The sequence below is a fragment of the Choloepus didactylus genome, chromosome 11 (assembly GCF_015220235.1).
Source record: "Choloepus didactylus isolate mChoDid1 chromosome 11, mChoDid1.pri, whole genome shotgun sequence".
Classification (NCBI taxonomy): domain Eukaryota; kingdom Metazoa; phylum Chordata; class Mammalia; order Pilosa; family Megalonychidae; genus Choloepus; species Choloepus didactylus.
Genome location: NC_051317.1, coordinates 83,633,381 through 84,210,096, shown reverse-complemented (window position 1 = coordinate 84,210,096; position 576,716 = coordinate 83,633,381). Strand labels below are relative to the sequence as shown.

Sequence of the window (576,716 nt, the reverse complement as noted above, 5' to 3'; positions counted from 1 at the left end):
AAAATGAAACATCCATATATAAGATTTATTGATGTCCCAGAAGGGGAAGAGAAGGGTAAAGGTCTAGAAAGAGTATTCAAAGAAGTTGTTGGGGAAAACTTCCCAAACTTCTACGCAATATAAATACACAAAGCATAAATTCCCAGTGAACTCCAAACAGAATAAATCCAAATAAACCCACTCCAAGACATATTCTGATCAGACTATCAAATATTGAAGAGAAGGAGCAAGTTCTGAAAGCAGCAAGAGAAAAGCAATTCACCACATACAAAGGAAACAACATAAGACTAAGTAATGACTACTCAGTGGCCACCATGGAGGCGAGAAGGCAGTAGCATGACATATTTAAAATTCTGATAGAGAAAAATTTCCAGTGAAGAATACTTGATCCAGCAAAGCTCTCCTTCAAATTTGAGGGAGAGCTTAAATTTTTCACAGACAAACAAATCCTGAGAGATTTTGCTAATAAAAGACCTGCCCTAATTCAGATACTAAAGGGGGCCCTACTGACAGAGAAACAAAGAAAGGAGAGAGAGATATGGAGAAAGGTTCAGTACTGAAGAGACTCAATATTGGTTCATTAAAGGACAATAAGAGAGAGAGGGAAAAAACATATCTGACAAACATAAACCAAAGGATGGGATGGCTGATTCAAGCAATGCCTTCACAGTAATAACAGTGAATGTAAATGGATTAAACTATACAATTAAAAGATATAGATTGGCAGAATGGATCAAAAAATATGAACCATCAATATGTTGCATACAAGAGACTCATCTTAGACACAGGGACACAAAGAAATTGAAAGTGAAAGGATGGAAGAAATATTTCATGCACGCTACAGCCAAAAGAAAGCAGGAGTAGCAATATTAATCTCAGATAAAATAGACTTTAAATGCAAGGATGTTATGAGAGACAAAGAAGGCCACTACATACTAATAAAAGAGGCAATTCAACAAGAAGAAATAACTATCATAAATGTTTATGTACCCAATCCTGGTGCCACAAAATACATGAGACAAACACTGGCAAAACTAAAGGAAGCAATTGATGTTTTCACAACAATTGTGGGAGACTTCAACACATCACTCTCTCCTATAGATAGATCAACCAGACAGAAGACCAATAAGGAAAATGAAAACCTAAACAATTGGATAAATGAATTTGATTTAACAGACATATATAGAACATTACATCCCAAATCACGAGGATACACATCCTTCTCTAGAGATCATGGAACAGTCTCCAGAGTAGACCATATGCTGGGACATAAAACAAGCCTCAATAAATTAAAAAAAAAAAATTGAAATTATTCAAAGCACATTCTCTGACCACAATGGGATACAATTAGAAGTCAATAGCCATCAGAGACTTAGAAAATTCACAAACACCTGGAAGTTAACAACACACTCCTAAAATAAGTGGTTTATAATGTAGAATGTAGGGGAACTAGTGATAGAGAGCAATTAATGAAGGGGGAATGATAACCCAATAAGAACAGATAAGCTATCATGGGTAAATTTAACATTCTGAGAATGCCCAGGAATGACTATGGTTTGTTAATTTCTGATGGGTATGGTAGGAACAAGTTCACAGAAATGTTGTAATATTAGGTTATTTTCCTGGGGTAGAGTAGGAACATGTTGGACTCCCTAGTTATGGTTGGTTTGAAAAGTTTTTTTTATTGTATTTTTTTTAAATTTTTTTATATAGTTGATTTTAAAAAAAGAGTTAAAAAATGGAAAAAGTATGCAGAGCCCCCTTGAGTTGCTGGTGGAGAATGCAGGGGTATTGGGCTTCCCCACTTCTGGTTGCTGATGTGCTCACAGACATAGGGTACTGGTGGTTTGATGGGCTGAGTCCTCTACCACAGGACTTGCCCTTGGGAAGACTTGCCCTTGGGAAGACTGTTGCTACAAAGGAGAGACTAGGCCTGCTTATAATTGTGCCTAAAAACCTCCTCCCGAATGCCTCTTTGCTGTTCAGATGTGGCCCTCTCTCTCTAGCTAAGCCAACTTGGTAGGAGAAATCACTGCCCTCCCCCCTACATGGGATCCGACACCCAGGGGAGTGAATCTCCCTGGCAACATGGAATATGACTCCTGGGGAGGAATCTAGACCAGTCATCATGGGATGGAGAACATCTTGACCAAAAGCGGGATGTGAACGGAAATGAAATAAGCTTCTGTGGCAGAGAGATTCCAAAAGGAGCTGAGAGCTCACTCTGGTGGGCACTCTTATGCACAATATAGACAACTCTTTTTAGGTTCTAATGAATTGGAACAGCTAGCAGCAAATACCTGAAACTATCAAACTACAACCCAAAACCCATGAATCTTGAAAACAGTTGTATAAAAATGTATTTTATGTGGGGTGACAATGTGATTGGGAAAGTCATATGGACCATACTCCCCTTTGTCTCATTTATGGATGGATGAGTAGAAAAATGGGAGAAGAAAAGAAAGAAAGAAAGAAAAAGGCACCCAGTGTTCTTTTTTATTTTAATTGTTCTTTTTCACTTTAATTTTTACTCTTATTATTTTTGTGTGTGTGGTAACGAAAATGTCAAAAATTAATTTTGTTGATGAATGTACAACTATATAATGGCATGGTAAACAATTGAATGTATGCCTTGTTTTGTATGACTGCATTGTATGTGAATATATCTCAATAAATATGAATTAAACAAACAAACAAACAAAAAAAAAAAAACACAGCTTTTGGGGGTTATATATCCAAACTGGCACAGGGAATTATATTAGAATCTGCTCTACATCCTTCAGTATTATGAGAGAAATGAATTAATAAATGCTAATCTCACTGCAAACCTTAGACAATATTTCAAACCTGCAACTTATAATCCCTAGTGGATTGGGAAGTCAAAAGATGGTTGCAATGAACATTAAAAATTAAATGAAATACGAGTAGGCTTCTGGTAGACTAAAATGATGGTACAAGATGCTACAGGGTGTGGTTCCCCCACAGAATACTTGAAAACTAGCGAAAACTGGCAGAGACGTTTTCTCAGAATTCCAGAAAACAGTTAAAGGGTTGCAGTAACTGGGCACATATAAAATCAAGAAAATACAGCTTTAAAAACAGAAGATCATGGTACCTGTGCTAGTTTGAATGTATTATGTCCCCCAAAATGCCATTATCTTCGATGCAATCTTGTGGGGAAGATGTAGTAGTGTTGATTAGATAGGAATCCTTTGATTGAGTGTTTCCATGGAGATGTGATTCAAACAACTATGAGTGAAATATTTGATTGGATAATTTCCATGGAGGTGTTACCCTGATCATTCAGGGTGGTGGTAGTTGGATCACTGGGGTCATATAAAGGACTCTGAGTGACATTTTAGAGAGCAACTGAGGATGAAGAGGAGCTGCAGCTAAGAGAAAAAAATGCCCCAAGAGCAACATTTTGGAGAATGCCTTTTTGAAATGCAACCTGGGAACAAGAGGACACCAGCCACGTGCCTTCCCAGCTAACAGAGGTTTTCCGGACACCATTGGCCATCCTCCAGTGAAGGTACCCAATTGCTGATGTGTTACGTTGGACACTTTATGGCCTTAAGACCGTTATTGTGTAACCAAATAAACCCCCTATATAAAAGCTGATCCATTTCTGGTGTTTTGCAAAATGGCAGCATTAGCAAACTGGAACAGTACCCTTGCTAGAACCACTCATACCCCTCTCTCCTGCATCTCTCAAACTGTCTTTCAAAAATGAAGGAGAGATTAAGACAAAAGGTGAGGGAGATCATCACCACTAGACCTTCCTACAAGCAATACTAAAAAGAGTTCTTCAAACTGCAAGAAAGGACACTAGACAGTGGTAGAAATGGCATAAAGAAACAAAGACCACCAGTAATTATAATGTATATAATTATATGCATTTTTACTTTTTACAGGTTCTAAAATGCAAATACATTACAAGTCATGATAAATTTATGGTCTTAGACATGCAGCATAAAGATAATTTGTTACATGTACAACAAAAGGAGGGTGCAGAGGAGTATACCGAGTATGTATATGCTATTGAAGTAAACTGGTACCAAGTCAAATGTGATTGTTGTAGATTTAGGATGTTAATGTTCAGTTCCATAGTAACCACAAAGAAAATCTATGAAAAATATATAAAGAAAGAAATGAGAAGGGACTCAAAATGGAACAATACAAAAAAAATCAAATAAATATGAAAGTAGGCATTACAAAAGAATTGAATGACAGAAGTATAAGAATTACAAAGAATAAATAGCAAAATGGCAACAGTCTTACATTACTATTAATTACTTTAAATATAAATGGATTAAAATCTCCAGTCAAAAAGCAGAGATTGGCAGAATGGATAAAAAAGCATAACCCAATTTATTATGTTGTTTATAAAAGACTCATCTTAAATTTAAGGACACAAATAGGTTGTTATACCAACAAATAGTCACCAAAAGAGCACTTGGGAAGTTATACTACCCCAGAAAATACACAGTTAAAATAGACTTTAAGTAAAAATTGTTACAATGGCTGTGATGTTCAGGTTCATGTGTCAACTTGGCCAGGTAATGATGCCCCATTGTCTGGTCAAACAAGCACTAATCTGTTACTGTGAGGACATTTGTGGACTTAAATCATCAGTAAGTTTTTGCATTTATGGCTGATTACATCTACAATCAACTAAGGAGAGCATCTTCAGCAATGAGAGACATTTCACCCAATCAGTTGAAGGCTTTAAAAGGAGAAGAAGGGATGACTTTAGCAGTCAGAAGAAAGAATTTTCATCTCTACTTCAGCCAGCCAGCTTCTCCTGGGGAATTCATTGAAAATCTTTATCAGAGTTGCCAGCCTGCAGCCTGCCCTATCAAATTTGGACTCATGCAACTTCACAGTTACATGAGACACTCTGATAAAATCTCACAATATTTACAGATACCTCCTGTTGGTTCTGTTTCCCTAGAGATCCTTGACTAATATAGCTTTGAAACAGCTTTGATACTTAAAAATGGGTTTTTGCAACTGGTTCTCTACTATGATTAGATTCAAAGGCACTGATGACTCTATTTCCAATAACCAAGATGGCACTGATAGTCCATGGCATGAGTTGGCAATAGAAATACACAAAACATCACCATTGGATAGTGCTATTCATATGCTTATAAAAGGCAAGGCTCTAGGTGAGAATGTTTTTTACACCTTCTTAGAGACTTGGGGAGTTAAAAGTTATAATGATGCTGGCTGGTTGTTCATAAATATGCTGGATACATTATTAAAGAAAGGGATGAGCTGAAGGCTTCAAAGTTGCAACTTAAGCACCACATGAAAGATGTTAAAGTTCCTATATGTGCCCTGAAAGAAAATCTTATTTCTTTTAGCTCAGACTTGAGGTCTCTAAAAACCAGACCCAGAGTCTCATTGCACAAGTGGCAGAGTTACAATGTAAACTAAATTCCCAACCTTGCAGAGTGTCTTCTGTTCAAATGAGGGCACTGATTGGAAAGGAATGGGATCCTAAAAATTAAAATGGGGACGTATGGGTTGATAATGTTGATAGTGAGGACCTAGATTGTGCCTAGTGTTTGTTAGGTAAACCTGTAATGGTCTGTCCTGGGGAAATGAACAGCCACTGAACCTCCAGCCTGCCTTCATGGAACAGCTCTCTGACCTCCAGTCTGCCCTGAGTAATCTGCCATCCAACCTCCACCTGAAGAGATTAACCCTACAGGGCCTGATAAACCTGTAACCACCTCCCCTGAGGAAACAGCTCTCACTTCTTCCTCTGGACAGATTAATCCTGTTTCACTAGATGATACTGCAACAGAGGCCCTGAGGTAATTGACTTGAAAGACACTTCTAATTCTTCCCATGACCCACCCCCACCCCCACTCTTTTCTTCAAGACCTATAACTAGACTAAAGTCCCAACAGGCCCCAAAAGGTGAGGTACAAAGTTTGACCCATGAGGAGGTACACTATACTCCAAAATAACTGCATGAATTTTCTAATTTATAGAGACAGAGATCAGGGGAATATGTGTGGTGATGGATTTTAAGGGTGTAGGATAATGGTAGAAGAAATATAAAGTTGGATCATGCTAAATTTATTGATACGGACTCATGAAGCAGAGATTCTGGGATTCGGTGTTGTAGCTCAAGGGGTTAGAAAGAGCTTTAACAGTTTGTTTGGGTAGTTGGCTGAAATATGGATCAAAAGTGGCCAACATTACCTGAGGTTGAAATGCCAAAGCTGCCATGGTATAAGTAGATGAGGGAATCCAAAGGCTTAGAGATACTTGAGTATTAGAATGGATAGACCATGTAAGACTTGCTCACCCACCCCAAGAATGTCCAGAGGACACATCTTTTTACCAGGGCTGTGAGGAATAAATTTGTCAAACTAACTCCATCATCCCTGAAGAGCTTGATAGTTGCTCTTCTCTGTAGGTCAGATATTACACTGGGAACTGCTGTCATTGACCTGGAATCCTTAGACACAATGGGGATGATCAGATCCCAAGTTGGCAGAAGCCACATGGCAGCACTTAATAGCCAAAGACAAGATGGGCATGGCTACCATGATGGACTGCAGACTCAAAGCGGCAATCAAAATAATCTGACTCACAGAAACCTATTGCATTGCCTGATAGATACAAGGTGCCTAGAAGTAAAATGATTGGGCAGTCTACTAAAACCTTTTTTTTTTTTTTTTTTTTGATCTGTATCAACAGAAGAGTTCTAAATCAGGGGAACAAAATCTAACTTGAATTTAAAAAACAGAGAGTCATGGCCCCTTAATTCCTGGACTTGAGACAGTTTACAGACCCAGAGCACCTTGAAAGAGGGGAGGGCCAGGTCCCCATGGGGAAGGACCCCATTATACTGCCAAAAATTTACACTGTTAATCTTCCTCCCAGCCTTCCCCAAAGAGACCTACAGACTTTTACCAGGGTAACTGTGCACTGGAGAAAAGGAAATGATCAGACATTTCAGGGATTTTTGGACACTGGCTCAGTAGTGACATTAACTCCATGAGACCCAAAACATCACTGTGGTCCACCAGTCAGAGTAGGGGCTTATGGAGATCAATTGAGTTTTAGCTCAGTCTGTCTCACAGTGGACCCGGACCCATTCTGTGGTTATTTTCCCAGTTCTGGAATGCGTAATTGGAAGACATACTCAGCAATTGGCAAAATCCCCACATTGGTTCCATGACTTGTGAAGAGAGGGCTATTATAGTAGGAAATCCAAATGGAAGAAACTAAACTGCCCCTACCTAGAAAAATAGTAAATCAGAAGTAATACTAGATTCCTGGAGGGATTTCAGAGATTAGTGTCACTTTGAAGGACTTGAAAAATGTGGTGGTGGTGATTACTACCACTTCCCCATTCAACTCTCCTATTTGGCCTGTGCAGAAAACAGGTGCATCTTGGAGGATGACAGTGGATTATCATAAACTTAACCAGGTGGTGACTCCAATTCCAGCTGCTGTTCTAGATGTGGTATCATTGCTTGAGTAAGTCAACACATCCCCTGGTACCTGGTATGCAGCTATTGATCTGGCAAATGTTTTTTCTCAATTGCTGTTAGTAAGGACCAGCAGTATACTTTCACTGTTCTTCCTCAGGACCATATCATCTCTCCAGCCCTATGTCATAATCTTGTCCATAGGGAACTTGATCTTTTCTCCTTCCCACAAGATATCCCACTGGTACATTATATTGATGGTATCATGTTGACTGTATCTAGTGAGCAAGAAGTAGCAACTACTCTACACTTATTGGTAAGGCACTTGCATGTCAGAGTCTAAGAGATAGATCCAAGAAAAATACAGGGAACTTCCACTTCAGTGAAATTTCTAAGTGTCAAGTGATCTGGGGAATGTCAAGATATTCCTTCTAAGGTGAAGGATAAGTTGTTGCATCTGGCCCCTTCTATAACCAAAAAAGAGGCACAATGCCTAGTTGGCCTCTTTGGACTTGGGAGACAACATATTCCTCATTTGGGTGTGCTACTCTGGCCCATTTATTTAGTGACCAGTGCTAGATTTGAATGGGGACCAGAATAAGAGGAGACTGTGACAAGTCCAGGCTGCTGTGCAAGCAGCTCTGCCATTTGAGCCATATGATCTAGCAGATCCAATGGTGTTGGAAGTGTCAGTGGCAAATAGAGATGCTGTCTGGAGACTTTGACAGGCCCCTATAGGAGAATCATAATGCAGGACTTTAGGATTTTGGAGCAAAGCCTTGCTATCCTCTGCAGATAACTACTCTCCTTTTGAGAAACAACTTTTGGCCTGCTACTGGGCCTTAGTAGAGACCAAACACTTAAACATGGGCCACCAAGTTAGCATGAGACCTGAATTGCCCATCATGAGCTGGGTGTTATCTGACCCACCAAGCCATAAAGTTGGGCATACATAGCTGCACTCCATTATAAAATGGAAGTGGTATATATGAGATAGGGCTCAACTGGGTTGTGAAGGCACAAGTTACATGAGGAGGTAGCCCTAATGCCCATGGCCCCCATCAGTTGACAAAGGAAGAGAAACCTTGGGCCTGGTTTACAGATTTTTCTGCATGATATTCAGGTACCACCCAAAAGCAGACAGCTACTGCTGCACTTTTCTGGGATGTCCCTGAAGGTCAGTGCTGATGGGAAATCCTCTCAGTGGGTAGAATTTCAAGCAGTGCATCTGGTTGTTCACTTTGCTTGGAAGGAGAACTGACCAGAGTTGCATTTTTTACTGATTCATGGGCTATTGCTAATAGTTTGACTGGATGGTCACAACTTGGAAGGAACATGATTATAAAACTGGTGACAAAGAGGTCTGGGGAAGAGATATGTGGATAGACCTTTCTGCTTGGGCAAAAAAACATGCAGATATTTGTGTCCCATGTGAATGCTCACCAGAAGATGACATCAGCAGAGGAAGATTTAAATAATAAAGTGGATAAGATGACCTGTTCTGTGGATACCAGTCAGCCTCTTTCCCCAGCCATTCCTGGATTGCCCAATGGTCTCATGAACAAAGTGGTCATCATGGTAGGGATGGAGGTTATTCATAGGCTCAGCAACATGGACTTCCACTCACCAAGGCCAACCTGCCCACAGCCACTGCTGAGCGCCCAATCTGCCAGCAGCACAGACCCATACTCAATCTCCAATATGGCACCATTCTCTGAGGTGATCAGCCTGCTACCTGGTGGCAGACTGGTTACATTGGACCACTTCCATCATGGAAGGGGCAGCAAATTGTTTTAACTGGAATTGACACATACTCTGGATATGGGTTTGCCTTCCCTGCATGCAATACTTCTGCCAAAACTACCATCCATGGACTTACAGAATGCTGTATCCACTGTCATGGTATTCCAGACAGCATTGTTTCTGATCAAGGAACACATTCATAGCAAATGAAGCATAGGAATGGGCACATGATTATGGAATTCTCTGGTCTTTCCATGCTCCCCATCATCGTGAAGCATCTACATTGACAGAATGGTGGAATGGACTTTTGTAGACTCAACTACAGAGCCAACAGGTGGCAACAGCCTGCAGGTCTGGGGCAATGTTCTCCAGCATCCACTCTATGGTGCTATTTTTCCCATAGCCAGGATTCATGGGTCCAGGAATCAAGGGGTGGAAATTGGAGTGGCACCACTCACTATCACACCTAGTCATCCACAAGAAAAATTTTTGCTTCCTGTCCCTGCTACCTTAAGCTCTGCTGGTCTACAGGTCTTAGTTCCAAAAGTGCTTCTACCAGGAGACACAACAATGATTCCATTGAACTGGAAGTTAAGACTGCCACCTGGCCACTTTGGACTTCTCTTGCTTCTGAATCAACAGGCAAAGAAGGGAATTTCTGTATTGGCTGGGGTGATTGATCATGACTATCAAGGGGACATATGACTGTAACTACACAATGGAGATAAAGAAGAGTTTTCCTGGAATACAGGAGATCCCTAGAGCATCTCTGAGTACTACCATGTCCTGTGATTAAAGTCGATGGAAAACAGCAACAACCCAATCCAGGCAGGACTACCAATGGTCCACAAACCTCAGGAATGAAGGCTTTAGTCATCACACCATGCAAAGATGCTTGCTGAGGGTGAAGGGAACATGGAATGGGTAGTGGAAGAAGGTAGTGATAAATATGAACTGTGAACATGTGACCAGTTGCAAAAATGAGGACTGTAATGAATGGTATGAATGTTTTTTCTTTATTTTCTTATGAGTATGTTTATATAGGTATACATAAAGCAAATATCTTTATTTTCCTCTCTATCTTATCCTCTTATCATATGACTTAAGTTGTATTGTTTATGTCATAGTGTTTAAGTTATAGAATATAAAGTTTAATAGTGACTATTATTCAAGGATTTGCACTCTATTCTGGAGAGATTTAGTGTATTTCTGGTTGTACACAGGACAGCTGAGAATTGTTAGGTGAAAAATATGTCTTTTATTGTATTTTATTTAGAGATTAGGTATGATTTAAGGGATGTGTATAGATGCCAAGTTGACAAGGGTGGATTGTGATGATTAGGTTCAAGTGTCAACTTGGCCAGGTAATTGCCCAGTTGTCTGGTCAAGTGAGCACTGGCTTGTTACTGTGAGGACATTTTTTGGACTTAAATATCAGGAAGTTGATTGCATTTATGGCTGATTACATCCACAATCAACTAAGGAGAATGTCTTCAGCAATGAGAGACATTTCACCCAATCAGTTGAAGGCTTTAAAAGGATGACTTGAAAAGGATGACTTCAGCAGTCAGAAGAAAGAATTTTCATTTCTACTTCAGCCAGCCAGCTTCTCCTGGGGAAATCATCAAAAACTTTCATCAGAGTTGTCAGTTTGCAGCCTGTCTTATGGAATTTAGACTTATGCATCCCCACAGTTGCATGAGACACTTTGATAAAATCTCATAATATTTTCAGATATCTCTTCTTGCTTCTGTTTCCCTAGAGAATCCTGACTAATATAATGGCCAAAGAAGGTATTGTGTTTACCTCTTTATACTGATAAAGAGGTCAATACAATAATAAGACATAAGTATAAATATTTATGCACCTTACAGCAGAGCCCCAAAATATGAAGTGAATATTGATAGATTTAAAGGGAGAAATAGATGATTCTACATTAATAGTAGGAAATTTTTAATGTACCACTTTCAATAATGGATAGAACGTCTAGACAAAAGATCAATAAGTTAATAGAAGACATAAATGATATTATAAACATACATTTTATATCTGATACCATTAACATTTATAGAACCCCTCACCCAACAACAGGAGAATACACATTCTCTAGTGCACAAGGATCACTTTCCAAAATGGATCATATGCTAGGTCATAAAACAAGTCTCAAAAATAGAAGAAATTTTTAAATCATACAATGTATTTTCTCTTTCCACAATGGAATGAAGCAGGAAGTAAATAACAGGGAGAAATGAAAAATTCACAAATATGTGGAAATTAATGTACCCTTCAACAATCAATAGGTTAAAGAGGAAATCACAAGGAATACTAGGAATTATCTTGAGACCAATGAAAATTAAAACACAACAGACCAAAACATTGGGATGCAGCAAAGGCAGAGCTAAGAAGCATGTTTCCATTAAAAGAGAGGAAAGATCTCAAATCAGAGACCTAATCTCACAACTGGAGGATCTAGAAAAAGAAGAGCAAACTATACCCACAGCAAACAGAAGGAAGGAAATAAAGATTAGAGTGGAAATAAATGAAATAGAGACTTAAAACAACCAACCAAAATTGGTTTTTGAAAAGATCAATCAATAAATAAAATAAATAAACCTTTAGCTAGACTGACAATGAAAAAGAGAGAGGATGCAAACAACTAAAATCAGAAATGAAAGGGAGAACATTAGTACTACACACACCAAAATAGAAGAGATTATGAAAGGATACTATGAACAATTCTATGCCAAAAATTAGATAACCTAGATGAAATAGACAAATTCCTAGAAACACACAAATTAACTACACTAATTAAAAAAGAAATAGAAGTCTTCAAAGGATCAATACCAAGTAGAGGCATTGAATCACTTATCAAAAACCTCCCCCAAAACCAAATTCCAGGACCAATAGCTGCATGGTGAATTTTATCAAACATTCCAAGAAATAACACCAACCTTGCTCATATTCTCCAAAAAAATTGAAGAGAAGGGAACACTTCCTAACTCATTCTATGAGGCCATCACTGTAATAGCAAAGCCAGATAGTTACCAAGAGAAAAGAAAATTACAGACCAACATCCTTCATAAGTATAGATACAAAAAAAAAAAAAAAAAAAAAAACTTCAACAAAAATACTAGCAACCTGAATCTAACAGTGCATTAAAAAAACTATACACAATGATAAAGTGGTATTTATCTCAGGTATGTAAGGGTGGTTCAACATAAAATCAATTAATGTAATTCACCACATTAATAGAATTAAGAAAAAAAAAAAAAAAAAAAAAAAAAAGCACAGGATCATCTTAACTGATGCAGAAAATGCATTTGAGAAAATCCAGCCTTGCCTCTTGATAAAAAACACTTAGAAAACTAGGAATAGAAGGAAATTTTTTCAGCCTGATCAAGGACATATATGAAAAACCCATAGGTAACATCATACTCAGTTGTCAAACTGAAAGCTTTCCCTCTAAGATCAGAAATAAGACAAGGATGCCAACTGTCACTCAGCACTCTACTGGAAGTTCTAGCCAGAGCAATTAGGTTAGGGAAAAAAGTCATTCAAAGAAGAAAGAAGTAGTATAACTTTCTCTGTTTGTAGATGACCTGCTCCTATATACAGAAAATCTTGAAAGAGTCACAGAAAAACCACTATAGCTAATAAATGAATTTAGCAAAGTGCCGAGGTACAAGATCAACACCCAAATATCAGTAGTGTTTCTCTATGCCAGTAATGAAAAATTGGAAGAAGAAATCAAGAAAAAAATTCCATTTACAACAGCAAATACAAGAATCAAATTTCTAGGAATAAATCTAACCATGATTGTAGAGAACTTGTACATGGAAAACAAAAAACATTGCTAAAAGATATCAAAGAAGACATAAATAAAGAGGAGATTCCAAGTTCATGGAATAAAGACTAAATATTGTTAAGATTTCAGTTCTACCCAAATCAATATACAGATTCAATGCAATCTCAATAAAAATTCCAACAGCCTTCTTTGCAAAAATGGAGAAGCCAATCTGTTCTGGTTTGCTAGAGCTGTTGTTATGCAAAATACAAGAAATGGATTGGCTTTTATAAAGGGGTTTTATTGGGTTACAAATTTACAGTTCTAAGGCCATAAAAGTGTCCAAACTAAGGCATCAACAAGAGGATACTTTCACTGAAGAAGGATGGCATCCAGAATACCTCTGCCAGCTGGGAAGGCATGTGGCTGTTGTCTGCTGGTCCTTTGCTCCCAGGTTGTGTTTCAAATGACTTTCTCCAAAATATCTCTGGGCTTTTTTCCCAGCTCCTGTGCTTCATTGCTTCTTTTGCTCAGGATGTTTCTCTCTAAACATCTGGGGATCCTCTCTTAGCTTCTCTAGGGGCAAACTCTGGGTTTAATCTCTTAGCTTAGCATCTCCAAACATCCTTCTGTCTGCATCTCCAAGCTTCTCTAAGCATCAGCAAGCATCTATGTTGGCTCTTAGCTTCTCTCCAAAATGTCTCCCTCAGCTTCTCCTGGGGCATTTTGTCCTCCCTGCTCTCTGTGTGAGCAATCTTTATAGAACTCCAGTGATCTAATTAAGACTCACCCTGAATAGGCAGGGTTCACACCTCCATGGAAATAATTTAATCAGAGATTCCACCCTACTTGGCAGACTAACCAATCTACCCCCTCCCCCACAGACTGCATTAAAGAATATGGCTTTTCTGGGGAACATAATATATCCAAACCAGCATACAATCACCAAATTCATATGAAATGGTAAGGGGCCCTGAATAACCAAAACCGTCTTGAGAAAGAACAAAGAAGTTAGAGGATTCACATCACCAAATTTTAAAATGTGTTACAGTGATATAGTAATCAAAACAGCATAGGAAAATGGTGGAGTATGTGAGGCAGAACTGGCTTCTCCTCCATCAGAGTAGCTAGAAAGGAGCCAGAGGATACCAGGGACCATTGTTGTGGGGTGTGACCAGCCATAGAGTGTTCCTCACAGTATATGGAGGGGACAACCAACAAAAACTGAGGATAGACTGAAGCTGGAGGGTTCCCCATCCAGACTGCCCACCCCCAGGCTGGCAGCAGCAAAACCACCACCAGGAAAGGGAATGAGTAGTGGCTCTCCACTCCCATCCACCTACCTTGATGGTTTGCTGGGGGGTGATCCTCCAGCCAGATGGTGGGGAGCTCCTGTGAGAGAGCCTGGCAGGCAGCAATGCACTTCCCCCATGGAAGACGGGGGGAGGGGTGCAATGAAATGGGGAAGGGAACAGGTGCCATACTGGCGATCAGGAGCCCATCCCACACCCTTATGACTTGCGGGCACAAGGCAGGCAGAGAACCAACAGGCAGGGCCCATTTTCCACCTGCAGGGTGCCATTGGGTGGGCTCCCTGCCTACCAGCTTGGGGCACATGTTGAAGCCCCAGGACCAGGATTCCCCAGAGTATATGGAGATCTGGTGCACTGAATGGCTCCTCAACTGGTTTGTACTTTGCCCACTACAGAGGAGAAATTTGGGGAAGACTTACTTGAGAGCTCCACCTGCTGGTAGCTTAGGGAAACTGCACTCCAGCAAGCTTTACCTCAGGAGCATCACCTTCTGGGTGAATTGGGAAACTGCACTCTAGCAAACCAAACTATATATAAATGCTCAGTTAATTCTGTACTTCCCAAAATAACCCTATGAAGACAAGCAAATACTCCCAAGTTAGCAGAAAATTACAAAGCACTTAAAGGATACAGAAGACATGGACAAGCCAAACAAATTAAAAAGCTGCAAGAGATGCAAAATTTGGAGCAATTAATCAAAGAGGTACACATAAATATCAATATTAGAGCTCAGGATATAAAGGACATGAAGAAGACTCTCAAAGAGCATAAAGAAGAATTTGCAAGAGTAAATAAAAAATAGCAGATCTTATAGAAATGGAAAAAAAAACATTGATAAAATTAAAAATATTCTTGAAACACATACTACCAGATTTGAAGAAGTAGAGGAATGAATTAGTGACCTTGAGGATAAGGTGAAAGCATAAAAGAAAGAATGGTTTAAAAAAATTTGAAAATTTGAAATGGATCTCATGGAAATGATAGACAACATAAAGTGCACAAACATAAGAATCATCATTGTTCCAAAAGGGGAAGAGAAGAGTAAAAGGCTGGGAAGAATATTCAAAGAAATTTTGGGGGAAAATGTCCCAACCCCTTCAAATGACATAAATATGCAAATTAAAGATGCCCAACGAACTCCAAATAGAATAAATCCAAATAAACTTACCCTGAGACATATACTGATTAGATTGTCAAATGCTGAAGAGAAGTAGAAACTTCTGGAAGCAGCAAGAGAAAATCGATCCACCACATACAAGGGAAACAACATAAGATGAAGTAGTGACTACTCAGCAGGCACTATGGAGGCAAGATGGCAGCGGTATGACATATCTAAGATTCTGAAAGAGAAAAATTGCCATCCAAGAATTCTTTATCCAGCAAAGCTCTCCTTCAAAATTGAGGGAGAGTTTAAAATTTTCACAGACAAACAAATGCTGAGAGAATTTGTTAACAAGATACTAGCCCTGCAAGAAATATAAAGGGAGTTCTACCAGCTGAGGCAAAAAAAAAAGAAGAAAGGAAAGGTCTGGAGAAGAGCACAGAATGGAAGACTTATTAGTAAGTGTAATTTGAAGGACAAAAAGAGAGACAGAAAAAAATAGATCTAACAACTAAAAACCAAAGATAAGATGGCTGGTTCAAGAACTCCCTTCACAGTAATAACTTTGAATGTGAATAGGTTAAACTCTCCAATTAAAAGATACAGACTGGTAGAATGGATTTAAAAATATAACCCAGTGATACGCTGTTTACAAGAGACACTGTGACACAAAGAAACTGAAAGTGAAAGGATGGAAAAATATTTCACACAAACTGCAATCAAAAGAAACCTGGGGTAGCTACACTAATATTAGACAAAATAGATTTTAAATGCAAAGATGTCACAAAAGATAAAGAAGAACACTATATATTAATAATAGGGATAATTCACCAAGAAGAAATAATAATTATAAATGTTTATGCACCCAATCAAGGAGCTCCAAAATACATGAGACAAACAATGGCAAAACTGAAGGGAGCAATAGATATGTCTACAATAATAGTGGAAGATTTCAGTACATCACTCTCTTCTATAGATAGAACAACTAGACAGAGGACCAATAAGGAAATTGAGAACCTAAACAATATGATAGATGAATTAGACTTAACAGACATATTTAGATCATTAAATCCCAAAGTACCAGGATATACATTCTTCTTCTAGTGCCCATGGAACATTTTCCAGGATAGATCATATGCTGGGGCACAAAACTAGTCTTAATGAATTTAAAAAGATTGAAATTATTCAAAGCCCATTCTCTGAGCACAATAGAATACAACTAGAAATCATCAACCACCAAAGAACCAGATCTTTCACAAATATATGGAGGTTAAACAACACACTCCTAAACAACCAGTGGGTAAAAGAAGACACTGCAAGAGAAATTGGTAATTATCTGGAGATGAATGAAAATGAGAACACAAAACCTCAAAACTTGTGGGATGCAGCAAAGGCAATGCTGAGAGGAAAATTTATAGCTCTAAATGCACATATCAAAAAGCAAGAAAGAGCTGAAATAAAGACCTAACTGAATAAGTGAAGAGGCTAGAGAATGATCAGCAAACAAATCCTAAAGCAAAATGTGGTTCTTTGAGAAGATCAACAAGATTAGCAGACCCTTAGCTAGACTGACAAAGTCAAAAAGAGAGAAAGCACAAATAAACAGAATCAGAAATGAGAAGGGGATAGTTACTACAGATCCTGAAGAAATAAAAAAAAAATCATAAGAGGATATTATGAACAACTGTATGCCAACAAGCTAGATAACTTAGAGGAAATGGATAATTTCTTAGAAACACATGAACAACCTAGACTGACCCAAGAAGAAATAGAAGACCTCAACAAATCAATCACAAGCAAAGAGATCCAATCAGTCATCAAAAATCTACCTATAAGAAGAGGGGCAAGATGGCAGCATAGAGAGGAGTGGAATTTAGTTAGTTCCTTGGAGCAACTAATAAACAACCAGGAACAACTAGTAAACAATCTGGAACAACTCCTGGGGACAACTGTGACCTTCCACACATCATACACCAACCTGGATTGGGTGGAATGGCTGAGATCACAGCATAAAATCTGTAAGTAAAAACTGCAGAACCATGCCAGGAGACCCTTCCCTCCACAGCAGGCTGAGCTACAAGACCTCACTGTAGGAGAAAGAGGCAGTCCTAGAGCAAGAGAACACAGCTCAGCCCAGCTCCAATGGGGGTTTTAATTAACAAATGCCGAATACAAGCTATAAACATAGACAACCCCCTAACAAGCAGACAGAGGCTTTTAGAGATGACTGACCTTAAGAGCCAGAAAACTTCTGTGCCACAGGAAAGGGAGCCCAAAGGACCAGGGGCTCTCTCTGATGAATGGGTGAAAGTGGGGTGGCCATGAACTGGCTCTGAAAGGAGGCTTTATTTCCATTTTTCTCTCTCTCAACCTGAGTGGCTCAGTGGAGAGGGCCTCAGCCATTTTCAGTTTGCAGCGCTCTGACACAGATGGGGTATAGATAACAGAGTCAGAGAGACAAAGGGGCAATTCATATGCAGAAGATAACTCCCTAGGGGGTATATTTTCCCTAAGAGGAAGGAGGTGGGGCCCAGCTATAGTGCCAGCCTTCCCTTCAGAACTCAGACCCCAGAGCCTGGGGGAAAACAACCAAAACAGAAACTTTAGGGGCCACATCTCCTTACACCAGTCGGGAGTGACAGGCTGACAGGTGCCATCTTCTGGGCAGGTGATGAAAAGCACAGCAGCTAGAGGCCTCAAAGGAAAGTCTGTCATTCTTCTAAGATATACCCTCCTCAGTTCTTCTAGGTTGCTAATGCTGCCAGAATGCAAAATACCAGAAATGGATTGGCTTTTATAAAGGGGGTTTATTTGGTTACAAAGTTACAGTCCTAAGGCCATAAAGTGTTCAAGGTAAATCATCAACAATCTGGAAAACCTCTGTTAGCTGGGAAGGCATGTGGCTGGCATCTGCTCCAAAGTTCTGGTTTCAAAATGGCTTTCTCCCAGGACATTCCTCTCTAGGCTGCAGTTCCTCAAAAATGTCACTCTTAGTTTCTCTTAGGGTGTTTGTCTTCTCTTAACTTCTCTGGAGCAAGAGTCTGCTCTCAACAGCAGTCTTAAAACTGTCTCTCATCTGCAGCTACTCTCTCAGCTTCTGTGCATTCTTCAAAGAGTCCCTCTTGGCTGTAGCAAGCTTGCTCCTTCTGTCTGAGCTCATATAGTGCTCCAGTAAACTAATCAAGGCCCATGCTGAATGGGCGGGGTCACACCTCAACAAAGGAAAGTCTGTCATTCTTCTAAGTTACACCCTCCTCAGAGTCATCAGCCACAGTTGGGTGGGGCGCATCTCCATGGAAACTCTCAAAGAATTACAATCTAATCAACACTGATACATCTGCCCAAACAAGATTACATCAAAGATAATGGCCTTTTGGAGGACATAATACATTCAAACCACACATCAGGGAAACTTGAAACTGAATATAACCCCATTCTGAGACCTGAACCTGATCTGGTCTGGGGAAATCTGACTGGGGTAACCAAGGAAACCAGATGCCTAGACAACAGGAAACTACAAATTACAATAGCAAAAATGAAGATAAGGCCCAGTCAAAGGAACAAACTTACACCTCAATTAAGATACAGTTGAGATTTTTTCACTTTAGTGAAACAATCAAGTAAATATTTTCAAAGAAATATGTCAAATCAATTCAAAAACCAAATCAATAAGTTCAGGGAAGATATGTCAAAAGAGATGAACGATATAAAGAAAACAATGGGTAAACATAAGGTACAAATAGAAAGTTTGAAAAAACAACTGGCAGAATCTATGGAAATGAAAGGAACAACACAAAATATGAAAAACACAATGGAGACATACAACAGCAGATCTCAAGAGGCAGGGAAAAACACTCAGGAACTGAAGAACAAGACACTTGAAATCCTACACACAAAAGAACAGATAGGGAAAAGAACGGAAAAATATGAACACCCACTCAGGGAACTGAAAGACAACATGAAGCACATGAATGTACATGTCATGGGAGTCCCAGAAAGAGAAGAGAAGAGAAAAGGGGCAGAAGCAATAATAGAGGAAATAATCAACGAAAATTTCCCATCACTTATGAAAGACATAAAATTACAGATCCAAGAAGCACAACATACCCCAAACAGAATAGATCTGAATAGACCTATGCCAAGACACTTAATAATCAGATTATGAAACATCAAAGACAAAGAGAGAATCCTGAAAGCAGCAAGAGAAAAACAATCCCTCACATATAAAGGAAACTTGATAAGACTATGTGCAGATTTCTCAGTAGAAACCATGGAGGCAAGAAGGAAGTTGTGTGATATATTTAAGATACTGAAAGAGAAAAACCACCAACCAAGAATCCCATATCTGGCAAAACTGTTCTTCAATTATGAGGGAGAGTTTAAAATATTCTCTGACAAACAGACAATGAGAGAGTTTGTGAACAAGATACCTGATCTACAGGAAATACTAAAGGGAGAACTACAGACAGATAGGAAAAAACAAGAGTGAGATGTTTGGAACACAATTTTGGGTCATGGTAGCACAGCAATGTAAGTACACTGAACAAAGATGACTGTGAGTATAGTTGAAAGAGGAAGGTTAGGAGCATGTGGGACACCAGAAGGAAAGAGGAAAGATAAAGACTGGGACTGTATAACTCAGTGAAACCTACAGTGCCCAACAATTGTGATAAAATGTACAAATATGTTTTTACATGAGGGAGAACAAACGAATGTCAACCTTGCAAGGTGTTAAAAATGGGGTGGGATTGGGGAAAAATACAATCAATGCAAAGTAGAAGATATAGTTAACAGAAACATTGTATTATGCTTCCTTTAATGTAACAAAGACAGTTTACCAAAGCTAAATGCCTACAAGAGGGGGACCTAAAGGAGGGGTATGGGACTGCTGGCATTGGTGATGTTGTCTGACTCTTATTGTACTTTAATTAATTTAATTTAATTTAATTCTATCTTTCATTTTGTTGCTTTTCAGGTTTTTTTTGTTCTTTATCTTTTGTCTCTCTACCTTCTTTGACTCTTCCTCCTTCTTTGTGGAAGAAATGGAGATGTCCTTATATAGATAGTGATGATGGTGATGAATGCATAAATACGTGATTATGCAGGGAACCATCAATTGTTTACTTAGGATGGAATGTACAATGTGTGAACAAAACCATCTTAGAAAAAACAGGTTGATGAAGAAACCTTGAGGACACTATATTGAGTGAAATAAGTCAGACACAAGGACAAATATTGTATGGTCTCACTGATATGAACTAATTTTAGTATGTAAACTCATAGACATGAAATATAAGTTACCAGGGTACAGAATGAGGCTAAAGAATGGGGAGCAGTTGCTCATTATGAGCAGAATGTTTAACTGGTTGAACTTGAGTGTTTGGAAATGGACAGAGGTGATGGTAGCATGTTACTGTGAGAATAACTAACAGTGCTGAATGGTGTGTGAATGTGGGGGAAAGGGAAAGCTTAGAGTCACATATGTCACTAGAAGGAAAGTTGGAGGTTAAAAGATGGGAATGTATAAAACAGTGAATCTTGTGGTAGACAATGTCTGTGATTAACTGTACAAATATTAGAAATTTCTTTCACAAACTAGAACAAATGTATGACATTATAACTAGAAGTTAATAATAGAGGGGTATATAGAGAAAAAATGTACCTATTGCAAACTATGTAATATAGTTAGTAGTATTTTAACATTCTTTCATCAGCAGTAACAAATGTACTATACCAATACTATGAGTCAATAATGGAGGGGGGTTTGTTAGGGCTATGGGAGGATTTGAATTATCTTTTTTGTCTCTATTTCTTTTCTTGAGTAATGGAAATGTTCTAAAAATTGAAAAAAAAATATTGTGGTGATGGATGCAGAGATGTATGATGGTACTGTGGACAATTGATTGTGCACTTTGGATCCTTGGATGATTATATGGTATGTGAACAATCTTTAATAAAATAAAATAAAAAAAAAAACAACAAAAAATCAGAATGTTAAAAAAAAGTCTACCTACAAATAAAAGTCCAGGGCCAGATGGCTTCACAAGGGAAATTTACCAAACTTTCCAAAAAGAATTGACTTGCTCAAACTCTTTCAAAAAATTGAAGACAGTGGAATACTACATAACTCATTTTATGAAGAAATATCACTCTGATACCCAAACCAGATAAAGACACTACAAAAAAGGAAAATTATAGGCCAATCTCCCTAATGAATATAGATGCACAAATCCTAAACAAAATACTTGCAAATTGAATTCAAAGGCACATTAAAAGAATTTTACACCATGACCAAGTGGAGTTCATTTCCTGGCATGCAAGGGTGTTTCAACATAAGAAAATCAATCAATATAATTCAACACATTAGCAAATCAAATGGGAAAAATCAAATGATCATTTCTATAGATGCTGAAAAAGCATTTGACAAAATTCAACATCCCTTTTTGATAAAAACACTTCAAAAGTTAGGAAGTCCTCAATATGAGAAAAGGCGTATATGAAAAACCCAGAGCCAACATAGTACTCAATGGTGAGAGGCTGAAAGCCTTCCCCCTAAGATCAGGAATGAGACAAGTATGCCCACTGTCACCTCTATTATTCAACATTGTGCTAGAAGTCCTAGCCAGAGCAATTTGCCAAGAGAAAGATATAAGAGGCATCCAAATTGGAAAGGAAGAAGTTAAGCTGTCATTATTTGCAGATGATATGATCTTATATTTGAAAAATCCTGAGAATTTGACCACAAAGCTATCTGAACTAATAAATAAATTCAGTAGAGTGGTGGGATATCATATTAATCCACATGTCAGTAATGTTCCTATACACTAGCAATGAACTGAAGAGGCAATAAAAAATAAATTCCATTCATATTAGCAACTAAAAAAATCAAGTACCTAGTAATAAACTTAACCAAAGACGTAAAAGACCTCTACACAGAAAACTACAAAATTTTACTAAAAGAAATAAAAAAGGATGTAAATAGGTGGGAAAATATTCCATACTCATGGATAGGAAGACTAAATATTGTTAAGATGTCAATTCTACCCAAACTGATCTACAGATTCAATGCAATCCCAATCCAAATTCCAACAACCTAATTTGCAGACTTGGAAAAGCTAGATATCAAATTTATTTGGAAGGGAAAGGGGCCTTGAATTGCCAATAATGTCCTAAAAGAGTAGAACAAAGTGGGGGGACTTATAATTCCAGATTTTGAAGACTACTATAAAGCTACAGTGGTCAAAACAGCATGGTATTTGCAGAAAGATAGACATATTGATCAATGGAATTGAATCAAGAGTTCAGAAATAGACCCCCAGATATACAGCCATCTGATTTTTGATAAGACCCCCAAATCCATGCAACTGGGACAGAACAGTCCCTTCAACAAATGGGGCTGGAAGAACTGGATAGCCATAACAAAAAGGATGAAAAAGGATCCCTACCTCACACCCTATACAAAAATTAACTCAAAGTGGATCAAAGACCTCAATATAAGAGACAGTACCATAAAACTCCTAAAAGAAACATCTTTAAAACCTAATATTAGGAGGTAACTTCTTACACCTTACACCCAAAGCACAAGCAACAAAAGAAAAAATAGATAAATGGGAACCCCTCAAAATTAAAAGCTTCTGCACCTCAAATGAATTTGTCAAAAAGGTGAAGAGGCAGCCAGTGCAACAGGAGAAAATATTTGGAAGCCATGTATCTGATAAGAGACTGATATCTTGCATATATAAAGAAATCCTACTACTCAATGACAATAGTGTAGACAACCCAATTATAAAATGGGCAAAAGATATGAAAAGACAGTTCTCTGAAGAGGAAATACAAATGGCCAAAAATTACATGAAAAAATGTTCAGCTTCACTAGCTATTAGAGAGATGCAAATTAAGACCACAATGAGATACTATCTCACACCAATTAGAATGGCTGCCATTAAACAAACAGGAAACTACAAATGCTGGAGAGGATATGGAGAAATTGGAACTCTTATTCATTGTTGGTGGGATGGTATAATGGTCCAGCCACTCCGGAATAGTCTTGCAGTTCCTTAGAAAACTAGATATAGAGTTACCCTTCGATCCAGCAATCGCTTCTTGGAATATACCTGGAAGATCTGAAAGCAGTGACATGAACAGACATCTGCACGCCAATGTTCATAGCAGCAATATTCACAATTGACAAGAGATGGAAACAAACCAAATGTCCTTCAACAGATGAGTGGATAAATTAAATGTGGTATATACACACGATGGAATACTATATGGCAATAAGAAGGAACAATGTCATGAAACATATGACAACATGGATGAACCTTGAAGACATAATGCTGAGTGAAATAAGCCAGGCACAAAAAGAGAAATGTTATATGTTACCACTAATGTGAACAACGAAAAATGTAAAATAAATGGTTTATAATGTAGAATGTAGGAGACCTAGTGATAGATAGCAATTAGTGAAGAGGGAATGATAATCTAAGAAGAACAGATAAGTTATCATGGGTAAATTTAACATTCTGGGAATGCCCAGGAATGACTATGGTTTGTTAATTTCTGGTGGGTATGGTAGGAACAAGTTCACAGAAATGTTGTTAACTTAGGTCATCTGTCTTTCTTATTCCTTTGCTGGATTATAGTCTGTATATTTTCTTGGGGTAGAGTAGGAACATGTTGGAAGTAATGTAGTTATTTTAGGTTAGGAGTCTTTTTCTTATTCCCTTGTTCTAGCTTGTTTGAAATGTTTTATTGTATGGTTTTAAATTTTTTTCATATAGTTAACTAAAACAAAAAGCAATGAAAAAAATATGCAGAGCCCCCCTGAGGAGCTGGAGGAAAATGCAGAGGTGTTGGGAGTCCCCACCTGGATGGCTGCTGATGTGCTCACAAACATTGAGGACTGGCAGTTTGATGTGCTGAACCCTCCATGACAGGACTTGCACTTGGGAAGCCCATTACCACAAAGGAGAAGCTAGGCCTGCTTACAATTGTGCCCAGCGGTCTCCCCTTGAATGCCTTTTGTTGCTCAGATGTGGTCCTCTCTCTCTAGCTAAGCCAACTTGGCAGGTGAAATCACTGCCCTTCCCCCTATGTGGGATCTGACACCTGGGGGTGTAAATCTTCCCAGCAATGTGGAATATGACTCCCAGGGAGGAATCTAAACCCAGCATCATGGGATGGAGAACATCTTGACCAAATGGGGATGTGAAATGAAATGAAATAAAGTTTGAGTGGCTGAGAGATACTAAAAGGAGCTGAGAGGTCACTCTGGTGGGCACTCTAATGCACAATATCGATCACTCTTTTTAGGTTTTAATGAATTGGAATAGCTAGTAGTAAATACCTGAAACTACACTACAACCCAGTAGCCTTGAATCTTGAAGACGATTGTATAACAACGAAGCTTACAAGGGTTGACAATGTGATTGTGAAAGCCATGTGGATCACACTCCCTTTTATCCAGTGTATGGATGGATGAGTAGAAAAATGGGGGCAAAAAAAACTAAAGGAAAAATAGGGCAGGGGGTCAATTTGGGTGTTCTGTTTTTACTCAACTTTTTATTCTTACTTTCACTTTTTCTGGTACAAGGCAAAGAAAAGGTTAAAAAAGTAGAGGTGGTGATGAATGAACAACTATGGCAATGTGATCAATGGATTATATATTTTGGATGATTGTATGATATGTGAATAAATCTTAATTAAAAAAAATGGGAAAAAATGAATAAAACCAATCACTTATAATTAACCCAGAATCAGAAACATACTCTTTATGAGTAACAATTTACAATATGGAATAGAAATAAAGTATGCTTAACATCTTGAGATATATAAAAAAAAATTAACTCAAAGTGGATCAAAGACTTCAATATAAGAGATAGTACCATAAAACTCCTAAAAGAAACATCTTTAAAACCTAGTATTAGGTCACTTCTTAGACCTTTCACTGAAATCACAAGCAACAAAGGAAAAAATAGATAAATAGGAACTCTTCAAAATCAAAAGCTTCTGCACCTCAAAGGAATTTGTCAAAAAGGTGAAGAGGCAGCCAATGCAATGGGAGAAAATATTTGGAAACCATGTATCTGATAAGAGACTGATATCCTCCATGTATAAAGAAATCCTACAACTCAATGACAATAGTACAAACAGGCCAATTATAAAATGGGCAAAAGACAAAAAAAAAGACATTTCTCCAAAGAGTAAATACAAATGGCTAAAAAAACACCTGAAAAAAATATTCATCTTCACTAGCTATTAGGGAGATGCAAATCAAGACCACAATGAGATACCATCTCAGACCAAAAAAATGGTTGCCATAAAACAAACAGGAAACTGTGGAGAAATTGGAACTCTTATTCATTGCTGGTGGGACTGTATAATGGTCTAGCCACTCTGGAAGACAGTTTGGTGGTTTCTCAGAAAACTAGATATTGAATTACCCCATGATCCAAAACTTCCATTTCTTGATATATACCCAGAACATTTGAAAGCAGTGACATGAACAGACATTTGCACACCAATGTTCATAGCAGTATTGTCCACAATTGCCAAGAGATAAAAAATATCCAAGTGTCCTTCAACAGACTAGTGGATAAGCAAAATGCGGTATATACATGTGATAGAATACTATGCAGAATTAAGAAGCAACAAGGTCCTGAAACATATGGCAATATGGATGAACCTTGAAAAAATGATTCTGAGTGAAATAACTCAGACACAAAAGGAGAGATATTGTATGTTACCACTTCTATGAACTATCTGAACAATGTAAAAATCAATGTCTTGTAATATAAGAAAATTGGGGACCTAGTGATAGACAGCAGCTAGTAGGGGTAATGATAATTGAATATGTTCAGATATATTAATGATGGTGAATTTAAAGGTATGGTAACAGATGGGGCGATAATTGTTAATGGAATTATAAGTATCAAAGCTGTATTAAAGGTGAATAGGAATGAAAGGGGTTGTTTAAAGGCACATTTCCCACAGATCAGCACCACAAATATAGATAGAAGCTTGCCCTCTGTCATGGGATTTGCCCTTATGGAGCTTATTACTGCAAAGGAGAAGCTAAGATTGCTTATAATTGTGCCTCAGAGTTTCCCCCTGAGTACCTCTTCATTGCTCAGATGTGGCCCTCTCTAGCTAAGCCAACTCGAGGGTGCACTCACTGCCCGCCCCCTCTATGTGGAATCGTTCTCCCAGGGGTGTAAATCTCCCTGGCAACAAAGGATATGACTCCTGGGATGAATTTGGACCCAACATTGTGGGATTGAGAACAATCTTCTTGACAAAAAGAGGGATGCAAAATGAAATGAAATAAAATTTCAATGGCTGAGAGATTCCAAATGGAGCCAAGAGGTCACTCTGGTGGGCAATCTTATGCACTATATAGATAGCCCTTTTAAGGTCTTAATGCATTGCAATAGCTAGAAGTAAATACCTGTAACTATCAAACTGCAACCCAGTAGCCTTGACTGTTTGTTCCAGTTTGCTAATGCTGCCGAATGTAAAACACCAGAAATGGATTGGCTTTTATAAAAGGGGATTTGTTTGGTTACACAGTTGCCATCTTAAGGTCATAAAGTGTCCATCAACAAAGGGTACGTTCACTGGAAAAAGGCCAGTGGCATCCGGAAAACCTCTGTTAGCTGGGAAGGCATGTGGCTGGCATCTGCTTGCTCCTAGATTGCAATTCAAAATGGCATTCTCCAAAATGTCTGCATCAGCTTCCAATGGCCGTCTTCAAAATGTCTGTCTCAGCTCCAGCTAGCTGTGAGCTCCTTCTGTCTGAGCTTATATAGTGCTCCAATAGACTAAAGGCCCATGATGAATGGGCAGGGCCATGCCTCCATAGAAATTATCCAATCAGAGTTATCACCTACAGTTGGGTGGGTCACATCTCCATGGACACTGAACCAATAGGTTCTAACTCAATCTATACTAATATGTCTGCCCTCCCAAGAATGCATTAAAGAATATGGCTTTTTCTGGGGAACATAAATATACAAAACTGACACACTGCTGAAGACGATTGTATAGCAATGTAGCTTACAAGGGGTGGCTGTGTGATTGTGAAAGCCTTATGGATCACATACCCTTTATCCAGTGTATGGATGGATGAGTAGAAAAATGGGGACAAAAAGCTAAATGAAAAATAGGGTGGCAGGGGGGTATGATTTGGGTGTTCTTTTTTACATTTATTTCTTATTTTTATTTTTACTTTTTCTGGTACAAGGAAAACATTAAAAAAATACATTGGGGTGATGAATGCACAACTATATGATGGCACTGTGAACAACTGATTGTATACTTTGGATGACTGTAGGGTATGTGAATATATCTCAAATAAAATTGAATTAAAAAATAAGATTATATATATGAAGATGAAACAGTTTATTCATATTTTCTTTTAAAGTAAGATTTTACACTTTTAAATGCTTTCTGATCAATATTATTGCTTGACATTTTATCTTTAGTTTTCTACATGTCAAAATAATAAAAACTTAATTGTTCAGTACCCTTGATTCTTGAAGACAATTGTGTAACTATATAGCTTATACTGGATGACTATGTGATTGTGAAAACCCTGTGGCCCACACTCCCTTTATCTGGTGTATGGACATATGAGTAGAAAAAAGGGGGATAAAAAGTAAATGAATAATGGGAAGGGAGGGAGTATGAGATGTTTTCAGTGTTCTTTTTTACTTATATTTTTATTCTTATTCTTATTTTTATTTTTATTTCTTGGAATGAAAATGTTCAAAAAATTGGTTGTGGTGATGAATATGTGACTATATGATTACACTGTGAACAACTGATGGTACACTTTAGATGATTTTATGGTATGTGAATATATCAATAAAATTGCATTAAAAAAGAACAGCCGAGGAAGAACCTAAGATGGCGGCTAGGTGAGACAGGGCAAAAAAACACCTCCATGAAAAATACTAGATAAAAGCCAGCAAGTGACCTAGAACACCAGTTCCAGTGATGCACTGGTCAAGGTCTGCTAAATCCACAGGGACTGTGCATTTGGTGAAACCAGGAGTCTGCATGCTGAAACGAGTGAGTAAGCCAGCTGAAAGTCCAGAGGCCACGCTGTGGTGTGGGGAAACCATGGGTTGGCGTTTGGAGATGGACTAGTTCTTTTTTAAAAAACAAAAACAAAACCCAGGAGCGACTGCGGTTATGATGGTGAAAACCGCGCAGTGAAGCACAGCAGGAGCGGGTTGTGCCAACCTCTCGGTGTATGGCATGGAGGATAGCCCGCTGCTGATTGTCTCAGGGCCAGGGGGAGCAGAGGGGAGCCAAAAGGAGAAAAAAATCGTGCCCCTTGCAGCCATCTCCCTGGCGGGCTGGGAATGCTTCTGTCTGGGCCCGGAGCTATAGCCCAGAGCCGTGCCAAGAAAGCCAGTGTGACAGGGAGTATTTCCCACAGCACTGCGCACATGCCAGAATATTGACCTGGACAGTGACCTTTAGTGCACCCACAGCTAATTGTCCCAGAGCTGGGAAGGTGGAGCTGCGCGAAAGGGGGGAAATTTACACGACCCATTCAACCATCTTTATAGCAGGCTGGGAACACCCCTGCACGGCCCAGTGGCCCAGGGCTTTCCTGGCGGGCCGGTGTGCACTTGTGACATGGCACAGCCTTCCCTCAGCAGAGGTCCTGGAAGACCATGGCTGGGAAGGGGGACCCACTCAGAAACCCCAGGGACCCTAGGCCAATACTGAGGACTTGTGGGTCAGCAGCAGAGACAATCTGTGGCAAGACTGAAATGAAGGCTTAGATTCTTGCAACAGCCTTAAATCTCCGGGAACACCTGGGAGGTTTGATTATTAAAGATGCCCTGCCTCCCGTACCACCCAGACACACGCCCCACATTCAGGGCGGACGGCACCAACAACACACCCAAACTTAGTGCACCAGTTGAACCACACAAGAATCAGATCCCCACACACCACAAAGTTGGGGAGAGCTGACTTGAGGGGAATAGGTGACTCGCGGGTGCCATCTGCTGGCTAGTTAGAGAAAGTGTAGGCCACCAAGCTGTAGATCTGACAAATTAGAGATCGGTATTTTTTATATCCAGAAAGAACCCTATCAAGTAAAGCAAATGCCAAGAGGCCAAAAACACCAGAAAATCTTAAAGCATATGATAAAACCAGAAAATGTGGATAATCCAAACCCAAACACCCAAATCAAAAGATCAGAAGAGACACAGTACTTGGCACAATTAATCAAAGAACTGAAGTCAAACAATGAGAGCATGGCACAGGATATAAAGGACATGAAGAAGAGCATGGCACAGGACATAAATGACATAAAGAAGACCCTAAAAGAGCATCAAGAAGAACTTGCAAGAGTAAATAAAAAAATAGATGATCTTATGAAATAAAATAAACTGTTGACCAAATTAAAAAGACTCTGGATACTCATAATACAAGATTAGAGGAAGGTAAACAATGACTCAGTGTCCTCGAGGACCACAGAATGGAAAATGAAAGAACAAGAGAATGGGGAAAAAAATCAAAAAAATCAAAATGGATCTCTGGGATATGATAGATAAAATAAAATGTCCAAATTTAAGACTCATTGGTGTCCCAGAAAGGGAAGAGAAGGGTAAAGGTCTAGAAAGAGTACTCAAAGAAATTGTTGGGGAAAACTTCCCAAACTTCTACACAATATAAATACACAAAGCATAAATGCCCAGGGAACTCCAAATAGAATAAATCCAAAGAAACCCACTCCAAGACATATTCTGATAAGACTATCAAATACTGAAAAGAAGGAGCAAGTTCTGAAAGCAGCAAGAGAAAAGCAATTCACCACATACAAAGCAAACAACATAAGACTAAGTAGTGACTACTCAGTGGCCACCATGGAGGTGAGAAGGCAGTGGCATGACATATTTAAAATTCTGAGAGAGTCAAATTTCCAACCAGGAATACTTTATCCAGCAAAGCTCTCCTTCAAATTTGAGGGAGAGCTTAAATTTTTCACAGACAAACAAATGCTGAGAAATTTTGCTAATAAAAGACCTGCCCTACTTCAGATACTAAAGGGAGCCCTACCGACAGAGAAACAAAGAAAGGAGAGAGAGAGATAGAGAAAATTAACAGATGTATATAGAACATTACATCCCAAATTACCAGGACACACATTCTTCTCTAGTGATCATGGATCTTTCTCCAGAATAGACCATATGCTGGGACATAAAACTAGCCTGAATAAATTAAAAAAAAAAAAAATTGAATATATTCAAAGCACATTCTCTGACCAAAATGGAATACAAATAGAAGTCAATAACCATCAGAGTCTTAGAAAATTCACAAACAACTGGAGGGTAAAAATGAGGGGGAGATGAAAACATTCCAGGTTAATCAAAAGCTGAGGAACTTCATCACCAGTAGATCAGTCCTATAAGAAATGCTAAAGGGAACTGAGCAGGCTGAAAGGAAGGGACACTAAACAATTGACTGAAACCACATGAAGAAATAAAGATTTCCAGTAAAGATCACATGATAAATGTAAATACCAACACTACTGTATTTTTGATTTGTAACTCCACTATTTACTCCCTACAGGCATGTAAAATACATAAACTGTAATGATAAATCAGTGGTTTTGGACTCAAGGTAAAATATGTAATTTTTGACAAGAACTACATAAAGGTAGGGGAATGGAGGAACATAGGAACATAGTCTACGTGTCCTATTGAAGTTAAGTTGGTATCAAAGAAAAACAAGATTGTTATAGATTTAAGAGGTTAAATTTAAGCTCCACGGTAAACACAAAGAAAGCAACAGAGAATATGACCATAGAGATGAAAAGTAGAGTATGGGTTACAAGAAGTGGGGGAAGTGGTAATGGGGAGTTAAGAAATGAATGTAGGGCTTCTGTTTGGGGTGAAGGGAAATTTCTAGTAATGGATGGTGGGAAGGTGATAGCACTGCAACATTCTAAATGTGATTAATCCCATTAATGGAATGCTAGGGAGGGTTTGGAATGGGAAGATTTAGACTGTATATATGTTTCCACAATTGAAAAAAAAAAAGACAATCTAAATAGATAATGACAATTAAATGCCAAGGATGATCCTGGATGGGATCTGAGTATGGAGAAGAGGAGGCTCAAAAGGACACAGTTGGTACATAAGGAAAAAAAAAAGGAAATATAGAATGTAAGCTTTGTATCAATGTTGAATTTCTTAGCTGCGCTTAATGGGATTGCATAAAAGAATGTTCTTGTTCATGGGAAATGTATATGTGAATTATATTGTTTGTTCAAGGATGTGTGCACCTTGCTCTCATATGTTCAGAAGACAGAGCAATAGATGATAGATGATAGGGAGGGAGAGAGGGAGGGAGGGAGGGAGAGAGGGAGGGAGGGAGGGAAAGAAAGAAAGAAACAGTGGTGTGACAGGATGTTAAAGCGGGTGGATCGGGGTATCGGGGGAGGGGGGTCAGAGTATGCTGGAGTTCTGTGTATGGGGTTTGTATTGTTTTTGCAACTGTTCCTGTAAGTTTGAATTTATTTCAAAATAAAATAAAAAAAAAAAGAACAGCATGGTATTGGCACAAGTACAGACATATAGACCAGTGGAATCAAATTGAGAATTTAGAAATAATCCCTCACATCTATGACCAATATATTTTTGACAAGAGTGCTAAAAGCACTCAATGGGGAAAGAATAGTCTCTTCAATAAATGGTGCTGGGAAAACTGGATATCCATATGCAAAAGAATGAAAGAGAACCCCTACCGTACAGCATTTATAAAAACTAACTCAAAATATAAGAAACAAGGCTATTCAACTCCTAGAATAAAATATAGGGAAGCATTTTCAGTATCTTTTATTAGGCATTGGCTTCTTAGACTTTACACCAAAGCACAAGCAAGGAAAGAATAAATAGATAAATGGGACTTCATCAAAATTAAAAACTTTCATGCAAAAGACTTCATAAAGGACAAAGTACAGAATGGGAGAAAACATTTGGAAACCACATATCCAATAAGGGTTTAATATGCAGAATTCATAAAGAAAGACTTCAACATAACAAAAAGACAAACAATCCGGTTTAAAAAATGTACAAAAGACTTCATTAGACATTTCTCCTATGAAGATAGACAAATGGCCAAAAAGATCATGAAAAGATGCTCGACATCATTAGCAATCAATGCATCAACATCCATGCACATCAAAATCACAATGCGATACCATTTAACACCCCTAGAATGGCTACTATTAAAAGAAAAACAGAAAATATAAAGTATTGGAGAAGGTGTATGGAGAAATAGGAACACTCATTCATTGCTGGTGGGAATGTAAAATGGTACAGGTGCTATGGAAAACAGCTTTCTGATTTCCTTAGAAAGTTAAGTATAGGAATTACCATATGACAAAGCAATTCCACGTCTAGGTATATACTCAAAAGCATTGAAATAACGGACTCAAACAGGTATTTGCACACCAGTGCTCATAGTGGCATTATTCAGAATTGCCAAAAGATGGAAATAACCCAAGTGTCCATCAACTGATGAATGGATATCATTGTGTGGCATATACCCACAAAGGAATATTATTCAGCTGTTAAGAGGAAGGAAGTTCTGATACATGTATTCAACATGGATGGACATTGAAACATTTAGAGTGAAATAAGTCAGACAAGAGGACAAATATTTATGCTTTCACTAATATGAAATAATTAGAATAAGCAAATTCAGAGAGTCAAATACTGGAGTACAGGTTTCTAGGGGCCAAGGTGGGGTTAGGGAATGGGGAGTTAATGCTTAATTGGTATCAAGTTTCTCTTTGGGTGATTTCATAGGAAGAGAGAGAAAACAATAGGATGGACCCCAATATCCCTAGATTATGAGAATCCCTTCTACTACCTCATCCCATGAAATTGGGGGACAGGAAGCTCTACTGAATTTTGTGAACACCATATACTCCATTATTTTCATATTTCCTTATTACTGACAAACAGCATAGGAGGGCCTAGGTGAGAGAAAATGAGTAGTATGCATTTTGCCGTTCTACTCACTACCTATAGACAAGCTGGAGACACCTGCACAAAGGTGGGGCTTGTCCACAGTCACCTTACAGAGAGTAGCTTTAATCATAGGTCTCAACTGTGCATCAATTGTAAATAGATGGTTTAAAGCTGTATGGACCCCAGAAAATTATGTTCTTAAAATTAATCCATTCCTGTGGGTAAGGACCCATTGTAAGTAGGATCTTTTGGTGCATAGGATCTTAAGATGTGGCCCATCTTATTCAGGGTGGGTCTTAATCTTCTTACTGAGGTCTTTTATTAGAGGATGAAACACAGAGAAAAAGACACAGAAACCAAAAGAGAAAGCCACAGAAGCTGAGAGGAAACCACTGAGGCCAGAAGCTGGAAATAAGGAAGCCTGGAAAAGAAGGCTAAGGTCAGCAGATGCTGCTGTGTGCCTTGCCATCTGACTGAGGAGTCCAGGTATTGCCCTGATGATGCCTTAATTTGGACATTTTCATGGACTCAGTACTGTAAGCTTGTAAACTAAAAAATCCCCATTGCAAAAGTCAACCCATTTTATAGTACCTGCATTTCACCAGCTTTAGTAAACCAAAACAGGTAAGAAAACAAGAATTATCCTAGATTCTGTAGCCATTACTACAAGGAGCTCACTTCAAAGTTTTCACAGCTTACTTTTCTCTTCTGCTCCCCCCTCCCCACATGCTACACCAATTACAATCACCCTCCTGCTCAAAGAAAATAAGATAGAATGCTTTCAAACATGCAAGCTCTGCTGTGGGTAGTGTTTGTTCTTTTAACAGGCAAGGTGAAAAGGCAAGGTGAAATATTTTTCAGATAATTCACATTTATCTGGGAGAGGGGGAGAGTCTTGAACCATTCTGAGAGGATGGCAAATTCAAAATCAACTGAGGAGCAACAACTGCCTATTCTACTGAGCACTGTGCTAAGTTCCCCCAAACAAGGACTTGAATCATGATTTTGAAGAGCTTTAATTTGGTTGGAAAAGGATTGGAGGAAGGGAGGTAAAGGGAAGGAGAATTAACATATAGGGAGCCCAATGAATGTATCACACCTTCTGTTTTCTCACTGCAATTTTACAATAACCCAATATTCCATTTTCCATCCATTTTACAGACAAGTCATATGAGGTCGAGAAGGCTGTCCCCTATTGAACAGGTCCGAGCTGACATTTCAACATAAGTCTGTCTCTAAAGTCACCTGAATCCCTGGGAGGAGAGTTAGATGGAGAAAGGTTTACCTGATTGCTACTCAAGTTCTTTATTGTCAGCTGTGAGTATTTAAGGCATTATTTAGGGAATTTTTTAAAAAACATTCCAAATCTCCCCCTTCTCCAATAACTACCATTTGATTGTCTAACATGTGCCACATGTTGCACGTAATACTTTCCATACATTATTGCCCTCACAGCAAACTTACAGATGGGAAATATAAGTGCAGAGAAATTGAAAGAAACAAAAAAATAAGTGGCAGAGCAGGGTTTCTAATCTATATTATCTGACTTCTGACTAAACCTCTAACATGTACACATATGTGTGTGTGTGTCATGTGTGTGTCTAAAACCTTTTTATTCCCATGTCAGAGGCCAGTGGAATAAGGGAGAACACAGAAAAAAATCCTAGCAATTCTCTCTCTGCATTCCTGGTCATTCACAAATGCTTTCCAGATGCTTTTCTTTAGCAGCAGTCTCATCAGGTTTCTTGAAGCTGATGACTATCATGGATGCTAAGCACTCATAATTCTCACAAATAATTTTTTTTTTACCAACTTTTGAAATTTGTCTTACTAGAATATACCACAGACTTTGCCAGCCCTAGAAGCTAAAAAAGTAAGAGGTGGAGGAGAATGAATTTTGGCTCCTACCAACATTTTCCGTTTAAAAAAAAAAAAATTTACACATATGCTAACAAGCAGCTGTGTTTAAAACAGGTTACCCTTGTTAGTAAGCCCTTCTAAGACTCTTGGCCCCACACTGGGGCTATGTAGTCTCCTCTCTCTCCCCAAATAGCCTTAGGAATATTGAGGATGCAAGAGAAAAGGACAGTTACTCAAAAGCATTTTGTAATTCCATCCCCACTTCTAGCTTTGCTCTGGTTAGTAACACAATGACCCATGTGAACTGCATTTCTTTAATGAGAGAAATAAAAGTATTAGTTCCATCCACCCAAATCTCAACAGAACTTCTGAATTCAGGTTTCATGGTATAAATCTGTCTGCTAGGATAATTCCCAGGCCAACCTTTGAGCTGGATGGTTGGCATTCGAAATGTATGCTGAGATTACTCTCTGACTTGAGAAAAGAAAAAACTGAAGTTCTTTCATGTACAACCCCAGCCTGAAGTGGGTGAATGGTGGAAATAACATAAGGGAAGAGAATGCAGGAACATTTTCCCCTCAGACAATCCAAGTTATTCTTTAAGTATCCAGGGGCTACTGACGGTGCTGGGGCCTTTGTGGTGACCCCTGGACTCCAAGAGAAACCAGGAAATCTCCGGACCAGGAGCTAGACAGACCTGACTTCAGATACGCCACCCTGGGTATATTCTTCAACTGATCTGAGTTCTGGATTTTCACTTATAAGTTATTTCACATGGCTCTCTTATAAGCTAATTACTTTATGCAATTTTTTGACGTTACATGTGCATTGTTTAAAATGTGAAATTGACTGCCAAGAAGAGGAAATCCTTTCCCCTACCCCTCCTTGTGAGGGAGTTTGCTGTAGGATGTATTGTGGGAGCACAGATTCAGGCACAACAGATGCTCCCAGCAAATGATCACTTTGCTGCTTGTATAGCAAAAGGGTCCAAAAGAGCAGGGGAAAAGAGCTCACCTGGGCTGGTTGCCCAAGGAGGCCAACTGCTCGGTTCTGCTCAGTGGATGGCAGCTCCACATCCTCTCTTTGAGTCAGAGTTGTAGGACACCTGCACTGAGCACGAGCTTTTATATACTCTGGCGGGGGGAGGGGACTCTGCCAATGAGCAAACTTTGTGCCCTGGCAAGCAGCTGGGGCTGGTAAGATTTAATGGCTCCCCCAGCTGCCTGGGGTCTTTTTCCAAATAGAAATATACCAAATGCATGAATGCAAACAAGCACAAATGGAAACATCCCAATCACTTGCCCACAAACAAGCAAGAGTGGGGAAAGGAGGGGTAAGTGAGGGCCAGGAGATGGTCACTGAGTGTGTCTGTGACTTCCCCAGCACTCCCCGTCCCGATTCCCACTCCCCAGAGGCTGGGACTTTCACCTCGTCTTACTTTTTCTTCTTCACTGCCGTCTCTATAAATAACAGATTATATTGCTATCTTTTGCTTTTTCGATTTTAAATATAATCTTCTGACTTTTATCATAGATGAGGATTTACCATCTCAGATCCCATCCCCACACCCCTTCATTAAAGTCTTTTCCTATAATTGTATCATAGTTTGGGGTGAGATTATTATTAAAAGTTTGCACTATTATAGTTAGGTAAAAACTAATCCATGTAGTTGACTGCAATTACATTTCCATTCTTATATAACTTCTTTCCTGGAGTTAACAAATATTTCATTTTTTAATTACTTTTATCCCATACTCTCTACTGGAAGAGTAAGTCCCCTTTCATCTGGTCAGACACACGAGGGTACAGACATTTTCACTGCTTCATCTTCCTGCTCCAACCTGCAGTGGTTGTTCTCAAGGCCTGCAGCGCTGAGACTTTTTCTTGAGTATTGTGCTTGGTTCTTTGTTTATCATCCTCCTGGAGATTCTCTTCCCCTCTCACCTATGTTGGACACTCTGTTTCCTGGATTTTAATGTTTTTATTTCCTTAGTTTATCCATTATTTTGCTTATTTTGCTAATTCATTAGGAGCTTCCTGAAGAAGGATGCATTGGAGGTAAATTTTATAAAACTTCAAATATGTAAATGTCTTCATTTTACTCTATTTGTGATGATAGTTAAGTAAATAATTTTAAGCTGGAAATAATTTTCCCTCAGATTTTTGAAGTGTTCAGAAATCTACTGTCATTCCGGTCCTTACCATTTGTATAAAACCTGTTTTTTTCTGTTGTTTTTGTTCAAAAAGGCTTTAAGAGCTTCTCATTGTCCTACTGTTCTGAAATTATAGGATATTGTGTTTTGATGAGGCTCTCTTTAAATCCATTGTGCTGGATACTCATTGGACCCTTTTAGTCTGAAAGCTCATGTCCCTCATTTCTAGGGATTTTCTTGAAGTATTTAGTGATACATTGCTCCTTTTTTATATTTTTCTGGATGTTGGACCTCCTGGGATGATAGTCTACTCTATTGTTCTTATGTTTTCTTTCCTATTTTCCATATCTTGGTCTTTTGGGGATCCAAATTCTGGAAGTTTTTCTCAACTTCGTCTTACAACATCCTACAAAAAATATATTTTTTTAATTTCTAAAAGGTTCTTGGTTCTTTTTTAATTTCTAAATTGGTTCTTGGAATATTACCAATTTTAGCCTACCTTCTTATGGATGTAGTATCTTCTGATATTAGTTTTTGACTTTCTTTTGCACCCTTCATAGTTTTCTTTACTCTTACTCCTTTTTGCCTGTTTCAGAAAATTTCATGTTAGTGATTTTCTTCATTTTGTCAGTTAGTTCATATTGAGGAGTGAGACATGAAAAAACCAATTGAAATTTCTGTGTGTGTACACAAGCCTTATTAATTGGAGAGCTTCTATGGGGTGTTCTTGCTTGGCAATTTTATTACAGAGAACACCCCAAAACTAATGCAATTTTTCAGTCTTTTCTGTTGAACTGGTCAGTTTCCCCAGTGATCACCCCCACCCCCCACCTATTCTTGCTGTCACCATTCTTCCAGCTGAAAAGGAGGAGGGGCTGAGGTTTCTCAGTTCAGAATATAGACTTTCACATGTCCCTGATTCCAGTATGGTAGTCCATTTCTCAGCATTGGCTGCCATCTCTGAGCCCAGAGTCCCTCTGGAATCACTCTCCAAAGAGTGAATCTTTAGAACCAGCATGAGTGAGGTGTAGTCATCCAATTACATGAGGTGGGTCGGGGAACAGTATAGCTGCTTCATATAGAGATTTTCAATCAGTCCTCCTATTTTCAGAACCCACTTATGCCTCCCCTTCTATAGGTTCCTGGATCCTCCAGTCTCTGAGTCTTTCTGGGACTTTCAGAGTAAATCAGCTTATTGATGTGCTTCCCTTACTCGGTGCTTAGGTTTCAGTTAACTCTACTCCCAAGTCAATTACCACTTATCCATCTGCTTCCAGTGTCTTCAATATTGATGTGTCATCTCCTTTCCCATTCTCTTTGTCCTGGAGGATTTATGCCTTTTAAAGAAAAGTATCTTTACTGTCATTTTTTTGTGTGGAAAAACATAGAAATAGGAATATTCAATCTCCCATGTTTAAGTGGGATTTACTTATAGAATTATCATGAAAATTAGAAATAATATATAGAAACTGCCAGCATAATGCCTATTATGTAGCAACTACTTGGAAAATAATATGTGTGTGTATATGTGTATAGCAGCGGGCTAACAGGGATTTAAATACACACAGAGATCTATGACAGCCTGGAAGAGTGGGTCGGTAAGCAATGTTTGTATGAGGACTTAAAAGAGTCCTAAGAAGAAGATAGAGGCTGGTATGATTCAGTAATAAAGCCACAGAGTCAGAAGAAGGAGTACTTTCAAACAGCATGGAATCTTCTTTTGCTATATTCTTCCTGGCTCAGCCCCATGGATTCATACCAATGTCCTTGATAGAGAAACGGCTGTAAGTAGGAATGGACCAGACTTTGGTTTTGGCTCAGTATTCAGCCATAGTTTGCTCTTCTGCTTCAGCCTTCAGAAAGCCCCCTTCAACCTCTTTTCTGGCATCCTTGTCATCAGTGATTGTGCCAGTTTGTATATATTATAGCCCCCAGAAACAGCCATGTTCTTTGATGCAATCTTTATGATCAACACATTAATGTTGATTAAGTTGGAATGTTTGAATTAGGTTGTTTCCATGGAGATTTGCCCCACCCAACTGTGGGTGATAACCCTGACTGGATAATTTCCATGGAGGTGTGGCCCTGCCCATTCAGTGTGGGCCTTGATTAGTTTACTAGAGCACTATATAAGCTCAGACAGAAGGAGCGAGTTGCTACAGCCGAGAGGGACACTTTGAAGAAAGCACAGGAGCTGCAGATGAGAGAGAGTTTGAAAACGGCCGTTGAAAGCAGACTTTTGCTCTGGAGAAGCTAAGAGAGGACAAATGCCCCATGAGCAACTAAGAGTGACATTTTTGAGGAGCTGAAGCCTAGGGAGGAACATCCTAGGAGAAAGCCATTTTGAAACCAGAACTTTGGAGCAGACACCAGCCACGTGCCTTCCCAGCTAACAGAGGTTTTCCAGACACCATTGGCTATCCTCCAGTGAAGGTACCCAATTGTTGACGTGTTACCTTGGACACTTTATGGCCTTAAGACTGTAACTGTGTAACCAAATAAACCCCTTTTTATAAAAGCCAGTCCATTTCTGGTATTTTGCATTCCAGCACCATTAGCAAACTAGAACAGTGAACATGTGATTATGTATCTAATCACTGTAAAAACATCAGACACAAAAACATGGCATGTAATGAAAGATATTGTTAACATCTGTGCATTCAAATAAAGGTAGACAGTGTAACTAGATCTTGGAGTGAAAATCTTCTTAGGTGCTTTATATGTTGAAATTCTAGCAGTCAGCTGGTGAATAAATGTATTGTGTAAAAGATAAAATTTTCCAACAGGTAATGATTGTGAAAGCTGTTAATCTATGGAAATAGAACTATTAATAAGAATGTTCAAATAATTACATTGGGAAATAGATTGACAATAGGAACATTAATGAGAGAATTAGCTGGATAGCTAATATAGAAAAATAGTATGAATTTGTTGAGTCAGTAGCAGCTTATATAAGTTTAATTAATTGGATTAGCTCATATTGCTAATATTTGTAAAACTGTTTAGTATACTAGCTTTCATAATAATCAACAAAATAACCTTACAGTATTGTATTTTTATTTAATTATTTAAATTCCATTAAGCCATAAATCTTTCAAGAAAATAAATTGAAATTCTTTGCCTCAGTGAGGATGAATTAAAAGCAGAATGTCAATTTTGCCATCTCAAAATTTCATAGGGAGGCAAATGTATTTATAGTTATGTACAACAACAAAAATAAACAGGAGAAAGAGAAAAATTGTTAGAGAAAAATGAGGTGGAACATTTTGTTCATGTAAATCAGATTTCATAACTTAATCTCTACAAGAAGGTTTTAAAAGGACAATTCCTTACAGTTTTGTATTTATGGAGACTAAGTGTTTGAATAAAAAGCTTGCCAAAATGATTCCTATAAACTGCCATTCATTTAGTTGAAGCTTAAGGGATTTTTATTTGTCTGAATTACGTGTAATGGATGCAAAGTTTCTTCTAGAAAACATTATGGAAACACATTTTCTTGAATTACAATTTGCTGTGCCATGCCCCAAAAGGTTAGTTATGTAATTAAATATGCCAGGTGAAAACAAGTAACTATTCAATATCAGACACCTGTGATGGTGACCAAAGGAACAATCCGGCAGCTGACTATCCTGAGCAATTATTGTTGTCATACTAGCAAGTTAAACTTTAAAAAATGTTACATTATTTTTAAAAATAAACATTTAAAAAATTACCATACTGAAAAATTAACTTTTTCTCTTCACGTATAGCTCTATGAATTTAAACACACATATAGATTCATGTTTCCACCACTAGGATCAGCATATGGAGCAGTTCCACCACTCCAAGAACTCCCTTGTGCCATGCTTTTATAGTCACTTCCTCTCCTCACCCCATAACACCTGGCAACCCTGATCAATTCCACATTACTAATTATCTTTTGGGAAGATTATAAAAGTGGAATCATTATAATCATTACTTTTAAAATAAACTTCAGATTTATTCTTGTATCCCAAGAGTTCATTTTATTTGTCTTCATTTCAGTTTAAACCAAACTAGGCCCTGTGACATATGACCAAAATGTGTATTCATATACCTCTATTGGATTGAATAACGTCCCCCACAAAAGGCATGTTCAAGTCCAAACCCCTAGTCCTCTGGGTGTGAACCCAGGTATAAATAGGACCTTGAAGGTGTTATTGGTTAAAGTGAGCCCAAACTGAATGAGAGTGGGCCTAATCCAATACGCCTGAAGTCCTTACAAGCAATCAGACAAGAAAAAGAAGCCACTGGAAGAGCAAGAAGCCAGAAGTCAATGGAACCCAGAGGAGAAAGAAGGTATCTCTGTATGCATTAAAGCCAAGGACCAAGGGTTGCCAGCAACCAGCCCTGGAATAGTCCTACAGGAAAAAGCATCATCTTGCTAATGCCTTGACTATGGACATCTTCCAGTCTTAAAACAGTGAGCCAATAAATTGTCATTGTTTAAGCCAACCCATTGAATGGTATTTGTTTTAGCAACTAGGAAACAACAACAACCTCTAACTAGGAGTAACAATTGGAAATCATTTCCTTAAACTCTGTAACACACTAGAACTCAAGCAATACTGTATAGAGACCCTTCAACGGATAACACAAAAAGGGGGAGAGCCACTCTCCCATTACCGAGACCTCTGGCTCATTGGGTGCTCTAGCACCACCATGGTCTCTCTCACAGGTGGAGGGCTTGGAACACCAGGCAGGGCCTCAGTTTTCCTGGGAGGGGATTCCCAGCAGAGGCCTGACAGGAAGAGTGGCACCTGGCAGAAGAGGGAACAGAAACAGCAGTGGCCTTGACATACCCATGTGTATATAGGCAAGAAGCCGTTGCAAAAAACTCCCTTTTGCCCCAAGTACCCTGGAGTCCCCACGAGGTAGGGTCTTGCTTGCTTAGGTAGTGGCAAGAACCAGTGAAGCATAGTTTTTACTGTTACCAAAACTCCACTTCCACTTACAATTTAGTGAGGCCTGGTAAAACTCAGGTTGTATAGACAGTTGATGGCAGCAACTTAACTTACCAAGGTGTGCTGGTATGAATGCATTATGCCCCCCAGAAAAAGCCATATTCCCTGATGCGGTTTTGTGGGGCAGACATATTAGTGAGGATTAAGTTGGAACGTTTGGATTAGGTTGTTTGCATGGAAATGTACCCCACCCAACTGTGGGTGATGACTCTAATTGGATAATTTCCATGGAGTTGTGGCCCCGCCCATTCAGCATGGGCCTTGATTACTGGAGCAGTATATAAGCTCAGACAGAAGGAGCCAGCTTGCTACAGCCAAGAGGGACACTTTGAAGAAAGCACAAGAGCTGCATATGAGAGACAGTTTGAAGAAGGCAGTTGAAAGCAGACTCTTGCTCCGGAGAAGCTAAGAGAGGACAAATACCCCAAGTGCAACTAAGAGTGACATTTTTGAGGAACTGCAGCCTAGAGAGGAACGTCCTGGGAGAAAGCCATTTTGAAACCAGAACTTTGGAGCAGACACCAGCCACGTGCCTTCCTAGCTAACAGAGATTTTCGGGATGCCATTGGCAATCCTCCAGTGAAGATACCCAATTGCTGATGTGTTGTTACCTTGGACACTTTATGGCCTTAAGACTGTAACTGTGTAACCAAATAAATGACCCTTTGTAAAAGCCAATCCATTTCTGGTGTTTTGCAATCTCACAGCATTAGCAAACTAGAACTCAAGGGGACAATGTTTTATTCTGAGGTGAAAGTTTTAAAGACCTCAAATTCATTAACCTTCCATGAAGAGTATAAAGGGTGCAGACACATCCATTTAGTCCCATAGCTCTGGGCTAAAAGCTACATCCTGCCCAGTTTGGGTACCGTTCTGTGTTGTCCCAGGTAGAGCCAGGGCAGCCCTTAATTCCAGTGCAGCATGGACAGATGATGTCATTTGTTCAAGGTCATGCAGGTGGTTTGGTGACAGATCATAACCAGAAACTACCCATCTCCTCACTCTTCTGTAGGCATTCCCCTTTAGCAGAGCAGTTTTGTCTCTGAGAATTGAGATCACCTGCATCCACATATGTCCATATGCAACCACCTGTGTCATCGTGACTTTACTGTTTGTTCCAGGAAGTTCCTGCCCAGGAAAATAATACTGTCTAACAATAAATAGCTTCAATCTTCAGAAAATTCCCCAACACCAATTTATTCATTTGCGCATACAGCCCCCTTTTCAGGACAATAGATTGCTCACCGGGTCAAACAATTTATCAGTCATTTACTTACGCATGCCTGCTTCAAGACCACGTCTTCACTGTGTCCACCAATCCTAAACTATAATATCATGACCTTTGCCAAATTTCAATCAGATTCCTGCATTGTAAGTCCTGACTTGAAACCACTTGAGCCCAGACCACCAATACTTCTAAATATCTTCCTCTGACTCTCCCTTTTGAGAACTAAGACTCTGTCAAAGTGTTGCTCTCTCTTACTGCAGAAAGTTAATAAACTTAGCTTTGTTTGATCAACAGTTTATTCTGATCAACTCTTTGGAAAGTCAGCAATCAGCAGTCCTAGAGGCCCCAGTAGGAGTAACTCATACCTAACTCCTGCCGTTTAAGAAGTTTAACCTGAAAATAACTTGTTCCTCTGAAGCCCGTCGGTGTCTTCCATTTGGAAGTTTCTGCTTCCTCAGTGTTGAGTTCAGTCTCACATTGGACCTGAGCTCTGATTTTAATTTCTGCTAAGCTCCCTTTGGCTGAGTTTATTTTGCATCCTAGAAATGAGAAACCCTTTTAAGGAATTCCTTGAAAGTTTGATCAGACTTGAAAATGTTTTCTTGGAGGGAAACTGTTTTATTATTAACAGTATTACTCTTTGTGTCTTTGTCTTTGTTCCTATTTGTTGTGAGTCTGGAAGAGGAAGTTCGTAAGCAAGAAGACAAGCACAGATCCAGTAAGGTTATCCTCAAGCTGGCTCAAAGAGCTAATGAGATCAGTAGGTCTCATCAAAAGTCATCCTTATAGGACAAATTTTGCCTTGGGTTACTTATCAAAACCTTACAAAAGGTCTATAGCAGTAGAATGAATCAAAATCACCAGAGAAACTTAAAAAAAAGTATGTAAGAATAGGTTTCTGCTTCTGACCAAGATGAAGCAATGGGGACACAGATTTACTCTCCCAGTTAAACAACAACAGCAACAAAACAGCAACAACAAAAACAGAGAACTACATGGGAAAAATTTGCAAGCCACTGTACCTCAGGCAATGAAGAACAGTGATCTATGAGTGAGGAGAGACAGGTGAGGTGAACCCTCTGCTTGCCCCAGCTTATTGTCTAGAAAGTGCATCTAGGTTGCAGGCCAGAGAGGGGGATCCAGATAGGGCCCCGCCCCTCCCCTTAGTAGAGGAAACGGTGATGGGAGTCTGGGGAGGGCAGGGCGGCTAGAGTTTGCAGGGCAGAGTATGAGAAGGGAAAGAATTGCACAAGGAGAGAATTCCAGAGATTTGCATAGAGACCCCCTAGAGCGTTTAGCTGAATTACAGATCAGCATGTGTTTGGAAACTACCTGAACCCGCAGAAAGTATTACCCAAAAGGAACAGAATGCAGGGTTCGTATAGGGCTGGGAAAAGTTTCTGATTCTGCCAGCAAGAGTGGAAATAATTCACGGGGCATTGAATAGAATACCCCGAAGGGTTTTGCTTCAGTAGTGGGGCAAAATTAGACCCAGACTAAATGCTGGTAACACCTAACAAACCCCAGAGGTTAGACCCTAGTGATCCAACTATTTACAAGTACTTAGCTGTATTCCAGAATGATAAAATTATATAGAGAAAGTCCTGGGGCCCTCTCAGAGCCAAACAAAACAAAACAAAACAACCAAAGAAACCCAAACATGTCCTACTTCCTTCTTTGAATGTCCTCTTGAGTCTCCTCTTGAAAACTTTTGAAATCTGAAACCCCCACCAAGGTGGCTGAGCCAAATAGCCAATCAAGCCTCTAATTAGTTATTTTGATCCCAAACAAAATAAAGCCAGACTGCCCTGATGTGATGTCAACAGCCTATGATGTCAACAACTCCAGGGCCAGTGACACGAAAGGATCCTGCTGAATACACACCCTTCCAAGGGGTACTGGAGAGCAACACTTGGAGCCCTGGTGCTCTGGATTTTTGCCAAAAGAAACTTTCAGATGCTAATACTGACAGGGCTTAGGAATGAGCAAAGCAACACACCCAAGGGCAGCCTGCAGTAGAGGAAAGCCAACAGACTCTGGAAAAGTCACCATTCTGTCCACTGGGCAGGAGATGTCAATCAATGCTCCACCAGAGACGAAGTTACACCAGAAGAATATAGAGACTAGTTAAGATTGGAGGCATGTTTCCCTAGGCTGACCTCCAGGTAAACGTTAAAAGAAGCAGCTAAAGAGAGGCTACACGTCAATTTCCATTATTTTGATAAACCCTCATTGTGTAGCTGGTAGACCTTAAATCTCTGGTTCACACTGGGCTGTAATTTAATTAGGCCAACCCTTAATGACTCATGGAATTTTGTTATTTTAACGATTCTTTGTTTTTTTCACATCTAACTGGTAAAAATCACTGTTCATGGTCTCTTTATTTGTAGTCTTCTAGCCGCTGTCCAAGGTGATGTGAACTCCAGGCTATTGACTTTTCTCTGTCTTCAATGGAAGTTGTCACAGAGAATAAGTTTTTGACACATCTGCATCCTACATGCAATGCTTCTTCCTGGGTGTAACTTCAAGGAATTTAGGAACTGTCTCTAATTTTGGCCTGGAGTCACACTACAGCTTGAGACCCTGTCATTTACATCAAGCTTGAAAATACACATCTTAATAAACTGCAGTGTTTCTTAAAAAAAAAAAAAAAAAAGCTTGACTGCCCTAATACCTAATACTCCACTATAAGATAGACAATCATCCAATCAATAGGAGTCAAACTAACTTCCTTTTTATGTGTGTAACAATTGGCTTGCCATTCCTAGATGCTTGAAGCTGCCTCCGTTTTCACAAGTGATCCAGCTTCCTTAATGCAGCAAAACTTTTGGTGTTCCAAATAAAATGCTGTAATCTGCAAACTCAACTCTGATTTGTCTTTTGACAAGAACAAAGTTCAAGAATATTTCTAGAAATACAAAAATATCCAGCACCCAACAAGGTAAAATTCATAATGTCTATCATCCAATAAAACATTACCAGGCATGCAAGGAAGAAAAACATGACTCATAATGAAGGAAAAATAATCAAGCCAACCCGTAAATGACCAAGATGATAGAATTAGCAGGCAAGTACATTAAAACAGCTACTATACCTGTATTTCAGGTGTTTGAGAAGCTAAAGAGGAATGTCTTAGCATGTTAATTAGAGAAATGGTAGATATAAAAAGACAAAATCAAATTTCAGAGATGCAAACTACAATGTCTAAAATGAAAAATATACTGGATGGGATTAAAGGCAGATTCAGAATTGCAGAAGAAAAGGTTAGTGAACTTGAAGACAGAGAAATAGAAACTATCCAAGATGAAAGATGGAGAGAAAAATACTGAAAAAAGTTAATAATTATCAGTGCCTGACAACTTCAAGAGTTCAAATGTATTATGTAATTGGAATATTCAAAGACTAGGAGGGAGATGTTAGAAATAGTATTTGAAGATATATCTTCCAAATTTGATGAAAAGCACACATCTAAGAAGCTCAACAAATTGGTTAAAAACAGCAGGATAGAAAGATATCTACATAAGAAAAGATAAAATGGTCTAAAATCAATGACTTCAACTTCTACCTTAAAAAATTAGAAAAAGAAGAGCAAATTAACATTCCCCCCCCCAAAAAAAGAAAAAAGCAGAAGAAAGAAAAAAATTAAAATCAGAGTGGAAATCAAATAGAAAACAGAAAAATAAAGAAAATCAATGAAATCCAAAGCTGGTTCTTTGAGAGGATCAATAAAATTGATCAATGAAATTTCCTGCTAAGCAGACTAAGAAGGGAAAAAGAGAAGAAAAACTTTATCAATATCAGAAATGAGAAAGGGGATATTTGTATACATTTCCCTTTTAGGACCAACTCCTCATTACCCTTGTAATGAAATAGTTGGTTTCATGAATAACTGTACTCACCACTAAGCAACCACTGTTAACTTATCCACGTAGCTTCAAGACTCTCACCTGGCAGTGTCCACCAATCCTAAACTATTGTGTCATGAACTTTGCCTATTCCCAAGAGATCCCAGCTTTGAAAGTCCTGTCTTAAATCATTTAATCCCAGGCCTAAAATCCTGTAAGCATCTACCCCCCATCTTCCATTCTGAGATACTCTGAAGATGTCTCAGGGTTGCTATCAAGGTGTTCCTCTGCCTTGCTGCAATTGTCAAATTTATTTAATTTTGTTAATCAGTAGGTTCTTCCTGTAGTTGTTTTGGAATGTCAGCAATTAACATCCTCTTTAGGAAATTTTCCTTTTGTCCACGTTCCAAGTGTCAAAGTGCCTCCTGACCCTTTCTGATTCCCCAACTGTGCTAGACATCTCCAGAGCATGCATCTCAAACAGTTTGTGGTGAATGGTCGTTCTCCCCTAATCCTTTGATGACTGGTAAATTTATAAAATACAGTGAAAATGTATGTAGAAAAAAGTGGAAACAAAGACATACCAACAAAAGCCCAGAGCTTTTGTTATTAAATTAAACAAACATAAAATTACGCCATCAAATTGCTATCATTCTGTTATAAACTGCTTGCTTCAATGTTTGTACTTATTTCAACAAGAGCTGTTAAACAATATTTTAGGCAGGAACAGTCCAATGACCACACTCTGAGACCTGAGCTTCTGAACTAGGGACAGTTTTGCTCCCCAGGGGACATTTGGTGATGTCTGGGGGCATTTTGGATTGTTTCAACCTATGGGTAGGAGCAGTGTTGCTGGCATCTAGTGGGTGGTCTGTGGAGGCTGCTAAACATCCTATAATGCACAGGACGGCCCCCCACAACAAACAGTTATCCAAAATGTCAACATTGCTAAAATTAAGAAATGCTGCTCTAGAAAAGTCCATGGGCTAAAACTTTCTAATCTCTCTTCTAGCTTGACTCCATTAAAATGCTATTCCTTCGCGGTAAAGCTGTGGAAATATGCTAATGGGCAATGTTTTACCCTTCTTAAGTAACAAATGTGCATTAATAGACAACCTTTTTCTGTAAAGGACCAGATAGTAGGTATTTTATGGTTCACGGGCAGCCACCTGCAATGATGTTTGTCTACATTCTTCTTTGTTTTTGTTTATGTGTTTTGTTCTTTGGTTTTTGGGGGCAGTGGTGTTACAGCCTTTTAAAAATATAAAAAAACATTCCTAGCCCAGTACAAAACAGGCTGTGGGCTGTTTAGCTGGCATACTGTAGTTTGCCTCTTCCTGCAGACTTGATCCAAAAACGTGGCCCTCACAAGGGTGACTCCTGGCTCTATGGAGGATACAGCCCCCCTGGGAGGCAGCGCACACAGTGGCACAGGGGCCCGGAGGCCTGGGGCTGACCCATCCTCTGGGAAAGCCATGCTCTGTCTCCACGCCTCTGACTCGGATGTAATCACTCCTGAGACAGCCACACTCTTCAGGTGAGCTTTCTGGCCCTGGGAAAGAGTGGGAATATCTGACCCAGGGGCAAATCCAGGAGGTTCCAGACACCAAAAAATAAAGATAAGCACCCAGTGTTCACACATACTATAAATCTGAAAAGTAACTATGTCTGTGTAAGTAATCATGCATTTACAATTTAAAATCTATGCTTCTAAACTGTGTGTATGTGTTTGTGTGGGGGGGTATATGAGAACTCTTTACTTTCTGTGTAATTTTCCTGTAGCCTATCAGTGCTCTTAAAAATAAAGTCTATTAAAAAAAAGTAATGTGAAGACATACATGAGTACATACTATACTTTCATTTATATATAGTTCAAAAACAAGCAAAGCTGAAAACATTCTACTTCTTTATCTGGGTGTTTGTTTCACAAAGGTGTTTTTGCACTTATGATTTGTGCACTTTTCTGTATGCATATATTTCAATAACATTTGTAACAAACCTATGCTTCTATGGCCAACTGGAAGGGATATTCAGGCTATCTGAAGGCAACAAAGCAGTATCCTATCTCTAGATATCCCTTCTGCACATCCACCACAGTCACTGAGAGTCACTTCTTGGGTTAAGGCACCAGAGGGTATTATTAAATGCACATGAGTTTCTTGGGAGGGCAACACATTGAATCATTAGCAGGAATAAGCATGCTGAGGCTCAATGTTTGAAAACCACACCTGGAATATAGAGGGACTGGGATAGATTGATTCAGGAGGGATTGGAGGGACTGACTACACTAGAAGATTATTCCAGGCATACATATTAAAGAAATTCAAGTCAGAAACATATGGAAAAAACCCATGGACAAAAAGTGTGTTCAAGAATATCTTGTAGAACTAAGAGGTCAAGAGCTATTGGGTATAAGCCAAATAGTTGATGACAATTTTTTTTTGTTTGAGTAACATTAATAAAGACTTGTTTGTAGTATAAAAATAATAATATGCATTAGAATGATAGACTTATAGAATAGGCTTTTAAAATTATATAGATGGAAGTTGTCCCGGCCCGCGGGATGATCAACGGAGGCTCTGATACCTGTAAGGGAGGAATGGTATGGGACAAGAGACATGAAGAACGACAGCAAGACAGGTTTCTGATCAAGCTGCAAAACTTTATTGAAGAGGCAGGGTATATATATGCCCTGGAGGGAGAGGGGGTGGCTAATAAGGACAGGTAGCGGTCTGGGATTGGTGATTGCTGTTGCTAGGGTGGATGGCCAATGGGTGGCTACTGTTTAGGCGCGAACTAGCTACTGCTTAGGCGGGAACTACTGTTACTTCCTTGAAGAAGGCTAATTATAGCTTAAGCTGTTCTTGCATCAGCCCTGGCGGCCATGTTGCATGTTACCGGTATCGCTGAAGGTGAATATTATATATGCTACCTTAATTGTCCCCAACAGGAAGTGACTTTAGAGACTATTCTTTCTTCATTCAACAGATCAGAAAGTGAATTTGTGAAAATCAGTCTATGCAGGCAGATATAGGTGGGCATATGAGAAAAGTCGATTATAACTAGGTGAGAATAAATATTTGCATGACATGTGGCAGATTAATTTATTGAATTGCTACTTTATTTCTTCTTGGTTGTGTTAGTAAAGAGGAAAAACTAGAAGGTAATTCTCTCCCCTCCCACCCCACCCCACTCCACCTGCATTCTCTGCAAGGATTGTCCAGTCTCAGCATTCTGGGCTCCTGTGCCTAAAGGAGAATTTACTGCTTTTGAGTTTTCTGAGGAAATTTTGATTCTCCCATCCCCTAACCTTTGTTAGACTCAGATAACTGCAATTGTTTTGAGAGGGAGAGGGGATGCAAAGTTGTGCTTGTGATTGAGACAAATGTGAGGCAAGTGGGGAAAGGGAGCAGAAGCTGTTTCTAAGAAAATGAAACCTGTGCCTACTCTCAGGTACCACTCAAGGGCTAGAAGGACCAGGAATGGGACCTGTAGGAAGTGTGGCCTGACAGAGGAGGGTGGGGTGGGATGAGGCAGGACCACGCCTAATCCCAGCTTGGGAGCCTCAGCAAAGATGTGGAACCCACATACTTGGAATGAACTACAAGGATCCCAGACAAGGAGCCCTGATGAGTAGAGTCCCAGGCCAGGAAACATCTTTTTTTGATACCTGCAATCACTTGTATTTTTATCTCATGCAAGGAAAGAGGCAGGTCACCCCCTGCCCGTAATACCTCTGCTGCCAGTCCTAAAGTGTGAATATATGAAATGATTGATTTAGAAAAAGAAAGTTACATTTCTGGCACTCTGAGGTTTGTGGAGCAAATTTATGGGTGGCACATAAATAAGGAATTAGAAGTCAGAGAAAATGAAGTATGGGGTAGAGGAGGTGGGGGCTCCCTTTGAAGCAGAGCAGTTGATCCTGAGGTCAAAGAGAAGCCACCCTCCAGCATTTTGGAGAAGACTGGATGTGTAAAATTGAAAGGCACTGAACACAACTCTGTTGTACTAAGCTTCCAGGGGGAAGGCTAGTGCTGTAGTCAAGCAGTGGGATGAGAAAGCACAGGTAAGATACTAACCAGGAAAGGAACAAATACTGTGGTAGGATTGCTGAGGAAAAGATACAGACTATGAGATTGATTTTGAAGGCAGAGTTTCAAAGATAGGGCAGGGAATAGCCTGGACACTCCTTTGGTTGCTTTTTGCTGCAAAGACCTCAGTGAAAGGAGAAGTAGGCCTATTGAATGCTGTAGAAAGAAGAATTTGCAGATTAGCTTACCTTGGTAAAAGGATACTCAAAGAGCTGCTGCAGTTTGAGGGATTGAATGAAGATCACAATTGGCCAGATCGTTTTTCCTTCTCTTGACCAAGCTGCCAGCCTTACTCCTCATGGGCTGCTATCCTGTCCCTTCCCTGCTTTGACCTAGCTTGAAACAAATCTTATAGCTGTGAAGCTGCAGAGAAAAACAACTCAGACTGCAAGAAAACAGAAAAGGAAAACAGACAACTTCATTCCCTAACTATTCTAAATGTCAATTTTGCTCCTGACCTCCAACCTCCTCCTCTCTCCCTCTCACTCAGGCCCTTAGGCCCTTAAGCTGAGGGGCTCCTAAGTAGGAAGTTCCTTATCTCTCAGCTCTTTTTTCCCAGGCCTCACAGACTCTAGGTGGCCTAATTACCACAAAGGAAAACATTCTGAAACAAGTGGTCCTAATTGCAACTTCAGTAAGTCACTCAATAATCCCAGTGATCAACATGCCTGTGTAGGTTGAATTATGCACCCCAGAGAAACATGTTCTTAAGATTAATCCATTCCTGTAGGTATGGACCTATTGAAGAGGTTACTTTGGTTAAGGTGTGGCTGAGTGAAACAGGGTGGGTCTTATTCTGGATTACTGGAATCGTTTACAAACAGAAAAATTTCAGTAATAGTACGAGGAAGCCACTCAGAAGAGCAGAAGCTGGAAATCAACAGAACCTGAGTGAGAAATGAGAAGACACTGCCATATGCTTTGCCATGTGACAGAAAAGCCAAGAACCCAAGACTTGCCATGAGCCAGCTGCAGAAAGGCCAAAATCTTTAGGGAGAAAGAATTGCCTTGTGGACACCTTGATTTTGGACTTCTAACCTCAAAACCATGAGCTGTGGAGGTGGGGCAAGAAGGTAGAGGGTTGAGGTGTGGAATTTAGTTGCTCTTCTAGGGCAGTTGGTAAATAGCCAGGAACTGTATGGAACAGCTGTTTCGGGTACTTCTGTGACCAGACATGCATTGTACAACAGTCTGGAATGGGTGGAACAACTGAGATCACAGTGAAGAACTGTAAGTTTTCCTGGCCAGGGGTCTGGTGCCTCTCCCCTACAAGCATGGAGGACTGTCTTGGAACTGGTTCCCCAAGGGAAAAAGAAACAATCCATGCTAGGTGCAAGGAGAGGGTCTCAACCAGGCCCCAGTTACAGAATTAATTAACAAATTTGGACTACTGGATGAAAGCTCCAAGGACAGATAAACCAATAGTAGGCATGAAAGGAACAAGGAGGATTCAGCCAGGCAGTGAGGAGGTGGGGCTAACAACAACAACAACAAAACAAAACAAAAAACCCAGAGACTTTTGGAGTTGGAGGTGTTCAGAGTACTGGGAAAGGGCTGGGATCCAAGAAAAAGGGGCACATAGGAATGAGTATCAACTCCAGCTCTCAAGGGAGCTAGGGTCCAGCTCTGAAAAGGGTTTTTCCTTCCCTTCCCTTTCCTTCCCTTCCTTTCCTTTCCTTATTTCTCTCTGACTCTTTATTTGTTTACTTTTCAATGGCTCACCAGAGCTGCGAGAATTCTCATGCAAGGGCAGAATTAAAGTTGTCTGAGAGTAATGAGACAGGTGAAAGATATATTTCCCTAAAGGGTGTATTTTCAAATACTCTATACTGGTACTGACAAAACTTGGGGGCCGGGGAAAGACCTTGAAGGTCTTTTTTTTTATATAATTTTTTTTAATCCCAAATTAAATGACATACTGTAACCTGGGAAATTGAGGCTAAGACACTGAAATATAAGTAACTCATCTAAAAATTATATTTTTATCAAGTGAGAATAATGACCATAATACAATTTTTTTTTCAGAGGATTGTTTGCAAAACTTGTGATGTTATTAATGTTATTATCCCTCTTGATTCGTTCACCCATCCATATACCTTTTCTTCCCACAAGCATGAAACCTGGAATAACTGTAGAATAACACTTACGCGGTCATGTTTTTCATGGGAATTATAATAGCAAGCCTGCTGTAGGAAATTAAGTACTCTGTTGATACCCCCTTGAGAAATTATCTTATAAACAACCAGCAGAATTCATCTAACTCAACTGTGTGGGAAGCAGAAGGAAAGAAACAGAGCAAGAACTAATGAGTTTTCAAAAAACATCAAGGTATCTTCAAAGAAGTATACTTACTACTCAGTTCTTCAAAACTTTCCAGTCCTTCCTGGAAAAGGGATTTCCTTTTTTTTTTTTTTTTTTTTTAAGTTATTCTAAATAGCTCATTACAGAAAGCCTCAGATATTTGCAATTGGCAGCTGGACCCAGGCAAGAGTGGAGCTAAGATAGGTCTGAGAGACAAAGCAATGTCTAGTGGGGGAGATAATTCCCTAAAGAACACAACTTCCCTAAGACAAGGAGAAGCAGGGCCGAGCTCAAGTGGTGGCCCTTATTCCAAGAACTCAGACACCAGGGGCTGGATAACAGAAACAGCTTGAGTCAGCCACACCCCTGGCAGGACTAGGTTCTGCTGAGAATTAAAGGCACTACACCTCTTTACACTGGTGGAGACCTGTGGGCTGACAAGCACCACCTGCTGGACAAGATAGAAAAAGCACAAAGTCTAGAGGCTTCAAAGGAAGGTCTGACAACCTGCAGGGTCTCATTCTCAGGGAAACCTCATACAGATTACACTCTCCTACTAAGACCTGGAACTGTATGGACTGGGAAAATCTGATTGGGGTCAATCATATCTGGCGATATCTCTCACAAAAGGTTACATAGAGGCAGGGAAAGAACCAGGAAAAAAAAAGCTGAAAAATTCTGATCAACTAAACAGAAGCTATGTTAGAGGTCTAGAAAAATTTGAACTGAATGCCAAAGAACAGATAGAGAACAAAACCAACCAAAAAGAAAATCCTAGGTAAAAGGGTGAAAATGAGCTCCAGAATAAACTAATCAAGAAAATCAGATGCCTAGAGAGTGAAAAATAATGAGCCATATTAGGAAATATGAAAATATGGACCAGTCAAAGGAACAAGCTAAAACTTCAACTGAGATACAGGAATTGAAACAAATAATGAAAGATGTTCAAACAAATCTTCTAAATCAAATCAATGAGCTGAAGGAAAATGTGACAAAAGAGATGAAGGATAAAAAGAAGACACTGGATGACAATAAAGAAGAATTCATAACCTTGAGAAAACAAATGGCAGAACTTAAGGGAATGAAAGGTACAACAGAAAAGATGAAAAACAAAATGGAGACTTATTACAGTAGATTGGAAGAAGCAGAAGAAAGGATCAGTAAAGTAGAAGACAAGATATCTGAAATCCTACACACAAAAGAACAGATAAGGAAAAGAATGGAAAAATTCGAGCAAGGTCTTAGGGAACTGAATGGAAACATGAAGCACAGAAATATATGTGTTATGGGTATCCCAGAAGGAGAAGAGAAGGGAAAAGAAGCAGAAAAAATAATAGAAGAAATAATCATTGAAAATTTCCCAACTCTTATGAAAGACAGATAATTACAAATTCAAGAAGCACAGCATGCCCCAAACAGAATAGGTCCCAATAAGCCTACTCCAAGACACTTACTGATAAGATTGTCCAACATCAAAGACAAAGAGAGTTCTGAAAGCAGCAAGAAAAAAGCAATACATCACTGCAAGGGAAGCTCAATAAAACTATGTATGGATTTCTCTGCAGAAACCATGGAAGCAAGAAGGCAGCGGTATGATATATTTAAGATACTGAAAGAGAAAAACTGCCAACCAAGAATTCTATATCCGGCAAAACTGTCCTTCAAAAATGAGGGAGAGATTAAAATATTTTCAGACAAACAGAGACTGAGAGAATTTATGAATAAGAAACCTGTGCTACAAGAGATACTAAAGAGAGTGCTACAGGATAATAAGAAAAGACAGAAGAGAGAGTTTGGAGAAGAGTGCAGAAATGAGGACTATCAGGAAGGGTAAAAAGAGAGAGACAGAAAATAAGATATGACATATAAAGTCCAAAAGACAAAATGGTAGAAGAAAGTACTGCCCTTACAGTGTTAACACTAAGTGTTAATGGATTAGACTCCCCAATAAAGAGACCCAGACTGGCAGAATGGATTAAAAAACAGGACCCATCTATATGCTGTCTATCTACAAGAAACTCACTTTAGATACAAGGTCAAAAATAGTTTGAAAGTGAAAGGTTAGAAAAAGATATTTAATGCAAACAGCAACCAAAAAAAGAACAGGGATAGCTATATTAATATCAGACAAATTAGACTTCAAATGTAAAATAATTAAGAGAAAAGAAGGACACTATATATTAATAAAAGGGACAATTCAAGAAGACATAAGAATCATAAATATTTATGCATTGAGCCAGAGTGCCCCAAAATACATGAGGCAAGCACTGGCAACACTGAAGAGAGAAGTAGGTAACTCTGCAATAATAGTTGGAGACTTCAATTTACCACTCACATGCATGGATAGAACATCTAGACAGAGGATCAGTAAGAAAACAGAGATTTTGAATTGTATGATAAATGAACTAGACTTGACAGACATTTATAGAACACTACACCCCACAACAGCAGGATACACATTTTTCTCAAGTGCATATGGATCATTCTCTAGGATAGACCACATATTGGGTCACAAAGCAAGTTTCAACAAATTTAAACATACTGATATTATATAAAACACTTTCTCAGATCACAATGGAATGAAGCTGGAAATAAATAGCAGGCAGATGGTCAGAAAACTCACAGATATGTGGAGGCTAAACAACACACTCAAATGACTAGTGAGTAAAAGAAGAAATTACAAGAGTGTTCTTGCTTGCTAATGCTGCCAGAATGCAAAACACCAGAAATGGATTGGTTTTTATAAGAGGGGGTTTATTTGGTTACACAGCTACAGTCTTAAGGTCATAACGTGTCCATCAACAAAGGGTACCTTCACTGGAGAAAGGCCATTGGCATCCAGAAAAGCTCTGTTAGCTGGGAAGGCATGTGGCTGGCATCTGCTTGCTCCCGGGTTGCATTTCAAAATGGCGTTCTCCAAAATGTCTGTTTCCAATGGCCATCTTCAAAATGTCTGTCTCAGCTCCAACTAGCTATGAGCTCCTTCTGTCTTAGCTTATATAGTGCTCCAGTAACCTAAACAAGGCCCATGCTGAATGGGTGGGGCCACACTTCCATGGAAATTATCCAATCAGAGTTATCACCTACAGTTGGGTGGGTCACATCTCCATGGACACTGAACCAATAGGTTCCAATCCAATCCACACTAATATGTCTGCCCCCACAAGAATGCATTAAAGAATATGGCTTTTTCTGGAGGATATACTATCTACAAAGCAGCACAAAGAGATATTAGTAAATATCTCAAGGCAAATGAAAATGAAAACACAACATATCAAAACTTTTGGGATGCAGCAAGAGTGGTGCTGAGAGGGAGATTTATTGCCCTAAATGCCTATATTAAAAGAGAAGAAAGAACAAAAATTGAGGAATTATCTGTTCACCTAGCCCCAAAAGAACATCAAACTAACCCCAAAGCAAACAGAAGGAAAGAAATAATAAAGATTAGCGCAGAAATAAATGAAATTGAGAACAGGAAAACAATAGAAAGAATTAACAAAACCAGCAGTTGGTTCTTTGAGAAACCCAGTAAAATTGATGGACCCTTAGCTAGGCTAACACAGAGAGAGAAGGGGGGTGGAGAGGGATGGAGGGAGGGGGAGAGAAAGGGGAAGGGAGAGAGAGAGAGAGAGAGAGAGAGAGAGAGAGAGAGAGAGAGAGAGAGAGAGAGAGAGCAAATAAATACAATCATAAATGGGAAAGGGGACATAACTACTGACCCCACAGAAATGAAGGAGTTAATGAGAAGATACTACCAGCAACTATATGCTAATAACTTAGAAAACTTAGACAAACTAGACAGCTTCCTAGAAAAGCATGAACAACCAACACTGACTTGAGAAGAAGTAGATGACCTCAACAAACCAATCACAAGTAGAGACTGAGTTAGTCATCAAAAAGTTCTGAAAAAAGAAAAGTCAAGGACCAAAAGGCTTTACATGTGAATTCTACCAAGCATTCAAGAAAGAATTAGTACCATTCCTGCTCAAACTCTTCAAAAAAATTGAAGAGGGAAAGCTACCTAACTCATTCTATGAAGCCAACATCACCCTAATTCCAAAGTCAAACAAAGATACTACAAAAAAAGACAATTATAAGCCAATCTCTTTAATGAAAATAGATGCAAAATCCTCAACAAAATACTTGTAAAGCAAACCCAGCAGCACATTAAAAGAATTATACACCATGACCAAGTGTATACCTTTCAGGTATGCAAGGCAGGTTCAACACAAGAAAATCAATTAATGTAATACTCCACATCAATAAATCAAAGTGGAAGAACCACCTGATCATCTCAGTTGATGCAGTAGAGGCACTTGATAAAATTTAACATAATTTCTTGAGGAAAACACTCAAAAGGATAGGAATAGAAGGGAACTTTCTCAATATGATAAAGGCAATATATGACAAACCCACAGCTAACAGCATATTCAATAGGAAAAGACTGAAAGCTTTCCCTCTAAGATTAGGAACAAGACAGGGATGACCACTGTCACCACTGTCATTCAACATTGTGCTGGAAGTTCTAGCTAGAGCAATTAGGCAAGAAAAAGAAATAAAAACATCCAAATTGGAAAGAAGTAAAACTTTCACTGTTTGCAGACAACATGATCTTATATGCAGAAGATGCAGAAAAACTACAGCAAAGCCATCAGAGCTAATAAATGAATACAGAAAAGTGGAGGCTACAAGATCAACATGCAACAATCAGTAGTGTTCCTATACGTAAGTAATGAGCAACAGGAGGAAGAAATCAAGAAGAAAATCCATTTACAATAGAAACCAAAAAATCAAGTATTTAAGAATAAACTTAACCAAGGCCACAAAAGACTATACACAAAAAACTATACACAAAAAACTATGAGAAACTGCCAAAAGAAATAAAAAAGGACCTGAAAAAAGGGAAGAATATACCATGTTCATGGATTAGAAGACTAAATATAGTTAAGATGTCAATTCTACCTAAACTGATTTACAGATTCAATGCAATGCTAATTAAAATCCCAACAACTTACTTTGCAGAAATAGAAAAACCAATAACCAAATTTATTTGGAAGAGCAGGGAGCCCCAAATAGCCAAAAATATCTTGAGAAAGAGGAATGAAGTGGGAGGTCTCACACTACCTGACTTCAAAGCATACTACAAACCTACAGTGGTCAAAACAACATGGTACTGGCATAAACATAGATATACTGACCAATGGAATCAAATTGAGTGTTCAGAAATGGACCCTGTCATTTATGGACAATTGATATTTGATAAGGCAGTCAAGCCAACACAACTGGGATAAAGCAGCCTCTTTGATAAATGGTGCTTGGAGAACTGGACAACCATACCCAAAAGAATGAAAGAGGACTCCTCTCTCACACCTTATACAAAAGTTAACCTGAAATGGATCAAAGACTTAAACATTAGCACTAAGACCATAAGACGTTCAGAAGAAAATGTAGGGAAATATCTTAAAGATCTTGTGATAGGAGGTGGTTTCCTAGACCTTACACCCAAAGTGTGAGCAATGAAAGAAGAAATAGATAAATATGATCTCCTCAAAATTAAACACTTTTGTACATCAAAGGACTTTGTCAGAAAAGTAAAAAGGCACCCTATGCAATGGGAGACAATATTTGGAAACCACATATCAGATAAGGGTTTAATATCCTGAATATATAAAGAGATCCTACAACTTAACAACAGAAAGACACACAACCTGATTAAAAAATTGGCGAAAGACATGAACAGACACTTTTCTGAGGAGGAAATACAAATGGCTCAAAAACATATGAAAAGAAGCTCAATTTCACTGGCTATCAGTGAATCAAAACCTCAAAGAGATATCATCTCACACTTACTGGAATGGCCATTATCCAAAAAAAAACAGAAAATTACAAGTGCTGGAAAGGATGTGGAGAAAGAAGCACCTCTATTCACTATCAGTGGGAATGTAGAATGGTACAGCCACTCTGGAAGGCATCATAGTGTTTCCTCAGGAAACTAAGTATAGAATTGCCATATGATCCAGAAATTCCATTACTAGGTATATACTCAGAGGAACTGAAAGCTAAGACACAAACAGACATTTGTAAACCAATGTTTATAGCAGCATATTCATGATTGCTAAGAGATGGAAACAGCCCAAATGTCCATCAATGGAGAAGTGGATAAACAAACTGTGGGGTACACACATATGATGGAATATTACAAAGCTGTAAGACAGAGCAAAGTCAAGGAACGTATAACAATGTGGGTGAACTTTGAGGATGTTATGTTGAGGACATATAGGACAAATACTGTATGGTCTCACTAATATGAACTAACATTAATTAGCAAAATTTGAAAGTTAAAGCTGAAAACACAGGTTATCAGGAGATAGAAAGAGGGTGGAGATCAGGCATTTGATGCTGAAGGAGTATGGAATGTTCAACAGGCCTGACTGTATAGATTCAGAAATGGAGGGCACAATACTGTGTGATGGAAGCACAATACTATAAGTATACTGAACAAAGATGTCTGTGAGTAAATTTGAAAGAGGAAGGCTAGGGGCACGTATGACACCAAAAGGAAAGATAGACGATAAAGACTGAAGACCATATAACTTAGTGAAAACTAGAGTTGTCAATGATGATGACCAAATGTATGTGCTGGTTTGGATGTATTATGTCCCCCAAAATGCCATGTTCTTTAATGCAATCTTGTGGGAGCAGACATATTAGTGTTGATTAGGCTGGAACCTTTTGATTGAGTGTTTCCATGGAGATGTGACTCACCAAACTGTGAGTAACACCTTTGATTAGGGCATGGCGTGTTGATTAGATTATTTCCATGGAAGAGTGGCCCCACCCATTCAGTGTGGGACTTGATTTGTTTACTGGAGTCCTTTAAAAATGTTAGGACAGGCCCAGATGCTTGCTGACTTTGGCTTAGCTCACAGATGCTTGGAATTGCAGACCCCTGAAGTTGGCTGCAGCTGAGAGAGACATTTTGGAGATGGCTTTTGAAAGCAGACTTTTGCTAGCCCAGAGTTTTCCTGGGAGAAACTAAGAGAACACTCCCAGATGCCTAGAGAGAAATGTCCTGGGAGAAAGTCATTTTGAAACCAGAACCCCAGAGCAGACACCAGTAACCTGCCTTCCCAGCTGGCAAAAGTTTTCCGGATGCCATCGGTGTTCTTCAGTGAAGGTATCCTTTGTTGATGCCTTAGTTTGGACACTTTATGGCCTTAGCACTATAACTTTGTAACCAAATAAACCCCTTTATAAAAGCCAATCCATTTCTGCTATTTTGCATAATGGCAGTATTAGCAATCTGAAACAATGTCCAAATAAAAAAAATGTTTTCACATGTAGGAGAACAAATGAATGTCAACCTTACAAGGTGTTGAAAAAGGGATGGTACTAGGAAAAAAAGAAAACATAATCAATGCAAACTAGTGTCTATAGTTAACAGTAACATTGCAATATACTTCCATTAAATGTAACAAAGGCAATATACCAAAGCTAAATGTCTATAAGAGGGGGATATAAGGGAGGGGTATGGGATTCTTGGTGGTGGTGGTTTTGTCTGATGTTTATTATTATTTTATTTTATTTTTATTTTTATCTTTTTTTATTCTTTTTTTTAACTTTTTTTGGAGTAATGAATATGTTCAAGTGCTGATTTTGGTGATGAATGCACAACTGTATGTTGACACTGTGATTATAAACCATGGATGATTGTATGGTATGTGAATATAGCTCTATAAGATTGCAGGGAAAAAAAATAAACAGAGGAAGGTGGGGAAGTAGAACAATGCAGCCTATCTGGAAGACAGTGAGGTGGTTCCTCAAGAAGCTAAGTATGTGGGTGCCATAAGGTCCTGCAACCTCATTATTGGGTGTATACTTGGAAGAACTGGGAGCAGGGATACAAATGGACATTTGTACACTGTTGTTTATGGCAGCAGTATTCACAATTTGTAATGGGTTGAGGTGGCCTAAGGGTACATCGACTGAGGAACAGAATGGTGAACTGTGATGTATGCATGCAATAAATATTGAGTGGCTGCAAGAAGGAATGAAGCTGTGAGGCATGCAACTAAGTGAATGAAACTTGAGGAAAGCATTTTGAGTGAAATGCATCAGAAATGAAAGGACAAACATTATAATGCCTCACTTATGAACTTACTATGATGTGTAAACTCTGAGGATTAATCTTAGAGCACAGGCTCTTAGGGGAATGCTTATTTTAAAGGTCCCTAGATTGTAAGCTCTTTCAGCAGTCATATCTATTCCTGAGTTTGAATGGTTATCTCTAAATTTTGAGATGCTGAGCTCTTTGTGTGTAACCTGGTCAGTCTCTGGAAATTTAGGTATCTGAGACTCAGAGCTGGAGTTTGGCAGCTATGAATGTAAGTACTACCTCATACAGCAACTGTTAAAAAAAGCTAAAAAAGAGATCAGATTTCAGTTAGAGAAATGAATGAAGTGCATCTGGTAGGAATAAGGCAAATCAGTCCAAAGGGTAAAGGATGATATTGACTGTGCTTTAAAACCTCAATGTCTGTGTGAGACCAAGGAAAGAGATGTTTATTTGGTGCACCATCTATATTTTCTGTAGCACACTAAATAATTTAACTTGTATGGTCAGTTTATTCAAACAGCACAATTACATGGAACTTACAATAGGAAGTGAGATCTTTTAGGTTTGTACAAGTTAATGTGAAACCCCAATACATCCCAAAGTAATTTGGACAGGGAATAAAAATGTATTTGCAGAGGTGGGGCAAGATGGTGTATTGGTGAGGTGTATGTTTTAGTTACTCCTCCAGGGAAGTAGGTAGAAAGCCAGGAACTGCGTGGACTGGACACCACAGAGCAACCTGGCTTTGGGCGTACTTCATACAACACTCATGCAAACGTGGAACTGCTGAGATCAGTGAAATCTGTAAGTTTTTGCGGCCAGGGGACCCGTGCCCCTCCCTGCCAGGCTCAGTCCCATGGGAGGAGGGGCTGTCAGTGCTGGGAAGGAGAAGGGAGAACTGCAGTGGCAGCTCTTATTGGAAACTCATTCTACTGATCCAAACTCCAATCATAGATAGACGGAGACCAGACACCAGAGAATCTGAGAGCAGCCAGCCCAGCAGAGAGGAGATAGGCATAGCAAAAAACAGCAAGAAAAACTCAAAAATAAAAGTGGAGGCTTTTTGGAGTTCTGGTGAACATAGAAAGGGGAAGGGCAGAGCTCAGGCCCTGAGGCTCATTTGCAAATCCTGAAGATAAACTGATCTCTCTGCCCCCTGGATCTTTCCTTAATAGCCCTAATTGCTTTGTCTCTTAGCATTTCAATAACCCATTAGATCTGCCAGGAGGGCCTTCTTATTTATTATTATTTTTTTAAATCCTTTTTTCCTTTTCTAAAACAATTACTCTAAGAAGCCCAATACAGAAAGCCTCAGGACTTGCAATTTGGGCAGGTCAAGACAAGAGCAGAGCTGAGAGCTCTGAGACAAAAGGCAATAATCCAGTGGCTGAGAAAATTCACTAAACACCACTTCCCAAGAAAACGGGGGCATCTGCTCACAGCCATCATCCTGGTGGATAGGAAACACTCCTGCCCGTCACCGGCCCCAGAGCCCAGAGCTGCCCCAGACAACCGAGTGTGATGGAAGTGCTTACAATAACACGCATACACCACAAAATTGGGCATGGACATTAGCCTTCCCTGCACCCTCAGCTGGTTGTCCCAGAATTAGGAAGGTGGAGCAGTGTGAATTAACAAGCCCCATTCAGACATCATTTCAGCAGACTGGGAGCCTCCCTACACAGACCAGCAGCCCAGAACCACCCTGGGGGGATGGCACTCACCTGTGACATAGCACAGTCATCCCTCAACAGAGGACCAGGGGGTGCAAGGCCTGGAAGAGGGACCCACTCACAAGTCTCAGGGGCCACATGCCAATACCAAGGACTTGTGGGTCAGTGGCAGAGACAAACTGTGGCAGGACTGAACTGAAGGATTAGAGTATTGCAGCAGCTTTAAAAGTCCAGGAACACCAGGGAGATTTGATTGTTAGAGCCACCCACCCTCCCAAACTGCCCAGACACACGCCCCTTATACAGGGCGGGCAACACCAACTACACATGCAAGCTTGGTACACCAATTGGACCCCACAAGACTTACTCCCCCACCACCACAGAGGCAGAGCGGGGGAGAACTGGCTTGAGGGGAACAGGTGGTTCATGGACGCCACCTGCTGGTTAGTCAGAGAAAGTGTACTCCACAAAGCTGTAGATCTGACAAATTAGAGATAAGGATTTCAATTGGTCTACAAATCCTAAAAGAACCCTACCAAGTTAAGCAAATGCCAAGAGGCCAAAAACAACAGAAAATTTTAAAGCATATGAAAAACCAGACGATATGGATAACCCAAGCCCAAGCACCCAAATCAAAAGATCAGAAGAGATACAGTACTTCGAGAAACTAATCAAAGAACTAAAGATGAATGATGAGACCATGGCACGGGATATAAAGGACATCAAGAAGAGCATGGAACAGGATATAAAGGACATCAAGAAGACCCTAGAAGAGCATAAAGAAGACATTGCAAGACTAAATAAAAAAATGGATGATCTTATGGAAATTAAAGAAACTGTTGACCAAACTAAAAAGATTCTGGATACTCATAGTACAAGAGTAGAGGAAGTTGAACAACGAATCAGTGACCTGTAAGATGACAGAATGGAAAATGAAAGCATAAAAGAAAGAATGGGGAAAAAAATTGAAAAAATCGAAATGGACCTCAGGGATATAATAGATAATATAAAACGTCCAAATATAAGACTCATTGGTGTTCCAGAAGAAAAGGGTAAAGGTCTAGGAAGAGTATTCAAAGAAATTGTTGGGGAGAACTTCCCAAATCTTCTAAACACCATAAATACACAAATCATAAATGCCCAGCAACTCCAAATAGAATAAATCCAAATAAACCCATTCCAAGACATATTCTGATCACATTGTCAAATACGGAAGAGAAGGAGCAAGTTCTGAAAGCAGCAAGAGAAAAGCAATTCACCACATACAAAGGAAACAGCATAAGACTAAGTAGTGACTAGTCAGCAGCCACCATGGAGGCGAGAAGGAAGTGGCACAACATATTTAAAATTCTGAGTGAGAAAAATTTCCAACCAAGAATACTTTATCCAGCAAAACTCTCCTTCAAATTTGAGGGAGAGCTTAAATTTTTCACAGACAAACAAATGCTGAGAGAATTTGCTAACAAGAGACCTGCCCTACTGGAGATTCTAGAGGGAGCCCTACAGACAGAGAAACAAAGAAAGGAGAGAGAGATACAGAGAAAGGTTCAGTACTAAAGAGATTTGGTATGGGTACATTAAAGGATATTAATAGAGAGAGGGAAAAATATATACGACAAACATAAACCAAAGGATAAGATGGCTGATTCAAGAAATGCCTTCACGGTTATAATGTTGAATGTAAATGGATTAAACTCACCAATTAAAAGGTATAGATTTGCAGAATGGATAAAAAAAAAATGAACCATCAATATGCTGCATACAAGAGACTCATCTTAGACACAGGGACACAAAGAAATTGAAAGTGAAAGGATGGAAAAAATATTTCATGCAAGCTACAGCCAAGAGAAAGCAGGTGTAGCAATATTAATCTCAGATAAAATAGACTTTAAATGTAGGGATGTTTTGAGAGACAAAGAAGGCCACTACATACTAATAAAAGGGGCAATTCAACAAGAAGAAATAACAATCATAAATGTTTATGCACCCAATCAAGGTGCCACAAAAGTCATGAGAGAAACACTGGCAAAACTAAAGGAAGCAATTGATGTTTCCTCAATAATTGTGGGAGACTTCAACACATCACTCTCTCCTATAGATAGATCAACCAGACAGAAGACCAATAAGGAAATTGAAAACCTAAGCAATTTGATAAATGAATTGGATTTAACAGACATATATAGAACATTACATCCCAAATCACCAGGATACACATACTTCTCTAGTGCTCACAGGACTTTCTCCAGAATAGATCATATGCTGGGACATAAAAGAAGTCTCAATAAATTTAAAAAGATTGAAATTATTCAAAGCACATTCTCTGACCACAATGGAATACAATTAGAAGTCAATAACCATCAGAGACTTAGAAAATTCACAAATACCTGGAGGTTAAATAACACACTCCTAAAGAATCAGTAGGTTAAAGAAGAAATAGCAAGGGAAATTGCTAAATATATAGAGATGAATGAAAATGAGAACACAACATACCAAAACCTATGGGATGCAGCAAAAGTGGTACTGAGGGGGAAATTTATAGCACTAAACACATATATTAAAAAGGAAGAAAGAGCCAAAATCAAAGAACTAATGGATAAACTGAAGAAGCTAGAAAATGAACAGCAAACCAATTCTAAACCAAGTAGAAGAAAAGAAATAACAAGTATTAAAGCAGAAATAAATGACATAGAGAACAAAAAAACAATAGAGAGGATAAATAACACCAAAAGTTGGTTCTTTGAGAAGATCAACAAGATTGACAAGCCTCTAGCTAGACTGACAAAATCAAAAAGAGAGAAGACCCATATAAACAAAATAATGAATGAGAAAGGTGACATTACTGCAGATCCTGAGGAAATTAAAAAAACTTAGAAGAGGATACTATGCACAACTGTATGGCAACAAACTGGATAATGTAGAGGAAATGGACAATATCCTGGAAACATATGAACAACCTAGACTGACCAGAGAAGAAACAGAAGACCTCAACCAACCAATCACAATCACAGAGACCCAATCAGTCATCAAAAGGCTTCCCACAAATAAATGCCCAGGGCCAGATGGCTTCACAGGGGAATTCTACCAAACTTTCCAAAAAGAATTCACACCAATCTTACTTAAACTCTTTCAAAACATTGAAGAAAATGGAATACTACCTAACTCATTTTATGACGCTAACATCAATCTAATACCAAAACCAGGCAAAGATGTTACAAAAAAGGAAAACTACCGGCCAATCTCCCTAATGAATATAGATGCAAAAATCCTCAACAAAATACTTGCAAATCGAATCCAAAGACACATTAAAAAAATCATACACCATGACCAAGTGTGGTTCATTCCAGGCATGCAAGGATGGTTCAACATAAGAAAATCAATCAATGTATTACAACACATTAGCAAATCAAAACGGAAAAATCAAATGATCATCTCAATAGATGCTGAAAAAGCATTCAACAAAATCCAACATCCTTTTTTGATAAAAACACTTCAAAAGGTAGGAATTGAAGGAAACTTCCTTAACATGATAAAGATCATATATGAAAAACCCACAGCCAGCATAGTACTCAATGGTGAGAGACTGAAAGCCTTCCCTCTAAGATCAGGAACAAGACAAGGATGCCCACTGTCACCACTGTTATTCAACATTGTGCTGGAAGTGCTAGCCAGGGCAATCCGGCAAGACAAAGAAATAAAAGGAAGAAGTAAAACTGTCATTGTTTGCAGATGATATGAACTTATATCTGGAAAACCCCGAGAAATCGACGATAGAGCTACTAGAGCTAATAAACAAATTTAGCAAAGTAGTGGGATACAAGATTAATGCACATAAGTCAGTAATGTTTCTATATGCTAGAAATGAACAAACTGAAGAGACACTCAAGAAAAAGATACCATTTTCAACAGCAACTAAAAAAAACAAGTACCTGGGAATAAACTTAACCAAAGATGTAAAAGACCTATAAAAAGAAAACTACATAACTCTATTAAAAGAAATAGAAGGGGACCTTAAAAGATGGAAAAATATTCCATGTTCATGGTTAGGAAGGCTAAATGTCATTAAGATGTCAATTCTATCCAAACTCATCTACAGATTCAATGCAATCCCAATCAAAATTCCATCAACCTACTTTGCAGACTTGGAAAAGCTAGTTATCAAATTTATTTGGAAAGGGAAGATGCCTCGAATTGCTAAAGACACTCTAAAAAAGAAAAACGAAGTGGGAGGACTTACACTCCCTGACTTTGAAGCTTATTATAAAGCCACAGTTGTCAAAACAGCATGGTACTAGCACAAAGATAGACATATAGATCAATGGAATCGAATTGAGAATTTGGAGATAGACCCCCAGATCTATGGCCGACTGATCTTTGATAAGGCCCCCAAAGTCACTGAACTGGGTCATAAAGGTCTTTTCAACAAATGGGGCTGGGAGAGTTGGATATCCATATCCAAAAGAATGAAAGAGGACCCCTACCTCACCCCCTACATAAAAATTAACTCAAAATGGACCAAAGATCTCAATACAAAAGAAAGCACCATAAAACTCCTAGAAGATAATGTAGGAAAACATCTTCAAGACCTTGTATTAGGTGGCCACTTCCTAGACTTTACACCCAAAGCACAAGCAACAAAAGAAAAAATAGATAAATGGGAACTCCTCAAGCTTGGAAGTTTCTGTACCTCAAAGGAATTTGTCAAAAAGGTAAAGAGGCAGCCAACTCAATGGGAAACAATTTTTGGAAATCATGTATCTGACAAAAGACTGATATCTTGCATATGTAAAGAAATCCTACAACTCAATGACAATAGTACAGACAGCCCAATTATAAAATGGGCAAAAGCTATGAAAAGACAGTTCTCTGAGGAGGAAATACAAATGGCCAAGAAACACATGAAAAAATGTTCAGCTTCACTAGCTATTAGAGAGATGCAAATTAAGACCACAATGAGATATCATCTCACACCAATTAGAATGGCTGCCATTAAACAAACAGGAAACTACAAATGCTGGAGGGGATGTGGAGAAATTGGAACTCTTATTCATTGTTGGTGGGACTGTATAATGGTTCATCCACTCTGGAAGTCAGTCTGGCAGTTCCTTAGAAAACTAGATATAGAGATACCCTTCGATCCAATGATTGCACTTCTGGGTATATACACAGAAGATCAGAAAGCAGTGACACGAACAGATGTCTGCATGCCAATGTTCATAGCAGCATTATTCACAATTGCCAAGAGATGGAAACAACCCAAATGTCCTTTATCAGATGAGTGGATAAATAAAATGTGGTATATACACACGATGGAATACTACACAGCAGTAAGAAGGAACGACGTCGTGAAACATGACAACATGGATGAACTTTGAAGACATAATGCTGAGCGAAATAAGCCAGGCACAAAAAGAGAAATATTATATGCTACCACTAATGTGAACTTTGAAAAATGTAAAACAAATGGTTTATAATGCAGAATGTAGGGGAACTAGTGATAGAGAGCAATTAAGGAAGGGGAACAATAATCCAAGAAGAATAGATAAGCTATCACGGGTAAATTTAACGTTCTGGGAATGCCCAGGAATGACTATGGTCTGTTAATTTCTGATGGGTATAGTAGGACCAAGTTCACAGAAATGTTGCTGTATTAGGTTACTTTCTTGGGCTAGAGTAGGAACACGTTGGAAGTAAAGTAGTTATCTTAGGTTAGTTGTCTTTTTCTTACTCCCTTGTTATGGTCTCTTTGAAATGTTCTTTTACTGTATGTTTTTTTTAAATTTTTTTTTGTTTTTCATACAGTTGATTTAGGAAAAAAAAAAAAGTTTAGAAAAAAAAACAAGGGAAAAAGTATGCAGAGCCCCCTTGAGGAACTGGTGGAGAATGCAGGGGTATTGGCCTGCCCTACCTCAAGGGTTGCTAACATGCCCACAGACATAGGGGACTGGTGGTTTGATGGGCTGAGCCCTCTACCACAGGACTTGCCCTTGGGAAGACTGTTGCTGCAAAGGAGAGGCTAGGCCTCCCTATGATTGTGCCTAAGAGCCTCCTCCTGAATGCCTCTTTGTTGCCCAGATGTGGCCCTCTCTCTCTAGCTAAGCCAACTTGGCAGGTGAAATCACTGCCCTCCCCCCTACATGGGATCAGACACCCAGGGGAGTGAATCTCCCTGGCAACGTGGAATATGACTCCCGGGGAGGAATGTAGACCCGGCATCTTGGGATGGAGACCATCTTGACCAAAAGGGGGATGTGAAAGGAAATGAAAGAAGCTTCAGTGGCAGAGAGATTCCAAAAGGAGCCGAGAGGTCACTCTGGTGGGCACTCTTATGCACAATATAGACAACCCTTTTTAGGTTCTAATGAATTGGGGTAGCTGGTGGTAGATACCTGAAATTATCAAAGTGCAACCCAGAACCCATGAATCTTGAAGACAATTGTATAAAAATGTGGCTTATGAGGGGGGACAGTGGGATTGGGGGGGCCATAGGGATCACACTCCCCTTTGTCTAGTTTGTGGATGGATGAGTGGAAAGGTGGGAGAAGGAAACAAACAAACAAACAAACAGACAAGGGCACCCAGTGTTCTTTTTTACTTTAGTTGCTCTTTTTCAGTTTAATTATTATTCTGGTTATTTTTGTGTGTGTGGTAATGAGGGTGTCGGGGATTGATTTTGGTGATGAATGTACAACTATGTAATGGTACTGTGAGCAATCAAATGTACGAATTGTTTTGTATGACTATGTGGTATGTGAATATATCTCAATAAAATGAATATTAAAAAAAATGTATTTGCAGGCCACCCCCTGAGGAACTGGGGAAAATGCAGAAATATTAAACTTCTCCGCCTGGGGAATTACTAATATTCTCACAAGCATTGACGACTACCGTTTTAGAAGGCCAAACCCTCAATCTTGGAGCTTGCCTTTATGAAGCTTATTACTGCAAAGGAGAGGCTAAGCCTACTTATAATTATGCCGAAGAGTCTCCCCCAAAGAACCTTTTTTGTTGCTCAGATGTGGCCCTCTCTCTCTTTCTAAGCCCACTCAGCAGTTAAATTCACAGCCCACTCCCCCTACATGGGACATGACTCCCAGGGGTGTAAATCTCCTGACAACATAGGACATGACTCCCAGGGATGAGCCTGGACCCGGCATTGTGGGATTAAGAAAATCTTTTTGACCAAAAGGGAGAAACAAAATGAAACAAAATAAAGTTTCAGTGGCTGAGGGATCTCAGATGTAGTCAAGAGGTCATTTTGGAGGGTTTTCTTATGCACTATATAGATATCCCTTTGTAGTTTTTGGTGTTTTGGAATAGCTAAAAGGAAATTCCTGAAACTGTTGAACTGCAACCCAGTAGCCTTGATTCTTGAAGTTGATTGTATAATTTTGTATCTTACATGGTGTGACTGTGTGATTTTGAAAACCTTGTGGCTCACACTCCTTTATCCAGTGTATGGACAGATGAGTAGAAAAATGGGGACAAAAATTAATTGAAAAAAGGGTATTGTGGGGGGCTTGTTGGGCTTGGTGGGCCGGGATGTTTTAGGTGTTCTTTTTTACTTTTATTTTTATTCCTATTTTTATTGATTTATTTTTTTGGACTAATGAAAATGTTCAAAAATTGATTGCAGCTATGAAGCACAATTATATGATGGTACTATGAACAACTGATTATACACTGAGGATGACTGTTTGGTATGTGAATATATCTCATAAAACTGAATTTAAAAAACAAATAGCAACAACAACAACAAAAACAACCATGAGCCAATAAATTCCTATTGTTTAAGCCAACCGTTGTATAGTATTTGTTTTAGCAGCCAGGAAACTGACACTCCCTTGTTATCTTCCAATTCCACCAACCCACTCCCAGCCCTTTTTAACTCTTTAAGCCTGCTGCCCTTTGTTTCCAGGGAGCTGAGTTCTGCTCTTTCTTCCCTGCTACTGCAGCTCCTAAATAAAGTCATCCTTGCTTGTTTCACATTGTCTGGTATATTTTTTTCTTCAAAAAAATTCAAGGCTAGACAAACTTATTTGTCATTAGTAAGAGATGGTAATTAAAGCTGTGGTAGTTTTATAATATCCAGGACTTACTGTACTGAGAAAAAGTACAGAGTTAAAGGGAAGGTTTCAGAAGTTATTAGAAAAAGAGTCAGCAAAGGAGGAAGTTTTCAATTAACCCACAGCATTTCTCAAGCATCATTTGTGTCAAGATCCTAAAGAAGTGGCCAGAGAATTTAGGAGGAAAGAACAAGATGAGAATCATACCCTGGAATCCCATGTCAGCTGGGTAATGAGATGGTGTTTATGAATAATAAATCTGGACAGAAATCAAGAAGAATAAAATTGGGGAAATGGTACTTGGATTTGGTCACTGTCAGGACTGAGGGTAAATTCACTGGTTTTAGAATAGATCTGGGTGGAAGCAGACACCCCCAAATCTAGCTGTTAGAAAATTGACAAGCACATTTTTAATCAAAAGCAATGGCAGAAATAGTAATAGTGACCAGCTGGGTTTTCAAAAATATTTTGACTATTTGGGCAAGTAGGTTACCTGTGGGGAAAGCACCAGATATGTGTAAATGGAGGATTCTCCTTTTCATCCTCCTGGGAGCCTTCGCATTGGAAAACGTCATTATCGTTGGCTTCTTAGAAGACAAACACAAAAAATCCCAAAGGTTTGGAATGACTTTGAGCTTGTGCCCAAATGTGGACAGTCCATTTGCAGACAGGCTTGTGTACCTGGTAATTTCCCTTAGGATTTGGCTTTCTCTCTCTGACTCATTTGCCCATCAGCTCCATTTCCTCTCAAATACCAGCTGAAAGCATTTATTTTTCTCTGCTACCCATACCCTTTAATTTGCAGCTCCATTTGCTCTTGCTTAGTTATCCTTGGTGATTGTTTCCTCACTGGCAATTGTATGAGGTGTTTGAGGATATTGTTATTTGGAGGGGTGAGGAGCGGGGCTATCGTCAGAACTCGGTGGCCTTTAAATCTAGCTTAGTGCCAGCGCACTGGGGGATTCTCAGGCTATGAAGAGACACGTGGGAGTATTTCATCCATATATACTAGGAACATCCTGAGCGATCCGCCCCAGGACCCCATTCACAATAGGGTTCTGCTTTTAAATAGCTTTTCATTTGATTTGGAAAGAACTGATTCCCACACAGTTTTGCGAATGTGTGGAAAACCCCTATCATTTTCCTGTCTCTGCAACCTCTTCGCATGCCCCACATAGTACTTTGCTTTATGTGAAAGAGAGAAGAATGGATGGAGGGGGAGAATGAGGTGCTGCACTTTGGGGTGTCTGATGGCCTTTCCTTCTGTATAAGGTACATTTGTTTGCCTGCGAGACATTTTTAAAAAATAGTGGGTGGCAGAAGCTTTATTCTTTACTACTATCACCACTCCCACCACCTCCACTGCCTTTTGACTGCATTATACAATCACTTCCTTTGGTTTCCGTGAAACGCCTCTGACCATAAAAGGAATTAGGAAAGGAATACATGCTTATTGTTGAAAATTTGGATTTTGAACCAAGAAGCATTAAAATGCAGGAAAAAAAAAAGATTCAGAGTACACACCCAGAATCAAATACTGTTAACACTTTGTTGTGTTACCAAAGATTCATTTGATTCACCATCAATATTTTACTGAGTACTTACAATGTACCAGACATTATTCTAGTTGCTGTAAATACAGAGGTGATCAAAGTCTTTGCCCTTGAGAAAAGGTGTCCACTTTTTCCTTTGTGTCCACCCCATTCTAACACCCTCCCCATGCTGTATTCAGCTGGACCTTGGCTGCAATGGAGAGCTAATGTAGGCCCTGTCTGAGATGTTTCCTGACATTGTCACCTGAAGATTTTGGTTTTGGGGCAATAAGGAGGCCCACTTTCCTAGAGACCTAGAGACCTAGAGACCTAGAGACCTGGGTTAACTGTCTTTATCATTTGGTCTTATCATGCAAGATGATGGGTGTTCTTTCAAATAGGGAAGGCTAATACATGGGGTTTGTGTGGAACTGAAAACCCTGAACAATTGTCCTGCTGAAAACTGGCTAAATACTACATCCTGTGGAACTGACAGATTTATGGTAGAGTCTGTGACTGACAAAGATTATGTTGGTTGGTTGGTTGTTTGGGGTTGTTGCTTTTTCTTTTAATCAAGCAAGTTACTAGGCTACTCCCTAGGTTACCAGCCATGCCCTGCTGGTATTAGCTGTACTCTTAGCCTGCTCATTTCTTTCTTCATTTATTATGTATTTCACAAACTTTTACTGTGTAGCCATCACTGTGCTAGACACTGTGGTTGAGGAGATGAGGAACAGTGGAGATGCTCCTTGGGGAGGAGACGGAGATTCCAGGGAAGCAATTCCAATGCAGTGTGCCAGGTGCTCTGACAGGAGACCCAAGGATGGTTGCCTGACCTTGCTGCAGTGGGGGATGGGTAGGTCCAGGAAGTCTTTCTGGAAGACGGACTATCTGAGCTATATCTTGAAGCTTGGAAGGAAGAAGTAAATGAAGGGTGGGATAGCATGTGCAAATCCTGAGGAGCATTAGAGAGCCTGGAACAGTTGAAAGACAACCGGTAATTCATCATGGCTGGATGAGGTTACAGGGGAGTAAATGGTGAGCAATGAAGCCAGACAAGTGGGACTAATGCCAGACTTTGAAGGGCCTTTTCTGCTATGGTTAAAGATTTAGATTTTGTCCTGATGTTTTCCAATGGCTAATGAAAAAAAATTTTTTTTCCAAAAGGAAGTGACATGATGAGTGCAGAGGCTGGGAAGAATAGGGAAGAGGAAGTTTCTTTATTAATCCAGGTGAGAGATACAGGATTTGATGAAGAAAAAAGAATGGATTTGAGAGATGAAGAAAAAAGAATGGATATGAGAGATGCAAAGAAAGATGTGTGGTTTGGTTTGAAGTTGTTTCTACTCCAGATAAACACATTCTTAAATTTAGTCCTTTTCTGTGGGTGTGAATCCATTGTAAATAGGAACTTTTGATGAGGTTACTTCAGTTAAGGTGTGGCCCAGCCCAATCAGGATAAGTATTAATCCTATTACTGGAGTCCTTTATAAGTAGAATGAAATTTAGACAGATAGAGAAAGCCACAGGAAGCAAGAAGCTGAAGGGCAATGGAATGTGGAAGAGAAGGGAGAGGCCAGGAGAGTCCACCACGTGCATGTACATTGCCATGTGACAGAGGAGCCTAGGATCAAGGATACCTGGCAGCCAGCCCCAGAAAACCAGTTTTTGGGAAGAAAGCATCACCTTGATGATGCCTTGATTTGTACTTTCTTTTAGCTCCCAAATCAAGAGTGAATACATTGCCATTGTTTAACCCAACCCATATCATGGCATTTGCTTGAGAAGCCTAGGAAACTAAAACAAGAGAAACAACAGAAGTTCACCCCTAGCTGAAAGCTAGGGGGGTGAGGGACAGGATGGTTTCTGATGGTGATGTCATCCACTGAGACAGGTGATACTCATAGAGATGTCCACTTAAGAGAAGGGCAGACAAAGAGAAACTATGGAAGGAAAAACAAAACAAAACAAAAAGCCAGCCAACCAGAAAGAAAGAAAACCACGAACTGGGAGATCACATGTAATTGAGTGAAGACTGGCAGAATAGGGGATCAAAGGGAGAGAACTGTGAGTTCAGGAGAGAATGGGAGACCTGAGAGAAGGAAGAGCAAGGCTGAACTGTGCCATTTGGCTGTGAAGAGGAAGAGGGAGGCAATGCACCAGCTAGAGGAGGATCAGGGTTATGAGGAGGCTGGAGATGGGGGTTCACTTAATTTTTATTTTATTATGAGACACAGTTGAGGAAACAGGCAAGTAGAGGAAGTGAGGTTGAAAGCTGAAAATGAAGGGATAACTGATGAAAGAAAGTCACCGAGTAAGGATCCAGAACACAGACCAGTAGTTATCCACAAGGGCGGAGGTATGCCCAGGAGGCATTTTGGAAATGCATTTTGTTTGTCACAATGATTTAGGGGTGTTAAGACCTTGAGTGGACGGAGTCCAGGGCTGCTTTATGTCAGGCAATGGACAAGACTGTCCAGCATAGTAAAGAGCTGGTCCACATTCTGAACAGCTTTCAAGTGACCCACCAGATGGACACTTAGGTAAAAAATAAAAATCTATTTTTAATTATCTAAGCCTAGAATCAAACTCCATTTTTCCATACATAAAAAGTACTTTTTACACAGCTTTAATATATACTGAATTTTCCGTGAATTCAGCTACTCTATAAGGAAATTTTATACTGTGTTTTGTTGAGAGTTTTAGCGAGTGTTGGTTACTGTTTGGAAAACTGTGTCACCAATGGTTTTGTTGCTCCTAGTATTTGACTTGCAATACTAAACATGTATATCATTCTAATTCATTCAGAACTATCACATAGTTATTCTGCATGTAGGTGCGAGCATTTGTCTACCTAATTATGTATTCTGGTGTAGTAGCACCTGAGCTTTTGCATATTAAATTACTTTCCTTTTATTTCCTTTACATTATAATTACAGCATTAAATCAATTAAAAAGTAATTATGTGTCCAGGTAGGTTATACTCCTTTTTCAATAGTAAAGGGCAGGAGGGTTACAAAATATTTTTTATAAAAAGAGGGCATTGGGTCTGATCCAACTGAGAATCATTAGCAAAGACAGGAAGTTTGGAGGAGAATCCTCCAGTACACACTGCTCTAGAGAAGGAAGAGAGGACTTTGATGTGATGCAAATACATTGAAGGAGGAGGATGTGGAGTCAAAGAAGTCATCCTGTTTCTTAGAACTTCTTAGAACTTCTTAGAACTTGAAGAAAGGGACTTAAGAGAGTGAGGAAGGTCTGAAAGAGCTACCCTGGCAGAGGAGGGCTATCTGCAGACCATGGGTAGATGGCCAGAGAGTGTTGAAACCCAGCTGAGGTTGGACACCGTGGATTTGGCAAGTTTTTCAAACAGTACTACAGTATGGCCTTTGTCCTAAGTGCCCAGCAGGAGGACTTCTCTATGGGAGCAGAGGAGGAGGACAACAGGATTAATCCAGAACTGGAGCTTTTCTAAACAGGAGTAGCAGAAGAATAAAAGGTCAAGACATTGACAGCACTGGCTGCTAGACTGGAAATAGTTTAAGCAGTATACCATGGTTCTGGCCAGAAGTGAAGCCAAGAAGCAACTGAGAGGCTGTTATGTCTGAAAAACCCCTCCCTTTTTGGCCCTGGTCAACCCCTGGCATCCCAGCAGTGGTGTATCCTTCCTGATTCCACTCCAAAAACGGAGCCAGCTTTTTTCCCTACTTGGTTTGTTACTCAGTGGAGCTCTTTTAAAAGAGATTTTCTTCTTTAACTGCATGGAATTTTTTGAACTGATTTACATGGGCTGTCATTCTCCCAGGACTTGGTCAAAGGAAAAATTCGTTTCAACAGCTTTCAAAGCTTCCTAATGTAAAAGGTGTCAGGCTGTGCCAAGGGGAAGGTAAGTGATATCAGACTCAAAGAGGAGGGTGACCTTTAGGTGAGAAGGTCAGTAAAAGTAAGCTGAAAATAAGAGGTATAGTTAGTACATCGCTCTTTGTTTAAATAGAAAAGTAAAGCCCTATGAATTCCCACACGTGCTCTGAAGAGTCAGTCATTTTAGAATGAGAAGGGACTTTTAGAGGCTCTCATCTAAATTCCCATTCAAGTTTCCATTTCCAAATATTGAAATATTGGGCATTATCTTCTGGCTGCATAATCTGAATCCTATCCTGTTTCCCTCTGTCCTTAACTGAAGAGAAAGCTAAGGAAGCTACAGGAAAGGAATAGTATCTAATGGACACATTCAGATTTGGGGGCTAAAACATGGAGAGAAGGTGAGGGAGGGGAGAGCTGGTTTACCAGTGGAGTTGCTGGAACCTGAGGACACTGGGACTGTCAGGGACATAAGAAGGCTTGGGGTGGGAAGGCACACCAATTTAGAACTGGATGTGGGTGCACACAAATGTGAGAACTGATGTCAAATGGCTTCAGGGTCTCCATGAATAAGGTGTTAACATCTGCCTTGAAAGATCATAGATAGAGGTGATTAAAACCAATGTGAATTAATATAAAAAATATACCAGGGAAAAGGGTATGAGAAGGCAATGCATAGAAGGGGAAAGACAAATGGCTAACAAGTATAATATGAACAGTTTTGCAAGCACTAATAGTCACAGAACTACAAATAAAAATGAGTCACTTGAGATTGGCAAAAATTAGAAACTTAAATAGCACAAAGCACTGGCAAGAATGTAGAGTAAAAGGAGCCCTCAGGCATTGCTATTGGTGTAAACTGGTTCAGCCATTCTGAAAAGTGATTTGACAGACCTTAATGGAATTAAACATGAGAAAGCTCTATGACCAGTAGTTGTTCCTTTGTACATATATCCAAGAGAAATTCTTACACAGATTCATAAGGGACATCACCAAGGATATCATCATGATATTGTTTGTTGTAGTGGGGAGTTAGAAGCAATGTAGGTGTCTATCACTGGGTGAGTGTGTAGGAAAAACGTGGGATAGGCATACAATAAACTCTACTCTGAAGCACTTAGAGCAAGAAATGGATGTGTTCATTGCAGCAAGGATAGATATTTTTAAATAGTGTTGAGTGGAACACCTAAGAAATAGACAATATCATTTATAATTTAAAACACACACAGATATATTAAATGCCACTACATATTTTACAAGGATATTGTATTTAATTAGAAAATTGGATCAGTGGCTATAATAGAAGACTCAACATAACAGTGGATTAAGGTACATTGGGTTTTTTTTTTTGTTTTTTTTTTTTTGTCTTCTGTAAAAATCCAGGCAGGCAATCCAGGAGGGGGTGTGGTGGTTCAAAAAATAGCAGGACACATCCTTCTTCTATTGGTTTGCCTTGTGACTCTCAAATCATGGCTTTTATCTCAGAGAAACAGAAAGCTGCTTGGTCTCCTGCCACCACAGTCACAATCTAGCCAGTGGGAAGGAAGAAAGGAAAATGGGGCAGGACACATTTCTCTCGTGTAAAGGTGCAATCTTGAAATTGCACAGATGACTTTTGTTCATCACTTTGACACTTTCACACAGTCATGTGGTCATGTCTAGCACCCGGCTACAAATTCAATTAATATGTAAGAAAGAGGAAAAGAACAGTTTCTGCTACAAACATATGCATATGCAAGTGACACATGTCAAACACACTGGAGTGGGAACTTGAGAGGGAAGCAATGAGAGTGGGGATCAGGATGAAAGAGGAAGAATTACATTTATACACAACAAAAAAGAGACTGGATTCATGATGATAGTGTATCATAACTGAGACCTATGATTAACTCATTCCTCTGCATCTGAGGTCCATGAAAAAAAAAAAAGAAAAGAAAGAAGACAAAATAAGGAAAGAGGAAAGGAAGAAGGAAAAACAAGAAAGAAAAAAGGAAAGAGAATGAAAAAAGATTTGGCAAAATATTACTGTAAAATTTGAGTTCTCAGAGAGTGTTGGTATGGACAGCTGACACATGTAGGTGAGTTTCTAGGTGTCCCAGTATTGGAGGGAAATTTTCCCAATAGTCTCATGAAACCACCACCAAGAAGCAGAGTCTAATCCTCTGATGTCATAGGTCAGCTTGACTACTGATTTCCCTCCTGGTCATGAACACACATAATTATTAAGAACACAGAGAGCAGATTACATGGAAGATCAACGGACAGAGTCTTCCAACTTGAGTCTTCTGTGGGTTTCTGAAATATCCAAATTCTTGACCACAGACCCCAGGAAAAACAGAGGGATTGGTAGTGGGAACAAGTTTCTAAGTTGCCATGTTGGGGGGAAGAATAAGGCAGAAGACGTAGGTTTATCAGTCTGAAGAGCATTTCCTGGAAAATGCTGACTTGGGTTAAGAGTTTAGCAAGTCTCACTTAACTTATGCAAAAGAGAACAATGGACTCAATGATTCTGTTATATGAATTCAGAAGTGGCTAGAATGGATGTCATTAATTCACTGGCATATATATATATATACACACACAATAGAAGACAGCTAGTTTGAATTTAGCTGGCTGGTGTCAATATCCATGGTGGAATAGAAAGAGAATAAAAGAATACTTTAGAAAGCACACAGTTGCAAGTTCATATTCTTGCTTATTGTTAAAATGAACTTAATATTAGTTACCTAGTGGAGTTATTCAGGACACTAATTGTCTTCAGTGTCTATCTTATAGAGGTGTCCAAAATATGTTCTCATTATCTGCTAAATGTTAGAAATAGGCCTTTCCCCATATCATTTTTTGGTTGGTCATTTGGTTAATGTGAAAGATGTTAGATTTCTAGCCAATAATCATGTGTGTGTGTGGAGAGAGAGAGAGAGGGAGAGGGAGAGGGGAGAGAGAGAGAGAGAGAGAGAGAGAGAGAGAGAGAGAGAGAGAGAGAGAGGAGAGAGGAGAGAGTTTTCCCTGGTCTACATATTTCATTTACATATAAAATTGACATCTTTCATTTTGTTCATCCTTTTGGAGCATTGCTGAAAATCAGTTGATTCTTGGAAACATGGCAATATATTCAATAAAATGTATGGGGAGGGGCACGTGAAATCAAGTGACATGACAAGGGGAATTTCTTTTGACCAGGAGTTTTGGTTTGCTAGAGCTGACAAAACGCAATATACCAGAAATGGGTTGGCTTTTACAATGGGGATTTATTAACTTACAATTTACAGTACTCAGGCAGTGAAAATATCCATCTCAAGACATCAATAGGACAATACCTGGATTCTGAAGATAGGCTGCTGGCATCTGGGACACCTCCATCACATAGGAAGGCACATGGCTGGTGTCTGCTGGTCCTTCTCTCTTGGGTTTTGTTGCTTCCAGCTTCTGGCTTCAGTGGCTTCCTCTTTGTTTTCTGTGGGTCCTCTCTTAGCTTCTCTGGGGCTTTTCTCTAAACTTCTCTGAATTTCATCTCTTAGCTTCTCTGTGGTTTTTATCCTCTTATAAAGGACTCCAGTAGGAGAATTAAGACCCACCCTAGGGCACTCCTCAACTGAAATAACCTAATCAGAAGGTCCTACCCACAAAAGGACTACACCCACAAGAAAGGATTAAAAAAAAAAACAACCCTTTCTGGGGCACATACAGCCCCCAAACTACCACATCACGTCTTCCACAAAAGGCATGTTCAGGTCCCAATCGCTGGCCCTTTGAGGGTGAACCCATCTGTAAATAGGACCTTTGAAGACGTTATTAGTTAAGGTGTGCCCAAACTGAATGAGGGTGGGCCTCAATCCGATATGGCTGAAGTCCTTATAAGCAAAGGAAATTGGACATGGAAGGAGAAGCCATGGGAGAAGCAAGAAGCTGGAAGTCAATGGAACCTGGAAAAGAAAGGAGAGGGCATTGCCTTGTGATAGAAAGCTAAGGAGCCCCAAGGAGGACCATGAGCCAGCCCCATAGCACCACAATCTCCAGAGAGAAAGCATTGCCTTATTGATGCCTTGATTTTGGACTTCTCCTAGGCTCAAAACTGTGAACCAATATATTCCCATTGTTTCAGCCAACCCATTGTATAGTATTTATTTTAGAGGCTGGGAAACTAAGAAACCAGGTAATTGGGCAGCACTGACATCATTGGTTATGACCTTTGTTTTTTTTTTTTGCTTCAAAGCAACTGAATTTATTTATTTTTATTTTTTTTACATTTTATTTCAAAATAAATTCAAAGTTATAGGAACAGTTGCAAAAACAATACAAACCCCATACACAGAACTCCAGCATTCCCGCCCCCCCCGATACCCCAATCCACTAACTTTAACATGTTGTCACACCGCTATTTCTTTCCCTCCCTCCCTCCCTCCCTCTCTCCCTCTCTCCCTATCTATCATCCATCATCTATTGCTCTGTCTTCTGAACATATGAGAGCTAGCTGCACACATCCTTGAACAAACACTATAATTCACATAAACAATTCCCATAAACAAGAACATTCTTTTATGCAATCCCATTAAGCGCAGCTAAGAAGTACAAGAGATTCAACAATGTTACAAAGCTTATAGTCTATATTTCCTTTTCCTTATGTCTCAACTGTGTCCCTTTGAGCCTGCTGTCCTTCATCCTCAGATCCCATCCAGGGTCATCCTTGGCATTCAATTGCCATCTATCTAGACGGTCTTTTTTTTTTTTTTTTTTTTCTTTTCTCAATTGTGGAAACATATATATATAGCCTAAATCTTCCCATTCCACCCCCTCCCTAGCATTCCATTAGTGGGATTAATCACATTTAGAATGTTGCAATGCTATCACCTTCCCACCATTCATACTAGAAATATCCCTTCACCTCAAACAGCCACCCTACACTCATTTCTTAACTCCCCATTGCCCCTTCCCCCATTTCTCTTAAATTATACTCTACTTTTCATCTCTATGGTCATATTCTCTGATAATTTGTTTGTGTTTACTGTGGGGCTTAAAATTAAACTCTTAAATACATAACAATCTTGTTTTTCTTTGATACCAACTTAATTTCAATAGGACACATAAACTATGTACCTATACTCCTCCATTCCCCCACCTTTATATAGTTCTTGTCAAAAATTATGTATTTTACATTGAGTTCAAAACCACTGATTTGTCATTAGAGTTTGTGTATTTTATATCATGTAGGAAGTAAATAGTGGAGTTACAATTCAAAAATTATCGACTTCTATTTATATTCCATTGTGGTCAGAGATTGTGCTTTGAATACGTTCAGTTGTTTTGTTTGTTTGTTTGTTTGTTTGTTTTTTAATTTATTGAGGCTTGTTTTATGTCCCAGCATATGGTCCATTCTGGAGAAAGATCTGTGATCACTAGAGAAAAATGAGTGTCCTGGTGATTTGGGATGTAAGGTTCTATAAATGTCTGTTAAAATTCTCTATATCTCTTTCTCCTTTCTTTTTTTCTCTGTAGGTAGGGCTCCCTTTAGTGTCTGAAGTAAGGCAGGTCTTTTATTGGCAAACTCTCTCAGCATTTGTTTGTCTGTGAAAAATTTAAGCTCTCCCTCAAATTTGAAGGAGAGTTTTGCTGCATAAAGTATTCTTGGTTGGAAATTTTTCTCTCTCAGAGTTTTAAATATGTCATGCCACTGTCTTCTCGCCTCCATGGTGGCCGCTGAGTAGTCACAACTTAGTCTTATGTTGTTTCCTTTGTACGTGGTGAATTACTTTTCTCTTGGTGCTTTCAGAACTTGCTCCTTCTCTTCAGTATTTGAGAGTCTGATCAGAATATGTCTTGGAGTGGGTTTATTTGGATTTATTCTATTTGGAGTTCGTCAGGCATTTATGCTTTGTGTATTTATATTGTGTAGAAGGTTTGGGATGTTTTCTCCAACAATTTCTTTGAATACTCTTTCTAGACCTTTACCCTTCTCTTCCCCTTTTGGGGCACCAATGAGTCTTAAATTTGGATGTTTTATTTTATCTATCATATCCCTGAGATGCTTTTCAATTTTTTTTTCCTCCATTCTTTCATTTTCTGTTCTGTGAACTTCTAGAACACTGAGTCGTTGTTCAGCTTCCTCTAATCTTGTATTATGAGTATCCAGAGTCTTTTTAATTTGGCCAATAATTTCTTTTATTTCCATAAGGTCTTCTATTTTTTTATTTAATCTTGCAATTTCTTCTTTATGCTCTTCTAGGGTCTTCTTTATGTCCCTTTTATCCTGTTCCATGGTCTTCTTCATGTCTTTTATATCCTGTGCCATGTTCTTGTTCCTCAATTGTGATTGTTTGATTAATTGTGCCAAGTACTGTGTCTCTTCTGATATTTTGATTTGGGTGTTTGTGATCGGGTTCTCCATATCTTTGGTTTTATCATATGCATTAAGATTTTCTGTTGTTTTTTGCCTCTTGGCATTTGCTTTGCTTGATAGGGTTTTTTTCAAGTTGTAAAAGAAAAACAAAACAAAACAATCCAATTTTTCAGAAATACAAGTTGGTGTTGTAAGCTTTCTCCAACTAACCAGCAGAAGGCGTCTGTGAGTCACCTATACCCCTCAAGTCAGTTCTCCCCAACTCTGTCTGTGTGGTGTGTGGGGAAATGATTTTTGTGGGGTTCAGTTGGTGAACTCAGTTTGGGTTTGTTGTTGGAGCCGTCCGCCCTGAACGTGGTACATGTGTCTGGGTGGTCAGGGAGGCAGGGCCGCGTTAATATTCAGACCTCCCAGGTGTTCCCAGAGATTCAGGGCTGTTGCAAGAGTCTAAGCCTTCATTTCAGTTTTGCCCCAGCTTTTCTCTGTCGCTGACCCACAAACCACCAGCACTGACGTAGCATCCCTGGGTTTTCCAAGCAGGCCCTCCTTCTCAGCTGTGATCTTCCAGGACCTCTGCTGAGGGAAGGCTGTGCTACATTACTAGTGCATGTCGTCCCTCAAGGGAAGCCCCAGGCTGCCAGGCTGTGCAGGGTCGCTCTCTGCCTGATGCAAAGATTAGCCTATAAATCTTGACTGGTGTAAGTTCTGAATGAAAGGCAGGTAGTAGAGCTGGGCCCCACCCCTTTTCTTAGAGAAGATAGACACCGTAGGGGGAGGTCATTAGCATTTCAATGGTCTCTCTCTACCTGTGCCACACCCCTGTCTGGGTCATAGAATTGGGAACTGAAAATGGACGAGGCTTTCTCCACTGAGTCAAGAAAGGAACAGAGCTAGTCCGAGGCGACCCTCTGGCTCTCCAAGGTCAGTCATCACCCAAAGCCTCTGTCTACTTGTTGGGGATTCATACCTCGTAGTGAGCAGTTCTTACTCGCTAATTAAAACCCCAGTTGGAGCTCAGCTGAGCTATATTTGCTCGCTGGGAGAAAGCTTCTCTCTGGCACCAGGAGGCTTTGTAGTTCGGGCTGTGGGGGAGGGGTCTCCCGATTTGGATCCACAGTTCTTACTTACAGATTTTATGCTGTGATCTCGGGCATTCCTCCCAATTCAGGTTGGTGTATGATAAGTGGATGGTCATGTTTGTCCCCCTGCAGTTATTCCAGATTATTTACTAGTTGTTTCTGGTTTTTTTTAGTTGTTCCAGGGGGACTACTTAGCTTCCACTCCTCTCTATGCCGCCATCTTAGATCCTTGCTGGTTACGACATTTTAAGAAATGCATTAAGAACCTTTGAAATTGTTGAAAGGTAAAATAATCAATGGAGAAAAGTCTTAGACTTAGAGAAACCTCAGCAGTCCTAGAGAATAGCTTGGGTGTTTTCTGGGAACACGCACCTAAGTAGAATAAGGGGCGGCCACATACTGGTTCATTCAGAATCAAGCTTTGCACACAGGGAGAGCCAAAAGGAAGCTTCACCTAGCTCAGGGACCAAATTAGTCACCATCAAGCTCAGATTTCAAATACGCTGCTAGAGAAACCAGTGATTTTCAGTGAATGACTTTCAGCATACACTTACATCCTAAACGGAAGGAAATCTAATAATAGCAAGGATTTCTCAACAAGCTGGGATTTTCATGGGATAATTACACCCCTGGAGGATTAAAGGCATCATCTTCTGCTTCTTGCTGTGAAAGACCATGGGACTGATTGTCTTTCAATTACCACCCATAGCTGTGTCTCTGGCTCAGACTTGATGTGGGTAAGAGAGAATACGTTTGCATGGAAAATCGTGCATATGTTATATCTGTTTTCTTATCACGTATCTTGTATTTCTTAAGGATAAGATAATAATCACAGAAGTCAGGAAATCCATCCTCGAATGTTAAGATGAAACTAATTTCAGCCCAGTAAGATTTGAAGAGCTTATAGAGCAATTACATATATATATATATATATATATATATATACATATATATGTCTATCTTATATCATGTATATGTGTTTCTGTTTGAATGTATATGTACACATACATACACACAAACACACAACCTAGAGAAGGTTATTCTTAAACCTCTTGTAATTGAAGTCCTTATTGTCACTGCTATCCTTAATTGAGATGCAGAATATCTAATCATCATTTTCTCATAAACAGTCATCGTAGATGGATGGGATAAAATCTTCTTTAGCGCACTTCCAGGAAAACGTTTCTCTTTGGATGAGTTTGCATACATATACATGAAAACTATAGATTATTTTTCTTTTTGTTTTAGCTTCTAATTGTAAGAATTCCTTTATACAGCTGCCTGGTAATATTTACCCCTTTGTGTCTTTCATATAATCTCTTTTCTGTTCTTTAACACTTAATTATCCTACTTTCCATTATGTTTAATTTTATGGGATGCCCAGAATATTTCTGGAAATCCAATCAAATAGATCCTCTCTTCTCTGGATGAAATGAGGAAAACTCCCTTAAATATTCCCTTGCCAGATCCAGAATTTTGTCAATATTTACAGCACCTCTTTTTCTCCTCATGTTCACATTGCTTCTTTCTCTACAAGTTACTCTGTCCCCTTAGCCTTCACCGTCCTGAAGTCTCCAGTAATGGGTTTACTACTGCCCAGATCACACACTGTCCACCCTGCCAATTTTCCCTTCCATTTATACCCAAAGTGTTGTCAAATCAACCTTCTTTCTAGACAACTCTAGGTTTCCTCAGTCACACCTGTAGACAAAACTAAGGTTATGTCCATTCAGCTCCCAACTTTAATCAGAAGTGGGTGAGTTAAGCCCAAGGGGTAAAGTGACTTGTTTCCCAACCCTTATGACTAAACAGGTGACTAGCTTTTTCCTTCTGGATAATTAGGAGTTTTCCTCTTGAGAGCAAACAGAGATTATTGAGTTTTCACTCTCAAGGATTGTTTTCTTACTCCACAAATGTAAATCATAGGGCAAAGGCTCAAGGAGTGAACACATTTATTATTGGACTAGGTGACAACCATTGATACTTTGGTCTGTTTGATATTAAAAAGGGATTATAAACCTCTCAGGGACCAATGAAGGATAAGAACCTTTGGCTAGAAAACAACAAAAACATTTTTCTATAGTACATGCTTTTTGCCCCGTCCTCCTGAGGGGAGAATTTTACTTGAATCTCCTCTACTTTACCTCTACTTTACTCTTGTCAGCTTAGGGTGAGTATCAAGTCATCCTCAGTGGAGATGAGCCCCCTTAGTTCCTGAGGGAAACAACATTTCATCTTTAAGGTGTGAAGACAGAGTTGGGGGTGGGGGGGGATCTGGGTGGTGGAGGGAGCACACATCTTTACTCCTGTGACACTCAGAAGGGAGAAACCAGCCTCTCCTTTTTGAGCTCCCTGATGGTTTTTATTTTTTTTTTCTTTTTGCCAGTTGGTACACATTGCAACAAATGTCCTGACAAAGGTTCTGTCTGCATTTGCAGAGTGAGCAATCAATGCTACATCTGTGCCGTAAAATGCTTGCAAATCTGCCAAGAACATGAATGACAGGCATTTTCCACAAAAGTCTCTCTTCCTCAGTCAAGCTAGGAACTGTTTTCTAAAAACACCAAATAGGCAGTGAACTCCCTAGTTATAAATCTCTTTGTAGGTAGCCAGATTTGTAATTAAGTGCCAACTTCCTCTATACAAGTTTCCTCTGTCTGGGCCTTATAGGCCTGACCCAGAAAAGCTGCAAAGCCCAAAGCTGTCTTCAGGGTAGCAGCTGGAAATGTACTTCTGCCTGGGTACAATACCACAAGGTCATCCCTGGATATTTGTTGGGCTGGGGAGGGGGTGGAAGGGGCCGGGAACAGCTCAGGTTTGCACTTGACTTCCTACTGAGGAGCTAGAGGGCTGCGTAGGGGTGGGGCGGGGCGGGGAATAGGCAAGGCCTGGAGCCTTAGCAGCCAGGAGCCATTGGACTTCCACCCAGTCTCTAGCTGCCGCTGTTCCACACCCTGGTGGCAGCTCCTTGGGTACTCCTTTGACGCAGAAGGGGCATTCAGGAGGCCAAAAACAAGGAGATCATTGGAGCTAGCCCAGGGTGGAACTGTGGAGAGGCACAGTGTGTCAGGAGTGTTTTACCACACTGCCTTCTAGAACCCTCTCCCCATTTCATACCTCTACCCTGCAGCCCTTCTCAGCAAGACCTTGCTTTTCCTTGGCTGTCTCTCACAGGTATGCTAAGCCATACATGGGCAGAACCGAATTAAATCTGGGCCTTTTTTGCTCCATCCTTAACATTTATCTCAAAAAAAAAAACAAAAAACAAAAAACAAAACTCTAATAGGAAAGCCTTGAAAAATACTGTCTTTCCTTAAATCTTAAATGGGTGGCTTTCCATAACCATAAAACACATAGCAAAATATCTAAAAATGGATTTTAAAGAAATCACTCCCAGCTGATTTCTCTAGGCTTTCTCCTCATGGTCACGTAATTTTTCTCCCTTCCTCAAGCTTTTTAATTGAGTGTTTTGTTTTGTCCTTTTTTTTTCCCCAGATCTCTTTCCTTCTCCAGGAGTTTCAGGCCATTTCATATGTAATGGGATCTTCTTCACTCTGCCTTTCACAATTCTGTTTCCTCACCCATTACCTCAACGATCAAAATAAGGGCAGCGTGAACCAAAGGATCTTCTATTGGAAGTTGAGTAGTGGGGAATACTAAAACATCAAGGATTTTGGTTCCTGTTATACTCCCAAAGAAATTTTAGAATCTTTTATCTTTCAATACACTAAAAAGTGAAATCTCTAATATTGGAATTCCAGGCACTGTAATAGGTGATGGTGGGGAGGCAGTGGGAGTTAGAGAGGAGTGGGATGGTGGTGGGGGGAGTGGAGAGATTGCCCATCCCTCCCAATACATTTGTGGTACCTGTCAATTTCTCTGAGGCCAGCTATTGAGGCTTCTGGTTGAGGGGCCTAACTTCCTCCTCTCCCACCCCTTAGGCACAGGGCTGACTCAAGAGATCCAAATTGGAACTAGCTGTAGTACAGGCACGGTGCTGCCAGGCTAGGTTATAACCATGGGTCATCACCTCCTCAAGATATCCTCTTTTAATGGCTCTAATTTCATCTGCAGGCAATATGAATGAATCACGAAAAAGTCATGCTTTTTAGCATCTTGTTAACTCCCCAAGGAAGCAAATTCCCTCAAGTGAATGTTTTTCCTTTCATACTTAGGTAGCAGCCACATTTACCTCAGAGTAGAAGATTGTTCTGCCTCTACACATCTGCCTTGATTTTGTAAGTCCTCAAATTATTTAGAAGGCTCAGCACCTCCCGTTCTAATCTCCTGCTTTGAGAAGGGAGTCGGGGTGGGGAGGAGTGGAGTGTAGTGGAGGGTGAGAAGCGGGGTAGGTAGGTGAGGATGAAAGAGAACAATGTAGTCACATGCACATGGTGTCACCAACCTCAGAACTTGCCTCAGCATTTTGAAGGTTCAACACAACATTGAAAGGTCATGCCCAGGAAACTGAGCCTTCCTCTGAATCACTCTTATGAGTCTACATTTGACTAGCAAGGTTGGGGGCCTAGGACCTCTGGTGAGAGTATGGGATGGGAGGAAAGAGGTTATACACCAGGGAAAGCAACAAGGTTTTGCTGGTGATTCTTCCCATTCATAGTGGTTTTTATTAGGAGCAGGTTTCCTTTCATCCTAACCTATTTTATTTGATGTTTATTGTTCCTGTTTCAGTGATCTTATTCCAAGTTATTCATTTGTACTAGCATCCATAGCCTCTAGCCTCCTGCATTCATCTAAGAAAGGCTTACCTGGAAGAAGATGCTGACCTTGAGGTGAACTGGGCAGAAACTAGCCAAGGGCTTTTACATCCAAATGGGCTGTAAGGAAGGGGAGGGCTGGGTAAGTAGTTCCTAGAGTTACAGCCACAGATCTCTCCAGAAAATTCTGTGACTATGCAGACTGCTTATGGTTCTTACCCTGAATCCTGTCAGATGCCATCATTCCACATCAGGCCTGTGCACTGACCTCTGTCTGCACCCACCATCTGCCTGCAGCTGGGTCTCAGGCCAGATGTTCACAAACTGAGCTGCCTGCTATGGAAGGTGTCAACCCTGAGTCTGGTAGGCAGAGATGGTTTACCACATTTACCCTTGGTGCTTCCTGTATTGAAACTGCAGACTCTCTTTTGGCTTCATTAATAATGAAGAAGGAAAGAGAGGCTATTCTACTCTGAGTTGGATGATGCTGATGAGTTTTATTTTTGTATCTCAGGATTTCTTTTTCTTCCATCACTCAGGAAAGCTATTAGATACACCGGAAGATGTCAGTGTAAACCTCCTCCCTATCTCCTGATACTAGATATGAGCAGTTGGAAATATTCTCCAAGGGATCAACCTGGGGTGGAGGTAGGGGGTGGAGGGAGAGGTAGTTTGCAAGCAGCCAGGGCTTCAAACTCCCATTTGGACTCTCAGCTAAGTATCTCCCCAAGAATCCATGACATGAAATGCTAAAATTCCCTTCCCCAAATGTAATTTCAGACCCACTAACTGAACTAGTACAGTCAGTCTATATTTGGGAGTTCTAAGCCTTGGAGTCTATAGGCCAAATGTCCCTTAAAATCAGCATGGGAAATAGCCGACTGGGAAGCAAATGAAAACCAGGTGATAGAAGAGTCTGACATTTGAAAAATGCTTTTATAAGATTGGTTGAAATATACCAGGGACCAAAAAAGGCTATTTTTAATACCTGTGCTTTGTCAGCATGCACAGCACATTCATCTTAGTCTGGGGAATTTTCGTTTCTGAATAAGGTCAGAGTGTCCTGAGGATGTGTGAGTGACATCTATTTCACCGCTATTATGTGAAGTTTTGTTACAGTGGCCCACATTTAGTGTAGCCAGAACTGGACATGTTTCTTAGTGACATCTGGAATACAGAAGTCAGCTGGTATATAAAGACATACAATAACAACAAAATACTCTTCTAATATAGTTTTCATGTTTCCTTCTAGGACCATTCAGGACACTTCTCTGCCATCACACCCTGCCAACAGAATCTGAACGCCAGAACACTATGTTTCATCTCAATCCAATGACATATTTCACAGTCAGCCCTCCAGCCTCCTGCCTGCATCAAGTTGTTTCAGCCTTTCTCAGTAGGGCATTGTTGGCATTTTGGCAGAGGTGTGACTTGGGCAGTTGATTGTATAGATCTGTCCCTTGAATGAAGAATGATTAACATCTCTGTACCCCATTAAATTCCAGCAACCCCCCCCCCAATTGTGACAAACAACCCCCTCTCCCTGACACTTTTCCAAATGCCTCTAGGGGAGGAAGGAATGCAGTTAAGAAATTCTATATAAAACAGAGACAACTTTAGCATAGGTGAGCATGAAGAGCTAGGGTCCCACATGGCCAGTCTGCATGGAAGCATTTCTTAAGAGGCATTAATCTGAACCCAGAGAGTGTTACATCCTACAGTTTTCCACAAATTCCATTATCTGTGATCTCAGAGAAAGAAAAGACTCAAGCAGATGAGCAGAGAAAAGTGGAGATGAGAGCATATGGAGACCACAGACTGGTGAATATCCTTGGTTCCTAGTGCAAGGCTAGTCCCTGGTTTCACAAAGGACTTATGAAGCTGTGCTCTCTGCTCTTGGATTTCATGGGGTTACCCCCTGTTGCAGTTTGCTAAAGCTGCCAGAATGCAATATACCAGAAATGGGTTGACTTTTAAAATGGGGGTTTATTAATTCACAAATTCACAGTTCTAAAGTCATGCAAATGTTCCATTTAGGGCATCAACAAGATGATACCTTCTGTGAACAAAGGCTGATGGCATCTGGAGTTCCTCTGCCACATGGGAAGGCACATAGCTGGCTCTGCTGACCCTCCTCTCCCATGCTTAGCTCTGGTTTCAGTGGCTTTCTCCAAAATATCTCTGGGCTTCTGTCTCTCTTAGCTCCTTAGCTTCTCTGGGCACCCTCCAAAATGGCTCTGCCTTTTATCCACTCATAGAGAACTCCATGAAGGGGATTAAGACCTTGAATGGGTGGGGTCACGTCTCCATGGAAACAACCTAATCAAAAGGTCCCACCCACAATAGGTCTGCCTCCACAAGATTGGATTAAAAGAACATAGTCTTTTCTGGGGTTCATAACAGATCCAAACCAGCACACCCCTGAAACTTAAAATAAGTCCCCTTCTCCCTTGTTTTTGTATTGGGCTAGCTTAAGGGGTTTCTGTTATTTGCAACCAGAAAAACTTGACTCAAGACATACTTGAAAGGATAACTAGCATGCATCATGCTCACAAAGCAAGCCACAAACACAGCAAGGTCACTGAAGAAATAGCATATATATGGTGATCTTATATCCTGGTTTGCCTGGAAGTCTTAGTTTATACTCCTTTCCCCTTTTCACTTCCAATAGCCCATTGTGAAAATAAATTATATGACCACCTGAGTCAGAGGATCCAAGGTGGACAACAAAGTCTTCATTGAGAAAACTGACCTTAACAGAAGGAAAGATGTCAGATACAAGGAAGAGGAAAATGGTATGCATAAAAGATTCTCCTTTAGCTGTGGCCCTCAACTGATGTGCCTTAATATGATTCTAAATGGGATATAGCTGGTCTCTGAAGAATAAAGCTGTGGATAAATAAAAAAGGGTGGGGACAATATTGTCCTGTTCTGATCTTCTTCACTGGTGCACTTGGAAGTAACTGACCCATGGAAGTAATTGATTCTGATTTGGTAGGCTGCATGGTAAACATTTTGGATTTATGCTCTATCAAGAGAAATGCTCTCTAATTGGATTCCCTTCCTGTTGCAAGAGGAGCAAAGCACAGAAGTGATTCTCTCCTTTATGAGAGCAATGGTGATTTCCAAGGTCGAGAGACATACAAAGAGAAGGTCTTTGTGAAAGTCCAGGGACCACACAGAAGTAGCACTTGGCAAAAGCCTCGGTACCTGGAGCACCAACATATTGGTTGCTTCCCATTTGAGTTTCCTGTTGATGGGGTAAATGGCACTATTATATAAGGTTCAAAGTTAGAAATTATATACTTTTTTGGCTTTTTAATTTTATTTGGTTAATTTCAGAGGCATGGGTAGTATTTTCAATACTTACTATCTATCTTTTTGCTTGCAGCAACTCATCTTATCAGCTAGCTGATGACTAGGTTGTCCTTTCATTGTGCTTATCACTGGGGCCAAGTTGCCAGAGATCTTCTGGCTTCTTATTCAGCTCCATGCCTTTATCCAAAAGGGTTTTCCTCCTTCCTCTTTTTTTTTGTGTCATTCTTCTGTTTTGCGTTTATATGTGTAAGAAGAGGGAGGAGAAAGTAAAAAGATTGGGCTATATTCTTCCATTTGAATCTTTGGAGGAAAGACTGTGTCTAAATAAGTTGAACAGTAGGAATAAGGTTCATATCATCTCAGCTGTAAACTGCTCAATCAATGTGAAATTGTGCTGCCACTGACTTTTTCCTTGAGAGCTTTTGCATCCTCATCACTGATAAGACTTCCACCTGTGCCTGTGGGGAAGCTTCGTTTTCTTGTTTCTGAATTTGGGAGCTTCATTTATTGTTATATCCAGCACCTTTTCTATTCTGTTTCTCCATTTCACTCCCTCTCCTTCAGCCCAACCTCTTTTCCTCCTTTGGCTTTAGTAAATTTTCAGATTCAATGTATTATACACATTCATGTAGTATATTAGTTTCCTATTGCTGCTGTAATAAATCACTACAAACTTGGTGACTTAAAACAACACATATTTATTCTTATGCAGTTCTGGAGGTTAAAAGTCCAAAATGGGTTTCAGTGGGCTGAAATCACAGTGTCCGTAGGACCATTCTCCCTCAGGAGGATCTAATGGGAGGCCCACCCAGTCAATCCAGGATAACTTCCCCATCTCAAGATCTTTAACCTACTCACATCTGCAAAGACCCATTTTTCCTATAAGGTACAGGTTCCAGGGTTTAGGACCCGGATATCTCTGGGGCCCATAATCTTCCTACCACAAACAGTTAATGCAAATCAGTGTTCATCACATTTGTCATAAAGGGTTTGAATTCGTGGTCTCCAATAATGTCACAACTCCAGAGCTTGAGACTGCAGGCTCCCCAGGGTCAGTTATTTATTTTTTCACACACCAAATATGCAAATCAAGGCCTCTGGGTCTGGCTGACCTATGGTCCAACATGGTACTTGCATGTCTAGCATCAGTTGGCCACTTGGCCTGTGGTCAAAGCTGCATGAGTGGTAGTCACTGGCTAAGGTCAGAATACCACATAGCTGGTGGTTTAAAACCACTTGTCCTAAAGCAGTTTAAAGTTGGCCTAATATTGGTGGTTACAAACCACCAATGTAAAAACACCCTTTTGAAGTTCAAAAGGGCAAATACAAAAGCTACACATCCAGGCCCTACCAAAAGCATTCCCATCTGTATATTCTTCCCTACTTCATCCTACTATTTGTATTTCTCAATGATCCCAGATCATGCATCAAATATTGGGGAATATGCAGGGATCCTCAGGAATTAGCATCAATCTTCCATGCTTGGATTCTAAACAAGTTGATAAATAAAATAAAGGAAATTGAGGCCAAAATATTTTTGTTACTGATGGAGGCCAAGTTGGAGGACATAGATTAGCCTAGTGAGTTTGCTGATCCTAACCCACAGAATTAGTTGTCGCAACTGCTTAGTCTCAGACAGAGCTACACTGTAGCAGGCCTTGCCCCGTGCATGGCACCTGCCCAGGTGTGACCTCTGGAAAGAAGAAGCTGAGGATTAATTGTGCCCTTTGTCAGCAGCCTAAGAGTTAAGCATGCCCAGTCATTCTTCCTAACTTACTAGTCAGAAAGTAAGCAAGGGATGGAGAGAAACCAAAAGCGTCACATCAGTGGAGGTTCCTCCACCTGGAAGGGAGTACCAGAAAGGCAAAAGAAGCAGCTTTTTCTCCCCCTGTTCTGGGCTCCGTTGTACCTTAGATTCTAGTTATCTGAGTAAATTTCATTATTGCTCCTTTCTATTGTGGGGCATTGGGCAAATTATTTAACTTATCTAAGCCTCAGTTTTATCATCTGTGAAGTGGGATGGTAATAACTACCTCAGTGGGTTGTTGCAGTAAATAAAAATAAAATATATTTAGTGGATTGCTTGCCACATGGTAAGAATTCCCCAAATTTCAGCTGTTACCATTATGTATTTTAACCATCATAAATTCCTTTATCACCAGAACAACCCCAAATGCATTTCTTAAAATTGACAAATCAGACTTTATCAAAATTCATCACAATTAAGAACTTTGCTCTTTGCAAGTTACCATTCAGAGAGTGAAAAGACAAGCCCCCAAATGGGAGGACATATTTGCAAATCACATACCTGAAAAATATCCTATCAGACTATATAGAGAACTCTCAAAACTCAGTAATAAGAAAAGAAACAATGTACATAACAATAGGCATAAGATTTGAACAGACACTTTACCAAAGAGGATATATGGATAGCAATAAGCACATGAAAAGATGCTCAACATTGTTAGTCATTAAAGAAATGCAAATTAAAACCACAAGGAGAGGAAGAAGGAGGGCATACCATAATCAAGATGATGGAGTGAGACACTTCAAAGTTCCATTCTTCCACAGAAGCTTTGAACAACCAGCAAGATGTTGAGAAACATCTTTCTCAAAGCTCTAGAAAAAAGTTAAAGGACTGTATTGTTTACTGGAGTGATATTAATGATCTTGAATCCCCAAAATATTGTAAACATGTTGACTACATTTAGAATATAAACAAATGGAGAAAAACACATTTGTGCAACAAGTTATAACCAGACATTCATGCGAGGCTATGATGTGGACTTGATAGACACACGCAAGTGAGCACTCCCTCAATAAGGACATTGACAACCAGACCTCGAGGCATGAAAGCCCAGGGCAGCCTCATGTAGAGGCAAACTGACGTCCCATCACTCTGACTCCTGGCTGAATGCCCACGCTGTGCTATATGCACTGCTGCCACCTTACCATTGCACCATGAGAGGAAGGGGTAGCAAAAGACAAGATAGGATTTCACAAAGGATTATGAATACTGACTCTTTATATTAATACTTTTTGTGGATGCTGGCATATTGGAATAGCTGGAAGGAAATAGATGAAATGGTGGAACTGTAACCCATAACATTCTTTGAGATCTGCTCGATAGCTACTTGTTCAGTTGTACTTTGGAAGTTATCACCATTCTGTATACATGTTATATTTTACAATAAGGAAATAACTGAAACTGTGGAACTGTAACCCATAACATTCTTTGGGGTTTGCTCTCTAACTACTTGTTGAATTGCACTTTGAAAGTTGTCACTGTTCTATATATACGTTATATTTCATGGTAAGGAATGTGTTCTAGTTTGCTAATGCTGCCAGAATGCAAAACAACAGAAATGGATTGGCTTTTATAAAAGGGGGTTTATTTGGTTACACAGTTACAGTCTTAAGGCCATAAAGTGTCCAAGGTAACACATCTGCAATCAGGTACCTTCACTGGAGGATGGCCAATGCTGTCTGGAAAACCTCTGTCATCTGGGAAGGCATGTGGCTGGCGTCTGCTCCAAAGTTCTGGTTTCAAAATGGCTTTCTCCCAGAATGTTCCTCTCTAGGATGCAGTTCCTCAAGAATGTCACTCTTAGTTGCACTTGGGGTATTTGTCCTCTCTTAGCTTCTCCAGAGCAAGAGTCTGCTTTCAACAGCCATCTTCAAACTGTCTCTCATCTGCAGCTCCTGTGCTTTTTTCAAAGCGTCCCTCTTGACTGTAGCTCCTCTTCAAAATGTCACTCACAGATGCACTGAGTTCCTTCTGTTTGTCAGCTCATTTATATGGCTCCACTGATCAAGGGCTACCCTTAATGGGTGGGGCCATGCCTCCATGGAAATATCTAATCAGAGTTATCACCTACAGTTGGGTGGGGCACATTCCATGGAAACACTCAAAGAATTCCAATCTCATCAGCACTAAAACGTTTGCTCCACAAGATTGCATCAAAGATAATGGCATTTGGGGGACATAATACATTCAAACTGGCACAGAATGTAAAAAAAAAGTAAGAACTACACTTTGAAATTCAACTCAGTATCTTCAGAGATTAGCACTGTATTTGGCACATTTAGCACAGGTAATAAATGCTGAATAAATGAAAGAATGAATAAAGGAATAAACAGAAAAAAAAGCCACAAAACAAAACAAAACAAAACAAAAACAGTAGGAGATGCTTGTGGCACCCTTGTTGGTCCCTCTCCGAGCCCTTTCCAAGCATGATGTGGAGCCAGCTTGTGCTCCAAATGTGTGTATCTGGCCCTGTTCTGGAAGGAGCAGAGAAACCCCTGGAGTGCCTGTATGTTGATGCCAATCCGTTGGGTGGCAGCCTGAAGGACTAAACCAGGAAACTCCTCTCTGGCTTGCCTTCCCAGAACTTTCCTGCAGGCAGAGGTATCTTGTGCACAGCTAAAGCAGCATAAGAAACAATTAAATCAAAGCAGACTGGGGCAGAGGTGCTTTGAGACATACAACAGAGCATCTGGGAGGAGGGGAATGCCTATTTCATAGAAAGTAGAGGAGACATTTGGATTCCTGTAAACATGGGATCTCCTAAGGCCATAAGTAAGCACAAGGCCAGGATAAGACATGGGCTCAGACAAGATGAGAAGACACTGCCCTTCACTATTGCCTCAGGCTCATCTTCTGATAGGAGATTTAAGCTCTGAAGAAGAGCCCCAGCCAATGCAGAGCCAATTTGCAAAGACTGTAAAGCGTTTTTTGCATTGGTTTTTTAGTTTTGTTAGCTCCTGGCATTCAAGAAAATCTCAGTCATTCATTAGCTGGATTCAAAGTTAAGGAACAGACAGCTCAGGGACTAAATTTCAGAGGTAATACATTAAATTATTAAAAGGTACCATGTGCAACAAAAAGCTATAGTGTACAAACAAAGAAACAGGAAATGATGGCCCATCCAAAGGCACAGGAAACCATCAATGAAGAAGACAAGACTTTGAACATACTAGACAAGGACTTTAAAATAATGATCTTCAACATGTTTGAGGAGATAAAGGAAACTATGGAAAAAGAACTAAAGGACATCAGGAAAATGGTGAATGAATAATATCAAAATCTCAATAAAAAGATAGATATTTTAGAAAGTAACTAAACATACATACTGGAGTTGAAGACTACAGTAACTAAAATGAAAAATTCCTTAGACAGTTTCAATAGAAGATGGGAGCTGCCAGAACAAAGAATCAGTGAACTTGAAGACAAGACAATTGAAATGATTCAGGCTTTGGAACAGAAAAATAAAGGGAGAATGACTGAAAGCTTTCCCTCTAGTATCAGGAACAAGACAAAGATGCCCACTGTCATCACTGTTATTCAACACTGTACTGGAAGTTCTGGCCAGAGGATTAGGCAAGAAAATAAATAAAAGTCATCCAAATCGGAAAGGAAGAAGTAAAACTTTCCCTATTTGCAGATCACATGATCCTATATACAAAAAATTCTGAAAAATCTACAACAAAGCTCTTTGAGTTATAAAAGAATTCAGCAAAGTGGTGAGGTACAAGGTCAACTTGCAAATATCAGTAGTGTTTCTATACACTGCGAATGAGAAATCCAAACAGGAAATGAAGAAAAATATTCTGTTTACAATAGAAAATAAAGAATCAAGTATAATTGGAATAATTTTATTAAAAGATATAAAGGACATTGCAGTGCTTTGAAGCTGTAGGTACCCAAGAAAAACATGTTCTTAAATTTAATCCATTTCTGTGGGTCTAAACCCATTGTTAGAAGGACTTTTCGACCTTTTAGATCATCTAAATCGGGATAGGTATTAATCTTGTCACTGGAGTCCTTTTTAAGAGAATGAAATTCAGACACAGAGAGAAAGCCACAGGAAGCAAGAAGCTACATCACAAATATTGCATTGGTATTTGCTTGAGCAGCATCACAACATCCCAAAAATCTTAAGTCATTTCAGCAACAATACTAAGTACAAAGTCTCATCAAAATCAATTAAAGGTGTGGTCTATACTGGGACAAAATTCCCCTCCATTTCGGTCCCGTGAAACCTATAGAATAAGTTACTGTTTCCAATATACAATGGAGGGACAGGCATAGGATAAACATTCCCATTCTCATAAGGAGAAATTGGAAGGAAAACAGGGATCATGGGTCCCAAACAATTTGGAAGCCCTGCAGGGTATCATCCATTAGATTTCAAGGTCTTAGAGTCATTTTTGGAATGATGTTTTGTTCTCTTGGCCTGATGGAGCAGCAGCCCCACCCTTTCCAAGTGCTTGTGCAGTGGCCATGCTCTCCCCAAATACTGGGGTGCTGCTCTCCCTGAATACTTGGGTGAAGGTTCCACCCTAGTCAATCATTGGGATGGTAGCCAGGCTCTAGGCTCCATCCTCCTCAAGAATCAGGGTGGCAGCCAGACTCTAGGCATCTCCTTGGGAATATGCTTTAGTATCTGAAGACTGGGATGGCAGCACTCTTCCTAAGCAACAGGGCAACCAAGCGCTCCACAATACACTAGGTATCTGAGAACCCTGGAGAAGTAACACTCTTCCTGAACAATGGCACAGAAGACCTGCCCTTTCCAAGTGCCAGGGCTTACTCACCCTTTCCACACATATGGGTGGGCTTGCTTTCTTGGCTTGAGAAGATATCTTCAGTCAAGATCCCAGTGTCCATGATCCTGCACTTGGAGTGATTTTTCCTTCAATCTGTCCCTCTTCTGTCCCTTTTAGTCCAGGCTGGCAGTAGTTCTGTTCATACAGATCTCACAAAAAACTTGTCAGTTTTGCATGTAGTACACAGGGGTACCAACACATCAGACAAAAGACTATTCCACAAATTCTTTCTGGATAACTGCATTTCTGATCCTGACTTGTACTGAAATGGCTGACTGTTTCCATGTTCAGTTAAACCCTAATCTGGAGCACTATTCTTTGGGGACTCACTTTTCAGAAATTCAGAATTTTCCAAGCCATCAATTTCTGGTTTCTTCATGCCAAGAGTTCAGTTCTTAGCTTCTTTCTTTCCTCTTGCATTTTTCTATAAGCTCCAAGGAGAAGCCAGGCCATACTTTCCACATTTAGTTTGGGTATCTTCTCTGCTGAATGTCCAAACTTGTCATTTTTAAATTCTGCCTTCCATCTGACATCAGAAAATTTTGCCAAATTTTTTACCACTTTAAAACAAGGGTTGCTTTTCTTCCAGTTTGCAATGACACATTTATCATTTCTATCTAAGTCCTCATCAGTAATACCTTTAGTGTCCATATTTTTACCAACAGTCTCTTCAAAGCAATCTAGGCATTTTGTATCAAGCAATTCTTCTAGCCTTTACCCATTACCCAACTCCAAAGACATTTCCACATTTTCAATATTTGCAATAACAGCACCCCACTCTTCTGGTACAAAATCTGTTTTAGTTCCTAGGCTGCTGGAAGCAGATATCATGAAACGGGTTGGCTTGTCAATGGGAATCTATTAGCTTTCAGTTTTGAGGCCAAGAAAAAATGTCCAAATCAAGGCATCATCAAGGCAGTGCTGTCTTCCCAAAGATCTTTGACTCCTCTGCCACATGGTAAGGCACATGGCAGTGTCTGCTAGTCTCTCCCTTCTCTTCTAGGTTTCATTGCTTTCAGCTTCTTTCTTCTATGGCTTTTTTTCTCTCTCTCACTGTATTCATTCTGCTTATAAAGGACCCCAGTAAGAAGATTAAGACCCACCTGGGGTCGCACTTTAACAAAATAACCTCATGAAAGCCTACTTACAATAGTTTTATACCTACAGGAATGGATTAAGAAAATGATTTTCTGGGTTATATACAGTTCAAAATAACCACAGTAGTTTCTTGAACAGCCTTGTACAGAAATGGACATGGAAAACTACAAAACATTGCTAAAAGAAGCAAAGAAGACCTAAATAAATGGAAGGACATTCTGTGTTTATAAATTGGAAGATTATTATAAATATTAGTAAGATGTTAATTCTACCCAAAGTGATTTACACATTCCATGAAATCTCTAAAGAAATTCCATCAGCCTTCTTTGAAGAAATGGAAAAGCCAATAATCAAATTTATATGAAAGTGTAAGGGGCCCCGAATAACTAAAAGCATCTTGAAAAAGAAAAAATGAAATTAGAGGATGCACACTTCCCACATTTAAAATTTATTACAGTGCTCAAGTAATCAAAAGAGCATGGTGCTGGCACTAGAACATACATAAAGACTAATGGAATTGAATTGAGTGTTCAGAAATAAACCCTCACCTCTATGACAAATTGATTTTTGATGAGGGTGCCAAGTCCACTCAATGGGGAAAGAATAGTTTATTCATCAAATGGTTCTGGGAAAACTGGATAGCCATATGTAAAAGAATGAAGGTGGGCCTCTACCTCATGCAAATTACAAAAATTAACTCAAAATGAATGAAAGACCTAAATATAACAACCCAAACTATAAAACTCCTAGAATAAAACATAGGGGAGTATTTTCAGAACCTTGTGTTAGGCAAAGGTTTCTTAGACTTTACCCCTAGAGCTTGAACAACAAAAGGAAAAAAATTTATAATTTAGACTTCATCAGAATTTAAAACTTTGTACATCAAAGGATTTCACCAGGAAAGTAAAGAGACAACCTACAGAAAGGGAGAAGATATTTGGAAACCACATATCCCTTTTGGGTTTAATATCCAGAACATATAAAGAAATTGTACAACTCAGCAACAAAAAGACAAATAACAAAATCTAAAAATGGGCCAAAGATTTGAATACACATTTCTCTAAGGAAGATATACAATTGGTCAATAAGCACATGAAGAGATGCTCATCATTATTAGACGTTAGAGAAATGCAATACAAAACCACAATGAAATAACATTTCACAAGCACTAGAATGGCTACTGTTTTTTAAAAAAATGTGGTGTTTTTTTTTTTTAACAAGTGTTTGAGAGGCTGTGCAGAATAGGAACACTTGGTCATTGTTGGTGGGGATGTAAAATGCAGAAATTCCATAGTTGCTATGGGAAACAGTTTGGTGGTTCCTCTGAAAGTAAGTATAGAATTATCATATGACCGGGAAATCCCACTTCTAGGTATATACCCCAAAGAATCAAAAGCATGGACTCAAACAGATATTTACACACTGGAAAGGAGCTTCTCAAGTCAGTCTTTCCCAGCCAGGACAAGTCCCAGGGACCCACAAAAGGAGTGACAGTTGGCTCCAAACTACCCTGGGGATGGGCTGATGGAGGGGCCAGGAAGGGTGTCACGAGTTTCTTCCATGGCTCCCCAAAGCTGTGCTTTCTTGCCTCAGCACCTGACCAGCAAATGTAGCCCTTCAATTTTCCTCTTCAGCTCTGAGGAGGCATATTGTCTTTAAATCTCCTGCACCACTTTTGTCCAGGGCAGGTTGGAACAAAGTCCACCAGCAGAGCTGGGTCCTCAGCATCCCAAAGTAGCTAATCAAAAGCAGTGATCTGTGATTGCCCCCCCCCCCCATCTTGTGGAACTGGGTTTTTATGCCCCTCTCTGGCACCAGTAAGCTTTGCCACCAGCTGGACCCCAATGCTGTCTGTGTCGAGAGTGGAGGGTGAGTGATGGTAACCATTGCACAGGGAGAGCAATTCACTGGAATTTACCAAAATTTACCAGCTTCTTCCTCCTGCTCTTCCCTGGATGCTGCACAGTGTTCTTCTGGATTCTGGAGTTTCAAGAATTGATTCAGACAGTTCTTGCCTGTTTAATAGTTGTTCTGGTACAGGGACTGATTCCTGGAGCCTCCTACTCCATCATCTTCCCATAATCCTCTCCCAATATTTTCTTGTTTTTAAATGTCCAAAAAAATGAGTTTTCAGTGCAATTTCAGTCTCCTCTAATATCTATCTCAGTATAACTACCTGTCTATCTATCTATCATCATCTATCCATCAATCCTTTACCAGTTGGTGAAACCCAAGAATCTATCTGGCAAATCCCAGGCAAGAACAGAGCTGAGGGCACTGTGTTGTTTCTGGGGTACCCGGACACTGGGCAGGCACCCCTAGCCTCTCCAGGGCTGCAGTTTCCATTCTTCACTGTCCTCAATCTCCACCCAGCCTTTTGCTCCCAGTTGACTTCAGCAAATGCAACAATCTAGTGTGTTTCAGAAACGTTTTGAAAATTCACAAAGTGTAAGTTGTAGAAGTGTTGGATTTAAATGTTCAAAATCTAGGCTTTGAAGATCACACATTTCCTCACACAAATGGTGGAATTCACGCCTCTCTGGATACTTTGCTGTTTCACCCTGACTGCCTGAATAATAAACAAAACACTGGCTCATTTAGACCATGTTTGGATCATGGCTTTCACCCTAGGCTCAAACAAAGGCTTTGATGTGGTCAGCGGCCTCCACAGATGTTGCTTTGGTTGGTTTATAGTCTTCATCTGCTACGGAGAGGTCCCTCCTTGGGGCCTGTAACAACATGTTGCCACTCTGCTCTGAGCTGGATATCATTCCATTGTTAGTCTTATGGGTGCCATGTTTGTTTTTGCAACCTGATTAGGATTTTCCAGGCTGGAATTCTATGTCACAGGTTAAGGGATGCCAGAGTTAAAACTCAGAGATGATAGACAATACTCACTGATGGTACTTTAGGATTAATCTAAATTTATCCTGGCAATCCCTTAAAATGGCTAAACACATCAACTATTCGTATAATGCTGTGCATATGTGGTGTTCCTTATGAATATTTTCATTAATCTGTTCCTTATAACAAGCTGGCTGTTCCTCATCTGAGAGGCCATAAATCTCTCCCTTCCTCTCACTCCCTCAATTTGAGTGACAGAGTAGAGATACAAAGGCTGGGCCCCTTGCCCAGCGTGTGGCTAACTTTGTGGTACATGCAATATTAGCTCCAGAGCCTCCTTATAGGATCGGACTGAAGCTATTTTATAGCTGAGACCACATCTGGCTCAGTGTCCCTTGCCTGTTCTTCTTTCACTTCTCTTGTCCTGCAAGCATCCCCCAATCAATCATTTTCACAAGAAACCCTGTCTCAGACTCTGCTTCTAGGGAACCCAATCAAGGCCTCATGACCCAAAAGCTCCTACAAATGGTATGAACATGAAAAAGTCCAGTTGCCTTCAAGGTAATTTGTCAAGAGCTTTGCCCACTGGAGCTATTCCGTATCATGTGGCAACAAACCAACCCAGCCTAATCTTTTCCTTGGGGAGAAAGTTGGTCACTGGATTTCAGGTTATTTTGCTAAAATGTGAAAAAATATTGTTGGAAGTAAATAAAACCCATTGCACATCACAGTGTTAGGAATTCTGGGACTCAATCGTAAAAATGGTATTGAGGGGTGTCTTAGTGTCCTGTGGCTGCTGTAACAAATTACCATAAATTTAGTAACTTAAAATAACAGAAACTTATTCTCTCACAGTTCTCAAGGCAGCAAGTCCAGAATTACTATCACTGGACTAAAATCAAGGTGTAGATAGGGCCACCCTCCTTCTGGTGGCTCTAGGGGAAAATCAGTTCCTTGCCTCTCCCAGCTTGTGGTTGTAGGCACTCCTTATCTTGCTTGGCTTGTGGCTACATCACTCCACTCTCTGCCAATGTCTTCACGATGCTTTCTCCTTTTCTGTTGTGTTAAATCTCCTTCTGCCTCCCTCTAAAGTCATTTCATTTAGGACCCACCCTGATAACCCAGGATAATCTCCCCATTTAAAAAGATCCTTAATTTAATCAAACCTGTAAAGACCCTGCTTCCATATAAGGTAATACTCACAGATCCAGGGGTTAGGATGTGGGTATATTTTGGGGGCCTGTTTTTCAGTCTACCATAAGGGAGAGTTCCAGTTTGCTAATGCTGCCCTTTTGCAAACGCCGGAAATGGATTGGGTTTTAAAAAGGGGGTTTATTTGGTTACAAAGTTATAGTCTTAAGACCACAAAGTGTCCAAGATAAGACATAAGCAATAGGGTATCTTCACTGGAGAAAGGCCATTGGCTTCCGGAAAACCTCTGTTACCTGGGAAGGCATGTGGCTGGTGTTTGCTTGCTCCCAGGTTGCATTTCAAAACGGCGTTCTCCAAAATGTCAGTGTCAGCTTCCAACAGCCATCTTCAAAATGTGTCTCTCAACTGCAGCTAGCTTGCTCCTTCTGTCTGAGTGTATATAGTGCTCTAGTAATCTAATCAAGGCCCACACTGAATGGGCATGGCCACGCCTCCATGGAAATTATCTAATCAGAGTTATCACCTACAGTTGGGTGGGTTTCATCTCCACAGAAACACTCAATCAAAGAATTACAATCTAATCAACACTAATACTTCCACCCACACAAGATTACATCAAAGATAATGGCATTTTGAGATCCTTAATACATTCAAACTGGCACAGGAGGCAATTGCAGAGCTCCCCTGTATTCCTGAGCTCCTTCACAATAAACCTCTGTCACCAAAGGTGATCCAGATGCCTCTTCTTTGTATGTTTTATACCCACCACAGTATATACTACTGAGGATACAGGGGAGTGAAATTATAGCCCTCACTCAAGGATCTTACTGTCTACTTTGGGAGAACTACACACCCCCAGTCACAACAAATAATTTCAAATAGTACAACATCACAAGGCAGGGCAAAAGTAACACTGGATTCCTGTAGGCCTTATATTTCAAGAGGAGGTGGAAAAAACTGTAGGCAGCAGTGATGAAGAGGAGGGTTTAGAAAAGGGTGGGACTTGAGTGGAGCCTTAAAATTTGGTTGTGTTTGGCCAGGCAGAGAGGAAGAAAGTCCACTTGATTTTCTCATTTGGTTTTTACAATAGCCCTTTAGCACTATGTCTTTCAAACATTTTTGACCAAACTGACAGTAAGAAATACATTTTACATCAAGATCTAGTGTGTGAAGTTATATATGAAATAAAACTTTCATAAGACAAAATTTATCCCTTATATTATTCCATTCCATTCCATTCCATTCCATTAAAAAATGCTGATTGACAGTATGCCAAGCCCCAACCAACAGTATTCCCCAAAACTCTAGGGAGTGCACTGGGTTCTACCTAAATCTCTATAAAAGTTTTTCTTAGTATGTTCAGTTTTTCAGAAATTTAAGGCCTCTAGATTGATTCTATGCCAGATAAGCCTTGAAACCCAGAAGCACTGTCTCTCCAAGAACATCAACCAGTTTCATTCCTCAACCCCATAAGGTCAATACCACTTTCCAGCAAGAAGAAGTTAAAATGGTCATTGCCCAGATTCCTTGAAAATTGAGAGAAAGATCAAATGAGTGGGAAGGGGTATAATTGAAAAATCAGGATTTAACAAATGACTGTGACTACTGACTCATTATATAGATTTTTCTTTTTAGTGCCTAGTGTTTTAGAAAAGCCAGAAGGAAATACCTGAAGTTGCTGAACTTTAATCCAGTAGGCTTGATCTTTGGTAATGATTATATAACTATATAGCAAAAAAAAAAAAAGTCAGTTGCCCATGTTTGTATGGATCTACTTCTGGATGTTTTGTTCTGTTCCACTGATCTATATATATTTATCTATGACAACACTACACTGTCTTAGTTAACCTACTCTTAAAACTGGGTAGAGTGCAATACTAGTGGTCAATAAGAGGGAGGGGTAAGGGATATGAGATGTGTAGGGTCTTCTTTTTTCTTCTTATTTCTTTTTCTGGAGTAATGCAAATGTTCTAAAAATGATCATGGTGATGAATATACAAATATGTGATGACATTGTGAACCATTGATTGTATACGTTGTATAGATTGTAGGGTCCATAAATATATCTCAATGAAATTATGTTTAAAAAATGCCGATTGAGTCTCACGAGCTCACTTAATTGAATCATAACCATTAGAGTGGGTTGAGATGAAAATATTTGAAAAATGCTACTTCAAGGCAAATATTCTCAAGGCATGGTTTTTGTCCATGCTGGTTATATTAGTTATCTATTGCTGCACATAACAAATTATTCCAAAACTTAATGACTTGGAAAAAAAAATTTATGATCTTACTATTTCTATGGGTTGGGAATCCAGGCACTGCTTGGATAGGCACATCTGTCTAAAGGTATCTCACAGCTGTAATCAAGGTATTGGCCAGAGCTGTGGTCTCATTGGAAGGTTTCACTGAGGGAGGTTGAGAATCTTTTCTCAATCTCATTTGCATGGTTGTTGGGCAGGATTCAATTCCTTGTGGGTTCTCCAGAGGTGACTCAAAGCATGGCAGCTGTTTTCATCAGATTGAGCAAGCAAGAGAGCAAGAGAGAGTGAACAAGTTGCAGTCACTGTCTTTTGATGTCTTGGAAGAGACATCCCATTATTTTTACTGTATTCTCTTTATCAGAAGAGAGTCGTTAGGTCTAGCTCACACACAAAAGGAGGGGTTTCCCAAGGATATGAATACCAATAGTTGGGAACCACTGGGGCTGCCTATCATACTGACAAATCTTGGATCAGCAAGAGAAGAGTAAGTGGCAGTTGGAAGAACCGAGAATAACCTGCAATCTAAGTTGCTTAGCCCTTTAGTGAGCATCTTGACTTGTGGTATTATATTCAGGGTGTGGCTATTATCCAGTTATGAGGAAAAAATGATGACCACTCACTGCTTTGAGGTAAATAAGGAGGTACAAGTGTTACCTTACTTGACATTTGGGGAAATGATTTGTTTATGCTTGTATGGAGAATGTTCTAGTTTGCTAATGCTGCTGGAATGCAGAACACCAGAGATGGATTGGCTTTTATAAAAGGGGGTTTAATTGGTTACACAGTTACAGTCTCAAGGCCATAAAGTATCCAAGGTAACACAGCAGCAATCAGGTACCTTCACTGGAGGATGGCCAATGGAGTTCGGAAAACCTCTGTTAGCTGGGAAAGCACGTGGCTGGCATCTGCTCCAAAGTTCTGGTTTCAAAATGGCTTTCTCCCAGGACGTTCCTCTCTAGGCTGCAGTTCCTCAAAAATGTCACTCTTGGTTGCACTTGAGGTATTTGTCCTCTCTTAAGCTTCTCCGGAGCAAGAGTCTGCTTTCAATGGCTGTCTTCAAACTGTCTCTCGTCTGCAGCTCCTCTCTCAGCTCCTGGGTGTTCTTCAAAGTGTCCCTCTTGGCTGTAGCTCCTCTTCAAAATGTCACTCTCAGCTGCACTGAGTTCCTTCTGTTTGTCAGCTCATTTATATGGCCCCAGTGATTTAATTTAGATCCACCCTGAATGGGTGGGGTAACAGCTCCATGGAAATTATCCAATCAGAATCATCACCCACAGTTGAATGGGGCGCATCTCCATGGAAACATTAAGGATTGCAATCTAATCAACACTGATACTTCTATCCACACAAGATCCATCAAAGATAATGGCGTTTTGGGGGACATAATACATTCAAACCGGCACAGACAATTAGTGATAATGTTGCTATATATCCAGTTCTTTTGACTTTCTAAGAGTGTAATTTGATGATGGTTACACAGCTAGGTGTTATAATACTATACTGTTTCATACCAAGCGAAAAGGTTGCATAAGAAGAGCTCTCTATTTTCAGATAACTTTGTTGTGGGCGATTAAGGTAGCATGCATGAAGTTTACTTTTTAGCAATGCCGGAAACGTGGCCGCCAGGGCTGATGCAACAACAGCTTGGGTTGCCCTCCGCCTTCTTTACGGAAGCGGTTCGCGCCAAAAGCACTAACCATACATCTGCCTTCCACCCCAGCAACAGCAACCGCCAATCCCCATACATCTGCCTTCCACCCTAGCAACAGCAGCAGCCAATCCTAGATCGCCACCCGTCCGTACTAGCCACCCCCATCCTACCCTAGAGTATATATGCTCAGCCTCCTCAATAAAATTTTGCAGCTTGATCAGAAACCTGTCTTGCTGTCATTCCTCGTGTCTCTTGTCCCATACCATTCTTCCCTCGCAGGAGTCAGAGCCTCCGTTGATCGTCCCGCAAACCAAAACAAACCTGGCAATTTAGGAATCTTTGTTTTCTCTGAGGAAAAGGGAGGAGTAGAACTCTCATGAAAGAAGCAAGCCATGAGAGTTTATTCAGATTTCATCTCAAGAGGTAAGCACTGTTGCCTTCTACTTAACCACAGTGCATCTTTATTGGTAATAAGAAATTCTTCAGAATTTTGATAATAATGTAAAACACATTGAGAGATATTAAGGCAGAATGCTATGCCACATAAAATCCTTCTTGCTATTTATTTATTTATTTATTTATTCAAGGGATTGAAAAGTTGGCATTTGGGAAAATTAAAATTCTTGGGCTACGCCTTTCCCCTAGGGCTCCATTTTAGGTGCATACAGTATCTTAGGAATGCTCAGATGAGTAGTAGGTGGCTCCCTGATTATCTATTTTACATACAGCATTTGCCTATTGAATGCAGTGTAGATACTAAGTGGGAAAACGTGGCTTCCACCAGCAAGAGGTGGTAAAAAAACCTAATAGGATAGTCACCACCCCGTGAGACAACAGTGACACTGTTCTTTACTGCACTTATGTTGCCATGGTGATTTCCCCATTCACTGTAGCCAGAAACAGTTGTGTTGAGCCTCATTGGGGATCCTCTCCTTTGACAACCCAGAGAAATTTCAATGATAGTGCTCATCAGTGATGCAGGCTGCATTCTAAATAAGGCACAAAGGGTTTTATAATAGCAGAGGAGTGACAAAAAAAAAAAAAGATTTCATAAAGAAATTATTTTCTTTGAGCTAGGAGTGACCCAGGGGTTTGAGAGAAACTTCTCTAATTTCTTTCTGTCCTCACTGTACTCATAGCTCTGAGAATCTGAAAAAAAAAAAAATCTGGACTAAGCTCCAGTTTGGGGATGGAGTAAGTGGGGAAGAGAGTTCAAATATATAATTATATGATTATTTATTTCTTTTTGCATTTTTCTGAATTTTAACTGAGGAGAAAATAATGTCTTTTGTCTGTGAGACTCTTCCTTTTCTCTGGATGACAATGTATGGAAAAATAGAATGTAAATGAGCAGATGTTGAAAAAAGGAGACTGAGAAAGCCAAAGAAGTTTCAGATACCTTGAAATCAATGATGAAATTTATTCAATATATAGTTGCTATTTTGGAATGATTGAAAATATATACCTTTATCTTTCATTCTTTGTTTTTAATAATTACTGATTTGTTGTCAGTGTTTAGTGAAGGGTCTCTGGAATGCAAGGGTTTTGACTGACAGATATGTTTGTAGAACATCTACTCATGAACGAGCTCTTGATAATACGTGAATTTTCTGATCAGGTCTGCACTACCATCTGTTTTATCCCCCTAGTCTTTTCTTCCTATGGTCTAGTTAGTTAAGCATTTGTTCATTTTCATGAATATGGATTGGGGAACAGAGGCTCAAATGTTGTCAGGCACTTTGTAAATATAACAAAGATAAATGGGAATCACACACTAGCTGGGTCATATGGACACAGGAAAAAAGTGAATCAACAGGCTTCACTGAGGGCATAAAGCTGGTAAAACTGGTTCTCATGAAGCCTTAGATGGGTCTGGAAGGGTATTTGGAATTCACCAGCACCTCCATGTCTCTCCGCTCTGTGATCTGTCTCCCCTGTGGCTCTGCTACTAACCATTTTTGCTTGTCTTTGTGTCTTCTTGCTACCCCCATCCCCAACCCCACTACCATATTGGTTGATTCCACATTTTGCAGTTCAAGTTCCAAGAGAAGTTTTGGTTGGCCCACCTAATTTTCATCATCCCTCGTCTTACAGAACTTTCTGTTCAAGTTCACATTACAGGTCAAGACTGGCCTGGAGCTGGGTAGTTTTTGTGCCAACTTGGGTGACATGGCCTGAATATTACTGCTATTCCTACTAGAATTGCTAATTGGAGCTCCTTTCCTCAGTGGGGCAGTTTTCCTCAAAGGGATGGGGCTGTCACATGTTACCCAATAACTGCCATAAAAATGCTCATGGCCCCAAAAACATCTGGTCCCACCTGTTTTAATTTGACAGGAGAATGACTGCCCATTCATTTTTCTTTTAGTGATCCCTAGGTTCCCTTGAAGGAAATTTTCAACAGGACAGGGTAAGATTGCATTCCTCTGCTCAGAAATAAATGCCCTTACAAGTAGAAGACAATACTAATGAGGCTTTTAAAGTATAGGTGAAACTTCCTCTAACGTTGCTTGAGATTGGCAATTGCACTTCGCTAATCCTTTCCTCTGTATATAAGTAGACATTGGACAGGAGACACCAGGGCTTATGCAGTACCCTGCCACCATCTGTTTTGTCAGATCAGCCAAACAATCCACCTACAATAGATTAAATTATAATGATCCCAAAATGTGGATAAATCTGTTCCCTTATGTGAGTTTCTCACCCTAGGTCAATTTGTTCCCACCTTCATTATGCCAGGTGGCCAGGAAGCAATGTAAAATGGAAGAGGCAATAATTGTGCCTAAGAGCCTCTTCCTGAATGCCTCTTTGTTGCTCAGATGTGGCTCTCTCTCTCTAGCTAAGCCAACTTGGCAGGTGAAATCACTGCCCTCCTCCCTACATGGGATCTGACACCCAGGAGAGTGAATCTCCCTGGCAACGTGGGATATGACTCCTGGGGAGGAATCTAGACCTGGCATAGTGGGATGGAGAACATCTTCTTGACCAAAAGGGGGATGTGAAAGGAAATGAAATAAGCTTCAGAGGCAGAGAAATTACAAGAGGAGCCAAGGGGTCACTCTGGTGGGCACTCTTATGCACAATATAGACAACACTTTTTAGGTTCTAATGAATTGGATTAGCTAGCAGTAAATACCTGAAACTATCAAACTACAACCCAGAACCCTTGAATCTTGAAGACAATTGCATAAAAATGTAGCTTATGAGGGGCGACAATGTGATTGGGAAAACCATATGGACCACAATCCCCTTTGTCCAGTGTATGGATGGATGAGTAGAAAAATGGGGGGGCAGGGGGGAAGGCACCCAGTGTTCTTAATTGTTCTTTTTCACTTTAATTTTTACTCTTATTATTTGTGTGTGTATGGTAATGAAAGTGTTCAAAAATTAATTTTGGTGATGAATGCACAACTATATAATGGTACTGTGAACAATTGAATGTACACTTCGTAGGACTGCATGGTATGTGAATATATCTCAATAAAACTGAATTTAAAAAAAAATGGAAAAGACAAGAACGGAAGGTTGGGCAGCACTGAAGACATGCATGGTTGGCTTGGATTTTGTTCCTCTATTTCTCTACACAGGACTGCTTACATCCTTTTTAGGGGTTCAGGAAGGATACCATTTGGGAAAACATACTTTCCTTTTGAAAATGACCAATCTGAACAATTATGCTCGTAATGTTTGAAAAGCCATTTCTGGTTTTCTGGAGCTCCCTCCTTGACCTAGTTTCAAGTCCTCTGCCGTGTTTCCTGTTTCAGCCTTTAAGATGTAGGTTGATATTAAATATCTTCAGCTTAATTTGCTCCAGAGACCAAAGCCCCAGCACCTGGTCCACAGCAAGTGACAGAAAGACCTAAATTGCTCAAGTTGTCCTCAGTGTTACTGGGATCCCACTTCTCATGAAGGCAACTGGCTTTGAGCTCTGCATTCTAAATGTGAGCTCATCCTTATACAGTGAGAGAAAATATTTCTGTGAACTTGTTTTCCACACCTCTATTTATACATCCACATGTTTTCTGCTTCCCTTTAAGATAACAAAAATCTGTGGCAGATACCATGAATTGCTTAAATGACCTCATTTAATTTGTTTGCTTCTTCCTGTTCTTAAAGATTGTATTTAAGGAGTCAAAAGATGGGGGGACAGGAAGAGATGCAGGTGGAAATTTCAGAGGTGCAGTTGAAAATACAAAACACTAAAATATCTGGGCAGAGAACTGGGTAATCACAAATGATGGTGAGATGCCTAAGAATGGCTTATGAATCATTTTATATGCTTTTGAGTTCTGGTTTAAAAGTAAGGGTGTTTTAGAGTGAATTTATTTGAAAAACAGTTTTAAAAATCTGGAATTATTTTAACTTTTCCATATCACCCAAGTGAATTGCATAAACTCCAGTCTTGCTATTCAAAGTATGGTCTGTGTATCAGCAACACTGACCTTACCCAAGAGCTTGTTACAAATGCAGAATCTCAGACACAACCTCAAAACTACTGAATCTGCATCTGCATTTTAACAAGAACCCAGGCAATTCTTAGACACTTTCAAGTTTGAGAAGCACTGGCCTAAAATACTTTGCCAATTGCTGTCATAACAAGCTGGTCATATCCAGTCCAACTGATTTGTTTTTATTCAATCCAATTTCTCGCTGTTCAATCATCTGCAGGTTTTCTCCACTGCCTAGCGAAGCAAGTCTGACATTTTAGCTTGGCAATAAAGGCTGGGCACAGTATCTCCAACCTATGTTCCTAGCCTTGCCTCTCATTACTCCCCATACACACACATTTATTTCCAGCCAGACTAGGATGTTCATCCATCATATGAGTGTGTGAACCAGGGCTCCCTTTTCCTTTGTAATTCTTTCAGTCTGACGTGCTCTCTTGCCCTTTCCTCTGTGCACACTGAAATCCTGACAAACCAACAAGTACCTTATCAAATGGGAGCTGTTTTGTGAAGTCTGTCCACAAATGGACATAATTACTCTCTCTTTGTGGTTTATAGCTCTTTTATGGTGCACTTTTAGTTATGACTCGTTTTACTCATAGAGCACTCACCTTAACTTCTCCTACCTCTTCCATCTCTGCTCCAGGTTGTAAGCTCTTTGAAACAATGGTAACTTCTCACTCATAATTGTTCTTCCTGAAGTTACTGGCTCGCTCAATGCCTTGCACATAGTAGGCAGTCAATAAATTAAATTCCCAGGCAAAATAACTTGGAGAGTATACAATAATCATATACTACTTTCACATATAAGAAAGAAAATGCTGATTATCATTTGTCACATTGTTAGCTGGACTTTTGGTAACTGAAGGACATATTCTTATTCAATACCCTTTTGGGGCAATTGTTTCAGTGACAAGGGATAAGAATGAATTCCTTGGTCTTAGAATATGATGAGGCTAATTTGCCCCAGTAAGCTTAATCTGTGGTTTTGTTACTAACTAGGATAACCAGCCCAATGTGTGAATCTTGGTTCTGCTGCTTCCTATATCTATCCTTTTTACTAACTTATTTGAGCCCTGTCAGCCTCAGGTTTTTCATGTATAGAATAGAGACACAGGAAGCGTTTAGCATGGTGCCTGGTACACAGAAGACACTTAATAAACAGTGACTATTTTGATGACTTCAAGGATAATGATGATGATTGTGACTGAATATGACCATTTATTTCATTGTCCTAAAAATATAATTAAATCACTGACCCTAATATGGTACCTGAACCCACCATATTCAATGCTCATCCCCTTTACTGGCTGATAGTATACAGATTTGATACCCTGTGAGATAATTCTCACATGCAGTTGGAGAGAATGATCCCCAAATGATAAAGCACTATTAACTTAAAACATGAAAAAAGTGTTTCCTTCTCTTTATTTTTCTGTCACACCATTTTAAAATTTCTCTAAATAACTAATTATCTTTTAATCAAATATTACAGAGAAAACCTTAATTTTCAACAACTTAAATTTTCAAGTAATTAAATTTCAAGGTAAGACAAACCTGTATAGAATAAAGTGAATAAAGAAATTTTATTGTCATTGCCCTGAAAAATAATGAAGGTGGAAGGGAAAAATGATTAGATTATAAAGTTATCAACATCACTACTTTCTACTTCTGAGGTTGTCATACTGATGGAAGAACCAGTTAGCATAGCAAAATCCTTTTCTTTCTTGCTTGATTTATTCTATAACCTGTCATGTACGGAAAAGCAGCATAGGGGTTAGCTCAGCATTTTTGACATAGAAATCTTGATTAAGTTTATGGATTTCTGCTTTCATGAAGCGTCTGTCATTGACTTGTTCTTCCTTCTTGGACACCTCAATATTCAAAATAATTTTCCTTTCCTTCCCATCTCTCCACTTTCTTTATTCTCTTTGGCCTTAAATCTTTGTTAAACTAAACAATCTCCCAGTCTTTCATTTTTTTTTAAACTTTGTCATTAAATTTCCAACTCTTTAATTATATTATTTAATATTTCCCATGAAATTAACAACTCCACTTCCCTTTGGATTTTCTTCAACCTGTTTCTTATGTTAAAGGGCACAAAACCAAAAAGAGGAATCCAGACATTTTTGCTGGAAATTTTCATCAAGATGGGTCTTGAATTATCACTGCCATGGGAGAGACTCAGAAGTTTGTAGGGTTTAAGTAAGCAGGGATTAGAAAATCCTGTAGGGTTCTGAACACCCATTTCCCCTCCTTGCTGTCTGTCCAACTCTCCTTCCTTTGGCAACAGCATTCCCACTTTCCTCTGGGGAGCACAATCTCCTAGTCGTAGATCACGTGACCGAGTGGGTCTGACCACACCCCTTTTGAGAGACAGCCACATGACCCAGGCATGACCAGTGAGGTCCCTTGCCAGGACTTTCTCTGGATCTAGCATGAAAGGCTCTTTTCCAGTTGAGGTGTCTAAGCAGGTAAGATATAAACTGGAGGGAGCTGCAATTGTCTATGTCTATTCTTGTTGCCACCAGGGTAAAGCTCACCTGTAGGTAAAGCCACACAGGAAGAAGCAAAACTGAGATGAAGTGAGAGTGGCCAAGGCCTTACGGCCACTGGGCTTGAAATCAGAATTTTTAGTTTCATGGACTATTTAAATTCCTGGCTTAAGCCAGTTTGACATGTGTCTCTGTGACTATGAGCTGAACCAGTTTTATCTGATACAAGAAACTTTGATTCATTCATACTTTCTGTGGCATGGAAGGTTAAGGAGGAAATTGAGTGCTTCTGCATTCCCCATGTGGGTTTTATTATATAGAAACCCTAAGATAGTCCAGTTTCATGCTGTTTACACAGACTTGGGGACAGTTGAGTACTTCAGTGGAAAGAGCAAGAGGTTTTGGAACAAAAAGTACTTTTTTTCCCAAATGCTGCTGCTGCAGCTGTGTGGCCTTGGGCATATTACCTAACTTCTCTGACCTTCTGTTTCTTTATGTGTAAGTCTAATTGTAAGAAGCAAGTGCTCTGTTCTGTGAAGAGTTTAGCCAATGGACAACTCTAACCCAATAGGGTGGCATTCTTGGAGTGTACACCAGGAAACTCAGCATCCCAGTGCGTGGGTAGGAATCTGCAGCCTCACAGGACAGAAGAAATCACAGTGGTGATCTCACCATTCGTCAGATTTATAGCCTCTGAGCTCCAAGCAAGCGTGCTCTGCAGAAATCTGTGACCCATGCAGCCAGGTTGACCCTTCAAACCCTCCATCTGACCACATCACTCCTGTTTTAAAAATCCTTCAATAACTACCCATTCCATTGCTGAAATTTCTGAATGTGTTATAAATAAAGTCCTTGTCGATCTGTTCCACGGTCACTACTAGCCTATACAGTATCTTTGTGCAAATTGCATAAAGGTATGTGAGGAAAAATTTGAATAACACAAAGGCTCTTTCTTAGCTGGATGCAGCAACTTCATGCACTGCACAGATAGCACAACCACAGCACAGAGCCCTGACTGACCTCCACCTGTCTCTCTGGCAGGGACCACATCTTCCTACCTGCTAGCCTCCTTCCTTCCTCCTAGCCCTGTTATCTGAATCTATTATTTCTGGAAGCTTCCTTGATTCTTGGCGAGTTCCTAACCTTGCAGCACATGGGAGCATTTCCCAAGGAAGCCTTCTGACCACGTCTGAGCTAAGAACTTCCTTAGCATCCTTCACTTCTCCCCTCCATGACACTTATCAAATGTTATTTTTACTATTTGCTTGTTGAGTTACCTGAATTCACCTCCAGGCCATTGGCTCTCGATATTGTAGGCATCAAAATCACTCTGGAATTGATCTAATCCCAGAGACTCTACCTTGGTTACTCCAGGCCCTAGAAATAGGTCTTTTTAATGCAGTGGTTAAAGACATGGCCACTATACCCAGACTTCAACGTTTCAATTATGAGTTAAACAGTTATGCTATTTCCTAAAGGTGTTACCTTAGGCAAGGCAATTAGCTTCTCTTTGTCCCGGTCTTCTCATCTGTAAAATTTTGAGAGGCATCGCTGTGGATGGTGAGTGCCTCGAGGGCAGCAAGCAGGTCTTTCTTGCTCACTTGAGTCCCCAGAACCCAGCGTGGGGTTGGCACATTAGTAGGCACTCAGCTAACCCTCCTCTGAGTCTTTTGAGTGCTTATTATCTACACCAGGTGTTGGTACCTCTCCATATATTCCTTTATTTTACATATCACTTCCTGTTTTGTGGTCTGTGTCTTATTTATTATCCAAATCGGAAGCATCACAAGGGCAGAGTGTGTCTGATGCTCCTTCTTTCTCCACCCAACAGGGATTTCCACAACACTTCATGGAAGCGGAGCTGAGCCCATCGTTATGCCTGGAGAACAGAGACTTGACAGCACTCAGCCTGGTTCTCCAGATATCGTAGTACATTGAATTCTCAACCTTTCACTCTTCAATACATGAGGAGGCAGATACGATAAACTATCAATAATGACATGAGTCCTTACTGCAGTGATTCTCAACGGAGGATGGCAGTGGTCTGCTGGGGAATGTTAAAAAATCAGCTCTGGGTTGATGGTGGTGGGCTGACTTACAGTGTTTGCCAATTTCCACGGTGTACATATTCCCACCATGGATAACTCAAGCTACCAATGTGATGGCACTGAGCACGGAGTTGGGAGGAGATGTGTACAGTCTACTCTTGTGAGCTGGTAGGAACTTGCTCCACTATATCATTAGTGTGTGGATAAGTGGGTATTACAGTCTCTGGGGGGATACATGTAGTGTGCAGTTGGAAAGCTCCCCAGGAAATTCTGAGTTCACCCTCCTCTTCCCCTACCATCAAGAATTACTTTTGTAGGTACTTAGCAAATGCAGCAGGCTGCTGGGAGTTGGGAGAAAGAGCATGAATGGATGCAGGTACAGATTTACCCAGGTTTTATCCAGATTGTTTGGGTCAGCAGATGCCAATGTCAGTCAAGCCATTGAGAGCAGCTTTGGGAGTTAAAGCATTGGTTTATTTATTATGTTCCTGATGATGCTAAGAGCAACCATTATAGCAAGTGCTCACATTGCCTTTGATGGTACTGAGCATTTCATCCTCAAATGGGTTTTAAACAATTGGAGAGTTTTGTTCTTAAATGGTCTCACATTTTATCAGTGTTTATTGAGGCATGCATAAATCAAACTATTCAAATTTATTTTCTACTACCTTTTGACCTGAACTCTCCATTTTACCTGGTCTGGGATTTTCATCATTTTTTAAAGCCCATGCTCTTGCTTCTGTACCTTTGTACCTTGTTTTTGTTCTTCTTATTGGCACTACTCTTTCTCACACAGTGGATCCTGAGATATGGAAAGTGAGGAAGGGGCCTGGATGTGAAGCTATTTGCCTCTCTTTTGTCAGATCAGAATCAAGAAGAACTGTGTGTGTGTGTGTGTGTGTGTGTGTGTCTGTGTGTGTGTACGGAGTTGATAGAGGAGGGAGGGAGTCTGTGTGTTTGCAGTCCAAAATAATAATAGCAAACAATAACTGAGCCCTTACTATGTGTCATGTACTGTGAAAACGGGTTAGTTCATTTAATCCTCAGAACAACATTATGAGGTAAGTACTATTACTATCCCTTTTATAAATGAGGAAATGGAAGCATAGGGAAGAAAGTCAAATTGCTCAAGATCGTGTAAGTGGTTTGTGGGAGAACTGGGATTTGCTGTGTGACTAGACTCAGTGCATTGAAGTGTGTTACTAGATGGTCACCCAGGCTGTGGATTGGGGTGGGGTGGGGTGGAGGATGGCAGTGCAAGGTGAGTTTGCCTTGTCTCATCTACTTTTACCTAATCCCACATAAGGGGACTATGTACATCAGTAACAATGTTTTGCTTCTTTTTTAGCTCCTAGGAAGTCTTTGGCTATTAATTGGCTCAAACTCCCTGCAGGGAAGGCTCCCTTGGTAAGACTCATCATGAGAGACAGTGGTAATCTTTCTCTGAGAACTGCTTCCATTGCCTAGTCACGGTGGGAACACTGAGTGTGGCAGAGATAGCAAGTAATCTCCTAATATTCATTCTTCCCTTCTTACATAGTAACAGAAGTCCTAGCTGTGCATGTGGCCAGCAAAAGCCATATTTCCCAGCTTCCCCTGCAGCTTGTTGTGACCAGGTGACTACTTCCTGGCTAACAGGATATGAGAGGAAGTGATGTGTGCAATTCCTGGGATGTGCCTCTAAAAGGAAGAGTGTGCTCCTTCTTTCCCGTTTCCTTCTTTTTGCTGGACAAATGGTGGCAGGCATGAGTTGGATGCCATGTGTTGAAGCCTGTACTCCTAAAAGTTTGAGGAGCAGGGCAACAATATCCTTTTGGATTTTTATGGGAGAGAAACAAAGTTCAAGCTGTTTAAACCACTTTTATTTTGGAGCTTTGTGTTATTTTACCTGAGACTAACTAAGACATTATTGAATATAGAGATTTTGGTTGATCATAGCATTTCTCTCACCTTTCTTATAAGTAAGCTGGGATTCAGGCAAAGACTGGGGATGATGCTGAGAGCAAGACAAGGGATAGGATAAAAGCCAAATATCAGGTGAAGCCTCACATCAAATACTTGTTTATGGGAGGAGTCAGGCAACAGGAAGGAATGGAGGTCAATACAAAATTGAGCTCAAAAGTCAGGCAGATAAGTAAGAATAGAAGGGTAAAAGAGAATCAGGAGGTTAAAATGCAGCAGTGGATGAAAATCAGATATACATTTGAGAGAAGAAATATAGACACATCAGAATAAAAACAAGGTACCTTTACAACTTAGGAATTGCCTCAGAGATGAAGCCTCTTAAATCCTCCCTATTGTAGCAGGAACTCATGGCTGACTCATGCCGAGATCCACCTATGGTCTGGGGCAGCAGCTCACAGCTCCTGAATGAGCCTCCCTGAATTCTCCTTGAGCTCTCAAAGCAAGCATTAGCCTTTCTCCTCAATTTAACACTATTGTAATATGGCAGATCCAGTGGACTGGCTCACTTGACATCTGTTCCAGTCTCTTGTCCCTTTCTCCACAGTGGAGGCAGGAGAGTTAGACTTCCTTGAAACTGGGTTCTGGATGCAGCCTAGAATCTGTTGAGCAGACGCAGCCACCTAGGACTTGGAAGGAGGAAGTGAGTCATGGACATAGTGGCCTGCCTTCAGAGAGCTCACACTTTTGTTGCAAGCATGGTGGCCACCCACTCGTTCCCCACATGCTCTCTAGTAGAGGTTCCACAATCTGGTTCCTGATGTACCAGTGATTTCCACCAGAACAGCCCTTAGATGGTTGATTAACCTCTAAACCTGGTTTGCTGGTCCTGCAGGAGATTCTGTACACCACCTAACAAATCCCAAGTAAATCCCCTTCTGCTTAAAATAGAGAGATTGGGTTATATTGTCCCCAGCCAGAGTCCTCACTGATATACACATATTGTCCTTACATAGTCTGTTGGCAATTCTTGCCTCTGCAGCTCTCGTGTAAGACCCTTGGAGATATACATTTTATACTTTTTTTTGAATAATTTTTTGTGCCTTGTGCAGTCCTGAGTACACAGTAGGCACTCAATCAATACTTGTCTTATTGAAATGTGATTCTTTTGGAGAAGGGAAATACGGACTAGATCAGTGATATAACACATCACTGGGACGTGTATAAAATGATCCATTGTGTTGCAGTAAGAAAATACTAGAATGTCTATGTACATAGACATTTAAATATTTATGGAAACATAATTTTCAATTAATTTTTACAAATATTTAGTATGGATCGATGGTAGTATACATATATATTTACAAGTAAATGAATGTGTGCTCATGATTAAAAGGTCTTTACTGTTATCGGTGGGAAATAAAAACAGAAAAACAAACAAACAAACAAAAAAAAAGGGACCACTGGGCAGAGTGATCTCTCATTTTACTTTCCACTGTTTTTTTTTATAACCAGTTGGAAATTTTGTATCAGCGCCTTGAGATCCACAGAGAACTTAATTGAGCGCCATCTGGTGGTGACTGCCTCAACCTGCGGTGTCCATCCCTGTGTTCAGGGCTGAAGGATTAGCTTCAGCAGCCACAGCCTCACAGGGTCTAAGCCTTAGTCTGAGGCACTATACCCAGGAGAGAAAGGTAAGCTCACTAGGTGGCGATGGTTGAAGGGAAAGTGAAACTCATGTGTCCCAAAGGAGACAAAGGGGTACAAGAGGCAAACTCAGGGGGTGGGCAATAGAAGATTGAGACAGGTGGGTACCGAGAGGGACATGGGGAGGCTAAAAGAAAATGGTACCTAACTGGCACAGTGCGACTAAAATAGAACCACACTGCAAAAAAAGAATATTGCCTCCTGGGTTCTACTCATCTCTAGTGCAAAACACACACGCACACACACACACACACACACACACACACAAAATCAACAAAAAAACAAGAAAACTAGGATGGAGGGGGGCCTCAGCGCTGCTCTCTGCCTGCTCCCTTTTCTCCCTGGTGCCAGAACATCATCACCAAACAATAACTTACAGCGAAACTTCACCTTCCCAAGGAAGAAACTACTTAAAAAAAAACCAAAAGTGCTACTGAACCACACTAAGCCAAGCACAAAGGCCTCACTCTGCCAGATGAATGAAATGATTTTTGCTGCACTTGATCTTATTCATCCTTGAGGCAACTGCTCCTCCGTGGGAATTATGTCGCCGAGAGCACTGGAACAGACACAGCACTTTTCTTGCCCGGCTCAAGGTCACTCCCTGTAATGACAGAGGAGCTGCTCTTTGGGATAATGGAACTGAACAGTGACAATTATTCCTCCCAACAGATGCCTGTGCCCTCCATCTGCCTGCCATGGAATGAAACAGCAAATAGGACATTTTAATACATTTTAATAGCCCTAGGTTGAGGTGTCAAGACTGTCCCTTTTTCATTAGGATGCATTGGGGAACAGGGAGCTGGTCGCCTGCCACTGGAAGTCTTTTTTTTTTTTTTTTTTTAAAGCACAGAGGGGATAAAATAAATCAAGAGGAAGAGCACAGAAAAGCAGATGGGACAGAAGGGTACTGAAGCCTGAGAAAGGAGGAGAGGAGGGAGTATGAGAGGAGAGAGGAAAAGGGGAACCACACAGCGGGAGGTCCCTGCTCTCTGTGCCTGAGAATTTCATCAGAATAGCAAGCAGGAGTGGGCAGAGGGAGAGGGCTGGAGGGAGGGCCCTGCAGAAACTGTCACCTTCAGAACAAAGGGAGAACAAAGATCTCCCGTCTTCCGCTTCAGGGGCAGCGCTGTGGGAGTTTGCAAGAGAGCAGAGCAGTCTAAAAAAGGAGAAAGCTGATAAAAAGAGCAGACACCAGGGTTTTCCTCTCCGGAATGTCACTGAGAAGATTCCTCATTGAAGAGCAATATGGGAATTGCTGTAGGAGCTGGGTTAAAGCTGGCGCTTTGTAGACAGAGCCTTCTGCTGGCCACGTGAGGCATTCACACATTTGCTTGCTGAGCGTGGGTGGAAGCAGGACAGGGTAACTCGTGTTGACCTTTTCCACAGTCTTATCAATGAGAGAGAGTGTGGTGTCCTGGGAGAGGGCCAGGATCTGGGTTTGGGGCCGTTTCACCTCTTGTTAGGATGGTAACCTTGGGGTACACCCCATAACGTCTTCAGCCTCATTTCTTTACCTGTAAAGTGATGGTATACTAATCCCCGCTTAATTATTCATTCGTTCTTGATATACGGAGCAGCAACCAAATGCTCAGTGCTCAACTCAGTGCTAGGACTTTAAAAAGGAATAAGCCCCACCCTATATCGAGTGCTTTGTCTATCCCAGGCACTTTAAATACCATTAACTCCCTTGACAACCCTATGAGGTAAATGCTATCCTTAGCTGCATTTTACAAGCCAAGAAACTGAGCACAGAATTTTAAGTAACAAGCCCGAGGTTACACAGCTAGGAATTGGAGAGGCCGGATTCCAACCCAGGCTGGCCAGCTCCAGAGACCAGGCGTCCAGCAGTATTCTCTGCTTCCAGATAATCACAGTCTGGCCTTTTCATTTAGAAAATAAGGTGTTCCACCACATGGACTCTGAGCTTCCCTCCCTCCCTGAGGTTTAATGAGTCCATCATGCAGTGTCTTAGGCATTAGGCAGAACTGCCTGCAGCACGAGATTTACCCCAAGCACCCGCCACCAGGCTGTGTTTGTGCACACAAAGTGGAGTGGTGGAGAATTGCTCTCTAATTGTTTATAACTCTCCTATCTCTCAGTCATTGTCCACCTCCTGTGGGTGGGTCTGAAATGAATGCCCAAAAGGCATGTATTTGAGCAGAGACAGTCGTGGTAACTTTTCTGAGAGGCGGAAAAACAGAGCACTGGATTTTTGAGTTGCCTAGGAGAGATTTCTTTCCTTTTCTGAATTCTATCCCATTTACTATAACTGTGGTTAAAGGGCTAAGAAAATTATATACTCTGGATGCCCCGAAATCAACAGCAAACTATTGCTTGAGGTGACTGGCAAAAACAATAAATTCCACTTAGCTCTAGGTTTGTGCTTTTCTTTTCTATGTAGCTAGTTAAACGTACTTTAAAATGAAGACACTTTTTCCTCTATCCCAACACCACTGGTCTCCTGGCCTCAGTGTGCAGAGACCACAGTGGCCAGGAATGAAGTCAGAATTTTGGGTTGTTGGTGGGAGAGTTTTGTAGACAAATAAAACAAAAATCAGTGGTGGTGTTTTTCCCGGGAGGCACATCCAAGACAGTGTGGTTTTGTGTGTGTGTGTGTATGTGTGTGTGCGTGCGTGTGTGTTTTTACAGTATGGTTTTTGAAGGAGGGAAAGGGATTCATAGTTGAAAAATAAACAGCCAACAATGCCCCCTCCTTAAGCAACAATTGCAGGTTATGATATTTTTAAAACATTAAGGGAAGATCACCAGGACTTCCTAGGGAAAGATTACAGCTGACTTCAGTAGGCTAATTGATATTACAAATCCTTGTAGAGGGATGTGCTGCTGCTGGTGGGTCCTATATGCCTAGGGGATGGGCACCCCAATCAGGAAGGTTAGTGACTGGAAGGAATTCTTGTGAGATGTTAACAGGCTTTTAAAAAAAATGGATTTTTCAGAGCCAAAGAGAGGATGAAGAGTTCTGTGGATCCAGGGAGAGGGACTGGGGGCAGCCAGTGCCTGAGCCCAGGAGGAGAAACAGGGAGAGGAGATGCAAGCAAACAGGAAGGCACAAGAGCAAAGTGAGTCAGACTTCCCGTGGGCAGATCCCAGAGGACTGGCGGCCAAGTCAAGGAGGCCAGCGGTTGACCCGACACCATTTGCGCCCAGAAGTCAAAGAGCTTGAATGTCAGGCCAGCAGGGAAATGGTTCAGCCACTCCAGACCCCAAGGGGCTAGAACAAAGGTCCGGCCTTGGATTAGAAGGTAGAAAACTGCCATTGACCTTCAGGGCAACCCTTTATCCCATGGCAAGGCCTTGGCCCTCACAGAGAGAAACGACTACAGACAGCAGCTTGTCAGAGGCTTGTTGGACGCTCTGAACACTGACCCGGACGTGGGCTTGTGCTCTCCCTCAGCCTCCACCGATATCCTTCCATTAAACCAGTGGGGAGTGGAAGTTTAGTGGCAGGATTTGCTGGAGAACAGGAAATCAGGGTGATAGTCTTCAATGAAGAAACCCCCCATATTTTTGCCATTGGGAATCCACAGGCATTTCACTTGGAAAGCCTTCAGTCTGGCGGTGAGGGCTGTTCAAGGACTCCAGAAACTGCTTTTAGGATGCTGGGAGGTGGGGGTCAAAAGGAGACAGAAAAAAAAAAAAAAAAGCCTGTAAGTCAAAGGTTACAGCTATGTTTTAAAATGTAAATGCTTCTGGAAGAGACAACACTGCCCTGAAATCAAACTGAGGGGCAAATGACTAAGTCATACTCTCTCATGACATTTGGATTGAGTTAGGGAAGGACAGAGAGTATTAAGTCAGAGATTGTGCCTGGGGTTGTGTGTTGAGGGTGGGCTGTGGCAGAGTGGGGCAAAGAAGCCAGGTCTGGGGTAAGGTAAGAGAGGTATCGAGGGCACAAAATTGAAGGAGACAGTGCCTCCCGTGCCTCACCTCATGCTGATCCCGAGAGAACACAGACATTTTGACTCAGTTGAATCTAATCAGGTTCCAGACTGTCCTCCTCAGGTGCCTGTGCTATTTGGAGGTGAGTGCTGCTCTCTCTGCCCCAGCTGTGGGTCCTGAACTTCTAGATTTTTCTCCCAAGATGCATAATGAGTGAGGATCCTGTGAGTTACCAATGCTGCCAGCAACTTCTTTTCTTTCCCACTAAGAAATGCAAGAAGTGTAGGGACATTATAAAGGGGTAACTGTGACTCTGATGGTCTATATTTATGTGTATATATTTATGTACATATACATACTGCATATACAAATATTCATATATGTGGGTATATGTACGTATATATGCATTTTTCATGTTAATGTACCTTGGTATTTTGACAAATCACCGGTAACACTTCACTATTGAGTCCTGACGACAGTGAAGAACTGCAGCTTCAGGCAACCTGAATGGAAAAGGAGGGGCAATTCAGAGTAAACCTGCAACCGCCTTCCCGTGGAAATCTCAGCGCCAGAAGGACATCTACAAATCCCACGGGCCTCAGCCTTATGGCGTTTTGCTTCTCTCTGAGACCCTGTGTTTAGCTGGTACGAAATGAGAGGGCGCGTCTCTGCGTGGCTGCCCCTGCGGCAAGCCCTCGATGGGTCCAGATTGACTAGAGAGCTCCCTCTGGTGGCTGTTCGTAGCACAGGGCCACCAAATGCATAAAAAAAAAAGATTCCAACTGCACGTCCTATGTGAGGTCTACGATCTGTTTAGATTCTTTTGTTGATAATGATAATTGCTAATTTTATTGAACACTTATTGTGTGCCAGGTCCTAAGTGTATTATCTCACTATAACCATTTGAGGTAGGTTTAATTGTCTTCCGTATTCTACAATTGAGGAAAAGGCACGTAGAAGTTAGGAGGACCTAATGTGTGCCAAGATCACGCAGATAATGTGTGGTGGAGCGGGATCTGCCACCGACAGACCCTGTTCTAGAGCCCGCGCTCCCAGCCACTGCCCTATCCCGCCTGCCCAAGCGATGTATCCGGGGCAGAACTGCCAGTATCACCGCATCAGTCTCTCAATCTTAACCAGGGCGGTTTCTCGACGGGTACCGCAACTGGCGCGTCGGTTTCTTTATGAATTGCCATTTTACACTAACTAGTAACAATGTGTACTGTAAAAAGACTTTACAAGATTAAGCTCCCCACTGGACAAGTTTCCAGGTTCGATTTTGTAAACTTAAATGGTTTTCTATTCTTTAGTTTCCTCATCTCTGAAATATAAGTAGCACATTATTCCTACATTTTTCCCCATCCAGATAATAAATTTGGTAGACAAATTTAATAGATCTTTGGCTTTCTGAAAGGCCATCTATTAAATAAGGACCTGAAGCTATTTTTTTCACCATTATTTGGAAAGTTAGATTCCTGAGGTTTTAAAGTATACTCGTGTGGGAGCCAAAAACAAAAAGGCTGCAGTCTAGCTCAGTCTTTTAGCAGCTGTCTGACCTGGGCAGGCACTTAACATTTCTGGATTCTAGTTTCCTTATCTATAAAATGGAGGAATTTAACCAGATGAATTTTAAGCTTCCTGCTAGCTGGAATATTAGGTGTTGGTGGGAAACAAGGCCAAATGTATGTATGTGAGAATACACACACACACACACACACACACACACACACACACACACACACACACACACAGTAGTGATGAGCAGGTGTTGATAACTTCACTCATGCATTATTTCTTAGATCCCTATATGGAATGGGGTGACTAACTTGGGATCCTCAGTAGGCAATCTCAAGGTAAAAATAAAATCCCCCCCACTCCCACCTCCCAGCCTCTGAGCAGTTCATCCAAACCAAAAGAATCTTTTCTTTCTGGGGCCCTGTCCTGCAGTCATGTAGGACTGGATGTGGACACGACCACGTGTGCTTTTCTATTACTTGTGTAAAGAATATAAAGGTGATACATTCCACCTTAAAAGGACTTTTCCTTAATTTGAGTCAGTTAGCCTGCCCTGAAAAGTAGCAATGCCCAGGGTCAGAAATAGTCCTGTGTCTGTAACTGTTCATGACTAACTTTTATAGCATGTGAGGACAAGAAGTCAGGAATACAACCTTTCTTAAAACCACTAATGAACAGGGTCAGGGTAGACAGTAGGAGAAGGAGGACATTTTGACCTGGGGCATCCAGCAGAGAGAGTCTGCAAACCACATAGGGAGCAAATTTATTTTCCAAATGATCAGTTTTTACAAGGATTTTTTTTTTAAGTGAAGTTATTTAAGAACAAATCTCAGTTGTTGGAACCAAAGAAAACAACTTCTCCAAGTGCAGGAATGGAAGATATTAAAGTCAAACCTAACCTATGATTGAAAGATAAGAGAATAAGTCAGGAGAATTAGCCAGGCATCAAGAGTTAAGTTAAAAATCTACCTATTGCATACTAGAGACTATGATTAATAGGAATATCCTACTGGTACCACACAAATACTAGACCAGGGACAAATAATTAAGGGCTGACAAGAGCTAAGAGGTGTTTTGGGTCATGAGAATTGTTTAAAATTGATAGTGATGAGGATTGTACAACTAACTGACAATAATGTGAGATATGGATGGATTATCATGGACATAACCTATGCTATGTGAACTTAGGAACTTACGAACCCCCTAGTTCATCAGTTAAGCCCTCGATCCTGAGGCTTGCTCCAGTGAAATTTATGGTTGTAAAAGGGAGGCTAAAATCACCTAAATTATGCCTAGGAGTCACCTCCAAGAACCTCTTTTGTTGCTCAAATGTGGACTTTCACTCTCTAAGCCTAACTCTGCAAATAAATGCATCACCCTCCCCCTGATGTGGGACAGGACCACCCAGATGAGTGAGTCTTCCTGGTGACATGGGACATGGATTCTGGGAATGAGCCTGACCCTAACCCTTCTCATCGAGGGATTGAGAATACCTTTTGGACCAAAAGGGGGAAAAGAAAGTCAACAAAATAAGGTTTCAGTAGCTAAGAGAATTCAAATAGAGTCAAGAGGCTATCCTGGATGTTACTACTGTGTAAGCTTTACCTATGCCAAATGACCACAGTATGGTAAGCCCAAGTCAACAGTTATCCTGAAAACCCTAAAGAATACCTGGATCCCTATCTGAGACTCCATAAAAAGTTTTACTCACCAAGTTTATTCTTCAGAAACTGAAATCCTTCAGAGAACTCCTATGCCAGCTAAGTCCCAAAACCCAGAGGCAATAGCCTCTTCAAGAACATCAACCAGATGAGTTATCGACACCCCTTTTCTACATGATCAAGTTAGGGTGGTCTCTGCCTATACATCCCTGAACATTGGGAAAGTAATTAAATTAGAGGAAGTGGTAGCAACAGACAAGATGAAATTTAACAAAGGATTATGAATACTGAATCTCTATATAATTTTCTTTCTCTTAGTTGCTAGGTTACTAAAATAGCTAGAAGGAAAGAATTGAAATGGTGGAACTGTAAAACATAATATCCTTTGTAATTTGTTCTATACTACTTGTTAAATTGTAATTTGAAAGCTATCACCTTTTTGAATATCTGTTATTGTTCTAGTTTGCTAATGGTGCCCATTATGCAAAATACCAGAAATGGATTGGCTTTTATAAAGGGGGTTTATTTGGTTAGAGAGTTACGGTCTTAAAGCCATAAGGTGTCCAAGGTAAGGCATCTACAATAGGGTACCTCCCAGAAAACCTCTGTTAGCTGGGAAGGCACGTGGCTGGCATCCACTTGCCCCCAGGTTGTGTTTCAAAATGGCAGTCACGAAAATGTTATTATGGGGCATTTTGTCCTTTCTTAGCTACAGCTCTTCCAAAATGTTACTCACAGCTGCTCTAGCATCTGGAGTGTGTGGCTCTTTTTAAAGTACTCCAGTGATCCAGTTAAGACCCATCTTCAATGGGTGGGGCAACACCTCCATGGAAATATTCCAATGAAAGTTCTCACCTACAGTTGATTTAGTCACATCTCCATGGAAACACTGAATCAGTAGGCTCCAACCTGACTAACACCAACACATCTGCCCCCACAAGACTGCATCAAAGAACTTGGCTTTTTCTGGGGGACATAATACGCACAAACCAACACACTTTTATTTCACAATAAGGAAATAACTGAATATGTACTGTAACTCATAACAACTTTGGAAATTTCCTGTATAACTAATTGTTAAATCATACTTTGAAAGACATTTTTTGTATATATGTTATATTTCACAATAAGGAAATAACTGAAATGGTGGAACTGTAACCCATAATATTCTTTGAGATTTGCTAATACTTGTTAAATTGCACTTGGAAAGTTATCACTTCTATGTACATATGTTATATTCGACATTTAAAAAGAAAACGAGTTAAGAGGTCTAGAAAAGGGTGGCATTGGTCATGATTCTTAGTTGCCAACAATAGAATCCAGCTCTGTCTTGTTTAAGCAGAAGCCATTATTCTCAGAATCTTTGCAAAGGTTGAAAAACCAGGTGTTGAGCTGATATAGCCAGGAACTGGTCCCACTTACAGTCACCCTCTCCAGAATAGATTCCAAGCAGCTTATCCTTTTGCTTTACCAACTTCAGATTCAAACTCCCACATGGGTGCACCCAATTGGTGGAGCCTGTCACATGCCTCCATGCTAGTTGCAAGGGAAGCTGGTTAAGTGAGCATTGGGCTTCTATAAACAAGGCTGTCTCTGTCTCCTAAGGTGGGGAATCCTCCAAATATAATTTATTCATCAGGTTCTTAGCAGGAAATAGATGATCCAAAGAGTTCAATGAAGAATTATCGTATGTATAAAGGTGTGGACAGCAGTAGAGGAAAGCAACAAATGATGGCAAAACTCCCCAGTGCTAGCAACAGCGGGAAGCCATTACCAATCCCAGGCCTGAAAGGATAGGGAGCTATGAGTGAAAGGTGATGAGATGTGTAGCTGTAAGAGCGGTGGAGGCAGAGGATGGTGGCCATTACCAACTTGAGGCCTGGCATGGGGGAGTATTAATACTCTGGTCCCTCTTTCTTCTCATCTTTCAGTCTCCTGTTGGTGCTTCCCATTGACTGAGCCAATTGGAAGCCAGAGAGCCAGAGAGCCCATGATGTGGTCTTAGAGGTCTGCAAAGCAGCGAATAGGTAAGGACACCCTCAGGGGCAAATGGAGACTGTTCAACACCCTTAGGAAGAATAACCAAAGGTGTTGGGCACTCTCCCCTCCAAAAAAAGGACAAACATTTAGTATGAGGTACTAGAAAAAGGGCCCAAATAGAAGCATGTATAGTCCTACTGCCGATGGTCTCCGAGTTTCCCACACCAGTTGTCTCTTCATCTATTAGCATATCTTCCCTTTTCCTGTTCTTCTCTTGAAGTTTGCTTACAAAAATTGGTTTTAATGGTTTTCCTTTTCTTCTTGGTATATTTTTCCCTCTTTCACATTTGATCCCCACCCCTACTCATTTACCTTGCCTTATCCATTTCAGTTGTTTTTATAGGAACTTTAAAATGCTTTGTGTTTTAAAAAGTCCAGAAATTAATATAACAAAGACCCAACTACAGGTATTTTTTTTTACTCAACATTATTTTTAGAGTATTCCATGTTTGTACATATAGATCTAGTTATCTCATTTTAACTGCCTTTAGTAGTTTGTCTTGAGAACATAATTTATTCACTCATTTTCTTATCAACAGACATTTAGACTGTTGCCACCATTTCTATTTTATGAAAGTGAAAAAAGCATTGGGATGGGGGTCATGTGGGCCAGGTTCTAACCCTTATGTTACCTTGCTGTATTATGGGGAGGGACTGGTGACTCTGCCAACCCTGGGCAACGATTTCTTCAACTGTATAATGAGGGGTGTAATTTCACTACTTCATTCAATCACTCAGGAAAATTTACTGAGGGCTCACTATCAGCCTGGCACTGTGCTTGGTGATAGGGATACAAGAATGAAGATGGGAGACAATGACCCTGCCTTTTTGGATCTTCAGCTTACCAAGGAAAAGAGGCATTAAAAGAAATAATTAAATCAGTCAGTCCTTACAATTGTGATAAGTACCACAGAAGAGAAGTCAGTCCCTGCATATAATTGGGGGAGACAGATCTAGTGTGTGCCAGGTAGGGAGATGAGAAGGCAAGGAAGACTTACTGGTAGAAGCATGTGAACCCCAAGAGGACTGGGATCTTGTGCATTTTGTTCCCTGCTCTATCCCCAGGTCCTAGAAGAGTGCCTGGCATACAGAACGAATGACTGAATGAATTGAATTTTAGGCTATGGCCTGAGGATGAATAGAAGCAATTTGAAGCAGAGAAGAGAGGAGCAGTGGAGAATGAGCCAGCCACATGATGAAGAGCCCAGGGCAAGAAGGGGCAAGCCTGGAGTGAACAGTAGAGGAGGAGGGAGCAGGGCCTGATCTTGCAGGTCTCAGGGTACATTAACAATTTGGACTTTATTCTAAGAGAATGGGGAGTCCTGAAGCATTTAAGGGAGGGAGAGCCAAATACTGGTTGAGGTGGATTGGACGATCTCTAAAGTTTCTCCTAGTTCCATAATTTCTCCTATCCTTACAGATTCCATTTTTTTAAAAATTCAATTTTATTGAGATGTATCCACATGCCATACAATCATCCATGGTGTACCGTCAACTGTTCACAGTACCATCATAGAGTTGTGCATTCATCACTCCAATCTATTTTTGAACATTTTCCTTATACCAGAAAGAATTAGAATAAGAATATAAAAGAACACCCAAATCATCCCCCTCATCCCACCCTGTTTTTCATTTAGTTTTTGTCCCCATTTATCTACTCATACATCCATACACTGGATAAAGGGAGTGCGATCCACAAGGTTTTCATAATCACACTGTCACCCCATGTAATCTATGTTGTTATACAATTGTCTTCAAGAGTCCAGGCTACTGGGTTGGTGTTTGGTAGTTTCAGGTATTTACTTCTAGCTATTCCAATACATTAAAACCTAAAAAGTCTTATCTATGTAGTGTGTAAGAATGTCCACCAGAGTGACGTCTTGACTCCCATTTGAAATCTCTCAGCCACTGAAGCTTTATTTTGTTTCATTTCTCATCCCCCTTTTGGTCAAGAAGATGTTCTCAATCCCACGATGCCGGGTCCAGATTCATCCCCAGGAGTCATATACTGCATTGCCAGGGAGATTTACACCCCTGGGAGTCAGGTCCCATGTAGGGGGGAGGGCAGTGAGATCACCTGCCAAGGTGGCTTAGTTAGAAAAAGGGGGCCACATCTGAGCAACAAAGAGGCACTCAAGGGGAGACTCTTAGGCACAATTATAAGCAGGTGTGATGGTTAGGTTCATGTGTCAACTTGGCCAGGTGACCCGGCTGTCTGGTCAAGCAAACACTGGCCAAACAATTGCTGTGAGGACTTTTGAGGCTGGTTTATTAAATCTTCAGTAAACTGACTGCATCTGTGACTGATGAGTCATCAAAGGGCGTGTCTTCCACAATGAGAGAATGCAATTGGCTGGATTTAATCCACTTAATCAGTTGAAGACTTATAAGCAAGACAGATGGAGGACCTTCACTTCTTCTTCGGCTGCCCAGTGAAGCATTTCCTGAGGAGTTCGTCAAAGTTGCTGGTTCGTTTCCTGAGGAGTCATTGAACACGTTCATTGAAGATCCCAGTTCATTTCCTGAGGAGTTTGTAAAAGTTGCCGGTTCGTTTCCTGAGGAGTTCATCGGACATCTTCCTTGGAGTTGACAGTTTGTTGACAGCTCTACGGAATTTGGACTCGTGCATACCCACAGTTGTGTGAGTCACTTTTACAATTTGATAATCAGAGACACCTCTCATTGATCCTGTTTCCCTAGAGAACCCTAACTAATACAGCAGATTTAGCCTCTCCTTTGCAGTAACAAGATTCATAGGGGCCAGCCCCAAGACAGAGGGCTCAGCATGTCAAGCCGTCAGTCCTCAGTGTTTGTGAGAACATCAGCAACAATCTAGGTGAGGAAGTCCAACATGTCTGCATCCTCCCCCAGCTCCTCAGGGGGACCCCGAATAGGAATTATTTTCTGCCCAAATTACTTTGGAATGTGTTGCTATTTCAGTCTAACGTATACAGACCTGCCATATCTCACTTCCCATTCGAAGTTCCATGTAATTGTGGTGTTTGAACAAACTGACTGTAGAAGTTGTATTGTTTAGAAAATATAGTTCCTACATCAAATAAACTTTTCTTCCCTTGGTCTCACATGGAAGTTGAAATTTTAAGACACAGTCAGTTGCAACCGTTACCCTTTGGCTTGATTTTCCCTAGTCTTAACCAGATCTGCTTTATTCATACCTCTAATTGAAGTCTGAGTTCTTTTTCAGCTTTTTTTTTTTTTTAACACTTGCTATATGTGTTAATACCGACATACATATCTGCCGAGATCAAGCTCTGAGTTTCAGGTGTCACACAGATACTCAATGTTCCAGAGACCAATCAGGCTATACACCAAGGGATCAGCATCTCAGAGTTTGGAGATAGCCTTTACAATTCAGGAATAGATTTGACTGCTGTAAGAGCTTACAATCTAGGGACCATTACAATAATCATTTCCCTGTTCGGCTGTGCTCTAAGATTCAATTCTGAGTTTACACTTTGTTGTTAGTCCATATCAGTGAGGCATTATAGTGTTTGCCTTTGTTTCTGGCGTACTTCACTCAAAATGCTGTCTACAAGATCCATTCACCTCCTTGAATGTCTCACAACTTCACTTTTTCTCTTAGTTGCTTAATATTCCATTGCATGCATACACCACAGTTCACCATTCTGTTCCTCAGTCAGTGCACCCTTAGGCCACCTCCACCCACTGCAAATCATGAATACTGCCTCCATAAACAGCAATGTGCAAATGTCCATTCATGTCTCAGATCATCCAAGTACATACCCGGTGATGAGGTTGCTGGACCTTATGGCCCCCACATACTTAGCTACTTGTGGAACCACTGCAGTAACCTCCAGAGAGGCTACACCATTCTGCCTCCTCATCAACAGTAAATAGGTACAATTTTATAGAGATATATTCACATAACATATAATTATCCGCAGGGTACAATAAGTTGTTCACAGTATCATCATTTATCACCACAGTCAGCACTTGAACATATTGAATACTATGTAAAAGTTATTTTTTTTCTTTTGGTGAATAATAAAAATGATTAATAATAAAAAGAAAAATAAAGTGTCATACAATACATTAGTAAGGACAGAAAATAACACCACTACCAATAATCCCATGTCCCTTCCTTATATCTCCCTCTCATACACATTTAACTTTGCTATATTGCCTTTGTTACATTTAATGGGAGCATATTACAATGTTACTGTTGACCATAGACTCCAGTTTGCTTTGATTATGTTTTTTCCCAAATACCATCCCTTTTTTCAACACTTTGCATGGTTGACATTCATTTGTTCTCCCACATGTGAGAACATTTTTATCTTTGTACATTCAGTAACAATCATTGGCCACCCCAGTTTTGGCCAAGTTATACAGTCCATCTTCATCATCTATCTTTACCTCTGGTGTCATACATTCCCCTATCCCACCTCTTTCAGCCTTACTCACAGACATCTTTGTTCAGTGTACTTACAATATTGTGCTACCATCACACAGTATTATGCTATTTTTGGATCTTTACAATCAATCCTGCTGAAACTTCTGTAGTCCTTCAGCATCAAATGTCCAATCTCTACCCTCTTTCTATCTCCTGGTAGCCATGTTATCAGCTTTTAACTCTCAAAGTTTGCTCACTAATGTTAGTTCATATCAGAGAGACCATACAGTATTTGTCCTTTTGTTTCTGGCTAACTTCACTCAACATAATGTCCTCAAGGTTCATCCACATTATTATACGTTCCATATCTTTGTTCTGTCTTGCAGATGCATAATATTCCATCATGTGTATATACCACAGTTTATCCACTCATCCGTTGATGGACATTTGGGCTGCTTCCATCTCTTAGCAATCATGAATAGTGCCATGATAAACATCGGTTTACAAATGTCCATTTGTGTCTTAACTTTCAGTTCCTCTGAGTATATACCTAACAATGCAATAGCTGGGTCATATGGCAGATCTATACTTAGTTTCCTGAGGAACCTCCACACTGTCTTCCAGAGTGGCTGTACCATTCTACATTCCCACCAAAGTGAATAAGTGTGCCTCTTTCTCCACATCCTCTCCAGCACTTGTAATTTTCTGTTTTTTGGATAATGGCCATTCTGGTAGGTGTGAAATGATATCTCATTGTGGTTTTTATTTGCATTTCCCTAATAGCCAGTGAAGTTGAGCATTTTTTTCACGTTTTTGAGCCATTTGTATTTCCTCTTCAGAAAAGTATCTGTCGGTGTCTTTGGCCCATTTTTTTTTTTTTTTTTTTCAGAATAAAATGTAGCTTTATTACGACATAGGAAAGATTGCAAGCCAATAAGGGAGGGAGAAAGAGCCACACAGCTCCTCCACAGGCAGGGAAAAGGAAGGTGGGAGTATCCTGGGGAATAAGGTATGCAACACAGCACAGTTGCTGAAGTTTCTTTTCTTACCATTTCTAGTCTACAAAATTATGGTAACCAAAACAGTCACTTGAATTGTCAAAAGAACAGCAATTTTACACAATGAAGAGCACACACACCAAGCCAAGACACAACAGCTCTCGGGCATTTAACGTTGCAGGGAAGCTGCTGTGAGAGGGAAGGTCCGGGGACAGTTGCAGAGCCCAGCGACGGGCGCCGGGGTGGGGGGACACGGCACCTGGAGCAGGAGCCTCGGCCATCACTTTCCGGCAGGGTTCCACAGGGCACGCCAGAGCTGTCCACTTTCCGCCGCGGTGCTTGGTTCTGCCCGGGCCAGCCGCCTCACACCTGCTCCTAACGTTCACTTCAGACCCTGCAGGGAGGAGTCTGTCCCTCCCTTGAAGCACTGAAATGGGAGCAGAAGCTCAGACGTGCTCTTTACTCTTAACACACAGCAGGGGTGAGGCACCCACTGTCACAGCTTGGGCACCTACAGGGGTGGCTACTAGCAGACAGGAAAGGAGGTTTCCGGAACTCAGTTGTTGGATTGGAGCCAAAAGGAAGAAACTCCCAAACCCATCACATCATGTAGATATTGTTTCTACAAAGGCAAATTCCCACCAGTCTACTGAACACAACCAGGCCGACCTCACAGAGATTGTTTCCCAGTGTATAATGATTGCCCCTGAGTCATGGCAACTATGTAATGACTTGTGGGACATGTTCAAGGTCTTCCATTCCCTTTTCAGGCTTCTTGTATTTCCTTCTATGGTGTTCCATTCTACCTACATCTCTCAAGCTCTAGAGCTTTGATTCTTGCTACTAGAACCTTCTTTTTTTCCAGCACTATGTTCTCTTATTCTTTTCTTTTTTTTAAACAGTTTTATTCACACACCATACAAGCCATTCAAAGTGTACAATCAGTGGTTCTTGGCATAATCATACAGTTATGCATTCACCACCACAATCAATTTGAAAACATTCTCATTGCTCTGAAAAAAAAATCTCATATCCCTCTACCTCCCCATTATTGATGCTCAGCTTTGGTATAGTACCTTTGTTACAATTGGTGAAATAATATTGCAATGTTACTGATAACTATAGCCCTCAGTTTGCATTAATTGCATTTTTTCTATACATCACCCTATTAGTAACACCTTGTAACAGTGATGTACATTTGTTCTAGTTCATATAAGAACTTTCTTAGATTTGTACAATTAACCACAGTCATCATCCATAACAGGTTTTGCTGTGTTATACAGTAACATGATTTATCCTCTAATTTTCCTTCTAGCAACATCCATGCCTCTAGACTTCCCCTTTCAATCATATTCACACTCAACACTGTTAATTACCATTACAGTGTTGTGCTACCACCACCTCTATCCATTTCTGCACATTTACAATCAACCTTATTAAACATTCTGTACACCTTAAGCATCATCTAGTAGGCAATGTTTTAAAGAATCTTTGAAAAGAGAAAAAATTTCAACAAGTTAGAAGGGAGGGTCTTCCAGACAAAAGGCAGAGCATGAACAAAGGCACGAGTACAGGAAAATAATGAGACACTTTTGAAGAAGGAGGAAGTGTCCAGTTGTAGAAGATTTGTGGGGAAGGGAGAAAATTAAGTGGGTCCAGGCTCTGATTGGAGAGCTCTGAGCTCTGATGGTATGTGATCAGGAAAAAGATGCTACATAGGATGCTCCAAAAGGGGGTAATCCAGCCTCTTGGGTGAGACTGGGGGACAAGTCCAAAGCCATTCCAGAAGTCCAAATGAGAAGCAAAGAGAGCCTAGATCAAGGAAATGGCAATGGGAATGGAATGAGGGATTGGATTTAAGAGCTATGGTGGCCATTGGTGCACAAGTCCTTAGCAAATTTAGCAGAGAAGGGAGAAGAAAAAATTTAAGATGCCTGAGGCCTCAGAACTTTGTTGCTAGGAGAATTTTGACACCATTAATAGAAAGAGAGAAGTCAAGATAGAAACTGGTTTGGGAAAAATATGTGCTGGTAGATATTGCTCAGGTTACAGACGTAATCTTTGGCAAAAGTTGCAAAAGAGACAGTTTTTTTAGAAGAGATGAGACTTGCACATACATAACAATAAAGCAAAAAGGAGAGAGATGGAAGTGTCATATGAGTGGTACCAAAAAAAAAGTGCTATAGGATCCATACAGTTGAAAGAGTCATGGAAGGCTGAATGGAGGAAGTAAAGATTCAAGATGAGCCTTAAAAAATGGGCAGGATTTTTACGGATACATATTTGAGAGAGGACATAGTAGATCCAATATGTCAATCTATTAAATTGGAAAATTACATATAGTCAGTCATCCACAATTTCAGGTGCAATTTTATACTTGAGAAAAATCTGTTCTACACAAGAATATATACAAAAGAAAGTTTAGTGAGTAAAACTGAAATCTACCTAAATGTCCATCTATAGGAGAATGGATAATACAATAGGATGCTATTTACCTATTAAATTAAATGAACTAGATCTACATGTAGCAACATGGACATATCATAATAAAACAGTTGTGAGAGAAAAAAGTATATTTGTCAAGGTCCTATCAAAAAACATGGCACACTCACGGAGTTTAACCTAATGAAGAAACAGTATACAGAGGTGTGGATGGTAAACAGTACCAGAAAGGTTGGTAGAGTACCCAGGAACTAGCAGCAATGAGAAGTCTTTATCACTTTTAGGCCCAAAAGGATAAAGGAGGGAGTGCAGTTAATGGAGCCTGGTGAGAGCTAGAGCCATAGAAGACAGTGTGCTAGAAGGCAGTGTTCCAGTTTGCTAAAGCTGCCATTATGCAAAATACCAGAAATGGATTGGCTTTTGCAGTTCTGAGGCCATAAAAGTACCCAAACTAAGGCATCAACAAGAGGATACTTTCACTGAAGGAAGGCCAATGGTGTCCAGAACACCTCTATCAGCTGGGAAGGCATGTGGATGGTGTCTGTTGGTCCTTTGCTCCTGGGTTGCATTTCAAAATGGCTTTCTCCAAAATGTCTCTGGGCTTCTGTCTTTGCTACTCTCTCTCAGCTCCTGTGCACCCCTTGCTTCTCTTTCCCCAGGATGTTTCTCTCTAAGCATCTGGGGGTCTTCTCTTAGCTTTTCTGGAGCAAACTCTGGACTTCATCTCTTAGCTTAGCATCTCCAAATATCCTTCTGCCCTCATCTCTAAGCATCTCTAAGCATCTCTGCTGGCTCTGGCTCCTCTCTTCCTAAGCCTCTTAAAGGACTCCAGTGATTTAATTAAGAACTATCCTGAATGGACAGGGCCACACCTCCATGGAAATGATCTAATCAAAATGTCTCACCTACAATTGGGTGAGTCACATCTCCATGGAAACAACCTAATAAAAAATCACACCCTAATCAAAAAGATTAATAAGTCTTCCCCCATAAGATTGCATTAAGAACATGGCTTTTCTGGGGGATATAATAGATCTAAGCTGGCACAGGCAGCTACAGACAGAAAGGAAGCTGCTACCAGAAGTGCAGCCAAACAGGGAGATTGCAGGGGCAATAAATATACCTTCTGTATATCAGATTCCTACTGCTGCTGTAACAAATCACCACATATTTAGTGTGTAAAATAACAAACATTTGTTATCTTATACCTTATATTTCGGGAGGTCCAAAATGGGTTTCACTGAGCTAAAATCAAGAAGCAAGTCTGTGTTCCTTCTGGAGGTTACATGGTATAATCCATAGTTTTGCCTTTTCCAGCTTCTAGAAGCTGCCTGCATTCCTTGGCTTATGGCCCTTTCCTCCATCTTCAAAGCCAGCAGCATAACATTTCATTTTCCAACCACTTTCCCTAACTCTGAGTCTCCTGCTTCCCTCTTATAAGAACCCTTGTGATTACAGTGGGCCCACCTGATAATCTAGACAATCTCAAGATCCTTAACTTAATCACATCTTGATAATCCCTTTCACCATATAAGGTAACCTATTCATAGGTTCTGAGATATTCGGATGTGGGCATCATGGGTGAAAAGGCATCGTTCTGCCTACTGCACCATACTTTCTCTTCTGCCACTCTCTAGTCTCCTGTTGTTGCTTCCTAATGTCCAACCTGAAGCAAAGGACAAGGAAACTTGAGAATGCAGTCCACGGAGGTCAGTCTTTTTCTGCACAGAGCATCATGGAAGACAGAGAATGGAACCCAAATGGGGCCTTGGAGACTAACCAATTATAAAAGCAAAATGTATAATGAACTGTATAGTACGATATCATTTATATAAATTGGAAAATATATAGAACAATGCTATATATTGTCAGTGGTAATATGCATGGGTGGTAATAACATTTAAAAAAAAAATGGAGAAGGAGTAGGCCTTTGAGCAACAGCAACTCAAGATGGCAGTCACTATGGTCTTTGACAATTTAAGAAAACCAAACATATAGCCTTAAAATAGCAGGTGGACCTAAATCCCCAGAAGCGCCTCCCTTTGTAAGATTTGTAACAAAAATTAATATGCATGGAGTTGATAGTTCTAATGGAGTGGTAGACCCAAGAACCTTATTAGTGCTAGCAAAATTACAGAATCCATAGAGCATCAAAGTTGTCCTGTAAGGCCTTCAGTGCTTAATGATGTCCAAAGAAAATATGAAACTCCCTCAGCTTCCTGAAAGACAGTGTTACAGCAATTAATAAAAAAAGAAAAACATCAGGCCCTCTCCCCACACAAATTCAATTTAAAAAGGCTTCATTTTCCACAGCAGTAAATTTTCTAGATACATCTTGTAGACCCCAAAGTACTGGAAAGGAAGCGCCCATTCAAAGGCATTGTATGTGAAGATACTGTAAATGATACTAATTTTTCTCCATTTGAAATATATAAATTGTGCTATAACAAAAAAAGAGAAAGAAAGAAAGTAAGAAAAAAGAATGAAAGAAAAAGAAAGAAAGAAAAAGGAAGGAAGGAAGAAAGAAAGAAAGAAAGAAAGAAAGAAAGAAAGAGAAAGAAAAAGTAAACTTTTTATTTCAAAACAGTTTTAGATTTTCAGAAAAATTGTGGAGATAGTATAGGAAGTTCCTGTGTCCTCACTCCTCCTCCCCCTATTATCATCTTACATTATTATGGTACATTTGTCATAATTAATGAACAACTATTGGATAAAATATCATTAACTAAAGTCCATACTTTATACAGCTTTCCTTAGCTTTTACCTAATATCTTTTTCCTGTTCCAGGATCCATCTGGGATACCACATTACATTTAGTTGTCATTGTCTCCTTGGGCTCCTCTTGGTTGTGACAGTTTCTCAGACTTTCCTTGTTCTTAAATGCAAGGGCAGTTTAAAAACCAGATCTAGGGCAGTGAATGGGCTCAGGGGAGGGCTACACAAGTGTGGTGAAGATATATTGGTGATGTTTCATCTCTTTGAAAAGATCTGAGGCAAGTAGGATAAATGGTTGGAATTGATAGCTTTGAGTGGAGGGTAAGTCTGTTGTATATTATTCTCTGTGCTTTTCTATTTGTTTGAAATATTTCACAGTAAAATAAAGGATTTGGTGGATCAAGGGGGCAAATACCCAGTGGAGGGCAAGCAAAGGAAGCAGGAAGTCAGCCTCAGTGACCAGACAGAGCTGAAGCATAGGGTAGCCAAACTCAGGCTGCAAATACAAGGCCAAATTGTGGGCCTAGGGAGGATGCTGGGTGACAAGGGCTAGATCAAATTTCTTTGTCAATCGTGAGCCACCGGCAACTTTTGAGCATTTGAGTGGGATTAGAAATGTTCATCTTTGGAAGGCGTGGAGATTGCATTGCAAAGGAATTAAGAAGTCATCTCAGGGAAGGAGAGGCAGAGATAACAGATGTGCATTGATTCGGTCCTAAATTTAAAATGGTAGCAAACACGTATGGAGTGTTTTCTCCTCTTGTGGTTTTTGTGTTGATCTAGTTTAATCCTTGCAACAACTCTGCAAGGTAAGGATTTTTATTATCATCTCTCCTTTGCAAATGAGGAAACAGCCACAGAACAGATGTGCAAGAACTTAGCCCTGGTCACATATCTGAGAAATAGAGGCATTGGATGGGAATCTGTCCAAGCTCCCTCCAGTGCCCATGCACCTGAAGTTTGTGAGCTGTTCCTGCCTTAGCACGTTAGTGTTGGAAAAATGACAAGACCTGGGTTTTAGGAAAAGGGAGAAGTGGGAGTAGACGGATTAATAGCTTCAAGCTTCAGTGACCAGAGAAGGTTGTTACTGCAGAGAGAAATTTTAAAGATCAGGAGAAAGAGCTGGATTGAGTAGTTAATTAATAAGGAAAGTTGTGTTGGAGTTGCTGAGCAAGGGTCCAGAAGAAACTCAATTACAGAGCTTTGGCCACCAGCTCTTGTGGTATGAGCGTGAAAGCTGCGTGAGAGGGTGAGGAAAGGAAGAAAGAAAAGAGAAAGGCAGGAAGCAATCAAAACTGTAAAGATAGAAACTGTTCTATAAACTTGGTTTATTAAATATTTAGTAGACTTTTTACTTAAGTGTACTATTTCCTCTCATCTCAATTTGGGCAAGCCTGCTTGAGGTAGCATGACCTTTTCTGTTACAACTGCTTTATCACACAGAAGGGTTCTTGGCTTGATGTAGTTTCTAGATGGATGAAATAACACCCCAATTAATTTTCATATATTTATAATATCTTTTAAAATTCTTAATATTCTTTTATAAATTCTTTTAAAATTGGCCCAGCATTATTCACTTTCATTTGAAGAGAAAAATATTCCATTTATTTTCAACATTTTTATTTTATTCAAACTATGTCTACTTTGAAGTGGTATAATGAATAATAGTTAAAAAGATGCAATTTAAAAAATTAGGGTGTTGTGGGCAGAACACTGTTGATTTTTAATTTTTTAAAATCCATATCTGAGGTTGAATGGAATTAGAATTTAAAATGCTTATTTCTTTTTTCCTCATGAGGAAACACTGGGGAAGGGGTAGTGTGATTTCTTTTTTTGTTCTTTGTTGCTTTAAATTCAAGTTTCTGAGATCCATTTTAAAACACACTAAGAAATGAACAGCTTTCTAAAACTTAGTAATGCTTGACTGCGAAGTGATAAATCCATGCATGTCATGATAAATCAGATTATTGTAAAACATGACCTTTCTGCTAAAATGTGTTTTAAAAATTGCATTTACTGTAAAACTACATTAGGGACCCATCAAATGCAGGTCAGAATCAAATAGGAGTTTTTTTTTCCAGTTATTTCTGTTTTTTGTTGTTGTTATTGTTGTTCTCATAGAATTTGTAGAATGTCACATTAGTTAGTCAAATCATTTCTGCATATATAGAATTCAAAAGAATAAGAATTAGTAGAAGCTAGTAGTGGAAGGAACATAGAACCAGGAGTCAGGAGATTTGTTTCCCATCATTAACTCACTATAATCCTGGAACATCTGCCCTCACCCCCAGAGATTCTGTTTTAAATGATCTGGGATAGGGTCCAGGCTTGGTATTTTTTGAAACTCTTCCCAGGTGATTTGATTGGGCACCCAGGGTTGAGATCCACTGTGTAGAACAGTAGTTTGGCATCAGCTGCCGTTTGATAGAAGAGGAAAGATGGGACAGCTGGTGCTTACGATGTGCGGTGGAGTGGGGATGTAGTAGACATTGCTACTGACCCCCATCATCCATTTCACTCTGATGCTTCATCTCAGCCAACTAGGGACTCCTGTTCTCCTGGCCAGCAATGGTTCAAGAAGGAGCATATAACCCAACTCTGGTCACTGAGATGCAGGGTGGGTTCTCTTCTGGGAAAAGTCTCTCTCACCTGAAGGAAAGTCCCAGAAGGAGATATACCCCTTCCTTTCTTGGGATATCTTATCTGGAAGTGATGTTTGGTTCCGCTGAATCCATTTGGCTACCTGCCAATGGATGGAGTCATTACCAAGGCTTGGAAGATCCTGGGTCTTGATGAAAGGTTAAGCCACCATATCAACAGCCCTGGAGCCCAACCTACTTCTGGGATTTTGGTTATGTTGGTTTTTAAAAAAAATCTCAGCCAAATGCATTCTAAATGACTCAGTGGACGATAGTTTATTCTGGTTTAAAGTCAAAGTAGAGTTTTCTAGTGTAGTTCCCCCTAGACTGCACCAAATTTCTAATAGTTTCAGGGAAGGCAAAGTCAGGGTCCTAGATTCACAGAATGTTAGAATTAGAGAGCCGTGTGAGTCAAGCTCTTCATTTTTGATGAGGTAGTTTATAACCAGAGAGGTGATATGACTTCCCTAAGGTCACACAGCAAATTGTTGACATTACTAAAAAGACCCAGAAGATAGTATAACCCAGTTAGAAATGCCACATCATACCATGTTTTTAATATACATATACAGCTAGGTCATTTATGTCCCCCAAATATACAGTGATAGCAAGTGTTTCTCACTAAACTTAGAATACCTAAAAATATTTTTAAAAGTTATATTATTGGGTTTTGCTATATTAAAAAGGTTTCATTCAGAACAGTCCAGATTTGCCAACCAAGAGAAATTAGATAATTACCCACATTTCTTTTGGTCCAAATTATAAACCACTAGGGACCAGTGAACCTGGCTTTACCCTTGAGCAAAGTGGCCATCAGCCTCCTTTACGTGTGATTTTGCAAAAATGTAAACCATTCATGGGCCCTTCAAAATGCCTTCCCACCGTTGATATTGAAGTCTTCAGTACTCAAATCCATGCTTCTCATGCTGAGGTACTCATAACCCTATGTAATGTTCCAGGGAAAAAAAATGACACAGCTTCATGGAGAACAGACTTATCCTGATGGCAAGGAATAAAAAGCTTTAGTTTTCATCTTAAAAAAAGAGAAGAAGATAAAGGGTAAAATGCAAAATTGAATGAATTTTAAGGATAAACCAGGAGATTTCAAATAAGTTTTGCGTGGGCCATAGACCTCTTCTGACTATACCCCCATATTCACAAGAGGACCTATTTGTTCAACTCTGCTAAGGGGTACTTTGGTTGGAGAAGTTTGATAAGCACTGATAAGCCCTTTTATCTCATTTTGAACGAAGCTCTTCTCTAGAATCTTCACTGAAAGTTGAGCCTAAATATGGAGCTGGCTATGGCCAGAATTCCACTTACTGCGGCTATGTAACAGATTATACCAAAACTTAGTGGTGTAACACAACAACTTATTATGCAGTTCAGACAGGGTTCAGCAGAGCCAGTGTGTCTGTGCTCCAAGACACACGGGGCCTCAGCTGAAAGCTCACTGGCAAGGTTGAAGGTTGGGATCATCTAAAGGCCAGTCCATTTTCATGTTGGGGGTTAATGACAGCTGTTGGCTAAGAGCATCATTTCCTCTCATGTGGGCTAACTTGGACTTCCTCACAATGTCCAGAAACAGCAAGCATCCCCCAAAAGGCGGGCCAGGCAGAGCTGTGTCCTTGGAGTTCATGCAGCATCCCTTCTGCCATACCCTATTGACTGGAGCTGTCACAAGCCTAATCAAGGGGAAGGACACAGACCCCATCTTTTGATGGGTAAGTGGAAAGGTCCTGGAAAAGCCAATGGGATTAGGAATATTGTTGTGACAGTTTTTGGAAAATCCAATCTGCTACAGTTAGCTTACTGTGGTCAAGAGATTTTCATGTTCTTTTGGGTCTTTCTTCTATGGCTCTAGAGGAATCCCTCAATCTCTATGTCGCATTCAGTTGAAAGGTTGCTTTTAAGAAAACCTGGGAAGAATATGAATGGATCAGTCCAAACCTATTTTCGGTGCTCTAAAAGTAACTCCAAAGGCAGGCATCTCGGGAATCTCTTTAGGAATTATGAAAAGTACAATGAATATGCCTCTAAAAAATATTGTTGTCCAGAGATGTTTTGGGTTCTGATGTTGTCTTGCATCTTCTGAATCTGAAAAGCAAGGCCTATCTCTGTCCACCTCAGAAGTTAATAAGACAGTGTTGTGTGATGGAAAGATGGAAAGATAGAGGATCTGGCTTCAAACTTGACTCCCCAGATATGACCCTGGACAAGCACGCCATTTTTTAAGCCTCAGTTCCTAGTCTAGAATAAGGTTCCTAACAGGACCTGCCTTATAGAGGATATAACAAGATGATGTCTGTAAAGGAAACAATGCAAGTAGAATCTTAATGCTATAGTTATCTCATAAGGTCAGTGAGAAAAATGCATGCTAAATCACTTTGCATACTGTAAATGCTGTGGGAAATTTTGTTATTGTTATTTTTCTCCATTTGCTAGCTGTCATCTAGCTCAGCAGTTCTGAAATCAGCTATTTGAGAGAGTTACCTAATAAAATTGTTAAGAAATACTGATACTTGACATCCGATTTGGGAAATTCTACTCAATAGGTCTGAGGTTGGAACTGGGAATGTGTAATTTTAATATGACTCCCCCACCCCACCTGCGGCTACCAACACCCCCCCCCCCACACACACACAAACACTCCCCCAGGTGATTCTGATGCATCAGATCCACAGATGGGGACCTGGGCTCTACTGAGAAGAGCCCCAGGGAACATGAGAGCTTAGGGAGCAAGTGGAGTTCTGCCTTTATATAAGGCAGCTTGGGTAGCACCCTCTGCAAAGTCTGCAAGCATGTAGGGTGCCAGAGTGTGTACACCTGGGATGAGTCCTGGGAGGAGGGTAGACAGACCAGCTAATGGCAGGTTTCCCAGGAGTCTGTTAGCCTGATAACTGTACTGGGTTTAGCAGGTGTGAGGATGTGTCTATTGTATTGATCAGGGAAATTGTTCTTAGCTAATAAGGTAGGAAAATCACCCAGGACTTAATTTGTTTTTGAAAGATCTAGTAATTAAGGAGAAAAACATATTTTGCAGAGGACCAGTTTAAAAGGTCATGCAACATTAAAACAAGCTTCTGTAACAACCCTTGGCTACTCATTCCTTTCAACTGATGATGGAATTTGATATTTCTAAAAGAGATCCATGGCACTAAGATGGCTGCTGACATATCCAGCTTTGAGTGTATGCTACCTGTCCAGAGGAAACTTACACTTTAAAGTCAAAGTTTTTTGCCATTGAGCGAGACACTGATGAGAATTAAGATGTGATTGATCTGCTTATTTTCATTGGCAATTATATTCGCTGGATAATCTTAGAATCAGGAATGATTATATTTAAGGAATCATTTTCAATCTGTAACATAGTTTTGCCTGCTCCTATCCCTCTGGCATACTCTTACTTCTGTGACTTTTTTCACTATTCTGAAAAATGTTTTGCCATTTGCACTATTTAACAGGCAGAGCTGTATCAGATTTGCAAAATTTCCCGTCTTCCATTTCTTTTCTTTATCCCTATATAATATCTCAGAGTAATTGTATGGATATTGATGATTACATTTCCAATTTAAAAAACTTTCAAATTAAAAAAAAACATACAACTGTACAACACAAAAAATGAACCTTAATGTAAATTATAATAATATTGTTTCATCATTTGCTACAAAGGTACCACATTAATGCAAAATGTTAATAATAGGAAAAGCTGCGTGTGGGGGGGAGGCATATGGGAACTCTATACTGCCTGCATGATTTTTCTGTAAACATACCACAGCTCTAAAAAATGAAAAAAAAATCTTCATATGTACTTTATATTTTTCCTTGCTGCCAAACTCCCTGCGGTAATAATTTCTTCTTAATATTTAGCTTATTATTCATTATTTCCTTTTTATATTTTTATTTTTTAAGTCTACTATAGCCCTCTCTTGAGATATAAAGATTAGTGACTGGTGTTTAACTTATGTATTCACATCACATTCTAGTTTCCCTTATTGTAAATGATGTAGAAAAAGCCACTGTAATTCTTACTCTGCCCTCTGGTGGTGGCAATAGACTACAACTGTTCCCTCTCCAGCCCTGTCCACGTTGTAGCATATAAACAATAACTCTAGCATACGTGGAGCCTCCATCATGTGCCAGGCATTGTATCATTTAATCATCACAACAACGTGGGATGCTTTCATAAGGAAACTGAAGTTCATAGAGGTTAAAAACTGGCAAATGGAAGCAAGATTCAAACTCAAGTTTGTCCATTCTAAAACCTACACTCATTCTGTATCATGTTACCTCCAGTTCGATATTTATTTTCAACACAAAAAGTATTTCAACAAAACCCTGCCCTGGGTCTCTGGTAACTGTGTGCAGGATTTGGTGTCAGAAAGACCTGGCTTCAAAACCTACCAGCACTGCTTACTAGTTCTGTTCCTTTAGGGAAGTTATTTAATGTCTCTACGCCTCTGGTTTCTCATCTACTATATCTGTGAGGGTAGTAGCAGCCACACTTCAGGGGAGTTTGGTGAAGACTGAATGAGATAATTCAGGTAAAGCACAAGGAAAGTGTGATAGGTTGAAGCACAAGGAAGTGTGCCCCAGAAAAGAGTGTTCTTAAAGTTAATCCTTCCTGTGGGTTTGGACCCACCTTAAGTAGGATCTTTTGGTAAGTAGGATCTTAACTTAAGATGTGACCCACCTCATTCAGGGTGGGTCTTAATCCTTTTACTAGAGTCCTTTATAAGAGAATGAAATTCAGACAAAGAGAGAGAAAGCTACAGAAGCAGGAAGCTGAAAGCAACAAAAGCCGGAAGAGAAGGGAAAGACCCGCAGCTGCCGCTGCGTGCCTTGCCTTGTGGCAGAGGAGTCCAGGATCACCATAACCAGTCTTTGGGGAGAAAGCATCACCCGATGATGCCTTGATTTGGACATTTTTCTCAGCCTCAAAACTCTAAGCTTGTAAGTCAATAAATTCCCATTGTAAAAGCCAACCCGTTTTATGGTATATGCTTTTGGCAGCAAACTAAAACAGTAAGTAATCAATTTGTGGCAGCTGTGATGATCATAATCCTGTTGAAAAATATTGTACATGCCCCAAATTCAAGTTTATTGGGCACACTTTCTTTTGGACCTTGTCTTTTATGTGACTTCCTCATAAATTTTAAATACAATTTGTTCAGTAGAAGGGGGTTTCCAGTCCTTTGACAGCTCATGGAGCCAGCACTGGGAACTTTTTTCCTCAGTAAGCCTTTGATCTCTTGAAATAGGAAGGGACAGATTCTCAGATGAACATTAGAATCTGGGCCATGGACCTTCAGCTCTTTTATGCTATTCTATTCCAAGCCATTTAGACATTTATCTTTTTATAAGAAATATTTATGAATTTATTAATTCAATGGTTTATTTGAGATTTGGTCACTAATTTTTTTTCTGGCCAAATCACACAAATTCAATGTTAATCTTGCTGACTGAAGTATCTTACCGTGTTTGAAAAAGGAGTTACCCATCAAATGAAAATGTTTTCAATAAAGGAAACAAAATGATGCAGGGTAGTTGTGGGGATGGTAAAAACTCTTTTAAAATTCCTCAGAAACTCATGAAAAATAAACAGCACAATTAAAAAAATTCCACAATGCTGACAAAAATGTGGTGAGACAGGAACTTTTACATATCAGTGAGTCTGTACATTGGCATGGTGTTTTTGGAAAGCAATTTGATAATTTGTAATAAGGGTTTTAAAAATGTTCAGACAAGATGAACTTTCACTTTCAGAAGTCTGTCCTAAAGAAAGAGAGAAGCAAGCAAAGCTTTAGCTAAAGAGACGTTCATCACAGATTACTAATTATCAAAAAGTTGGCAACAACCGAAGTGTAAATAGTAGAGGACAGCTTATATAATCTATGGTATCTATAGTAAAATGAACTTCAATATAGCCCTTAAAAATACTGGTGTGGGAAATAACTTGGGAAAATGCTCACAATACACTAATAGGTGGGAAAAGAAATCAAGAATACAGAATATAAAACTACACATGCTACAAACTATAACCTATTTTCTGTGAGATATATATATATATATATATATATATATATATATATATATATATATTATATTCATACACATTGCAGTATAAATACAGTAAAAGTCCTGGAGAAAATATCTCAAAATACTGATGAAATTCTGCTGGTGATGGAATGAGTAATTTTTTCTTTGTTGTTTTCCATTTTTTAAAATAATGAGTGTATTAACACTTTTATAATCAGAAACAAGTGCTATCAAATGAAGCATGCTTGTGTAAATGAAATTACAACATAAAAACAACCCAAACTCCAAGGTCATGTGTGGAAAATTGTGTCTCAATTTAAGAAATAGGAAAAAAAATACAATTTTATCATTTTCCCTGAGTCCACATTAGATAGATATTAACAGGAAGGCCACAGACGTGATTGGAAAGAAAGGCATTCAAAATGTCTAGACAGTTTTTTGCTCTGTTTTGGTTTAGTTAATGAGAAATTAGTGTCTGGGGACAAGCTGGAGAGAAGCTGACTCCAGATAACCAGAGATGTCCATATACTCTCGACAGCCTTGAGGGTTTGTGTGTTCCCTGACCCTGGAACTGGCCCCTCACAGGCTCGACGGCCACTGGGTGGGACACCATGAAAGAGATTTGAGTACTGGATGGGTGGATGGAGAGCTGGCCTGAAGGCCCCTTTCATCGCTGACTTCCTGTGGATTTACAGTTGAGGTATGGCTATCTGTGTGTAGCTCAGGTTGATGTACAGAGAACTTAAAGTTTTTCACCACCATTGTGAGTTTCTCAGAGAAGCAAGAGTCAGTGGCCATATTGCCATCCTCTATTTATTCATAGGTGAGTTATTTTCACTTGTAGTATACCTGTCCTGCCACATGGAGCAAGAGTTTGTATACTCCTGGTAACTGTCATTGTTTCTCAAGCATTACTGAGTGTTAAATAAAAGCTCTATGTTATGTCCTTCATAGTGCAAGGGAGGTGTGGGTGGATCCATTATAAATACATTTGCTATTAGTCAAACACATATTTAGAGTTCAGAAAAGTGTATAAAGCAATTATTTAATTCAATTTTGAGTCTTTATGAAATGGGGATTTGGGAGTGGTTTCTTTGCTTTACTCTCTGAATTCCCAATGGGTCATAGGAGCGTTCATTCTAGTACTCTCCACTCAGACTTGCACTGGGCAATATGGCCTTCCTTGTTTGGGAATCTTTCTCCTTTGGACCCTTTCTCTTTCTTTCCCTTCCTTTCTGCATCTTTGCTCCCTGTAAACCTTTTTTTTTTTTTTTTTTTTTTTTTTTTTTAACCTCCACTCTCCAGGGTGCCACCTTTTTATCTCCTCTTTCTGCCATGGATTATCAGATATTTAGATCCATGTGATTTTGTGTGTGTACATGCACGTGTATGTGTGTGGGTAGAGGGGGATGGTGGTAATTCAGAAATCTAGGGTGGAGGAGGGGAGGGAGGAAGGAGGCTGTCACCCTGATCTAGCATCTGGGTGTCATCTCTACCAGACAGCCAAAGGTTTCACTTTGCAAAGATTGATCAAGTTTCAGCAAAGCTCCTGGGATGTTGTGCTGAGTCTCACTCACTTTTTGTACCAGGAGTTGCATTGTTCTAAGGTTCCTTGACTTGATTCTTATATCAGGCCTGAGAAAGGGGAAAGTGGGTATATGTTGGCCGCAAGAAAATGGAGTAGAACTGGTAGTATACCTGTCCTGCCACATGGAGCAATTTCTCCTTGATTCCTGATTGCCATTCGCCTTCTTCAAAATCTGACAGAATTTTCTATGCCACTTCAGAGCTCTTTCTTTCTTTCTTTCTTTAGCAGAAAAGGATTTATTATAGCAGTGTTTAAATTTTATTGACTGCAGAAATAATTATACCATATGTACACCCAGTACACACATGCATGCATTAATATGTAATTCAAACAATTTTCACATTATCTACCTTTCTGACATGTAGAATCCTGTCTTTCTATTCAATTTTTAAAATGCTGATTATAGCCTACTGAACTGATTTCATGATTCACCAACAGACTGTGACCCACAAATGGAAATTACTACACTGCAGGAAAGTAGATGGCCTAGAGCATCCCTGAAAGGATAGAAGAAACAAATTCTAGCCTGTTTTTTGAGGAACAGGGCAGCCAAGAAAGCTACCAGCTCCAGAAGCACTCTGTCTATTTGATACCACAAAAAGAATGCCTCTTGAGTCTAACACTAATGCATCTGATCAACAAAAACCAAGTTATACCCAAAACCCTTGTGTAAAGGAGTCTGGGAAACATAGAAAAGGAAAGCACACTAGCAGGATGTTGCAAAGATGTTAAGCAAGATAATCCACTGAGTCAGCCTCAAATCTGCAATGAAATGCTGCTTAAACATATTTGCTCTAACTATATACTTGAGATAGAAAAGCCTAATGGCACAGGTATACATCAATAGATCTTATTTCTATAAAATTGCATACTTTTTTTTTTCTTTTGGATATAGCCTATTATTGCTACCTCAGTAAGGGTAACTGATACAACCACAACTAGTACAATTTGCCTGATGGAAAGAAATTCAGAGGAACAAACCAACTGGAAACTTTCAAGTTATATTTCCTTTCACAAACATACCTCTACCCAGTCAGCTCAGGGACTAGCAAATGAAGATTAAAAACAGTAACAACAATAATAATAGCCTAAGGATTCTCTTCTCACCCTCAAAGAATCTTTAGATTTAAAAAATTTTGTTTTGACCAATACAGAGAAGGGAAGAACACAGAATAGCTTTTGTGCCAGTTTGAATGTATGATGTCCCCCAGAAGAAGCCATATTCTTTGATGCAATCTTGTGGGGCAGATGTTTTAGTGCTGATTAGATTGAAATCCTTTGAGTGTTTCTGTGGAGGTGCACACCACCCAACTGTGGGTGATGACTCTGATTGGATAATTTCCATGGTGGTGTTACTCAACCGATTCAGGGTGGGTCTAAATTAAACCTCTGGAGCCATATAAAGGAGCTGACAAACAGAAGGAACTCAGTGCAGCTGAGAATGACAATCTGAAGAAGAGCTACAGCCAAGAGGGACACTTCGAAGAATGTCCAGGAGCTGAGAAGAGAGGAGCTGCAGATGAGAGACAGTTAGAAGACAGCCATTGAAAGCAGACTTTTGCCCTGGAGAAGCTAAGAGAGGACAGATGCCCCAAGAGCAACTGAGAGTGACATTTTGGACAGAAGCTGAAGCCTAGAGAGGAACATCCTTGGAGAAAGCCATTTTTGAAACCAGAACTCCAGAGCAGACTCCCGCCACGTGCCTTCCCAGCTAACAGAAGTTTTCCGGACGCCATGCCCATCTTCCAGTGAAGGCACCCGATTGTTGATGTGTTACCTTGGACACTTTATGGCCTTAAGACTATAACTGTGTAACCAAATAAACCCCCTTTTATAAAAGCCAATCCATCTCTGGTGTTTTGCATTCCGGTAGCATTAGCAAACTAGAACAGCTTTAACCTCTCCTGTTTAATTATCTTTTGTTTCACTTGATGCAATAATTTGTATTAGTGAAAGAATTTGAGTTTACTGAATAAAAGACATTGTTTATGGTTTATAAAGCAAAGCAAAATAAGTTGCTGAAGGGGTAGCATTTAGTGAATTAAATAATACATACTTTCCAATACATATACATTTATACATAAATTGAACTGAAAAAGAAACTACTTGTTATAGGGCACTACAAAGCAGATTTACATACAACAATCAATTAGTAGAAAAACACAAAAAAGTTTCTATGTGATCCCACCAGAGGTGCCCTTTCTTTCATCATAAGAAAACTAAATTTTTTAGAGGTTAAAGCTATTAAGTTTACAGAAGCACAAGCACCAAAACACTTTAAGTAAAAGTGTTTTTTCAAGGAAGATATATTATTTTCTATTCTTGGCATAAATTTTAATTTTTTTCCAGTGGAACCAAAACCCTCTGAACCCCTTTCAGTGACATCCAAAACTTGAAATTCCTTTATTTCTGGTAAAAAAATCTGTTCACAAATCAGCTGTGCAATTCAATCAACCTTTTACACTGGAGCTTTTCTTTGTCAAAATTAAATAGCACGACACCAATATTTCCTCTATAATCTTCATCTGTGACACCAGCTCCTACATCTATGAAGTATTTTGCAGCCAAGCCAGAATGTGGCACTCATCTTTCATGACATCCAGAAGGAAGGGCTATCCAAATGTCTGTTTTCACAAGGGCTTTCTCCATGGGTGGTATTGATAGTCAAAGATACTGGGCAGGTCGTGGCCTACGCAGACCCTTTAGTCGGGGCCATGGCATACTCCGAGAGCTGGGCAAAGTGGTTATGCACGCTGCCCTCCTCTGTAGACTGGGCGCACTTGCTGGGGGAGATGGCAGAGGTCTTGGCTTTGCTGCACCCTTGACCCAGGCGGCGAGCGCTGGACAGCAGCCAAAGTGCCCCCAGCTGCATGGTGCCCTCGCAGGGCGGGGCTGGGGGATAAGCCCGAAGGTGGGCCCGGCCCAGAACCTCCCGTGGCCTGATCTCCCGGAGCTATTTCTTGCCTTCATTAGTTTGTATAATCAAGAACTGATTGTACGTAATTAAGATATCTCCACTTCTGTTAGGAAGAAATTGTCAAGTGTTCGCATTTTCCTTTTAGCCTATCATTGGCTGTTGAACCGAATAAGGAAAAGATCTTGACAGCAAACAGGGGTATGAATCCAGCAATTTTGACTGGGTGTTTATTTCTAATATGTTGATATAGTAACATTAAAATAAACATGAGACTCTTTGCCTCTTTCTCTCTCCTGGAACTTTTTTTTTTTTTTTTTTTTTGTATATTTTATCAAAAAGCATTCTTTACCTTGCTTTAAACTGCAGATTGATTACTTTAAAAAGAGCCAAATATCCCTTTAATAATAAAGCATAGGAAGATCCAAGACGGCACATTAGGAGAGACAGAGCAAAATATTTCTCCATGACAAACAGTAGATAAAAAGACAGAAAGTGCTCCAGAATACCAGTTCCAGGGTTGTACTGGCTGGACAAGGTCCCCTACATCCACAGTGACTGTGCACTTTGTGAAACCAAGAGTCTGCATTTGGAATTGAGTGAATGAGGCTACTGGAGAAACAGCAGCCATGCCGTGGTGGGGAGAAAACTGGGGCTGGCATTTGGTGGTGGGTTAGTTTAAAAACCCCAAAAGCGGCTGTGGATCCAGCAGCAAGAGCCGCACAGTCCAGCCTGGTGGGGAGTGCCTTCCACACCTGGGGCACCTGCCTCAGTATCTGGCATGGATGATAGCCTTTCAGAAACCTGCAGCTAATTGTCCTGAGCTAGGAACAGCCACTGCAGCAGGCAGGGACCACGGAAGTGGGAAGTTACCACACCCCATACAGCCATATTTTCAGCGGGCTGGAAGAGGCCCCTTTGCGGTGCCCTGGAGGAGAACTTCCCTTGGGGATTCCATGACTGTGACATTGCACAGTCTTTATCCATGGAGGACCATGGAGTTCACAGCTTAGAGGCAGGTTCCTGCACGGAAGTACCAAGGGGCTACACCAATTCCAGGGACTTGTGGGCCTGTGGTGGAGAGAGACTGTGGGGAATTTGAGCTGAAGGGTTGGACTCATACAGCAGCTTTAAGACTCCGAGAATGGCTGGGAGTTCTGAATGTTAAAGCAGTCTTCCCTGCCTAACTACCAGGGCACACCCCCACCCTCAGGGCTGGAAGCCCCAATGGCACACGGAAATTTGGTGCACTGTTTGGACCACCACAAGGTTTGGACCCCCACTCGCCACATAGATGAAGTTGGGAAGAACTGGCTTGAGGGTAACAGGTGGCTTGGGGGCACCATCTACTGGTAAGTCAGGGAAAATACACTCCACCAAACTGCAGCTCTGACAAATTATAGATAATTATTAAAATAAGCCTGCATATCCTAAAAGAACCCTAAGATAAGCAAATGCCAGGAGGCCAAAAATAGCAGAAAATTTTAAAGCATATGAAGAAACCAGAAGATATGGATAGCCCAAATCCAAACACCTAAATCAAAAAATCAGAGGAGACACAGTACTTGGAGCAATTAATCAAAGAAGTAACCAAAAACAAGGAGATCATAGTACAGGATATGAAGGACATGAAGAAGAACCTAGAAGAGCAGAAAGAATAACTGGCAAGAGTAAATAAAAAAATAGATGATATTATGGAAATAAACTGTTGATCAAAATAAAAAGTTTCTGGATACACACAGTACTAGATTAGAGGAAGCTGAGGAAAGAATAAGCAAACTGGAAGAGTGCAGGCTTGAAAGTGAAAGTACAAAAGAAAGAATAGAGGAAAAAAATGAAAAATTTGAAATGGTCTCAGGGATATGATGGACAACATGAAGTGCACAAATATAAGAATCATTGGTGTTCCAGAAGGAGAAGAGAAGGGTAAAAGTCTAGGAAGAGTATTCAAAGACATTGTTGGGGAAAACTTCCTAACCCTTCTAAATGACATAAATACGCAAATCATAGATGCCCAACGAGCTCCAAACAGAATAAATCCAAATAAACTCACTCACTCTGAGACATATTGTGATCAGATTGTCAAATACTGAAAAGAAGGAGCAAGTTCTGAAAGCAGCAAGAGAGAAGCAATTCACCACATACAAGGGAAACAACATAAGACTAAGTAGTGAATACTCAGCAGCCACCATGGAGGTGAGAAGGCAGTGGTATGACATATTTAAAATTCTGAAAGAGAAAAATTGCCAACCAAGAATTCTTTATCTAGCAAAGCTCTCCTTCAAATTTGAGGGAGAGCTTAAAATCTTCACAGACAAACAAATGTTGAAAGAATTTTCTAACAAGAGAACTGCCCTACATGAGATACTAAAGGGAGCCCTACCAGCAGAGAAAAAAAGAAAGGAGAGAGAAGTAGGGAGAAGGGTTCAGAAATAAAGAGGTTTAGTAAGGGTATATTAAAGGAAATAAAGAGAGAGGAGGAAAATATATCTGACAAATAAAAACCAAAGGATAGGATGGCTGATTCAAGAAATGCCTTCACAGTAATAACAGTGAATGTGAATGGGTTATTAAGCTCCTCAATTAAAAGATATAGATTGGCAGAATGGATTAAAAAATATGAATCATCAATATGTTGCTTAAATGAGACTCATCTTAGACCCAGAGACAAAAAGAAATTGAAAGTGAAAGGATGGAAAAGAATATTCCATGCAAGCTACAGCCAAAAGAAAGCAGGAGTAGCAATACTAATCTCAGATAAAATAGACTTTAAATGGAAGGATGTTATAAGAGACAAAGAAAGTCACTGTATACTAATAAAAGGGACAATTCAATAAGAAGAAATAACAATCATAAATGCCTATGCACCCAATCAAGGTGCCCCAAAGTATATGAGACAAATGTTGGCAAAACTTAAGGAAGCAATAGATGTTTCCACAGTAATTGCGGGAGACTTCAACACATCACTCTCTCCTATAGATTGATCAGCCAGACAGAGGACCAATAAAGAAATTAAAACTGAAACAATCTGATAAATGAATTTGAATTAACAGGCACATATAGAATATTACATCCCAAATCACCAGGATATACATTCTTCTCTAGTGCTCCCAGAACTTTCTCCAGAATAGATCACATGCTGAGCCATAAAACAAACCTCAATAAATTTAAAAAGATTGAAATTATCCAAAGCACATTCTCGGATTCTGGGAGAGCTGGATATCCATATCCAAAAGAATGAAAGAGAACCCCTACCTCTCACCCTACCCAAAAATTAACTCAAAATGGATTAAAGACCTCAATATAAGAGACAGTACCATAAAACTCCTAGAAGATAATGTAGGTAAACATCTTCAATACCTTGTATTAGGAGGTCACTTCTTACACCCAATGCACAAACAACAAAAGAAAAAATAGATAAATGGGAACTTCTCAAACTTAAAAGCTTCTGTACCTCAAAGGAATTTGTCAAAAAGGTGAAGAGGCAGTCAACTCAATGGGAAAACTATTTGGAAACCATGTATCTTAAAAAAAGGCTAATATCTTGCATATATAAAGAAATCCTACAACTCAATGACAGTAGTACAAACTGCCCAATTATATAATGGGCAAAAAATATGAAAAGACATTTCTCTGAAGAGGAAATACAAATGGCCAAAAAACACATGAAAAAAATGTTCATTTTCACTAGCTATTCAGGAGATGCAAATTAAGACCACAATGAGATATCATCTCACACCAATTATATTGGCTGCTGTTCTAGTTTGTTAATGCTGCTGGAATGCAAAACACCAGAGACAGATTGGTTTTTATAAAAGGGGGTTTATTTTGTTACACAGTTACAGTCTTAAGGCCATAAAGTGTCCAAGGTAACACATCAGCAATTGGGTACCTTCACTGAGGATGGCCAATGGTGTCCAGAAAACCTCTGTTAGCTGCGAAGGCCTGTGGCTGGCATCTGCTCCAAAGTTCTGGTTTCAAAATGGCTTTCTCCCAGGACGTTCCTCTCTAGGCTGCAGTTCCTCAAAAATGTCCCTCTTAGTTGCACTTGGGATATTTGTCCTCTCTCAGCTTCTCTGGAGCAAGAGTCTGCTTTCAATGGCCGTCTTCAAACTATCTTTCTTCTGCAGCACCTGTGCTTTCTTCAAAGTGTCCATCTTGGCTGTAGCAAGCTCCCTCCTTCTGTCTGATCTTTTATAGTGCTCCAGTAATTTAATTCAGACCCACCTAATGGGAGGGCCAACACCTCCATGGAAATTATCCAATCAGAGTCATCATCCACAGTCGGGTGGGGCACATCTCCATGGAAACACTCGAAGAATTACAATCTAATTAACACTGATAGTCTGCCCACACAAGATTACATCCAAGATAATGGCATTTGGGGGGACATAATACATTCAAACTGGCACAGCTGCCATTAAACAAACAGGAGAGTACAAATTCTGGAGGGGATGTGGAGAAATTGGAACTCTTATTCATTGTTGGTGGGACTGTATAATGGTTCAGCCATTCTGGAAGACTGTCTGGCAGTTCCTTAGAAAACTATATATAGCGTTTCCCTTCGATCCAGCAATTTCACTTCTTGGTATATACCCAGAGATTCGAAAGCAATGACATGAACAGACATTTACACCAATGTTCACAATGGCATTGCCCACACTTGCCAAGAGATGGAAACAATCTATATGTTCTTCAGCAGATTAGTGGATAAATAAAATGTGGTATATATACACAGTGGAATACTACAGAGTAGTAAGAAGGAATGAGGTCATGAAACATATGACAACATGGATGAGCCTTGAAGACATAATGCTGAGCAAAATAAGCCAGACATAAAAAGAGCGATATTGTGTGTTACCACTAATGTGAACTCTGTGAAAAATGTAAAATACATGTTTTATATTGTAGAATGTATGGAACCCTGCAATAGACAGCAAATAGTGAAGGGGGAATGATAATCTAATAAAAAAAGGTAAATTATGGAGGGTAAACTTAATGTTATGGGAATGCTCAGGAAAGACTACAGTTGGTTCATTTCTGGGGGGTATGGTAGGAACAAGTACACAGAAATGTAGTTATTTTAGGTCATTTGTTTTTCTTATTCCTTTGTTCAGTTATGGTCTGTTAACTTTCTTGGGGTATGGTAGGAATATGTTAGAAGCAATGTAATTATTTTACATTATTTGTTTTTTCTTATTCCTTTGTTTTGGTTTTGTTTGAAATGTTTTTTTTTATTGTTTGTTTTTAAATTTTTTGGTAAAGTTAAAAAAATGAATGAGTGTTAAAAAAAGTAAATGACAATGAGGGGAGGAGGGGAATGGAATGTTTTGGATGCTTTTTTTTATTTTAATTTTTATTTTATTTTTTGGAGTAATGAAAATGTTCAAAGATTGTGGTGATGAATGCACACCTATATGATGATACTATGAACAACTGATTGTACACTTTGAAGGACTATATGTTATGGGAATATATCTCGATAAAATTTCATTAAAAATAATAATAAAGCATAGGATTTTAGTTTAATCCTATTATTCATTATATATTTTGCATTTTTCACTTTTCTTGAGCTGTAACTGACAAACTGCACATATTTAAAGTTTATAATTTGATCAATTTGACATAGGTACACACCCCTCTTAGTTATCTATTGCTGTGTAACAAATTACTTTCAAAATTAGTGGCTTAAAACAGCAAGCATTTGTTGTCTTACAGTTTCTGAGGTTCAGGCATTTGGGAGTGGGTTAGCTGGGTGACTCACATGCAGGACCTCTCATATGTTGCCAGTCAGGGGTCAGAGGGGCTGCAGCCATCTGAAGGTTTGACTGGGTGGGAAGATCTGCTTCCAAGAAGGCTCAATCTCACAGCTGTTGGCTGAAAGCCTCAGTTCCTTGCTTGCCATTGACAGAGGCCTTAGGTTCCTTCAATGTCCTAACAAGATGACTGACTGCCCCAGAGTGAGTGATCCCAAGAGAAAACAGGCAAGGGAACACTGCAGTGACCTTTATTACCTAGTCTCCAAAGCCTACCATCACTTCTGCTTAATTCTATTTGCTAGAAGCACGTCACTGTGTTCAACTGGCACCCAAGGGGATGGGAACTAGGCTCCACATCTTGAAGGGAGCAATGTTAAAGAATCTGTGAACACATCTGTTCCAGTTTGCTAAAGCTACCAGAATGCAAATCACCAGAAATGGTTTGGCTTTTACAATGGGGGTTTATTAATTCACAAACTTACAGTACCAAGGCTGCGGAAAGGTCCAAATTAAGGCATCAAGAGGTAGATACCTACTCTGAGGAAAGACCGATGATGGCATCCAGGGTTTCCCTGTCACATAGGAAAGCACATAACCCAGTCCTCATTCTCCTGGGTTCTGGTTTCAAAATTGCTTTCTCCAAAATGTCTTTGGGCTTCTGTCTCTTGTAGCTTCTCTAAGCTCTCTAGCAATATGAGCTCTCTTAAAGGACTCCAGTGAAGGATTAAGACCCACTTTGAATGGGTGGGGTCACATCTCCATGGAAACAATCTAATCATAATGTCCCACCCATAATAGGTCTGCCCCCACAAGATTGGATTAAAAGAACATGGCCTTTTATAGGGTATATAACAGATCCAAAGCAGCACAATATTATCAAACCATCACACCTGTGACACTAGCAATATAATCAAGCTAATGAAAACAACCTATATTAATCTAGTTCTAAAACAATTTAAATGTCATTAATTCTGTCTAAAGTCTTAATTCTGGAGAAGTCACTAAATTTCACAAGGTATTTTTCAAAAAACTACTGCCACCTATCCACAGAGAACCTTTCACTCTGATTTATTTTTAAAGTGTTTTCAAAATTGTTCTTTGAGCAGTTGTTATATCTTTTATGTCTGAAGCCATCCAATGTCCAGCCATTCATGGCCAAAAATATAAAAAATCCTTATTTTGGAAATAAGGAAAGCAGAGAGGAAGCAGAGAGGATAAAGGAAAGTGTTCCTATGAAGTATATAGTTCCTTATAGCAGGCCTTTGACTTCCTCATGGCCTCATGTGAAAAGAGTACTGGGACTTCCTCAGGAAAAGAGTTCTGATAGATACTGGAAATGTGACCTCACTCTTAGCAGGCCTCTCCTCCCTAATCCCCACCCCAAGCATCTCTTCACCAACAGCCATACGCAGAGTAGTTTTCTAGCTTCTGGGTTTCTCTGAAAGCAAAATGTTTCCTCTGTCAAGGCTGCTGATGACGATACTGACACCAATGCCAACACCCCAGCATGTCGCATACGTGTTGTCCTTGTATCGGACACGGTGCTGCCTGCTGTACATCCATTAGCTCATTTAATTCTTACAATGTCCCTATGAGATAGGGGAAACCATCCTCATTTTTATATTTTTCTGCCAAGAAAATTGGTGGAATCAAGCAATTTGCCCTGTGCCATTCCTTTATTCAACAAATACCTTTTGAGCGTCTGCTAAGTTCTAGGTGCTGGGGATTCTGCATGAACAAACCAGCTAAAAGTACCTGCCCTCCAAGTTGCATGGAAGAGGTTAATTTTCATGCAGGTTTTTCAAAACCTGTAAATGGTTCTTGAACTTTTACGGAAATAAATATCACCTGGGAAACTTAATAGGAAGGCACATTTACTCCATGGAGATTCTAATTCAGAAGGCTCAGGAATCTGGAATTTAAACAATCATCATAAGTGATTCTAATACAAGTGGTCCACGAATAACTCGGAGAAATACTGCCCCAAGCACACTGCTACAACCACCAAAGAGAAAGGGCAAAACAATTTTTGCAACCTCAGTTTTTTCTCCTGCAATTGATATAAACCAGCCTCCTTGAATCTAGGGTTGATATGTCCATATAAATAATGTGAGTTTCTCTTACTGGATTCTACCTACCTCTGTTTCAAAAGTGTGGTGCCCTAAGCAGACTACATGGGCTTAACTAATGGTGATGGAAATACATACATTTCTTGTTCTACCTCTAATTATATCCAGGTTTTGCACTGCTAACATTTTTTCTATTGCCCACAGTAATTGATCTTAGGGTTCCAGCTACATACCCCTTCAGACAAATGGTGAGGAATAAAGTGTCTCTAGTTTTAGAAACTGTCAGTAAGAAACTGTCACTGGGGGTGTTATTTATCTATTGATGCATAATAAATTATCCCAAAGCTTAGCAGCTTAAAAAACAATCATTATCTTACAGTTGCTGTAGATCGGGAAGCCAGGAGCAGCTTAGCTGGGTGTTTTGGACTCAGAGTCTCTTGGACTCAGAGTCTCTTTCAAGACTACAATCAAGATGTTGGCCACAGCTGCAGATATCTCAAGGCTTGATTCAGGGAAGTCTGTCTCCAAGCTTACTCATTTGTCTGTTTCCAGACATCAGAAGATCCACTTTCAAGCTGGATCCCCTAGGCATTTCCTGCAGGTTTGCCTCACAACATGGCAATTGACTTCCCAAAGATGAGTGATCCAAGCAAGAGTGAGAAAGAATGCCCCAAGAGGGGAGCTGCAGTCTTTTTATAACTTAATTTTTGGCATGCCATCCCATCACCACTGTTGCATTCTATTTGCTAAAACAGAGTTACTAAATCCATTCCACACTCAAGGGGAGAGGATTATATGAAAGTGTGTAATAGGAATAATGCATCACTTCCCACAAAGATGTTTATGCTGTAATTCCTGTAACATGTGAATATGTTATGTTACATAACAAAATAGACCTTGAAGATATAATTAAGTTTATGGATCTTGAGATAGAGAGATTATTCCAGATTATCTAAGTGGGCCCAATGTAATTACAAGAGCTCTTAGAAAGCAGAAGAGGAAGTCAGAAGAGAAAAGCAGAAAAGATGCAGCAGAAGAGGAAGTCAGAGGGACTTCAAGTGTGAGAGGTATTTGACATGTCATTTCTTGCTCTGATATGTAACGGTCATGTGCAAAAACAGGAGAAAGGCCTCTGGGAGCTCACAGAAAGCATGAGAAGGAATGTAGACAGCTTCTAGGAGCAAAGACTAGCCCCTAGGTGACAGGGACATCAGTCCTACAACCGCAAGGAACTCAGATTAGTTAACAACCTGAAGAAGTTTGGGAGTGGATTCATCCCTGGAGTTTAAAGTAAGAAATGCAGTTCTGACAGCACACTGATTTTAGCCTGGTATGATCTGTGTTGGACTTCTAATCTACAGAACTGTGAGATAATAATGGGTGTTGTTTTAAGCTGCTAAGATTGTTGTAATTTGTCATGGCAGCAACAGAACACTAATGCAAGCATGAATGCCAGGAGATGGGATCATGGGAGGCCATCTTAGAGATAGCCTACCACACAAAGCCTGTGCTGAGAAGGAATGATTTTCTCGAAGAAGCATGGAAAGCGCACCCTGTAGCATCTGCCAATACCACCAAGGGTAAAATTAGTGCAGTGTTCCTGCACTGTTGAAACAAGAGGAACAGGGCAACTCACTTACATGGGCCACTGGAAGAAATTAGAAATAGCTCAGAAGAAAAGGGGAGAAAAAGGGAAGATAATTCTTAAAGGGCCACTGAAGCTACTTTGAGGGTTTTAAGTTCCTGTTCATTGCGTGTGGGCGTGTTTGGTGGGCTGTGTTGCCATGGCTTAAATAGTGAGCTGTTTCCAGGGCTGAATTTGCACATGACTATGTTAAGCCTAATATAAATAAAACAGCTGTTGCTTATGGCCTTGATATTTCCTGGTTGAATGAAGAGAAGGGAAAGGTGGAAGGGCAAATATAGTTAATCTCTGAAGAGCAGGCTAGCCCTATGTGGCAAAGAAAGCTTTTATATGCTCCATATTTAGGAAACCTGTACTGAAAGCACTATCTCATGTTGGTTTTGTTGGTGCGTCACACAATTGGAACACAGACAAGCCACCTCAGGAGGTTTTAAAAACATACTATTCCCATGCCCCATCCTCAGAGACATTGATTTAATTGGTCAAAGTAGAGATAGAGAATCAAGTTTGAAACCCCTGATCTCTGGAATCTTTCCTACAGGATTGGCTTAGTTTGGGTGATGCTTACCACTACAGGGTAAAATCTGTGTCCACTGGTTAACTCACTGTTCTGGTGGGAAAGGACTTCAGAGGGTGCTACAGAACTAAATTTGTGTGTCCGACACAGAAAGGCTCTCAAGTGACATTTGTTAAATGAGAAGATGAATGAAATAACACACAGTGACCACCCAGAAGGAAAGATCAGAGATACCATACAACTGTACCTGGTTTTAATAAGATCATGGAGTGACTCTAGGGTGGTCTTGATATTGGAAAATTTACATTTTAAAATCCAAAGATAGGTTCTTTAGACTAAAATCATTGTATTCAAGTGGTTGGCCTGGAATTTATATGGAAATTGGACTTGTATGGAATTTTGTAAATTATAAATAATAAACTCACAAAGCTTATATCACACTATTTGAAGTCTTTTTTTTTGTCTTTTCTACTGACAAGAAAAGTCTTATACTCCTTTATCGATTTATGGGAAAATAGGTATGTGACAGAATCATTGAAGTGTCTTTTATTGAGAATTGTAGTAACCTTGGGAAACCATAAAAGAAAGCATACGCAAGTGTGTAATGTCACTTCAGAGTAATTGTATTTTAAACTACAGAAAGGAAAGAAGAAAGACTTTTCTGCATGTCTTCTGGGTTCCATTCAGTTTTTGATAATATATACAATTCTTGAAGAGTATTTCTTTTAAAACCCTATTTTCAGCTCTAGGATTGAAATTCCTGGCACCTGAGAATCTAATCTAATTTCCTCCCCTCATTTTTTAAAACCATCTTTTGTCTTCTTGATCATACTCTCAAATCTCTATCAACAAGAAATATTTTCTCCCTCCTCTCCCAGCCTCCCTTAAGTTTAAGTGTCAACAGATGGTCTTTTGAGAGTGTCATCCTTTTCTGTGCTAAGCCTATAGTTATGTGTCAGTTTTTAGAATTTCCATTACCAATACACCCCTCTCTCTGAAGTTCTATTTGTAAACGTCCTTTTCATTGGGCTTGCTCTTCCTTGGGTGACCCCTGTCTTTGGACTTTTCTGTTCTATAAATAGAAGCAAGGGCAAGAAGTTGCCAAGGGATAGGCTAATTTATACTTGCTCTGAAGTGATTTTGACCACAAGGAATGCATCACACCTGGTGCATCACAATGAGAAACAAGTATAAAGGAGCAGCTGCCAACTTTTCAGAAACATGATCATCTTCCCTCCCCCTGCAAACGGATTTTTATTTGGTGGAAACAGCAAGTTTAGAATTTCAGATCAGTTGAGCTTGTCACCCTCTTAACTGACTACTTTCTGGCTTCCAATACATTGCACTTTGTGTTCATCACTGTTGAGAAGGGGCAGACAATTCCTTGGTTAGTCTGTAAATTGTAAGAAAAAATTACTAAACAATTTAAGATGCCTGTTACAGTATGGGCCTTAAAAGACAGCTGTTGTGGATTTCACCATTAGCAGTTGCTGAAAACTCTGAACCCGACAGATTTAGTAGCAATATGAGGTGAGGACACAATTAGCTTGAGATAGTTGCAGATCACATCTTGATAAGGTGCATAGGGAGGGAATAGAGCAGATAACAAACAGGAGTAGAAATAGGAGAATAAGACTTGGATGGAGAGGATAACAATTGTTGCTTGTATTTCCAAATTCTAACTTTATTGACTCTCTTCAACATATTATGATATGTAAGTCTCTTATTTTAGAAACAAAACTTAGACTATCCTCTTTCAATAACTCTTTTACCTTCCTTTCAAAGTACCTGAAAGAATATACTCTTCTCTATCACTATTTGCTTCTCAACCCAGTGTAATTTATCTCCCTCATAGCTATTCTGAAACTGCTCATATCAAGGTTACTGACAATCTTGATTTTACTTCACATCATTTTAAAATTTCTATTGCTCCCTCTTTCTCAAAACTCTCTCCACTCTTGGCTACTTGAATCCCACTCTCATTTGAGTCTCCTTCTGTCTCTTTGGCTACTCCTTTTGCCAGTCTCCTTTATAAGCACCCCTTCCTCGGTTGCCTATAAATGTAGTGTTCCCTAGTCTCCAGCCCCATTTCTCTCATTCTAAACATTCTCTTGAATTTCATTTTTTCCACTCCCAGAGATTTGATTATCATCTCTATACTGACACTTCCAGAAATGTCATTGATCAATATAATTCTTCTGAGCTCTAGACCTGTACATGCAAATACTTATTGGACCTCATCATTTTCAAGTCCCACAGAAACATCAAATACAACATTTCTGATATGGAACTCATCATCTTTCCCCTTAAATATGCTGTTTCTACTATATTTTCTCCCTTAGATAATGGCACTAATACCCACCCAAACAACAGTAAGACATCTAGGTTGACCCTTGATATCTTATTCTCATTCTTCCCCAAATCCTATTGGTTACCATTTCCGACCTCCTAAATGGAACCATCACGTGTCTCCTATTCTCCACCCCTTCCTTCCTAAGTGTAATTCAGGCACATTAGTGCTAGGTGACTATACAAGCTTTCTAATGGTCTTCCTGTTCCCACTTGCCTCCATATTGTCCCCTCCTCATATTTGAGAGATTTTTCAACATCCAAATCTGATCAAACAACATACTTGCTTAAATTTCATCAAATGTTTCTCAAAGCTGGGGGATGAAATGTAGACTTTTAAAGCATTTCAGACAAGTGCCACGATATCAGTTCTGGGCTCCTTCTCCTTTCGTTCCACTCTGTGAGCACCCTATGTGAATGGCTTTGGAGTTCTCTAGATGCACCATACCCTTCTATACCTCTGTGGTTTGTACTTGCTGCTCCCTCTGCTTGGAACAACTTTCTTCTACTTTGTCCCTGCCTCATGCCTACATCTCCTATACATTTTAGCTCAGGCCTCATTTCCTTTAGCAGGCCTCTTGACCATTCCACCCTTGGCCTCCCATCTAAGTTAATTGCCCTCTTCTTTGGTTTCATAATAGCTTGTGTTTAACTTCTATATTGGCACTTATCAAATTATATTGGAATTGTCAGCTTGGTAGGATATTGTTTTGAAATATTAATCCAGGTTTCCCCCCAATTTTATATTTTCTATATACTTTGCCATCTTCTAGTCAGTCAGCAGAACTGCTTTAGGGGAGGCAGAATACATTAAAAAAAAAAATAGAGAATATGATTTTGAGTTAAAGTTGCCTGGGATTTAGAATTAATAAACAATAAGATACTGTAGCCCTAAAGGACTCAGGGTTTAAATTTTATGCATAAAAAAATAGATTAGGAAGGAAAGGTGAGCATTCAGACTACCTCTCCACCAGACTAAAGATTCTTTGACCTGGGGAGTGGGTGATATGTGGGTGGAGAGGGCTGAGAATAAAGAGGAGAAATAAGAGAACTGGGAGGTGCAGTGTTCCTGAAAAGTGTTCAAAGACCAGAGCCTGCCGTGAGGCTTTGTGTTTAGAAGGGGTCTTTCTCAAATCCTTTAGGAAGCTGAGTAGAGAATGAATTAGTATCTTTTGAAGGAGATATTTTCTGATTCAGATCTACAGTCCTAACGCATTGAGAAACAGCCACATGATAATTTCACTTTTAAAATTAATTCCAAGAAAGGGGGTTATTACTGAGGGCTGGAGGTAGAGGAGGAGTCCTGAAAAAAACAGTTGGTTCTAGTTAAGCACAAGAATCTCAGAAGGAGCAGGAAACACACGTGTCCTTCTGAGCTTTTGCCACTGGCTAACTGATTATCAGTTTTACTGGGGACAAGGGCTAGAGACTAACAAATGTATTTTATAACATTTCCAAGAAGATATTTCCGTAAGCTTCTTTGAAATGAAATAAATTTTCAGTGTTCATTTCAATTATTAATTGGACACAAGCATTTGGGAATATTAAATTTATAAACTGTGGTAATTCATTAATATTAACTTACACATTTGCTTCCGACACAACTGTGTGAGTTCATTGAAGGTGTGGACTCTAGTGTATTTATTTTCATGTATACCAAGGAACTAGCATGTCAAGGTATTCTGTAAATGTTTGTTGATAATATGACTGGAATGTCCCTTAATTTATTAATATTTTTTCTTAGTTTTGACTGGAATGTCCCTTAATTTGTTAATATTTTTTCTTAGTTTTGATTCCTTGCATGTCACTTGCTTTGTCCACCCAGGTGGGTGGCCCTCCTTTTACTGAGCTTACTGCAGGAAGATAATTCTACTCATGTGGACCTCCCCTAGGCCTTTCTACTTGGCTTATTTTCAGTAGAGGATATTGGAAATGGCCCTCAGAGGCATATTTGGAAGAAAATGTATAGAATTAGAGCTAGAGGCACAACCCTAAGGGATCTCAAAATTAGTTGCAGGTCTTCTGTAATACAAATGGCTTGGTAGCTGGGAGCTTCCCTATGCACTGAGGTCACAACTTAAGAAAGCTTGCATAGCACCTGACCCACCACTGAACCAAGCACACACCACTCGCACATCCACACATTATCCCTGTTGACTGCTCCTTTCCCAGGCTGAGCCAATTGCGTGCCGAAATGATCAGCTTACTCCAGACTTCTCCTAGAGGACCCCATGTGCACATGGTCTTCAGGTAGCAGAGGTGACTTTTTAAAACCTTAACAGCCATTCTTGATTTTAAAGCTAAAGTCACTGTAACTCTGGAATGCAGTCAATAAAGTACAAAAAGCTACCTCCCTGAAAAGACGACAGGTATTGGAATTGACTCTGATGCCTAAATTAAAATTGTTGGAATATATTCATTTTATGTCTTTAGTTCAAGTTTCAGCATTCTGCCTAAGGCTGTAGAAGAGGAAAATAAAAAGAAATGGCAATAGGCATTCTAGGCCCCAAAATAAAACTATTGGAAGAGATGAAAAGATTCATCAGACCAAGACTGATAAATTCAGGAATATAGTCTCTTAGATATTTATTGCAATCTCCAGAAAAATAAAACAAGATAAACCCAAAGAACAAAAACCACTTTCTATACAGAATTCACATACAGTCTGAATACCTAATAGAGCACACACAGTCTTAACACAATTAATTTCAATAAAGAGAATTAAAACTTCACAATGTGAATAAATTTCATAGCTTTAACCCAGACAAGAGCTCCTGTGGACAAACACAGAGTCACAATGTTTGCTAAGCAGCGGTTTTCAACTAAACGTCACAATCACTATATGAAAGCATTAAGCTGTTACTCAATATTTTCTCAAGAAGAGTTCCACAGTGCAGTCACCCAGAAGGAGACAAAATGCCTGGTTACAAAAAATGATCTTCATCTGTGCACTTCCCAGGCCCTCTATGGATAATATGTAGCTAAGGAAAATCTCTGGGTATTCATCTGCCTGGGCGACAATAGATTAAACAATGCCTCATGGTTTGGTGTACTGGAAAAATGGCTACATCAACCAGTCCAAAGTGGCTTTAAAGCAATTTATATTTTGTGACCGAGTCTGGGGCTCCCCGGCATGGAAGAATATGACAATGTGGCAGTTATCTTCCTCAAGGGGACAAAACTGGAGGGAGCCAATCTGGGATAATTTGGGGATTTTAAGAGGACCAGTTTGTCTGTCTTGGGAAAAACAATGATCTATGGCTGCCATTTTCATGTAGTTTAGAACCATTTACAGGGAACGTACCGTGACCTTTCCTACTCATTGGCCTGGCGCGATCTCCTCACTAATTCTTTTTAGGATCATGTCTAACATCTTCTATGCAGTCATCCTTGCCTCTTCCAGCCCTCGTGGGTCCTCCTTTTTCTGTGCTCCCAGAAAGTTAGCCAAATATAACTTAGCTTTTGAATTATATCCTGGTGTTTTGTCTATTGCACAGCCAGTAAACTTGCCAGAGGCAGGAGCTGCATCTCTTCTAGGTTTGAGTCCTACAGCACTGAGCACATGGTAGGTGTTTAATAACTATGTGATGACTAACTACACATTTAACCACACCCTTAAACCATCATTCTAATGTTGGCTACTCGCTTCCGTTTTTCTTTTCTTAATTTGGCACAAAGTCCTCACTAATCTCTCTGTTTCTCCCACCTTTACTTGACTTCTTCAGTGGGTTTTGAGAGTTGACTACAAGTGTCAGGCCATCATATTTAAGATAGGGCCACACATCACGCATGGTTGTCCTACATCTTTTAATATAACTGGCACCTCCTCACATGTCAGTGTCAGGCCCAGTGCCAAAGCAAGGATTGAAGGCTTCATGGCCATGGTCATCTGGAACCAATTACTCTCCGTCATTTTTAGTCAATAACTCATACCTTGTTCTTCATCCTAAGTGTATCATGGCTTACTCTGCTAACTAAAATAAAAAGGCAAAGCACATATCAAAATGAGTGCTTTGCCTTAAAAAATGAAATGGCAAATAGGAGGTTACAGTGGTTGACCTGCTTTAAACTTCATATACATAAGCATTTACAGCTTTTGGTAATCCTGAAATTAGGCCTCATTTCTTGCTTATGCCACTCTGTGAAGTTAAAGGTCTCCAACTGTGGGATTAGCCAAGGGGGTTTCAGGGTGAACATGTGAGTTTATGATGACATTCCGAAGTGATTTTAGGATTCTGATTTTTGTTTCTCCTATACCACCAGTGTGGACAATTGAGAATCAAGAGTGAATGTAAAATTAGCTACCACTTAAAAAGACATTGGGATTCCTAGGGTTGACAGTATTAAATTTGCAAACAAAATACACTGTTGAGGAACAATAAAATACACACACAACTACAAGAGTGAAAATGCTTAGTAGACAGAGCATGTGATCAGCCTTTCTGAGAAGAAAAAAGTAACTTTTCCTTATGTGCATATTTTTCTTAGGTATTTAAATTAGTGTTGGAAAATAAAATGTACATCCTTATAAGAAGCTTAAGGAGAATTCTGAATTATAGAAGGGAGTGCATCTAAAAAATTAAACAGCCATTCTGTCTGGAAAACAAAATCCACAATTCTAAAAGGTAAAATTGACATATATTTGCAGAATCTAAACTTTTGGTCTTATAGGGAAAAAAAGTACTTTTAACAGGCACAGAGGAGATTCACATGACACCAATAAGGTATTTACCATATAAATTGCACCACTAGACAAATACAGCTATGAGAAATCATTTGAATAAATCACACAGCCATCAGAGCATCTCACACATTCATTATAATTCACTCTTTCACACTAGTTTATATACACTGAGTAGGTCATTAAATATTGCACTTATTGGCCCATGAACCCTCAATTCTGAGGTGTTGAAAAACAGAAAACAAATCTATTTTTTATAACATATTTCATGCAACATTTAAGACATTTCAGTTCCACAAACACCATTAAATAGTTGTACATTTGGACAGTCCAACGGTATCACATCACGTCTGACATAACAATATATAAAAAACAGGAATTACAGGGCAGTCTTCATTCAGCACACATCCTAGGGATGATGAGATAATGCATGAAAACCATCATATTGATACAGCAAACAATCCCCAGACTTTACTTTCACAAGAAGCAGTATGAAACTACTAGATGGATGTGGGTCACACTTACGTCCCTGAAAGGCCAGGTTCGGTGTGGCTCATGTACCATCTGTGTCTTTAAGAACAGCATTCATGAACCAAAGCAATCTCTAACCCAAAACAGCATGAACACAGGAAATGGTTCCATTAAGAAAAAAAGCCCACTCTCAGTTGTCTACAATGAAGGAAAAGTATGAACACAAGTGAATGAAACACACAGGTAACCCCCAAAGCTCATTTTAGCAAGTAATGACTGGTTGAAACCCCACCAATAATAGTTGCTGATAGGAGTTAAGTGGTGAACTTGAGTCTCATTTCCTGTTCTTGGTCCTATCTTTCTGTGAGGATGGTAATTTAAAAAACTGAAATGATAAAAACAAAGAAAAACAAACAAACAAAAAACCACCAGGAAGTAGAAAAGAACTGAGAATGTGAAGTTCAATCTGCTCATTCACTAGATAGTATGAGCTTAATACTCGAGTACTGGCGAAGGATTTGAAATAATTCATTTCTGTTTTCTAGAATGTTTATATAAAATGTCTTTTCTCTCCACCCTCTCCACCCTCTGTTTAAATGGGATTAATTATATGCAGAGGCTCACAGGCTAATCAAATTAAATTGGTGCAGAGAACCTATATCATGGATCTTTTAAAATAAGATGTGAGTTACAATCGGAACATAGCAATCACTCCCTCTCCTCTAGCACTGAGAAAGCACCATATGTGGAATTTTCCCTTCCTCACAAAAGGTATCTGTGTGTGAGTGTGTGTGTGTTGGGAGGGCAGCACTGTATGTGTGGTGCAAGAATAAATATTTTAATCTACCAAAGGTAAACATTATTTGGCTGAAGTCTCAAGCATGTCTGTAAATATTATCTTTTAAGGAAAAAAAAAAAGCTACATTTATTCACGAAGTACCAATAACAATAGGAAGACACACTTTAGATAAATTCCCCAGACCTGTTTTTGCCCCCTTAGAGGCATACTGTATTTCTAGAACCTAGAGCCCTTTAGGTGCAATGTAAGAGTAAAGATGTTTTTCTCTAGTCATAAACTTCATCTTTTAACCACTTTTTCCCAATTCATTCTGAGATACAAAACAAATTTATATTTTTTGCTGATTTTGGTCAAAAATTCACCTAAAATATAAAAAACTCTACAAAGCTGACCCTAATACTAAAAGGTTGGGCACAACAGAAAGACTTCACCATTTTACTAGCAAACTAACTCAAGCACAAGTTGCATACACACACAGGCAGAGCTAGGCAGAGCTAAGCACAGCTGGAGAAAGCACATCTTCTCAGGGTGATTGGGAAGGCCACTGTCTCGTGGCTCACGTGGAACCTGAAATCTCACACTGAGCAAGAGCACGTGCCCATGCACAGGAACAAATTGTTCCAGTTACCAGTCATGTGAACTGTACTTCAGAAAGAAAGACAGGCCAGCTCCCAGGTCTGCCACGCCCAAAATACCCAACTGAGCATTCTGATAAAACTATAAAAATAAACAAACCAGAGCAACCTTTTGGTTGAGAATGGTTTTCATCAGGACTTTAAGATGTGTATCAGTTTTTCACATGCAGCTGCTACCTCAGCTTTGTGTAGCTTGGTAGCGTTTGAATAAATTTTTAATATAGTCCCACAAATGCCACCCATTTGACTAAAATATAGCATAGTATGTCTTCACCATGGACTAAGATACATATTGTCACAATGAACCACTGATTGTGGGCTATCACATTCCAAAATTAGTGTTGCTTCATGAAAGTTCAGTTAACAGTGGAGTGTGTTCTACTTTTAAAAAAGTACACTGTATACCTGAAAATCTATTATTCTCAGCATGGATGTAGTTAAAATTGTAAATTTAAACTGACTTTTAACAAATAAACAAAATGCTAAACAAAAAGGACTAGAATTAATTTTAAAATTAAAGATTAAGAGTTAAGTAGGTAAAATAAATCTTTCTTTATGGAACATATTGATGTCCTATATAATTTGGGTTGTAATTTTGTAGAATTTATATTTCACATTCATCATAACAGTGCTGTAGCATTCTGCTACAACTGAAGGCATAATCATACTAACCAGGCAGCAAAGGAATACTGACATCCAGTGAAACTAAAAACTCCTGGTTCTCACAGTCTTTAGAAGTTCATCCAGGCAGTAGAAGCTGTTCAGCGGGAACAGAAGCAATGAACTGATTCATTTTTCTTATGAGCTCGTAGATGTGATGTTAACTCTTGAACTGCCGTTTTAGGACTTAGGACATTTCATACACCTTCTACATACATTCACATCCCCCAAGCCTGAAATGCTGATCCACTCTGAAGATGGCTGTTTAGATGAGATAATCTGCAGTCCAATTTTTCAATTGCATTTGGAAACAAAAGGAATGAACCAACATCAAAGCTCTTGGAAGGATCTGCTCAAAACCATCAATGTTTGTTTCTAACAAATCATTGGAGGGGTGCTGGCGATGAGAATATGAGTGGCAGAGAAATTCATACTTGAAACACTAATTTAATTGCATCAAAGACAACACAAGATGGGTGTCTAAGATTTACGAACAAATACAAGCATATACCGGTAAGGTGTCTTGTTCTCTTAAATACTAATTTAGTTTGGGCATTGGTAAAAATGTCTGGTGGTTACTTAGGCAGTTGGCAGATGGAGAGACTGCAGAAGGTTTAGTGTGTTCATAGAGGCCAAAAGATTGAGAAACTTTGGTACTAAATATTGTAGTTCACAGTAAAATAGCTTGATGTTGATAGAAGCTTGTCCTCTATTTGCCAAGATTGACTTTAAAACCAGGATCTCCTGATTAGCTTAGGAATAGACTATTCTCACTTCCCACGTACAGTGGGGACATGCGTTCTTTTACTTGAGTCTGTGACAATCCTATCTGGAAACTTCCCATTCAGTTATGTGGAATGGAATTCCCGGCAGGGTGTGAGCTGCAGAACTGAGAATCAAGTAGGAAGTCTCCACTTCCAGTGGAGGTTGGGAAATAGAAAGTGTTGCATGTTGTCTAGCAATGACACTCAGGCTATTTCTGATATCATGCTACCCAGACTGGCATAAAACAGTTAAACTTTGGCATGTTTGACACTGTAATGGACACTTGGCTTAGGGCTTATGGTCTAACAGCCGATTAATTTCAGTAACAATCAGTTCCTCAGGGAAGGGGTTTTCAAGAGAGCAAAACTCAACGCTTTCCCTTTCCTTTTTCTACCTTCTCCCATTTTGCTTTGTTCTTGTGTAATAATACACAGATCATGATCCTTGTGAAAAAGTTATCTGAAATGTCGTATCTTGGCTCTTTACATTTGTGTGTACTTGTGGGATGGAGGCTGTGAGGGAGGACAGGAAGTTTTTCCTGGCTCTTATACATAAAAATGAGCTTAATAGCTATATCATTTAACATGCCCACATTCTAACCCAGGATATCAAAATACTACAATGCCCTGCAAACTAGGGCTACTGTTAGAAACAAATCTGCTTTTATGCCCTGCCCCCTGCTTTTCCCTTCACTTTAACTTCTGTGATTTTGAAGTTGGTTGTCCCATTAAAAACCTAATAAAACATTAATGTTTCCTGTCTTCACTAAGTAAGGCTTCCCTTGCAGGGCACCAAAGTGGAAATTTATTACCAATTAGTGGAATCTTAAGCTAAGTAAGTGAGAAATAACTTGGATATAGTTAAAACATCCCAAATGCTCTTTTCTGTAATTTTCATCTTCTAACTTAATAATAAAGTATATGAGACATCACTCTCGGACATATCAGCAATTATTCTCCATAATATGTCTTTAGATGTATGAATACTTCCCAATACCCTTGCCCAATAAACTTGCATCCAATACTTTCATGTGAAGCATCTCTTATTGTGAAAAGAGAAAAAAAAAATAGCATGACCGCCATAAAAGGGAAAAGCCACCCAATGGAATTGTTTTTCCAAATCTGTCAAACAGCATCTGCCACTTTCTTAAAATTCTAGTTGTAAATAATATTAGATAATAATACAGACACTATCTTTCCCTATAGTGCTCAGCATAGCTGGTAAAATTTGTTAGTCACATACAGTCTTCAGGAAATCTGGACTAAAAAAATCTGGGTGTTCAAATGATTTCCCTCCCCTCTCAAATTGCTTATAGCACCCAGAGTGCTTCTGTAACTATCAGCTCCAGAAAGTAGTCTCAGAATAACCAAGCGCATTTGGAGGCTTACATCATGGGAGTACTCTTTAGAATGAAAAACACCTGGATTGAAAAAGATTAGAGATGAAAATGGGCTTTTCCTCATCCTGGGACCCACTGAGATATTGTTTAAATAACGTCTAATTAGGGAAGATAATTTAGCTGAAGGTTGAGAGGAAAACAGCGCCTGGGGAAGCAAGGCTACATCCTATGGAAGAGGAAACCTGGCAGGCTTCAACACAGCCTCTACACCAAGAGTTGGTGATGGTTCCCAGAAAGTGGCTGTGGTGGTGGTGGTGAGGGTGGAGGGCAGGTCATTAAGGAAATGGGGGTTGCTCATGGGATACTACAGCTCTTCATATCCTTGTTTCATTCAGCAGATACCTGTCAGTCTGCTCAATGCCCTCAAATATTCAGAGGGGAAATAGTAGTCTTGGTTGAGGGTAATTGCTTTTTTGAACACATACACTAAGATTATTATTTAAATATAGTTCCGGTCAGTAGCTAATATTAACTCAGGTTAATATTAATGCCTTAGCAAACTTGCAAGGGCCTTAAAAAATAATATTTCAATTTCTTTGTACTTAGTCATCTCCTCAGTTATTAGCAACAACAAAAAATAGACACACATCCTGAAAAGTAAAGTAACCAGCCCCATGATATTCTCCCCAATTATTCTCCATGTGATTTTCAGTTAAGAGTAAAGCAAATGAAGTCTCCTGAGATGGCCACTCCCCAAACAATTGCTTGGTCATCACTCCTACAAGTGAATAGCATAATTGGAATCCGTGGCACAAAAATCAGTAGTAGTGAAATTATAGCCTGAGGTCACAGCAGTAGCTTAGTGGAGAAGAACTTTGAAATAAAAAGAGTTTAGAAGACAAATAAATAACTAGTCACATGCAAATACTATATGTTTATAGATGGATAGTCCTCATAAATTAAAGATCATGTATTTGCCACATATTAACACAGGAAATCTCCCAAGAATTGAATGCATATATGAGCCATTGACATCAAAGACTTCCCTCAAATAATTATTAGGCAGTATAAATGAAGGCTAATAGATCATTTTCAAATGCTGTTTGTTGGCAACCAACCCTCCCCTCTCCGGAGCTGCCTGCCCGGGGATATTAACAGCCGCAGTTGGGCTGCTGTGGAGGAGGGGTTTCCTTGAGTCTTGTGTTCTGCTTTGCGGCAGTGATGGCCGGATCGTTCTCCAAACTCTCTGACATTTTGTCGCAGATGATATCCACAAGGCGCTCAAATGTCTGCTTGACATTAACGTTATCCTTGGCACTTGTTTCAAAAAACTCAAACCCTGGAATAAACACACAGAAACACAGCTTGGTCATTTCACACATCTGCTGATATTAAATGGGACTTACTAATGGCTTTGATGGTGACAGGGGTGGAGGTGGGGTGAAGGGGTGGTGGTGGGACAGCAGCGGCTGGGGGGTTGGGTTTGGATGAGAGATGAGCAGTGGGCATGAGGTGCTATTTGACCAAATGCTACCAACTTTTTACCCACTAAGCATGAACAAAGAATTATAAATTGGAATTGGTGATGTTCAAATTTTGTTTTTCTCCATCTATTCATTTATGCTACCAGCATGGCCGAATAGATTTATAAACAATCCTTTGCATGAATTGGGGATGACAACATTAAGATTCCTCAATACTGGGTCTCTCTTTGCCATCCCTTCGGCCACTTCCCACCCACCAAGTAGACTCTCAAAATTTTTTCTAGGACTGGCATTATCTGGCATTTTTTTCTTCCCTCATTCCCAGATTCTATCAAGATTATCAATATTTATTTCTTTCATCATCTTGAGGCCTAGAAAATTCAAGTGCATATTCTGCTGCAAGAGGAACTACCAAACTCCAGCATAATCCAGTTCTAACTTTTTCAACGTTTGCTCTGCTGCTGCCCAGTGAAGTGGCTGAGGGTAGGCTTTTAGTAAATGCCCAGTGTCTAGCATGCCACAGGGTGGCACTAAAGAGTCATAGGATTTACCTTAAGCGTGCTTCTTCTATCAGGAAATTTTTGAGTGTTAGCCTAACAAGTCCTCCAGGGCTTTGTAGACCACTGCACCTATATGATTTTCCATAGCTTCTGTTATCTAACAGCAGCAATGTTTTACAGACACTTGAGAAGGGACAGTTGATAAATTTCAAATGAGCTGCCAGAATTGCAAGAAGGTATAAAATGCAGTGACAGTTTCACACTTCTGCTGATGCATCACTGTACCTGGATTTAGTATGCTGTTCTGTACACCATATTATCACTCTATTGTTTGCATTCACATTCCACTGGCTGAGCTTGCCAGTGAGTTGCCATGACAACCTCTCCACTAGACCAGCCAGAGATTGCTCTGGTCCATTCAGGGGACATTGATTTAGGATGTGTTGGGCTGAACATAGAAATGATTTCTAATCCATTCTGAATTTTACACTCTATAAATCCTTCTGGTTACATCTGGCCCTATCTCAGAGGAGCCACATGGATTCAGAATGATTAAATCATGTGACTTCATGCCTGCACCGGAGGCCAAAGGAGATAAAATGGCCTAATATTTTGCATCGATGTCAAAACCACTCTGGTAATCCAGAAACTTATTTTCTTAAATAGTGTTGAAGGGAAGACAACAAAAAGCAATTCTCATGAGTTAAAATTTCTAATTTGGTTATAGTATTATCTATTTGGCTGGATAACTATTTCTGAGCTTGAATTTCACCAGCTACTCTGAATTCCATTGTTTAAATCCAAGTGAATAATCGCAGGATTTGGGTTGAAGGAAATTCAGTCAAGCCAGGTTCTCTAAAATGGAGGTGGTTATTTCAAACCATCTTTGACTTGTATTTCCCTTTCATTTGTCTTCCTGCAAAGTGCTTATATAGCTCTCTTAGAGTCTGTATTCCTTTACCTACACATAAGGCCATCTTCTTTTTAAAGTTTTCACAGTCTATATATGCATCTAAGCAATATCCTTGTTGTTGCAATTTCAGAATTATTTGCATCCTTGTGGGGATTTTCCCAGTGCTAATGGGAGGGGGCTTTATATAACTAGATAATAATAAGAACCCATCAAAGAAGAAGTCAAGATTCCTGAACGAGTTCTTGAAAGAAAAATCCCAGAATTTGGCACAACGATTTCATTTACATGTTCAATTCTCCTGTCTCTTCTCCTAGCAGTTCTTTTACCTATTAGAGTGAATTGGGAAGGCATTGACTTTGGATAGAATCACAGAGATTTTGGTCACTGTGAAAATGTAGTAAGCAACACATGCCTTTGTCAAATGTGACTCTTTTAAACTGGGCTTTGAATTACTCCATGATGCTCATGGACAAGTTGATGTCAGAAAAGTGATCCTTGATCCTGTGAACCAGAATGCTCTCAGCTTCTCAATTTTAATCTAGAACCCAGGAAGGTACGGGCACTAAGGAGGCAGCATTCTAGGAACAGAAAACCATATTATAATAGCACTTCATTTATTCATTATGGTGAAGAAGGAAATTCCAAGATACAATGAGAGGGATGGAAAAGATTTGGGATCTAGCCCCACTATCAATACTTAGTAGCTTAGAGACTGCGGGCAAGATATTTTTTGTGCTCACTTTCCTTATTTGTGACATTTGCTTTATTTACCCTACAGGTTAATATGAGGGTCAAATAAGAAACTTGTATGTAAGAGTGCCAAGCAAATTGGAAAATGCTATAACAACAATAACAATAATAAACTAACATTTATTGAATGGTTACTATATAACAGGTACTATACACATTTTTAATTCATTTAATCCATGAGGTAGGTGCCATTTTTGTCTCTAATTTACTGATAAGGAAACAAAGGCACAAAATGGTTGAGTAATTTGCTCAAGCTTTCACACACTAGGAAATGGCAAATCTGGGATTTGAACTATTAACCTGTACACTTTCCTACTTCTCTAGATACTCTGCAAAAGTAAAGTATTATTTTGTTCCAGTGGAACTGGAAGTTCTATATCAACAATCACAATATATACCATAAACTTTCATCAACTTACATAATTAGAAAGTAACTAGGTTTATCACTGCCTATATAGCAAATGAAGCATAACCTTCTCCTAATGATTCCAGAGACTCTGATATCTTGTGCTGTTTGAGATTCATCACAATGACCATCAAGAGAGATGTGTCTCTAAACATAATTATAGAAATACAGATATAAAATGCTCTAGAAATTAGACTGCTTCTCATTGACCATGCTGGGTCCACTTGTCATAAGCTTGCCATAAAATGAGATAGGCTCAAAATCAGCATCTATCTTATTTTATCATTTAGTTGTTTAGGTTCAGAGAAATTGACAGTTTACTATACAATAAACGATTCTTCATCCAGAAGAATCAGTGTCTTCATTCAATCACCCGTCTGTGTGACCAACAAACCCCACACCTCTATTTGCTGTGACCTCCATTTGCCGTGGGTGTTTAAAGCTCACGGCCTGAATCATTTCCACAAATCCAAGCTCTACAGCCTTTATTCTTCCAGTAACTCACTGTTAGATATTATACCTGTTACTTCCCAGTATTTTAGTTATTTAACCTCAACTGTAGAACCATAAACTTGTTCTCATCAACAAGTGGGAAGTTGGAAGCCAGCAGCTCAGTCAATGATATTTAGCAGCTACAGTCTTTCTTATAAAACTTTGAAGATCACTTCCAGTGATTTTGCTGGATAGGAAAGTATGGCTCAGCAAGATCAAAGAAGTAGCCCAAGGTCACACAACAAGTCCTGAAGTCTGTGAAGTCTGACAAAGATTTTCTAATAAATAGGTTACTGATACAGCTTCGGGCTTTGGACACCTGTCCCTCAGCCTACATCATCTGGAGCTAATAATTTCAGCATACACGTGTCTACATCGCTGAACCTGTGAGCACTCTCAATTAACCACAGAAACTCCCATCATCCTTTGTGATTTTTCCCTCATCACAATCTTTCTAGTTTCTCTCTGGCATTAGGCACATTATTCCTGCGCTGGATGAGCCTTGCGTAACTATTCAGTAACATTTTTGTTTCAGACCTTTTCATGCCTGATCCTGGAAGGATTATTCCTGCCCTTTCCAAAAGCCATTACAGGTACGGCTAGACCCTAATCTATATTTCACCCCTTGCTTCAGTTTTCCTCCACATTAGGAAAAATTTCTTGTGGGAAAATGTGTTCACTAAGCTGAGGAAAGAAAGGATCAAGCACAGCAGCAAGCTAACCCTGGGTCCTCTTTGTGCTGTATCTGTCACCAAGGGAGCAGCAGGGAGAGGTGGTGCCCAGTGGACACCCTCTTACATCTCGACTTCACACGCCAGGAGGCCCATCTGCTTAGAATCACCTGACATGCATAAAAGCTTCTAAAGGCCACCAAGACATACTGAACTAGAATCACAATGAGGGATGAGGCCTCAGAATATTCATTTTTAACAAGCTTCTTGGGTGGTTTCTTATGCACATGAAAGGTTAAGAAGCACTGGCCTCATACAACTGCTGGTGGCTATGTAAAATGGTGAAGCCTCTTTACAAAACAGTCTGGCAGTTCTTCAAATGGTTAAAAATAAGAGTTACCATAGGACCCAGTAATTCCATTCCTAGGTGTATACCCAAGAGAAATAAAAACCTATGTCTTCCAAAAAAAAAAAACAAAAATAAAAACAAAAAACAAACAAAACAAAACCCTTGTATGTGAATGTTTATAGAAAGCTTAGTCATAATAGCCAAAAAAGAAACAGCCCAAATATTCATCAGTGGATGATGAATGGATAAACAAAATGAAGTATATCCATACAATGGAATATTATTCAGCAGTAAAAAGGAATGAAGTACTAATACATGCTATATCATGGATGAACTTTGAAAACATGGAAAGTGAAAGAAGCCTGTCATGAAAAACCGCATATTTTATGATTCTGTTTATAGGAAATGTCCAGAATGGGCAAATCTGTAGAGACAGGAAGTAGATAAGTATTTGTTGGGAGCTGGGGTAAAGGTGGGGGAAAATGGGGAATGAATACAAATAGGTATGGGCTTTTTATTGGGCGTGGTGGTGAAAATGTTCTAAAATTGAATGTCGTGTTGGCTACACAGCTCTGTGAATATACTAAACACCACTGAATTTCACACTTTAAATGGGTGTATTGCATGGTCCATGAATTATATCTCAATAAATCTATTATATTAAAAAAAAAATCACTGTCCTAAATGAATAATATATGTTGACCTTAAGAGATCTCTCCAGAAGGAAATCCCATGTCATATGAGGGAAACCATTCCAGTGACTGACAAAGTCCTCTGTCAGAAAATATCTCTCCATGTCGAATATGAATCCCCCCATACAGGAGTTTAAATCCAATTCTTTTTGCTCTGGCCTCGGAGGAGATGAAAGAGCAGCTGTTTATCTGGGATTATTTTTTAATACATCTGATGAACATGAAGAACACAAACCTCACAGCCTGGCTTTCTGGCACTGCTCTTTCTGGCTTACTTCCTGAAGGTTCTGTGACAGCAGAGCCTCAGAGAAGTCTGGCACCTTTTCAGGCAGATACCCTCAGGGCATCAAGAAGGGCTCTGAGGCCAGAAGCAGCTGTGCTGGGAGGTGGCAGCCTCCAGGCTGTGACTCTGGCGCTGGCAGAGCACTGAAATGTCACAGCACTCCACAAAAGAGTCCCTTCAATTTGAGATTGCACTTCATTACTGGTAATAATCACAATTCCAATATCAAACATTTAACCACCATTCTCTCAGCCCCTTTCTTTAGTGCATTTACAACAACCTACAGGCAGCTCTTAATTCATTCCCATGAATCAATGTTTCTGCCATATTGTGAAATGCTGTTTGTTTTTATAAGATGTTTGGGGGGAATTGCCTCTCTTTTTCTACTTGAGGAAAATCCCAAACACCATTTGGTGCCCTCTGTCTGGTCTTTTTAACTTCACCTTGAAAGAAAAATCACAACTGTTATTTCTTTGTGTAGAGGGAAAGGAACTACTAAAATCATACTGCAGTAAATTATTTTTATCTCTAATTTTTAAAAAATCTATGATCTGTTTTTAAGTTTCTATTCCCACACTTCTAAATCAGAAGATCTTATGTTTCCAGATTCTATTAGCAGTTCCAATGCCCTGTCTTCATTTACCTGTGGTAAACCAGAGCTGCAAGAAAAGGTCATTCTATTGGGCGACATTTGGGCCAGAACTAGGGATCGCTGAGCAGCAGGACAAGCTGTCGTGTTAGCTTGTCCAGTGCTGAAAAGCTCAGCATGGAGACAGACTATAAGAGGAGTGGATTTTGACCCACTTGACTGAAGCAAAGAAAGCAGACTAAAGCTGGAGAGAAATAAGAACAGGAGCTTGGCCAAAGACTAGGGCTGCTAAAAAAAAATGGTCAAATATTTCTGCCTCTGAATCCTTGTCCTTAACCAGGCCTGACTGTTGGTAGCTTTCTCCTACTTCCATCTGAGTTCTGAAACTATGCAAGGGTCATTCTATGTTCTGATGAATCATAGTTGATGCAGTGAAGGGTTCCTCCCTGCCTTTCCCCATCCAGGTGTAAGCTTGAGGATCTTCATCTCTGGGAGAAGCTCAGATTGAGCACAACAGAGAAAGGTACCAACTGAGCTTGCTGGTATAATGGTGTCCCTGCTATGTTCAAAATTCTCAGCTGAGTAACAAGCTCCACAGCCTGTCATTCCCTTCCTACCTTTATTGACCACTGCATTGAAACTGCACACTCCCATATCCTACCCCCTGCTCCCAACCCTCCAATTTAGCTGAGATCATCCACTTTCCATCTGGTAAATAGATTTGACACAAGTCCCTTTGAGCTTTGTCCATGTACATCTGCCTTGAAGCACTTCTTTCTCATCCTCTCTTCTTCCCGATCCAACTTACTCTTCAAGACAGAGGATGCTGTGTGTCACATTTGACTCTCAGACTGTTTAAAATGTTTCTTTTGAGCTAGCCTTTAAAAATCAGGAGATTTTTTTATATATAACTCAGCTCTCTGTCTTCTCTTTAAAAATTGGTATACCTAGTGGGTCTGTGAGGCATACCCATGTATCTGTGGCTAGCCCACTTTAGATGGCCATTCTCTCTCCAGCTGACCACAGTCTCCATCGCTCTGGACTGTCTCTTCGGCTTTACATGCCTGTTTCAATTGTCAGTTCTCTTTAAGCTTGCTCTTGTGATTCTTGGCACTCACATCTCTATTAACAGTGGGGAAACAGAAGCTACACAGAGAGGGGCTTCTGTTCTAAAAGAAACAAGAGAAAGCACATTCCTTCACTTTTGTGAAACATTTTTCTATGTGTTTAATCTGCAAACAAATTGTGTTTGAATCTTATACCTGGCTGCTTTACTCATTTATTTATTTACATCGCCTGCAGTCCCCTGTGGGTCAAGACCTAGCTGAGTTCCCTCCCAACTACAAAGTTCTTGCCTGATGATGCTAGCCCGGACTGAGAATTCCCTGCTTCCTACCAATTCTTTTTCTACCAAATATTTGGAATTTATGATGTGCTGTTTGTACTAGGTGCATTTTGTTTCCTCAGTTAGACTGTACACCCCATAAGGGCTTCTCTGTATTCCCTGCAACATTTAACACAGTGCCTGGCACAAGCAGGTGTCCCGCAGATGTTTGCTAATTAAACTTAATTGCTGTTAATTGGCTGGGGAAAGAGGAGAGGATGCAGATGTCTAAATGGAAGGAAGGAGGGTCACTTTTTTCTTTGTTCATAGTTATGAAGTGGCTGAACCTGTGTGCAATTTTGTCATGGGAATCCTGGCACAGGATTCCACATAACATCATTTTGTTTTTGCCCTGTGGGAAATTTAAGATATAAAACAAATTAAGCTCTCTATTCCACTGGCAGAAAGACGCATTACTGAAAAATTTGCAGAAATTGTGGGTTGTTACATGTTGATACCTGAATAATGACTGTTGAAGTATTGAGAAGTTGAGGCTCTGTCGGATTGGTTTTAATAAAGAGATAAGAATTGGTTATGATTAGCAGAATAACTGCATGCAAATAGATGCTAAGTGTTTAAAAGGAGTTTGTTCTCTTAAATCAGTTAAATAATACTTTTGCAACTTCTTAGCATTTTTATAGGCTGTCAACTATAAAGGAGTCAGTTTCCAGTCCCATCTATTTATGAATTGTCAGCAAAAACTTCAATAATTCTTATTTACATAGGATTTGCAATTTATAATAGCATTTATATGCATTATCAATTAGCAGGTTATTTTTTGCAGTAAAGGATGCATATGAAATACAACAAATAGTATAATAAATTTTCAGTTAGCTGGACCCAAACTAATGAAATTTCATTATAATATCCAGGGATGTAAAATCTTAAATATAGTATATTAAGTGCCAATACTTTGCTAGGCATTTTATATTTATTTCTCAATCCTGGAACCAGCCCCAAGAAGCAGGTACCTTTATGATGTCCATTTTACAGTTGAGAAAAGTGGTTGAGTCATACATGTGGTTAACAAGGACAAGAACTAAAGTCTGTCTCTAAAACCTGCAACCTTGGCCACCACAAATCCTTGGCGTACATCGTCTAGTTCTCTGGCAGTGCCACCCTTAAACATCACAGAATGTTAGCTATCGCTTCATAAAAAAGTTCTTAGGGGTTCTTACCATCCTTGAATAATATGTTTCAATGCTCACCAATTTTCACAACCATGAAATTCTTTTCAAAGTCTAAATCTAATTTCTTTTTAAAGTAATGCAGCTTAGTTGTCCTATCCAGAGCAGACACAGACAACCATGTGAAGCTTCATGTAAAAGATTTTCCTTCATATGATATGCTCTGCAAGTTGTAGTTAAGTCATCCCTTCTCTTGAGAAATTTTGAATCTGGAAAAGGAATCATCTTTCCAGTGGCAGCTGGTTTGGTCATTGAATCTTCAATGCAGCATATGAGATTATCTTTAAATACCTTTAAATCCTTGTCTATAAACCTTTTTCTTATAATGGCTACTTTCTTGTCAAATAAAACCAAACAAGGTGAATGCCAGTTAATTAAATTTTAAGGCAAAAGACAGAGACAGAATAAGGGTGTAGTATGTAAATTTAGTGGAAAAAACTATTCTGGTGACTTTCATGGATGAAACACCAAGGTTTAATCAGTACATGGAATAGGAGAGGGGTGCCTTTAGGCACCAAGTTGAGTATTTCTTTGGGATTTGGGAAAGAGACAAGAAAAAGTCACCTGCTGAGAATGGAGTTACTAAGTAAGTGCTACAAAGTGAATGAAATTAGCCATTTGAAGGAGTAATCTACTCCAAGGGCAGGTTAACAAATGACTTTCTGGTGAGACCAGAATACTTCCCAGAATCCAGCAAGGGACTAGGGTGTCTCCCAAATTTCTAACATGGAAAACAAGATCTCTTTCTTAGCCATGGTCTAATGAATTACAAAATTGGCAAGGTGAGATCATCCAAAGAGAATGAAGTGGGTCTGCATGGAGTCAAGAAAAAGGACAGTTAGGCATTGAGAGTAGGCCTAACTCTCCAGTGCGGCCCAGGGCAGAGGGTGCCTGTACTGCGTGGCGTGAAATGTGGGTTTGCCTGCCTGCCCATCTCCATGGGGAAAAGAGAGTGTTGTCCTCGTTCAATTGTATTCCCTTAATGCCACTGGCCTGGCACATAGTAGGCAATCAATAGAATAAAGAAAATGTGAGTGAACATCCTTGGTTCCCTTTTCTTTGATCTAGAGTTACTGAGAAACCTTATGAAGTTGATTTCTTTCCTAGGAGTATTCTTTCTATAGATAAAAGGATGCACTGCTTATCCGACAGGAATATTATGATTTATGTGGCATTTACATTTCTCAGGGCAAACAATAAAAGGCACTTTTATTCAGAAATCAGTCCCTTGTGAGTTTGGTTAGTGTGATTTGTTCCCCTACTGCTGCTAGCTCTGTTAATAACATTGGAAAGTGTGAAATGCTTATGAACAGAGCTGGACCTCTGCCAGCTGCAGCCACCAAGTATATATTACATGATTCAGCCTGTGCAAACTTCCCTCTATTTGTGTGCTTTCAACACTCAGCACTCAGCAGATTAAACTCTATCCAGATGCTGCAGTTTGTATTTTGTATATATGATTTTAATTTTATTAAGTAACATTGATATATTGCTCTTTCTGTTGTTTTTAAAAACTGAATGAAAAAAGGAAACCAGCAATTCACAGAGATCTCTGTTATGTGGAAAGGGGTTCATTTAAAAAAAAAATTCACTAAATGGGTTTGTAGGTTCATATGAATGGGAAAAGGGCACAGAATGGAACAGAGATGAAGTTATGAGCCAAATCCAGGTAAGAAAATTAAGGGATGGATACGTTTACGGAATGGGACAGGAGACATGTAAATGCAAGGTTTATTTGAGGATAAATTTTGATTATTCTGTGAATAGGTAGGAGAACAATGGAAGTTTGGAGGCTCTTTGGTAAGAAAATGAGGACTCCACACATTGCCAGCTCTTTGATTGCTGGATACTTTGGAATGGGGAAGCCCCAGGGGCCAAATGTTGGTAGAGAGATGTGGATCAATTGGAAAGAGTATGGGAAAGGCCACCTGTTAATAAGGTTGCCTAAATAAAGTATAACAATAAAAGATGAATTTACCAGGGTCTTGAGCATTCATTCATTGGGAAATGTGAGAATGGGAGTGGAAGTTTAGTAGAAGGGCAGCGTGGGGAACCTCGAAGTCACTGAGGAAGTTGAGTCTGCCACTCAAAGGTGCAGCATGGGTGGGGTTTCATGTTTTATTGTTCAAACAGTCACTTTTGAGATTGAAAGGGGGTGCTATTAATACTTACACTGGGAAATAAGCATAGATTGGGACTGTTCAGAGTTAATTGAGAAGTATGGTCACTTTGTTCATAAGAAACAGACATCTGTGAGGGAGTGAGTTTCAGCTTCCAGTAGGAGGGTAGGGATCCATAAGAGAGAGAAATGATGAGGAGATCAAGAGTTAACAGGAGTTGAGTTGCTTAAAGGAGATGAGGACCAAGAGGATATAGGAGTCCCTTTCTTCCCTAACACATGAGTATGACCACACCTAAACCAACCCAGACATATTAAAATGTACCCTGTTGGTTTATTTTATACCTCCTGGGAATACTTAGCTAAAAAGAACACGAGCCAGTGGAAATAATGGTAGGGTGGCAGTACTTCTCCACAGAGAGCTGTGTGCAGACAGGTACTTAGAGCATTTAAACAGAATTGCTGGAGCTCCCTGCTGAATCTAGAAATTGGCAATCCCCATTCTTTCATAAACACTACAATTAAGATTTAAATAAACCTTTAAAAGCTGCTGAAGAATGGACTCAATGCATATTTGGAGCAGGTGGTTAGAGTTTAAAAAATAGGCTTTAGGGCAATGCCATCCTTATTAGAGTTTCTGGTTCCTCAACCTGGCTTTATTATGGAATTGTTTTTGCAGGGGCAAGAGGAAAAGATTAAAAAACTGGAGGAAAAAAACAACACCCTTCATTAAAGTGGGTTTTGCTGGAGGCAACATTGTGGATCTGAGCTGAAGAGAAAGGTTTAAAATGGCTGAGGTAGGAGCAGGTCCACCACCAGAGTTGCTCATGCTACTTTGGCTTTGGCACTTGAGCTAACTGAACAGCCCTTGGCAAACTGAACTGACACTCTAAGACAGGCTGAACCTATGAAATGAGATTGTCTACAAAAATGTGAGCACCACCAAACTATTCAATTGACTGTGGTCATTTGCTAAAAAGAAGGTTAACAATACATTCTGCGATGGCCAGTTCTTACAATTTGCTTTGCTTTTCCCTACCAAATAGAGGAAACTCTTGAAAATTAATTTCATAGTAAAGAAAAGGACTGCTACTTGCAATTTAACAGTAATTTACTCACATCTTAAAATGATGGATTTCAGTATTCCAATGCTTTTTTTTAGGACTAATTCTTTCCATTTGTTCTCTAGATTTGTCCCAGTCACCCTTGTGGCTCTCCATCAATTATCTCCATTCTCCTGCATCTCCACCCTCTGCTTCTTCCCTGGTTTCTTCCAGCTGCCTGTTAACCTGCTGATTTTTCTCCCAAATCTTACGTCTGTCATGAATTCAACCAGTCACTCAAGCCAGATACCTGGGTCATCTTTTACACCTGCATCCCCTCAGTCTCCAGGACCCTGTCATCCATCAAGTATAATTAGTTGCACTGCCTAAATATTTGTCAGCTCTCTTTCCAGAGTATCTTCACTGCCATTGGTGAAATTAGGCCTGCAGTCCTCAGCATGACTGCACATTAGAAGCACCTGAGAAACTTTTGAAGCCCACCCACTTCTGGACATCAGCTTCAGAGATTCTGATTGACTTGATGTAGGTGTGTTTGGAAATGGAGGAGAGGGGCATCTTGGCGTCTTTTAAAAAAATGCTCCCGAGGGTGGCTTTAACGTACAGCAAGGGTTGAGAACTGTTGATTTAGGCCCTCACCAGGTCCCACCTGATTACATCAGCCTCCTATTGGACTCCACACTTCCAGTCATTCTCTTAGAATCCCCTACACCGTGTCTCCAAACGCTTTTGATTGCACAACCCTTATAGTTAAAACTAAATTAACACTGCTCCAATATATAAACATTTATTTATAAATTATAAAAATGTAATATTGTGCTAATACACTATAAAACATACCCAATAACTGAAAAAATGGTAAAATTTGGGATACAAATAGAAGTGTTAATATTTTCTTCCTGTACCCCAGTTGATCTTCTTAAGCATCCTAATTTTGAGAACACTGACAGGATAATTGGTCTAAAATGCAATCTGATCTTGTCAATTCACTGTTCCTCATTTGTCCACCAACCAAAAATGCTGTTCAGACTTCAAGGTTTAGTTCGAACATTGTCTCCTCAATTTGACCTTCCCCAGAGCTTCCAGGCAGGGGGAACTCTTCATTTTATGAGCTCCTCTAGCACTGAGTCCATATGTCTCTTGTGGCACCTACATACTGTCCTTTTTAAGTGTCCTTTTAAAGAATCTCCTTTAGAGGAGAGGGGTTTAGTTTTGTTGTCTCTTTACTCCCATGCTTGGACAATATTTGGTGCTTAATAATATTGAATAAATGAGTGAATGAATAAAGTTCTGTAATATATTCCTAAATTCTGTTTTTTTTACTAACTTCATATATATATATATTTTACTGAGATTGTTCAGATACCATACAACTACCCAAAGATCCAAAGTGTACAATCAATTGCCCATGGCACCACTATACAGCTGTGCATCCATCAACACAATTATTTTTTTTCAATTTTTAGAACATTTTCACTACTCTAGAAAAGAAATAAAGACAAAAAAAGGAAACTCAGATCCTCCCATACCCCTAACCATGCCCCACCCTCCATTATTGATTCATAGTTTTGGTATAATACATTTGTTACTGTTGATGAAAGAATGTTAAAATACTACTAACTGAAGTATATAGTTTGCAATAGGTATATATTTTTTTCCTATATGCCTCTCTATTATTAACTTCTAGTTACAGTGTCATACATTTGTTTTAGTTCATGAGAGAGATTTCTAATATTTGTATAGTTAATCACAGACATTGTCCACCACAAGATTCACTGTTTTATACATTCCCATCTTTTAACCTCCAACTTTCCTTCTGGTGACATATGTCACTCTGAGCTTACCCTTTCCATCACATTCACACACCCTTTAGCACTGTTAGTTATTCTCACAATGTGCTACCATCACCTCTGCTCATTTCCAAACATTTAAGTTCACCCTAGTTGAACATTCTGCTCATAATAAGCAACCACTCCCCATTCTTTAGCCTCATTCTATATCCTGGTAACTTATATTTCATGCCTATGAGTTTACATATTATAATTAGTTCATATCAGTGAGACTCTGCAATATTTGCCTTTATGTGTCTGTCTTATTTCACTCAATATAGTGCCCTCAAGTTTTCTTCATCAGTCCATTTCTTTTAAGATGGTTTTGTTCAAACACTATACATTCCATCTTAAGTAAACAATCGTTGGCTCTCCAGATAGTCATGTATTTATGTATTGAGTACCATCGCCACTCTCTGTATAAGGACATTTCTTCCACAAAAATAATCTCCTATTATGGCCACATTGCAGTTTAGGTCTCTGGCTTATTTATTTTAGTTCAATGCGTTATTGTGCAATTCCAACTGGGCTCTGCTAAATTCTCATTGGACCTGCTAATTGTGTTCAATTCTACAACCTCATACTCCTCTACTGAACCTGAAAAGACTTCTTTAAAAATATGTGTACCCACTGGCCACATGGGAAGCAGACTAGGTGCATGGAAGGTCAGCATGAAGCCCTCCGGGAGGGTCAGCTCCCCTTGGCTGAGCAGGATGAGCCCCAGCTATGAAGGGCAACACATGTTTCAGCTTCCTTCTGCTTGCTCTTTGGGCTAATCTGTTTCTCGTTTTTTTCTATAGACCAGTGGTTTCTCAATCATACCAGCACACTGGAATAATCTGCGACTTTATCAAAGAATACTGTTGTCTGGGTCCCACCCCAGAGAATCTAATTTATTTGCCTGTGAGGTAGGGTAGCTTGGGCACTGGGATATTAAAAGCTTCTCAGATTATTAAAATGTGCAGCCAAAGTTGAGAGTTCCTGGTCTAGATCCAATCTTTCTTCTAGATTTATTTCCCTGTCCCTGCCTTGGTCTTTCCTGCTTTTAATTTTCTGGGAAAGAAACTAGATTCCCTCAATGTTCAGAGGCCTAGCTGTGACTCCTGAGTTAGTTCAGCTGTTATCCTCAATCCCAGAGCAGTGGGGCATAGCTTTCACAATGCAAGAAACAAACAAATAAAATAGCACGCTCCACAATAACTTGATTTTTAGTTATTTAGAAGGGAACTTTCCTGAATGGTCCAGATTATAGTTCCCCCGAGATGATGCTCTGAAAGTACTGAGAAACTTCGGCATGGTTTAGTAGTAACCGGCTCAATGTAATTTTTAAAGCCCATAGAGTGTTTTTGGAAGTTTCTTGTAAAGCATGGAATGGGTAGCTAAGGAGTTATCCAGTTTGTTAACTGGGAAGAGCCCACAAAGCTGGAAACTTTTTGAAAAAAGAAATTACATATTTGAATAAAATTGCATTAGGGAGAATTTATCCTTAATGATTTGGTCATTTTCGGGCAGCTTCCACTGGATCATGAAGATTGTGAGTCGAAGAACAGAGGTTAAATGGGTTTTCCAGCTATATAGTTCCTAAATACTTCCTGGACTGTAAGATTGAAAACTAAATTCAGTTAAGACCAATTTTGTAACTCAGGATTGTGCCAAGGGCATAAAGACGGAGGTGGAAGCTTGGTGGTCAGGGAAGGAATGAATAGCTGTGATAATTCTCCTCAGTGGGGATATGTATAAAGAGAATCTGGTTGCTCACAGTCAGAACACATGGATCTGAAAGGTCAGGGTTCTCAGAACAATATGATTTCACTTTGCAATGATGCCCTCTTCTCTCTTATCTGGGCTGGCAATGAGGGCCATGGGTAATTTACACTCAGGGATTCATAGTAGCAAATTAGAGAATCCCAGAATCAGATTCTCCAAATCAGGCAAACCTGGGGTCACTCAGGCTCTGCAGTAATCAGAAGCACGGGCAAAGAGGTAGACTCTCCTTGATGGCTTATAACAATGTTCCATTCACCCCAGTCACCCTGTTTACTACAAGAGTAGTACCAAGGCAAAGGATATGAGGCGGCATGGTCAACATGCCAAACTCTTATCTTACCTAGAGTAGAAATATCCCACAGAGCAGCCATACTCCCTTTATCAGCCATGGTGGAGCTGCCTCCCTTGATTTACCTACACCTTTTGGGAAATAATTACATTTCCCGTCGGTACCAACTCTTAACTCCAGAGACAACTGGTTCCATAAGTGTATGCTTTGTTATGTGGAAGAATATCTTTTTTCATTTGTCCTAAAGTTACCTCTTTTTACTTCAAGAGGTTATTCTCTTGAAGGAATTGTTGAATTAAGTCAGTATTTACCAAATCAATAAGTTTCAGAGTTTATAGACATAGAATGTGTCTTTTTGTCAGTTTTCATATTCCTAAAACGGAAGCAACTGTGTACTCTTAGAACTTGGTCATTCAAGTTGCACTTGTTTTGATGTTTTCCAGCACTGCTTTTTTTTTGTTTGTTTGCTTAGGTATTCATGTTATATGCATGTGTTTTTGATAAACAGACCATACTTTAAGCTCCATAAGAGGGAAGATAATTTTTTATGATTTCCTGATATCATTATAGGTGATAAATAAATATTTGTTAGATGAATAATCAAGACAATAAAGAGAATAAAAGGGAGGTAATTTGCACATCTGGGAAAGATGGCAAAGAGGATGAATAGCATATGGTAGTTAGAAATCTTTATGAGTTCTCTGAGCTGGACAAGGGGAGGGATGCAGGATTGAGTCTGGAATTTAGGAAGATATCCACATGATATGATGACAACTATTTGAATGGAGAATAACGGGGATTATGCACCTGGCATTTGCTTTAGGAAGAAACATTAACACAAACTAAAAACACTTCAAAGCTGGCTCCTTACAAATTATTAATAAAAAAGAATCACTTCTTTCAAGAAGCAGACTCCAGAGTCTCTGCAGTTTCCATCCTTTCAGAACTTGTAAAAGTGGTTTAAGTATTCTTTCAGTGATATTTCAAGGCATCCAAATCTTTCCTTTCCATAATTGTCTTTCTTCCATCTTATTCTCTACCATTTTAGAAAAAAATTATAACTTTAATTGTAATTCCTGATTTTTTTCACTCAACATTTAACAGTTTTACATTTTAGAAACTGAAAATTTGTGGTTGTACTTATATATGGTTTATTGCCATATTATACATTTTATATAAAATAAAAATATAAAATGTTTTTATGTATGTATGTTATGGTAAATGTATATAGAGTAAATGTAAAAGCATGCATGGGAAGAATAATGGCAGATATAAGGATATAAGGATAATGTTCACCTCTGGGGGCAGTTCTCTACTCTCTTCAAATACCTCCCCACCATCTAAGCCAGTGTTCTAAAAATTTAGTGATACATAAAAGTCAGATGGTATTAGTTTAAAATGTAGATTCCTGGGCCCTAACTCCAGAAACTCTGATTCAGGAAGTCTGAGTTGGAGTTGATGAATAAGTGTTTGAAAAGGAACCTCAGCTAATCAGCTGCAGCGGATGAGAAGAACATATTTAAAAGTACTGATTTAGGGGCATATGCACAGCTGGCAGATACATGAGCCCAAAGCTCTAGCCAGAGGTCAGGGCTAGGGCATCGATGGAGCCGTCAACCTGTAGGAGGAGAAGTGGAAGAGGTATCTAAGGGAAGCGTGTAAGAGAGAAAGAGTAGTGGGCCAAGGATGGAAAGAAAGGTTCAAGAGGCAAAAAGAGTCCACCAAGGAAACAGAGGCGTGACCAGAAGGAGAGGGGGATAATAGAGATGACCACATTATAGAAGACACTGTGGCAGAGGTCAACAGGGAGGGGTGGTCAAATGAAGCACAATGGTCAGAAAAGGGAAGGCCAGGAAAAGGCCCATTGTCTGGTCTGTACAGTCTATCTCAGACACTGTAATATTTGTTCCTAGAGGGTGGGGACATTTGTCATCATATCCCCAGCATCTGGCATATAGTAAAGACTTAGTAAATATTTGGTAGAGTGAATTGGTTTGGCAAAGGCAGCTGCTATAAACGAATTTTCAGGAGCTTGGTTCAACAACTTGATTCTATCAAGTAATCTCAGTAAGATGAGCCAATGTTATATGGGTACAGCCATCCACCATGGAGAATTAATTGTCACCAGATCAATAAAGCAGTTATTTTGAGCCAACTGCCAGGATGTGATAATGACATTTAAAAAGCCACACAAACCATTGTGAACATAATTAACAGTACTGAATTATATATTTGAATGTGATTAAAAGGGGGAAAATTAGGTTATATATAGGTTCCTAGAATAAAAATTAAAAAGAAAAAATCCAAAGAACTGCACAACATAAAAAGTGAACCCTAAGTTAAACCATGGACTATTGATGAGTACAATTATAAAAATGTGCTTTCATTAATTCTCTGACTGTGTTTTAAAACTTCAACTTCCATCTCAGACCAAGGGAAGAGATGTTTATTTGGTGTAGGATCTATATTTTCTAAACAATATGACTTCTACAGTCAGTTTGTTCAAACACCATAATTACATGGAACCTTGAATAGGAAGTGAGATATAGCAGGTCTGTATAGGTTGGAGTGAAATAGCAACACATCCCAAAGTAATTTGGGCAGAGAATAAAAACATATATGTGGGGAAACTTGATAAAACTATGTGTGGATTTCTCAATAGAAACCATGGAGGCAAGAAGGAAGTGGGGTGATATATTTAAGACACTAAAAGAGAAAAACCATCAACCAAGAATCCTATATCCGGCAAAACTATCCTTCAGACATGAGGGAAAGCTTAAAATATTCTCTGACAAACAGACAATGACAGAGTTTGTGAACAAGATACCTGCTCTACAGGAAACACTAAAGGAAACACTGCAAACAGAAAGGAAAAGACAGGAGTGAGAGGTTTGGAAAACAATTTTGGGAGATAGTAGCACAGCAATGTAAGTACACTGAACAAAGATGACTGTGAATATGGTTGAAAGAGGAAGGCTGGGATCGTGTGGGACACCAGAACAAAAGACGAACGATAAAGACTGGGACTGTGTAACTCAGGGAAACCTAGGGTGCTCAACGATTGTAATAAAAGGTACAAATACATTTTTACATGAGGTAGAACAAATGAATGTCAACATTGCAAGGTGTTGAAAATAGGGTGGGATTGGGGGGAAAATACAATCAATGAAAACTAGAGGCTAGAATTGACATGCCTTCTTTGACTCTTCCTCTGTCTTTGTGGAAGAAACGTCCTTATATAGAAAGTGGCAATGGTGCTCAATACGTAAATACGTGACTACATGGGGGACCAACAATTGTTTGCTTAGGATGGAATGTATAGTGTTTGAACAAAACCATCTTAAAAGAAATGGGTTGATGAAGAAACCTTGAGGGCACTATATTGAGTGAAATAAGACAGACACATAAAGGCAAATATTGCAGGGTCTCACTGATATGAACTAATTATAATATGTAAGCTCATAGACATGAAATACAAATTACCAGGATATAGAATGAGGCTAAAGAATAGGGAGTGGTTGCTTATTATGAGCAGAATGTTCAACTAGGGTGAACTTAAATATTTGGAAATGGACAGAGGTGATGGTAGCATGTAATGAGAATAACTAACAGTGCTAAAAGGTATGTGAAGGTGGTGGAAAGGGTAAGCTCAGAGTCATGCACGTCATCAGAAGGAAAGTTGGAGGTTAAAAGATGAGAATGTATAAAACAGTGAATCTTGTGGTGGACAGTGTCCGTGATTAACTATACAAATATTAGAAATCTCTCTCATGAACTAGAACAAATGTATGACACTGTAACTAGAAGTTAATAATAGAGAGGCATATAGGGAAAAAAATATATACCTATTGCAAACTATATACTACAGTTAGTAGTATTTTAACGTTCTTTCATCAACAGTAACAAACGTACTATACCAAAACTATGAATCAATAATTGAGGGGGTGTGGTTAGGGGTATGGGAGGATCTAAGTTTCCTTTTTTTGTCTTTCTTTTCTGGAGTAGTGAAAATGTTCTAAAAATTGAAAAAAAATAATTGTGGTGATGGATGCACAGCTGTATAGTGGTGCCGTGGGCAACTGATTGTACACTTTGGATCTTTGGATAGTTGTATGGTATCTGAACAATCTCAAAAAAAAAAATATATATATATATAAATATACATATATTAAAATATATATATATATATATATATGCGGGACCCCCCTGAGGAGCTGGGGAAAATGTGGAAGTGTTGGACGTCCTTACCTGGATTGATGCTGATGTTCTCACAAACATTGAGGACTGACAGTTTAATATCCTGAGCCCTCTGTCTTGGTGCTTGCCCTTATGAAGCTCGTTACCCGCAAAGGAAGAGGCTAAACCTGCTTATAATTGTGCCTGAGAGTCTCCCCCTGAGTACCTCTTGTTGCTCAGATATGGCCCTCGCTCTCTCTAGCTAAGCCAACTTGGCAAATGAACTCACTGCCCTCCCCTTTATGTGGGACCTGACTCCCAGGGGTGTAAATCTCCCTGGCAATGAGAGATATGACTCCTGGGGATAGATCTGGACCCTGCATTGTGGGATTGAGAACATCTTCTTGACCAAAAGGGGGATGTGAAATGAAACGAAATAAAGTTTCACTGGCTAAGAGATTTCAATGGAGTTGAAAGGTCACTCTGGTGGAACATTCTTATTAGCACTAAATAGATAACCCTTTTATGTTTTAATGTATTGGAATAGCTAGAAGTAAATACCTGAAACTATCAGACTCCAACCCAGTAGTCCTGACTCTTGAAGATGATTGTGTAACAATGTAAAATTACAAGGGGGTGACAGTGTGATTGTGAAAACCTTGTGGATCTCACTCCCTTTATCCAGTGTATGGATGGATGAGTAGATAAATGGGGACAAAAAAACTGAATGAAAAAATATGGTGGGATTGGGGTAGGGGGTGATTTGGGTGTTCTTTTTATTTTTATTTTTTCTGCTTATTCTAATTCTTTCTGGTGTAAGGAAAATGTTCAAAATAGATTGGGTTGAATGAGTGCATAACTATATGATGGTACTATGAACAGCTGATTGTTCACCATGGATGATTGTATTGTATGTGAATATATCCCAATAAAAATAAATTAAAAAAAAAAAAAAGAGAATGACTCACAGTAAAGAAGAAAAAAAGGTGCTTTCATTAATTCTAACAAATGTACCAAACTAAGGCAAGGTGTTAATAAATAGGGTGGTATTGGGAACCTTGTATTTTATGCATGATATTTCTCTAAACCCACAACTTCTCTAATTAAAAAAAAGGGGAGGGGGAAACAATGCCTAACCTCTGCGTGTGTGTGATTCAGACAAATAGGGTTTTAACAGAAATTAAAGACAAAACAAAGATGATCAAAACATTTAAATTTAGATGGTGAGGGTGTGTTTTTCATTTTTGACTATCTCTCATGATCATTTGTGGAAGTGTGTGTAGTCATGAGAACAAACCACATTAGCAGAGGTAAATGACTTTCCAAGAATATACATGCATTGGTTGCTACGACAACTGCTAGCTTTTATTGAATAGAGAGCAAAAAATCGATTAGAAGCCATTGGATGAACTTGCACAGCGACATAAAAAAAAACAGTTCTGTCTACACAATTTTCAGGAACTTTCTCACTTCTGTGTACTGCATGGAAAGGGTTTGTGTGTGTGCCGTTCGGTGGAGAGTCAGTCTTTTGATGCATTTCTGTCATTCTAATGTCCCCTTCCATAACTTGATCTCCTCAACATACAAGTAATTTATTAGAATGGTAAAAAAAAAAAAAAAATTTAGCCAGATATTTGGCTCATTTATATTGAAGATATTAAACAATCCTTGGTTCCAATCTATTTTTCTTTGAACCAGACAATTTTCATGTTTATTTATAAAGGCAGCCTATGTGTGTAGCAGTTTTTTTCCTGACTTGGCATACACCTGACTCGTCCAGGGAAAACAAGGAGGGAAAAACCAGTCAGTCCTCGGGAGGCCACCTGCAACCCTTTCCCAGCTTGCTGTCTCTCTTCCACCGGGGATCAACTACTGCCTGTTTCTACCTTGTGAGGTACTGAGAAGCCTGAGGAAAGGCTGCCAAGATTTTTGGACTTTTCTTAAAACATTGTTAAATGGATATAATAATGGACAGAGGCCCGGTGGCAAGAAGCTAAGGGCTCAAGAGCAGTTGCAAGGAGACCAGAAATCAGCTGTGTGACTTTCTCATGGGCTTCTCTAAGAACATTTGGCAGAAGGGTTCTGGTGGTCATCAGGCGACAGCAGTTAGACCAATGAGCTCATTAACCTCATGAAAAACAGCCAAGCTCTCAGAGTGAATGAAGCACAGGTCAATAAAGAGACTGCTAAGCACAGAGTGACCCACTGGGAGGGTTTCTACTTCTCTGACCCATACTGCATGCCACCAGCAGATCAATCCCCAAAGCACACCCTTTACAGCAGTGCATTTAAAATGCCGGTAGAGACCCATTACTGGTATTGGAATCAATTTAGAGGGTTGAGACCATTGTTAAAAAAGCAAAAGAGAGAACAAAATAGAAAATAGCATGCACTTCATTTAGTAAGGTAAATATGTTTCATGAAAACTGTTGTTTCATTCTCTAGATATTTATGTGTATACTGGGTTTCAGGTAGAATGTATTTTTTGTACGTCAGTCCTGGTCAATAAGGTTGGGAAAATCAGATTTTTTTCCTGTTAAGAATCCTTCAATATTCTCTGCTGTCTACAGAAAAAAAGAATTACAGCTCCTTGCCTCTGGGGCTGGAATTGTTCACAAGTCCACTCCTGACTTCTGCAACATTATGCCATGTTCCAACTTTTCTACTCAATGTCCCCTCAATTTATGCTTATGGCAATTTCCTCCCTCCAGTGTGCCGTTTACTCACACTGCTTATCCTCCTTTTTGTGGTTTTCAAATTCTACTCTCCTCGGGGACCAGTCAAGCCTTATCTTGTCATTTAACCCACAGTGATCTCTATCTCTTCCCATTACTCACCTCTTCCTGGCTGTACTGCTCACTTGGCACATTATCTCTCTCGGTATTCCCTCTGCATTGTTCTCTATCTTCCTCCCGTCCCACTCCACACCCACACCTTCCTCCTTCCAGAAATGTTCTCTCTCTCCCTGTGTCTGCCCCCCTCTTCCTGTCTTCCTGCTGCTTTCCTCTTGGCTTCTGCCTCCTACCTGATCATCTCCTCATTATCCTGCTTTTATCTTATTATTTCTGCTCTCATGTATATATTGATTGAGAGCTCCTTGAGTCAAGGGAGACTGTGGATCACACTTGTTTGTATCCCCCATGATGTCTGGTAGAGTGCAGGGCATATAATAGGAGTTCAATAAAAATGTCTTGAATGAATTAAATCATGATTCCCTCCTTTGCACTGAAACACTACTCTTTAGACACATTATTTTGTTTTTGAAAGAGGTTTGGCATTTCTAAAGCTCTCTCATGTCTATTTTCCCATTTGATCTTATCTGCAAGGACCTGATGAAGCAGGCGTGGTTATGATACTCATTCTTGAGAGATGGGGAGATTGAGCCTAGAGGTTTGTAACAGCAACAGGGCTTGTCAGTGGTATCCCTAGAACCTAAATCTAGAATGTGACTTATTCTGTGCCATATTACCCTTCTCCGGTAGAAACTTGAGAACAGCTACAATCACACAATAAAAGAAAATGCTTGCTCAGTGCAAAACTTTGTGTATGGAGAGGAAACCAAAGAAATAGTGAGCAAGGCATAACCTGTGTTTCTTGTGGCATAAGAATTTGAACTAAATTCTGGCTGTTATTTTTTGTTCTGATAATTGTGCTTTAATTCCAATGATGCTACGAGAAGGTGGGAAGAAAATGCACTTAACACTTCTTAGGAGGTTGTGTTGCTTTTCACTGCCAGGGTTGACAAACAGATTCTAATTCATCCCACTCTGGCAATTAACTAGGACTCTGTACAGTGTTACAAATAATTACCAAACACACTTTCCCATTAATTTGTTTCTTACCAAGCTGTTCTCCTAAATGTTGGCCTCTCTCGGTTGAGATGACCCGCTCATCTTCCATGTCACACTTGTTCCCAACCAGGATAACCTGGGCATTATCCCAAGAGTACGTTTTGATTTGAGTTGACCTAAAGAAAAAGAACAAGCAGGAAACAAATCAGAGGAAAGTAGAACAGCATAAAATGAAGAGAAGAAATACATCTCAGAGACTATAATACAAAAAATGAAGCCCAGACTCCTGACATTTAGAATTATTTATTCATTGCAATTTCACCCTTCAGATACTCATCAGGGATTGTATGCATCAAAAAATCAAGAGAACAGTGGTGTATTTAAAATTCCTTGTATTTGATAAGGATAATAATATGATTGTTTCTCCCCCGCCTCCCCCATGTTGTCTAGTACCTTTACAGCTAGGGTAAAATCTGTCTTGGTTTGTCCAAGACTTTCCCGGTTTTTGTCAGTAAAAATCCTATGTCCTGGGAAATCCCTAAGGTCCAGATCAACTGAGATGGTTAGTAACCCTTTTACAACCCCTCACACAAAACATAGTTTTTTCCTAATTGCAACAACAATAAGTGGTTAAGGAAACTGGGACTCAGGAAATCTGGGGGTAATAACAGTTTTTAAAAATAATCATAAAACTAGTATGCTTATGCTTTACATTTTTAAGAGAAAAATTTTCAGGCTAATTTGCATCCTGATTACAATACAATGGGATGCATTTTAAGTACTATAAACACTACATTTAGAATTCAGAATATGCTTCCAGTATGGATTATGGACATATAGCTTACTTCTGATTTTGAAACTTAGATAATAATTATAATAACTAATCCTTGCAGGTATTCTAAACACTTGATATATGTTAAAAAATAATTTAGCCATTACAATAACTCAATGGGGATATTACTGCTCCTATTTTACAGTTGAGGACAATAAGGCATAGAGAGGTGAAAAAATTTGTGCATTCTCACTCAGCTAGTACATGGCAGATCTGGGAATCAAATCCAGGGAATGTGGCTCCAAAGCCTGTACTCTCAAACACATTTCCAAACTACTTATTAAAAATTTGAAAAGTAAATTTTGAGGGCACATATTATTATCTCAGAGAGGAGGCTGAAAGGAAACCATGTTCTGTAATCCTCTCATATATTTGGGAACAACAGATTAAGATTTCTTGGAAAGATATATTACCCGATGGCTGGTCAGGAGAGCATTATCAAAATGTCGAAAAGCTAAACAAATGATGAAAGTTTATATAGGAATTGATTTGTAAAGTTCAGAAAAGAGAAACTTGGGAATGGTTTTACAAACAGTTGCCAAGTCATCGAGGATTATTAAACAGAGAGTAGTGATGAGCTGTTCTCAACTTGAAGAAAGAATGAAAGCAAATAGCTGTAAACTGCAGCAGGAGAGCTTTCAATGAAATGCAATCAGTTTCTCCCTCCCAAGAAGAAAGAAGAGAGCTAGAGGCAGACAGGGTTTTATTTCAGAGTGTTCCGCTGAACCAAGTATGAGTTTTAAAATGAGATCAAAGCATTTGGTTAAACGTACTGTTGGTTGCACCTGGACAGCTATGAGGCCCAGCATATTTTATCAGAAAAAATATGAAGGATGTCACCTTCCTAATTCTGATTCCTTAGTTAATAATGTTTTCCTCTAGTGACGGTGAAATTCAGCATGTATCCATGGATTGGGGAAAAAAGGCAGAAATTCTAAACTCTACACTTTTTCCTAACCTCATCTTATGTGTGGGGCACATGAACAATGATTAACTCATAGTGAATTAAGGTGTGAAAAATACCCTACGCATGGATGTATCTTAAATTCATGTTAACATAGTTATACAAATAAATTTCAAAGGTTCTTTTAAAGACATTCAAATCTGGTCAGATTTCCTCATGCAATAATAATAATAATAATTATTATTATTCCTTTGTTCCTATAGGTCTTGTAGATCAGATTCAGGTCTGTGCTGGGAAAGGCCCTAGGTAGAGAGACCCTATGTTAATGGAGAAAGTTCTAGGCCTGGTGGCACAGCTAGAAATCAGATACGTAGAAAGAGGTTAGTGGCATGGAAGACAAAGGAGAGTCAGTTGTGAAGGAAGGGGTTGGGGATAGATGTAAATGACACAGTGTATCTTTCTGAAGGCAAGGAAGGTACATAGCTCAGCACCCGCTGGCTGATTTGTATCCTTTAATAAAGTTATCTGAATGCTTGCCCCTGCCATTAAACATGTTTCAGGATCTCCGCTCTAGTGAAAAATAACCCACTGGGTCTTGGGATACTGCAATTGAATACACATTTATGCATACACAACTTTCCCCATTCCCTAACAATATATAAAAGTATGTGAAAAGAAGAGCATACATTTTTTTTTGCCATGGTTACATCTGAACCATCCCCCTTTCCATTTGTTTTTATATAAGAAATAGTTTAATGTAACCTCCATAAATGTCCTACATATTTTATACATATTATCAGGGTTTTATAAAGAACCAGTATCTTGAAAGCTTAGTGAACCAATGGAGACAATGTTAATTTTTATTCAAATAAGAATTCTGGTGTGCGGAATTTTTGTGGAGATGAACAGAAGATGAATTTGCTGTTAGAGATGGTTAGTTTTATGATGGGGATCAAGGGTGCAAATGCTCAGTGTTTGGCTCTCGTTTGTTTCCTGTTGTTCACTTCAACAGAGCAGTGCGAGTAGCTTCAGGTACAGTCCCATCATCAGTAAGAGGGGGTAAGAACATCATGTGTCTTTTAATTCAGGAATTACCATATATCATAGACTCTAAGAAGCCATCAATTATAAGATGAATATTGTTTTATGAACCACTAAGAATAAAAAGATGCAGCTAATTAAACTATGACAACAGTGCTTTAAACAGTAGTCCTACTATACACACTCATCAGTCACATCAGCTTCTTTTAGCTTTGAAATTCCTTTTATGTATTCTGAGGGACTTAGCAATTTCTCTTGCCTTCAGTTGCCTTTCTTAGTGAATGACAGACCATCATTTCATGCCTGTCTCAATAATAAAAGTTAGCCTGCCATTTCTGCTTGTGTGTATCTTCTCGTCCTAGATCCTGTAGAGCACTATGTTGTTGCTTTGCAAGAAAATATGAAGTGGTGGTCATTCCTCCAAAATGAGTATTGGGCCACTAATATTAAGTTTATACTCCTTTCTGCATACTCAAAGACTTTTGACCCAAGTAGTTACTATTTTTGGTGCTCTTCATTCCTTTGTTAGATTCATATTTACCCCTGGTATAATTTCCCTTCTGACTGAAATAATTCTTTTAATACTTCTTGTATCGTGAGTCAACAAGCAGTAAATTCTCTCAGCTTCCTATGTCCAAAATAGTCTTTATTTTGCCTTCATTTTTGAAAGACATTGGTACTGGGTATAAAATTTTAGATTGACAGTTTCATTTTCCTTTCAGTACTTTAAAAATGTTTCACTGTCTCCTTGCTAGAATTTTTTCCAACAAGAAATCTACTGAATCTTTATTATTGTTCCTCTGGCTGCTTGTCTATCACTGATTATTTATTACTGGTTTTCAGCAATTTGATTATGATATGCATTTCTGTATTTTCTTATGCTTGGGATTCATAGAAATTCTTGGATCTGTAAAATCTACTTAACTGTCTGGGCTGTTGTAAAAACAAATGTGGTTTTATGTGCGACAGTACTGTATTCTCTAAGTTACAGCAAACAGAACACATTCTTAGTCCCGGTTTCAGCAGCCAGCTGCCTAAATTCAACTTAACTCATCCTTTCTAATTCCTATAACCTAAATAATTATGGGAATATTTTTTCATCACAGCACCTCAAATTTTGTTTCCAATTCAATTCTCCAGGCTGAGATTCTAAAGAGGTAAATTTCTAAATGGGAGTAAATGGCTTTCCTCTGGTGTGTCTGTTAGGAGTCTGACAAATGTCTGTTGAATAAAATCTTCCTTTCCATGTGGAAATTCTATGTCTATACCTTTTGGTCATTTGCTGTATTTAGTAAAATTTCTTATTTGGGGGAGGGGTTTCTAAACACCTCATTAGAAGGACTGTCTTATTTCTTTGTTGGTTAGAGATACACATTTAAAGAGGGTGGTTGTCACCAAATAATATACATGTGAAAAGATGATTTATTTCTGAAACATTGCAAAGATCCTTTGGGATTTACTGTTAATCTCCTCAAAATTAATGGATTCAGTGCAATATGTTGGTCACCATGGTTACTCTGCAAATGGCAGTTAACTCAGACCTTACTGGTACCAGATCAAAACTACCAAAAAATCTGTTATTTATTTGTCATTTAGTTAAAACAAGCATGTGCTCGCTCTTGCTATACACACACACACACACACACACACACACAAACAAACAAAATATACTGAGATGTTGATAAGTGAGACTTATATGAGAGAGAGAGAGAGAGAGAGAGAGAGAGAGAAAGAGAGAGACAGAGAAAGAGGGAGGGAGGGAGACAAGGAGGAAAGCATAATTTATCTCCATTTCAGTTCTAGTCCAATATGAAAGAGGAGCGTTTCAGAAAAGCTGGAATGGGACAAAGGGAGACAGAAAGAGTTTTAGGTATTTTACATGTAAGTAAGTGAATTTTCTCTGCACAGAATAAAGTAATTTATGTCTGGAGAGTTGCAAACTAACAAACCAAATTCCTCAACTAGCTCTATTCCTTCTCCCCTATCCCAGGTGTATATGTAATTTTCTATGAAATCAACCTCTTTTTGTAGAGAATGGACACTTGCTAATCATTTTGTTCTGAAAATCAGTGCATAAAACGCACCTTAGTGACTCTGAAAACAAATTGCTCTCCTAGGATCTGATTTTGGGCTGAACCTGGGAAAAAATGAAGTATCAGAGAAAATGTGACTCACTTTCTCATCTAGTCAAGGTCAAACAGTTCTTAACAGCAGTTCTTTCCTTAATTTTGGAAGTTAATTTCTTTCCACTGCATCCATTTTCCTTATTCTCTTCAACAAGCCACACTTATCAACATCTCAGTATACTTTAAGTTTGTAAGGAAACTTCCCAACCTGCTACTGCTCATCAATAGGATCGATCCTTCTGTTAGTTTTTTTCACTAATTTAATCATTTATTCATTCAATTTTTCTCAACCCTTGGAGGGCTTTTAAAAATTACCCCAATGAGAACAATTAAATCAGAACCTCTAGGGGCTTCGTCACAGGTATCAAAAAATTAATCCTCCCAGGTGTTTTGTATGTGCAACCAGGTCTGAGCATCACCGATTTGAACCCCCTTCCCTCTATTTTTCTTTTTTTTTTTTTTTTAGTTTTAAAATAATCTGTTTCTTTGTTTCCTTCTAAGACCAAAAAATATTTGAAGGTAGTTTACAATGATGCATACAAAAAGAACTTTTATAATGAGAGAACAGTAGTAAAGAATCAGAAATAGGAACACAATAAAACCCAATGATTTACATATGCCATACCTGCTAACAGGTAGTTTCAAAAAGTGGATAAGCAAGGTTTTTTATATGTACATTATCTCCTTTATCAAAGGAGGTGAAAAAGAAAATTAAAAAATATATATCCTCAAATAAATGTTCTTCAATATTTGGTATCATTTTTTATTATTTAAAGAAATAGCTTTACATTTTTTGGAAAGATTGCTACATTCCCATTGAAAATTCTAATACAGAAACACACAAGGAAAAATAAAAATTATCAGAAACCTCACTACCCCCAGAAAACTCTTATTTACCTATGGTGAAAATCTTATGATAGATTTTATTACTGTCTTCATTCAGTCATCACTTTCTTCCCTGTAGGTAGACTATATTTCCCCGTCCTCGTGACTTTGGACTTAGCCAACTGAATTGCTTCAGTCAATGGAAGGTGAAGAACATGACGTGCACTCCTTGTAAGCGATGCCTTCAGAGGCACTGTGGGTTTCCACCAGCCCTCTTGTCCTTTTGTTTCATCATGAGAAGAGCCCATCCCAGAAAGGAGACCACAGGAATGAGATGCCATAAGAGGCCCGACTGCAGAGACCAGCAGACCTCAGCCAGCCCTAGGAGAATCCAGTTTAACAGAACACCCGTCATATGGCCTTTGTTCACATTTCAAGCTTCTTCTCTTGCTGGCCTCCCTTCTCCCATCTCTGATATAGCCTTACTGAGTTTCATTGACTTACCCATATATGCCACAATTTTCAACATGCAGGGGCTATTACTAAGGGTAGTTCCATTCCATGTTTTGTGAGCCCTAAAATTAATAAATATTTGAAGGCCCAATTTCAGAGAAAAAATTACAAAATTAAAGATTCAAACTTAGGTACAGGGCATTTTGAAGCAGATGCTATTTGTGGTCTACCCACATCTTCCAGGTTTTACCAATTCTGTGCTGACTGGCTGACTTCTAACTGCTAGTAGATGCATCTCTTTGCTTGACAGTTTTCTCCAAAATTACACAAGCCGCTCTTCCCATTCAGGGAAGACCAAATACGATAGAGCAGTAACAATCTCCAGGAGCAGACCTCAGCCAATGACTGACAGGAGCTGGTGTATAAATGCCCCAGGTCCTTCGTTACTGAAGTAGGACAACTCTGAGATGTGCTATGTACCGTTTTACAGAACCAGGAAGCAGGATTAAGCTCTGATTATACCCTCCATGGTAGATGGCTTGAAAAAAAAAACCTTTTATTATCTGCCTTCCCTTTCTTGTTTTATTTCCTCACCCACTATGGGTACTTCCTGCACTTCCCAAATTTCCATTTAGGAGCGTGCTTCTGAAGGAACTCTAAGTCACTTTGAAGGGACTTGTGCAAGTAAGGGGCCCAAGGCTGCTTAGCAGTGGTATGCTGGGCAGGCAGTGATGGCTAGTAAGAGCTGATTATAAATATTCAGCACTTTTGCAAATTGGTGGTTAAACTGCCTGTAGCTTGAAATCAACCATGATGGGAGTATTCACACTGTATGTTTTAGTTTCCTAGGCTGCTTAAAGCAGATACCATGAAATGGGCTGGCTTGAACACTGGGAATTTATTAGCTTACTGTTTTGAGGCTGAGAAAATGTCCAAATCAAGTCATCATCAAGGCAATGCTTTCTTCCTGAAGACTGGCTGCTGGTGATCCTGGGCTCCTCTGTCATATGGCAAAGCACATGGCAGTGTCTGCTGGTCTTTCCTTCTCTTCCAGGTTTTGATGCTTTAAAGCTTTTTGCTTCCATGGCTCTCTCTCTCTCTCTCTCTCTCTCAGGTCTCCAGGAATAGGATTAAGTCCCATCCTAAATGAGGTGGGTCATACCTTAACTGAAGTAGTCTTCTCAAAAGGTCCTACTTACAATGGGTCCACACCCACAGGGAATAGATTAGCTTAAGAACATGCTTTTTGTGGGGCACATACCAACATACCATGGAAATTAGCAAATGCTAACAGTCACATTTTTCTTTGTTTTTTTTTTCCTTGTTTTTCAAGGAGCCCGTTTACCAGTACACCAATAATTTAAGCTTTATTAACTCAACAAGAAATCTACTTGTAACTATCACATGTGCTTTCTGTCTAAAACACTGTTATCCCCAATGTGTCAGGTTCTCTCAATCTCTTCCATCTTGTTTCAGCACCATCTTTCCTTTGGATTAGGTGTCGTTCATTTGGACCCACATATAACCTGTATGCTGCTCACCGTGACCATTTCACCTGTCCATATCCCACCCTGGACTATAGGTTCTCTGAGGACAGGGAACTTGACCATTTTGTTCTCCACTGTATGTGCAGCATTTAGCAACATGTCTAGTACATACAAGGTGCTCAATCAGTAATTTTGAACTAAGTAGATGAATGAATGATAGATTGAATGTGGCAAGAATGGCTAAGACGTTCAGGTAATTTAGAATATAAGCATAAAATAAAAATAGCATGGGAGGAGAATCACCAGAATCTTATATGACGTCAAGGCCTCCTTGCACCCCCTTTAGGATATGTTGATGTCATAGTTCTCATGGCCTTTTATACCCTGACAGTGTCTGTGGTAGGGGAAGGCAAGTGTTGGCCCCCTCCATACCTTCAACAGCCACTTTTGTGACTAGCTGTTCATTCCTGACTGGAGGAGTCATTTTCCCTTCTGCTCCAGCACCATTAGTCAGGTTGACAATACCTCAGGAAGCAGCTTAGTACCTCAACATCATAGAATAGTTGCTTTGGAGAGGACCTCGTTCCACTCCACTTTTAGATGACAAGGCTGCGACTCAAGATGTGAAGTGACCTGGCTAAGATGACACAACTAACTAGTGTTAGTTGTGGGCTCATATCCCAAGGCTCCCAGTGACTGTTTTTCTACAACATATAGCTTCACAGGGAAAACAAGTGACTATACTCTATTGAACATGAAACTTGGTAAGAAATTCATAAGCTAAATATTATTTATCTTTTAAAAATAAAAAATAATATGTCTCAAGGGGGAAACCAAAGAGATTCTTCATAAAAACAGTAATGACATTTGGCCATGTGCAGGAATGAACAGAACTGGATGTGCCTGAAGGATCTGTTTGATCTGCTTGTCTGCAGTAGGTCCGCTGCTGACTGCCAATACTGAGAATTTATTTCAATAGCTCAAGAATCAGTCTTCTTGATTCCTGGGGTACTAGATCCACTTTGCACCACATCTGATTTTCCTTCATTAGTATAAATCCAACCTTAAATTTGCTTCCATCATGCTCCTCTTACAATTTCTGATTTGAGTGAATAAAATGCTAAATTCTGTCTATTTTTTTAAAACCATATGTATGGTAGGAACAATTGGACTTCTCTCTCCTTCTATGCAAGAAACAAAGGAAAAAACAAGTATCACTCTTCTATACAACAAAGAGAGAGCCCCTTCAAGTGAGAGGAATGGACGTCTGATCCAGAAAATGGTCAGATGTTCCCTAGCTCTAGAATGTGTGAAGTATTCTCTCACAAGGTAAAGTCGTGTTAATAAAAATATCCTTTTCTAAAATTAGAGATTATGTTGTCCCTGGGGAATTAATGGTCTTTTTGAAAGGATGTGCTTGCTTCTCAGGTTAACGGTAAGGTAGTAAGGCAGCTCTTGCTGAAGGGAAAACTGGACTCAGAATCTAGCATCTGCTTTGCCTTCACTAGGCATATCAGAACCGTGTGATTCCCTTTCATGGCCCCAGTGGCCGAGCAGAGAAATTTCACTCACATTCAGCTAAAGCTTGAGCACTGAAGTTTGCAAGATATTAGGAGAGGACTGAAGAGGAGGGAATTTCTTCACTCCTTTGTGGGACTTTGAAAGACGGAGCTGCAGGCAAAAGAAAAGCAGATATTAAGAGGAGATAAAGAAAGGGAAAGGAGAAATTTTCCTTTCTGCCTTTTGAAACTTAAAACTGTAAAGCCTTCTCTCCAGGTGGGGAAATGAGTGAATCGAATATAGTTATATCCTCTGTTCCTCCCACACTAGTCTTTTGAGATCCAACTGTCAGGAAAAAATTGTGAAAGACTGCGAAGCAGGCAAAAATGATTACTGGAGGTCTTGTCTAGCACACTTTTCCAAGTTATCCCTGCCTTTCATTATCTCTGAGCTATTTTCTAACTCTGTACATGGTAGAAAACTAGTAGTAATACAGATGAGCTCTGGTCCATAGAATGGCAAATTAATTTGGTCTAGTGGAAGGTAATTGATTATTGCCTGATGGAGATTGACCTGCTTTGCATCTATTTGGAAATTTGCTTCAGCATTCCTAATTGCCTCACCATGTATGTTCTGTGAATATTCCTTTGACCGAATGGAATTACTGGTTCCATCAATTAATGAGTTAAATAAAATTTGGCATGTGTTTATTTTATATTTGGGTGAAAGTTCTGATTTTACCTTTTTTTTTTTTTTAAATTAACCATAACAACTTAACATTAACAGCTGATGGCAGGAAAGCATGTATTTAGACTGACTAGGGAACCTGCATTTGAGAAAAGGCAATAACCACTTTATCATGTAAGGACCACAGCAGACACCTCAAACTTCCTGATGGGATATTAGGAATGATCACCAGAGGAATCAGTGCTAGTAGAGACCTATGGGAGAGCTTGGAGTGAGAAACACAATCATGAGAGTAGGATTGAATTCCTCCAGTGTCCCCTTAAGTTAACAAGAAACACATGAGAGAGGGACATCCTGACTCTTGCCAACCAGGAACAATTGGACTTCTCTCTCCTTCTACGCAATAAAGAAAGGAAAAAACAAGTATCACTCTTCTGGACAACAAAGAGAAACCAGGAATTAAATGACATAACTGCCTGCCAACCCATGTATGGTTGTATTGTGTCTCTGTATGATCAGAACTATTGATGTAAATATTATATTCCTTGGAGGCACATAAGGTTAGGGTTACCCCATTTTCGTGGGAACAAATTCAGAAATCCACCACTAAAATAAGTGAGGAAAGCTACAAATTAAGGGTAAGAGCGATATATCAACTAAAAGAACATGCATCTTGTATATATATTTAACATACATTCTTGAAGTATGCAAATGCCCTTCTATTCCTGTTTTAGAAGAAATTTTCCAGTATTACCACAGTTCTTGCAAAGATTGTATTAACTAGTAATAATCACATCTCAATTTAAAACAAAACCAAAAGAAAGTAATTTCTAAGAAAGCATGCGTGTGTGCTGCACATACACAGACACACACACACACAAGAAGCAGATGAAGGACTTTAGTTTTTTATGCCAATAGAAGCACTTCCCATTTCTTGATCTGTATTTTTCAGAAGCATCAGTCACTTGCCTATTTGCTCCTGGATCTGTTTCTTGTCCTTCCCCTGCTGTGCTCTCTATGGCAGGAGGCTGACCCTGGCACCCCATGTTTCCCAGGTTTCCTTGACATCTGGTTTCTAATGGGAGACACTGGTGAGACTGGCGGGAAGGAGGGGGAGTAGAAGTGGAGCGTTTCTCTCCCTCTCTGGGAGGGGCAACAGCCCCAACGTAAGTCGCCCAGCTCCTGGGCTTTAGTAACACCACCTCCTTGCTTGGCCCCTCAAACCTGAGGGTAGATGATCTCTGGGTGGTCTCATTGCCCCTAGTTATCTTGGATCAAATTCCTGGTATTGAATGACCTGGCCAAGTTCTGTTTTCTGAACCCTCTTTGATAAACTATGTTAACATTTGATAGTTTTCCTTTCAGGAAATAAAACAAGACACAATTTTGTAGCTCCAAAAGTGTAGGCTGCTTGAAGTCTATAACTCTTGTGGAGGCTTCATTTGCTACAAATCGTGTGGGATGGAATAACAGAAAATAATAAAATTAATGTAAAAAGAGGCTTTTCCATTGTAATTTATCAACTCCAGAAAAAACAAATTTAGCTTAGTGTATATGTGTTATCAGCTGTGAAAAAGGCTGTATACTATTTTGTAGCTACTGTGTATTGTGTGCTATCCAAAACAGTAAAAAGAAAAAGAGAAGAGAAAAATGAAATTATAAGAATTGAATAATACTAAATGTAGAAAAATAACAGGCTATGTTAAGCAAATGCAATTTAGTCAAAATTCTAAAACTCTAGCCTTTACAGAGATATTTGAAATACCTTTAGCTGGCTTTGGGCAAAACAAATGAATTGTAAAATGACAAAACATGATACAGCATTTCTTTAGAATTTGACAACCCAGTACACAGAGGAGAGCTGCAAAAAGAATAAACATTCTTGCCTGATTCCAAAGGAGAAAACCAAGAGCTCAAAAATGGAATTAAAGACAAAAAAACTGGATCTTTGTCTTAGGAAATTAAACTAACATTTCAATCAAATCATTGAAATATTTTCCTCCTTCATTATTTGAGGCTGATCTGGTAAGTAAATCCATAAGACAAATCTCATGCTGACAGGTCACTAGATTAAGTGGCCCACGAGTTCTTTTCAATTTCCCATTTCTTTGACTTGTAACACAATCAAGTAATTTATAATGAGATGAATAATAGAATTACTTTGAAGAGATGCTACTCATATTTAATTTGTATTTGATTGACTTAAACCTAGCCTTTTTTAAAAGCTTTTTGTTCACTGAATTATTTTCTGCTACATGGAGGATACTCTCTTTCTTATTTGTCGTCTGGTTTTATTTGGACCGGCCTCTTTATTATAATACTTGAAACCAGAGGATGCTAAAACTTCCCTTATGTTAGTAACATCATTAATTCTTCTGCTCTCTTGACTTCAACAATCAGGATCATAAAATTTCTATTTGCAAAGCAAATATCTGACCAACCCTAATTCTACGTCCCATCCTCAGTGGTCATGGCTTTCTAGTAAATTCAATGCACTTGCTTTAATATGAGAAGACAAGTTCACTAGCTTTTCTAGCAAAATAATAATAATAATAATAATAATAATAATAATAATAACAATAATAATAATAATGTTAGCAGCATAGGGAACAGCAAGGACAAAGCCCAAGAAAATGATAGTATATGATACCCAGGGAATGTTGATATTCACTGTAGCTAGAACACTGCATATGAATGGAAGAAGTATTAAATTTTGTGGGGGCAAAATGACTTATTTTGAATTTGAAATATTTAATTTTCAACCCAAATTTTTTTTTCTTCTCAGATAAGAAAATAATAGAAGCACATTCATGGAGAATTATTGGCTCTCTCTGGAAAAAGTACTTTTGGCTTCAAAATGTCACTGAAGAATCTGTGCCTGGAGCCTCCTTTGAGGTAGACCTTTGATGAAAGAAAATGAGATTTCTAGTTTTGAGAGTTCTTTTTCTCAGAAAAAAAAAAAGCTTAGTAGAAACACAAACTAAAAAATGAGAAACACATGACCCTCGAATCTTAGCATTTTTCAAAGTTAGCATTAGGTAGGGACAAGCAAGATAAGAATTTCAGGCTCTGTTGAAAACTCCCTAAATTATCATTTGCCCCATGCCTACCTTGAGACTTGAAAATGAGTGCAGTCAATGGTGGCGGGTTTTCTAGAGGGGCATAGAACTTCATCAATCAAAAAGGTCCCACTCCCCACCTGCAGTGACCATCCAGCAGACACCTTGGTTTGGCATGCTGTCTACTGTCTTAAAAAGCATGTCACACCAGAGAAAGCAAGAAGCAGCAAGTATCTAGTGGATTCACATACCTACTATCAGTGAAAAATTTGAGATGTTAATCAAAGTAACCCTTTCTAGAGGAAAAATGGCTACTGTAATATTCAAGCATATATTCCCTTTATTCCCCATTCTGCAGAGGAAAAGAGGTGCTGTCATCACTACTAGGTCATTCTGGTTGGTTGAAAAATGCCACTTATCAAATCTTGTCAAGTCATGGATGCACCTCCCATTGCTCCTTTATGCTGGTGCTTCTTCCCCCACCACCCACCAGCCATTGATACTGGCATATGGGGTGACTGATTCATGCCCAATGAGTCTAGTGAGATGGAAGCCTTGATTTACTTGAGTGAGCATGGGCCAATGTTTCTCTGAATGAAAGCATCATTCATTTGGCACATTCTTCTGCCTGAAAAACACAACCAATGACTTTCCAGTCAGTGATTCTAACACAATAGCTCTTGACTGGGTGTGCTTTTGTTCACCAGGAGATGTTTGACAATGTCTGGAGACATTTTTTATTTTCATGACATGGGGAAAGAGCTGTTTACTGGCATCTAGTGAGTAGAGACCACTATGTTGCTAAATATCCTGCAAAGCACAGGACAGTTGCCCATAAGAAAGAATTATTTGGCCCAAAATGTAAATAGTGCCATGGTTGAGAGATGCTGTTCTAACAGAATCAAGGAATTTCTTTATAATAATCACTTGTCTAGGGAGCTTGCGCTTCACCTTGTTACAAAGTAGGAGTGGTAGAGTGCAGTTAGTTCAAATGAACTCTTTATACTGGGCTACTCAAGGAAGCTACTTGGGTTGCTTTGAAGAAGCACAAAATTCTTATTTCATTGCCTGGCAGCAAGTAACAGCTGACCTGTTACAGCTATTGCTTTACTGACAAAGTGAAACAGATATATTCAAAATATCATAGAGATTAGACTTTTCTTTAGAGTAGAACAATTTGGGGGGTGAGGGTGGGATGACATCTCTCAGATTATACAACAACATGCTGGTCACATAGGGCCACACAGGTCTGGACCAGTTGGAATAGGTTTAAACTTTCCAATTTCCTTCCCATGGTTTATCACAGTTTCCAATATCCTTTTATACTAAATGTATCCAAGATAATCAGATTTTCACTCAGTCTCTTCTTCCTCCTCTCACTCTAAAACTAAGGCATTTGTTGCCTGAGTTCTTGCTTCTTCCCAGAGTAATCACAATAGCTAGTATTTGTTGAGCACCTACTATGTGCCAAGAGCTTTTCTAAGAATTTTACACGTTTGGTCTCATTTAATACTCAGAACAACCCGATGATATGGAAACAATGTTATTCCTATTTTACAGTTGAGGAAAATGAGGCAAAGGGAGTTTATGCATCTTGCCTTGAGTTGTACAGCTCAAAAGCCTGAGGACCTTCTACAAGAAGGGGATGCTACCTTAATTTAATTGAGGACTCACATATGAACATTACTCTCAAGAAAAGGTGCTGGGATGCCTCACTGGCATGTGCAACCACACACACACACACACACACACACACAGTACAGTGATTATTTTCCTCCGTGGCATTCAGGTCTACTAGCGTTAGATGAACATTCTTCCCTAAACTTGCCTTTATTGCTAATAAAGTGCTAAAGATGTGCTAACAGTGTTGCTAAATAAAACGAAAATCTATTTGGGGATAAGAAAGCAACTGTGAACCCATGTGATTCGATGTGCAGCCCCAAATCTCCTGCCTCACCCCTTCTCTGGCAGGGAAATTTACTTGAGGAGAAAGAAATCTGAGTGGAATAGGAGCAATTCTTTGGGGTTCTGCAAGATAAGGGACCTGGGGAAGGTGATAGTTATGCAAAACATACAAGAAAAGAAGAATTCTGATTTTAAAAACCAATTACAACCCATGGGACTCCTGATACTTGAATGCGGAGGAAGGCAAGAAAAAGGGATGGTCAATTGCTTTTTGCCAGCCATCCTAGAAATGAAAGGGAAAAAAGTTGGTCCCCTAAGACGTGCCATCAATAATTCCTGCTGAAGAAATCCACTGACAGATAACCAGATTTAAAGAAAGGACAATTAGCTAAAGACTCCAATGGTTTATAATAATTTCATATTTTTAAGAGGTCCAGAGAACAGACTAAATTCTTTTAATACTCATTTTCCTTGCTGCCCTTACTTTCCTGGTCTTCTAGCTATCTTCCATTGAGGATTTACTGTTTTCAACTTGACTGCACAATAATTACCCGACCTGAGACGATGTGGCAGATAAGGCACTAATAAAGTTCTGAATCATTTACAGAAAGCAGGATGGTCATGAAAATGTGGGTCTGACACAGGCAATCCGAATCTGTTCTTACTTTTACAGATACAGAGCTGGTTTTGTAAGAAAAATGATTTAATTCTGATAGTGAAACACACAGATTTAACGGAAAGTCTGTTGCACACCACAGCAGCAGTAGCAGTCATAGTACAACTGATTCCAGGATACCAAAAGCAACTTTTCATTTTGATAATCTCTGAAATAAAAAGCAAAAGAAAGACACTTATAATCCCATCAGGAAATATGCATAACCCAGACTCTTAGCCTAATGCAGTGAATTTATTTTATTTCATTGATGACTTTTCCCAGAAATAGAGCTAGTTTGACTAATGCTTCCAGCCTCAGAATCTGAGTTGAAAATAACACTAAGAGAGTGAGAAAGGACAAAGGGAACACGAGTAACTGATAAACTCTGAGCAGACAGTTAATTCAAGAAAACTGTATATTAAAGAGTTGACACTTCAACATGTTAGCAACACTATTGTCACAGCACTTTATTAAGGTGACATAAAAATCTATTTGAGTTTCTCTGGGAGAGCTCAATTGTGTATCAACACGATCCTCTTACAAACAGGTCTTGGTTACAGAGAATAAGAATCTTAATAGTCAGAAGTGCAGTAGACTGCTAAGTGTCTCTTCCAAATCAGTTTTCTCCTTCTTCCTGGCCACCAGCTAGAGACACCATTCCCCAGCTTCCTCACAGCTAGATATAGCTATATGACAGGGCTCTGGTCAATGGAATGTGAATAGAATGGATGGGTGAACTTCTCAATTGCTTAAGAGGAACCTGCTTGCCCTGGACCACCTCCCTTGCCCTTTTCTGCAGGAATGAGGCTGAGGTTGTGATCCAGCTTCCACCATGCAGAAGAGATTAACACCCTAGGGAAGATTAGGGCAGCAAGTTGCAAGGAGCCCATACCACTACATGACTTTGTGGAGGTTGGCCGCCCTTCCAGTTTATGCCATTAAACAGAAGGAAAAACACTGTCTTGTGCCATTTAGTCTTGTGTTTTAGGGTCTTTTTGTTGTAGCAGCTTAAACTTTATATTAACTGATACAGGATTCTTTAACTAAACCCATGCAATTTCATCTTTAACAACTTACTGCTATATTCTTCACCCAGGACAATATCTTTATGCAGATTCTTAGCCCATCACAGAAAGCTGGAAAATACTTTTCAGGACGAGTCTTTCAGCAGCTGATGGGTCAAGTCATTAATTAATTACTTAGTGTGGTGGTTTGAAGCTGTATGTACCCCAAGAAAACATGTTCTTAAACTTGAGCCATTCACAATGGGTGTGCACTCATTGTAAGTAGGACCTTTGAAGGAGGTTACTTCAGTTAAGGTGTGGCCCACCTTGGTCAGCATGGGTCTTAATCTTATTACTAGAGTCCTTTATAAGCAGAATGGAATTCAGACAGGAGAGAAAAAGACAGAGGGAGCAGCCAGAAGCTGAACATCAGTGGAACCCAGAAGATAAGAAAGAGACCAGGAGATGCTGCCATGTGCCTTGCCATGTGACAAACTAAAGACCAAGGATTGTCAGCAGCCAGCCACAGAACTCCACAGTTTTCAGGGAGAAATATCGCCTTGATGATTCCCTGATTTGGATTTTCTTTTAGCCTCAAAACTGTGAGCAAATAAATTCCCATTGTTTAACCTGACTCATTTCATGTATTTGCTTGAGCAGCCAAGGAAATGAAAACACTTAATTCTAGGCCATTTGAAATTTCTAAAGTTTACCAGTCTAGTTATTGTCTTTACTATGTCACCAGCCATGGCCATTAGGTACAAGCTGACATTTCTTTTTGCAAACTCCGTATGTGAAGTTTCTGCATGACTTCTCTGCCCTTTGGGAGTGCACACACACAGCCATTGTGTGTGCTGTCTCACAAGCACAAACAATAAAGAAATCTGGCAGAGTGCCTATTTGTCATTTCTTCGAACCTGGAACTGATGTATACTGGTCCATTAGTAAGGAATATGGTTCCATTACCAACAAGAATAAAAGAAGCTGTCTAATTCAGAATTTTGTGGGTGACAGGAGTTTGGAAGTACAGGTAAAGAACATATTGATTTAGTATAAATAAATGCACTGTTATACTATTTTTCCTCGGACAGTTTCAGAAGCCTTCCAAATTTGTATTATATTTCCCTTAGTTATGTAATACTAACAATTCACTAAGAAACAAATTTTGGCTAATGCTTCACTCAAAATGAACAATATGTAGCCATGGTAATCTTTTACATGTTCCATATTAAAGCAGTTTGGATGCTGTTTTTATAAAGAATATAAAATAATATGTCCTCATATTTCTTTCCTGTGGCATGATGTCAGTAACAGTCATTAAGGGAGTGATTGTTAGAAAGCTGAAAGCTTGAAGGGCATTAAAGTTCCAAGGATTTACTTGAGGAGCAGATTTGCTACATCCCAAGCCAGTCTCTGCTGATTCCTGACAGAGTGGCCCTGGAATTACAAGTTGTTACATGGTACCATTTCAGGAGTTCAGTGTAGGGTAAAGCAATGGATGCTCATGATCTGTTGGTGTTATTATATCTGCAGAACATTGACCCCTGGTCAGAAAATAGAACTCTTTTTCTGGGCTTGAGATATTCATTTAAAGTCTCATAAATTTCATAACTATCCATACCATGAGGCTGAGATTATACCATGCTCTAGACCGATAAAAATGAACACCATGATTTTAGAATTCGAAAATCCTCACAGAAACCCAGTCTTTGGCTAGATTTTTTAAAATTAAATTTAAATTTTTAAATTTTTTTAAATTAAATTCAATTTTATTGAGATATATTCACATAGCATACAATCATCTATGGTGTACAATCAACTGTTCACAGTGCCTTCATATAGTTATGCATTCATCACCCAATCTATTTTTGAACATTTCCTTTACACCAGAAAGAATCAGAATAAAAATAAAAAATAAAAGTAAAAAAGAACACCCCAATCACCCCCCCCATTCCACCCTGTTTTTCATTTAGTTTTTGTCCCCATTTTTCTACTCATCCATCTATACACTGGATAAAGTGTGATCCACAAGTTTTCACAATCATATGGTTACCCCTCCAAATCTACATTGTTATACAATCGTCAAGAGTCAAGGCTACTGGGTTGGAGTTTGGTAGTTTCAGGTATTTACTTTGAGCTATTCCAATACATTAAAACCTAAAATGTCTTATCTATATAGTGTGTAAGAATGTCCATCAGAGTGACCTCTCAACTCCACTAGAAATCTCTCAGCCACTGAAGCTTTATTTCGTTTCATTTTGCACCCCCCTTTTGGTCAAGAAGATGTTCTCAATCCCATGCTGCTGGGTCCAGAATCATCCCTGGGAGTCATATCCTGTGTTGCCAGGGAGTTTTATACCCCTGGGTGTTAGAGACTGGCTAGATTCTAACTTTAACCTTGCCTCCAAGGTTGCCAGATACACACGTGCTTTGACATCCTATTGGTTTTCACATCAAATGGATACAACATAGTCTACTGTTCACGTGTTATGTTGCAACACCATGTACCTATACTATAACACAATAATGAAATTCTCCATGTTGCGGTAATTCCTCATCCCACCATTCACCACTGCATGGACCCCTTTCCTTGCTCAGTACCGTAGAGCTGATCTTCGGAGCCTGAGGTGGTTTGGAGCTATGATCCCCAGAAAAAGCAAGTTGTTAAATCTAATCCATTCTTGTGGATGTGAACCCATTGTAAGGAAGATCTTTTGATAAGGTTACTTCAGTTACGGTGTGACCCACCTCAATTAGGATGAGTCTTAACCCTATTACTGGAGTTCTCAATAAGCAGAGTGAAATTCAGACACAGAGAGAAAGCCACAGAGGGAACAGCCAGAAGCTGAACAACGGAACTTGGAAGAGAACGGCAAAGCCAGGAGAAGCCTCACGTGTTTGCCATGTGTAGGAGGGGTCCAGGTCCAATTATTGCTGTCAGTGAGTCCCAGAACACCACAGTCTTCAGGGAGAAAGCGTCGCCTTGATGATACCCTGGTTTGGACTTCTTCCGATCCTCAAAAGTCTTAATAAATTCCCTTGTTTAAGTCAACCCATTTCATGATATTTGCTTGACCAGCCAAGGAAACTAAAACAGAGCCTTAACTGAGACCTCTGGTCCTAGACTTGCTGCTTATTTCAAGCACATGGCTTTATCTTTCTTTGCTAGACACCCTCTAGGGTCCAAGAGTGAGAGAGAAATTACCCCAGTTGGAGAGTAGTGAGCACTCCAGGGAGAAGAGATATGCATGGCCAAATTCTACATGGGGGGCACTATAATCCCAAGCCTCTGTCAGGGGCTTTTGCAGCTTCATTGCTATTCTCTTGTTTATTTTGATCCCCAGGAATGTAACCAGGGCAAATAAGGGTTAATGGTTTCAAAAACATTGAAGGTGAGAGAAATGGCAATTATTCCAGATGAGAAGAAAGTGACTCTGAATTCATGTGGTAAGTCCATATTTTCACTGAGAATGACAGATGCCAGTGTTGGAAAAAGCCTGAACAATCACTCAGTTGCAACCCTCTAATTTTACAAGTAAATTGAGATTCAGGGAAATGAAGTGATTCATCAAAGTTCACTCAGAGAGCTAAGCTCTGTGTCTGGGGACCCTGACTCTGTCCAGTCTCTCACATTCTCCTTTTTTAACTTCCCAAGCTTGCTAAAAAATTCCATTTAGACAAAAAAATATGTGAGAGTCACAAAATCACAACTGTGATTCTCCGTATCCTCAACCCTTCACATGTAGGAGCTAGACACAGTTTAGAGTATACCCTGATGCAGTCACGACAGGCGGTAACGAAGCACAGCTTTTTCATTACACTTATGGGGACAAAGTCACAGCAGGGATTTGCTTAAACATTAAAAAATACCCATCTCCAGGGGTGGATAAAATAAGCATTTCCTAGTGGGAAAGAAGTACTAGCCTATAGAATTAATAGCTTAAAAACCCTGATTGTATTTTCCTTTTCTATAAAGAACAAAATTGCTAATGATACCACTAGCCTACTGTGAACTTTTATCTCCTATCTGCACAGAGAACTTACCAAAAAGGAAGATCTGGCTCCTGCTAGCTGCTCATAAAATCCAAAAACTGCATGTAGGGTAAAAACAGAGGGCATACATATCTAGAAGTGGACTGCTGCTCATAAACCACCAAAGAATGAGTTTCCTTTGTACCTAATGAAGTACCTTGACTTAAGACATTTAAATGAGAGTATTACTCAAATGCCCTAAGAATATATTATTGTGCAGCAGTGTATGGGGTTAGATGAAAATGTGAACTTCCAAATACCACTCACTGGAGAGTCTCAACAGATTTATCTAAATTCATGGACAACAAGCAGGCATTACCTGAGACTTTCAAATTCAACTGAGTACATTATTATATGATTAACTATCTCATATATATCAGATATAATGAACCATTGTTTTCAAAAATAGCTGATAATCTCTTTGAAGAAAGGGAACCACAGGACTTGAAGAAATGTTCTTTGTTCATTTTCTTCTTCAAGTGTTATCACTGTTATGCCAGTTTGGATGTATTTTGTCCCCCAAAATGCCATTATCTTTAATGCAATCTTGTGGGGGCAGACGTATTAGTGTTGATTAGGTTGGAACTTATTGATTGAGTGTTTCCATGGAGATGTGACTCAATCAACTGTGGGCAAGACTTTGACTTCCATGGAGGTGTTACCCTACCCATTCAGGATGGGTCTGAATTAAATCACTGGAGCCATATAAATGAGCTGACAAATGGAAGGAACAGAGAGCCAAGTAAGAGTGACATTTTGGAGAGCAGCTGCATCTAAGAGAGGACAAAATGCCCCAAAGCAACATTTTGGAGAATGCCATTTTGAAACACAACCTGGGAGAAAGCAGACACCAGCCATATGCTTTCCAAGCTAACAGAGGTTTTCCAGATGCCAATGGCCATCCTTCAGTGCAGGTACCCTGTTGATGCCTTACCTTGGACACTTTATGGCCTTAAGACTGTAACTTTGTAACCAAATAAATCCCCTTTATGAAAGCCAATCCATATCTGGTGTTTTGTGGAATGGCAGCATTAGCAAACCGGAACAACTGTAAAATGTGCATTATGTTGACCACTATTAAAGATGTCGTAAAGTTGCTTTCTGTTGTTTTGCTAGGTTTCGTGCCCTGAGAAGAACAAAAAGTCAGGATTAATTTAGACTCCAGCATTCCACAAGAATTTGCATTGGGCCTTAATAACTGATGCTAAATGAATTAAAAACCACTCTCTGTAATAGTTATAAGAGGAGGAAGTGTATGCCTACTTAGTGGGGCAGCGCCCTCGGAAACCAAACCCAAGTTCTTATCTCTCAGAGAGGAACCAATGCCTGTTCTTGTCACAAAGAACTTAGAGAAAGACACAGAATTATTTTGTAAGACCATTTCACACTGAGTGTGTTTCACACTGATTATACCAGGACCAAAATGTACTGAAAGAGTTAGTAGAGTCAGAAAGACCTGGGTTTGAATATTAGCTCTAGCGTTTGCCAGCTGGCTAACCTCAGGCTCAGTTTCCCTCAGCTTTTCCCTCAACTCTATTTTTAAAACTCTCAAGCCTATAGACAAGTTTAAATTGTTGCACATTTAGGTTCCACCTAAATTCATCAGTTATTGGTAATTTGCAACATTTGCTTTCTCTCTCTTCATGTAACAATTTGTGGTGGTTGTCGAAACAATTTAAAAAGTTGTGGACTTCATTACTCTGAAATACTTCCCAGACATCTATTAAGAATAAATACAGCTTCCTCCACAACCATAGTTTCATTAAATCAACTAAGAAATCTAATCCCAATATTATAATATCCGTACTCAAATTTTGCCAACTGTCACAGGAATGTCTTTATACCTGATTTTTTTTTCCAATTCAAGATCCAATCAAGGATCACGTATTACATTTAGATGTCTTCTCCCTAGTCTGTTTAGATTACAGCACTTTCCCTTACCTTTCTGTTTTTCATGACATTGGCATTTTGGAAGACTCCAGGTTAGTTGTGTCCAGTTGTAGAAAGTCCCTGAATCTGAATTTGTCTGTTGGTTTCCTCAGGACTAGATTTAGATTAATCATTTCGATAAGAGTACTACATAGAAGATATTGTGTATTTCTATTGCATAACACAGGGAACCTAATGACTATTTGTCCCATTAGTGGTAATGTTAAGTGTGATCACTTGGTTAATGTAGTGTCAGTCAGATTTTTCTATCGTAAAAGTACCTTTTTGATTTCCTTTTGCAATTAATGACCAACCCAAGGGGTGATGCTGTGTGAATATTCTATCCTCTAACAACTTTTTTTCCAATATTTCTTAGCATCCATTAATGATCTTTGCCTGAATCAGTTGCTACATTCATGGTTGGAAAATTATTATTTTCTAATTCTATTTTTCCTTCTCCCTGTTTAGCTGACATTCTTCTATAAAGATGAACCTTTCTGCCACCTTTTTAGAGTATCATTATGGATTATTACTTTTTAAAATTTGATCTTCTAATCTGATAATACCTATCTTAAGAGTTGTTGTGAGGATTAGAGCAAAGGTATCTAAAGCTCCTGGCACATGCCTGTACTACACTGGAATTTGACAAGTGTTAGCTATTATTTGTAATGATTATTACCTTATCCTAAGTGCCAGAAGCTGAGGTGTCAATTTAACATCATCAGAGTAGAACATAAGATAGTCACCAAATCTTATCTTGTTCATGGGAGAAACAATGCTGAGGCTACATGACAAACAATTTCCAAAAGTCCTGTAATCCTGCAGTTAAAGGATTTTTCTCTTTCTTATTGATCTAAACGGTACCTAGAGACCGGCCAAATGATTCACAGTCGTGTTCCAGTAACACCACTACTGCACATAGCACGGGTCCTCCTTCCCTGGTCTCAACACAGGCTCACAATGCCTGACATTCTCCACCAACCTGATGCTTCTCTACCTCTGTGGGGGTGAAGGGCATCCATCCTTTCAAATAGGAGGAGCTCCAGTTTGCTCAGAAGCCATTACCTATCCAAACAGTCTTTGGAGAAGCAGGGCAATTGGGGAGTGGAGGCAGCAGTAGTATATAGTAAGTTGCTTGCTCATTTTCTAAGTTCTTTTTTGTTTTTTAGGGAGTCTGATCTCCTTGGTGCTGAAGTCACTCATTGGCAGTAAGTTAGTAAGGTTTTTAGGGATGCACATTAATTCTCTCATGGAGCTTTAGGTCATTTTTTTATGTATCATATGGACAGGATTTGGATCCAAGAGTTAATGTGTCTTGCCAAGTATATAAACATCAATGGTCCTGAGGTTTGGGAGAAGGAAGAGCAATGTTTAGCTTCAATTCTTTTTCGGACTTGGTGAATAATCATTAGTGTGATTGTTAATTAAATACAAGCTGTTTTTACAAATGCAACACAAGCAGCTTTGTTTGGAAATAAAAGGGGGTTGTGTCTGTGTGTGTGCATGTGTGTGCCTGCATGGTAGATTAGGGGTGAGATGTAGAAGTGACTTTATTGAATAATACCCGTGTACCTCCTTCTTCTCCATCCATTTTATGCTTATCACTCTCTGCCTTGTTCTGTACCCAGACATGTGGCTCCTGATGGACTGTACCACCTGGGCTTCCTTACCCCACTCTTCCTATTGGGTTTGCCAATGGGAGGCACCAGCAGGAAATGAGATGGCAGGAGAAGAGAGAGGTCCCTTCCTCCCTGTTTCTCTGGAAGCAGATGGATCTTTTCATCATAATAGCCCTTATGGGCCTCTTCTCCATAGCTGCAACTATCACTGGAGTAGAACTAATACTCTTTCTGTCCCTTGTGCCTTCAGCCATAAGGGTGGTAATGGTTTCCTGTAGTAAGTGGGCTCCAGGTGCCTCACTATCCTTTTTTTTTTTTAAATTACTGCTAATACCCTTGTAAATAATCTCTTCATAAAAGTCTCTTTTGAACTATATGGGATGGATTCTGTTTCCTGCCAGGACCAGGTTACACTCTGATACACCTGCTATCTGCCAGGTACAATCCTAGATGATTATTCATTTAGTCTTCTCAACCACCCTGTGAAGTGGAATTATAATCACCATGCTATAGCCAGGTAAATTGAAACTAAAAGAAATTACATGAACTGCCAAGAGTCAGACATCTACCAGGATTGGAGCCCAGGCTGAAGTGTGCATTTCTCCAAAGCAGCATTTCACCATGCAGTGTTTCTATAACCTGCTTAATACCTTCTTCAAAGATAGCCCAGGGAGTTTTTAATTTCATTGGTAAGGGGTTGCCTAGAGGTTATGCCACTTGGAGCAAACACCACAGAATCTAACATGGAAAACTTGGGAGTTCCCTGGAGCCTGTTAGATTTTCATTTCTTTTCTTTTAATCACTTCACCTCAAATCACAGAAAAGGTCATCTGCTGGGCAAACCCATTATATAAGTGAACCTGATTGATGGAGATGAAAATCTGAGAGGAGTAATTTTCATGGAGCTACTAATTTTCAGTCGCCCTAGGAAATGTAAAGATAAGGCAGTCAAACATTTGCTTCAGCTTAACCATGGTTTGCTTATTTGCAAGATCCCTCGGTCTCCATAGCCTACCTCTTCTTTTCTCTTCCCCTGCTCACTCTCTTTTCTGCTTTTTTCTCTCTATCTCTTCTGCCTGTATTCCTGCCCTACTGCCTATCTTTCTTTCTATACCACATTTGTGGAAGTTTTCTTGTCCCAGAGCTGCCTCAGTTCCTGGGACATTCTGTCTGAAACAAAAAAGGAAATCACCATTAATTGGGAATGAAAGGACTGTTGGTTGTGAGGGCCAATGAGGCAGCCGAAGCTACATCTGTCCTCTCTCCTCACGAGCCTTTTCTCTCAACTTCCACTTTCCAAATAATTCTCATAAAGCTCTTTTGCCCTTCATCCTAAATGAAGTTTAATTTGTATTTTAGGTACTCCTCCTTTCCTGCCACATGATAGTTAAGATTTCGGGTTGAAAGATGACCAGTAGGCCAGCGTGTGTAGGCTAGGGTGTGGCTTCCTATGGCCCAAGTTCTAAGAGGGCAAAAGCCAGTTGATGTAATAGAAATAGCACAGGGTTGGGGACCTTCTTAGTGTCCTAAACTCTGAAGTGTTTTCCAGAGTGAGAAACCCACAGTGCAAGCTTTTGCTAAAAGTGGTCTGAGAACCACCTGCATCAGTCTCCCTATTGCATGTTAAAAATGCAGATTTCCTTGCTGTAGTGGCTTAGAGCTACGCACCTCAAAAAAAGATAAAATTTAATCCATTCCTGTGGGTGTAAACTCTTGTAAATAGGATGCTTTGATGAGGTTACTTCAGAGAAGATGTGGCTCAGGACAGTCTTAATCCTGTTACTGAAGGCCTTATAGGGAAGGTCACAGAGAGAGAAAAGCCACATGTTCTAGTTTGCTACTGCTGTGGTTATGCAAAATACCAGAAATGGATTGGCTTTTATAAAGGGGGTTTATTTGGTTACAAAGTTATAGTCTTAAGGCCATAGAGTGTCCAAGGTAAGCCATCAATAGTAGGGTACCCTCAGTGGAGAAAGACCTTTGGCATCCAGAAAACCTCTGTTAGCTGGGAAGGCACGTGGCTGGCATCTGCTTGCTCCCAGGTTGCATTTCAAAATGGCGTTCTCCAAAGTATCAGCTTTCAACAGCCGTCTTCAAAATGTCTCTCTTAAGTTGCTCTCCAAATGTCACTCACAGCTGCTGCAGATTCCTTCTGTTTGTCAGCTCATTTACTTGGCTCTAGTGATTTAAATCAGACCCATCCTGAATGATTGGGGTAACACCTCCATGGAAATTATCCAATCAAAGTCATCACCCACAGTTGGGTGGGTCATATCTCCATGGAAACATCCAATCAAAAGGTCACACCCTAATCAAAAAGATTAATCAATCTGCCCCCACAGGATTGCATCAAAGAACATGTGGCTTTTTCTGGGGACATAATATATACAAACCGGCACACCACAGAAGGCTCAGCCGGAAGTTGAAAGTCAATGGAACCTGGAAGAGAAGGGAACCAGGAGAGGCTGCCATGTGCATTGTCATGTGACAAGATCCAAGGACCAAGGATCACTGGCAGCCAACTCCAGAATGCCAATCTTCAGGAAGAAAGCATTGCCTTCATGATGCCTTGATTTGGACTTCTAGTCTCAAAACTGTGAGCCAATGTATTCCCATTGCTTAAGTCAACCCTTTGCATGGTATTTGCTTTAGTAATGGAACTAAAACAATGGACTATCTCTCAGACCTACTAAAGGAGGATATTTGGGGAGGAAACATCATTTTAAACAAGTTCTCAGAAGAGAGTCTTAAGTATACCAAAGTACAACTACTACAGACATTTTGTTTACAAATCTAGGCTCAAAAGCCTGAGGATCTGGATTTTAATTTCAGCTCTGTAATTTACTAGCTGAATAATTTAAGAAAGTTACTGCATTTCTCTGAGCCTCACTTTCCTTATCTGTAAAATAGGGAGAGTACCTCTTTCATAGAGGTGTTATAAAAATTAAAGGGTCAATTTTTAGTTCTGCATCTGGAATATTTTCAGTCAATAAATGGTAGTGTTTATAAATATTAAAACTAATGATCCTTATATGATGAACCTGAATTGATTGGTTAATATCCACATTGACTGGCACATGATATTTATTAAGGGCACAGGCAACACAAGAATGATTTTTATAAATATATCCCATCAGACAATCTGGACTACAATGAGTTGGTTTTTGCCCATATCAGTAGAGACACCAGAAGAAGCATACCATATTGCTTTTTTATGTTTTACACAATCTTGTAGCTAGAAAAATGAAGCAATAAGTTAGCATGCTTCCCAGAAGCTTGTGCGTGTGTGTGTGTATTTGTCTGCCTTCCTGTCTCCTTTCTTTCTTTGGGCATTGTGAATTTTGTTGAAAGAACTAGCAAAATGTATGGTTTAAGTAAAGGAAACGGTTTCACACATTTCTGAGGGAGAATCTAATAATACATTGCGTATGAGGATGCGAAAGGTACCATGATTTTCCCTGCATTTGCTGGTATAGAAAGCTCTTCTTTCTGCTATAAGAACAGAAAGACTTACATTTTAATATATACCCTGCTGAGAAATTTGCGGTTGATTTATGACCTCTCAAACCTGTGACTTTACATTCTGCCTGCACAATTGTGAGGAATTATGGTTTCAAGAAAGGGGAAAGAGGTTTTTCTCCCTCTAGAATTAAAATCCAATTTTATATTAAGGTGATTTCCAAGACCAAACAAAAAAATAGACAGTAAAACTCTGACAAAATAGAAATATAAAATCAGGACCAGAGAAATATAACTGAGATGCACAGAAACAGAAAAATACAAATCCAGATGTTAGTGATTCCCACACCATGATGCTCATCAGAAACAGATGGGATGCTTTTAAACATTACAGACTCTTGGGCCTCATCCCAGACACACTAACTCAACCTCTCCAGAGATGTGGTCCAGAAATTGTACTTTTAAAAGGTCATTGCATTTGGAGATAATTAGTGTAGACTATATATTTTTATTCTGAACTCTGGCTGCCAAAGCCAAAATGACACAGAAAAAAGTCTATAATTGTGATAACAGGAATTCTTTATATTAGGAAACACATGAGAAGAAAGAAATCTCTCCTTTGTTATTGGATATACAGAACTCTGAGGGGTGATCTTTATGATTGCTGATTTTGTTTGGCACTATGATTTAGCAAAGCCCTTAGGGACCACTGAGGGGTTTGAGGTTGTGTATACCTTCTCTGCAGAGTGACCCAAATATTTTTCTCATTGTGCTGCTGACTCTGCTCCAGTGATGAGAGGGGTCTCCCTTGGGTGCAAGCAATAAGAGGGTGCATTATCTATAGAATATGTTAAAATAGTAGAAAAAGTCTAAATGTTTTCTATCACCATGTGTCTGTATTTCTAAATAATGCCAGTGACAAAATACTCCTCTCCCCATAATTCTAAACAATTTCTGCAGCTACAGTTGTGTTTTAATGTGTTTTATTTATGTATGTTTAAGCTTCAAATTAGCATGTTTTAATTACTTAGCCTTTAATAAAATTCTATTCTACAAGGAAGTTAATTTGGAGAACTCACAGTTATACATTGGCTCCAGAAACCAGTGCACTCAGCTACATGGGTGTATTTTAAACATCAGTTCAAAAAGATTCTAATTTGTTGGAGCTTACAAGCAAACATATTGTGTTCTGATCCCTGTGTTTCTATATATTTCCACATTTAAAACGTAGATTCAAGATATGCAATGATAATGCAGTACATGCAAAGACAAAGAATGATGTTACTGCAATTCTGTCATTCTATGTGACCACCTGAATTTCTTATTTGTGCTTAAATTTAAAACATGGAGACAACATGAATGGCAAAATGTAATATTTTTGTTTGGTAAATGCAAATTTTAGTTTGCACATAAAATATTTTGCAGAATTTGAATAATACATTTTAAGATTGAAGTTCATTTTTCACTTTAAATTGTTAAAGACTAAATAAATAAAAATAAATAAAATGTTAATTTGTATACAATTTAGTAGCTGCCAAAATTATTTCAGCTGCAGATGTTTCAGTTTCACTAAAATTCACTTACTACTATTTATTTTTACCAGCATGATTATATATACATGTTCAGTAAAAGAAAATTTTCACTGTGTTTCTTTTCTGGACATTATTATTATTAATTTCATATCATAATTATTAATGAAAATACTTTAGCTGCATGTAGGAGGAGTTGTTAGGAAGTAGTCTACTCTGGGTGTTAGATACACCAGACACATCACGGATCACCTCAGTTTCCCCTTTCACCAACATCAGAGTTTTTGTGGTTCACAGCTTCTGCCTCAGGTCCAATCTTCACTCTATTGTTAACAGTCCTCTGTATTTGCTGCTTTCTTCTCTTTTGTCCCTACATCCCCTTTTACTTTTGCAAAATTTCTTGCTTTCTTCTATGCACTTGACTTCTTCACCAGATGCTTGATTTTGACCTTCACTGCCAGGCAGTGAGATTGCCCCTTGATGTCTAATTGGAAAACCTACTTATCACATGATGGAGAATCTTTGGCCCTGAGAAAACAGGGCTGTTAGCACTAACTGCTTGGAAGCTGCTTCTTCTTGCCTTGTCCTTAATTCCTGGCATTATTCCAGATGTAGAAGTCACCAGGTTTGTATATTTCCAAAGCAAACAGTAACAAAACTTTATCCATAATGTTAAACTATTAAAATAAGGTCTGGTGGTGAATTTAATGAACATAAAATAGAAGTGGCTTACAATAGAAAAACAAAACTCTCATACCATCTAATTTCCTCAATAAGATATTACTTTCTTCAAAAACTGATCTCGCATTTGTATAGTTCTTACTATTTACAAAGCTATTTCATTTACATTTTCCATTTTGATATTTACAACAATCTTATTATCAGTTATTGTTATTACCAGTCAATATCTCCATTTTAGAAATAAGTAAAATATTAAAATGACTCACCTAAAATTACAGGGAAGGCAAGTGGGAGAAAGAAAATTTTTCTTTTGTCTTCTTTCTCTAGACACCAAATTGCTTCTAAATATCACTGCAAACATTCTTTTCATTATATTATAGTCAGATAGCTATGACTCTCCGGTAAGTGAAATTTAGTGACTATTCATTTTTTATTCTGATTTTGTACTTGGAAAAAGATACAAAGGAATTCATAGGACAGAGATGGTCTGTGTGCTAGAAAGAATTATAATCTAATAGGAGGAGCTCACAAAACATTAGTTTTAAACATTTTATTCAAAGCAGTTTTCATCCTTTTTCATAGTTTCATGAAAACATTTCAATGCTCATGTAAAGAAAAAATAACCCAAATTTAGGAGGCTCTTACTTTAAAGATATAAGATCTGATGGCATAGGCCTACTTATTAGAGTATTTGAATGATACAGTCTCCTTCATTATGAGAAGAACCTGTATTTAAGGAATCCAAATATTTTGCTTTAAGCATTAGATGATTAAGTAGCTTCTTAGATTCACAATGGCAGAGGGGGATGTAGGGACATGAATTAAGTTTCAAAATGGTGTAATCATTGGAAATTAAGTACTTAAAATTTCTTTTATATCTCCTTCTACCCTGCCCAGCCTCCAAGATGCATTCCAAACCATACCTTCTCCTTGAACTGCCTCTTGCCTCCCAGATGCATGAGATGTCTTTCTCTCTGCACCTGCAAAAACTACATTGGGGATTTCTTACTTTGTCCAGCCTAACATCTGATCCCTCTTCTTGTACTAGAAGCTTTCCCTGTGGACTCACCCTTCTCTAACTGTAAGTCCCAAGTGGTTTGATTGGGCCAAATCTCACTGGATTCCAACACTCCCTTGAGCATATGGTAAAATCCTAGCCAATCAAATCCCATTAACCATAGAGACTAGTACTTGAGTGTGTCCAACACATCTCAATCTCGAGGCTTCTTAAGTCTACTGTAAATAGAGAAAATGACTCTGGTGGACTAAGAGCTAGGGGAATAGAAATCTCAATTTGTGGGAGCCACCATGAGGAAAGGGCTTGACTGAGAAAGTACAGCCAACTTTGAGGCAGAGCAGAGACTAGAAAGGGAGAGAGAAAGAGACAAAGAGAGAGTCCCAGGAGGACAGACCTCTGATTTATTTAATCCTGATGCTAGGCCATCTCTAAAATGTTCAGTTACATAAGCCAATGGCTTCTGTTTTTTGCTTCGGGAAAACTGAGTTGGGGTTTTATGAAATAATTGCAATACAAATAGCCCTAGCTAATACAGAGGTATCCATCAGTTTTCTCTTAGTCCATGTAGCATTTTCTGTCATGTATAGTTTTCACTTGTGAAACCATATAATCCCCTTGATTCAACTGGGAGCTTTTTGAAGGCAGAGTGGGCTGACTGGTCATTGTTTCCCAATGGAACATGCCATACCTTGAGTATGTAAATACTCCATAAACACAGTTCTTTGGGGAGACTGAAAATTATTTACTTGAAATTTGATGGGTGACTCACTTTCTTATCGACAATAAGGCCCACATGTTAATTCCTGTTAACTTGCTAATGTAGAACATTTAATTTGAGTAATATTCTTTTTTTTTTTTTTTTTTGCATTCAGGTAGGAACCACCACAACAGTTTTATTATTAATGGTGTTTGAAGTTGCTAGGCCTTTGAAATCCTATGGAAGCACTATTTTGTATAGCAGCCACCCAGTGGTCAGGCACGCCTTTTTCAATGTAAGGATAGTATTTACTTAAGATGTGAATAATAATTTAGAAAAATAGGTCTATCCCACTCAATACCTTAATTAGTGTTTGATATTGAAGGAAAAAAAGACATGTAGGAAGAGGAGGTCACGTTTAAGTGAAAAGACAGAAAGCTCTATTTTGGACATGTTGAGATGCTTGTGGGATACTAAAGCAAAGATGGCTAAGAATTCATTGAATTAATGGGTCTAGACTCTAGCAGAAAGGCTATGAGGGGAAATACCTATTTGACTACACATTAGGATCATCTGGGGATCTTTTAAAAAATCATGATGGGGAGTTCTGGAAGATGGTGGCATAGAGAGGAGTGGAAGCTAGTTAGTCCCCCTGGAACAACTAATAAACAACAAGGGACAACTAGTAAATAATCTGGAATAACTGTGGGGGGACAAACGTGACTGTCCATTCATCATACACCAACCTGAATTGTGAGGAATACCCAAGATCGCAGCATAAAATCTGTAAGTAAAAACTGAAAATCTGAGCTGAGAGCTCCTCCCACCATGGCCCGAACTGCAAAGCCTAGCTGTGATACAGAGCAGCACTCTCTGAGCAAGCAAATATAGCTCAGCTGAGCTCCAACTAGGGTTTTAACTAACAAACATGGACTGCTCAATACAAGCTAGGAATCCCCAACAAGCAGATAGAGGCTTTTGGTGATGACTGACCTTGGAGAGCTGGAGGACCTCTCTGGGAAGGAGAGGGAGCCCAGAGGACTGCGTGCTGTCTCTGGATGATGGGTGAAACTGAGGGTGGCTGTGAATTGGCCCTGAAGAGGGAATTTCTGTCCCTTTTTTGGCTCAGTGGAGAAAGCCTCAGCCATTTTCATTTTCCAGCACTCTGACCCAGACAAGGGTGGAGATAGCACAGTCAGAGAGAATATTCAAATGCAAATGACCTCTCCCTAGGGGGCATATCTTGCCTGAGAGTAAAGAGGTGGGGCCCAGCTCTACTACCCACCTTCCATTCAGAACCAAACCCCAGAGCCTGGGGGAAAACAGACATGGGCCACACCTCCTTACACCAGTCAGAAGCTACAGGCTGACAGGCACCACCTGCTGGGCAGAAAAGCACAGTGACTTGAGGTCTCACAGGGTGTATCAATCTAAGACACCCTCAGGGAAACCAGATACTATTACCTCCTTCTAGATCCGAGCCCATTCTGGTCTGGGAAAACCTGATTTGGGTAAACAAGGAAACCAGATGCCTAGACAACAGAAAGCTACAACCTATACTAAGACAAACAAAGTTATGCCCCAGTCAAAGGAAGAAACTTACATTTCAATGGAGATACAGGAATTTAAACAACGAATGCTAAATCAATTCAAAAAGTTTAGGGAAGATATGGCAAAAGAGATGAAGTGTATAATGAAAACGCTGGGCGTACATAAGGTAGAAATTGAAAGTTCGAAAAAACAACTGGCAGAATCTATGGAAATGAAAGGCACAACACAAGAGATGAAAGACATAATGGAAACATACAACAGCAGATCTCAAGAGGCAGAAGAAAACACTCGGGAACTGGAGAACAAGACACCTAAAATCCTACACACAAAAGAACAGATAGGGAAAAGAATGGAAAAATATGAGCAATGTCTCAGGGAATTAAATGATAACATGAATTGCATGAATGTATGTGTCATGGGTGTCCCAGAAGGAAAAGAGAAAGGAAAAGGGGCAGAAGCAATAATAGAGGAAATAATCAATGAAAATTTCCCATCTCTTATGAAAGACATAAAATTATGGATCCAAGAAGTGCAGCATACCCCAAACAGAATACATCTGAGTAGGCCTATGCCAAGACACTTAACAATCAGATTATCAAATATCAAAGATAAAGAGAGAATCCTGAAAGCAGCAAGAGAAAAGTGATCCATCACATATGAAGGAAACTTGATAAGACTATGTGCAGACTTCTCAATAGAAACCATGGAGGCAAGAAGGAAGTGGGGTGTTATATTTAAGATACTGAAAGAGGAGAGCCTAAGATGGCAGCTAGGAGAGACAGGGCAAAAAAAACACGTCTGTGAAAAATACTAAATAAAAGCCAGAAAGTGACCCAGAACATCAGTTCCAGCAATGCACCAGCTGGACAAGGTCTGCTAAATCCACAGGGACTGTGCAATTGGTGAAACTGGGAGTCTGTGTTCTGAAATGAATGAGTAAGCCTGCTGAATGTCTGGCTACCATGCTGTGGTGTGGGGAAACCATGGGTTGGCATTTGGAGGTGGACTAGTTCTTTTTTAAAAAACCCAAAAGTGGCTGCAGATATGGCAGTGAGATTTGCACAGTGAAGTGCGGCAGGAATGGGCTGTGCAAATGCCTCAGTATCTGGAGTGGAAGATCTCCTTTTGCACACCCACTGCTAATTGTCTTGGAGCAAGGAAGGCAGAGGTGAGCCAAAAGGGGAAAATAACCATGCCCCTTGCAGCCATCTTCCCGGCGGACTAGAAATGCTCCTGCTCGGTGCCGGAGCCACAGCCCAGAGCCACACCAAAAACCCGGTGTGACAGGAAGTGTTTCCAGCAACACGTGCACATGCCACAATATCGGGCATGGACAATAGCCTTTCGTGCACCCACAGCTAATTGTCCCAGAGCTGGGAAGGCAGAGCTGTGCGAAAAGGGGGAAATTAACATGGCCCATACAGCCATCCTTACAGCAGGCTGGGAACACACCTACATGGCCCAGCGGCCCAGAACTTCCCTTGAGGGATGGTGCACACTTGTGACATAGCACAACCTTTCCTCAACAGAGGTCCTAGAAGGGCACATCTTGGAAGAGGAACCACTCGGAAGTCCCAGGGACCATACGCCAATACCAAGGACTTGTGGGTCAGTAGCAGAGACAATCTGCGGCAAGACTGAAATGAAGGTTTAGACTCTTGCAACAGCCTTAAATCTCCAGGAACACCTGGGAGGTTTGATCATTAAAGCTGCCCTCCCTCCCTAAGCACTCAGACACATGCCCCACATTCAGGGCAGACAGTACCAACAACACACCCAAACTTGGTGTACCAATTGGACTCTACAAGAATTAGACCCTCACACACTACAAAGACAAACTTGGGGAGAACAGACTTGAGGGGAATAGGTGACTTGTGGACCCCATCTACTGGTTAGTTAGAGAAAGTGTACACCACCAAGCTGTAGATCTGACAAATTAGAGATAAGTCTCTGAACAGTCCTACATATCCTAAAAGAACCCTATCAAGTAAAGCAAATGCCAAGAGGCCAAAAACAACAGAAAATGTTAAAGCATATGAAAAAACCAGATGATATGGATAACCCAAACCCAAACAACCAAATCAAAAGATTAGAGAAGACACAGTACTTGGAGCAATTAATCAAAGAACTAAAGACAAACAATGAGAGCATGGCACAGAATATAAAGGACATGAAGAAGAGCATGGCACAGGGTATAAAGGACATGAAGAAGACCCTAGAAGAGCATAAAGAAGAAATTGCAAGAGTAAATTAAAAAAATAGATGATCTTATGGAAATAAAAGAAACTGCTGACCAAATTAAAAAGATTCTGAATACTCATAGTACAAGACTAGAGGAAGCTGAACAACGAATCAGCGACCTCGAGGACCAAGAATGGAAAATGAAAGAACAAAAGAAAGAATGGGGAAAAAATTGAAAAAATTGAAATGGACCTCAGGGATATGATAGATAAAACATCCAAATATAAGACTCATTGGTGTCCCAGAAGGGAAAGAGAAGGGTAAAGATCTAGAATGAGTATTCAAAGAAATTGTTGGGGAAAACATCCCAAATCTTCTACACAATATAAATACACAAAGCATAAATGCCCAGCGAACTCCAAGTAGAATAAATCCAAATAAACCGACTCCAAGATATATACTGATCAGACTGCCAAATACTGAAGACAATGAGCAAGTTCTGAAAGCAGCAAGAGAAAATCAAGTCACCACATACAAAGGAAACAACATAAGACTAAGTAGTGACTCCTCAGCAGCCACCATGGAGGTGAGAAGGCAGTGGCATGACATATTTAAAATTCTGAGAGAGAAAAATTTCCAACCAAGAATACTTTATCCAGCAAAGCTCTCCTTCAAATTTGAGGGAGAGCTTAAATTTTTCACAGACAAACAAATGCTGAGAGATTTTGCTAATAAAAGACCTGCCCTACTTCAGATACTAAAGGAAGCCCTACCAACAGAGAAACAAGGAAAGGAGAGAGAGATATAGAGAAAGGTTCAGTACTAAAGAGATTCAATATTGGTTCATTAAAGGACAATAAGAAAGAGAGGGGAAGAATATATCTGATAAACATAAACCAAAGGATAGGATGGCTGATTCAAGAAATTCCTTCATAGTAATAATGTTGAATGTAAATGGATTAAACTCCCCACTTAAAAGATACAGATTGGCAGAATGGATCAAAAAATATGAACCATCAATATGTTGCATACAAGAGACTCATCGTAGACAGAGGGACACAAAGAAATTGAAAGTGAAAGGATGGAAAAAATATTTCTTGCAAACTACAGCCAAAAGAATGCAGGAGTAGCAATATTAATCTCAGATAAAATAGACTTTAAATGCAAAGATGTTATGAAAGACAAAGAAGGCCACTACATACTAATAAAAGGGGCAATTCAAGAAGAAGAAATAACGATCATAAATGTTTATGCACCCAACCATGATGCCATAAAATACATGAGACAAACACTGGCAAAACTAAAGGAAGCAATGGATGTTTCCACAATAATTGTGGGAGACGTCAACACATCACTCTTTCCTATAGGTAGATCAGCCAGACAGAAGACCAATAAGGAAATTGAAAACCTAAACAATCTGATAAATGAATTTGATTTAACAGACATATATAGACCATTACATCCCAAATCACCAGGATACACATTCTTCTCTAGTGATCACAGAAATTTCTCCAGAATAGACCATATGCTGGAACATAAAACAAGCCTCAATAAATTTTAAAAAAATTGAAATTATTCAAAGCAAATTCTCTGACCACAATGGAATACTATTAGAAGTCAATAACCATCAGAGACTTAGAAAATACAAACATCTGGAGATTAAAAATGAGGGAGAGATGAAAACATTCCCAGATAATCAAAAGCTGAGGGACTTCATCACCAGTAGATCAGTCCTAAAAGAAATGCTAAAGGGAACTGTGCAGGTTGAAAGGAAGGGACACTAAACAATCGACTGAAACCACATGAAGAAATAAAGATTTCCAGTAAAGATCACACAGTAAATATAAATACCAATACTACTGTATTTTTGATTTTTAACTCCACTATTTACTTCCTATAGGATCTAAAATACATAAAGTATAAAGATAAATCAGCGGTTTTGAACTCAATGTAAAATATGTAATTTTTGACAAGAACTACATAAAGGTAGGGGAATGGAGTAGTATAGGAACATACTTTATGTGTCCTATTGAAGTTAAGTTGGTATCAAAGAATACAAAATTATTAAAGATTTAGGATGTTAAATTTAAGCCCCACAGTAAACACAAAGAAAGTATCAGAGAATATGATCATAGAGATGAAGAGTATGGGTTATGAGAAGTGGGGGAAGGGGCAATGGGGAATTAATAAGAAATGAGTGTAGGGTTTCTGTTTGGGGTGAAGGGAAATTTCTAATAATGGATGGTGGGAAGGTGATGGCATTGCAACACTGTGAATGTGATTAATCTCACTAAATGGAATGCTTAGGAAGGGTTGGAATGGGAAGATTTATGATGTGAATATATTTCCACGATTGAAAAAAAAAAGACAGTCTAAATAGATAATGACAATTAAATGCCATATATGATCCTGGATGAGATCTAAGAATAAGGAGAAAAGGCTCAAAGGACACCATTGGGACATAAGAAAAAAATGAAATATAGAATGTAAGCTTTGTATCAATGTTAAATTTCTTGAACTTTTTAACTACACAATGTGATTACATAAATGAATATTCTTGTTCATAGGAAATGTATATGTGAATTATATTATTTGTTCAAGGATGTGTGCAACTTGCTCTCATATGTTCAGAAGACAGAGCAATAGATGATGGATGATAGATAGGGAGGGAGGGAGTGTGGGAAAGAAATAAATGGTAAAGTGACAAAATATTAAAGTTGGTAGATCTGGGTACTGGTGGAGGGGGGTTGGGGTATGCTGGAGTTCTGTGTATGGGGTTCGTATTATTTTTGCAACTGTCCTGTAAATTTGAATTTATTTCAAAAAAAAGTTAAAAAAAAAAAAGATACTGAAAGAGAAAAACCACCAACTAAGAATCCTATATCTGGCAAACTGTCCTTCAAATATGAGGGAGAGTTTTAAAATACTCTCTGACAAACAGACAATGACAGAGTTTGTGAACATGATACCTGCTTTACAGGAAACACTAAAGGGAGCACTGCAGACCGAAAGGAAAAGACAGGAGTGAGAGGTTCGGAACACAATTTTGGGAGATAGTAGCACAGCAATGTGGGTACACTGAACGGGGATGACTGTGGGTATGGTTGAGCAAGGGGGGTTAGGAGCATGTGGGACACCAGAAGGAAAGGGGGAAGATGGAGACTGGGACTGTATAACTCAGTGAAACCTAGGGTGCTCAATGATTGTGATAAAAGGTACAAATATGTTTTTGCATGAGGTAGAACAAATGAATGTCAACATTGCAAGGTGTTAAAAATAGGGTGGGATTGGGGGAAGGATACAATCAATGCAAACTAGAGACTATAATTAACAGAAACATTGTATTATGCTTCCTTTGATATAGCAAAGGCAATATACCAAAGCTAGGTGCATATGGGGAGGGCATGGGGGAAGGGTATAGGACTCTTGGCATTGGTGATGTTGTCTGACTCTTTATTCTACTTTAATTTAATGCTGTCTTCCCTTTTGGTTCTTCCTAGCTGTTATTTATTTATTTATTTTCTCTCTCTCTCACTTTCTTTCTTTTTTCTTTCTTTTGTCTGTCTACCTTCTTCTTTTTTTTTTTATTAAGTTCAGTTTTATTGAAATATATTCACATACCATACAATCATCCATGGTGTACAATCAACTGTTCACAGTACCATCATATAGTCATGCATTCATCACCCCAATCTATTTTTGAACAGTTTCCTTACATCAGAAAGAATCAGAATAAGAATAAAAAATAAAAGTAAAAAAGAATACCCAAATCATCCCCCATCCCACCAGATTTTTCATTCAGTTTTTGTCCCCATTTTTCTACTCATACATCCATACACTAGATAAAGTGAGTGTGATCCACAAGGTTTTCACAATCATACTGTCACCCCTTGTAAGCAACACTGTTATACAATCATCTTCAAGAGTCCAGACTACTGGCTTGGAGTTTGGTAGTTTCAGGTATTTACTTCTAGCTATTCCAATACATTAAAACCTAAGAGGTATTATCTATATAGTGCATAAAAATGTCCACCAGAGTGACCTCTTGACTCCGTTTGAAATCTCTCAGCCACTGAAACTTTATTTCGTTTCATTTTGCATCCGCCTTTTGGTCAAGAAGATTGTTCTCAATTCCATGATGCAGGGTCCAGATTCATCCCCAGGAGTCATATCCTGCATTGCCAGGGAGATTTATACCCTTGGGAGTCAGGTCCCACATAGTGGGAAGGGCAGTGAGTTCACCTGCCAAGGTGGCTTAGTTAGAGAAAGAGAGAGGGCCACATCTGAGCAACAAAGAAGTACTCAGTGGGAGACTCTTAGGCACAATTATATGCAAGTCTAGCTTCTCCCTTGCAGTAACAAGCTTCATAAGGGCAAGTACCATGACAGAGGGCTCAGCACATCAAACCACTATGTCTGTGACAACATCAGCATCAGTCCAGGTGTCTCTACCTTCTTTGGCTCTTCCCCCTTCTTTGTGGAAGAAATGGAGATGTTCTTATGTAGATAGTGGCGATGGTGCTGAATACATAAATACGTGATTACACAGGGAACCATCGATTGTTTACTTAGGATGGAATGCATGGTATGTGAACAAAACCATCACAGAAGCATAAATATTGCAGTGTCTCACTGATATGAACTAATTATAATATGTAAACTCATAGACATGAAATATAAGTTACCAGGATATAGAATGAGACTAAAGAATGGGGAGTGGTTGCTTATTATGAGCAGAATGTTCAACTAGGTTGAACTTAAATTTTTGGAAATGTACAGAGGTGATGGTAGCACATTGTGAGAATAACTAACATGCTGAACGGCGTGTGAATGTGCTGGAAAGGGGAAGCGCAGAGTTACGTATGTCACCAGAAAGAAAGTTGGAGATTAAAAGATGGGAATGTATGAAACAGTGGATCTTGTGGCGGATAATGTTCATGATTAACTGTACAAATATTAGATATCTCTCTCATGAACTGGAACAAATGTATGACACTATATAGAAGTTAATAATAGAGGGGCACATAGGAAAAAAATATACCCATTGCAAACTATATACTAGTTAGTAGTATTTTAACGTTCTTTCATCAACAGTAACAAATGTAGTATACCAATACTATGAATCAATAATGGGGGGGTAGGGGTACGAGCAGATTTGAATTTCCTTTTTTTTGTCTTTATTTCTTTTCTGGAGTAATGAAAATATTCTAAAAATTGAAAAAAAATTAAATGTCGTGATGGATGCACAACTGTATGGTGGTACCATGGGCAACTGATTATATACTTTGGATCTTTGGATAATTGTAAGGAATGTGAACAAGCTCAATAAAAAAAAAAAAAAAAAAAAACATGATGCCCAGGCCACATTCAGACCAATTAAATTAGAATTTTTGGAAGTGGAAACCAGGAGTCCATATTCTTTTTAAAATTGTGGTAGCATATACACAACATAATATTTCCCATTTTAACCAACTTCAAGCACAAAATTCAATGGCATAACTTGCATTCCAATGTTGCACTACCATCACCACCATCCATTATCAAAACTTCTCCACCACCCCACACAGAAACTCTGAACCCATTCAGCATTGCCTCCCTCCACCCTGCCATGCTTCTGGTAACCTGTATTCTACTTTCTGTTGCTATGAATTGGCATATTTGAGTTATTTCATATAAGTGAAATCATATAATATGTCAGTTTGTGTTTAGCTTATTTCACTCAACATGATGTCTTCAAGGTTCATCTATGTTGTAGCATGTATCAGAACTTCATTCTTTTTTACAGCTGAAAAATATTCTATGGTAAGTACATACCACACTTTGTTTATCCATTCATCTGTTAATGGACACTTGGGTTGCTTCCAGCTTTTGGCTATTGTGAATAATGCTTTTATGAACATTGGTGTGCAAACATCTGTTTGAGTCCCTACTTTCAATTCTTTGGGTATATACCTAGAAGTGTTATAGCTAGGTCATATGGTATTTCTAACTTTAATTTCTTGAGGAATTGCCAAACTGTTTTCCACAGTGGTTGCACCATTCTACATTCCCACCAACAATGTACAAGAGTTTCTATTTCTCCAAATCCATGCCAATACTTGTAAAAAACTAAAAAAAACCCCACTGGTTTTTAATATTGGTCATTGTTGTGGGTGCGAGATACTACCACATTGTGTTTTTGAGTTCCATTTTCCTAACGGCTAATGATGTTGAACATCTTTTCAAGTGCTTATTGACCATTTGTATATCTTCTTTGGACAAATGTCTATTCAAGTCCTTTGCCCATGTTTTAATTGGGCTGTATATCTTTTAGCTTTTGAGTTTTAGGAGGTCTTGATACATTCTGGACATTAAAACCGTATCAGATATATATTTTCCAAACATTTTCTCCCATTCTGCATCAGTAATTTCTAAAGTTTCCAAGTTAGTACAATGTGTGACCCAGATTGAGAAATAATGACCTAGTGTGTCTGGCTAATATTTCAACATATTTCAATATACTGGAAAATTCACAACAAATCAAAGCACTTTGGGATTTAATTATTCACTTAAAATGTGGTTCCAATTTTCCCGAGAAAATGATTTCCTTTATATGTCCCTTCTTTCATTATTTCTATCCCATAATTCTACCATATTTGCAAATTAAAGGGAGAGGCTGCATAAAAGTGGAAAGAACATCAGCTTTCCTGGGTAGGTAGATTTGGGTTCAAATCCTACCTCTTCCATTTATTGACTATATGGCAGAGATACTTAATCTCCTTTGAGCCTTAATTGTTAGCACTAACTTTTAGAAGGCTGTAGGTAATAAATGAGGTCATTCAAATGAGACACCCAACCCAGGGCCAACTACTTTGTAGCTATTCAGCATACTGAAAGTAATGGCTGAAATAAGGTACATAGTTCACATATCTGACAGGAGCAAATTTCTGTTATTCTGCAGATAATAGCCTTAAGTTCATCTGGTTTGAGGCCTACTCTCCCTGAGTAGATGCACACAGTATATCTCAAGCTTCTATCATTCACTGTCAGGGATTTGTAATACTTTTCACCTTGGTTAATGTTCAGAGAAGAATGGTCCTAAATAAGGTGGCTGATTCACAAAGCAGAGCAGGGGAGATAAGGCATATCCAAAGAAGACAGTGGTTCCTTATTTTTTCCATCAAGGCCTTGTTCAGCATCAAAAAATTTCAATTTTCCTCCTTCCCAATTTTGTATTTATAATGCATTTTCTTTCTCTCATGTCTTTAATTATTATTTGTTTTCTGTAGGCATGATCTTTCATGCTCCACCCCTCTCCATCCCCATGAAGCATGTGCCTGAACTTAGACTCCTTGAGTTAGCATCTATTTTTTAATACCTAACTCTTTCCTTCACGCTGGTGGCATCATCTGGTTTAGCAGATATTTCACAAAGCCTTGGCAGACATTAAACCACAGAAACCACTTAGGGAGAAGGGAATATGATACATTTACATACTATTATCTAAAATGGGAGATCTCTACGGTGAATAGTGCTAATCTGTGATACATACTAAATGTAATCATCTATGTTAACCTCTTGGCACCTTTCAAGAAAGATATGGTTATATGCAGGTTTTGATAGTATTTACTTAAATAGAACATTATACATGAATGAGCAAACGTCTTCTCCTTTTCCCACTACATACTATTCACTCCTATGCCCTTATTAACGCATTCAGAATGCATATTTCACTAAAAAGTGTGCCTCCAGATTTTACCACATCTGTCCTAAGACATGCTAAAGCAGATTACAGCAACATTTTCACAAACAGGAAATTATACATACATAGACACATTTGCTCCTGATATGATCTGATAGACAAGCAAAATCAAAACCAATTGTCCTTCCATTCATTCACATAAAAAAAAAAAGTGAAAATACTAGAATTCAGTATATTTTCATTTGAAGAAGAAAGAGAAATGCAATGCACAGGACCTACCTGGGCAGGAGGGAGCAGGCAAGGTGGTGGCAGTGCTGCTGAGGTTTTCCGCCCACAGCACATGCATTAAACACAAAGCCATCTTTGGCTGATTTTCAAGACAGAGGCAGGGGTGCTGCAGAAAGACACTGTGAACTCCTTATATGGAAAGAAGCCAGACTGGAGCAGCATGCAGAGCGGCTGAATTAAATGTGCAGATTAAATGAACAGCTTGCTTTATGTATACCCATTCAATCAGTTCAAAGCTTTCTGGCCTATTGCTAATAGCAGGCTCAGTGAAGAAATACACGGTGACCTGTGTGACATCGAGGCCTGGCAGAAAGCAGGCAGATCTGCTCTGGTCCTCTGGCTTTCTCCACCCCCAGCCTTCATTCCTCTTGCCCCTCTTTCTTTATCTTGGGGATTTATCTACAGCACCTCTTCTTGTGCAGGAGAGCAAAGGCTTGATACCTGCTTGGTCTGCAGTGCCTGCCTGACACCAGTGGAGGGGAGTGTTCAGCACTTGGAAAAGGAGATGGACAGGTGAGGACTCTCTTGCATTGGCTCTGACACTGGCTGACAGGGTAACCCGGAGAAGGAAGCCAGCAATTCCCACACAGTACCGAGGTGCAAAGTGGTCTTGAACATCAAAGAACTCTGAAATGCCTGCTATCATTAGATATTGTTTACTAAGATGCTGTTTTCTATTCATGGGCTCTAAGGGTGATTCTAGTCTCAGCCCAGTGGGTTGGCAGATATATAGGTTGGGGATCTATATGTTGGGGGGTAATAGTCTTTCCCCCAGTGTCATCCCCTCCAGTCCACTGTGCTCTCCTTCTTTGGAGAGTAATCTGACCTATGACAAAGGGCTTGTTGCTGGCTCATCCAGGGCACAGTTGTGGCACACCCCTTCCCCCTAGGCCATATCTGTCCCCGTGATGTAGGCTTTACTAACACCATTTCCAAAGAGTTGGGCAGCAAAAGCCTCTTGGGAGGGAGGCTGCAGAGGGAGAATCAGATGTAGCAGTCAGGGCTAGCACCAGGGCCTGAGGGCCTGAGATGCCTTTAAGGTAGTGGCCAGGACCAGAGGTCCCTGAAAGACCCTTTTTAGGCTTTTCCACATCATATTCCTTTCCAGAGTGTGAAAACACAGAAGTGGCTACCCCCAGCCTCCTCCCTCTCTGCCCCAGCATCCCTCTCACTCTCCCCATCCTCTAAGGGAGGTGGGAATTGGGTGGAGAAGCTCAAGGCAGGGGAAGCCCCACATTCCTGTCCCTCCTCCCCGCTGTCACTGTGAGCCACCAGGGAGCCTTCCCATGGTGTACTCTCTTCTCTCAAGGGCATCTCTTCAGAGCAACCTCTATCCCCACCTGTCTTAATTTCCCAGGGCTGCCATAATAAATTACCACAAGTTTGGTGGCTTAAAACAGCAGGAATTTGCTATCTTTCAGTTCTGGACATTAGAAGTCTGAAATCAAGGTGTCCGCAGGGTCATGCTTCCTGAAGGGGAGGCTCCTTCCTTGACTCTTCCAACTTCTGGTGTTTGCCAGCTATCCTTGGTTGGTATCCTTGGCTGCAGCTGCAGTGCTTCAATCTCTGTCTCAGTAACCACGTGCCATTCTCCTCTGTGTCCAAATTTCCCTCTTCTTATAAGGACACTAGTCATATTGGATTTGGTGTCATCTGAACTAATCACATCTTCAAAGTCCCTATTTCCAAATAAGGCAATATTCATGAGACTGGGTGTTAGGACTTGAATATAACTTTTGGGGGAACACAATTCAACCCTGTAACATCCCTACCCTTTTGCTTGTTTAACCATATCCAAGTCTCAAGTCCAAAGGGAGAAGGGAGGGAGCTCTTTTTTGTCTGTTACTGGTACAAAAGGGAATGTCTCAAATTGGAGAGCACGTTTGACTTGCATTAGGGTCTCTTTTTACCGTATACATCAACAGGAAGATGATGGCTTCTAGACAGCGGATGAGCCCAAGGTCAGGGCCATAACGGGGGGTTTGATGACACTATTGCCTGGGGTTTCTTTCTTTGGGAAGTTTATTAAAAAATGGGATTCAAGAGGATCATAGTATTTCAAGCTATAACATGTCACAAAGCGAAGTGTTATGGAGCTCTCAGCACATCACATCTCCCCAGTACAATGATCACAATGGCTCTACAGTTAGAGAACTCAGCAGATAATCCCTGCATGGCTGGGTATGACAGGCATCTCCCTGTTTCTAAATAGTGCCCCATTGGCCTGCCAAGGAGCTTGAACTTTCCATGACTCTTTCAAATATATATTTTTTAAACCCTCAAATCTTATTAAGAAATTATATATGGAAAACATACTCTTCTAGAAAATTAGAAAATAAAAATAGACATAAAAAAGAAAAACCAAATTAACCATAATTCCACTCTTAAAATAATCACTGCTAACATTTTCTTACATATCCTTCTTGCAGAATGTTTTAAGCACACATCTCTTTGAACCTCAGTCCCCTGATAAAATTGGATTTTATTATAACCTACTGGGTAATCATCTACAAAGACACTATTAGTAACAAGTTCATGTGTGAAATGATTACAATTTGCATATAGGGTGTTTCTTTCTATGGAAATTGTAAGGAACGCAAGATGAAAGCTCAGTCTGGTGGCAGTTTATGTGGAAATGTTTCAAACTCGATATCCTGGGGATTCCCAGGAGGCTTTGCGTGGGCCAGGTTCTGATCACCCACATGAGGGCAGAGCTCAAGTCCACGGACTGATTTGCTCTGCGGTGGGACTGGCTGTAGGGGCCACTTGCTTCACCCACCATGACCTCAAGAGCCTAGAAGGAGTCTAGTCTTCAGAACATCAAATCTTGAAATTATGCACTGAAATGTCTGGGCCCTTGCCACCTTATCTCTAAATTGATCTCCTTCCCCATTAATTTCTTCATTTCCTTCTTCAACTCACCATGAAGATCACCCAAAAGTCCCAATGATTTTCCACCTCTTCATGTACCACACAGATATGGCACCCTTATGGCAGTGAAGATCTTTCCATTTTTATGTGAGGCAGGACATAAAAATGAACCTAATTGTGTTTACTCCCATACATAAGTAGATGGCTGATATTTTGATAAATTGACTCATGTTCTTTTCTTCCAGAATGAGGTCTGTTCCCTTTTTCCTCCCTTTGTCCCCACTCTTCTCAGATGCACAACCAGCTGGCTCACTGCCTCAGGGGAATCATGTGGACTAGAGGAAAATAAGAATAACCTGCGTGTTTTTCTGGAATTTGTTTCCAAAGCCTAAGCCTTTGAAAGAATTTAGGGAGTTTGAGGAGAGATATAAAAGAGGTCCTTGAAGAACCGAAAAGGGAGAAAAGCTGACACAAGTGAGGTTCTCTGGGGCTTTATAGGTGGTGGGAAGGTGAGGGGTCTTTGTCTCAGGTCTTCTCAGAACTAGAAAAGCGGTGGCGAGGTGTTTGTGGTTGCCCCCCCCCCCCCCAGGCAATCCTGCTTAAATTCCAGGGCCTCAGGATTGGCCCCAGGATAGCACATAGCTGTCAGCAACAAACAGGCCATTTGGAAAACAGATGACTAGTCAGCTCCCCACTCATCCCTAGACTCTGGACCCCAGTATTGTAGAGGTAGGTGTACAGTACAGAATCCTAGCAAGGACTAGAGGTTTAGGTCTGGGAGAACGGGACTCAGTGGGAGACTTATTTAATGAAAAATAAAACTGTATTTATTGCCCACCAGTGTTTGTGAATTAATATTATACTTGTATTAGTTTCCTATTATTATTACAGCAATTACAACAAAAGCTTGAAACAACAAAAATTTTTTATCTTATAATCCTGTAGATCAGAAGTTTGATACAAGTATCAATGGGCTAAAATCAAGCCCTTTCCTTGAATCCATTTCCTTGCTGTTTCCAGCTTCTAGAGGCTGCCCACATTCCTTGGCTCATGACCACTTCCATCTTCAAAGCCAGTTATGGCCAGTCGACTTTCTTCTCACATCACATCACTCTGACACTGACTTTTCTCCTGCCTCCTGTTTCCACATTTAAGGACACTTCTGGTTATCCTGGGCCCACCCAGATAATCCAGGATGATTTCCCTATTTTAAGGTTAGCTGATTAGCAACATTAATTCCATCTGCAACTTTAGTTCCCTTTTGCCACACAACATATTTACAGATTCCAGGAGTGGGCATCTTTGGGGACCATTATTCTGTTAACCATAAAATACAATATGTACACACCTACATTGCTACACACCTGGTCTCCTCTTATACACCTTCCTGTTTCCCGTAATAACACTTTGATACTTCCACTAATCTTCAAAGGAAAGAAAAATATTTTGAACAATGCTTCTCACTCTTTGATGTTCTAAATACTACTACTCAAAGGGAGGTCCATGGACAAGCAGCATCAGCATAACTTGGGAACTTGTTAGAAATGCAAAGTCTCTAGCCTCATCCCGGACTTACTGAATCAGAAACTTTAATAAGATTCCCAGGAGATTCTTACGCACTGAATTAAAACATTCCAAATTGTAGAGCTTGACTATTATTGTGATAGTAATATGCAAATAAGTAGGGCAAAATTTAACAAAAGAAAAACTGATGCCCAGAGAGGTTAAATAATGTGGCAAAATCAGGTAGTGCAGTGTTTCACAAATGATCCTACATAATAGAATCCCCTGTAGAATTTTAAGAAATCCCAGTTCCCAGGTTGCATCTGTATCAATTAAACCAGAATCTCTGGGAGTGGGAAACTGGCATCCGTTTAAAAGAAAAAACTCCCTAATGTGCAACCAGCCTTGAAAACCTGGGAATTAGAAGACTTCCAATGGTAAAGAGGGTCAAAATTGTGGATTTCCAGGATGACCAACTGTCCTGGTTTTCCTGGACTGTTTTGGTTTTAAAATGGAAAGTTCTCTGCTGATTTGAAGCTGTTATGGACCCCAGAAGGGGCATACTCTTTTAATCCAATCTTGTGGGGTGGGACTTTTTGATTGAATGTTTCCATGGGAGATATTACCTACCCAACACGTAAGTGAGAACTTTGATTACCTTATTTCCATGGAGGTGTGAACCTGCCCATTCAGGGTAGGTCTTGATTAGTTTACTTGAGTTCTTTAAGGGAGCTCATGGAGAGAAGGAGCTCAGAGAAGCTAAGAGAGACATTTTGGAGAGAAGCTAAGATACGTAATCCAGAGTTTGTCCCCAGGAGAAGCAAAGAGCTGACGCAGACCCAGATGCTTGGAGATGCAGAGAAAAAGATGTTTGGAGATGCTAAGCTAAGAGATAAAGGACAGAGTTTGCCCCAGAGAAGCTAAGAGAGGACTCCCAGATGCTTAGAGAAACACCTTGGGAGAACAAGCAAAGATGCATAGGAGCTGTTCTAGTTTGCTAATGCTGCAGAATGCAAAACACCAGAGATGGACAGGCTTCCATAAAACGGGGGTTTATTTCACTACACAGTTACAGTCCCAAGGCCACAAAGCGTCCAAGGTAACACCTCAGCAATCGGGTGCCTTCACCGGAGGATGGCCAATGGCGTCCGGAAAACCTCTGTTAGCTGGGAAGGCAGCTGGTGTCTGCTCCAAAGCTCCAGCCTCAAAACGGCTTTCTCCCAGGACGTTCCTCTCTAGCAAGCTTGCTCCTCTTCAAAACATCACTCCCAGCTGCACTCTGTTCCCTCTCTTTGAGTCAGCTCATTTATATAGCTCCACTGATCAAGGCCCACCCTGAATGGGCACGGCCACGCCTCCATGGGAACATCTCATCAGAATCATCTCCCACAGCTGGGTGGGGCACATTCCAAGCAAATCCAACCAGCACCAAAAACGTCTGTCCCACAAGACCACAAAGATAATGGCATTTGGGGGACACAATACATTCAAACCGGCACAGGAGCTGAGTGAGAGAGAGAGATGTTCAGAGGACAGAAGCCCAGAGACATTTTGGAGGAAGCCATTTTGAACCCAGAACCCTGGGGCAAAGGACCAGTAGATGCCAGCCATGTGCCTTCCCAGTGACAGAGGTGTTCCAGATGCCATTGGCCTTTCTTCAGTGAAAGTATCCTCTTGTCTTAGTTTGGACACTTTTATGGCCATAGAACTGTAAATTTGTAACTTAATAAATCCCTTTTATAAAAGCCAATCCATATCTGGTATTTTGCATAATGGTAGCTTTAGCAAACTGGAACATCCCCCATCCCAGTAAACCCCTCAGTCCCAAGAAAACCAGGACCCTTGTTTTTGGACACACAGTCCAGTCCACCTCACCCTGTTGCAGAGAAAGAGTTGAGTTTAGTTTTTCACCCCTACATTTTCCACTGGTTTCCTGTGAGATTCAATGCCTTGAATGTGTAGGTGAGACAGATAACCCCATGCTCTCCTTTAGAGTTAAAACACTTTCTTAGTATGCTCTTCTCCATCTCACACATCATATGAAAGCATGCTAATGATCCTTAAAAGCTCATTGATTCTTTTCAAGCATAGCAATGAGGTAATGGGGAAGAAGAGAAAAGGCAGCTAATTCTATCTTTTCTTCCTTATGCTCTCCCTTTAGCCTTTTGCAACTTCCCTTTTTTGATTTCTTCCCTCCCTCCTTTCTAGCATTGCCTCTGGTAGCAAAATTAAAATTAATTATTAGTTGGTTGGTTATACATTTTTCTTTCTAATGTAATAGCAGCCATACATGTAGACCCAGAGTCTCTTAAGTGAAAATGTGAAGGATCATATACTGTTTTCCTCATTTTTGAGGTGGGTGAGGCTTTCTGACACATTTATTTTTAAAATATTCTGTAAGTCAAAAGAGGAGGAAGTGGACCTTCACCCAATCAAGGATGGTCGGACATTCTGTGCATCTTGAAATGAGCACCAGACACAACATCCGTAGACTACCCACAAAAGTGCCTCCTCACATCTTCACCTGCAAACTTCTGACTCACAACAAATATAGTCCCCATCTCTACTTTTGGGTTTCCCAACTGACGTTGATTTGGTTTAAAGTGGTATGAAAATTCTCTATTTACCATGAAAGGATTTAACTCAGCCAAGATTTAAGTCACAAACAGTAGCTTCTCAAGTTTCCTGACTGTTTGCTCAGGAAACCTGAAGGAAACTGTGGTTAGAGGATAAAGGTGGAGGAGAGAAGAGAGGGGAATTTTGCAATATTTCATTCCTTAGTGTACTCCTAGATTATCCTGGCCACTTCTCAAACGTGCCTGGAGGAAAAGCTCTTCAAGGGATCACACGCAGCACAATTATTGTACTGACTTTAAAAGCATTTGATTCAAAGCAAGAACCATATGGAAAGGATGTTGCTTCCTTTCTCCCTCACTACTTCATGAGAGAACTACTTAAAATATAAATAACGGATTTTCGGTATTCTCATATCAGTTTCACTTGAAACACAAATTACTTATCTGGATCACATCAAAATAAAGACACTATGATTCTTCTGAAAAAAAATAGAAGTTCATTTTTGGTATAACAGGAACTGGAGAAAATATTTTTGTTCTAAATGATTCACACATGTTGCCTTTATTTCTTCACTTCAGATATTTATTATTCTGAATGACTCAAATGACAATTTGGATTTTCTCACCATACAAAAATAAGATAATACACTTTCTATCTGTCAAGCTTGAGGTGAAGTATTATTTTAACATTTAGTCTGAAAAAAGTGCCCTCAATGAGCATCTCATATGGCATTTTCTTAAAAATCTTATCTCTATTACAGATATGGTTTTAGTAACATGCCAGCACTCCACTAATGACAGAAAATCTCTGAAGCCAAAAGGAATAGTTATGAACATGTAGTGTTTTGCATCCACATTTCCACATCTCTTGAAAATCAAGGGATTATGTGGTAGCTTCCTACCAGGAAAGAGCTGAAGTAATTGAAATAAATAATACTATGGGACATAATACAATAGAGGGCTGTTACAAAGAAAGAACCTTCACATTTTATATTTGAAAAGGCAAATGTGGCCCTAGACCACGGTTCTTAAGAAATAATTCTTATCTTTCTATCTTTTGTTAAGGCTCTGAAGGCTATGGATGTTTTCTGCATGTGAAGTTGATATTGCTAGTGGAGTTCTGACTGAATCATACCTTTCCATCACTTATGCTCCAATAGTACCTTAGAATTTTCAAATAAAGTATACTTTAGAAATGCAAAGTTTTAAAAATTGTTATTATGGCTGAAATGATTTCTCTGCAGGATTAATTTTCATGTTTGGGCTGATTTAGGAAAAAGTAGGATGCAGCAGTCACAAAAAGGAATATATCATGTATAAGTACTGAAGAAAATATTTACTTTGACATTCATTTTACTGAGAAATTCTGGGTCCTTCTTAAGAGGGGAGATTTGGGACGGGGCTATCAGAGGAAACAGGAGCATGCAGATTTTTTGGAGGGAGTTTAAGGTGTCATGCCATTTCATATGACATGCAGGCATGTCAAGCAAGGAGGTGCATTTACTCCAAGGATGCTTTCCTCTTCTGAGCCTATCCTGTTTAACCAGTTGAAATTTGACCCTGTGGTGCCCCAGGACACAGTGACAATGTACTCCAACTGTCCTTCATTCCTGCCTTCATTCTCTCACCAAAGTTTTATTGACATTATACTTTGTAGTCACGGGGATAAGGGGCAAAAGAGGATGCAAATAAACCTGTGACACAGGTTTTCTCCCTCAGGAAGTTTTCAGGCCAGAGAAGGTTGATAAGATATGCACTAAAAAGGTAGATAATGATAAGTGTTGTGAAATTAAAAAGTACAATCTGGTAGGGATTAGTTAGAAATGGAAGAGTCTAGGATAGCTTTCATATAGAAAATAATATCTGAGGTTGGCCTTAGAAAAAGAGTTGACAGGGACACAGAGATGGGAGTCAGGGACTGGGGTGGAAGGAGTAGTTGGAAGTGCACGTTCTAGCTGGGCCCAGGATGGGTTGGGGTCTAAAAAAAATCCCACTGGCCAGGCTAAAGGGAGATGAGAGCTATGGCTGTAGGTTGGGTCCAGAATATAGGATGCCCTAAATACTAAAGGGACTAAACCTAATTTTGTAGGTTCTGTGGAGACACTGATAGATCCTGAGAAAAGCAGTGACATGAACAGAGGTGTGCCTTAAGAAGATTAACCTCGTGAGAGTTTCCATTCCCATTCTGTCAACCAAATATTAAACCCTAAAGCTTTAAGGCATATATTGTATGTAATGAACTAACTTCTCTCCTATGCATCTAAAAAGATACTAGTTTTCTGTCATGTTTGGGAGAACTGAGAAAATAGTCATTCAAATCATTTTCTGTGGTTCAGTTGAAGAATGCTGGTTAAGAAAGGAAACATTTAGAAATAGAGACCAAATTAGGAACCCTTAACAAGTCTAAGTGAAGACAAAAAAGCTAAGGTGATGGCAGTGGGAGAAATATGTGAGTGTTGATTTTAGTCAATGATATCTACCCAGGAAAAGACCATTCTCCTGGCCAAAAGGATGCATGTGAATTGTAAATACTAGAGGGTCACACAATGGGAGGTCAGATGTGGAGGCTGATATGCAGCTATGAGATATTTTTTGTCTGTTGGTTTGTGTGTGTATGTGTGTGTTTGTGTGTGTGTGTGTGTTTAGAGGGGCTTCTTCACTGGAAAAGAGATATAATTATATTTATTTCTCAAAGATAGGGCTGGCATTTAATTCAGAAAAAAAAAAAAAACAAAAAAAAAACCACTTTTGGAATCCTAGAGAGAAGTGAAGAGGGTCTGAACCAAATTACAGCCAGTATATAGTTGAAGACTACAAGATAGGTGATTATTTATAAAATATTTGATATATCATGTAGACACATTTCTTTGCAACAGGGTATCCATTTCCAGCTCAGTAATTAAGCAAGAAGCAAGTCTTCCTTTCAAAGGAGGATTTTAAAAGCTTCACCTAAGACCCCAGGAATGAGAGTTCAGCTCTTGGCTGCCAGTTTGTGAAGAGATTTTTCCAGAAAGAGAATCACGAGGATCTTACCATAAGTGATGCAGCAGCTATAGAACCAACATGGCTTAATAAAAAAATGTAGCTTATGAGGGGTGACAATGTGATTGGGAAAGCCATGTGGATCACACTCCCCTTTGTCCAGTGTATGGATGGATGAGTAGAAAAAAGGGCAAAAAAAAAAAAAAAAAAAGCATCCAGTGATCTTTTTTACTTTAATTGTTCTTTTTCACTTTAATTTTTATTCTTATTACTTTTGTGTGTGGTAATGAAAATGTTCAAAAATTAATTTTGGTGATGAACGTACAACTATATAATGGTACTGTGAACAACTGAATGTACGCTTTGTACAACTGTATGGTATGTGAATATATCTCAATAAAATTGAATTATTAAAAAAAAAATGACTGTAGTAGGGATGTGTCAGGCATCAGTGATGACCCTGAGTTTTCAGACCTGCCTAACTGGGAGAATGACAGTATTACTAATTGAGAAAAGGAAAAAAAGAATTGCTGTAGGCTTGAGAGTGAGAATGATTAAGTCAGTTTTTGACAAGCTGATTTTGAGATTCTTGTGGGTCACTTAATGGAAATGCCCAGAGGTAGTGGGAAATAGGGAACTTTGAGAGAGAGGTCTAAACTCAAGACACGTATTTGGGAGTCATTCACATAAACATGGCATGTTAATGGGTATAAATAATTTTAGTTCACTACCTTGACACTTTGGTAGGGTATGAGGGGCAGAGAAGAGGGCAAGCATGTGAGTAAGTATTCTTGGGATGTCTCATTTAATGATGAGGCTGTATCTGGATTTTTCATGATAACTAGGACAGGAAAAGCAAGGAAGTCTGAAAATACTAGACAACTCCAAAGCCCATTCTAGCCTCTGTACAAGACTGAAACTCAGGGCTTTGCCCTGCCTGCATCCCTTTTTTATCAGGAGTGATTCAAAGGAGGAAGTAAAAGAAATAATCATCTCCCAGATAATCAACAAATGCTTGCTCTCCAAGATTCATAATTTGTAAAACTGGTTAGACCAAGAGGATAAAATCCTGGAAAGACTCACCTCTTGTTGAGATGTATCCAAAAACTTACTGCAAGATTCTATGTAATCTTCAGAATTGGCTAGTGAAGGATGTTGCTTTAAAAATTCTCCTAAATCCTCCAATATTTGGACAGTTAGTAGCTAATAGGTTATAAATAGTAAAAATCTAAAGTACAGAAATAATGATAAGTTGATTTTTTTCTAAAAATAAAGAGTTCTAATTTGCATTATATGATTGCCAAAAAGATTCTTTTTTATTTTTATTTTTATTTTTTGCACCAATCATCAGGTTAGCACCCACACAATGTATCAGCTTTGAACAAGATTTAGGGATTATAAATCTGTGCCAGTGAAGTTATGCATAAAGCATGGTCCTTTCCCTCAAGGAATTCCAAGTCTTATGGGAGATATAGGCAAGTAAAACTAGTTAGAATAAAATACACTAAAGTGCTACAGTGTTATGTGAACTGTTATGGACAGATAGAAAAAATAATTCTGTCTGAGGAATTTCAGAAGTCTTCAAGGAAAAAGTGATAGTTGAGATGGGCCTTGATGCTTAAAGGGAATTTTTGAGGTGTTGAAGGCAGGCCTGGGCATTCCAGACCAAAAGAACACCCTGGGAACATGCATAGCAGCTTGGCAGCTAATCGTTTAAAGAAAGAAATTTGGCAGATGGTATAGAGTGAGTAGCAGAAAGAAACTGAAGGAGAGAACTGAAAAGGTAAGTTGGAGTCAGCCTGGATGAGACTTGCCTTTATCCTGGTTGCAAGTAGTAAGGAGCCACTGAAGAGTGGGACCTGTGTCAAAAGTACCAGTGAGAGATGATGAGATTGGGCATTGTGAAGAGAACAAGATACAGGATTTTTCTGAGGTAGGACTAGTAAGATTCAATACATGGAATGCAGATTGATTCTGAGATTTCTATCCTGGAAGGCTGGATAGCATAGCTGAGAACCCTAGTGGTTTCTAATGTTTTTTTCTCTCCTCGTCTTCCCGGACACACAGCCAAGTTTCATTTCCCAGACCTTTTGCAGTTACTCAGGGTCATATAATTGAGTTCCATCCAATAGAATGTGGGCAGAAGTGATACATACAACACTTGTAATCCTGTGCATCTTCTCTTTTCCCCACCTGCAGCACCCTTTGAGGTGAGGTGTTGAAGATAGCAGCGACACAGGACGGAGGTGCCTGCAGCAGAACCTCCTCATCACTGTGCTCCCTGTGTAAGTGCAATGGACTGTGAGGTCCAATGGACTGGAAGTAAGAAGTCAAGTTTTACTGGGGTAAGCCATTAAGATGTTGTGGTGCATCAGTTCCTGCAGCCAGTGTTTCTAACCTGTTGCATTATTGAGAAGGGGAAAAACAGGAAGTGGTGTAAAATGAGAGATTAAGAGACAGGTAATGGGCTTGGATTCACTTATGTTGAATGTGAGGTAAGTGTAGGGACACTCAGGTGTTTAAGAAGTCAGCAGGGAAATGGTTTCAAAGCTAAGAAGGAGGCTAAGACTAGCTTTGTTATATTTGGGAATCACTGGCATATGGATATTTTTGAAGTCAAAGGAGTACACGGAACCACTCTTGATGCGATGTAAGCTGAGATGAGAACACAAAACCAGAACTCTTGGCAATACCAATGAGGATTCATCAAAAGAGTTTGGGAAAGATTGCAGGGTGGGGAAGAGAGAAAGATAAGTATCTTTTTGTGTTGTTTTTTAAGTTAGTTTCTTCTTATGATATAGCACATTAGGTGCTTTATGTGAACTTTCAGACATGGTCATTATCCTGAGATGGATATGTCCACCAAGTTGTGAATGAATGAAGGTTAAATGCCAACCTCCCACTCATAAGCCAGAGAACATGAATTAGACTCAGACGTCTCCAGAAAAATGGAACAGACTTAAAAGGTGGCTGAGGGAGTGTGTTGCTGCAGAGACAACCAGAACAGAATCAGATATGTCTGTCTGGTGGTCAGTGTGTGATTCAAGATTCAAGGCTGTAGGGAAGGCAAAGAGATACCAAAAATTCAAAGAGAAAACACTATTGGCATAAGAGAAGTGTCAAAAACTAGAGTCGCTCATGGGAGCTCAAGGCTCGAAACTGGGAAAACAATGAAAAATACAGTTGGCACTTACTTACCACTTACAGAATGGCAGGCCTGGGCCAGGCCAGAGCCTGGGAGCTTCTACACTAGACTTAGCAATTCAAAGGAAGCTTTGAAAACTGGTGGTCTCCTGGTCATATAGCTAACTCACAGATATATTTTGTTCGGTCTTTTTAAAAATATAATTCAGTTACCAACATTTAAAAATGGAGATATTTAACTGAAAACTTCAGATAAGAAGATTCCTTTAACACATGGCAGCCCTGCGTCACCTTTCTGCATGTCGCCAATCATTTGGAGTTGAGATATATCATACTTTTGCTGGTTGCTTTACTCATTTTCATCCCCCATCAGCCTTTGTAGTATTTTACCAAGAAAATAAGAAATGGAGACTCAAGTCTCTGTGGCTGTCATGATCTCACCAAACCTGTCAGGTTGTACCTTCTTACTTGGTGTTGCTTTCAGCACATAATCGAGACACAGTTGGGCTTGCTTTAGCCCTGCAGTTTTATTAAGCAGTCCCAATAATACCTAATAGAAGCCCACTGATTTGCTATTTGTTACTTTGGTCATTTATGACCTTAGCCAAGAGCATTTTCAGAAGAGCACTGGGAGCATAAACCAGATGGGACTAAACGAGGAATGAAGGTATGGAGGCACTGAGCAAAACTACTCTTTTGACAAATATGGTGGTGAAAGGAGTATATTATCTCTCTCTTGGATTATTGCAATCACCTCCTAACCAGGCTTTCTGCTTCTCCCTTTGCCACTTGTGGTAGATTAAATCATGTCCTCCACAAGGACATGTTCAAGTCCTAACCCCTAGTCCTGTGGGTGTGGACTCTTATGTAAGTAGGATCTTAGAAGATCTTATTTAAATGAGGGCAAACTGAATCACAATGGGCCTTAATCACATTGTGACTGGAGTCGACCCTCATAGGCAGAAGAAATTCATATGCAGAGTAGAAGTCAGAGAAGGTGAGAGAGATTGCCATGTAACGGAGGTAGAGATTGAACCATTACCAGAACACTACAGACTCAGGGAGAAAACATGGCCTGCAGACACCTCAATTTTGGATGCATAGCCTTCAAAGCCATAAGCCAATAAGTCCCTGTTGTTTAAGACAACCAGTGTGTGGTATCTGTCATAGCAGCCCTGGCAAACTAAGATAACACCTGTTTTAGTTTCCTAGGCTGCTCAAACAAATACCATGAAATGGGTTGGCTTAAATAACTGGAATTTATTAGCTTATGGTTTTGGGGCTTGCCAATATCAAGGCGTCATCAAGGTGATGCTTTTTCCCTAAAGACTGTGGTTTCTGGGGCTGGCTGCTGGCTGTCCTTGGCTCCTCTGTCACATGGCAAGGCACATGGCAGTGTCTCCTGGTCCCTCCCTTCTCTTCCAGGATGCATGATGTAGCTTCTTGCTTCCTGTGGCTTTCTCTCTCTCTCTCTCTGTCTGAATTTCACTTTCCTTATAAAGGACTCCAGTAATAGACCCATCCTGTTATGGTGAGCCACACTTCAACTAAAGTAATCTCATTAAAAGGTCCTCCTTACAATGGGTTCACATCCATAGGAATGGATTAAATTTAAGAACATCTTTTTTGGGAGTTACATACATCTTCAAACCACCACACCTCCTTAGAGTCAATTCAAAACACAGCAGCCAGGTGATCCTTTTAAATGTAAGTCAGCTCATGGCACTCCTCTGCTCAAAACCTTCCCATGGGTTTCCCATTTACCAGCATAAAAGCCAAAGTCCTATTCACAGTGCCCCACAGGGCCCTTCAGGACCTGCTCCCCTGACCTCATATCCTACTTCATTTCCCCTCCCCACTCAGCTCAGCCACAGTCTTCCTTGTTATACCTTGATTTACACTCAGAACATTCCTGTCTTCAGGACCTTTAGACTAGCAGTTCCCTCTACTTCAAATGCTATCCCCCCAGATTTACTCCTTTTCTTCCCTCAAGACTCGGTTCAAATGTAACCTATCCCTGTCTGCTCTATTTAAAATAGCATCCCCACTCCCTCCTAGCATGCTCTGTTCCTACTCTCTGCCTATTTTTTCCCCAAGGCACTTAGAAACATCTGATTATTTAAATTTTTTTATGTTTATTGTCTGCCATAGTATTCTCCCATTAGAATACTATGTACCTCCTCACCACCATCCATTAGCGGGTAGAAGTTTTGTCTGTTTTGCTTTCCATTAATGTATCCCTAGTGCTTAGAGTAGTGCCTCACATATAATAGGGGCTCAGTACACACTACAGAGAGAGTCAGGGAGACAGAGAGACAGAGACTTAAGTATGTATGTGGGCCAAAATATAGAAGATAGAAAGAGAAGAGAGTAGAAAATAGAGAATATGAATGACACAGAATGATCCTAGGAGTAATGGAAGCAGAAAGAATCAAGAGCCTTGTAGAGGGGCTGGTCTTGAAAAGGCAGAAAGAGAATTCTATCTCATCTAAGTATAAAGGAAGTAACTCCTGATACAACTTAGGATGTGAGGAAAGGAAACTGATACTTATTAATTACCATTCACTAATGAATAAATTTATTCATTCATTGATTTATTGTGCCCCTACCATGTGTTAGGGGCTATGCTAAGCACTAGGGTCTTGGAGACAATGCTCTCTATTTTCTCTGCGAGGCAGGAGCAAGGTTAGTAGTTGAGAATGAGGGGAAAGGAGAGCTATAAAAAGCTTGAGAAGAGTGTAAAGGGTTTAGAACAGCTGTTCCGGGAATTATAAATGGGAGACGGTTAGGACACGTGAAGGGACTGCTGAGCAGTGTGGAGGGCCCAGCTGAGGCTGTAGTGGTGCCAGTTGGCACAGGCACCCAATCTTTGCCAGCGGCATTTACAGCCTGTGAGCAGAAACAGAGAAAAGCAGATGGTTGGAATAAATTGGTCCTGGGGATTGCTAGGAAAGGGTGTTGTGGGAGGATCAGGGAATGAGGGGGAATCAATGGCTCCACTGCTAAACCTGGAAGTCCATTGCCTCTTTAATAACCTTGACGCTGTTCATCTGATTTGGAGTAATGCTACCGCTCCCCAACACTCTTGAATTGGCACTGGCTTGGACCAAGTGTAACCAGTGTGAACTGAATGCTGCACAAACTTTGAATAACATAAATGCTAATATACAGTTCTTGGAGTTCTTCTATCCTCACTCTCCATGAATTACCCAAAAGGGGTACCCATCTAACTTCCAAACAATGGCCCTTTGAAAGCTGATCCATCAGTATCCAACAGATATTCCTTACTTTTCTATCTTCTATCTTCTATCTTCTATCTTCTGAAACAGGCACCCACAGTCCTTTGAGGTAAGATGATTCTAATCTTTCTATATCAAGTTCATTTAGTGGAGTCCCTTACTTGGGTACCCAAGGACATGCTTCTTGTGATTGCTCTTTCAGTCCTGTACACAGCCATTCCTCCAAAACAACACCACCCAGAAACACTATGTCAACTGATTTGACATTTACCCCTTATAGATCCTCGCAAAGCAAAGACCACTTTTGTTCCCCAGAGATCAATATTTCTGGAGGTGGGGCAACTTTATCTTCTCAATTTTTTGTTTTAGTTTCCTAGCTGCTAAAACAAATACCATACAATGAATTGGCTTAAATGAAGGGAACTTACTGGCTCATGTTTTTTTGGCTAGAAGAAATACAAAATTGAGGAGTCAGTAAGGTGATGTTTTCTATCTGAAGACTGGTGTTCTGGGGCTGGCTGCTGGCAATCATTGGTCCTTGGCTTTTCAGTCACATAGCAATGCACAAGGTGGCATTTTCTCCTTTCTATTCCAGTTCCATTGACTTTCAGCTTCCAGCTTCTAGTTGTTTCCTGTGACCTTTCTCTCCATCTGACTTTCATTCTGTTTATTAAGGACTCTAGTAACCTGGATTAAAGCTCAACCTGATTCAGTGAGGCCACATCTTAACTGAAGTCAACATCTTCAGTTTATTTACAGTCTTCTACACCCACAAAAATGAGGACCAACACCAAGAACATGTCCAAACTGGGATACACAATTCAATCTACTACAACCTTCAGTTACAAATGGCTATTTGTGTTCCTTCCAAGAAAACAGAGTTTTTCACTCACCATTCCCTGGAACCATCTTTTTTGCCTCCAGGAGGCAACTAAGTGGATGGGGACACATAAATGGATGAAGAAACTACATATGATATCAATAAGGTCTCTACCCTCCTTGGAGTAATCAAGGTGACTTTCTCACACCTCTTTCTCTAAATTGGAAAAAAAATAAGGAAATACATGTTAAATCAACTTTTAGGTACTCTGCTCTCTAAGTTTCTGTTTGGCATACCTTTTAGACATTAATTTGCAGCAGTATGTACTCTATAAGGAGCCAGGTATACAGCTGGCTGTTCTCTTGGTCCTAGATTCACCCTGCCTTTACCTCTCTACCTCACTGTATCTAGCTTACAATATGCTGTTAAGCTGTGCCAGGCTGGCTTATCCTACTCTTGGCCTGGCTCTTTTAGAACTTTTCCTGAACTCTTTATGATTACTCCCCCCAGGTACATAGGGTGAGTATGCTGCTCTTCCATGAGAATCTCTTTATGAAGGCTTTTGGGTCAGGACTACACAACTGATGCATGAGAAGCATACAATGCCTGCCTCTGTTGAACTCCCCGCCCCCACCCCCACCCCACACCTTTCTACCTGGAACCTGATGCTCTTTCATAGGTTTCATGGCTCTCAGTAAATGCATCATGACTTTTCTTTGTCACTTTGGAATATTTTACTTCTCCATTCTGCACTTTTATGGCTCTGTCTACAATAGACTTATGATTTCCTTGCCTGACATATAAAATATAAGCAATTTAGGATTTTTGATGTGTACAAATGCTTGATAGCTGGTGAATGCAAATATTTAGATCTTTATGTTGGAACTGAGCCCTCTGGGACAGTTAGAAATGTCTAGTGTCCATAAGAATGAATTGGATTGTGCCATCACAGAATGTCAACAAAGGAGAAAACCTTAAAAGACAAACAACATGAGTTGTTTCTCATGACAATGAAAGGAATGAGTCTGGGAAAAGTGGTCATATATGTCTTAAAGTGGTGGAGTATGTTTTAATTCTTTAGATAAGCTTTGATTAAAGTGTTCAATAACTTAGGTGGCATTGTCATACTAAACTCTTAGCTCTGCTCATATACTGTCAGGTATCTGGAGGAGCAGACTCAAAAGTTCCCAAGTAGACCTCCTAAAGGGGAACAGAGGTGCCACTGAGGTATCTATCCAACCATGAAGAGCATATCCAGGGGCTTGGCTTGGATCATTCACTCCTGCCCCTAGTGGTCTGAGAGAACAACTGCATCATGTGGCACTTGGATCCTGTTGTTTCTTGTAGTCCTTTCTTAATAAACAGAGATTATCTCCAGTGTTGATTGTCTGCTCTCCTATTCTAATGGAAAGGATATTTTCTTCCTACTGCTGATCTCCAACTGCCTTTCCCCATACAAACCTGTTTGTGCCAGTTTAGATATATTCTGTCCACTGAAAAAGCCATGTTCTTTAATGCAAACTCATGGGGCCAGACTGATCAGTCTGTTGATTAGGGTGGAAACTCTGATTGAATTATTTCCATGGAGGTGTGGACCCTGCCCATTCAGGGTGATTAGTTCACTGGAGTATTTAAGAGAGCCAGGAGCCAACACAGGCGCTGACACTGAAGCTTGGACATGTTTGGAGATGCAGACAGAAGGAAGTTTGGGGATGCTAAGCTAAGAGATGAGGCCCAGAGTTTGCCCCGGAGAAGCTAAGAGAGGGACCCCCAGAGGCTTAGAGAGAAACACACCCTTGGAGAAAGAAGCAAGGATGCACAGGAGCTGAGAGAGAGGAGCCAAGACAAAAGCCCAGAGATGTTTTGGAGAAAGCCATTTTGAAACACAACCTGGGAGCAAAGGGCCAGCAGATGCCAGCCACGTGCCTCCCAGCTGACAGAGGTGTTCCAGACACTATCGGCTATTCTTCAGTGATGGTATCATCTTGTTGATGCCTTAGTTTGGACACTTTTATGGCCTTAGGACTGTAACTTCATAACCTAATAAATCCCCTCTATAAAAGCCAATCCATTTCTGGTTTTTGCATAATGGCAGCTCTACCAAACCAAAACACTATTTGACACACACACTATAATCAGGTTCACATTCTTGAAGCACTGCTTTGATCCTGCCAGTCCTTTGCTTAAAAGCCTTCACTCATTCCCTATTGTAAACCAAATAGTCTATTCTCTTGTTCCTGCCATTCAAGACCTTTTACAATTGAGGTGCAACCTCTGTTTCTAGTCTTGTCTCCACATAGTTTTCTTCACAAATGCCATAATTCAAATTGTATTATGTACAATTTACTGATTATTTATTTATTGTTTTGCTTTAGTTAGCTATTTCTATGTGCAAATCACCCCAAATCTTAGTGGCTTAAAAAATGATTTATTTCTCTAAATTCTGCAATCTGCGCTGGGTGGTGGATCTTCTGCTCCATATGGTACTTATTGAGGTTTCTTCACTCACATGTCATACCCCTGTTCTCCTCCATGGGGCCCTCAATGTGGCTAGCTGGGACTTCCTCACAGTATAGTGGTCTCAGGACAGCCATGCTTCTATATATGATGACTCAGAACTTCAAGAAAGATCATGTCAATGGGGCAAGCTGCAAGGCACAAGCACTTATCAAACCTCTGCTTGCATCACTGATGCTTGGTAATGTCCCAAAGGCCAAATAGGGCTCTATTTGGCCAAGTCCAGAGTCAGTGTGACAGAAGATTGCATAAGAATATATGGTGATGGTTAATTCCGGTTGTAAACTTGGCTAGGTAATAGTGTGCAATTGTTTGGTCAAACACAAGCCTACTTGTTACTGTGAAGTTATTTCATAGCTGGGATTTGCATCTATAGTCACTTGATTGTATCTATAATCAGTTGATTGCATCGGCAATCAACAAATGAGTTTGCCCTCAGCAATGTAGGTAATCTCCTCTTCATCCAATCAGTTGGAGGCCTTTAAAACCAGACTTGGGGTTTTGGAGGTCACAGGAAGAATTTCTGCCTCTTCGTCAGCCTCGGCTCTTGCTAGACTTTCCAGCCAGCCAGCTTCACTTCAGTATCACCTTTACTGGAATTATCAACATGTAGCCTGTCCTACAGGGTTTGGACTTACCATCCCCCATGATTGCATGAGCCAGTTCCTTATAATAAATCGCTTACAAATAAAGAATCTCTTTGTGCGTGTGTGTGTGTGTGTGTGTGTGTGTGTGTGTGTGTGTACATGCAGAATATATACAGGATATGCATATGTCCTCTTGGTTCCATTTCTCTGGAGAGCCCTGACTAGTATGAGTGTGAATATTGGGAGGCACTGTTTATTTGGGGCTACCAATTCAACAGTACATTACACTTCTACTCTGCTCAAGCAGTGTTCCATTATTGCTCTTTTCTATTTTCATGTTGTATGTTTTGAGCTTCTTCTTCATATTGTATGAAAAAGCTTCTTTTTTTTCCTTGGTGTTATACAAATGGAATTGCACTGTTTAGCTCTGAGATACTGACTCTCCTAATAATATCTGCCAGAATCAAGAATCTCAGGAAAAAAATAATTTGTTTCTACATCCCCTGCAGGCACAGAAATGCATCATAAAGAATTCCCAAATTGAGAACATTAATAAGAGTATCAATCCTAGTCTCTGCTGTAATATAGAGACTTGTGCAACTATAAACATTGCTTTTTAATTCCTGCTACTATAAAACCTATCCTGTAAGTGTGACATATAAAAACAATTGTTGATATGTTCTAAGAATTCTAACCTTTAACTTCTAAAACTTTGAATTTTGAACTGTTTGCCTTGTCAATTAATTTGTTGCTAGATTGTATTGGAAGGTGTAAATACTTAAAAAAATTTAAGCATTCAAGAAGAGAAGCTTTATTTAAAATTTTTCTCTTCTCCTTTCATGCATTAAAGTACAATAAACCTATGATTCTGTGGATTCTTTATTCAAATAAAGAGATTGACAGTTTTTTGTCTCATTTAAATTAATAAATACTATTAGTTAAATGTTTATTTCTCCCCTGAAAACCTGGAATCTCTTTTAAAGCAGGAGATAGATGTTTGATATATTCGATTTATATTTATATTATATATTTATATAAACCTGCAAAATACATATGTATACTTCATAATTATAGATCCAATATCTAGCATTGTCCCTTTTTCAACAAGTAATTGCGAGTGAAATTTTTAGTAGTTAATTCCTGGTTTTTGTCCTTATGAAGACACATGAATGTTGTTTAATTGATCTTGGTAGAACAGAAGCTGGTGACACCAACATTGGGAGTTTGGCTTCTATTTGGGTCAGATGATATGACAGGGAAACATTTTTATCTCTCTGTGGGCCAGTTTACATATATGTTGAAATATTTTTGTTCTTTTCTAAAACATTTGAAGTACTCATTAAGTACTTTTTAACCATTCTTATTTAATTAAAAATGTTAATTTACAAATTATTGTGTGACATGTCTTCTTTTGTGAGAGTGAATGTGAGTGTGTGTATTTCAGAATCCAGTCTATTCTTAAAATGTTTGGCTCTGCCTTCAACTGATCAGTGTGAATTTTATATAGATATTAAGAAAGTACAAAGATGCTGTTCTGGTTTGTTAATGCTGCCGTTAAGCAAAATTACAGAAATGGATTGGCTTTTATAAAGGAGGTTTATTTAGTTATACAGTAACAGTCTTAAGGCCATAAAGTGTCCAAGGTTAGGCATCAATAGAGTACCTTCACTGAAGGATGGCCATTGGCTTCCAGAAAACCTCTGTTAGCTTGGAAGGCATGTGGCTGGCGTCTACTTGCTCCTAGGTTGCATTTCAAAATGGCGTTCTCCAAAATGTTGCTCTTGGTGCATTTTGTCCTCTCTTAACTGCAGTTCCTTTTCAAAATGACACTCTCAGTTGCTCTTGGGGCATTTGTCTTCTTAGCTTCTCTGGAGCAAAAGTCTGCTTTCAAGGGCTGCAGCTCCTCTCTCAGCATCTGCGCATTCTTCAAAGTATCCCTCTTGGCTGTAGCAAGCATCTGGGCCTGGGTGGATCTTTTTAAAGTACTCCAGTGATCCAATTAACACCCACCCTGAATGGGTGGGGCAACACCCCCAAGGAAATTATCCAAACATTTCACTCACAGTTGATTGAGTCACATCTCCATGGAAACACTCAAAGGATTCCAATCTAATCAGCACTAAATACATCTGCCCCCACAAGAGTGCATCAAAGAACATCGCATTTGGGAGGACATAATACATCCAAACCAGCACAGGTGCCATATTTAAAGTAAGAGGAAATTATGATTAATTATGATAATCATGATTAATTATGGATTGAGTTTGGGATAGACTGTGGAGTACAAAAATTAATGGTAGCTTTCCAATTTTACTTCTTCATTTGCTGACAGTTTGAAGAGATCTCATGGTTTTTAAAGAAGGTAGACTATAATAAAATGCCATTTATTAGGATTTTTTTTATAACAGGTTGAGAAGACCTGATCTCTTAGAGACCCTCAAAGATAAGGAACATATGAGGGAAAGAAGCAAGCCACTTCCAAAAAAGCCTGAACTGGATTCAGCCTTGCATCAAGCCCTGAAGAACTTTATTTTGCTTTGTATTTTGCCAACCATCCAAAATGATTACCAAGCTGTTCCACTGATTACATAATTTCTTTACCAATATTCTTTCTGGGTTTTAGACAGTGACTTATTTTCCACTGTGGTTAAGAAAATGATTTGGATAATCCATTAGAAGGAGAGCACACACAACAGCCTGCTCTACTGCACACATCTTATCAATGAGTCATCCATAAGGTAAGAGATACGGGTGGCTCAATAATTAAACATTCTTCTTTCACCCCAGGGCAGAACATATTAATAATTACCATCCTTATTCTTTAATAATATTATTCTATGTTGAAGTGAATAATTAACATTACATAGAAACAATCCAACAAAGATAATTATAATTATCATTACAGAATGGATAGTGGCATCATTGTCTGTATACTCTATTCTTCTAAACTATATGCTTCTAGATTTATTATCATGGAGTGCAATTTTAAGATATAGTAAGAGAGCAGAATGTCCATATTTTACCAGAAATTGTTGATCAAAATGTTGTATATTACTAGTATTCCCTGATGGAGAATATTAAATATAAATTCATATCTTGAAGAATTTTGCAGGTGATTAAATTTCTCTTACAGAAGTATGCATAAACTATTTCACCCTGTGGTGGAAGTTTTATATGAGGATGCAGTTGAATAGCAAGCCCATAAAGTGGAAAGAAATAAAAGGCCCAAATCTAATAAAATTATGCACTGAAAGACTGTCAGAATTCAGAAGCTTCCTTAAATCAGGTCAAACCTTGATAATTATTTTCTTCTTTTGCTAAAGATATTGTTGCCAGGATTCTATTTTTTCAAGCAGACACACTTTTCCCAATATCATCTACTTTCCCAGAGAACAAAGAGAATAAGGAAAGAAATGGCACATGGACAGTATGTCCCACCCCAGTCTGTGGTAAGAAGGAAGTATCTTTGTGTATATTTGGAGACATCTTTAAGACTGTTTATATGCTGATGACTTTTTACATTAAATCTCTGACACTGACCTCATTCCTGAGCTATACATTCAAATATCTAACCACAACTCAACATCTCTGCTTGGGCATCCAATAGAAACTGCAAATGTGAGCTGTCTGAGATATTACATTACATACTGTTAACTTCACCCTCACTCCTGCCCCTTCCTCATAGTCAACCAAAACTGTTCCTCCCTCAGTCTTCTCCACCTTTCCCTGGCGCTGTCATCTACCCAGGTGCTCGGGACCCAAACCTAGGAGCCATCCTTGATTCCTCTCGAAAAGCCCTGCATGGCTAATTTTCCAATATATATTCTGAATCTGACCACTTCTCTATTCCTCTGATGCAAATGCCTCAGTCCACGCTACCATTACATCCTGCCTCTTAGAGTCACAGACTGTCAATTGGTCTCTGGGTTTCCTTTCTTGGATTCCCACAGTCTAAATTCCACAGAGCAGCCACAGTGTTCTTATGCAAATGCAAGTATTATCACACTCCCTTGACTTCCCATCTCACACATAATAACCACGGCCTAAGAAGCCCCCCAGGTTCCAGCCCTTGTCTCTTCTTCCAGACTCTCCCTCTTGCTCTTGTGCTCCAGTCCCAGAGCCTGCTTGCTGCTCCTTGGACTGGCTGCAGTTCTTAACCCTTGCTCTTCCCAGCACCCGGAATGCTCTCCACCCCCGTCTTCTCCGGGCCCATGTGGTAAATTGAATCACGTCTCCCACAGACACACCTTCCAGCCTAACCCCCAATCATGGGTGTGTGAACTTATTTGTAAATAGGATCCTCAAAGATTCTGTTTTGATGAGGCCACACTAAATCAGGGTAGGCTTTAATGTGGTATGACTGGAGTCCTTACAAGCAAAGGAAATCTGGACATGGAAGTACAAGTAATAGAAGGAAACAGAGACAGATTTTCATGTACCAGAGTCAGAGATTTTGCAGCTAGTCACCACCAGAATGCTACAGACTTCAGAGAAGCAATGACCTGTTGATACCCTGGTTTTGGAATTCTAACCTCCAAACTATGGGCCAACGAGTTTCAGTTTAAGCCAGCCAGTCCACGGCATTTTGTTATAGCAGCCCTGGCAACCTAAGACAGATGGCTTTTTCTCATCATTTTTGTCTCTGTTCAAATGCCACTCATCATAGATCACACCATTTTAATTTAATTTTAAATTTAAATTAAATTTAATTTTTAATTTAAATTAAATTAAATTTAATTTTTAATTTAAATTAAATTTAATTTAATTTTCTGCATCGCTCTTATCACTGCTCAATTTATTTGTTTATTTTCTTCCCCTAACACTAGGTTATGTGTTTCAGTGTCTCCTTTTTCCCCTGCTGTATCCCCAGTGCCTGGAAAAATGCCTGGCGTATAGTAGGTGATTAGTAAATATTTGCTGAATGCAAACATGACCCTTGACTAGTTTAGTGCCTTAAATCCACTGGATACATGAGAAGGGCTAGCAGAAATATTATCAGAATGCTTATCACTGTCTCCCACCCCAGTCTTCTATTGATTTGTAAAATGATGTTGGTTTTTGGTTTTTCTTTGCAAGTTTTTTTTTTTTTTTTTTTCTCTTTTAACCCAAAAGTATCTAAGGCCTCTTTCTCTTGCAGTGGTGGCACTGCATAATTTTTCTCTTATTTGAAATGAGCAAGGACTGTGTTTTATTTATCTCTTTGCAGTACACAGCAGAGTGTCTGACACATAGCAGGTGCTCACTAAATATTTATTGAAGGAGTGAATGAATGAAAGGAGAGTCTAGAATAAAGCTAAGGATCTGCTGGTTGGGTGCCTGCCAGACTACATTGTGGAATAAAACTTGACTGGTTGGCAACATCTCAGTCCATCTCTCAGAGCTGAGAATTACCAAGTCAATTATTTTGGCCTGATTTCTGAGGTTTGGCTGCCTGAATCACTTCAGTTCACTAGAAAATTGCTTACCCTCCTTACAAAGTGTTGGCCTATTACAGGAACTGTGACATCTCCACAGATAATGTGGCTGTTTCTTAAATTAGCAGCACCAGTAGAATCTGGGCTTCCCTAAATTTAGACTGAGTGTACTTAATGGACTTTGTCTGTCTGCTGGGTAATTATTTCCAGGGCAGAGGTAGGATAGCCCTCTCCTGGGTCCCCACCCTGGCTCTACTCTTTTGTGAACTTACATTCCTATTTTGAATTCAGAGATGGTGTCCTTAGTCTAAAGTCTATTTCCCACTTCTTTCCTCAGACCCCATGGTACCCAGAACCCTCATCATGCTCAAATGCTTAGACTCAGCTCCTACTTGATGTCTCCTGATACATCAAATTGTACATCCTAGCCTGTATTATTCTGAATGCCCTTACAGATATGCCTTGTTGCATTGAACTACTGCACTGTGCCCTACCTAGTCTGAAGGCTCTGACTATACCTTTAGCTGAGCACTTTCTACTGCTCTAGACTCTGAATCCCACCTGAGGCCTCTGGTTCACACCTGAGCTTCGCTGTCACGTTCGTGATAACAATACATCCCCTCTTCTGGAAGAGCCAGGATCCCCGGATATTCCAGATCTTCACTTGGCCATGGGCTGCCTTGGTCTTAACACTGTCCTTTCTGATAATTCCATCTATCTCTATAAGGCAGCTTTGTCTCTGGACTCTCGCTTTTGACCTACAGTTTTATTTCTGGACTTCATTTCAGTTGTATCTCCTGTTATGATGTTCATCAATAACTGACTGGTTAAATATATGATAAATGATTTTGTCCACCAATGGAATATTATATGGCCATTAAAAGGATGACACATGACTAACTGATATGAGAACGTCTCCACGATCTATTTTTGCATAAAGATGTGAGGTTGCAAAACAGTATGTGTTCTAGTTTGCTAATGCTGCAGAATGTAAAACACCAGAGATGGATTGGCTTTTATAAAATGGGGGTTTATTTCGCTACACAGTTACAGTCTTAAGGCCATAAAGTGTCCAAGATAACACATCAGCAATCGGGTACCTTCACTGGAGGATGGCCAATGGCGTCTGGAAAACCTCTTTTAGCTGGGAAGGCAGCCGGCGTCTGCTCCAAAGTTCTGGTTTCAAAATGGCTGTCTCCCAGGACGTTCCTCTCTAGCAAGCTTGCTCCTCTTCAAAACATCACTCACAGCTGCACTGAGTTCCTTCTCTTTGAGTCAGTTCATTTATATGCTCCACTGATCAAGGCCCACCCTGAATGGGTGGGGCCACGCCTCCATGGAAATATCCCATCAGTTATCATCTACAGTTGGGTGGGGTGCATCTCCATGCAAACAACTTAATCCAAACTTTCCAACTTAATCCCCACTATTATGTCTGCCCCACAAGATTGCATCAAAGAATATGGCTTTTTCTGGGGGACATAATACATTCAAACCGGCACAGTATGCTTAATATGATTCCATTCACATCAGATATATCTATACATAAAAAAAGAGGCATGGAAGGTAGCTCACCCTGATAAGATTAAGGGCATTTGTGCTTTCTCTTTACATATCATGCATTATTCATATTTTCTAAAATTAGTAAATGTTATCTTTGTGAACAGGAAGCACAATGAAATAAAAGAAAGATATGTCTTATGGTAAAGGCCCATTACATGTCCACTTATTCTCTGATCTGCAGTAAAGCAAGTCAAAGGGAAATGTTAGCCGAGTAAGGTAGAAATGGAAAAACTTGTGACAGTCATAGCTTTATAGGTGCCAGTCTTCTAAAGGCATGATGAACCTCTGGGCCTGTCCCCACCTTAGGAGCAGAACGTGCTGGCTGTGAACGGAGCTTACCACAGCTAGAAAGTACTAGAAGTTACTATTAACTTTACTTTTCCCAAATAGTGCATGATGCTCAAGTTAGTTTATCAGATTCTCTTCTTTCTATTTTATTTTAATTTATTTTGCAAGAATCTTTCTGCTTTCTAATTGTTTTTCTTGTCATTCTGAAGAATGTCAATTGAATTTCAAAATACAATACTTCACATATATGTTTTTCAAAAAAGGAAGTGCTTGAAAATAATAACTATTATATGGCAAAAAAAAAGGAAGTCTTAAGGCCAACAGTCTCCTTAATGCCCTTCTGTTAGGAGAACAATCTTAATATAAAATAGGGAATGTATTATTGAAAAAGAAAGAGTTGATAAAACCAGTCCATGGAAGTAGTCCACCTGAAAGTCCCCAAATTGATCACCACAGATATAGGTTACTCCAGAGATGGGACACAAGATGGCACAAATGTACCAGGTTACTAAAAGCAGATTTTTTAAAACCAAAGGAAGAGTGCAATGGAATGGAATCAGTACCACCAATAAGGACAATCTAAGTTGTATATTCATTTCATGACTGGTAGTTTACATCACTTAGCTCGGAGGATCTTCCTAGTTCAAGTGAATATTTAATATTAAATGGTAGGAAGTATTCTGGGTATCGCTTAAGCATTTGTTTAATTGAAAATGGCTCATGGGCTGGCAGTGATCTGTTGCTCAGAGAGTGAGGACCACGCACTCGAAGAAAAGTCATCCTGGTCACAGTGGAGGTTGGATGACCCTACATGGTTTCCTGCCTTTAGCACAGGGCTGGCCCTGCCATGCATTATACATTATGACCCCACGAGCATGCACTATGACCTGAAGGCTTTGACCAGGGATGCATGAGATGGAGGGTAGATTCAGGAACCTCTTCAGGGGATTAGTCATTTGCAAATTTACCTGAAGAGGAGACTCCTATTCTCAGGTTGAAAGAGTAAGTTAAGGATATTGCCCCCTCTGTGAAGTCAGACACTGTATTTCTACATCCTTACAGTGCAGATTTGGGTGGCGGCTTCTACAAAGTAATCTCAAAGTTTTATATTTATCCAAAAAAAGCTTATTCTAATGCTTCCCAATGTTTTTTTTTTTCTTTTTACTTTTAAAGGAAATAAAAGTAAAACTTTATCCAATCAGAAGGACATGATCTCATTCAGAACAAGTTGAAAGGGCTTCCCAAGAGTGACTGAAGTTAACTGAAGAGCTGGGTGGAGACCCTGAGGCTCCTGACTGCCAATCTATTGCTCTTATACTATATCACTCTATTGTCACCCGGAAGTTCCTAAAACTTCCATGTATCCTAAGATGATGCCATCATCCATTTCCCTCTCCATCAGGAAAGCCTTATTGTTCTATCTCTTTCTCTGCTTACTATAGGGAAAGCAAATGGTTTTCTTCTCCAAATCACTGTTCCTCTTTTCTAAGTTGTGGAGAAGGCAAATTTTATTATTATATGCCTAACTTGCAAACCAGGAAGGTAGGAACCCCTTCTTCGGTGGGAGCAGAGACAGAGTGGTAAGCACCCTGCAAGTGTGAGAAGCTTGGTCATCTGTACCTTTGCTGCAAACTCTCAGAGATTGTTGGGACCTAGTGCAGGGAGCTTGCTTTCAGGATGAGGCCTGCACTGTTTTCCATTGTTTTAGGACCTTTGAGAGGAGGTATTTAGGTGGAAATGCCTTTGGAGATCCTACTTTCAAAGAATTTCTGGAGAGCTGAGCCAGGAGAAGATTGCTGTAGGAGCTTTCAGGAGTCCGTCTTCACTGATTTCAAGTGAGAAGACATCCTGAAGTATGCCTCTTGACATGAATGCTTGCTGTACCATGTGGCCGGGCCTCCTGATGGTTCCCCTCCTTGGCACTATACCCTTCTTAATTCTTGCTTTTCATATGGGTGTTTGCTACCTGCCTGACACTTGGGTCACTCCAAACTGCAAGTATTTGCCTCCCTATTTTCCCTGATTTATGAACGGACCTTACAACCCCCAGGCAGAAAGTTTCCCTTCCCTTTCTTCCCGTTTCAGGTTCACTCTCTCCTCTTTCTGCCCCTCTCTCCTCCCTTTGCATGTAGCTTATGTATTATTCCCATAAACAACCTTTAGAACCTTTAGCCACTCTTGATAACATCAACCTTCTTCTCCCAAAGGAGTACACAGGTCTTAGTCAAGCAGGACCTTCGTTCCTTCAGGTTTTCTGTTTGCGGTAGTTTTTATATCGGGTCATGCACAAAGTTTACCAAAATATTTTCTGCCCCCAGAGTTAGCAAAGGAGCACAGGTTTGGCTCAGAGCCACCGGGGTAAGGCTAGCTCACCAGCCCTGAGTCTGGCCCAGCCCTGAGTCCGGCCCAGAGCCACCAGGGTGAGAAGTCTGGCTCACCAGCCTTCTGGGTCTGGCTTGGGAGTCAAAAGGTGAAACCAGACCACCTGTCTCTCAAGTGTAAGGTTTTCTCCCCCACAGGGATGCCCGGGGCCAAGAAGGTGTTGCAAGGGTACTACTCAGCTGCAGGACACAGGATGCTGAGCTTCAGTGAGTGAGTATCCCTCTATCTCTCTCCCTTCAGAATATGGGCAGTGCAGCCAGCATCCTGACTAATAGCCCTCTGGGCTACATCCTGAAAAACTGGGATAGCTTGCTGACCAGCAAAATAAAAAAGAAAAAGTTGATTTCTTACTTGTAATGTTGCTTTGCCTAAATATAAATTGAGAGGTGGAGAAAAATGGCCACCAAATAGCACTCTTGGCTTCAATGTCATTCTCCAATTACAGCTTTTTGCAAAAGAGAGGGGAAGTCATGTGAAATCCCTTATGTCCAGCTTTTCATGGCTCTATATCAGGACAAGGCCATGAGGGGGGCTTGTAAAGTGTGTTATCTTAAAGGGGAATTACGAAATGAATTCTTTCCCTCTCAGAAAGAAAAAGAGGCAGATATCTTAAATGACCCATTGTTAGCCAGACCCCCAAAACTTGAAACCCCAAAAAAGACTCAGGAATAATTTCCCCCCAAACCCAGACTCTGAGCCCAGCAGAATTGAGGCTCCCATGGACCCTTCTCCTTTAAAGGAAAAGGTTTCCGAGCCCGCTGCACCCCTCCTTATTCCAGTCTGGCTGGACACACTCACAGTGGAGCCCCTTACCACACCCAGAAAAAGAGAAAAGGAGCTCAGAGGGAAATGGAATGTATCCTCTCTTGGAAGTAGCCAATGAGGATATGGGAACCATAAAGGTCCACATCCCTTTTTCTATGACTGACTTAGCACAGTCTAGGAAGCCACTGGGGAAATATTCTGAGGATCCTTCCAAGTTTCTGGAGGAATTTAAAAACCTGGTCCTCACCTATGAGTTCACCTGGGGAACCATTCAAGTTATTCTTTCCTTTGCACAGCTGAGGAGAAATGAAGGATCTGGGTAGAAGCTGCATGGGGAACAGCCAGTACAATATACGGCAGGGATTATAGCTTCCCAAATGCAGACTCTTCCTGAAACTATCAGAGGGCAGCTAGATCTTGATAAAAGAGACCATATGATTATTTGCTTACTAGAAGTTATGAAAAAATGTATTATCAAATCCTTAAATTACAACATGCTTCAGAGCATAACTCAGAAAGACATGGAAAATCCTGCTTTGTTTCAAGGGAGACTAGTGGAAGCTATGATAAAGTGTACCAATGTAGACCCAGACTCTGAGGATGGACAAGTTATGCTCAAGACCTACTTTATAGACCAGTCAGCTTCAGACATAAGAAGAAAATTGCAAAAAATATCCTCAGGGACCCAGACACCTATGAATGACCTTTCATAGACCTATGACCTACTCAGACCTATGAGTACTGCCTTTTCTGTCTTTAATAACCAAGACAGGACTGCAGAAAAGGAGAAAGCAAGGAGAGACCGGAATAAGGCAAGGCTGTAAGTGGTAAGCAGCCACCTGAGGGCCACTTGGGGCAGAAGCCACCGGGAACCTGTCATCCATGAGGAGAGTCAGGGCACTGGAGATGAGAGTGCCCCCAAGGACCAAGCCCTGAAGAGGGAGAGAGCCTCCAGGGCCCTTTCCATGATGCAGGAAGGCAGGACATTGGGCCCGAGAGTGTGTTAAACCCCTAAGGGGGAGCAAAGCCTCTCCAAAAGCCCTGTTGACCACCTCCAACCAGGACTGAAGAGGCGTGGAGCCAATGGCTCCCTGGATCTCGCTGAAGAACATTGAAATCCTCGAGCCCCGGGTGTCTCTTAACGTGGCAGGTAAGACCATTAATTTTTTAACTGATACAGGAGCCACATATTTTGTCTCAGCTTCTCTCTGTGGCCCTCTCTCTTCTAAATCTGTCCCATTGTGGGAGCAGATTGGAAGTCTCAGACTCAAGACTTCACTCTACCTCTCCCCTGCCAAATTGGTAATATTCTTCTGAGTCATCAGTTTTTAATAAGACTAGAGTGTCCCACCCCTTTTCTAGTAAGATATATACTTAAAGCATTAGATGCTCAAATCCAAATATAGGATGTCTGCCAAAGCAGGAACCTGAGAGCCCCATTGAAAATACTGTAGCCTTGAGTATGGTGTTAACTAGGACTGAAAGTACTCTAGAGTCCCTCCTCTCAGAGTTAAAATATCAACTGAATCCCAAAGTCTGGGAGACAGACCTGCCTTTCCCCAGGAAAAAAAAGTATCCCCTTAAGCAGCAGGTGTTCAGCATCTCATCCCAAAATTCCTAAAAGCAAGACTTCTCATCCCTTGCAGGTCCTCCTGTAACACTCTCATTCTGCCCATTAAAAGCCAAATGGGCCCTAGTGGTTAGTGTAAGATCTTAGAGCCATAAACCAATTTATGATTCTCCTCCATCCTATCTAACTCTTACATCCTCCTCAATAAAATCCCAAGCTCCACCCTGTGGTATTCAGTTCTTGATTTAAAAGATGCTTTCTTCTGCATACCTTTACATCCAAATTCTCAGTTTCTATTTGCCTTTGAATGGCAAGGGCTCAGGGATGCAACCCCAACCCAGTAGGGACAGTCCTACTCCCAAGGGTTCAGGGACAGTCCTCACCTTTTTGGGAATATGCTAGCACAGGGCCCAGCCCTCTGCATTTGGAGTCTAGCTCCCTCCTTCAGTATGTGGATGATTTGTTAATATGCAGACCTTCAAAGGAAGCCCCCTTCAGGGACGCAATTGCCACCCTTAATTTCCTAGCTGAACAAGGGTATCAAGTTTCACCTTCTAAGGCTCAGATTGCCTTACAAAAAATTCTTTATCTTCGGTTTGTCCTCATCTCAGAGGAGCGCTCTTTGTCATCCAAAAGCGTTCAGGCTATAGTCTTGGTGTTGTTCCCTGAAATCAGGAAATAATTGAGAGCCTTTCTAGGAATGGCAGGATATTGCAGAATCTGGATACTCAGTACTCCAGTTTGCTAGAGCTGCCATTAAGCAGAATACCAGAAATGGATTGGCTTTTATAAAGAGGATATATTAGGTTACAAAGTTACAATTCTAAGGCCATAGAAGTGTCCAGACTAAGGCATCAACTAGAGGATAGCTTCACTGAAGACAGGCCGATGGTATCCAGAACATCTCTGTCAGCTGGAAGGCACATGGTTGGCATCTGATGGTCCTTTGCTCCTGGGTTGTGTTTCAAAATGGTTTCCTCCAAAATGTTTCTGGGCTTCTGTCTTTGCTCCTCTCACTGAATTCCTGTGTGTCCTTGCTTCTTTTTCACAGGACATTTCTCTCTAAGCATCTGGGGGTCCTTTCTTAGCTTCCCCGGGGCAAACTCTGGGCTTCATCTCTTAGCTTAGCATCTCCAAACATCCTTCTGTCTGCATCTCCAAGCGTCTGCAAGTGTGAGCAAGCATCTGTATCAGCTCTTGAGCTCCCTTATGTAGTTCAGTGAACTAATTAAGACCCACCCTGAATGAGCGGGGTCCACACCTCCATGGGAATAATTCAATCAGAGGTTCTATCCTAATCAACAGACTAATCAGTCTGCCCCCACAAGATTGCATTAAAGAATACAGCTTTTCTGGGGGACATAATATATCCAAACCAGCACACTCTGATTTGGAGAAATTGCATGGCCTCTATACGATGCCATCAGGGGACTACACAATGCCCCCTTAGAGTGGGGAGCAGAACATGCTACTGTTTTAACTGCTCTCAAGAGTTCTCTTACCAGCTTGCCTGCCCTGGGCATGCCAAACTTAGAAAAACCCTTTTACATATATGTAACTGAAAAGAAAGGAATAGCATTGGAATTCTTATTATAAAAGCTTGGGAACATTCCCCAACCTGTGGCATACTTTTCAAAGGCATTAGATGCCACAGCCCAGGGATGGCCACTCTGCCTCAGAGCAGTAGAGGCCACTGCCTTACTTATAGAACAAGCTGTAAGCTAATGTGGGGACAAACTTTAACAATGTATACCCCCAACCAAGTCACAGACATTCTAGAGGTAAGAGAGCATCGGTATACCCAAATAATAGGCTCCTAAAATATCAAGCCCAGCTCTTAGACGTGCCAGAGGTTCATATCCAAGTCTATACTACCCTGAACCTGGCTACTCTGTCACCTATGAATCCAGACCAAGAGAGTGCACCCCTCAACAGTCATGCACAGAAACACTAGCCCAAAATTATTCTAGCAGGCCAGACCTGCGAGACCAGACCCTAGATAACCCAGATTTGGTGTGGTTTACAGATGGAAGCAGTTTTGTAAAAGAAGGAATTAGGAAGGCAGGATATGCTATTGTTTTCCTGCAAGAAGTCATAGAGGCAAAGCCTCTACCCTCTGGGACCTCAGCCCAAAAAGCCAAGCTCACAGCCCTCATGAGGGATTCAACATTAGCAGCTGGGAAAAAAGTTAATCTTTATATTGACTCTAAGTATGCCTCTCCTGTGCTGCATGCTCACTCAGCTATCTGGAAAGAAAGAGGGCCGCTCACTAATGATAAATCCCCTATCAAACACAAACAGGAAATTATCAACCTGCTAGGAGCTGTATTGCTCCCCCAAAAGGCTGTAATAATTCACTGTCCAGGGCACCAAAAGTCTAACTCTCTGATGACTAAAGGGAATGACACGGCAGACAAAGCCACTGAAGCAGCTGCCCAAAGCCCAGTCTCTGTGCTAGCATTAGTTCCTGATCTTTCTCTTTCCCTATCACTCCTGCTTACACCCAGCAGGAAGAAAAACTAGCAAAAGAATCAGGGTATACATGTGAAGGAAATGGATGGTTTACTAAAGAAGGAAACATTTTCCTGCCTATTGAGGTTCAGTGGAAAGTTCTCCAAGGCCTCTACCAAGCTACTTACCCAGGCAGAGATGCTCTCACCACCCTAGCATGAAAAATACTTGAAGGGAAAAATTTAGCCAAAACCGTTTAAAATTTACATGAAGTTGTGCTTTGTGTGCCATTAACAACCCAAATTCTAGCAGCCTTGCCCAGCCACCAGCTCTGACACCCCCAGTTCAGTGGTGAGGAACACACCCAGAAAAAGACTGGCAGGTCAACTTCACCCATATGTCACCTTGTCAAGGATTCATATACCTACTAGTCTTTGTGGATACCTTTACAGGCTGGATAGAAGCCTTTCCTACTCGAACAGAAACAGCTAACACTATCTCTAAGCTGCTTTTTAAAGAAATTATTCCTAGATTTGGGTTGCCTGTTTCCATCCAAAGTGACAGTGGGCCAGCCTGTGTTAGGCGTATAACACAAAGGGTAACAATGGCTGCTGGCATAAAATATCACCTCCATTGTGCCTGGAGATCACAATTCTCTGGGAAAATAGAAAAAGCCAACCAATCCTCAAAACAAACATTAGCAATGTCAAGAAACCCATATGCTGTGGGTACCAGATCTTCCCTTAGCACTCCTCAGAATGTGCTTGGCACCAGAGGAGACCCTTCGACTAAGCCACTTTGAAATGATGTATGGGACACTGTTTTTAACCCAGGATTTAGTGTTAGATCCTGAAATACTTCACTTCCCTAGGAACCATACAGAAGCTTATATAAGACCTAGGGGCCGAATTTCTTCCTGTCATAGGGCCAAATTTAGCCCCTCCTAAGATAAAACCAGGAGAATCAGTCTTAATCAAAACCTGGTAAGAAACCAGGCCCAGCTTCCAAATGGAAAGGACCTTTACTCTCTAACTCTTGTTACTCCCACAGCAGTCAAGGTCTGTGGAGCCTCCAGTTGGATTTAAGCTCCCTGGCCAGGATCCTGCAGACCCTTCTGACCTAAAAGAATCCTACAGCTGTCAACCACTGGACAGATTAAAACTCCTACTAAAGAAACAGAGCTAAGTACAATGTGCTACTTCTCTCTCCTTTGTGCTCTGCTGTACCTTGCACCTTTCATCCTATCCAAACACTCCTTAAAAAGCCTCTTAAGTTAATCCACTGCACAAACTCTAGGCCTCCTTTAAACCCAAATAGAGTCCCTAGCAGCAGTAGTGTTTCAAAACAGATGAGCCCTAGATGCACTCACTGCAGCACAAAGGGGAACTTGCAGCTTCTTACAAGAGTGCTGCTTTTACATCAACCACTCAGGTGAAATCCAAGAGAACATATGGGACATTTGGGAGCAACCCTAACAAATTAAAAACAATGCTGGAAATGACGAATCCTTTTCCACATCTGCCTAATCTACTTCCTTCCTTTTCTGGGTCCTTTAATTCCTTTTCTTCTCATTCTTAAGTTTGACCCATGCATGTTTAACCTACTTGTCAAATTTGTTTCCAACAGACTGCAAGCATTCCACACCAAGCTCATGCTCACCCGTGAATATCAAGCTGCTCCAGACCAGGACCAGACTACTCTCACCCTTATTGGAATAAAGAAAGAGTTTTTTACTCTTGCAGGCAGGGTCTACCATCCTTAAAACAGCAGGAAGACATTTCAGAAGACTGATCTTCACCCCTCAGCACCCCTTTAAGATTAAGGTGTTCAGCTCTTTCAGGGGGAAGTTGAGGCAGGATAGGATAGGGCATTAAGGCTGTGGTCCCTGGTCTTCTATTCAGCTTTGAAAGAGTTAATGCAGAGCTGTGAACTTCAGCTGCAAACATCATGGTACAAAAATTTCCCCTAAAGCTCCAAAACCTCCCCAAACCATAAAAGCTTGTAAAATCACGGACCCAAAGTAAATTCTTAGTTAATGACAGAAAGCATGAGGTCATAAAGGTTGTTAAACATCTGCCGAAAGACAAATTTTAGATGTGTGATGGCAGATAACTATCTCCTCCTAGAACAAAGAAGATACCTGGTGTTCAAAGGTCGCGATAAGAAAATCACTAAAATTCCCCTATATAACAAGCTAACCCACTGCCACTCAGTGCATGCTTCTCCCTTGAGCACACCTGAGTTATCTCTTTAACATGTATTCTTTCTCGCTTTCTTTAATGAAATTTACTGCTTATTCCTACTGGCCCCTCTCGTCTCTGAATTCTTTCTGCAGAGAGAGTCCTGAATCTGGAATGGGGTTCTGCCTGGCACTGTTGCCAGCAGAGCACCAGTTACAGAATCATATTACAGGGGAGGAGCTAAAAGAACATGAAACATCACTTCTCAATTTATCAATGAACAAAATGAAGCATAATCTGACTTGCCCAAGATTATTCAGTAGTTTGGGAGCAGCTTGGAATTGACACTTACAGAGCTTTAAATGGATTATCAGATCCAACAGATGTAAATAAGGGTACATTTTAGCTATACTATTTTAAAATATGGGGTCTCTGTGTCTATTATTTATCTCTTTCCTCTTGTTAACTTTTTCCCTCTCAACTTATTAGCAGCTTTATTCAAGAAGTTCTAGGGAAGGAGGAAACTAACTTCAATTTAGTTAAAATAGCAAAACTTTTAGCAGCTAAGATGAAAGATTTTGTAGAAGAAGATGGTAAACCTAACAACAAGTAATTGTAAATATTATTTTCTAAAAGTATGTTTCCCATTGCTATGGAAAATCAGGTTTAGATATGCAAACTTTTAATGTACTTAGAACTTAAAAATAAGAATAACTTAATAAAATATTAGTTTGGTAGTAGATGCGTCAATAAACATAAAATCTAATAAATGCTGAATGGCTTTAGTGATCTGATATATATTCCATACATTCATAATATATTATATCCATATCTGAACAAAATGCAGTGAACAGAAATGAAATACCAAAATTTAATTTGTGTTTCAAAAGAAAACTATTCATCACCTATAGTATGTCCCTCTGGGTTATCAGAATCTTGCCCTGTCCGTTGTATTTGAGATATTTACATCTCTTTGTAAGCTGTAGGTAACTTACAGATATGTAAATTCTGTCCTGTCTGGTAGAGATTTTAATTAACTTCCTCCACTCTGTGCAAAAAAAGGTTCATCTCCATTTGCAATTCATCTCTGCATTCCTTTACTCTATATAACTTTTCATGTTTTGACTTTTCCTTTGAACCAGTTATAACATCTGCCTGGTTACTGCATATCGTGAGTGTAATATAAATTCTTTAACACACCTTCATTTTATATCTGTATAAGAGCCATGAATTAATTTTTTTCTGAAAATATCTTCTAATAGATAATAGGTATACTTTAGTTTTATCAGACAGCTAGTTATTGGTAGGGAAAAAATCCACCAAAAGGAAAAGTAATTACTTAGGAAAAGTGCAAATAAACATTTTCTCTCAATGAACTAAATTTCAAGAAGGAAAAAAAATCTTGCAAAGTGGCATCTTACATCTTTAAATATCTCAGTGATAAAATGGCAATTCAGACTTTTAAGGAAGTAATAACTATTGTCTAGATTTGCACTGTTCAGTATGGTAAGCTTCAGCCACATACAGCTATTGAGGATTTAAACTGTGGCTATTCCAAATTGAGATGTGCTGTAAATGTAAAAGGCACATCAGATTTTTAAGACTTACTACAAAAAATATATATAATATAATCTCCCATTAGTTTTTTATATCAATTACATGTTGAAATGTTTATATTTTAGATAAATTGGGTTAAACAAAATATATCTAAAATTAATTTTACCTGTTTATTTTTAACCTTTTAATACGGTGGCTAGAGAATTTAAAATTACACATGTGGATCACATTACATTTCTATTGGTTTAGAGGGTTAAAGAAAAATAATATTATTTTTCTCAACATTTTTGATATATTTGGGGGTTCAATAGCTATGCCAGAGAAAGCCAAAACAAAACAAGACCAAAGAAAGATCATGAATTGAAGGGCAGACACCCGGGAATTCATACAAAATTACTATACTTCCTTTTATGAACAATCACACAACATTTGGTTGCCATCATTTATTGTATATAAAGGCAGAAAAGACATTGAACCAGCTGCATTAAACAGTTTAAAAAATAATAACCATATATTTAATTTGCTGTATCTTTTGTTCTTGATGGAAAACAAGCAAAGTCAGGTGAAAGAGAGAGAGAGACAGAGCAAGATAAAGGTTTCCATGAAATGAAAAAAGCTGAGTATTCAAAATGAAGAAATAAGTACAAGCTTTGCTAGGTTTTCAAGAGATATGAATGGTTACCCTGGAAACAGTTTAAATTCTTACATCAAACAAGCTCTTGGGAGTTGACCTATTTTTTTTTTCCAGAGCAAGGAGCATACGGATTTAAAGTGTTTATCTTCCCAAAATGAAATTAAAAAGGTTTGAAGGTATTCCAAATGTATACATTAATTAATACATAATTTTCATTTCTAATGAAAGAACAAAATAAATATCAGGTAAAAACATTAATATGAGAGATAAATTGTGCTTTTTCTTCTATTCTGTTTTTACTAAAATAAAATATTTCACTCTTTTTTTCTGATCAATCAATCAATACAAAAAGTATGGAATAAAAAGTGAAAAGTAGCTTACTATCCTAACTCTCAATCCCTGTCAGAGAGGTCCACAGTTAGCAATTTGGTATATGTCTTTTCAAATTTGTTCTTGGTGTGTGTGTCAGTTTGTGTGTGTGTATGGGACCCTACCACTCCTGTTGTTATATAAACTACATTTAAAAAGCATAAATATTGTCTTCCTTGGGAAAATTAAGATGTATACATAATACACATAGTTTTCTAATTGGGGTCTTGACACACAGATGGCCCCCATGCCTACTGTACTAATTTGACCTTCTGTCATTGTGCTGTTAGATCCACGTGTGCTGTCGTCTCCCTATTAATGGGACTGTAAGCTTTCTGAGCACAAAAATCAAGTTGTATTTAAGTACAGCCCAGCAAATAGCACAGAAGTATATCCAGGTGGGCTCTCAAAAACTCATCCTTAATAACTGATATTTTTGTTTTTATCAATTTATATTAATTGATTACAAAGGATGCTCTCAGTCCTGAACACCAGACAAGAAGAGAGAACAGGCAAATTGCTTGGTTAACAATAATAACTGCTTACATGAATCAGCACTTCCTATCGGGGTGATATTCAGTTAAGTATCAGCTTTTGGGGATCTAATTTTTAAGGATCATAATGCTGAAGGGAGGCTTGGAGAGCATGGGTGAGTCACCACGTTAAGTAGTTTATGTATACTGACTCATTTAATCTTCACAGAAACCCGATGGTGCAGGTACTTTTTAAATTCACATTTTACAATGAGGAATCTGATGCACTCCCAAAGTGTTATGTAGTGGCTCTGGGAACTAAACCCAGTACCTGATTCCAGAACTCATCTCTCAAGCCCTGTGTTATATAAGGGAGTTTATATTCCAAAATTTTCACAACTGTTTTCCATATGGTCGTAGTAGACAACAAGTAACAGGCTAAATTTTTCACACACATAAACACAAAAATCCTATTGACACAAATGTTATTGCACATTTAGCCTATTCACTACATTGCTGTTTGCTAAGTTACACTCATTACTAGGGAGGGAATGGAAATGGTCTCTAAGCAGGAGGTTCCAAATAAGGGTGGGGAGGCTGGGAATTAGGATGGGGTAAGAATCTATGTAGGTAAGAGAAACAGAAGAGGAAGAAGGAACCCTAGCCTTGGATTCCCTTTGCTGATTCTATTAGTTTCACTCTGGCAGTGATATATTTTTTTTAAATTCAGTTTTATTGAGATATATTCACATACCATACAATCATCCATGGTGTACAATCAACTATTCACAGCACCATCATATAGTTGTGCATTCATCATCCCAATCTATTTTTGAATATTTTCCTACACCAGAAAGAATAAAAATAATAAAAATTAAAAGGAAAAAAGAACACCCAAATCACTCCCCACATTCCACTCTATTTTTCATTTAGTTTTTGTCCCCATGTTTCTACTCATTCATCTATACACTGGATAAAGGGAGTGTGATCCACAAAGCTTTCACAATCACACTGTCACCCCTTGTAAGCCACATTGTTATATAATTGTCTTCAAGAGTCAAGGCTACTGGGTTGGGGTTTGGTAGTTTCAGGTGTTTACTTCTAGCTATTCCAATACATTAAAATCTATAAAAGATTACCTATATAGTGCATAAGAATGTCCACCAGAGTGATCTCTCGACTCCATTTGAAATCTCTCAGCCACTGAAACTTTATTTTGTTTCATTTCACATCCCCCTTTTGGTCAAGAAGATTGTTCTCAATCCCATGATGCTGGGTCTAGATTCATCCCCGGGAGTCATATCCTGCGTCACCAGGGAGATTTATACCCCTGGGAGTCAGGTCCCACGTAGGGGGGAGGGCAGTGAGTTCACCTGCCAAGATGCCTTAGCTAGAGAGCGAGGGCCACATCTGAGCAACAAAGAGGCACTCAGGGGGAGACTCTTAGGCACAATTATAAGCAGGTTTAGCCTCTCCTTTGCAGTAACGAGCTTCATAAGGTCAAGCCCCAAGATAGAGGGCACAGCATACCAAGCTGTCAGTCCTCAATGTTTGTGAGAACATCAGCAACAATCCAGGTGAGGAAGCCCAACACTTCCGCATTTTCCCCCAGCTCCTCAGGGGGGCTCTGCATGTATATTTTTATTCTCTGCCCAAATTACTTTGGGATGTGTCACTATTTCACACTAACCTATACAAACCTACCAGATCTCACTTCCTCTTCAAAATTCCATGTAATTATGGTGTTTGAACAAACTGTAGAAGTTAAATTGTTTAGAAAATATAGATCCTGCACCTAATAAACATCTCTTCCCTTGGTCTCACACGGAATTTGAAGTTTTAAAACAGTCAGTATTGTCCTTTACCCTTTGGCCCAATTTGCCCCAGTCCTAACCAGTTTTAATAACAAAGAACGGCACTTCAATGCATTGCTACCCCTGTGGCCTAATCTTCATCCTCGAAATTTGCCATCCTGTACTTGATGCTCTTATAAGCTGAATGATTCATCACTAATTAATCAGTACCCATGATGCTAAATTAGACTACAAGAGTGAACCAAAGCCAAGTCAACCTGGCTTCGTTAATTGGAAAAAGTTAAATGGGCAAGAGAAGCCAGTTCTAGGTATACATAATGTAATTTGCAAGCCATGTATTTAAAGGTTTCAGCAAACTCTAAAACTGCTCCATTCTCCACTTCAATGTGTAATGAAAGCAAAAGAATGAATGTAACGTTGATAGTAAAACAAGTAGAATCGCATACCCTAAATATTTAAAGAATTTTATCAAGGGTGTCTTCTCTTTTCAGGACAATATATCCCGTATGCACGCATGCACTCGCTCTTTCCAAAATACTCAGTGTCAAATATGTACCAGACAATGGTGAACTAGGGAATCAGGGCCCACTTCCTTTGTGACTTCGCACATGCTATTCCCTCTACCTGGATGTGGGGAAGAGCTTGTATTCTTTGGTTAATTTGCATCCCTCCTTTTAGCATGGACTTCACTTCCACCAGTAAACCTTCCAATGTACACTCTCTCCACCCCCACCAAGCCTGGGTAAGAATCCCCTTGAATAACCTTCCCACTGTGGTTGCACTTTTCACAGCACCTTGCCCATTCACTTGCTCATTTTCTATAATGAAATCTAGATTCCAACACAAAGTGTTACTGTCTTCTCCACTGTTGTTTTCCAGGACCTGCCACACAGTGCATTCTTATTAAATATTTATTGAATAAATTGTCCTGGTTTGGCTATTTTACCATTGGCATCCTAGTGCAGAAGTTACCGACATGCAGTCAGTGGTTTGTCAATGTCAAATCTAAAGTCTGGATCCAGAAAGATGGCAAAAGTGTATAAGAATGCCCACCCGAGTGACCTCTCAACTCCATTTGAACTCTCTCAGCCACCGAAACTTTATTTTGTTTCATTTCGCATCTCCTCATCAAAAATGTTTTGCAACACTTATCAAAACCTGTAACTCTTTTGAAAACTCATATATTTACTTATTTGTTGACTGCCTTCCTCATTTGACTGTAAACTCTACGGTGGGAACCTTGTCTGTACCCTCAGCTCCCAGGATGGTTCTCAACACCTAGCTGTTTGATAAATGTGTTGAATAAATGAATTAATGGGATGAATTTGCATATTGATAAAAATGTTCCTGTGGATCATAGCTGTCCTGAAGTCTCTGTACATACATATAAACAATATGTCTGAACATAGGGGAAAGAGAGGTTGCATCTCTGTTGCTCACAACTATATCCCTAGGATGTATCAGAGAGCCTGGCATATTATAGGTACTCAAAAAATATTCAAAGAATAAATTAACAAATAAGCCATAAAATTAAATTTCTATTTCAAATTATAAACCAAAACAGAAACTCAGTGGCCCATACTGATCACTAACCGATAAATAAATAAACAAACAGGGGAGTTTGGCTTAAAGTAGAATGCTGAGGGCTGATGGCAGATGTGGAGGGAGTGCAGAAGTGTAATTCTGCCACCATTATATTAAAGATTGGAACAGGCGAGAACTGTCAGTTGATGCTAAATCTAGAGGGAAATCTTGATGAGGAACTAAATATTAGCATGGCTTTAAAGTGTCTCCCCATAGACTGCTTATTAGTTTCACAGGAGAAAAATAAACAGTAATTACATAGTGAAGAAATTAGAAAATACTTCACTGGGTGATAAAAATTATTTTCACCAGTGAGAGACAGATGGGCAGTATGTGCCTCTAGATGTGATACCCTGAGAGGGACACATAACCTTTCAACATTCCAATGAGAAGGCACAGCCTGAATGTAATCATGAGGAAACATCAGACACACCTCCAAATGAGGAATATCCTATTATAAAGGGGCACAGGTGCTTTTTTCTTCTAAAATTTAATGTCATAACAGGAAAAAAAAAATAAGGGCCATGGAAACATTCCATATTGAAAGAGGCTAAAGAGACATGACAACTAAATGTAATACCTGGCCCTAGACTGGATCCTGTACTAGGCAGGGGAAAATTCTATAAAGGACATTATTGTATCAGTTGACAAAACTGAAACATTAAGGTAGGTTAGATAAAAGTATTTTATCAGCACTAAATTTACTGAAGTTGCTAACTGTAACTGGGGCAATGTAAGAAAATATGCCTATTCTTAGAAATTACACACTGAAGTTTGGGGTAAAGGGCCATGATCTATGTGACTTGCTGGAAAATGATTCAGAAAAATATATATAAAATGAGACACATAAATATACACAAAGAAAGTAAAAATGACAAGGCAAATTGCATAAAATGCTAATGACAAGTAATTGTGGGGAAAGGATATGCAGATTTCTTTGTTCTATTTTTATAGTTGCTACTTATATATAAAATTAAAATCACTTTCAAACAAAAAGTTTAAAAACTGAGGGTCAAAATATGCTGAATTGTATCAGTAATCACAATAAATCAAAATAAAAAATACATTTATTTCATTTAAAAATACCTGTTGTTCCAGTTTGCTTAAAGCTGCTGTTATGGAAAATACCACAAATGGGTTGGCTTTTTTAAAGAAGATTTATTAGGTTACAAATTTACAGTTCTAAGGCCATAAAAGTGTCCAAACTAAGGTATCAACAAGAGGACACCTTCACTGGAGAAAGGCTAACGGTGTCTGTAACACCTCTGTCGGCTGGGAAAGCACATGGCTGGCATCTGCTGGTCCTTTGTTCTCAGGTTGTGTTTCAAAATGGCTTTCTCCAAAATGTCTCTGGGCTTCTGTCTCTCTTAGCTTCTCTCTCTCAGCTCCTGTACATTCTTGCTTGTTCTCCCAGGGCGTGCGTTTCTAATTGTCTCTTAGCTTCTCTTACCTTCTCCAGGGCAAACTCTGGGCTTCATATCTTAGCTTAGCATCTCCAATCGTCCTCTGTCTGCAGCTCCCAGTGTATCCAAGGGTCTAGATCTGTGTTGGTTCTCAGCTTCTCTCAGGGGAAAACTCTGGATTATGTATCTTAGCTTCTCTCCAAATATCTCTCACAGCTTCTCCGAGCTCCTACTCTCAGTGAACTCTCTTAAAGGACTCCAATAAACAATCGAGACCCACTCTGAATGGACAGGTTCACACCTCAATGGAAATTATTTAATCAAAGGTCTTACTGATAGTTGGGTTGTCACATCCTGATGGAAACATTCAATCAAAAGTTCCCACCCCACAAGACTGGATTAAAAGATCATGGCTCTTTTGGGGTCCATAACAGCTTCAAACTGGCACACTTGCATATCTTTTTCTAAATGCAATTTTATTGAGATATATGCATACACCATAGACTCCATCCAAAGTATACATTCAACGATATACAGTATTATCTGTGCATTCATTGCTACAATCAATTTTAGAGCATTTTCATTACTCCAAAAAAACAAGAAAGAAAATAGATAAATAAAAAAGAAAAAAAGGAATGAAAAGAATGCCCAAACCATCCCATAGCCCTTTTCCCCTGTATATATTTCATTATTTTATTACTCACCTGCCCATACACTGGTTAAAGGGAGTGTCAGTCACTAGGTTTTCACTACCACAGTCACATGATAAAAGCTACACAGTTATACAATTATCATCAAAAATCAAGTCTACTGGATAACTGTTCAACAGATTCAGGTATTCTAACAGACTAGAAACTAAAAAGGAATATCTATATAATGCATAAGAATAACCTCCAGATTGACCTCTCGACTCTATTTGAGATCTCTCAGTCACTGAATCTTTATTTAGTTTCATTTCTTTTCCTCTTTTGGTCAAGAAGGCATTCTTAATCCCACAATGCCAGGGCCAGGTACATTCCTGGGAGTCATGTCCCACATAGGGGGAGGGCAGTGAGTTTACCTGCAGTATTGGCTTAGAGAGAGAGGTCACATCTGAGCAACAAAAAGGTTCTCTGGTGGTGGCTCTTAAGGATAATTATAAGTAGGCTTAGCTTCTCCTTTGGAAGAATAAGTTTCATAAAGGCAAGCCCCAAGATCAAGGGCTTGACTTAACTTCCACACCTTTTAATATTTTGTTTGTTTAAGAATGCCATCCATGCATTCTTTAAGAATGCCAACATGAATTAATACACGTTCAAACTGTTTTTACATACTAAAATTCATTTTAAATTCAAAAGTGAGAGTATAATAAAGTCAGTGATAATGTAAAAGTTGCAAACTATTGCCTAGTTCTCAGCTGTCCCAACACCTTGCATTTGTTTGGGTTCCAAAATGTTGTACAGCAGGAATATTTAGAAAGAAAGATTCCCAGGCACCCCTGTCTTCTCATCCCAGAAGAGAAACTGGCTTCTTCCTGCAGTACAAGCCCTGGCTGCATCCCCTCCCCTTACTGCTGCAATATTCCAGATACTCCCAGATACTCTTGCCCTGTTTTGTCTCCCCCAATTCTGATATCTAGTCTTGTCCAGTCCCTAGTGCTCTCTTATGGTAGCCTATGGAGATGAAGTCACTTCAACACTCAGACACTTGATTATTAAGAGTGACTTACAGTTTATAATTGGATCCAAAACACGAACACTATTTCACAGCCCCCAAAGTGTATCCTGCCCTAAGGAAAAGCAATCCATGTCAGATCAAAACAAATAGCTAGATTAAAGGGAAATGTTAATTGGAAGTAGCCAATTAAGCTTTTATAACATCAGGCGTACAACCACATTAAATCAGGACATCAAAAGGCATTGCCCTAGAATAATAAGCACACTGGTTCCAAGTCAGAAACCAGCACTGTCACTTAGTTTCTTCTGGAAATTATCTGCATGTGCCCTTCTGTCATCCTCGTAGGGAACACAGCTCTTTCTGTCACAAACCTTGCGTGGCTGCGGTTCCTTTTGGGTTGCTGGATAAGGGATCAAAAAATGATTTCCAGTGAATAACATTGTCAGCTGCCAGCTCCAATTACATGTCTAAAATTCAGCATGTTAAAGATGATCTGATTTTCTTCCCATCACATTCTTTTCCTTTTTGGTTTTCTTGCCCATGTCACTCAGAATTTAACTTGGGCTGACACAAAAGGCTATACTGATTTGTACAGGAGTAAAAACAAAACAAAAAACAACAAAACGAACAAAAAAACACAAAATACTAAACAAGGAAACAAGGGGAGCTAGCTCTCTGGATGATGCTGTGTGACTGAGGATGGAGGAGGTAACAAAGGGTTCTCAATGTAGCAAATACAATTTATTATATATTTTTTGTGCCTCAATTTCCTATCTTTCGAGAAGGAATGTTGTTTTAGTATGTTGAACATGACATACACATTTATATATGGTTCCTCTTCGCTGCTGTGGCTCTTAGTGGCTGGTGCAGCTGTAAGAATATTTGTCCTGTATATAATTATCTGGGGTAATTGCTATTTTTAGTGGTTGGGGAGTATATGTTGTTGCCTCTCGAAGCTCAAGATTACCTATTCTCACTACTTTCCTTACTAAATTGGCCCTTGGCTGTACACATATATACACTAAGTATGACATTAACTCTGACCTCTTTTCATTTTGGCAGCATTTATCTAACACCTAATATGTGTATGTCCTGGGTTAGGAGAGGCAGAAATACAAATAATAATATGACTCAGCCCACAATAAGAAGTTTGCCCTTCTGACAATGATATCCAGAAAGAAATCAATAAATTGTTTTGGTAACCTAATTCCTTAGTGACAATTTCTAAAGACTTATTTTGATGTCATGCACAGTGTAACAATTGTGTTGTAAAGTGCAAGGCTCCAACAGGTACTTGCATTCTGCACAACACAGAATCAAAGGTTACCCACATAAGTGCCAGAATTGAACTCTTTTCTGATGGAAAACTTCCTAAAACATCTCGTACACTCCCTACTCTCTCAAACTGAAGAAACTACCCATCCTACCTCTAGCCACCCCTACTCTTTTCCTCTCTTATCTCCCCTCCAACCACCCACAAGCTGAAATCCAGTGTCTGATAAGTCTTGGTTCACTAATATTGGCAAGTAATTATTCTTCCACTCCCCTTGCAAAGAAAATAAAACCTTTAAAAATTGAGATATTTAAAGAGCTACAGTTTTGAGTTGTGAGAAGCTGAGGGTCCTACCAGGTAACGGTGTGGGTTTGTCTTCTCGCTCCTGTAATGTACAGCTGTCCATCAGCCCCAGGATGACCATTTTATTACAGACACCACCAGTGGTACAGAACTGCTGCTTTTCTGTATCTCCCTTCATTCTATTTCTTCAATTCTTTTCTCCTGTTCCTTCTCTGGCGCATCCTGTAATTGCGTCTTCTTTGGACGGGGACAGCCACTAGGGGGCCCCTTTCTCTCTGCTCCTGCCCCTCTGGTGTGCAGACCAGTCTCTGACTAGCTGCAGGACATCTCCTTAGTGACCTCAGCTCTCCTCAAATCTGACTTTTCCAGATGCAATTGTGGGGGTGGGAGGGGCTTATAGTGTGGGCTTACTTCTGAACCTGAACAATTTCAGGGAGCCTGAAGGTTCTGGAAAACTGGATTCTAGAGAGCTAAGGGTTAACTCTATTTATAAATGGATGGAATTTGCTAGCATTTCTTAAAATTTGCTTTAACTTTTTAAAATTTAATTTTAAGAAATAACTGCTTTAAGATCTGATTCAGGAATCAGGAAAAGATATGCCTCATTGAGATTTCTGGTCTTTTTAAAAAAATCTTGTTTCTTTCAGGTCAGAGAAAGTTAATTGTATAGTTCAATTCAAAGATGTCTCTATATAGAGCAAGATGAAAATGATAATCCCTGCTAAGTTTCCTTCACACATTTCAAAATATGTGCAGGCTCCAGACAGGACACCCACCTTAGCAGATAATTGTTTTCATTCAGCAGCCCAACATCAAGCTTCAAATAACTAATTGATTCAATGAATATTTATGAATTTTGGAGAATATTTAAACAGGCTGAAAGCATCCTATTAACACTTTTCCAGCAGGAATGTAAATCATTTTTTTTTTTTAATGATCCCTTTTCATTCTTTCAAACCCAGTTTAAAACTGACCTTGCCTGGGATCCTCAAGTGATAGCACTCTCATTTCAACTCTTATAAAGCATTTAGCCTAATTCCTTACAAGGAGTTAGGCCATCAACAACTGTTTTCAGATTGAAAGTGAATTTCCATAATTTAAACTCTTGGCAAACTGGTGTATGATTGCATTATTCAAATACATACTATATTTTAATCTGATGAATAAATCTGCATTTTAGGGAATAGATGAAACATGATAAAAGTGAACAAAATAGATTTATGGAACTTCAGAGCTCCATACTTTCCCCCAAAGCAGTAACATCTTTTGTTTTAATATTTCATTTAATAGCTGGAGAAAGTCCATCAGCAATCAGATTCCTATTTGTAATCAAGCAAAAGGGACAATTATTGAGTAATCCTAGTGATTGGAATCACTGGTACTCTGGAACAAAACCTTCAAGATAAGAGTTCAAGATGAACATATGCAAATGTTCAACAAAGAATTTATGTATTTCCACTTGCAAATATCTTTTTATGTAGTTGATTCAATGAGTTTTCTGTACAGTATCTTTGCCCTGTTCTGTCCAAAGCAATCCCTGAACTTCTTTTCAAGGATGTTCCTTTGGGGCATGGTTCTGCTGGGAGTTTTCACAGTTGGCTGTGGTCCTAAATCCCTTATGTGCCATTAGGGGCTGAAATCTTTTCATAGCACTGAATTGCATTTTCATTATGAGGTTATGGAAGCAGTATTTTGTGAATTGGGGCTTATATTTCCTCTAGTAGGGGACACTGCTTAGTCAACAGATTTGTTTACAGCATGTTTACAAAGTTCAAGAAACTGAAAGTTACCAAGTTGTTTCAAGAAGCTATCTCAATACGTACTTATCTTAAATCTTGCTATGTGCTATAGTTTGAGTTTAAGGAAAATCTGTGTTTGTAGCTCTAAAAGAATTTTATCACCAGTTTAAGAAAAATCTAGGGTTCTTAATTACATTTAACATCTTCCTGAGTCAGAAAGTAATCATACCAAGTCTGAAAGCTGAATTCCCTATCTACTTTCACACTTTATTGCACTTAACTCTGCCATTTTGTTTTGATGAATAGCTAAAAAGGCAACGTTTCAGAGACTCCAGATTAGGGAAAATCAACAATTACATCTCTGACTTATATAATCAATTCACAGCTTTATTTAAAAATCCTGAAACATTCTTTGCCCCAGAATTATGGAAAACAATTAAATACTTTCTTTCACCAAATACAAGGTCAGGTCAGTCAAAATAAGCTCTTCATTCACAAAATATAACCAAGATAACTAGAACTCATTATTACTGAGCAGTTATTTTATGACTTCAGTGCATGTTCAAAAATGGATTTTAGCCATAGGACAATGGAAGAAGGGCTAAAACCTCAAATACTCTTTTTATCCAACACACAGGTGTTATATCAACCAGCTTTTTAAAGCCAGATGTCCAGCTCCCTCTCCCCCACATACCACTGTTCATGGCATCTGTCCAAACCTCTTGCCCTCATCCACCTTGTCTTCTGCTTCTGACCTCCTTTTAGCCTGCCTGACTTAGACCTATGAGCATCTTTTGCTGGTTGTGACTCACGCTCACATTCAACAAATGCTTACTGAGTGCCTACTACGTGTCTTGAAGCACTGTTCTGGCACTGGGGACATGGTAGTGAACAAAACAGACAGTTCTCCATGTCTACCTTTGATATCCTGTCTCAGTGATGATCCAGACACTTTTTTGGCTATGTACCATTCTACTAGCAGGCCCACAGAGTAATGGTCAAGGTCTATAAATGAAGGCACAAATTTTCCTTTTTATAAAAATAGCACATTTTAAACATCTAGCTTAATTTTAAAACTTGATTGTAAAATGAAGACATAGGTTACAGTGAGCTACAAAAAGTAAAGAGTGAAAGATTTGTAATCTGACTAAGGAGACTCTACTGACTGAGGGCATAATTTCTATATATATTAAAAGGACTCTGAATGAAATCTTAACCTCAATCCCTTTTGAGAGAATAAGACAACCTAATTTCTTTTCATCTTCTTTTTCAAAGTTTTTAAATCTAAGAGTTTTAATGTTTCCTAAAAAATATTTCTTAGAGCTACTGCATCTTTTACAAACAGAAGCTGAATGTAACTCTTCTCCAGGTGATCTTTGGATAGAGTTACTGATGCATAAAGAAATGGGCAAGGCCAGGCAGTGATTCAACTCAACACGTCTATCATGTTTCTATTTTCCAAGGTCTTAAATATTTAGAGTTACAAAAAAAGAATGAGATCTCTGCCCTGGAAACATTCACAATGGCAAGAAACAAGAAGCATCAAATATAGATCAATATTTCCTTTTTTCTAAACCTCTCAATTCTTTCTCATTCATTTTATCAGTTTCTAAACTTCTGGCTGTCGGGAATTGTTCCCATGCTAGAGTGAACACTGTTTTTAGTTGGGAATTGTGAGAAGGAAGACCAACATTATAGAACTTGCCCTATCATATATAAACTTGTATTATAATGCATCAGTTTTCAAAATTGCATGAAACAGGTTGAAGAAAGACTAGAATGATGGAACAGAATAGAGAGTCATGGAACGGAACCAAGCCTATGAGTTTAAAAAATGATAATACAGCATGAAGTAAAACAATTGACAAACAAAGAAGTAAGATGAATAAACACAGATCATTAGCAGTAATTAACTATCATATACAGTAAATTCCAGATGGATTAAAGAATTTGATTTTTTTAAAACCCTCAACTTTAGAAAAATTGTGGATGAGATATAAATGTGCTTCTTGAAGCAAAAGAATAAATTTATTAATGGAAAAATTAATAACTGGAAACTATGTTCAGCAAAATGCTAAAAGTAAAAACAATGGAAAGTTATTCCTGACAAATATGACAAACTTTAATATTAGAATATATTAAAAACATACAGTTATATAAAAAGTAATGTCCTACTACATTGTACAAATGGTTAAAAAATGTTAACTGTCCATTCATATTCTTTGGCAGATTTCCTGCTCATCCTCCAAGATCTAACTTGATGTCACCTTCTCTGCAAAGTCTTTTTCTTCTGTTCTGAGTAAAGACAACATTCTCTACTTGCTCCTAGAGACTTATTCATATTGCTGTAACATTTTAAATTGCAGTCCCTTGTAACTTATCCTTTGTATGCTGTTTCTTTTTCTAATTCATTAGTTAGTCATCTTTTATTTCCCAAGCCATAGCAGGATGCTTGCTCCACATAATGGATACTAGATAAATGTCTGCTAAGTGAAAAGTGGAGATTCACACAGAACCAACCACTTTAAAGTTCCTTAAGAATCATGACTCCCCACTATCAGGACTTTTCTATGCACTACAAAGGAAAGATGGGGCAGGGGAAACTCTAAGAATACATAATCAGAACAAGGGCTTTTCAAGAAGACAGAGTAGAATGAAAAAGTGAATAGATGTAAAGTAAAATCCTACTTATAAAGTACATTAGTTAAGAGTGAGGCTATTTTTGGGAGCAAACAAACCCATGGCTCAAACATGATAGTTATTCCTCGTTCATGTAAGGTCCAAATGAATGTTCCTAAATAATGGTGTTTTAGTTTCCTAGGCTGCTTAAAGCAGACACCATGAAATGGGTTGGCTTAAACAATGGGAATTCATTGGTTTACAGTTTGAGGCTGAGAAAATGTCCAAATCAAGCCATCATCAAGGCCACACTTTCTCCCTGAAGACTGTGGTATTCCAGGGGCCGGCTGCCCATGATCCTTGGCTCCTCTGCCACATGGCAAGGCACATGGTGGTGTTTGTCGCTTCTCTTCTGGGTTTCATTGCTTTCAGCTTCTTGCTCCCATGGCTCTCTTTCTCTGTATTCACTCCGTTTATAAAGGTCTCCAGTAATAGGACTGAGTCCCATTCTGAATGTGGTGGGTCACACCTTAACTGAAGTAGTGTCATCAAAAGATCCTACTTACAATGACTTTACACCCAGAAGAATGGATTAGATTTAAGAACACATTTTTTCTGGGCATACAGATTCAAACCATCACAGATGGAGTAGAGGAAAGCTCTCTAAAGTGATATTTCTAGAATCCCAGGCCCCTTCCATCTTCTGGCTCTACCATCTTCATCACACAGCCTCCAAGATTCTGTGTCAAATCCATTGCAAAAGGAAAAATAGGGTAGAGAAAACAAATTCATTTCTTAACCATCATAGTCCAGAAGTGGTCTGTATTACTTTGGCGGGCATTACACTGCTAAGTAGGCCCACCTATATGCAAGGGAAGCTGGGAAATGTAGTTCCTGACTGCAGCTACTTCCAGGTAACTATACTACAGAAGGGGAGCATAAATTTGGTGGACAAGTGGCCATCTCTACTGCAGAAAGATTTCATACACCTTCTGAATTCCTCCTAAGTCAATATATACATATTATTTCATAAATGTGTACAGAGAATTTATAGACTATATATGTATGTATATATATATTTCTTTATCTATATTTAAGTTCTGGAAGACAGGCACAGGTGTGCACATGCACACACATGCACGACTTATGGATCTTTGAGAAATACCAGATTGGAGCTACAAGCAAGCCAACAAATTAGATGTATGATTCTTCCCAAAATTAGGGGGTCCAGTGGTTCTACTTAACGCCTCCATATAATGGGTACTAGATAAACATTTGCTAAGTGAAAAGAGGAAATTCACAGAACGAATCACTTTATAATTCCTTAAGACTCATGACTCCCCATTATCAGGACTTTTTTAAGCACTGCAAAAGATGGGGAAGGGGAAACTATAAGAATACATAATCAGAACAATGACTTTTAGAGAAGACAGAGCAGAAAGAAAAAGTGAATAGAAAGAAGGGGTGGGCAGGAGCTGCCCGAGAATGCCACACTGCATCCTAGTTTACAGAAATGGTTCTCAGAAATTTTGAAATAATTACTGAGCATGTACTGTGAACCAGGCAATATGCCTGCCAATAACAACATCAGCAAAAGAGGCAGGGATCTTATCAATTCACAGGAATTCTCAGCCTAGTGGAAACAGATACACAAAAGCAGGTAATTATACTATCAAGGACAAATACAATGACAAATATGCAGAGATTTTAATGTTTACGAGTGTTAATTACCTTTCTTATTCCTAGTGCTTTTCCAGCATTCTCTCTGGGTTGTTTTATCAAATCCCCTTGAAGTTCCTTCTGGATAACTTGAAATACCTTATGCACCTCTTAATGAATTCCCTCATCTCCACTATATTAACTATCAGAATGAGGTCTGGGGGAAAGGTTTCCACCTCCCTAACAAGTTTTTGTCATTGCTTGTCAGTCCTGTCATACAGCAGTTTTCACTATGGCCACATGGAGTAATGGTAAAGTCTCAATTTTTTGTTTTGTTCTGTTTTGATGATGGCTCTAAATGTACTATTTAAATGTCTGACTCATTTAAGCCCTAAAACTTTTTTTTTAAAGGTCTTGATTGTAATAATTGCTGTCATTTAAAATAAATATTTACGAAGTATTTACAAAGTAATTGACTTAGTGCTGAGTATTGTTGGATTTGTAGAGTTTGACTTGGTCGTCCAAAGCTGTATTTTATAATTCTATTGAAAACTAAAACAGATATTTAAACAAAGAGATTATTAACAAAAATATATATAAGAGCATAACCACATAGAAATAAGGTGGTTGGATGCCTTGGAACGGGTAACAAAGAACTCACATTATGCCATTTTCTTTGTGAAAGTTTCTCACCACTGCCTTTGGAAACTCACAGGCTTTTGCTAGAAATAATAAATATTTTGACTAAATGATAGCATGTTTTCGGTTACCAGCTGTGACCTCCAGAAAATGGGAGCAGCAGATGGCAGGAAGCAGTGAGAAGGAAGTTTAATAGGGGAATGCTAGAATGTATGTATTTTTAAATGTTTCCTAATATACTCAGGTTGTCTCTAGGTCCCTAAAAGTAAGGGGTACCAAATACAGGATGCCCAAGTAAGTCTGAATTTCAAATATACAGCATTTTAAAAACATACAAATATTTCTCAAGTATTGCATAGGACATACTTATACTAAAATTTATTCATTGTTTATCTGAAATTGAAATGTAACAAGATGGCTTGTATTTTTATTTGCTATGTCTGGCAAACCTAATTAAAAGTTCTATTAAGGATACGTCAAATGTTATCATAGTAACTGATAATTTTGCCTAAATACTTCATTTATAAGGGTCTAGACAGAAACATTGCTAGAAAAAAATGTACAGGGTTTAGTTGTAGGTGTTGGATCAATGAAGCTGTATCTACTCAGTGAATGTTTTAATTCCTGAGAGGAATGAGAGGAATTGAAATTTCTGTCAGAATAATTTAAAATGTTGAAAATCCATAGCTTCAGTGCTAGTTTCCACTGCCCTCTCAGTAGCTTTTGTATGTGTCTTCTGATGGACAAATTAGCTATCCAGTTCAAGGAACCAAACAAGCAGTTTTCTGATCTAGAAACAGGAATCAATGAAACAAATATTAATAGCAATTATTAAAAATAATAAATATCCTTATGTTGGCAGTGTTACAGTTTTAGAACCTTTTCAGAATCTGTTAGCACATTCGATACTCAAAACAACTTGTAAAACACCTTCCTATCTCAGGAAGACAGTTTTAAACGAGATACTTGATTTCAGAATAATTGTGTGAAACACCTCCACAGCTCAGAGGTAGCATGAAACAAATATTGCCTTCTATTCTAGCTGTCAAACACATACTTTACGGATGATCTAATTATTATTCAACATGCTGCTGCATTACGTCGATGTGTAGAGGCTGCTAATGAGAAGTCATAAATCAAAGTCCTTAATGCTAAGCTCAAGCCACCACATGCAGTTCTCTCAAAATATCATAAAGTTGGCTACGTGTGTGTGCATACATGTGCAGCAACTCTCTGTTAGCTGCTTCCTGGTTCCCAGTTAAAATATTCAGCATACAACCTATTTTCTTTCCCTTTAATGATGTCTTTGTTTTCCTTAAATCCCCTATATTGCAGAGCTCTCTGGAAAAGTGAGAGAAGGGGTGCCTGAGTATGCTACAAAATGATGTTAGTTCCATATGTTTACTCCCTGACAGACTAATTACAGGGAGGAGGGTGACCTGCCTAGAATGAGAGGTAGTTTTATGTCCCCTAGCCTCAGCAAGGAACCCCCCAACCCAAAAGACTCTCCTGTTTATATTTGCCATAAACCCTTTAGAATTAGAAATTAGTTTGGGGATAAACTCTAACTCTCCCTTTAAAGTGCAAATGTCCCCATATCAAATCAACTATCAATTTATATATTCTGTGAATTGTTTTAATCTGATTACTCCCTAGAAAGTATCAAAGTAATCAGCTAATGGAAGTTATTTAGATAGGGAGGAAACCATGAAGAGGGCCAAGTTATGAAGAATAAAGTTGGGCATGGGCATTTGTTCTGCATTTATGTTCTAAGTCACTCATTCATTCATTTGTTAATCAACTAAATAGTAACTGATTGCCTACTAAGTAAAAGTGTCTTTCAAAGAACCTTAGATACTACAAGGATAAATCTAATTCTCATTCAATTGTCAAAACCTTTACCAGGGGATGAGGTTGGGATATGGAATGGAGAGTTAAGACTTAAATTGTACAGGGTTCCTATTTGGAACATGGAAATATTCTGGTAATGGATGGGGGTGATGGTAGCACACAACTGAAATATATATCTGAATATGATTAAAAGGGGAAATGTTAGATTTAGTATACATGGTGTTTTAGTTTGCTAAAGCTGGTGAAATGCAGTATTCCAGAAATGGGCTGGATTTTACAATGGGGATTTATTAACTTACAAGTTTACAATTCTGAGGCTGTGAAAATGTCCAAATCAAGGCATCAACCAGATGACACGTGGAATTTGAAGACAGGCTGCAGATATACCCAGCTCCTCTGCCACATGGGAAGGCACATGTGCGTCTGCTGGTCTCTCCCTTCTCTCCTAGGTTTCGTTGTTTCCAGCTTCTGGCTTCAGTGGCTTCCTCCCTGAGCTTTTGCATGTTTCTCTCTTTTAGCTTCTCATTTAGTATCTGAGTGTCCTTCTCTCTAAGGTTCTCTGGGGCTTTTTTCTGTGTCTTCTGTCTTTTATCCTCATGTAAAGGCTCCAGTAAGAGGATTAAGACCCACCGTCAATGAAGTGGGTCACATCTCAACTTAAGATCCTACTCATCAAAAGATCCTACTTACGATGGGTCCCCACCCACAGGAATGGATTAGCTTTAAGAACATGATCTTTTCTGGGGTTCATACAGCTTCAAATCATCACGTATGGTAAGATAATACAAATTTAAAAATATCCATGGAACTATCCTACATAAATATTGAACCCTAAGTTAAACCATGGACTTTAATTAATAGTACAATTATAAAATGTGCTATCATCAATTGTAACAAATGTTCCACATCAATCCAAGGTGTTGGTGGTGGGGTAGTGTATGAGAATCCTATATTTTATGCATGATTGTTTTGTAAAACCACAACTTCCCTAATAAAGGAAAAAAAAAAAACCTTATAACAAAGCAGAATAAAGGAACAGATTTAAAAAATAATATAAGCAGAATGAAAATAAGTGCTTATGAGGTATAGAAGGGACAGTGCTAGAGAAGCCCCAAAGTTGCAACTGATTCTGACCTGGAGATCAGGAGGAAGGGAGGATTACAGACAATTAATGAATACCTACACCATGGCCAGCTTCAGCCAGGCATCTTACCCACAATATCAGAGGAGTGGGATATATTTGAGGTGAACCTTACAGGAAGAGGACTGTATAGATCAACAGTAAGGAAAGGAGCCCTTGTTTGATGGAAGGATACAGAGGCAGCAAGGAGCGATGCACATTTGGGTAACAGCTATTGGTCTGGACTGGCCAGAGTGAAGAAAGGTACCTGGGGTTATTACACTCCGAAACAGCAGGCCTGGGAGAGTGGGGGCTTTAAAAACTAGAGTGTCATGAAATCTCTTGCATCATGGAAGGGAAGAAGGACAGGGAAGAGACTGGTCAAAAAGGCAATCCCAGGGACAAAGATAGATTCTGCAACAACCACCTGGTGACCAGGGCACTAGGTGTCTCATTTCTCCTGAAAGACTCTCAAGCCAGGGAGCATTTCGTATCCTTCATAGTGACTGACATGCAAAAACCCTCAATTGCAAACGGAAAACAAAAAACAAAAAACCCTTCTTGCTCGAATGGAGCATTGTATGTTATATTGAGCATATTCAGGGTTTCATATCTGAATTTTTAAAAAAAATTATAACTTTTGGAAAGGTGCAACTTGCAAACTTGATCATTTCCTTATTCCTCCAGTTCAGAAGTTTCCAAAGTTCAAAGCCTCTGGCCTTGACTCCCTTCTACATAGTCACCTCATCAGAGAGAAAAGCAAACACAGGATCACATTTCAAATGAGCTCCCCAGGTGTTGCTGCTGCAACTGAGAATCCTGTCCTAGACTTAATGGCCAGAGATGCTGTAAATTGCTGGTAAATACCATGATAACTGCATGTTTGATGGTATATTTACCCCAGGCCTGCAGAAGACTTTTCCATTTAGTCCTTCTTCAGCCAGTTCCATTAATAAGACAGTCCATGGGTCCTGCAAACCTTTCCAGAGCCAGCAATGATTATAAATCCTTGATAAAAACAACTTAGTTCCTGTTAGTGCATCTCTTACTCCTTTTAGGGGGAAACTACTTGAATTCAACTTATTAGTTTAAGAGTATTTTCCTTTGGAGATCAGTTCTTATGCTGGGAAGAAGAGTAGAACAAGCCTCTGCCTCAGAAAGCATCTGTTTCCACTGCTGATGATAACCAGGACTTGTTATCTGAAGTCCACTGGTCCAAACACTTTGGTTTGAATTTCCAATTCATGCCCAGACTCTATGCTGTGTCTCTATCCGAACTTCAGAATTTCTAAGAAAACTGGCAAGCAATATATCATTAAGCTTCAGTCTAAAGTAGAAATAAGTGGGATGGTTTTTTATTTTAATGGATGGGTTGTACAGGTAAGGGCATAAAAAAGTTGTTCTGCAAAATCCAAACATACAAAAGGTTAAGAAATTACCAAAGATATATTTACATGCTTCCCCAGTATGTTATTATTAATACATTGGAGTCTGATTCCAAAAATATGTGACTAAAAAATTGCCCTGGGACAAGCTCTCATCTTTCAGTGTGACCTCAAAATACAATCATCAGAGGCTCTGATTAAACTGGTACAGAGTGTGGCTTCAGCAAATGTGCCTTTGAAAGATCTTCCGATAATTCTAATGTGCCATCAGGGTTTTTATATATTGTTTTTATATATTGTCTTCATAGATCTAAGGTAAGATGAAGTTGTTTAGTGCCTATGGTATGCCAGATACGTTTTATTTTCGCCTCTATTCCTTATGCTTATCTTATAAGTTAGGAATTCTTTTTCCTTTTACAGATGGCCAAATAAGGCTGAGAAAGTTTAGGTAACGGTAAAATTTTCAAGGTTACAAAGTATTTTGAGCTGTTGGATTTGTTGAGCATTTGGGGCAAGGGGCTGCAGTTAAGGGTCTGTAAAACCTTTGCAGTCCTTGCCAGCCTCAGAATCCCCAGCCTGGTGCCCCTGCCCCTTCTCAGCATTGAGCTTTAATCACTAACCCTGTTCCCTTCTCTGTGACATTCTCCTTTTCTCTCCATTTTCCTATCTTGGTTGTGGTTTTCAGCAAAGGAATTAAAAAAGCAGGGAACTTTTCCTCCGGCTTAAGGAGATTCCTAAGATAAGAATCTGTCCTATCCAGCTACATAAATTAAGTCGTATTTGGTTCTTTTCAATACATTATAAGGCCATAGACTGTAAAATTCTGTATTCTAGCAATTCAGAAAGAACTCATCTCCAGAATACAAAATATGAAGGCAAAGATTTACATAAATTACCATATAAATATGCATATTTTAAAAACCACAGTTTATCAAAAACAGAAAGATAAGGAAATAATTTCAACTGTAGCAAAGCATCTATATTTTCACCTTGCTTAAATGTTTGATAAGCCATGGCTAGATTTTACTATACTTAACTCCTTGAGTGCTGGGTAACAAATCTATCCATAAATTTGTTTAGGATCAAGCCCCTGGGGGATTCAGAGAGAGTGTGAGGCTGAGGGAGGGGATTTGGTCAGAGATGGGGCTAGAGATGGATTAGGAGTCAAAATATTGTCTGTTCTACTATTCGCTAATAAAAGAAGAACATTCTTACATTTTGACATGGACATTTTGATGAGTGCTATATAAAAATGACCTTGTCATACTATCGCTATGTTTTGCTTCAGTGGCAAGGAAGCTAATTTGAATAGCAAAATCTGGGCAGCCAACAAGGGCAAGAGTGGGAAGGAATGTCAAGGGGAAAGTGAGATGCAAATAAGAATACTGAGATGGCCAGAGTGACCAGCTGCTGTTCTGCAGCTGCCACACCCTATTTTGCCAGCCTTAAAGAGCTCCCTTAGGAATTGTGTAGGGCAGTTTTCTACAAAGTGGTCTTCCACAAGGATGTTCAAAGACAATCATTGAAGCTCTGTTTATATTTAACTCCTTCTTTCTTAACATTTACTTACTGTCTTTGTTTATGATATAGATTAGTCTAGTGGTATGTGATTATTATTTATGAATAAATAAATGGATATGTATTGGGATGACGACTCCCAACGGTTTAATTGCTAATGGTATTTGGTTTTAAAAAAACTTGGAGACCACCTAGGGAAACATTCATGCCTTTTGACCTCTCTTTTCTCATCCTCCATCCTCACATGGTTGCTTCCAATATGCTATGAGGAGGAAAACTATAAAAAACAAATTCATTTGATATTTATAAGTTAAAATTGGATTATAGGTTACAACAGACTTTCAATGAGAACTGTTCTAAGGTTATCCTGCAAGCAATGAAAAAGAGATTGAATGTGTGACACTGTGACATATGGTTGGGTCATTTGTAAGGTCTTTCACTTATGTCATGAATCTTGTCCTTGCTTTGGAAACCGGTGTCCCAGAAAAGGAGAGGTATGTGACAATACTTAACATGGGCTCTATCTAAAATGAATGCCATCAGACACCATATGCCAGTCTTATATGTTGATCAAATACAATCCTCCCATGACTAAATGTTGTGCTATATTTCTAATTTTCTCTCTTGAATAGTTTCTTTTAATGGCTCTTTATTTTTTTGTTTCCCAGGAGTGGGTGTGTAGGGGGGGGTTGGGGGGAGGGAGGGGGGAGGGGTGGGGAGAGGGGATAAGTATACAACTGATAATTAGGGTAATTACCTTATATAATTGAACTGCAAAGATAAGTGACCAAGCTCATACTAATAGCAAATGAACAGACAGGATCAGCATTCTTCAGCTAGAGTAAGAAGCCCGACATTAAAGAACCAGTGTCATGGACTTGAAAATGGGTCAAAATTAGATTGGGGTTGTATTAATTTAGACCTAGAAGATTTGGCCTTTCTACTCATTTCATAATGCAGTGATTGAGTACATATTTACCTGAAAGAAGTTGCTGATGGTGCAATTAGGAAATAAAGACCAATAGTACTAAACATATTTCTTGACATTAGAAAGCAGACTTCATGGAGATTGTATTCATGATGGGCCTGAAAATGCCGATAAGGTTCAAGCAAGTTACTAGTGTAGCTACTCATTTTTAAAACTTAGAACCCTGTTTTCCAAATAGGATCATCTACAGTCCCGCAGATTTGCTCTTAAATAACCACCAATAACAATACCATCCAGAAACAGGCTGAATATTTAGGACAGGAAAATGGGTTCTTAACACAAACTCCATCCCTGAGGAGTTACTTGACAGGTATAATTATTGTCTTAAAAAACAAATCTCCCCCCCAAAAGGGAGGCCACTAATTTCAAAGGAAAAAAAGGTTTATTATGATAGATGAAAACCACAGAAATCCTTTTAGAAAATACTGCTATTTGCAATAAATATTTTGACACAAAACTGTACATTAGAGCTGTCAGGGAGTATACTTTCAGAGTAGGAGTAGAGCAGAGCAAGCAGTAATCATATTTATATAATACCTTTTATTCAAGAGTCCAAGTCTTTTATTTAATCATTATATTCCTTATGTCACTCTACTGGAGTAAGGCTGCAGTTGCAGTTATTGGGATTTAACTTCTAGACTTCACCAGAGTGTCAATATTTATACAATATTACCACCTCCAATGTGCAGTTGAAGTTAGTTGGGCACCAAAACACAAAGTCATACAGGACAGTGCTCTCTCTATTCCCTTACCTCTTTCTCTATTCAGAACCAACACATTAACTGCTAATATGTGCTTCAGTCTTCAAGCCACTTGCTCTCTCCTGAGTCATCAAAAAAAGTGATTTTTGGTGACCAGAATATAAGCTCCAGTTGGCCCTTGTTGTTCTGGGCAGAAATTAGGTAAAATGAAATGCTTAATTAAGACATCATTAAAGACTATGCATTTTACTGTTTTTGCATTCTTGGAGCTAATTTCTGCCTTGGTGTCCAGCGTAGGAAACTCATTTGGAGAAGCCAAAACCAAGCAGGGCAAATGAAAGAGTGAGTAGGAAAAATACAAACAAACAAACAAGAGAACCCAGAAGCAGAAAGTTGGGCTGTTAGGAAGCAAAACAATAAGAGAATCAGTGAATGGAGGTCAGGAGAGATGGACAGATATTTGACATTGGATTAAATGATATTTCAGGCTCTTTTTAGATGCCTGAAATTATGTGTTGTGCTTTTATTTGTACTAACTCACTTCTCAAATATATCCCCCTCCAAAAAATACTGTTTAAGTGATGGAACATGCCCAATATGTTCAGTCACATTGTTCAATATGTAAGATAAAACATGTTTCTGTTTCTTTATATCACTCCTACCCACATATCCTCTCAATCTTACGTGGAAGAGTTGGCTCATTATACAGGCACTTTTTTCTTTTTTTCTTTTTCTTTTTTTTTTTGGTAAAATAGAAAGTGCCTCTTACAAGATTTGAATTAAGAGTATCAATTTATTTTCATCATAATTATCTGATACTATTCCACAGCCCTCACTCATCAATTATTTGGTGATCAGTTATTTGTTGCCTGGGACTCTGCTAACAATGGAGAAATAAAATGAATAAGATCCAGTCCTATATATTTCTCCTTCTATAATTCATACATTTATTCACTCACTAAATATTTATTGGATACCCAGTATGAGACAAGGACTATCTAGGCACAGAAGACATAATACTGCCTAAAAAGGACAACACTCCCTGTCCTATGACATTTACATTCTTGTTGGAGAGAGAGTCAATGAGTACAATAAATAAGTAAATTATATAATATATCAGATGGTGAAAAATGTTATGGAAAAGACACAAAGCAGAGAAAGGGGATAGGGAGTATTGAGGAGGGTTGCCATATAAAGTATGTTAAGGAAAAAAAAGGGAAGGCCTTCCTGAAAGGGTGACATTACAGTGAAAACCATAAGGAGGTGAGGGGGAGCCACAGGATATCTGGGGAATAGACTACTAGGTAGTGCGGAAAGCAGGTGCAAATGCCCTGAGATGGAGGTATGTCTGGCATGTTCTAGGAATAGCAAGGAGGCTGGAGTAGCTAGACGGGTGCGAAAGGGGGAGTGTAGCAGAAGGGGAGGTCAGGGAGGTTGAGGCAGTGAGTAAACTGTATAGGGTCTTGAAGACTATTGTAGGGGCTTTGGCTTTAATTGAGGAGAGGTGGGACCCTATGAAGGTTTGGTGCAGAGGAGTGACATGATCTGATTTACAGTTCGAAAGGCTCATCCCAGCTGCTGTACTGGGAAGAGCATGGAAGGTGGGGTAGTGGTAGAGGTAGGGGTCTGATTAGACCATTGTAACAGTCCAGACAAGAGATGATAGTGGCATAACCAAGGTGGTGGTACTGGAAATGGTAGGAAGTGGTGGATTCTGAATGTATTTTGAAATTAGGTCTAAGATATAACAGTATTTGCTGAAGGCCTGGATGTGGGCTCTGAGAGAAAAGGGATTTAGGAATGACTCCATGCTTTTAGACCAGGTAAATGGGAAAGTTGGAGGTGTCATTTATTGAGACAGTACAGATTATAGAGGGAATGAGTTTTGTTTTTGTTTTTTGGAAGAAGTGGCGGATTAGAAGCCATCTAGCTTCTAAATATAAACTTGAATTTAATTTGGGTTCTGTACAAGAAAATTGTTTTATGACTGGGTCAGGCCAGCTTAAGAAATATAGTCATTAACATCCAGAGACAGGGACTGCTTGATACCCAGTGTGGGGTAGTGACTTGGGATTTAGATGCCCGTGCTTTAATCTCCCACTGTTACCTCTGAGGGGTGACAGTACCTACTTCATAGTCGATAGGAGGCTTACATGAAATTAGGAAGCCCCAAATAAAGGCTTAGCAATTGTTCATCATATCTTAGTCAAAATACTTTCATATTTAACATGAGGTCATCTTAATTTAAGATCACTATATACTTTTGGAGGAAGAAGAAAAGGAGAGAAAACTTCAGAGGAAGAGGATATTTGAAGGAGAAATTTTATTCCAGTCCCAGTACATCTGCAGTGGTATCCTGAAAATCATGGAAATGAATTATTTAAAGCTGGTGGGAAGATGGTGTCAGACTTTTATTCTCTGTCTGCTGGTTTTTAAAAAATATCAATCTGCTCACCAGATTTCCTGCTTTAAAAAGAAAACTTACATTTATAGTTTCTCATCATGTCAAAAAAGAAGAACGTAAATAAATAAGGTGGGGGAGATAAGCCAATGACATTCTCCTGCAGGAAATACAGCAGCCTATGGCCATTCCACACTTAGAACAGAAAGTCATTCAAAGTAGGGGTGGGAAAATTTTAAGTCAAGTTAAAATGCAACTGCAAAATATGTAGACACTTGGAGACACAGTGTTAGACACTCAGAAAGAGCCTGGGCAACGGATCCAAATTGGAAGCTGTGTTCCTGCTGAGACCCAGTAAACAGTTCATTTGAGAGAGTGAAGTTTTCAATGGTGATCTCATGTTTCTGTAAAACTGCTGAAACATATTATGGATCTGTCTCTTTGCCAAATAATTCATTTAATTTAATTCCTCAAGTAAAAGCCCATTGGATGATTCAAAGCAAAGAACACTCTGTTCTGTTAAAAAAAAGGGGTGGGGGTGGGGTAGTCTCCACTTTTCTCAATATCTTAGAGCCGTAGCACTGCTGCTACTCTCTCTAACTCCAAGCAGCTTTCTCCTTAACACACTGCAGGTTTAAGTAAATGGGGTTCAGGCAAATTGGTCTAGTTACTGACCATGATTACACACATTTTCACCAGGTAGACAAATCTGAAGAACATTGTAAACTATTTTCAGCTCCCAGAGAGATTGTTTATAGCCATCCTTATTTCCCTGTGTATGTTTACTTTAAGATCATATTCTTTTGGAAGATTCTTACGTCAGCAGTAGATAAAATAAGTTGGAACAAGAAGAAGTCTAAAGTTATAAACATCAGTTAGAAGGCTACTGTAAGGATAGTGGCAAAAGATAAGCTGAAGAAGGATGGTTATAGAAGGAGTGGAAATGCAGAAGCAGATTCAAAGGATAGTCTGAAAAATTGATATGCAAGATCAGATTGCAGTTTGGGATGGCTGAGTACTAGGGTCGGACCTTGGGTGTCAGAGTGTTGTGGTCTCAATGAACAGAAATAATGATGTTAGGAAGGTGAGCCGTTTCAGGTGAAGATAATCCTCCTGAGGTGCCACTTGTCCTGGTGGAAAAGTATTTCAAGCACTTGGAAATGCAACACTGCAGTTTAGAATACAGACTGGGGCCAGAAATTTAAATTTGGGAGCCATCTGTATATAAGTGATAAGTGTAGTTGTGTAAGAGGAAAAGATTGCCAAGGAAACGGAGAATGAGCCCAAGAAAAACCCACAGGGGCACACTTACTCTTGGCTCAGTGGAAGACGGAGTGAGATCTTGGAAGGAGAAAGAGGAGCTGCTGAGACAAGACAAGAATAATCTGGAAGATGCAGCCTCTCAGAAAATAAGAAACAGGGTTTTAAAAGAAAAGAGTGGGTAAATATAGTCAAATAGTTAAACAATTTGAGGAAAAGGAGGACTGACAAAGCGCAAATGGGTCTGCTGATGTGTGAAGGCATTGGGGGTAGTATTGGAGTTGGATTGAGTGGCGGTTGCAGAAGGAAAGCGTGGAGGAGGGCATGAGGTAGCTGAACATTTTCACATCGTTTTTGATGCCAGGGTCAGGGATACTGACAGCATGGCTCCTGGAGTTGTTGCCATTTGGTTTTAATAATCTCAGTGTACCTTTAAATGTATTATCATAGTCAAATAACTTTTATTGAAACAACAGGGCAAGAAGAATTATGGATGCAAACAGAGTTCAGGACCTTGAAATCTGGAGCCTCATTCATGAACATTTCTTATTGGGAAAATTGGGTCTCAGTAGCTCCGGAGAGGGTATAGTCAAGGTTAAAATGACCATTTTGCATGACAGTCTGGACCACCACACCTATTACGTGGCAATATCACAGCACTATTAATTGAACAATCTTTTTTTGGTCACTAATTTGTGATGCTACTTTTATCATGATTTAAAGAACCAAAAACATTTATTTGTATCTAGGACTCTGTGTTTCATTCCATTTTGTACCAAACCTGCTGGTATTTAATTGAAATTGCCTTGGACTTAAGAATTAATTTAGGAAGAGCTGACATTTATACAACATTGTATCTACTAAGCTCAAGGCTTCCTTTATATCCATCAACAGAAGACAATTATTTTTTATATAGGTCCTAAACTTGTTCTTGTTCAGTTTATGCATTTCCTTTTTGAATTTCTATTATCATTAGTATTATTTCCTGCATTTTCTGTTGTGTGTGTGTCTGTGTATATGGAAATAAGAAAGATATAGGTGTTTCCCAGGTAGACAATTAATATTATAAAGAAACAACCTAAGGCAAACTGAAGTTTTTATAGCATCCAACCCCCAGTGAGCTAACACATAAAAAGTCATTTAAAATAATACTGTTGTGGACAACAGAAAAAATGGTGTTTGTTTCACATGCACAGTGCTAATTTTTCATTACTGGTTGCTGCATTTGGAGTTAAAAAGTTGTATCTGTTCAATCCTGGTCACCACCTTTCCCAGGGGGAGAACTATTTTCCTTCTAATGTCACACAAAGCTCTAGATAGTCTGTTTCTTTCCAACAGAAATACAGCGCTCTTCAGCTGCACTGTTTTAATTCATTACCCATGGCTCTTCAATGAATCTTTTCAAGGTGCTTGTGGAATAGGATGAAGGAAACTGTAGCCATAGTAGTAAGCCCACCACAGCAAACCTCACTGCCCGTGCACACAGGTATTTCAGTTTTGATGTAGCTATGAGTCAGAAAGGGTTTTGGTTTTATCTTTTCCTTCATCCCTGTCCGTTGAAGCTTTTCAATTTGAAGAACTTATTTAAAAATCTTCTAGACAAGAGGTCAGCAAACTTTTCTATAAAGGGCCAGTTGGTAAATGTTTTTGGCTTTGCAGGCCGTTTGGTTTCTGTGCAAATACTCAACTCTGTTGTTGTGTGAAAGCAGCCAGAGACAACATGTAAGCAAATGAGCCAGCCTGGCTGTGTTGTAATAAAACTTTATTTACAAAAATAGGCAGTGGGCCAGATTTGGCCTGTAGGTTGGATTTGGCTCATTGGGCCATAGTTTGCTCATCTTTGTCTCTATTCTAGACCAGAAATTTCCCAATTTTTATTTATTTATATTTTTAAAACTCAAAAGCAATGTGTTACTCTCCATGGAACTAAGGATGCAAAAGCACTGGACTGAACAAAATGTAGAACAATCACCAAATGACTTCTTAATTACTAGATAATGGCTCTGAGCATAACTGGCATTTGTCTGTTTTCTGAAGCACAAGTGGGACTACAGACTATAATAAATACACATATTGCATTGCTTGTGTGGTAACTGCTTTGGGGAGGAGTCATGGGAGCATATGCTCTTACTTACCAATCCTGTACTGCATTGAAGGATTCTTCATTTGTGATGTCGTACATTAAAATAAAGCCCATGGCCCCACGATAATAGGCTGTAGTGATTGTCCTGTATCTTTCCTGGCCTGCTGTGTCCTAAAAAATTAATAATAATCATCTCTCAAAAAATAAGGCAATAAAACATTTGGAAAGTGATTAATGATTCTGAACACATACTCATAACAAAGATTCTAAAATATACTTGCAAAATATAACTATATACCTTTTTTAGTTTTGTTTTTCCTAGTGATTCATATGACAGCTCTACAATATAATGAAAAAAATTCTTTTCTGGTAGAGTTCTGGCTCACAGTACCTTATATATGTTCACACCTATTAAACAGCACATAATTGTAAAAAATGAATTAAAAGAAGATTTTACATATCTATGAATCTGTGGCTTCTTTTATAGTTTACAACGAGAGTTTAAAATGTTAGCTCAATCATTATGTATTTATTGTTTAGCTACAAAGCACAAACCCCTGTAGGGAGAAAAAAGAAGTTTATGAAAAGCTCACTGCTTTCAAGAAGCTTGCAGTTTACAATGCTTGCTAATCTGTATAATGGAAATAAGACTATCTGCCTTGTGCGGATGTTTGAGTTAGATCTGGATTAGAGTTTCTGCTCTCCAAGTAAATTGCTGGGTGAACATGGGCAAGTTGCTGAACTTCTCTAAATTTCTGAACTTCTCTAAACTTCACATTAGCATTCTTGTTAGGGTTTATATGAAATAATGCATATGATGTGCTTAACACAGAGCCTGGCATGCAAAAAGGGATTGCTACTGCTGATTTTTACCAGTTGGATTTAAGAAGTTTTCTCATCCACTCCAATTAAAATGTTCCTCTATTCATTATTTCCATGTAAATTACTGTTAGAGGAGAGTTCCATTACAGAAAAGTAATAGCAAAAGGACAGTAAATATTTAAACATTAAGTATGTAGCTATATAGAATGTTCTTGCTCCTTTAAAAAATTCTTAAGTGTGTATAATATATTCACAATATTCAAAAGATGCTTAAGGGTATACAGTGAAATATTCCTCATAGTAATATTGACACAGTTAGCCTTGTTCAATCATATTGTGTGTATGTATATTTGTACAATGACATTTCTACAAGAGGATTTGCTATATTGAATAAAATTCCTACAAGTGGAACTGCTGAGTAAAAACAAAGCAAAACAAAACAAAACAACAACAAAAAATGAAATTAGCAGCTGGTGTGTGTCACTACTGGGAAAGGCTCACATTGGGTATGCTGTTCCTCATCCTCAGGTGTCCTCCTGCTTGGACATTGCACCATGGACCATCAGCGAGAAACTCAAGATTCTTTACAACTTCATGCTAACTTGTGTGACACAACACATATGACCCCTGCAAGTTCAGGGGCTGATGATCAAAGAAGGCTGGGAAAATCAGTGAATGAGTCTGGGAGAATGTGGGGTGTGAAATGGAACTTGAAGACTAGCTAAGTGATAATCACTTTTCATGAAGTAATCTACTCTCAGAGCAGGGATAAGGCTGGCATAATTAGATGGGTTTCTTAGGTATCTTTAGGAAAATAAGGTTTCAAAGGTAGGATGATAACAGATTATGATACCCATAATAACAGAAATAAAGCAAAACAGATGGAGGGGGATATTTAGAATGTATCATTAAAGGCAGAAAACAAAAAAGAAAGTATAGATTTCACCATTCAAAAATTTGACAATTTCTTGACTATAGAGAAAACGCTATAAATAAAATAGAAATGATCTAAAATCAAATAATAAATTGGAAAATATATTTGTAGTGTACCTGAGAGACCAAAGGTTAATATCTTTAATATGTAAAGTGATGTTAAAATTTTTAAGCAAAATGTTAAATATTCTAATTTTAAAAATTACTTATAAATGAGCACATAAATGGCTGGTTACTTTATAAAAAGAGTTCAATCCCAACAGTAATAATAGAAATGAAAATAAGGTGAGGTATCTCCACCTCTGCTGCATGGTTGCATGCCTACATATTAGAATTTATCTAACAATTATTTGAATATTTTATTGCATTTTGCTTACTATTTATACATATTGAAAATGAAAATGTAGATGCTAGAGATAAACACATATCATAAACTGCATATAATTGGGAAAAATACAAAAATTATTAGTCAGAAAAAAACAGATCTTTTGCTTACACTGGAAACTCTCAAATACTCATTGGATTTAATTCAGTTAACAGTGCATCTGACTGTGTAACAAAGAAAGTTAAAGAACATGGATAAAATCCCAGAACCAAATCCCCAAGGACTGTGTTCAAAAAGCAAGGGCATAATTAGAGATTTTGTAATATGTTTTAGCTCTCTGGGTGAATCAGCCTATTTTTAAACTTTCCCACATTTGACTTGGGTTCATATTTTCCAGAACACATTGCCTATAAATGTACCACTTTGTTGTGGGGCCTATTGTGAAGTAAATTTAAATGGCTTTCTTTTCTCTTGGTAAAATATCCTTTTGACATTGACTGACTAGCATCTTTAGGGTTTGGAGATCCTTACCTGCTTCCATTACTCTACAATAGACAGCAGTCCCCCATTTCTCAATGGGAGAAAACAGCCAATATACTCGTGACACCACTAAAAGGTGACCTGGACCTTTCCTGCCAAGCATGTCTTCCACATGAACAATGTAGGTTGTGTTTGAAAAATATTACTTTATCTCTTGGTTCTTGACCTCTTCCAGTGATGTGTCCCTTTTTCATGATGTTAATTTTATTTTGACAGTATAGAAACGAGTTCTGGTGCTATAAGAGACTTTGATTTCACATTGTGGGTGTACTTAATCTTTCAGAGAACAGAATTGAGGCCCCATTATGTTATGATTGAAATGTTACAGGAAACTGTGAGAAACCACAAGATTGAATAGTTATATATCAAAATTAAAATATAGAGATGGCAAAAACAGCTTTCAAGGAAAAAAAATAGAAGAAAAAAATAGAAGCTTTCAGATGCAATACTTAGTAGCACTTAAGTCACAGCAAGGGGCAAGATCTGAACCCAGAAACACACTCTTGTTAGATGTATCTGTCAACACAGAATTTTCAGGGAGAATAAGAAATTGAATCAGATAAGAGAAGTGTATTAAAAAATACAAAGAGGAAATATCTCTTCTCTCTATATGTAAAGAAAATATAAAGAATACAACTCAGTTTATAAATGGACTCTAGATTGGCTGTGCATTGGTTTTGGGAATTGAAAACAATTTCAGTATTACAACTCATTAGCATTTTTTTCCATGGTATCAGGGAAAAAAAAAGTCAGAAAAATACCTCATTTTATTTGACATTTACTAATGATGATAGAAGGTTATATCTGAAAGGAAAGAACATTTTATATGTCAAGTGCCACTAATGTAATTAAACACAAGCAGTCTCAGAAGGTAACTGAGTAAATATGGTAGCTTTTCTTAATTTTGGGGGAAACTGGCTTCAAACTCTGTCTCTGAGTTGTTCCTCTCCCAGGTTGACTCTAGTAAGAGGGATGCCTGCTGACTTTCTATAAACATAGGATTCTGATGATTGAAAATCACAACTGGAAATCTCTTACAGGGAAAATGAGGGATAAATTTATGACTAAAAGCTGAAAATTTTCATCCATGAGTGATAACTTTCATTTTTCTCTCTTTTAAGAAAAATAAAATAATTTTAATTGGTTTAAATATCTTGATTTCCCAATCATGGTTTTAGGAGAAATTTTTGGCTTTATTGATTAGCAAATACTTGAATATTTGTCAAGAAAAGAATTGTAAAATGGTAAACATTAGCAGATTGACAAGTAACAACAAGGAACACTTTCAGTTTGAATTTTGGCAATTTTGTCATTGTTTTTGCCTTAATTTTTTCCCCCTGATAAAACATTTTATTTTCTTAACTGCATGTGCTGCATGCTCAAACCCTTCTGAGGTCACACAGAGTTAATATGTAGTTTCAAGATGGAAGAAATAGCTTTTACTTGCAAGGTACGAGTTATAATGTAATTTGCTTTTTGTTTTGGTGGTTAATTCTCTCTGTATTGAATTAAAGGGAAAATGGAACTAACTACTAGTAAAGGAACAGACCTCAAATAATATCACCATAATCAAAATACATTTATTGAATGTCTAGACAGAAAAATAGATGGAAGTATAGACAATCTTGGTATATGATAAAGCAAGTAATTTTATAGATGGAGAAATCAAAACACTGGTGTTAACTGATTAGCAAAGATAATTTAATTAAGCTACAGGAAATAAATTAAAGGCTATATAATATCCCAATGTGGAGGTGAACAGAAATGGGGGCTGGGAACTCTACAACACAAGATATAAAACCCACACTCATTAGTGAGTTTCCTAGTGAGTATCCAAAGATGTGAAATGGAATAAAAGCTCAGACATTTAGTGTTCAAGCAAGTAGAGATTATCTTGAATCTTCAAAGGAAGATTAAAGTATGTTCAATACAGTTTAATATTAACATTGATCGATTGATTCATTTATTCAATAAACATTTAGTGAACACCCATTACTAGTTAGGGACAGTGTTAGGTATATATCAAATTTATTTTGTCTATTCTAGGTCTATTTTGCATATTTAAAAATTCTAAATGTTCAGAACACTTAACACCATATTCCTTACATGTCTGCAAAGGATTACATGAAGTGGTGGAAGCACTGTTTTTAAAAAGCAGGCAAGATAGCAATTTAAAATGATAAGGGAGATGATTTGCTCAGTGGTAAGGTACTCCGATTCATATGACTAACCCCAGTTTTCATGATCATTATGAAAGTAATATAAATTTCATAGATATCCATCCACTTCTTTATATACAGAATAGAAAATATACAAAATTAAAGGTGATCTTATTGAGAAATATAACATAGTTCTTACTGTGTGAATTCATGAAAGATATGCTAAAACATATTAATATAGTCCACTTATGTAAAATTGTCTTTAAAAAGGTGGCTTGATGTATCTTGTTCCTATGAAAATTAGATCTTTACCAATCAATGCACATTAGACTATTAAAAGGGCAGAACAGTGTTGCTTGAAGCGACAAAAATTACATATTGCTTCATGTTAGAATATCATCCCCAAATGATCAAAATATCAAGACAAAAAATCTACAGGTGTGATGTATAATCCCCCAAAACAACAAAAACAACAAAATGCTGAATATTACACATCACTTCTATTGTATGATGCTACTTTCCCCCAAGCTGTATTTATTCTTTTAGTTCCATAAATAGGCAAAAAAACAGCATTGATTTTAGTCTTATAAAAATAGTAAGCAAAACAGGAAGCTTAAATATTTTATGCTTTCTTGTTGCATATTTATCTTTGGACTAAAATAAAAACTTTCTTTCTTAAAGCAGTTAATCCTCCAGTAAAATAACATTTACAAACTGCTTTTCCCTACTGATCTTGTGCAGTCAGTTTGAATTCATTTATACACCATTATACAAGCATCTATAAAACAAGCCCACATTTTAGAAGACAGCACTAATAAACCTGCCTCTAAATAGCTATTCAGTCAATTTAAATGTTCTTCATACCTATTGTCCTTTATCCATCCTCTTGACACCAGGAGATTTTATTGATCAAATTTTCTTGTCATGATGTTTAGCATTGAAATATCAAAACCTTCATTTTACAATGGTATCCACTTCTAAGTAAAACCTAATAAGAGAAGCCCAAGCAGAATGATAAAACTTGACCTATTATTTCATGGCAGTGTTACCATGGCAATTCATCTCCTGGAAGAGAGGAAAAGCCATATATAGATCTTTTGTAGGGGCCTTTTGACTCCATTGTCAGTGATGCCCTCACATATTGATCAACTGTATTTTCACACTCATGAAATCTGGCGACACTCTTTGGTAAACCCTATTTAAACACTCAAATAGATTCTCTTCATGACCTTAATAAAATTAACAATCAAAATTGTGTAAAGGTAATCTTTATTAATTTTATTTGAGAGTTTGTTTTCTAAAATTCTTACCATAATACAGGGAAAGACGCAATTTTTACTCTATTTCTTATTAGCCTTTTTTTGCATACTTCTTCACATTTTGATTATGCTCAACTTTTCCAAAACCTGGAGCATAAATACCCCAATGCAGGCAGCATGGAGCTTTTACTCAAGGTTGGTGATGGTTTTTCTTTACAGAACATAATACAAAATGTTTGCATCAGATCAAATACACTATGCTTTAAAGGATCAGTCTTTTGAGTGGGACTTTTACTGTTCCCCTAAAATTGGCAACTAAGACTCAAACCAGAACTCTCCTTACAAAGGGATGGGAGCTTCCACTCACAGAAGCCATGAGAAGAAGTGAGTTGTTTGCAAGAAGGTTGTAATATCTGCATAAGCAATGAAATCCTTGATCTCCTTTTGTGCAAGGATGCATGATACATGGAGGAGGGGAAGGTAGTGGAATGGCTCGATTTCCCACAGGTTAGTGTGCTAGGTTCTGTGAGTTTGCCATGGATCAACAAACAGCACAATAGATAAACGCACTTGAGACATCCATCAACAGACCTCCACTGGATGAGGGAAAAGAGGCTCTGGAATATTGTGGTTTGAAGCTGTATCACCCCAGAAAGACATTTTCTTAAATTTAATCCATTCTTGTGGGTGTGAACCCACTGTAAATAGGACCCTTTGATGAGGTTACTTCATTTAAGATGTGTCCCACCTCAGTCAGGATGGGTCTCAATCCTATTACTGGGGTCCTTTATAAGAGAATGAAATTCAAACAGAGAGAAAGGGAGAGAGAAAGAAAGCCACAGGAAGCAAGAAGCTGAAAAGGGACCCAAAAGAGAAAGAAGAGACCAGGAGATACCACCATGTGCCTTGTCAAGTGACAGAGGAAGCAAGGATCATGGGCAGCCAGCACTAGAACGCCACAGTCTTTGGGGAGAAAGTATCACCTTGACAATGCCTTGATTTGGCCATTTTCCTGGTCTCAAAACCATGAGCAAATAAATTCCCATTGTTTAAATTAGCCCATTTCATGGTATTTCCTTGAGCAGCCTAGGAAACTTAAACAAGTATACCAACAGGGACAGGAGGGAGATGAAGAGATGTTAAAACAGGAAGGAACCTGAGCAAATCTTCCATGTCATGGCACTGCGCAGTGAGGAAACCCCTACAGGGCTTCCTGAAGACCCTACACAAGGAAACCAGCATTTGGATGCCTGTCACACAGAAGGTGTGGGCCAGGACAGGCTTAGCCAGAGAAGCCAGCACAGAACTATAGTTGCATGTCCAGTGAAGCAGAGAGGTCTGTGGTCTCTTTCTCCCCCAACCTTCCTTCCACCCCTGACACTGGAAGAGCAAGGACCAGAAGAGGGACAGAAACAATGAAAGATTAGATCAAACCCCTTTTCCTATTACACACAAGCCTCGAAGGATGTTGCCAGATTTATGTTACTGTGCTATTTTTTTATGAACTCCTTTGTTTAATAAGAGAAAATGACTGGAAAGCTATGGGGTCTGTCCAAGTTGTGGCTTAGGTATGGGCAAGGGATATTGCACAGAGCATGACTGGAGTCAGGGTTCAGAGAAAACAATACCAACTCAAGATATTAAGCACCAAACTCTCCACCAATGAATAAAACAACAACAACAACAACGTGAAGAATATAGTCTTAAAGAGGGCTTTACATATTTTAAAGCACAGTCACATACATCATTTCTATTTAATTATTCTGTGATAGTATACAGTTTTATAGATGATGAAACAGAAATGAGGAGGTTAGTGCGGTCACACCTGTCACACATTTATCCAAAATCTAGCCCTGCTTCTGAATATTAGGCTGAATATTGGGGAATTTAGCTTACATTTTTTCATCAAACATGCAAATCTGATGTTACCACAGTTATTTGATATGTATTTCATGTATGTGCTTTAGATCCTTGTCAGCTTCACTTTTGCAAACCATTAATTCTTTGACCAGCTGCAGCTTAGTGTCCAGTCCTAATACTCTACTGAAATTGTTCACATTAAAGTAATCAATGACCTCCTAATTGCCATATACATGAGGTTGATTTCCCAAGGAATCTTGCCAAATCTGTAACTGTAAAGAGCAACTGAAACTCTGGGCAGGTAAGCAACACATGACATCTTTTGTTTTTAAAACCTTGATTTAACATATCACTCCTTTATACCTTTTTTTTAGTAAATTCTTGGTATTAATCACAATACTCCTATTTAGTAAATCCTATCTGCATTGTCTGAAACATATAGTACAGGACCACTTCTTGTTTTTTTAAAATCCACTCTTCCAGGACATGACTTTCTCCTAATTCTTTTCTCTCTTTGGATTTTCTTCTCTATTTTACCTTGCAAGCTCCTGTTTTTTCTGCTCACCTCTTAAGAGTGTTGTACAGTTTTCAGATCTTCGTGCTCTTATCTTTTTGCACTACATTATATTTATAATTTTAAATATATTCTATAAACAACTCTACCTTCTTAGGAAATCTTGGCCACATTCCTGTGTTGCCAAATCATACTTCCATCAAGATAACACACAAATATCTCAGATTAAATTGAACAAAAACTGAAGTCAATGCATTTCAGTCCTACTTACAATGGGTTCACACCCATGGGAATGGATTAACTTCAAGAACATGTTTTTCTGGGGTACATACAGCTTCAAACCATCATACCAAGCATGGTTTTCTCTACCTTCTAGGAAAAAATGCCATTAGTTGGGTATGCAGAGCTAGGATCTTCAGAAAGGAAAGAAAATGCATAAGGAATTTAGCCTGTAAAGAGTAAACACATCTTTGCAGAAAAGAAGAAAAAAGTAAAATTAAACAGTATCATACTGGGAGTCAGGAAACCTGGGTTCTGATTGAAGATCTGGCACTTATCAGCTGTGTGAACTTGGTATCTCACTAGCTTTCTAGGCTTCAATTTCTTCATTTGTAAATGAGACATTCAAGTTTCTCTAAGTCCTCTTCAGCTCTGAATTCCCAGAATGTTTTAAACCACAGTTCTTCTCTCATAGGACTTTTGATCTAGTTCACCAGAATCTTCTATTGGTGAAATTGGTCCACTAATACTCTGATTACCATTATATTTGTATATATGTTTACTACCTTATGAGAGTTGGTTTCACTTTTCTATGCTGCTTTTAATTCATTTCCTGCTTTTTCTTTGATTGGTTGAGTGATTTCTTTTGTTTTCCAATTTCATTCTTCTTTACATTTATTTTGAAGTTATATAATGTGTTAACATTTAAAAATTCATAATTAAAGTAAAAATTTAATTAATATCTTTACTTCCCCAAATTCAAGTACTTAGAATAATTTGTCAGTCACCTCTTTCCATCTTACCTAATAATATTATATAAAGACCTATATTTTAGTATGTTCTTGATTTTTACCTCCTAACTTAGACATTATTATTTTTCACACACTGTGCATTTATATTTATACTGAACAACATGTTTTTAGTTTTCTTGCTTACAATTTCTTCTTGCATCTCAAATCATCTTCCCATGTTTCTGAAATGTTTTCTTTAGAAATCCCAGTGTTAAAGGTATGTTGGTAATAAACACTCAACTTTGATATGTCCAAATATATATTTATTTAACACTTATTCATGAATAATGTTTAGCTGTATATAAAATTCTAGTTATATTCTCTTTTCTTTACAGTTATTATTCTACTGTTAATGCCATTGAAAAATCTGTTGTCAGTCTAATCATTTTTCCTTTGAAGATAAATGAAGCTACTTCATCTTTGGTGTTCTGAGGTTTCATCAAGATGTGGCTACATTTACATTTCTTTTATATATGCTGTGGGGGATCCATTATGATTGCCAATTTTGAGGATTCTTGTCTTTCAACATTTCTGGTGGGAAATTCAGTCATTATGTCTTTGAATTGCTTTTCCCCCACTCTTTTTATTCTTTTAATTCGGAATTCCAATTAGATGTCAAGTAAATAGGGAGATGATACATCCTGGTTTGCCTAGGAATGTCCTGGTTGATGGCTGTGATAGATCAATTAATGTTTAATTAATAACTTAACTAACCTATTAATTGTCACAGAATTTATTCAGTTTAATTCAGTCTTGGAATTAGGTCTGGTTTTGCAAAACAAGTTTATACTTTTTGACATTGTAGATTCTTGTCATATTACCACTGATAGTTCTAAACAGTTGAAAAAGGTTTGAAAAAATTCTAAAATTGTCAGTTTTAAAATGAATTTAGAACTGAAAAGAAAATATATGGCTGTGGCATGAATTTGCCTCTAGAATAGGAACATTCATGTGCTTTGTTTACTCCCTGACTAGTTAAATCATCAAGCAGCTACCCAGTTCACTTCTTTTCTCTGATCAGCTTTCTTCTGTTACCCATGTTGGAAAGTGATTGTGTCATTCATGTAAGTCAAGATCTCAAGCTGATCTCTGACTACAGAAATGCTTTGTTTGGCTAACATAGTGTTTAAAATTTTTTAAGCCAACATTTTAAAATGTTGAGATCTTTACACACAGAAAAAAGCCAGATTTCCAATTTCTCTTGAAAAATGGAAAGAGGTGGTGAATATATTGCCTGCATTGCCGTGTGGTCACAGAGACCTGGAGCAGGGTTGCAGGGACCCCTGTTAGGAAAATCACAAACACCTGTTACATGGCCATCTCCCAGGCCTCACCCATCCCCACCTCCTACTCTGGGGAAGTCACCAACACACAATAAGTGGCCATCCTCAGGCCTTCTACTACCCCACCTCTTTCTCTATTGTGTGCCACTCTACATTCCAGGGGAGATGTTAAGTCTTACGAAAAGGCCCTGACAGACCTTAAACCCAGAAACAGAACAAGCAGCCCTCAATGCTTATCAGAACAGGAATTGTCAGTGGCAGGGCCCCTCCCGCCGAGGTGGATAAAAACCACACTCAAACAATATAGATTGGTCTCTTCTCTGGAGCAAAGTGGGGTGTGCAGAGCTGCCATCTATCATCCCCAACCAAGGGTAATTTTCAGCCACCTTGGGAGACCAGCCATCATGGGACTTCTTTCCCTGTTCCTTTGGACTTTTTGTGCTGAGTAACTGATAAGGAGATTGTTTGCCCTTTCTGGGCTCTTTATTCTGTGCAAGTAAAAAAGGGATATTTTCTTGAAAGTTTCTGTTGTGCCCTGAACCTGTGTTCCCATGACATTCCATTGTAGCAACTTGCTCCACAGCCTTCTTCAGACTGTCATCTGGCCCTCTTCTCTCCTTTATGTTGTTGCCTGGCCCCTGAGGCTTGCAGTTTGAGATTGCCCCAGCACCCCCACCAGCATAGTACCACCATTTACCACTGTTCAGAACCATTTTATATCTTCCTATTGGCCGGGAATAAAGTCCAAATCCCTTAGGCTCTTTTTCATCTAGCCACAACCTCCCTTTTCAACCATTTTATTTATATTTATTATGTAAATTTCTTCCTCTTTTTGTACCCTCCACATTAGAATTTGACCACATTTTTCCATTCCTCTCTATATTTCTTATCTCTGTGTCTTTCTTATATGACACTCTTCCATAGACCCATCTTTTCAGCCTTATGTTTACACACTCAGGAGAATTCAAATATGTCTTCAAAAAAAAGTAACTACACCCTATAGACTAGATATTCTTTTTATTCTTCTTCAGCCTCTTAACTAAGAATAAAACTAGTTTTTAGCTTAGCCCAAACAATTTAGTCCCTAAGTCAAATTTAGATTTGGGTTTCCAAATTTATATAAGACAAAAGTAGATTGTTTTAACTAATCAGTATTCTATCCTGATTAATGTTAAAAAGCAACCAAACATTGAAAATCCATATTCCCAGCATTCCACTGGGTACCGCAAAAAATACAAAATAAGCACCTATGAGATGCAATCTCTAAATCAAGGAATTTGCATTCACTGTAAACTGGCAAAGTGAAGCACATAAAGCAATCTGAGAACCTGGTTGTGTATGAACTAGAGAAAAGGCAGGCTGATGTGAGCTGGGAAAGCTACAGGAAAAGGTAGGGTTCTGGCAAGTTCCAGTGATTGGCAGATTTTGAAGGACTGAGGAAAGGTGGTTTTAGCAGAGGAAAGACACAACCACAATCAGATTGTGGGTAAGATCTTGGGAGCGGGCCAGGGAGTGAAGAGATTGGTGCTCTTTATCCTTTGTGGATTTCTCTACCATGTTGCTCTGTAGGGCCTAAAACCATATTTATCTTTAAGTATTGCAGAAGGCTTCTGTTTGACATCTGAAAATTTACCAGTTTTTGCAAATGGACAGTATGATCCACCTCCCCTTTTTAAATTATAGCATCTGGGGAAAACAAACAACTAAGAACACATTCTTGCTCCTTCTAGAGCAGGATTCATAATCTGGAATGGAAGAGAGAAAATGTAATCTATGACCCAATACCAACTGTATGACCTTATGTAATCTATGACCCAATATCAACTTTATGACTTTGAGCAAGTAACTTAAACCCCCTGGCTTTTCATTTCCTAAGTAAAATAGGGATATTATTATCTACTTTCTCAAGGTTGCTGTGAAGATTAAATAAAATAAGTGAAGGCTTCTTGCACGTACTAAGTGCTCAATAAATGAGATTTTTTTTTTTCAGAAGCAGGAACCTGTAAAGGAAATAACACAAAATTTGCAATTAAGATTTCTGTATTCCAACCCTGGCTCTGAGGCTCACAAGCTGTGCAACTTTAGAAAATCATCTAACCTCTCTGAGCCTCAGCTTCCTGATTTCTGAAATGAAACCAATACCTAACCTAGCGGAAGTACAAGCTGCAAATGAGAAGTTCTTTGTGAACTATAAAATGCTATAGGTAGCATTATTATTATTGATTGTATTAATGACAGCAAAGAATTGAAGCCAGCATGTCAAATTCCATTAGAAAGTGTCTGTTAAAATGCAACTAGACTGCTCCATGGAACATTGTATGTGGAACCTTATTCATTCCGCTCCAATCACCCAGAATCTACATACCCTCATTTTCTCTCTCCACAAACCCTACCCCTTGCCCACTCACACACATAAGAAGGGAACAAAATTCAAAGATGAAATACACAGTTAAATTCCTATCATGACCATCACTTGATTAGGCTTGCTGATTTCTTTGAGGTCTTTTGCACATTCTCTTATTTTTATGCTTGTTTTGAGAGAAAATGCCTAATGAATTACAACAGTGTTTCAAGATCAAAGCAGTGAAACTCACATCTCAAACTACTACTTCTTTGGTTGATAAGAATCATTTAGCAGTAAGCATTATGTCTAATGAAAGAAGTTTCTAAAATATACAGGGAGACAAAGGGAAACGAAAAAGTAGAAATCAGCTGCTAGAGAAATAGAGGTCACTGCAGCATCTAATTACATGCTTCATAAAGGAGAAAGCAAACACGCCGCAGGCAACTGGCTGTGCAACAGCTGTGGGCAACAAGGGGATAAAATGATTGTCTCTGGGAATAGCACTGCAAAAACATGGAGGACAGACATCAAGGAAAGTCTTTGGAAAGGTTTCTTTGCCTGGAATAGTACTGCTATTACTAAATTACACACATTTTTCTTTATAAGCAGGTCCAATATAATTGCTTCTTTTAAAATAACCTTTTGTCTTAACTGATTCTAAAATCGTAGTGACATGATATTATGCCCAAAAGGCAATTCTGGGTTGCTGAGGGCTGTCTCACAAATTGCTAAATCAGTGGAAAATATTAAGCCCATTTGCCTTGCATTTGGGAAGCAGTGACCGCCTGAGCCTCACACAGCATGGGGCACTCTCACATGGAACCTCCAGGATTTCACATTTGTGTCTGAGATAACATAATACCAAATTTTACAAGGCACCAAGTCATCCATGGCCACCTAGGATTAATGGCAATTGCAAATGAGGCTCAGGATCACAAAGCAAAGTAGATAAAACCTTGGCTTTTTGCCTGCATTTGGAGGGGTCTGTTGAAACCATCTAGAGATGGCTTCAATGGCTGTTTAGGCAATTCTCTCTTTTCCGTTCAATTATGAACAGACACTGATATAGAGCTGAGTCTGGTGCTGGGCTCTATAATTGGAAGAGCGGAAATAAAAGACAGGAGTCAGAGGTCAGCTACAGAGCCTACTAAAGGGTGGAGAGATGTGCCCAGGGGCGATCATTCAAGGAGGCTTCATTCAGCCTTCAGAAGTCTGAAGAGGGACTTTCTATAAACTTTGAGGATATAACAGTCATTCTGATAGAGCATGGGAAGCGGCGTTTTTACTTTTTGTGAATCTTCTTTCAAGACAGAACAGGACTTAATTGCGGGGTGGGGGAGGGGATACGGCCAGAAATTGGCTGAAGGGACTGGCAAGCTGGAAAGGAAGACGTCCTGTTTATGGGGCTGGTCTGCAGATCGTGAATCCTCCTTCGGTGGAGGTGGTGTGTCTTCTGGGCTGGTGGAAGGGCCAGAGGCGGGGAGGGCAGAATGCGCTCGGTGGCACCAAGGTATCACTCAGCGCTGTTACCGTGTGGTGCTGCTTTTGAAAGGAAAACTATATGACTGTAAAACCAAAAACATCGGACTGTGTGCATATATATATACATATATATGTGCCATCTAGTATTAGTGATAGGGAAATAAAGCCCATGTATAAAGCACAATTTAATCTTTATTTTTCATAGCAAGTCACAAAAATCACTGCATTGGAACTAGACCAAATATCACTAAATCATTTGCCTAATAATGGGGCAGCCCGTAAAGCACTTTTCTCACATTTCAATTTCACTGACAACATGGCTGCTGGCATTAGAAGCCTGAAATGGTATGGTATACAGATTATAATTCAAATTCCTACTTTCAATGCAAAAGCCATCTAGGACTTGTGTGCCAGACAAATGGACAAATATAAATATGTATTTTTAACCACGTAAATGGAATTTACTGCTTGAATAGCTTGATAGCAGAGCCAGAGAGCAGATGCACTGGCATGTAGTTGATCCTTCTCCTATAGGAATGATGGAAACTTCTCCAGCTGGGCACCACCCAGGCTGGATTATGCCAGTCCTGATGGTCATGCTGTGTTAATAAGGTCAGGTTCTGATCCCAGTGTGTTTTACCCTCTGCTCCAAGTTGCCTGACAACATGCTCAACCTGAGGAGTCATTTCACAAATATGAGAGGCAGGCAGATGGCCAAGAGTAAAACTGGATTTGCAGAGATCCTTCATCCTTCATAGATGACAAAGGGAAGATTCTTTGTACCCAAAGACTATTCTAAGCTTTAGAAGAACCTGACCAGGTGAGGCAGAGTTTTGCCCCACTTGAGAAGTCAATAGCAATGAATTCTGATGTAGAATTGGCTTGGAAAGTTGAATACAGTGGATAGTCCCCTCGGCCTTCCTTTATCAAGGAAGTTTTAAGAGACTTATTACTTCTAGTTGATTTTTTATAAATATAAATTACATTTGGCAATTGAACATGGTGCTGCACCTTCAGAATTCTTTTAGTAGGTTTGGTGGTGGAGCCTGGGGATTTGCACTTTCTCTAAGTTCCTTGGTGATTCTGAGGCTAGTCATTTGACTAATATGGAATAACTAGAGAGAAAGACTGGGTTTAGATGGCTTGTATTCATGTTCTAACTCTACGACCTACTAACTGTGTGACCGTGGAAAAATCGTTAACTCCCGTTTCTCAGTTTCCTCATTTGTAAAGTAGGGATCATGATAGAATGACTCCTAAGGTTGTTATGAAAATTAAAAGAGCTAATCGATGTAACTTGTTTAGTATATACTAGGACCTCAGACAAAGGAGGCAAGCAATACATTAGCTATTGCCATTCCCAGCTGCAACTTTTTTTTTTTTAATTTCTCTTTCACATGCAATGTTTTCTTCATCAATATGTTTAATGTTTATGGTTTAGGTTTTTAAATTTTCTATATAATACATACATATCAAAATATTATTGGTGTAATATATAATTTTTGGATGTCATTTTTTAAAGATGTGACTACAAACCATGATTAATCACTTTTATTTGAATAAAATGGTGAGTGATCAAGGGATAAAGACATATTACAAGTTGTCATTCTTTGCTAAAATATCTTTTTATCTCAGATGGAAAAGAGATTACTACTATGCTCTTCCAATTTGCTTGAAGTTGACAGGCAAACACTGCTGAGCTTTAACGTATCTTTTTGCCAGACAATCTACTTCAACATGTCCAAGACAATTAAAAAACAAACAAGACGAAATAAAAAATTGGAAATTGCCATACAAAGGAAAGCAGACCAATAATGCCTGGAATGTTGTCTGGGCATTTCCTCAGATTGACTTCTGCACAGGCATGAAGGTGCTTTGTCTGAATAGTGAAAATTATATGGAGATTTATAGATTTTGACTCAAAATATAAAGAGACTCACTATTAACAGAATGGGTTGCCTCATGAATCAGTGAGTATTTCATCACAGAAGATGTCTGAACATAGATGAGCAATAATGAGGATAATTATAGAAGAGAGTTGTGTGTTCTGTAAGAGATTAGACCACAAAACCACAAGATTCTAAGGGGAAAGTTGTAGATGATATCAAAGTTACAAAAATGGGGTATTGGAAGGTTAGTGCTATTGATGACTAAAAAGAAGTAGCGAAGTTAATGAAGGTCTGTGGGGAAGACAAGGAGCTTGGATTTTAGATTTGATTTATTTTAGCTATAGGTGGAAACTTCGAAGCTTTGATGTACTAAATTCAACAGTCTATAAATAGATATTTTCTCATGTTAAAACAAATTTACTTTTACTCCCCCAAACTCTCTTTGACTTCTGTTTATCTGCTTTTCCTATCCTACAAGTTTCATTGAGTTCATATGGGAGATTACTATTTATTTCTAAATAATGATATAAATTTTGGATGGATGCCCAAACAGCCAATGAAAAGTATGCTTATCCAGAGGGTGCTCAAACTTTTGGACTACCAAGGCTATGGTCCCAAAACTTGTAGCTGGAATTGACAAACTTCTTTTCTCATAACGGTAAAGCTTAGCATTCAAAGTGGCCACCATAACTACTCATTTTGCAAAAGAGTTCTACATTTGGCATCTCCTTTATACAACCCCATGGTTGTTGGCACTAGATTGCTTAAATTTGATTTATGTGAAGTTGTCCCAGTTATTCCAGAAACTATCAAAAAAATGTTATTAGGGTCAGAAAATCATGAGTTTATATTTAGGTCACTGAAATGTAATATCAGGCATCTCCAATGATTAAATGAACTACAAGGCTACTATAAGCAATGTAAAAGTAACAGGAGGTGGATTGGCTGACACACGGTCAAATGCAGCCCTAATCTTCTGATCATAGGAAGATGGATACTTCAGGCATAGGCACACTAATATGTAAAATTAAATTTGGTCCATCCCAGAAACAAGTTAAATTGGGTTAGGAGCCAGAAGCCCTTTCCAGAGAGGGAGGGAGGGAGGGGGAAGGAGGGGAGAGAGAGAGAGAAAGCACTTGGGAACAAGTCATTTTATTCAGTAAGTTCTTCCAATTGTAAACTTGGGCATCATCTATTTCAATGCCATAAACCCAGTACCAGGAAACTTACTCTCCTCCAACAGGAGACTTCTCTTTAATCTTAACTAATAATCATGGCAACACAAAGTTATTTTATCTTTGATTCTGAAATCAAGTACAAGTACTGCCTATCTCCTGTCCTAATAAAAATCCAAATGCCAAAATGCAAAACTCATCATTAAAATATTTTAAGAGTTCATAAAAGGAAGCCAATTCTTTGTAGATTTCCACTGATTCTACCTAACAGTGACATTGTAAAACTCCTTACCATAAGATGGCAGAATCTGGTTCACATTTGGACTAGAAACTCCTCAATTTCTGCAACAAAATTCACTTGTAAGAAGCTGTTTTCCCCCTGGGGTCAAGGTTGCTTTGCCTACTTACAAAATAAGAACCTAAATAATACCCTATTCCATTAGTTATTCCATTAGTCAGCTGTTTATTCTAAAAGTACTTTGAGAGCAGAGGTTTCCTAAAGAAATATCTTTCCACTTTACCTTGGTATAACATAGCAAGATGTCATAAACAACCAGATGGTTTGAAAAACATTATTGAAAATCATGGGAAAAAGTGAAGGACTGCAGTGATTATTCAAAGTAATAAATTACTATTTGCTTTGCTTCAATGAAATTGATTCTGAATATGATGTTGCACTTCCACTCAGTTTGAATGTACCATCCATGGAGTGACACAAAGGGAAGCACACAGTTACTCACCTGAAGTTCTCTCTGATTTGGTAACTTGGGTTTCTTATTTTGTTAATTAATGGAAAATACAGCATTAGCTAACAAACCAGTTTCTTGTGTTTAGAAATGAGATCACCTCACCTAATTCAGACTGGAGCTAACTGACCAACCAAAGAGTGGAGTGAGGGTCATGTTATTGGAAAAGAGGAAGAGCTAACTCCCCTTTAAGATCTCTGAATATATGGCAACCAAAATTAGAAATGGGAAAGTCATTTTACCTGCTCATCACATTCATTTTTCATGACTGAAGATTTGAGACAACTATTCTGGAATGGCATAGAATACCATCGCCAGACACATTCAGCCCAATTTATTTGAGAAGCATTGTTTTCGTGTATTTTTACTACAAGATCTACAGGGCTTTCAACAACCCTGCATTTTTGTATTATATTCAGCTATTTAGATTAATTTTCACCTCTCTAAACAAATAGAATTCTTTCCTTTTCAGGAAATAGAGATATCTTTGCAGTTTGTTCTATCTGAGTCCTTTAATTTGGAGTCTTGATTCCACCTCTTATCAGAGTACACCACCAGGCAAACTTGAGAATTATGGACTACAAACTACAGGCAAACACCAAGTAGCATGCAATTAAAGGAGATTTCATGGCTCAGCAGTTTTCATAATTACATTAAAGCCAGGCATGTTTCTCTTTAAACACCAGAATGAGTTTTTATAAAGAAATTGGTTTCAGTATCTGCCATTAGAAAGTAAATAAGCAAGGATTAAAATGACATTTACTGCACTGAAATAGTGGCTTGATATAGATAATCCAGTGGATATAGTACAACATACTCTTGTGTGGAAGAGAGGAAGGGGCTTTGGACATGGGAATCAGTTCTCTCTGGGTTAAAGGCTCCATTCTCCCCAAATTAGCTCTGGGACTTCTGCGAGTTCACTTATCTTTTCACTTACCTTATTTGTAAAATGAGGTGATTTTAAGCTCTCTTTCATTTCTAAAGACTCCAAAGATTAAGACTTTCTAAAGAAACTGATTACTAGGAAAAACCTACATTAACACACACTGTAGGGTACCTAAAAAGCTGTTTAGTAAATGATTTAAAGGTTTCATGAGTTTTAGTACAATGATTCTTAAACTTTATCATGCATCAAAATTTGTTAAAATGGAAATTCTTAAAATTTCATCATTAAAGACTGATTTAGTGGGTTGGGACTTAGGGGAAAGGGGCATGGAAATCTGTACATTTAATAAGCTCTCCAAGTAATTCTGCTGTAGGGGCTCTGTGGACCTCACTTTGAGATGGAACTAGTGGCCTGAAAGAATTAAAGCAATTTTTCTAAATCCTGGCTTAATCCTTGGGAAAAAAAAAAAAAAACAAAACAAAAAAAAAAACAACACTTCAATAGGATAGTAATGCCCAATAATTATTCCAAATAAAAATAATTTCTTCTACTCTCAAAAATATGATTACAAAAGAATAAATATGACATAATTCCTCAGGAGCGTTCAACTTTGGCTGCCACATACAATTTCCAAATCATCCTTTCTACGTATTAAGTTCTTTAAATTTCTCCTCCTCATGGAAGTCACCTTTAATTACCATATATCCTGGGTATTTGTCAACCCAACATGTAGGTTGCCCTGGATTTTTCTGTCAAAACATTCTGGTTATAACCCATACTTTACTGTCTATGTCAATGTCAAGTCTATTTCCAGCAGGTTAAAAAATTATATAGTATGATCCTAGTTTTGTTTAATAAAGTATACAAATCTAGATAGCAAAAAAAATAATTGAAATTGTATATATGTTAATAGCAATTATTTCTGGAGGGTTTGCTTAGAGGTGGGTTTTACTTTCTTCTTACTCTTCTGTATTTTCAAAATTTTCTAAAAAGGTTATTGTGTATTTATATTCTCCCATTTAGGAAAAAACAAGAAAAGAGGGAGAGATAGAGGGAAGGAGAAGGAAGAGGAGGAGAAAAAAGAGATGGCATGTGTGTATGAATACATGAGAGAGAGGCATGAGAGGCAGAGAGGCAGAGAGACAGAGAGACAGAGAGAGAGAGAGGGAGAGAGGAAGCAAGAAAGACAGACTTCCTGGTGAGTGCTGTAACTGAGGCATCATGGGAACACATAAGCGTGGTCTCCTAACTGCCTAGGGGATATCAAGGAAGGGCTCCTAAAGGAGGTAATGCTTGGTCCTAGTCTGTCAGATAACAGTATGTAAGCTTTTCAGGAAGAGGAGTACCCTAAAGAGCATGGGGACAGGGGAGAAAATGGCCTGTTTGGGATTTACAAGTAGTTTGCCTGGGTGGAGCACACACAGACTATATGGCAGTGACATTTAAATTATGGACCAGAAATTTAATGAAGTGAGTAACAGACAGCACTACAAAAACTAATAGAACAGAACAAAAATATCAGAGTGTATCACACAGAATAAGAATGTGTCATTTTGTGAAGATTTTAGTGCATGTCTGAGTCTCTGCGTGCATGTGTGTGTGCTTGTAAGTTTGACTGTGATACAAAAGTTTTGAAGCTGTTCCTGGGAAGTCCTGGGAAGTCATGAGGGCCCCATGCACAATAATGACAGAATCAGATTTACATCTTAGAAAAAGAGATTAGTCTGGTTCTGTGGTAGGTAGAATAATGGCCCCTTGAATGCCCACATTCTAGTCTTCAGAGCCTGTGACTATATTGTTACCTTACATGGCAAAAGGGACTTTGCAGATGTGATTAAGTTAAGGATCTTGAGATGGGAGAGATACTACCCTGGATTATCTGGGTGGTCCAGTGTCATCACAGAGATCCTTATAAGAGAAAGAGGGAATCCAGGAGAGTTAGAGAAGGAAATGTGGCATCAGAAGCAGAGGTCAGAGAGAGCTCAAGAGAGAGGGAGGGAGGGAGGGGGAAGAGAAAGTGGAGGGAGAGAGAGAGGAAAGGGGTGGGGGGGAGGGGAGAGGGAGGGAGAGACCTGAGGATGCTGCACTGCTGGCTTTGAAGATGAAGAAGAAGCAACAAGCCAAGGAATGTAGGCACCTCTAGGAGGTGGAAAAGGCAAGGAAGTGTATTCTCCCCTAGAGCCCCCACAAAGAATGCAGGACTTCTGGCCTGCAGAACTGTAAGATAATGAATTTGTGTCATTTTAAGCCACTAGATTTGTGGTAATTTGCTACAGCAGCAGTAGGAAATGAATACAAGTTTTATAAGAATAGATTTGCTAGGAGGAGCCTAAAAGCTGAGAAAATAGGAGGCAACTGCAACATCCTGGGGATGTGAATTAAAGTATAACTGGGGAGGAGACTCATCTTAGGATGGACGGGAGTCTGAAAGTGTTTAGATGGTAAAATCAACAAGATCAACTGAGTTGAGAATGAGATAAAAGAAAGAGGAACTAAAGGCTTTTAAATTGGATAATGTGAAAACTATAACTTTTCAACTATTTGAAGGGATAGCACATAGATGAGAAATTAATGACATGTTACCATAATATTTCTTATTGCCAGGATCAGCAAACCAAGTCCCAACTTTTATCAATAGCACAGTTTTTCACTATATCAAGTCGATTTCCTAGCTCACCAAAGCTGGTAGAGATGTCTATATTTTTAAATTCAAAGACACACACACACAAAACTTTACAAGGAATACTGATAATTCTTTGCACAGTATGACACACTTTGTGTTTCATAAAGTGAAATCACGTGTCATCTCACTTAATCTTAGAGTAACTTCATTAAGGGAAGCATAATGAATATTATTTCCATTTTGCAGATAAGGAAATTGGAGCTCAGAGAGTTGGGAGGGACATTATCAAGGTTACCCAGGGACTTCCAAATTAATTCTCTGTTTCTAATTACATTACATTCATAGAATTAATGTCACAAAAATATAGTATATTATTTTGCTTCCCCCCACTCCCAACTCATATATCGTAAGTGTGGAGAATTAGGATGCTTCAGAAGGCCAAATTACATGAAACACTTGCAGAATACACTGCTGCCCGCTTCTAAAGTATTTCCATTAATTAAAAAATATATATCCATAAACCACTTACTGAGCAATGACCAAACATCATGCACTGTGGAGATTTTTATCCAGGATATAAAAAAAAGATGAGTAGACGTGGTCCTACTTTCAAGGAGCTTGTGGTTTACTGAGGGATACTGTAGGACTGATCTCATTCAGGATGTGACCCCAGCTTCCTCATTAAGGAGACCTGCCCCTGTACATCATCTGGAATTGACACATCATCAAGCATTTATTGAGCCCTCCATATTCTGGTCCTTGGATAAGCACCGGGTCACAGAGACATATGACAAGATCCCTGCACTCAAGGGACTTAGCGTTTAATAGAGTAATGCCTCGGGCACTTCATCCAGGACCTTTTAGGGTAGCTTCTGCGCAACAGAAGATTCTAGCCTTTAGACTAATATCTTAGTACTGCTGCTTGGCTGAATTAAAGCTACTTTTATCAAAGCAAAGTAACCACAATATTTATGGCTTTTGTGAAATTTGGGTTAAAAGAGGAGAAACTTGATGGTTTGTATTAAGCAAGATGTGTTATGCCTTGTCTTTCATAGTTTGACAAAACATTTGATTCCTAATTTATACTAAAATTTAAATTCATAGTCCAGTAGATGGCATAGTATTAAGAAATTATATTTTGAGTTCATAAAGGGTATTTAAGAAATTACAACTATTGTCTAAGTATTTTGTGATACAGACAGTAGTTAACAAATGAATAGAAATGGAAAAGCAATACCAGAAAAGTCTCATCAAACACATAGTGGCAATAAAGGGTTGTTTATGCTAACTGTTTACCTATATTTGAATGGTATGCCATTGTCAACTCAATGTTTACTACAGTAAAAGTGATACATGTGGGTCAAAACCCAAGAGCAAACATAACATGTTCTAATTGTCATAATGTTTTCCCCATTTAAATTTAATCTTTCTTGTGAGTGGTTGGCTAAAACTTTGATGTTTTACATCAAAATGAAATTAATGCCCAAATCCCAACTAATGACAAGTACTGAACTCAATATTCATCTATAAATATGAAATAAGCCTATTCTTTCCTTTTTCCTGAACATTATTTTCTTACTAGCAAATGTACATTTCACATTTCTGGCAAGTGGTAAATCAATTCATTGTTTTATGACAAATTCATTATCTAAACATTTAAACAGACACTGAATATTCTATTAGCTAAACTTTAGGTTCATAAAACTGCAATAAAAAAGCCAATACTCATATTCTGGGATGTATTTAAATTATATATGTGCAATCTTATGCTTTCATTATTGTATTTTATCTATTTGGGTTTTTGAGTATTCACCCATTTGGAGCTATTTTCATGCAAGCTATAACAGATTAGTCTATTAAATGGGAATTGTGCAACAAACCTATTCATCCTTGGGTGTTCTGACATTGAAAAAAAAAAACATCATTTTTTCACTTTAACTGAAGTCTAGACTATGATCCCCCAGTCCAACATGTGCTTGGACCATCAATCTTCAGAACACAATCACATTTTGTAAAGAGGAGAGCAGATGATTCATTTTTGATTAAAGAACAAGAAGACCAGTTCCACATACTAATCAAATCTTGGTATAAATGGAATTTATCTAATGTATGTTTTTTAGTGATATCGTAGATGAGCAACAAATAGATAAAATACAGTCCAAACCTACATTATGCAAAAAAATAAACATACTTTGAGAAAAAATACCCACTAAATATTCACTAAATGTTTGTGTTCCATTTACAATGCACAATGAAAGCCCTAAGTCATGCTCCCTGCCTACAAGAAGCTTTCAGTGAATTAAGAACTACGTACATTGGCTTAAAAAACATTTTGTACCAAGATGGCTCTTCTTGATTGCCAATCAAAGTCCTCCAGACAGTATATTATGTCTGGCAATTATCCATAGTTTTCCCTTCCAGCTAGACCTTTTAATCAGTGGGTTTAAAGATCATAAAATGTTTTGGCTGTCTTTCCCCTCCTTCTGTGTTAATGTTTTGTTTTTATAGAAGGCAAGTTGAATATCTTCCCTTCCTCCTTCCTCTCCTTCTTTCCTGTGCTTTTAATTCCCTGTGAGCTTTACCAATATTCATCAGACTCCCCATCAATATATTTCCAACACTTTCTGGTTTTAAGGCCTCTTATTTGGAGGAAAAATCCTCAGTCCACTTATGAATAAATGCAGAACTGACTTCACTGTACATTTCCCCACAGCAGACAAATACTCTTCTAAACTTTAAAGCCCTCTAATGTCTTCCCATTGAATTTACAATACAATCTGAATTCTTGAACATTATCTTCAAGGACATATGTTATCTGGCTCCTACCTACCTGTTCTAGTTTGCTAATGCTGCTGGAATGCAAAACACCATGGACTGGCTTTCATAAAAGGGGGTTTATTTGGTTACACAGTTACAGTCTTAAGGCTATAAAGTGTCCAAGGTAATACATCAACAATTGGGTACCTTCAGTGAAAGATGGCCAATGGCATCCAGAAAACGTCTGTTAGCTGGGAAAGCACGTGGCCGGCATCTGCTCCAAGTTTTGGTTTCAAAATGGCTTTCTCCCAGGATGTTTCTCTCTAGGCTTCAGCTCCTCAAAAATGTCACTTTTAGTTGCTCTTGGGGCATTTGTCCTCTCTTAGCTTCTCCAAAGCAAAAGTCTGCTTTCAATAGCCATCTTCAAACGGTCTCTCAACTGCAGCTACTCTCTCATCTTCTGTGCATTCTTCAAAGTGTCCCTCTTGGCTGTAGCTCCTCTTCAAAATGTCACTCTCAGCTGCACTGAGTTCCTTCTGTTTGTCAGCTCATTTGTATGGCACCAGTGATTTAATTTAGACCCACCGTGAATGGGTGGGGTAACACCTCCATGGAAATGATCCAGTCAGAATCATCACTCACAATTGGGTGGGGCACAACTCCACGGAAACACTAAAAGAATTACAATCTAATCAACACTGATACATCTGCCCACACAAGATTACATCAAAGATAATGGCGTTTTGGGGGACATAATACATTCAAACCGGCACAATACCCTTTCCATCTTTTCACCCTCCTTTTCTCCTTCATTCCTGCCGCACTGACTTTCTTCCCCCTCTTGAATAACCCTAATAGAGTCCCACCTTGTAAAGAGTCCAAGAGTTCTTAATGTTTCCTATGCCTGGCATAATCTTCTCCTATAACTGCACCATGCTGGCTCCTTCTCATAATTTAGATCTCACCTTATACCCCTCCTCAAAGATAATCCATCTAAAGCCAACCATGGCTAAAATTAGGGAGATAGCCCTAATCCATTCACATCAGCACAGCACAAGGAGAGACATGCTCCCTTTCCCACTTACTCCTTCACGTCTTTCAACTAAGTAGCAGACACAGGTATAAACTTTCACCTTTGAAGCCAAGATCATCAAACCAAACAGGTTTCCCCCATAAATCAATGTTATTTACTTGTGGTTATCATGAAACACAGGTTTCTACTAGAATATATCATAATTTGTGTTGTCAGTTTCAGAATCCTTCACAAGAAGTCCTAATGTGTAGAGGAAATAACTATTCTATGCAGAAACTAATTCTATGCATGGATGTGTCCTTCCAGAACCACAGATGGTGTCTCACTGTGTAGATTCATTATATATATTTCTGCTTCTCTGTTCATTTCAGACCATAAAATTCAAGTGTTGCTCACTCCCCCTACTGCCACTGTAAAGGAGATCAATCCTATGCAAACCTGAAGTTCTATAATCTTTGTTTAAACATGGTTCAGGACAAGAATCTAAAGATGCATCAAAAATAGTAGTAGGAAAGAAAATATGAATTAAACTTATCTTTACTCCTTCAGCTTTGGTGTCATTTTCAGGGTTTTAAAATTCTATCATAAAACAGATATATAAAAACTAGATAATAAAGAATAGTCATATATTGAAACATTCCTGAATCAAAAATATCCTATATCAATTACAGAAAATTGAAAAATATAGCATAATTTGGTTTATGTAGCAGACACATACATACCATTTTGTGAACAGACTCCATTTAGTCTCATGCTTATATTAAATACTTTACCATAAGTTGTTCAGGCCAAGGACTGATCTTTCAAATCTAAAAGCCCAGTGATAACATGTAATAGATTCTCAGTAAACATAGTATTCATATTTAAAAAGTTAATTGACTATAAAAGGTCAACAGCTACTAGAGATGTATCTCAGGGGAAGTTATGAAATATTTAAACCTGATAATCTTTTAAAAATGGAATGGTCCTGTGTCTCAGATGTGCCTTATATATCTGGGCATTTCCCTGCCTACTGCCCATGGAACAGGACACAGATCATTTTCTGAGGGTTTGTTCAATTATCCAATACTGACCTTCCATTATACCTCCCTTTATATTAAGTCCACTAATGGGCATTAAGGTGGTAGAGGAGGAAACACAGATGCCTGTGATCATGACCATTTGAAGTTCTTCTTCCTGAATTTAGCTGAGGTCTTTTTGGAATATGGGGGAGGAAGAACAAAGTAGATTAGTTTGTTGAATGCTGTGACATAGATGTGACTTTGGAAGCAACGACAGCACCCTGTAGGATTTTTATTTATGACTCAAAACTCATGAGGATGTTGCTTTTTTTAATATGTTTTCTCTTGACATTATTCGCCCTCTACTATTCCAGGAATGGAGAATTCATCACCCCATTCTTTTCTTTGTCTGTGTTTCCATAGTAGTTTGTTCATCATATTAATGAGGTGAGTTGTGTGTGTTTATTATCACTCACTGAGTAGATTTACAATATTGCTTCCAAATTCCCCTTAGAAATGGCAAGTAAATGGTTACCTATAGCTGGAAAAGTACTATGGCTGCTTCTATGGAGCAAATTATGTGACAGCCAAACTTGACCAATTTTCAAATTTGGAAACTAAATATAAAGACACTTTCTCTTTAATGATTCCTCTGGTTTTATTCCATCTCTCATATTACCAAGGATTTTTTTCCATTTGGCTCATACTTCAGATTTGCCAAATTCTCATATCCAAGGTACCATGAAAAGATTTTCCTTTGGCTCAACAGAAATTCTCCTTTTCCTCTAATATTCTTTAAAGAAATAATAATAATAATAATAATAATAATAATAATAATAAACAACTTTACTGACCATCAGAGTGATTGTTGGTCTTTATCTTAAACTTCTAAAATATAAAGATAGCATGTCTTATAACCAGAGATACTGGTTTTAAAATCCCACAAAAAAATGACATTCAATAAAACTTATTACAGAAATTTAGGACATCACGGCACAAAGCATGTTCTTTCTTTCTTTGCTCCCTAGTCAATTTATAGAACTTTCCAAGAGAATATATAGAAAGTTTTACAAAGGTTTTTAGATTAATTATTTTTAGTGGAAATGGTAGGAACCATTATAATTTGTGAGTCCATTGTGACTTAAATATAGGACTATTATTAATAAGGTATATACAAAAATGACTTAAGAGCAACTTATTATTTAACCTGGAAATCTACTTCTACAAGTTATCTTCAGTAATGACTTCTATCACATGATCAATTGTTAGACTTTTAAAATATTTTAATAGGGTTTATTAGTTATTACAGACCTTATAGTTACTTCATTGTATTATAACCTAATGGAACTATATTAGTAATATCAGTGATCTCCAATTAACCACACCTTTTGGCATTCACGCCTTGTGTGACTTGCTTTAACTAGAAATTCAGCAGAAGCAACCCTGTGTCAGTTCTGAGCCTAAGCATTCAGAAGGCCTGGAAACTTCATTTTTTGTGTGTTTTGGGGAGCCCTAAGCTCCCATGTAAGAAGCTGGGCTTCCTTGTTGGAGAGACCACGTGGTGGGACCAAAGAGAGGGGGAAGCACCCTGAGGCTGCACAGGAGGAAAACGAAGGAAGCCAGTTTACAGACAGAACTGTGGCCACAAACTTATAACGCCACTTGAGGCATTCCAGCCAACCCCAGATCTTCCAGTCATCCAGCTGAGGTGTCAGAAAAATGTGTGAGAAAATAATTTCAAACATTCCATTCCAGCCTGGAAAGAAATGAACCACCCCCCTGTGCCTTGTTAGAATTTCTGACCCATGAAATCACTAGAAATAACAAAGTGTTTGATGCCACTTAGTTTTGAGGTAGTGTGTTACCCAGTAATAAAAATAACTGACATAGGAATATATTGAGTGACCATTGACTCAATTTTAGAAATAATTCTCCTAAAGGTAAAAAAAATGTTCAGACCAACTCAAGTGAATATGGAACTACTTGACTGGAACTATTTATTTTTAAAGCAGAGGAGTGGGCCATGGATGTCTGTATATCATTCTCTGTTGCTTCCCAATGATTTTATTTCTGCCTCTTCTAGAGAATAGAAGAGTCATGCTTTTAGTAGCAGGTGGTTTACCTTTAGTAAAAAAGCATGCGTAACTCAAGGAATACATTGCAGAACATTTTAGAGGAATTTGCAAACCGCATATCCTTCAGGATATCCTCCCTGAATACTGTTTCATGCACTGAGCTTTTAATAAATATTGAGGGATAGAGAATAAGAATCTGGAGTACAACTGGTCACTGATACCACTTAAGCACTAAGCAATATACTTTACCAGTCATCTGAGCGAAGAGGAGGATTTCATTGAGGAGGCTGCTAGGAGGAACAGCCTGAACAGAGGACATTTCAGCTCCACTCGAAGTATGCCAGGGGAGTTTAAGAAGGCAAGGCCGTGACTCTCCTTAGGAAATAATTTTGCATCTATTCTACCTCATAAATTAGTGGGTGATTATCGTCTTCAACGTGACTCGTGGCTGCCCTGATCTTACAACTCTCCAGAAATCTTAGAACAGACAACCAGAAACCCACCTGGGCCGTACATTTGTTTTCTTTAATAAAACATTCTCTCTCTCTCTCTCTCTCTCTCTCTCTCTCTCTCTCTCTCTCTCTCTGTGTGTGTGTGTGTGTGTGTGTGTGTGTGTGTGTCTCAGAAGCATTTTGCATCATGCAAAAATGATTTCTGGCACTTCTATGGAAACATACACTCTAACGTCCCAAAAGTATTTACAAGAATTAGTGAAAACTTTAATTGGGAATAACATATTCAACCAAAGTGTCAAAAGACTGTTGTTAGGTAAAACCTTAGCAAATCTATGCAGGGATTTAGATCACAATGTTTTCAGTGGTAAAAGTCTAAAACTTCATAAACTGAAGACGCAAAAAATAACATGAGTAACTAGAAAGGATATTGGGTAGTATATCTAAAGGCCAAGCGAAATAAATCCTTTCTTCATAAATTTTGAATCTGTCTATAAATAGCATCAATGTATGCAGTCAGCTTCACTAACATTTGGATTAGAGTCATTATATTAAATATAATATGTATCAACATTAAACCTTCTTCTTCCTAACTATACTGATTCATTTTACTGTTTGCCTAACACCACAATTGATGCCACATTCATATACACCAGATTTAGTTGGTAGAAATTACTACAATTCCACATAATTAATATTTTTAACCACAGGAGAAAATGTTAACTGCTACATAAAGCATATTATTACTGAACTGGGTTTTATTTACTTTTTTTTAAGTTCAGAATTAGATAACTTCATTTTTAGCACCATTCTAGCTAATTCATATCTGAAAAGAAACAGTGTAAAGGAAGAAATAAACTTAAATGAAACTATCCTCCAGCTGTCTACAATGTGCTGGCACTAGAAATAGAAAATAGAACTTGTATAAAATGAATTCTGGCATGGTTCCCTCCCTCCTAAAAGTTGGCATAAAATATGACTTGGGGAGTGAGTGCACATTTTGCAAATACAGCAGGTTATTTTGGTGCCTAGTGGGTGGACAAAATGAACCACAATCATTTCTAGAAGAGATTCAACTCCTAAAGGCTGACACAATGATCTTGTTCTCAATAAGCCATAAAGAAAACAAAGATGATTATACTGTCATATTTATTCACTGGGGAGATAGGTGGTTGTTGTGGTAGTTAGCCTTGGGCGAAGTCTTTGAGCTCTAGGTCACTGATTAAAATCTCTTTGAGGATTAAAACTAAAAGTTTTTTTTTCACCCCAACTCATTTTTAAAGGTTATTGGATTTTTATCAAAATTGGCCATGTTGCTCAGGAGCTCTTTTTAAACAGGCTATGTCATCTACTCTCCTTCAATTGAGGATAGAGAGAAACCTAAAATATATCCCTGGACTAAAGGAATTCAGAGACATGGGATACAGAGAAAGTAAAGCCAATTCCCTTAATGAGACAAAAAATCAAATTGTCTAGTAAAAAGTTGAGATATCTTAATTCTTCTTCCTCCTTGCCTTTATCCTCATGATAATTTTTCTTCAGGTTATCCAGTTTTAGTCACTTTTCTCACAATCTTTCTTTCAGTTCATAAACAAGTTCTCTGGTTCCCTCTTCCCCATCTGCCTTTAGAAAATTTAATTTTAGTGTCAAGAAATGAGCATGTCCACTGGTTACCAGCAAATCCATATTAGAACCTTTCCATGGTTTTATAAGAAAAAAAATATTTTATTGATTGCATAGATTAATTAGCAGAGATGCTGGCCAAGTCATTTCTCAATTCCTTTTCTTTTCATTTACCACCCCCCCCCACCACCTTCTTTCTCCATTGTTTATATAATTCCTCAGGGCCCTTTTCTCCTTCCTTCTTGACATTTCATTTCCACAGTTTTCCACTTCCCAGATAGGTTGACTGGAAAGGAAATTGGAGCTTAGGAGTATAATTGAGCTCAGTCATCCCCTACCACTTATCTTGAAGCAATGATTCTCTTAGCCCACAGAGACACTGACACCACAGAGTATCAAGTGAAAACAAGGAAATCTGATTTGCAGTTTCAGCACTACCAAGAACTTGTGGGGTCCTAGGCAAGCCTTGATCTCTCTCTTACCCTGCCCTCTCTGGTCTCTTCCTTCTTGCAGCAGTCCTAAAGGGAGTGCTAAAGAGGGCTCTCTTCTGGGTGTGGACTCAATTGCTCCCTCATAATAGGTTTATACATTCGCTTTTGTTCTTTTTGTGGTTTTTGTTTTTAACCGTTTGCTCAGTTATATAGATGGCTGAGGTATGAGAGAGTAAACAACCAACATTTATTTTCTTCAATTTCTTTTTACTGAGAGGCAACCTGTGATGAGTAGTGTTAATTACTGCTACAAACCAATCTTAATGGTGAGTCTATGCTTCATACAATTTAGGCAATAAAATGTAAGCTCCTTTAGACATCTGCATTATCCCTGCTCTGTGCTTCTCTCTCTTGACTCAATCTTCTACTTTCCACATATTCCTCAATAATGTTTTCCCATATTCCTCAATAATATTTCTCTTGCTATTTCTGACTGTTTCATTTTAGACATTCTCTGTGTCTTCCTATTATGGTAGGGGATGACTGAGCTCAATTATACTCCTAAGCTCCAATTTCCTTTCCAGTCAACCTCTCAATGAAGTTAGAGCAAAATAGTACAAGTTTTTATTTATTCAAATGGTCTCTTTTACAGTATTATATAATTATTTTTAATTATTGAGAGAAGTTTTGTGCCTTTCTTTTTCCTGAAGTTAATAATTTCCTCATTTTTCATTTGCTTCAAAATCCATGAAACTACAGTTAATTATTTCAATCATTCCATCAACCTCTTAGCATTATTGTCACCCAATCAAGTACCTTAGATAATCTAGCAGACTGTCTCACGTCTATCTTTCACAGTTGCTGGTGTCTACAAGCTATGAAATTTTATAAGGTTCAGCAGGATGTCCTCCCCCTTTTCTTCTTCGTCATTTCTCTGGAGTTTAGAAGATTGAGGAGGTAAATGTCTGTATGCAAGTTTCTATTTTTAATCAGAAGTCTCCATTCCCAAATGCTTCTGTTTAATAAATTATGTTGCATCCTGAGCTTCTTCATTGAATATATTCTTAACCTTGGACTAGGGTGAAATCAAGTTCTCCCAAGAAAATGACTGGAAGGTACTCAAGACTGGTCAGTGGGGCTGGTGTCCCCCAACCCTTTAATGTTGCCTCCAGACCAACATTACTCTGTTCCACTGAGACTCGGGCTCTTTGGTTTCCCTCCTTCCATTCTTCCTTATTGCTCCTTGCTACTCTGCCTTTATTTATTGAAGACTTTTGAACATTGGTGCACAGTCTCCTCCTGCCCCAACCTCGTACACTTTGTAATAACTTCAATAGTCTAATGTATGTTCATCTAACTTTCTAGCCTCTTACTTCCCTGATCTCTATATCACCAGTGACCTTCACCTCCAAGTCCAGGTCATTTGACCATTCTTATGGCAAAATGATGAGTATATCTTCTCAAAACTTAAAGTTAGACCTCCCCTCTCCAACTACAACCATTTATTCTTCTGGTTTTCTCACAAAGGCATTCCCACTACACCTGCTTTTCTACTTTAGCACTTTGCTTCTCCACCTTGTTTACTTTGCTTCTCCCCCTCAGATCCCTTCTGTCTTGCTCTCTTTCTTTTTCAGTTTCAACTCCACACATCATTCCACAACTCTCTTAATGATATCTTTGATTTCTTTGTCCTGCCTTGAATTATTTTACTTCTTACCTCATCCAATGCTATTACCTTAATTCAGACCATCATCACTTATCCCTGGATTAAAGAAGCATCTCCTAACTTAGTCTTCCTGTCAGGTCTAGCTTCCCTCTGATTCATAATTCAGCCAAAGGAATCTTTTAAAATTACAGATTTAATAATGTCATCTACCTCCCTTTGGAAACTATTTCCTGTGGATTAAGTCCAAAGTTCCTAGCATAGCTCACAATGACTTTATTCCTGTTTACCCTATGCTCCTACCATATGGAGCTATGTTCATGCTTCTGAAAGGTCCATACCTCCTTCTACCCTAGGTATTTTCATGTGCCTGGAATATTTTTCATATAGAATCTAAGCCCCTAGAGAACAGGTCACTTACTGGATTTATTCACCATGATATTCCCATTTCCTCAGCTCTTAGTAGAATGCCCAGCTCATAGGAGACACTTGACAAAAATTTGATAAATGTTTTGACTAGATGAATGAATGATCAATTGATTTAGCTGTCATCAGGTTATTACAGTTCTCTCAAAGAAGTTATTATCTGCAGTGGGCTAAGTCCCCTCTACCGCAAAGATGTCCATATCCTAATCTCTGTAGCTTGTATGTTATGTTACCTTATTTGGCAGAAGGAACTTTGCAGATGTGATTAAGTTAAGGGTTGAGATGGGGAGATTATCCTGGATTATCTAGGTGAGCATGATGTAAACATGAGTCCTTATAAGAGGGAGGCAGGCAGTCAGAAGAGAAAAGACTATGCTGTTGACTTTGGAGATGGAGGAAAGGGCCCATGATGTGAAGGGTGGAGGTGGCCTCTGGAGGCTCTGGAGGCTTGAAAGTGTAAGAACCTCCTAGAACCTCAAGAGGGAACAAAGCCCTGCAAACCCATTTTAGACATCTGACCTCTAGAACTGTAAAATAACACATTTGTGGTGTTGTAAGCCAATAAATATGTGGTAATTTGTTACAGCAGCAATAGTAGACTAGTACATTATTTTAGTAAGAAGATGGCAAAGCATGTTTCCTCATGAGTCTTTGTCTATATTCAGACATAACCAAAATGCAAATGATTCTAAATGACTTTCAAAAATGTATATAAGAATGAAAAAATTAATTTTTAAAATGAAAACTAAAAAAAGCAGACAAGAAGGAAAAGTATAGGAAGGGAATCTAAAATGAAGCCAGAAAATAAATTGGTACCCAAATTACAAGTTATAATGGGCATGAATTTGCCTCCCTGCTTTTTTTTTATAGTCAATGCAAAGACATATACATGATGCAAAGACATATAAGATTCAGTGTTTGGCTTTAAAATAATAAACCATGCTCATGAGAAATACATACATTCCTGTATCTGAGATTAGGGAGAAATTTCTTCAGTGGATTCTCATAGAGAGGACACTATGTAGCCTAAATAATGTCCTCAACAACATCTTTAAATATATGCATATATACACACATACACATATATATTTAAAATTTAAACATGTGTGTTGGGGGGCAAATGGCTGTTTTGTGTAATATTTCTCAAAATAGGCTGATGGTTTTACAACAGAAACTAATTCAGTAAGAAAAAAGAGAAAAACTTTACTTCAGACAAAGAAGATATGATTTGTTTCATATGTAATGATGTACAAGAATACCACAGATGAAGAGAATTAGTAGTTGGGAATGTAGTCTTTTGTGTTATAACTTTTGGAACTAGTAGTAGTCAGGAATATCGTGAGTGACCTCCAAATCCTGAGACAATGCATGCACCCAAAGAAAGGTAATCTTGAAATATAGTTTGAAGTGCTTACACTTACTTAAATTCCCCTCTTTATACTTCCTTCACATGCATCATAAAATATGGGGCTTGCTTTGTTGAGAATTTAATTTCATCATTATTATGAGAATTAACATGCTTTGGACTTCCTTAGTATTTCTGAAATAGTCTTAAAAACTGTCTTTAAATGATAATGCCTCAGGAAAATTTTTTCTATTCTATTTTAAATACAGCGGGAGTAGCAAAATTACCTAAATTCAAAAAAGTAGTTTCATTATAAAATGAAAACTGGGATCTACCTTGGACCCATTCTCACATTTAATGATTTAGTATATAATCTCTAAGTAGTTGAGTCAATTTTTCTTTCTGACCCTGACCACGCTTCCTGAACTTTCCATGTCAAGTGTACTGGACATGTCTACAGACACCTTAAACTCAATATCTTCCAAAACAAGCCTTCACATGCCCCCCTTACACATACAAATGTTTCTTCTCATAATTTCCCAGTTCTCATTCATGCCATCATCCATTAGCAAAGCTTGACACCTGGAAACCTTGTTCTCATCTTCAAGTCACTCTCTTCTCTTGTACCCATATCTAATCAGCTGCTAGAGCATGAAGATGTTTGCTCAGCACAGCCTCCCCCTCTCCCAGCACTGCCTCCGCTGAACCTTACCCAACCTCTCATTAACTACTTTTTATAATTGACTCAACCTGCATCTAATGCACAGTGGTCAATCAATGCTCCTAAAACCTAACAATCTTGCTCAAAATCTGCAAACATCCCCCGTTTCCTATTAAACCAAGTGTTAATTTCAAGTCTGTCATTTAATGATCTCCATGCTGTGGCTTCAAAAATTTCATCTTTTTTTCTCTCTTGTATCCTCAATGCCAACCACTGTACCCAAATACATAGACTTCCTCTTTCTTCATCCTAGCTCATGGCAGTTCATACTAGACATTTGTCCTGACAGCCATAACCTTACTCTTGCAGGAAACAGTCACAAAAATCCCATTTAATTATTCATCTTAATTCAAGTGAAGACTGTTTAATTTCAGCTATTTAAATGTAAGGTGGGAAATAAAAGCACCACATCACAATATAAATGTTATTATGGTCAATTGCCTGTTCAATTTTCCAAAAGGATATTCTAGTTTAGTATCAATTTTATTTCCTTCATTTCAAGGATAAAGGAGATCTTCCCATTGGAAAATCTCAATATTCATACTGAAGTAATTGTGAATATTCTTTAAACATGGAAAGCAGTGCTACACTATTTCCATCTGGCGTCATATCTTTTCTGATACTTTTAACGTTTTAAGAATTAGAAACAAGCAAGACTTGATATAAACTATGTTTATGCAAACAACATATATTTTCACTGCAAACATGTTTAGCTCTCTATTGCTAGATGCATGAATGATAAAACAAACAGTATCCCCTTTTTCCTTAAGATTTATGCAATTGATTTTTAAACAGCTGAATGAAGCAAGGAGGATGCAGTAAGCAGAATAATGTCTCCCCCAAATATTCACACCCTAATCCCCAGAACCTGTGAACATGTTACATTACATGGTAAAAGGGCCTTTTCAGATGTGATTAAGTTAAGGATCTTGAAATGGAGAGAGTATTCTGGATTATCTAGGTAGGCATGATGTAATAACAAGGGTCCTTATAAGAGGGATGGGAGGGTTAACAGAGAAGGAGATGTGATTATGAAACAGAGATTGGAGTGATGCCCTTGGGAGGAAGGGGCCTTAAGCCAAGGAATGCAGTCAGCTCCTCAAAGCTGGTAAGAAACTGACTCTCCCGTGGAGCCTCCAGAAGGAATGAAGCCCCTTGCACACTTTGATTTTCATCCCACAAGACTGATTTTGGACTTCTAACCCCCAGAACTGTAAGATAATAAATTTGTGTTGTTTTAAGTCATAAGTTTGTGGTAAAAAACTAGTATACCAAGAAGAACAGATAAGCTATTTAACCTTCTGGGGATGCCCAGGAATGACTATGGTCTGTTAATTTCTGATGGATATAGTAGGAGCAAGTTCACAGAAATGTTGCTATATTAGGTAACTTTCTTGGGGTAAAGTAGGAACATGTTGGAAGTTAAGCAGTTATCTTAGGTTAGCTGTCTTTTTCTTACTCCCTTGTTATGGTCTCTTTGAAATGTTCTTTTATTGTATGTTTGTTTTCTTTTTAACTTTTTTTTCATACAGTTGATTTAAAAAAGAAGGGAAAGTTAAAAAAAAAAAAAAAAGAAAAACAAGGAAAAAAAAAGATGTAGTGCCCCCTTGAGGAGCCTGTGGAGAATGCAGGGGTATTTGCCTACCCCACCTCGATGGTTGCTAACATAACCACAGACATAGGGGACTGGTGGTTTGATGGGTTGAGCCCTCTACCATAGGTTTTACCCTTGGGAAGATGGTTGCTGCAAAGGAGAGGCTAGGCCTCCCTATGGTTGTGCCTAAGAGCCTCCTCCCGAATGCCTCTTTGTTGCTCAGATGTGGCCCTCTCTCTCTGGCTACGCCAGCTTGAAAGATGAAATCACTGCCCTCCCCCCTACGTGGGATCAGACACCCAGGGGAGTGAATCTCCCTGGCAACGTGGAATATGACTCCCGGGGAGGAATGTAGACCCGGCATCGTGGGACGGAGAACATCTTCTTGACCAAAAGGGGGATGTGAAAGGAAATGAAATAAGCTTCAGTGGCAGAGAGATTCCAAAAGGAGCCGAGAGGTCACTCTGGTGGGCACTCTTACGCACACTTTAGACAACCCTTTTTAGGTTCTAAAGAATTGGGGTAGCTGGTGGCGGATACCTGAAACTATCAAACTACAACCCAGAACCCATGAATCTCGAAGACAGTTGTATAAAAATGTAGTTTATGAGGGGTGACAATGGGATTGGGAAAGCCATAAGGACCACACTCCACTTTGTCTAGTTTATGGATGGATGAGTAGAAAAATAGGGGAAGGAAACAAACAGACAAAGGTACCCAGTGTTCTTTTTTACTTCAATTGCTCTTTTTCACTCTAATTATTATTCTTGTTATTTTTGTGTGTGTGCTAATGAAGGTGTCAGGGATTGATTTAGGTGATGAATGTACAACTATGTAATGGTACTGTAAACAATCGAAAGTATGATTTGTTTTGTATGACTGCGAGGTATGTGAATATATCTCAATAAAATGAAGATAAAAAAAAAAAAAACTAGTATAGAAGATAACTGACTTTTTTTTTCCAAATCATAGGCTTAGCCTGTTGTGTTTTTGTTTGTTTGTTTGTTTGTTGTTGTTGCTTTGTTTTGTTTTACCATGCACAAGCAACCAGGTCATTTTCTTTTTGCAATTCACTTCAACAATGCCACATTGAAAAGTATCTGAATCATTCTTGGTCTGGCTTCTCTTCACTGTAAGCTTTTCTCCGTGGTTAGACAGTCTGGCAAAGTTACTTATTTTTTTAGATTCCAGAATCTCACAGGAAGGTTCAATAACCCAATTAGCAAGGAGCTAAATTGCTGATAACTCTTTCTTGGGTATTCCATTTTCTTTAAGTGGGAAATTTCATACATAAAGTATATATGCTCCTTCACTACCTTTGATTCTCTTATTTGCTAAAAATTCCCTAACAACTCTCTGTAAAAACAGCTAAATTCACCCTTTATTTGAGTTTATAAGGTTGTGGCCATCAGTTATTTAAAATATTCAGATGGAGGGATGCTAGATTCTGAAGGAAACAAGCAAAAATCTGATGGCATGACAATCTGCTGACAAATTGAAACTCTAAAAGACTGAGCTCAGCACACATTTCCACACTGAAAATCAAACATTCCATTTCTTAAAGGCATGTTTTCCATTCGCTGACTCAAAAGAAAACATTGCCTCTACTAATTTTGCTATGCAAAGAAGGGCCTGCATGTGTTTGCTTGATAGTTTACATTTGGATTCTCTGATTCTGATTTTTGAGCCAAAGTGCAGCAGCAAGTCATTTTTTAATTTGAGATTAAAAGCATACAAATACAGTAAAGACTTCTGAGAGCATTTTTTCCCAGGAAGACAGCTACCAAAATTTGTTAACTGGAAAAACTGCCCTTGATCAGAAAAACAGAATGTTAGGTGAACATTAGGAAGCTGAATGTATCATATCATTTAGAAAAACCAAAGGAGGTGAAAGACCTTTACAGGAAATTATTGTTTTCTAGATAAGAACACAGGCTAATAATGTAACTGTGATGGTTTGGAGGTTTTATGTACCCTAGAAAAGATCATATTCTTAAAGCTAGGATTCCTGTGGGTGGGACATTTTGAGTAGGTTGTTTCAGTTGAGGCATGATCCAGGTAGGTCTCAATCCTCTTACTGGAGTCCTTTATAAAAGATGAAATGCAGAGGAAGACTCAGAGAAGCTGAGAGAGGATATACAGAAAACAGAAACCACAGAAACAGAGAGGAAGCAGCCAGAAGCAGAAAGCAACATAACCCAGGAGAGGAGGACCAGCAGATGCTGCCATGTGCCTTCCCACGTGACAGAGGAGTCCCAGATCACCAATAGCCTTTTTCTTCAGGAAGAAGGTATCGTCCTGTTGATGCCTTGATTTGTACATTTTCATGGCCTCTGAACTGTGAACTTGTAAGTTAATAAATCCCCATTATAAAAGCCAACCCATTTCTGGTATATTGCATTTTGTCAGCTTGAACAAACTAAAACAGTAACAGAGTGGTCTACCTCAAAAATATTGAGATACAAATGCTCCAAATATTGTGTTGTAAATCAGGAAAATCAGGAGCCACGTCCTGACTCTCAGACCATGACATTCACACCACCCCACACTGTATCCTTGTTCATACCACCCCACATGAATCTCCTTATTTTAGCTTGAATGACTAGAATGGAAGCATATGAAAGAGGTCAAAATATGATCAGTTGTGATCTATCAGGTCAGGAAGAATCTAACATGCCGATATTCCCTGAGCAGAAAAAAAAAAAAAAAAAAAAAAAATTTGGACACACAATAGTCTTTCCCAGGATGCAGGGCTGTTATTTATACTCTATATACAGCAAAGACTGTAAAGGAGTTGTTTTTTTTTTTATCAGACTCACTTTTCTGAACCAATGATAAAGGATCTTTGCATGATTCATATAATTCTAAGCTTTTTTCTTAAATCATGATTGTATTAGAATAGAGATGACTTGCAGTTAAGCTGTTGTTATAAAAATGTGCTATCATCAATTATAACAAATGTTCCACACCAATGCAAGCTGTTAATAATAGGGTGACATATGGAAATCCTATATTTTATGTATGATTGTTCTGTAAACCCACAACTTCTGTAATAAAGAAAATAGAGAATGGTTATGTTTACATTTTATGTCTAAATAAGTCTCTCAGGTAGAGTTAGGAAAAATTATTTGCTAGTAATATAAGAAATGTTTGTTTCTAAAAGCTAAAGCATTAATACTTTCCTAAGACATGCAGGGAAGATAGTATTAAAATATGAAAAAAAAGCAAAGAGTTATTGTTTTGCTGAGATTATGGTCTCTTGACATATTTTTTTCCCTACTTCACTGAAGTCAGTGACTTATCTTGTCATCTTGTCACATGAGGCATCTTTATTTAAAGGAGCCAAATGAGTCTGGTTGACCCTATCTACTCGCTTCAAAATACAAATTAGTATCTGTAATCAGTTTGAGCATGAATACAAATTATACTGAATAAATTTCAGTTGTTTGCAATACAACGTTCTAAGTACATGTCCATTTGTTAACAAATATCAAACATAACCTACGTAAGTTTCCTTAATGCTATCAAAACATAGTCTTCAATATTTTCTATCATTTTCATGTCTTCAATGAAAAATACTTACAAATTTAGAATGATAAATAGGATTCTCTATTAAAATTTAGAGTGGATCCAAAACAATGATTTATTGTCATTGCTCGAAAAAGATGCTTGTAAGCATTTTCATGAGTTTCCATGGCAGTCTCTAGGTCTCCTTCCCTTGACCCTACCACATACAGCACTCATATTGAACACACACACACACACACACACACACACACACACACACACACACACACACACGTGACCTAAATAATCTAGCTACTACTTCCCAATGAAACTAGAGGAGATCGGTTTTGCCAATTGGTCTTAAATTCTAGCTCATTACCCTATCCTCTAGGCTATTACAAATGATACCTAGCAGGAACTACATTCATTTCCTTCAATAAGTTTTGTAAAATGCTAGTATTTCTTAAGCACCACATCCTTTTGGACCATTGCATCTTGGTTCTGTCACCTCTCTAAGATTTCGTCACAACCTGAGTCCAAATCTCTAGATATACCCTACTCAGTTCAAACAGATAAACTATCACAAGTTAAAAAGTTAACAATCCAGTTCTCTGGAATGCACCATTTATTGAGTACCTGGTATGTTTTATACAACCTGCTAGCCTCCAGAGAGGATAATACAATGGTTACCATGGCACTAAGTCCAGCAAAATTACATATGCATCAAAGATGAAAGGCAAAAAAAAAAAAACACACAAAAAGGCTAAACGTGCCAGTCAAAGTGCTAGGTCATCTATGCAAGTTTTGCAAAGAGACTGATCAAAACTGAGTTCTGTCAATATTCGCTCACCCCCCACCTCCAGTCCATCTAAGCAAGAGTGGAGAATGCAAGGTGGTGATGGATTCTTTCGAGTTTAGAGAGAAAGTTGTCAGCACTCTGTGGCATTTTCTCAGCCCTTGAGGGAGTTTAAATGAGAGAGGTTTCAGAGAACACCTCAGAAAGCATGACTTGTGCCTCCTGGCACTTGAGAACATATGGACTTTTCCTTGAAATGAGTGTGAAGACAAAAGGCTGATCAGAGCATGCTGCCTGGCAGAACAAAAAGCCAAGCTGTGTCAGGAAGGGCCTGTCTTCCAGCGTGCCACAGGGTGAGGACACAGGGGCAATTCCGTGGGCCAGATGGGGCCCAAATAAAAGAGCTAGGCTTGAGCTGAATGGAGGAGCCCTGCCCCAGAAAACCACCTGGCAGGGAAAACTGATGCCAGAGAGGGGTCACTAAAGTAGGATAATATGAAACTAGAAGGCTGGTTAAGAATCACTGAAAGCTCAGAAGATACACTCATCTCAGATTCACCATGAGAAATAATTTTAATAGAAATTCTAAAACTTAAATGATTAAATCCATTGATTAGTGCATTGATGGCTGGGGGATGCTACTGATTTGGGTTTTATATATTTTCTTTTGATAGTACTTTCCTTAAAAGGCAATAAAATAAAATAAAATAAAGGCAGAAAAGACAAATGGCCTCTGATCACAAGAAGCTGATGGTATTGGAAAGCATGCTTCCTTCTCATTTCAGTTTAACTGTGATTTCAATTTGCTATGCTTGAATGCCTGCCATGTGTGGAAATGAAGCAATGGCATGGTTTCTGCTGAGAAGAAAATCTGAATAGCAGATGGGAGAAAGAAACAGGAAACTTAAATTACGATATATTGCAATTTTAAAATCTATCTCTAAAAAGTAATCTTAAAAGTGTTTAACTATTATAGAGATGGGAATTAAGTAAAGGTATAGCCGAAGGAATATTAATAGAGATGAAGAAAATTAGGTTGGGTGAGGAAATGTTTCCCTTTTTAAGATGTATTTAATTCCTTTCTGAAATTTAGTTTCAAGAAGCCTAAATTAATAGGATATGGGATGGACACAGTGTGATTTTCATAGAGAAGTCTTGTAGAGATATCAAATTGAGCCTAAGACATGTTCAGAGGTTGATGCAAACTTTGGTTAAAGTGAGCATGAGAAATCTACTCAGAATAAAGGACATTCATTAAAATTGGGACAGGGCATTTAGGCTCAACTTCAAAACCAGAATTTGATCCTGGAGGTGTTGGATTCACCATTAGCTCTGAGGAATGCACTGAGAAGGATCCCCTGAGCCCCAAGGAAATAAATGGAGGGGTATAAAGTCCTGGGGTTTTGGTTGTTCATCATGTGATTCAGGATCAAGTAGGAATTCAGGACTGTAAAGATCATTAGTGTTTTTTTATTTTTTATGTGTGCATTTAATCTCAATACTTTCCCTACTTCAGAGATAATTCATATTTCTAAGGACTGACAAAAGAGAAGTCTTATTCATTATATCTTTATGTTGTTTGGTGTCTTAAAGTTTCAATGCACTTTCTTATCTTCTAAAACATTTTAATCTGTAGCAAAGACCCCCATACATTTACAATGCACCACATTATTTGATGTAAAACATCTTAACATGTATGTTGAACTTCACACGATTGTAAAATGAATTAAAATGTTGAATATTGCATTATCATATTGACCTTACAAGTTTCTTATACCATTTTCATTTGTAGTTGGTCAGAGAGTTTTTACTGCCATGCATATATTTTTCACATGGATTGAGCAGAATACATGAATTCCTGGCATTATGCATCGTTTTTCACTTCTTTCTTCTGTATAGAAGAAAGAAACATCTTTCTAAGTAACATCTATTAGACATTGGTTGGTTTACTATCTAACCACATTCCTTAGAGAGCTTTCAATTAAAAACGAAGAAGTTACTGAATTTATTGCAAACACATTCTTTGTCTTTAAAAAGACAAAGCAACAACTCAAGCTTGAAACTTATTTCTTGAAAAATGAGAGAAATTATGCCCTCAGGTCTAAATCTATGTGTAACATACACAGGGATAATTCACATAGGACACTCAAATAGCTACTCATCAATCTTACTAAATAATACAGTCATATCACACGAGATAACCTCACTTCCACTTCTGATCCTAAGATACCATATCTATATTCCCTGCCTAAATTCTCTAGAATATTTATTAAGATTAAGATTTTATTTTGAAAAATACCAAAACTCCGTATCTTCTCAAAATTACTAATCTGTTATCTATTCAGCAACTTGCTTTTACTATTTCTGACCTGTTCTCTAATTCATTAAATTATGTAGTCTACAAAATTATTTCTATACATCATGTATTTATTCAATTATCAGTTTTATGTGTGTGTGTATGTGTGTGTGCCTATGCTGGGTAATGTATTCACATTTTACAGACAGGAATCATGACCCCTCTTTGCCTTTACCCCAAATATGTCTGAGTTTTGAGAGAAGTTATCAAGTTGTGACACATGTCCCTCGAGGTCCAAACAGATGCAGATAAACAAAAAGTATCTGAACATAACTGAAGTTTTGATCCTCTTTTATTTGGAAATTATTTGGAACTGTGACCCATGACATTCTTTGACATTTGTTCTCCAACTACTTGTTAAATTGTACACTTTGAAAGTTATCACTGTTATTTATATATATTCAAGTTCACAATAAAAAATGCATTTAAAAAAAAAGGCAACACAGGACAGCAGAAAGAATCTGCTTTACAGTCTCACATCTCTGGGTCAAATCCTATAATAGGTATACTTTTATTTAATTTCTATAAAATGGGAATTATAAGGCTGACTTCAAGAGATTTTCATGAAGACTGGAGATAGTATATATTTAATTGGTTTGCCGAGGAGAAGAAAGGAACTACCACATTTCTCCACCATGATTTTGCAAGATCAGATAAGCTTTGATGGGGGAGAAACTTTGAAATTGATCTCAGATGAAAGTTTTGGTTTGGGTCAGGCTGAGCTCTCTAATACTGAAAACTGATATTACTCCAATATCTCAAACTAATCAGAGAATCTGTGGTATCTGCCAAAGCATCACATGGGGGAGGGGGGGAAGAGTGTCAACAGAGCATGTTTGAAGGGTTGTGGGTTTCATCAAGTCCATTCTATTCGCTAAACAAGTTTCTCAAAGCAAAGCGCCTTACCTAACACTGGAACACAGTATGTACCCTTAAATATTTCCTAGTTTATTTTAGTTATCATGGCCCCCAACTTTAAAATAAAACCCAATTCCAAGAACCTAAAATGTTTATTAAAATGAAGACTATCTGTTGGGGATTGAATCATGCGTCTCATGTTCAGGTCCCTAACTTTGGTTCGGTAGGTATGAACTTGCTTGTAAATAGGACCTTTGAAGGTGTTATTAGTTAAGGTGAGGCCAAACTGAATAAGAATGAGCTTTAATCAAATATGGCTGAAGTCCTTTTAAGCAAAGGAAATTGGACAGAGGAGAGAGAAGGCACAGGAGCAGCCAGAAGCTGGAAGCCAACAGAACACATAAAAGAAAGAAGATGCCACCTTGTGCATTGCCATGTGATGGAAAAATCAGAGGACTAAGGACTGCCAGCAGACAGCCCCAGAACACCACAGTCTTTGGAGAGAAAGCATGACCTTGCTGATGCCTCAATTTTCGACTTCTAGCTCCAAAACCATAAGCCAAAAAATTCCCATTGTTTAAGATGTAGGGCATATGTTTCACAGCTGAGAAACTAAGACACTAACATACATCATAATCTTGGAATATCCTTAGGGAGAAAAGTAAAAACTAGAAGAAATGAATAGGTGTGGAGTCTAGCAAATAATGATAACTAAATACAGCTTAGTCTTTGCCTAGCATGTAAATGTGGCCAGTGAGTGACAGGAGAACCACAAGGCATCGCCAAAAATTAAGTAGGTTTTGTTTTCCATTGACTTAAAAGAGAATCACAACCAAAAACAAAGGTTTGCCAAGAGGAAGCAAAAATAATTTACAACAAGGATAAATTTCCCAGAGTTTGATTCTTTATACATTTTCAGTGTCAAGGCTGTGGAACATCAGAGATGGATATGACCATTGATCCAATTCAAACTATTCATTTCCTTCATATTGAGGAAACTGAAACTCAAAGAGTAACCTGGCAAGTTAATACTGCAGGTTAGAAAACTTAGGGTAACTGACTCCCCACCCAAAAACTTTTTTCACTCTATCCCATTATCCCAAAAACACTGGAACATTCTAGTTTTAATATAGCTTATTTCACTTGGTAGCCCTTGGAAGTTCAATAGTAAGACACATTACAAATATCTTTATCATAAAATCCTGGCATGATGGCAGCTAGTTTATTACCTACCAAGTTGAAAATGTAAGTGAAGAGTACCTGGTGGGTATGTAAATAATTCTTAGTTAACATTAAAGCTATCTATAGAAACTTTCTTACTTGTATCATAACCCTTTTTTAATGTGTGTATTTTAGTTTCACTTAATTTCCTGGTCTTTCTTCTGATGGAAGTAGTCTATGCTCAGTATTTCTGAATAACAGTTGTCGTTCACTAGTAACACATTCCTTATGGAAATAAACTTGCAAGGAGTTTGGATGTCAGCACATATAAAAGCAGATGAAAAGCACAACTTCAGTTAAATTTGGGTCACATAAACTACAACCAGAACTCTTCAGATTAAATTATATTTTATGTTTAAATTCTATTTGGCTGGTAATGTATATGTCTGTGGCCAGGGGCTGATACAGAAAGGTGAGAAGGACTTAATTAAAAGCAAATGTGCGTGCAAGAAGAAAAAAATTACGTCAAGTATTTTAGAGGAAGAATTTCTTTTTTTATGGTGCCAATTTCAAAGCATATAAATTTTGGTTAAATGTCTTAAATCCAGGAAAATACAGTGGAAAATAAGCAATTTACTACAAGAATCCTAACTAGAAACACCCTGTTGCTTTACCCCATCAATATAGTCATTACACTTGCTGGTTCAGGAACCAGGAAGCTTGGGTTTGAGTCTTCATTCTGCCTCTTGCTAACTTTGTGAACTTGAACAAGTTACTTTCCTGACCTGTTGTTTCTTCATCTTTCAAAGGAGGACCATAAGGGGATCTACAACTTAAGGTTAATCGTGAGAACTGAATGTGTGTGCGTGTGTGTTTGTGTGTGTGTGTGTGTGTGTGTGTGTGTGTGTGTGTGTGTGTGTGGTTTTTAAAAATTTTGTTCATATGTAAATCACTTAGAACAGTGCTTGGCATTACTAAGTGCTCAGCTGTTGGTTATTAATTATCTTCAGGAAGGGAAACAACATAGGATCAATCAGCTGCTCACTGAAGATCAGTCATGAAGAAGAGAATGAACACTAAAGGTGTTCAACCTGGCCACTTGATAGGCAAAAAACCTGGGACCGAAGTAGACTTGTTCAAATAGAAATGTGAATCCAGGTCTCCTCGGCTCCAGTGAGCCACCTGAAAAAGTAAGTATATGGGAACCAAAACTTTGTCATGAACTTGATTTCATAAACGTAACGGAGCTCACTGGGTGATTCATCAGAGGCAAGATGGAAATGAGAGTCAGTAATGGAAATGAGAACTGGGTTTGAGCCTTTGACCATTAAGTTGGCCAAGTTCTGCTGTGTAGTCAATGAAATAAAAATATCCCAGCAGTCACACAAAGCAGGCATAAGGCCTCTGCTTAACTTACTTTCACATAGTTACGCCTCAGGCAGATAATTTAAACAAATAAGTACTGTAGTTCTATATTATCCAGATTTTCAGGTGATAAATATATTTTGTCTTTGATAAAACTTCCACATATTTTAGGCACATTTTCCTGAGTTCCTTAACTTTTACTTATGTTGGAAATGCATGATTACATAACTTTGCTTCAAAATTTGGCAGATCCTTAAGAGAGATTTGACAAGATTAGAATATTATCACATTCAGTATAGCCAAGGAAGTCTACAATCAACAAAAAGGAAAAGATGGTTGAAGAGAAACGTGCCTTTTCCATAGAGATGTTGAGCACAAACCACTTGTTTTTGAGCAAAATTTTTTCTCAAATTATTCTGAGCCAAGGTTTTTAAATTTGTTTTTAATCCATCCTTTGAAAACACCTTATTTAAAGAAATGTATATAGACTTAGAACAGAGGGCTTTGTAACTACTGATCTTCCTTAATGTGGGTACATGAAGGCGTATCAGGTAGTGTGGGGGTTTCTGAAATTGCTGTAAATTATTTGGTTGGTAGAAGAGGAGATGATAATAGTGGCCATTGATTCTTAAAATGTTCTACGACTCCCTAAAAATAAAATCAGTATGGAGAATTCTGAGATGGGGGAATGATGATTTGCAGATATGTGCATTAATGGGGAAATATTCATGCAGATGGCTAAAGGGCTGGGTGTAGCCTGTCCTCCAAATTTCTGAAACAAAAAAAGGATACAGGCAAACAAAAAATATTCAGAAGTCTCCAAATCATCCCATGGAGAAAGTCTTGGTTAATGAAAAGGAAATGTGAAGAATTCTATTGTTTGTGAGAACTGGAGAATGAGTTTGGGTGACTTAAGTCTTGGTCTTGCCCAAATAAGTTGTGTTTAGGATTACTGAGAGGACTCCAGTGTAGCAAGCAGGAATAACACCAACTATGTGTCAGGCTCCTTACACGATTCATCTCATTTTATCCTTTAACTCTGTAAGAGAGTTAATATTGCTAGCTCCACCTTATGGAGGAGAACCAAAGCACGGAGGTGATCAGTGGCTTTCTCAAGATCAATTAAATAACTAGCTGACCTTTGACCCCAGGCATTCTGACTCCCAGCCAGTGCTTCTTAACCCCTAGATCTATTGCCTCCACAGAGGCACCAGCTGACCTTGGAACGTGGATTTATACCACCACTATTAGTTGTACCTTACATTTGGGGCTGAGAGAGGCTCTAGAGAAGAGGATTGGATGTGAGTTGAGCCCATCCTTCTGTGCTGAAACTGCCCCCCTCGTGTTCTAGCAGCTCTGGCAATGGTCTGGTGTGAGATGAGCAGCAGGCTCTTTGAATATGGAGGTGATCTTGATAGGGAGGTTTTGTCTATTTCTGTTCAGAGGAAATGACACCATATGTGACCACATTTGGGAAGGAAATTTGATTTTAACAAGAGTAAAGAAGTGGTCAGTTGCTTTAGCCTACAGTTTAAAAGTTATATGCATCTAGTCAGACTTAGAATGTGAAAAAAAAAAAATGCCCGGAAGTCTTTCATGGAAGAATACGGGATACTAGAAAGAATCTTAAACTGAGAATTAGGAGCTCTGAATTCTAGTCCTGGCTTGTTTACTAGCAGGGGTGACAGTCACCTCTCAGCGATAGTGTCTTCATTTGTAAACTAGTATATAAAACTAGAACACTGAGAGATTTTTAAAGTTTGATGATTCTACAATTTGATTCTGTTTGTGCCTTATAACTATATATTCATGTTGATTCAGAAGATACGATTTTGTAAACTCCAGTGATACCCTTCATATAGGAGACTAGGCAATGGAATTCATTAAAACTATTAGTCTAACTTGACCAAAAGGGGGAAGTGAAAGGAAATGAAATAAGCTTCAGTAGCAGAGAGATTCCAAAAGGAGCCGAGAGGTCACTCTGGCGGACACTCTTATGCACAATATAGACAACCCCTTTTAGGTTCTAATGAATTGAGGTAGCTGGTGGTAGATACCTGGAACTATCAAACTACAACTCAGAACCCATGAATCTTGAAGACGATTGTATAAAAATGTAGCTTATGAGGGGTGACAATGTGGACCACACTCCCCTTTGTCTAGTTTATGGATGAATGAGTAGAAAAATGGGGGAAGAAAACAAACAAACAAACAAACAAACAAAGGCACTCAGTGTTCTTTTTTACTTTAATTGCCCTTTTTCACTTTAATTATTATTCTTGTTATTTTTTGTGTGTGGTAATGAAGGTGTCAGGGATTGATTTTGGGGATAAATGCACAACTATGTAATGGTACTGTGAACAATCAAATGTATGATTTGTTTTGTATGACTGTGTGGTATGTGAATATATCTCAATAAAATGAATTAAAAAAAAAAAAAAACTATTAGTCTAGTTTTAATAATGTTGTGGGAAGTTCAATGCCAAAGACATTTTCAGTCATTTTGAGATAGTTAACTAGAATTCCAGACTGATATTAAAATCTAATTTGAAACTAGATTCTCTGTCTCCCAGGCTCCTATCCTCCCACCCCCATATCCAGGCTGCTAATAAATTCTAGATAGTGAGAACTATTTCTTTGCAAGCTAATTTCTCCTTTTATTTATCACTGAGGCACGGGTCAATTTACTCCACTTAATGTTCTAATCACTTTTCTCTAAAGAGGAAAGGAAGAAACATTATTTAGGACAGGCAGGCTTTTAAGAAAGGCAGCTGCAATGAAAAATTAATGAAACTATCTCCACCACCGGAATGTAATATTAATTTCAGGCAAATATGGTTAAGCAATTTTACATAGTGAGAGCACCTACAATGGGACAATTTCTAATCAAGTCAGTCTCTCTCCATAGTCTACATCCACATTACAAGTATACAGATGTAGTTTAACCTGTTTTTGAGCCCAATGGGAGGTGAAGGCTGATAATTACAAGTTAATATAATAGGCATAGAACAATATCAGTATAAAAGTGAGGGTCAGGAGATGGTCTTAACAGTTAAGTCAAGTTAAAATAAGTGAAACTCAAATTTACCCAGGTAAATTTACCCTGGCATTATTAAAGGTGCATTTTTAAAAATGTTATTGATTCTTCTTAAAAGTTTTTTGGTAAAATAGAACAATATATTTCATGGGCTATTATGAAGATTAAATGAGGCAATATGCATGAAATTCTTAGAAACATGGCTGGAATAGAGTAAATTCTCAATAAATGATACCAATTTCATCAGTCAGGAATTTTTTTGGGCTCCATATAATAGACCACAAAAGCAGCTGCTTAACAAAATGAGTATACTTTTCCAATGCAACGTGAAGTCTGGAGTGGGCAGTTCAAGTTAAGCATGGAAGCTCCAAGATGCCTTCAGGGTCCCAGCCTCCTTCCATCTTTCCAAATAGCTTTTGTCCTAATGCTTCCAAGGATGGCTCCTGCAACTACATGCTCATGACCTTATTCCAGGAAAGGAAGAAGAAATGGCAGAGTGCACAATATAGCTAAGTCTGCCCATTTTTTTCCTTTAAATCAGGAAAACAACACGATTCCCAGAAGACCACCTAGTTACATCTCACTTGCTAGAACTTGGTCATGTGGCTCCAGAGAGTTCTAAAGGAGCCTGAAAAAATTAAATTTTATAACTGGGCACATTGTTACACTCAATAAAATCTATCCTCATTGTTAGTGCCATCAGTGTACAAAACCAAATCTTTTGCTGGTAAGGAGGAGAGATAAAGGATATTCAGGAAGCAACTAAGAGGGGCTGCCAAGGCCATTTCCACAATGCATTTACATGTTATGCAGTCCATGAAAAAGTGTCAGATAATTTTGTTTTCCAATACTAATGGCAATTTATTGTCTCCCTAGGACAAAATGCTTAAAGGTTCAGATGCAATAAAAGAAAGCTTTGGCTCTGCTCTGACGTTCCATGCACGTCACAACTTCACTTTCAAGTGTCTGTTCAATTTTGCAGTCACCACTTTCCATGAATAATCTCCATTATCCTCTGAGTCATCTTCCATATAACTGGCTTCAAAATTGGTCATCTGTCTTCAAGAAAGTTGCAGTTTCTTCCTGGGAAGATGAAGGCCTTCTCCTACCCCAGCTTAAGTCTCTAGCTGGTTTTCAACCAGATATCAGTCGTGTAACACCAGAAATTCCCTCTGCCTTTCTAGTTCTAGGTATACGGCTGGCTTCAGTTCAGCCTAATGAGGTACTCCAGAGTGTGGTGCCCAGAGCAGCATCATCTGGGAGCATTTTGGAAAGGCAATTTCTTGTGCCTATCTTAGAAATATGGAATCAGACTATCCATATATGGGAGTGGGGTTCAGGAATCTTGTTTTTAACAAATTCTCCACATGATTCTTATTCATGGTCAAATTTGAGAAACACCATCATTTCCCTCCCCAGTGGTTTCAAACTCATCTCTAATCTTAATATTTAACAGAACTAGAGATTACCCACTCATACAGAGTAATAGCTTGCTTGCCTTCTATGCCAACTATCATTTGCAAACAGAAAATGCTTGAAATATTTTTGGTTTAGTTGCAATAAGACAAAGCATAGCTGGCTTGGGGAAACATGAACATTCCAAACATAATAAATGAAGTCAATTATATTGGGCTGTGCTGATTTTCAGAGGGATAACAAATGTCACCCTACATAATCTCTAACTACTTATTGGTTCTCCCTCTCACCCGTGTGTTGGTATCTGCCAGAGTATCAATTAAAATATAGTACCACCTATCATCTATGTATAGAAAACTATTGCTGCAAACACAAAGGAGTTTGCAGTGCAGGCAATAGAAAGGGTCCTTCCAGAATTCAGTGAGAGCTGTTGGCCTTCATGCTCCTCATTGGATAAACAGATTTCTCATTAAACCCACAATTTAAGTATTTCTAGAAATGTAGTATTTCATGATTTCATGGAGATTTGAAGAAAACAAACTTATCAAAGATGACTGTTCCTAAACATGTGAAATCAAATTAAATGTCTGCTCTTCAGTCATTCCTTTATTCAAAAATACATTTATGGAAAACCTGCAACATGCAAGGCACTATGATGATACCATGAAGATATAAAATGAATAACACAGAGTTTGAATAACTTCAAACTCTGGAGAGGCAGTCCCAGGACTTGCAATGGGTAACGATAATGGAACGAGATCACATAGATTCAAGAGCATTTAATTGACCATTTGTTATTCTGCTTCAATTTTCAATTACTGGCACCATTCTTTGGAGATAATAAACAGTACTCTAGTTCCTGGAATAGGGCCCAAACTTTGGTATATTTTGATAATGAAAGGACCACAGCAGCTAATTCCTCTGTAGAACTAACCAGAAAAATTACTGTAACTGAAAGGAGTTCCTACCAAATTTCTACTCGATACTTTCTCCCTTAGATCACACTTGCAACTCTTCTGCAAAAACATTAATGGACAGCAGGTATGACTTACCTCTTCTCTCACTGCTAAAGTATCCCCTACCCATAAAAGCAATATATACTTAGCCACCTAATAAGACTAAATAATATATAATTTTTGAGTTGAAGTTTACACATAAATATTCTCATAGATGTATGCACTTTTCCAACTTGCTTTTGTTTACTCTTTCATTAATTAAGATTTGGTCCATGAGATTTGGTGGTGAATAGGGAAGATGCAGCTCCTACCCTAATTGAACTTAACATTAGCATGTATTATGGTAGGTACACAAATAAAAATGATACTAAAATGTCAGGTCAGGATAAATACCCAAAAGGGAAATTAAACAGCATCAGAGAATGGAGAATGATGTGGGAATAGGTTATGTGCTACTTGAAATAAAGTAGTCAGGTAAGTCCTCTTTCAAGAAGTGATATTTTAGCAATTTTAGCAAGTGACATTAAGGAGGTGACATTTGAGCACCTGTATTAAGTGAGGGAGTCAGCTATGCCAAAATCTGGAAGGAGTATTCCAGGGGCTGGTAACACTGAGGGCAAAGGTCCTGAGATGGGAACAGCCTTGGAGAATTTTGGAAATGGGAAAAAAGTCAAGTGTGGCTCAGTGAAAGTCAGCTAAAGGAAGAACTGAAAGAAATAAGGTAGGAGGGGATGCTAGGGGCCAGCTCCTCTGAAGCCAAGCTGAGGATTTGGGGATTTTGAGTGTGATGGGAAGATACTGAATAGTATTGAGAAGGGAATAATATGATTTGATGTACTTTTCTTAAAATTAATCTTTTTACTTTTAGATAATTATAGATTCACAGGTAGTTGTAAGATATAATACAGGGAGATCTTGTGTACTCCTCGCCCAGTTTCCCCCAATGTTAATATCTTACAAAACTATAGAACAAGATCAAACCAGAGATAGTGACATTGATATAGTCAAGTTACAGAACATTTCCATCAGCACAGGGATCCCTCATGTTGACCTTTTATAGCCACATCCAGTTCCTACCCTCTCCTCCACCCCTGACTCCAAGCAACTACTGATCTTTTCTCTCTATATATAATTTTGTCATTTCAAGAACATTATATATTTAGAACCAGGTAATATGTAACCTTCTGGGGTTAGTTTTTTTTCACTCAGCATAATTCTCTGACAATTCATTCAAAAGTTGTTATATGTATCAACAGTTCATTTCTTTTTATTGTCAGGTAGTATTCCTCGGTACAGATGCACTAAAGTTTGTTTAACCATTCACCAGTTTTGGGGTATAAAGAATAATGCTACTATGAACATTCATGTACAGGCATAAATTTTCATTTCTCTGGGATAAATGCCCAGGAGTGCAATTGCTGGATCATAGAGTAGGCTTAGTTTTACAAGAAACTGCCAAACTGTTTCACAGAGTGATTGTACCATTTTACATTCCTGCGATCACCGTAGGGTGGTTTCAGTTCTCTGCAATCTTGTCAGCACTCAGTATTGTCAGGTGTTTTTTTTTTTTCTTTAGCCATTCTAATGTCTGTGTAGTGGCATCTCATTGGGGTATTAACTTGCATTTCTGCATTTCCCTAATGATTAATGATGTTAAGCATCTTTCATATCCTTATTGTCAATGTATATATCTTCTTTGGTGAAGTATCTGTTCAGATCTTTTGCCCAAGTAATATTTGCGTTTAGCTAATAATTACATTTGGGCAAATCTTTCCTTTTCTATTTCACCCAAATAAATTTGGTTGCATTTTAATATTTTAAAAATTATACTTGAAGTTCTTGGTAGGAAGAGAATTAATATCTTTGAAAAAATAATCTTCTAACTAATAATAAAGAGATTCTTTCCAAATCTATTTTTGAAATGTGTTTATAGAGCAGAATGTCCATGCCAAGGATGGAGCTACTAATTCTATCCTTTGATCTGAACATAATTTTATAGCCTACATTTCCTATTGGGATCAAGTTAGGCAGTAGCCAACAACAAAAAAGTCTTATCTTTATATATAAAATGTCTACACATTTAAGATAAGTGAAAAATGAAAGTAATCATGTGACTACCCTAATTCCCTAAAATACATTTTCTTTATAGTTTGAAGAAAGAGATAATTTAGCAAAAGAATATTTGTCTGGATTGTACACTTTGCAAACTCTGCATATTTAGATATAACTTTAATAAGTGTCTTAACTAAATACCATGAGTCATTCAGGAATTAACTAGAAAGATGCAGAGGTACTATTTGGATGTTCAGACTAAAGAAACCTAAACAGGTCTTTCTTCAGTAGCAAGGAATGTTGTGCCTATATTCTCCACCCCATTTTCTCTTATGTGGACACACAAATTTCTTTCTTGGCAGTAGCCAAAAAAGGTAGGCTCACTGGCTTTTTAAAACATCATTTTCATTGGGTTAAAATTTATGAACAATAAAATACACCTATTTTTAGCATAAAGTTGATGAGTTCTGACAAACATACAGTTGTTTAATCACTACCACAATCAAGAAATAGAACATTTCCATCATTCCCAAACTGTTTCCTTACCACCAGCCCTCACCCACAAACATTGATCTGATTTCTTTCACTATTAACTGCATTTTTGTCTGTTCTAGAATTTCATATAAAGGGAAACATATATCATGTTCTCTTTTGTGTCTGGCTTTGTTTGCTCTACATAATGTTTTTAAGATTCATTCAGCTCATTGGATTTAAATCTCGGCTCTTTTTTGAGAGCTGTATGACATTTGGGCCAATCACTCAACCATAATTTTCTCAGCTGAGAAATGGTCTTATTAGTAACTTACCCCTACGGTTGATGTGAGAATAATGTCAAGGTGCCTACCTAGGTGCTCAGTACATTTATCTATATCAGTATCAGTATAAATGATATAAATTATGTCCCTTAATGTGGAATTTTCCTTCACTCCTTCCTTTTAACCAAAGATGAATATTTCTGATCATGCTGCAATCCTTATTCAAGTTCAACGTGCTCTGTGAGAGAAATCAGAACCAAAGAAATCATGCAATTAGAATTTTTATTATTGAACAACTATTTTCCCCTGAATTTCTGCCTCCTCCGTTACCTCTGGATTTGAGCAGATCAGCAGTGGTCAGCTCTGTTTTCTCTCTGCCCCTTCCAGAATCAAATTATTTCCAAGGAAAGGGCAACGTGTGCAATGTCCCAGAAAAAAGAAAGGGAGAGAGCAGGACCAACAGCCTCAAAGAATTCTCCCTCAAAGGGTCAATGCCAAAAACTAAACACAGAAGGCCTTCTGTTCTTCTAAAAAGAATTTTATCATTCCTACCTCGATTCAGTCATATGGGGAACTGGGGTGTAGCAGAGGGAGAGCAGCAGGAAGGGCTAAATGTTTCCTCCCTGACTCTACCTCTTCCATATATTTTCCTGCTTGCACTAGAATATGATTGATAACCTAGCCTTTTGTTTTGTTTTACCACCGTTCACGCATTTTGCATTTCTTCTCTAACCCCTTTGCCACCTCTTCCTCAGTTGTCCATCCATGGTATTATAACACAAGCAACCATTCAGAGGAAGCTTAAGTTAGGGAGGTATTACAGAGGACAAAAAGTTCCAGCAATTAGCAACTCTCAAAAATAGAGTTAATGGATTTAGTTAACTAGCTTGGCTTCTAAACAACCTCTCTCTTACCACTGTCCTGCCTACTCGTGCCTTGCCACCACAGTGAGCACAGTGCTACAAGGGTACAATCGAAAGACTTTTGTCTGATCTAAGTTACATCTATTTCATTTGGGGCCTCTCTGTTCAATTAGCTGCAGCTCCATTTGCTCATAAGGGACTTTAATGCTTGAATTACTGTAGTGGCTTAGTCAGGTATGGAACAGCAAGTATGAAAAAATCTACACAAAGACTTGTTTTAGTCAGCCAACATTTGATCCCAGGAAATAAACAATTCCTTTGTTTTGCTATGGATGGCAAATTATTCACATGGACATGCATATTAGAAATAAATGGCAGAAAAGAAGCAGAGCACAATAAGGTACGGGCATATGATTCCACATGACAGTTTGATGCATTAATTTACAATCAGACTTGCTTATTTCACTGAGTATGGTGAAATTTGCTGTGGATTGAAAAAGTCTAATGAAAACCCTGTGAGAACACATGACTGTACTTTAAAGTATACTTTAGTTTCTGTTCTTTCACATACTAACAAATATCCTGTTCTTTATTTCATGAGAAAAATGAAATACTCAAAGTTAAGACATTTCTAGGAACTAGAAATAAGAGATGTGCTTTGTGGGGCATGGACATTCCCATGTTTTTACTTGGATGAGGCAGTGTTCATTGGGTTCCTTTGCATTGTCTCTCTGAGAGGTTGTTGGTGCTCATATAAACTTCATGAGCTCCTCTTCTTTCCCCAGCCCCCTGCATACATTCCATCTGGGACTAACTCTCACCAATGGAATGTGAGAGGCACAGCAGAAGTGATGTTGTACTTCCAATCCTTGGCTGTTAAGAGTGTGAATGCCTTCTTCATGCTCTCTCTTTCTTTTGAAAGCAATGGACTCCTAAGAAAACGAGCTTAAAAGACAGAAGCAGCCTGAGGCTTTGAGCTTTGAGGAACGTCATGGTGAAGGGCTACCCTACCTGCTTCAGATCATGACACACTTGTGTATTTCATTGAGTCAGGAAGAGCGTTAGCATTAATTACCATAATGTGCTCTCCTCCCCACATCTAATTTATGTGTTAAAATGAGGTTGGCGTTGATGGCTCAAAATAGAGACTATTTACAAACTTTCTGTCCTAAAAAAGACAATCCCATACAGAATGCGAAATACATATGAGGTTAGTTATCCCTCCAACTCCATTTACATTCTTCTCTCTGGTTTCTGTGTGGGGTGGGATGACAGTAGGTGGGAGGAGAGTTGAGTATTTCACTTCCCATGAGGGAAATTTACATCCCAGAATAACAGTCAGTTTCAAGGACTACTTCATCTCTTACTTCTTAACTACCAAGCGTAGCAGTCAGAATTTCTACAAAAGAAAATGAAAGATATTATCTTTTTGTATATATATTATATTTCACAATAGGAAAATAACTGAAACTGTGGAACTGTAACCCATAATATTATTTGAAATTTTTTCTCTCACTACTTGTTAAATTGCAGTTGGAAAGTTATTACTTCTACATATATATGTTATATTCTACAACAAAAAATGATTTTAAAAAATGTCATGGATTTGGGGAGACTTTACGAAGTTTCACATTTAATATCTTGCATAGATAGGGATAAAATGTTAAGTTTTTTGTTAGTTAGATTATTTTTCTTTATTAGAGAAGTTGTGGGTATACAGAACAATCATGCATAAAATACAGGATTCTCATATACCACCCCATCACCAACACCTTGCACAGGTGTGGAACATTTGTTACAATTGATGATAGCCATTTTTATAATTGTATTATTAATTAAAATCCATGTTTTAACTTAGGGTTCACTGTATAGTGTAGTTCCATGGATTTTTTAAAAGTTTTTATTCTGTTACCATATATACAATCTAACATTTCTCCTTTTAATCATATTCAGATATATAGTCCAGTGCTATTGCATTGCATTCATAACGGTGTGCTACCATCACCCCCATCCATTACCAAAAAACATTTCCATCCTTCCAAATAGGAACTTCCCATTGCCTATCCCAACCTGTCCCCTGCTAACCTATATTCTAGAAATAGGAACACTCATTCATTGCTGGTGGCAATATAAAATGGTGCAGCAGCTGTGGAAGACAGTTTGGCAGTTCCTTAGAGAGCTACATATAGAACTACCATATGACCCAGCAATCCCACTACTAGGTAATATATTCAAAAGAATTGAAAGCAGAGACTCGAATAGACATTTGCATGCTGGTGTTCATAGCAGCATTATCTACAATTGTCAAAAGATGGAAGCAACCCAAGTGTCCATCAATGGAAGAAATGATAAATAAAATGTGGTATATACATACAGTGCTTTTTTGTTTTTGCATCCCAAAGTAATTGCGGAATTAAGAACTTAAGGAAAGAGGAGGTCATCATGAAATCAGTAGCCAGTGGATTAGAGTGATTTCTCAGCAGCTTGAGAAAGAATGAATTTTATTATTTATCTGAAGGTTAAATACTGGCAGATTTAAAAGATTTTTTTTTCCTAGAAGAAAGCCAGCTGGGGAAATGTGGATTGGTTCTGCCAGAAGAAAGTAGTAGGTTGTTTACTTCTACTTGTCAAAACACACACCTTTTACATTCTATTTTTCCACCTTTGTCTCACCTTTGTTTTCATTTATTTCAATGGTCAATGTTAATCCTCTTGCCAAAGACAATCTACTCATCTCTTCACTAGCAAAGCTCATATTCTAGAAGGTATCACAGGAAAGGAACTTGAGTATACATTCCCTGAGATTCTGCGTAACTGTATTTCAATTATGCTGTAAGCATGGCTGTATGTTGTTTTATTTCTTCTGCTTATTGACCTGCATAGCCTTAGGAGCATGAGATGAGAATTTGGACCTAGAAAGCAACCATGCTCCTATAGGGCCTTTCTTTGTTTCCTTTACCCTGCCTTATCTTCTGCATAACATTTTTTAATGAAATAATATATATGTATGAAAATATATACTGTATATAGGTAATTTGTTTATCACTACCTAAAATATATATATATTTCTATATTTCCAAATTTGATTTCTTGTTTATTATTTGTCTCACCCTCAGAATAATATAAGATCTTGGAGGCATTTCTACTTTATATCTTCACCATCTGGAAGAGTGCTTGGGACACAAAAGGTACTCAATAAATATTTGTTGAATGAAAAAATAAAAGAAAAAATGTTACGGTTACTGAACCATTACCATGAAACATGCTTAAGTATTATTCTTGGAAAGACACTCATATATTCATAGATTTTCAAATGCAATTTTGGAGGACGAGAGAGAGAGAGAGAGAGAGAGAGAGGGAATATGATATGAAGGGATTTCACTGCTGCCTCTCTTATACGATTTGCGTTCATTGATTTTTCATAATAATGAAAATTTTCTGAAACATTTTTTCATTTAAGTTTGGAAATTTCATTTGAAATTTGGAAAATATTTATTTAATTATGTAATTACCTTCTCTGCTGTAGAAACTGCAGCATTCCTGTTACTTAAAAATTTAAATTACAGGTATAAACTACATAATCAGGTATGTACCCTATCGTAACACTTATCTGAAAAGTGGTATTTGAATCTTACAGAGTAAAAGAGAACTGTTCTAGAATTTTTCATTTCTAAGTTTAAAATATACTCCAACTTGCTGAGCTCCCAAAAAAAGCCTATAAATCCTTGACCATGAAAAGCCCTTTTATTATCTGCTTTTAAAAACAATTTCCTCTGGGCAAATTGCACTGTCCAAGCAATACTTCATTACCTACATGACATATCAAAATCTAGCAGTGGGTCTAAGAATTCTTCGAAGCACTGAATTGCTCCGAGCTTTAAAATCAAATGCTTAGACTAAGCCAGTTCATCTCATAAAAAGAACAACTGGAAGAAATCAAGTCAGAAGATGACCGTCAGAGAGAAGCAAAAGCAGCCAACATTAAGTATTTTTAAAAAAAGAAGAAGAATTTTTATAGCTGTGGGTTTTATTTCTGGGGTATTTCATCTAAAACACTTGGTCTATTCTTTAGGCTACTGATATCCTATGAATAATGAGCACCCTGTGTAAATTACTAGTGAATGTAACATTTGGGGACATAGTCTCATAGAACTCCTCGATGTTTTTTTTTTAATTAGGAAAAATTTTATCTTCCCCTACCTTCATCTACTATTTAAAGGTCAAAGATGTCCAATTTCTTTATCACCACTTCCCATCTCTCACAAACGCTTCACTGGACGTCACCAGTTATGTCTTCCAATCTCATTACCTACCACCACAGTAATATGACCCAAACAAAACTCAATTATTTCCTGTATAATTTATCTCATCCATTGGCGCTATCATCCAATTGGCTCCCCAAGCCTCAGTCTTTCTTTCTAAGTCTCAATTTCTCTTTAATCAGTGACCAGAGCTGGTCTTTTTCCATCTTCAAACCTAAATGTCTGATCATCTTTCACAATCTGGTCACAAACTACCACCCCAAATCTTCCCATAATCTGACCCAAATTTTCTCCCATCATTTCCCCTTCACTTCATGCAGACTGCTGGTTATCATGCCTCCTTGGAGGATGAGGATGTTGATTCACTAGCAAGAAACATTGTCTAAACTCACCATTCAGATTCACACCATTTAAAATTGTAAATAAATATAATATTACTGTTTTAGATTGGTGTTTTCTAATTCAACATGTTGTAACAAGAAATTTACTTTTTTAGGAAATTGAATTGTTCTTTATTTGTTAACTGAGTCAACTTATTCTAAGAATATATTAAAAATACTTATAATGCATAAGTAATGATCTGCAATTTTTCTTCCAGAATTACAATAAAAGCTCACCTATAACATTTTGAGTAACAGTAGCAGAAAAAGAAAACCTTTAGAAAAACAAATAAAAACCAGCAGCTTTTCTAAAGGAACAGCAATTTAGAAATTAAAATTAAAGCCCTGACTTATTCTACCAACAAAATTCTTGAATGTCTATGGATAAATCTGATTAGAAACAAGATCTAATTTGAAGACCTATAAAGAATGCAATATATAAACTGAATATTACAAACTGAATGAAAATATATACTTTTTCCTTTGCTGTGAGAACTTAGTATTTTGAAACTGTTAGGCAGTACACTACCCCCTACCCTTAGAAATTCTGCAAGTCCGAGATGAGCCACCCCACCCCCGCCCTTGGAGGTTCTGAAGGTCCCTGGTGAGCCACCCCCCGCAACCCCCCCTTAGGAATTCTGCAAGTTTGCAAAAACATTTGAAGTTTTAAACTTTCCCGCTCCGAAGTCCCCACTCCCCAGTTCCCGCTCCCAAGTTCCCGATCGCAAGCCAGCCAATGGGAACCTGCCAGCTACCCCTACCCCAAAAGTAGCCACAGAGAAACTGCCAACTTAGACCTGCCAGCTCCCCTTCCCTGGACAAAGAACTTCCCGCCAATCATCCTATATAAGCTCCACCGCTCCCCTCGTTCCGGGCTGTCGCCTCTTAGGCTCTGTGCACCGCCCCACAATAAAGCTCCTTTGAGTTTTGGTCTCTTCTCTTCTCCGTCAAAATCCTAACAGAAACTATCAATTTTTCCCTAAACTACTTTGTAAATTCAATGTAATCAAAGTAAAAGTAAAACCCCAATAGAATTTTATTTTGGAAGATACCAGAATTTTTTTAAAGTTTATCTTGAGTAATAAAGAGTAATAAAGGAAAAATTCTGATAGCAAACAATATGGAGTGAAAAAATGTCCTATCAGATAATGAAATGTATTATAAAGCTGCAGTAATTAAAACCAAGGTCTTGACACAGAATTAGATAGACAGATCCATGGAAGCAGTGTGCAGAATCTGTCCAAATATAAAATGGAAAAAATAGGGATGGCATTCAAAAACAAGAGGGGAGAGATGATTATTCAATCAATAAAACTGGACAAAAAACTAGCAACTTGGAAAAAATATAAAGTTGGATTTCTCCAACCTTTCCCCAAAATAGTTTCCATACGAATCAAAGATTAAAATATTTTTAAGAACACATAAAATTATTAGAAGAAAACATGGATGAGTATATTTAAAATCCTAGAAGTACAATACTTCTAAAATTTTTAACATTGTTTTTGGAAAATTGATGAAGGAGATGTTGGAAAAATATTTATAATGTATATGTCAATGAATTAAAATCCGATAAAAATGGAATAGCTTTAACAGTCATGAAATATCGTTGAGTGAAAAGGCAGATTCTAGAGTACTGTATAGTGTGATGCCACTTATATGAAATTATACACATCTATTTCTACAAGACTATAAATTTATAGAGTGAGGTCTAGAAAGATGTACCACAAAATAATAACAATAAGTATCTTCTCCTAGAGGTGGGGTAAGATTTCTGATAATTTTTATTTTCTTCTTTAAATATTTGTGTATTGTTCAAAGTTTTTATCATAAGCATGCCATAATTATAAACATAATAAAGCTATTTTAAGCAAAACAAAGTTTACATGGAAGAATAAAGTCAGGAAATAGCCATAAAAACACTGCAAAAGAAAAATTACATTGAATTTCTCTTTGGGTGGCTAATTTCATTTTCATTTTTATGATAAAAACTATTTTTCACATCTCAAGCCAGCTACTTTTATTAAGCATAGTACACATTGGGTGCACTATATATCTATACCTCTATCTCCATCTATCTATCCGTGTGTGTGGGGGGGTGGTGTGGGGTGCAGGGTGACTACCAGTTCCGGAGTTTGGAACTATAAAATGCAATGTACAATTAGCGGCATCTCTCCCTTTATTTCCCAGTGGGATGATGGCCTCCTCTCGGCCATGCTCTAGCCTTAGATATAATAATACTTCTGACCATACAGTTCATATAATACTGATTTCTCCTTTCCAGCAAAAAATGAAGAAAAGGGAACTTTCTCATAAAGTATTATGAGGAAAAAAATCACTTTTCTTTCATTCTTTAGGTAATATATCTTATTGTGAGGCTATATATTATTTGATAACACATTAGAGAACACTGCGAAATATATTCTAATTCCAATTTCAAAGAAACTATAAAAGAATAATAAGTCAGAATTAGACAATGTCTATTCCTCTTTATGCCCACTACTCTTAACAATTACGTACACATAAAACCTAGGAAGAACTATATTGTATTTATTTTTCAGATTAGGAGAAGTTAGTATAATCAAAATATTTCCAAATAATATTGGAAGCTCAAACACAGTAGAAAAAAACTCAACCAAAGAGTAGAACATCAATCATGTTTTAATGTATTTACTGCTTCGGGTGCACCTTCAACATCTCCTTTTCAGTGACAGCTCTCACTCCCATACTAGACAATGTCCCCCTATTATAAGCTTTATACAGTATTCATCACCCTTAGAATCACCCTCAGCACCTAGCATAGTACTTGGCACAGAATGATTCTAAAAAAGGGTTTGTTGAATGAATGAATGAATAAATAATGAATAAATTGGGTTTCAAATTCACACCATTTTCCCAATGAACCAGTTTGTTGTAAGCCTATATATATACAATAAGTTATATACATGTATTACTGTATTGATTTTTATATGCATGGAAACACACACATAAAACAAAGTTTAAAAGAATAAATACATTATTTAACATTTACTACTAAAGGATTGTCTTTTGTACCCCCTGGAGTGAACACCACCTCCTCTACCACCTCTACCACCCCTATCACTTTAAATACTACTGATCTAAAGAATCACCAATGGTCTCATATGTTGAATTTATTTAATGATGAAGGAAAACACACAAGTCATTATTTGGCAAAGGGTCAATGGAATTGTGGTCACAGCTAATGGAGACTAGAATTTCCTTCCCCAAACTCTTTGACATGACACAGTTTATGTCAAAGCATTAGGGTTGCTGCTACTGATGCTAATCCTGCAGCTTATATGGTAAATGGAAAGAATCTGATTTTTTTTTTTTTTTTTTTTTTTGGTTGTCAGATGATCTCTCATTGCAATATTTTCCTTTGTAGTTCTTAACTAGCAGAGCATTCCACTGCACTGCTGATGTCATCTGTGATTCATGTGGCCAACAGCCAATAACATCACAGCCTACAGATTGGGGCTAGTCCCCAGTATCTCTTCAATGGTTCCAGAGAGTTCTCTGGCTAAAGATTTGTGCTACATCTATCAGGCTATGTCGTCAGTTTCATCAAAAGTGATATTTCCCCCGAGGTTAATGTTTTCTTTCTGCTCCTTTCTGTCTTTATGTTGTTCCTTAAGGGCTTTGATATCCAGGGTGGAAGCAGAAGGTACTGAAACAGTCTGGGCCTGTCTGTTCTGAATGGTCAATTTCCCCATAATCCTTAAACACTTCCAGTCACAAGTTACCTTGGTGATGTCATCACCAATCTCTTTTTGGAGACAGACCAAGGGGGCCAGGGCAGACGTGGCACCGACTTCCCCACTGGTGCACCTCAGGTACATGACTTTGATCTCTTTGGGGTCCTACTTGGGTGATATGGAGGAGGCGGCTGGTCAGATGAACCCGAATACCAGACGACCAAAAATGCACCTTTGCCTCCTCCACACAGAAAGGTGAAAAGCAAAACAGTCTGATTTTAAGTAGAGTCCAATTTGTCCAAGTTCAACATCACCACGTCAATGACATATTATAGACTCTGAATTTTGACCCAAGCTACAAAGCAAAGACACTACCCACTTCCAATGATACCAGACACACAATTCCATGCTCAGACAAAATGATCTCTATGGATCATGAGTGTGACCCTGTTTAATCCAAATATTCAAGGCCATTCTGTATCTTGATTCTGAGTCTTCCCTTTTTACTTCTCTTTTGCAGACTGAAACGTACAAGAATATTGTAGAATTTATTTTCAAAATGGGCCTCATGGATTTCCTAGCTAATTTCACTAATTCTTAGGGGAATCAAACTTGTTAATACCTGTGCTCAAACCATCTGCAGAAACAAAGTTGCAAGAGATTCCGAGATAATAATAAATAGCTTAGCAAATGTGACCATATTTATTTCTCAAGGAGTAGAACCTCTGGCTAAAATTTACAAATATAATCATGAAAGCTGATAAACGAAGGTATGAAAAGACTTCATTGTACGTGAATACTGAGCTGGTAATTAATGTTTATCATACGTAAGCCAATTATCACATATACCTGAAACTCTCAGGGTTTCTTCTTACTCAACTAGAGTGACTATGTTACTTGCTAAACCCATTCTTCATTATTTCTCATTCTTCATTTAAACTAGAATTCTACATTTGGTTCATTTAATCTCTTTTAACTGTTATTCTGCTCTCTAGCTATGCCAGCTTTCTCTTCCTCCTCCCTCGCTCTCTTACTCTCTCACTTTAGTTCTCTCATTTCCTCTCTTTCTTCCTGGATTCTGCTCTCGTACCTGATATTACTAAGAATTTAACAAGAACCACCCTGTCTCTATATCACTAGTGCAAGATATATCTAGGATTTTAAATCTGAATGAAGACCAGAGTTAGAAACCCCATTGCCACATTTAAGAAAATGTGAACTGACGCAAAGCCAGAATTTAATATTTGTTCATTTAAAATGCTCTGGGCACATGAGTTGAATCTATGCAATTAGGGTTCCAAGAACAGCATCATGCAATTTTTTTCAGGTGGTAATGAAGAGATGCTGAAAATTCTTTGCATTTATATACATAAAAATTGTAAATTATAAACAGAAAGGCAGGAAGTCAGGAAGCCGGTTAGGCAGGAAAGAAAGAATAAATCAGGGCCAGTCAGAGGGAGGGGAGAGTAGTCTAGTTTGAGGCTGCTATAGCACCTTAAAGAACAGTGCTGCTTTTTGAGCTATGCTTTATCTTCAGCTGTCTCCAGTTGCCAGGCAAATGTGATGTCAGGATGGGCAGACCAAAACATTGGCATAGACATGTTCATTACTTCAGCTAATAGAGTTAGAATTTCCAGGGAAAGCAATATTGGCCAGGCAGATTTTGATGAAGAGGGAATGGAAACATCTCTTTGTTGGAGTGAGGCTGAGAGACAGTAGAGGAAGAGCGGCTGGCAGCCTGTGTCTGGCTTGGTGGAGCCTGACAGTGAGCGACCCAGAAAGGGAAATTGTTAAGACTCTGTGCCTTGGAGGAAATGCTGGACTCTTTTCCTGGATGGTTAGGGGACCCAGGATGGGGAAAGAAAAGGGTGGTGATGGACCATGGCTGTTAAGTGAGGGTCCAAGGGAAGTAGATCTGCGTCCTGGCAAGGAAGATGAAGATTTCCATGCAGATACTATCAGCAGGTCCAAAGGAGCTCCCATAGGGAGAATGAGATCTCAAACGGAGAGTGTGACCACAACAAGCAAGTCAGAGCTGGTGAATTTAGACTATGGAGCTTGGAAAGGCATATGCATGCAGGTGTGCGATGCAAAATATTTAGCAACCAGTACCTAATGGGCACTAACCAATCAGACAGGATGCCAGGCAGAGCTTTGGAATAGTGTTGGAGAGAACAGGTATTAACCCTTTAATTGCTGGACTGTAGAGAAGTTCAGGGGCTCCCAGGGGAACAGCGGGTGGTAAGGCACCTGGGGAATGTAGGGCAGCAGCTGTTTAGCATTAGAATATGGCTGAACACATAAGATGTGTGCTAGGAACTGCCTGCCCAGCCAGGACATTTTGCAGCCCCCTTTACAGCAAGGGGGAATCATGTGACCAGTTCTTGCCAAAGGAATGTGAAGGGAAGTGTTAGCTCACAGTAGCAGTGATTAAGCAGTGGGAGTAAGATAATGTTCCCAGTGATGCTAGCAAAACGTTAAAGCCACAGGTTGACGGAGCCATAGGTTGACGGAGCCATAAGAAGGAAGCACCTTGGGTCCTTCAGTTACTACTTTAAGGAGAGCTGCTAGGGAGAAGTACCTAACCAGGAAAACCAGACTCTGCATGATTGAGCAACTAAATAAAATTTTATTGTACTTACCTACTGAGGCTTGGGGATTTTTATGGCAGTTAGCCTGCACTGATAAAATCATGGTATAAAAATATTTGAGCATTTTATTGCATCCATTTCACACTGGTGAATATGAGGAGATTCTAGGTTCACTTGTCTCCCTAAGAGTATTTACAACAATATGTAAACACAGGTAATGATTTAAAGAAATAAGTTTTAAAGAAACAAGATTTTGTGATAAAATCTTTCCCAGAAATAGAAGAGGATTTTAGTTTGCTTTAGTTTTCTTTTTTCGTACATTTGTAGCCTGATTTCCACTTACATTGGATCCTACTATGAGGGGTTCCTATTAATATTGATAACTCTATTTCACAAATCCCAAACCAGCACAATCACATAGTAAATGGTAATCGCTCTAAGGGAAAGGACTGTCACATTCATCTTTGTACCCACAGCCCAGAGTCAATAGGACTCATCCAATAATGTTTTTGAATGAATAAATGAAGTCACCACAACTAGAAAAGCAACATGCTAATGAAAAGTAAATTAGAAAGCAAATATGACCAACCTGGGATCTTCTGCTAATTAACTTTGTGATGTCAAACCTCCTAGAACCAATGGACTTTATTTTTTAGAAGGACTTTGAAGACTTTTTAGTATTAGCTTCTCATTTTCCTTTGAGGGAATTTTGGCCCAGGAAAATAAAAGGATCTGCTCATAGCCATGGAATTATTTTGTTTAAAATTAGATAAGGATTCTGATTTTTGTACTCCAAGAATGGTGTTATTTTCCCTATACTGTGTCACTTATTATTTTTTAATCTCATGGTTTTTTCATCTGCAAAGTATAGATAATAACATTTATTTAACCTCAAACAGATGAGGTTCTCAAAATAGAACATGAGGTAATATCAAAGTGCTATATTGCACTCAACATCAAAGAACTGTGGCAACTTTCAATCTCTAGACCCATTTAATCAATTCGGTATACTGAGCGTATGTGCAAGATTAAATCTGAGGGATGGGATCATCTTTAACTTCATCATGTCATTAAAAACATCCTATGGTACTTATCTATCCTGGATGCAATATAATACCATCTGTTCTCATATTTTCTTGTACAGCTGCCTAAAGGCATAAATTGTCAACCAAAGCATAAAACTCAAAGTTTTGGGGATTAAGGAAGCTATTATTCTGTTCATCAGAAAACAGCTGAGGTGTCTTATTAACTAAAAAGTTGTGTATACAAAGAAAGTATCAGAGAATATGATCATAGAGATGAAAAGTAGAGTATGGGTCACGAGAAGTGGGAGAAGGGGCAATGGGGAGTTAATAAGAAATGAGTGTGTAGGGTTTCTCTTTGGGGTGAAGGGAAATTTCTAGTAATGGATGGTGGGAAGGTGATGGCATTGCAACATTGTGAATGTGATTAATCCCACTAAATGGAATGCTTGGGAGGGGTTGGAATGGGAAGATTTATGTGTATATATGTTTCCACAACTGGAAAAAAAGACAGTCTAAACAGATAACAACAATTAAATGCCATAGATGATCCTGCACGAGATCTAAGAATAGAGGAGAAAAGGCTCAAAAGGATACAATTGGGACATAAGAAAAAAATGAAATATAGAAAGTAAGCTTTATATCAATGTTAAATTTTTTAAACTTCTTAACTACACTTAATGTGATTACATAAATGAATATTCTTGTTCATAGGAAATGCATATGTGAATTATATTATTTGTTCAAGGATGTGTGCAACTTGCTCTCATATGTTCAGAAGACAGCAACAGATGATGGATGATAGACAGGGAGGGAGGGACGGAGGGAGGGAGGGAAAAAAAGAAATGGTAAAGTGACAAAATATGAAAGTTTGTAGATCAGAGTATCAGTGGAGGGGGGTGGGGCATGCTTATGGGGTTTGTATTATTTTTGCAACTGTTACTTTAAGTTTGAATTTATTTCAAAATAAAAATTTAAAAAAAAAGTTGTGTATAGGCATTTTTATCATACTGAAAACTGACTTTTCTTTTGATTGGCTTAAGTGCCTTATCCAATAGCTGTTCAAAATAGACAATCTGGTTTTGATTTGAGATCCAGCTCCTAAAGAGGAATATTGAATCAAGTAATACACTGCTTCTTATATCTGGGCAGTTTCTGGGTGGACCAAGAGCTAATAGTCGCAGCCTGCAATACAAGGTGAGCAATATGGATTGTGGTTATTCTCCTTAGCTGATTCTGCACACCTTAAAATGACACAGCAGAAGGTGCCAAGGGGCAGCTTGAGAGAAGTTATTTGTACGGCTACTAATTTAATGTGTCAGCCATGACTCATCACTGGTTTCACTATTTAATGAACGTGCTAAATCCCAGGCTACTGATGCATGGGGCTGATTTTCCCAGTCCCCACAAGTAGTGTGGGTGATGACCATGAAAGGCTGGAGGTGAAACTGGGAAACAGGCACAATTCATGCTGATGTCTTCTATTTCCTGGGCTTGCCCCACTGTCCACACTCCTTGCCAAACTGAATGCGCTTGATGCCCCACTAGTAAAAAGTTTGCTCTTCCTGCTTAGTATAGTCCCAGCCCCATAGCATGCCATCTAGTCTGCAAAACACCCACGAGAGAACCTGGTATCTGCTTTGCTGAATGGATCACTGGTGTGAAGCTTTAAGAGTGTTAATATGGACCAGGCATTTTGCCAGGTGCTAAGGATACAAAGGTACTGAAAAAAACATGTTTTTCAATGTCCCTGTAGAAACTGAGACAGAAGCTATTTTTAAATGTCAATTACAACACACTATGCTAGATGCTGTGAAGGAAGGTCCTTTGGGAACAGAAAGGGGCATCTAACCCAGCCATGAGATGGGTAAGAACCAGGCACTTCCTGTAATTCAAAGATACAGCAAAAAGAGTAATCAAGCACATCATCCTAGGGGATAAAAATCATTAGGTTTCACCTTTCTTGTCAAACCTATAGCAAAAGGTTGGTAATACAATTTTGTGCTGGTAGAATGTATCTAAAGCTACAGAGACCAGCTGTAGTCCTGCCCAAATCACAACTGGCAAAAGCAAGGGTGAATGAAGTTTGTTTCTGGAGTCACTCTCTCCTTTTCTGTAGTAGAGAGAAGCCTCAGTTACTCACATCAGGCTCTGTCCAATGGTTTTCTTTGCCAGGCCCAGGAAGGCCAATGGTATCCACAGTATCTGCTACCTGGAACCCTAAGCCCACCTCAATCCCATTCAGTTCTAACTGCCTGGAATGCCTGCCCCTCTGCCTCACCCTCATTAATTCCTTCTTGACTTTAGGGCTCAGAGAAGTTATCACTTCTTCCAGAAATAATTTATTCAGCACTGCTCCCATTAAGTTAGATACCCACTTTCTGTGCTCTGACAGTACACATTGCTTGATTACTTCTAGTTTTTCACAAATCACACTAATGATACTGTCTTTCTTACTTTTACTTACTTACTTTCTACTTTTGTCTTCTTTAAGAAAAATTTCTAATGTCTTCTTTCTTTTTATACATGGTGCCTGGCAAATAGTAGACGTAGAATGGACAGATGGATGGGTGGATGGGTAGAAGGGCAGGTGGGTATGTGCATAGATAAACGAAAGAATGTTGTGCCCTTATATTTCTATAAACCTTTAAGGAACCCTTAGAACTTCAAGAGTAATTGGTGCTATGTTTCTTCTTTCATATTTCTCACTAGTTGTATTTCATGCAATCTGTGTAAATTTGACACATATTTTGTCTATTAGAAGTGAGACACATGATTGGTCATGGAAATATATGCCCTATGCATTCATTTAGGAGACTTACAAGAGAAAATTAAGATCTAATGATATCTCAATTTGTAGTCAGTGGTGTTAATAATCAGCTGGTGGCATGTGCAGATACACTGCAGCCTAATAATTTTTTCAGAAGGGGAGATGTTCAATCTCATTTGAGCCTGAGTGGTCCTGATCTGTCTGCTGACTGCCTCATAGCCATATTCAAGGACCTTCATCTGAATCATCTCTTTCCCTCTCCTAATTGGCTCCACTGCCTTGATCATGGTCTTGGAAATTGAGGTGCCAAATGACAACTGCTTCTGATCATAAATCACTTTCTCCTTTAATATTACTTGAGTAACATTACCACTCATTTTGGTTATTAGCCTAACAACAGCCAAGCCACCAATTCATTTGTGTTCTGTACATGTGGTGTTATGAAATAGGCTTTCATTCTGTGTGCTCCTGTTTAGATTTCCTGATCCCCTTTCTATGGCCCACTTACAAATGTGAAGAAGACAGAAGGACACAGAAGCCTGCAACAATGGTAGCTCAGCTAGTGCTGATCTTAATTTCTTTTCACATCAGTCAAAATATTTTAAATAGGTTTAACACTAGAAATAGGAAGCATGAAAATGAGGAACTAAATTATCAATGAAGAACCAGGAGAAATGTTTGGAATTGTATTGGAACATTTCATCTCCATTCCTGATACTTCCTTCCAACTGGAGGCCATCAGTAAGTGTAATCCTCCTGTCCTCTTTCTATCCCTCACTCAACTTTACACAGGATGATTTATCTGATTAGTGAGTTTGGGGAAAAGCCAAAACAAACAGGAGAGAGTTTTAAGAGAGTGGGGCATGAGTGAGAACATAGATTAGAGAACTGAGGGCATGTGGAATATCCCAGGGCAGTTGCAAGGTCTCCACCCATGAAAACCTCAATGTCTCACCATGAGAGCCCACAGACTTGTGGCTATTGGGAAACTTCCTGCCAGGAGGTTAGTTCAAGACTGTGGGGCATGTTTATTAGGAAGAAGCCTGTTGGTTTAAAAAGGCTGGTAAGGTAAATGGAAGACACCAACACCACTTCCCCACCAACTGACTAGGGTGTGACAGGACGGAACTTGCAGGTTGGGACAGCCCCTCCACATGTTCACGCTGGCCACCTTCTACAAGCCTGGAGAGGAACTAATAGTGAGAAACCTAAGCCCTCGCCTCAAGATACAGCAGCAACCCCTGACTCCAGACTTCCTGATCTCTGCACACTGCTGTTAGTCATGCAGAAATGCTCCTTTGGCCACAGAACACTTCTGCATAAGAACCTGCAGCAGGTGACATCATCAATGTAAGTAAGACATACACTGAAAAAGCCTCCCCAGTGATTTAGCAAATAAAAGGACCAATCCCACTTGCTTAGAACTTTGAAGGACAGTAGAGAATGGAGGACTCCACAAAGGCTGAACTGAAGAAATAGAAAAATATCAGGTAGGAAAATTCCATCTCAGACTAACTGTCCATTCCCACTCCCCACCCATTCACACAGTCCTGCACAGCTTGGGAGTTGCAGACAGGCAGCACAGCCCAAGTCCCTCCCACTGTGGACAGATTCTGTAGAGTGATTCACAGCAGCAAGTTAGAACTTCACGCATATCCAGGCACAGTGACCTAAGTCTACAGAGACCCAGTGTGGAACACAAGCCACTGAAGAATGCTGCATACAAAAGGGCCCCCGGAGTGGGGGTATGGGTGGGGGAGAGACTGCAATAGAAATACTGGCAAGAACTGTTGTGCCCTCACTCAATCCAGTTTCAGTTGGCTGGACCACCTAAAGACAAAAGGGACTTTTCTGAAGTGACCCACCTTAATGAATTGACCCAACCTGGCTCTCCAGGATGGGAAATCCTAATGAGGAAGAAACCAGAGGCAGAAAAGCCTCACTGAAACAATGGAGGGGTGTTAAATTGAATGCTGTGAGACAGGATGGGTCCCAGAACTGAAAAGTGTGAGGAAAACAGGGCACTAAGTGAGGGAGAGAATTTAATCAAATTGTAGGAGCTGGGGAGAGAAGTCTGAAAAAACAAACAGTATGGGTCAAGATTCCTGAAGAAGGAACAGAGGAAAGTAAGCTCTCTCATGGAGGCAAAACAATTGCATACAAAGTACAATCTTAAAAATTGTACCACATATCCAAGGCAAGAATCAGATGAAGAAAAGTTGAGAAAATCTGAACAGTTAAATATGGGCAATTTTAAAGGTTTAGAATGAGTTAGACCAAGCATGTCTTTCAAAATGGGGGAGATTTGAAATATTCATAGATAAACAGAAACTGAGAGAGTCTGTCAACAAAGGACCTGACATAAAAGAATTACTAAAGGGAGTTCTGCACGTTGAAGGGAAAAGACAGGAGACAGTGCTTCGGAGTAGTGTGAAGAAATGAAGATCATCAATAAGGATAACTAAAAGAATAAATACAAAGCCCAATAGAACCGTATCCTCAATATACAACTCTACTCTTTAATTCATGTAATGATCAGAATGTAATTAAACAATAAAATGGCATATTTCCTGATGATGGACATGCAAAATAAGAGTTGGCAAAGTGGGACAAAATAAACAAGAGGATTATGGGAGGAGACCAGGTATATGCTATTGAAGCTAAGTTGGTATCTTTTCATATTAGTAGGTTATAGATAGAAGTTATGTCATATAAACTCCAGGGTAACCACAAAGAAAGTATTTTAAAAATATGCATAAACAGAAATGAGAAAAGGATACATCATAAAAGGTCAAGTATACAGAAAAGGAGGTTGCAATAAAGGAAAAGGGAGTTAAAAAAAAAAAAAAAAAGATATGGCATATAAAAGCCAAAGAACAAAATTAAATAATGACACTAAATGATAATGGATTAGTGGGGGTAGCTTTACCAATAATGGACATAATAAACTTTAAGTTAAAAGCTGATATAGAAACAAAGAAGGACACTATAAATTAATAAAAGGGGTAATCCACCAAGAAGAAATAACAATCATAAATATCTATGCATCTAACCATGGTGACCCAAAATACATGAGGCAAACAATGACAAAACTGAAGGGAAAAATAGATACCTCTACAATAGTATTTGGATAATACAATACAGCACATCAATAGAGAGAACATTTAATGAAAGATCAAAAAAGGAAACAGAGAACTTGAATAAAATGATAAATGAACTAGACTTAACAGACATACACAAAAAAACATTGTACCCATAAATAGCAGAATATACATTCTTCTCAAGTGTCTATGGATAATTCTCCAGAATAGAACACATGTTGGGTCACACAACAAGTCTCAATAAATTTAGAAAGATTTAAATCATGCAAAGCACCTTCTTTGACCGTAATGGAATGAAGCTGGAAATAAAAAACAGGTGGACAACTGGAAAATTCACAAATATATGGAAGTTAAACAACTCTCTCTTAAACAATAGTTGGTCAAAGAAGAAATTGTAAGGGAAATCAGTAAATATCTTGAATGAAAATGAGAAAACAACATATTAAAACTTATGAGATGCAGCAAAGGTACTGCTGAGATGGAAATTTAAAATTCTAAATGCTTACATTAAAAAAGAAGAGCTAAAATCAAAGACCCAACTGCAACCTTCAGGAACTAGAAAAACAACAGCAAACTAAACTCAAAGTAAGCAGAAGGAAAGAAATAACAAGGATCAGAACAGAAATAAATGAAATTGAGAATTAAAAATAATAGAATTAACAAAACCAAAAGTTGGTTCTTTGAAAAGATCAATAAAATCAACAAACCTTAGCTTGACTGACAATGAAAAAAAGAGAAAATACACAAATAAGTAAAATCAGAAATGAAAAGGGGTATTACTACTGACCCTACAGAAATAAAAAGGATTATAAAGGGATACCATGAATAACTGTATGCCAACAAACTAGACAACTTAAATGGAATGGACAAATTCCTAGAAACACACTAATAAACTATACTGGCTCAAGAAGAAATAAAGACCTCAAAAGACTGATTACAAGTAAAGAGACTGAATAGTCAACAAAAATCTGCCAACAAAGAAAAGACCAGGACCAGATGGCTTCACAGGTGAATTCTATGAATCAGTCCAAGAAGAATTATTACCAATCAGGCTCAAACTCTTGCAAAAAATTGAAGAGGAGGGAACACTACCTAATTCATTCTATGAAGCAAACATAACCCTAATACCAAAGCCAGATACAGATACTACAAGAAAATAAAAGTACAAACCAATTTCTCTCATGAAAATAGGTGGAAAAATTCTCAATGAAGTATAAGCAAATGGAAAACAGCACATCAAAAGAATTATACACCGTGACCAACTGGGTTTGTCCCAGGTATGCAAGCGTAGTTCAACATAAGAAAATCAATTAATGTAATACACTACATCAACAAAACAAAGGGGGAAAAAAACTGATCTTATTGAGACAGAGAAGGCATTTGACAAATTTCAGCATCCTTTCTTGATAAAAACATGGAGAAAAATAGGAATAGAAGAAACTTCCTCAACATGATAAAGAGCATATATGAAAAACCCACAGCTAACATCATTCTCAATGGTGAAAAGCTGAAAGCTTTCCCTCTAAGATCTGAAGCAAGACTAGGAGGCCCAGTATCACCACTGTTATGCAATATTGTACTGAAAGTTCTAGCCAGAGTAATTAGGCAAGAACCAAGAAATAAAAGGCATCCAAACTGGAAAGGAAAAAGTAAAACTTTCACCATTTGTAGATGACATGATCCTATATAAAGTAAGTCCTGAAAAGTCTACAACAAAGCTACTAGAGCTAATAAATGAGTTCAGCAAAGTGGTGGGATACAAGATCAATAGGCAGCAATCACTAATGTTTCTATACACTAGTAATGAGCACTCTGAGGAGGAAATAAAGAAAAAAAAATTCCACTCACTATAGTAACCAAAAGAATCAAATATCTAGGAATAAATTTAACCAAAGATGTAAAGGACTCATACACAGAAAACTACAAAACATTGCTAAAAGAAATTAAAGAACACCTAAAGAAATGGAAGTACATGCCATGTTCATGGATTGGAAGGATTAATATCATTGAGATGTCAATTCTTACCCAAAATACCTTACATATTCAATGCAATCCCAATCAAAATTCCAACAGCCTACTTTGCAGAAATGGAAAAGCTAATTATCAAGTTTATTTGGAAAGGTAAAGGGCCCCAAATAACCCAAAACATCTTGAGAAAGAAGAATGATATTGGAGGACTCGCACTTTCTGACTTTAATGCATATTACAAAGCTACAGTGGTCAAAACAGCACGGTACTGGAACAAGGATATATATGTTGAACAATGGAATAGAACTAAGTGTTCAGAAATAGAACCTCACATGTAAGGCCAATTGATTTTTGACAAGGCTGCCCAGTCCATTCAATTGGGAAAGAATAGTCTCTTCAAAAATTGGTGCTGGGAGAACTGGGCACACATATGCAAAAGAATGAAAGAGGAACCCTATTTCACACTACATATAAAAATTAACTCAAAATGGATCAAAGACCTAAATATAAGAACCAGGACTATAAAACTCCTCAAAGAAAATGTAAGGAAGCATCTTCAGGATATTCTGTTAGGCAATGGTTTCTTAGACTTTATACCCAAAGCACAAGCAATGAAAGAAAAAATAGATAAATGAAACCTTCTCAAAATTAAAAACTTTTGTGCATCAAAGGCCTTTGTCACAAAAGTGAAAATACAACCTACTCTATGGGAGAAAATATTTGGAAACTACATATCCTATAAGGGTTTAATATCCAGGATATATAAAGAAATCCTACAACTCAACAATAAGAAGACAAAAACCCAATTAAAAAATGGTTAAAAGATTTGAATAGACATTTCTGCATAGAGGGTATAGAAATGGCTAAAACACATATGAAAAGATTCTTAACATCACTAGCTATTCAGGGAATGAAATCAAAACAACAATGAGATATCATTTCACACCCACTAGAATAGCTAATATTAAAACAAAAACAAAATTACAAGTGTTGGAGAGGAAGTGAGAAATAGGAACACTTATTCATTGCTGGTGGAAATGTAAAATGGTGCAGCAACTGAGGAAGACAGTTTGGCAGTTTCTCAGAAAGCTAAGTATAGAATTGACACATTGTTCCAGTCTGCTAATGCTGCCAGAATGCAAAATACCAGAACGGATTCACTTTTATAAAGGGGGTTTATTTGGTTACAAAGTTACAGTCTTAAGGCCGTAAAGTGTCCAAGGTAAGGCATCAACAATCGGGTACCTTCACTGGAGAAAGGCCATTGGCATCCAGAAAACCTCTGTTAGCTGGGAAGGCACATGGATGGCATCTGCTGATCCCAGGTTGCATTTCAAAATTGTGTTCTCCAAAATGTCAGCTTTCAATGGCTGTTTTCCAAAATGTTTGTCTTAGCTGCAACTCTGAGGTCCTTCTATTTGTTAGCTTTTTAAGACTCCAGTGAACTAACTAATCAAGGCCCATGCTGAATGGCGGGGCCACACCTCCATGGAAACATTTAATCAAAAGTCATACCCTAACCAAAGGTGTCTCTCACAGTTGGGTGGGTCACATCTCCACGGACACAACCTATTCCTCATATCCCACAAGACTGGATTAAAAGATGATGGCTTTTTCTTGGGGGACATAATATATCCAAACTGGCACACACATGATCTGGCAGTCCCACTACTAGGTGTACACCCAGAAGAATTGAAAGTAGGGATTCAAACAGATATTTTCATACTGATGTTCATAGCAGCATTATTCACAATTGCCAAAACATAGAAGCAACCCAAATGTACATTAACTAATGAATGGATAAACAAATACAAACAATGGAAAATTATTCAGCCATAGAAAGGAGTGGTGTCCTGCTGCATGCGAAAACATGGATGAACCTTGAAGACATTATGTTGAGTTGAGTGAAATAAGCCAGACACAAGAGGACAAATACTGCATGATCTCACTGACAGGAACTAACTAAAATAAGCAAACCCGTAGAATTAGAATCTAGAATACAGGTTACCAGAGGATAGACTGGGGGTAGAGAATGGAGTTCTGATGCTCAATTTGTACAGAATTTCTATTTAGGTTAATTGTAAAGGTTTGGAAATGGATGGTGGTGATGGCACCACATTATTGTGAGTGTAATTAACAGAGCTGAATTATGTATGCTAACGTGGTTGAAAGAGGAAGTTGTGGGTTATGTATGTTAACTAGAATGAAAGTTATAAGATAAAACATAGGACTGTTCAACCCAGTGAGCCCTATTGTGGACAATGGACTGGGGTTAATTGTACAAGTATAGAAATGTTCTTTCATGAATTATAAAAAAATGTAAAACACTAATACAAGATGTTAATAATAGAGTAGTATATGAAAAAAATACACCTAATGTAAACTATCGACAATAATTAGTAATATTTTAATAATTTTCATCAATTGTAACTACTGTCAAAAAAATTAGCTCAATTGAAAAAAAGTGCTATCATCATTTGTAACAAATGTTCTACACCAATCCAAGGTGGTGTTGGTGGGATGGTGTAAGAATCCTATATTTTATGCATGGTTGGTCTGTAAACCCACACTTTCTCTAATAAAAAAAAAATAATAATAATAAAAGAATGCTCTTGCATGAATTATAACAAATGTACTACACTAATACAAAGTGTTAATAGGGTAGTATATGAGAAAAAATACACCTAATGTAAACTATAGACTATAGTAAACAGTAATATTTTATTATTCTTTCATCAATTGTAACAAAGGTACCACATAAATGCAAAGTGTCAACAATGGGGGGGTGTATGGGAACACTATGTTGTTTTACATAATGTTTCTGTAAACCTACAACTTCTCTAATTAAAAAATAATTTTTAAAACAACATTATGTTAAGTGAAAGAAACGAGGCACAAAGTATTACATATCGTATGATTCCATCTATATAAAATGTAAATATAATAAATCTATAGAGATAGAAATACATTAGTGGTTAGGTAGAGCTGGGGAAGGATAGAGGGATTGAGAGGTAACTGCTAAGGAGTACGGGGTTTTTCTTTTTTGGAGAAATGAAAATGTTCTAAAATTGATTATGGTGATGAATGCACAACTGTGAATATGCTAAAGTCACTGATTGTACACTTTGGATGGATTGTATGCTAAGTGAGTATATCTTAAAATAAAACTGCTTAAAGAAAACAACTTCCTTTTGAAGCACTGCTTCTTGATGCAGGAAGTTTGCTCTCTGCTCTTCTCTTCGGGGTCACAGGCTTCATGGGGACCTGCCCTTTGGGGAGGCCGAGGTGGATGAGCACCTTCAGTGACTAGGTGATACATCTGTCTAAGTCTGGGACGTGGAATTAAAGAGCCCATTTGACTTTCCCACCTAACCACCTTCTCCAGTAGTGACTCCAGCAATGTTATCATTACTATTAGTAAAGGTGATGTTTTTTGCCTCCATCTGTTAACTGTTCATCTTATCTTTCTCAATTGTCTCAAAACTCAGAGAAGAGATATTGTTCATATTATGATGTAAAATTCCTGGAACGTACCAACCAATGGTTGGTTTGAGGGAAGTGCAGTAATTAAGTGCACAGGCTCTGGGGATCAAGGTGTCCAGGTTCATACCCATTCACCAACCGTGTGAGACCTTGGCACATTCTATAGACCCTCTGTGCCTCAGTTTTCCCTCTATAAAATGGGACTAATAATACTAACACCTACTCATAGGGTTACTGTGAGCACACTATGCCTGGCCTGGCCTAGTACATAGTCTCCATGAACCATTACTGTTATCATTAAGCCATGCAATTTGCTTGGTGGGCTGTTCTGGCGGTCAGGCTAACATTCATTCTAAACACAGTGAACTATTCAGCTTGAGTTATTACTAAATCATAGATTAGAAGAACCAAAAGGGACCCGAGAAATCTTAAATTTAAGTCCTAGTTCGAAGGAAGATGAAACTGAGGTCCAAAGAAGTAAAGCAATTCCTACAAGGTCACACAGGGGTTGACCCAAGGCAGGGCATCTATCTCTTCAATGCCCGATCCACTGGTTTTCCTTCTACCTCAAGCTGCCTCTCTCATAACTATGATTTCTGTTAATTGCTCTCTGCACATTCACTCTACTTGCCCATTTAATGCCATTATTAAGTTTAGTCACCAATCACATTGTGCCTACCAGGGTACAATATTAGGCCTCATTAAAATTTTAGACATTATAACAGCAATAAGAACAATAGTGGTAACAGATCTAGCTTCCTTAGCATCACAATGTATTTTTTCCTGTTAGAGAAAGCTGAGAAATTACTTGCCTGGGATAACTCATGTAAAAGAAAGCCCATTAGGAACAAAAAAAAAAACAAAAAACAAAAACTAAAAAACCTGTGCTGTTGACTTACTAGCATCCCTTGTATTGCTTTGTTTTACAACCAAGAACATTTTTAAAGGCAGATATTTATTTCTTGATCATTTTTCTAGCTCCAGTGCTTCCTCCTAGGAATCATCCCAGGGAGCACAAACTAAATATAGTATTGAAGTAAAATTCCTATGAAGCTAAAGAACTATTTTATGGAGTATGAGGCAAGAAACATTTTCATGAGTGGTGCCATAATTAACTGTATGTGGCCACACAAAGCATGATTTCAGAAACAGTCAATTTGCAATAGGGAATTTAGAAGGTCACATGTGATGGAATAAAAGGTGAAAAATCATTACTTTCAATCATGCATCAACCTAGAAGTCAAATCAGACATTTTAATGTATGTTTTTAACTGAGTGCAATTTGCCTAAATTTCCAAAAGGAAAGGTTTTTCTTTTTCTGTTTTTATAGCCAATTACCAATTATATACCATTAAGAATCTGATACCTGTCATGCTTTAACCTGAGATTTCTCAAATACAGGACATGTAATTGAGTATACAAAAGTCATAGGTAATTACAGTCTTAACAGCTAAAAGAGCACTTTTCTTTATAAAACCCCAATGTTACTTCATTACAGAATAATCTTTTTCAGTGAATTTAGGATAAATGACACAGATATCAACTGGCCAGATTATATCTACGCATGTTCAGCTTTTCTGCTGCTGGTGACATCTGCATCTATTTTTAACATCCAAGTAAAAGATAATTATTTTTTCTCTTTCTACACATCTTCAGGAGTTGTTCTATTTAATTATTTATAGGTGCTGCAATCCAAGTTAAATTGTTCACAATATGGCCAAATCATAGAGTTAACTGATCAAGAAATTAATTAAAACAATCAGCATCAATTTTCATCTCTATCAAAGTATATTTAAATCACCAAAGGTAGAGTATTTTTATTTTCCACAAATTGCTGGTCTCCTATGAATTAGTATGTGTAGAATAACAGAAAAACAAAGGATCCTATGATTTATTTTATGAGACATTGGATCAGATAACAGACTAATTGTTAAGAGTTAGTGTTCTATGAATTGGATTCATTTCCTATTTCTGTCACTTACTAACTGTGTAACCATAAGAGAATTACTTAACTTCTCTGTGCTTTAGTTGTCCCTTATGGGGATAAGTGAGCTTGACTTTACAGGGTGCTATGAGGATTTAATGCTATAATACATGTAAAGTGCCTAACCAAGTACCTGCATAGTAGGTAGAATATACTCATTAAGCATTGTAGTGATCACATGATACCTTAGGACACCAAGGAGAAGGAAGACAAAGTTCGCAGATTTTAAGGGAACTTAGTTCCATCTTAAATTTAAGTTTGAGTGACCATGGAGTAGCCAAGTGGAGCTGTTTAATGGGTTTTGCGCACAGTATAGAAATTAGGAGCAGAGATTTAGATTTTGGAGATATATGTAGGTCAAATGGATCATCCAGGAAGATCAAGTATTGGTAAAAAGAAAATGATCAAAGGAAAGCCACAGGAAGCCCCAATATTTATGGGATGAGCAGAAAAGAACAACTAATAAAAGAGAACTGACAGAAGAACCAGGAGAGGCTACTATGGAACCCATAGAAGATCCAAGGAGAAGGGGTCTCAGGGTTATGAGTAGGATGTGGCCAGACAATTGGTTGTTGTATTTGATAATTAGGGATACAATCCGCAGCTTTACTATGAACAATTTCACTGGCTTCTGGGGATGGAAGCCAAACCGAAGAGAGGTGCAAGTTATTGCAGAAAGAGGAGATGGGGGATTTGTGATTTCCACAAGCCTGGCAGGAAAGACAAGGAGAAAGAGATGGAAGTTAGCTTGGGGGAGCAGGGGTGGGCAGTGTGGAGAAGATGGAGAATAAGTGTGGCACGGTCTGTTAGCTGTCCATTGAAAACCATTTTCTTTTTCCCTAAGTACACAAGCCAGGACTCCATTTCTCGGCCTCTCACAGCTAGGTGTGGCCATTTAGCTAATTCTTGTCAAAGAAAAGTGAGCTGAAAAGTTGAAATTACATACCCATTTTAGGTGAAGATTTTTAAGAAAGGGATGTGTCCTCTCCAAGCTTTCTGAAAGAAGATCCCTTGTCTCCGGTTCACTGCGGTGCCTGGCTGCACCCCCTGGGAGGGTCTTCCTTGTCCTTTAACCTCCAGGGCTCCACCAGATGCTAGCGTTGGTGTTGGTGACTATGCTCTCTTTGAGGAATGCAGTTTTTGCCATCCACTTTCTGTCAGTATCAAGAGATGTTAAATTGTCACAGGCTTTGTTGGCCAGGACCCTCGTTTCTTTGGCAATACAATTGCCTTAAAAACTAAATAGGCTTCTGCTCTTTTTGCATCCCATGAAGTCCAGAGTTCTTTCTGTGACATAGTTCTCAAGCCACTTTATTTAATTATTTACCTACATTATGAATTAAATAGGTTTTTGAAGCTCTCCCAGCAAACTAACCATTCTTCATTACATTTTTAAATAGAAAAATGTGTTTCAAGTTCCAAATGGTAACATAAAAATAAACATCTGGATGGCTGCACATTTCTAAGATGGAGACTGCATTTAACCAAAATGTATAGGAATTGTTTTGATATTTCCAGTATATAACATGAGCATATTGGTGTTTTTAGTCTACCTGGGGTTCATGTATATACAGATATTGGGGTAAAAATCAATTAGAACACAGTGCCATAAGCTCTTCTTTTGGACCTCTGCTTCTTTTAATGAGCCCCATCCCCATCCCCCACTTACGTGCAAGCTGTTCTGTTCTAGCATTACCTCTGTAATTGGCAGGGCTGATTCTTACTTTTGTCAGATAAGAGAGTGAGGAGGTGAGAAAGTTCTGACAGATAGAAAGATGTTCAAGGTGCCTTCCAACTCTACATTCTATTGACCACAGAGGTCAGCCTGTATTGGCAGCACATCCCCCCCCCCCATTCCTTTAAGGGTCAACTCATTTTTCACTCACACGTTTACTTTGCTCTGATGTAAATCTGACAAAGCATGCTGGGTTATATTATATGAAGTTGATTACAAGTGATGACAAGCAGCCTGAAGGAGAAATTTGAAGTGGTACAAGCAGTTTAGTCACTAACATAACTCCAGGATGCTTGGTTTGATGGGATAAACCACAGTCCAAGGAAAGATCTGATGAAGAAAAATTTATTTCCATGTTCCAGAAGCATTCAACAACAATACAATACCACACAACTAAAATTTGTCTTTTGGAAGCTTCCCCTGTCAAATTATTGGAAAGTTAGTGTAATTGCAATATTACCCTATGTTCTAGTTTGCTAATGCTGCTGGAATGCAAAACACCAGAGGTGGATTGGCTTTTATAAAAGGGGGTTTATTTGGTTACACAGTTACAGTCTTAAGGCCATAAAGCATCCAAGGTAAGTCACCAACAATCAGGTACCTTCGCTGGAAGACAGCCAATGGTGTCTGGAAAACCTCTGTTAGCTGGGAAGGCACGTGGCTGGCGTCTGCTCCAAAGTTGTGGTTTCAAAATGGCTTTCTTCCAGGACATTCCTCTCTAGGCTGCAGTTCCTCAAAAATGTCACTCTTAGTTGCACTTGGGGTATTTGTCCTCTCTTAGCTTCTCCGGAGCAAGAGTCTGCTTTCAATGGCCGTCTTCAAACTGTCTCTCATCTGCAGCTCCTGTGCTTTCTTCAAAGTGTCCCTCTTGGCTGTAGCTCCTCTTCAAAACATCACTCACAGCTGCACTGAGTTCCTTCTGTTTGTCAGCCCATTTATATGTCTCCACTGATCAAGGCCCACTCTGAATGGATGGGGCCACACCTCCATGGAAATTATCTCATCAGAGTTATCACCCACAGTTGGGTGGGGCACATTCCATAGAAACACTCAAAGAATTACAATCTAATCAACACCAATAGGTCCACCCACACAAGATTACACCAAAGATAATGGTGTTTGGGGGACATAATACATTCAAACGGCACACCCTAGAATCCTGGTTTACAGCAAAAGACTTGCAGTGCACCTTCTATAGTGATGTTAAGTGCCACTAGCACGCTGCAGAAGGCACCTTGTCTGACAACACTGTCCCTGGAAGACATCTGATTTTTTATTCTGCTCTTCTATTTCAGGCATCCTTAGACCATGCTCATGAGAGTATTTTTATCATCATATATCTCAGCTGCATCTTATATACCACCTGAAGTAAGGCAGCCCTAAATAAAAAGAGCACTGAGCATCATGGTAATTATTATTTACAATTACTTACTCACAGTATGCTAGCTCATGAATTTTAATGGAGATCTCCTGCAATGGTGATCACTAACCTTCCTGGCATTTGTAGGGATAATTGTTTATCCAAATAGATAATGTACCCTGAAGTAAATTCATAATCAGCCTGAATATTTCCTGCCTCACTCTATCCCAAGACTATTTCAAATGCAAAGGGTTTGAGGAAGAGGTAGAGGTGATGGCTATCCTACTTTCGAAATTCTAGTGTCCACATGGTTACTCCTGATATTCAACATCCTGGCAGAGATCTGGCTGGGTATAAAACAGCTCTTAGGCCGGCAGACCAAATTATTGCCAGCAGCTGGAAGCTCATCCATTCCAAGAACCAAGAATGAGCTTGGCTCCAGGAAAGGAACCAGGAGAGGCTGTTCATCCCTCTGTCAACCCCAGCCCACCCCTCAAATTCACTGTTAGCTGGAGAAGGGATGGGAAACAAATCAAGCACAATTAAAGAAGATACTAGGAATGGAATGTGTCTTTGCAAAGGGATACACAGCATGAGTGGATTTTTACTTTATATCTGTGTGTATAGTGGATTCCCTTTATGTAGTGAACTTCTCTGACACACTTATAAAACATTATTTGACAGAATCTGGAGAACATAGAGATTGGAAATGTTATAAATCCCTGACAATCAAACATCATTTGGAAAGAAAGGAAATGCCTTTGCAATCACAAAGGAGGTCTTTGAGAAAATATGATTTTACATTATCCAAGTTCAATTAACATACATGCTTTTAAGAAGACATTGTTCTAATTTTGGTTCCCAAAAAAAGCAGAGCCTGAGAGGAGGACTTAGATGCAGGTAGCTTATTTTTTGGAGATGATCGTAGGAAACAGGAGTGAAGTAAAAAGGAGGATGAGACAGGAAAAGGGGAAAAAAAGACAATACAAGGATACTATCAAGGTCACTGTGGTGGTAAGGAGTTTTGGTTCTGCTATAATCTCCTGAAAAGCAACAGAAAGCTCTCCAGAATTTCCGTCCGGAAAGACTTTGGTAGGCTGGAAGATCTATCCACTGGCTCAGGTCGTCTACTAGTTGAAAGTTTTTGTGGAATAGGGGTAGGAGTGATTCATACCCCTCCACTTCCAGGCTGTGCTTGCAAGAATGAACTTAGTAAGTGTGCCTTGAGCCTGGGGGCAGAATGCAGAATGCTGTGTGTGGTGTGCAGGAGGTGGGGTGCTGAGCATGCACACAATTGTCAGCTGTAGCTGGGGTAAAAGTCAGAAAGGGGCCAAGGAGTTGTGTAGGAGCCCTTGAAGCACCTGTTACACACACCATGAGTAGGGAAAGATCACTTTAGAATGACTACATCCACCACATTGAGCGCTCTAACAGTGTTCCACATTCCACCTTTTGAAGGAAGTTCATATTTGGTGCCTAGTGTGACAAATAATAGGTTTCCTGATATTTTCAATTCTGAACTACTTTGCTTCTCTGTTTTTGACATCGTTCTAGTGGTTCCTTAGTCTTTGCTGAAGTTTCCATATCTTTACTCCTAGAACATCTACTTGAATAGTAGAGTAGGTTATAATTTCAAAAGAAGAACCAGGATGTATTTATTATTTCATAAAGCTTCTGACATTAGTATGACTTGTCTTTTGTAAACTCTTATTTTAAAAGAAACAATTGATAGATAGTCCACAAAAATCAGAAAAAAAGGAAGGTCCAAAAACCACAATAAACAAAATTAAAGTCAAACAATCAGGAAAAACTTATTTGCAGGAAAACAAGCAAATTTACAGGAAAAAAAGTGTCACAAGTCAATAAGAAAAAAAGATGTGTAGCACAATGGAAAAATTAGTAATTCAAGTAAAAAAAAAAAAAAAAGAAAATGGCAAATAAACATCTGAAAAAAGACATCCTAAAAATAAAAGTGAAAAATACAATAAATTTAAAACTGACAACTATAAAAATGATTATGCCAAATATCATAGGCTTCAATGAAATGGGCATCTCATGCCCATTGTTGGGAGTGTAAAATCATAGCACTCAGAACATCAAGTTGGCAACATAAATTAAAAACCCCAAAATATAAGCCTATGTCCTGGGATTTACAAACAACTATTTTTACAAATGCAAATTCCCATTATTTATAATGGCAAAAAGAAAAAAAATCAGAAACAAAATGAAAAGCCAACAATAAGGGATTGGTTAAATAAATTATTCCCACGTGGCTACTTACAACATGACTTTCAAAGTATACTTAATATTTTTGAAAAAGGTCATAATATGCAAATGATAAAAACAGTTGCTGTTACAGCGTGCATTTTGTTTTTAACACATGAAATAGATATATACAGAGAGAAAAAAAATTGGAAAGTTAATTCACCGAACTATTAATAATTATCTTTGGGTAGTAAAATTTGCAATGATTTCCTTCCCTTTCCACATTTTCTATAATCCACGTATGTACTTTAAAATAATAACAATGAAAATTATTTTAAAAAAATTTATTTCAGTGATAATGTTAATTATAACTAAGCCTTGAGAGGGTGGCTCCAACTACTTTTTCTATCTTCCCACCTTTCCTTTCAGGAATTTTTATCTTCTAAAGGAATACATTTCTGGAATTTATAATATATATAAAATACAATGGTGTTTACTCTAAATCTTTTGTCTATTTTTCTTTGGTTAAGTCCCATTACAAGAAGACTACAGAAAGAAATCCCAGATATTTTATAGTCCCAGCATCAGAATCTATAGGGAGACTGAATATGTTGTCATACATAGAGAGAAATATAGGAGAAGAGTGAAGAAGAGGGAGGAAGGGAGAAGTAGAGAGGGAAACAGGGAGGGATGAGAGAAAGGAACTCAGATACAAAATTATAGAATATAGCTTGGATGTTTAACATTTGTTTTATTTGGGTTTGGTTTGGTTACCTTCTCAAAACCTTAAAATCAGAAAGGCTGTTAAAAGATTATTAAAACTTCTGGTTTTCCAAATATGGCACTTCTGTGTCAGGACTATCAGTGGTGGGGAATAGGAAGAGAAGCATGAAAATCTACTCAAACTGGATAGCAAAAATGGAAAAAGTGTTCTTCAAATAAAAAAAATTTGATGATAATGTTCTTTCTTCACATATCTAAGTTCTTTCCATGGTTACTGTCCACTAATTATGAATTTGACAGGAAAAAAGGAATGGAAACTCGATCCATTACCAAACGTTTCCTTCTTAATCATACTTCTGATTTCTGTATGACCATTATCAGTATTTCCAACATTTCAAAGATTATACAAAGATTATACAAAGGTATGAAATTAAGAACATGTTTGAGAAGGTTTGACAAAAATCAATTAACAAGAAGAAGGTTGAAATTCTCATATTCTCTTTTTGGTTGTCTGTCATTGACTTCTCATTGTGACAGTGTTCCCTGGGAACTGAAAAGACTCCGAGTACTATGATTCACCACTCTGTGAGTGATTCACTTGTCATCCTGGTCTGGAATACTCTTTCTTTGATCTTTTCTTGTTGGGCAAAGCTGACGATATGATCTTAGCACAACTGAAAATAGACTGGAGGAAGCATTTGCTGAACACGGGGCATGAAAAATGAATTGGGACACAGGGAATCAAATCAGAAAACTCAAGAATACTAGTGCAGGTAGGTAAAAAAGATAGGGCAAAAGTAAATAAAGGAACAAGAGTGCAATAACAAGGTGGAAGTTAATCAAGACACATATACTCAAGAACATAAGTCTTAAGATAGGACTCAAATTTAATTTCAGGATATGATGAACACTTAACCAGAGCCCACATACAGAGATTCACATTCAAGGGCAGAGGTGTGGTCCCTAACAGGACTGAGATTCTAGGGAAAAGAGGTCAAGACAGGAACCCACCTAACTAGGTGTGCCAGTTTGAATGTATTGTGTCCCCCAAAAGCCATTATCTTTGATGTAGTCTTGTGGGGCAGACATTTTGGTGCTGATTAGATTTGCTTGGAATGTGCCCCAACCAGCTGTGGGTGATGACTCTGATGAGATATTCACATGGAGGCATGGCCCCACCCATTCAGGGTGGGCTTTGATCAGTGGAGCCATATAAATGAGCTGACTCAAAGAGAAGGAACTCAGTGCAGCTGTGAGTGACACTTTGAAGAGGAGCAAGCTTGCTAGAGAGGAACGTCCTGGGAGAAAGCCATTTTGAAACCAGAACTTTGGAGCAGATGCCAGCCACGTGCCTTCCCAGCTAACAGAAGTTTTCCAGACGGCATTGGCCATCCTGCAGTGAAGGTACCTGATTACTGATGTGTTACCTTGGACACTTTATGGCCTTAAGACTGTAACTGTGTAGCCAAATAAACCCCCTTTTTATAAAAGCCAATCCATCTCTGGTGTTTTGCATTCTGCACCATTAGTAAACTAGAACACTAGGTAACTGGGATGCAGGAAATTACTATACCAGCAAGACCACTAGAAGATCTACTTAAAACTTGAAAAAGTGTGTTTTGATTTCACATATTCCCTTTGGCCAGAAAGAATTGGTCCTAAAGTAGGGGTTGGGCCAAAATAATGACTAATGATTTAGGCTGTTCCAGGTTTGCAACGCTACAGGAGCTAGACAATGAACGGAATACCATACTCCCCTTAATTCTCTCTCCAGCATTCTCAATTTGATAACATGTCTTTTTTAATACACTCAAACATTTGCAATGCCTTCTTTTAATCCATCCCCAAAATGCAAGTATAAATTAGACAACTAATTTAGATAAATTAGATAACTAATTAAACTAAATGCATGTCAACATGAACAACTGAGGCAAAAACACTATTTTTTTTTTCTTTATGTGCCCCTTTCTATTATTTCCTGCCACTCCCATTACCAAACCCCATATATTGTCCCCTATCTGGTAAATTCCTGGCTTTCCTGAGCACCCCATTAATCGTGTGCTACCTTAAACTAATTTTACGAGTTACTTTATTTTCCTTTCAGTGTCAGGAAAGGAAGCAAAGGCTAGGGAAAAATCATTCTAGAGATAAAGAATGCTCTGGAGTGTAGCCTCAGGGGCTAGAGGAGGAAGTCAAGAAGAATCTGAAGATGTACAAACCCTGGTTCTGACAGGCACTTGCACCAGCCAGATCACAGGAGGTTTCCAGGTCCAGATGCAATTAGTCTGAATTTGATTCCCAAGATGATCATTCTTTCTCTGACTAAAAATTATCCAATTCTGTAGAAATCATTCCTGTAAACTCTGGGATCTATTCCCCATGCCAGATGACACAACTTAAAAGTTTTTTGTTTGTTTGTTCGGAAGCAGACACTTTTAATAAGTCATCAATTCACTTCTCTGATTTCTCTACATTATTGCTCCAAGAGATTAAGATCTCTTCATTTGGAAAGCATCCTTAAATGAAGGACTGCAGCATCCCCATAGAATAGATGCCATGTTTAATGAGAAAAGAGACTTTCCTCCTTATGCGTTTGACCAAAAGCTTTTCATTCAGCCACTTTAGTACATCTCTTCCTATTTGGTCCTCAGGGAAAATAGAGAGGAGCTGATCATCATTATATACAGATCAGTATTCTAGCATCGTGTCTGCAGCAGGATACATGGCTTGGATAGCACTTCCCTTCAACCTACACTGACCATGGGAACAACAAATTTCCTTGTTGCCTCTTGGGGTGTTCTTACATCACACATCCCCCTTACTGTGGACATCCAAATTGTGTTGCGTTCAATTCAATGATGCGCTTTTACCAAAAAGTGTTGTTCTTTTGCATAAATGATCTCACACACTGTCCCTTCCTCACTATCTCTACCATTATTATTTTAGTCCAGTCACAAGTCTTTACCCCATTCCTCTGCAGGGAGGATCAACAATCTCCAATATATTGTTACTACACTGCCACAATCTCCACCCCTCACTGTGTCTTTTTCTACTCCCTTCCCCTCAAGTCTTCTTCCCACTGCCCTAGAGATGAATCTAAACAGGGATAGACCCAGGTTTTGTAGGGCCCGAGGTTTATACAATTGGGGCAGGTGGGACCTGCATCTTGCAGAATTTTCAGTTTTTATCAGACAGGCAGTCAGAGGTGTGTTCCTGAGTGGTGATGGTGAGGTACTCTGATTTGGTAATCTTATATTAAAAAGGTAAATGTTCAACATTCTGAGATTAGATGCTGGGCTTTATATTTAGTCCAAGCCAGAAATAGTAAGTACTAACATTTGAGTCTTACCATTACGAGGTCCTATACCAAGTGACATGCATGTTTTACTCTGATTGTTCCTTATAACCATATTACAAGGTAGATATTCTCATTATGCCCTACAGAGGAAGAAACAGGCTTAGGGAGGTTAGGAAGGCTCTAGTATGGAGTGGTTCAGGTTTTGAACCTAGGCATTTGACATCAGGGCCTGTGCTCCTAACCAGGATGCCACACTGTCTCCAGGGAAGCAGAGCTCTTGTAGGCGATTTTCTTTCCCTGTACAATAACTTTCTCTATTTTTTAAAGGTATGAACCAATATTCCTCAACCTGAACAGCTGAAATAATGAGAAGGAAGAATGGTGATGATTAGGAGAACTGAAAGTATGCAAATTCAATTTAGGAGAACCACCAAATAAATTTCATAACTAAATATCTATGGAGTTAGTTAATAACAATTGAGTTAATAAGCATGATCATAACTCTGTTAGACACAAATACACTCACATACTGATACTGCCTGTGAGCCTGACACCACAGGTGCAAGGTATCCTGACCTGAATAACGCATAGTCTATGACCCATAGGAGCTCATGAAGTGGTGTAAGTAGAAGATAGTAAAGTCAAGAACTAAATGACAGATGGTTCATATGAATATCTGCTAATAATATGACTTTTAACTGTTACTCTCATCTTAATTTGTTTCTCTTCTCTATTTGGAAATATAATCCATCTTAATTGCTTTTCCTGGCACTATGTACTGTTGAATCATCAAAAGTTAAAAGATTAAGTTCATGGTAGACACCCTGGGGATGAGAAGTCTTAAGCCTAAGCTTCCACTTCAATTTCTTCCTATAGCTTAGTTTCAAGTGACCCTGGGTTCTTTCCATAAGATCTATTGCCTCTCAGGGGATTTGCCCTACAGATGGGATCAGTGAGAGGCATGTCCTGTATGTTTCCTGGCCCCCATTCTACAATATATAATAGAGCAGTGGTTTATCGGGCAGAGCATTCACTGCCTTCATCCAGGCAAGAGGTTGGAAAGTTGAAGGAATGTGGGTCTGGGCTCTCCCCCTGCTAAAACCACATCAGTTCCTTCTACTCACTGGGCTTTTGCATATATGTTTCTTTGAAGAAATGAGTCCATAGCTTAACAAATATTTGATAATCATACAGCAAATGCTAAGGGGCCTGAGGAATGGAACCTGTCTTTGCTTTGGATAGAGATAGTTCTGGACCTTCCCCATTCTAGTTCATGGCCTGTTCAGAGACATAGATCGCTGAAGGGGAATGAAGAGAAAACGGCTTCTAGCTCTCAATATCTAAGAAGGAAGCCAACAGGCAGGAAAATATGGAATCAAAAGCAAAGTTAGCAACCAGCAGGAAGCTGGACTGTATTTTGCCCTGAAAAGAGGGAATAATGATAGGCTGGTAGAGAGAAAGAAAAAGAGGTTGAAGGAGCAAGAAGACCCATTGTCAGACTGTTTTCAAGACCCTGAAACCTTCTTGCTATTCCTCCAGGCATATAAACAAGGCCAAAGAAGAGTCTTCTAGCCGGCAGCCACGCTTGGGCCAGCCTAAGGCTTGTTCACTGGTCCTAGAGATCAGGTGGAGGTCTAGAAGAGAAACCTAGTCTGCCCCTCCGCAGATATATCCTTAACCTCAATGGACTAAAGCAGAATTACCTTCGGCTTTGCAAGAGCAGACAAGGTGCTCCAGAAGGCACTTTAGGCCCCCTGCAACCCGTTCTTTGGAAAAGCATTCTCAAAGCTTATTGCATCAGACTCCTCTGGGGACCTTGTTAAAAATCCAGATTCCCTGATTCTGCTCACCGAGAAATTCTGATACAGCAGGCCTGGAAAAGGTAAAAAAAAAAAAAAGAAAAAAAAAAAAAAAAAAAAAAAAAAATCTACATTTTAAACAAATTCCCTGAATGATTCTGACAAAGGCCTGGCTCTGGGACCATACTTTGAGTAATATGACTCTGGTAAGTCCATGGTTTATATCCTGAAACAACTGACCAGAAGCCATGATGCTAATAAACCCCAGTGGAACCTCAGGCACCCAATTTATCCAGCCTTCTTTGTTTGGTTATAGTCATACATGAATTTATTTTAGTGTGAAATAAGCCCATTTGCAAACCTGAATGCCTCACAATTGTAGAATCCCCTTCATGTTGCTTGTGCTCTATGTATCTCATCGACATGGCCAGGCTAAAAGGGCTCAGCAGGTCTTGATTTTTCACCAATCCCTGAGTAACAAGCTTATCTCCTTTCATCTCTGCTTTCAGCCCTTGGTAGCTATGTTATTACAAAACTCAATTTAGAATTTCAGTCTCCAGACCAAACCTGCAGACCTCATTATAGCATTTGCAGAAGGCAGCCATACAGCAAAGTGAGAAAAATACTTTCAATTCTCACTCTCTTGTTTCCAATTGAATATAAATTTGTGAAGAATTAAGCGGTAAAGATGAAATCTTCTAAGCTTTGTCTTGACCTGGAGGTTAATTGCTTTGCAAAATTTGAAAGGAAGAAAAAGAGAGAGAGAAAGACTGCTCTTTACTCTTTTTTAAAAGAGAAAGACAGATGTATTGATTAAAATGAAATGACTTTCATCAGCCCATTTCTCCCCCTTAACTGTAGTAAGTAACAACAATATGCCTATGAATCTGGGTCAGCCTTACACACATGTGGAATGAGAAGTCTCCAGGTGGTCGGATTGGAAAAAAACAGGGAAAGTGGCCCTACTGTTAAACTTACTGCTAAAAACTATTTGTTCCTTTAGTTGGTGGACTACTTTTTAAAAATGCAAATACCCTTAGGATATTTTAGACTTTAGGACATCATTCATGCATAATTTAATATAAATTGACATTTAACTTCCCATAAACTTTGAAAGACTAGGATTTCAGAATTAATGAGCTTGTTTTCACCAGCAGTATTACCTTTCTTTGAGAATTTTGACTGGAAACTTAATGATTTGTCCACTCAATTGCACAATTTGTAAACTAGGTGAGAGTTGGGGAAAGGATTCACCATACTTGCCATCTGCCTTCCTTCCCATAATTGGGGGGATATTGTTTATCCAGTGAGCCAGGTTTGGGCAGCAGAGAGTGGGACTGTGGGACCCATTTTCTACGCCTTTTCACTTGTTGCCACATTGTCAATAATAACTAGTCATAAAGGGTGTGTTTGTGCTTTTATTTACACATTCTGTCATTCAGATACTGCCAAAATGAAAACTCTCTTCTGGTTCAGTCTCTGTTTGTAAAAAGACTTGCACTGAGCCTTAAACCTTGCCATCCCTTGTCATAAGATCTTCTTTTTTTGAATTGCCAGCTTCTGGGAGTTTTCTAATCATCCACAGCAAAGCAGGACCTCCCTACGAAGCTGTTTCCCTTCCTATACGTGCCAATAATGCTGTGGTCCTCTGCTAATTTTATTAATAAAATTTGAGCACATTCTATGGTCGAATAGTAGTATTCAAAATGTGGTCCAGGGATCCCCAAATCCTTTCAGAGGGTCTGTGAGGTCAAAACTACTTTCACAATAATAGTAAGCTGTTATTTGCCTTTTTCCCTCTCATTGTTTCATGAGTGTGCAGCAGAGTTTTCCAAAGGTTACCTAATGCGTCATTAGCAACACACTGGAGGAGAAAGCAGATGTGAAAATCCAACTGTCCTCTATTAAGTCAGACGTTAAAAGGATTCGCAAACCTATAAAACAATGTTACTCTTCTCACCACTTTTCTTGTTTTAAAAAAAATGTAGTTATGTATGTTTACATGCCAATGGGTTTATTACTGTTCTTTTTAAATAAATAGCATATCTAGAAATGTTATCAGTTTTAGCATCTAACACAGCAATTATCAATAGATATAACCCACATAAAGAAAATCTCTTTGGGGTCCTCAATAATTTTTAAGAGTATAAAGGATCCAAAATTATGAGAACACTATACAAGGTACATTAGATATCTCATCTTTATTTTTAAAAACAGCTTCAAAAGGAAAATACTGTTATGCTCGTTTTACACAAAACAAAAACTGAAGTAAGCACAGATAAATAAATACCTTGCCCAGAGTGAAACCATCAGACACCAAAAACCTTTGTTCCTCCTTGTGCTGTCCCTCTTGATGCTTTTAGTAAAGCTCACTTGTGTTTGGTTTACTTGTTTCTATGCCATTGTGCTATAAGCTGCCGGATGATAGTGAGCTTAGAAACCCAGGTCTCCCTCGCCCCTCTAGCACTTTGCACAGCATATAGCAACCACTCTGTGTAAGTGTCTGGACCTTTCATACCAAAGCCAGGCTAGGAGGTTGTGTGACTACAGCACAAAAACTGCCTGGCTGGGAGTTTTCTCTGCTTGCTCCATCTCTTCAGCCCAGCCAGCTCTATATCACAAAAATCCTCCACATCACTGGTTCCCAGACATTGGGGCTCCTAATATCAAAATAATAATAATAATGATAAATAAATACAAATGGGCACTTGACAGAGCACTGCCATTTTCTTCCCTAGAAAGGCTTAAAACATATCTATGATCTACCAGAGTACCAAAAGAGTAGGAAGGAATTAATTGCAATAAATAATATTATTTTTATTTAAAATGTTTCTTAAAATTGAATAAATGTAGCATTATGAAAAAAATGCATTGCCTGGCTCTTCATTTGTGGACAGATTTGCCAGAGGCTAGCGGGTCTGCAGGCTGGCATTTGGGAACGTTGCTCATGCAACAGAGAGCATTCAGCCTGGAGAGTGGAAGGATGGCTTTGAATGTTGGTACTTGTGCAGCACTCAGGCTTTCTTGGGCTTTCTATGACTAAAACATAGGTTTGTTTGCTTTGGTGCCCAGGTACTTATATCTTTGTTTTTGTTTTGTTTTTATTTTTCCCTTTTCAGAGGATTGAAGCTTCTCAGAGAGGATTAGATAAAGGACCTGCTTCATTGGTATTTTCTGCATGCAAACATTCATTCAGTTTTCATTAAATATTAATTTATTTCTTTATGAAGCAGACATGAATTGTCATATATGTGTTCAAATGAGCAATTCTTTAGCAATATCTTGAATCTTTAATAGAATTATCCAATGAATGCCCATTGAAATAGTTGTGGAGGACTATATGGACAATTAAAGTAAGACAAAAGAAAAATTGTGAAATTTAACATATTCAAATTATTGGCAGTATGAAAATTTGAAGACAATACCATGTAATATCTAGGATTTGGATTTCCTAAAATGTGTTTTTGGGCTTTGCTCCCCTTCTTATTTGAAAACCCAGGTGTCTTATGTAGAAAAAAATCAAAGATTACCTTCTTCACTTTGCTGGATATGTTCTATTTGCCTTTCCAAATTCACTCTTTATCTTTTCCACCCTACTCTGTGCTCCAGAAGGCTTTTTATGAAATGCTTTAACAGAGCTCCCTTGCTGCCTACCCTCTAAGTGGGTTCCACCAAAAAAAAAAAAAAAAAAAAAAAAAAAAAAAGGCACTAGGAATGAGAGGTCAGGTAATTATTCCCTTGACCTCTTCCCTCCTGGGCCATTGATTGGCCGTGTCTGTGTTAGTCTAAGAGGCCAAGGTTCCGGTCCAATGGCCCTCTCCTCTTGCTACAGCCACAGCTTGCTCCTGGTCCCTCCCCTTTCCCACTGGTCCAAGGGGTGGTCAAGACTCTCTGATGTGCTAGCTCTGTGGTCTGCAGCAACACTTTTTGGTTCCCTAAACCCTGCCCCCATCTTTGTAAAATCATCAAACTCTCCTCAGTTATCCTGCTTACCTCTTGCCAACACCCAATCTGATGCTTTCACCCACCTCAATTCTTTTAAAATTTATATCTCCTTTATACTGTCATATTTAGTTTATACTCTATGACTTTGCACATGACATTTTACAGAAATTCTAAAACTGACACAGTTGCTTCCAAAGACTGTAAACTCCTTGAAGGAGGAGACCTTGCCTTCCATTCCTTCACATCCATCTTCAGCCTGAGCAAAGTGATTTGTAGCAATCAATGCTTACGTTTATTTCTTTATCTTACTCAATGAGTTGCCATAATGGCAATGTTCAGTACTAGTAAAATTAATGTTATGAGAGCAAAACAGAGGGGTAAAATAGTAAAATCCTAACCTGAAAATAAGAGTAAATACTATTTAGATAGGGAAAATTATGCTTTTTCCTTAAATCTGACTTAAGAAATAAATATGAAGAGTGATTAAATGCATATTTGGTACCTAGCTTTATGCTGTGTTTATATAATGCCATAACAACTGGTCAATTAAGTATAACTTTAAACAATTTAGCAGAAAATGACAACGAGTGACTTGACAACATGGATACAGCTCACATCTTAGATCAGAAGCTATCAGCATCACTAGGCAATATCCTGAGGAAATTATATCCCAGCATTTTAATAATAGTTCTCCAAGGATCTAATGATTTATAATTGTTGTGTGCTAGGGCAAGATATCCATTTTATTAGAATTTAATAAACAAGCTGTTCCGGTTTGCCTTCCCTGTGTAATTGATGCCTCTATTTAAATGTACAGATGGCTCAAAATACCACAAAACACTTGACCAACACAACTGACACTTGGGAATATTAAAATTTATCAATGGCTGGTGAAAAGAACCTAGGTATTCAGAAGATATTTCACCTTGTCACTATGCTTGTCTATTTTACTACCAAGTCAGTACACCAAAATTAAAAGTCCTTCATATAAATGTTTGCCTACATTAGAACTGGCAATTTATGGTCCAAAAATTCAGTTTGCAGTTCCAATTATTATGGAGTGTGTAAATAGGTAAGGTCAGTGTTGTAAAATGCAACAGGTGAAGAGAAATAATAATGACTTGTTTATTGAGCACTTACTATATACTAGGCACTACGCTAAGAACTTCAAAAATAAACATTTTATTTAATCTTTACAATAAGACTCTAAGGAAAGTATTATTATTATCCCCAGTTTATGGATGAAAAAAAAAAATGAGGCAGAGAAGAGCTAATTAACTTGCCCAAGTTTACCACATCCAAGAATTTTAGAACCAGAATTTGAACCCAGACGGCCAGACTTAAGAGCTCATTCTTAATCACAAAACCACCACATGACGTTGCCATTGTAGGGCAATTTGGATTCAAGTAAGTCTAGAAGAGGCCTAATGTCAAACTAACACCTATGCATTTAGACAGACAAACATTTTGGTTGGTCTTTACATGAAGATAATGATGCTGTAGCAAAGGGAGGCTCTGAAAGGACCAAGCAGATATCCTAGCCCCCAGACCCAAAAGCTCATGCATGGTAATAGAAAATTCTCAAGCTTACACTCTGAGCCACTTTTCTTTTAACTCAGTCAGCAATGACAATGAACTTGGTTACTTGGTTTACAAGAAAACAATATATTGGAAGTAACAAATCAGAATGGGAGAAGGCAGTTAGAGGCATGAAGGGGGGCCGCTTGGCGTTGAAGAAAGAAGTGGAAAAAAATATAAATAGACCTAAGAAAATAGGAAATATCCTGAGACCACAGAGTGGCACAATCATCCCCAAGGGATTCATACCGATTATCCTGAGTCTCTAGAACAACTCAGCTTATCTTTCAGGCCCTTCTCTTGTTCTCCTAAGGTAAGCAAATGTGCAACACACGTTAGAAGATTTCCTTTAAGATATTCCATTTGTTTAAAATTTTGGCAATTTAAGCTTCAATTATCTGGAACTTCATTTATGCATATTTCCCATTCTCTGCTACCAAGGCGGTATTCTGATTTTTAGAAAGTTTGCAAGCAGCATCCTTGGAATAGAAGTTCTTGTGGGAACCAGGCTGACCGGAGGATCGAGAAAGATACAAATCTGGATGGAATAACACGTCATGATTTTTTCCATTTTTGACTCATATATTTCTGGAAAACAATCAATCCATTGATTATTGGTTTCTTTCTGATTTTATCTGTTAATCAGAGAGTGGTAATGTTCAAAGTTACTCTAAAGGCAGTGAAAAATTTATGTAACCAAGGGGAAATTATTTAGCCTCTTTGAGTCCTGGTTTCCTCACTTTAAAAGACCAACTTTAATACCAACATTTTGAGGTTATTGTATGATTTAGAAATAAAATATGCACAGTGACTGGTCCACAGCAATTGCTCAAAAATGGCAGTGACAGAGAAGAAGTGGAGCAGAGGCAGTTAGGAGAAGAGGCTCCAACGCCTGATGGCTCACACTCAGATCTGCTAATTATTTGTTAACTGTGTGACCTCGGGCAAGTTGCTCGCACTCTCTGTGCCTCAGTCTCCTCATCTGTAAGCCAGAGATAAGTACAGTATCTATCCAATAGGGTTTTTTTGTGAGGATTAGTTCACTTTCTACCTATAAATCACGTACAACTGTGCCTGACACAGGTTTTTGTTTTGTTTTGTTTTGTTTTTAATTGAGTCTATCCCCTTTATTTTCCAGATCAGATATCTTATACCAAGAGAGGTTAAGTCATTTGCCTCAAGGTGACACAGAGGAGCCTGGAATCCATTCTCCTGCCCCAACACCACTGCCTCTCTATCTCAGTGTCTTGACACATCTCCATTCAATTTGCCTACATGCTCTCACTGTATGCTCCTCTTACTAGTTGTAACTGCTTGTCATCACCCACTATGTCCTCTCTCCCTATCAACATGCAGGTAAAGTATTCCATAAAAGCAGAGGTCATTTACTCTGAAATTGACTGAAGATTAAGTTTTTAGGGTTCCATCCAAGTGGCCCCAGCAATGTATGCACATGTTCATTTACTTTTTGTCACTTGTGCAAACCTAAGATCTTTATGTATCTTTTTCCCTAAAGAGGGCCTCCAAACTGTAAAGCTTCAGGCCCCAATGGTCTAACTCCACTCCTGCTCAAATGGAAGGCACAGTGTGAAGAAAGTCAGGATCTGGTCAACAAATGCTCTCTGTATAGCTATGGTGAAAAAAAAAATCATTTTCTCTCTCTCCTCTCAAAAGAAAAAACTTCTTCAAATGACTGGCTCCTTCTTATCCTCCAGGTCTCACCTTACTTATTTTAAAGAAACCCTCCTTGATCACCTAGCTAAAGTAAACTTCCTCTCCCCTGTTGCTGTTTCTCATTTATCAGAGCACTCTGATTATTTCCCCTTATGTGCCAGTTTGTATATATTATGTCCCCCAGAAAAAAGCCATATTCTTTAATGCAATCTTGTAGGGGCAGATGTACTAGTGTTGATTAAGTTGGAACCTTTGGATTAGGTGGTTTCCATGGAGATGTGACCCAGCCAACTGCAGGTGATAACTCTGATTAGATAATTTCCATGGAGGTGTGGCCCCGCCCATTCAGCATGGGTCTTGATTAGTTTACTGGAGTACTATATAAACTCAGACAGAAGGAGCTCATGGCCACTGCAGCCTAGAGAGGAACGTCCTGGGAGAAAGCCATTTTGAAACCAGAACTCCGGAGGAGGTGCCAGCCACACGCCTTCCCAGCTAAAAGAGGTTTTCTGGATATCATTGGCCATCCTCCAGTGAAGTTACCTGATTGTTAATGTCTTACCTTGGACACTTCATGACCTTAAGATTGTAACTGTGTAACCAAATAAACCCCCTTTATAAAAGCCAATCCATTTCTGGTACTTTGCATGATGGCAGCATTAGCGAACCCGAATACGAGGGCACTTATTACAATCTATATGTGTGTATGTGTGTATTTATTTGCAATCCTAAATTCCTTCACAGTGTCTGGCACACAGTAGAAACTTAAATGTTGATTGAGTGGATGGATGAATGAATGAATGAATGAACAAATGAACAAATAACTCCTCTTCCTTTGTCAGTTCTCAGCTTAGATGCAGATTCCCCCAAGAAGCTTACTCAAAATCCCCAACACTGGGCTAGGCATCTTTTCTGTGTGCCAGGTGCTCATCCCTCCTGGGGCATTTATCACAGTGGATGGATTTTTCTCTTCACTTGTTCATCTTCCCACCAGATGGTTACCTGTTTATGGAACACCCTGCATCCTTCTGCAGTATAGACTAGCATAGTACTTGGCAATAGTAGACACCCAACAAGCATCTGATGCAATTAAATTACTTAAGTGCCAAAGTCTGAAGGTTGGTCCATTATTTTTAGAGAAGAAGAAAACTAACATTTATTAAGAGCCAGTCTTGTGCCAGGTATTGCATTAAGTATAGATTTTATTACAGCAAATACTTAGCAGCTAAGGATTAGGTGCTGTCTTCTCCAGTTTCACAAATAGGTAAATGGAGGCTCAGAGAAGTTAGGGCTGGAGGTTCCACAGGTAATGAGAGTCAGGGTCAGTTTAAACCCTGGATCACCAGATTTCAAAGACCCTGCTCAGGCCTCTTGGAAGAACATACTTACTGATCCATGTGGCAATACTTCTTCCCATGTTGGTTTTCCTTTCTTCCCACTTCACTGGTGAGCTCTGTTAGGCCAGGAACAAAATCCTTACCATCCTCCATATTTTGTCAAAGATGAGAAGAGTAGTTTAAACACAGCAGGAGCTGCTGCTATCAGCTGCCTGACAAAGTGAATGTTTTCATGTATCTTGACATTTCACACATAGTATCAGCTTCCTCTGAAGAGTGAAACTAAATCTTGCCTTTCTCCATCTCTCAGGAAAGCAGATGCTAAGTTAGAGGAAATGTGATGGGGAGAAAAGAGCATACACATGACAGCACCAGGAAGGGACTCAGTAGCTATCACTGGCTTTGGCAGGTCTCAAAGAGCTTGCCTGGGCAGAAAATGTTGGTTCTTTATAAACAGACTAGAGGATTTAAACACCATCTTGAAATCAAGGGATGGATGACTAGGATAAATGAGCACCAAAAGGAAAGATTACAGTCAGAAATATTTTCCTGTAAGTATTTATTTCCTTTTATTCAGACTCCTCTTTCCACGTACTCTTTTTCATATGCACATTCCCCAGCAGTGGAAACAGTAATTCCAGAAATGCATATGAAAAAGTTAATTGAATGTGCTGCACACAAAACAGAGAATGCACAAACTGTTCATGCCAGTAGATAACTTGTAAGTCTCAAGCAAAACAACTGATTCCTTTCTGTAACTATAAATAAGTTCTTGGAACAAGTAGTAAGGGAATAGTGAAAGATACTAAGCAATAACATAGTGTGGAAAACAAGTACTTGCTAGGGATTAAGATATGTAGGATTCAATATCTGATCTCCTGAAGATCTCAGACAAATCACTTAATCTCTCTGGACCTCATTTATATCACGTGTTCAAGTGCACAGGCTTTGAACTCAGTACTCAAATTGGTATCCAGGTGTGACCTTGGGCAAATCACCCTATTTTTCTCAGTCTCAATTTCCTCTTCTATAAAATGAGGCTAATAACATCATAATCCCTCAGTGGGGTTTTGTAAGAAATAAATTTAAGAATGCATATAAAGTGCTTAACACAACACCTGAGAAGTAGTAAGGGCTCCATAAATTTTGCTATTATTAGTAGTATCATAAAATAAGGGCATTGGGTCAGATAATCCATAACATCTCTTCCTGACCCAATGTTCTACTCCAAAGTTCTAAGTCTCCAATATTTAGACCCAGAAATATGTCAAGCCTGTGGTGAGTGTGACTGAAATCAAAACACTTACAGGAATGGAATCAGTGACAGAGGCTGCCCCTTGGTCTTTGAGAACCTGCCCCCATCCTCCTCCCCTCAGCTAGAAGCAAGGTTTCTATCCTTCTTGGTTTACTTGCCCATCTCCTTCATTGGATTCTAATAGCATTTCTGGATCCTCTTTGTTTGCATGAGGACCAGCAAGCACACACCTGGTGAACAGACGGCACCTTTGTGAAAGGAATGGGCCCCCTTTCCTGAGACAGACCCAGCCCTGAGCAAGAGCACAAGGTGCTGCAGGTGGAGCTCTGGCTTAACCACAGCCCGTATGACCCATGTGGCACCCTCATCCAGTGCACAACTTGCATTTCTATTCATGGCAGCCCTGGGCTCTAAGCATTTGGGGATGAGTCTCCTATTAACTCAGCACAGGCAGAGCCTGTTAAAGAGGAAGGGAAGCAGAGAGAAGGTAAGAAGGATGGAAGAAGAGGAAAGATAAGGAGTGATGAAGGGTGAGGGTAGGGAAAAAGAGAATGCAAAAATGGTAAATACCTGCTCTAGTTCTTAAGGACTCTAATCTCTTGCCTATCCTGTCCCCTGCTCCTTTTAAACCCATATTCTCTAGTTAAGCTGTGTTTTGACAGGGTAAGCCTTTCATTAGTTTGAGTCAATCCTGACATTTCGACTTGAGCAGTATAGATCCAATTGGAGGAGATCTATGTTCTTTAAGCAAAGAAATTTATTCAGGGGAATCACACAGTCATGCTATCTAGACAGTCTTAATTTTAATGAATTGCCAGCTCTCTTTTGGTTTGCAAAGATCTGTTGTGAGCCTTGGTGTTCTTATAATAGTAATCTGGAGCAATCTAGTAACAGATACTAAACTATTTTTTAAACTTCTCAATAGGCAGAAATCCATTCTACACAGCCTTTCACAAGGCTAAATTGTTTTGTAAATTAGAAGCACCACCAGCTGTAAATCTTTCTGTAATTAATGTGAAAAACCATGCTAAGTTTCTCTCCAATGTATTCATATTAGCATTAAATACTCACACACTAAAAGAACCAACCCAAATATTTGGATTCCCTAAAAAGTTTAAAGTTTGTGATTTGAGAACCAGAAAAAAATGATAATAAATGAAACTATAATAAAAATGGTAATACAGTAAAAGAAGAATTCATAAATATACTAAAGGAAGATAAAATTTGTAACTAAGTAAAAATAAACAATGTTATTTCTCTAAACAAGTTCATCCCAAGGCAGAAATGAATTTCCATAGAAAGGAGGTATAACATGTCCAGGAGGAGAGTTCAATGTTTCTAGTAGCTGTTAAAATGCTCTATTTGAATGCAGATTGCAGAAAATCCAATAATCCAGTTTGCTGAATCATAAAACCCCTATGCAGCACATGAAAAAGTAAACCATCAGGTAGAAAAACAGGGCAGTCTTTCCACCAGGCTCTTCCCCCGTGTCATATTTGATTTACTACTTAAAATTTGGCCCCAAGTTTGATTTTTCTATGCCTGGTGGATTCCATTGGCAATCAGCTATGAGATTTATCACAATTGTTACAATATAGCTCTTACCTCCAGAGCTTCCTTGGTATTGTAAAAATCAGACTATCCCAGTTAGCAGGAGACCTGGTGTGCCAGTTTGAAACTGTTATGGACCCCAGAAGAATCATGATCTTTTAACCCAATCTTGCTGCATGGAACATTTTGATTGAGTGTTTCCATGGAGATGTGACTCACCCAACTGTGGGTGATACCATTGATTAAATAATTTCCATGGAGGTGTGGACCCTGCCCTCTCAGGGTGGATCTTGATTAGTACACTGGCCTATTTAAGAGAGCTCAAGAGCTGACACAGATGCTGACACCTGGAGACACTTGAAGATGCAGACAGAAGGACATCTGGAGATGGTTAAGCTAAGAGATGAAGCCCAAAATTTACCCTGGAGAAGCTAAGAGAGGACCCTCAGATGCTTAGAGAGAAATGCCCTTGGAGAAAAAAACAAGGATGCACAGGAGCTGAGAGAAAAGCCCAGAGACATTTTGGAGAAAACCATTTTGAAACACAACCTGGGAGCAAATGACCGGCAGATGCCAGCCACATGCCTTCCCAGCTGACAGAGGTGTTCTGGACACCATCGGCCATTCTTCAGTGAAGGTATTCTCTTGTTAATGCCTTAGTTTGGACACTTCTATGGCCTTAGAACTATAAATTTGTAACCTAATAAATCCCCTTTATAAAAGCCAATCTATTTCTGGTATTTTGCGTAACGGCAGCTTCAGCAAACCAGAACATCTGGATTTTAAGCTTTGCTCTGGCTATTAACTGTAAGTTAAGATCAAAACACTTAACCTCTCTATACTTTGGTTTCCTAACCTGCAGACAGTTATATTTATAGGTAGTTCAAAATTAATAGAGTGATCTGAATTGTATCAATGTCTGCAAGACTAATCCACGATGGTTTTCATTACTCTGAAAACATTTTGCAGACATCTTAATGAATTAGTTACACATTAAGATAACTATAGAAAAATACTACAAGCTGGGAAGAACAGTTGTTTGGTTATTAAAATGCACAATGAGATGATATCTCTAACAATGTCAAATATATAAAAGATTTGTGAAAGTCATTAAACAATAAGAGTTGTACAAAACTATTTTCCAACATACTTATAGCATCAAGCAGATTACTGGAATTATTTTAGGAATACCTTCTCTTAAGTATACCACCCTAGGTCCTCCTTATCATGTCTTCACCTGCATGCCTCAATTCATTGGGATGGAAAAACACTTTCAAAAACATTTTCCTCAGCATCCCAGGTTGCATCTCCTCATATTTCCATCTTCACAAAAACACCAACATGTTTAAAAATATTCCCCTTAACCATAGGAGCACAGTGAAAGAGAACAAACACAGGCATTAGAATCGGATAAAACTGGTCTGGAATCCCGTCTTAGCCTCTTACCATGTATGATCCTGAACAAGCTATTTAACCTGTCCCACTATCACATTTATCATGTAAGATAATAATAATAATAATAATAATAAATATCATGTTGGGTTGTTGTGAGAATTAGAAACAAGGCATAGATAGTACCTAGCATATGGTATATATTCGATAAACACTAGGTATGAATAATATTTATACAATTTGGTATTTGTTTATAATTACTCCCTGAGAATTAATTTCTTTCTCCAACTACATGGCAAATTCAGTGAGTGTAAAATCTTTATAGAGAACTTCTTCTGAGTGTTACACAATCTGGTAGGTCAGTTGGCACACAGTAGTATAAAATTCATGTTCACCTCCCTAGAATCATATGTGCATCAATGGCTCTCAGTGAACCTAAACAGGAAGAAATGAAATTATGTTTCATTTGCAAAGTAATAATGACCATCATACTACTGTTGGCTGAGAAAGCGCTAAGGTAATGGGTCCCTGAATGGCTGGTCCCTAAAGGGAATATGGATGTCCACAGAATAAGAGAATGGGAGCCCTTGAATGAGATCCCAGGCTGCAATGGGTTGTGAAGAAATTGGAGGCTTTAGAAAAACTAGGTTCTGTAAGGGTAGAAATAAATGTGAACAGAATATGTCAGAGGCTTTTGAATGAAGTTATAGGAGCCAAGAAGCATGAGGAATTGTTATAGTAGAGGCAGCTAGAGGATCTAAGTTGGGCTTTGGTTGGCTCAGAGATGAGCAACTTTCATCCAGAAATAAGACTTAAACAGAAATAACTTAATGTCAATGCATAAGAGAGATATGTAAGCTAGCTCTGACCTTATACCAGCACTGAACACCTTAAAGGAAAAAATGTATGAGAAATAATACATATGATTTGACATATTTCTACTTTGCATTAAAGACAGATGATTTTGTACCTCTACAGAGAATTTCTGTCAAAAATTTAGATTGAGACATAGCTGCAGATTATAGAATTGAGTTAACAAACCATGCTGGTGTTTTATCTAAATGGTCACAACAACCACCTCTAAATATCTCTAAGATATAAAGCAGGGAGGAAAGACTAGGAGTTGTTATCCATAGGAAAAACTGTTCCTTTATATTAGTAAAAAGAGCACTATTATAGAGTTAAGAGACGTGTAGTTATCAAATTAATTTAATTTTCAATTCACTGGAGTCCCTGAGCCCACACGGATCTTTCTTAACCCTGATAGTGAAAGTTGTCTCCAAATAAAAGTTGGTGTCTGAAGTTCAAAAGAAGGCAGGAATGAACCAGGACCCAAATGTGAAGCAAAGAACAGGGCTCCTTCTGTCCCCATGAGCTGGTGCATATGTGTGGTATCTACAACGACTGAGGTAAAGTGCCTAAAAAGAAAGTCACTGAGCAAAGCTGGCTTTGGGGAACAGAGGAACAGTGAAGACTCGCAGCGCCTGCTTTTCCAAGTTCTTACATGAATTCTAATTAGACTTGGAAACTACCTGAGTTAGAATAAATGAAATAGTAGAAATCTGTTACAAACTACCTGAGAACACCTGTCCATGTCTATACCTGCACAGTTTAAATTCACTGTTAAGCAAGTTATATAAAGATTCCCCAGTTCATACAGATATTTTGATAAAGCATCTCTGATTAAAAAAGAAACTTAAAATGCTGCACTCTGGGATTTATCTTTCTTTCAACTTTCCATATTTGAGGAAAGGAGGCTTATCATCAGCTCTATCTAATGGTGGCGGCTATCAGAATTGTTTTAGAAGTAGAGAGAAATATTCCTCTTGGGAAGTACTTGCTTACAATTCAAATCAATTTGAGTGGCAGAGGTATAAATGGACAGGGAAAAGGTGCAAAAAATGACTGTAGAAACCTTCTACCTATGTACCTATATATTATCTAATATTTGTAACATTTTTTTGCTTTTGGTGTAACCAGATTTTTTGACACCTCGTCTCTTAGTCACATACATTTCCTTTCAGTTTCTTGCTAGCTATTAAATTTATCCTGATAATTTAGTTAAGGTAATTCTTATCTTCATCTGCAGGGTGTAGAGGGGCAGAAAGCTAGCCGAATGGTCTCAAAAATTATGGCAGAACTTTCTACTTAGGAAAGACCCTATTCCAAGTAAACATTTTATTTTGGCTTTTTTTGTTTTGTTTGAATGTGTGGATAAACATAGCTCTTAGAACTAAGAACACAAAGTCTTTGAAATGTAAACAGACCATGTTCAAAGTTATACCAGGAGATTTATGAAAGGACAAAACCTAAGCTTTCCCTACATTTGGCCATTTACCTTCTTCTTTAAAATACTGAGGGCAGACCGCCACCTGTGAACTAAATGGCTAGATATAATTTGCCTATTTGGCAGATTATAAAAGAGACATAAAAGGATCCATAGACATGTTCAAGTTCATGCAGATCATAAAAGGCAGAGCCAGACTTATTGAATGTTCTTTCCACCACCACCAAGATCAATGTTTGGATTTTTTCTTCTGAAGACACTTAAGGAGCATCAATTGACAACAAGGCACAATTTGGACTCCACACCTTAAAAAGACATCACCCCATTGTCTTTGAAACAGAATGACCTGCAGCAAAGCACTTGGAAGTAAAGGCTTGGGGAACTCACAGGGACAGAACAAGCCAGAAAGTTTTTCACTTATGCACTTATATGTTCAACACCCCAGATCGAATAACACTGTCAGTTCAAAGTCACTTACCCAAATCTGAAGCTTGATTCTCTTTTCATTTTTGAACACAGTTTTTACTTTGAAATCAATCCCAACCGTGCTGACGAATGCAGATGTAAAGGAGTCATCCGCATAACGGAACAGAAAAGAAGTTTTCCCCACACTGCTATTGCCGATGATAAGCAATTTGAACATGTAGTCGAAGTTCTGATCAGATGAGTCTTTCTGGCCATACCTGGCATCTTGGGCAGAGGCCATCTGTGGTGAAAACAAAAGAGGTGTGTGTCAGTCTCCTATTTCATATGAAGGTAGCAGCACACTCATTATTGGCCTTGCCAGAAACAGATGTTAGACCACTTAGGAGGCAAGTTGAGAGTGTTTCCTAGCCTTTCTTCGATGCTGGTATCCATGGCAATAATTCCCCACTGGAAGACAGAACAGCAAGTCTTACAGATCTTTCCAGCTGTGTTGGTGTTTGTCACTGCTCAGCATTGAGAACCAATCAAAGACACCAAAGGAGACATCTATAAGGGTAACATGAAAAGCAAAGATATGAGGAATTGGCCAGGGCATGGGCCTTGAAATTTTGTAATCCCAGCAATGGAGAGACCAAAGTGGCTGAACAGCAGGATGTTTCTTCCTTGAGCTATCTGAATTATTAGAGTCTCTCGTATTTCCTAGGGAAGCACACACAAACCATATCTCTATTTCATCTCTTAATTAACAACACATCAAATCAACATCCTAACATAAATGGCAGTCTCTTTCAAATGAATCATGATGATGGCAAATGCATATGGTTCAAAACAATATGCCAGGCACTGTCAACTTGTTTAACGGTCACAAGAAGCCTCTGAGGTAGGTATCTTTATGATTCCCATACTAAAATGACAAAATTGAGGCACAGAGATATTAAGTAGCGTGCTGAATTTCAGGTAGAAGTAGTTGAACCAGGATCCAAATAAAGCAGTTTGGCACCAGGGTCCATATTCTGAAACTGCACTATTTCCCAAAGATCACTAGTGAAATAGGTACAAGTGCTCTAAAAGATGTGGTAGGAAATATTTATTGTGAGATGCATCAACAAAGAACCCTACCTGGCTCCAAACATTGATTCTAGCACTTACTGCCTACGTGACCTTGGGTTTGTTATCTTAAATTGGTGTACCTCAGTTTCCTCTTACATAAAATGGGGGAAAAATCTAACTTAGAATACTTGTGAAAATAATGGTTGAGATATGTAAAGCAACTGTCACAGACTAGAGAAAGTTCTCTATTATTAACTATAAATGCTTTGGGTAGATGTTTTCTTCTCTTCTCTTTTGATGATCTTCTCAACATCTATCAAAAATGCTGCTACATTAATTCTAAATACCATTCGGCTCATTGTAGAAAAGAGGTATTTAGAATGGTGAAACCCATTGATTAATGATTTACTTACCATCTTTTCTGATGCTATGAATTCTTTGGCGATTGCTGCACTGTCCTATGTGGTAGCTGTTAGTCACACATAGCTATTTAAATATATACTTAAATTAATTTAAATTAAGAAAAATTTAAAATTCAGTTCCTCAGTCACTGTAGCCACATTTCAAGTGCACAATAGCCACATGTGGCTAGGGGCTACTGTGTAAGACAGAATAGACAGAAAACATTTTCATAATTGCAGACATTTCTATTGGACAGTGCTGGGCTAGACAGTCTCTTTTTTAATCTCCCATAAAAGCTGACTAATAATTACATCCTTCACTTGTGGGAGAGGGCAAAGGGAGAAGCCCCAACAGATGGTGGAAGGTAGAAACACTAAACAATGCTCAACCCTATTTAAGACACTATTATTTGGCTACCTGAAATCAGGTAGGTGTTTTGTTTATCTGTGCGTATGTGTGTGTGTTTACAGAAAACTGAGGAAAAGGAAAAAAGGGAGACAATGAGATAACATGTTACCTTTCTACAAAAACTCATCACCGCTAAGAGAATGCAATTATATATATAAGAATAAGGACAAAAAGAAAATCTATATGTATATGACAGTTAAGGACAATAAAGATTCAGATTGCATTTCACATTTTCTTATTAAGGGTAAGCATAATCATTTCTTTTTACATGTAACAACACCTATATATTCAGTTATCATGATAAATTTTAATGAGTGTTTCCCAGTGGGCAAAACTGGACGACTAAAGCAGGCAGATAACATCACCTTCCTTTCTGCCCCAGAAGTCCACACACTAAAGTAAATGTCCCCCAATATAAGCCAGTCAAGGACAGAAGTAGGATAATAATTTTGACTATCATTTTGAACACTGATGTCTTGTTCTGATGATTTCTGATGCCCCAGAAAGTCAGGTAACTGTTCTGTTTGGCACTCTTCTTCCCGCAGATACAGCACTTTCACCAGTGAAAACTCCCCTCTTATGCAACTGCCAAATTCAACAAGGCCTGCAAATGGCCAATGGTAAGTGTGCCAGTTTGAATATATTGTGTCCCCCAAATGCCATTATCTTTGATGTAATCTTGTGTGGGCAGATGTTATCAGTTTTGATTAGATTTCTTTGAGTGTTTCTTTGGAATGCACCCCACCCAGCTGTGGGTGATGACTCTGATTGGATAATTTCCATGGAGTGTTGGCCCGCCCATTGGGTGGGCCTTGAACAGTGGAGCCATATAAATGAGCTGACGGGCAGAGGGAACTGTGAGTGGTGTTTTGAAGAGGAGCTACAGCCAAGAGGGACACTTTGAAGAAAGCACAGGAACTGCAGATGAGAGACAGTTTGAAAACGGCCGTTGAAAGCAGACTCTTGCTCCGGAGAAGCTGAGAGAGGACAAATATCCCAAGTGCAACTAAGAGTGACACTTTTGAGGAACTGCAGCCTAGAGAGGAATGTCCTGGGAGAAAGCCATTTTGAAACCAGAACTTTGGAGCAGACGCCAGCCACGTGCCTTCCCAGCTAACAGAGGTTTTCCGGACACCATTGGCCATCCTCCAGTGAAGGTACCCGATTGCTGATGTGTTACCTCGGGTACTTTATGGCCTTAAGACTGTAACTCTGTAACCAAATAAACCCCCTTTTATAAAAGCCAATCCATCTCTGGTGTTTTGCATTCCAGCAACATTAGCAAACTAGAACAGTAATAAGATCCTTTTACCATCTTTTATAAGAAACAGCCCAGATTATGGGTTCTAGACTAAAAATGTTCAGCTAAGCCAGTCTAGAAATGAGACACTATAAATTTCTTAGAACCGCTTATTTACTCAGCCTGATGGCCTACCATATATTGCACTCCTTAAACCTAAAGTGGTGTTCAAACTGAGTCTTGTGGATCTCTAGGTTGCCTCAAAAGAAGATGTGGTGGGGAAGCATGGTACTATCAATTCCAGGTTCTATTCCAAAATTAGATTGATTCCAAAGCCTGAATATATGCATTGTTTAAGACTTTTTGAATGCTGTTGTGGAGACTAAGAAGGAGAAAACCATACCTGGGCAGCAACATCTTCAATTTACAAGGCCAATATACCCTGTTGTGTTGGCAGAATTGAAGGTGAGGGGGAGCACTGAGGGTGTCTAAGATTAGGGAGGATGGAGATGGTAGATGTGTTCCCAGTACAATTCTCCTCAGGGAAGAGTTTCTGAAGGAGAAATTATTTTTTGATGTATATCCCTAATAGGATTAACAAAGTCAAAAAGATGTACATCAAGAATGTATGTGTATTTTATAAACTTCAGGATAATGAAATAAATCCTGGTTCACAGGATGGAGAAAGAGGCAGCCTTAATCTTGCTAAGAACAGAAATGAAGCGATTTGACAGCATATGAATGCCAAGGGGACTTATAAACAGTCGTTGTGCAAATTTACTGAAATCTCTATTGAATCGTGTGAACAGCTTCCAAATTTACATGGGAAAATATAATTGAGATTTGAAATTATGAGTAGGCATGATGTATCCTCCCAGAGCAAATCAGATCTCTTAAAAGATACTTAAAAGATAACTCTTCAAATTGCATTTATCTGAATTTCAAAAAAGAAAGAGTCATGTATTTCAAAAGAATCTTTAGGGCCGCACAATTTCCCACCCATCCATAGAGTCCCTTTTGACATCTCTTCATTTCAGGCCCTAGTATTTTAGCTTAGCCTTTCACACTGAGTGATGGGAATTTCACTATGCTATGAAGCAGCCTACTTCATAAGCTTTCTCTCCTCCTGCGTGTATGATCCCAACTGCCTTAGCCTCTCTCCCTTCATATAACTTATTCTAAAAATACCACACATCCTACTATGTAAAATTGACGTCTCTCCACATTGTCAAAGTACCCACATACGGCTCTCACAACTGGTCACAATATTCCAGATATTTATCTGGTCTGTGTAGAGTACAATGAGATTATAAAATCCTATCACACCTAACATAAAGTCTCCTAAAATACTCAGGTCTTTTTTCACATTAACTGTTATAAAATAGGTATCCTGCATCTCCATCTTATATTTAGGCAATTTATTTTTTTAATAGAAGTGTTGACCTTTTTATGTATCCCTATTAAATTTCCTTTTGTTTGTTTTGATATACAATTCAATTCTGATTGTTAATTTTATGTTCTGTCATCAAAAACATTAGTTACTTCTTCCAGAATGTATTTTATATATTTATTTTATGTATTTATGGAAGATCCTGACTGAAAATGCTAATCAGTTTATAAATGAATAACACTGAACTTTTTAACTTGTTGAATATATAAATCTCTAGATGAGACTCCCAGCATATGTCATTAAGGAATTAGGAAAGTTTGAAGTAAATTCTTAACTTTGGGGAGTTGGCACCTTAGAACGCAACCATGCTGTCCCTGAGGAGTGCTTGGTTCAATAGCAGCAGAATAGATCATGAATTTACTCAATGCGCCATTTTAAAACCTCAATTCTAGTTTTCCCAGAAGTCCTATTGGCAAAGAACCAAAGAGATTACCTCTAACTAACACATTCAACCACAACTCACTTTCAATTTTTTGCCATTTGTTTTTCAAAATAAATGGGAAAAACACATTATTTTCAGGGTTCACTTACTTGGACATTTAGAATCTAAGCTACGCTGAGCCATTTTTGCTGATCTGGCATGAGAAAACAAAAACGAAGGGACTTAAAAGTTATTAAGTTCAAGCTACTGCTACTGATAACAGCCTGAGGGTCAGGGAGAGGAGGAAAGAGGGTAAATTATCCAGAGAAAAAAATGCAATTCTTCTTTGAAATCAGAAGAGTGAAGGAAAGGAAGGGAGCATTTGTACTGGAAGTATTGTATTGGAAGTGTATAAACACATAAAGCAGTTTCAAATCTCAATTGTTGCTAACAGTGGGAAAAGACAAGAGGGGAGAGGAGGGGAGGGGAGAAAAGAAAAAGTATTGGTGAGCGCTCCAGAGCAAATACTAAAATTTTAAAAACAAGAAGAGAAATATTAAACGTTAGGATTTCTACGTGGCTGTCATTTGGCCTCCAGGCTGTTTCTCCCAGCTGTTTCTTCTTCTCACACTCGTCTGTGTACAGGTTTATCTGCCTGCCTGTTTGTCCATCAGAATGGGCTGAAATTGTGATGCTCTGCAATATCTGACTAGCACTTTCTCTATGTGTCTGTTACTGTTGGTTCTGGCAGGAGCCATCTGAGAAGCAATATGCTTCTGCTTGTGTCACTGTTGAAACCTCACCACTGAGTTGAGCGAATGCTGCCAGGGAATTATTGGAAGTGGCAAAGCACGAGTTGATTTAAACTCTAACCCTGGCTTCTGAAGTAAATAGACTGGGAAAAGTGGGGTAGTATTCAGAAATCTTCTTTTCTCTCTGTTTAGCAGGGAATGAACTACTATTTCACAGGACTCACAGAAGAATGAATGGATGGTTTACCAAATTACACTAGTGCTTCTAAGATGCAAATCGCTATCTATTCTAAAGGCACTCCTCAAGTTATTATTTACAGTTCCCCTTTCAGCCTTACTCTGGACCTCCATCTCATGCATGCCTTCCTTAGTAGATGTGGATAACTCTTAGCAAAGGTACAGAACAAAATAACATAATGAGAGCAGCATCAGCTCATATGTACCAGGCACTATACTAGGTGCTGCACATATATTATCACACTTAATCTTTTTACTATCTCTAGGAGGTATAACTACTGTTACCCCCATTTTAAAGATGATGAATCTAAGGGCATCTGAGAGGAACCTAAAGTGGAATGACCCTTGTTTTTCAATAGATTATCTTGGTTTCTCTGAGCCTTTGTACTGAACCTTTATTACTTGGATCAAATGTGCTCTTCAAGAGTTATCAACATGCAGCTTCACCTAGTTCATTCTTTCCATCACCAAATTAACAATTCTGGAACTTCAACCATGGAGAATAATATCGGAAAAAGCAGCGGAGTATCTTCTCTTTGTTTCTAGAAACAAGCATTCCTTTGTTCAAGAGAGACATGAACTTGATATACATTTTTAAATTCACTAAATGGATTTTGACTATTCTTTGAAATCTGTAGATGTATACTCTACAGTGTCAAGAAAAAGGAAACAAAATTTATTGAACCATACAAAAACTGTTCCTATTAATATCAAAAACCACTGTTCTCCTCTCAGTCCATGCTATGGTTCGCTCCTGGACTGGTTCCAGAAGGTTTCAGAATGTGGGGAGAGCCTGAACTGGGCCTGTGCAGCAGAACAAAGGGAATGCCCAGATCACAGAGAGAAGACTGTAAGCAGGGTCTGCTGGGAAGGGACCACAGTGGCTGGGAGAGCCCTCCCTCCAGGCCCTGAGGACACAATTCTGGCAGCTGCAAAAGATGCAGAAACCTGGTCCAAGCAGCTCCTGCACATCCTCACTGATGCTGGAGCCAGACGGTCATTAGTGCAATCCTGGGATGCTGGCAAACACATAGCTACTGGGAATTCAGGACATATAAATCATCGAGTAAAAAGAAGTGGAAAGGACCCTTCCACCAATTCTCTAGTAGTTATGAAATTATGTGCACACAGACACATCAGAGAAAAAAAGCATTCTACCTCCGTTGAGTGCTGTGAATATGAATAAACAGCACGTACTTGGTGGTCAGACTGCCTAATTGACAAAATCCGAGGATTTCTACTTGCTGCCTTGCTACTTCTGTGACATTGAACAAAGTTTTCTCTGTTCCTATGTGTAAAATAAGAATAATAGATTATCAAGGTAAAACTGTTGGCACATGTTAAATACTCATTGAAGCTGTAATCATCATCCTTGTTATTCCTTTGGTTGCACTGAAATGATCCACAGGCGATATAGTTTCATCCCCATCTGCCACTGCTGCTACTCTGAATTAGAAAGGGTCAGTTTGATAGAATATGCTTCTTCTCATAGCCTAACTTCTGTAAACTTTCATAATTACTTAAATAAGCACCTTAAATAATTCTCTCATCTCAAATACTATGAATGGAACAAACAGCATTCATCAAAATACCTCTCTGGATAGAAGCTGAGACCCCAAGATACCCTAGTGCAGAGGGAACTGTGATTCAGAGAGGCTGTAGGGAGGAGAACATAAGCACTGTGGCCTATCCTACAACACTGCCTGCCACCCAGTAACTTCTCGTAAGTTACCAAACTCCTGAACTCCTTGGGTGTGAGAGGACTTGGGTGGAAATTGGGAGATAGTGGGGTTTCATGCCTGATATGATCAGAGGCAGAACCCAAGTAATATGTGGTAAGAAAAGCATGAGAAACAGAGGCCCTGGAACTCACTCAAACTGTGGGAAAATGCTGTCTTTTCATATGACCTTGGAACTGGTTTAGGGTAAAGTTTAACCTAATCTCTGATACTGAATTTGGAAAATCACTGAGTTCCACAATATTTTAATTTTAGGTTAGACATCATTAAGAGGCTTCCAGTTAAATATAGTATATTGTCTACATGGTGTTATCTCCATTCTTTTGCAAAAAACCTCTAATATAATGTCAAAGGATCTTTACAAATGCAAAAATCCTACGGGCAAGGAGAATTAAAAAGAAAACAACAGTAGAGTAGAGAAGTAAACAAAATTTGACTGGAAGTGGGTGGACTGGAGAAAGTAAAATACTAAGCCTGCTGGAGAAGCCCACAAAAACCCTTACAAAGCAGAACCGTGTTGAATGGTCTAGCAATTGAAAATGCCATGTCTTTTGATTATGGGATATCGCTAGGGTGACAAACTATCCCGGTTTGCCTGGGACTGAGGGGTTTCATAGGACATAAAAGGGCTTTCAGGGCTAAATCAAAGACAGTCCTGGCAGCCTGGGATGGTAGATCACCCTGGGTGTGGCTGGGGCAGGAAAACAGGAGGGCTGATTGAAAGTTCAAGACCCACACCTCTCCCTGACCTTGTATAGCCAATCAACTAGCTTCCCCATATACAAATTTGAGAAAACAACGTTAAATTTAAAACATAAAAATATCATTAAACATTTCTAACATTCACACTTCCTATATGCAGATATCAATTTGTAAAAATGAAAGGGCCTTCTCTTAGCTACAAAATGTAAAGAATACTTCAAGTCTTTCCTCATGGATATGAATAAAAAATACATAAGTTTCCCCTTATGTATGAATCTCATCACTTCTTGGCAGCAAGAAATTCTAGCCATTGTGTTCTCAAATACCTGCTCTCTTTAGTTGGATTCATTTTTAATCAGGAATACAAAACTGAATCTTTATAGGGTACACTAGATCTAAACTTCCCAAATCTCGGGAGCTCCTCCCAAACTGTGCAGAATTCTAATGTTCAGGGTGGGACCATGAATCTGTCAAATTTAGAGCTCCCCATATGATTCTTTTGATCAGTCAGGTTTGGAATTCACTGTATTTATAAACGTCCCCATGGAAGCCAGGGCAGGTGTACATTGTGAAGGCCTCAGGGATAGGTGTAAGAGGAGACTGGGTAATGTGACCTATAAGTAGACCAGGACCAAAGGATGTGGAAATGTGCACACAGAACTCTCTACCAGCTGCTGTTGTCAACAGCCACCCCTTCTGGCAGTACAGTGACAGCAGATCTCACCATCACAATGTTTACTCTTGCAGAGAAGGGTCTACACTCTGAAATGCCCAGGCTGCTCAGACAAACTGAATTCTGAAAATTGTACCTAACCAATTATTTCTCCCCTGGTCAGAGTCAGAAACTTCTGAAGACCTGTGATATAACTCACTGTGAACATCCTGTCAGACTATGAGTAAATGTAGTTCTGCTCTGCTTAACTCTATGGAAGGTGGCCTTGACTTTTCCCATGTGTCATTTTTTTAAAAAATAATGCGGATTTGGACTTTGCTTCCTTTCATTCTATAACAAAGCACCTGACAAATACTGAAGGCCAGTGTCCAAAGAGAGATCATAAAATGAAGAATATATCTTGTAAGAATCTCTCTTCCTCAGAGGAAAATAAAAAGTAAACAGAATAGACATGCCCAGAACTCTGAGGTATAAGGAAAAATCCTCTTTTAAAAATATCCAGTAAAATATTCTGAAAATTTCCATGGGAGGAAAAAGCTTCACATTACAAAACTAAAATTTAATATAAATATATTTGCTTCCCAAATTTACATCATTAAAATAGTTTTAAAAATATTTGAGCCCCTGAAAAACACCTCTGGAGATACATTATAAAGACTCCTTCCAAATCTTGACATCTCTCTTCCCCTCTTCCATTCATCAGGGTAAGTTATGTATAGGGGCAACCATCCCATTGTCCAATACTTATGAAACAAAGGGAATTTGAAGACCATTCTTGAGGAACTTGCTGGCTTGGCAGTGTAAATATTTGTGTTTCCAGATTGTGCAATCTTACCAATGAGAATGGCTTATAGAGACTTTTCCAGATATAATCATCCTTGCTTTTCATTCAAAAGCTACTGCTACTATTATTTACTATGAAGAATAACCTCCACCCCCAACCCCCCACCCCCAACATTTATAAAAGAACGCTCCCATCCACAGGTGTGTTTTGTTTCCATTTCTCCTTTTCATCAAGCCTACCACTCACACAGGTGTTCAGTGAATAAAGTATTCAAAAGAGAAGCCACCTGCTACTACTAACACTGTAGAAGAATGTCATGTGAGAGCCATACTTTGCCAATGGTACTTAACACATTTTTTCTTCAAGCTCTTTAAGGTTCCTCAAGGTACTGACATTTTAACAGAAATTATTCATCAGTGTTGGCTTGCAAGTTTGTCTAACTGATGAGACTCAGACACCCATCTGAGCCACTGAGTGGTTAACATGTAACACCCACTTCTCTTGGATGGGCTGAAGTTAAGAAAAAAGCTTTACCTCTTGAGGTTAGATTATGATTTGTGTTCCCAGACCAGAAAAAGCCAAGAGTATAGGAACTAAGTGCCTAACATTCCAGGTTTTACCTTGTTAGGAGGCCAGATAGCCATGGAATATGGCTTTTTTTAGGTTTGCTATAAGTAAAGTCCAAACACTAGGCCCAGTTCAATCAGCTTGCTGGAGAGTGCGTCAGGGAACCAACGACCATGTCTTTCTAGTATTCACTAGATGGCTGAAGACAGAACACTCACCTCTCTGATTTCATTGTTTAGTAGACAGAAAAACACTTTACAATCCCAATAAAACTGAGGTAACATTGCAAACCAATCTGAAACCTGTTGGTATTGGAAAAGGCATTTTGTTTCTGCAGACTTGAAACTGCCAACAAATACATTAGTTGGGAAAAGAAAGTAATTGCTAAAAATATTTTATTTTTACAATTTTGTACCTTGTTCAAATTTTTAAAATTGCCTTGAAGTCAAGATTTTTATTTGAAAAACAAAGAATAGTTAAGCATCACAGAAACAGTGATCAATAGAAATATAATTTAAATGATAGAAATTAAAATGTAAACATAAATATTTTCCCCCCAAAATCTACAATGAATACTCAAATCACTAACATTGACATTTCTATACCACCTTCTCTTTAAGAAGCTCAGTTGATCACTGTGCTTTCTTCGTTTCTGAAAAGTATCATAAATAAGTCACATTAAACTCTTCCAATATTCACATGTTTCAGCTCAAGAAATCTATCTCAAATCAGCAACATGACATGTTTTTAGTGTAAAAGGAGCCAATATTTGCGCCTTTCAGATAACTGAAATTCCAATGCTGGAATATTTTGGGCAGAGTTTTAGGTTCACAGAGTAGTGGGAAATTTAAAAAGAAATTAAATTTCTGGAAAGAAGGGTGCTACAAGAGGGTGAGTCCCATATCTGCTTATAAACTGTCCAAATCCTTGGATCACCACTGAATTATACATGTGCAGTGGACAAGTCATGAGGCCCAGCAAAACCACCAGCTGGAAGCTGAGAGAATTAAAATTTTAGCTATTGCCTACTACAGAAAAGACAGATTGGAGTTCAAATGTAGCCAAGTTAACTGCCTGCAAGTGCAAAAACCATCACTTTTCAGAAAAACATATCTGAATTCAGAGTCTACAATCTATCATCCACAATAGCTAGTGCATAATAAAAATAAGCAGGCATATGAAGAAACAGAAAAATATGATCTAGTCAAGAAAGAAGACAGTCAATAGAAAACTGAACCTAAGATGACCCAGTTGTTGTACTTATATTAAATTAGTTATTAAAAGAGGATATATTCGTATTGAATGAACAGATTTGCAATTTCAGAAGAGATATTGAAACTATACAAAAACAACAAAATACAAAATCTAAAATGAAAAAATACAATAACTGATATGATAAATCCCTGGATGGGTTTAACAAAGATTGAAGATGGCAGAAGTAAGATTCACTGAACTTGAAGAAAGAGCAATAGAAAATACACAATTTGATTAAAAAGAAAAAAACATGAAAAATGAACGGCGCTTCAGTGACTTGTAAAACAATATCAAAAGTCTAACATATATGTAATTGGAGTCTCAGAAGGGAAAAGAATGGAAGAATGGGATGGAAAATTACATAAATATCTACTGGTCAAACACTTTCCAAATTGGTGAAAAACACAAGCTCATGGATCTAAGAAAACCATTCAAGCCCCAGGCTGACTAAATACAAAGCACATTACAACTAGGTGCATCATAGTCAAACTGGTGAAATTCAAAGTTACATAGAAAAAAAACCCCAGCATATTATGTGCTAGGGCACAATAATATTAAGAACAACTATCTTCAAATCACAATGGCTGTCAGCAGACAATGAAGCATGTTTAAAGTGCTGAAAGAAAAAGAAAACTGTCAACAAAAACTTTATATGCAGGAAAACTACCATTCAAAAATGAAGGCAAAATAAAAATATTATCAGATAAAAACTGAGAGAATTTGTTGCCAGAAGATCTGCAACAAGAAGTGCTAAAGGAGAATGTTCAGGTTGAAGGAAAATTACACTAGATAGAAACACATATCTACAGAAAGGAAAGAAGAGTACCAGATATGGTAAATAGATGGTGGGCAAATATATATTTTAATTAAAAAAATATACAAGTATAAAACTGTTTTATAAAATGCAGATGTAATATATGACAACAATTTCATAAAGGATGATGTAAATGAAATTATATTAGTGCAAAGTTGCTATATTTTATATGAAGTAGCATAATATCAACTCTAAGAAGACTACGATAAGTTGAAGATTCATATTGTAATTCTTAGAATAAAAACTAAAAAAATGAAAAGATGTATAGTTAAAAAGCCAAGAGAGGAATTAAAATGAAATCCTTAAAAAGTTTAATTAATCACAACAAAGACAGGAAAGAGAAACAGAGGAACAAAAAAATCAGGATAATATAAAACAAATAGCAAAATGATAGATCTAAATTCAACAATACTGTTGAAATATCTGAAAATGGACCAAAACTCCAATTAAGAGAGATTTTTCCAGATAGGATAAAAAAACAAGACAATATATGCTGACCACAAAAGTCACACTTGAAGTAAAGAGACACATCTAAGTTGAAAATAAAAATATGAACATGAAAACACTACTAAGAAAGCAAGAATGTCTGCATTAATTTCAGACTAAATGAGTATTGCCAGAGATAAACAGGTACAATTCATAATTTTTAAAAAATGGACAATTCTTCAGGATGATTCAACAATTATAAATGTATGCATACCTAATAAAAGTGCTTCAAATATATGTAGCAAACCTGAAAGAAATAAAAGGATAAACATACAAATCATTGTTGGAGATTTTCACTTTCTCAATAATGGATAAAATAACTGGACCAAAAATTAATAAGGATATAGCAGATTGGAGCAATGCTATCCAACACTATGACCTAATTAACATATATAGAACACTACACCCCACAACTACAACATATGCAAGGGTACACGGAATAGTCACAAAGAAAGAACACATGCCAGATTAAAAAATAAGTCTACAACATGGATGAACATTGGAGACATCATGTTCAGTGAAATAAGCCAGACACAAAAGGACAAATATTTTATAATTAGAATAAGGAAACTCATAGAGTCAGAATTTAGAATAAAGATTACCAAGTGATGGGGAGCGGGATAAGGAATGGAAAGTTAAAGCTTAAAACCTATACAGGTTCCTGTTTGAAACAACGGAAATGTTTTGGTTATGTGTGGTGGTGATGGTAGCATAACATTATGAATTTAATTAACAGCACTGAAATATATATCTGAATGTGATTTAAAGAGGAAATTTTAGGTTATTTATATGGTAATAGAATAAAAATATCTTAAAAGAATCCACAAAACTGGACTACACAAAGTGAACCCTAAGTTAAACCATGGGCTATAATTAATAGTCCAATTATAAAAATGTGTTTTCATCAATTGTAATAAATGTTCCACACCAATGCAAGGTGTTTACAATAGGGTGGTATATGGGAAACCTGTATTTTATGCATAATTGTTCTGTAAATCCACAATTCCTCTAATAAAAATGAATTAAAAAACATACTAATGCTATACTATTAAATATCAAATGCATGTTTTAAAGTAAGCATTTGCTGAAGCAGGACTAAAAGGTATTAAATTATTAAATTATATATAAATGCTCAAATAATCCTGCATATCCCAAAATAATCTTATCAAGATAAGCAAATGCCCCAAAGCCAACAGAAAATCACAAAGCCTATGAAACCCAAGTAGAGATGGACAAGCCAAGTGACCAAACTAAAAAGCCAGAGGAGACACAGAATCTGGAGCAATTAATCAAAGAAGTACACAGAAACCTCCAAAACAAATTCAGTGGGTCGGTTAATGACATGAAGGACATCAAGAAGACTCTAGAAGGGCATAAAGAAGAATTTCAAAGAGTAAATTAAAAAATAGCAGTTCTTATGGAACTAAAGGATACTATAGATCAAATTAAAAATATACTAGAGACATATAACAGCAGATTTGAAGAGGCAGAAGAAACAATAAGTGAATTCAGGGACATGGCAATTGAATGCAAACATAGAAAAGAATGAATGGTGGAAAATATTGAAAAAAAATTGAGACAGATGTCAGGAAAATGAAGGACAACATGCTGAAGAGAAGGAGAAAGTCCTATAAGCAGTAAAAGAGAAGTGATTCACCACATATGAAGGAAGCCACATAAGACTAAATATTGACTACTCAGCTGACACCAGGAAGGCAATAAGGCTGTGGTATGACATATTAAGATTCTAAAAGAGAATAATTGTCAACCAAAAATTCTTTATCCAGCAAAACTCTCCTTCAAAATTGAGGGAGAGGTTAAAACTTTCACAGACAAAAAAAGGCCAAGAGAATTTGTTAACAAGAGACCTTCCCTGCAAGAAATACTAAAGGGAGCTCTACTGACAGAAAAAAAGAAAGCAGAGAGAGCTCTGGAGAAGGGCATAGAATTGAAGAATATTAGTAAGGATAACTCAAAGGAAAAAAAAAGAGAGAGGGGGTGGGAAGTAGATATGACAATTAAAAACCAAATGATAAGATGACTGGTTCCAGAACTGCCTTCATGGTAATAACTTTGAATGTGAATGGATTAAGCTCCAATTAAAAGATAGGACTGGTAGAATGGATTGAAAAGTATGACCCATCGATATGCTGTTTAAAAGAGACTCATCCTAGACACAGAGACTAAAAGTGAAAGGATGGAAAATATATATATTCCATACAAGCTACAATCAAAAGAAAGCAGGGATAACTATATGAATATCAGAAAAAAATAGACTTTAAATGCAAAGATGTCATAAGAGAAAGAAGGACACTATATAATAATAAAAGGGACAATTCACCAAGATGAAATAACAATCATAAATGTTTATGTACCTGTGCCGGTTTGAGTGTATTGTGTCCCCCAAATGCCATTATCTTTGTGGTCTTGTGTGGGGCAGAAGTTTTGGTGCTGGTTGTATTTGCTTGGAGTGTGCCCCACCCAGCTGTGGGTAATGATTTTGATGAGATGATCCCTGCCCATTCGGGGTGGACCTTGATCAGTGGAGCCATGTAAATGAGCTGACTCAGAGAGCGGGAGCTCAGAGAGTGCAGCTGGGAGTGATGTTTTGAATAGGAGCAAGCTTGCTAGAGAGGAACGTCCTAGGAGAAAGCCATTTTGAGGCCGGAGCTTTGGAGCAGATGCCAGCTGCCTTCCTAGCTAGCAGAGGTTTTCCGGACGCCATTGGCCATCCTCCGGTGAAGGTACCCGATTGCTGAGGTGTTACCTTGGATGCTTTGTGGCCTTAAGACTGTAACTGTGTAGCGAAATAAACCCCCATTTTATAAAAGCCTGTCCATCTCTGGTGTTTTGCATTCTGCAGCATTAGCAAACTAAGATAGTACCCAATCAAGGAGCACCCAATCAAGAAAATGAGACAAACATTGGATAAACTGAAGGGAGCAATAGACATTTCTACAATAATAGTGGGAGACTTTAATACAAGACTCTCTTCTATAGATAGCACAATTAGAGAGAGGACTAATAAGGAAACTGAGAACCTAAACAATGTGATAAATGAATTAGACTTAACAGACATATATAGATCATTACCTCCCAAAGTACCAGGATATACATTCTTCTCTAGCACTCGTGGAATGTTCTCCAGGATAGATCATATGCTGGGGAAGAAAACAAGTCTTAATAAATTTAAAAACATTGAAATTATTCAAAGTACATTCCATGATCATACTGGAATGCAACTAGAAATCAATAACCACCAAAGAACCAGATCTTTCACAAATATATGGAGGTTAAACAGCACACTCCTAAACAACCAGTGGATCAAAAAAGAAATTGCAAGAGAAATAGGTAAATATCTAGCGACTAATGAAAATGAGAAGAAAATATATTAAAACCTATGAGAATCAGTGAAGGCAGTGCTGAGAGGGAAATACATAGCTCTAAATGCTCACATCAAAAAGGAAGAAAGAGCTAAACCAAAGACATAAGAGAAAAACTGAAGAGGCTAGAGAATGATCAGCAAACTGATCCTAAAGCAAGTAGAAGAAAAGAAATAACAAAGATTAAAGCAGAAATAAATGAGGTAGACAACAAAAAAAAAAAAAGAGAGAGAGAGAATAAATGAAACCAAAAAGTTGTTTCTTTGAGAAGATCAAAAAGATTGACAAACCCTCAGAAAGAAAGTAAAAAAGAGAAGACCCAAATAAAATCAGAAATGAGAGCAGTGGCATTACTATGGATCCCAAAGAAATTTTAAAAATCATAAGAGGATACTATGAACAACTGTCTGCCAACAAACTAGACAAGCTAGAGGAAATGGACAATTTCCTGGAAACACATGAACAACCTAGACTGACTTCATAAGAAATAGAAGACCTCAACAAACCAATCACAAGCAAAGAGATCCAATCAGTAATAACAAATCTACCTAAAAGTCCCCTGGAACAACTAGCATATAGCCAGAAACAACCAGTAAATGTCTGGAACAACTGTTGGGGGACATCTATGACCAGGCACACATAGTACACTAGTATGGAATGGGTGGAACAGCTGAGATTGCAGCATAAGAACTGTAAGTAAAGCTCTCCAAATTGAGGAGCTAGCACTTCTCCGCAGCCAGCATGGAAGCCTGAGCTGAAACACTTCCCTGTGGGAAAAAGAAACAGTCTACTAGGAGGAAGGGAAGGTAGCTCAACCAAGCTCCAACTGCAGTTTTAGTTAATGAATTTGCACTACTGAATACAAGCTATGCATATAGATAGACCCAGAGCAAGCAGGAAAGGAACTTGGGGTTGCTCCTGGCACAGAGATGGTGGGGCTGATGGGAAAAAAAAAAAAACATAAATAAATAAAAACAGAAGCTTTTGGAGTTGGCTGAGCTCAGAATACTGAAAAGGGCTGTTGCCAAGAAAAAGGTCACAGAGAACTGGGAACTAACTATGGTTCTTGACTGGTAGTTGGGAGACTTGTGACTGACTCTGAAAAGGAGATTTCTTTCTTTTTTCCTTTTTTTCCTCTCATTCTAAGTAGCTCATTAGAGAAAGCCTCAGGCATTTTCAATTGTCAGCACTGACCCAGGCAAGGGTGGAGTTAAGATAGTCAAAGAGACAAAGGAAGAAATCATATGTAGGAGATAAATCCCTAAAGGGATTATCTTCCCTAAGAAAAGGGGGAGGTGGAGCCCAGCTCCAGTAGTGGACCCTCCCTCAGAGAACTCAGACCCTAGGGCCTCGGGGGGGGGGGGGGGAGAAACAGCTTAAGCTGTGCTTCTGACAATCTCAGCTCCTGGCAGGACAGGGTCTACTGAGAATTAAAAGCAATGCACCTATTTATGCCAGTGGGGAGCTGCGAGCTTACACGCACCACCTTCAGGGCAGGATAGGAAAAGCATAGCATCCAGAGGCCTCACAGGAAAGTCTGATAATCTGCTAAGTCTCATCCTCAGGGAAAGTTGACACTGATTACACCCTCTTCCTGAGACATGGGCCTGTCTGGTCTGGGAAAATCTGATTGGGATAAACAAGGAAACCAGAAACCTATACAACCAAAATTTACAAATCACTGTAGGAAAGAGTAAAGATAAGGCCCAGTCAAAGGAACCAACATAACACTTCAAATGAGATAAAGGAGTTAAAACAACTAATTAAAGATCTTCAAAAAATATGCTAAATCAATTAAAAAATCAAATTAGGGAAGGTTGAGGGAAGATATGGCAAAAAAGACGAAGGACATAAGACACTCGGCAAACAGAAGGAAGAACTTGAATGTTTGAAAGAACAATTAGCAGAACCTAATGGAATTAAAGGCATAATAGAAGAGATCAAAAACACAATGGAGACATAAAACAGAAGGTTTGAACAGGTAGAAGAAAGGATTCAGGAACTAGAGGACAAGACATTTGAAATACTACATACAAAAGAACAGATGGGGAAAAGAATGGAAAGATACAAGCAGGGTCTCGGAATTGAATGACAACATGAAGTGCATGAATATACATGTCATGGGTGTCCCAGAAGGATATGTGAAGGGAAAGGGTGCACTGAGGAATTCCTGATATTCTTGAAGCACTGGGTACTACCATTGTAGTAAGCCAAGCCCGCAATCTTGGGGATTGCCCTTATGAAGCTTGTTACTGCAAGGGAGAGGCTAAGGCTATTTATAATTGTGCCTAAGAGTCACCCCCAGAGAACCTCGTTGTTGCTCAGATCTGGCCTCTCTATCTAAGCCAATACTGCAGGTAAACTCACTGCTCTCCCCTCTATGTGAGATATGACTCCCAGGGTTATAAATCTCCCTGGCAATATGGACATGACTCCCAAGGATGAGGCTGGACTTGGCAGTGTGGGGCTAAAAAAGCTTTCCCAACCAAAAAGGGGAAGAGAACTGAAACAAAATAAAGTTTCAGTGGCTGAGAGATTTCAAATGGAGTTGAGAGGTCATTCTGGAGGTTACTGTTATGCATTTTATAGATAACCCTTTTTAGTTATTAGTGTATTAGAATAGCTAGAAGGAAATACCTGAAACTGTTGAACTGCAATCCAGTATCCTTGATTCTTAAAGATGACTGTATATATAGCTTATACAGTGTGACTGTGTGATTGTGAAAACATTGTGGCTCCCACTCCCTTTATCCAGTGTATGCACAGATGTATAGAAAAAGAGGGACAAAAAGTAAATGAATAATGGGTGGGAACAGTATAGAAGATGTTTTGGGTGTTCTTTTGTACTTTTATTTTTAGTTTTATTCTTAGTTTCATCTTTATTTCCTTGATTAATCAAAATGTTCAAAAAATTGATTATGGTGATGAATGCACAACTATACGATGATACTGTGTACAATTGACTGTATACTCTGGATGAATATATGGTATGTGAATATATCTCAAAAAATTGCATTATAAAAAATCTACCTACAAATAAAAGTCCAGCCAGAAGGCTTCAAAGGGGAAATTTACCAAACTTTCCAAAAAGAATTGTCACCATTCCTGCTCAAACTCTTTCAAAAGATTGAAGAAAAATGAATACTACCCAACTCATTTTGTGAAGCTAATATCACTCCAATACCAAAACCAGATAAAGATACTACAAGAAGGGAAAACTAAAGGCCAATCTTCCTAATGAATACAGATGCAAAATTCTCAACAAAATACTTGCAACAGAATCCAAAGGTACATTAAAATAATTATACACCACAACCAAGTGGGGTTCATTCCTGGCATGCAAGGGTGGTGGTTCAAAATAAGAAAACAAATAAATTCAGCATAGTGACATGATACAAGACTAATGCATACAAGTCAGTAATGTTCTTATACTTTAGTAATGACCTAAATGAAGAGGCAATCAAGAAAAAAATTCCATTCACCATAGCAACTAAAAAAATCAAGTACCTAGGAATAAACTTAACCAAGGATGCAAAAGACCTCTACACAGAAAATTACAAACATTACTAAAAGAGATCAAAGAGGACTTAATTAGGTGGAAAGATAATTTATGTTCATGGAAAGGAAGGTTAAACGCCATTAAAGATGTCAGTTCTACCCAAACTGATCTATAGATTCAATGCAATTCCAATCAAAATTCTAACAACCTACTTCATAGACTTGGGAAAGCTAGTTATCAAATTTATTTTGGAAAGGAAAGGGGTCTTGAATTGCCAAAAACATTCTTAAAAAGAAGAACAAGTTGGGAAGACTTAAACCTCCTGACTTTAAAGCCTAATATATAGCCACAGTGATCAAAACAGCATGTTATTGGCACAAAGATAGACTTATTGATCAATGGAATCGAGAGTTCAGAAATAGACTCCCAGATCTATGGTCAACTGATTTTTCATAAGGCGCTCAAATACACTGAAGTGGGACAGAAGAGTCTCTTCAACAGTGCTGGGAAAACTGGATATCCATATCCAAAAGAATTAAAGAGGATCCCTGCCTCACACCCTATACAAAAACTAACTCAAAGTGGATCAAAGACCTCAATATAAGAGGCAGCACCATAAAACTCTTAGAAGATAATATAGGGAAACAGCATCAAGACCTAGTCATAGGAAGTAGCTTCTTAGACCTTACACTCAAAGCACAAGCAACAAAAGAAAAAATAGATAAATGGGAACTCTTCAAAATTAAAAGCATCTGTGCCTCTAAAGACTTTGTCAAAAAGGTGAAGAGGCAGCCAACTCAATGGGAGAAAATATTTGGAAACTATATATCTGATAAGAGACTGATACCATGCATATATAAAGAAATCCTACAACTCTATGACAATAGTACAAACAGCCCAATTATACAATGGGCAAAACATATGAAAAGACATTTTTCGGAAGAGGAAATACAAATGGCTAAAAAACACATGAAAAAAATTCTTATCTTCACTAGTCATTAGGGAAATGCAAATCAAAACCACAATAAGGTACCATCTCACACCAATAAAAACGGCTGCCATTAAATGAACAGGAATCAACAAATGCTGGAGAGGAAGTAGAGAAATTGGAACTCTTATTCATTACTGGTGGGAATGTATAATGGCAAACCCACTGTGGAAGAAAGTGTGGTGGTTCCTCAGAAAACTAGATATCAAGTTACCCTATGATCTGGCAATTCTACTTCTTGGTATATACCCAGATCTGAAAGCAGTGACATGAACAGACATTTGCATGCCAATGTTTATAGCAGCATTGTTCACAATTGCTAGGAGATGGAAACAATCCAAGTGTCCTTCAGCAGACAAGTGGATAAACAAAATGTGGTATATACATATGATGGACTACCATACGGCAGTAAGAAAGAACGGGGTCCTGAAACATAGGCAAATGCATGAACCCTGAAGATACAATGTTGAGTAAAATATGTCAGACAAAAAGGAGAGATATTGTATTTTACTACTACTGTGAACTCCCTGAACAATGTAAGATCAATGTCTTATAATGTAGAATATAGGGGACCTAGAGATAGACAGAAGCTAGTGAAGCTAATATTTCAGATATATTAATGAAGGTAACTTTAAAGGTACGGGAATGGATAGGGGTGACGGCTGTTCATTAATTAGATTGCAAGTATCAGAGCTGCATTGAAGGCAAACATAATTGAAAGGGATTGTTTAAAGGCATGTATCCCACAGATTAGCACTATAATATAAATATGTGCTTGCATGATATACTTTCAGAAATGACACTGGTGTAAAGCGTTAACAACAAAGTGGTATAAGGGAAAAACTACCTATTGCATACTAGGGACTATAATTAATAGGAATACCTTACTAGTACCACACAAGTACTAGGGATAAATAATTAAGGGCTGATACGAGCTTTGGGGAGAGTGAGGATGATTGTACAACTAAGTGAAGATAATGTGAGACACTGATTGCTAATCCTGGACAGAACATATGCTATATGAAATTAGGAACCCCCTACTTAATGAGACAAGCCCTCGATTTTGAGGCTTGCTCTTGTGAAACTATGGCTGTAAAGGGGAGGCTAAACTCACCTATAATTATGCCTAGGAATCACCTCCAGAGAACCTCTTTTGTTGCTCAAATGGGGCCTTTCTCTCTTTAAGCCTAACTCTGCAAATAAAGTCATCACCCTCCCCCCAACATGGTACAGGACCCCCAGGTTGAGTGAGCCTCCCTGGCGACATGAGACATGGATCCCAAGAATGAGCCTCACCCTGGCATCAAGGGATTGAGAATGTTTTTTTGAACAAAAGGGGGAAAATAAAGGCAGCAAAATAAGGTTTCAGTGGCTAAGAGACTTCAAATAGAGGCTGTCCTGGAGGCTACTCCTATGCAAGCTTCAGCTAGATATACCAAATGGCCATAGTATGACAAGCCCAAATCAAAAGTAGTCCTGAAAACCCTAAAGAACACCCTGGTCCCTATCTGAGACGCTATAAAAGTTTCACTCACTAAGTTTATTTTTCAGAAACTTAAATCCTCCAAAGAGTTCCTATTGCAGATAAGTCCCAAAACCCAGAGGCAACAGCCTTTACAAGAACATCAACCAGATGTATCCCCTCTCCCACAATGTTGACACCCTTTTTCAACATGAACAATTTAGTGTGGTCACTGCCTAGACATTCCTGAAGATCAGGAAAGTGATTAAACTACAGTAAGGGGTAACTACAGACAAGATAGAATTTAACAAATGATTATGAATACTGAACTTTATATAATTTTTTTCTTACTTGCTAGTGTATTAGAGTAGCTAGAAGGAAAGAACTGAAATGGTGGAACTGTAACCCCTAACATTCTTTGAAATTTCCTCTATAGCTACTTGTTAAATTGTACATTCAAAGTTTTCACCTTTCCGTATACATGTTATATTTCACAATAAGGAAAAAACTGAAACTGTGGAACTGTAACCCATAACATTCTTGGAAAATTGCTCTCTAACTACTTGTCAAATGGCACTTTGAAAGTAATCACTTTTATGTATATATGTTATAGTCCACAATAAAAAAAAATGAAAAAAAAAAAAACATTGAAACCATATGTTGTTGAGGATACGGAGCAACGGGAACTCTCATCCACTGCTGTGAGAATGTAAAATGGTACTACCACTTTGGGAATGCTTTGACTGTTTCTTATCAAGTTAAACATATACTTACCCTTTATCCCAGCAACTCTACTTCAGGTATTTACTCAAGAGAAATGGCAGCACATTATTATAAGAAGACGAATGCAAGAATGTTTATAGACTTATTCATAATTGTCTCAAACTGGAAATCCCTCAATGTCCATCAACAGGAGAATGGATTAAGAAAGCATGGTAAATTCATACAACAGTATAAAATTCACCAACACAATGGAGTTAGTTACTGGTCATACATGCAACCCATGGATGTGTCTTAACCACATTATGCTAGCAAAATAAGCTAGATTCAAAAGGGTACATACTGCATATTCTGGAATTATATGAAGTTCTAGAACAAACAAAACCAATTAATGGGAACTAATGTCAAAATAACTTTTTAATGTAAGCAAATTAACTAAGGAAAAACATGAGAGAACTTTTTGGGGTGATGGGAATATTCTCTTTTATAGCTTGTGTATTACACAGGTGTATCCATTTGTCAAAACTTATTAAAATGCTCACTTACAATTGGTGCATTTTGATGTCTATAAATATTTCCTCAAAAAACAAACTGCAAATGGACAAAAATACAATAGATCTATATAATTCCAAATATCTCTCAAAGATTTAATTTTCACAGGTCATAGTACCTTTAGTAATAGACTATAACCTGCTCCAATGGTTCATCTAGAACTTCCAAACAAAATTAATGAATGGGTAATAGAAAAAAATGGTTGGACAATCTTTAACCACACAAGGATGTTTTTCAGGTGCCCCAGCTGTTTGAACCCCATGAGGTAGATGTCTTTGGTGTAAGGGAAAGGAAAACCCAAGCTTCAGCATAGAACTATAATTATTTCTTGGAATATGATGGTCAACAAAGAAATTTCCAGTTCCAATGCAAGCTTAGAATGGCAGGGACAAATTCTAGTTATACTATGTGATAAATCCACAACTTCTTGGCCTGAAAACAGTGGAAACGGAAATCCACCCTTGCACCAAAGAAGTTTATTTTTACCATAGGCTTATTCCCTGTACTCCACTTCCCTCTACAGAAGAGAGGTGGATACCTGAGGACTTAGCCCAAATGGAGGAGGGAAGAATTTCTTGCTTCTTCAAAGTCAACCAGAGATTTTCTGTTTCTGTAAGGATTAAAATTCTATTTCTTATAAAGATAAAGGGATCACCATTGAGGCTGAAAATGGTTAGGAATTCAATGGTGATAAAGTGTAAGAATACCACGTACCGTCTACAGCCAAATGAAACATTAATATTTGTACTCTAATTCTTTGTAAGTTGTCTTTGTACACAGCACAGCTGTACTTAATATCTTTCTAATGGTTTTTACCTTATCTTCAACTTTGGTTTAATCTATATTCTTTCAACCCAAACAATCTTTACTTTTGGCACTGTACTTCACAATTTAGGTGGATATTTTTCTTTGAAGTTTCCTAAATAGTCAGAAGGCTCCATATTTATGAGATGACCCAGAAAGCTTGTAGATAACACAACTGAAGAGGTAGCATTTAATCAAAGACAATGGATTCCACTTTGGTCCCACAAGATAGTAAGCGGACCTAAAGGAATTACAAATCCAGGAAACAGAGAACAAGCTACTTTAAAATACTGTCCTTATCAAATATTCAGTTAAGTTTACACAAGTTTATTTTATAAACACAAGATAGCCAATTTTTCTTTCTTCTGAACCAAATGAATTAATCAAATTATATCAATAGTGCATTCATTCTTTACATCATTTTTCTGGGTCTTCTTGGGGAACCAAAATAATAATGGAAAGGACAGGGGTTTTCTAGGCTGACTTTTGACTCTACCATATTGGGACAGTTATTTAATCTTCATAAGTTCCAGCTATCTTGCCTGTAAGCTGAGTTGTTATAGATATTAATGAGATCTGAAAGCAAGTCACAGTGCTTGGCACAGATAAGCTTTTGTTCAGTCTGGGTCCTGGATCAAATGATGACTGGTTCACCAAAGTCTTGCCCTCAAGTCATGACACTTCTCTTCTCAATTTCATTTATCCCTCAAGATTTATGTGCACACTGCATGAGAAGGCACACAATGACCATCTCCTGCATTAAAATTCTAAGGTCATCACGTGGAACACTTAACTAAATGCTGTTCCTGGTTACATGGCTACAAAGGAAATACAGACATCAAAGATTATCATTGTATGTGGATTTAATAGTCACTATAAAAGAACAATTATTATCCCTCATTTTCCATCCATTCAGAGAGAAATGTTCTTCAGAAAATACGCATATATCAAAGAGCTAGTTTCAACAGAACATTGAGCTGTTTATATAGGCACATCAAATGCTTTTTAAAAGATATTACATAATTTTTAAAAAGGGTTCTTTCTTCCAAGAAAATATAATAAGTAAATTAGGAAATAAAAAATTAAATTTAAAAGCTCATCTTGTTTTGAATCACCAAGTGAACTAAATGAATATTTTTTAAAGGAGAAGAGTCTCCTAAGATAACGAAACTATAGAATGAGGTTTTGTTTGTGGCTTACCTTCTAGAAACCTAAGTAAAATATATTTTGGGAATATATTTAAAATGATGATATGGTGTAGTCTCTGAGTGGAAAAAAGAAGTGTCAATTCTTTATCTTGTTGCATTTTCATATATTGAAGCCACTTGGAATGTGATTAAGATTTAAAGGTACAATAGATGAGATATTACTTGTTACTAAAAAAATTAAAGCATGTTATAATTTGTAATCTTCTTATCATTATTTATTTGTTAAAATCTGTAATAGAGGAGAGGGGGTCACCAGGACAACAATATATTTACCAGTTAAATTGAATCAATGTGTGCTCTTTAACAAGTAGCCCGATTTCTTAACATGTACATGTTATCCATAGTAGCATTTGGGCACTTAAATATCTAAATTTCAACAATCTAGTTCTATGAATAAAATCCACCATAAATATAACAATAACTCCATCCACAAGCAATTTCATGTTGCCTAATCTTTATATTATTTTTTTTCATTAAAGTTTTGACTAAAATTTGGAATTACAATGCCTACTATACAGTTAATGGGCACACACAGTATTCCACAGGCATTCCTTTCACACAGTTCTGTAACATTTTAATGAACCTTCTCAATATTCTAAGCAATTCCCATAAAAAAATAAAAATGAGTATGTAGTGTGGTCAATTTTTTTAGTAGTTTATTTTGATAGACTTCAGAGCATATATGGCGGTTGACTTTAAATATGAACCAGCTACTTTTAAAGTCTATTATCAATGTTTACTGATAACCAAATATGATTAATTTAGACAGTTGGCTCCCGGCAGTACCTCCAGTAATGGAAAATTATCATAAGCCAATATATCTTGATTGCAACAGACTGTACCTTTATTGTCTGTCCCACTTCTCTTCACATCAGGTCTATAATGAAAAATTAAGTCACACACAGAGGTATTAGAAAACACAAAATGGGGCCAATGTTGTCTGGAACAAATCAAAATTACAATAACTCATAAGGTAATTTGAGGGTTTCTATTATACAATCCTTTAACAAACAATTAGATTCTATAGATTCTTCATTTACCAGTCCAGTCAGTGCATATTAATATATACACAGCATAAAATAAACTAAAAGTAAATCCAAGCTATGTTGAAAGTCCTTGATTTGTGAAGAAACCAGTTAGAAAACGTTTATAATCCGAATTAAAGTCAAATATTTATATTGTTGAATTTAGCAGTAATGGTGGGGTCTCAAGGGAGACAACACATTCCAAACGGAGTGTTCCATTCCCCTCTCAACCCCATTCATAAAGTGCCTTTCTTTTGAGCAATGGGATCATCCTGCTTGGTTAATGAACATAGGCTGATGTTTAGCGTTAACTGGTTGTACATACAAACGAGAAAGCATCACTCATCAGTACTTGAAAAACAAAACTTAAAGCAAAGGCACCTTTGCAGAGTTGTCGTTTGCATTTCTTGAAGGAACCAAACCTAAGATTCTGAATGAAATGAGGACAACAAATGGGCACATCACACAGGAAAGCTCAGAGGGAGTTTTCCGAAACGGAGGAGTAAGCCAGTTATGCGGACAGTGATAAAGGGCTGCCATAGCTCTAGAATGAGCTAAACCCGAATGTGTATGCCATTTTCCGCTGATACTACTGGGGCCATAAATGAAGAAAAGGGGTTGGGGAAACCCTAGGATTGGTTTCACCTTTCTTAACTCGCTCTTAACCAAGCAGAATTCAATCTATTCCGACTCCACGGGAGATCCCGCAATCACGGACCTGGCTGACCTTCAGTGCATTTGTACCGCGAAACCAAACCGGGGAAGCCAAGAGGGCAGATCAGTGCCAACATGAGATGCACGTTCCTATGACTTTTGTTTGAATGGGTTTTCATTTTAGACAGACACTCTCATTCTCCTTGCGGAACCCGGGAAGATAATGAACATCCCTATCCCTCATCAAGACAGCCCCAACCACAGCCGCAAGGAGCGCAGAGGAACCCACCTCTGCCCCCAGGACCTAGGCACGGAACCGAGTCTCCGCGGGTGGCCGCCTAGACCTTCCCTCGGGTTGGGCAGTTTGTGCCTGGAGCGAGTGGGGAAAGCATCTCTATTCCTCCTGAGGCCACACTTGCTTTATAGACCCACCTGCATGGGCGCTTCGTGTCTCATTGTTGACAAAATGTCCTTTATCTTTGGCTAGAACAGCGCTGGCACGGACGCCTGGTCACGCATGCACAGCCCGAGAGCTCCACGATCCACACTCTGCACTCTTGGGGTTCGCTAACTGGCTCCAACATCAGCACCAGAGCTGTCCCCTTCTGGCGCCGCACGCGCGTACTGGTCTGGAGCCCCGCATTCTCATGGGAGTTGTAGTTTTATCTTGCTGGCTTTCCAGGCAAACGGACAAGCCGCGAACTACATCTCCCGGCAAGTAAGCACCAAACAGCTTCGCTCCTTCAGTCCGCCTCCGCGCAGAGCCACCTTTCTCCTCTGGCGGAATCGCTCCTCGCTCGCGGCAGTTACTTCTGCCTTCCCACCCCATTTCCGAGCCGGGCGCAGGCTGAAGTAACCCCAGTCCGTTTCAGCTGGAATTTATTCTTTGCTAACTATCGCCTTCGGAAGACACATTGTGATTTCCTTGTTAGAAAATTCTATCTTGTACTAACTCCCAGTACAAACGAAGTCTTGCGCTGGGGACTCTTCGCTCCATTGGAATCGGCAAAGTTTACACATTTCCCTAGTTGGAGTGGTTGGTTTTACAATCTCATTAAGCAAACACGAAAGACGATGAATGGCACGCAGCTAAGGAAAGCGGTTTACCCGCACAATTGCATTGAGAAAGCATGCGCATTCTCTCTCTCTCTCTCTCTCTCTCTCCCTCTCTCTCTCTCTCTCTCTCACACACACACACACACACACACACACACACACACACACACACACACACACACACACCAAAGTCCATCAAAGCAGGATTTCACGCTGAGCATGCCGAGGAACTCGGTTGGCCTTACCTTTCCGTACAGCTCCATTGCAACTCGGGGTTCAGAAATTCTCAGTAATCCCTCCCGCTACAAACTGGGTTAAGGTCTTAGACAAGAAGCGGGGCTAAACCGAAAAGGCACAACACAATGGAAGGGATGGGGGTGGAGGCTGGCGGAGGCAGAAACGAGGGACGTGGAGAGGCAGTTGATTTAGATGGATGGCTTCTTTTCTCTGGAGGGGAAGCGTGGAGTCTCCAAGTGGCAGCTGCAGGAAAGGGCTGGGAGTCTCTTAGGAAGTGTCTGGGGCGCGATGGAGATGGGCAGCCCCTCCCCAGGTCCTCCCCGAGGCACCTTCCACCGTCTTTAGCGCGCACACACAGCAGCCGCTGGCTCCCGGCTGGAGCGCTGATAGGGCACTGGGTTATTTACCCAAAGCAAGTCTTATAAAATGAACACAGTTATCACCAGAGTCCAAAAGGACCGTCAAAAAGAACGAGATGGGAGACCTTTATTAAGTTATTCTGTTCTTTCTTTAAAACAGAGTCGTTCCTTACATTACGATCGTACTCCTCCCAGACTGGTTCAAAAACGGTTTTGAAATCTCCGAACTGCACTTTTGTTACACTATTTTTCCTTTTCCCCTCAGCTGACTAATGTGTATTACTATCCATATTCTCTTTACCCAACCTAGAAACTCCTCTCTCCCCTCCAGAGTAAATGTTAATTGGTGCAGCAATGATCCCTGCCTTGGCATGAAGTCAAAATGAAGTCACATTGGAGGCAGAGTGGACAAGCAATGATCCTGGTGATGGCACGGAGGCATAAGAGAAATAACTTGAATCAGCAATTTCATTGCATTAGACAAAGCAGTAGAATGAAGGTTCCAAAACTTAAATATGCTTGAAAATTTCTTGGAGGGCTTATGTAAAACTCATATTCTCAAACCTTATGTAGCAATTCTGATTCACTAGATCTGAGGAGGGTCCATGAATAAGCATTAAAAAAAAAAAAAAAATCCCAGTAGGTCTGATGCAAGTGGTACCTTTGCCATAATTTGAGAAGCATTGCCTTAAAAGAATATATATATATATATATATATATATATATATATATATATATGAATTTTTCAAAGGTATAAGCCTCAAAAATTTTCTCAGTATTGACTCAATAATGCAACAGTCACATACTGGGAACCTATAATATTCAAAATGTCCCATTAATTTAAAGTTTTTAGATATCCAACTGATCTATCCTCTTGCAATCAATGAGAATTAACACAGATCTGCCAAGGTAGTTGTAACTATGCAGAAAATGCATTTTAAAATGCTCACCTTATAGTTGAGGGTTACATGATGGCTAGAGCAATGTCATTTAAATTAGCTAATAACCCATACAACTGAAAGCTAAAAGGGAATCCAATAGCAATATAATTCAATGGTAGCAGCTTATTAGAAGTAAGACCTCTACAATTTTTTTGCAGAGGAAAAAAAATTTCAAGGAACTCTGGGAACTTTAGGCTTTATTCTGGATGGGCATGTGCCAGCTGAAAATCAAGAGTTCTATTTACAAAGGAAGAAGAGAAGAGCAGGTATTAGGAGACAGCTGGCAGTCTCTGCCACAGGGCATCAGGAGGGCTGTAAGAAAAGCTTGCTACTTTTTACAATTATACAGAATTGTAAATGTCTCATCATTTTAAAAATTACCTGTTCCCAGGGATCTCTGTAACTTAATAGCAATCAAAGCCTTAGAAGGGATTACCTAAAGGTTAGAATAGTCTGGCTCTTGTTGAGAAAACAAGAAAAGAGGGAAGCCTTTTCCACTAATATGTGAGTCTGGGTTAAGGAGTTGGTCTGAAAGGATTCAAAAAGGCAGAATACAATTAACTGAAGAAGTAGGGCCACCAAATATGTAACATGAACTCATCACCTACTATGTAACACGAACACATCACCATCTTAGAGTACAAAGCAGGCCCAAAGATCCCAGAGGCCCATAGAAAGTAAGAGACCTACCCAGGGTGTGCCAGTTTGAATGTATTGTGTCCCCCAAATGCCATTATCTTTGATGCAATCTTGTGTGGGCAGACCTTATAAGTTTTGATTAGATTTCTTTGAGTGTTTCTTTGGAGATGTGCCCCCACCCAACTGTAAGTGATAACTCTGGTGAGATAATTTCCATGGAGGTGTGGCCCCACCCATTCAGGGTGGGCCTTGATCAGTGGAGCCATATAAATGAGCTGATGGGCAGAGGCAACTCAGTGCAGCTGTGAGTGATGTTTTGAGGAGGAGCTACAGCCAAGAGGGACACTTTGAAAAAAGCACAGGAGCTGCAGATGAAAGACACTTTGAAGATTGCCATTGGAAGTAGACTCTTGCTCTGGAGAAGCTAAGAGAGGACAAATACCCCAAGTGCAACTAAGAGTGATATTTTTGAGGAACTGCAGCCTAGAGAGGAACGTCCTGGGAGAAAGCCAGTTTGAAACCAGAACTTTGGAGCAGACACCAGCCACGTGCCTTCCCAGCTAACATGTTTTCCAGACACTACTGTCCATCCTCTAATGAAGGTACTCAATTGCTGATGTGTTACCTTGGACATTTTATGGCCTTAAGACTGTAACTGTGTAGCCAAATAAACCCCCTTTTATAAAAGCCAATCCATCTCTGGTGTTTTGCATTCCACAGCATTAGCAAACTAGAACACAGGGTCACACAGATCATTAGGGGGAGAACTGAGATTAGAATTCTAAAATCTTTGTCTTCTGGTTCCTTTTTCTTTTCACTGTTCCACGTGATTATTCATTATTGATTGACTTTTCACTACCCTGTGTTTATCTAACATTCGCTAGTATTTCACGTTGTTTGTATTTATCTAGTTTATCTAGTATTAACTTGTTTTAAGTAAGTGTTGATTAATAATGGTGATGTTGGTTAAATTTAAAATAGCAAAATACATTTTGTTTCCACTACAAACATCTCTCTGTGAGGATTTACAATGAAACATAAAATTACTGAGACTTGGTATAAGGGATAAGGACATCCTTGGGAACTCACTTCTTCCCTCAACCAAGTCTTATTCAAATCCACAGTAAAAGGCTGGGGCTGGGAGTCTAATTCTTTATATTTCTGAGACCATTTCTAATTAAACAGGAGACTTTTCTGGCCTGAGCCCTATTACCTTTGTCTGGCTCACTGTACTGTGGCTAGCTTTGATCTCAATTTTATATAACATCCATACAACAAATGCTATTGACTGTCGCATATTCCCTTTGGAAGAAATTAAACTTTCCTATGGCATTATGAGTATTTTTTAATTAAAAGGAAAAATTATTTTAACTCATTTCTGCTCATGATGTCTTTAATTTCACAAAAAAATCAATATAAGTGAAGCCCTTTGTAAGAATAAACAAAGGCACTCCAACTGAATGAAAAAATAATGTTTTCTTTCTATAATATAAATATGGTACTATTAATGATAACTATCATTTTTTCAACATCTACTCTGTGGTAGGCACTTTGCCTATATTATTCCATTCAATTCCCAATAGTATTTCAAGGTAAGCATTATTAACCTTATTTTAGAAAGAAAGAAACTAATAGAGAGGTTGAACATTTTACTTAAGGACACCCAGCTAGGAAGATACATGATGAGGATTTAAGTCATGATTATCTCATTGCAAAGCCCAGGCTTATAACTACTGTTTTTCTCATGCAAGGTAGTCTTGCTTCCAGATAATGTTTTATAATCTCTTACAATGAAGTTTTATTGGAATGTGTTATTGTTATTGAGCTTGCTTGGGAATGAGGATGCTACTCTACAGACCTCTTTTGGAATTACTGTTTTTTTTTTTTTTTTTTTTTTGATCATTTTACTCAACACTTTTTAATCTGAAAACTGTCAACACTTTCAGATAAATACTGATGCATTTGATTCATTAGAAACATTATTATTAAGGAATTTTTATCTAATTTAGATCTTACAATAAAGTGCAAATATTATATTTCCAGCTCAGAGAAGAAAGTTTTAGAATAAACAGATTATAATTATTCAAATCATGAGAAAACGGAGCAGTAATAAATAATGATCATCAAATTTCTTGCAGATTCCTTATTCAGCTACAGGTTTCAGATTTGGGTAAGGGTTATATGACATACGTCTTTATTAAACCTTGGTGTACCTCTAATGAGAGAGTTATTATCTTTAAAAAGTAAATAATTACTCTTGTAAAGCTGTTAAAAATTTAGTAACAGTTTTATAATCAAGAACAAGCTGAATTATGCGGAGTTTAGATGTTAAGCTTCTGATCTCTCAAAAGAGAGGTGATCCAACACGTTAACACTGAGAACAGACAGTGGTCCTGGGCAACATCTCTCAAAGTCTTTGAAGCAGAGTGGGATGTGTGTGATGGAGAATACGTGCAAGGGCGGTGATTTGGACGAACATGCTGTTGGCTACAGCCAGAGTACCTATGACAGTCAACCTGCATGCCTTCAGTAGAATGGGTGCCCAAAATTACCTGTGCATAGCTTTAAGATAAGCTTATATCTCAGAGCAAAGTCAAGCTAAGAAGAAGAATGAGGTTCATAATGGATAGTTCATGTCCTGAACTTCCATAGCGTTTTACAAATGACAAACTACTGTACCAAGCAAAGATCTTACGGAAAATCTAGCTCAATTCTCCCATTTTACAGGTAAGTTAGAACCCAGAAAAGAGAAATGACCTGCCTAAAGCCCCACAGGCCATCTGATGCTACTGAAATGCTCTGACAAATATTTGACAAAAGTAACCATTCTAAAAGTGTATTGAAATTTATTAATATAATTGATTATACATATATATCAATACATGTCATTACTTTTAGGTTTACCTATTATAATTTAAAATGGAGGGATATAAAGGGGTAGGACACCATCCACATCCTCATGGGGTTTCCAAACTACTTAGGGGACCAGATATACAGACAGGTAACAGAAAACAACACAAGTGACAGAGAGAACACAAAGCAGTGCCTGATTAGCTAACAGCCCACTCTTATCATTAGTAACTGCTGTGAAGATTTATAGGAGAGTGTAATCAGTTCAAGGATATTCTACAGAGAAGTAAATTACGCCTCTGTATATGTTTAAGAAGATCATCCAAAGGTAAATGTAGAATGAGAGACATGGACTATGAGACCTTCAAACGAACTTAATGATAATTTAGTTCTTTCTTAGTTTAAAGATAAAGAAATCAAGGCCCAAAGATGTGCAATGATTGATTGATCATTACACTAATTAGTAACAGAGTTCTTTGTAAGCATACATGTTTCAACAATCACTACTTTAGACTTAACCAGTTATCTGCTATTTCATAACTTTAATATACTTTTTTTTCAGAAACCATAGAATTACCACACATTTAATCAGAAGTAAAAAACCTCATCACAGAAAAACATGAGATCTGATGTTTATCTCCTCTTTACTGGCTGAGGAATAGGGTACAATATCCAAGAGAAGTTGAAGTATAGTACTTTCTCCTTCATGTTAGGGCCTTAAAAATATTTCATATTTTATCTTTTTTAAGACAATATCAAATCAATTAAGCTACAGAATCAAAGTCTTACTATTTTTCTAATTAAGCTTAAAGTCCACAGATGTTAAGGGGGGCATAATGTTCAGTATTGACTGATTAGACAGGAATATTTGTGGGAGTTTCTCCTTCCTTCCACTTTTGAATTGCACAACAACTCTGAAGAATGGGCAGGACAGAACAATGGTGGACCCTGGATACTTCCTCACTCTTTGATTGTCACTGATGTTACTCATTTACCTGTCAACATGGCCTATTTGTAGGCAAGTAGTTCCATTCTCTCCATGCCAAGTTAAGGCACAGAAATCATGATCAAAATCCCAAGATCACAGGCACACAGTAAATCAGTTAGCCTTGCTGTGTAACAAACAACCTCAAAATTTAGAGATTTAAACATCAACCATTGATTTAGTTCATGATTCAGTGGATTTGCAAATACGGCTGGGCTTGGCTAAGTGTCTCTTTCTGTCACTCATGCATCTGCAGCCAACTATAAGTCAGCAAAACAGTTCTGCTTCTTGGAATTTTCTGTCTGTTGGATAGCAGCTGAGGCCAACATGTTGACTAGGCCACGTGTTACTCATCTTCCAGCAGGCTTGTTTGTACACACAGCAGCTTTTCAGGACTCCAGAAAGAAAGAGGAAATACACAAGGCCTCTTGAAGCCTAAACCTAGATGCACAACTGGTACAACATTGTTTCTGCTCCATTATATTGGACAGAAAAAGTTACAAGTCAGCTCAGATTGAAAAGATGGAGAAGTAGACTCTACCTCTTGATGTGAGGAACTACAAAGTCACATTTCAAAAGGACATGGATACAGGACGAAGTGGAGAATTGAGGCCATTCCTGCAACCTGCCGCATACAGGCAACCATCCACATCAAGGCTCTACCACTTCAGAGGCTTTGCATTCAAGAGATCTCCTGCCTCTGCTGCTCTTGAAACCACAGATCCCATGGGCTTCCTGGTTCCAGGGTATCTAATCAGCCTCATAGGAACCCTCTTCAACCCTCAATCATAGTGCTTCTGCTGATAAATTTCCTCTTTAACAATCGGTTTAATTATTTATATGGACCTAAGCCTTTAATAACAAAGATGTGTTCAGGGAATTCCTTCCAGGGCACCCAGAGCAGCTGATTTCTTCTTTTTCTGGCTTTAAGTGTCCCTGAAAAGCAAGGAAGGTAATAACTGTCAGACAGAAGGACTCAGGCCTCATCACTCCTACTGCAAGAAGAGACCACTTTTCATTCTTCCTTGATTACCTTACTGAAAAAAAAGAACTTTTTGCATCTCTCAATAGGTATTCTGTCATATTTAATTCTCAGTTAATCTCCCCACCACAAAATTTATTTAAAAAAATGTGAGCTAGAAATGTTATTAACCATTTCCAAAACAAATTTTGGTAAGCAACATTTTATCTGCAAAGGTGTTACCTACATCAGATAAATCTTACCACTTACAACTTTTTTTTCTCTTCCATGGGGCCTGTTTGCTCTTTCATAGTCTGTGGATATCTGTGTTCCTGAAAGGGGGGAATCATATTATTATAAAGTACACATTTAACTCTAGCTAAAACAATGACAGCTGAAATACACTTTTCATTATATATTGCCATGACTTCTTGAAAGATGCATTTTAATTTATTTGCTTATGAGCCTTACATAACCAACACTTTTCTTTTATAGTAACAAAGGCCTTTTTAAGGAGACACTTACTGAATGATTAAAAATCACAGTAAGCACAGAGTCCATCATAGTATAGATTAGTATTACGTCTTTAAGAATGTCAGAATGCTCTGTAAGAAGGAAGAGAGTAAGAGAGTCATATTTATCTGACTTATTTTAGAGTAGGCACAGTGTTAGATATTTCACAGAGCTTAAATTAATGTTTAAAATAGCAAGAGGTAAATATGAATGTCTTCTGTATCAGCAGGAAAAGAAGCAATAGTCAAACTAGATAATTTGTAAAGAACTTAATAAAGGGACTATTTACAAAGCCATGGGCATGGCTAGTGAAAATCAACAAGCATGGTGCTAGAAGTAGCAGGGAGCCCATGACAACTCCTAGCCAGAAGGGTCAATGCTCAGAAACAGAGCCTTTACTGGAACCAGGAGGAATTGCTGATTGGAAACAGGGCCTTCATTGAAAGGAAATAATCTATCCTTCCGGCGTCTATCTCCACAAGCTCCCCATTGTATGAACTCAGTCAGAAGCCAGAGCAATGGACCCTGTTGATGCAGTTCATGTACTTAGCCTGCAAAGACAGAGAGGGATAAAGGATGGAGAAGGGAGGAGAAATAGGGCAAACAGGAGATATAAGCACGTCCCCCATTGTAAAGATGGGCAAATTGAGGGTCAAAGGAAAAAATATCTTTCTTAAGTCACAGAGGCAAAACAGAATTTAAACTCAGGTCTTTCTACTCCTTTGCATTATATGTGATAATTGCCCTACTGAGTTTCATAAGGAGAAAAAGTGTGTTTCCACCATATGGAGTATTTTCCAAAATTCCAACTCCATTTCCCTTTAACTTCCACATCCCAGCACCAGTAAAGTCTCATTACATTTCAACCAGAACCTTGAGTAACCTATATATACCATTGCCCTTTCATCTGCTTTATTATTTCCTAATGTAGTCATCTCCTAGGGTTGCCATAACAAATTACCACTAACTTCGTAGCTTTAAACAACAGAAATTTATTCTTTCACAGTTCTGGAGGCCAGAAGTCTGGAATTAAGTTAGTGCAGGGTTGGTTCCTTCTGGAGGCTCTGAGGAAGAACCCATTCCACGCTTCTCCCCTAGCTTCTGCTATTTCCTGCAATCCTTGGCATTCCTTGGCTTGTAGATGCATCACTCCAATCATTGCCTCTGTCTTTACGTGGCCTTCTTCTCTGTACCTCCATGTGTCCCAATCTCCCTCTCCTTTCTCTTACAAGTACAAAGTCATTGGGTTTATGGTCCACCCTAAATCTGGATGATTTCATTTCAATATCCTTAACTAATTACACCTGCAAAGACCCTATTTCAAAACAGGAGCATATTGTGAGGTTCTGTGTAGAACATAAATTTTGGGGGAAGGATACTATTCAGCTCATGATACCTAATATGAACAATTCCACTAATGAAGATTTTATTTTTCAACTCAACAAATATTTATTAATTGCCTAACATGTGCCAAAAGCTGTTTTAGGCACAGTAGGGAATATAACTGACATATATGACATGGTCTGTACCTTTTAGTGCTTATAATCTTTAAAAAAAAAAAAAAAAAGGCACTGTAACTCCAGAAGAGTAGGGTCATGCCCGACTTCACCACTTTTTAATTAGTATCTGGAAAGTGCCTGACATGTAGTAAGCCCTCAACAAATGACAATGAATTAATCAATAATAAAGAGATATACAATACTGGCAATCAAATAAAATGAAGCTCCACACTGTATGGCACACACACACATAGTAAAGTATTACAAGGCCCAGAGGCATAAAGATCAGGGAAGATGACAGCAGACAGAGGAAGCTTTGTCAAAAATGAAGACACTGAGAAGAGCCTTGCCAGACAAACAGGTATTCATAGGTATAAATGGGAAGGTGTCTTAGATTGCCAGGGTCACTTTGATAAATACCACACACTGATTGGATTAAGCAGCAAGAATTTATTGTCTCATGACTTGGGAGGATGGAAGTCCAAGAGCAAGGTATCAGCACGCCATGCTTCCTCTTAGGGACTATGGTGTTCTATGCTGGCTGGCCACAATCCTTGGGGCTCCTTGGCTTACATCTCTGCCCCCCTCACATGGTGATCTCCTTCATTCTACGACTTACTCTGACTTCCAGCTTCTTCTCACTTAGCAGCAATGAACTTCCTCTGCATTATAAGGACTCCATGTGGATTAGGCCCATCCTGATTCAATTTAGCCTCACCTGAATAGGGTCTTTGAAGATCCTAGTCACAAATGAGTCCACACTTTGACTAATAACATGTTCAATGTCCATATTTACAAATGTTCTCACACCCACAAGAATACAGATTGAGACTTGAATATATCTTTTGTGGGGTGCATGATTTAATCCCTAAGAGTGAGCATTTGGGGACTCTAGGCTTGGGAGGGAAATGGTTAAAAGGACTTTTTGTTTTTCCATGGGCAATCAAGGCATGATGCATGATAAAAGGGAAAAGTTTATTTAGGAGGAGCCCACTATGCCTCTTCTGGGGCCTGCATGTTTCTCTCTCCCTCTGTTCCTGTTTGCTAATGCTGCCATTTTGCAGAACACCAGAATGGATTGGCTTTTATAAAGGGGGTTTATTTGGTGACAAAGTTACAGCCTTAAGGCCATAATGTGTCCAAAGTAAGGCATCAACAACAGGGTACCTTCACTGGAGAATGGCCAATGGCATCTGAAAACCTCTGTTAGCTGGGAAGGCACATGGCTCGCATCTGCTTGCTCCCAGGTTGCATTTCAAAATGGCCTTCTCCAAAATGTCAGCAAAAGTCTGCTTTCAATGGCCATCTCCAAAATGTCTCTCAGCTGCAGCTGCTCTGCATTTGGGCCTGGGTGGCTCTTTTTAAAGTACTCCAGTGATCCAATAAAGACCCACCCTGAATGGGTGGGGCAACGCCTCCATAGAAATAATCCAATGAAAGGTCTTGTCTACAGCTGATTGAGTCACATCTCCATGGAAACATTGAACCAATAGGTTCCAACCTAATCAACAAGACTGCATCAAGAACATGGCATTTGGGGGGACATAATACATCCAAACCAGCACATGGACCCCAAAATAACATGATCTTTCCATATACAAAATACATTCATCCCATCACAATATTACAAAAATTTAAATCATTTCAGTAACAATATTTAAGTACAAGATCCCATCAAAATCAGTCACAGGCATGGTCTGTCCTAAGGCATAATTCTCCTCTAGCTGTGGACCTGTGAAACTTAGAACAACTGTTTCCTGAGGAGGTCATCAAACACCTTTATTGGTATTACCAGTTTGCTGCCTGAGGAGTTCATCGAACACCTTCATTGGAGTTGCCATTTGCTGCCTGCCCTACGGAATTTGGACTCATACATAACCACAGTTGCATGAGATACTTTTATAAAATCTTATATTTATAGTATCTCTTGTTGATTCTGTTTTGCTAGGGAACCTTGACTAATACACCCTCATTGCCCCTTCTCCCACTCCAGAGCTCCAGTTTTCCTCAACAGTGCCTGCTGTTTTAGATCTATCAAGTTCAGGAAAACCTGCCTGTCTAGCCTCCCTTCTCAGCTGAAGGGTTTGTTGGGTGGTTTCTAGCCCTGATCCATGAATTCATTTGTTTGTTTCAATATCTCAGCTTTGATGTCACTCCCTCTGTGAAGTTTGTCTGGACCCTTCCAGATTTCACATATATCCCCCCCCCCCATACTCCCATGTATTCCTAAAGTGATCAGAGCTTCTGCCATCACAGCCCTTCTCAGGGGGAATCAAGATGTCCTGTGTAATGGCCTCCCTCCCCTCACTACGGGCCAGGAGGACTGGGGCTACCTCGCTGTTGCCATGTGATGGACAAATGACTGCACCATCATAAGCTACAGTGAGAATTTTAAGCTCTTATATTCATATGATACTACTCATGTCTTCCCAAATGCTGTATTTCAAAGTGATGAAGGTACTTTTTTTAACAAAGAGCCTTTTGGAACCCTGAAAACTACACTGTACTTGTAGCTAGTAATAAGTCCAAATTGTTCTGTGGAATAGAGTGCCAACTACCCATTTGCCCAGGACTGAAAGTTCTTGCGATGTAGAATTTTCATTGCAAAAACCGGAAAATTCCCAGACAAACCAGGGTGAGGTGATTGCCCTAGTAGGAAATGAGAAAGAAATAATAAGCTTCCTCTCTGCTTTATACCAGGCCTGCAAATCCTAACTGAGGTTTTATTAGTGCTGCAAAATGTAACTTCTGATCATGTCTTTTCATTCTTTGACTAATGGAACATTACGTCTGAATAGAAAAGCACTCACCCTGTGAATAGTAGCCAATTGAGTCTGAGGATTTTTGGACTTTGTCAGTTTATGTTGATTTTAGCATACCACAATAATTGTCTCTCCGAAAGTCACCCATTATGCCTTGTGATATGACTTACTGTAAGAACTTTCGAAAAGGGAGTTTTCTCTTTAGATGTTTCATTACAGATGGACTTATAGGGAGTGTTTTTGTGGCTGTTTGTCTGTTGTTCTTAACTCTCAGAAGCTACTTGGGAGAGAATTACTTTCATCCCTCAAAAGAGATGTGGGGTAGGAACACAGCATTCACACCCAAGCACTTCAGCACTGTTTGAAGTGAACTGAAGTGAACTAAATTTCAGTTCAACTTGCTCTGTTACTTCTTTACTGAGTTCATTGTTTTGCCCATAGTAAAAAGGAGTTGATGGGTGATAGAACAAATATAAAAATTACACAAGATTTTGAACAACTGATTTTCTTATTCAGGAAATGAGGTGGATGGAATACATAATCTTGGAACTACTCTCCAGTCTAACACTAGAAGCCTGAAGAGTGGCAGTTACATCTGCTCTTTCAGTGGCTTGTAATCCACCAAATGATAAAAGTTTAACTCAAGCAGTTCAAATGACTTTCTGGTACAGTGGGGATAAGGACACACCAGAAAAATTTTTGCCCCCTTATGAATTTTAAGTTTTCTGTGCTTGTAAATGATTGCGGTTTAGATCACTGGCCCATTTGTTGTCTCATTCTTATGGCCCACAGGTACAAATAAGATAAAGCTAAGACCAAGCCATTTGTGCCGGTTTGAGTGTATTGTGTCCCCCAAATGCCATTATCTTTGTGGTCTTGTGTGGGGCAAACGTTTTTGGTGATGGTTGGATTTGCTTGGAATGTGCCCCACCCAGCTGTGGGCAATGATTCTGATGAGATGTTCTCATGGAGGCGTGGCCCCACCCATTGGGGTGGGCCTTGATCGGTGGAGCTACATAAATGAGCTGACTGGGGGGGAGAAAGAGAGTGCAGCTGGGAGTGATGTTTTGAAGAGAAGCAAGCTTGCTAGAGAGGAACGTCCTGGGAGAAAGCCGTTTTGAGGCCGGAGCTTTGGAGCAGATGCCAGCTGCCTTCCTAGCTAACAGAGGTTTTCCGGAGGCTATTGGCCATCCTCAGGTGAAGGTGCCCGGTTGCTGATCCGGACGCCATTGGCCATCCTCAGGTGAAGGTGCCCGGTTGCTGATGTGTTACCTTGGACGCTTTGTAGCCTTAAGACTGTAACTGTATAGCCAAATAAACCCCCGTTTTATAAAAGCCTATCCATCTCTGGTGTTTTGCATTCTGCAGCATTAGCAAACTAAGACACCATTGTTTCAGGCAGAAGTCTACCAGTGCATTTAATAGCGGACTTTTCAGGGGCATTTACTAAGCTTTCTACCTGTTCTATTTTATCATTTTCTCCTCACATAAACTCTACAAGGTAGATCTAATGATGGCCCCTGTTTAGAAGTGAGGAAACCAATTAGAGCGCAAGAAGGTGAAGAAGTCTGTTTTCTTTCTAAGCAAAAATGTAAAGTGTCACAATCACATTGGTTTGACCCCAGAGCTATACACTGTCAACCATGCCTCAGGCATTTTGTGTGAGTTAACAAGTATCTTCACACTTTTATGATGAGAAGTGATCTGTAGGATAGTATCTGAAGTTCTTGGGTAATTTTCTGCAACACAAGAAAGGTAGGTTTGGTACTTGGTTTTGTAATTCCAGAATGTCTTGTTTTCTGAATTGTTAAAAAATTACTCCCAAACCAGCACACAAATTGCCAATCATTATCATTAGGTGCATGTTCAGAAATTGTAGCGTTTTCTTGTCCAAAGAATGCAATCCTAACTTTCACAGCGTAAATTTTGAATAAAGAAAATAATCTATGCAAAACATAATGAAAATAGAAGTGCAACAAGGTATAAAAATCTTAGAGGATGAAAACAGGTATTTTTTTTAAACTTTATTTATCAAAACATTAAAAAACAATAAAAAAAAAACATTTCAAACAAAACCAAAGCAAAGGAATAAGAAAAACAAATAACCTAAAATAACTACATTGCTTCCAACATGTTCCTACCATAGGTATTTATTTTTTTAAAAGTTAGTATGTTCTGAGGTTAATTAGGTTTATGGTATTACACACAAAGCACATATGCTCCTTTTGCAATTATGTTTCTCATGTCCAAAGAAAATAATGTTTTTCCTTTGATAATTATGTTACATTGATTCAAGTCATTTCAAAGAGAAAGATGTGGTGTTTGTGGTGTTATAAACTTTCAGAAGTAAAAGTATCTTTGTAGCAAGTGTGATTTAGAGATTATATTATAATTCCTGTTTTACTGATGAGAAAACAAAACCAAAAGTAAAGTGAATTGCATAAGTTCCCATGTACAGCAAATGGAACACTGAAAACTGAAACCCAGTTTTACAAAAGAAGCAATGATTTATGCTGGGCATAATAGACATCCTGGGAAATACAAGATCATTCCCCAGGTCATCTCTCCAGCACTTGCATTGCCATGGGAACCAAGCAGCTAGAACCTTGGAGAAGTAAATGTTGCTGCTAAAAAGGAGGCACTTACACACAAACCATGAGCATTCACCAAAGCCCTGAGGCTTTTCCCCCGACACCGTCAGCCTTCTATGTCCAGTTCTCAATCTCCATGTTCTCTTCATTGATGCTAGAATTCTTCTAGATTAATTGAATTCATCTGAAAATAAAATATTGCTTGTGAATGATTTTTAAGCAGAGTGATTTGCCTTGTGGCAGGATAGCCCTGCCCAGCAGAAACAGATTCTGATTATTATCATTAATAAAATAATAGCAACAATACCCGCTTATTATGGGGGTATTTGCCATTTACAAATCACTTTCATATTGATTTATGTTAATGATTCTCAAAACAACTTTTTAGGCAGAAGACATGTGATTGTTAATCATTTTATGTAATTCCATGATTGAGGTTGTGCTATTTAAACATATATAGGTGAATTCTGCCCGAAATGATTCATAAATTTATATATAAGAAATTGCAGGGATTTTTTTTTTGTTATTGTTGCATTAACCACTAAATTATATTATTTCTCATTAGTCCATTGTAACTGATAGCTATGATCCTGGTAACAAAATTTAATATTTGTAAGAATTTGAAGCCTCCAAAAAATGTCCCCATATTTTAATTTTACTTGATGGCAACAAGAGAGTCTGAAACTAAAGCAGAAGATTAATCACTAGGCTCAACATGCATTTATTCTCTCTTTTCAGAAGGAACTATATACCTTCTGTCAAAAAGTTAGTGAGTTTCCAGAAAAAAACTGATGCTTGCTATGGATAGTCAGAAGCTCACTTTCATACTCAGACAAACCAATATAAAGGAACAAAAGCATCATGGATCATAGTAAATTGCTAAGTAGCTATTTACTATGAGTTAGCAGTAAAAAGAAAGCTGATTCTTTAAAGTTACAACAGCTGAATGCAAGTACAGCGACTCTATTTTCAGAGTAAGAAACTTTGATTAGCCTCTTGGCTTCTGTGAGCCTCTAGTTTCCTGTCCTTAAAAAAGGATCAACCATAGTCCCAGGGGTGTTTTTGAATGTATATCTACTGTAAAGAGCTTTAGTGATAGGACTGATGGTTAGAGGCACTGGGATGGAGTTAAATGATTTTGGACAAGTTATTGAACTTCTCTGAGCCACAGCGCCCTCATCTGTAAAATGGGAATAATGCCAACAGCTATTTCGCAAGGTTTTTTCCAGGATTAAGTAAAGAGGTATACGTGAAAATGCTTTTAAACCTATAAAGTACATGCTACTCAGAAACTTACTAGTATAGAAGGACAGCAGATCTGTAACTCAAAAACATTTTGATATCTTTCGATCCCAACTGATTTTCATATCCACACATGAATTAAGGAGAAAAAACTTTTGTTATGTATTAAAGGTAATGGTACTGAGATAAACTAATTTGTAATCCTAAAGAAGACTGTATTAGTTAGGATTCTCTAGGGAAACAGAATCAAAAGAGATATCTATAAATATGAGATTTTATAAAAGTGTCTCATGCAACTGTGGGTATGCACAAGTCCAAATTTTGTAGAGCAGGCAGCGAACTGGCAACTCTGATAAAGATGTTCGATGAACTCCTCACGCAGCGAATTGGCAACTCCGATGAAGATGTTCAATGAACTCCTCAGGAAATAAACTGGCAGCTTCGACGAACTCAGGAAACGCTCTGCTGGTTAGCCGAAGAAGAAGTGAAGGTCCTCTAACTTGCTTGCTTAAAAGTCTTCAACTGATTGGATTAAATCCAGCTGATTGCATTCTCTCATTGCAGAAGACATGCCCTTTGTTGATATAGTCAGTCACAGTCTCAGCCAATTGACTGATGATTTAACAAACCAGCCTTCTGGTTTATTTACCAGCCACAAGTGTCCTTACAGTAACGGTTAGGCCAGTGCTTGCTTGACCAGACAACTGGGCACAATTACCTGGCCAAATTGACACATGAACCTAACCATCACAAAGATCATCATCTAAGTCATATTTTTAACTTGATGTTAAAAGTAGTGTCTTTGCTATTTTGAAGGTCTGTTGTTTTCCTCTCCTTGAACATGTTAGGTTTGCTCCAGGTTATAGCCTGGTTTCTCTCCAGCCCTCTTTCTACTATCTCCCTAGACTGTCTCATACAGGCCCACAGCTCAATTTCCACTGATTTAATGATGCCGCTAGATCCATATTTTTAGCCCAGATCTCCTCCTGTCTTTTAGATTTCTTTATCCAACTGCTCACTGGATGTCTCCACCGGTATGCCCAGAGCATACCTCAAATGTATCATATCCAAAAGAGAACTCCACACTTGCTCCTTCTTCCATGTTCCACATCTTTTTGAGTGGTCCTGCCATCCACTTAATTGCTCAGGTAAGAAATCTGATCTTGAAATTGACTTTTCACTACCTGTCACCCCTCAAATCCAATCAATCACCAAGTACCATCCATTCTACCATCTAAATATCTTGAATGATTGCTTCTATTTCTCAACTTTCATTTTCCCTCAATCCATCTCATTATGGCCAGTATAATCTTTCCTCAACCCAAGATTCATTAAGTATTATATGCTTAAAACCCTCTAATGGCTTCCCCATGCCCAGCAGCTTGACATGATTCATAGGCCTTCATGATCTAGCTTCTGCTTAGTCCCAAAGCCTCCCTCTTTTACCACGCCACCTTCATGCTCTCTGCACCAGCTTTTTCTTTTGTTGTGCCTGCTCCCTCTTGTCTCTAGACTTTAGCTCAGGCAATGCCTTCTTCTTGGAACACTTTTACCACCATTCTTCCTGAAACACACACACACACACACACACACACACACACTCATGTACACTCTTGAATTTTTAACTCCCAAATTATACTTCCCAGCTTCCAGGAAATTTTCTTTACATAACTGACTCCAAAGTCTAGTCTGGGCATCCCCCAATAAATTCCCTGGATTTCTACATCATAAAATTACATTGTAATCTTCACTAAACCATGTGCACTAAACCACACAATGGCTAAGGACAAGGGCTGCGCCTGTCTTGTATATCTCTCTCTCATTCTGTGTACGTCAGTGTTCTACCACAGAAACAGAATCAATAAGATAAATATACCTGTATACACAGCAAGTGAAATTCATTGCAAAGAATTGACCTATGTGATTTGGGGTGAGGGCAGGCTATGTGAGTCTGAAATCCATGAAGCAGGGCATCAGGAAGAGCAAGCTGGAACTCTTGGGCATAAGCTGAAGCTGCTATACAACATGGACTATCTTCTTCTTCAGGAAAATCTCAGCTGTTTTCTTAAGACATTTCAACTGATTGAATCAAGCCCACCCAGATTATCAAGAATAATCTCCCCTATTTAAGTTAACTGATTATGCAATTTAACCACCTCTACAAAATGTCTTCATAGCAACACCTAGATAATTGTTCATTTATATAACTGACCACTGTAGCCTAGCCAAGTTGACAAATCACACCCCATATCTTAGTTTGCAAGGGTTGCTGTAACAAAATACCACGGACTAGTTGACCTAAACAACAGGAATTTATTGCCTCAACTGTTTCAGAGCCTAGAAGTCCAAAGTTAAGTCCAAAATTGGTAGGATCAAACTTCCACTGAAGGAAGTTTGGTGAGGGCTTGCCAGCAAGCCATAACTCAGTCTCTGTCTCCATCACATAGCTGTTTCTCTCCCCATCTCACTCCTCCTGTCTCCTCCTCTTGTGCCCAAAGTTCCTGTGCTCATAAGGACTCCAATCAAATTGGACTAAGGCCACCCTAATTCAGTTTGGCCTCAACTTAACTAATAGGATCTTTGAAGATTCTAGCTACAAATGGATTCACATCATAGGATAGGGGTTAGGACTAGAACATTTCTTTCTGGGGGACACAATTCAAATCGTAACACCTAGCCCTTAGTGAAGACTAGGCACTTTGTGAAATGAATGGATGTGTGAACTGATTTCATTCAGTTCAGGCAGGGAATCTCTGGGGTACATTTGAAGTATTCCATTTTATACTAGTTAAGTCTGCACTAGCATATTATTTGTTTCATATCATATCATATCATATCTGCTCCTTTTTCTGTTTTTTTTTCTTTCTGGTACATTTGAAAGGAAAACATTACATACTATTTATTTTGCTATTTATGATCCCTCAGATTTCTTCAGACAGTTATTTCATTTCCTTAAATTGTAACACACTGAGGGCTTTTTGAGGTCAGGATTATGTGTTGTAATTTTTGTGCCCTCTCAGCCCTACCTCAGTGTATGTGCTCAGTAACTGTTCAATACGGATCTGTTGAAAGAATCTGGATAAACTTACTACGATGATTCTATTTTAATGATACAGATTTATAACATTTTATATTGCATTTATAAATACATTCAAATTATGTTGAACTCAATACCATAAATACCAAAAAGAAGTTAAAATACACATGTGGGAGTAAATGCAAGATGTTTTGTCAGATTAATGCAATACAGGATTCTACACTATTTAATGTTAAAATAATCCCTACTGCAGTCATCTTTCTTTCTTACCATATTACCTAAAAATTAGTCCAAGTTCACTAACTCCTGTTATATGTATTTTGCAATATTGTGACTATAATGTGATGGTTATCAAAAATCAGCTAGAATAAAAATGTTTTTATTATTGCATATTCTTTGATTATGATCAGAGGAAGAAAGAAGAAAGATTAGCATATTTCATGAATTGTAAGATGCCATATTTTGCAAGAAACATCCTTATTTTACTTACCATTAAGAAAGGAAGAGAGAAATCTCTGCGAAGCAAACATGACTCACTATCAACTCTAAGTTGCATCCCATTTTCAGGGATGTTAAGATGTGAAAAAAATGCACTTTTAGAATTGATCAAATGCGATGTGGTATCCTGATTAGCAGTCACCATGCACCAACATGGGATGACGATGATCAGGAACCTGCTTCATTTTTTTTCTAAGTAGAATAGGAAAAGCAAAATGAGTTATCATCATAGTATATTCATCACCTGTTTTAGTCTCACCTGGTCATTATGATTTTGTTTTTTATTTTTTCCACATTGGTGGTGAAGGACCCTGATGTATTTTAATTAATTTCTATGGGACCTATTATTCCATCTTTGAGGTAAGATTGTTATTATGGATGCCATAAACTAGCCCTTTACTTCAAGTGATTGACATGCATTTTTCTTTCATAGGAGGCTGTAAAGTGTCAAGAGCCTACATCCAGATTGACAAATCTTGACTCTTCCACTTTCTAGCTATATGACCTTAAACATGTTAACTAATCACTCTGTGCTTTCGTTTCCTCATCTGGAAAAATAGGGATGACAGTAATACTACTGACAGCATATGCTCATCCAATGAGTTTATATGGTTAATGTGCTTTGAAAATGCCTGATACATAGTGTATGCTCAATAGATGTTAGCTTTTATTAGCATCACTATTAACTCTCACAGTAGAAGAACTTACTTCTGTTAGTATCACTATTAATTCACATAGTAGAAGAACTTACCTCTAAAAGATAGATTTGATCTTTTCTGATGTTGTTCCTGTAACATCTAAACACACAGACTTGTGATGAACGACTTCCTTCCACATTGCAGCTAGCTGTCATTGTGCTATTTCTTGCTAGGAAGTCAGAAGATTAATTCATTTGACTAAGCCATTCATATGATGACATCATATGTTTTTCCCTCCCCCTTAGTCATGTAAATCTCAGTACTTTTTGTAGCATTTCATCAGTCTTGGCCAAGTCATTAGAAGAATGGAAAGAATGTGATCTTTGTAAACAGACCACCATGAGGTGGAATCCTGATTCTACCCAGGATCTAGCTTTGTGAACTTGGATAAATTATTTAACTTCTACGATCCTCGACTTTTGGGATAACATTTTTGTTTTGAAATAATTTCAAACTACCAGAAAAGTTGCAAGAGCAATAAAAAGAAATCTCATATACCCTTCACCCCAATTCACTGATTAACATTTTTCACAATAGTTTTCTCTTTTCTCTGCATGTGTGTATGTACATACATATTAGTGAATATGTGATTTTTTTCTGAATCATTTGAGAGTAAATAAGGATATTCTCTTGCATGCCTAGAATACAGTTATCAAATTCAGGAAATTTAACATTGATATGATCCTATTACCTAATTGACAGTTAATATTTGAAGTTCATCAATTTTTCCAACTATGTCCTTTATTGATATTTTTTCCAGTCCTGTATCCCATCACAAGGATCACCCAATTTATTTAGTTGTCATGGCCTTCTTGAATCCAATTTTCATTATCTTTCTTGACCTTGACATTTTTGAAGACTACAGGCCAGTTATTTTGTAAAATGCCCCTCAGTTTGGGTTTCACTGAGATTTCCTTAAAATTAGATTGCTATAAATTTTTGGCAAGAATGTTATGTAATGATGTTGGGAACTCACAGCATCACAGCAGAAAGCACACCAAGTCATCTTGCTTCATTGGCGAGGTTAACTCTGAACATTGGTTAAGTGACTATTTTCTCCTTTATGATTAATAACTAATATGTGGGAATATACTTTGACAAAGTATAAGTATCCCATTTCTCACCAAACATTTACCAACTAGATGTAGACTCTATTGATGATTATTTGCTGCCATCAATTATAACCATGGTTGCTACAAAATGGTTGACTTATTTTTCAAAATGGTAATTTAAAAAAATCTCCATCATTACTTCTGCATTTATTTGTTGGCATTCTACTGTAAGAAAGTCCATTTAAATCTCTCCCATTTAGTTTAGTTTGTTTGTTTTTAATATCAGTGTGGACTTATGTATTCTTATTTTTTCAATGGGTTTTAATCTATTTTATCATTATTTATTTTGATACTTAAATTGTCCCATATCTGGTCAATGGAAGCCCTTTCAAGCTTTGAGTCCCAAAATTTCAGGAGAGGAAAGTAATCCCTATTTCTTATTCTTGTTGTAAGGGTTAAATTAGATAATTTATATGAAAGCACTTGGCATGGTGTGGTCTCAATAAATTGTAGGTGACTATTATCACTTTGTTGTAATATTCTAGGATTTTGTATTCCACTCTATAGTTCATACTCATAAAAGAAACATTTCTTTGTTTAACCGTTTATATTTCCTGACTTTGTATCTTGATCTGCACTGAGTTCATTGTATTATCTCTCATAACATCCTTGCATTTAAAGTTTATTTTATCTGAGATTAATATTGCTACTCCTGCTTTTTTTGGCTGCAGCTTGCATGAAATATTTTTTCCAACCTTTCACTTTCAATTTCTTTGTGTCCCTGTATCTAAGAGGAGTCTCTTGTATGCAACATATTGATGGTTCATATTTTTTCATCCATTCTGCCAATCTATATCTTTTAATTGGGGAATTTAATCCATTTACATTCAACGTTATTACTGTGAAGGAATTTCTTGAATCAGCCATCCTATCCCTTTGGTTTATGTGGTTCAGATACATTTTTTCCCTCTCTCTCTTACTGTCCTTGAATGAACCAATATTGAATCTCTTTAGTACTGAACCTTTCTCCATCTCTCTCTCTCCTTTCTTTGTTTCTCTGTTGGGCTCCCTTTAGTATCTCAAGTAGGGCAGGTCTTTTATTAGCAAAATCTCTCAGTATTTGTCTCTGAAAATTTTAAGTTCTCCAAATTTGAAGGAGAGCTTTGCTGGGTAAAGAATTCTTAGTTGGAAATTTTTCTTTCTCAGAATTTTAAATATGTCATGCTACTGCTTTCTAACCTCCATGGTGGCCGCTGAGTTGTCAATACTTAGTCTTATGCTGTTTCCTTTGTATGTGGTGAATTGCTTTTCTCTTGCTGCTTTCAAAACTTGCTCCTTCTCTTCAGTATGTGACAGTCTGATCAGAATATGTCTTGGAGTGGGTTTATTTGGATTTATTCTATTTGGAATTTGCTGGGCATTTATGCTTTGTGTATTTATGTTGTGTAGAAGGTTTGGGAAGTTTTCCCCAACAATTTCTTTGAATACTCTTTCTAGACCTTTACCCTTCTCTTCCCTTTCTGGGACACCAATGAGTCTTATATTCAGACGTTTTATTTTATCTATCATATCCCTGAGGTCCATTTTGATTTTTTTGATTTTTTTTCCCCATTGTTTTCTTTTGTTCTTTCATTTTCTGTTTTGTACTCCTCCAGGTCACTGATTCATTGTTCAGCTTCCTTTAGTCTTGTACTATGAGTATCCAGAATCTTTTTAATTTGGTCAACAGTTTCTTTTATTTCCATAAGGTCATCTATTTTTTTAATTACTCTTGCAATTTCTTCTTTATGCTCTTCTAGGGTCTTCTTTATGTCCTTTATATCCTGTGCCATGGCCTCATTGTTTGTCTTTAGTCCTTTGATTAATTGCTCCAAGTACTGTGCCTCCTCTGATCTTTTGATTTGGATGTTTGGGTTTGGGTTATCCATATCATCTGTTTTTTTTCATATGCTTTAAAATTTTCTGTTGTTTTTGGCCTCTTAGCATTTGCTTAACATGATAGGGTTCTTTTAGGATATGTAGGCTAATTCAAAGACTAATCTCTAATTTGTCAGATCTACAGCTTGGTGGCGTACACTTTCTCTAACTAACCAGCAGGTGGCATCCACGAACCACCTATTCCCCTCAAGCCAGTTTTCCCCAACTTTGTCTTCATGTTGTGTGGGGATCTGATTCTTGTGGGGGTCCAATTGGTGCACCAACTTTGGGTGTGTTGTTGGTGCTGTCCACCCTGAATGTAGGGCATGTGTCTGAGTGGTTAGAGAGGGAGGGTGGCTTTCATAATCAAATCTCCCAGGTGTTCCTGGAGATTAAGGCTGTTGCAAGAGTCTAAACCTTCAATTCAGTCTTGCCACGGATTGTCTCTGCTGCTGACCCACAAGTCCTTGGTATTGGCATACAGTCCCTGGGATTTCTGAGTGGGTCCCTCTTCCAAGCCGTGCCCTTCTAGGGCCTCTGCTGAGGGAAGGCTGTGCTACGTCACAAGTGAGTGCCATCCCTCAAGGGAAGTTCTGGGCCGCCAGGCCATGTAGGGGCATTCCCAGCCTGCTGTGAGGATGGCTGTATGGGGTGTGTTAATGTCCCCCCTTTTCACATAGCTCCACCTTCCTAGCTCCAGGACAATTACCTGTGGGTGCAGAAAAGGCTATTGTCCATGCCTGATATCATGGTGTGTGCACCTGTTGCTGGAAACACTTCCCATCATACTGGGTTTTTTGACACGGCTCTGGGCTGTGGCGCTGGCACCGGGCAGAAACATTCCCAGCCTGCCAGGAAGCTGGCTGTAAGGGTTGTGGTTATTTTCCCCTTTTGGCTCACCTCTGCCTTCCTCAATCCGAGACAATTAGCAACGGGTGCACAAAAGGCTATTGTCCACTCCAGATATTGAGGCGTACCCACAGCCTGTTCCCGCGGTGCTTCACCATGCGGTTTACACTGCAGTATCCACAGCTGCTTTTGGGTTTTTTAGAAAAGAACTAGCCCGACTCCAAACACCAACCCATGGTTTCCCCACACCTCAGCATGGCTGCCAGATATTCAGCAGGCTTACTCACTCATTTCAGAAAGCAGACTCCTGGTTTTACCAAGTGCACGGTCCCTGTGGATTTAGCAGATCTTGTCCAGCTGGTGCATCACTGGAACTGGTGTTCTGGGTCACTTTCTGGCTTTTATCTAGTATTTTTCATGGAGGTGTTTTTTTGCCCTGTCTCTCCTAACCGCCATCTTCCAGAAGTCGATTTCATTGTATTGGGTGAAAGAACTGCTACTTTTGGATTCTGAAGGGCTCTTATTTAGCAAATTAAAGGGTTGTTCCTTTAATCACACAGCAAAGAAGGGCTGTGTGATAGTTAGATTCATGTGTCAACTTGGCAGGTGATGGTGCCCAAGTGTCTAGTCAAGCAAGCACTGGCTTGTTACTGTGAGGACATTTGTGGCTGGTTAATAAAACGGAAGGCTGGTTTATTAAATCATCAGTTAATTGGCTGCATCTGTGGCTGATTACATCAAGAAAGGTGTGTCTTCTGCAATGAGAGAATGCAATCAGCTGGACTTAATCCAATTAGTTGGAAACTTTTAAGGGAGAAGAGAGAGAGCTTTCACTTCTTAAGCTAGCCAGTCTTTCCTGGGGAGTTCATAGAAGACCTTCATCAGAGTTGCCAGCTTGGTTCCTGTCCTACAGAATTTGGACTCATGTATCCTGCCCTATGGAATTTGGACTCGTGCATCCCCACAATCTATATTTACAGGTATCTCCTGTTGGTTCTGTTTCCCTAAAGAACCCTGACTAATAATAAGCTGGTTCAACATTTTTGGGCCTAAAACACACTGGTAAGGCTTTCCACACTGCCTACAGGAAGAATGTCTTGGGTGGGTGGGTGTGAGCTGGGGAAAAGGAGCTAGAATCTTTGTTTTGCTAGAAGCTGCAGGATGAACCCTGGATCCTAGTGTGGAATCACCACATATGAGCTCTGCATGTTCCAGGCCAAATCCATTATCCTAGAACCAATTCTCAAGGTCATAACTTCCAAAAGCAATTTCTGACTAATCCAGTGTCAAAGCAGAAGAAATTTCACCTTGCTATTCATCACAAATAGGACTCTGTCCATAGGGAGAGGATAATATCTAAGTGGTTACTGAATAACTACTAAATGCAAAATGAGTGACACTCTTCTGGGTGTTTGGGCCCTGTATTTTTTTTTAATTAAGGTATAATTTAGGTTCAGCAAAATTCATCCATTTCGGTGTACACCTCTCAGAGTTCTGATGAATGCATGTAGTGATGTAACCATCAACATAATTAACATATAATTCGCTTCCAAAAAAAAAAAACCTGCCCCCCCCATGCACATTTATAGACGTCCCTCCCTACCCACCCTGGCAACCAATGATCTGTCTTCCATCCTTAAGGCTTTGCCTTTTCCAGAATATCATATAAATGGACTCATACAGCATGTAGCTTCTTGCATCTGGCATCTATCACTTAGCATAATGCATTTGCAATCCTTCCATGTTGCTGTGTGTCAGTGGCAGTAACTTGTTCTTTTCTCTTGCTGCACAGTATTCCACTGTAGGGATATAGGGATGTACCACAGTTTGTTTATCCATTGTAGGCCCACTTTTTAATGACTAAAGATTTCTCTCTCTTCATTCTTCACTCCTAATTTACTCTTCTTGTGCATCTTTATCCCCACCCCCAAGGATGTAAAAAACTTTGCTATTTGGTCAGATTTGAGTATACTTATTTATCCTATTTTGTGGTTGGAACCCTATGAATAGCAATAAACTTATATTAAGCCCATGTTTTCTCTTAAAATACGGTGTGGTTGTTTAAGAAAAGACTTTGTCTGCTTTATATCACAGTTTTGCCACTTACTAGCTGTGTGACCTTCATAAAGTTACCTAATCTCTCTGTGCCTGTGTTTCCTCATACATGAAATGGAGATGACAACAGTGCCTACCAACTTGAGTTATGAGCATTAAATAAGGTAGCATTTGTAAGATGGCTTAGCGTATTATAAACTCTTAATAAATGTTGGCTGCTCTTATTGGGAGTCATTTGGGCACATTGGAGGGAGAAGGTAGGAGTTTCTGTATTTCTTCAACTCCTTTTGCCTGTGGAAAGCTGCCTAATACGTCCTCATGCACTCCTTCCATCTTTGCTGCTCTGAGATAATTGGATTGAACCAGCTGGAGTAAAGGCTGTGTCTGGGTGAATTACGGGTTTGGCATTTATCTGATTTACACAGTCCCCTTAGCAATAGAAGCAGAGGCTTGCTCAGAAATATCGCTGCCTCATCCATGTGTGGGTTCCCGGGTCATCTGCAGTCCTGTGGATGCCTTGCTGCCAACTTCTATGTTATTCTCTGCACATTTTCAATCTTTGCTGGGTTGACCCTGGGAAAGGGCAGAGAAGAATTTCAGTAAAAACGAAAACAAAAACAAAAACAAAACCCTGCACAACTTTATTTCCCCTTTATTCTAACCTCTTTGAGCCTGAAATATTGCTGCAGTAAGTTCTTACAACCTAACTTATAGTTCCCATACTTCAATAAAAGTTTTGTAACTTTCACCTACTGTGTCCACTTTGCTGAGAGATAAACCCTTCGTTCAGATTATTTTAAAAAGGCAGTATTTACTCCACTTCCATAGTCTCCTTCTGAGATTTTAGGGACTCATTTCTTTGAGGATGTGGTCCTATATTCTGTGGGCATCTTTATGCCTTTTCTATTTTTATATTCAGTCTAAGCTCTTGCAGACTCTTGTGCAGCAATTATAAAATAGTTTCAGAATAAATTATCACCTGGTTATAAATTTCTGATATAAAAAGAAAACCTTTTTAGTTTTAGCATTTTTAAATACTAAATGTCTTACACAAGTTAAATAAGTACAATTTAGGCTTTAACAATTCAGATTGACAAAAGCAGAAAATAAAAATTATCTAAAATGCCACTACTTGCAGAAAACCTCTTTGTTCACTGGGAGTATATATTTACAGAATCATCTCTAGCTAGCTAGCCATATATCTCTGTTTAAAAAAAAAAGCCTCATACTTGAACTTTCTATGCCAATAAATACCTGTCTATATTATTTTAGTGCTTTATGATGTTAATGCCATCTCTGCCATATACTAAATATTATATATACACACATATATACATATATATATACTTTAATCAGTTTATTGATTTTAATCCATTCCTTTGTCTTTCTGTACATTCATATGCTACTCATATGCTACTTTGCTATTTTATGTCTATAGTACTTTTTAAAATTTGAGTAGATTCTCCCCATTGCTTTTTTTTAAATAAATGTTTAACAAAAGGATTGCTGCTATTTAAATGACAACTGTCTAAGCTTAGAAGATGGTTGTGATTTTAAATGATATTTTCACATATGCATACACACAATTGTGCATATACTCAGATACACACACACACATACCTTAAAGCAGGAGTATTTTAGGAAAACGGTGAAGTGAAGGGAGCTGGTTTCACAGTGGCCCTCCTTCCCTGACATGGGCTTCTTTACATCCTGAGAGTTTCTGAGAGATTCAGTTTTCTTAGTGTCTTGATACCAACTCCCCATTAAATCTTCCTTTCAGTTATAGTCCTGCTAGAAAAGAAAGGCTAAGTAATCCTGTATCAGACATTACTTTTATGGGTATTTTCATTATAATAGGCTTCATCTCTTTAACCCAAAGAAAAGAAGTCTTGATGCTGCAATTTCAGTTTTCTGGATGCAATACACAAAGCAAGAAATTTGTCATCCCACATCAGTAACCACATGTTCACAGTAGACTTGGTTCTGACCCTGGGCATTCAGACCCATACATCATGCTGTGTGTCAGTCTTTTAAGATTTGAAGTATTTTCCCAGCATTAAAATAAATATAAAATTCTGGCTATTATGCACAGCATGGCTTTCCCATTATAGAAGTTACAGTATAAATGGTTGATGATGGTCTAATAATGGAGAACCAGTGAAGGAACTGGAACAGGGGAGTGATGCGATGCAGCAGTGTTTGGGGTTTAATATGAGATCAGTGTGCAGGACAGCTTGAAGGGGAAAAGGGACAACATTAAAAGGAATCAACTGGGTCATAAATTAGCAACCCTGGTGGCATGTTAGAATTAATCACCTAATGAAGGATTTAATAATAATTATGCTTTGCACACAGGAGCAATTAAATCAGAATATCTAGGGGTGGGGCTGGGGCATTTGTTTATTTATTTATTTTTTGTTTTAATGTTCTCCAGGTGATTCTAATGTAAATTAATCCAGGCTCTAAATGAATTCCAGTTCAGGAGACAGAGAAAAGTACGTGTGCTGGGGAGGTAGTATGCTTTTGCAACAATGCAGCTTATCCTTAAATGTAAATTAATGTGTGGCATCTGTGGTTTTTAGCTTAAAATGTGGTGAATTCATGATGGCTCACTGAACAGTAAAAATTTTGAATAATCAATACTAAAAAAATAGTTAGAGAATCACTTATGTAGGGAAAAGCAAATTTTTACATAAATCATTTGTCCGTCTTAGTATATCCCAACTTTAGTAACATGGTCTTTCTGTGCTGGGAAGCCAATGTTACATGGTAACATTTTACTAAATTATAGCTCTGCTTTCTGGTAAATGTTATATGTTTTAGATTTCATTTATTGATTGTGTGTGCACATACTTTTCCCTTGGTTGTCCTCTAAATAATTCCTCAGATTATCAGCTCCAAATTATTGATTAAATATACAATCCTCATCTAAAATATCACTAAATGTTGCTAAATTTATTGAAAGCTAGTATGCACATACCTTTTCTCATAATCAACTAAATTAAATCAATCTAAAGGGAATCAAACCCTTAAAACAAGTCTTCTCACTGCATATATTAAATCTGCAAATGTAGAAGCTTGAGTTTTCTCTCATTCCCTTCCACTTAGTTTCCCAGCAACAAAATCTGCAGCAACAAGTGTTAATCACTATGAATTTGTTCTCAGGTTCCTTTCAGTGGTCATTAAATGTGTAAGATCGTGACAGTACAAATAAACCACTATACACTGTTAAAATTCCTATGTCCAAATGTGGTAGGGAACAGTTCACTGTAAGTCTGGAATTCTAGAATAAAAATAGACATTCTCATGAAGTGAGTAGTCAATGGCCCTACGGCATCAAGGGTCAAGGAATTAATTACATGGAGTGGCTCATCAAAGTTAATGTGCGAGACATTTTCTTTAAGATTTGGGAAATCAAAATGACTGGGTCAAATCTATACAAATCCAGGTCAAAGTCCTTAAAACAACTGCTTCCCTTTGAAATTAGTAAGCATCCTACCAGAAGTAGAAGGTTTAAGAATAGACATCAAACCAGGTACTCTCAAATTCTTTCCCTAGGATGAAATTAAAAAGGGTCATTTGGTTAAGATCAGAACCTTGATATTTTGATATTTTGTTATCAACAGACTGAAATGATCAAAAACCCTAAAGTTCTATTCTCTTGAAGAGCTATGAATAGATTATTCTCTCAAGTGACTTAGACATCTGGGCAAATCTACAACACAACATGAACAATGTGATTAATCATAAAATCGATATATATATCTAATGGCAAAGAAACAATAATCTATTAGTGTTCTTTCTTGAGATACTTATTGTAAGCCCTTTTAAGGAAGTTAACATAAACCGCTAACAATGGAATTTTCCAACATTAAAATTTACAAGCCATACTCCTCAGTTCCACTGCAATAGGACAAGGTGAAATGTCACAGGACTCAATGAAATGCTAGGGTATCTCCCAAAGGACAAATAACCTTAACTACATATGGCAGCCCAAGTCTCTAGAAAGCCAAGTGTATTTGCCATGTTCTAGGGCTCTTAGAGCCTTTCTGGGGGAGTCATTGAGAATAGAATCACTCCCAAGAGCCAGAAAGTTTCCCTCTTGGCTCAGGCTCACTACAACTCCGAGAGGCTCATAGGACATGGTTAACAGTGAACTTCCTGTAACTGACCAGATCCCCTGTGGCAGAATTTCAAGTAGCATGAACAGCATCAGCAAAGACCAGCTTTGGATAGAAAGGTCAATTAAAAGAAGAGAAGTGGAAAATACAGTAGAAAAGTTTTGACTGAGGTTGTGAACCCATCTGTAACTAAGATCTTTGAAGATGTTATTAGTTAAGATGAGGCCAAACTGAATCAGGGTGGCCCTAATCCAACACAATGAGAGTCCTGATAAGCAGAGGGAATTTGGACATAGGAGGAGAAGACAGATGGGGAGAGAGAAAGCCATGTGACAGAGCTTGAGTTATGCACTGCCATCAAGCTACCTCCAGAATGCTACATATTTTAGAGAAAGCATGGTCCTGCCGAATGATTTTAGACTTCTGGCTTCCAAACTGGGAGATAATAAAATCCTGTTGTTTAGGTCACACAGTCTTCAGTATTTGTTATAGCAGCCCTGGCAAACTAAGACTTATCCAATAAAGGCAGAGGAGTGGTGTGATAATGTTGATACTTTAAGGAAGATAATATGATGTTAGGATGAAGATGACTTGAAAGGGTAATTGGCTTCTGGCCGAGAGATCAGTCTTCTCTGATCCATTCTGGAGATGAGATGAATTTTAGTGAGGATAGGAGTGAATTAAAATTTCAAACACTCAGTGTTGAGGTGGTAGGTAGTAGAAAGTTCTTTAGCCTGACTTATTTATGGCCCAGAAGAGTTGTGTTGAAGATGTTCCTCTAGCTCACAGTTATGTCTGTACTGTCAAGTTCATCACAAGTTTGGAAGGTTCCCCACCTTGGAAGGATCAAACCATTACTAAGTGTCTCTGTTATTGGAACATATATGGAAAAGAAGCCAGATCATTGGTTCTATACCGGACTACCCTATAACCGGTCCTTTCATATTGAGATACAGGAAAGATAGACTGTCAAGGAATAACCTAGGATTCTCAACCTCTATTACTCATCTGACTCGGTGAATCGATGGTTCAGCATTAGTATTCATAGAATAGAATGAAACATCTATTGCCATTCCTTTGCTGAATAACAATGAGCATTATCAGCATTGGGAAAGCAGTCATCTTTACCGATATATTAGTCAGGGTTCTCCAGAGTAAAGAACCGACAAGAGGTATAAAGAGACACTGTAAGAGATTGGCTCACATGACCATGGAGCTGACAAGTCTGAACTCTGTAGGGCAGGTCACAAGGTGGAAATTCAAATAAAGTCAATGCTAAAATCCTGAGTCCAAATTCCCCAGAGGAGCCTGGCTGGCTGGAAATTCTAGCAGGAGCCAATGCTGAAGTTGTGTTTGAATTGCTCTTCTAACATCTGAAATTCTCAGTTTTGACTTTTAAGACCTCAAACTAATTGGATGAGATGTCCCACATTGCTGAGGGAAGCCTACTTTGTTGATCTTACATACAATCAACTGATTATAGACACAAATCCCGTCTCGAAATACCCTCACATTAACAAGCAACCTGTGCTTGACCAAATAACGGGATACCATAACCTAATCACGTTGACTTGTGAAATTAAACATCACAGCCAATTTTTTATCCCCCTTACAGAAAAATATTAAGAAATAAAATTGTTCTGAAACAGAAAAATATTAAGAAATACAATTGTAGGAAAAGGGATAAAAAGTGAAAAGATAAACCCAGATATGATTGTTCGTTTTAGACAGTATTCTTCAATAGAGAAGATGATACAGGGCATGTAAGTGATTGCAGGTATTTAATATACCAGTTGCAGACATGACTGGCAAATATGTGCTTTCAGAATGAAGAGTCATCCCCACACTTACCTCTAGGCTGCACATGCTACTGAGAGCTGTTTAGCATTCCAGGTGTGCTGTTCAGTTCTAGACCTGGAGAGCCTCTCCTGGCTGTCAGCTCATTAAGGAAAGAGAAACAATAGCTATGTCATCTGAAGAGTTTTATGCCCAGGATTTAAACTGTGACAGTTCTAAGGCCACCCTCTGTGACAAGTTAGGGGTTTGGGGTGACTAATAAAGGTGAGTGGTGTATGTAAATAGAGGGACAGCAATCTTGGTGCTCCTTGACTTTATTTGTACAAGTTATTGAGTCAGAACCACAAGAGGTTCCCTTATAAAATGAAGAGAGGTGATCAATGCATACTGTTCCAGGAAACATAATTCTACCTTTCTCTCATCCCCATCTTAAAATACTGGGTAGGTGCAAAATAGCTTTTAAGGACACTTGGTTAAGTTGGTCACATGCTCTGATTGCATCTCTTCCAGTCCCACTGAGAGGATTCTAAGAAAACAGATGGGACAAAATAACACAACCTCAGTTGTGAACAGCAGAGTGCACCATAGCTTTCTTCCATGTGGCTCTTACTGGTTCTATGTTCTCTTTAGAATAGTAGGTGGGAATGGAAGTGCATTCTGCTGAGAGCTACTCGATTCAGAAAAGCTGATAAACATCTATGTGGGCCTGGACTAATAAGAATCTTACAGAACAAAGTTATATATTGAGAAGGACATCGGTCCTGTTCTCTATCTACTACATCTCCTAGGCCTCATACACAGAAAATATCAAAGCATTTTTTTTCTAATAGGGGAATGAAAAATAATTGAGGGAGTTTATTGGGGCTAGCTCTTCTCCAGGCTGTCTGGAGTGGTGCTTCTTGAAGGTTCTTTGTTGTCTAGTCCATACGGTCAGGATAAGAAACTGGATAGGGTTTAGGGAAGGGACGAAATGTGAGCTAACAATAAAAAATGTGCATAATACCAATATTCCCCGAATCATATCTTGTTGGGAATAGTAAGATAATCAAAAGGAGACTGAATGAGTTTGAAACAAATAAGAGAGAGCTTCCTGACACCCAGGAAAGATGAGCTACAACTATCAGGAGGAGCCATTTCATGCCTTAGTATTTACAAACACAGGGCATATGCCTTTGAAGTTAAATATTCCTCTTTTCCTATGACATTTTATACCCAAGCACAATGTAGGCACCAATTCATTTAAAACCACATGGGTCAAATACAAGACTAAGGTAAACCAAGAGCTCCTTTAAAAATATATCTCCAGCAGTGCTCATTAAAGATGGCACATCAGACATCTGCATTTACCTCCTCTCCCTCCCAAGTCCCTGTTAAATCAAAAGACAAGAAGTATGTATTTACCCATAGCCATAGATAAAATGGGAGAGAGACTATCAACTGAGAGATTTCAATAAATATCTGGAATGTAGAAAGGTGACTGATTGTAGAGGTAGAGTGGGGGAAACTTCAGCCTAGAACTCAAGCTGTATGTGCTGCTGCCAAGGAAGCAGACTTCTGTCCAGTGGAGCGTTGAAAAGGCTTCAGACTCAAAGTCCGATGGAGTGAGTGACAAATGGGAAATTAATGGAAGGTCTGAATAGACAATAACAACTTCTCTACCCCAACCATCCTGACAACTAGAAGACAGGCATTTATCCCTGAGAGAAAACCTGGGATTCTTTCCTGAAGAAGTGGAACAAAAACTCTCTAGAAGAACAAGGGCAGCCAGTGTGACTATTGTCATACTAAAGCAATGTCCCTGCTCTCTGGAATTTGAGGGTCACCCAGCTCCTTGCACACTTATGCTGAAGCAACAGTAACCATTAACTTGCACTACTCTGGATCACAGAGCTCCAGCTTAGTCTTTATAAAGTCTTGTTATGAAATAAAAAGTGACCAGTCAAAGCTCACCAGGCTTTTAGGAGAAATGTCTAAATGAAAGAAAAAGAAGAAAATAAACAAATTTTTAAAAAGTACTCAGGAAGAAATTAACATTATTCTAGGAAAGGATTGCCAAATTAAGATGCTCAGAGTAATTTGGGAAGATATTTGAATCCATAAAGCATGAACAGAATGTTATGAAAAAGGAACTGTCAGAGAACATGAAAGGAATCTTAGAAATTAAAAATATGATTGGAAAAGTGTAAAAGTCAGTATAAAATTTGAAAGATAAAGTCAAAGGACTTTCCCAAATAGCTAACATTTATTAAGTGCCTATTAAGTGCTAAGAACTGTTCTAAGCACCTTAATCATTCCAAGAGGCCCATCATGTAGATAAGCATGATGCTCCTTTTTTTTTCACAAGTGAGTTCTTGAGAGATTAAGCTACTTGCTCAAGGTCACTTAGTGAAAAAGACAGAATTAAAACACAGTAAATCTAACTCTGGAGCCATGAATTTAACTGCTATGCTACACTATTTCAATAATAATAGATAATATTTATAAAGTGCTTACTCCGTGACAGGCATGTGCTGAATGTATTAACTCATTTAATCCTCAGAATGACTCTGTGAGGAAGGTACCATTGTTAGTCCATTATACAGATGAGGAAACATAAGCAAGAAAGGTTGAGAAACTCCCATGGGTCACACAGATAATAAGTGGGGAGTTAAAATTTGAATCTATGAAGTCTTGTTCCAGAGCCTATTCTACTCTCTAAAACACTAGGGGGTAAAAGTATGAGAGGATAGATAAGATAAGGTCCCTGGCCAAGCAATCTAATATTTGACTAAAAGTATTTCTAGAAGGGAAAAGCAGGGAAAATGGAGGTGAGGAAATCATCACAGAAATTTTAAAAGAGAAGTTCCCAAGCTGAAAGGAGATGCAAGATTTTGTAGTGAGAGGGTTTATTAGAATACCATGGAAGCCGATCTTTAAAAGGTCAAACCTAGACCTTTTAGAACAATAAGGAAAGAGAGCACACTAATATTTCTGTGGAGATAGAGATGTAGTGGTTGGACAGGATTGGGAAAAATAGATGAAATGAGATTTGACTATGAGTAGCCATCTCATCAACTGCACTGGATGCCAGAAGACAGTAGGGCTGTGACTGAAATCCCGAGGGGAATGGTATCCTGTCTACAATTCTGTTCTCAGCTAAATTGTCAATGAAGTGTGAAGGCAAAGAAGAGACAATTTAAAGGAGAAGAAATGAAAAAAAAAAATATATATGCCTTCTCATAGGTTGTTACTTGAGGCTCTGCTTCAACCTGGCAAAACAAGGCAGAAAATTTGAAAGAAAATAATAAAGGACATGGTATCCCCATCACCACAATCACATACACCCGTGATAGTTATGCAGCAGTTCCCAGATTAGCCAAACTTGAAGCAAGGGATAGAGGGCTCCAAGTGGGAAGCACTGAAGGAGGCGGGGGGGGGGGGGGAAGAGAAAGAGAGAGAGAGAGAGAGAGAGAAGGAGAGAGGGAGAGGGAGGGAGGAAGGGAGAATAAATAGGGGGAAAATGGCAATTAGAAACTTCAGGAAAACAAAAAGCTATGCAAAAGAGGAAGCAATCATAACACATATTTTCTGCAGTGAATAATTCATCCACTTAACAATGTAAATGCTTTATATTAATATTTGATTTGTATACAAAAACAGTTAATTATGGTTAAAAATAGAAGGTAAAGTGTGAAAGTAAAAGTAAAGTTGATGGAAGTAGGAATGAAAGGAGAGAGGGGAAAAGGTGGGGTGAAATCAGAACTCAGTGTACAGTTGTACAATTTGTCCACTGTACAAAAGTGCCCAGCTGATAGGGCAACAGGGGCTGAAAGAGAGAAGAGGCGCCTTTTATTTGCACAAAGGAGCTGCCAGTCATGACCATATGGAGGGAGTCTGCCCAGAGGAGATCTTTTCTTAATTAACAAAAATATGGTACATGTGCTGATAGGTCACCCTAGGTCAAGGCAATGATGGGGCATTTACCTTAAAAATGTTAGGAAATATTATGTATGGTTCATGGAATTAAAAGTTAAAGTATGTTATTTAATTTTACAATGGTAATCAGTAGAAATTGCATCTATATATGGAATAAGGAAGAAGCGACATCCTGGGTGGTAGTCCAAGTGAGATAACACCTCATCTATCACAGGAAGCCTCAATAAATTATGGCATAAGCATATTATTTAGAAATGTGACAGTAGCTACAAAAAGATCTAAAACTGTTAAGAGTGGTTGCAGCTTGGAAGGGGAAATAAGGTTGGTAACATTTGTGGCCAATTACTGCTGTCTTCTTACTATAAGCTCTTCTCTACGATCTGATTTTTTAAAACTACTGTGCATATATTCTTTTGATGAAGCAAGTGTTTTAAAGAAATAGACAAAAAGTATTTTAACTCAGTCTATTTTCTCTGACCAAAGTTCTGTCTCCTCATTGTTATATTTTAAGCCTTGAGAATCTGGAGATAAGAGGAAGTAGAAATAGAAGGAACAAGAAAATTATTAGTAAAAAAAAAAATATTTAATGCTAGAAAAAATAAGCAAAGGCAGAGAAACTGATGGTGGAAAGGTTTGGGTAGGAAAGAATAATAGTAAGGGAGAAACAAAGCCAAAAAGTTGGTATGATAAAAGACAGGATGTTTGATTTGTTTTTTGTCTTGTGCTCATTTATGCATTCAGAAAACATTTATTCAGTTCTTACTCTGCACCAGTCCCTGTGGTGAGAAAGAATTGACCTAGATGTGGTCCCAGTCCTTTAGTTACTTAACATTTTGAAGGATTGGTAAGAATATTCCCTAGTAAGCACAAGACAGGCCACGGAACAAATATTATAAGAGAGGTACAAATATAGTGCTGTAAAAGTTCAAAAGAAGGTAGTATTTCTTCATGTGACAAACTACCAACATGGCTAATGCTAGAAGTCATGGAGACATCACAGAACAAGATGTCCATGCAATGGCCAAGTATTTCTGTGAAAAAGACTATGTTCCTCAGTTCTTAAGCATGGCTATAGAACATTTGAGAGGCACCTTTTGACAAATGTCAAAATGATCAATCATTTTGAAAATATATGCCAAAATAATGATAGTTGGTGTGCCAGTTTGGATGTATTATGGCCCCCCAAATGCCATTATCCTTAATACAATCTTGTGGGGGCAGATGTATTAGTGTTGATTAGGTTGGAAACTTTTGATTGAGTGTTTCCATGGAGATGTGACCCATCCAACTGTGAGTGACACCTTTGATTAAGGTTTAACCTCTTGATTGAATGTTTCCATGGAAGTGTGGTCCTGCCAATTCAGGGTGGGTCCTGATTTAATTGCTGGAGTCTTATGAAGAGAGCTCACAAACAGGATACCAGCTAAGAGTGCCATTTTGGAGCAGCTACAGCCAAGAGAAACATTTTGAAGATGGCCATTGAAAGCAGACTTGCTACTTCAGTGTTTGCCTGGGAGAAACTAAGAGAATACCCCCAGATGCCTAGAGAGAGAATTCCTGGGAGAAAGCCATTTTGAAACACAACCTGGGAGCAAAGGAAAGGAAGAAGATGCCAGCCACATGCCTTCCCAGACAACAGAGGTGTTCCAGATGCCATTGGCCATTCTTCTGTGAAGGTACCCTGTTGTTGATGCCTTAGCTTGGACACTTTTATGGCCTTAAGACTGTAACTTTGTAACCAAATAAACCCCCTTTATAAAAGCCAATCCATTTCTGCTTTTTTGTGTAATGGCAGCATTAGCAAACCGGAACAGATGGGAAAGCCTCCATGCCAGGCATATCTATTGGAATTTTAACAGTCTTCCAAGAACCACAATCAAAGTAATAGAAACTATTCTCCTCCAAAATACCAAATGAATCTACCTGCACTAATAATTAAATTCAATTTCTAAAGAAGCCCAAGAAAAACGCAATTCTGGGGCACCTTCACTTTTTAGGCCAAAGAGCTTCCATGTGCTACAGAAGTATACACATGATGTTAAGCAAAACCTTAAGATTCAAAATTCCCTTAATGGGGTCAACAGAAGCATCTTCAATTACAGTCATAAAAAATACAGCTCCTAATTTAACCACAAGGCTGAAGGCTAGAACTGTAATAATAGAGCCTTCTTATCGATTTTCCAAGTAAAAATTTCCATTGATCATTTGGGAACACTCATATCCCACTCATAATATTTCCTTCCATGTGGATAGATATTCCTTAACTTTTCCCTACCACCCTCTCACTCATGATGTCGGTGAATGTGGGAATAAGAACTGAGCATGAATGTCTGACTCTTTCCCTCTTTTTCTTCTTTTAAGATCCAATTGCTCACAGCAACCCAAACATTTTACTTTGTTCCAATCCCAAAGTTATACAGGACCAAGCTCCCTCAAGGAAGGGCTGTGGACATCCAGTTGTGCTTGTGACTGGGTGTGTAAGTCTGCCAAATCTGTGGGTGCAATGTTAGCAAGCCTACTTGCTGAATAGACCTGAAAGCCACTTCTCCAAATTGGTCAAAATCATTAATAAATGTTGAACTTTGCCCTCCATCTTCCTTATTCTTCTGACTCTGCTAATTGATGCAGAACTTGGGCAAGCAAAGTGATTGATATTTATTGGGCTTCCTCAAAGTCCCACAATGATTAATTATCTCTCACCAAATGTACACAGGTTGCAGTAGTAAAATTGGCGACATCAGGACATCTATGGTGCAATATCATACAATCAGAACTACAAGACTTAGTTAATTGTACTTTAAGACCTCACCCAATATTTCCTCTTTCTCCCTCCTGCCTTTGTTGACATGTGTACACAGTCCACTTCTCTTTCTTTCTGCATATATATGTATGTATACACATATACACATACATACAGGTATGTATTAGACATAGTGGAAAGCTTCAAATACATACATAAGAAAACAGTATTATGACCTCCATATATCTATTACTCAGCTTCCTCAATTAAAACAATGTAAACAAATGGCCACTCTTATTTTGTTTATACTCCTTCCCACAAAGGGTTATTTTGAGCTCCCTCACAATTCTTGCAGTCTTCAATCACCAATTTAGATGCGGTTTTGTTAGTCCCAAATCAGTGGTAGTCTCTCAGAAGCTCACACTAACTAGTTGAGACCTAATGCCCCCCGGCCGTCCCTTCCTTCTAGCACCACTACTGACCTCTACAGAGTATCTGCGAGGACATCTGAAGGATGAGAATTAAAAGCAAAAGAGTTGGAAAAGAATCCAGAGAGATAGAAAAAGAATCAACAGAGAGTTATTCAATCAAAGCCCAGCCAAGAAAGCCCAGTAAAGAAAGTGTTTCAAGAGACAAAAAGTAAATTCAGCACTGGATTTGGAGACATGGGGTAATAAATGTATGAGGCCCAAAATATAAACAGGTCTCCGAGGATTTGTAAATTTATCTGGGGTCAAATAAAGAAAGGAAGTTTCACTCAGGAGGCAACATTATGTGGAGCCTCAGCGTTCCTGAAATTCTCCACTTAAGGCTGTCTGGCTTCCACTGGTAGTTTCCATCATCATCAGAAATAACTTTGCTTCTACGATCCTACATTATAAATCAACTTTTTAAAAGTAATGAATTTATTTATTTTTCTTTATTAGAGAAGTTGTGGGTTTACAGAACAATTGTGCAGAAAATGCAAGATTCCATATACTAACCTATTATTAACACCTTACATTGATGTGGAACATTTGTTACAATTGGTGACAGCACAATTTTATAAATTCCCAATTCTCACTTCCTCTCTCTGCTCCTTGTCTCTCTGTGACCTCCAGAAGAACTGACAGAAAATAGAGAAGTCAGAAAGATGAGAAGAAGATGAGTCTCGTGATTTGCATGAAACTAGGCATGGGCCTAACCAAACAAACATGACCCTGCCCTCAGGATGTTTACATCATAGAAAAATACAGTGTAGAGAGACTTGATGGATTGTATTTTTTCACCAACAACATTTTGTCTTGTACCACACTAGGTTTCAATGTAGACTTTGGAGATTTTCCTAGAGATCTGGTATTGTTCACCACTTACAATGATGTGTGAAAGATGAGTGCAACTAACCTTGCTTTACATAGATGAGAAAACTGAGGTTTATCAAGGTTAAATAGCAGGGCTTGAAAATTATACAGTTAAGAAGGAGCAGGAGTAGCACTTAAATCCATGTCTGTTTGACTTCAAAGTTCACACTCTTAACCAGTAAACTCACTTTTTTCCATTTCCCTAAAAGGCATTTGATTTTTTAAATAGATAATATGAACTTCAAAGATGAGTCTAAGCAGCACAGATTAGAACAGGCAGTTGGAAGCAAGACATAGGCTATCCCCTCCTTAGGGAATCCTGTAATAAATGTGGAAGAGGGAAAAGCCCAGTGGAGGTGGCAAAGAGAAAGACTGAGTTTTGGTTTATTTTGAGAAGTAAAAGAAATGTACGGGGAACAAATCGGGATGATAGCAAGGGTTTCATCAACTTTTAGCAAGGATTTCTTTTTACATTTAATACATTTTATTGTGAGCTTTTACTTTAAATATTTAAATGGTGTGCTCTAACCACATTTTCACTGTAATGATTGATGACCTCAATCCATTCTCCAGTGAATCCAATAAGGTTTAGGACTAGCAGAATGCATTGGTTAAATAGTTAATCATCTATAAATTTTAATTGGAGCTAGAAAGCTGAACACCCTTTTGATTTTTTCCTCCCCCTTACTTCTTCCTTCCTTAATTAGCTCCCTATCAAGTTGCCCAGAGGTTCCACAATCCTTTGTTGGAATCCCTCTCAAATGCAGATTATCTGTGATGTTGGCTATGAACATATTAATTTATGCAGAGAAATTGGGCATTTGGTTCTAGGAGTTAGAGGTTGAAAAGATATAGGAAAGGCATCAAAAAAGGAAGGGAAGGAGGAAAAAAGATACCCTGTACTGGAAGAGAAGATGAATGCTGAATATTAAATAATTTCATAATTTTGCCTAACATATTTGGATATGGCTGTAAAATAGCACATTTTAACAATTTTTGGGATCTATAAAGCCACGGAAGGGTTTATAGAAATAAGAAATGTCAATCACAATAAAGTTCGCAGGATGAAACCTTGAATAAACAAGGAGAAAGAAGACACAAACACGGGACTGCAAAATTCCTGGGCTGTATAGTAAACAAATTAACAATGCCTAGAGGAAAAACAAACAACTTTCTCAATTAAATTGATGCCACTATCTATCTCATTTAAAGAAAATGCAGAAGAATTCTAAGAATACATCTCACAGGAACTATGAAAATATTTCTAGTTCCAGTGGAGGATACCGAAAACAGAAAGTATGGGGAAGTGCTTAAGTAAGATTTAACAATCCTGTGCTGAGGAAACGCTAATGAAGGATCTCTACCATGCCAAGATTTTAAAAATCCTTAGCAAACTGCTCCCTGAGGCCTTTGCACTATCGTTTCTCTCTTGGTGTCTGACGTATAAAAAGAAAATATTCTGAATGGTAAGTAAAAATCCATTATCACTAATATATTGGCTCAGTTTTAAATTTATCCATGTAAAACGAGCAATAAGAATTTTAAAATTATGAATTCTATATAACTTTAGGTGTAAAAATTAACATAATTTAAAAAAATTTTAATGTTACAACATGTACTTGTTTTTAAGAAAGCATGCATTGAATCCACCAGCATTACATAACCTACTGATTACGTTAAGCAATGAGCTTGTGATGTTTAAAAAGGCTAAGTTAAATATTAAAATATTATTCTATGGTATTTTGTTCTGGAAGTAGTATCTGACTTTTAAACAACATTCTGTAGTAAACTCAGATTTTTTTTAATCTGCAATTTTGTAGCAAAGGCAACTGTTAACATTACTGTTTGCTGTTGAGTTCATATACTTCTAGGGAAGTAAATGGACATTTAAGAGGTGAGATAGCTAGCTTGTCTTCTTTTCCAAAGGTAAATATTGGGATTTGACTTCCACTTGGAATAGATCAACTGTCTCCTACTAATATAAAAATTCATAATGGAATGATAATCTCTGCGTTTCAGTCTCTTGGGGATAAAATCCACAGAGGCAACAGGAAAGGCAGAACAAATCTAGTAAGAAGAGAAGAATGGTAAAATAGGACTGTTCCTTTATTTAACTCCATTAAGTCAGGGTAAGGCTGAAAAAAGCCAGAATCAGTTGCAAAGTTAAAAAAATTTTTTTAAGAAGTTCTTAAGAAAAACTAACATTTACTAAGTATTTATCATGCGCCAGGTCCTTTTCCATACATTATCTTACTGAGAAGTCACACATATTGAGGTATAGTTTATATTTACTAAAATTCACCCCTTTTAGCATACAGTTCACATGAGTTCTGACAAATGTATACAGTAGTGTAACCATTACCACAATCAAAATATAGAACATTTCTATTCTTTGCAGCCAGTCCCTTACCTCTACCCTAGATCTTATCAGGCATCAGTTTGATTTCTGTGTTGTCATTTCCAGAATATCCTACAAGGAATTAAACAGGAGCCTCTTGTGTCTGACTTCATTTACTTAGCATAATGCTTTTGAGATTCATCCACATTCTTGGATGTGTCAGTAGCTTATTTCTTAGTAGTATTTCATTGTATGGACGTACCACAATTTTTAATCCATTCACCAGCTGATGGACATTTGGGTTGTTTCTAGTTTTTTACTTTTTTGAATAAAGCTGATATAAATATTAATGTACAGTGCTTTACATGGATATATATTTTCACTTATCTTTGTATACCTAGGAGTGGAATTGTTGAGTCTTATTGTAAATGTATGTTTAATTTTATAATACAACTCTTTTGCTCAACTCTTTTCAAAGTAGTTGTACCATTTTGCATTCCCACCTACAATGTGTGAGAGTTTCAGTAGCTCCGCATCCTTGCCAACACTTAGTATGCGACTTTTAAATTTTATTTTTTATAGTAGGTATGTAGCAGCAACTTATTTTTAGTTTTAATTTACAATTTCCTAATAACTTATAAAGTTGAGAAATGTTCATGTGATTATTTGCCATCTCTACATCTTATTTGATAAAGTGGTTCTTCAAAACTTTTGCCACTTTTTAATTGAGGTTTTTGTCATCTTATTGAACTGTGAGAGTTCTTTATGTATTCTGGATACATACCCTTTATCAGTCATGCATATTGCAGTTATTTTCTCCAAATCCGTAGCTTGCCTTCAAAGATTCAGCTTTTCCCACTGTTCCAAAAAAAATTACAAACTGAGTTCCACAAAGTTTTGGAGTTCTGCAGAGCTGCCTTGGGCTGCTGAGGAGGATAAGGAGCAGATTAGCTCTTCCTTCCGTCTAACTTTATCTATACATTGTATCTATCTCTATCTATCTATCTATCTATCTATCTATCTATCTATCTATCTATCCTTCTGTCATCTACCTACCCATCTGTCTATGTATCTATCCTATTACATACTTTTAATATTGGGCTACTGCATAAGATTTTATTTTAGCAAAACATCTGACATTACTACCACAACATGACAGTTTGTTTCTTTGCTAGGTCAGCTATAATCTGATGCTCCAAACTTCTGTTAAAGCACTGATGTGAACCTAATAGTAGCTTAACCTAATGGATGTATTTTAAGATTTTGGTGTACCTTTGGCATTCTGAAGTTTTATGGCCTCCCCATATTATAGCAAACATATTGATATTAATTGAATTCCACCTTAAATATATTTTTAAATTTATTTATTCAATGATTTTTATGTCACTATGTACTTATGATATTTATTTTATACATTAGGCTATAACCCAACACCATAATACTTATTTTGTTGCTAAAATTTTTCCAGTTTTGACTACTGGGGACTCTTTCAGTTGACTTTTGTGTCCTAAATATATTTTTTGCATTACAGAAATTTGAAAGGAATTTTATAGTTTCATTTTGAAATTATTTGGCTTTGAATAAGCCACTTAACATTTGGCTATGATATCTCAGCAATCATAATGGATATTCAGGAATTCTTTCAAAGTGAGGAAAAACTCACCTACAAATTATTTTTATATATAATGAGATTTTGGTGAACATTTATAGTAACAAGCCAATGTAATGTATTTAAGTTAGAGCTTATTAATTTTGATTTTGCAGGGTTTTCTTTTTCATGTTAGAGCCAACACTTCCTTTTCTGATTGTATAAGGTCTTGGTTCCTTGAAAAGCTCACAAGTCCTACACCCTGTGCCTAAAGGATAAACGCAAGCAAAGTGTGCAGGAGAAAAGCACCTACTCCCTGCATACTGATTATGCAGAATAAATGTCAGGGTAGCACCAGCAACTTGACAGGTGTAAATGTTAAGATGTTACTTTTACTTCTGCTTTGCTAGTGTCTTCTGTCCCCGCCCACCCCCCCGCCCCTGCAAAAGATGGTAGCCTAAGCAGAAGAAAATAACAGCTGTAACTAAGATCAGATTCAGGAAAGAGAAAGGGAAAGGTCATAGTGAACTGAGCAGATACAGTTACCACAGGAAATAGAGAAACAAATGATGGGGGGACTGGGAAAATTGGGAAAGATATATTCTGTCAATGTTTTCCTGGAAGAGTTAGCTGAACATAATTAGACAAGCTAAAAGGTCTCACATCCTCTGTGGATAAAAGCAACAGCTGTTACTTTACTCCTGGTGGGTTCCCTCTGGTGAAGTGGAAACAGGAGAAACCACATCAGATTAATACCTAATAGGAACCAAGTTTGGAAACACATGCCTCTCACATCATAAATTTCAACAGTCTAACAAAGTTTGTTACTTCCATTCTCCAAACCTTATGTAAATTGCAGTTTAAAAAATTCTAGAGGTTTTTTTTAAAATACTGATTCCTCTTTTCCAGGCCAAAGGATCTGAATTCATTCTGGGGAGAAGCCAAGAAATCTGTAGTGTTAAGTCACCCGAGGATTTTAGTGGTCTCTCAGATATTTCGAGTATTCATTGTAGGCTGGTTTTCCTCAATCTATGATGAGACGTTTTGTACAGAATCTGAATCACAAGTAGGAGATTATGTCTCCTGGGGTTTGTATAATTTGTTAGTCTTTGGAACAGTACATTCTAAGAACGTCTCTTTCTTGGGATGAGTAAAATGTTGAGGGTATTAGGACCTTAAATTCTAATGTTAGCTCATGTGATATGGACAGGACTGGGTATGTAAATTAAGGGACCCAGTGCAAAATGAAAATGTGGAGCCTTTTGTTCAAAAATTGCTAAGAATTTCAAGACAGTGACAACAGAGCATTAAACCAAGCACAGGGGCTGTTGAGGCCAAGGCCCGGGGTGACTTCGGAGATGGCACGTCCATGAAGCGCCCTGAGTAAGGGATTAAGACTCCGGTAAAATGCATTCTGCAAAGTAAGTCTTCAGCTTCAAAAATAGAATAGTTTGTAGGATTAAGGTTAGACATAATCATTTAGCAGAGACGGTAAATTTCTTAGCCTTATCATTAGCCTAAACATTTTCTTTTCTAGTAATGTAGCCTCAGGGTGGGCACACCAAAATGTCCTTTCTGCTTGTGTAGAAGAAAGAATTTATAGTTGATGAAACTTCTTTTTTTCAACTTTATTTTTTTAGATCAATTTTAGGTTTACAGAAAAATTATGCAAAAAATACAAAATGCTTGCATACCCCCTTACCCCCACCATTTTCTCCTATTATTAACATCTTGCATTAGTGTAGTACGTTTGTTACAATTGATTAACCAATGTTGATATATCACTATTAGTTATTGTCTGTAATTCATATTAGGATTCACCCTCTGTGTTGTACAATTCCGTGGATTTTGACAAATGTATAATGTCACGTATCTGCCATCATACCATCATACAGAATAGCTTCACTGCCCTAAATGTGCCCCATGTGCCACAAATTCATTCCCTTCCCCTTCCATTGAACCTCTGGAAAACACTCATCTTTTTACTGTCTCTTTAGCTTTGCTTTTTCCAGACTGTCGTATAGTTGGAATCATATACTATGTAGCTTTTACAGACTGTCTCCTTTCACTTAACACTTCATATGTTTAAAATAGAAAATATCAGTGTGAACTCATGCCTTAAAAAGAAATATATATAAATATTATTTCTGTTACTAATGAAAATGGATCAAATGCAAAAGGAGCTCTTCTGCCCACCATCAATACCTCTTGTACAATCCTGGCACCCAGGTTTTTCACTCTAATACTGTTCTAAAGAGGCAAGGAGTACCATCATCTTAGGCAAAAGAAATATCAGGATGTGCCCTATCATTACCAGAAAACAGGGCAGTGCTGAATGGACAAAGAACCTGTATAGAGGGAATCCACTGGTCAAGTTGTTATTTTTATTATAATAATAACAAAAATAGTTATTGTTAGTTTCAACAAGGTTTATTGGTGACAGCCACTGAGTTCCTAATGGCATTTCAATGAGAACAGCTTATATAAACGTTATAAAAATACTTACAGTACAACAGAGAGGTGAATATAATCAGGTGTGTTTAAATTTATACTGATCTTAAGAATGGAAGAGTTACTATATAAAGGTTTCAGTTTCTTCTATTTTTAGTCTGCTATATGTCTGTTTATAAAGAATATCTGTATGTAGTGGAAAAAATAAAGAGAGCAGCATAGAGAAAGCTAAGAAATCCCAGGAAAAAGATAGAATATTTACCAAGACCAAGAGGGAATGAGCAGTACTGGTGATCTAAAATAAAAATCAGGTAGAGAGGGGTTCAACAAGTAGTCAAAACCAGTGGCCACAAAGAGGAAAATCAACACTGTCCCAGGTTAATAAATAAGCCGATGTCCTTAACAAAGAGAACTAACTACAGAGATTTAATTTCTTATCTCCTTTCAGAAAGTGAAACCCATGTATTACACCACTGATAATAAAATTCCAACAAGGAATATATCAGCTTTTAAGAATACAGAGAAATCTAATTACTCATGTGTTAGATTTATTTAAATATTCATGAAACTTATTTTCAAGGTCTCCTTTATTGAATGTGTGAGTTTAGTAAATTGACCCTTAAAAAAAATACAAATAGTCATGGGTGATCCTCTCCATGAGGTGTTCCATTCAGATATCAAAGAATTGATCACCATTCTCCAAAGGTAACATCTTGAGGCTCCCGAGATTATTTTTTGAAGTAATTATCTACATGAAATAGAAAATAAAATATTATAGTTCATTAAATGCCTATGTAAATTTTGTAACATATGTCACAGGTGCATTTGTCCTGTACTAGTGTAAAATTGCAGTATTTTTATCAAGAGGGAATCAATGAACTTCATCTTGTGGCATGATCTACCACTAACGTGTAAGTTATGCTCTTCTGATCTCAGTGCTTTGCTGGTGCCAAGGGATGAGAGTGGGAACTAGGGAACAGGGCTAGAATGAAAAATTACATATCCTCTTGTAACTTTTGAATTTTGAACCCTATAAATATATAACTATTAAAATTTTAAAAATTATTGAAATCACCCCTTTTAGTCAATTGACGTCTTATCCTTTTAATCAATTGATGTCTTATGACAACTGATGTTCTAGATAAGGGATAGCTAGTATTATAAAGTAATTGAGATAATTAGGTAATGGGCCACTGGCCTTGAAGAAAGTGTAGGAATAGTCGAAGCAGATATCTGGGAAGAACATACTAGAAAGAAGAAAAAGCTAGAGAAAAGCTGTAGGACCCTATTCTTAAAATATATCTAGACGGTGTGTGAAGTCACCTTCAGAAATGAAATTATGGTGAAATTCTTACTACCCATTAAATATACCTATTAAGAGCCAGTGCTGTACATAGTATCCCCAAAATATCTAGTAATTATAGGATGCTTTTATAACTTTACAAATTTGTTGAAGAATAAGACTTTGTTTTAGACTCTAAGGTCTTTCATCCCCTGGATTCTCAACCTAAACTTTCAACAAGGTGGAACCAATTACCATTTAAATTATACCCTAAAGAAGATTGTAAGATGTGCCCACTATTGTATAGGTGCTGTGCCTTTAAAAATTAAATGTCAAATAGAGGTGATAGAAATGTCAACGCAAAAGCATAGAACGTTTTTATTGATTTTACTTTTAACTTCCTTTTAGTTATGATATTAATCTTTTAGATGTCAACAAATGCAATTATTTATTCCTAAAAACAGAGCTTTCATAAATTAAATTTGAAATCCCAAAGCTCTTTCTTTGGCTGTATATCCATTTTTGTTCTCCAAATGAGTTTTCCAGTTGCCATTGTTCTCTAATCTTTTAGCCCTTTAATCTCCTTTCAAAACAGATGTATCTTATTTTTCTATACAAATATGTACAATAGAACATATTTGAACAACCTGAATAGCTGCTTATATAGTATCTTTGTCACACTTCATTATCACAGGCTGTTGGGATGGAAAAAATACAATCCTTTTTCCACTCAAATCTTTAATAGTGGGAATTAAGCAGATACAGTGATGTAAAAAATTTTAAAAAGAAATCACAATCATAGAAAATGAGTGGTTTTTTTTGTGTGTGTTGTAAAGAAGAGCTTGGGAATGGAGGAGGTTATTATTTTTCTCATATGATTACAACTAGGCTTCTCTGCTTGTTTGTAAGGTTCACTCCTGAACCTGTCTGGATCTCTCCTATGTGTTCAGATTTTCCCTCATTGATTTCCAGAACATACTTTGAATGACTTCTCATTTCCCAAGATAAGACATGACCATATAAATAGGTAAGGGTGAAAATGGAGACAAGTATGTGTGTGTCCTCCATAATGTTCTTTGTTGATGGAGACCTTGGGGGTAGGGGTGCAAGAGATCCTTATGTCAGGACATGTGGTTGCTAGTGTCTGTTGTCTCTTCCCATAGTCATTTTGTATACTCTCTACCACTGGTGTTAGGGAAATCGCAGACACTTGTTAAGCAGCCATGGCCCAGACCTCACCTACCCTTATCTCCTTCCCTAGGAAAGTAACAAACACAAGCTAAGACGCCATCTTCCTACAGTTCGCTGTCTTCACCTCCTTTTCTATTGTGTGCCGTTCTGCAACCTGGGGGAGATTTAAGGTTAATGAAAAGGCCTAGCTAGACCTTGAACTTGGAAACAGGGATTAAACAGCCCCAGATGCTTATCAGAACAGGGTTTCTCAGTGGCAGGGTCCTCCTACCTTCCGGGTGAATAAAGAAACACTCTAAAACAGTATAGATTATTATCTCTTCTCCAGCACAAATTGGGGTGTGCAGAACTGCCCTCGGTTGACCCCAACCCAGAGTAGTTTTGAGCTACCCTGGGAGACCAGCTGTGATGGGACTTCTTCCCCTACACTTTTGGACTCTTTGTGTGGTGTAAGTGACAAAGAGATCATTTGCTCTTTCTGGACTCTTTATTCTGTGCAAATTTTATTATTTAAGCTTCTGTCATGTCCTGAAGCTGTGTTCCCATGTCACACCATTGTAGCAACTCGCACCACAACTGGGGCTGGGAACCTTCAAACTGTATTTCTCAAACTCCCAAACTGTCTTGCCAGTTGGCTTTTTGCTAGACTAGAAGGAAGGAGGAAGTGAGAAGCCATTAGTTCGGTCCTTGTGGTACCCTGGGCAGTGATGGCAGCAATAGCGAACAAAGATGAGTGTTGCTCCTGGGTTCCTGCTCACACAGCTTGATTTTGCCAGCAGTAATTTCAGGGGCGTGGTAATTATGGGCTCTAGATAACATTGTTCCCCTTTAGCTCTTGCTGCTGTAGCCTTCTCCTTTTAATCTCTCCAGTTCTCCAATGACTTTGTAATAAATTCCTTTATTAAATTCCCTCTATTTAGAAGGGTCAACATATATTCATGGATACATTATCTACAAAATACTAAGAGAAAGTGTGCATTCTTATTTCTTTTATCAGCTTCCCACCTCTCGTTTTTTGAGCCTCTCTTCCACTTTTAGCTGTTTTTCAAACATCAAAACCCCTTCTGTGCTGGGCTCTTTGTGTACAACCTGGTTGTTCCCTGGAACTTCGGGTGTCTGTGTGACACCTGAGAATCAGAGCTAGAGTTCTGCAACCATGAAAGTCAGTATTTTCCCATACAGAAACTATTAAAGGAGCTGAAAAAGAGATCAGACCTCAATTAGAGATATGAATGAAGCTCTAAGGACTAAGACAAATCAGACTAAAGGGTAAAGGATGATACTGACCATGTTTTAAAACTTCAACTTCTGTGTGAGACCAAAGGAATAGATGGTTATTTGGTGCAAAATTTATATTTTCTGTAGCACGCTTTCTAATTTAACTTGTATGGTTAGTTTATTTGAACACCATAATTACATGCACCTTGAATAGGGAGTGAGATCTTGTTGGTTCGTACAAGTTAGTGTGAAGCCCCGATAAAACCCAGAGTAATTTGGGCAGAGAATAAAGAAGTATTTGGAAAGTCCCCTTGAGGGACTGGGGAAAATGTGGACATATTAAACCTCCCCACCTGGGGGAATTCCTAATATTCTCATAAGCATTGGGAACTACCAATTTAATAGGCCAAGCTCACGATCTTAGGGTTTGCCCTTATAAAGCTTGTTACCGAAAAGGAGAGGCTAAGCCTACTTATAATTGTGCCTAAGAGTCACCCCCAGGGAACCTTTTTTGTTGCTCAGATGTAGCCTGTCTCTCTAAGCTAACTCTGCAAGTAAACTCACTGCCCTCCCCAATAAGTGGGACATGCCTCCTGAGGGTGTAAATCTCCCTGGCAACATAGGATGTGACTCCCAGGCATGAACCTGGTCCCAGCATAGGGAGATTGTGAAAGCCTTCTTGACCAAAAGGGGAAGAGAAATGAAACAAAATAAGAGTTTCAGTGGCTGAGAGATTTCAAACAGAGATGAGAGGTCATTCTGGAAGTTATTCTTATGGATTATATAGATATTCCTTTGTAGTTTTTAGGTATTTGAATAGCTAGAAGGACATACCTGAAACTTTTGAACCATAATCCAGTAGCCTTGATTCTTGAAGATGATTGTATAACTATCCAGCTCTTCAGGTGTTACTGTATAATTGCAAAAACCTTGCGACTGACAATTCCTTTTATCCAGTGTATGGACAGATGAGTGAGAAAACAAAAACAAAAAATAAATAATAGCAGAGATAAGGGGTGTGGGATGTTTTGCGTGTTCCTTTTTCATTTTTATTTGTATTTTTTTTTGGAGTAATGAAAACTGATTGTGGTGATGAGATGATACTCTGAACCATTGATTGTATACTTTGGATAAGAGTATGGTATGTGAACATATCTCATTTAAAATTGCATTTAAAAAATCCTTCTGACCTCTCATTGCCCAGAATTAATAATCATGCTCCCTGTTTTCCATGATCCCATGCTGTATCTCCATACCTTTCTCCATAAGTCTCCATGCTCAGATTCTCTCTCATATCAAGACACATTTATCTTGTATTCCCCATTTCCAGAGATTTCCAGGGTACTGTAGTCTTTTCTGTTCCTCAAACTCAGCTCAACACGACTGTTTTCTGAAGATATACTTCACCATCTCATAAAGCATTAGACTTCCCAACTCTGCTCACATAGCTAGGAATCTGCACTTCTATTAAAACTGATGCTTATTACTTTGTACTAAAATGGATGGTTTATTTATGTGACTTTCACAATAGTCTATGGGTTCTTTGATATCATGTCTGCATCATTACAGCCTAAAATAGTCACTGGCATAGGGACACAATTTTTTTTAATAAAGCAATTCATGTTTTACCTAGAATGATAAACTTCTCTAGGGCAGAGACTTGCCTTTTACATATTGTATCCTGAGCTTAATATCATGCTGAGCCAATACCTGGAGGGCAGTAAGAGATGCTGTGAGTTAAGCAAAAGTGGTGATGAAAGTCAGGGATTAAAGAGGACAGACAGGAACCAAGAGACAGGAATATAGATGTATAAGGACAATTTGACTAATTTTCTCAACAGAATCTTTTTGCCCAAAGCCATCTGAATTTGCATCGGATCTTTTCTCTGAACCCAGTCCTGCCACTCAGAACCCCTGCACTAAGCTACCACTTGTATTAGAAAAGAGCAGTTAATTAGTCACTCAAATGTGTGAAGGCTCTTGTCCAAATTTTGATCACTTACCTAAAGCTTTATCTCTTGAAAGTATTAAGTAACAAATAATGGATTAAGATTACATCATATAGGGATAGGTACATTTAAACAAAGAAAGCCTAGAGACTCCTGGGAGCAAAGGAAAAGTGTAATGGATTAAGATTACATCGTATAGGGATAGGTACGTTTAAAAAAAGAAAGCCTAGAGACTCCTGGGAGCAAAGGAAAAGTGAATTTCAGACTCTGTGTTAGGGGCAGGAGGAAAAGGCACAGAGGACTTTTGACATTCATAAAGTACTTTGAATCAGGCAACAACCTCTTCTACCAACATTATCCATAGGTAAGTGAACACATTTATACTAGCAGGTCAGCATGGGGGAAAAATAATTCCAGTGCTTATCAGCAATTTTGGTAATTGCAAAGTGGTCACCTCAAATCATGGCCCAAGAAGGAACGATATACTTTTGAAGGGCATTTTCTGTTTAGTTATTACTTCTGCATCTGTCCTAAGAGTCCCTGGAAGAGCTCAGTAATATTTCAAGGAGGGCAATTCACAAAAGTGTGATGACACACAAAATGCTGATGATCTTTTGAGCAGAAATATAAACTGAATTGTACACATTTTTAATCGTCTTTTATTTAGAACTTATCAAAAAAAGAGTGTGACAACCTTCAGAAGATATCTCACTGCAACAATAGAATCAGAACAACATTTGAGTCAATGACTTAATATTAGAATCAACAGAAACCCTAGAAACAACCGTGATTACTTTTGAGTAATAGATGTAGATATATAGATATACAGTTTTCCTTGACAAATATTGAAATGAGGGATTTAGCTAGATCTCTCTAGTGCATTGGAGACCAACTGGTGCTCTCAGAGCACATACCCCAAGCTCTCTTATCCTTGCTCTTGCTTCAACATTCTTGCTCCTGATTTTCCTGGAAAGAACTTGGACAAGAGCTGCTTTAAAGTGACTACTTGCATGAGAGGTAGGTATTTTGAATTTTAAAAATTATAATAATGGAAATGGTGCACACAGTTTGTATATATTTTTACTTGAAAGTATATTGATTCTATATGATCATGATGATCAAGATTTCTGATGGGTAGTTACAGGTGTATGATTGTTAAAAATTTGTAAAGGAGTTATATAATATATATAATGGTAAATACAATGATATATGATGATATAATAATAAATGAAATTTATTTCATTGAGAAAAAGATTTCAAAGCACATAGTCTTTGAAAAAGAATCATCAAAAGAGGTCTTCAGCAGTGAAAAGTCTAACAACAGTATAAAGGTAATGTAACTGAGACAAGTAATACAATAGATTCATGTTTGAATTGCTTCTCAGTCATCAAATAACCTTAATGTTTGAGGCATTTTCACACATTATCTCACTCAATTTTCACAATTACTTTCCGGGGTTTTTATTAACACTCTCAGCTGTGGATTTTCTGGTTCAAAGAGGATAAATAATTTTTGCAAGGCCACATAGCTAATATTCATCAAAGATAATTGAAACCTAGGTATGCAATATGTTATACCATTAATTTTTCCTGCTCTATTACACTGCCTAGAAATATTTAAGTTCATACCAGGCCTTGATAGAAAATTAATTCCCATGAAATTTTCCCAACCAATATTTTCATATGTCTAATAATTTTTAATAGCAGTTTACAAAATCTTTAAAACAATTTGAGATTTTGCCCTTTCTTTTAAACAAACAAGCTAACATGAACAGTAATGTTCTATAATAAAGGACCTGTTGTGTAGCAAGGCAGTCATGAATTCTTGTTTTCTTTTCAGGTAAATTCTGCTTACGTAACAAGTAAACGAGTAATCCAGTTTAAACCTGCCCTGATTTTTGAGTAAGTCAAGTTCTTCTATTATCAGCTTTTAGACCATCACATTTCTTTCCTTCATAGCATTTTCTATGTTTGTAATTATGCATTGTTTATATGAATTTGTGTGTGTGTGTGTGTGTGTGTGTTTAAACTAGATTACAGCATTGGATGTTTTTATTCCACCTTGAATCCCCAGTTCCTGTAACAATGCTCAAAGGACAATAGACCCTTAGTAAATAATTGTGGATGGATGGATAAAGAAGGCAATCAGGAAATGAAGAGGTCATTATGGAGTGTTGGTCTTAAAGAAGCTTCCATGAATGACCTGGAATTTAACCCGGACTTTGAAAATGGGGCAAAAGGATCTTAAGCCATGTATTGAATATATGCAATCTTTATTACAGTTTTAATTTTCTTCCTTCAGGTGCAACCAAGTAGATGCATCCTAAATTAAGCCTCACCACTTTCTTTTCAACATGTGTGGGAGGAGAAAATCTTGGTATACTAAGCAATGCACCTAATTAAAAGAGGAAATGAAAATCGTTCTTGAAAGAACAGAGTCCCACTTCCCCTCTGGTTTCCTTTAGTAAGATATATCCTTGAACTACAAAATATTTCATTAGAAAGCACTTTTACTAAAAGTGAAAATTAAAGCCACACTCACTTTTTCTACAGATCTGTATGATGCATTAGGAGAAGTAACAAGCAACTGCATCTTGGTTTAGAGTCAACTTGACACATTTTGTTTGATTGTTGTTTGGACTGCATAGTGTCTGAAAAGCCAGTACAACTAGGGCAGGCATTTCACTTGGTCAAAATACAAGATGCTTAGCATTCACTGCCTTTCAGCAGTTGAATTTAAACCTATATGTCTCCTGCCTAGCCCATGTAGATGTCTGAGTTTTCAACTTTGACAGAACTATCTCACTTTCTCTTTTTGATTATCACCAAAGGACTATAACCTTATCAAAGTCTTCTTTATTTGTGCAACTGTTCCTTCCACCTTTTTCTTAATTTTATCTCACATGCACTTTCCTGGCCCTCTCCCAGACTCTTGCTTTTAGTTTTAATTTGATGACCTAGGAAATTAAAAGTTAATTAGTGTCTTTCTGTTGTTTTTTCATCTTCTTACTTTGAAAGAAGACTATCTCTAAAGTGTAATGTCAGGTTTTTCCTTGCCCTGGTACTTCACAATATTATCCTTCATCTTCCTCTGGAACAAAGAGACTAAAAATAGCTTGTAGGCCTTTTCCATGCAGCATGGAGAGAATATTTACTTTGTCACCAGATGATCCTTCAAATATGCTTTCCAGCCTTCTTATTGAAATGCAGCATCCACCCCCACTTACCCACTCCCTCCCTCTTATCCTTACCCATAATGTACTTTTCTGTGGGTCATTTTTTTTTCTCTTAGATAATTGAGCTAGAACTGTATATAGTCTAGACAAATTCTTCAAGATGAGACAAAATGACAAAAGAATATGTCTTAAGAAATAATGACCAGGAAAGGACATGTCATACACTACTCTACTCCTGATTGATTTCCTTCATTACTTAACTTCAGCCACACAAGAGCCATACACATTAAGAAATCTGTATATTCTGCTCTCCCAGGACTATTTCTGCTTAACATTTGGAAAACTCAGCATCATCTTTAGATGTTGAGAAAAGAATGCCCAGTTAAATTATAATAAAGAAAAGCAAAGATCTCTAAAAATAGGACTCAAAAGAATGTTATGAGGAATACTTTGATTAAAAAAAAGCTTTGTATTTTCATAGTCAATAAGAGAGGCATCAAGATATGGTGAAAAATCAGAATGAAGCGGCAGCCAGGAGCTCTGAGTTCTGGTCCTGGTTTATCATTAATTCACCATGTGACCTTAAGGAAGTCACAAACTTTCTGGACTCATTGTTTTCATTTACTAAATGAAGCAGTCAGTAAGATGATTACCAAGTTAGTTTCTAGATCTAAATGCTATGATGCTTAGGCAGAAAGTACCCTCATTTACTAATAATACTGTAATAAAATAACTGGAACAAAGACTTGGTGTCAGACTGACTGGGCACAAATACTGCCTCTGCTTTGATCTTTGGTCAAATTTTAACTTCTCTAAATCTCAATCTTCTCATATGTAAAATGGAGATGATGACAGTACTTATGTGATAGTGTTGTTGGTGGATTAAGAAAGATAATTCTTGTAAAACCATGTTATCGTGCTTGGCACTCAGAAAGCACCCAGATGCTAGGAGTCATCTCAGAAATGTCTAGGAAGAAAACTAAACATATTCTTGAATCTAATTGTTAGATGAGTTTAAGATTTCCTAATTTGATATAAAATATGATGTTAACAGGTAAAACATAGTTAATTGCATTCCTCTTCCTAAACTCTGGGTGTCACTTAGGATTAGCATGTTGGTTTAGTGGGGAAATGGCCTGAGACAAGGGCTAAATTCTGCCTTTCTCTGAGCTTCAACCTTACGCCTTTGACAGCTCTTAGTCTTCTGAGGAGTTTACCTCAAACCCAGGTAGCTACTGTCTGTCATGAACAAGAATTTACAATACATGTGGCAACGGATGATCCAGCTTCCATAATTTGCAGTCTTAACTATCCACTAAAGCCAATCTGTCCTTAAATACGAAAAACACTCCAGGACCACAGACCTGTGGTTTCCATGGCAACAACATAGGTCAATCAATCTGCAGTCACACCTTCAGCAGCCATAAATGCATTTGGCAATTTACCGTCTTCTGTGTTTCTTTTTGTTTGAGCCTCTCTCATTTGCTTGACTCCCATCTGTATTAGGAGAATCTCAAAATGCAAAACTATAGGAGCTGAATTTAAATGAGAAGTTATGGAGGTAGGGGCTTTCCTTAAAAAAAAACACTGATGAGCACAGTTTATTTTATAACTCATAGACATGTCCTTTTATATTCTAAAATTCAGAATCTTGCTTCCCATATTCTATTCAGCTTGCAAGTCTTTGCTCACAAAACCTATTAGAAAAGAAAGTTTCTGCTTTCCAAACCTATCTGGATATCATGGCTATCAAATCTATTAGGATACATTTCAAACTCCTTAAACTGGCATGCAATGCCTTGCATGGTCTGACCTCCCTCTCACCTTTCTCCTTTTACACTCTATACTCAAGTCATATTTATCTCTGCTCAGTTTTTTTGAGCACACCGTATCTCTTGGGTTCATGCTTTCCCCACTTTTTGGAACACTGCTCCTTCAGCCACTTTCCTGCTTGTCCACAGTCCTGCTTGTCCTCAGGTCTCCATTTAGATGTCACTTTCTGCAGAAAGACTTTCCTTAACTGAAGCCTTGTTTGGTCTTCCATTACACCTTGTGCTTCCCTATCATATCATTATCATGATACATTCTAAGAACATATAAAACTGACTAATTCTCTTGTAGTCTGTAAACCCTATGAGTGCAGGTTCTACATCTATTTCTATACCCTACCTTACACCCACCAACCACACTGCTGAATTCCCAGTGCCATCCCAATGATACATCATAGACACTTGATAAATATTTGTTACTTGACTGAAATCCCTTTTACCAAGTAATCAATGCCATTTGTTATAAATTTCATTGCCTTAATGTTCCGCAACCTCTTGTCTATCCCATTGAAGGCATTTACCAAAATGTGCTTTTCACTCAAGATATTTGCAATCTTCCTGTCTTTCAGAGGGATATTAGTCAATATCCATTCACTCAAAATGGACAAGTTTTAAAACTCCTGATCTATTTTTCTTTTTCATAATCTATTCTGTTAGCCTTTGATTTTAGATCCAACTCAATGTAGTTATCCAAGACGATTTTAAAGTAAGTGGCAAGGGAAAATATTGAATGAAGTAAGTAGCACCTCTGAGCCATTGTTAGTTATCAGACAAGTCTACTAGCATTAGCATGGTGCCTAGACAGCCCAGTGCTATGTTTCAGAGCTCATCATACAGAAGGCAGGGGAAGAGTGGGAAAGACACACTGCTTTCCAAATGGTACACCATGTGGCTCCATTGACTATATTACTTATAACAATAGCATGATTAAAATAAATTTAATGTCATCTGTAAATGAACTAATAGAAATTACATCTATTTGGACCCTAATGAAAATAGTCTGATGAATAGTAAGAGCTCCGTTACATTTCAAATTCTTTTTCTCTTCATCGAATTGATTAAATCATGTTCCCTGGATAAAAGTGTACATGGTATATGGAATGCTTGTAGTGAAATGTTAATTTCTTTCCTTTACACTAGAGAACTGCATTAATAACATCACCTCTACAGTACAGAATTCTTCTCTAACTCAGAAGATTACCTCTGTTTTAAAATTTGCAAAATAGAAATTTAGTAATTGGGAAAATTCTTTGCGGGGAAGAAAAACTTCTATCTAAATTCTTTGCATTTTGACATTAGAAAACTAAGAATGTTTTTCTAAATTTAGTTTATAAGTGATATGAACTCCTGCAGAGCACTTGGGGGACAGTCTGTTTATTTCTCCACATTAAATTTAAACTATTGAAGCTCCCTTGACTTTGATGTCTTCTCCTAAAGCCATCAAAATGTAAGGAAGTAGAAGAAAAAGAATTAAGGGCTTAGGAAACCCAAAAAGTTCAAGCAATTTGTCTTTCAGGGAGAGCATGGTTTTTGGTAAGCCCACACTACTTACTGCCACCTAATGCTACCTTTGAGAGCTTGATTTGTGAGTCTATTTGCCCTGCTGGTCTACCCATTGGTATATCTCTACGGGCCTGTCAACAGCCCTGGTTTTCATGGCCTCTATCCTCATGCTCAACATGGGCTAATTTCCCCCTTTCTTAAGTTCCCAAAGTAAAATGGATGATCCATAAATATCTTCAATCCATAGACATATATCCCTCTGAAGTCCCTGAAGGATAAGGGTGTGAGTGTTAAGACAAAATCAGTCAGGCATCCATCCTCCTCAGATAAGAACTATTGCCCCCTCTCTCCCCAGATATCCATACCCCCAACATTCCAGATTCAGTCACCACTTTAACTTCTGGCAAAGACTGAGTAACAAGGACCAGATATACATCCCCACTGGAAACAACTGTAAAACTGACAAAATGTATGAATAATGATTTTCAGGATATTGGGCATCAGGAAACACAGGGCAGTGATCCCCAGGAGGCAGAGGAAAACAAGGTAATTCCTATTATTGCCCCAACTTACCACTTAGAGAAAGTTTCCAGGTCACAGCATGGCAAACCCAGATGGAGCTCAGGGGTTTCTGAAGTTGAGGAGATGGAGCTGGAAGACTGGAGAGAAAAAGGCTGCTTGAGCTCACAGAGCAGAATACTGGAGAGGAGAGATGCAAACAGAGAGAACACTGGAGAAATGTAGATGGTCCTCCTTGAGTCTTCAGCTGAGTACCACTCAGGGGATGCATGTGAGGAAAGGACCCAAGGCGAGAGAGGAAACTACCTGAAAGTATCAGAGGAACCAATCTGCATAGCTCACCCGGGGCCAGGAACAATTCCTATTTCCACTGGACACAGCAGGACACCTCGTAACTCATGGGACCTTTGGGAGAGTACTCCACTACTGAGAAATTTTACCCTACATTAAAAATTAGCCCTAAACTAAAGTACCCCCATCTAACAAAATTTTGAAGCAAGACCTAAAGAGATCAAACATTTCAAACTTTTTTCCAAGCAACTTAACTGCATTCTAAAACAAAGCTCAAGAATACTTACAGTCTTATAGTAATACAAAAATGTCTAGTGCCTACCTATAAGGGGTCAATTCATCAAAAGGACATAATGATACTTAATGTTTATATACCTAATAACAGAACTTCAAGATATATAAGGCAAAAACTGTAAAGAAAAAAAAAAGCAAAAACTTTTTTAAACTACAAGGAGAAAAAAATTTTAGTTAGAGATTTCAGCCCATCATCTCTGAATAAATTACAGAGGAGATAAAAAAAAAAAACTATCAAAAATATAGAGGACTTGACCCAACTAGTCATCAACTGATGAATGGATAAGCATAATGTGATATATACATACAATAGAATACTATTCAGTCATAAAAAGGAATAAAGTACTGATTCATGCTTCAAAATTAATAAACCTTGAAAACACTATGCTAAGTCAAAGAAGCCAGTTACAAAAGGCCACATATATATGAAAAATCATTTATATGAAAAACTCAGAATGGAAAAATCTGTAGAGACAGCAAGTGGACTAGTGGTTGCTAGGGACTGGGGGAAGGAAAAAATGGAGAGTGATTGCTGATGAGTATAGGATTTCTTCAGGGAATGATGAAAACGTTCTGGAATTAGAAAGTGGTGATAGTTGCACAAATTTGTTAATATACTAAAAACCATGGAATTGTACACTTTAAAAGGGTAAATGTTACAGTATGTGAATTATTTCTCCATTAAAAAAATAATATAGAGGACTTGAACAACACTGTCAATCAAATTGCATTAATTGATATTTCTATCATACTATATCCAACAATGCAGAGCACACAATCATTCAAGTGCACATGAAACATCTGCCAAGATAGACCCTATTTTATACCATAGAATAAGTTTCAATAAATATAAATGGATTCAAATAATACAAAGTATGTTCTCTGACTGAAGTTCATTTAAATTATAAATCAATAACAGAAAATACCTGGAAATTTCTCAAACATTTATAAATTAAATAACAAACTTCTAAATAACCCATGGTTGAAAATAATAAAAAAGGAAATTAGAAAGTAGTTTGAACTGGGTTGAAATAAAAACACAACATATCAAAATTTTTGAGATGCAGTTACAGCATTACAAAAAGGGAAATGTATAATGCTAAATATCTATATTAGCAAAGAAGAAAGGCTTCAAGACATTAACACCAGCATCCACTTTAAGAAACTAGAAAGAGCGAGCTAATTAAACCTAAAGTAAGAAGAAGAAAGGACATAATAAAGTAAGAATAGAAATCAATGAAGTAGAAGACATAAAAATAATGAAGAAAATCAATGAAACTAACAACTTGATCTTTGAAAAGAGAGAGAAGAAACAAATTACCAACATCAAAAATGATAAGAGATCACATCACTACAGATTGTACAGATATTCAAAAGATAAGGGAAGATCATAAATAATTGTTTGCCAACAGTTTGACAATTTAGAGGAAACTAACAGAATCCTTGAAAGACCAAACTATCAGAGCTCACTCAAGAAGAAATATACAACCCAAATAGTGCAATATCTATAAAAGAAATGAATTAGTAGTTAACCTTCCTGCAAAGAAAACTCCAGGATCATATGGCTTCACTACTAAACATTAAAAGAAAAAAATACCAATTCTACACAAACTCTTTCAGAAAATTCTGGCCAACACCAGATTCCATGACCATACTCCTCTCCATTCTTGATATAGTAGAGCTTGATTGCTTCACATAGTATCGTAAAAACCCAAAGGACAGTTTACCAATTGTCTTTAAGCAGGCCCTTCCTGCCTAGCACTTCCCTTTCTTGACTCAGCACAGAAAGCTGATTATTCAGTCTCTGTAATAAAATAACTTTATTATGGTCAGTGGACTCCCAGAACTTTAAAAACACAAGAGGCTTCTTTTTTTTTCTTCATTCAGTTCTGAGGTCCCCGTGTCCTAACACTATCACAGGTAGCTAAGGTGATTTTCTATAGTGTTTATTTTCCCAAAAAAACAACAAAAGTGAAATGCAAGTCATAATATCACTGTTGTCCTATACCACTCAGAAAGTATGCAAATTTTGAAATAGCTCCTATTTGTCTATTAAAGAAGAAGATGATATACGTTGCTCTCAACTTCTAGATAGGTCCTGGGGCAGATGGTCACATTCTAAAGTCTCAAACAAGAAGCTTTTGCTAGAATAATTAACATCCATACCCAGATGGTACCTAGTTATGGAGAGGTGAAAGAAACCTGACAAATAAAACCAGAGTTTATGCTTTGTAAGATCCTGGGGACCAGGCTGCATTGGACAGGTGAGTTAACCAAGAACAGCTGAAGGAGTGTTATCTAAGGAGAGTGAGAATCTAGAGGTGGGTTCTGGAGAAGCAGTCCAACTGTCTAATCTTAGCAGTAACTGGGAGGTTATAAAGCAAGGTTGTAAATAACCCAGGGCATATTTGCTGTGGAGGTCAATAATAGGTTGAGAACTGAAGTATAAGACAGATTGGAGTGAAATATTTCAAGTTGCAGGCTGAGAGCAAGGGTAAGGAAGTCAGGTGCTCATTGTTGCTGGATGTTGGTCACAGAGTCTTATAGAGATTAACTAGCTATAAGACACAGGATGTGACAGTCTCCAGTGCACACAGAAGACTGCTGCACTGATTGGGTTTCCACCTGGTTTGGACACTGCCAAGTGCACAGCTGCAGTCAGGGAAAAGTGGGCTTGAGGGGCAGAAGTGACCCAAGAGAGCCATCTGCTGGGAAGACAGGGAAAGTGCACCCTGGCAAAAAGCAGTTCAGCCAAATTTTATACAGATATCCACATAGACTTGCATCTTCCAAAATAACCTTATTAAGATAAGCAAATGCCATGAAATCAACAGAAAACCACAAAGCACATGAAGATCCAAGAAGATATGGCCAAGCATAATGACCAAATAAAAAAGCCAGAGGAGATACACAACTTGAAAAAAACTAATCCAAGAAGTACATACAAATCTCAAAACAACTTCAATATGTTGGCTAAAGACATAAAGGACATCAAGAAGACATTAGAGAAGCATAAAGAAGAATTTGAAAGAGAAATAGAAAATAACAGATCTTATGGAAATGAAAAATACTGTAGATAAAATTAAAAATCTACTAGATACACAAAACAACAGATTTGAAGATGCAGAGAAAAGAAGTGATCCAGAGGATAAGGCAGTTGAATGTAGATGCACAAAAGAACAAATGGTGAAAAAGATTGAAAAATTTGAAACAGATTTCAGAGAAATGATGGACAACATTAAACACACAAATATAAGAATCATTGGTGTGCCAAAAGGAGAAGAGAAGAGGAAGGGCTAGGAAGAGTATTTGAGGAGATAGTTGGGGAAGACTTCCCAACCCTTATAAAAATACATAAATATGTAAATCAAAGAAGCCTAATGAAATAAAAATAGAATAAACACAAATAGACCCACTCTGAGACACACACTAATCAGCTTGTCAAATGCTGAAGAGAAGGAGAAAGTCCTAAAAGCAGCAAGAGAGAAGCAATTCAGCACATACAAGGGACTACTGAACAGGCACCATGAGGCAAGAATGCAGTGGTATGACATATTTAAGATTCTGAAAGAGAAAAATTGTCAGCCAAGAATTCTTTATCCAGCAAAAATAAGGAAGAGTTTAAAATTTTCAGAAACAAATGTTGAGAGAATTTGTTAATAAAAGACCTGCCTGCAAGAAATACTGAAAGGAGCTCTGCCAGCTGAAAAAAAGAAGCCAGGAGAGAGAGGTCTGGAGAAGGGCACAAAACTGAAGAGTAATAGTAAAGGTAATTTAATTATTACTTAATTAAATAATTACTAAGCTTGTTATTGCAAAGGAGAGGCTAAGCCTACTTATAATTGTGCCTGAGAGTCACCCCCAGAGAACACCTTTTATTGCTCAGATGTGGCCTCTCTCTCTAAGCCACCTCAGCAGGTGGACTTGCTGCCATCCCCCCTATGTGCGACATGACTCCTAGGGGTGTAGGTATCCCTGGAAACATGGGATGTGACTCCTGGGGATGAGCCTGGACAGGCATTGTAGGAATAAGAAAGACTTCTGGACCAAAAGGGGGAAGAAAAATGAAACAAAATAAAGTTTCAGTGGCTGAGAGATTTCAAATGGAGTTGTGGGGTCATTCTGGAGGTTACTCTTATGCATTATATAGATATCTCTTTTTAGTTTTTAGTTTATTAGAATAGCTAGATGGAATATCTGAAACTGTTGAACTGCAATCCAGTATCCTTGATTCTTGAAGATTAGTGTATAAGTACATAGCTTATACAGTGAAATAGTGTGATTGTGAAAACCTATGGCTCACACTCCCTTTATGCACTGTATGGACAAATGAGTAGAATCATGGGGAAAAAAAGTAAATGGATAATAGTGGGAGGAGAGTGGTATAGGATATTTTGGGTGTTCATATTTACTTTTGTTTTTTGGAGTAATGAAAATGTTCAAAAATTGATTGTAGTGATGAATGCATAGCTATATGATGATTCTGTGAACAATTGTATGCTTTGGATGATTGTATGGTATGTAAATATATTTCAATAAAATTGTATTTGAAAAAAGAACATCAACCAGCTACATCCCTCTTCTACATAATGTCCACACCCCTTTTCAATATGAACAAGTTAGAGTGGTCATTGCCTGAATATCCCTGAAGATTGAGACTGTGATCAAATAAGAGGGAGTAGTAGTAACAAACAAGATATAATCTAACAAGGATTATGACTACTGAATCATTATATAGATTTTTGTTTTTACTCTCTAGTGTATTAGAACAGCTAGAAGGAAATAACGGAAGTTGTGGAACTGTAACCCACACTACACTTTGAAATTTGCTCTATAACCACTTGTTAAAACCATACTTTAAAAGTTTTCAGTTTTCTGTATATATGTAATATTTCACAATAAAAAAAAAGTTTTAAAAAAACCCCACAAACTCAAATGTTGGTCTTGGGAAAGATCAATAAGATTGAGCAAATTTTAGCTAGACTTGCAAAGAAATAAAAATTGAGGGGAAAAACACCAAAAACCAAATCAGAAATGAAAGTGAAAGCTAGGAGAAGACTTGCAGGGCTGGGATCCAGATCTCTCAGCAGAGGGAGCCACTTGGCTTGCTATGTCAGGAGCTCGGGAAGAGGGCCTGGGAGCTGATTCTCAGATTCTGAGGAGACAGTGCTGCCTGGCTGGTGCTGGCACTCTGACAGGGTGCTGTAAAGCTGTTTTGGAAGTGCTGGAAGAAACTAGAAACTGGAATCAGCTGCTAATGCTAGAGTAAAACCTGGCAAGGTTAGGAAAAATGTAGTTCTTCAGAATTCGAACCTTAATTCAGAGCAGCATATAGGCGGGTGGATTTAGAGAGGAGTTATCAGAGCTTAATAACTAGGATGGTAAACATTTGTTTCTTTGTTCATTGTCTTTTCTTCACTACTAGACACTACATGCCAAGGACCCATATTTCTCTTTTTACTATCATACTCCTCCTGCACATTCACCCTTCCCACCACCATGTGCACAGCCCTGTAACACATAGATAGAAAGTATACAATAAATATTCCTTGCATGGATGAAAAATGGGTGAATTTATTAGATTTTTCTCAAAATAATTTAGCAAAATGTACAATTCAATTCATACCAATTTAACAAGTATTGAGTACCTCATATGACAGTCTAGGCATTGAGGATAAAAACACAAATGCAAGGCAGTTCCTTACTATTCATCTGGAAATTTGAGACATTTTCACATGATATTAAGTAATAATAAAATGTGATAGCACAATAAAGAAATAACTGAAATTGTGGAACTGTAACCCATAACAATGTTTGAAATTTGTTCTATAACTACTTGTTAAACTGTACTTTGAAAGTTATTACTTTTCTGTATATATGTTATTTTAAAAATGTTAAAAATTGTGATAGCAGACACTGATATGTTTAAATGTCCAAAGAATTGAACAGGCAGCAAATTCTATAGGAGGTCTGAAAAGAAAAAGGTGAATGTAGGTTTGAAATGATTCAGAAGATTTTTGAAGAAATAATGATCTGCAGCAGGCTTGGAAAGGGGCAGATAAGCAAAATTGCGGAGGTGGGATAAGTTTGGCAGGTTTTGAGGTGATTCTGATGAAAGCAGAGAAATGAGGAATTAGTAGAAATCACTGGAAAAGTAAATTGGACCCAACTGTGGAAAATCAGAAAGTCTGGAGTTTGTATTATGGGTTTTATGTCTTTTGCAAAAAAGGAGGCATTAAAAGTCTTTCAGCAAAGGAGTGATGTGGCCATTGGGGATATTCTTAGAAGCTAAATCTGGAAGAATTCTGGAGAAATGATTGAGTGGATAGAAACTGGAAGCAGGAAGGCCAGTTTTGAGATTGTGACAATTATGAGTCAGAAAAAGAGGGTGGAGGTAGAAATGGAAGAAAGAGATAAATTCAGGTAATTTTTGGAGGAGAGAATCAATATAGCATAAAATCAGATTTAATCCAGAGGCAAGGAGAGTAGATATTCTAGATATTCAATCCTCAGTAACACAGTGAGAAGGTTCAGAAGGATGGAGTTGGAGAGAACATTGCATTTCATCAGAAGAACTTGATTAATAATGGCATTAGTAAAACAAAAGCCCCAGTAAATATTTATCCTCCAAAAAACTAAACCCAGTTTTTGCAAATGTTACAAGTCTGGAAGAATATATATATCTTCATCTTGAGGAGCTTCAGAGGTGCAAGGTTTCTGGAAATTACAATAGTCAGATGATGTCTCATTTCCATAGACATGCTCCTCAAAATTGAATTGTTGTGTGTTTTCGTATAGTTCCTTCTCAGTTTCTTCTTTAGCTTTGGAAGGACGCGTTTCCACATTTTCATAATCATCATGTAGGTTAGTTCCCCTGACAGCAGATCTGTAGTCTTGTGTTTGAGCTGAGATTTTATCCCTTGGACCGACAACATAGGGACTCAAGGAGCGTGGTTTAGTATAGTCTTTTCTCTTGCTTCTTCTTTGCAAAAACCTTGGCAAGGTAAATCGGGTTGAGTTACGGTGCTTCCAGTGCCAAACACATCCAATTCCACAGAATACCAGGAGTGAAAGAAGGAAAATTCCCAAAGAAATGGCCACTGAAGAATTTTCACAGCTTTTCAACATTTCTTCACAGACAATATTGTTCAGTGGCATGGTGGTGTACTTAATGAATGCACGGGTACAGACCAATGTAATTCTCTGTAGCGTTGTATAGTTCAATAATTTTGCAAGCTCTGTTAGGCAATTCCTTTTCAGATCTGAAAGAATATTATCTAGCAAAGTTCTGAAGCAATTAGAGGAGGGATTGAGTAAACTCAGTTTTGAAAGATGGTTCTCTGTAGCTGATGCTTTTTACATTACAAACATTAATGTATAATTGCACCATATGGGGGGATTTTATTCCATTCCACTTCTTTTTCTATCAACGAATCACAAAATAAGCAGAAATGAATGAAAGGTAATAGCAGAGAAGAAAACTCAAAGAAAGGAAGGCTCAACAATCTACCGGGCAGAAACCTGCTATACACTAAAATATATTAATTGAATATTTATTAAACAGCATAATAAAAAATTACCAATTTCTTTCAATACATTGAGCACCAACATTTATTTTATTCTGGCTTCAATATAAAGCACAGTACTAGCTGTTGTGAGAAGATTAGAAGATTAAATTAGAAGCACCTGTCCTTGCTCAAGCTCAAGTAGTTACATTAGTTTTCAATATGGTTGTTGACAATAAGGCCAACAATTTTCAAGTGAAAGACAATGTTCTGTACTCAATAGGAGGAGAGGGAAAAGAGCTTACATGTACAATCATTTCCATTCCTACCACCTCCTCATTGAAGTCTTGCCCATCCCTATTTGGAATGGACAATGACCATATCATTTACTTAGTCACTCATTCCTTCATATGCCTATATTAATTAGTCCATTTTCTATTAAAGCATGATCACCTTACCTTATGGGGAATTGTGTTTCTAGGAAATTGTGTGACTTCCTACTAGCTGAATGGTGAGCTGAGATCAAGTTTCTTCATTTTTATATTCCTAGAGAATGGCATTCACCTAAGACAGAAATGTCACTCAATCAATATTTATTGAATGAATGATTAACAAACAAATGACTCCAAATTTCAGTATCTAATTGCTTAAGTTGATGGTTTAAAACTCAAGATATGTCTTCTAAATAGTGTAGATGATATTTAAAAGATGAGAGAAGCCCTTTGAAGCAAAAACATATATATCTCTTTGAAAGTCTTCCAATTTACCATTTTTCTCATATCTTCCAACAAATAGCTTTCATTCAGTTAAGATTTTTAGGGTGTTTTCAGTCAATAGTTTAAAATGGCAAAGAGGAGAAAAATGGGAAGTATTCAACCAGGCTGAATGTTCTATTACGATTTTATCATCAAAACATTATTAGTGAATGTTTTCAGCCTGGATGTAGAAATAATTACATCAAATGTAGTAATGCCGTGGCATGATCATAACCTATGAATGTTATCATCAATAATCTATATTGAGAGTTTAGTTTGGGTCAGCTTTTAAACACTCTTACATGGATTATCTCATTTAATCCTACAGCTGGCTTAGGAAGTAGATATGATTCCTATCACCATTTTATACATGAGAAAAGAGAGAATTAAAGACATTAGATCAATTCCCTAACAGTTAAGAAATGACTGAACCAGAATTCAAGTAAAATTTTCCCTAAAATATTATTTTTGCCCAAGTATCTGTAAATTAAGTATGTCCATGACTAAATTTGATTAGCTCTGAGGTTTTTGAGGGCTGGAAATCATGTCATATTTATCTCTGTATCACCACCACCAGCACCAGGCACAGAATAGAGATTTATTGAATATTTGTTGAGTGAATAAAGCAATCTGCTTCTAGAACAACAATAGTAAAGATAAATAAGGAAAAGAAAGCCCACCAAGTTTTGTGCCCTTCCCTCAGTGAGTACTCGTGAATGATAGCAAGCCTTTCTAAATTTCATCAAGGTAGAATATATCAATGTGCAAATTTTCAGTTTGGCATTTCATGAGATACCAAATTGAATAACAGGCAGTTAATTTTAAAAATGCTTTTGATAAAAATGTGGAGACAGACACTCCTCATCTAGACACCTTTTAATCTCCTTGGAATTTTTAGGGTTGTTTTGGGGGTGAGAACTGTGTAGTTTATCACATAAGATTTACAGTCTGCAGCATCCCTCCTTTATAAGGCCAGACACAATTCTGTGTTCAAGGGCAAAAAGTTTTGCAAATGAATTAACCATTACGACCTCACTTCCTTTTCTGAAACAGATGAGAACTGATCATATGCACTATGTTCCATGGTGTAAATTATTACTTATTTAAATAGTTATTCACAGGCATATTTGAACTCATTTTCAAATACTGATTAAAATAGGTACTAAACCTTCAACAGAAGCGGGAGTGGAGTATGCAGAAGATTAGCTACTGCCCCCTCAGCAGCTAAGAATAAGTAATAATTTTCTCTTTGAACTTCCAAAAGGATAATTTATTTTTATCATCTATGTTTTCTATGTAGGGTAGACATGCTAATACATTCCAAATATTAAACTACTTTGTCTATGAGGTGTCCACAGATATAAAAACAAGAAGACAGTTTAAAGGAAAAGAAAGTTATCCTTTACTTTTCTTCAAAACAACTTTATAGGAGAAACCCTGCATGATATAAACAAAGACCTATTATAATGAAAAATACATTTTAAATAACAACTCTTCAAATATAGTTTAACCCCTAGATAAATCTCTCTTTGCCCAGTTTTGAAGAAAACTGTCTCTTTGTTTTTGTTTGGGAAAGCAGTTCCAACAGGTAAACTAACAATTATTAATTTGTTTAAAATCACAGATTTTAAAAGTTTTCAAAGTCCATGGCTGCTTTTCAGTTCGGAAACAAGGCAACAGCCAAGTATAATCTTACACTCTTGAGCATATATAATTGTAAAGAAACATTAACATTACTCTCAAACAGTTTGTAAATTTTCTTTTCTTTTCTTTTTTTTTTGATGACTACCTGAGGCAATTTTCTAAACACTGAGTTTGATAACATAAAAAGACATTGATTAATTAAAAATGAGCTTGTTTCTTACAGTTTTTCATTGCCCATACACCTTAAATCAGATTCTTACCTTCCTCAAGATTGGTAGGCCAAGCTCTCTCTTTAGTCTTTTTGGTTATGTTTTAAGCCTACTTTGTTGTAGTACTTGTTTCCTCTTTTTCACTTCCTTCTTTACCTCCTCTTTTCAGATTATTTCATACTTGCAAGGTTTCCTGGCTCTTGAGGAAGTTCTTAACAGATGCACCAACATTAAGATAAATGGCATGAATTTTTAAATAAGAAAGTCTGGACCTTCATCTTCATCAAGTAACAATTTCCAACTATATTAGAAAATGATATGTGAAGACAAGATGATTTTTATTAGAGTAGTATTTGCATTTCTCACTTGGAATCAATAAGTCATTTCACTCATACTTAAAACTTTAAAAATAGAAAGACTCTCAATGTAGTAACACAAAGGTTTTGACTTATTTGTTTGTTTGTGTGATTTCTAGAATAGTCCTCAACTGAAATACCATGTGCCAATGCCCCCAAGTTATATTCATAATTGCTAAACTAGTGTCCTAATTTGGGTTCAGAAAATGTTTATGCTCTTTTAAGTTGATTAGAACAGAATTTCCCAATGTTTATTCTGAGGCACACTACTTCTGCACACTACTTCTGGGATATGCTAGTAGGTTTCCAATCAAGTAAATTTGGGAAATACAGCTTTGGGGATTCACAAGGCTTGCCAGCATATTAAAAGCTCTGAGCAGGCTACAGCAAACAAAACAAGCCACATCAGAAAGAAAAAAATGGTTTAACTTTGCCTAATAATATTAGCCAGCATGTTCTGAGCACTTACTAAGTATTCTAAACCCTTGCACTTACTAAGTATTCTAAACCCTTTGTGTAATACTCAGTAAATCCTGACAACAACCCTATGGGAAAGACACTTTTACTATACCTATTTTTACAAAGGAGGAAATGGAAGCATAGTAGATGAAATAATCACTCACCCAATGTGGTCTGGCAGTCTGCCTCCAGCACCTGTGTGCTAAACCACTAACTACACTTGCCACCTTGCTACCGTTTATTCAACAGCAGCTCTCGGACACCAGCTCCATGGAATATAAAAATGGAAAACGCTGAACTAGAGAGATGATAGATGAGAGAATAAAGTAATGGGAATTTACCTTTTAAATTGTATTACAGCTTTTTCAACCATAGAGGAATAACTTTGTGTAAGTTGGTTTAAAAGAAGATCTAGTTACTGAAATTGAAATAGATCATAAGATGGACAGTATTATCAATATTTATTTGGCACTGACATGTGCCAAGCTCTCTTGGGGCATTTAAAGCCTAGAAGAAGAAGTAGCTGGGTCCATAGATCAATTCAGATCAAGGGGATAAGTACTAAGAAAGAACTGGTAGTGCACAGAGTACAGTGAGAGTAAGGTAAAGAGGAATCCAATTCAGGGCATTGAGGGAAGGCAAAGCCTGAGCTAGGCCTCATAGAGTAAGGAGTTAATCAAGGCAGAGAGAGTAGGAGTGTTTCAGAAAAAGATCCAGGAGTGAAGAAGGTTATGAAGTTGTGCAGCCATTAACTTCAACTGATCTGCAGTCACCAGTATGGTTAACCAACCCTCCATAATTCAAACGCACACACACACACACACACACAGACACATGCAATTATTACAGTATGTGATCTTTCTAGAAGTCAGAGCAACTGGATATTCATCCAGATTTTGCATTTAAACTTAGGGAAATTATTTAACCCCCATCATTTTATCTAAAATCTATCTAATTCTATAGAAAAATAAAATGGAGAGATATTGGCTGAACTTTTCCTTCTGATAGCAATTTTTTAAAAGTAATAGATTAAATCATTCTGAGTTTTTAAAATAAGTGCTGTCTATATACATTCAAAACAGAATTATTGCATAATTATCATTTGCATTAATCAGGTATTAGCTCTAGAATTCTGTTCTACTTCCCAATCTTTGCCCTAGCAAAACAAATTTTTATTATCTTCTTACATTTCCCTTTTTATCAAATATTTCTTAGAGAAGCTGTAGGTTTATAGAAAAATAATGCAGAATACAAAGAGTTTCCATATAGCACAGACACACACACTTGTTATTAACACTTTGCATTAGTGTGGTAACTTTGTTACAATTGATGAAAGAATATTATTATAAATGTACTCTGTGGAGACACGGAAGGCCCCCTGGCTTAACAAACTATAGAGCAGGGCCTGCCCAAAGCTATAGATGTCTGAAGGCGGACACTGGAGCTAGGGAAAGGCCAAAAGCCTTTCATGTCTGAAAGCAGACAGCAATTTAGATGAGGGAATAATCTCTGAGCTCTTGCTGGGCTCCTTCCGTGCTCCTGTCTCCTGCCCCCTGCCCCCTGCCCCTGCTGTTTCCTGTCTAGCTCCCAAAGAAATTGTCCCTTGAGACTAAAGATATGTAAATAAACCTCATGGCTTTGGAGAGAATGTACCCCTCCCTGATATACCTGCAGACAGTCACGTAGGAGACTACTTTGTATGCTCTAAAGACCTGTAGAAATAAGTAGAATAAAACTTTCTTTTTGCATGGACACTGAGGACGGAGTTGTGCTCCTGTTCTTTCACAGTACTCAACTCTATTAATTATAATCCATAGTTTATATTACACTTCACTGTTTGTGTTGTACAGCCCTATGTTTCTTTAAAATTTTATTCAAGTAACATATATATAACTTAAAATTTCCCCTTTAATCACATTCAAGTATACAATTCAGTGGGGTTAATTACATTGACAATGTTGGGCTACCATCACAACCACCCATTACCAAAACTTTTCCATCACCCTAAACAGAAGCTCTGTAAAATGTAAGCATTAACTCCCCATTCCCAACCCAACCAAGCCCTTGGTAACCTTTATTCTAATTTCTAACTTTATGAATTTGCTTAATTATTTCATACTAGTGAGATCCTACAATATTTATCCTTTTGTTTATAGCTTATTTCACACAACATGATATCTTCAAAGTTCATCTTACTGGAATATCAGAACTTCACTACTGTTTACAGTTTAATAATATTCCATTGTATATACTTATCACATTTTATTTATCCATTCAACTGTTGATGGACATTTGGGTTGCTTCCATCTTTTGGAAATTTTGAATAATGCCACTATGAACATTAGTGTGCAATATAACTAGAGTGGGATTTCTGGGTCATAAGGTAATTTTACACTTAACTTTCCAAGGAACCACCAAACTGTCTTCCACAGTGGCTGTACCATTTACATTCCCACCAGCAGTGCATGAGCATTCCTATTTCTTCACATACTCTCCAACAATTATAATTTTCCATTTTTTTAAAAAACAGTAGCCATTCTAATGAATGTGAAATGGTAGTTCATTGTGGTTTTGATTTGCATTTCCCTAATGGCTAATGATGTTGAGCACATTTTCATGTGCTTTTTGGTCATTTGTAAATTTTCTTTGGAAAAATATCTTTTGAAGGCTTTTGCCCATTTTTATTGTGTTGATTGTCTTTTTTGTACTGAGATGTAAGACATCTTTATATATTCTGGATATCTGATATGTGGTTTCCAAATATCATGTCCTTTTCTGTAGGTTGCCTTTCACTATCATGATAAAGTCCTTTGATGCACAAAAGTTTTTAATTTTGATGAAGTCCCAGTTATCTATTTTTTCTTTAGTTGCTTATGTTTTGGTGTAAAGTCTAAGGTGTGCCTAACCCAAGGTCCAGAAAATGCTTCCCTATGTATTCTTCTAGGAGTTTTGTAGTTTTGGTTCTTACATTTAAGTCCTTTTCCTTGATGAGTTAATTTTTATATTATGTGAAGTAGGGATCCAATTTCATTCTGTTGCATATAGTTATCCAGTTTTCCCAGCACCATTTGTTGAAGATGTTATTCTGTCCCCATCAAGTGGACTTGGGACCCTTTTCAAAGACCAGTTGGCCTTGAGGGTTTATTTCTGAACCCAAAATTTAATTTCATTGATCTGTATATCTGTCCTTGTGCCAGTCTAACACTGTTTTTATTACTGTAGCTTTATGATTAGTTTTAAAATAAGGAAGTGTGAGTCCTCCAAATTCATTATTCTTTTTCAAGATAGTTTTGGCTATTCAGGGCCCCTTACCCTTCCAAATAAATTTGAAAATTGGCTTTTCAATTTCCAAAAAGTAGACTATTGAAATTTTGATTGGGATTGTGTTGAATCTGTAAATAGTTTTGGATAGAATTAACATCTTAACAATATTTAGTCTTTCAGTAAATGAACATGGAATGTCTTCCCATTTATTTAGCTCTTCTTTGATTTTGTTTAGCAATGTTTTGCAATTTTCTGTCTATAAGTCCTTTACATCCTTGGTTTTATTAATTCCTAGATATCTGATTCTTTTAGTTGCTATTGCATATGGATTTTTTTTTCTTGACTTCCTCTATAGAGTGCCCATTACTAGTACCAGAAAGACTACTGGTTTCTGTGTGTTGCTCATGTACCATGCCATTGTTGGATTTGTTTATTAGCTCTAGTAGTTTTTTGTGGATTTTGTTGTGGATTTTCTGTATACAGGGTAATGGCACCTGTGAATAGTGAAAATATTACTACTTCCATTCCAATTTGAATGCCTTTGGTTCTTTTACTGCCTAATTTCTCTGGCCAGTACAATGATGAATAACAGTGGGGACAATGGGCATCTTTGTCTTGTTCCTGATCTTAGAGGAAAAGCTTTTCATTCTTTCACCATTGAGTATGATGTTAGCTATGGGTTTTTCATATATGTCCTTTATCATGTTGGGGAAATTTCCTTCCATTCCTAGACTATGTATTTTATCAAGAAGGAATAATGGATGCTGTCAAATACCTTTTCTGCATCAACTGAGATGATCATATGTTTTTTTCCTTCATTCTATTACTGTGGTGCATTATATTAATTGATTTTCTTATGTTGAACTACTCTTGCCTACCTGGGAAAAATCCTATTTGATCATGGCATGTAATGATTTTAATGTGCTTTGCATTCAGTTTGCTAGCATTCTGTTGAGGACTTTTGTATCTATATTTATAAAGGATATTGGTTTGCTATTTTTTTCCCTTGTGCTATATACACTTGGCTTTGGTATTAGGATGATGTTGACCTCACAGAATGAGTTATGAAATTTTCCCTCCTCCTCAATTGTTTGGAATAGTTTGAGCAGGATTGATATTAATTCTTCTTGGTATGATTGGTAGAATTCACCTGTGAAGCCATCTGGTGCTGGGCTTTTCTTTGCTGGGAGGTTTTTGATTTCTGATTCAATCTCTTTACTAATTATTGGTCTGTTGAGGTCCTTGATTTCTTCTTGAGTCAGTGTAGGTAGTTTGTGTGTTTCTAGGAATTTGTGCATTTCATCTAGGTTATCTAGTTTTTGACATCTAGTTGTTCACAGTATCTTCTTATAAACTTTTTTTATTTCTGTGGGGTCAGTAGTAATGACCCCCTTTTATTTGTAATTTTAGTTATTTGTGTCTTCTCTCTTTTTTCTTTGTCAGTCTAGCTAAAGTTTTGCCGATTTTATTGATCTTTTTGAAAAAAACAACTTTTGGTTTTGTTAATTCTCTCTATTGCTTTTTACTCTCTATTTTATTTATCTCCACTGTCATTTTTGTCTTCTTTCTTTTTGCTTGTTCTGGGTTTAGTTTGCTCTTCTTTTTCTAGTGCCTCCAATTGTAAGGTTATGGCTCTGATTTGAGGTCTTTTTTCTTCTTTGCTGTAGGAATTTAGAGCTATAAATTTCCCTCTTAGTACACCATTACTGCATCCAATAAGTTTTGGTGTATTGTGTTTTTGTTTTCATTTGTCTCAAGATATTTCCTTATTTCCCTTGTAATTTCTTCTTTGACCAATTGGCTGTTGAAGAGTGTGTTGTTTAATTTCCACATATTTGTGAATTTTTCAGTTCTTCTTCAGTTATTGATTCCTAGCCTCTGCCTGAAGGACAAGTTCTGGGAGGATGAGACAGAGATGAATTTCCTTGTTCAGTCTTTTATGCTGCTACCAGATAGATTAGCATTGACATATAGGCACCCTGGTATGTGCATAAGGGTTTCTGTGCTTTCTCTGAAACAGGACTAGGGACTCACAATGGAAGTGCAGGCTGGCTCCACAGCATACCAGGGAGAGGGTGAGAAAGAGGCCATGACCTTCTCTTACAATTTTTAAAGCTGCATTTTCTTGATTTGTCACTCTCTCAGTTACTTCAACCATTCAACTATTTTCCAGACTTTTGTCCAAAGATGGCTCTGTGAGTTTTTGCTATTTCTTCAAAGATCTGTGGGGGAAACTCATCCTGAAACATCTTATGTCACCACCTTGGTCAACTAGAAGCCTACATTTCCCTTTTTACTTACAGCTACAGTGCCTAGGTTTGTTTTTCATCCTTTCTGATCAGCAACCACTGTACTTGTGATTTAATTTACTAGTAGTTTCTTCTGTATCCCTTGGTATCTATTTTCATAATGTGCTTTTTAAGGTACTTGAGCCTAATATTAGTGATGGTGGACATGGACAAATGTTTATGTGTCTGTGGATTTGAAAGATTTTGATTAATGAAACTTCTTGGATATTCTGTAATGTGCCTATAAATCCCATGCCTTGTTAAAGGCACTGTGGGAATCTACATGTTGACTGAAGGTGTTACGTGAACTTGGAAAAGGTAATATATTTATTAGCTAGCAAATTCATCAATACTGATTGGTTTATGTGATTAACCAAATTCAATTAGAGATTTAAATAAGTCACCACTTTCCAATCAGTAGTATTTTATGAGGTGGACAAAGAGTTATGAAATTTTAAAGTGAGGATAAAAATGAGTAGCCAAAGGGAAGGGGAGAAGGCAAGCATAAGAAGAAGTCAAATTAAAGCCATTGTTGCTTTACGGCCAATCCTGTTAGCAACTGGCAAATTTAAACCATGTAATTTTGGGTGAAGGAGGATGGGTTGGCTTTTACTAGAAGGGATCCCAGATATTATCTAGTCAAGAGATTTCCAAATCTAAAAGTGTATCAAAATCACTTATGAAGCTTTAAAAAAATACAAATTCCTAGAACCCTGATGATTTTACTTCATTTAGTCTGGAGTAGTGCTCATGGACCTATATTTTTAAAGTCAAGAACTAAAGTTAAGGATTTTCTGGATTAGAGAAATGGGGATTACACAGTCTGGGACAGGGGGGATTTTTACTTTTTATCTTACACTCTTCTGTATTGTTTGATCTTTTCCTATTAACAGGTTACATTTTGGCAACAAAAACAAACTTCAAAATATCTCCAGATAATTTTGATTTGTGGCCATTTTTGGAAACACTTGATCCTGATGAACCCTCTGGCAGAGGTCCAGAGAAGTGATGTGATTTACTCCATATCCTCTAGCCTAGGCAATAAAAACCTAGCATGGATATAAAAGCCCAGGCCACCGAATCTGACCAAGCATATTTCCACTATTCCACACTGTCTCCTTGAGGAACAGATGTAAAGAAAGTCTTTGGATACCTCTTTCAATAGTCCTTTTTTTTCCTGTTAAATTGCAATATATATGATAGGAAGGTAGAAAGAGGAAAATGAGAACACAAAACTCATCATGAGGATGATAAAGGGTAAACCATGAAAGATGGACCCTTTTAAGCTATAAAGTCTACTACCCCAACATTCTCTAAGGCCTAAAGTGATGGCACATCTGACATCTAATAAAGTCATATTGTGGTCTAGGGTTAAAAAAGAGGAAACTGGAAGAAAAACAAAGTAAAAGGACCTGAGGAATTCCATTTCTAGGTATACAACACTTGTGCTGGTTTGTATATTTTATGTCTCCCAGAAAGAACCATGTTCTTTGATGCAATCTTGTGGGAGCAGATTGATTAATCTTTTTGAATAGAGTGTGACATTTTGATTGGATGTTTCCATGAGATATGACCCACCCAACTGTGGGTGATGATTTTGATTGGATAATTTCCATGGAGGTGTTACCCCACCCATTCAGGGTGGGTCTGAATTAAATCACTGGAGCCATATAAATGAGCTGACAAACAGGAGCAACTGAGAGTGACATTTTGAAGAGCCGCTGCAGCTAAGAGAGGACAAAACACCCCAAGAACAACACTTGGGAGAATGCCATTTTGAAATGCAACCTGGGAGCAAGCAGATGCCAGCCACATGCCTTTCCAGCTAACAGAGGTTTTCCGGATGCTAATGGCCTTTCTCCAGGGAAGGTACCCTTTATTGATGCCTTACCTTGGACATTTTATGGCCTTAAGATTGTTACTTTGTAACCAAATAAACCTCCTTTATAAAAGCCAATCCATTTCTGGTGTTTTGCAAAAGGGCAGCATTAGCAAACTGGAACAATACTCAATGGAAATGAGCACAGTTTATGTTTATAACAACTTTATTAATAATATCCCAAAGATCTGGAAACAAAAATAAAATTGGTTAAAAAAGCATGGTAAATTCATAGAATGGAATACTACACAACAACGAAAAAGAAAAACTACTGATATACACAACACCATGGGTGAATCTCATAAATATAATGTAGAATGTAAGAAGCCAAACACAAAAGAGTACATACTGTATGATTCCATTTATATAATATCAAAAATAGTAAAACTAATCTATGGATTTATGATGACAAAGGTCAGAAAAGTGGTGGTTACAACAGACTCAGATGCTAAAAATGTTCTGTATCTTGATTGTTGTGATTGTTTCACAGATGTGTGAATATGTAACCATTTATCAAGCTGCAAATTTAAGATTTGTGCACTTTTATGCAAATTATATCTCAATTAAAAATAGAAATTGGGCACTAATAGGGAAAATTATTTTAGAAAGTCACAAAAAACTTGAGATGATCAGACATATTTTTTTACTTAGTCAAATTACCATTTTCATTGGCAAGCTTGTTTACTAGTTTAAGTGGTGGAATAATTAGCTAAATTATAGATAGACTTTGAACTAGATGATTTCTAACTACTATCTGGAGTTTCCTGAGTCTGGAAGTGGGTAAGGCTGGTGGTAAGGAAGATGGAAGTTATTAGTGAATCTTGAACTTAGAGTCAAAGTGGGGAACTGTACTTTCTGGGATCATGAACATGGTCTCTTATTGATACACCTTGTCTTACTATAGAGATGTGTGCCACACCACACAAAAACATGTGCAACTTAAAAACACATAGGTGCAAAGCAATTTTTCCTAAAAGAAATAATTCTGGGAACTTGAGTAACACTTCTCTGCATCTTGTTGAATTCATCTATATGGCAACAATCAACTGGGTTCCTCCACATCTAACAAGTACAAATGTAAAAACAGTCATCATCACTATCAGAAAAGGATGTTTGAAATTAGTTTTCATGTTTAGCATATACTTCCTTTCAGTCCTTTTCTTCATAAGTCTTTCCTAATTGTAATGCAGGTCAGATAACATGACTTGAGGCTTGCTTCAGCTTCCCCAGCTCTTTCCCCTTTTGTTCCTTTAGATAAAGATAAGTGGACACTGGGAAAATTGAGTAACCACTGATTATGAAAAAAGTAAATTTGAAATCATTTGACCTCTTCCTGAATAAAATTGAAAGCAACAATCAACATTCCTATAACAGACAAGCCACCCATCATAGACTGTGTATCCAATTTCACAAGTCAGATAACTAATAAACTATTTCAGCAGAGCTTTTGAGTAGAGTACTGAAAATGAGGATGAATAAAAGACACCAAATCAGTTATTGCTTGATTCTGCCAACTTCTTCAGTGAATATAGAGAGGCTTATTATAACATATAATTTTAAAATAGTTGGGCATATTTTGAAACTGTATACTGTAATCAGGCTGGATTTGAGAACTACTGGATAGCACAGGCTTTTCCCCCTTTCAACAGCATCAATCCTTATTACCATTCCAAACCTATGGGGGGAAGGAGGCTACCTGTCAGAGCAAAACATGACTCTGAGTCCTTTCTTTAAGACCCTGCAGGATATCCATTGTATAGTGACTCTGTGTGAGAAGTTAAGGGAGGCAGAGAACAGTAATTGTCATTATTGTCTTCAGTGTCTATGCGTGGCTGACATTTACTAGCTTGGGCCAGTCATCCATTACAAAGCAACTCAATTTCCTCATCTGTAAAATGGATTTTAAAGGGTCAGTCGTTCTTAACTCTAGTTGCTCATTAGCATCTTGTAAGGTGCTTTAAAAAATAATGATGCTTGTGTCCCAGGTCATAGAAATTAAAGCTAAATCTCTGAGAGTGGAACTTGGGCATCAGTTTTTTTTTAAAACTTCCCCAAGTGATTAAAAGTTCCCAGACAGCCAGTATTGAAAAGCACTCAGGTCTTTTTTGAACTAGTAGTCCATGACCCTGTGCTGTATCATCTTGGTTAAGCGACTTAACTCTTTAACTTCAGTGTAAAAAGGGAACTTGAAAGACAGTGTTGAAAGAAGAAGCAAATACTAATCCAGGAAGTGTCCAAAGGTCATGAGAGAAATAAATGTTATTTAAAAATAGGAAGTTTTACTAGTTAAAGTATTACTGATAGTTCACATTAATTGAGCATTTGAACATGTGTCTGGCAGTTCTCTGATCCTTTTACCTGGGTTACATTTTTTAATGCTCACAACAAGCACAGGGGTGGGTATTACTCACTCATTTAAAAAGGAGGAAACTGAGACCTAGACAGTTGAATTACTTGCTCAAAATCAGAAAGCTTTTAGGTGACAGAGCTTGAATTCAATCAGACCACATGACTCGAGGCTAGAGCCTGTGCTTTTAAACTCTCTTGTACTATGAACTGCCTTTCTACTCTTTAATTGCATACCAAGTTCCTGTGATGAAGTTCCAGATAACTGCTTTATTCCAAATTGAGTACAGTTGGTCAGTGGAGTTCCTATCTATTTCAGAATATTTGATCAGAACTGAAGATGGTGGTCTTGACTGTGGAGTGTTGGTAGGTTTCACTGGCTGGTGACGAGCCCTTGTCTGAATTTAAAAAAAGTATGAGTGTTTTAAGCAAGTAATAGAGGAGAAACAAAAATGAGAGGCTGAGGTAAAGATTCATGACACCCATGAATCATTCACAGAAGGCAAGTCACTTCCTCAAAAGTGGGGCCTGAGTAAGAAGACCCTTACTATTATGTAAAATAGATGGGAAAGACCTCATGTTTAGCTCTGAATGACTTAGTGAGCTGCTCCAAATACATTCTACTTCTCTGCATATGCAAAGAAATGTCCTTATTCCAGATTACTTCATCTTGTACTGAATAGCCACAGTAGACTCTTACCTGGTCTTCCTCATCTAACCCTTGTCATCTTATAATCTGCTTTATCCTTAAAGCTCACAGAGTGATATTTATAAAATAATAAATCAGATCATATCAGTCCCCTGCTTAAGACCATTTAGTGGCTTCCTATAGTCCTAGATTTAACACCCAACCCTTACTATGGGCTACAAAGCTCTCCATGGTCCATGATCTGGCCTCTGTCTCTTACTATTATCTCCTCCAGCTTCACCTGTCACTCAGTGGACTCCAGCTACACTTGCCTTCTTTCTGTTCCTTTAACACATTGAGCTGGCTCCTGCTTTAGACCCTTGCATTAGCTGTTCTCTTAACCATCATGTTCTTCTGCCAGATCTTTCCATGCTTGCATCCTTCTTGTAATTCAGGCATCCCGTTAAATGTCCCTTCCTTTGGAGGCCTTCCTTGACCATCACAATCTGGAGTACACCCCTAAGGCCACTGTCACTCACTCCCTCACCACCCTGTTTTATTTTCATTATAGCATGTAGCCCTAAGCTTTCATATTTATTTGTTTACTCAATTATGCCCCCCCCCTCTATAATGTTAATTTCAGGAGAACAAGGACCTGGCCTTTTTTGTTCACTGCTCTGTCTCTAGCAGGATCAATCATGTCATGTGGAAGGGGTGCATTAAATTTTTGTTGAATGAATAAATGAAAGAAACAGGGATGAAACAATTAATTTGGGGGGAGTGTTAAATGTAAATTATATCAAAGACTATAAAAAATACATACATACATATATACATATACAAACATACATATGTGAGTATATACTCACATATATATTTTAGAAAATAATAATAAGTAAGAAGTTATCAAAATTTGGGTAAAATAATTGAAAATTACCACTATAACACTCAGCTAAAAAAAAATTGAAATTCACCTCTATTTTGAAAGTCTCATTTGCCCCACCCCATGAAGTTATCCTCCCTCACTTCTAGAGTCACCACCATCCTGTTTTTTTCTTAATCATTCCTCACTTTTCTGTATAGTTTTACCACCTGTGTAACGATCTCTAAACAGTTTTGGAAAACTGGAGAACAAGCACAGACTCAGCTAATGTAGAGATGACAAGATCCCCACTGTTAGATGAGGCTCTAGGAGAGGAGAAGCTACACTGAGCAATGGGGTACAGCTGCCTCACCTTCCCTGACAGTTTACAAAGCCTTTTCTGGTGGGGCTGGGAGTGTCAGTGGGGAAGTTCTTGAATGTGCCCTAAGAAACATGCAGCTCATTGTTGGGCATCTGATCATGCTTTAGAGTGGACCAGACACTGGATACCCAGTGGAGACATGCCCAGAATCAGGGGGTTTCTTAGCATTTTCTGCTTCTAAGTATGGCTGTTCTAGTTTGCTAATGCTGCCAGAATGCAAAACACCAGAGACGGATTGGTTTTTATAAAAGGGGGTTTATCTGGTTACACAGTTACAGTCTTAAGGCCATAAAGTGTCCAAGGTAACACATCAGCAATCAGGTACCTTCACTGGAGGATGGCCAATGGTGTCCGGAAAACCTCTGTTAGCTGGGAAGGCACGTGGCTGGCGTCTGCTCCAAAGTTCTGGTTTCAAAATGGCTTCCTCCCAGGATGTTCCTCTCTAGGCTGCAGTTCCTCAAAAATGTCACTCTTAGTTGCACTTGGGATATTTGTCCTCTATCACCTTCTTTGGTGCAAGAGTCTGCTTTCAACGGCCATCTTCAAACTGTCTCTCATCTGCAGCTCCTGTGCTTTCTTCAAAGTGTCCCTCTTGGCTGTAGCTCCTCTTCAAAACATCACTCACAGCTGCACTGAGTTCCTTCTGTTTGTCAGCTCATTTATATGGCTCCACTGATCAAGGCCCACCCTGAATGGGTGGGGCCATGCCTCCATGGAAATATCTCATCAGCGTTATCACCTACAGTTGGGTGGGGCACATTTCCATGCAAACAACCTAATCTTAATGTTCCAACTTAATCCCCACTAATATGTCTGCCCCACAAGATTGCATCAAAGAATATGGCTTTTTCTGGGGTACATAATACATTCAAACCAGCACAATGGCCTTTAGAGGTAGGTCAAGAAGAACATTTTTATGGGGTAAAGGGGGCTTTCTGCCAATCCAGGCAGCAGAGCATGAAGTGGGGAGCAGCATATTGCCAAGCCAAGCCAAGTGTAAGTAAATAACTGGGCCAGGATCCAGGATTTAGGTTTAAGGAAGATGCAAGATAACCTTGAACATGGATCCATTACTTGCAACTAAAACTGTGACTGACACACTGCACTCAGGCATTTTTGGTTGTGCATAAATTCCAGCTGAATGCTTCGGTTACAAGGCACAGTGCCACAACTCAAACTGGCTTAAACAAAACGGATTTATTGATTTAAATAACTGAAGAGAGCATGGGTTTTATTTAGTTAGTAATCTTTCATTTCTCAAACTTCCTGGTGGGTATGTGGATGTTCATTATAATGCCCTTAAGAATGTGAAACAGTCATGTCTTTAAGAATGTGAAATATTTCATAATACATTTGAATAAAACAAAATGAAACAGAAAGGAAGTGGCTGGATCCAGGAGCTCAAGCAATGCCATCAGTACTCATTCTCTCCTTCTCTTGATTGGTTTCCTTTCTTCTTTAGGCCTTCTCTGGTTAGGAATCCACTGCAACTCCAGGCTTCATATCTTTACACTGGCAGGCAATATAAAGGCAAGAGTGCTTATCTTTCTCAATAATTCTAGAGTCCTGACTTCACTAGTAGCCTCATAGGCTTCAAGTCAGTCCTTGGAACAATCCCTATGGCTACAGGTGTGGGATGCTCTGATGGGTTAGGCCAGGATCACACACCTACCCTGGAATTAATTAATTAGGCTAACCACTCCTCATCTGCCCCCAACATGTGGTTTGCCAAAAGATATTACGGGTGTTTTAACTAGAATAAGGGAAAGAGATGCTGGGCAGAAGAAACATCAGGTGACCACTTCAATTATTCTGGATCATTTAAAGGAAAAAAAAAAAAAAAAGGTCAGGGACAAAACAAATAGTTTCCTTAGGATATAAGTAGCTATTTCTTGAGTTGTCTCTCAAATTTGTTGAGGCAATAATATAGCTCCAAAGCAGAATTATTGTCAATAAGTCATCAAAATGTGGCAACAGTGATCTATTTTTGGAAGGAAATAGGGAAATTATATTTCTTTCACTAAAACTACTGTTAATACCCTCCCTGGATCACCTGTAGGAAAAAAAAAAAGGAGATTAAGTGAAAGGCCAGTGTGCTCTTGGAGCAGATGCTCTAACACCAAAAACCTAGAGAAGGCTGCCCTCTACTGGTTAGAAATCTTGATTTGGCAATATGCTTTTTTTCTCTTTCACCCAATTTTTGTGTGTACCTAGCTATCGCTGTCTGTTACAAACATGATTTTTATGCTACTGATCATTAGAAACCATCATATTCCAGGCCAACAGAACTTGGGCAAAGTTTTATGGCTGACCATTCTAGATGGTCTGCTTGTCTATGGATAAACTACCTACAACTATTAACATACTATGTAACAACGAATCTTAATAAACTATACCAGATTGACAAACAGATTGAAAAACCATTGAATGAGTCCACAGAAATATAATAAACTCTTAATCTACTTTATAAAGGGAGCTTGCTGATGAGATGATTTATTTGTCTTTTTCTTGGTCTTTATTTTTAACACCTTATTTTGACAGGTTATTTATTTCTTGTTCATCACAGGAAATTTGAAAAACATAGAAACCCTAAAGGAGCAGTATTATCAAGTCCACTTTAAAAAGTCATAGAGAACATGGCAACATAAGACATTCCCTGAAAAAATCTCCCCAGAGATGCAGCAAGCCAAAAGACAAATCCCACTTGATTAGAACTTTGGAGGACAGATGAGACTGGAGAAAGACTCCACAGATGCTGAATTGAAGAAAAAGAAAAATATCAGTTTGGAAATTTCCATCCAGGACTTTCTAGTCAACTTCCTTCCATGTCATTTGGTCCCACACAGCTTGAGAGTTGCTCGCAGGCAATGACCTGGTCCTTTCCATTGGGGCACAGACTATAGAGTCATTCAGAAGCAGGTACCCAAGTCTGCAAAGACCCAGGGCAGAACACAAGCCCTTAGGACTGCTGCATTTTCCCCTAGAAGGGTGGGGGGAGAGATAGAACAGTAGAAAAGGTGGCAAGTGTTGCACTCACTCAATACAGTTTCTGTTGGCTGGACCACCTAAACTCAAAATGGACTTTTTTGGAGTGATTCATCTTTCTAGATTGACTCCATCTGGCTCCCAGCATGGGATACCCTAATGGGGAAGAAACTGGAGAAAGAAAAGCCTAACAGAGAGAAATTAAAAAAAAAAGGGTGTGTGTGTGTGTGTGTGTGTGTGTGTGTAACTGAACTTATGTAAGATGGGAAGGTCGAAGACATGAAAATCATAAGAAAAATGGGGCACTAAATGAGAGAGAGAATCTAAACAAATCAAAGTAACTAGGGAGAAAATTCTGCACAAAAACAAACAGAGCAGATCAAGATTCTCAGAGAAGGAGCAGAGGAAAGAAGGAATACCATCTCATGGAGGTGAAGCAATTGTGCAAAAAGTGCAATCTCAAAAAGTGTACCATATATCCACAGCAAGAATCAGATGAAGAAGGGCTGAGAAAATCTGATCAGTTAAACATGAACTATTCTAAAGGTCTAGAATAAGTTAGACCAAGCATCAAAGAAGAGCCTTAGCACAAAGCCAATCAATAATAAAATCCTAGACAAGAGGGAGAAACTGACTTCAGAGATAATGCATCAAGATAACCAGATGCCTAGACATCAGCAAAAAATTACAAGCCATACATAGCAAAAGGAAAATATGACTCAGTCAAGGAAACAAATTAAAACTTCAGATGAGATGCAGAAATGTGCTAAATCAATTTAAGAAGATGAAGGAAAATATGGATAAAGAGATAAAGGATATTAAGAAGACATTGGGTGAGCATAAAAAGGAATTTGAAAGTACAAAAAGAAAACAGAAATTATGAGGATGAAAAGCACAATAGTAGAGATTAAAAATACATTGAAGGCATACAACAGCAGATTTGAACAGGCAGAAGAAAGAATCAACAAACAAGAACAAAGGACAATTGAAATCATGCAGTCACAAAAACAGATAGAGAAAAGGACAGAAAAAATTGAGTAATGTCTCAGGGATTTGAGTGACAGCACAAAGTGCACAAATATACACATCATGGGTGTCCCTGAAGAAGAAGAGAAGGGAAAAGGGGCAGAAAGAATATTTGAAGAAATAATGGCCCAAAATTTCCCAACTCTTATGAAAGACATAAATATACATGTCCAAGAAGTACAAAGTATTCCAAATAGGAAAACCCTAACAGACCTACTCTGAGACACATAATAATCAGAATGTCAAATGACAAAGATAAAGAGAGGATTCTGAAAGCAGTGAGAGAAAAGTGTTCCATCACATATAAGGCAATCTCAATAAGATTAAGTGCAGATGTCTCAGTAGAAACCATGGAGGCAAGGAGACAATGGTATTACATACTTAAGATACTGAAAGAGAAAAACTGCCAACCAAGAATCCTATATCTGGAAAAACTGTCCTTCAGAAATGAGGTAGAGTTTAAAATATTTACAGATAAACAGACACTGAGAAAATTCATGAATAGGAGACCTCCTCTACAAGAAATACTACAGAAAGTGCTACAGACAGTTAGGAAAAGACAGGAGAGAGAGGTTTGGAGAAGAGTGTAGAAATGAAGATACCAGGAGATAGAAAGAGGGTAAACATTGGACATCTGATGCTGAAGGAGTACAGAATGTTCAGCAGGATTGATTGCATAGATCCAGAAATGGATAGCACAATATTGGGTGATGGTAGCACAACATTGTAAATACACTGAACAATGATGAGTGTGAGTATAGTTGAAAGAGGAAGGATAGGGACATGTAGGACACCGGAAGGAAAGATAGAAGATAAAAACTGGGATGGTATAACTTAGTGAAAACTAGAGTCATCAATGATTGTGATTAAATGTACAAATATAAGAAGGTTTTTCATGAGGGAGACCAAATTAATGTCAACTTTGCAAGTGTTAAAAATGGGATGGTATTGGGGAAAAATAAAATCAATGCAAACTAGAGTCTATAGTTAACAGTAACATTGTAATATGCTTCCATTAATTGTTACAAAGGCAGTGTACCAAAGCTAAATGTCTATAGGAGGGGTACATAAGAGAGGGGTATGAGATTCTTGGCATTGGTGTTGTTTTTTTCATTTTTAATTAATTAATTAATTAATTGCCTTTTCCTCTTCCTTTGTGGAATAAATGGAAATGTCCTCATATAGATAGTGATGGTGAATGCATAACTGTGATTATACAGGGAACCACTGATTGTTTACTTAGGATGGAATGTATGGTGTGTGAATAAAACCATCTAAAAAATAGAGGGATACAAGTGCTGGGGAAAATGTAGAGAAAGTGATGTACTTAAGCACCATTCATGGGGAAGTAGAATGGTGTAGCCTATCTGGAGGGCAGTGGGGTGGTTCCACAGGAAGTTAACATGGGGTTGTCATATGATCCTGCAACCCTGTTATTAGGTATATACTTGGAAGAACTGAAAGGAGGGATACAAATGGACATTTGCACAGTGGGATTTATGGTGGCAATATTCATGATTCATAGTGGATGGAGGTGGCCTAAGGGTAACGTTGACTGATAAACAGAGTGGCAAACTGTGGTGTATACATACAATGGAATGTTGAGCTTCTACAAGAAGGAATGAGGTTGATGTGGGCCTCTCTCTCTAGCTAAGCTAACTTGGCAGGTGAAATCACTGCCCTCCCCCCCATGGGATCAGACACTCAGGGGAGTGAATCTCCCTGGCAGCGTGGAATATGACTCTCGGGGAGGAATGTAGACCCGGCATCGTGGGATGGAGAACATCTTCTTGACCAAAAGGGGGATGTGAATGGAAATGAAATAAACTTCAGTGGCAGAGAGATTCCAAAAGGAGCCTAGAGGTCACTCTGGTGGGCATTCTTACGCACAATATAGACAACCCTTTTTAGGTTCTAATGAATTCGTCTAGCTGGTGGTGGATACCTGAAACTATCAAACTACAACCCAGAACCCATGAATCTTGAAGACAATTGTATAAAAATGTAGCTTATGAGGGGTGACAATGGGATTGGGAAAGCCATAAGGACCACACTCCCCTTTGTCTAGTTTATGGATGGATGAATAGAAAAATAGGGGAAGGAAACAAACAAACAAACAAACAGACAAAGGCACCCAGTGTTCTTTTTTACTTTAATTGCTCTTTTTCACTTTAATTATTATTCTTGTTATTTTTGTGTGTGTGGTAATGAAGGTGTCAGGGATTGATTTTGGTGATGAATGTACAACTATGTAATGGTACTGTGAACAATCGAATGTATGATTTGTTTTGTATGACTGCATGGTATGTGAATATATCTCAGTAAAAAAAATGAAATAAAGTAAAAAAAAAAAAAAAAAAAAAAAAGACACAACCTCCACAGTGTTTAGAACTGTGTAGGTGACTATTCTGGACCAGCAACTCAATAAGAATCATTCGTCTCAATTCCTTAAGCTTGTATTCTATGCCCACCAAGCAGCCTTCTGATTATTTCTCACCATAAATTAATAAATTGACATATCCGTTCTAAAAAAAAAAAAAAAGAATTGTAAATTTATGAACTAATAAATCCCCTTTATAAAAGCCAGTCCATTTCTGGCATATTGCATTTTGGCAACTTAGCAAACAGAACACAGGGCTAGAATTGGATGAAGAAAAAAAGAAAAAAAAGAAGGAATGAGGTTGTGAGGGGAATGGACACTGAATAAACCAGAAATGAAAAGAAAAACATTATAATGCCTCACTAATATGGACTAACTATAATGAGTCATTCCATTAAAACTCTAAGAATTGAATCTCAGAGCACAGGTTATCAAGGGAAGGCTTAATGTAAAGATTTCTATATTGTAAGCTCTTACAGCAGTTACATTTATTCCTGAGTTCTAATGGCTATTTCTAAATTCTGAGATGCTGAGCTCTTTGTGTATAACCTCATTGGTCCCTGGAACTTTGGGTATCTGTGTGATACACCTGAGACTCAGAGCCAGAGTCTGGCAGCTATGAATGTCAGCATTACCCCATAAAGCAAATGTTAAAGAGTCTGAAAAAGAGATAAGACTTCAATTGGGGATATGAATGAAATGGACTTGGTTAAGATTAAGGTAAATCAGACTGAAGGGTAAAGGACAATATTGGCAGTGTTTTAAAACTTCAATTTCTTTGTGAAGAGAAGGAAGAAATGTTTCTTAGGTGCAAAATTGATAGTTTTTGTAACATACTATATAATTTAACTTGTATGGTCAGTTTATTCAAACACCATAATCACATGGAAATTTGAATAGGGAGTGAAATCTGGTTGATTTGTACAGATTAGTGTGACACTCGGATACATCTAGAGTAATTTGGGCAGAAAATACAAATGTATTTGCAAAGCCCTTTTGAAGAACTGGGGGAAATTGTGGAAATAGTCAACTTCCCCACCTGGGGAATTAATGATATTCTCATAAGCATTGGGGACTACTAATTTAGAAGGCTGGGCCCTCGATCTTGTGATTTGCCCATATGAAGTTTGTTACTGCAAAGGAGAAGCTTAGCCTCTTAAAATTGTGCCTAAGAGTCACCACCAGAGAACCTCTTTTACTGCTCAGATGTGGCCTCTCTCTCTAAGCTAACCCTGCAGGTAAACTCACTGCCCTCTCCCCTATATGGGACATGACTCCCAGGCCCTGGCATCATGGGATTGAGAAGGCCTTCTTGGACCAAAAGGGGGAAGAGAAATGAAACAAAAGGAAGTTTCAGTGCTGAGAGATTTTAACTAGGGTTGAGAGGTCATTCTGGAGACTATTCTTATGCATTATATACATATCCCTTTGTAGTCTTTAGTGTGTTAGAATAGCTGTAAGGAAATACCTGAAACTTGAACTGCAACCCAGTAACCTCGATTCTTAACTATATAGCTTATACTATATAGGGATGGGGGGTATGGGATGTTTTGGGTGTTCTTTTTTACTTTAATTTTATTCTTATTCTTTTTATTGTGTGGTAATGAAATGTTCAAAAATTGTGGTGATGAATGCACAACTATATAATGGTACAGTTAATGAATGTACACCCTGGATGATTGTATGGTTTGTGAATATATCTTAATAAAATTGAATTTAAAAAAACATAGGCATTAGGCCAAAGTGTATAGTTTGCTGACTCCTGTTATTTATCATTTTATATATGGGATTATATCCATAGAATAAATTCCTAGAAGTGAGTAAAGAAGTACATGAGTTTGTAACTTTGAGAAATTCTGACAAAATACCTTTCAAAGAGATTGTGGCAATTCACACTCCACAAGCAGTATACGAAAGTGCTTGTTTCATCAACACTTCACTAATACAATGTGTTCACACAAGTTTTGGGATTTTGACAATTTCAGAGGTAGAAAATAGTATCTTACTATAATTTTAATTTTGATTTCTCCTCTTAAGAAGGAGGTTGAGCAAATGTGAGAGTTATTTGTTTTCTATTGGTTTATTGATTGTTTTTCAACTTATAGTAGCTCTTTATATTAAAAAAACCCATTTTTGGAAATATGTTTGCAAATAATTTTTCCAGTTTTTTTTGTCTTTGGATTTGCTTATGATAGTTTTTATATCAATAAAATGTTTTGCTTTTTTATTTAGTCACATTAATGATTTTTTTCTTTTATGGATTCTGGGTTTTGTGTAATAGTTAAATTTTCTACCATACCCCAACACTTTAAAATAATTCTCCCATATTGTCTTATGATTTCATATTTTATACTTCAAACTTTCATCTGTTTTGAATTTACCAGGTGAAGTATCACTCTATTTTAGTTTCTTTCCCAGGGGTTACCAAGTTGACCCTGTGGCATATATTAAATATTCTATCAAAATAGCAAGGTAAATCTCACTGACTTCAGTTGGAACCTTTATTCAAATAATAAAACTTTGCAAATAATTGGGCCTATTTCTGGACTTCCAATTATGTTCCATTGATTTGCCTGACAATCGATGTGCCAGTATCACATTAATTATTATTTACTTATTATTAGAGAAGTTAAAGGTTTATGAAAAATTCACGCAGAAAATACAGTGCTCCAATATACCTCCCCTCTCACACCCAAAGTCCTCCCTATCACCAACACTTTGCACCAGTGTGTCATCCTTGTTACAAATGATGAAACAATATCACTATAATTATACCATTAACCATAGAGCATAGCTTACATTAGGGTTCACTGTTTGTGTTGTAGAGTACTATGTTGGTTTTTTAAAATTTTCATTCTAGTGACATATACACAACCTAAAATTATTCTTTTCAACTACATTAAAATGCACAAGTCAGTGGTGCCAATCATATTCACAATATTGTGCTACCATCACCACCATCCACTACCAAAACTTTTCTATCACCCCAAAACTGAAGATCTACACAAATTAAGCATTAACTCCCCGTTTCCTACCTCCACCCTGGTCCTAGGGACCCTGTGTTCTAATTTCTGACTCTATGAATTTTCTTTTTCTAATATTTCTTCTCACTGAAGTCACACAATATTTGTCCTTTAGTATCTGCTTCATTTCACTCAATATGATGTCTGCATTGTTCATCCATGTTGTCATGTGTATCAGAACATCATGCCCTTTTATGGCTGAATAATATTCTATTATATGTATATACCAAATTTTGTTTCTCCGTTTTATCTGTTGATGGACACTAGGGTTGCTTCCATCTTTTGGCCATTGTAAATAATGCCACTATGAACATTAGTGAGCAAATAACTGTTCAAATCCCTGCTTTCAAGTCACTTGGGTATATAACTAGAAGTGAGATTGTCAGTTTATACGGAAATTCTATACTTAACATTCTGAGGAAATACCAAACTGTTTTATACAGTGGCTGCATCATTTCACATTCCCACCAATAATGCATGATTGTTCCTATTTCACCAGATCCTCTCCAACACATTTTGTTTTCCATTTTCTCAAGTGAAGCCATCCTAGTGGCTATGACATGATATTTCATTGTGGTTTTGATTTGCATTTCCTTAATAGCTAATAATTTTGAACACATTTTCATGTATTTATTGGCCATTTGTATACATTTTTAGATAAATGTCTACTCAAGTCTTTTGCCAATTTTTAATTGGGTTTTTTTGTCATTTTGTTGATGAGTAGTAGGATTTCTTTATATACTCTGTACATTAAACTCTTATTAGATATGTGCTTTCTAAATATTTTCTCCCATTATGTAGGTTGTCTTTTTACTTTCATGATAAATTCTTTTGATGCACAAAAGTTTTCAGTTTTATCTAATTTTTCTTTTTTATGCTTTTAAGAAACCATTGCCTAACACAAGGCCCTGAAGATTCTTCTCTATATTTTTTTCTAGGAGTTTTATAATTTTGGTCCTTATGTTTAGGTCTATTATGCATTTTGAGTTGACTTTTGCATATGGTGTGAGATAGGGGCTACCTTCATTCTTTTGCACATAGACATCCAGTTTTCCCCACACCATTTGTTGAAGAGACTATCCCTTTCCCATTGAGTGGCTTTTGTCACCTTGTCAAAAATGTTTGCCTTAAATATGAGAGTTGATTTCTGAACTATCAATTTGATTCCATTGGTCTATATGTCTGTCCTTGTGCTAGTCCATGCTGTTTAGATTGCTGTGGCTTTGTAATAAGTTTAAAGGTCTGGAAGTGTGAGTCCTCCAACTTTGTTCTTCATTTTCAAGATGGCTTTGGCTATTTGGGGTCCCTTACCATTCTGTATAAATTTGATGATTAACTTTTCCAATGTGCGAAGAATGCTGTTGGAATTATAATTGGATTGGGATTGTGTTGAATATGTATGCTTTGGGTAGAACTGACAACAGTAGTCAGTCTTTCAATCCATGAATGCAGATTATTCTTCATTCTGTTTTGATTTATTTTATCAATGTTTTGTAGTTTTCTTCATATAAGTCCTTTACATCCTTGGTTAAATTTATTCCTAATAATTTCATTCTTTAAGTTGCTATTGTAAATGGAATTTTTTTCTTGATTTCTTCTTCAACTGTCCATTACTAATGTATAGAAATGCTATTGATTTTATGGTGTTGAGCTTGTACCCTGCCACTCTGCTGAATTCATTTATTAGCTCTAGCAGCTTTGTTGTGGAATTTTCAGGATTTGCTGTACATAGGATCATTTAATCTGCAACTGGGGGAAGTTTTACTTCTTCTTTCCCAATTCAGATGCCTTTTATTTATTTTTCTCTCCTAGTTACTTTGGCTAGAATATCCAGTACAAGGTTGAATAACAGTAGTGAAAATAAGCATCCTTGTCTTGTTCCAGGTCTTAGAGGGAAAGCTTTCAGTCTTCCACTATTACATTTGATATGAGATGTACATTTTTCATATATGCCCTTTATCACATCGAGGAAATTTCCTTCTATTCCTTCATTTCTAAGTGTTTGTATCAGAAGGGGTTCTGGATTTTGTGAAATGCCTTTTCTGCATCAATTACGATTAACAATTGTTTTTTCCCTCCATTCTTTAAATGTGATGTATTATTACATTCTAATTTTGAACCACCTTGTATACCTGGGATAAATCCCACTTGATCATGGTGTATCATTCTTTTAGTGGTTTGCTATTATTTTGTGAGGATTTTTGCACCTATATTCATAAGAGATATTAGTCTGTAATTTTCTTTTCTTGCATTATTTTTATCTGGCTTTGGTATAAGGATGATGTTGGCCTCATAGAATGAAGTAAGGAGTGTTTCTCCCTCATCAAGCTTTTGGAAGAGTTTGAGCAGAATTGGTGTTATTTCTTCTTGGAATGTTTGATAAAATTCATCTGTGAAGCCACCTGGTCCTGGGCCTTTCTTTGTTGGGAGGTTTTTAAAATTATTATTATTACTGTTTCAGTCTCTTTACTAGTTATTGATTTGTTGAGATTTCCTATTTCTTCTTGAGACAATGTAGGTAGTTTGTGTGTTTCTAGGAATGTGTCCATTTCATCTAGGTTAGCCAATTTGTTGGTGTATAGTTGCTCATAGTCTCCTCTTATAGTCATTTTTATTTCAATGGGTCAGTAGTAATGTCCCTCTTTTCATTTCTAATTTTAGTTATATGTATCCACTCTTTTTCTTTTTCAGTCTAATTCAAAGCCTGTCAATTTTATTGATCTTTTCAAAGAATCAACATTTGGTTTTGCTGGATTTCTCTTATTTTTATTCTCTATTTCATTTATCTCTCCTCTAATCTTTGCTATTCCCTTCCTTCTGCCTGATTTGGGTTTAGTTTGCTCTTCTTTTTGTTGATCCACTAATTGTAAAGTTAGGTCTCTGATTTGAGATCATTCTTCTTCTTTTTTTAATATAAGCACTTAGAGGTATAAATTTCCCTTTCAGCACTGCCTTTTTCTGCATCCCATAAGCTTTGGTATATTGTGTTTTCATTTTAATTTGCCTCAAGATGTTTTCCAGTTTCTCTTGTTATTCTCTCCTTAACCCTTTGGTTGTTTAAGAGTATGTTGTTTCATTTCCATATACTTGTTAATTTTCCATTTCTCCCTCTGTTATACATTGTTATACAGTCATCTTTAAGAGTCAAGGCTACTGGGTTGGAGTTTGGTAGTTTCAGGTCTTTACTTCTAGCTATTCCAATACAATAAAACCTAAAAAGCGCTATCTATATAGTGTGTAAGAATGTCCACCAGAGTGACCTCTTGATTCCATTTGAAATCTCTCACCCACTGAAGCTTTATTTCATTTCATTTCACATCCCCCTTTTGGTCAAGAAGATGTTCTCAATCCCATGATGCCAAGTCCAGATTCATCCCTGGGAGTCATATCATGCCTTGCCAGGGAGATTTACACCCCTGGGAGTCAGGTCCCATGTAGGGGGAGGGCAGTGAGATCACCTGCCAAGGTGGCTTAGTTAGAGAGAGAGGGCCACATTTGAGCAACAAAGAGGCACTCAAGGGGAGACTCTTAGGCACAATTATAAGCAGGTTTAGCCTCTTTCTCCTTTACAGTAACAAGCTTCATAGGGGCCAGCCTCAAGACAGAGGGCTCAGCATGTCAAGCCGTCAGTCCCCAGTGTTTGTGAGAACATCAGCAACAATCCAGGTGAGGAAATCCAACACCTCTGCATCCTCCCCCAGCTCCTCAGGTGAGCCTTGAATATATATTTTTATTCTCTGCCCAAATTACTTTGGGATGTGTTGCTATTTCACTCTAATGTATACAGACCTACCATATCTCACTTCCTATTCAAGGAGTGACAGTGTGATTGTGAAAACCTTGTTCGCACTCCCTTTGACTAGTGTATGGATGGATGAGTAGATAAATGGGGACAAAAACTGAATGAAAAATAGGGTGGGATGGGGGGGATGATTTGGGTGTTCTTTTTTATTTTTATTTTTTATTCTTATTCTGATTCTTTCTGGTGAAAGTAAGATGTTCAAAAATAGACTGGGGTGATGAATGCACAACTATACGATGGTAATGTGAAAAGCTGATTGTACACCATGGATGATTGTGTGGTATGTGAATATATCTCAATAAAACTATTGATGTAGAAGTATCTAGTCCTTCCTTCAAATCTATTAACTTATGATACATATTTTGGGGGGCTCTGCTGTTAGGTACATATATATTTAGGATTGTTGCATCTTCTTTTTGAATTGACACCTTTATCACTATATAATGATCATCTTTGTCCCTCATAAGAGCTTTTGACTTAAAGTCTATTTTATCTGAGAATAGTATAGCTAACACAGCTCTCTTTTGGTTACTACTTGCGTGGTACATTTTTTTCATCCCTACTTATGTCTTAAGTAGGGATGGAATTTAAGGTGAGTCTCTTGTAAACAACATATAGATGGGTCATGCTTTTTTATCATTATGCCAACTTTTGCATTTGACTGGAGAGTTTAATCCATTTACATTTAAAGTAACTACTAATAATGCAGTATTTTCTTCTCCTATTTTGCTAGTCTTTGTAAGTCTTATACCTTTTTGTCCCTCAATTCTTCTGTTAATGTCTACTTTCATATTTAATTTATTTTTTGTATTGTATTATATTGATTCCCTTCTCATTTCTTTCTGGATATATTTTTCATGTTTTCCTTATGGTAACCATGGTCTTAAAATTTAATGTCTGTCTTAGTTTCCTAGGCTGCTGAAAGCGATACTATGACATGGGTTGGCTTAAACCATGGGAATTTATTAGCTTACAATTTGAGGCCAAGAAAATGTCCAAATCAAGCATCAAGACAAAGCTTTCTTTCCAAAAAATGCCTGCCAGAGATCCTTGGCTCCTCTGCCACATGGCAAGGCACATGGCAGGCTCTGCTGGTCTCTCCCTTCTCTTTTGAGTTTTCTTGCTTTCATCTTCTCACCTCAGTGGCTTTCTCTCTCTGTCTTGCTTCCATTTTAAAGGACTCCAGTAATAGGATTAAGATCCATCCTGAATGAAGTGGGTCACACCTTAACTGAAGGATCCCCATCAAAAGATCCTACTTAAAATGGGTTTACACCCACAGGAATGGATTAGATTTAAGAATATATTTTTCTGTGATACATACAGCTTCAAACCAACACAACATCCTAAACATACAACCATATTTGATTTGATACCAACTTGATTTCAATAACATACATTTACAATATTCCTTTATTCCTCCATTCCCTCAACTTTTTTTGAACTTGTTAAAAATTATATCTTTGTACTTTGTATGTTCTAAGTCATAGATTTATCTTTACTTTTTATTGATTTGAATTTTAGCACCTGTAGGAAGTATGAAGTGGAGTTACATACCATATTAGTTAGGGTTCTCTAGAGAAACAGAACCAGCAGAAGATATCTGTAAATATGAGATTTTATAAAAGTGTCTCATGAAATTGTGAGAATGCACAAGTCCAAATTCTTTATAGTAGGATGCACTAGCCCAAATTCCATAGGACAGGATGTACAAGTCCAAATTCCACAGGGCAGTGAATTGGCAACCCTGATGAAGGTATTCAGTGAACTCCCCAGGAGATGCTGGCTAGCCAAAGAAGGAGGGAAGGTTCTCTCTCTTCTCCTTTAAAAGTCTTCCATTGATTGGATTAAATTCAGCTGATTGAATTTTCTCATTGTTGAAAATATGCCCTTCATTAAGGTACTCAGTCACAGATGCAGTCAATTGACTGATGATTTAATAAACCAGCCTTCTGGTTTATTAACCAGCCATAAATGTCCTTGCAGTAATGGTTAGGCCAGTGCTTGCTTGATCAGACACCTGGGTACCATCACCTGGCCAGGTTGACAAATGAACCTAACCCTCACAGTCCACCCCTGAAGTTTCTGGGCCATTGATAGTCCTGCCTATATTGGGTTGTTGTAGTTTTCCACTGAGTTTAGTCACAGGGCATGGTAGTACTAAGAGATGCCCTAGGGATCACCTATATTTCAGGAAAACTCTTCTTTACCTCCATTGTGTAGTTGCAGTCCTATTTCCCTTTGTTAGGATCAATCACCCCAGTCAATACAGTAATCCCCTTCCATGCCTGTTGGTTCAGAGCATGAGAAGCCCAAAGTGGTCAGGTAGTAGCAGTCTTAACTTCCAGTTTAATGGAATTATTGTTGTGTCTCCTGGTGGGACACTCTTCTTTTTGGAACTAAGACTTGTAGACCAGCAGAGCTTAAGCTTGCAGGGACAGGAAGCAAAAATTTTCTTAGTGGATCACTAGGAGTGATAGTGAGGGGTGCCACTCCCATTTCCACCCCTTGATTCCTTGACCCATGAATCCTGGCTATGGGAGAAACAGCACCATAGAGTGGATGATGATTCAGAGCATACACAATCTCCTGGAGAACACTGCCCCAGCCCTGCAAGTTGTTGCCACCTAGTTGGTGCCATAATTGAGTCTTCAAAAGGCCATTCCACCATTCTATCAACACAGCTGCCTCTGGATGATGGGGAACATGGTAAGAACAGAGAATCCCATGAGCATGTGCCATTCCCTCACTTTATTTGCTGTGAAGTGGGTTCCTTGATGAGAAGCAATGCTTGTGTGGAATACCAAGATGGTGGATAGGACATTCTGTAAGTCCACAGATGGTAGTTTTGGCAGAAGCATTGCATGCAGAGAAGGCAAACCATATCCAGAGTATGTGTCTATTCCAGTATGGGTCCAATGTAATCAACTTGCCACCAGGTAGCAGGCTGATCACCTTGGAGAACGATGCCATACTGGGGACTGAATGTGGGTATCTGCTGCTGGCAGATTAGGCACTCAGCAGTGGCTGTGGCCAGGTTGGATTGGTGAGTGCAAATCCATGTTGCTGAGCCCATGAATAATCTCCATCCTTAATATCATGACTACTTTGTTCATGAGCCCACTGGGCAATTACAAGAGTGGTTTGGGAGAGGCTTACTGGTAACCACAGAATGGTTCTCCTTATCTACTTGATTACTGAAATCTTCCTCTGCTGAAGTCACCCTCTGGTGATCATTTACATGGGACACAAATATCTTCATGATTTTTGCCTACTCAGAAAAGTCTATCCATATATCTCTTCCCCAGACTTCTTGGTCATCAATTTTCCAATCATGTTCCTGACCATCCAGCCAAACCATTAGCAACAGCCCATGAATCAGTATACAAACATACTTCTGGCCAGTTCTACTTCCAAACAAAATGAACAAGCAGGGGCACTGCTTGAAATTCTACCCCCTGGGAAGATTTCCGCTCACCACTGTCCTTAGGGACATTCCAGAAAGGGGTTGGAGTGCTGCAGCTGTCCCCTTCTGGGTGGTACCTGCATATCATGCAGAATCATCTGTAAACCAGGCCCAAGTTTTCTCTTCCTCAGTCAACTGATTGTAAGGAGCTTCCCAAGGGGCCATAGCCCAGGGCTGGGAAAGAGAAAATAATGTGGCAGGAGTGGTGGCCATGGGCCTTTGGACCACTTCCTCATATACCTTACTTGTGCCTTCAGGACCCACTAGAGCCCTATCTCATATATACCATTTCCATTTTATGATGGAGTGCTGCTGTGCACACCTAAATTTATGGCTTGGCTGGTCAGACAACACCTAGCCCATGATATGCAACTCAGGTCTCATGGTAACTTGGTGGCCCATGGTTAAGTGTTCTGCCTCTACTAAGGACCAATAACAGGGCAAAAGCTGTTTCTCAAAAGGAGAGTAGTTATTTGCAGAGGATGGCAAAGCTTTACTCCAAAATCCTAAGGGTTTTCATTGTGATTCTCCTATATGAACCTGCCTAAGGCTGCAGACAGCATCTCTATTTGCCCTTGACACTTCCAGCACCATTCAATCAGCTGGATCATACAGTCCAAGTGGCAGAGCAACTTGCACAGTTGCCTGGACCTGTCACAGAGCCTCATCTCTTTCCAGTCCCCACTGAAAATTAGAAGCTTTTCTGGCCACTCGATAAATGAGCTGGAGTAGCACACTGTTCTGGTTTGCTAATGCTGCCATTTTGCAAAACATCAGAAATGGATTGGCTTTTTTAAAGGCGGTTTATTTGGATACAAAGTTACAGTCTTAAGCCCATAAAGTGTCCAAAGTAAGGTATCAACAATAGGGTACCTTCACTGGAGAAAGGCCATTGGCATCTAGAAAACCTCTGTTAGCTGGGAAGGCACATGAATGGCATCTGCTTGCTCCCAGGTTGCATTTCAAAATGGCATTCTCCAAAATGTCAGCATCAGCTTTCAATGGCTGTCTTCAAAATTTCTCTCTTAGCTGCAGCTCTGTCTGAGCTTATAGGGCCCCAGTAAACTAATCAAGACCCAAGCTGAATGGGTGGGGCCATAACTCCATGGAAATAATCTAATTAGAGGTATTCCCCACAGTTGGGTGGGTTACATCTCCATGGAAACAACCTAATCCAAAGACTTCAACCTAATCAACACTAATACATCTGCCCTTACAAGATTACACCAGGAAGAACCTAAGATGGCAGCTAGGTGAGACAGGGCAAAAAAAAACCTCCATGAAAAATACTAGATAAAAACCAGAAAGTGACCCAAAACACCACTTCCAAAGATGCACCAGCCAGACAAGGTCTGCTAAATCCACAGGGAACATGCATTTGGTGAAACCAGGAGCCTGCATTCTGAAACGAGTGAGTGAGCTGGCTGAAAGTCCCGCGGCTGCACTGCGGTGTGGGGAAACAGTGGGCTGGCATTTGGAGATGGACTAGTTCTTTAAAAACAAACAAAGCCCAGGAGTGGCTGTAGATATGACCGGGAGAGCAGCACAGTGAAACATGGTGGGAGCGGGCTGGGCTAACACCTTGGTGTCTGGCATGGAGGATACCCCTTTCCACACCTGCTGCTGATTGTCTTGAGACCAGAGGAGCAGAGGGGAGCCAAAAGGAGAAAAAAAACACATTCCTTGCAGCCATCTCCCCAGCAGGCGGGAGATGCTCCTGCCCGGGGCCAGACCCACATCCCAGAGCCACGCCAAGACACCCAGTGTGATGGGGAATCTTTCCCACAGCACTACAAACAAGCCACAATATTGGCTGTGGACAGTGGCCTTTAATACACCCACAGCTGAGTGTCTCGGAGCTGGGAGGGCGGAGCTGTATGAAAAGCGGGAAGTTAATACATCCCATTCAAACACCTTTGAAGCGGGCTGGGAGTGCCCCTGCATGGCCCAGTGACCCGGGCTTCCCTGGTGGGCCAGCATGCACTAGTGACATGGTGCAGCCCTCCCTCAGCAGAGGTCCTGGAAGAACACAGCTGGGAAGGGGGAACCACTCAGAAATCCCAGGGACCCTACGCAAAAACCAAGGACTTGTGGGTCAGCAGCAGAAAAACAATCGGTGGAAAGACTGAAATGAAGGCTTAGGCTCCTGCAATGGCCTTAAATCTCTGGAAACACCTGGGAGATTTGATTATTAAAGCTTCCCTGCCTGCCTAACCACCGAGACACATGCCCCACATTCAGGGCGGACAGCACCAGCAACACACGCAAACTTGGTGCACCAATTGGACCCCACAAGAATCAGATCCCCACACACCACAAAGACAAAGTGGGGAGAACTGACTTGAGGGGAATAGGTGACTCATGGACGCCATCTGCTGGTTAGTTAGAGAAAATGTACACCACCAAGCTGCAGTTCTGTCAAATTAGGGATCAAGTAAAGCAAACGCCAAGAGGCCAAAAACAACAGAAAATATGAAAGCATATGACAAAACCAGACAATATGGAGAACCCAAACCAAAACACCCAAATCAAAAGATCAGAAGACACATAGTACTTGGCACAATTAATCAAAGAATTATAGACAAGCAACAAGAGCATGGCCCAGGATATAAAGGACATGAAGAAGAGCATGGCACAGGATATAAAAGACATAAAGAAGACCCTAGAAGAGCATAAAGAAGAAATTGCAAGAGTAAATAAAAAAATAGAAGATCTTATGGAAATAAAAGAAACTGTTGGCCAAAGTAAAAAGACTCCAGATACTCATAGTACAAGATTAGAGGAAGCTGAACAACAACTCAGCCTCCTCAAGGACCACAAAACAGAAAATGAAAGAACAAAAGAAAGAATGGGGAAAAAAATAAAAAAAATCAAAATGGATCTCAGGGATACGATAGATAAAATAAAACATCCAAATTTAAGACTCATTGGTGTCCCAGAAGGGGAAGAGAAGGGTAAAGGTCTAGAAAGAGTATTCAAAGAAATTGTTAGGGAAAACTTCCCATACCTTCTACACAACATAAATACACAAAGCATAAATGCCCAGTGAACTCCAAATAGAATAAATCCAAATAAACCCACTCCAAGACATATTCTGATCAGACTGTCAAATACTGAAGAAAAAGAGCAAGTTCTGAAAGCAGCAAGAGAAAAGCAATTCACCACATACAAAGGAAACAACATGAGACTAAGTAGTGACTACTTAGCAGCCACCATGGAGGCGAGAAGGCAGTGGCATGACATTTTAAAACTCTGAGAGAGAAAAATTTCCAACCAAGAATACTTTATCCAGCAAAACTCTCCTTCAAATTTGAGGGAGAGCTTAAATTTTTCAGAGACAAACAAATGCTGAGAGATTTTGCTAATAAAAGACCTGCCCTATTTCAGACACTAAAGGGAGCCCTACTGACAGAGAAAAAAGCTGAGGGACTTCACCACCAGTAGATCAGTCCTATAAGAAATGTTAAAGGGAGTTGAGAAGGCTGAAAGGAAGGGACACTAAACAATTGACTGAAACTACATGAAGAAATAAAGGGTACCACTAAAGATCACATGGTAAATATAAATATCAATACTACTGTATTTTTGATTTTAACTCCATTATTTACTTCCTACAGGATCTAAAATACATAAACTGTAATGATAAATCAGTGGTTTTGGACTCAATGTAAAATAATTTTTGACAAGAACTACATAAAAGTGGGGGAATGAGGGAGTATATAGGAACATAGTTTATGTGTCATATTGAAGTTAAGTTGGTATCAAAGAAAAACAAGATTGTTATAGATTTAAGATGTTAAATTTAAGCCCCATGGTAAACACAAAGAAAGTATCAGAGAATATGACCATAGAGATGAAAAGTAGATTAGGGGTTCTGAGAAATGGGGGAAGAGGCAATGGGGAGTTAAGAAATGAGTGTAGGGTTTCTGTTTGGGGTGAAGGGAAACTTCTAGAAATGGATGGTGGGAAGGTGATATACCATTGCAACATTCTAAATGTGATTAATCCCACTAATGGAATGCTAGGGAGGGGGGTGGAATGGGAAGATTTAGGCTGTATATATGTTTCTACAACTGGAAAAAAAAAAAGACATATAAATAGATGACAATTAAATGCCAAGGATGATCCTGAATGGGATCTGAGGATGGAGGAGAGGAGGCTCAAAGGGACATAGATGGGACGTAAGGGAAAAAAAAAAAGAAAAAAAAAGAAAAAAAAGGAAATATAGAATGTAAGCTTTGTATCAAGGTTAAATTTCTTGAAATTCTTAGCTGCATTTAACGGGATTGCATAAAAGAATGTTCTTGTTCATGGGAAATGTATATGTGAATTATATTGTTTTTTCAAGGATGTGTGCAGCTTGCTCTCATGTTTTCAGAAGACAGAGCAATAGATGATGGATGATAGGGAGGGAGAGAGGGAGGGAGGGAGGGAATGAAAGAAAGAAATGGTGGTGTGACAGGATGTTAAATGTGGTGGATCGGGGTATCAGGGGAGGGGGGTCGGGGTATGTATGGGTTATGTATGGGGTTTGTACTGCTATGTATGGGGTTTGTACTGCTTTTGCAACTGTTCCTGTAAGTCTGAATTTATCTCAAAATAAAATTTCTTATATATATATAAAAAGATTACATCAAAGATCATGGTGTTTTGAGGGACATAATTGTTCTAGTTTGCTAATGCTGCCAGAATGCAAAACACCAGAGATGGATTGGCTTTTATAAAAGGGGGTTTATTTGGTTACACAATTACAGTCTTAAGGCCATAGAGTGTCCAAGGTAACACATCAGCAATCAGATACCTTCACTGGAGGATGGCCAATGGTGTCTGGAAAACCTCTGTTAGCTGGGAAGGCACAAGGCTGGCATCTGCTCCAAAGTTTTGGTTTCAAAATGGCTTTCTCCCAGGACGTTCCTCTCTAGGCTGCAGTTCCTCAAAAATTTCACTCCTAGTTGCACTTGGGATATTTGTCCTCTCTCAGCTTTTCCAGAGCAAGAGTCTGCTTTCAACAGCTGTCTTCAAACTGTCTCTCATCTGCAGCTACTCTCTCAGCTTCTGTGCATTCTTCAAAGTGTCCCTCTTGGCTGTAGCTCCTCTTTGAAATGTCACTCTCAACTGCACTGATTTCCTTCTGTTATGTCAGCTCATTTATATGGCTCCACTGATTAACTTAGACCCACCCCAAATGGGCAGAACAACACCTCCAGGGAAATTATCCAATCAGAGTCATCACCCACAGCTGGGTCTTGATTAGTTTACTGGGGCCCTATAAGCTCAGACAGAGCTGCAGCTAAGAGAGAAATTTTGAAGACAGCCATTGAAAGCTGATGCTGACATTTTGGAGAATGCCATTTTGAAATGCAACCTGGGAGCAAGCAGATGCCATTCATGTGCCTTCCCAGCTAACAGAGGTTTTCTAGATGCCAATGGCCTTTCTCCAGTGAAGGTACCCTATTGTTGATACCTTACTTTGGACACTTTATGGGCTTAAGACTGTAACTTTGTAACCAAATAAACCCTGCCTTCCACATCTCTGGGGAAATGTATTGTCTTTAAGTCTCCACCACCTTTGTCCAGGATGGGTTGGAACAATGGCTGCCCTTAGAGCCAGGCCCCTAGCAATCCAAAACAGCTAATGGAAAACAGTGATCAATGATTGGACTGTGCTCCTCCTCCCAGATCTTGGGGAACTGTATTTTTATGTCCCTCTCTGGCATCAACAAGCTACACCAGGGGCTGGACACCACAGTTGCCTGCTGCAACAGTGGGGAATGGGCAATGGTAACCACCTTGCAGAGAGAGCAATTTATTGATATTTACCATAATTTACCAACCTTTTCCTCCCACTCTTCCCTGGAATACAGTGTGCTATTGGACTCCAGAGTTTTGAAATAGTTGATTCAGATAGTTGCTACCTGTTTAATGGTTGTTCTAGTGGAGGGACTGACTCCCAGAGATTCTTATGCTGCCATCTGGTCCTTGTATAAGTAAAATCTTTCTTTCATTAAATATTCTACTACTGATTTCAGTATATTAATTTCAATACTTTGCTGAATTCTACTCCTTACAGTAATTCTTTTTCAGTACATTCTCTAAGGTTTTTCAGTTATACAGTCACATTTTCTGTAAATAGTGATAGTTTTATCTCCTTTCTATTCTAGTACTTATAATTTCTTTCTCTTCTTTAATAGCAATGAATGTCCAATATTTCCAATAGAGCGCTAATAGTGATGAAGGTGAGCATCCTTGCTGTTCCTAACTTCAATGTGAGGACTTCTAATATTTCTCCTCCAGACATGATGCTATCTTTTGTGTTAAGATAGCTGCAAATATCATTTTAAGGAAGTGCCTAGTGATTCTTAATTTATCAAGTGGTTGTATTATGAATAGATGGTGAAGTTGTCAAATGCCTTTTTCAACATTTATGAACATGATTGTTTGATTTTCTCCTTAGGTCTATCAACATAATTCATTAATATTGCGTTATGTTTACAGATCAGTAATCTGAATTTTTAATGTTGAGGCATCTTTGCATTCCTGGAAAACTGCCAGAATCTAGAATCTAGTTGTTCATGATGTAATATTCTGTTAATATGCTGCTGGGTTTTGTTTGCTAATGTTCTATTTAAAAATTTTCATAAATATTCACAAGTAAATATTTTTGGTCTTCTTTGTGTAATCTTTGTCAGATCTTATGTCAATGTTTTTCTTGCTTCATAAAAATAAATTGAAGATTTTCTCTTTATGATATTCTATGGACAGCTTAAATAACATTGGAATTATTTTAGCTTTAACAGTTTCACAGAATTGTCCTGTGAAACTATCTGGACAGGGAGACTTTTTAAGTTGCAGTTCTTACACAGTTTTCTTTACTTCTTCTGTAGAAATTGGTCTGTTTAGGTCTTTTTAAAGTTTTTTAATTAAGATTTATTCACATACCATACAATCATACAAAACATATAATCCACTGATCACATTACCATCATATAGTTGTTCATTCATCACCCCAATCTATTTTTTTTAACATTTTTCTTGCACCAGAAAAAGTGACAGCAAGAATAAAAAAAACAAGAGTAAAAACATAAAAACAGAACACCCAAATTGTCCCCCTGCTCCCCATTCTTTCTTTAGGTTTTTTTTGTTTTGTTTTGTTTTGTTTTGTTTTGCCCCCATTTTCCTACTCATCCATCCATACACTGGACAAAGGGGACTGTGATCCACATGGCTTTCCCAATCACATTGTCACCCCTCATAAGCTACATTGTTATACAATTGTCTTCAAGATTCAAGGGTTCTGGATTGCAGTTTGATAGTTTCAGGTATTTACTGCTAGCTCTTCCAATTCATCAAAAACTGAAAAAGGTTATCTATATTGTGCATAAAAGTGCCCACCAGAGTGACCTTTCTGCTCCTTTTGGAATCTCTCAGCCACTGAAACTTATTTCATTTCACATCCCCCTTTTGGTCAAGAAGATGTTCTCTATCCCATGATGCTGGGTCTAGATTCCTCCCTGGGAGTCATATTCCATGTTGCCAGGGAGATTTACACCCCTGGGTGTCAGATCCCACATAGGGGTGGTCGGTTTAGGTTTGTAAATATCTTCTAAGGTCAGAATTGATAAATTATGTTCTCTTGAAAATTGTCCATTTCATCTTACACTTAAAGAATTTATATAGGATACAATAGTTTCCAAGTTCTTAAGTTCGTTCTGTGGTTATCTGTTTATACTGTCTGTCTCTACTCTCTCTCTTTTTTTGGAGGGGGAGTGGAGTCTGAGCTAGCTACCAGTTTATCTGTTTTATTATTTTTTTAAATAAACAGGTATTTTTTATTCATTTATTGATATAAGTATTTAAGGCTATGAATTTACTTTTGAGCATTTCTTCAGCTGAAGGGTTCTCAACCTCAGTGCTATTGACATTTTGGGCTGAGTAATTCTTTGTTGTGGGGGGAGGAGCTTTCCTGTGCATCTAGGATGTTTAGGAGCCTCCCTGGCCTCTACTCACTAGATAACAATAACAAATATCCTACCCTAACACAGTTGTGAAAACCAAAAATCTCTCTGGACATTGCCAAACATCCCATGGAAACAAATTTGGCCTCATCCTTGTCAAGATTCACAGTTCTAGTTTTATACCAAGGTCCTGGTAGTGTTTTATCATTGTTTTCTACATATCCTGAAGTTTAGGTTTAGGTTTGCATTTTTCATTTGACCCAACTGTTCAAGATAAATTTTTAAATGCAAATTCTGAACAACTGTTGTCATTTTTGGCAGGCCCTACAAATATTTTGCAGTATCTCTCTTTAGGTTTACTAAAAAAGGAGTCTGTGGCTTTATTATCCAGTATCCTTTCTTAGAGTTTTCTGGATTTGAAGGGGAAAATGCAAATTGCATTGCCATGTTGTTAAGTAATTTCCTCATAGGAAGTTCCTCATAGTTAACATTTACTAAACACTGTATACTCCAAGCACTTCCAAAAGCATTTTATATGGACTATCTCATTTAATCTCACAACAACCATATTGGCAGGTTTTATTAGCTCCATTTTATAGATGGGGAAAGACAGGTTCAAAACAACTTTCCTAAGATTATACAACTAATAAGTGTAGCATTGTGCCGGTTTGAATGTGTTGTGTCCCCCAAATGCCATTATCTTTGTAGTTTTGTGGGGCAGAAGTTTTGATGCTGGTTAGATTTGCTTGGAATGTGCCCCACCCAGCTGTGAGTGATGATTTTGATGAGATGTTCCCATGGAGGGATGGCCCCGCCCATTCAGGGTGGGCCTTGATTGGTGGAGCTATATAAATGAGCTGACTTGGGGGGAGGGAACTGAGTGCAGCTGGGAGTGATGTTTTGAAGAGGAGCAAGCTTGCTAGAGAGGAACGTCCTGGGAGAAAGCCGTTTTGAAGCCGGAGCTTTGGAGCAGACGCCAGCTGCTTTCCTAGCTAACAGAGGTTTTCCGGAGGCCATTGGCCATCCTCCGGTGAGGGTACCCGATTGCTGAGATGTTACTTTGGATGCTTTGTGGCCTTAAGACTGTAACTGTGTAGTGAAATAAACCCCCGTTTTATAAAAGCTTATCCATCTCTGGTGTTTTGCATTCTGCAGCATTAGCAAACTAGGACAAGCATAGATCATAGTTTTTAAAAAAGCCTTTAGTTAATGAAAACATCTCAATTTCCAACAGGTAGAATATGTAAGGTCAGCCTTTGATGGAAATGGCAAGCACAAAGTGCTATGCTAACTGTTCCAGAGTGGATTGTCCACGAAGCATTTCAGTAAATTCAAGTTAGAACTTTCCCTGCCTCCTAATGGAAGAGGTTTTACTGGGAGGAAAACAAAAAGTCACCGAGGGAAGGATATTTGAAACTAAGAACAGTGTTACATGTATATATGCATTCCTTCTTTTCTGAAGACACTGGAACTTTCTTCCCAGGGAAGAAGTCTCTGGGGTTACAGCAGTCCCTAAAAAGGGGGCATTAAGTGTATCTCACTAGTTAACCAATGGAGTGCATTTTGTTACTTGTGATAAATACCTTTTGTTTATGAAGATTTAGTTTAATAAATACTCAACATTTCAAAGTTTAATAACTTTAGTTGTTTGTTAAGAGCAGTGTTTTTGAATAGTTCCAATACTTTTTGCTTGTGTCTTTGTGTTATATTGAAGACTTTTGTCAGAAGCCAAAATTAAATCTAACCATATATATATTTTTTTCTGTTTTTTTAATTTCCCATCTGACATATACATAGATGTGCCGGTTTGAATGTATTATGTCCCCCAGAAAAGGCCATACTCTTTGAGGCAATCTTGTGGGGCAGACATATTAGTGGGGATTAAGTTGGAACGTTTGGATTAGGTTGTTTGCATAGAAATGTGCCCCACTCAATTGTAGGTGATAACTCTGATGAGATATTTCCATGGAGGCATGGCCCCACCCATTCAGGGTGGGCCTTAATCAGTGGAGCCATACAAATGAGCTCACGGGCAGAGGGAACTCAGTGCAGCTGTGAGTGATATTTTGAAGAGGAGCTACAGCCAAGAGAGACACTTTGAAGAAAGCACAGGAGCTGCAGATGAGAGAGTTTGAAGACAGCTGTTGAAAGCAGACTCTTGCTCCGGAGAAGCTAAGAGAGGACAAATACCTCAACTGCAACTAAGAGTGACATTTTTGAGGAACCACAGCCTAGAGAGGAATGTCCTGGGAGAAAGCCATTTTGAAACCAGTACTTTGGAGCAGATGCCAGCCACATAACTTCCCAGCTAACAGAGGTTTTCCAGATGCCATTGGCCATCCTCCAGTGAAGGTACCTGATTGCTGATGTGTTACCTTGGACACCTTATGGCCTTAAGACTCCAACTGTGTAACCAAATAAACCCCTTTATAAAAGCCAATCCTTTCTCGTGTTTTGCATTCCAGCAGTATTAGCAAACTAGAACAATAGATTTCCGAATAAAACAAGATTTCAAGGGTAATGGACAATTATTGACCAGTCTTTTCAAATATTATTAAAAATAGTAAGACAGGACCTCAGAAAATATCAGTATTAAAATAGAAATGTCAAGAGAGTTATTTTAAATAAAATGTTTTAAACATGTTGATATTGATCCATGCATAAATTCCAACTGAATGGGATTTCATTGCGAAGTTTGGGAGTAACACTCTGCAGAATCTAGACTCAAATGGACTAAACGGTGTAAGGGAAAATTTTCTCATTTATTATTTTTTTCAAACATACATTTGAAGAAATGGTCCTAAGTGAGGTAGAAATTCAGAAATACTGTGTAGAGAATAAGCAAAGTACAAGAATTCAAAAGGAGAAAAGAGGAAGATATTCTTTAAAAAAAGTTTAAAAAAAATTTTTAAAAAGGTCAGTGACACAGAAAATCTTATGGAAAGCTTTCATGTCCAAGTATGAGGAAAAACTAAGATGCCTTCAGCTTGTTTTTGTTATGTTCATCTAATTATGTTTAATTATAAAATTTTAAATAAGTTGATTTTAAAAAGTAAAATAATCGTGTCTTCTAAGATAGATGCAAAAGTGAGATTTTTTTACGTTGATGCCGCACAAGGCAATGACATGGTGGAGAGAACTTAAGGAATATATATAGCTGCTTTTTAAACAACCTTAAAAACGTTATAGCTTTGACTGTCATTATCATTTTCCACCAGCAGGGGAAGCCATATGTCCACTGCAATAAATTAGCTGACATCTGTGCAACAGTGAAAGGGAGGATAAGTTATTCTCAATAATTGTTATTACTATATAAGAGATAAAGTAATCTCCAAAATAGTCCATAAAATAGAGAGATGGATGAATGGATTGGTGGATGGATGGATGGACGGATGGATGGATGGATGGAAACATAGAAATAGATGAATGGATAAAAGGAATAAGAAAGTCAATTCGAGTCACACATGTTGATCAGTATATAATATAAACCTTTATCAAAGATTATTGGCAGGATTTGCCACAGCATTTTATTCTTTTTTACAAAATGCCAGCATGTCAACATAAACATAACTAAAAGATATTTAATATTTAAATTTAAAACCTAAAATTAACCTTTTAGTTTATATTCATTCAGCTGCTTTTCAAACATTAGGCATTAAATTTAAATATCCAACAAATTAAAAATATTGTGATGAATATAAAATGAGATTTGGGCTTTTCTAACCTTCCAGAGTGAAGCGTTAGATGCCTAGGACATTTCAACTCAGATTTAATATGCCCAACCTAGTCCCTTTACCCTCTCAGCAACACAGTTGAATATCAAAATGTTTTTCTCATTGTTTCACTCTCTGTCATTTAGTTAACTGAAGCGATTGTTTTTTTTTAACCTGGATTTAAGGTACATATAATTAACCATACTCATTGGCTCATTACAAAGTTATCATTGGTCTCTGTACGCATGCATGCCCAGTTTGAATGTCTGTTTATTAAATTATAACATTCATGAATCCACAATCCAACCCTAGAATTTAATCAACAAAAACTTACACTGACCGTATGTTCTTGCCCTATCCTTTACCCTTGCCTCACTTAGACAAGGTGGTCCAGTTTGCTAATGCTGCTGTTATGCAAAATACTAGAAATGGATTGGCTTTCCTAAGGGGGATTTATTTAGGTACAAATTTACAGTCCAAAGGCCATAAAAGTGTCCAAACTAAGGCTCAACAAGAGTTGAAGAATGGTCAATGGCATCTGGAACACCTCTGTAAGCTGGGAAGGCATGTGGCTAGTGTCTGTTCCTTTGCTATCTGGTTACGTTTCAAAATGGCATTCTCCAAAATGTCTCTGGTTTTCTCTTAGCTTAGCATCTCCAAACATCCTTCTGTCTCCAAGTATCTCTAAACATCAGCAAGCATCTCTGTCAGCTCCCAAGCATCTCTCTAAAAGTCTCTCTCAGCTGCTCTGAGCATCTTTTGTTTGTGAGTTCTTTTATAGGACTACAGTGATTTAAATAAGATCCACCCTGAATGAGCAGGATCCATATCTCCATGGAAATAATTTAATCAAAGGTCTGGCCCACAGTTGATTGAGTCACATCTCCATGGAAGCACTCAATCAAAATATTAATGTCTGACCTCACAAGTTTGCATTAAAGAATATGGTTTTTGGGGGACATAATATATCCAAACCACTATCCTAAATTTTGTATTTAGCATTCCTTTATATTTTAAAATAGTATTTTCAATCACATACATATATATGCATGCCTAAACAAAACAATGAGATTAAGGTTTTTAAATTTTATAAAAAGATTAATCTTCAATCTGCCTTTTTTTTTTAAAACAGCATTAGTAACAATCATACATATAGATGTGGGTATCTGTAAATCACTGATTTTCACAATTGCATTATATCCCATTTTGTGTATATGGCATAATTTCTTTATCTCTTCTTCTATTGACAGGCTTTTAGGCTGTTTCCAGGTTTTTTTGCTACTACATAAAGTGCTATGATTATGCTTATATATCATTCCTGGTACCATGTGCAAGCACTTATCTTGCTGGGTTGTAGGGTATAAGAAAGATCAATTTACTGTCCCAGCAGAATTGTACAAAGTTTTGGTCTACATCTTCTCCAGCACTTGATATTTTCAGGCTTCTTAATTTTAATCAATTAGTTTAAATGGTCTTGATTTCCATTTCCCTGATTATTAAACATGTTGAGACTCTCATCCTATTCTTATTAGCTATAAGTAATTCTTCTACTGTGAAATGTTTGTCCTTGTCTTTTGCTCATTTTTCTTTTGGGTTTTTTTTTTTTTCTTAACAATTTGTAGGAGCTCTTTATATATTCTTTTACTACTTCTTTGTTGGTTATGTGTATGTAAATCTTTCTCCCAGTTTTGTCTTTTTACTTGAGGTGTCCTTTGACAAACTTACTCCAATTTATCAATCTTTTATTGTGGAATTAGTGGAATCTTTCCCTACCCTATACACAGAAAGTTAAGTCCTTACTCCATCTGCAGTTGATTTTTTGTATATGGTGTGAGACAGCAATTTCATTTTTTCCATATAGAAAAATTATTCTTTTCTAGCTCCATTTATGGCATGGTCCCTCCTTTACTCACCAACCTATCAAGCCACCTCTGTCATATATCAAAATTCTATACACAAATTCTTTTTCTAGGCTCTCTATTCTATCCCACTGGCCATTTTGTCTACCTCTGTGAGAGTACCAACATTCTTAATTGCTACTTCTTCATTGTAAATGCTGATAGCTGATAGAGAAAGCCTTTCCCCCATTTATTCTTTTTTAAAGTGACTTTGCTATTCTTGGTTTTTTACATGTCCATACACATTTACAAATGGCTTCTCAAATTTTACTAAAAATCCTATTGGGAGTTTAACTGTAGTTGCATTAAATCTATAGATTTACAGAGAAATAGTCTATAATTAAAGATTCATCCTCAATGGAAAGTACATTTATTTTGTTTCGTGTTCTATGGGCCATCTTTTGGTCCTGTCCACACGATGGCACTACAAACTGAAAAAATCAGATTCATGATTGTTTTTTACAGTTGGAAAGGAGACACCATAACACATATACAGTCTTGATATTTTAAGTGCTTGCATATTTTGGAGGATAAAACTGAATTTCCTATGGAATGTTTAATAGTCTGTCAAATACTGAGGTACACTTGGTACAAATATATACAATACTATATGATAATGAGATATAATTGAAATAATGAAAAAATTCATGACAAACTATGCTTTACAGGTCTTTTACACAGAGGACTATAAATATATGAATATATGTGTGCTATGTGTGTGTGTGTGTGTGTAGAGAGAGCGAGAGAGAAAGAGAAAGAGAGAGAGAAAGTAAGTTCATTATCAACTAATAAAATAAGGGCATGGTGTAAAAACTAGCTCTGGAAATTAAGATAATGCTCCAAACTGGCAAGCCAACTAACTACAGGCAAGCAAATTGGGTTTGCATAAATCTGGGAACCAAAGGTCATCCCTAGGTTTATGAATAAAGATGAGGGTTATGTAATTCTTCATTTCCACCACCCAGACCCACCCCTTATTCTAAGCCCTGATAATCTTGGAGGTAGAGTCTACTGCCAATTATGAGAAACATGCCTGGACTTGCCCTGAACTGATTAAAGAAGAATGAAAAACGGAGAGGGGGGGTGAGGGGGAGGGACGGACTACTCTCTAATGCCAGACAAGCCTCTGCTGGACCTTATGAGAAAGAATGTCTTTGCAAATGTTCATTTAATTGATACCATACACACCTGATCACAGACTGGAGCAAACCTAACTTCTAAATCTCTTCCAGTGGTTTATTAATATGGTATTCTAAATGACTCGGGAACTCAGTGTCCTCAAACTATCTGTTACCACATCTTGTTAACATAAACACAAAGAATGAAGTGTGCTGTTAAAATGACTATTTAATCTACTAAAACTATAAATCATAAACTATGTAAATTATAAATTTATATATACTTATAAATTGTAAACTATGTATTTATAAACTACTAAACTTAAATTCTCTAAGCATGTTTCCTCATCTGTAAAATGGGCATAATAATAGCATTTCCCATTCAGAATTGTCATAGGATTAAATAAGGTATTTCAAAACACTGGTATTTAAAAATTCTAAAATGTTACCCTATTATCATTAGAGCAAGAAACAAAATGGTGTTCCTAGGTTAGTAAAATTGAAAAGCAAAATTTGGAAGTAGGAAACTAAGCCCTGTCTCAGATCACTTCTCCCTGCTCCTCCCCTCATCCCACCAATCCCCACCCCTGAAAGCCTTGGACCGACTCCTCCAGCACCAAGGGCAACTACATGGCTTGAGGAGCCATTTGAACTCCATAAACCCAATCTGAGTAGCAAGTGATGGGTGATTTCCATTACAAAACCATAATTAGCGGTAAGTGCACTTTTCTCTACCACCAACTGTCAAAGAAGGCCCACACTGTCGTTAACTCCTGCCCACTCTGGACCGCTAACCGTATTTCCGGAACATTCCACGAGGTGGCGGCCTTGCTTTCGGGATTTTGCGCAAGCTGAAGACGAAACCCGCGTCAGGCGCCGGACTCCCTTTCCAAGGTTATGTGCAAACCCTAACCAGCGACAAAAGTCCCCGGGACCTCCCAATCTGCAACGCATTCAGAAGCGGCGAGGAACTCGGAATACCCTCTGTATGAACCCTCCCTTTCCTTTCACCTGGGCATGGCCTTTCCACAGTGCCAACTAACTAGGAAAAAGCCAGTTCCCTAAGAGGCCAGGGAAGCAACGCGGGGTGGGCGGCGGTGCCGGCGGGTGCCAGCACCTAAGCCCCTGCAGATGGCCATGGGGAGGTCGCGGCACGCTCTTGTAAAGGACTCCAGGCACACTCACACCTTGACGAGGAGGCGTCAGATTGCTGGCTGTCAGAAAGACCAGTGCGGGGGGAGAAGACGTGCTTTTACTGAAGCGCCCCGGCGGGGCTGCAATCCCTTCACCGCGCCGTCCTCCGTAGGCTGGGGGAGGGGGAAGGGCGAGGGCGGGGCTAAGGGGGGTGGGGCCAGGCCACAGCCCTCAGTTTTCCATTCTAAACGCCAAAATTCGGAGCATTCGAAGAACTAGTGGCAGTGCGGGGACTGCCGGGCGCCTCAGTCGGCCTCTCCGACGCCGCGAGCGCCCTCCCGCGTCCAACGCCCCTCTCCACTCGCCACTTCGAAGCGGTTCTCACTGACCAACTCCGCCCAACCGCGGGCTCGGCCCCGCGCCTTCGGGCGGCCGGTAGGCGGGGCGTCGTCCCTGACGTGAGTCCCTTTTCGAGTCTCCGCCCCTCCAGCCCATATATAGGACTTCGTCCAGCGCTCGCACTCGCACAAGTGGACCAGAGCGTCGGGCTCCGGTAAGAGGGCACAACGGGGCTCGAGGGCGAGGGCAAGTTCGGACGTGTGTCCGCGCCTCGGAGCTGAAGCACTGCGGGACAGTGAGTTGACAATGGAGCTCTTGCGGACTATCACCTATCAGCCGGCCGCCAGCACCAAGATGTGCGAGCAGGCGCTGGGCAAGGCTTGCGGCGGGGACTCGAAGAAGAAGCGGCAGCAGCCCCCCGAGGAGCCGCAACCGCAGCCGCCGCAACCCCAGGCGCAGGTGCAGCCGGCGGTCCCTCACCACCACCACCACCACCACCACCACCACACTCACTCGGGGGCCGAGATCTCGCGGATTATCGTCGACCCCACGACTGGGAAGCGCTACTGCCGGGGCAAAGTGCTGGGAAAGGTGACGAGAGGCGGGCGCCCGACTAGCAGGGGGAGGGAGATCTGTCCGGGCGAGCCCCGAGCCGGGCCCCGAGCCCCCGCCGCTTCTCGGTTTCTCCGGGAATCAGATCAGGGCTCAACGTGGGCCCCTCATCTGCCCTCGCCTAGCTTTTGTGTGCTGACAGCGCTAAGGATCGGCTTTACATCCACAGCCACGGCTCTGTAGACCTCCCGCAGCCCAGTGAAATTGATCTTAAGTCTATGGACAGGGCTTTCTACCCCAAACCTGTGCTCCCCAGAGGATTTTTTTTTTTTTTTTGCTAAGTTTCGTCAGACATTTTTTATATCCCCCTTCCAAAAGAAGAGAAACTGTATTAATTGCTGTTTTCAAGAAAGCTTTTCCTCTCATGAAGGGTTTTTAAAAAGTAGGCTACGTCCCTCTCCCCACTCTCCGTCCCTCATATTTTTGCTTTCTTCTTATTATTTTTTTTTTTTTTTTTAATATCTCCCTTCCATTTTTCTGCCATGCTTAATTCGGTCTGGGCTTTGTTTCCTTTCAGGGTGGCTTTGCAAAATGTTATGAGATGACAGATTTGACGAACAACAAAGTCTATGCTGCAAAAATTATTCCTCACAGCAGAGTAGCTAAACCTCATCAAAGGGAAAAGGTGTGTATGACTGTTGAGTAAAATATTTTCTTTGTGTGCAGGAATGGCCCTTCCCTTTTAGGAAAATGTCTTCTGCATGTGTAAGCACTGGTTTTTCAGAGGTGACTGGAAGCTAATAAGCCATATCTTGCCTATTCTTTTAGATTGACAAAGAAATAGAGCTTCACAGAATTCTTCACCATAAGCATGTCGTGCAGTTTTATCACTACTTTGAGGACAAAGAAAACATTTACATTCTCATGGAATACTGCAGTAGACGGGTAAGTGTTAACTCTGACTTGAGTACATTTACTTCCCTAAAACTGACAGATTATTTAAATTGCATTATATCTGGTTTGTTAGCTGTTGTGGTAATGATAGTGCAACATCAACTTTTATTACTCATTCTGCAAAGGGAAACCGCTGATTTTAATAACTTCGTTTGACAGATTCTCTTTTTTCCCTTCCCTTCTTTTCTAGTCCATGGCTCATATCTTGAAAGCAAGGAAGGTGTTGACAGAGCCAGAAGTCCGATACTACCTCAGGCAGATTGTGTCTGGACTAAAGTATCTTCATGAACAAGAAATCTTGCATAGAGATCTCAAACTAGGTAAGCTCTTTACCCCAAATGCTGACTTTTGTGTCAGAGAGAGGTGTTTCTTCTCTTTCTCTTTTTACTTATCAGTACTCTTAATTGGATCTTGTCTATGCCATCTTGCTTTTGAACGGTGAATTTAATATAACAATTGGCTGTCTGCCTCCAGAATACATGTGTGTATATTTGGTTAGAACACCTTTTCAAAGGGATTTATGTTTTGTTTTGTTTATCTTTTAGGAAACTTTTTTATTAATGAAGCCATGGAACTAAAAGTTGGGGACTTTGGTTTGGCAGCCAGGCTAGAACCCTTGGAACACAGAAGGAGGTAAGGGTCACAGGGAAACATCCTGTTAGGGTTTTGTACAGAAGATATGCCCTTATTATTTTCCAGTTAATGTGTACAGATATTAAATCTATAAAACACAAAATGTTAATTTAAGGAAGCATTTGTTAAGTTCCCACTCTGGGCCCAGAAAGGGTGCCCTAAACCTCCAAGCTGATAAAACTAAGCAATCAAGGAAGTCTGTCTTATGTTCACATGAAATGGACAAAAAACCATGTTCTCACTGGAACTCATTCTGTCCATGTTATTTAAGAACACTTTGTCATGTGGGCTGAAAAAATTTTATATGCATTTAAAAAATTATTAGGAGTCACTTGAAGATTGAATATTTCCAAATGGATATTCAGTATACTTATACGATTTTGTTTCCCATCAAGCCACATCCAGAGAACTAAGTTGAAAACTGTAAAATAGTACTTAACAAGATCTTCATATTTTGTCTTTCCAGAACAATATGTGGTACTCCAAATTATCTCTCTCCAGAAGTACTCAACAAACAAGGACATGGCTGTGAATCAGACATTTGGGCTTTAGGCTGTGTAATGTAAGTTAATGCACCAAAATAAATTAAGAAGCAAATTTGGATTTTTATTTGCACACTTGCAAAGAGTTGCTTTGTAGCCATTCCTAAAGGAATGTTTCTTTGCACACAGGTATACAATGTTACTAGGAAGACCCCCATTTGAAACTACAAATCTGAAAGAAACTTACAGATGTATAAGAGAAGCAAGGTATACAATGCCGTCTTCATTGCTGTCTCCCGCAAAGCACTTAATAGCTAGCATGTTGTCCAAAAATCCAGAGGATCGCCCTAGTTTGGATGACATCGTTCGACATGACTTTTTTTTGCAGGTGGGTGTGTCATCTTTTTATTGTATGCTATTGATCCCAATTACCCAGCAGGTTTTTGATAGTCTTTTCTAATACTCCTCAGGGCTTCACTCCAGACAGACTTTCTTCTAGCTGTTGTCATACAGTTCCAGATTTCCACTTGTCAAGCCCAGCAAAGAATTTCTTTAAGAAAGCTGCTGCTGCTCTTTTTGGTGGCAAAAAAGACAAAGCAAGATATATTGATACACATAGTAAGTTATAAGAATTCTCCTCCTTAATGTGTTCAATGTCATATTTAAATTCAATAGGTTAGTTAAAAGGAGTTTTTATATCTGCGTAACTTAGCTGGTATGTTTATATACTATTGAACTTTGGCATTTATAGCATAATAAATCTACACTATAAATTATTTGTGATTGATAGCTTTTTGTTTCTTAAAGATTAAAGTGTGCTTCTTGCAAAACTGCAACTGAAGACAATGACAAAATGCTGTTTTTGCCTTGGATGCTCATTAGCTGGTTAATAATGCAAGAGGAAGAAATATGGTTAGCTGTGTTCCTACCTTGACTGAGTTAGAGTAATGCTCATAATTATTTTCCTTGATTTACAGATAGAGTGTCTAAAGAAGATGAAGAAATTTACAAGCTTAGGCATGATTTGAAAAAGACTTCAATAACTCAGCAACCCAGCAAACATAGGACAGATGAGGTATGTTGAGGAAAATGAAAATGTACATAAACACTTTGTATCATTTCCATTCTTTGTTAATTAGCATTGGGACGTTGATTATCATGGGTTACACATATTAAATTTACTTAAAACTTTTCTTCCAGCCATTTGAAGAGAAAGATTTTGTCTTTTAATGTTGCATGCAATTGAGTTACTGCAATATGTTTTATCTGGCTTGCGTTCATTGCTTTCTTATAAACTTTCCCAACTGCCACAATCCCATCTTTACTTGGAATTCTCAAACTTAAATGAATTTAGATGCTTGACTCATTGCATGACTCTTCTCTCTTCTAAGGAGGTCCAGCCACCTACCACTACAGTTGCCAGATCTGGAACACCTGCAGTAGAAAACAAGCAGCAGATTGGGGATGCTATCCGGATGATAGTCAGAGGGACTCTTGGAAGCTGCAGCAGCAGTAGTGAATGTAAGTGGTTGGAAGTCTTATTTTAAATACTGAAACTATAAATGACAGTACTATAGTAAGTAACTGATGTCAATTTATTTTGTAGCCTAATTTAACATAGAAAAAGCAAAATTAGAGGAATTGGAAAAAGACAGGAAATAATTCTGAATTCTGCATCCATAGAGTTAATGGGAAACTTAGCATCTGCCTAAACCTAAAGTTTTATCATTAATTGTTTTATAATTTCTATCTCTCTCTGACTTTTCAGGCCTCGAGGACAGTACCATGGGAAGTGTAGCAGATACAGTGGCAAGGGTCCTTAGAGGATGTCTAGAAAACATGCCAGAAGCTGACTGCATTCCCAAAGAACAGCTGAGCACTTCATTTCAGTGGGTCACCAAGTGGGTGGATTACTCTAACAAATACGGCTTTGGGTACCAGCTCTCAGACCATACTGTTGGAGTCCTTTTCAACAATGGTGCTCACATGAGTCTCCTTCCAGATAAAAAGTAAGTGTATTCAGTTAGTAAAATTCTGTTAGTTCTCTAGTCTTGGACTAAAGAAATCTGAAAACGGTGACTAACTGCTTCTTTTATTTTTTTTCTCTTCTTTCCCCATCATTCCTGTTTTTTAGAACAGTTCACTATTATGCAGAACTTGGCCAATGCTCTGTTTTCTCAGCAACAGATGCCCCTGAACAATTCATTAGTCAAGTGACGGTGCTGAAATACTTTTCTCATTACATGGAGGAGAACCTCATGGATGTAAGTTCTGTGGCTTTAGAGCAGTAAGAGTTGAAGCATTGGCATCACCTCAAAACTCATTAGGAGTGCAGATTCTTATACCCTACCCTAGACCTACTGAATCAGAATCTGTGGGAGGTGGGTCCAGGAATCTCCAGGAGATTCTGATGCTTATTACTTCATTTTGAGAGGCATTTGCTTAGAAGAATTGAGTGCATGCTGCAAAATATTTATAGGCACCAGCTAACTCTCCTAATCTCTTCCAGGGTGGAGATCTGCCTAGTGTTACCGATATTAGAAGACCTCGGCTCTACCTCCTTCAGTGGCTAAAATCTGATAAGGCCTTAATGATGCTCTTTAATGATGGCACTTTTCAGGTAAATGAACCCTTTAGGGAAGTGAATGTTTATTTCCTGAGAAACGTTTTTCACCTGACTAGTTTAATTATTGACTCTTCTTTTCTAATTCTTGAATATTTAGAGAAATCTAATATCTATGCTTATTTTTAAGGTGAATTTCTACCATGATCATACGAAAATTATCATCTGTAGCCAAAATGAAGAATACCTACTCACTTACATCAACGAGGATAGGATATCTACAACGTTCAGACTGACGACACTGCTGATGTCGGGCTGTTCATTAGAATTAAAAAATCGAATGGAATATGCTCTGAACATGCTCTTACAGAGATGCAACTAGAAGATTTTTTGAATGGACCCTATGGGACTCCTCTTTTCCACTGTGAGATCTACAGGGAAGCCAATAGAATGATCTACAGCATGTTGAAGAAGATGGACTGGTGGTGGTACGAAAACAATTCTGTGGTCTGCTGGACAGAGTGGGAACCAGACCAGGCTGAGGCATACAATTCTTGGACTTGGGACTAATCTAAGAGTGAACCAGAGTGCAGTTTTCCTGGACATACCTGTTTTAAAAAGTTTATCAGAAAATTTTGCAGAAAGGTGCATTGACTCTTAACTTCTCTTTGTAGAGAACATTTCAAACAGAGGACTTGGAACTGTGAATATACTTCCTGAAGGGAGGGAGAAGGGAGGAAGCTCCCATGTTGTTCAAAGGCTGTAATTGAAGCAGCTTTTGGCTGCTTAACTGTGAACTATGGCCATATATATATATTTTTTGTTGTTGTTGTTAATTTTTGAAGACATTTGTGGCTGGAAAAGTGCATTCCTTGTTAATAAACTTTTTATTTATTACAGCCCAAAGAGCAGTATTTATTATCAAAACTTTTTTTTATGTTGACCATTTTAAACTATTGGCAATAAAGAGTATGGAAAAGCTGAAACAGCACTCTCCTGTCTTTATATGACATATTACCACATCACAATATTCACTGATAATGGATTCTTTGCACTGTTTGGCGTGGCACGAGTATAGAAGCATACACAGAAAGCTAGATCTCGATTTTTTTTTTTTAACCTTAATTGATGTAAAATTGTTCTTTATTACCTGAAGTAGAATCATAAACTTTCTGGGTGGATCTAGCTCAAAAAGAGTGTATCAAAAATGCCACTCTTGTTACAACCAAATAAATCCAAGTAAATTCAAAATCAATTCTTCTCTGCAATATTTCCTCAAAACTAGTTTTGCTTTGAGCTGAAAGCTGGAGCAATCCTGTGTAAACAGACCTCGTCAATAGGTAGAGGAAGTTTATCTTAATATGGTCAAAACTCTATGCATTATAATACTCACACCACCTAAATGTATTACTCAGCTTAAACCTGCCTAAACCCTTCCAGAGCTGCTGGCAGTACTAGCATGTGACTTCAATAGTGGCAAGTACTTTGTAAACATTATTTAAATTTCCTTCTGGTGCATGGAGTTTGAAGAGTGGTATGGGAACAAAGCTATGCTTTTGAGCCTATCTTTTAAACTATCAAATATCTAAGAGACAAATCTGAGAAGGTTTTCTCTTTCAGTGGGATCTACTCTTTGACATGTGTAAGGAAAAGCTGTTCATCCTGTTACTCTGAACTTACAGTGACCTGCAAATGATGCAACTTTTTTTTTTGTTTGTTTGTTTGTTTGTTCTAGTAATCCACTATAAGGAAAATACTGTGCTGGGAAAGGAATCACTTTATTAGTCTCCACACTGGGATCCTATACAGTGTAATGCAGAGATGTTGGTTGTACTTTTACATTTCTTTAAGATTAATACAAACTCCAGGCCTGATATACTTTATTAATAAAGACAAAATCTTCAGAATTTGTTATGGATATTTCATGGGTCCTAGATTAATTCTTCCTGGCTGGAGTTCTCTGGCCACATACATAACTTCACTGTTTGTTAGTTGGCTTATGATAACAGCAGAAGAAAACTGAATAATTACACTAATAGCTAGGTGTGCAGAAGAGTTTCTATTTCATAGAAACTATATTCTTTTAAGCAGAGGAGAAAGGATAGGAATGTGCGAATTGTAAAAAAAAATTCCTTGTTAGTTTGACCAAGTAACGTTCTTACTTCATAGTTTCAAAAAAATGCACTTACCCATTGTTATATGAGTGCTGTGTGACAGATCCAGGGCCTGGCATTGGCAATGTAAAGTGAACTCGAATCAGTCTCTTCTCTCAAAGGATGTCACAGAGGAGTGCAGGAGACAGTGCATTTACCTATTAGTCTGATAAGTGTGTTGATACTATGCTAAAGGTATGCACTGGTGTTATAGGAACCCAGAACAGGAATCATGAGGAAGGAGCCTCAGGCAGGGTATGGATTCAGAGAATAGATTCTAGAGAAGGAAATATTTTTTATTGAGTTTTGAGAGAAGAGCAATGATTAAATAAAATGAAGAGCTGGAGAAGGGTGTTCTAAGCAGACGGAATGACAAACAAATGTCCGATTATGAGAGGGTAGTAATAGTGGGTGGGTAGGTCTGAGCATTGTAGGTAACTGCTGGAAAAGACAGATGTGATGCATCCCACATGCCATCCTAAGGCTTTATCTGGAAGCTTTGTGTAGCTATTGAAAGATTGTAAGGAGGAAAGCAACATAGTATTCCAGTTTTATAAAGTTCATTCTGAAGGTACAGGGAAGATGGGTGGAGAACCAGATGGGAAGAGACAAACCCAAACAGTAAAGAGATTAATGTTGTGTCCTGGGTGAGTAAGGACACAAGATTTCATAATGAAAAGGAACAAAGAGTGAGGTAGACAGTAGCTCTTTTGCTCATCTGGTTTATTTCAGTCTCCCTAGTGCCACTGAATGAATGAATGAAGAGTGAAAGAATGAATGAATGAGTACAGATTTGGGAGAGACATAGAAAGTTGATTTTAACAGGACTTGGTGCCTGATTAAATGTGGAGCCCCCAAAAGAGGGCGGGGCTTAGGATGATTGGCTGGGGCAGCCAATAAGGGAAGATGATGTACTATGTGCCGTTGACTGAATTAGGGTCTTAGAAGGAAGAGCCTTATATTCTGGAAAATACAGTGAATTTAGTTTGGGACATGTTAAGCCATACTTGCCTGAAGATGTCCAAATAGGTCTACATGTCAAGGGAGAATTAGATTTGGGAGGAACCAGGTTTTGGATAAAAACAGTAAAAGTGGATGGGAGCACATGAAGATGGATTCCTGTCATCCCTTCTACTTAGCAGCATTTGTGGGAGGGGGGGTCTGAGGACATCTACATAAAGCGTAAGAGTTGATAAACCTTTGCTATGAGGGAAGGAGGATAAAGGATCCCCAATTAAATTATAGTCTTTCAAACAAGGAGCCCCTCTATTCCACAATAACAATTCAAAATAAGGGATGTGTTTAATGAATACTTTTGATCCCAAGAATGCCACTCCATTAGCCATCCCAGATCCTGGCAAGGTGTATGATGGGATAAAAGGCAATCTTTAAAGACGTACTAGATTTGATGCATGGTAATGACTACTGGCACCTAGGCTTGGTGTGGCCATGGCAGGAACCTGGATCACTAGCTTCTCATTTAAGTGACATCTGACATTTACTACTCTCATACCTTAGTCCCTTCAACCCTTCAAGTACCATTTCTAAAGGTAACTTTACATTCACTAGCAAGACACCATACTGCTGTGGGAAAAAGCTTTGGAGTCAGACAGTCCTGAGTTCAAACTCCTGTTCAAACTCATATCAACTCATCTTCAGTAAGTAATCACTCTGACCTCAGTTTCCTCATCTGTGAAGATACAGTGATACTAAAACACTTTCACAGCAAAGGTGTTCAACAGATATTTGTTCCTTCTCTTGTTCTATGCTTCCCCTGCCTCCTTCCACATCCAGAATGGCGGGAGCCCTGTCACCTAGAAACCAAAATAACTTACTCATTTGTGTTTCTTCCCCTTCAGGTCTTCCTTTCTGTGTCAGTCAAGGTCCAGTCAGGAATACAAAAATCATTTTAGGTATCTGAAAGAGAAGGAATTTAGTCAAGGTAACATTGGTTACACAGATGGAAAAGCTTGGAAGCCAAACAGAAGGTGATGAGGCAACCCAGAGAACAGCAAAAGCAGGAAGCCACAACCACTCCTATGGCTAGAGCAATCCAGAGAGGAAAAAGTGTTACCAGGGCCCAGAAATGGGAGCTTTCTGGAAGAAAGTAGAACCACAGTGGTCACTGTTGCTGGGAGCTTGAAATCATGGAGTGAATGTCACAGCTTGAGATGACTCCTGTACATATTTGGTTGAGAAAGAAAAAAGATCTGCTCTGGCTTCTTTCTTCCTTCTGTCCTCCAGTCTCCCCTTAGCTAAAAGAGCTGGAAGCCAGTGGGAAAGAAACTTGAGAAATGTAGTTGCAGAGTTCATTCCTACATTGCAGAACGAAGCAGGGGAAGGGCAGAGAATGGACTGAGCTTTAATAGGCAAATGAATGGCCCACCTTCTTCTTTCTTAAATTTTCTCCTCCATTTTTTTTTTTTTTAACCACCTCTATCTTCTCTTCCTTTTAAATCTCAAAGTGACAGAAATGCTAAGAGCTGAGGTTAGCTAAGCAGCAGGTTGACAGGCAGTTGAAGGTTGCAGCACTGACAAGGATATTCTTGCTTCAGGTCTCTGTGACTTGAAACATCTTCAGACATTTTTTACATGACAGAAATTTTAATCTAATGAAAACAGATGTGACTATTTTTGCCTAAGATGAATTTTCATAAGATACATAGAGAAAATCCGTTTTTGTTATAGCAGTTGCTTGCATGGCAGAATAAATGTTTCTGAGGCTTGGAATATAAACTCTTCTATAAAGAGAAACCTGTAAATTGCATTTTATTTTCTCTTGACTTGCAGGAGATTCTACTCTATGGATGCTTAGATTCCTGCTTTGTTCTAGGACTACTTTATGCCTTATTAACTTTAGTAATGAAAAGTGTCTCTTTGTTTGAATTGCCACAATTTAATTATATTAGTGAATTCAAATCAAAAAGTTAAAATCCCATATGTTAGTGTTGGAATCTAATATCATGGTTCATCAATGTTTGGAATTTAACTGAATAGACTATACAGATTTTGCCCCTGTGAGTAGCATTATAATACATTTATATACAAAGGAAAATTGATTTTAATGATTAACGTGCAACAACTTCCCTTCCAAGTAGAGATAAAAACAGCAAATTTACTGAACTGTCTATGCTATGAAATACTATATGATTAGAAATTTTAACCCAATCAAGCAAGTTAGATAAATTCTATCTTCTGGCCCTGTTAACAAATTATTGCTACAAGAAATCAGGCAACATTTCTAAATGAAAGAAAAGAAGCAATGTCTTTCGATCACCTTTGGGATCAGTGGCAGCAGAATGACCTTTACAGTCATGACCATGCAGTTGGACAAGCAAAGAGAACCTCAGTGATTCTGTGGTCCTCCTAAATAAAAAGAATGTGAAAAAACAAAAATCAAAAAGTAAGCAAACCATGCAGGACTACATTAATCCCAAAGACCTTTAGAACCACATGGAAGATGTTTAAATATCTCAGGAGATAAAGAGATGTGAAATACTAGGAAATGATGCAGCAGCCTGGGAGGGAATGCATACAGAGAATTAGATAATGATATACCTCATGGTGTCCTGGTAAATGGGCAGCAATGCATTCTCTGGGCTGTGGGAGGGTGGGGGGAGGTGGACGAATATTTGTTATATTTGCCAATTTCCATGGTGTAAATACTTTCTCCATGGCCTACATCAAGCCATCAGTGTGATGCCACTGAACATGGTATCAGGAAAAGATGTGCAGTAGCATGTGTTTATAAAGTATTTCCACCGTATCAATATAACAAACAACTTCAAGAAATAGGTCATATTAAAATGTAGCAAAGCAATAAGATATTGATGAGTTTTGAGTACTTATTGCTTTGATTTATTTAACTGTAAGTTTATATAATTTGATTTTAAATAATGGTTGTTTTTAATAACTGGCTTGCATGATTCCTAAAATTGTAGCCATTGGTTCATGTAAGCCTGTATAGACTAGCAAAGCACTGGATATGACTCAAACCCAGGTATGAGGACTATATTAGGAGATCAATCCTATATTCCGAATAATTAATAAGGTCTTGGCATGTCTCCCCAGCATCTCAGAAAGAAGTGTATCTTGGTTCATACCTCACATTGTATATGAAACCTCAGCCAGCCTAAGTATTTTAGTTTCCTAGGCTGCTCAAGTGAATACCATGAAATGGGTTGGGTTAAACAATGGGAATTTATTTGCTCACCGTTTGAAGCTGGGTAAAAGTCCAAATCAAGTCATCCATCAGTGCAATGCTTCCTTTCCAAAGACTGGCATTCTAGGGCTAGCTGCTGGCAATCTTTGGTCTTTAGCTTGTCACATGGCAAGGCACACAGTGGCCTCTCTTGTTCTGGTTCCTTTGAATTTCAGCTTCTTGCTTCTGTGGCTTTTTCTATGTCTGAATTGCATTCTGCTTATAAAGGACTCCAGAGATAGGATTAAGACCCATCTTGACTGGGCCACATGTTAACTGAAGTAACTTCATCAAACTGTCCTATTACAGTGGATTCACACCCACAGGAATGGATTAGATTTAAGAACATGTTTTTCTGGGGTACGTACAGCTTCCAACCACCACACTAAGTTACAGCTAAAAATTGTTTAGGTGACATAATAGTTTCTTTAGTGGAGACGAATCTTTTAATTCCAAGGAGATTTAATATTACACACATACATTTTTAAGATAATCAAAATCATAGAATTAATATTTTGTATTAAAGAATCTATATATATTAGGTCTAATATTAGGACTGTATGTTAGTGCTTTATAAATAATAATATATAATATTATAATAATAATATATTAGTACTTGTAATCCAAATTAAAAAGTGAAATGTTAGTAGCTGATATAGATTTAGAATTTAAGCTGAAACCTTATAACATTTATATTTAATGTTACAATGTTTGAGATTTTAAACTTCTCAAATCTATAATTTTACTTTATGAAACTTGTAAGAATGCTTACATTCTTGGGCATTTTTGATAAATCAGATTTTTGCAACACAGTATTTTAAGAAGTCAAATATATTATAGATGCAATATAAAATATTTAAGGGAGTTTCATTAAATTTGTAAATAGGATCATATATTAAAGTCTCCTTAAAACCTTTTGTTAAAATATATGAATAGAATATGATTTTTAACATTGGATTTGAAAGTACAAAGATGCTGATGTTCTCACAAACATTGGGAGACTGATGGCTTGATGTGCTGAGCCCTCTGTCTTGGTGCTGGCCCCTATGAAGCTTGTTGCTGCGAGGAGAAGCTAAACCTACTTATAATTGTGCCTAAGAGTCCCCCCCTGAGTGCTTCTTTGTTGCTCAGATGTGGCCCTCTCTAATTAAGCCACCTTGGTGTGTGATCTCACTGCCTCCGCCCTCTGTGGGACCTGACTCCCAGGGGTGTAAATCTCCCTGGCAACACAGGATATGACTCCTGGGGATGAATCTGTACCCGGCATGATGGGATTGAGAACATCTTCTTGACCAAAAGGGGGATGCAAAATGAAATGAAATAAAGCTTCAGTGGCTGAGACATTTCAAATGGTGTCAAGAGGTCACCCTGGTGGACATTTTTAAGCACTATATAGATAACACTTTTTAGGTTTTAATATATTGGAATAACTAGAAGTAAATACCCGAATCTACCAAACTCCAACCCAGTAGCCTTGACTCTTGAAGACAATTATATAACAATGTAGCTTACAAGGGGTGACAGTGTGATTGTGAAAACCCTGTGGATTGCACTCCCTTTATCCAGTATATGGATGGATGAGTATAAAAATGGGGAGAAAACTCAAATGAAAAATAGGGTGGGGTGGGGGGGGTGATTTGGGTGTTCTTTTTTTATTTTTATTTTATTTTTTCTGATTTTGATTCTTTCTGGTGTATGGAAAATATTCAAAAGTAGATTGGGGTGATGAATGCACAACTGTAAGATGGTACTGTGAACAGTTGATTGTACACCATGGATGATTATATGGTATGTGGAGATATCTCAATAAAACTGAATTTAAAAAAAAAGTACAAAGAACTAGATTTTTAAGTATGTTGATTGTCAGTTTTTTAAAACCAAATATGTTTCTGAGAATAAAAGTTAACTTCAAAACAAAAAAGTCTCAGCCATCTGTTTTCCTAGGAATTTGTGTTTGGGATGATTGTTAATATATTCTGATACAGGCATGTAATTGTATTCTAGTAACAGGCATTTGAGAACATGATGTCAGCCAAAAGCCAGTTGGAGTGGAATCCATGCAGAGAAGAAAGCAAATCTTTAGAGCTGAGATAGAAAGTTAGCAGCAGACACATTTGTTTGGAGTACAAAGGGTATTAACATTTGTCAGTGATTGCCACTCCTTAATTATTGGGATATTCCAGGTAAAAATGAAAATTTCCAACTTCTTTTGAAAAACTTCACAATCAGGCAATTTTTGGATTTGTGTTTCCACATATTGACAATCAGTAGGAGCAGAGAAGGGGCTGCCCGCTCTAGGAGCTCTCCCTTTAGCTGTCCCCTGACTGTTTGACTCATTTGGGACCTTCAGACATTTGAGAGTAAACTCTCTTGCCTTAGTGTCAGAAGAAATTTTTAGGGGACCTTCAGGTTTTCAAATTCTGATAGAAAGTCTGGTTTTCTCTCTATGAAAGTGTATTTTGGATGATTTTTGGAAAAGTGTGGGCTTCACCAAAAATTTCTTTCTGGGATTATTAAGTTTTACTGGTTTAATCGGTGTTAAAGCTCAGTTATAACTGAAGAGAAATGGAGGATTAAATCCTGGCTGGCTGCTGAAGAACTGTATCACCCAATGGTTTTATCCGTATCTAAATGTTGTCTTTTCTTTGTGGATTCTTATCTGATCAACATGAAGTATTAAATTAACGTCTCATTATTCATGAGAAAATTTGGTCTAAAGTTGAATTGGGAAGTTTAGTAGACTAGGTACAGGAGCTAATTCCTCACTTAATTGCATTTTTGGTTTGAATAAAAGATTTTAATAGCAGTTACCATAATCTATCACCAGTCACTTTTTTAGACTTGTTGAGAGATCACTTTATTGTTTCCGAAATATCTGCACCCTGTGGACTGCTGCAGCTAATCTCTTTGTTTCTTTTACCACCTTGATAGCTACCATAACAATCACTAGAGGAATATATATGAGTTGTGAAGTTGCAGCTTTATAGACACAAGTTTCACCCGCCACCATGAATTTGACTTCTATATATCCTTTAATGACAAACCTCCATGTTTACATTCTTTATCCTGACAGTATCGATAGAGAGAAACTAAGGATTAAACCCCAAAAGAATGTTCCCAATATAGGTTAGTCATAGGGAAGGGCAGTTTACTGAAATTGACCCAAGAGAAGCAATAGGCTGTCTGGTTTTATCTAAATGCCATACTATGAGTTTAAGCTCTTAAATGTTCTTCCAAATACAACTTTTCTACCTAGACAAATAGTGAAACATAATAACTTCTGAGTTTTGTG

At 38.5% G+C, this 576,716-nt stretch overlaps 3 protein-coding genes and 1 pseudogene across 4 annotated transcripts; 1 reads left to right on the top strand and 3 right to left on the bottom strand.

The window, feature by feature from the left end:
* Positions 1 to 135,375: 135,375 nt before the first annotated feature.
* Positions 135,376 to 153,554, bottom strand: LOC119506074 (annotated as a pseudogene).
* Positions 153,555 to 168,512: 14,958 nt separating this feature from the next.
* On the bottom strand, positions 168,513 to 447,690 carry RAB3C (RAB3C, member RAS oncogene family). 2 transcript variants are annotated; one of them, XM_037799456.1, is made up of 5 exons: positions 447,489 to 447,690; positions 419,026 to 419,253; positions 311,094 to 311,212; positions 200,069 to 200,193; positions 168,513 to 176,624 (listed from the first exon to the last, which is right to left on the bottom strand). In XM_037799456.1, the coding sequence occupies exons 1-5, from the start codon at positions 447,504 to 447,506 to the stop codon at positions 176,437 to 176,439; spliced, it is 678 nt and encodes a 225-aa protein (XP_037655384.1). In that variant the 5' UTR covers positions 447,507 to 447,690; the 3' UTR covers positions 168,513 to 176,436. The 2 variants fall into 2 exon arrangements, with proteins under 2 accessions (XP_037655384.1, XP_037655383.1); XM_037799455.1 differs by lacking the exon at positions 447,489 to 447,690 and adding an exon at positions 446,620 to 446,762.
* A 64,342-nt stretch (positions 447,691 to 512,032) lies between these two features.
* Positions 512,033 to 561,713, bottom strand: GAPT (GRB2 binding adaptor protein, transmembrane). Its single transcript, XM_037799177.1, has 4 exons — positions 561,599 to 561,713; positions 516,635 to 516,884; positions 514,434 to 514,539; positions 512,033 to 513,893 (listed from the first exon to the last, which is right to left on the bottom strand). Exon 4 carries the CDS (start codon positions 513,626 to 513,628, stop codon positions 513,128 to 513,130), a length of 501 nt encoding a protein of 166 aa, XP_037655105.1. The 5' UTR covers positions 513,629 to 513,893; positions 514,434 to 514,539; positions 516,635 to 516,884; positions 561,599 to 561,713; the 3' UTR covers positions 512,033 to 513,127.
* A 212-nt stretch (positions 561,714 to 561,925) lies between these two features.
* Positions 561,926 to 567,976, top strand: PLK2 (polo like kinase 2). Its single transcript, XM_037799414.1, has 14 exons — positions 561,926 to 562,477; positions 563,016 to 563,123; positions 563,267 to 563,383; positions 563,583 to 563,712; positions 563,938 to 564,025; positions 564,492 to 564,587; positions 564,697 to 564,895; positions 564,978 to 565,125; positions 565,485 to 565,582; positions 565,899 to 566,028; positions 566,276 to 566,516; positions 566,642 to 566,771; positions 567,017 to 567,127; positions 567,261 to 567,976. The coding sequence occupies exons 1-14, from the start codon at positions 562,193 to 562,195 to the stop codon at positions 567,450 to 567,452; spliced, it is 2,073 nt and encodes a 690-aa protein (XP_037655342.1). The 5' UTR covers positions 561,926 to 562,192; the 3' UTR covers positions 567,453 to 567,976.
* Positions 567,977 to 576,716: the final 8,740 nt, after the last annotated feature.

Coding starts and splice junctions, on each gene's coding strand:
- RAB3C (XM_037799455.1), bottom strand. CDS start 446,643: ATGAGACACGAAGCGCCCATGCAG. Junction 311,213..419,025: donor GAATCAAGCTTCAGATTTGG/GTAAGTGACTTT, acceptor TTAATTTTTTAG/GACACAGCAGGCCAGGAAAG. Junction 176,625..200,068: donor ACATTTAGGAGAACAGCTTG/GTAAGAAACAAA, acceptor TGTTTATTCCAG/GGTTTGAGTTTTTTGAAACA.
- GAPT (XM_037799177.1), bottom strand. CDS start 513,628: ATGCCACTGAACAATATTGTCTGTGAAGAAATGTTGAAAAGCTGTGAA.
- PLK2 (XM_037799414.1), top strand. CDS start 562,193: ATGGAGCTCTTGCGGACTATCACCTATCAGCCGGCCGCCAGCACCAAG. Junction 563,124..563,266: donor AACCTCATCAAAGGGAAAAG/GTGTGTATGACT, acceptor CTATTCTTTTAG/ATTGACAAAGAAATAGAGCT. Junction 567,128..567,260: donor TTAATGATGGCACTTTTCAG/GTAAATGAACCC, acceptor CTTATTTTTAAG/GTGAATTTCTACCATGATCA.